This window comes from Vipera berus, assembly GCF_964194415.1.
Source record: "Vipera berus genome assembly, chromosome: 3".
In the NCBI taxonomy this organism is placed as follows: Eukaryota; Metazoa; Chordata; class Lepidosauria; order Squamata; family Viperidae; genus Vipera; species Vipera berus.
The window spans coordinates 131,155,132-131,731,847 of NC_138204.1; the positions used below are offsets into that span (position 1 = coordinate 131,155,132).

The window sequence follows — 576,716 nt, forward strand, 5'->3', positions numbered from 1 at the left end:
GCAGCAGAGTGAATAGTTCAGAGCAGTTAAAACCAGCTACTGTTTTAAAAACACACAGCCAGCAGGACAACACCTCCAAGGCTCAGGATAATTTTCTTGAAAAGGAACCTGTTTCTTTTGCAATGCAGTTCCTTTTTAAAAACTTGATGTTGGGCTGCCCTCAAGTGGAAAATATAAAATACGCTGTACTAAATTTCATTTTTAAGAACATTGTTTTTCAAGTGAGATTGCAAATACAAGTGTTGAATATTTAAAACCAGTAGTTCAGTTCCTCCAATAAAAGATCAAGATACTTGCACTGGCATTAATTTTAAAAGCTACTTGCTCTTTGAACCAAAAGCTCACTAATGCAACACATAAGACCTGTAACTACTAACGCTGCAGATGTCTTTGGAATTGTTTACATGGTCCCTTTCTTAGAGTGACCATGTTTGAAGCTCCATTTGCAACCATTATATGAGTCTGTGGTGACTAAAAGGTGGCACTGAGCATATATGGGGTTTGTTAGCATTTGGTAATGTTCTAAGCCAGGGGTGTCAAACTGCCAGCCTGCGGGCTGGTTGCATCATATGGAGGCCGTGTCCACCCCAGCTATGGCAATGCAAAAAGAGCCTTGGTGGAGCAGTGGGCTAATGCCTCCTTAAGTAACACCAGCTGCCTGCAATTAGTGCAGGTTCAACTCCCACCAGGCTCAAGGTTGACTCAGCCTTCCATCCTTCCGAGGTAGGTAAAATGAGGACCCAGATTGTTGGGGGCAATTAAGCTGACTTTGTAATAATGCCACTTGGGGTGTGTGGGAAAGCCCTAATAAGCAGGCATATACACAGAATGAAGGCTACTGCTAAGCTTGTAAGCCGCTCTGAGTCTTCGGAGAAGGGCGGGATATAAATGCAATAAAAAAAAGCCACAATACGTCGTGACATGTCACATGACACAGTGAGTTTGACACCCGTGTTCTAAGCATTCGGTAATGTTCCTTGCTCCCAGAGTCAACTGAGCTCTGACTTCAATAGCCAACACCATCCTACTGAGGTTGGGCTGCTGCTTCTAATTACTTGGGTTGCTGCTGAGAGTTGAGTTCCACTGCTGACCAGTTCCATCCTCTCAAGAATAGACCTGACACTAGTAAGGGACTACAGCTACTGGCCATTTTTTTCTGAGGAGTAACAGTGATTGGAAGTGACATTTGTTTGGTAGCAGAAGCCTGCCATTTGTGCCAGAATGTTTGCTGTTGGAATGCAATCCTGCAGCCAGCTATGCAACTGGAATGACGTCTCTCCATTCCATAAGATGGTAGCTAGACAATTGTAGGATGGCACATTCTTTGGTGAGACTTTGCTTATATGGGGGAGTGGGGCAGTGATCTCTTTGAACTGCTTCAAGTTCTCATCTTGCCCACACACTACTGATAGCTATGATTAATGCCTCTTTTTGATTTTTTCCGATTCAGGACACATTAACATGTATTTTTATGGATTTTTGATTGTCTTCCAGCACCTCTCCACTGATGGGGAGTTTGATAAGGCAGATAAACTTATCTTTTGTATATCATAGTTGGGAGGTAGTTCTATATAGGCCCCAGCTGAGAAAAAATGAACAACCCCATTTGACACGAAAGTTTCAGGGAACAGCAACCTTAATCTGGACAGAGTAAGGCCATTTTATATCCAACATACTGTGGCAATAAATAACAGAAACGCCAATTGCCCACCTTTGTGGGCAATTATCCTATGTTCAGTGAGCAATTCATCCCATGTTCACCAATACAACAATGGACAATAACAATCAATGGAGCAATCTTCCTGATAATAGTAGCTTGGCACACCTGGAGGGGAAGAATACTCATGTGCAAATGGTGTTTGTGGATTTTAGTTCAGCATTCAACTCAATCATCCCTCAGCATCAGGTGAACAAACTGGGCTTATTAAGTTTTAATACTTCTTTATGTAATTGGATACTTGATTTCCTTTTTGATAGGCCCCAGGTTGTGCGAGTTGGAAAGAAAGTTTCCAATCCCATCTCCTTGGGTACAGGTTCTCCACAGGGCTGTGTCCTGAGTCCGCTACTGTTCACCTTGATGACCCATGCCTGCTGTCCCAAATCTGCTATGAATCATATTGTGAAGTATGCAGATGACACGACAGTGGTGGATCTTATCTGGGACGACAATGAAGATGCTTATAGGAAAGAGGTGAAGGCAATAAAAGTAACCTGGTTCTAAATGTTGATAAAATAAAGGAGATCATTGTAGATTTTAGAAAGAGCCAGCATAGTCATACTCCACTCAGTGTCAAGGATGCAGCTGTAGAGGTGGTCAACAGTAGTAAGTATCTGGGGGGTGCAGATAACTAACAATCTGAATTGGTCTCTCCACATGTCATCCTTAGTGAAGCGTGCAAACCAGCATCTGCATTCCCTGCATCGGATGAGGAGAGCACATCTTTCTCCTTCTGTCCTGGCCACTTTTTACAGAGGCACGATTGAAAGGATTTTAACAAACTGCATCACTGTCTGGTTTGGTGACAGCAGTGCCTCAGAAAGTCCATACAGAGAATGGTAAGGACAGCCGAGAAGATCATAGGAAGCTCGCTCCCTGGTATTCAGGATCCTGCTTATCAACACTATGTGCTTAGAGCGCAAAGCATTGTTACAGACTCCACACATCCACTTTACGGTCTGTTTCTGTTGCTCCCCTCTGGGAGGAGGTTTTGAAGTATTTCTAGCAGAACTACCTGATTCTGTATTAACTTTGTTCCCTATGCCATCCATCTGGTAAACTCAAAAGATTCATTTTTCTCGCCATGCACATGTATACATAACCCAAACTAGACTGTTGTTTCTTTGTATCATATAATATATGTGGGTATATGCATAATTCTGTATTTATTTTTTGTCATATTTATGTAGTGTATATTGGAGGTGGTGACCCTTTGAGAGCTGAATGCTGAATTTCATTTTAATACTGATGAGTGTACATTCAAAGTAACAATAAAGTTATTATTCTATTCTAAATAAACATGGGGATGATTTGGTTGTCATTGAACCTCTTTTTGGAAGTAAATAAACAAACATGCATATCTTTGTGAATTATGTGGGATTGTTTCAATAATTTAAGTCTCTGCCTAGGCATGTTCTTCTCATCTGCATTCATTGCCAGTTGTAGATGCTTGCAGGAAATGAGTTTGCAAGAATCCTGACAGGGATGAGTGGCTTGGTTCTCATGCAGCCAAATCACATGCTACCACCACATTTCTAAATGCTGACTGGGGTAGTTTCAGCTGTTTTGTCTCTCCAGTTCTCTTTCTTGATGGGTCTAAACAGCAAATCAGATGTTGTAGAACTTGATTAAGTGGAATTTATTTAATCCTGTCAGGCTTAGCTGAGTCCTTTAACATCTTCTTGTTGACACCGATAGGTAGGTTGTGGGAATGGTAACAGATTTACTACAAGGGCTGTTCTATCTCATCTGAAAACTGAGACTATACATATTTGGATAGTAGTATTTTCAGTCTAGATAGGTATGAATATTTGTGCAGCTGCAGTAAACAACAATAGCCTTTTTGTTTGTTTGTTTAAGGGTAAAGGAAATTCAAATTCAAATACTTTATTACGGTCATAGACCAGCAACAGACATCACTTTTTACAATATATTAAACATAGTACTGACATTAATAATAAATAATAACATCCCTGTTAAGAAAATACATGTTCTCAAAATGTTAGGGTCACTCCCTAGTTTACGTGAGTGGGAAGCCGATAAGTTTGTGAGTAAATATAATGTTCCAAAAATTGTTAGAGATATCTCCAAAAATTGGCACAAGTTGACAACTATAATTCTGTAACCAATTTTTTCCCTATGGACATTGCAGCAACAAAGAATTTTGCCACTGCATGCATGGTAGAAGGGTTTGAGTCCTGGAGGAGAAAGCCTACATAAAAATTGTCTGCCCTCCCTGGCAATCTCTCTAATAAGGGGAGAATTTATGCTGACCTATAACCTTGGTATAACTCACAGTACAATAAAACATGTGAGATATCTTCAACTTCTCCTTTACTACATATACATACCCATTTTGTGATTGCTGTTCTCTTATACCTGCCCTGGAGGAGTGCTGATGGGAGAATGTTAAATCTGGCTCTGAAGAAAGCTATTCTTTGTTTTGGAAAGGTCAGATCATTTAGATGTACTTGAATGCCAGGTCGGTCGTTAACAAGGCTCCTCTCGTCCGTGACTTGGTCGAGGGTGAGCAGGCGGACCTGGCTTGCATCACGGAAACTTGGCTGGGCCCAGAGGGCGGCATTCCTCTGGTTGATCTTTGCCCACCAGGTTTCCGGGTGCTGCACCGGCCTCGGGCTCAGGGTAGGGGTGGGGGAGTGGCTGTTGTTATGAGGGAGACCTTGTGTCCACGGGAGGCCACCGTTCCCCAGATAGTCGGGTGTGAGTCTCTCTTTTTGAGATGCGGCCCTGGTGCGCAGTTGGGCTTGCTGCTGGTGTACCTTTCGCCTAGTCACGCAGCAGCAGCAGCCCTGCCTGAGCTGCTCGATGTCCTCTCTGGGCTGGTGGTTGAGTTCCCGAAACTTATAGTTTTGGGGGACTTCAACCTACCATCGCTGGGAGGATCATCTGAGTTGGCTCGGGAGTTCATGGCTTCCATGACGGCCATGGACCTGACGCAAGTAATTTCGGGACCAACTCATGAGGGAGGCCACACCCTTGACCTAGTTTTCTTGTCTGGACGGTGGTTAGATGATCTTGGTGGGGGCTCTCCAATTATTATGCCCCTGTCATGGACCGATCATCATCTCCTGCGGCTGGTCTTCCGTTTTGCCACCCCCCGCCGTGGGTGTTTGGAACCAATTAAATGGTACCGCCCCAGACGCTTAATGGATCCCCAGAGGTTCCAGGCGGCGCTGGGGTCCCCACCTGCCTCCCTTGCTCACAGCTCGGCAGATGCCTTAGTGGAAGCCTGGGAAAGGACGGCCACTGAGGCTCTTGACCGAGTTGTACCCCTGCGGCCCCTGACCCGGTGCAGATCCCGTCGAGCTCCATGGTTCTCTGCGGAGCTCCGGGAGATGAAGCATCGGAGACGGGGCCTAGAGAGCGGTTGGAGGTCCAGCCAATCCGAATCCGACCGATTGCGACTAAGAGCCTACATTAGGTCTTATCTCGCTGCGATAAGGGAGGCGAGGTCTAACCACTTCGCCACCCTTATCGCGTCCGCAGATAATCGCCCGGCCGCCCTGTTTAGGGTGACTCGCTCCCTCCTAAATCAGGAGGTGAGGGAGGATCCCTTGCAGGGTCGTGCCGAGGAGTTTAACCAACATCTGTCGGACAAAATCGCTCGGATTCGGACCGGTCTGGACTCTGACTGGGCAGAGTCTGACGATCAGGACACGGGCGGTCTTGTCGATATCACCTGGGAGGAGTTTGATTCTGTGACTCCGGAGGAAGTGGACAGGATCATGGGGAGGCTGAGCACCACCACATGTTTATTGGACCCGTGCCCTTCCTGGCTGGTCTATGCAGCCCGGGAGAGGACACGCAGCTGGTTCCAGGCAGTTATATCGGCTTCTCTGAGTGAGGGTAGCTTCCCCGCCGTCTTGAAGGAGGCGGTGGTGAGACCTCTCCTCAAGAAGCCTGCCTTGGACCCAGCTGTATTGAACAACTTTCGTCCTGTCTCCAACCTTCGCTTTCTTGCGAAGGTTGTTGAGAGTGTGGTGGCGCATCAGCTCCCTCTGGTCCTGGATGAAGCGGATTATCTAGACCCGTACCAATCGGGTTTCAGGCCCGGGCACAGCACGGAGACGGCATTGGTCGCGCTGGTGAATGATCTCTGGAGGGCTCAGGACAGGGGATATTCCTCTGTTCTAGTCCTATTAGACCTCTCGGCGGCTTTCGATACCATCGACCATGGTATCTTGCTGCGGCGTCTCAGGGGACTGGGAGTGGGAGGCACAGTCTTACAGTGGTTCTCCTCCTATCTCCAGGGACGTTCGCAGTCGGTGTTGGCAGGAGGGCAGAGGTCGACCGCGAGGTCTCTCATTTGTGGAGTTCCTCAGGGGTCGGTCCTCTCGCCTCTCCTGTTCAACATCTACATGAAACCGCTGGGTGAGATCATTCGTGGCTTTGGAGTTGGGTATCATCAGTACGCTGATGATACTCAACTTTTCCTTTCGACCCCAAACCACCCCAGTGATGCCTTCAACGTGATGTCCCGTTGCCTGGAGGCGGTTCGGGTCTGGATGGGGAGGAACAGACTCCAACTCAACCCCGACAAGACTGAGTGGCTTTGCATACCTTCATCCTGGGTTTATTCGGACATCCCACCTCTGGCTATGGGGGGTGAACTATTACCCCCCGTAGATAGGGCTCGCAACTTGGGAGTCCTCCTAGATTCACGGCTCACCTTGGAAGACCATATAGGAGCTGTGACTAGGGGGGCCTTCGCCCAGGTTCGCCTGGTGCACCAGTTGCGGCCCTATCTTAGCCGGGATGATTTGTGCACGGTCACTCATGCGCTCGTGTCCTCTCGTCTGGACTACTGCAACGCTCTCTACATGGGGCTGCCCTTGAGGACCACCCGGAAGCTCCAACTGGTACAGAATGCAGCCGCGAGAGTTGTGTTGGGAGTCTCCCGATACTCCCACGTTACACCTCTGCTCCGTGAGCTGCATTGGTTGCCAGTTGTCTTCCGGGTGAGATTCAAGGTACTGGTAACGGTGTTCAAAGCCCTCCATGGCATGGGGCCGGAGTACCTTAGGGAACATCTGCTGCCGGCATCAAGCTCCCTGCGCCCTGTGCGTTCCCACAGAGAGGGCCTCCTCAGGGTGCCACCGATCAGAGAATGTCGATTGGTGGCCCCCAGGGGGAGATCCTTCTCTGTGGGCGCTCCGGAGCTGTGGAATCAGCTACCGGTAGAGCTCCGGATGGCGCCCGATCTTCGCTCCTTTCGTCGCGATCTCAAGACGTTTTTGTTTGTACAAGCCGGCCTAGCCTGATGGGGATCGGTGGGGTTGTTTTATTTTTGGTGTCTTAATTTTATCTTGGGGTTTTTAGAATTGTATTCCTATTGTTTTAACTTGGGCAATCATTTAATCTCTTTTTAATGTTTGTATTTGGTATTTTATTCTGCCCTGTGAACCGCCCTGAGTCCTCAGGGAGAAGGGCGGTATATAAATATTATTAAATTAAAATTAAATTAAATTAGATATCTTGCCGATTCCCACACACCCTGTTTGATTCTATCCCTAGTGTGGTGAGGCAACCTATTTAGTTCTTCTTGGAACTCCAGGTCCTTCATTCTATTGATTACTAATTGCTTTGCTTGGTCAATTTAAGATCCATTATGATGAGAATTTACCAGGAGAACCCCTGCATTCCAGACAATTTAAAGATATCAAGGCAAATCGGGCAGGTCTGTGTGTAAGACAGATGACTGTAGGTTTGTATCCTATTAATGATTTTACATAACCATCTATTGCTGTACCACACAGATTATGTTTTCCAATAAATATAAGATTAGGAATATAAGTGAGCATCAGAATTACTATTTCTACTCTTAAAGGTAAAGGTTCCCCCACACATGTGTGCTAGTCGTTTCCGACTCTAGGGGCCGGTGCTCATCTCCGTTTCAAAGCCGAAGAGCAGACATGTCAAACACAAGGCCTGGGGGCCAGATCCGGCCCGCGAAGTGGTTTCATGTGGCCCGCGAAGCCATCCTGGAAACAGTGAGGGAACGGCCCCCACTGCCTTGGCCCTGGCCCAGAGACCCTCCTTTTGCCACAGACCCTCAGATCTGTCCCACTCCTGCCCAAGCCCACATAGGCACCCTTGATGCGAATGATGTAGAGCTGGCCACGCCCACCCAGTAGACCACACCCACCCTGGCCATACCCACCCGGCCCCCTGAGGGCAACCGCAATGCTGATGTGGCCCTCAGTGAAATTGAGTTTGACACCCCTGCCGAAGAGCCAGCACTTGTCCGAGGACGTCTCCGTGGTCATGTGGCCAGCATGACTAGACGCCAAAGGCACACGGAACGCTGTTACCTTCCCACCGTAGTGGTCCCTATTTTTCTACTTGCATTTTTACGTGCTTTCAAACTGCTAGGTTGGCAGAAGATGGGACGAGTAATAGGCACTTACTCTGTTACGTGGCACTCAGGATTTGACCCGCCAAACTGCCGACCTTCTGATCGACAGGCTCAGCGTCTTAATCCACTGAGCCACCGCGTCCCAGTTCTACTCTTACGTAGCATAAAAATATACAACAACAAATATAATCAATTAAAAAGAAAAGCTTTTCAGAGCATTGGCATCAATAAATCTTTCTAGATATTCAACTGGTATACAGAGCTAAACAAGAATAGTCAATAACTAGGCTCATGTAGTGTGCTATAATATTCATGAAGCTCTAATAATGATCAGTTACTGCAGAATCTAGCAATCCACTCATTATATACACAGTTAACTTTTTATATCTCCTTTTCCTGTTTTTACATGGTAATGAATTTCTTGCTGCTCGTTTGTTGGTGTTGCACTGCCTAGTCTAGTCTCAGATTTTTTTTTCTCCTAGTTTTGACAGCTTCAGCACTTACAACTACCTTTCTATTTTCTCCTTCTCCTCCTCCATGGAGCTGTAAGTACCAGGCAAATTTTTCCTCCCTTCCAGAAATGCTTGCATCCCTCCCTCCATTATCATCTTTTCATTAGATGAAGTTTCCACAAGGAGGTATTGCCATTTCTCTGGGAGAAGTCAGAACAAATTCTTCTCTTCCAGAGTTTCTATCCCTTCTCCTTATAACAGGTCAAAAAAGTGAGATGACTGCTGTCTTCAGTAACAGCTCATTTTTGTCTAGAACCCACATGATTGCCTCCCCTCCCCAAAACTTGTCTACCCATCCCTGAGTTAGAATTGTTCACCAGTGCCAAAGCTGAAGCATCAGAACTATTGGGCATAAGGTATTGGAAAGGAAATGCTGAAGAACACAGGTATCGCAACCAACTGCTGCTTCTTGTGGTCCTTCTGTATGTGTCTGGGTAGCCCTCCTAAACAATCAAACATTCCAGTCTGCTCATCCTGCATTTGGAATCCTAACTGGCTAGGGGGCATTTGCACAGATTCATCTCATGTACCAACTGTGTCCTTTCCTGGACTTGGAGGTCTTGTCCATGATCACTCATGCCTTAGTCACCTCCTGGCTGGGCTACTGCAATGCACTTTACACGTGGCTGCCTTTGAAGACCACTCAGAAGTTTCAATTGATCCAGTACCCAGTGGTGTTCACAGTTCTGGGTGCCCATGACTTTGCCTGTGTCACAGCTTTATAGTGTGAGCTATACTGACTCTCATGTTGGCTGGAGAATTCTGGAACTTGAAGTCCACACATCTTAAATTTGCCAAGTTTGAAAAACACTGGACTAGATGCTCCTTGTGATCTACCCCCTCAGTTCTGTTTCTAGGATTCTAGAAGTCAAATTCAGATTCTCCTCTAACTGCTCCAGTGGCCTCTGTGACATCATTCTATTATTATTCATGTAATCAAGGATGCAACAGGAAACCTACCGGCTTCTCCAGTGAGCTCCTCCCATCATCATGGAACTAGTAGGAGCCACCCTGACTGCCACTGATCATGGAACGGGTAAGGCAGTTTTCCCTCATACCTACCTTTCTCTAACCAGGAAGGAATAAAAGGCTGAGGTAAATTGGATCTAATCCTGGAGATGTTCCTATGAAATCTGACTTAGCAGCACTCCATCTTTCCTTTCCTGGAGAATTGGAATAAGGTGCACCCAGATGAACTGGCAATGATAGTTCTGTCTTTGAGAGAAGGAGTCTCTCAAAACCAGATAGGCTGGTTTAGTAAATAAGATTAGCCCTCAGGCCAGCAATTCTTGACACCTAAGCCATTCTCTAGTGCAGGTGTCTTCAAACTTGGCCCTTTTATGACTTGTGGACTTCAACTCCCAGAATTCCTCAGCCAGGCACGCTGGCTGAGGAATTCTGGGAGTTGAAGTCCACAAGTCACAAAAGGGCCAAGTTTGAAGACACCTGCTCTAGTTTTTCATGTTGCTATCACAGCTGATGTCAGGATCTGCTATTTTAGGCAATTTTGGAGAAACTATTGGCTCTCCTTAAAGTGAGGTCACTTTGAGAAAAATCTTAATCTGATATACCTCCAATGTAGCCTCCTTTTGGGGTTTTGTGGGAAACTAAAGTGGACAGTATTTAATCATCAACTGCCGCCAAAAAAACTCACTAAAGAGGACCACCATTTTACCCATGAGTCCTCAATCTAATCCTATTCTTCCATAATCAAAAACATGCTTTAGATTTGTATCCCATCACTTATATAAAAGATATATTTGTTATAGGAAACATTTAAAAAGCAATGATTAAGGTTAGCTAATCAACTGTCCATACAAACAAATACTCAATACCACAAGAGATAATATATTTCATAACTGACCATTAGTAACTAAGCAAAAAAGATCCTCTAAATTTTATTCATGAATAAAAAAAGATTTGTTTTTTATTCCCTAAGCAAATATTTTCAAACCTAGATTTAACTAGAATGCGTGGAGATTTATTTTTTATTTTTTTATCTTATTGTTGATTTTATGTTATTTCATTGAGCTAATCTATATAATTTTTCACTTATTCAAAGCATTTCTCTAGCCATCCATCTAGACAGCTTACAACCTATTAAACAACATAAAACCAACAGGTCTTGAGTGCTCTCTGGAAGAAGGGTGGGGGGTCTCTCAGTTCTTAGTGGGGAGATGTTCTATAGGGCAGGTGCTGAAACAGAAAAGGCTTGCTTCAGAGTACCTACAAGATGACAATATTTAAGGAAAGGGACCTGGAGTGTGCCTACTCTATCTGCTGAAGTGGGAGAGTCAGATGTCCTCAGGGAGGGACAGTCCTGCACATAACCTTATTCTGTGACATGGAGGACTTTAAAGGTGTTAGCCAGCATCTTGAATTGCACCAGAAGAATATTAGGAGCCAGTGCAGCAAGCACAACAGATGTGTAACACAGTATATGCAATCCTAAGCATACCCAACACTGTGCACGCTGCAGCCTTCTGGACCAGTTGTGACTTTCAAGTGTTCTTCAAGGTCAGCACAATGTACAGTGCATTGTAGTAATCTAAAGGGGATATGACAAAGGCATGAGTAATCATGAACAATATCTCCTATCTAACTAAGAAAACATATAATTGGTGTGTGTTTGTGGATAGATAGATAGATAGATAGATAGATAGATAGATAGATAGATAGATAGATAGATAGATAGATAGATAGATATAGATAGAGAGAGAGATAGAGAGATAGAGATAGATACACACACACACACACACACACACACACACACTTGCCACCTGTTCCTTGAGCAGGAGCCAGGAATACAGTACAGGAGAACTCACTGAGTACAGGAGAAATCACTGGAGGCATTTAAGAAGAGAACGGACAGCCACGTCTGGGATGCTATAGGGTCTCCTGATTGAGAAGGTTTGGACTAGAAGACCTCTAAGGTCCCTTCCAACTCTGTTATTCTGTATTCTATGCACTATCTGGGGAAGTGCATCTCCATGCAGACTCAAAGATGCCATATCCCCCAAGTTTGGGGAGAGGATCAAAATCCTAAAGCCACTCTATTTTGCCAGAGTTGAATCAAAATCATTTCCTCCCCATTCCAGACCCTTGTAGACACCAGGTATTCGGTCAGCACTGTAAAAGTATCATTTGCCCATCCAGTGTTTAAGATGTATAACTGAGTATCTTCAACATACTGATATACTGAATAATATGCCAACAAATGACCTTAACCATTGGTTCCATGTGTTAAAAAAGAAGAGGAGAGAGACTGGAGCACTGAAGCACCCCATATTGTAGTGCCTAAGGCTTGACCTTTCTTCCTCTATCAATACCAGTTGAAACAGGCTGTGGAGGAAAGAGGAGAACTTCCATAAGACAGTGCTCCCCATTCCTAGACCCTGATGCTGGTTCAAAAGGATACCATGGTTGATGATAATTAAAGCTTCAGAGAGATTGGAGAAGGCCAGAATGGCTACACCAATTCCATTTAAAGCCCTCCAGATGTCATATACAGGTGCAATCAATGTTACCTCAGTATTGTACCCCAGCCTGAACCCAGATTGAAAAAGATCCAGATAATCTGTTTCATCCAGGGCCATTTGTTGCTGAACACCAATGTCCCTCTTCACAACATTATTTAAAAAGAAAGATCCTTTATCAGAATCAAACTTTCCTACATTCAGTAGAGGTCATCCTCAAGTTAGTACCCACATGAATTCAGATTTTACATGGTTTCTGAATGACCTTAGTTCAGTCACAGGTTTAACTTCAAAAGCCTCTATGAAGATAGAGAAAACCACGTTTCATGATAGATGTGCTGTCAACAAATTCATTACATAATGAAACTGCTAATTTAAATTTCTCAGCTTGCTTGTTCGGTTCAAAAAACAAATTAAGCTGATTCACTTTTGTATTGTAACTTTGCAACACAGTAGCCCTCTCTGGGATCTCTACAAATATGTTTTAGATTTTTCAGTTTGTTGTAACAACACAGAAAAGAGGAATGTGCCATTTCATACCAATTGCGATCCAGTGAACTATGACAAACTAAGGTCTGGTAACCATTTACTGATCTCACCACGATGTAAAAAAGATGTTGAAACTCTAGAAAGAGTACAGAGAAGAGCAACAAAGATGATTAGGGGACTGGAAACTAAAACATATAAAGAATGGTTGCTGGAATTGGGTATGTCTACTTTAATGAAGAGAAGGTCGAGGGGTGAATGATAGCAGTGTTCCAATATCTCAGGGGCTGCCACAAAGAAGAGGGAGTCAAGCTAATCTCCAAAGCACCTGAAGGCAAGACAAGAAGCAACAGATGGAAACTAACCAGAGACACAACCTAGAACTAAGGAGAAATTTGACAGTTTGAACAATTAGTGGAACAACCTGCCTCCAGAAGTTGTGAATGCTCCAACACTGGAAGTTTTTAAGAAGAGACTGGCCAGCCAATTGTCTGAAATGGTATAGGGTTTCCTGCCTGAGCCAGGGGGTTGGACTAGAAGACCTCAAAGGTCCCTTCCAACTCTTCTTCTTCTACTACTACTGCTACTACTACTACTACTACTACTACTACTACTATTTTACTTGCCCCATTCTAAGACAACCTGCACTGTTTAGTTGATTTCATACAAGAAGCAAAATACTAGTCCCATGGAGAATTAGTTCACTAAAACAAATCTGGCCCAAAGATGCTCCACAACTTTTGTCAAGGATATGTTTTCACAAAAACACCTACATCTTCCTGCCAATCTGTTGCTGAGCCAAGATTGAAACCAGTCCAAGATGTCCTGCCTAGACCGCAGCGTTTTATTTATTTATTCAATTTATATGGCTGCCCATCTCAGCAAATAATCTGGGCAGCAATCTTAAAATAAATTAGAAACAAAACTCTATCATAAATAGAAAAATTAAAATACCTAAGAGGCAAGGAAGATGCCAAATCTGTGGCTGTTACCACAACCAAGAAACAGAACTCTTCACAGCCTTGGGGGTTCCAGGCCCAGGCATAAAGCCATGACTTTAGGGTCTTGTGAAAGGCAGCCAGGCTCAGGGCCATCCTAATCTCTGGAGGAGGAATGTTCCAGAGGGCAGTCCCATGGCAGAAAAGGCATGCCTCCTGGTTCATGGGACCTAGTTTGTGCTGAACTGGATTGTATGGGTAGAAACAACTGAGGAAAATATTTTTACCTCAGCTAACCGTTTTTCCCTGCAAAACATTATAGGCCATATGGAGGATGCAAAAAAGGAAAGAGGGAAGGACAGGGAGAAATGGGGCAACATGGAGCACTTTACAAAGAGAGTGAGAGAAATTGATGAGGCTTAAACGTGGAGGGAATTGCTATGTGCGGGCAGAAGTTACACTACCCTCTCTTCTAAGATACAGATACCTTTTAGTGACCGCAACTGAGACTAGCAAGTTGGTCATTAAGCAAAGTGAAGCTGTGATTATGCTCACAATCTTGCTTCAGCTTTCCTTTGCTTTAAAGAACATATAACAATTACAAGGTCATAAAGTTACATTTAATATAACTTTATATAACATACGGTAAGTTATATTTTCATCCCATCATACCTGTGAATAATAGCTAAATGGGTTAGTCATTGAATAAGGATTACCTGTACTACAGGTAGACTTACAACAGTTCATTGAATGTCTGTCCAAAGTTACAACGGCACTGAAAAAAGTGACTTAGGACCATTTTCCACACTTCTGATCGTTGCAGCATCCTCGTGGTCACATGATTTACATTCAGATGCTTGGCAACTGGTTCATATTTATGACAGCTGCAGTGTCCCAGGGTCATGTGATCCCCTTTTGTGACCATCTGACAAGCAGTCAATGGGAAAGCCAGATTCACTTAACAACTGTGTTGCTAACTTAACAGCTGAAGTGGTTCAGTAAACAACTGTAGCAAGGAAGGTCATAAAGTGGGGCAAAACTCACTTAACAAATTTCTCACTTAGCAAACATAACATCTGGGCTCAATTGTGGCCGTAACTCAGGGATATATCAAAAGAGAGAAAAGGAACTCTTTTGTCTCAAAGGTGGGAGGAAATAATATCAACAGGGCATAGCTGAGTCCTTAGGGTACCATTATTCTTCCCTCCCATGATTTCATCCTTTTTTCCACTGCATCCCCATCAATTAGTTCCTATCACTGCAAAGATCTGCAGAAGAAATCTTTCTGAGCTGATTAAACTCCTCACAGGATTTACGGTATTTAATATTTCTGAACTTCATGAAGCATATGCACAAATGCTTCAAGGTTTTCACTGAACCATTTCATTCTCCCTGACTTGAGTTGGAGTGAAATTGCCAGTAGTATGGAAGCAATAGAAGCCACAGATCCTTCTAGCATTGCTCTTTATGAAAACCGAAACAAGCTGATACCATCTTAACCATACTCCATTTAATTATGATTTATTGAATGAACTGCAATAGCATAGTTCACAAAACATGCTCAGCAGGGTTTACAAACAAGCTGAAAACCAAACCAACCATATTTTTGCAATATGCAAACCAAGACAATATTTGTTTGCATTTTTTAATATTTTTTAAAATTCTGCAAGGCAGACCGCTATAGCACATTTAATAACCATAAACAAGTAATATGTTAATAGCTTAGTAACCGCCACATTTCTTATATCTTTAATAACTGAAGCAATACAGCGGCTCCCAACCTTTTCTATACCCCGCACCCCTAGAATGCTTCTGATATATTCTTGTACCCCTTATAAAAGTTTGAGATAGTGGCAATGAATTATGCATATACACTATAATTTTGAAAACCCAAGTTTTTGCACCCTCTGGAATATCATCTCACATCCCCACGGGGTCTGAGCACCCCCAGTTGGGAACCCCTGAACTAATAGATACTAAAAAAAGAATTCAAATATCCAGCAAAATCACACTTTTATTAGCATTGGAATCTATCATATTTAGCACTGAATAGAAAATATCTGAGATGCCATTACAGAGAAAAGCATATCGCTGGTACCCTTTTTGATGGAAAGAGAAGCAGTCTTCCAGTGAAGAGTTTAACAATTAACTGTGTATTCTTTTATGCAACATGAATCCAAGTGTAAGGCTTTAAAAGCTGGATTAGAAGAAACAGGAACTAAAATATCTAGAAGAAATATTAATAATCTCAAATATGCCCACAATAAAAAAGTGGCTGTAACTGATACAACAACAATAACAGCAAAAGCAGAAGCAACAACAACAACAACAACAATAATAATAATAGTATTCCTGAAGATTACTAAACAATAGCCTCTGCCTATTCTGTATCCTTGGACTGGACAAGGTATGACAAAAATGTCAAATCCACTCTAAACATCTGGCTGGCAACCAACAATAGTATTAATTTATCAAACTAATATGCTGCCCAACTCTCAGAAAGTTAAGGAATCTCAGATTGAAGGAAGATGATGAAAATGTAAAAGCTGATCTTGTGCTCAATTAAAAAAAAACTAAGATTATATCAACTGATAGTGCTGGCCCAAAGCTAATAGATGAAGGGGTAGCAGTAGCAAAAGACTTCCTGCCTCAAAATTCCACAGGATAGTAACCATGAGATAAAGAGATGTCTGCTTCTTTGGTAGAAAGACAAAACATTAAGATATCGTATTGCCAACAAAGGTGACTATTGCCAAAACTGTGGTCTTTCCAGTCATAACAAATAGCTCAGACTATAAGAATGGCTGAAAACCTAAAAATCAATGTCTTTGAACTCTAGCGCTACAGAAAATTATTATTATTATTACCTTGAATGGCAAAAAAGAACATACCATTCAAGTCCAGATAAGTATAAACTAATCAGTTGCACTGCACTGTTTGGGATACATTTCAATTATGAGCAAGCTAGGTTTCTATGGCATTCATTGCTGCAAGTTAAAATAAAAGGCTTGAGAAAAGTTAAATGATCCAATCAAACACTAAAATAAAGCAGTAAGAAAAGCAGGCTCATACAGAATTCAGCCTAGAATCTCTAGCTTTATTTGTTTGTTTAAAATATTTCTATGGGTGTGTACACTGCACTGTCTTTCCCTGACTTCCTGGAACTCAGGCTACATTGCGGCATCTCCCCAAGTTATGAGCAGCCTGCATTGGGCACCCCAGCGGTTCTGCCACATCCCAAAGCACCCTTGTGCTCCTTACCTGGGATTCCTTTCACTTCTCACTTAACAACCCATGTGTCATACAGTTACAACAACCAGGTCTGACTGGATTGCTCTTGCTAAGCAATGTGATCATGGGATGTCACCATTTTACAATTGTATCACTTAGTGATGGCAATTCCAGCCCCAACTGCCATCTTAACGTGAGGAACAGCTATAAGCACCTGTTCACCTTCCACAAATCTTTCACCGGTGGATACCTTATTGTGATGGTATTGCTTCATGCTTTGATTAGTTCATTTTGCTAGACTTTCTAGTCTAAATTCATAATAGCTTAGGGGATCACATTTTAGGATGGAATAGTTTATCATCCTTTGAAAATGCTCCCAATGAAATCTTGCTGTTTTGTTACACTATTTCTATTTCAAAAGTTTATACAGTGAATCCTGTACTGGTCCAGCTCATTCTGCTTTCTCCTCATGTATAATAAACGGCATTTGAAGCTTATGATTAAATACTGTACTGTGGCTACTTAAGGAAGAATGTTGATGTTTTGCAGTCTAGTCATTATGAGAAAAGACAATATTATTAGTTCACCTGGGGTTAAAAATCCCAAACGTTGGAGAGTTTAAAATTCATTTTAATTTGCAAACAAGTATTTAATTTCCACTCTTTATTACTGGTAGCAAGATCTATTCTCATCTCAGACATTCATGTTTCAAGCAAGCTTGAAATTAATCTGTCATTAGAAAGCGCCGTACAATAGCAAGGCTTTATCATTTATATAGCCGTATTTTTCTTAGAGCATAACTAAGCAGATATAAATTTCTATTTCTGACTTCCTTGCCTGTTTTTAAAAAAAACTCAAAATTTATGTATACCAAATACCCATTATCATCAAATAATTCCAGCAGGAACTAAACTTTTGCCATCTGAAATGACAAGAAACAGCAGCACACAAATTATTATTAATTTATTAATTAACTAAATGGAAAGCAGATCAGAATTCGAGTGCCTTTGCAAGTTTTCCTGAAATGGGATTCTTTCAACCATTCTCCTCAAACTGATCTAGTGTATTTCACTTGCTTCTACAACTATTATCCCTTATTAAAGTTTTGAAAAGACTGAAATTGTTCAGACTTGGACACCGGTCGGTATAGTAAGCAAACCGCCTGTAAGACGAAAATAAACTAAATGCTCGTCCTCCTCGCACTATTTAGAAGGGAGAACTTTGTAAAGCAATTATCGATCCTAATTTCCATAAAGAGTGACAAGCTGCACCCGTTTGCATTACTGCTCTTCCTAGGGCAATCCGGCGCGGAGTAGATCAGATCTTCCCCAAGTTTCTCTTTCCCGCCCCCCCCCCCCAAAAAAAAAACTGGACAAAAGAAGAGCAGAGAACTCTCTTGGCCGCCAAAGAGAGAAACCGAAGGACCAAAGTAAGCATTCTCTGCCTCTTTACCTGCATTTCCTTGATGTTCTCCATCGGGGCGATGGGCTGGGCCGGTCTGGGATGGGATGGATAGGAAGTGGATTTGCTCAGGCGAGTAATCAACGCCTGCGACGGCCTCTCTTTTTGCTCCATGTCCCGCAACGGTCGGGTAGGGAAAGCAAAGCGGCTGCTCCTGCCGCCCACTGCTCTTCGGTGCAAAGCACCCTGCACGCTCCGGCGGGTCTGTTGGCTGCTGCTGCTGCTGCGGCTCTCACCGTTGCCATGGTGAACCTAAATCCTTAGACGCTTCAGTAAGGTTGCTGCTGCTGCTGCTGCTGCTGCTGCTGCTGCTGCTGCTGCTGCTCACCCCGTTTTGCCTCGCTCCTCTCCCCTTACTTTTCCTCGGATAGGGGCAAAAGAGGCCATAGAAAGTCAAAATAAAATCGAGTATCTTCTTTGTGGAGACTTCAAGATCGCACAATCTGCCCTGCTGGTACCACCACCAATGCCGAAGTGGACTATTTCTACCCAGTTCCATAGTGGTGGAAAGTGAAGAAAAACAGCTTACCAAATAATACAAGGCCGTTACTAAAGTTATGGGCCAAACTGCCTCATTCACATAATCTCTGCAAATTGGATGGTTCGTTCCACCCTTCAAGATTTCCTGTAATGAAAATAATTATTTTTTTCTGCAATGTATCATCAGCCCATTTAATCATGAAAAATTAAAGAGAAGTCTTGCATCCCAAAATTAGTCTTGACTCATCCGTAATCGTACGCCTGTTTGGCTCGAATGAGAAGTCTTTGTAGACCAAGTGTGATGGGACACACAAGGAATTAGTATACCTGAATGAGAACTTGGGCCTCTGCTTCCCAAAATCCCTTTTTTGTTAATTATTAAATCTTGACTTTGAAGAAGCAGGATAAAAAGAGGATTAGCGCTTTTGAGCTTCCTGTTGGAGAAGACTCCTGGAGACACAACGGCCAGCCAAGAAGAGAAACCTATGGACCATGGTACAAATCAACCCAAAGCCTTACTTAAGACACAAATGACCAGGCTCAAATTATCCTATTTTGGACATATTGCATAAAGACCAAGCTCTCAGGAGAAGACTCCAATGGTGATAAAAGTGGAAGGAAAGAGAAATAGAGAAGAAGCAGGTGAATAGACTTAGTTATAGCAGCAATAAGTACACTATTGAAAGTCCTGGAAGACCACATGACAGACAGATCATCATGGAGAAAATCTAAAAAATCATTAAGAGATGACACTGACTTGTCAGTACATAGTACATGATCAATTAATAAATCATGTAGTTTGTCGGCTTTATATATTCAGAAATGGGTGTACACATTGCTCCCTCCATCCCACTTCCTCCACAACAACCAACTGAAGCAAATGAAAAGGTTTTCTCAGTCTCCAGCAGTTACAAATATATAGAATATTATCACTAGAAAAAAATTGCTTTGGTTGTACTGATCTTTATAATAGAAATATCCTTAACTTTCATTATTTTATCAGGCATTGTCATTCTCTTTAGGATTAATTTCCTTTTTATTTCTTTAGCAAGCTATCCTACTTCATCTATTCCTCAGGTCAAGAAAACAGAACTATCTACCCGCTTCTCCCATTTGCTACCAACTATGAGTTCACTAAGCATACGATTGGAATTTCTTTTATTATTCTTTGTGTTTAACATTAACCCAGATTGGTTACCTTCCAATTTTTGCTATCATAATTGTTATGTATTGGGCTCAATTGTAACACCATGTGGTAAGCTGGAGCAGCTAACGGCTCTCCAGCAACCCAGACTCCAGGTCTCCAATGCTGCTATTGGCTGCCCCTAGGCGGCAATGGGTTGCTTTAAACCTATTGGCTGCCACCTAGGGGCCAAGCTATAAATTGCTGCAAGCTGCAGCCCAATTCTCAGTTCAGATCCTGCAAGCAATAAACCATGAGCTTTGTTGAACTCACTTGCCTCGTCTCCTTTCCTGCACGAAGAACTCACTACACAACAATAATATCCTCTTTCAACTGACAAAGTGGTGTTACGTGCAAGTCTAAAAACAAAAGCTTTTATACACAAACATACTGAGTAACTTTGGGCCTTGAGCCCCTGTATGAAAAGTGGAATATAAATTTAACAAATAAAAGCATATTGGTTTGATGAATATAGTTCAGTTTGAACCAGTGCATATGGGCAGAAATATATGTCTAGCCACCGACTGAAATTAAGAATATCTTTGTGTTATTTTAGACAGATTTTAGATCTGAGACCTAAGTTTAAATCACTATTAAATCATAAATCTTACTGACTTTAGGTGAAGCTACTACCTTTCACTATCTCCCTGGGTCTTACAAGGAACTTTGGTTAATCAGATTTGGGTCTAGATATAAAGCCCTTCGTTCTGGCTGGTGGTGGTGAATCAGCACTTATCACTTGAAGTGAAAGTTCCACAGAGAATCTTGATGGACTTTTATTTTCATCTTCAAAGAGCAAGGAGTGCCTACACCTTGACTGAGTGTGAGAAAGGGAAATAATCCTGCCAACTGCCTCCACATTCTCAAATAAGAGTATTTTCTGATTTACAGTTTACCGTTGGTCTGCTAGACTAGAGCATGAGCACCTTTCCTTTAGATTTAAAAATACTATAAAAATGTTCTTCACAAACAAGCCACTAGAGGGGGTGAGAACTCTCATTAGGAACAGTCTCAGTCTGATCTCTTGTCTATAGTTCCAGACCCAAAGAAAATAGCTTACCAGTTTTGTTATATATTATATTAAAATGCAATGTTTTTCAGATCTTTTTTCAAAGGGTGGAAAGAGTAGAAGAATCATACATGCCATTCCCACTGTCAATCATATCTAGAGCTTATTCTCTGCAGATTACAAGTGAGACATATTACAAGTACTTTGTCAATTAACGATTGTAACATGTTGGAAACTCGTTATGTTTCTTGAGTCATTTTGATATACACACGTCTAGCAATCTCTCGCTTGCTCATGCTGTTAAAGTTACATATACTCAAAATGAACTTTGAGATCCAAAACAGCTACACAGTAATGTCTTAGGCGTGTCCTTTGAAATCTACAACAGAGTTTTCTAGAAGAATGAAATATTCTGATATTACTTTGTCTTTCATTTCAGTGCAAATATCAAACTAGGGTTTAATATTTTTGTCCTATGTAGAATCCAGAGGGCATTGCTGACAAATTATGTCATATATTATCTTAAATGAAAAGCTTACAGCAATGCTTCTATTCTGATCTTTTAGCAGCCTTTGATACCATTGTTCATGGATTATTCTGGATTAGCTCAGGGGATAGGACAGCAAGACAAAATGTTGTAGTAGTAGTTTGTTTGCTTCTTTCAGGGCCAGTTCCATTGGTGTCGATGGGTGGGGTGAATAGGAAAACAGTCCAGCCATCAACTTCTAGAGGCACTTCTGAGTTTGTGTGTATATTTGTTGGGGCCTGTGATGATGCTGTTAGTGCAGATCCAATAAGATCAATGGACAAATCTAGGTAAGTGAGATTGTTTCCAGGGAGGATCTTTTAAAAGATAGACTACCAAAACAGAACAACAGTTGTCACCTATACCTCACAATTCTGACAGTGGTGGGATTCAAATATGTGAACAACCGGTTCTTTGTGTGGATGCTGCTTCCGGAAGTCCATTCTGGGCCTGGGCAACAAAAAATTAGCTACAGGTTCTGCCGAATTGGTGCAAAGTGGCTCAATCCCACCACTGAATTCTGACCACCGAAACATAATTCATAAACTACAGGTCATATTGGACAATGACACTGCACTTTCCAGGGACTGGGTGGCAGCCCCATATTAGCAGACAACCCAGACAACTGAAGTAGATTCTCACAAGCAACAATAGACAATAGAACAATGTTGAGAACCAGACTCTGCAATAATACGACATGTCTACTTTGCTCCATGATATAGAAACTATATCATCATAGTAGTCCCATCACCCTGAGCTAATCTAGAATGAAGCAAGATCAGTGGTATCAAAAGCTGCTAAAACATCAAGGGGATGCAGAATGGATGCATCCTCTCCATCCTGGTCCTGCCATAAATCAGTCACAACCATGATGAGTTCTATACTGTAGCTAAGCTTAAAACCGGACAGAAAATGGTTCACATAATCCATTTCCTTCAGGGCCCTCTGAAGGCCCTCTGGCTGGCCTCCTTCTCCACATCTTTCTCCAAAAATGAAAAGATCGATCTGGGTCAGAAATTATCCAACATCATCAGATCCAAGGAGTTGCTTCTTTTAAATATAAATATGACCCCTCTTTGGTGAGCTCCTAGGATTTAACAAAAAATTAAGACTACAATGCAGAAGAGTAAGGTTCACCAAATCATTTTCCATTTGGAGTTTTCCAGAGTTTCTGGCCACAACAATGAAATGTTACTTTTTTTAAAAAAAAGTTTTTCTGCTGTCATCCTAGGCACTAGCCTTCCTGTATTTGACCAGTTACCATTTTTTATTACTTACAACATAGTATTCTTGACATCATTTCAGGATTTAGGAAGAAAAAATATAGATGTTCTCCGACCCCAGTGGTCATAAACATTTAGCTGAGCTAAACTGCCAACTTTCCTGGCTAAACTCTTCTAACAGTCCTTGTGGCAGCCACCTGCATGATATACTGCAAAAATCTTCAATGGCTGACAGCCAAAATATTATAGTTTATGCAGCTATCTGTCACAAATTAATGCACATCATTAACAATAAAAGGAGTACCCTAAGAGTTGCAATGGACAAATAGTGGGTGTTTTACACATTGACACAGTGGGACATAATGAGCTCCTATACATCATCAGTGAATCATGACTAATGCTTCCATTGCTGTTTTCCTGATGTCTTTTGATAAGGCATTTTGTTAAAGACAATCCCATAAAGCAGGAATTGACTTGAAGATGATGGAGCTAAGGATGCTTATCTGAAACAGAGCTCATAAACTGATGCTGTTAATGTGCTTTATAGCATTTCCTCATTCTGCATGACATTAATGCTGGGAGTGGCTGCCAAGAGGAAACACCATTCCACAGATGTTTTTAAATTAAAAATACATCCATTAAATTTTCGAGGTAGGCTAAGCTCATCCAATAGGAAATTGACTTTTTTCCTTATATAGGATGGCCCTGAACTGGTGGTTTTGTTTTTTGTTTTTTACTCCTAGACCAGGGGTGTCAAACTCAATTTCATTGAGGGTCGCATCAGCATTGTGGTTGCCCTCAGGGGGCCGGGTGGGTATGGCCAGGGTGGGCGTGGCCTAGTGGGTGGGCATGGCTAGGGTGCGTATGGCCTACTGGGTGGGCGTGGCCAGCTCTACATCATTCACATCAAGGGTGCCTATGGGGGCCTGGGCAGGAGTGGGACAGATCTGAGGGTCTCTGGCAGAAGGAGGGTCTCTGGGCCAGGGCCAAGGCAGTGGGGGCCGTTCCCTCACTGTTTCCAGGATGGCTTCGCGGGCCACATGAAACCACTTCGCGGGCCGGATCCGGCCCCCAGGCCTTGTGTTTGACATGTCTGTCCTAGACCATTGGACGTTAAAACAGTTCCATCCAGGGACAGTTTTCTGAGAATGTTTATTGATTACATCTTCATGTGTCTGCATCTATGCCTGGTGATTGAAAGAAAGCTGTTATTGTTCCTCTATCCAAAAGGAAAAGTAGGAAGATTGAAAGCAAAAGCTATAGACTGGTTTGTCTGTTATGTCAAGGAACGGTTTCACATATTTCGATCAGAAGAGTACAAGAGGTAACAGTGGGCAAAATCTGGTAAATGTAGTGTGGTTTGATGTTTGTCAGGATTTAAGAAGGTCAGATTTTTTTCTTCAGCAAGGCATTGAGAAGTGTATGAATATAAGAAAAAAGTAGTGTAAGTTGGTTGGACCAGAGAAAGCATATGATATGGAACATTTTACACAAATATGTTGAAGGTGGATTCCTGGACATGGAAGAGTAATATTTAATGGAAATACTACCTACATTACAATAAAGAGAATTCTTAACAAATATTTCAACACTGAATAGGGAGAAGGTCAAAGAATTCAGTGATTCTCAATGTTCCAAATGCCTGCCCAAGGGACCACATTTACTTTTTTTTCTTCAATGTTGACTATGAGCAGGGTAGGATCAGAGAGATAAATGAGGCTTAGGAGACCATGAACAAACCCCCCTGGTTTATTGTATTCATGGATAAAGCACAAGGAATGCTTGTGAGGAGAAAAGAAACATGAATACACATGTATTGTTGTAAGGAGTTAATGTTGAATGTTTTGTTGCAAATATTGGATAAATTATATGAGACAATGAGAAGTCTGGATGTGAACATTAATTTATCAAAGACAGTCATTCATGTTTGACATAGAAATAGATGGAACAATGGCAAGTTATATATAATGGTGAAAAACTAGAGCCAGTGGATGAATCTGTGTATTTTCATAGAATGTTTGCTTAAGATAGGAAAATGGAGAAATTTTAATTCATGCACATACTGGAAAAAATATCAGTAGATGATATATAAGAGTATTGGCAGGAATAAATATTTGTCAAAAGAAACTGGAATGGCTACGTATGAGGAGTTATTTGTGCTTGCTTTGTGATACGGAAGTCAAGAGAAACACAAAAAAATGATATTCAGTGGTAATGAAGTACTGAAGAAATATTTGTGGTAAAACAAGAAGAGATAATCTTATCCATATATGTAGTGCTTTTTTTGTAAAAGAAAAAGGTGCCGGAACTCACACATGTCATACAACCCACCAGTGGCGTAGCGTGGGGGGTGCAGGGGGGGCCGGCCGCACCGGGCGCAACATCTGGGGGGGCGCGCTCGACGGCCCCGGGATCCGGCAGGGCGGAGGCACCGGAGCCCCAGCCGGGAAGGGCCTGACGCCCCACGGCGCGCCACACACACACACACACACACACACAAACACACAACCACACAGCGTGACTCCTCCTTCGGGCCGCTCCGCCTTCGCTCCGGCGCTGGACGAAAGCCTTCTCTCCCTCCTCCCCCCCCCGCAAAGGAGAAGGCGGCTCCTGAGCGTGCACAGAGCGCGGCCCTCCTGCAAGCCCGGGGCTCCGCTGCGGAGGCTCTCCCAAGGCGCTCCCGGGGTTGCCAAAGGCGGGGGGGGGGGGGCGTGGCGGCCGGCGGGGCTTGAAAGAGGGTGGATTTCCCGCGGGGGGAGGATCGCTGCAGCGTCTCTCCGGGGGTCCCTGCTCTGGAACGAAAGTTGCGTCGGCAGGTTGCCGATCCAACCGTGCATGCAGACTTTGGGGGCGAGAGGACGTGGTCGGGTGCGTGTGCGTGTGTGTGTGTGTTTGTGGGCGCGCCCGTGCTGTCTCTGTTCTGCAAAAGGCGCTTTTTAAAAAAAATAAAATAAAAAAAAATAAATCCTGTCCTGCTGGAATGCAGAAAAGCAGCCCTCGCCCCCCCCCCCATTAAAAGCTTGAACTCTTCTTCTGCCTTCAATCTCAGTTTCTGGAGCGCGAACCGGATTAAAAGACAAGGATGCGTTCGATTGGCTCAAGAGTGTGTGAATTTGACCGGACCCGGTGCGGGGAAAACGAGCGCTCAGATGCCGCCTTCCCCAAATTGGCCATAAACTGGGATTCGTTTCATGTCATTCAACCGGGGCTTCGTGAACGTCACAGAAACACACATTAACTGTGTCAAAACATTTCTCTCTCCAAACTCCCAAGCTACAGACTTTCCCTTTTATTTAAAGGGGGTTTGTTTGTTTGTTTTTAAAAAAAACCTGTTTTATTTAATAAACAGCGGTTTATTTAAAGACCACATTCACACAGCACCCTAATGGCAAACCAAACGTATCATTGGGGTGACATGACAGCAAAGAATGGTGTGTGTGTGTGTGTGTGTGAACTTATACATCCAAAGCACCAGAAGGCAGGACAAGAAACAATAGATGGAAACTAATCAAGGAGAGAAACATCCTGGAATTAAGGAGAAACTTCCTGACAGTGAGGACAATTAATTAACCAGTGGAACAGCTTGCCACCAGAAATCGTGGCTGCTCCATCACTGGAAGTTTTTAAGAGGAGACTACTCAAATTGTATAGGGTCTCCTGCTTGAGCAGGGGGTTGGACTAGAAGACCTCCAAGGTCCCTTCCAACTCTCTTATTGTTATGGATGTGGATAAAGGTACAAAGAGAAGGAATGATAGTACCTCACTCGGAAACTCAGTTAAAGTTCCCAACTTTCTCCCTTCTGTCTGCTCCTAAGTCTTCGGCACCCAGCCTGGTCCGCTGACTTTGAATGACTGAAACTTTTGCTGGCAGGATGCTAAACCAACAGGTAAAGCTCAATTCCCTTAGGTCAGACTGACTGGCAGTCAGGTAACAACTGCAGCCGCCGCACCTGCGGCTGCTTGCTGCTGCTGCTCCTCCTCCTCCTCCTGCTGTATTGACTCTCTGCGGCCACTCGGTTCCCCCTGCAGGAGGCGATCGGGACCGCCCCCCCCCCCCCGACACACGTCGCCAGCAGCGAGAGTTTCCAGCCAGGCCGGCGAATCTTTGGGGTGAGGTGCCAAAGAGAAGGAGGCGGCTTGGCTTGGATAAGCAGCGTCTGGGCAGAAAATAGGTCGGGCGCCGCAGCAAGTATGAATTCCTGGGGTTCAGCCTAAGCAGGCAAAGCTGCAGGGTGGGTTGGTTGGCTTTTCCGGCTTTGGAATAACCTTGGGAAGCTGAGGCATTGTAAGTTGGAAGTCATTGTTTGTCGCCTAACATGTTGGGTCAACCCCACGCCACATGCTAAGCCATAAACCGTGGTTGGTATCCAGGGTTTAGGACAAGATGGAGAAAACTAGCCAATTGTGGGATCATAAATCTTGATGAAGCCCATCATCGCTCCATGTGATGTATGCACTCAATCTACAAACGTAGTCCAAGCCTATTCACATCTGTTGTAAGGTCATTCTCTCGTGGGGTTTATCCTGACGTCCACTAAGAGTGGAACAAACATGCCCCATTAACCATTTTCAACGCCATGTCCTCTCTTTGTCTCATCCTAAATCACAGCTGAGGCACCTTAAAGTTGCCTTGTTTCAGTTTTAAACTAGCATTTTCCCTCTTCTCCAGAGACCCTTTTTTGCCTTGAACCTAACTCAGGGGTAGGCAACCTTGGCTCTTTTATGACTCATGGACTTCAACTCCCAGAATTCCTGAGCTAGTGGAAGAGACTCGAGTGCTAAAATCCACAGGTTAGGGGGCGCAAATTACTTGCCTTGCCCCGGGTGCTGACTACCCACGCTACGCCACTGCAACCCACCTTGCCTACCCTACAAGGTTCCATCCAAAAAAAGTGCTGGAACTCCGTTCTGGGCGTTCTATAAGAGATTGCAAGGAAGCAAAGCATAAATGTTGTTTTAACCTTGATCCTGGTTTTCCATGATAGCTTTTAGCAAAACCAAACATTAGGATATGCATTCATGCATCTCCAACTTAATGCCTCAATTCACTCTAAAAAAGTGAAGGATTACTGATCTTTTTAGTAATGTTGCTTGTTTGAATTAGGAAAGCAGAGAATAGTTTTAATTTAAGCATTATATAGCTTGATAACTGAATCATGGTGATTTCATGAATTTTCCAATGAAATTTTCCCTTCCCTCCATAAATCGTTTTGTGCCATGTTGTTAAATTATAAGGCCTTACAAAAAGATATATTTTTCTTTCTTTGTATGTAAGCTCTTCTAAGCACCTTTTTCACTGTGGAAGAAGGCTATCTCAGCTTAAAAAAAATAAATCCCATACAACAGACTGACTGGGGATTATAAGACATTGTTGGTGACCATTAAGTTAGGGTAAAGCTACCTTGAAGTGCTCATGACAATTTGTTTCCCTTTCTGCTCTAGTCATTCTGAATAGAAAGTAGCCACATTTCTTATCATAGCACTTTGTGCATGTTCTGTTAGCATGATGAATTCAGTAGCATGGATTAAGTAGACTAGAATTTAGTAGTCTTCTAGTATCTCTTATGCTAAGTGACAGACCAAGTTGATAGTTGGATGATTGAGCTTCCCTAAGCTCCATATTACTTCAGTGACAGCATTCAATGGCAAACCCCTTGGGAAGGATTTTTCTGTAGCCTTGAACCTTTGAAAAAGTGACTCATATTCATTATAAAAGTGTAGGTAGCAAAATCAAAATCTGAGTGCTCCAATTTTCCCTAATCAAAGATTATATTCATGAAGCCTAACTTTCTGACTGGTTTGCTGTTGCATTCCAGTGTAAGAATATATAACTAAACAGGCAAATTAAAAAAAATGAATTGGAGCTTTCATTTCCCTTCTTCTGTGGCTGCCCCAGGTGAATTCAAGTGGAAAAATGAATAAACCTCTATGTAATGAGTGCTGATCTGGTGAGGAATACTTTTAACAGTCTGGTGCCAGTGGTTGTTCAGACTTGTTTTCTATTTCTTGTTAGCCCCTAGCTTAAAGTGGAATCGCGTTGCTAAGGTTCTCAAAACATGGTTTGGAAAGAATGTTCACTGTGTTTCATGTCCAGCTTTACAGTCAGATCCGAGATGCTCATTGCTCCTTTGAGAGTACTGAGTGCTAAAGGCAATGGCGGGCTCTACAAGATGAAATAAATGGCACACGTGCAGCATACAAAAGTGAAAATGAAGGAATAATGATCAAAGGTGGTGGAACTGATTGTATGATTTCTAATTTCATGCAAGATGTGCTCCTCTCTGTTAATGATTCCTTGCAAGTAGAAAAAGCAGAGAGATGGCTAGACAAGATTCTTTCCCTAAGCAATATATTGTGAATATATTAAACTATATAATAATCATCTACTGTATTGGGGTTCCTAATATTGGGCCATGGGCATCTATCATGCTCCTAGATACATATATTTTAATTTTAAAAAATACCATCAGTACCTGGCAATTGTAAAGCAAAAAGCAAGACAATGGAACACGTCTTCATTTCCAAAATTGCTCCTGAACCCAAAAATGTGTGTATTAGTGTTAGTCTGTATCTAAGCATGCAATACAAATATATTTGGCATGTGTAGAAGCATCACCAAGCTGTCCCAAATGCCATAAAATTCACTTGATATTAAATTCAGTATAAGGAATGAGCCAATGCAGGACTGGACAGGCAATTGAGAGTAATATCCGGTAATATCCACACATATCAGAAATTGACCTTAGTCAATATTTCAGATTGTTCTAGGAGGCCCTTTCCTAGTCCTACCAATATAAAGATTTTGCACAACACATTGGGCTGTTTTTCTTTGTACAAAATGATATGTTCTGTTCTGTTAATGAATGTATCTTCCTATGCATAGAAAGACAATCTTAATGAATAGGCCACCATTAGGTCAAGATAGAAGCAAATCAGGTGAAAGGCAAAGATGTAATTTACTTGAAATTGGATACTTTTTATTAACTGTTGGCAAGATAACACCAATGGATTTGATTTACTATAGCAACATTATTGCTTATCCAAAACAATACTATCAAGAGTATATGTATTTGGATGTATATGTGTTTATCTATATTTAATCAACTAAGTAAACAAACAAAAAGATGCTATGCTAATTATTACACAGTTCTTTTACCTCATATATATCCAAGTCCATGTTTCATTTAAACCAGGCATCCACATGGGCAGCTGTTTGGGCTAATCTGGCCAAAATCCTGCATTTATCATCAATATGTGATGCGCATACAAGCTCAAGAATATCTCTGGATCAGTCCATCTGTGAGAAAGGCAGGATTTCTAGATATACTGTAAGTTGATCAGCTCAATTCTCTGGGGACAAACTGGCATTTTCTGCATTGAAGAAACTTGTACTATACATGTTGGCTATGAAATACTTTTTCATATGGTATTTACACAGTCAACATTGCCTAATTGTGTCTCACAGAATGATAGTACCTTGTGCCTCAAAATGAAGATTCCACTTCTATAAAAAAAAGAAAAAAAGATGAAAAGTCAAACGTGGCTCTGTAAATCTATTTCTTTGGAATGAATGCTGATATTAACTCAAGAAGAGTGTGACATATCCATTTTTGAAATAGCAATTTTATCTGCTAATCAAAATATCACCTAATTTTTTTTTCTGTGGCATAGATTTTAGAATATTTGGTGATGTTAGACAATCAATATTTTCCCCCAAGGCCATTTTAGAAATTTGTTTGACATTTGATTAATATGTGACATATATTGATAGTTTCTCCCATTTTGGTTTTTGTTTGTGCAGTTTTTCATCTATTTCCTTTTTTGTACTTGTAATTTTTTATTCCTCTCTGCGAAAGTGGTTAAGAAATGAATAATAAAAATAAATAAAAGAGAATGTTGACATTCTAATCATTCAAAATCACTTATTCAGGTTGATCATGTTATTTTGAATGAATCAAATGAAGCCAAATCAAAATCAGAGTAGTATTTCTTTATTTTGACTGGGAAGTATTTTTGCAATACTCCACAGTATTTCCCTAAATCACTGTTGAAATGAAGAATAGATTTTATAACTACCCTCAATTTCAACTCAATAGCAAATATTTCCATTGGTATTACAGAACAATACATTTCTGAAAACTATCTTTAAGTCCTTCTTAACAGATAAGGTAGTGTCTAAGAATCTGATGAGGCAGGTCTATTAAAATAGAGATGATAGGCCATAGACTATGTTTCCCTGCAGGAAAAAATTCTTCCGGAGACACAAGACTACTGGTAAGCAAAGCATTGCCTGGGAACTGAGATTTCTTGCAACTCAGTCGCTAATATCTCAAAGCTACAGCTAGATGGGGCTCCAAATGCAGACATATAACAGTCTTTGGATTACAAGAGAAAAAGTTAATTTTTGTTTTGCTCCCTTTCATAGCTAATTATGAAAAAGAAGAGAGCAACCTTAATGCAGGTTGTCCTCAACTTACAACAGTTCATTTAGTGATCATTCATTACAATGGCACTGAGAAAAGTGACTTATGACCGTTTCTTTCACACAAATGTTGCAGCATCTCCACAGTCACATGATCAAAATCAGATGCCTGGCAACTGACTCATGTTTATAATGGTTGCAATGTCCTGGGATCATGTGATCAGCTTTTGTGATCTTTTGACAAGCAAAGTCAATATGGAAGCCAGATTCATTTTAACTACTGTATTACTAATTTAACAACTGTAGTGATTCACTTAACAATGGTGGCAAAATTCATGGTGCCACGGCTCCCTTTTGAACTGATTAAGGTTTGCAAGCCTGTGAAATCCATGTCTCACAGTAACTTAACCTCAGTTCACATATAGGCCACAGAGAGGGCCTCCTCAGGGTGCCGTCGGTCAGGGAATGTCGACTGGCGGCCCCCAAGGGGAGAGCATTCTCTTTGGGCGCGCCTGCCCTCTGGAACCAGCTTCCTGTTGAGCTCCAGATGGCTCCCGACCTTCGCTTTTTTTGCCGCGACCTGAAGACTTGGCTATTTGAACTTGCCGGCCTGGACTGAGGGACTGGGGTTTTAGATTTTAAATTTTAAATTTTAGAACGTGTTTTATTGTTTAGGGCTACTTGGTTTAATTTATTTTAATTTTTGTATATTATGTGTTGTATATAGTGTTTTAATTGCCCTGTATACCGCCCCGAGTCCTTCGGGAGAGGGGCGGTATATAAATTCTAATAATAATAATAATAATAATAATAATAATAATAATAATAATAATAATAATAATAATAATAATAATAATAATAATAATAATAATAATAATGCTAAGCCATGTTTAATAATGATTAGTTGGGTTGGGTTGAACCATAATTTAGTGGAACAATATGCAATATGTGATTTTGTAAGAGTGTGAAGTTGTGTCATTTGTGAGCTGGTGGGGATTTAAACTTTTTTAGTCTGCTAAGGAACTCGGGGACTTTATGAGTACTTTTTCTTTCTAGCCTTCCAACATGTATGATCTTAGAATGCATGCTATTCTATTGCAAAGAATTGGTTACAGAACAGCAGGATGCCCAGATTACCCCCATAAATTAGCATCTGCTAATTAAAACAGCTGATTCTTGTTATAAAATTTCTTAGGAAAATTAAACTGAATAAACAATTGCAGAAATACTTGATATCACAATTTGATGGTTTTTATGACTTAAGTTATAAAAACCATCAAATTGTGATATCAAGTATTTCTGCAATTGTTTATTCAGTTTAATTTTCCTAAGAAATTTTATGACTTAAGTTGAAAGGGACGCGGTGGCTCAGTGGGTTAGGACGCTGAGCTTGTCGATCGGAAGGTCGGCAGTTTGGCGGGTCGAATCCCGAGTGCCGCGTAGCAGAGTGAGCGCCTGTTACTCGTCCCAGCTTCTGCCCACCTAGCAGTTCGAAAGCATGTAAAAATGCAAGTAGAAAAATAGGGACCACTACGGTGGGAAGGTAACAGCGTTCCGTGCGCCTTTGGCGTCTAGTCATGCCGGCCACATGACCACGGAGATGTCCTCGGACAAGCGCTGGCTCTTCGGCTATGAAACGGAGATGAGCACCGGCCCCTAGAGTCGGAAACGACTAGCACACATGTGCGGGGGAACCTTTACCTTTACCTTTATGACTTAAGTTTCATAGTCAAAGTTCTTGCAATAACCTGATGTTTGCTTAGACGTGGTATTGTCGTGCATCATTCTTGCTCAGCAAGACCCAAGGCGATATAACTTTTTGCTATTTCTTTCAAAAAACAAATAGCTCATATAAGCTACCTTTTCTATTCAGAATGGTAATGGTGGCAGTTGGGTCCTCCTCCAACTACAGTGAGGGAATGATCAGGCATCCTGTTTGGCATCATGAAACTATAGCGTTGTATTATAAAACTGTAGTAATGATAATAATGAAATAACAGAATTGGAAGGAGCCTTGGAGCTCTTTGAAGACCACAAGGCTGAGAATAACTATTGCCACAGAACAAGCCCTTGCGGTTCTGATATGGCCACTTAGAACTCTTGAGATAGAGATACAATATTTGTTTGATCACTCATTTTTTTGCGGTGGCAATGTAACTTTTTTCATTCATTGATTTTGTCTGTTGAAATCAACAGCCTAGTAATAATAAGGGGATGGGGGGAGGGAAATATTTGAAATAACTGGAATAAATCCTGAAATTTGATTGATTTGTAGGCTTGAATGAAAAACATTGACTAAACTGATTATTGGTCATTTATATTTCAGAGACAGGCTTCTCCATGTGTGGGGTCTGGGAAAGTGCCTCCATTGCCTCGCCCCTTTTAAAAAGGAATTGAATTTATTTATAATATTTTAATTTGGAGTTCTACTACTTTTGGACTTGGAATAAGAAGCCAAGTGACCTCATCAGAATCAAGCTGAACTCCTTATGATTACATGGACACAATCTGGTAGAGGGTTTTTGTTTTATGTTTTTGGAAAACAAAGCAAAATAAAATGATGTCGTTGTTAGTCTACCATTATCTTCTTCTAAAAAAGTATTCACTACAGAGTAAGGGGTATATTTTGGGGCCCAACTCTTTAATTTCTACATTAATGTCATGGCAAAATGTTTAAATAAACCAAAGCATCACAAACACACGCAAAATAGGAGATCGAAGCATTGCCCTGCTACTCTACACAGATGATGCAGTAATCCTCTCCAGGACATCTGTAGATCTTAAAACAGCCTTGCAAGCCCTTGCCCAGTATTGGAATAATGACAAACTGCACATAAACTACCAGAAAACTAAGGTTATGGCCTTTGCTAAAAACCCAAAACTCCCTTCATAGTATCTCAATGGACATAATATAGAGCAAGTGGCTAAGTAGGTTATACAGGCTACCAGCTCAAGAAAAGCACATTGGGACTATACATCTGCCTTTGGCCAAAGATCATCTGTGAGTTTTCTCTCAGGTAATTACTCTTCTTGGGCCACTCTACTAAGTTAGGAAGGCAGTTTATTAAGGCACAGCATTTAAGGAAGGATAGTAAATCACCAATCACAAATGAAATTGTTTGTCAGACTCCTTTGTGAATTTTGTGAGAACATTGGAGCAGAATATAACAAAAGCCCAAGGAACTTCTGAAATGTATAATGCTATGAGCCACAATGCTACTCTGCATTATTGAATTGCAAGGAAATCACTTGAATCTCTGTGTCTGTGAAGTTGTCAGATAAATATCTGGAATATGGAAGATCCATGTATCTAATTGTGAGCCACTGTTCTCTGCCAAACAGAGAGATTCTTCTGTCTAAAGAAGAATCTTTTTTAAAAAAAATAGAGTGAAAAGCAATCTAAAGAAAAAATAACAGTTCATTTGTCTAAGCTAGTAAAGTTCTTCACTGTCATGCCAAAATATGAAGCAATGGCCAAGGGCCCTTTTGTGTTGAAGGCTTCTTGATTTTCCTCCAGAGTAAGCAAGCTATAATCTGATATATTGAATGAAACTTCCAAATCTTTCATCCATCTGCTGAAAATCCATTTAATTGGATGTAATTGGAATTGTTTATATTGCTTGTTTTGTTTTGCACCTTTTCCATCTATGCTACCTTAATTTTGAAACAGGTGGTTAAACAATAACACCTAAAATGGAGCAGATGCAACTTATGGTGGAATTAATATAAGTCCATCTTCTTTGAAAATTGTCTTAACAATTCAGCCATATAGAATTATATTTACTTAAATGTTTTATGTATACAGTATGTATTCCATCTTGTGAGGGAAGTAATATTTTTTTCTTAAGAATTATTATTTGTTATTTGTGTAATATTCTTCTTTTCAAAGGAGCCCTATGGTTCTCATACTGGTTCAGAAGAGTTATTCTATTTATTTGATATGTTTTCCAATGTATAGGGCTATCAGTATATGATAGTTCTTCACATTCTATCATATGTGTGACATTTCTCAGTATTTTTTCCTGGGAACATCAGATGAGGGATCCATAAATTTGTCTCTTGGACATTCTGTCTACAAATACATCTTCTGACATCCTTAAGTCTACATAAGCAAGTAAAAACACATTTCCTCAGAATCTGCTTATTCAGACTAGCTATGAGTCTTTTGGTGTAATCTGTTAATTACTTTCCCTTTTACATGAGCTTTGGGTAACTGTAATGTTTGGGATTATTGAAACTTGCTTATCATTCTTTGCCTTTGTTTTTATGTAGAACTAGTGTGAGGGATCCTTAAGTAGAAAGAAATTATTTGATCAGATGGATAGATTAGGATGTGTCCAAGCATTTACCCTGGATGATAGCAGCCTGTAAAAACTGTATTGTTGTTGTTTTAACAGGAGGGGAATGTTGATAAAGAACAGAATTTTTCAAGCAATGCAGTTCTTTCCCTTGCTCTTTAGCAATTCTAGACTTATCTTCCAATTAATTCTAACGCATCTAACAAATCTTAAAATTTTGAATTCCCAGCTCAGCCTTCTGCACTATATACTTATTCTGCCATCCATTGTAAGCTATTCATCATAGAGGGCAAATTAGTATTTGGTATTTCAAAACCTTCATTTTTATTACTTGATGATGTAGCATTTCTAACATTTTCCAACTGTAGAGAAGGCCAAAAAAATCTGTCTATGAAATTTTTTGGCAGGTTTCTTTCCTTCATACTGAAAGCAGTGCTATAATATATTAAAAGAAGCTAAATTAGACTGGTAATCATTTGTGTAGAATTATATTTTTAAAAATCAGTAAGTAGAAATATTGTTACTGTACCATTAAAAATAAAATCATTACAAGATTGTCTTCTGTGATTTAATGTACCCATCCGGAAGGTAGGTACCGTATATATGAAAGGATATTTTATTATGCTTGATAGGCATGTAAAAAGCCAAAAAAACAATACAAATACATACATTAATTTATAAGATTTTAAATGTAAAGTACAACTGAAACCAGAAATTTTTCTTTTAGGACTAATGGGCAAGCAATTAGAAAAAAACCATGGAATTTATGATTTGTGGTTTTAATGATTAGACAGAAACTTGATAATAGAGAAAAGTAAGCTTTTCCGGAAATGTAGTTTCATAATTTGTTTAGCTGTACCGGTAGTCCTCGATTTACAACAGTTCATTTAATGATTGTTCAAAGTCACAATGGCACTGAAAAAAGTGACTAAATGACCATTTTTCACATTTATGACTGTTGCAGCATCCCCATGGTCACGTAACCAAAATTCAGATGCTTGGCATCTGAATGATGGTTGTAGTGTCTGTGTGTGTGTATGTGTGAGGTGATCACCTTTTGTGACCTTCTGATAAGCAGAGTCAAAAGGGAAGCCAGATTCACTTAACAACTGTGTTACTAACTTAACAATTGTGGTGATTCACTTAACAACTGTGGTAAGAAAGGTCATAAAGGGGCAAAAATTACTTAACAAATGTCTCGCTTAGCAACGGAAATTTTGGGCTCAGTTGGGATTGTAAGTCTAAGACTACCTGTATTTATATTTGCAACAAGGAAAATAAGAAGTTTCAATTTCTTTTTATTCTTTTTTTCTACACTTATCTTCTTTATTGCCTTCAATCTTTTATTAGTTTCTTAGTTTTTTATGTTCTTTGTAAAACTTTTAATAAAAATATTTTTTTAAAAATCAGCTGCACATGCCGCTTGTAATCCCAAATGTGGTTTGTGATTTAGCATATTGTGTGAACCCAGATATCATGTTTACGGCTTACAGTGGAACGTGATCTCAGCCAAATCGCAGAGTCAGTTGTGAACCCATCCTGTGCAGTTAAATGCTTTGACTATATTTGTGACTTAGGTCATTCAAGAACTACTAAAATATCCAGAGATCTGCTATCAGAGTAGACAAATAAGAAATAATGATTCCCATAAAAGAAATTTGTCCCTGGTTGCTAAAGGAGACTCGTCAATATAACTGAAGTATTGAATTTCATCTTCAATCTGAATTCTTATTTATATTGAGAGTAGCTATATTGAAATTATTTTTTAAAAAATTTAAGTTTCTGTAGGGCTGTGTAGCATTCTGAATTTTGTTCTGAAGAGATGCTTCAAAGAATATGGGAGCCTTGCTGTAATTCTTTAAAGAATCCATGCTGTTTGAACGGGTGTTGTCCTTGTACCCAACCATATTCCTAAGCATCTTTGTTAGAAGCAAATCTGAAAAATTGCAAAAAATCTCACTATATTTATACAAATATTGTCCTTGCAAGATGTGGCAGTGTTTTTTTAACAAGAGTGAAAAATGGATTCATAAGGACTAGATTTATCAAGTATTAAGCATGCAGCTAAATGAGAAGCCAAATACTGAGAAATTATGCCTCTGAATATCTGCTATGTTTGGAGAAAATAGAAACAGTTGTCCAAGTGCCAGTTCTGTAACACAGTTCATAACTTATATTAAGCCATAATGTGATTTCTCTATTTGGTTTCTAGACTGGCCTAGGATAAAACTCCCTAGAGTCCTATTAAATATTAGTGGCTTGAGTGTTCTTGTCCCTCCTCTGTGACAATGTCCTTCAAATGATGCCAGCATTCTGCAAACATTCTTACATTCATTCCAGTTATTCTCAGGAGAAGCCTTTATGTGTATATCATTAAATTCCCTGGTTTCCATACGAGCTATATTACTGTATGATACCTAAACTTTCTTATGATGCTGGGGAGGCTTTATAATTGTTCTCTTTAAATGACATCTAATTAAAAGATGTGCTTCTTTATATATTTTTTAAACAGTGTGCCTACCTGTTTTTATTTTATTTTTTTATTTTAATTCCATTTATATCCCGCCCTTCTCCAAAGACTCAGGGCGGCTTACAAGCTTAGCAGTAGCCTTCATTCTATGTATATGCCTGCTTATTAGGGCTTTCGCCCCCCCCAAGCGGCATTATTACAAAGTCAGCTTAATTGCCCCCAACAATCTGGGTCCTCATTTTACCTACCTTGGAAGGATGGAAGGCTGAGTCAACCTTGAGCCTGGTGGGATGCGAACCTGCAATAATTGCAGGCAGCTGGTGTTACTTAAGGAGGCATTAGCCCACTGCTCCACCAAGGCTGTACAACTGAAAAACCACAATTGTTCAAATAAGCACTTTTTATTATCTTATTGGTTGAATTTTCTTGTTTTCCCAATACCTTAATTTTGAAAAAAATGACAATTTACACATCAGTCTACTACTGCTGATTTACTTAGATAGCCATCTCATTTATTTTTATGCTTACATCTAACAGATAAATCAAGGGTACAAAAAACGAGGCATAAAGGGTTAGGGTTAATTTTGGGATCTTCTTACTTTTTTGCCCATCATTGGTGATAAAATCATAGGTCCAAATGTTTTTGGCAACTGCAGATAAGTTTGCACAGGCTTCTTTTACTAATTTTATTAATGACTCAGTTTTACATAAATATTGAAGATACAACATGGAGAATGCATTCAAAGATATCATTGTCATTATGGAACTCACAAGAATTGCTTTTTGCAGCCCCTAAGGCTCTCTGTGTGGGTGGAGTCAAAATATTTCTTTTTTTAATGGACATGTTTTAAAGGACAAAATATACAAGTACCGTAAGCTTTATAGAAGTTCAAGGGTCCAATTTCATCCCCTAAATACTTCTTCCATATTAGGATCCTGATCCTATCCATGTTTGGAATGTATGCATGCTATATAAACCTCATATGTGCATAAATAATGTTATAGCTGCTTAAAATGTGAATAGGCATTTTCTGCTTGGGCATGCTGGCATCATCCATAGGCAAATATGGTACCAAATCTTTTTTTTAAAAACACCTACAGCTCTCTTTGTCAGTATTTGCCAAAAATTGGTGACTGTTTTCTCCCATTTGAGGCAGGAAACCACAGAATTACAATTTATTGTCTATGCTAAGACAAACCTGATACTTTAAGAAAAACCCGTGTCTTCCTCATTCCAAATTCCAAAACAAAATCGAAATTCTTGAATCTGAAATTATTCCACAAACTATTTTTGGTTGGATTCAGTTTCACTAGCAAAATAAGCATTGTCCATGAAAGAAGAAATGTTGGTAGACATCTTCTCAGATGTCACACTGAAACAACTGTTTAAAAATCACCAAAGGATATTTGTTGATGAAGAATTTTAGGAGAAATTTCTGAGTACAATGGGGTTAGAAATTGAGTGGATCTCCAATCCAACGAAACCCATTTTGTGATACTGTCACATTCCCTTCCTTTTGGAGTTGCTTGTCTGAGATTAGTTTCACTTAGCAAGTGTCGATTCGCAGTTGGTAACCCACAGCCTGTCCATTATTGCCTCTTTCCTGAACATTAGTATTTGAATTGATACTTACATTATTGTATGTACATTTCAGTCCAGTATGGAACAGCAATATAGAACAGTTAACTGGGGATCAGATTTTCTGTATCACTGTGGTAAAGAGTGCAACTTCCAGCATATCACAATATCTGCGGGTAAGCCTTAATTTGAATAATAACTGTTCTTTATAGCCTAAAGAAAAATAGCCTTTCAAAAAAATTGAGCCCGTAAATCAAACACTGGAGAATACAACATGGAGAACAGATCAAAAGATGATAAAATATAATTATAGTGTTTGCACAGTTGAACAAACTATTGAGAGATTGCAGGAAGGATCCAAAAAGACAAGATGAAATCCCTGAAGTTCTATAGCTGAGTTTTCACACTAGTATCAGGAAGAAGATTAGAATACAGGATGCTGGTGAGTTCAACTCTGTTCTTATTTAAAGACTTAGCATGGAGCCATTGAAAGTCTGTTCTCACTCCCCCTTCCCTTACAGTTACACCCGGATTTTAATGTTGCATGAGATCATCTTCAAACAAAAATGTAAAAATGCTGCCATATGGACTGTCTCTAGACATACAACGTGATGAATTAGCAGAAGGAAGCAGAATACATATTTTATAGCTGAAAGAAAGGAAGAGGAGAGAGAGCTTAATAAGGAAAATTGAAATCGAACTGTAAAAAAAAAAGAGTGGAAAAAGATGTGTCTTTCTGACAAATAAGGGCAACAATCTTGAAAGGCTAAATTTAGAAGCAAATCCTCTTCAAACTCAATTGAACTTGCTGGTTATAACATTGTCGCGTAAAACGCCCAGTCTTTGACAGGGACAGATTATAAAAAGTACCGGAGCCCCATTACAAGCTTGCTTAGGTTGGGTCTCTTCCGAAATCTTGTTCGTAAAAGGCTGAGCTTGGGAGCGGAAAACGCTTTCTGATTAAACACCCGGGCGCCTATCTCCACCCATATAAACTTCACCGGGTAGATATTGATCATTGTTGCCTCGTGAAGCCTTTCCCATTGTCAGAATAAAGATGGCTCATGCCAGCTAGTTCGCGTGGGAGATCAGAGATCCCTTTTACATACATTCCCACCTTCCTTTCCTGATGCAAAAAAACGAACGCGGCTTTTTGGACTATCGTATTGATCGATCGGGTAAGGGAGACCAAGATCGGGGCATTTCTTGAAGAAGAGAGCAGAGGCAGTACTTTACAAATCTCAGTCGCAGACACCACGCCTTATGACGGCCTCCCCCAGGAAGAGGGCGCTCTTTCATCCTCACGCCTCAACAAGGCGCAAAAAACTTACTAAGGCATCTATGTATTAAAGGGGATTCCCAGCTTGGACTTCGGCGGCCGCTTAATAATGCGCTCGCAGCCAATAGAAAACCGTTCCTTTCTTTAGCGGCGCTCTCCAATCACCGCTCTCGGTTGCTTCTTCCTGTGCAACCTGCCGAACGCTGACGGAGTCGTCCGGACTTTTCCGACTGGCTGCCCTTCCCTTCATCCCGATGCTGCTCGCTCTCCCTTTTTTTTTTCCACCCCCTCGTCCCTTGACTTCCCTGGGCGGGGATAGGATTCTCTTCCTTCCTTCTCTGTTCCCACCCACCTTTGCAATTGCAATCAAGATGGAGGAGCGGGGCGGCTTCAGTTCTCGTCCAGCGCACTGTTGCTAACGCAGCTGCTCCTGCCTGGCTCCCCAAAGACTGCAATAGCCTTCCGCCAACTTGCACGCCCGCCGCCGCCACCTGCCACCTCTTTCCCTCCCACCGGCTTTCTGCTGCTGCATTGATTGCAGCCCCTTCCTCCCATCAACATCCATGCGCCCTCCCTTCCCCCTCCTGCGATTGTCTCTCTCTCTTTTTTTCCCTTTGCTCCCGCATGCATCCATTGCTTATGCATGCGTCGCACACCCTGCCTCTCTGGAGGGGCTGCCGGGGGCTCTCCTAGAACGGTAATCGCCCAGCGCAGACCTTCCGTCGGGTCCTCTTCCTATTATTGTAACCATTTGCTCTGCTGCCTGTGCAATCGAGCCAGCCATCCATTCAGCCACCTCTTTCTTCCCCCACCCCCGCCACTTTTGCACCATCACCACCACCACCGTCTCTCTGGATGGATTTCAGAGAGATCCGGTGGGGGGAAAAATAAGATTTCGTTTTTTCCCGTCATCCTACTGTCAGGATCTTGGAAAGGAGGCTGATCATCGTGGCGGTAGTAGAGGGATCAGATCCGGAGGAGCCACCGACCTCAGTCAGAAGCCATGAGCGGTTCCACAACCGCCTCCTCCAACAGCGGCAACGCGGCTGGGGAAGGGGCGGAAGACGCGGCCAAGGATTCCGCGGACATCGCGGCTTTCTTCCGTTCGGGTAAGTTTGCAAACCCAAAGCAAAATATGCTCTTCCAGGGTGGGGTAGGGTGGGGGTGATGATGATGACGTTCAAAAGAGTTCGGGAAAGAAAGGGGAGATTCTCCTAATGTTCTTCTCTTCCCGTCCCTTCTCCCACCGGGTCCGAAATTGATGCTGTCTACATCCATGTTCACAAGCAAAGGGAGTGATTCATGTCTGGAAGTTAAAATCCTGCCTAAGGAGGTGCTTCCCTTTCTAATATTTATGGAAACGAAGAGATGCTGTCTTGGCCCTCAGTAAAGGTCATCTTTAGTGCTGGTATCTTGTTGCAAAACAAATCCCCCCTTTTTATAAAGTCGTCTTGTTAAAGGAGCTGTGAAAGTGAAGAGAATTTTTTTTTACAAAGGCTTGGTCTGTAGGTTATAAAGATAGAAGGTGCGTCAGGCTTACTTGTATATTTTTAAGGATGATCTACAGTTGATTGCTAAGTGTTCCTTCCTCTCGCTGTTTAAACAAAAAATGTGATTAAAAACAAAAACAAAAAACCCAGAAATGTATATTTGAAAAAGCTGTGGGGAATCAGGAGTGGCCGTGTTTGAACAGAGAGTGGGTTCAGTCCTATTGAATGCAAATTCATAATATCAAGGTGGACTTAGAGGAGCACTTTTCAAACGTTAAAATCCCCCTCTGACACTTGACTCTGATGGATGAATCATGAAGATCTAATAAACACAGTGGAATCTGATAAGCCAGAAGTCTCTTTATCCCTGCTGTGCCCTTAATGTCATAACCATGGCCTTGTTCAGAAGCCACAGTTCCTGATTGTTGTAGTTGGTGGGAATACAACTCTTTTTGTTTTTATTTTCCAGAAAAAGAAAGTATTATTTTGTTTTGCAGCTTTTTCAGGGTCTTTGGTAGTTATTTTTTATTAAAATGGTAACATAGTACAGATATTCTTTCCAGCCAGTTTAGTTGCATTTTGCTGTCAATTCTCATATTATTGAGTGCCATATTGATTACATGAAAAGAAGAAGCTCTGATTGGTTTCACTTTTGGAGAGTACTTATTAGGAATCTGGTAGAATGTGGACAACAAAACACTTCCTATTTATTGTAAGGTAAGATTTTTTTAGAGGGCCTGATTGCAAAGCAATGAATGTATCTTTGAGACTTAAGCTATAAGAAAAATACTTCCACACGGGACAAATGCTACAAGCCTTTCCTTACATGGTCACTCCAGCTGTTGTGGTAACCTTCCTGTATCCAGTTACAGTGGTGGTAAACTTTTTTTTTCTTTTTCTAAAGCTTGTTAATGGCTTACTAGCTGGAAATGGAAACAAAAGTAATACAAGCAAACAATAATTTCCTCAGACTTTACCCAGGAAGGGTACAAGCAAAAAGGGAATCTCTATTGTTAAAACTGTCAGATTCCACTTTTTTTGTGGTGCCTTGGTGTTTCGAGCCTAAGGGAAATAGTCTAAAAGAGAAGGAGAAAGCAAGCATTCGTAGAGATTGCTATGTGCTATGCATGATTGACATAGAAATGCTGTGTTATCTTTGAAAGCATGTATGTGTGTGCTGTTCCTGGGATACAAGTAGGAAGTGCAGATTTCTCTTTTGTTGCCTTGAGTGAAACTGACAGTATTTGGAACCAAAGAAGGGATCACTGATGTTAGAGAAATTCAAGCAAAGCAGTGGGTCTGGCTTTATATTGTGGAGGTAAGGCCTCTCTATAGTGGGGTGAGAGATGTGGCTCTCATCATTACAATCTGCACTGCCAAAGTAGGCATGTCAGAAAAGTATTTCCTTCCCAACTCTGGCTGGAAGATCTTTCTGCTAATTTTTTTTATTAACCTGTAATAGAGAAAAAGTGCATTTCCCCCTTTTTGTGGTCTCTTTGTCTTCTTGATTAACACTACCTATAGGTTGCTTATTATTTTTTTTAATGGAAAGGGGGACCAAGCAGCAAGCTTGCAAATGTATGAATTGGAATGCCATTTAAAAGACTAAGCCCGCTGAGACCTAGGGAGTGTCATTTCTTCAAAAATGAAGTGCAGGAAGGTTGAGTGAAGGTTTCAGGTTAGCCTCCCTTTGTGATAGGCATGTAGGAGGAACATCAGATATAACTTGTTTACCCATCATTGTATTGGCTTGCTTGTCTTGGACACACACAAAAATGGGGGTGTCCATGGGCAAACGAAGACTATCAAGATATTACTGGTATGCTAGAGGTTTGTATTCACACCTGATCAGAAATGGCTGAGCTCAGGCTACTTTATTGTACCTATAGTACTTTATTGGATGAATAATGTAGATTATGTAGATTGTTTTAATGTAGATACATTAATGAATAATGTAGATTCCCAGGGTAGATATATGAATCCTGTTCTTCAGAAAGCCACAGTCCTGTTTATTATTACTGTCACTGGGCAGTGCTCAGGCCAGAGGCTTCTTACTCTTTCCAGCTTTGCGAAATCACTCATCACACAGCACAGTTTACAATACGATTTGCATTCTGGATCATTTGAATATCACACAGCTTCATATTCTCACAAGGTCACATTTGAAGTGGAATTGTGTAATTTGGTCTCTCTTGCATTTCAAAGATGTTTTGAGGTTATATGTGAATAGTTAAAAGGTTATCTTATTCTTGTATTTGGGCTACCTTTTGTACTGGGGGTAGCTTCGATATTGAGTGGATTTTATCTCAAAAGTCTAAATTGTAACTCCAGTTTTAATCATCGGAAGTTTAGGAAATGGGTGGTTTCTCTTCCTGGTCAAAATAAAGATGTCTTCCTCTTTGAATTCCATTGTAAAACGTATTCCCTCTGGATTGTTCTGTTTCAGAAATTGTTTGATTCGACATATTGCTACCCATTGGACTACTGGGAATCTTTCAATAAAAGCACAAACGTTTGTGTTAGCACTGATGGAAAATGTGAAAAACTATAAAAATCATAGTGATGGGCAAATATGCACTTCCTGTAAAAAGGGATTTAAAGCAAGCTGTAGAGTGAGTCATGACATGGCATATTCTAGGAGGTGATGGGATTTTTTTTTACTTGTCATAGGCTAATATCTAATTAATATTTTTAATATATTGCAGTATCCAGAGGCTTGAAAGTAGCTTTTTGTATTTGTTGATCATTGGTTTTTATGCTACGGAAAGCATCCTAAAATAAGAATTTGAAAAGAGAAAACCTGGAATGGAGGCATAAGGAGGGCAGGCAGTTGATATTCAGTATGAATATATAATAAGGGAGAGAGAAGAAATACAATAACTGGAAACTGACAGAAAAGGGAGATTTAGAAAAGATGGGGGGGGGGAGAGGGGAGAGATTAAGCCAAAGACCGGCTTTCCAGGCATGTAAGTAGGAGTATGTAGTTAGGGAGCAACAGTGACTGGTCTTTTAGGATTGCAAAGGAGGGAGTGGGCTTTGAATTTAAATTGATGCTGCAGCTGTTAAAAGAGTGTTATTAGTCATTGGGAAGGATGGACTTTTTATGGCATGGAATGTATTGAATGGGCTGCCAGTTGTTTCCACTGGGCTACTTAGTCTGAATCAGTCTCAAATTCTGCTTGTTAAGAGATCTGAGGTGTTGAGTCGCCTGATCACCTATTAGAAGGAAAGGAAGAAAATATTTAGGAAGACAAGTAGGTGCTGCTTTGTAGTGACAATGTGTTGCACCATTCTGAAAAGATCTAAGAAACCAAGTGAGATTATGCTTACAGTTGGATAGGTCCAGCCAAACTGAACATCAGTCTGGGCTGACAAAGTAGTGTAGTATAGAAATAGCACTTCTTGCTGTTTGTAAAATGCCTGCCTTCTATCCCCATGTAGTCTGAAGGTTGTGCTGTGAGAAAGTACGAGTAGAAACTTCAGTACTAAAAACTAAGCTAAACGATAAATCATTGGTTAGATTTCTTGATCTTTTCTTAAGAAAAAAGATGCAACTCTGGAACCTTCAAACCGAATTGTGGTGTAGCAATTTTAGCTGAGTAGAAGAAAAAAAAATGCAAGCCACTTCCACCTTTTTCCATAAAGCTTTCCTTTCTATGTAAGGTTGATGAGAATTCACTTCTCTCTGCCCCCCTAGATGACTGTGTATATTTTTTTTTGTCTGAGTCCAGGGCTACTCACAATTATTTTATATTGTTTGGACACATGATTTCATCCCATCTCATTTAGCTAGACTAGCAGACCACAGTGCTTTTAAGGACATTTCTTTTAAAAAAAATCCTGCAGCACATTTTATTTCCTAAGAAATAGTAGATAGATATCTCAGCATGCTGTGAACTGGTGGGAATGTTCCTATATATTTAAGGTAACAGATAAAACAACATTTGTCACCAGATCCAATATGCACCTTTTGAAAGCATAGTGTATCAAGCCTGTGGCCATAATACTTTAGTAGATATAGAATTCCTGCCAATATTGTTTTAAATTAATATTGGTGGCACTGTATAGCTTCCATATTAAAAAGCACCACAAAGGCATTATTCATTGTGTTAACACATCTCTGGTTGTACTACATACGAGGTCTTACAAAAAAATTCTTGCCATGTTCTTCACCCCTCATTCTTTCCTGTTCCTGGCAATTATATAATCTGACCCACTAGATCTGATGTGCTGCTTAGCACTTCGTGGTCTACATTTTTAAAATATCTTCTAAAAATAGATGAAGGAGTGACTTTGAACAAACTAGATCAAGAAAAGTTTCAGAAGTTGTGTAATGTTCAAAGATATTTTTGTCTATCTTTTGAACCACTTAAAATGGAATTAGTTTCTTTTTGTTCAATATTTTTACAAATCCCATAAGATCCAGTTTGGTTTGGTGGTTATGGCCCCAAACTAAAAATTAGAATGCTATTTGTTCTAGTCCTGCCTTGCTGGGCAACCTTGGACCGTTCACTCTTAGTCCACAATGTCAGGCTTAGACAACAAGCCAGTCAATTAATTCCTGCCACAACCAATGGTTAAACACTTGTTTGATCCCAAAAAAGTGGACCCTGCACTTGCAGGAAATCACTAGGTTAAAAAAAAAATTTTTTACAGTATCCCAAATAATGAAATCCAAACTTTTAATTTTAACCACTTTCTGGTAATAAACTGCAGTACATACATATTTAAATCATATCAATTGCTGCTAAAGAACATCTTTCATTGCTGAGATTTGTATTCTTGAGTTTACCCCTTTATTAGTGCTGTCATTGTTTCCTGTGGTGTCTGTTTCCTTTATATCGAGAGGGAGAAAGGGAAAAATAATAAAATTTTCTGTAGTGGACAATAAATTTAATAAATAATGCTGCTTATAAGCCAATATAAATATGTTGTGTATGTCTCTGAAGAATTATGAGCTTCCATAGATTATAATTTAAAAATAATTTCCCTAAACGGAACCAATATTTTAATATCCTAGAGAAAGATAATTTTTCATTACATATATCACAACTTATGCTTTCTCTATGAGATCAGGTTGCTTGACATCTTACCATTTTTCAAAAGTATATCTGTATACTATTAAAACTCTGGTGCCTGTAATTTTTAACCGGGCAAAATGGTGCCTTGTAGGTGCAATACCTCGTATTGCACCAAGGTACCTCAAATGGGCTAACTTACAAAATACATCCACAATCCAAGACCCATGACTCTCATAAAATTGAAATTTGATAAATTTTATAAAACATTTTATGATATATGACAATATGTCATAAAACATTTCTGTGGTCAACTCTTGATGTTTGATTGTGCTGTACAATTCAACATGGGCTAATTTCAAGACAGGTACCATCTCTGAATATCTCTGAATTTTTAACAACTTTTCAAGTACGTTAGAAACTCTGCCATTATTGAAGGGATTGAGAAATCTAGTAGGAAATATCACTGAAATGATGATCCAAGGTATCATGGGTTATCTAGTTATTGCTAAAACTCATGTTTAGTTTAATATCTTTCTTATCCTTTTTAATACAAAATGATGCTTTTATGATGCTTTTCCTTTTGCAATATTCTTCAGAACCTTTTGGTTACTAATGTTTATTTTGTTTATCACTGGAAATGTGGCAGAGTGTTTTCTTATTTGGCATGTAGCTTGAGTCATGGTTTAAAGCTTGGTTAATGCTTGGGGTGGGAGACCACCACAGGTGAAGGAAAGCAGTGGCTAGTATCCCCTTCCATATTCTTGTCAAGAAAATTAAATTGTTATGTACATATAGTCACAAGCAGACTTTAATTCTCTTTAACTCACCTTCATAATTGCAGCAAGGTTTCTTTAGCTTATCTTGGAGCTTTTGAGACTTGCCTTGATACTTTGACTGGCTGTATTCTGCCATTTTTCATTTAACTCCAATATGTTTAGTGTTAACCATTTAAGAAAAATTGGAACATCCCCCTTAATTGATTTTTTAAAATAACCTTGATAATAATGAGAGACACTTTGATGTAGTGGTTAAGACACTGGGCTAGAAACCAGTGCACTATGAATTTTAGTCCTGCCTAAGATGGGAAGCTACCTGGGTGACCTGGGACCAGTGACTTTCCCTCAGAACTAGGAAGAAGGCAGCGGCAAAATATTTCTGAAATCTTGCCAAGAAAACTGTGGGGATTAGTCCAGGCATCTCAACTCAAAAGCTCATATATGTTATACTCTGTTTTATTTCAGTTGATATAAATCTTTCACTGATTTATTTGTTGCATTTTAAATCTGCCTTTTTTGCCTACAAGCTTAAAGTGGTGTCTATGAACATCACTCTATTTTGATCCTCAAAACATCCTGAAATACATTGAGCTGAGAGAGAAAGGCTAACTTAAAAACAAGCAGTAAGTCTGTAGTTGAGGAATTTGATAATCTCTAAGACTGCATTGTAACTAATATGTTGGATTAAATTTGATAACATTTATAGGGAAATCACAGTCATGATTTGCATCACGGCCCATTGTTCAGAAGACAATGTTAATAAGCTTTATTACAAAACACTGGGGTTATTTCTTCCCATGTACTTTCTAACTTATAGCTGAAGTATTACACAAGCACAAGTGTACTTATCCAGACATATACATTGTATTGTTGATTCTGCCAACCCTCAGTTTGCAGAATCATTCAGTGGCATTCAAGTTTAAGAATTATTAATTGTGTCTGAGCTTCAGAATCAGTTAAGATAAACTATCTGATAAAGGCCATGCTTTCATTTGCAGGCTCTCCCAGTATCTAGGCCAAGGTTGCCTACCCCTGATCTAGGCTCTGGCATTTTAGAACAAATTATACAATTAATTTAAAGGTAGTCTAGTGCAGGGGTTCCCAACAGCCAGGCTGCAGACCAACACTGGTCTACGGACCACCAGGAAGTGGGCCACGCAAGCAAGCAGAGCCCCATCTGCACATGTGCACGATCCAGGCAGCACACAGAACCACGCCGCACCCGGTCTGTGGAAAAAAACCTTCCTCCACGGAACTGATCCCTGGCGCCCCAAAGGTTGAGGGCCACTCCTCTAGTGGTTTATGGGCAGCAGCTTTTTGTTTGTTTTGGTGAAATTTCAAATGGGATACATTGAGAGGCTTCAAGTGAAACCCACATTCAACCAAATATTAGGCAAATTAGGTTCCTGGATAGAGCAAATGATAGGATAAGGTGTGGATAGATGAGAATCGCTCTTCTATGGCATGAGAAGTATGAATTAAGATCAACTTTATCTGTTTGAACTCAGAGGAAAGGCTGTCCTTTCCTTGAGGTAGGACTTCTTTACTGCAATTTATATCAAAGGATGTTACCTGACTGGCTTGGTTAGCTTGTCTTGTCTATCATAAGCATGCTTAAATTGTATTTATAATATATTTTATAGATTAACTTAAATGGCTGGTTTTGAAATAGAACAAATAGGATATAATAGCCAAAAATGGCTTTGTTAGTGTGGCAATATCTATGAGAAAGGCAGGGCTAGATGAATCAAAAGTTGGAATTAAGATTTCCGGGAGAAATATCAACAACCTAAGATATGCAGATGATACCACTCTAATGGCAGAAAGTGAAGAAGAACTAAAGAGCCTCTTGTTGCGGGTGAAAAAGGAGAGTGCAAAAGTTGGGTTGAAACTTAACATTAAGAAAACCAAGATCATGGCATCCGGCCCTCTGAATTCCTGGCAAATAGATGGAGAAGAAATGGAGGTAGTGACAGATTTTATTTTCCTGGGCTCCAAGATCACTGCAGATGGGGACTGTAGCCAAGAAATTAAAAGACGCTTGCTCCTGGGGAGGAAAGCCATGGCAAATCTAGACAGCACACTAAAAAGCAGAGACATCACCCTGTCAACAAAAGTGCGTATAGTCAAGGCTGTGGTCTTCCCAGTTGCAATGTATGGCAGTGAAAGTTGGACCATAAGAAAGGCTGAGCGCCAAAGAATTGAGGCTTTTGAACTCTGGTGCTGGAGAAGACTCCTGCAAGTCCCTTGGACTGCAAGGCGATCAAACCGGTCAGTCCTAGAGGAAATCAACCCTGACTGTTCTTTAGAAGGCCAGATCCTGAAGTTGAAACTTAAATACTTTGGCCACCTAATGAGAAGGAAGGACTCACTGGAGAAGAGCCTAATGCTGGGAAAGATTGAGGGCAATAGAAGAAGGGGACGACAGAGAATGAGGTGGCTGGATGGAATCACTGAAGCTGTAGGCGTGAGCTTAAATGGACTCCAGAAGATGGTAGAGGACAGGAAGGCCTGGAGGAACGTTGTCCATGGGGTTGCGATGGGTCGGACACAACTTCGCAGCTAACAACAACAACAATCTATGAGCCAAAGTATCTAGAAAGAATGTAGATATCAAAGTAACTGAGTTAAATAAAAAAATAGATGTTTGGTTCATATGACTGTTTATCAATAAGGTATCAGTGATTGCTTTTAGATCATCTAAATTGTTTTCAACTGTAGTTGCCTGACAGAAGCTGAGTCTTTAGTTTTTCAGCTTAATTTGGATCATTTTGTAACAGAGGAGTCATAATAAGAACTAAATTCTATGGAAGTGGAGCTGAGCAGAATATAGCTTTGGGGCAATGAAATATGAGGATATGAGTAAAGAAGTTAGATGAGGGAGACTTGGCCTTAACTCTATGTCAGCCAATTCTCAATGTACCTGACAGATTGTTACTGTAAGGAAAAATGGGAGGTGGGAGTAGTGTTTATAGTGCCTTGAGTGCCTGAAGGGATGTATATCTAGCAAATCAGCAAAGAAACAATGGCCTTCTGGCTTTTCATGGAGCAACAATAGGGTTGACACCAGGCTGATGGAGATGTCAAACCAGCTCTTCCAGAAGCCCTCTGAGTCTACATGACTTAGTTCTACCTCCTGCCTTCCTGGAAGACAGAGAGTGAGGGAGATCAGTCTCACAAAGTATCGATGGAACCATACTTCTATTTTAAAAAAAAAGGAAAAAGGAGAATGTTAAAAATTATTTTTAAATTTAAGTTGTCATATAGTGCCAAAGGGCATAAAAATATGGAGCTGTTAAAAACCATCCCCATTCCTCTTGAGAATAGATTAGTTTTGGAACTGATACAATCTGTGTGATTTTGTTATTTGGAAAATACCTCTTCCTGAAAATTTCAACTTTAACCAGGGTTTGGATGAGAATCTTAGCTCTCTCTCTTTCTTCCCTCCATCAGCATAAACCTTCTTTATCTTTTGTCACAGAGTTCTCATTCTGTGTGTTTTTTTCACAAAAGAAAAAAAATCTACTTGGAAAGACAGGAGGTTAGGAATATCTCTTTTTGTTATCTGCAAACTAATATATCTCTCCTCAGAAAGGTGTTGATTCAAATTCGTACAGATTCATCTGATGTGCCAGTTACACCCATTCCTGGATAGGGAAGCTCTGCTTACAGTCACTCACACTTTGGACACTTTCTAATTGGACTGTTGCAATGCCTTATACATGGGAATGTCCTTGAAAATTACCACTTGGAATTACAACTAGTGCACAATACAGCAGCTCATGTGGTAATGGTCATCTCTTGATTTCCCCAAGCTGCACTGGCTTGCAGTTTCTTTCCAGCTACATTTCAAGATGCTGGTTATCACCTACATAGTAGAGAACCAGGTTGTGTGAGTGGCCACCACTTTCTTAGGTTAGGTCTGTCTTGCTAGATTGGATAGAATGGGCCAGTTCCTGATTTCTTTCTCCACATGTCCCCATAAAGATAGACACCACTAGGCTAGAAAGTGGGAGACCATGAGTTCAAGTCCTGTCTTAGCCATGAAAGCCAGCTGGGTGACTTTGGGCTAGTCACTCTCAGCCCAACCCACCTCACAGGGTTGTTGTTGTGGGGAAAATAGGAGGAGGAAGGTGTGTTGAATATGTTCACCACCTTGAGTTATTTTTAAAAATAAAGGTGGGATAATACATACATACATACATAATCAGTCTAGTGGGAATTAGACATGTGCTTTTCTTCAGTGGCTCCTCCATTATGGAACTCCCTTCCTCTAAAGCTCTGGCAGGCTCCTACACTCTTAATCTTCCAGAAAGCCATTAGAAGCTAGCTTTTCTTGCAGGTGCTTGGATAGTATAAGAGCCAAGGGGATTGTGTAGCTCAGGGGTCTTCAAACTTGTCCCTTTTATGACTTGTGGACTTCAACTCTCAGAATTCCTCAGACAGGCATGCTGGCTGAGCAATTCTGAGAGTTGAAGTCCACAAGTCATAAAAGGGACAAGTTTGAAGACTCCTGGTATAGCTGCTTGGATGTAATGCAGTTGTTGGATTGGGTGCCTGCATTTTGTTGTTCTACAGGTAGTCCTTGACTTACAACTACCATTGAGCCCAAAATTTATGTTCCTAAGTGAGACAGTTTTTAAGTGAATTTTGCCCTATTTTGACCTTTCTTGCTCAGTTGTTAAATGAATCACTGCAGTTGTTAAAGTTAGTAACATGGTTGTTAATTGAATCTGGCTTCCCCATTGACTTTGGTTGTCAGAAGGTCTCAAAAGGTGACCACATGATCTCGGGACACTGCAACCATCATAAATATGAATCAGTTGGCAGGCATCTGAATTTTGATCATGTGACCATGTGGATGCTGCGACCGAAGTAAGTGTGAAAAACAGTAGTAAGTCACATTTTTCAGTGCCATTTTAACTTCGAACAGTAACTTTATGAACTGTTGTAAGTTGGACCACCTGTATTGTTTTCATGATGATGTTTTTTTATTACTGATTTTTGCTGGTCAGATGTGTATCTCACAAGGTAGATGGCTAAAGTTCAATAATGGTCATCTCCAGAGATAGGAGGAATAGGAAAAATTCATACCAAAATCTTAGAAATGGGATCAGAATTGTATATTTTCTTTAGTTGTAGTGCTAGTTCTAACAATAGTTCTAGAAAGCTAAAATCAAACCCCTCAATATTTGGAGATAATGCTTAGCATCTGATAGAGTAAAATATTACTTTTTTTTAACAAATATTTGTTTTCTTTTGTTTAAACTTGTTCAAAGAGGGAATCTGCTTAGCCTACAGAATTTATTGCTTGATCCATTGGGCAGTTCTTAAGTTCTAGTTATGTCTTGAGTTAAGACATAACAAAGGAATTGTAAACTGGTCATTTTCTAATATATGTGTAACTTTCTACTATTTTGAAAGCTTGAGATGATTTCTCCCTTGTCACATAGGAAGAATGCCCAGTCTAGAATGCATGTCCACACATGCAGAGAGAAATAACTATTGCCCATATGGTTAATGCTTCTGAAACTGAGCTGTGCGTCCTTAAAACCTACACTAGGGAATTATTAGCACTTTGCTTTATGTTTCTGGGAAACATATCTATATGGAACTTTTCCAATAACATTAACATTAAAAGAATTTCAAGTAGCAGTGTCTTATACTAATGTTGCAATATATATTGAGTCTGAGCTAGAACTTAGTTTTCTTATTCTGAAATTAATCCTTGCTTGAACAAGCTTACTCAGCCAGTCCAAACAAAACAAAAATGCACCCATGTTTTTTTTAAATGTGCAAAGCTAATATAGCCCATGGAACAGCTTATCACTCATTGTGAATTTTCAGTTTTTCAGTTCATGACTAGGGCCGGTAAGGTCCTAAAAGTTGGAAAGATAACTAGTTTGGCAACACATGACAAGTTTAGCATAATGTCTCCTTCAGTGCAGTTGGACAGATAGTCCTGTAGTTACCTAGTTTAACATCCCAGTGCTTAAGGTCCAATAGATTCATTCTGACCAACGCTAATGCCTGATTTGCCTTGTCCGTATAGGTAACCCTTGGATAATGACAGTAATTGGGACCTTAATTTCCATTGCTAAGCAGCACAGTTGCAAAGCACAATGTCATGTGTCCATATTGCTTAGCAATGGGATTTCCAGTAGTTCTAGTTGCCATTGTTAACAGAATCATGTGCTGTTGTTAAATACAGTATCACATGGTCACCATTTGTAACCTTTTGCTGGCTTCCCCATTGACTTTGCTTGTTGGAAGCCAACAGTGAAGGTTACATATGGCGATCACATGACTGCAGGATGCGGTGACAATATAATCATGAACTGGTGGCTGAACATCTGGGTCACAATAACGTAACTGTGGGGGTAGTGTGATGGACAGAAGATAGAGGACGAATCATAAGTACCGTTTGCTCAGTGCCGTTGTAATGGTCACTGAATGAGTGATTTGTAAGCAGGGACCCCCTGAAGTTTAGAATGTAGCATGGTAGTTGAAGTTCCAAATTAGGGTGGTTATTAGAGAGAAAGCAAAAGCGGTAATGAACAAACAGTTCAAACACAATATTAATTCTTCCTATGTCCAAATCATGGTTTGCTAATAAACTTCTGACCATAGTTTTGAATACTGGCTTGATCATGATTTATCAATATTGCAGCCCCCAAAGCACTTTAAAATCATTCTGCTAAAATGCAGCAGTAATATTTCTGATTTGGGGGGAAAAAGGGTCAAAGAAAAGTTTATCCTGCCTATTCCATGATATCATTACATTCCTACAGATTTCCTCCCTGTGGCTAGGAGAGACAAAAATGTGTGTTGTAAAAGCATGTTTCCCCCTACCAAGCAAAAAAAAAATTGACTACCCCTGCCCTAAACCATAGTTAAGCTTCTTCAATGTTGTATTGGTACGTTGGCTAGACTGAGTTATAATCTGTGTTGACGTTCATGGGTCATCTGATATATGTCTAGCTATACTGCCAATCATGCTTTGAGAAATTGACTATTATGCTGTATTTCAAGGAAGTGCCTGGGAAAAATTACCATGATATAATAATGAAGTATACAGTGCAGTTCTTAATAAGTAAAAGCAATTTCAACTTACTATTATTTACCCCAGCATTCTCTCTAACGCTCTCCCTGTGCCTTACACATGTCAGATAAAATTCTGATTTTCTTTAAATTTCAGTTAAGAAAGAAGTGTGGCCTGTATGATCACAGATCATCTCCTTGGAGTCCCATCTAGCCATGTAATATTGTTTCATTTTCTTATGAAGCTCTGACTCTCCATGACACTGTTATCACCATTTTGCCTGCTTAAGATTCCAAGTGAACTAAGAATAGAAAATAGTATTTCAGCTGCAATTATATTTATATATTTATATTTATATATGAGAATCCTGCTTAACAGTACCAAAATAACTCTTAGCCATAGTTATGAAGACATTTGGCCTAATGCTGGAAGTGTACAATCCACTGGCTTCCAATTTTTAAATTGAAAGAGCATTGTGAAAAGAACAGAGAAGATTGTTACAGCAAACAAAATGTAACAAAAATGGAAGTAGAATGAAGTGCGTTCTTATGTTTGTTTATATGAAATATTAAGAATAACAGAGTTGGAAGTGATCTTGGAGGTTTTCTAGTCTGACCCTCTGCTCACATAGGAGGAGAACCTGTCCTATACCATGTCAGACAAATGGCTGTCCAATCTCTTCTTAAAAGCTATTCCACTGATTAATTATTCTTATTGTCAGGAAGTTTCTCCTTAATTCTAGGTTGCTTCTCTCCTTGATAAGTTTCCATCTGTTGCTTCTTGTCCTGCCTTCAGGCGCTTTAGAAAATAGGTTGACCCCTCTTCTTTGTAGCAGCCCCTGAGATACTGGAACACTACTATCATGTCACTAAAAAGGTAAAGGTAAAGGTTCCCTTGCACATGCGTGCTAGTCGTTTCTGACTCTAGGGGCCGGTGCTCATCTCCGTTTCAAAGCCGAAGAGCCAGCACTTGTCCAAGGACGTCTCCATGGTCATGTGGCTGGCATGACTAGACGCTAAAGGCACACGGAACGCTGTTACCTTCCCACCGTAGTGGTCCCTATTTTTCTACTTGCATTTTTACCTGCTTTTGAACTGCTAGGTTGGCAGAAGCTGGGACGAGTAACAGGCGCTCACTCTACTACACGGCCCTCGGGATTCGACCCGCCAAACTGCCGACCTTCTGATCGACAAGCTCAGCGTCCTAACCCACTGAGCCACCGCGTCCTTTATCATGTCACTACTTCTTTTCATTTAGACTAGACTAGACATACCCAGTTTCTTCAACCGTTCTTCATCTGTTTTAGCCTTCACTCCCCTAATCATCTTTATTGCTCTTCTCTGAACTCTTTCTAGATTCTTCTTTGTTGTAACCAAACTTAAAAGTTTTAGTGATCTTTATAAAGTAGGACACTGATTCAGTTTGGTACTAAATTCTGAAAAGCTGAATCACTTTGTTCAGGAAAAATATGCGTGACTAGGGAGTGATTCATATGCTGATGATTTCTACACTACTTCTATTATGTTACTGAGGGACTGGGGGAATAAAACAGGAGAAAACTGCTAGAAAATAAAAAAAATGCTACTTGAACTAATTTTCCAGTGTCTTTGATGAAGGTAAATAAGTGCCCCCAATCCTCACAACAGAATTGTAGTGCTGTACAGTAAAGAGGCTTCCTAGGACACATTTCAGTTCTAGTAAATGCAGTGATTCAAACCTAAAAGCAACAATTGTGTTCTGTGGAAATGAGGGAGGAGTATTTTCATTCTAAGGAATAGTTTTCGTTTTAAATATAAAAAGAGGAATTATGATTGTTGCTCGTTTTAGGCTCCATTATATGTGGATTTAGAATGTAATGTACGTAAAAATTTTCACAAACAAGTTGATGAGGGGAGTTTCTCCTGACCGATTCTAAATCGAACTCTTCTTGTCACCCTTTTCTCTGCAGAGCAGTTTTTTGTGTGAGTAGGAAATGGAGTCAGGAAGCATTGTGGAGGAAAAGGAATTGAGCCTTCAAAGCAGAACACATGTTTAGGAGTCTCAGACAAAAGAGTGAAACTGCATCTGTTTATGTAGATACACAAATGAAGCTTAGTGAATAGAAGAGTCACTGCTAGCTCTGCTTGCTGGACAATCTTTACTAAACAACTTCTCCTTGTCAATTCCTCATCTTACTTTCTGGAGGAAACGGGCCTTCCCTTATACAGGACAAGAAATTAATTCAGTGCATCCAGCTCAAGAAGATGTCACTTCATTTTGACAAGCTATTATTTTTCCATAAAAGTACAAAAATCACTGGCTTATTTTTTTTAAAGAAAAATTTCGGTGGCTGTACGAAATGATACGTTATGGCAGGGATGAGGAATTGTGAGTTGCATGAAAAACAATACAAAACCGTAACTATGGTCACAGGAAATTTGCCTCACCCAGTTTTGTAGTAAACCACAGCCCATTCCCTTACTTAAAAACTAATTAAGGTGAACTCATCTTACTTTATTTATATTTATTTTATTCAGTTTAGACGGAGGTCCGACTGCAAGCACCTCTGACTGGCTCGCACTTAAAACAAACAAACAAACAAAAAATGAAATATAAGGGTGGGGGGTTATAAAGTATAAAGAACTGGAAAGTTTCAAGTACTTTCAGAATATCATCAGGGTGGGACCCTTACAGAAGTTTGGAGGGTTTTTGTTCCAGAGGGTAGGCACCACAGTAGAGAAGTGCTTGTTAGGTAGGTCCCAATGGATATTTAATTAACTCCCTAGTGTAGCATATTGTATGGTTCACATACCGCATAAAAAAAAGCAAACCACATTATGGCTTGATGTGATAGGTGAGCTAGGTCACGATGTCCTGTACAGCAGCTCTCTTTTGCAGTGACGCAGGGTCTGCAGTAGAAGCCCAGGGCATGCAGCAATGTCAACCAGATGCCACCCCCTCTGGTCCACTCCTTCATTCCCATCATCACCACCGCCAAGGAGAGCCTTGTGCCATGGCTAGCCACCCCAGTTCCACATCCCAAAGCTCCAGTCATCACTGCCACCCTGCATTTTGCTAGCCCAGCACTCCACTTGCCTTGCTGACATGCTTTCCACTCCACAGCCCCCTGGCCTTGCTGCTCTGCTCTTCTGAATGTGCTGGCCCTGTCAGCCTTGCTACCCTGCCATCCCCAACTGACTTTCACCATGTTTCTCCTACTGCTGACAAAAGTGCTCCCAGCCTGGCCTGATGCAATGTAACTGCTGGCCTTCTTTCTGAGGCTTCCTGAAATGTCCGGAGACTGGTCCATGCTATTTGGAGAATAGTCTTGGGAAAGAAGGCCTGGTCTGGCCAGTAGCTGCCTCACATTGGGTCAGGCTGGGTGAGATGAAGAAGGCAAAGGTCACCGGGGGTGGCACGGCCAAAAAGTGCCAGGGCCAAAGACCATGGAGCAGCAAGGCCATCTGAGGCAGCAGAGTACGAGGCAGCCAAATAGGCAGAGATGGGTGGGGAGATAGGCAGATGAGGAAGTTGAAGAGGAGGCAGTCCTTGCCTAATGATTAGTGGTGTTCAATTAATAATGGCAATGGGGATTATTAGGATTGTTGTTGCTAAGCAATGTGCTGTTACTAAGCACCATGTAACATGGTGCTTTATGACCACATCACTTAGCGACAGAAATTTTGATGAGAATTACCATCACAACTCAAAGGCTACCCATATTTGAACTTAAGGTCTGGTACTGTTTCCAATTTGGCAAGGAGGAGAAGGTGGAGAGGGAATAGTGTTGGTGGTGAACATAAATGTTAGCATTCACTGACGCCCAGCAAACTTCAGTATAAATATAATTAAGTTAAATTGAAGTTGACGTGACCAGGAGGGTTTTATACTTGAGATACAGTAAATCCCTGGAAGTTTTTAGGCTCTTCAGCAGTTGATTGAACTTCATGAATGACAAATTTTGTTGTCATGCTAGCCCACTCAGGCCTTGAGTTAATAAAACATACCACTCACCCTTGCTGAATGAAAATAGTTACTAGATTTAAAAAAGAGGTGGGTTTCTGACTTCACCTTTTAATTCTTCTTTTCTTATGATGTGCTTCAGTACCCCAAAATAAAACAGGGTGTGAACCATTTAATCATTGAAAACCAGACTGTAATGCAGAAAGACTTGTAAAATTAACCTTTCTTATCCCCTCTCTTTTCAAACATGCCTGTATCAAGTGAACAGATTATGAGAGATGGATAGTGGCTTTATTTACAAAAAAAGAAAAAAAGCTTTAAAGAGATAACATTCTAAAGCTACCAGTCTGTTTATCCAAGCTAATCCTTATTAAAGTAACATCCATTAGTGAGTTATGTCCAGTAAAGACAACTGTATGAGAAAAATATCTCAGATGCTTACAGTGCAGTTTGGTAGACAATATAGCTTTTGTGTGTTAATGGCTTTTGGAAATTGCCTGCCAAATTATTGCATGGCTGGAGATGGGGAAATTGGGAGAATAAAACAGGAAGAATATAAGGACTTACATGCACACCTAATCTGTTTTTCCCAATTACTTTTCTCCTATGAACCAATGTAGGTACTTATTTCAGATTATTTATTTCTTTACATGCAACATTTTTCAAAAAAAATCTTCCCTTTTGCTAGTAAAGCTAGTATAACAGATTTTATAACTATTTTTGCTTTTTGTACCTTTTCATCCCACTTCAGTTCCTCACAGTTGAAATTTTGAAACCATACTCCTTTCATTCTGCAGGTTATTTGTTTTACTTTGCTTTTAAGGGCCACCTCAGGTCCAAAACTTAGATTTGTCTAAAAAAGGGGTGACCATGTAGGTTGTGTAAATTTAATTTCTTTTATTCTACCTTTATCATTTTTATAAATAATTCAAGGTGGGGAACATACATTCCTCTTATTTTCCCCGCAACAACTTTGTGAAATGAACCATTGCCTCTCCTGATATGCCCACTATTTGGTTCTTTTTTTCTAGAACTTGAGTAAATTTTAATGATAGCTTATAACAAGCCAATTTCAGATTGGTTAATAAAGCACATTTGTTTGAACAAACTGTAGTTAAGATTGACTGCAGTCAAAATTACACCAATATGCAGTTAACTGAAAAAAGATAAGGATAAATCATATTCCTCCCACTCATCAAAATATGGAGAATCTCTGTCTAAGACTGCATTCTTTCATACAAGAAAGAAAATGTCTGATTATACTAGCTGTGATGCACAATACATGCATCACAGGATAGTTTAAAGCTGATTAAATCATTGGCCCATAATCACTGGCTTGTTTCATGTTTAATATGCTGTCTCGTTGCCACTTCTGTCTATTGTGTTTATTTTAGATTTGCTTTTCTGATTAACAAGAATAGAAGTTATGTTTTTTTCTTCTGTTCATTTGTGTCCAACTCTCAGCAAATGCCTGGGCAAATCCGTGAGGTTTTCTTTGCAAATTTTTTCAGAAGTGGTTTGTTATTGCATCCTTCCTAGGGCTGAGAAAATGTGACTATCCCAAGGTATCCCACCCAGCTGGCATTGTGTCTTAAGTCAGGTCTATAATTCACAGTCTCCCAGTTTCTAATGATGCCTTAATTACTACACCAAACTAGCTTTCCAAGAGACGATACCCAGCCCTAAAAACAAGCCAACAGTTGCCAAAGAAAAGTTGTGTGGGATGAAAATAGGTAGCATGATCAAGTGTGTGCCTGACAACTAGGCTGTATTGTAGAGAAACATTATGAGATTCAAACCTATGCTCAGAGAAAAAAAACTATTTTTTGTGAGTTTTATATTATAATTTAAGCTTTTTTTAATGAAATGAGAACGTGTGGGGAAAAAATGACATTTTTTTACTAATTTAAATTGCATGTGGGGGGTTCTCTTTCCATTTCAATCTATAAAGGAACCAGGCAACAGATATAGGTAGTCCTCATTCAGTGACCCCAATGGGGACTGGCAACTCAGTGGTTAAGCAAAGTGATTGCTAAGTAAAACTGTGAGTGTGCTTATCATTTTACTTCAGCTTTCCTTTGCTTTACAGACCTGTAGAAATGCAAGGATTGGTTGCAAACATATTTTTTCATCACAATATAAAAACAGTTGCTAAATGAGACAGTAGGTAAATGAGGACTACTTGTATTATTTGAAGCGGTATATAAGTGCTATTGCTATTGCTATTATTGGGGCTCAATGGCTCAGGGGTTAAAGATGCTGAGATCTTCAGCTGTAAAACTGACAGCCCAGTTCGAGGCCTGAGTGCCATGAGATGGGGTGAGCTCCCATTACTTGCCCCAGCTCCTGCCAATCTAGCAGTTTGAAAGCATGCAAATGCGAGTAGATAAATAGGTACCACTTCTGTGGGAAGGTAATAGCATTCTGTGCACCTTGGCATATAGTCATGCTGGCCACATGACCATGGAAGTGTCTTCAGACAATGCTGATTTCCTCGGCTAAGAAACAGAGAAGAATACAATCCCCTTAAATCAGACATGACTGGATTAGGGAAATCTTTATCTTTACCTTTTGTATTATTTAAATTATGGAATACGTGAATGGGGTGCTGCAGAGCAATGTGAAACAAAAGGGCCCCTGCCCCAATACATTTTTAATCTACATGGGGAGAGGGTGCATAAAACTGAAGAAGAAAAGAGACATGACCAATGTGAACAAAGAACTGTGATTATTGTTTCTGAGGCTTTTCTTTGTGAGAAAATGTTTAAGAACAAAGCCATAGGCTTCATACTGCTGGAGGGGGGATTTTGAGTTGGAATTTCACCTAGAATGGGACTTCCGTAAATAAGGAACAGACAGATCATTTCCTTACTCAGTCCCAGATAATTGTTCTGTGGTGTCTGTTCAAGGATGGTTTTATCCGGTGAAGGTTTCTTAACTAAATGTGTCCTTACCCACCAAAAATAAGTTTGGAAAGGATGCAGATTTCAAGCTGTTGCATGTTTTGACTTAAAACAAGCGTATCACAAATGCTTGTATCATAGGTTTTGAAACAGCATTTGAAGAAGTCCACAATTCTGTGCATGAAAACATGGCTGGCACCCTCTTAGCTAAACTTGTAATAAAACAGTTTCGTACTATGGGGCAAGGACAAGGCGTTTTGATCCCCATCCATTTGGGTGCATTTCATCTTGGCTACAGAAGAGGAAAGACTTTGCAGTGACGCTGTCTCGTCTTCATGGAATTTCTGGACATTTCTGGTTACCCTTTAATGCATATTTAAGAGTAGTCAGAATTCATTTCACTGACTCTTACAACAGTAGTTGAACCAAACAGAGCAGCCTGATTTTTAGCCTGAGCCTTATAAGGTGATGTTCCGTAAACATTAATGTGAATGGTTGCTTGCCTTAAATAAAGGTAAAGGTAAAGGTTCCCCCGCACATGCGTGCTAGTCGTTTCCGACTCTAGGGGCCGGTGCTCATCTCCGTTTCAAAGCCGAAGAGCCAGCACTTGTCCGAGGACGTCTCCGTGGTCATGTGGCCGGCATGACTAGATGCCAAAGGCACACGGAACGCTGTTACCTTCCCACCGTAGTGGTCCCTATTTTTCTACTTGCATTTTTTTACGTGCTTTAGAACTGCTAGGTTGGCAGAAGCTGGGACGAGTAACAGGCGCTCACTCTGTTACGCGGCACTCGGGATTCGACCCGCCAAACTGCTGGCCTTCCGATCGACAAGTTCAGCGTCCTAACCCACTGAGCCACCGCGTCCCTTCTTGCTTGCCTTAGATTACCCTTAAAAATCTAACTGTTCTACTTTATTTGATGATGCTAACTTGTTTCATCATAGTTGCCAACTGTGCTATAATCTTTCAATTACCTTCAGGCATTAGAAGCATTAGATATCCAGACCTGCCCAAACAAACCTGAGTTGCTAAAAATAGAACTATCCTAGTGCCAACTTTCACTTTGGATCGTAGGCTGTTCAAAAGAGGGTATGTGTATTATGTGGAAAGAGAGAAGCTTTAACTACAGATTAACAACCCTTAACATCATTCTTGCTACAGTCCTCTTATTTATTAGAAATATGTTTCATGCATTTAGACATGGCAATCCCTTTGGGAATTTGAGGAGAGTTTGAGATTTTGCAACAGTCAGTGGCAAATAATGACAACAAAGAAACAGAACAAAGAGAACAGATAGCATTTTAATAAATCGGTATCTTCTTTCGATATCTCTTTCTTTACTATTTGAGCTTCTGTAGAAATGTTTGCAAAAGAGTATTTTGTAGAGATGTGCAGTGTGATTTGTCAGTTGTTTCTATTTACTCATCCATTTTCGTGCGCACAGATTCAGTGAAATCCATTGGGAATTATTTCTGAGGAAATGCACTGCTGTAGGAGTAAATACAATACTGTAAGACTAATTCATAATGTGATATATGACCAGTGATTGTATGTTAGCATAGCTTTGACAAAGCTGTATACCCAGAAATCAGTTAATAATCCATGTTTACTGCTTTAGAGAATTTTAAGTTGAATCTACACTATTGTTTTCATGCTAACGATTCTTTCTTTTTTTTAGTTGATGTTTATACTGGTTTAGGTACAATATATATGTTTATTAGATAATCATATGCTGCCATGGTAGCATTGATAAGATAACACACAAAGATATCTGACTTAACCACAATGATTGTTATATATGCTGTTAGTGAGCAGTTCATTTTGTAAAGGAAATACCTTGTTTCACAGTTTTAATTAATGAATTATTTAATGGATTCAATTGAAATTGTTTTGCCCTAGCATTGCCTTTTTTATTGGTTAGATTATATGTACAAATATCAAATATGCAAACACAAATTAAAGTTTATTGGGTGGCTGAGCAGGTATGTCCACAATTAGTTTCAACTGGAACTGGCAGTTTTTTATTGACAAGATATTGTCCAGGATTTGTGTCATAGTTTTTTTTCTTCTTCTGTGTATTTTTTATTTTTTTTTATTTTAATTCCATTTATATCCCGCCCTTCTCCGAAGACTCAGGGCGGCTTACAAGCTTAGCAGTAGCCTTCATTCTATGTATATGCCTGCTTATTAGGGCTTTCACACACCCCCTAAGCGGCATTATTACAAAGTCAGCTTAATTGCCCCCAACAATCTGGGTCCTCATTTTACCTACCTCGGGAGGATGGAAGGCTGAGTCAACCTTGAGCCTGGTGGGATGCGAACCTGCACTAATTGCAGGCAGCTGGTGTTACTTAAGGAGGCATTAGCCCACTGCTCCACCAAGGCTCTTATTGTTCTTTTTTGGAGGAAATCACACACTTCCCAATCATAGTGTATTTTGGAACATCTTATGTGTTGTTTTGCCCTTCAGCTAATTAAAATGAGGTCATGTACACTTTGTAAAATAAAAAGTTCTGTGAACAGGTTTGGATGTGATGGGTCTGTACTATAAAACCATTGCTGTTTAATTTAAGCCTTGAGTATTCAACTGATGAATTTTAATTACTTTTCATTTTTCCGTGTGTAAAGTTGCTTAGTTATTCCCTTATCATGAATTGGATGTTCTAAGAGAATGTGTCTCTTTTGACCTGTTTATTTATCAACTTAAGTCTAGGTTCAGTTTATTAATGTTTCTCTCTGCTGTATATTTATTATAATGTTATAAACATTTTCTGTATTTTGTATAAATGCAATAATCGTATACTGGTAACATGAGTACAGGACCTTTATACTGAGCTTTTTTTTCTCGGTTGTTCAGTGAGTAAACTTTGAAGGATGCATTCTTATATTAAAGTGAACACAGCTTACTTAGGAATTTGGAGTTATTGATTGAAACTGCCCTTTGTCTTTATTAATATTGGTAGAATGATAAACTGTTGTGATAAAAAAACCCAATAATAACTAAAGTAGCAAAAGTAAAACATGTACAAAAACATACTACAGTATAAATGCTTGGACATTTTTTTTAATCTGATACCAAGAGGACTTTATTGTTAATACCAGATGAGCTAGATTTACGCCCTAAGGCAATTATCAAAATGTTGAACAGTTGTATATTGGAAAACCACCTTGCCAAGTATAATTCTGCGTGTCTGATTTGAATTTCTGGAGAAGGCCTGTTGAACATAGGAACTGAACATAGGAACTGTCTGCTAGGCATCAATCATTTTCTGTAAAAGGCCCCATATTTTACAGTAGAATATCGGTTGTCAAACATTTTGATCTGAGGACCCCTTTGCGTTGTTAAAAACAACTGAGGAGCCCAGCAAGATTGGTTTATGTGTTTAGGGAGGAGTAGCACCTCTGATGGAAAGTTCTGCCATGCCCTTTTTTAGGGCTGATTGTTCACCTTTGACCTGGTGCTCAGCTTTCACCTGTGGCTCCCAGTAGTTGTAACATATGCAGCAGCCACACTCTGGCAAACTGTCTCAACAGATGGGCCAAACCAGGTGAGGATAGCCAGTGGGTCTTTGGCTCTCGGTGAGATAGGGTATTTGTCTCTCCCAGTTTGTGAAGACTGGCCCTGGCAGGTTGAATGGAGGTCAAGTCCAATAGTCAAGAAGGCAGGCCCAGCAGGCGTTGTGGAGCACTATGTGCACAACAAGACTCTTAACTGTCCTAGTCATCCACTGCAGCAAGAGACGTCTCTAACTGTAATGGTTCACTGTACCATTGGATTAATATCTGCTGAGAGAGTGAGACTGCCCCTTTGCGATGCTGTTCCATTTAACACTCCATTATACACAGTTTTATGTTGTGCAATTCATCTTTATCTACAACTCCTCAGCAAATCCTTTCAGTCCAAATCTACCGTACTTCATTGAATCCTGCTGCAATGGGGGCAGTGGGGAAACAACAAGATAGACGTGACCACTGGCAAGGGTCACAAATCTGCACATGGGCCATCCCTGGGACAGCAGAGATGTCCATCATAATCCAGGGTGACTGAGCAGTCCTTCTAGGAGCAATACCCAGCCTCAAATGAGGGAGGGTGTTAGAAAAAGTACCCTAAATATTGCCTGCCCTACAACATGGCTAGTTAACTGCAGCTAGCAGATCATCTCCTTGGTAGTCAAGAATCAAGAAAAAAGAATCGAAACTCATATTTGGAGTCTGGAACTTTTGTTTCTTGCTCGATAGAGAGATGGTGTTAAGGCCTGAAAAACGAATTGCATTCATAGCAATCAAATTTCACCATTGTAGCAATGACACTGTGATCAAGCTGGTAGATGGGCGTTCTTTACAGAAAATAGCAAGTAGATATACATTTTTTGGGAGAGGGAAACTACAGACTGACAACAGGAATCACAGAGTGGGTTTTGTAATTGAAAAGTGCTCTGCTGAAGAACATCTCTATTCTACCACTGGAATAAATGAACACATCATGAAGTTCAGCTTTTCTTCCAGCAAGTATATCACCATTGTCAGTGTCTACACATCAGCTCTCACAAGTCCAGATGAAGACAAAGAAGCTTTCTATGAGGACTTGACTAGATTATTCAAACAACCGCTGCCAGTGACAACTTGTCATTCTGAGTGACTTCCATACAGAAATGAATAAGTTTTACTGCACAGGATTTAGTTAAATCCAGTTTATTTTAAAATCAGACTATTACTGATTTTATTTTAAAATCAGACTATTAGCTTACTTTTACTCTCTTACATCAGCATTAAAATAAGTCCCTGATGAAAATAATCTTTCCACCATGGCTTTTCATTTGGGTACCACATACCTATAACAGGTTTATTCTAGACTACAGTAGTGGCCAAAATTGTGGAAACCTTTTGGGGAAAGTATTTTTGAGGTTTGATGGCTAATAACACCACTTTTTGGGGGGGAGTAGTACCATAAAATTATATATCAATGGAAAGTTAATTTAATCAAGAATGTAATGCAACAAAGTTTGTTCAATTATCTCTACTGTATTCTATGAAAAGTTATAGCAAAATAACCAGAAAAAGGAAGAACAACTTGCTTAGTTTGATATCAGGTAGCTTTCCTTCATCTGAATGTAGCCAATGAGCATGAGTTGTTTAGAGAGCCAATCAGGTGTCATCTTGTTTTGGCAATGAGCCAATTAGATCACAGTTGGATTGTCATGTACTGAAGCTGAGAGGAGGACATTTGTCAGTGTGTTATGTGATTGCTATCAAGTTGGTTGGGTTTTTTGTGTTCTTTCATTTAGTGAGCTTCTAAAACGTAATAAAATTAAAGTAATTAAAGTAAAATTAAAGCAAAGAGTTGACTGGTTGCCCAGAAAGCAATGTAAAATAGTATTATTAAGTGAACAAGGCTACAGTTATAAAGAAATTAGAAGAAAAATTGGTGGAAACTTAACCAAAGGTGGCATGTCTACTGTACAGTTTTCCCAAAAGGTTTCCAGAATTTTGGCCACTACTGTATAACATGACCATGATTTCTAGCTTGCTGCAATATATGAACCAACAATATGTACTTCATTTTATAATTTTCTTGGTTTTATATGCACCGAGAGGGTGCACCATCTTTAGAACTCAAGCCACCTTGAATGTGAAATGCCCTGTTTGAATTTGAAAAAGAGTTGCTTCAGATCGGACTGTTTAAATAATTTTGAAACTTTTGATCCTAAAATATTCATGATGATTGAAACAGCCCATTTTGCATTCAATAGTACATTTTCAAAATGTTTGGCACGCTGCTATATAATACTTCGTACCAAATATCTATATTTCTGATATCTATTTAATTTTTTCCAAAATGAACTGCTTTCAGTTTCAACTGATTCTTGCCATTTATATCATGTTTTATTAGTGCAACGGTAAATTCAAGAGCAAGAGGAGTCCTTCCTAAAGTTTTGCTTTTTATTTAAAAGAGATTTTAAACAAAAACTTTATTTTTATGGTTCTAGTTCATTATCTACTTCTCAGCCATTTGCCTTAGTTCTTGGTTCAAATCCCTATCTTTCTGATAATTGGCTTTAAACTGTAAGCTATTATTATTTTTCTCATGGTGGCTGTTAATGCAGGGCTCTAGATCCTGATTGGTGTTCATAGGCACTATTGTTTTTGTTTAAATCATAGCAAAAAGAAACAAATTGTTGGCTACTAATTGAAATCAGTTTGTTAAGCCAGGTTGTCAGTTAGTTTCCAAAGAGAAATCCAAGACTCTTTGCCAAAAGATTGTTCTTTGTTTTGTTTTTGAATATTGCAATTTACTTTATGTGAAGTAAAACTATTGTGGTAGAGCACATGGGCCTTCTAAAGCAACAGAAAAGCTTGAGAAATTGGATGCTATGGAACCAACCCTATTTGTGATCTTTGATTTGTTTCTCTTCTAAGCCTATGTACGTTGTGGGGTGGTGACAGATGATGACGTTGCTTTTTGATGAAGAGAATATTGAGAAATGGTCAAAACAGTGGGTCATAAAGGAAGTGCTGAATCAAGAAATCCCTCCAAAATAGAAGCCTGTTTTTAAAAACACAAATCCTTTCCCTCCCCATGTTTTGCTGTCTTGATGCCTGAATAGTTCATTTTTGTTTTATGAATTAAGTGTGACTAGTACAGTGAATCATGTTAATTCTTTGTATCTGGCCAGTGTTGAAATATTAATTGTAAAGAGCTAGCAAAAGCCTTTTGTGTCTCAGAAGGAAAGTAGCCTCCCATGCTCAAAAGTCCCCTATTTCATTCATTGCCTGAATGAAAGATTTCCCCCCCCCTTTTTTTTTTTTGCAAAATCCCCGGAATCAATAATTGCTTAGCTACCGTGAGGCTGCTCAGCCTCATAGAGACTTTGTCTGCTTGGTATTCAATAAAATAATCAAGGCAAGGCATGTTTGCTATTTTCAACAAGAAGGAGGCACACAACTTGATAAATAAGGAAAGCTTAAAATATTAAAATTCCAATGAAGCATCATTTTTAGACACGATCTGGTATTATAACAATTGCCATGACTCACAAGTTTTGCACTTTAACAATAGTAGCCACTTCCAATTAGAATGCTATTCTTGAAACATTATGAAAGATTACAGAGCATATTCAGCCTGTAAATGTTTTATGTTTTTTGAGTCAGAAAACACTAAATTATCCAGTAAGGTACCTGTGAGTGGAGTTCATACACATGTGCGCACCTAAAACCTAAAAAAGAAAAGAAAATGGTGAGAATTGTCTGAAATCAGCAGATCTTGCCAGAGGCCAGCACATTTTCACTTTTGAACTCATCACCCAAGAAATATAACATCCCATAACATCTGATAATGTGGTTAGCTTTTGATCTTTTTGAAAGGTTTTAATTCCAAATTGAATTATATAACTTGTTTAGGTAACATTTGAAGGAGTTGCAGGTACTTTTATGCCTGCAAACGCTGTATCGCCAACTCTGGATTTACAGAGTGATGATTAGCATAACATGAATAAGAAAGTCTGCACACACCATTTTGATTGGCATATGTATCGGAAACCTGCCGTAGGTTCAGAATTTATTTTTCAGTTGCCCATTTCTTGTTTATTAAAATTATGTGTTCCAGGTAAATATTCAATTTTTTTATATACTGAAGCATGTGGACCAAAGGACTGAAAACCTGTAGAGTGGGTTGAGTACTCATGTAGATCTTTACAACCAAGATTTATCCGGTATTTACTATCAATGTTTCACAGTAACCAATGTTGCATTTTTCTTCAATTCTGAAATGTCTCAGGATTCATACAGGGAAACGCTGACACTGATCTGTATCTAAATGGCAGAATATTGTAGAAGATAATATCCATTGTTTTGACTAACACTGTTGTTTCTGAAGAGATATAGTCTCAAGCAGGCTAAAACTGTTCAATCCTACTGCTAAAACTTGAAGGAAGGATTCAAACTCTTCTAAATTATCACCTCATTATAGTGATCAAAGTGACTGATAATGAAAAGCTAGTAATTTGTTCTCCAGTTGAAAGGGTTACACTTTCACTTGTCACAGCTGTGTTGATAGTAGAGAAGTGACTTCTAGTAGTAAGAAAGTAGCCATTTTCTATTGCTTAGTATTTGTAATTGGTTTTTTAAATTTCTGATAGCATCTGTGATCCAGTTGCTCAACTGATTGTAAATGAAATAAGAATAATTATTTCCTATTTCTCAATTGCCAACATGGCATCTTGCTATAGAAATAGCTGTTTGGACAGACATAGTCCTTTCCCCCCCCCCCCCTAATTAAGCTCTTAAAAATTTGAAGAGACAAATGAAACGGCAGATTAATTCTATAGCTGATTGCTCTTTCCAGCACCTTGGTGCTTAGAAATGAGATTTCCTTTTTCAATTAAAATTTTACATTGGCATTGGCATTAACTCTGGAATCATCTAACTAGGAAAATATTGAGTCAGAATTTGAAATCAGTATTTGAAAATGGAAGTAGAATCTTGATTTATTCACATCAAGGATAGGAATCTTCTCTCTTATGAAAAACGGGCATGCTGTCCGTTGCTTCTTATATTTTATTCTACCATTCTGCAAAACAGTGTTACATTTCCAAAGCCATTTTGTAGCAGATTAAATTTTCTTTGCAGCATTGTAATATGTTCTTGTAATATGACAAGTAAATCTTTTGATGAAGAGTGATAGTCACAATGCCAAATTTCAAATCACTGCTTAGTAACAACGATTAGTAATTTTCTTGCTCTTTTCCTTTTCTTCCTTTTACTCCATCCTTTTAGATAAAAAGTAAACTGCCATTTAGTTATTCTGACATGTCCGTATACACACACACACACACACACACACATACACAAAGACATATGTTCAAAAAGATGATATGTTGCAGTAACTGAAGTTTTAGTTTTATTGTATTCTCTAGGAGTACACCTCTTAGCTCACGGTAAAGCATTCTGGATGATTGATGTAGAGTCATTGTTAAGCTATCTGAGTGGATGGAAAGGTAGGATATTTATCTCCTGAATCCTTGGGAGAAATGGTTCATAAAATGTGAAATAATATAAACATAGAAAAGGGTCTGGCATGAATGGTTTCCTCTGGAAAGATTTCTGTCTTATACACAAGTCTCTGGTTGTTGTGAATCTTCAACCTACAGCAAGAGAATTTCTCTACATTATAACAATAGTCTTCATCAAGTCTTTCTAGATCAATTTTTCAACTACCCAAGTTAGCTGTTTCCAAAGTGAATTGCCAACATATCCTGTATATTTTTTGTCTTACCTTCTAAAATAATTTTTGGGGAAAAAAATCTGTTTAAATGTCCAATGTGGAACAAATTTGTAGGGACCTAAATTCCAGCCAGTTAAGATATTAAGACTTAAAATTAGTGTAGCTTAGAAAAACAAGATATAAATTAGGTGTGAACTAATTAAGAACCCAACAATTTAACAGATTTTAATTTTTATTTTAAAACCCTTTCTCTTCTGATTTGGTTTTATTAATGATCTCTTTCTCAATATCTCTCACTCTTACCTGTATGAATCTTATCTCTGTTGTTGACCACTGTAATATGGAGTCACAAAGGACTGTGAAGTTTAAATTGTTACAAGGCCAGACATTTAAATTTCAAGGGACACTGTATGGAGCAGTATTCAGCTTTTAACAGGTTGGGTTTTTTAAACCAAGATGAAGTAGTTGTTACTGGACAAACATCAAAGTATATGACAGTCAGGATTTACATTTAGATTCTGAACATATATGCTGCTTTCAGATAAAGCATATATTGGATATTTATAAGGAATATTTTTTTAACGGAGAGAAAGTCAGGATATGAAAGTTATAGTTACCAATCATAAAAAAATTACATAAAATACTATGGCACTAGGCATCTATCTTTAATAGAAAAATAAAAGAATTTGGAAATGAAATTGGATTTCAGTGTGCCAACATATTGCAAGAACTATATTTTGTTTAAATACAATTTAAATTATAATTAAAGTTGACTATATTATTCTAGCGTAATATTTGTTTAAATCCTGGTCACCTCCAGACTGGATTACTATATGTGCTTTATGTGGGACTGCCCTTGAAGAACATCTGGAAGTTTTAACTGGTGAGGAGTATAGCTGCAAGATAGTTATGTGGACCCCCTAAGACAATGGATGTTAGACATTTGTTTCACAACCTGCACTGCCTGCCAATTTCTGGGTGCAATTCAAGATACTGTTTTTGACCTTTAAAGCACTGCATGGCTTGGGACCACTAGGTTATTTGAGGGACCGCCTCTTCCCAATTTCTTCTGTCTGTCCCATCAGATCAGGCAGAAGGGATAAGCTGCAGGTCTCCTCTACCAAGGAGTTCCATCTGGGGGGACCCAGACAGTATGCTTTTCTGCTGTGGCCTCCATCGTTGGGCATATTATTCCCTCTGAGTGAGTGAGCACCATTTTCCAAAATATTCTTAAAACCTGGTATTTCCATCTACCTTGGAGAATCCCATAGTGAACTTCCAAAATGGTTATATGATGTCAAATGACTGTTGTTTTCCTGCTTTCCTGTTTTTAAAATACTATTTATGTTTGTTTTATGGTTTTAATTGTTAATATGTTTGTATGCCACCCAGAGTCATGTTTCATAACATGGGTGGCGGATAAATAGTATGGATGGATGGATGGATGGATGGATGGACAGATAACTAGTATGTCTACTGAGGCTGAATAACATTTGCCTAATTTCCTTGCAATAGATATGTAGAATATTTTTTTCAAAGGTAGGAAGAAGAGGTTTATTTATACAAAGCATTGATTATGTGGGAGCTGTGATTTCATTTCTGTGATAAAAGTAGCTTGCTTAGGACATAGTAGCCTAAGAACAAATGAATAATTTATTATGAAGGAAATTGGCTTTATTTTTAATGAAGTAGATTAAAAAATGGAGATGCAAGTATCAGTCTGGCTAAAACTGTTAATAAATTGTTGTAATTGCAAACTATTTTCATAGTATTAATATTGCATTATTTATAAGAACACAACTTTTATAAAAGTGGCTAATTGTTATTAACATCTGCTTCAACCTGGTATTTGTTCTTTTTTTATCCTTGTGTTTTTTGAAAGTTTTAAAAGATTTTAAATAATTATAATTGTAAAAAGGCAGTTTTACTTGGAACAACTTAAATTCTGTGACTGTACCTTTAATACATCAAGCAACCATATCTGCCAATTCAAGGTCCTGGGAAAATCTTGATAGATATATAAAAATGCCAAATCCAGTCTAAACATCTGGCTGACTGGGTGATAACAACAACAACAACAACAACAATAATAATTGCTTTTAGCTTTATTATATGCTGTCCAGAATCACTTGTTTGTGAGTTGCACAGCCATATAAATTCAACAAACAAATAAAAATAAAATATGGAGAAGTTTTGTACAATGATAGGTTCAGTGTGGTTTTGTGGTAGGCTTTAGCATTTTTGTCTAGGGGTGTGAGAAAGAATACAGTTTGGGAACCTACCATCTGTCAAGATTATTGAAAATGCAAAGATATGTATGTATGTGTGTATATGATTCCCAAATGACTGCATGGCTTCCAGCCCAAAAAATCCCAACATATAAAGAATATAGCCAATTGAAAGATCAAAATTCCAAAACAAATTAAACCAAAAGCAAAACAAAACTAAAAAGAAGGCTCTAGAATCACCCTGTCTCCAAAACCTAGGAGAACAAGTATGTCTTCAGTGTTTTCTGAATGATATAAAGCAGGAGTGTCAAACTGCCGGCCCACGGGACAGATGCGTCACCAGGAAACCACACCCATGCCATTGCCGGCAATGGGGAAAAAGCTCCGATACGTTGCATGACATCATGTGACATCATGAGTTTGACATGTCTGATATAAAGGATAGAAGAGTGGATATGCTTCCTGGATTTCACAGGACAACATTCTTTAATTGACAGAACCTGAAACCATCATCCTGCTGGACTGTATCAGTTTAGAATTAGAATTCTTTTTTGGTAATTGGACACACAAGGACTTTGTCTCCAGTGCATAAGCTGTCAGTGTACTTACAAGCAACAAGTGATAAATCACAATCATAATCATCATAAAATACATTCATCATAAATCATAAGATACAACGCTCAATCAACATGTGCAGTGCCAAACCAGACAGTTATAGAGGTACAAATGACAGACTCAGTAATTCCTTTGTAGAATTGTAGCAGCAGCTCTTTGGGCAGGGATTTAATGGTGATAACAGCACTTGAATAGCATACCAAAGCCAACTGGTATCCAGTGCAATTGGTGAAGCAGTGGGTCACATGCATATAACACAGCCCCCTAACCACTCCTTGCATCAGTGAGTTGTGGACTAATTGTAGCTTCTGGGTGGTCTTCAAGGGCAGCCCCATCTACAGCACATTACAGTAGTCTGATAATGCAGAGGGTCCCCAACCCCAGCAACCAGTCCGCACAAACAAGCAAAGCCCCATCTGTGGGACGCAGGCAGCACACAAAACCACACACTCTCCAGTCCACGGAAAAACCTTTCTCCATGGAACTGGTCCCTGGTGCCCAAAAGGTTGGGGACCTCTGTGATAATGATATGACTAGCATGTGACCAACTGTGTTAACAGTGTCCCCATCAAGATAATGGTGCAACTGACACAGGATATATCTGGGCAAAAACTCTCTTGGCCACTTCTTCCATCTGCTCTCTTAATAGGAGTAAGAGTCCAAGAGGACGCCTAGATTGCAAACACATCTTGAATGCAAAAATGCAACCCCACTAAGAGTCAGTGATAGAATACCTCCAAATCCCACATAAACATGACTGTTTGTCTTGCTGATTTAAAACTGCATAGTCCAAACAGGAGATGACAGATGAAAGTTAAAATTACTTTTGGTACCTAGAAAAGCAGTGATCAAACAGATCATAGGAACACCCTTTTAATTGAAAGAGAACAAAATTATGAGTAAGTCAATTACTGGTAGCTATCAAAATTCAGCAGATTAATATGAAGCTATCTGTTGTGCTGTACAGGAGGCATAAAGATTTAAGAATAGCCATTCTGGAAAAAACCCACAATTGTTTCCTCCCTCTCCTATATTAGGCATAGAATGAGTAAAATGCTCCTTTGAGTAATGAAGCATATATTTGAGGTGAATTTATGTGCAATAATACTGCTATAACAGTTATATAGAAAGAGCAGAGAGAGAGAGAGAGAGATGTTTATAACAGAAATTACCATCTAGAATGTGTTATGCCCCTACTAATATATCCAAGATCCTACAAGTGTGGGATTAAACATAAGTACATCTGAGAAAGGCAATCTCTCTCAGTTTGGTGGAAATATTCTAAGGGATTGAGTGAATGAATAACCTATTTCTTAATCATTCTCATTAAGCCCAGCCAAGTCTTTTTTGGAATAGACGAGTCAGTGTTCCATTTTTCAAGGTGTGCCTTACTAATAATGTGGAAATATTTTGTTTAAAAACTGTATAGGTAGTTATGTAATGAACCAAACAGTTCTGTCCAAATTGTATCAAATTGCTCAAAAGTTCACTTCTTCGCCACTCTATTGTATGAAGATTAAAGTATATTTTGACAAATATGTATAATAGCAATCCAGTGCTACAAACCAGTTGTAAATTTGGTGTGTGCATGCATGTATGTGTGTATGTAATCTTTTTTTGCCTTCTATGCATAAAAGAGTACATAATTATTAATGGCAGTAATAAGGGCATGTACATCCCATTTTTCAACTGTATGATTCAGAACAGTTTAATTAAAAAACAAACAAACCCAGATCTAATAGTCTAAATAATTTGATTACCCCAGAGATCAAGCTTATCCTACATATAGAACGATGAATACAGTGAAACATTCAGTAACATTTTTTCATCCCATAGCAAAGGTCTGCTACATTATAAATGCCTTAACTAGGTAATGTTGAATATGTAGAGGATCAATAGTAAGTTATGTAAAATACATAAATTAAGCACAATCAAGATGTAGGAGACATTGTGTTCTGCTCAGATCTGTAAGTTGAATTTTAGACAGAGGCATTTGGAGGTTGCACTTTGGTCCTTTGCTATTATGTTATGACACCAAAAGTACCATTTTACCCCTGTCCTATATTAACATCTGTATAAGCTGCTGGGAATGCTCATTAAAGTTTTTGAAGGGAGGTGTCATTAGTGTGTCATCTTATGGTGAAATGCTGCTCTAGTTCCTTGGTACACATGAGTCACTTTTGTCCTGCACAACCAGACCAGTGTCTGAACTCACTGATCAGTTTACATGAGGCAAATTGGCTGAAGTTGAATTGAACCTCTGTAGGTAATGTCAGGCTTGCGCTATAGGTTGGCGGTAAATCACAGCTCTCCAGATACTTAACCCTTTATTCAACATTTAGTTTGACTTGGTAGAAGACACAGCTGGGCTAGTTCAGAATCTGTATTGCAGACCAGAATGAATCAACATAACAGTTGTTTGCTTGAATAATGTAATGGTTCATACTGCAGGTGCAATTTACAGTGGGATGTTAATTTATATGCGAGAGAATCAGGATGCAGCAGTCAGAAAACAGCAGATAGAAGAAAGAGGAAAACATACCTGTGAAATTCTTAGCTGTATATCAGGCAGAATAGGTTGTTAGATCCTTCTAATATCTGTAAATACTGGAGAGGCAAAACACGTGTAACAAATATTTATATTAGAACTGTGTAAGATATGGTTATAGACCTATTCTACTCTTATGGCTTAGTTATAGTTAGGAAAAGATAACAGAATCCTTTGATAATGATTATTGGTGAATGAGATTATGATTATCACGGTCAGTTGGTATTGAAATTGTAAACCAATAATTGTGATGCTTTGTTTTTGAAAATTATGTGTTATCAATACTGCATTGAGATGTAGAAACAAAATTATGAGAAATTCTACTTTGCTCACTTTATTTAATTTTATATTAAATGAAAAAAATATATACTGCTGTGTCTATTTTATTTAACTTTCCAGTCTCTTGGCAGACTATTTCTGTCTTTTTGGTGCCTTAATATTCATTAGTTGATGCCAGTACGTGAAAAGCAGTACAGACCTTAGTTCTGTTCTCGGCTTTTGCATTAGAAGAATTTGAGAGGAGGTCAATTGGCTGTGCTCCCAGTACTCTTAATACGTCACATTTTCTACAAAGGCGTGGATAGCCTTATTGTGAGATCTGTGTTATAATTTGTAAGCATCTTAAGTGAGGTCACAGTAGCCCAACCACCGTTTCGAGCCTCATGACCCAACTACAGATTGGATTCTTAAAATGCCTACTGTATCCTGTCTGCAACTATGTTGCTTTTTTAATTTTCCTCCCAGGAAGATTGCTAATCTCCTTGAGGGCCTTATAATAATCGTCCAAGGAAACACACTGTTCAGGGGGGATACCCTTCAGGAACCATAGCTATGGTTTTTGTTTGTTTGCTTTTGTGACTTTGAGTCAGTCTTAACTCCTGGCAACTGCCTAGACAAGTCCCAACAGTTTTCTTTGCAAGTTTCAGAAGTGGTTTGCCATTACCGTCTTCCTAGGGCTGTGAGAGAGTGACTTGTCACTCATTTGGCTTACTGCTAAGACAGAACTAGCTCATAGTCTCTCAGTTCCTAGCCTGATGACTTAAACCACTGCAACAAACTGGATCACCTAGATATTTTCATTTAATTCTGGACTGTGCAGATGAAACGCGCATGAGCCCTTAACTGTGGTTAAAAGGAGTTGGGTAATGTTGTTGAGAAAGAACTAAACACTATTTCATTGAGAAACAGCTGTGCTGGAATTCATTTGGAAATTTAAAACCATTTCTCATGGATTAAACACCATATGTGTTAAACCAGTTTATCAGTGCAGGAATGCCTGTGTCATGACCAAACTACTCTTTCATTTATAGTCCCTGAAGGTAATTCTGTCTTTGAGCTCTCTTTTTACCATTCCTCTCTACCAATCCTCTCTACCATTCGTCTTTTTACCATTCCTGTCTACTGATCAACAACAGCTGTATGTATATATTTAATTTTCCATTCTCAAGATGATATTCCATGCATTTGATGACATGTATGCCACAATAGCTTGTAGATGCAGTAGTAAATGCATAAGCCCGCTATTTGGGGCTCTTGCATCCCCCTCTACAACAATTGGCAGAAGCTGCTAGTTTTCAGCAGTTTTAAAATCTGAAGAAATAAAACTATCGCTCCTCCCAATAATATTATTATGCCCAAATGCATCATGTGTCTACTTTTCCCTCTCAAATTCCAGAAACTGGAATATCATAAGATTTTGTTCTTTTGAAGTGGAAGCTAAAATCTAAGCTCATACATCAAAATCAAAAGAGGCAACTGTTGGAGCACCACATTGTTATTAAAGAATAGCAAGGATGGGGTAGAGAGGCTGGTTGGGCTTTATGGTTCAATGTCTTGGCACATCGTGGTTATTTGTCCAGAACATCCAGTCTGAAATAGCTGTTCATAAACCTATCTGCTGTGTAGCCCAAATAACTGTATATTTGAGTTTTGAAAAGTCATTGTAATAAAACCATTGGACTGTTGCTGCACAGGAGAGCTTTTGCTAAAAAGTAGATTAATAAACACTCTACTTAATATTAACTCTGACTTTAAATGTTTTCTTTGAAATATGTTAATAAGAGTCTCTGTACCGTACTGTTTAAATTGCTTTCCTACTGCATAATTTGCAACCTATCTCTACCCTCTCCTGCCATCCTCAGGAAAAGCTTTTGTACTGGTCAAGGTCATCTGTCAGTGCTTAGGTGGAGAAAGCCATATGCCATAGATGAGTCATTTCACCACTGACTCAGATCCTGTTCTTAGCATTTTCATAATGAAAGATTGTGGGGCCAGAACTAACTTTCTTGTTGTACTGGCTTGTAAAGGATTAAAAAAAAGTTCCTTTTTGTTTAAGCCTAAAATAGACAAATGTTGACCAAGGGCAATGTACTGATTATTTAGGGAATGCTGAATGTAAATCCTTTTCAGCCACCCTGCTATATAAATATGACAATTCAGTTAAAACAATCTATCAGCAGAAAACTGTACCAGAATGGCATTTGGTGTCTCTGTTCCCAATTTCATTTTGTTACCTCTTTTTCAAGTCACTTCTTGCATCCAAAGTCATAGGTGACAAAGAGAACTAATGTAAACCTGGACAGTGTAAGAATAAGAGAAAGACCTGGATTTAAGCTACTAAAGATGACTTAAGGCTTCCTCTTTCACAGAATGAGAGCAAAAGACAGTGTTATGGAGATGTGGCAGGGGAAAAAATAATGCCATGTGCACTTTGGGAAAATCCCTAAGAGACATCACTTAAATAAAAGTGGTGAGGCATGTTTTAGTTAAGATGTTCTTGATGTTCCATCACGCATACCTCATTGCCCTGCTCAAAGATAGTTAATATTTCCAGTTGCATATATCTGAATCGATATCAGAGAGATGATTGTGGGTGAACTTAGGGTTTACTAGCATGTATCACAAAGTATAATTAGTGGTAATCATGGATAAGAAGTTTGCCCATAGTGTACTGTCTTAGGCCACGGGACAAACTGCTGCTGGAAGTGGGTTACAAATCTGTCTCCTCTGCTGGCAGAATTCTGACCACTTTTCACAATTGTGGGTGGCATTACTTAGGTGTTTTGTCCTGGAAAAAAAAAGGTGTAAGTCCACGGTGGCTTAATTAGAGCTGCAGGTACTGCACACATGGTGTCAGAAAATTAATTCTTCTCCAAGAACATTTCTTTCATTTTATAGGCAACTTGTGTGTAGCCTCCATGGGAGAGGAGATTAAAAAAAACAGCATACAATAGCACCCAAGACAATATTTGACATTTAATATCCCATTGCTGATTTCCTTTCTTTCCCCTGCTAAATCAAAATAACTAATGACAATTGAGAAATACACCCGAAAATAAAATAAAATTAATCCAAACATAAAAGCAATACTATTGAAGTAATAATATGAAAGTATTGGCAATCTTGCATATCCATTGTCTACAAGGCAGGAAGACCACAGATAGAGGCCCTCCAGAAGTTATTTTAATAATCTTTGGAATGATTCTTGGGTAGGTGCCAACTGGACCAGTGGAGGGGAACAAAGCTGTTTCATAGAATGGGGGGCTACCAGGTACCTCTAGATTACCATCCCTCTCATCTTACCTATGTAAGATGTCAGGTGTCATCAGATCTTGGATCTTGACACGTGGGAGACAATATGCTTCCTCTGATAACATGTCTGGTCTGCAGACTGCTGACTCTTACTCTCAGCAGCAAGTCACCCATCACCATCTCATGCAATTTCCTCTTTCGAGGGAGTCACTGGATTGCTTGTCTCTGTTACCTTCTGACCTGTTATTGAGGTGCTAGGTGAAATCTCTTCTCCATGTCTGAGGCTTCCTCCAGGAGGACTGCCTAAAAGTGATTTTGCTTTGTAACTGACAGGGAACATCTCTTGATTCATTTGGTCCTCTGAGTTACAGGTCGCCATGTGTCTTTCCCGAAGGCTCTTGATTTCTCTATGGTCTTCCTTCCTGTGTTGTTGTTACTGTTGTTTTGAAAATCTTTCTGCCTTGCTCAGAAATTTCTTATCTTCCCTGATAAGTCTCAGTATGTGGCCAAGCTGGCCTCCAGCCTCTCCACTTTCCCCTCCAGCAAACAATAGGTTTGCACTTGCTGCAGATGCAATTGGAATCCTCCTCAGATAGGAACACAAATATAGCACAAATCTTGCGGGTCACCATGGTACTTGCCTCCTTCTCCATGCCTATTTGTCTCTTGGAGATTGTTCAGATTTGAACAGGTGCCACATTGGCTTTTAACAGGTTTTAGTTCAAGTGCTGGCTTTAATCTATAAAACCGCACATGACTTGGCTCCCAAGTATCTTCAGGTTTGCTTCCTCCAGCTGGAACCATCTTGTCCTGGACACTTGTTCAGGGTGGAGAAATCATCAAGACTTGAGAAGGAGCAAAGCAGGAGGGGAAAAGAGTTTGGAGTGCAGGCAATGTTTTCAACCATGATTCCAAGTAACGGTCATAGCCTGAAGAAGGACCAGAGGATTCTGGAAGTAATCTCCTGGATCAAGGGATGGCGTCATTGAGAAAATTTTGGATTACTGGGTCACAGTTTTCCACACCTACAGGAAGGGGCTTCTGGCAAGAAAGGGGCTGCATCTCAAAAGACTGGAAAGAAGACAACTTGCTACGGTCATCTGGAAGATTTTAAATTAAATCTGAAGTGGAAAGGAGATCATTATCTAGAACCACACCCAAAATATAAAACCAAAGGCAATAGCAAGGAAGGAAGGGATAAGAAGTAAGGAGTACTTAAGAATATACCAGTAACTGCAATTGGGAAACTTAAGGGCATTACTCAGGGGCTTAGATGCCTATACACCAATGCACAGAGCATGGGCAACAAACAGGAAGGACTTGTAATCCTAGTAGAAGAGGGCAAACATTATATTGTAGATGTAACTGAATACTTGGTGGGACAGATCTCATGACAGAAATATAGTACTAGAATTTTCCCCAAAGAAATAGATAATCTTTACAGGCATTGCATTCACTGACCCATGAATTGAACAGTCAAGATCGTAAAAAGAAAAGCACTAAGTATAGGAAGCCATAATAATGATAATGGGTGAGTTTTACATAATGGAATATGCTGCTTGTGTTGCTACCTATACAACGACATTGTCATAAATCAGCATTTGAGATCCATTTGAGATCAGTGTAAAAAAGAATACTTTTCGTATTGCCAGTAATACTTAAGAGAAAGATCTGGAGTCTTGCTGTATTATAGATCACCCTGTACATGGGACTGCTCCGAAAAAGTATTCAGAAGTTGCAGAAGGCAATGGCATCAACAGTTAATGGTGCCAATTATTTGGTGCATGTGACATTGCTACTCTATGAGATGGGCGGCATATAAATTTAATAAATAAATAAAATGCATTGGTTTCAATGTAATTCTGGGTCCAATGCAAATGTCTGGTTGTCTCCTTTAAAGCCATTCATGGCTTGGGACTGTGTTACTTATGGGACCATCTGTCCCCAGTTTTTCTACCCATTCTACCCAATCTGGTAGGGAATTGCTTCAGGCAACATCAGATAAGGAGGTCCAGAAGAAAAGCCCTTTGTGATATCATTCCTTCAGAGATCAGACTAGTCCCGACTCAGTAAGCATTTCACAAGACCTTCAAAATTTGGTTTTATGCCCAAGCGTGGGGCCCTAGGCCTGTGACCAAGTCCATCTCCTGGCTAGATTGATGGTTGTTTTTCAGTGCTTGACTGCTATGTGTTTTTATACTATATACTATATTCCTTTTATTGTAAACTGCCTAGAGCAACATATGTGAAATGAATGACTATATAAATCAAATACATACATACATACATACATACATACATACCATACATACATACATACATACATACATACATACATGAGCATGAACAAGAAATATGCCACAGCTGCTAAAAGAACCAATAAAGGTGTAGTTCCTGGTCATCACAGTACAAAAACAATGCTGAGAAACTAGAAAGGGTACATCCAACTGTCCATTGGAATCTACCATAATTCATAAGATATCTGTGATGAACCATTTTAATTGGTTCACTACCGCCATTGTGGATATATTGACTGGGTAAACAAATGTCAGCTGGACTAGAAAGTAATCTGACTTCAGCAAAGATCTTGAATTAAGATAATTCAACTTCAAAACATGTATCAACTACTCTGACTCAAAGATAAGGTCAGCAATATGCCAGCTGGTGTCTATTAGTCCTAAGATTACCTAGGGCAAGCGTATGATTGCTCTGGAGATCATACACATCTTATCCTTCCCAAATCCTTTCCCCATGCAGGGAATTTTAAGTCCCCCAGCACCAAGAATCAGGACAACTCCGAGAGCAATTTGACAGCAAGAATCAAGCATTAAGAAACATTTACCCGGGCAGGATACTCAGCAAGTCCATCTGGCCTGTGTAACTTCCAACACAAACACTTGAACTTCCATCACACCAAATAGAGAGTCCTGGTCATAGCCATCTCAAGATGATCACCATATTCAGTGTTGACGCCATGACCATTGTAGGAACCAAAAGTTTCAGGGCAAATTTTTTAAAAAGCCATATTTGCATCCTTGCTCAGCTAAGTTTGGGAAATAAATGCCTGTATGGCTAGTCATGACATGTAAACACATCAACTGATTAAATGTGCTCTGCACATGTACTCACATTTAAGTTACGGCCAAGAGGTTTTGACTGCTTCCTTTCAGTTGGAAATGAATTTTTTTAAAAAATACATGAACAATTAGTTTATAATTGCTGCTGAAAACAAGCACCAGGAAAATGCCATTTGGTTTGGCAGAGAGAAACGAGATGTAGTAGGAGAATAAACAGATGTTAACCACAAAGTTTCAGCCCTGCTAAAAGTTATTTGACTGAGTTAGGGGAGGAGGAAACAGCCCAGTTCTGAAATTTATGGTACTTAGAACTTGATCATTCAAGTAAATGCACAAGTCTACCACATTTTGGTTGACTGAAATGACAAGTAGCGTACATTAAGGTAATGTGTTAGATTGTGAGAATCGAGAAATATAAGTTTGATTAAGCTTTGTGATACTCGAATAACTTCCTTTATTTTCACTTTCTTATTCCATGAATAAAATTGGCTAATACAGTACATGCAGTCAGTTAATACTTCCTTCTCTTCTTCATCAGCTTCCTAGTTCCCTTAAATGAGGTGCTTATAGAAATCTGTATGAGGCAACTGAATAGAACGAACTTGGCTCTGCCTGCTTTCTCTAATCAAGATCTATGTGATTAATCTCCAAATTAACCTGAAGATGTTGGCAACTGCTTCCTCAACCGTTAATTTCAGGGTTGTTCAAGTTCACTGGAAGGCTTTTACAGCAGTGCTTCCTACAGTTACTATAAATCAGATTTAAAATAATTATTTAGTATAATAATGAAGCTCTGCAAAAGTACAGACACATGTTTTTTCATGAATGAAACACTGAATAATAAGATTGGAATGCTACATATGGGTAAACACAAATTGCAACACTGTTCTGGAGTAAAAAACCACTACTAATCTATTTCGTGCCTTGGAATATTAAAGATTACTGAAAGTTAGTCTAGAGGAAAGTATTAACATCAAGTTAAGTGTTGGACATCATTTTGGGGGGGGGGGAAAGCGTATCTAAATAAATAAACTTTGCATAATTGCATTTTAGCACTTAAAGTTGCTCTGTTTTTCCATCCTTATTTTTTCTTGTTCGTAATCCAATGGGCAGATCTATGCTCAACATGTTGGCAGGTTTTTAGTTTAGAAGTCTATTTAAAGGCATTTACAGTTCTCAGATGGAAGCCATGCCGAGTTGTTAGCAGTGTTTTGATACTAAGTTGGGGCTCTGTTCCTCCAAGCTTTGGCCCTGCCCTGCTAAGCTGTGAATTTATAGAGGATTAAAAGGAGTCATTGTCAAAGCCTACATGGTAGTATTCTTAAAAAAAAAAGTTCAGCAAACTGATGAAGTCCTGGATGAACACATACAGACAGAAGCGTATTTTTTGGGGGGTGGGGAGGTGGGAATTGGGTATGAAAGCAAAGCTGTCCAACACACAGCAATGTGGAAAAATACTGTATGGCAAGGTTTGCATTGTGAAGAGAAAAGCAAGCAGAAAAAATGGGAAAGTAATTCAAATTAAACAGGAATCAGCTTTGACTAGGTCAGTGATGGCGAACCTTTTAGAGACCAGATGCCCCCAAAACAACCCGCTCTGCTCCACCCACTCACCCCTGCCCACACCCCGCCCGCCCTCAGGGCCATCCACGACCTGCCTCAGATTGGCCAGGCGGCCCTGCAAAGCCATGGTGGCCGTGCCCTCTGCCTGCGCCCCGCAGTATCATCTGCTGCCCAGTTGCCATGTGCTTGGCTGCGCTGCTCTGCACAGGCCGCACCCGGGGGTGACTCTCCTCTGGGGGGGGCTGCTGGTGAGGAAGGGGCTGTGGGGGGAGGCAGGGCTGGGGCGACGGCATGCGCGCCCATAGAGAGGGCTCTGTGTGCCACCTCTGGCACTTGTGCCATAGGTTTGCCACTACTGGACTAGGTTAATGGTTGAAGCTAACCTGGCTGTGTTTGCCTAGAACTAAAGACTTTTTGAATTATTTTGACTACAAATCTTTAAACTGGCTTGTGCTTTATTATTTTAACAGGATTTTTTAGCAGTGAGTTTCAACATTGATAAGCAAATATTTGTATGAGACATAAGTATGATTTGGATATGAAAGACTAGGCTTATTAAATATTCTTAATATTTGAATAAAACAGTTGGCATTGTTTATATGGTGTTCAAACTTACAAATGTATCAATTTTCCATCCAGGATTCAACATATCTTAACCTAGGATTCATTGTGCTGAACATTTATCATATGTCAGATGTGATGTGCCATATGTACCTAAGAGTCCCATTAAGTGTGAATGGTGGCCCACATTGATCAAAAGAACAAATACTTATGTAAAGGGATTTGTGTGTGTAAGTGTGTGTGTGTGTGTGTGTGTGTGCGCGCGCGCATGAGGGTATATATGTATGAATATAAAATTTTGCAAAGAACTAAAAATAACTGCACAGGTCATCCAGAACATAGGTCCCCAACCTTTTGGGCACCAGTGACCGGTTATGTGGAGAAAGCTTTTTTCTGTGGACCGGGGAATGTGTGGTTTTGTGTGCTGCCTACATCCAACGGATGGGACTTGGCTTGTTTGTGTGGACCGGATGCTGGCATGCCACAGCCCAGTAATGTCCACGGACCGGGGGTTGGGGACCCCTGATCCAGAATATTCTCCAGAGACAAGTCATGTAGAAATGGTTGATCTGTCTTACATGCCTTGGATATAGAATCCATCTTTCACAACATACAGAAGGTAGTGAGTATGATTGTTCTGTAGATCTTCAGTTTTGTTGCTGGATTAATTCCTTGATGTTCCCACACAGTGGAGTGTAATCTACTGAAAGCAGAACTTCCTTTTGCTACCTGCAGTTAACCTCATTCATAGTCACTACTCAGGAGAGGGGGCTGCTAGGGTAATTGAATTGGTCCACTGCCTGTAGTTTCTGCCCTTTGACTGTGAGTTGGGTTCTGGGTACGGTGAATGAGGAGCAGTCTGATAGTGAGTCCAAAGTTGTCACATGCCATAGAGAATTTGTATACTCTGAGCCAGCATCCAAAGTAAACTATACTCCAAATGCTGGCTTGGAGCCAGAGATGCAAGTCAGTATAGACTTGCATCTCTGGCTCTGAGCCAGCATTCGGAGTATAGTTATTAGCAAAGAGGAAGTCTCCCAGCACGGTTTCCTTCACTTTAGCAATAGTTTGAAATTTCCTTAGATTGAAGAGCTTCCCTTCCACTCTGTACTTGAAGCTGATTTTCACTGACCTGAAAGGCATCATTCAGCATGGCACTAAACATGCTGAGCACTGTAGGTGCAAGCCCAAAGTCATGTTTAGCACCATTGGTGATTAGGAATGTTCTAGAGGATTCTTTGCTGACCAGCACTCTGCCCATCATGCCATTATGGAACTGGTGCACCATCTGAATGAGTTGGGTGGGGCAGCCCAAATTTGACTTGATGCTCCACAAGCCTTGTTGGCTGACATTATCAGAAGCTCTTATGAGGTCAACAACTTGGTACACCACAAAAATTATGTCAGTACTGGTAGTCTCACAACTTCTGAGGGAACCACACTTTGACTCTGGCAACAAGTCCAGCTCTTGATGAGTCACTAGACAATTTAGCAGAACTCTTGCAAGTGTTTTTCTTACGGTGGAGAGCACCAAAATTCCTCAGTGGTTGTTGCATACTTGTTGATTGCCCTTCCCTTTGTAGAAGTGTACAATGACTGCATCTAAGTTCTTGAGGAATGGATCTTTGCTTATAAAAAGACTGGAACAACTTGGTGAATTTCTCTATAAATAGGGGAGCACTGACTGCATATCTCTGCAGGTATGACATCTGCCCCATGGGTCTTTGCCATTGTATTGCTGACTGACACCTTCCATAATTTCATCTACTTCAGTGGGTCATGCATAGCGCTGCTGATACTGACCTAGGGAATCCTGTCTATTGCCTCACCATTAATAGATGATGCATGGTTGATGATAGCCACAAAATATTCAGCCCATCTCTGCAGGACTTGAGCTTTCTCTATAATAATAGTTGTACCATCTATACTCAGAAGGGGGTAACTTCGAAGAGACTGAGATCTGCAGAAACTGTTAAGGGCTTCTTAGAATCATTTCAAGTTGTTTCTATCAGCATAACTCTGTATTTCATCTGCCTTGGTGCTCAGCCAGGCATCTTGCATTTTATTCAGTTCATTCTAGACTATCCTACAAGCCAGTGGTAAAGGCCTTTTTCTTCACAGCTGATGATAAGTTGGTTATGATGGACATGATGAAGGTGTTGCTTTTCCACAAGTAAAGCCTGTATCTCATCATTTTTTTCATCAAACCAGTCTTGGCTGCTTTCGAGTAGAAGGCCCCAGCATCTTCAGTGCAGATGAATGGACAACATCCCCGAAGCATTCCCAGACATCCTCAATACTGCCCACAAGATATAGGTCAGAGCAAGCTTAATTTTTAAGCCTTCAGCAAGTGCTAAAGGCATGCTGGGCTTCTTTAGCCTGGCCACACTAATTCTTTTCATGGCCTTGCTTCCTTCTGGTCACTTCTTGAGTCTGATCTGGAGCTTCATTTTGGAGACAGTGAGCCTGTGATCTTTCCAACAGTCAGCACCACATTTGGACTTAGACACTCTGACATTCTGCCTGTGTTTTCTCCTGACAATGGCAGTCAATAAGATGTGAGTACGTAGAGTGGGGGTTCATTCAGGAGATCTTGTTACTAGTAGGGAGGATAAAATTGTGTTGGTAATGAGATTGTGTGTTGCACAGGTCTTCAGCAAAACTAGGCCATTATTGTTACACCTACACACTCCATGTCTCCCAATGACACTCGGCCAAGCTGCAGAATCACAACCTACTCTTGCATTAAAATTGCTGAGCAAGATCAGCTTGTTGGTACAACTTACTTCTGATAGTACCTGTATTTTGTCTCGTTGAGGGTGGATATTATGAGAGCTGTAGACAAGCATGGCTTGACTTGTATTCTGTATGGAAGTTGCAGTGTCATGAACTGGTCATTCACGCATTTGACCTAACAAATTTCCAAATGAGGTGACTCTTGATGGAAAAAATCTAACTCCAGCTTCCTTGATGGAAAATCCAACTCCACTCATGCCTTTCATGGTCATTTTAGGAAAAAGTGTAACCACCTCCAATTTCAGTCAGCAGACCTTTGTTGACAAGACAAGTCTCACTCAGGACTTCAGTACCAGTGTTGTGTCTTACAAACTCTCTGGCAACTCTCTGGTCTGTAGGATTGCCCCAAAGTGTGCACACATCCCAAGTGCCAATGGTGAGGGGTATCACCTTGTATTTTTTCCTGTGTTTATTCAAGCACTGATGGGATCAGTGGTAAACCAGCCCAGCATGGAATGAAGCAGACAATATTTAGTGCACCTTTTCTAGCCCCTTTCTCATACTACAGAGATAAGCAGTGCTTTTCTAAAGAATGCTGCTCAATCACCCAGGCAGATGCTTGGTTTACTGTTGCTTCAGTCAATGAAAAGAACAACCATCAGAACTGAGTCACCTGAGTCACCTGTTCACTACTATAGTTCCCAGTGTAGCTACACCTGCTACTTCATCACTCATTGCTATAGAGCTTTATTATTCTTTTTCCCCCCAAGAGTGATAATAATGGTGTGGAGTCTAGGACACACTTTGAAATTTAATTGAGGGAGACTATCATTGGCCTCACTCTCTCTTCCTGATTCCATCTCAGAACAGTGGCAAGACAGAGTCGAGACGACTGACAGTGAAACTAGGTATAGTGGGTAACCAAGGACATTGTCTGTGTCTTATTATGCTTTTCCAGTTCCATGACACTTGCAAAGACTGCCATAATGGTTCTTGGGCTTTGCAATGGTCTCATCCACTCAATCTGCCAGAGTTTCTCTTCACATGCTGGCACAGTCATCGTCTGTCTCACCATGGTTTAAGGCCAATTAGCTACCCTCTCCTGGTTTAGCCAGTTTGTCAAAGCCTTTGACTGAAGTGTGGCCATTGCCTCATGCAAAAAGCTACAGGAAGCCACAGGTGGGTACTGAGTGCCAGGTGGGGATCAAAAGTGGGCAAAGTGCCCAAAAATGATGCAACATGTTCTCCTGTCAAAGCTGCTACCCTTCCGTGACACCCCATGCAGTTCTGTGGAATATAATCAAGCTTATTGACAACTGTCTTTAAAAAAATGATGTTGTATAGTAGTTATGCCAATGATCTGATAACTTTCTATGAATAGTAGTGCCAGATTTGGGGTAAGGCAACACAAGCATGTTACTTGATTTAATAGCTGCTTCCATTTTTCCATTAGACCAGGGGTGTCAAACTCAATTTCATTGAGGGCCGCATCAGCATTGCGGTTGCCCTCAGGGGGCCGGGTGGGTATGGCCAGGGTGGGCGTGGCCTACTGGGTGGGTGTGGCTAGAGTGCGTATGACCTACTGGGTGGGCGTGGCCAGCTCTACATCGTTTGCATCAAGGGTGCCTATGGGGCCCTGGGCAGGAGTGGGACAGATCTGAGGGTCTCTGGCAGGAGGAGGGTCTCTGGGCCAGGGCCAAGGCAGTGGGGGCCGTTCCCTCACTGTTTCCAGGATGGCTTCGTGGGCCACATGAAACCACTTCGCGGGCTGGATCTGGCCCCCGGGCCTTGTGTTTGACATGTCTGCATTAGACAATTTTTAAACAAGCCTCTTATAGATGAAAACATGTCAATAAAAATGTGTTCACCATCAGAAGCTGACGTTAGTGTGATTTTTTAAAAAAATTTCAATCAATTAGTCCTGACCTTAACGCCGATTAAAAAGAAAAAAAAACAAAGCAAAGGTTGCTATATGCAATATTTCTGGTATGAATTTGTATAGGTAAAGGTAAAGGTTCCCCCGCACACGCGTGCTAGTCGTTTCCGACTTTAGGGGCCGGTGCTCATCTCCGTTTCAAAGCCGAAGAGCCAGCGTTTGTCCGAGGACGTCTCCGTGGTCATGTGGCCAGCATGACTAGACGCCAAAGGCACACAGAACGCTGTTACCTTCCCACCGCAGTGGTCCCTATTTTTCTACTTGCATTTTTACGTGCTTTCGAACTGCTAGGTGGGCAGAAGCTGGGACGAGTAACAGGCGCTCACTCTGTTACGCGGCACTCGGGATTCGACCCGCCAAACTGCCAACCTTCTGATCGACAAGCTCAGCGTCCTAACCCACTGAGCCACCGCGTCCCTTTTTGAATTTGTATACAGTTGTAAAAACAAAGATAAAAACTAATAGAAACTAATATAGGATAAGACTAAGAATACTACAGAATAAAAAAGAAAATCAGAGAGGTGAAAGTGCAGAGAGAAAGAAAAAGTAAAATAGAAATAGAAAAAAGTTACAATTCCAATCTTCTTTACAGAAGTTATAAATGCAATTATAAATTTACCTTTTTCTCTAAACGTACATCGTTACTCTCTTTCTATAATTTACCCTATTTAATCACCTTTTTTAATGCTTATGCAAAAATTCCCTAACGAGTTTTCTTTCAACACTAAATGTGCCTAATCAAACAAATCAATTTAGCCATCTCAACAAGTTCTATCATCTTCACCAGCCTTTCCTCTGTTGTAACTATTGCCAGATCATCCCATCTTTATGCATACAATAATTTCATTATGGTCATCAAATAAAAGGCAAAGTCCCATGACTTTTTCCAATGTTTTGTCCGTCAGTCCCAAGAGGAGGAATTCTGGTCTCAATTATATGTTAATCTTTAAAATCTTCTGAATCAATGTATCTATTTGAATCCAATGTTTTCTAGCTTTTTTGCATGTCTACAAAACATGATAAAATGACTCCTCTTGTCCACATCTCCAACATAAATTTGAAATGCCTTTACACTTTCCAGATACCGGTAATTTATTTGGTGTCATACACCAATCATAATCTTTTTAGAAAAGATTATAACCCAGTGTAAATTAGAATTATTTCAACACCATATTTTTCCATTGTTCAATTTATACATGATAATCAAAAGTTGTAGCCCACTTTATCATGCATTCTTTCACTAGACTAGTTCTTCCGTTTCAAGTTTCAGTAAAAGTTTATACGTTTTAGCAATAACATGTTCATTCTTTTTATACAATTCTATTACAAAATCAGTCATGCCATAAACTCTGTTGTCTACTTTAAATCTTTAACTGTAAGTAAGAAAAACACTGACCAGCTTTGTCCCATTGCCATCAGTTGTTTTGATTTTATTTTGTATTCCTCTTGACCAGGGGTGTCAAACTCAATTTCATTGAGGGCCGCATCAGCATTGCGGTTACCCTCAGGGGGCCAGGTGGGTGTGGCCAGGGCGGGCATGGCCTACTGGCTGGGCGTGGCTAGAGTGCGTATTGCCTACTGGATGGGCATGGCCAGCTCTACATCGTTTGCATGAAGGGTGTCTATGGGGGCCTGGTCAGGAGTGGGACAGATCTGAGGGTCTCTGGCAGAAGGAGGGTCTCTGGGCCAGAGCCAAGGCAGTGGGGGCCGTTTCCTCACTGTTTCCAGGATGGCTTCGTGGGCCACATGAAACCACTTCACGGGCCGGATCCGGCCCCCGGGCCTTGTGTTTGACATGTCTGCTCTTGACAATATTCTCTTGTTAGGTTAGCCATTTGTGTTTCCCTATTATTTCTTATCTTTTAAATGCTTCTTGTGATGAGACCCATAAAGTTGCTCTTAGACACAACCTGGATTTGCATCTATTCCACATTCTCAGTATAGAATATGGATTTCCCCCCCCCCTCACCCACCCCCAATGTCTTTGGCTTTCACAATGAGTGAGCTGGAGTTCCAGTGTGGAACAGGTCTCCATTTGACTTCTGTATACCAAGTCCTCATACTTTCCAAGGAATGATTAAGGGCTTAAAGTGAATAGTGGGGAGAGATGCACAGGCTGCCCTTATTGTTACATCTTTTGTTTCTCTCCTCGGTGTTCCATTCAGTAGCAAATTCAAATTAAAGGTAAGGTAAAGGTAAAGGTTCCCCCCGCACATGCGTGCTAGTCGTTTCCAACTCTAGGGGCCGGTGCTCATCTCCGTTTCAAAGCCGAAGAGCCAGCACTTGTCCGAGGGTGTCTCCGTGGTCATGTGGCTGGCATGACTAGATGCCAAAGGCGCACGGAACGCTGTTACCTTCCCACCATAGTGTTCCCTATTTTTCTACTTGCATTTTTACGTGCTTTCGAACTGCTAGGTTGGCAGAAGCTGGGATGAGTAACAGGCGCTCACTCTGTTACGTGGCACTCGGGATTTGACCCGCCAAACTGCCGACCATCTGGTCGACAAGCTCAGCGTTCTAACCCACTGAGCCACCACGTCCCTTAAAAATTCAAATTATATTCACCTTATTATAAATTTTCCTCAGATACTATGACTCACCACAGTAAGTTGGGAGCAGAAGTTCAGGAAAGGTATAAACAGAAAACGAGGTAGGTTCAGCATGCAAAGCCATGTTACCCTGCTCACTTTCAGTTCCCCTGCCTTTCTAGAAAGTGTACAAAGACTTGGCTCATATGCAGATGCCCTTCTAAGTGGGAGGAAAAGGCTAGTGTCAAGTTCTTTGGCAGTCTCCCAAAACCAAAAGTGATTATTTTCCAAGTGTAATTCTCAGAGTTGTCTTTAGCAAGTCAATGAGGTAATCTGTCCAGTCTCTTCTGTCCAGTCTGTTCCAATATCTCAGGGGCTGCCACAAAGATTCTCCAAAGCACCTGAAGGCAGGACAACGGATGGAAACTAGTCAAGGAGAGAAGCAACCTACAACTCAGGAGAAACTTCCTGACAGCTAGAACAATTAACCAGTGGAACAACCTGCCTCCAGAAGCAGTGAATGCTCCAACACTGGAAGTTTTAAAGAAGAGACTGGACAGCCATTTGCCTGAAATGGTATAGGGTTTCCTGCCTGAGCAGGGGGTTGGACTAGATGACCTCCAAGGTCCCTTCCAACTTTGTTGTTGTTGTTGTTGTTGTTGTTGTTGTTGTTGTTGTTATTATTATTATTATTATTATTGATCATCGCACAGTCAGCCAGATGTTCAGACTGGATTTGGCATTTTTGTCTACTATTGAGTCCTTACCAAGGAACTGGGATAGGCAGATGTGGATGTTTGATGGTATTACAGATATTGTCACAGGATAGAAGCAGTTCCTAGTAAGGCCGCCTTTTGCAATTGACTGATGGCGAATTTGTTAATGCCAATGCTGTTCTATTATTATTATTATTATGATTATGATTATTCACATTGCAGCAATTGAACTATATTTTATGTAGAACGATTCCAGTGAGTGTTAGGAGGGATACTTTCTGATTTTCTAACAGCCTTCTTGTGATATTCCTAGGAGCCAGATCTCCACTGATAACTGAGTAGCTGGATGTTTACAGAATGGCCTTCTGAAACTTTATTAGTCTGGGAACCAATTATTGCATCAGGATTTGGTACAGCCTCCCACCAGATCTTAAGAGAATTTAAGCCTCTCTTGTTTAGTACATTCGATATATTACACAGTTCTAGGTGGCAAGACTGGGTGTTTGCATACCTTTCCAGATGGCAACAGTGGATGTTTGCATCAGAGTTAATATATGTGGTTGGAGTAACCTCAGGATTTTCTCTTATGAGGTCTGTAAGTATTGCTTGAAAAGTAACATCAGATGGAGATCTGCGGCTGCTGTAAAATACTTAAGTGCCACCTGCTTTCATGTCACATTCCTGGTTTTTACAGTGAAAGACTTGCTAGTCACTAGTACTCCTTGGCATGATTGTTTACAAACAAAACTTGATTGTGGTGTGAAAAGAGATGGGAGTCATATGCTTGCCTTCCCCTTGAATGCTATTCCAGGGACATGAGCAATGAGGACAACTGGTGCTCCCAGGCTTGCATCATTAATGCTATATCTCCCAGAATGAATAGCTTACAAGGCCTTCAAATATTAAAGATAAATGTGTGATGATTACTTGTTTGTTCTTATGCTTTCTCAAAGTTTTTTTAAAAAAGTTTTTTGGGAAGAAACTAGATAATTTGAAAAGATGTACTATCATACTAATCTACAAACAATCGGTCACTTTAGGAACATAAACTGCATTTTTGAGTAATTTGACTGCTCATAAAGCCATCTTGTTGTGTGTATTAAACTTAAATGGGTGTGTGTGTGTATGTGTGTGTGTGTGTTTTAAAAAATGTATTATTGGATACGTAATTTCCCCATCTGGTAAAGATTCAATTACAGTTTACAGGGGTAACAAAAATATATCAATATAGCTAAAATATCATTTGATAGAATAAATCCACTGTTTATGAACTGTTAGCTTGCGATAAAGAAGGTTATGGTGATTTCTTTCAGCTCCTTTACGCAACCCCAGTTATGACTATCAAAGCAGGCTCAGACAGCAAGGGGCTAGAAAAGGAGGGGTTCCTTCCAAATAACAGCTGCCCTGTCCTGCTGAACAAGCCTCGTAGTTAATCTGCAAAAATAGATTGCTCTGCCAAACTCAGCAAAAGTGAACAAAGGAACAAAAAAAAACCCTCAGTAGTTGTGAGGAGTTGTTAAGTAGTTGTTAAAGTGGTGGATTAGGACTAGGGAGACCCAGGTTCTAATCTACCTCGGCCATGGAGGCTTATTAGATGAGTCACTGTCTGTTAGCTTAACCCAGGGGTAGGCAACCTTGGCTATGCTGGCTCAGGAATTCTGGGAGTTGAAGTCCACTAGTCATAAAAGAGCCAAGGTTGCCTACCCCTGCGTTAATCTATCCCATGGAAGAAATAGGAGAGAGTGCCATTTAAAACCACCTTGAGTTGTTGAATGAAAAGCAAATTATAAATATTTTATTAGATTTATATACCGCCCTTTCCCGAAGGAAAAACATAGTAAAAACATAGTAAATAAATATCCCTAGGAAACATTTTATTCTTTCAAATACTGCTTAACCTCATTATTGTACAGAACTTGTTTAGATATCACATAAGACGGTCCATTCACATAGCTTTTTAAAGATCAATGGGAGGAATATGGGGATATCGAAGGAATAAAGAAAGGGCTTCAATATTTTAAGGGCTTTTCTTAAAGGAATTTTATTCCATTTTTTAAAAAGTTTTCCTGTTGTTGTTTTTTTAAGAGAGAATACAGAAGTGGGATTAGGGGTAAACTCAAATTCCTGATAGAATGCAGGTCATGATTTCGCCCTGTGTATCATATGCAACAAATCAGTACAATAAATACACTCTCTAAAGCAGCACAAATAGAAAAAGCTACTACGGAAAAAGCAGATTTTCTGTCACTTGGAAATTAAGCCCTGAGACTTAACAGCTTCTTCATGGTAATGATCTGATGTTGATGAAACTAGTGAATGCTTTAAACTACTATGCTGATTTGTAAAAATAACTAGGTATGCTCCTTTATGTATGAATATATGATATGGGGCTGCTGGCTAGCATCCAAACTGATAATGGGGATTAAAAGACATTGTAGGTGGACCATCAAAACATATTGAGGGATGGAGTTATAACTGGTGTGTGTATGTGGTCTAATATAGGGGTTCCCACTGCGCTGCGGCTTGCCAATGTTGAAAGAAAAATCATCATCAGGGTTTAGTTCAGACATGTCAAACACAAGGCCTGGGGGCCGGATCAGGCCCACAAAGTGGTTTCATGTGGCCCGTGAAGCCATCCTGGAAACAGTGAGGGAACGGCCCCCACTGCCTTGGCCCAGAGACCCTCCTTCTGCCAGAGACCCTCAGATCTGTCCCACTCCTGTCCAGGCCCCCATAGGCACCCTTGATGCGAATGATGTAGAGCTGGACACGCCCACCCAGTAGGCCATATGCACTCTAGCCACGCCCTCGCTGGCCATACCCACCCGGCCCCGAGGGCAACTGCAATGCTGATGCGGCCCTCAATGAAATTGAGTTTGACACCCCTGGTCTAGTTGAAGCTGGGAATAAATAAAATGGAGGCTGCTTAGGGAAGAAGCTTCAGTTTATTGAGTTGTAAGAAACTTCAGTGACAGCATGATTCTAGGGTAGCTGACCAAATGGAGCTGGGAATGGTGGGTTTTTATACCTTCTTTAGGCTTTGTGTTTGGAGTTGTTCCTTATTTGAGGTTGTTCCTGTTCCTGTGTCATATGACCTGAGCTTTTGGTATTCTAATGGTGGTGGGTTAATCCTATTATGTCCTAAAGGTCATGTTCTGTCCTTGGGAGTCTTTGTTTTTCTAATCCCATCAGCTCAAACCTTTTCTGGGCCTTTGGCTGAAGGCATTTTGCTTATGAATATGTGGCCCAGTTTTTCTGAATAGGATTATCAAATCTGCATTTCTATAAAGCTGGCCTGCTTAGTTCCTGCCTGGGGAAACTTGGGCAGAAAAGCCTGTACATATTTTTTTCCCTCCATTATTCCTTTGGGGAAACATAATATTCTGCCTTTCTTAATATCCCCCAAAATATTTCCTTCTCTAGAAGGGTGGGTGGGTGCTGACTTTCTACATCATAAACTGGGCCACTTGAAGCCCCATCCATGGGATCCAGGCAGCATCTGAAACCACACCCCCTCCGGTCTGGGGAAAAACCTCTCTCCACGGAACTGGACCCCGATTCCCAAAAGGTTTGGAGGCCATTGGTCTAATATGATGGTCTTTTGCCCATCAGTGAGTCACACAGTGTAGTCTTGTTGATTTTAAAAGAAGATATTCTTTTGTAGAATAAAGTTTTTAGACAAGTCTTGATCATGTAAGTTCATCTACTTATAGGTGGTCTTGATGATTATTGTCTAATGCTGGCCTGCATATTTTGCCAGAGTAAATAGGGCCAGCCTATAAAAATCTCCAAGAGGACACTCCAACTAGAATGCGCATGCTGTTGTTGCTATCATCTAGTTTCGAAAAACTCCCACAGGAATTGGAAAAAATGAACACTGGGAGCAAATTAAGTGCAACTTGTTTTTTTCTCCCCCCCCCCCTTGAAGAAGTAAAAGTAGAAAACAAAGAAGTGAAAAAAGTACATTTTTGTTATAGCATGATACAGAGTGCTGTATGGTTTGATTTGTTCTTCTAACTTTACTTTCCAACTGGAGAGGAATAGGGACAGGTTTCAATTTCAGAATAAGTGAGCCATCTGGGTACTCAAACCACTTCTTTTAGCAAGGAAAGCCAAGCAAGAATAACCAAATAATAAGTACCAGTCATCTACTTATTTGTGATACGTCTTTATGAGTACTCATTTATTGTGAAGTCTGAATACAACCATTGACTTTATGAACACAGAAAAGCACCCTTGATCAAGTTATGGAGAGGTTATTTTACCACCTGCAACTGTGATGAATAGTTCCTCTCCTGAACCTTAGTTATTTTTTTCCCTAGAGATCAGAGCTTCCTTGTGCAAAGAGTTCTTTGCAAAGTTCTGCTTCCAGGCAAAATCACCCAATTAAACCAAATCCATGAGTTCACATTGGGTTTCACTCAGCGTACATTTAAAACCCAAATGTAGTTTGATTGGCTTTGGCTTAACCTGTTGGGTAAATCTAGCTATTGTTCAAGAAAATATCTTTAAGTACCCTTGGATCAGTTGAATGTGTGAACTAGGTCTCTGAAAGATTTATTTGCTTCCATGCTAGTCCCCGATTGGGGTGGTATGCCCCCATTTGAAAGCATTTTGAAATTTTCTGTATACAGGTAGTTCTTGACTCACGACCATAATTGAGCCCAAAATGTATGTTGCTAAGCGAAACGTTTGTTAAGTGAATTTTGCCCCATTTTACAACTTTTCTTGCCACGGTTGTTAAGCGAATCATTGCAGCTGTTAAGTTAGCAACCCAGTTGTTAAGTGAAACTTCTGGGTTCCCCATTGACTTTGCTTGTCAGAAGGCCACAAAAAGTGTTCGCATGACACTGGGACAATGCAACTGTCATAAATATGAACCAGTGGCCAAGCATCCAAATTTTGATCACATGCCCTTGGGGAGGCTGCCACAGTCGTAAGTGTGAAAAACAGTCCTGTCACTTTTTCCCAGTGCTTTTGTAACTTTGAAGGGTCACTAACTGTTGTAAATCGAAGACTACCTGTTTTTCTATTGGGCTCTCCAACATGGTTATCTATCATTTTGAAAGATTGGGGTGATTAGATAAGACTTTGTTGCCTTAAAGGGAGGCTTTTGAAAGTATGTTCCCGCCCTATAGCAGTGTTCTGAAACTGATGATCCTTGGCCAAGTGATTAGAAGTACCAGGGTGATGTTGAGCCCCCGAGGAATTCAACACATCAGCAGTTAATGAGCAGGAAAGTGTCTGCAAGTTCCTGTGCAGCAGATGAACGGCTAAAGGAGAAATAAGGATACTCCTGCCAAATAAGAGCAACAAGCAAGCTCCAGGATTCAGGAATTGTTTTCCTCTTTCTTTTCCAAGTCATACCACTGTATACCACAAGGATAACTAATCTAGATCAGGGCTTTTCAACCTTTTCACCCATTGTACCACTTTTAGGATATGGCAACATCCAAGTACCACCAGTCGCCTAGCAAGGTGTCAAAAACTTGATGACCAAAAAAAAAAATAAGGAAAAAAGTCATGAAGTACAGTTAGTCCTCGACTTACAACAGTTCGCTTAGTAACTATTCGAAATTACAATGGCACTGAAAAAAATGCCCCCCAAGCTACAGCCGAGCAAGATACCTGCCTGCCCGCCCGGCGGCGCTCTTCCTCCTGTCTGAGGTTTCATTGTTGTGAGCATTTCTGTTGAGGATTGGCAGTGGGGGTGGGGGTGTGTTTGGTTTTTATTCCCCCCATCTGCTGGGGTGGTTGCAGCAGGTTTTGGTCACTTCACATCACCTTGGGACACTGTGACCGTCATAAATATGAATCAGTTGCCAAGCATCTGAATGTAAATCACAAGACCCTGGAGATGCTGCAACATTCGAGCTGATCGGTGCTTCTTCTGAGCTCAGCAGAAGCGCCAGGATCACCGCCAGGCTCCAGCTGGAGCCTGGCGCTGAACCTGGCCCTTCCGCTGAGCTCTGACAGCCCCAAAGAAGCGCTGATCCTGGCGCTTCCGCTGAACCCTGACAGTCCTGCAGCTCCAGCCATCTCTCGCTCAGGCTTGTGCGGTGCTGCCACCGGTTCAGCTCATTCCCCTCCCCCGCTACCACTTTTCTAGGATGGTCATGTACCACCTGCCAGGTGCCAATGTACCACAGGTGGTACCCGTACCACTGGTTGAAAAGCCCTGATCTAGATGACCTGGCAGATAATGTGGGAGATTTATAATAAGTGAAAAGAAATTCAGAATCTCTTAGAATATTAGAATGAGGTCCTTCAGCAAGTAAAAATCAAGTTACTTAATTTTTGTCATCTGGGCTTTTCTTGCTGATGAGCCTAGATTGTGCAAGTATTTAAAAAAGGGAGCATATGCAATTATTTGAAAAAGTATGTCTCATGTGGAAAAAAGTAAGATTTACCTTTACAGTTATCACTGCCTCTAATATTTAAAATTAGAATCAAATGCACCAAATCAGGTGCAAACATTGTTAGAGAGGATGTGGGAGGAACTTGTCTTGTTTAAATCTCAGACACTTAGTTTGATTTGCCATTTGTTGTTGAAGTGGGTGGTATCACCAGGCCTAGATTGAAAGAGCTCTCCTACATGCCTAAGAGTCTGGGAAGGGATTTTGAAAGATTGCTAAACAAAGGGACATCTATCATTCCACTGTCTGGAAGATCATTGACAAATAGAAAGGATTTCAAACAACCCTCAACTTGCCCAGGCCACAGGTTTTCTCAGCAAGAGAAAACCTCCTTAAGTAACACCAGCTGCCTGCAATTAGTGCAGGTTCAAGTCCCACCAGGCTCAAGGTTGACTCAGCCTTCCATCCTTCCGAGGTAGGTAAAATGAGGACCCAGATTGTTGGGGGCAATAAGCTGACTTTGTAATAATGCCGCTTGGGGGGGGCGAAAGTCCTAATAAGCAGGCATATACATAGAATGAAGGCTATTGCTAAGCACATTGGTTTGTGCTTAAAATTGTAAGCCGCCCTGAGTCTTCGGAGAAGGGCGGGATATAAATGGGATTAAAAAAAAAAAAAGTTCAGCCCGGAGTGCAGAACATAGGATGCTGAAAGAAATATCTAACAGTTCCATAATGTCATCACATGAGCTACACGGAGCTCTTCTCAATTGATGTCAGTATGCATGAGTTTTCCATGTAGAAAGAAACCGCACAAATTAGTTCTACGTGGGAGGAATATCAGAAGAAAACGTTTGCTGTTCAGGAACAGCATCATGGCAGGGCTGAAGTTTACTCACAAATACCTAGGCAAGGTCCAGGACTTTTGGAACAATGTGCTCTGAATACAGGAGACAAAGATGGAATTATTTGGAAGACATGTTTGACAGCATTTCATCAGAAGAACCCGATACCATTTGTAAAACGTGGTGTTGTTGGAAATGTTGTTGTCTGAAGTTGCTTTGCCCCGTCCAAGCCTGGGCAACATACCATCATAAAATCTATTATGAATTCTTCATTGTAGCAGGGGGTGTTTGAAGATAATATCAGACCATCCCTTCCACGGATTGAAGCTTACCCCAAAGTAGACTTGCCACATGAAAACAAACCTCAACATTTTGGTCAATCCACCAAGGAATGGCTGAGGAAAAGATAGAAGGTTCTGAAATGGTCAAGTCAAAGCCCAGATATAAATCCCACCGAGCTTTGAAAAGGTCTGTGCATGCAAGTAACCCTCAAATGTTGCACAGCTAAAAAAAAATCCTCCCAGATGATGCCAGAGAGTGGGAGACTGTTTCTACTTTATCCATAGAAGGAAATGGTATATGTCTTCGTTTTTTAATTGAATGAATGATTGCAAAGTCAATTTTTTACAGTTGTTTCTGTTCATTTGCATCACCTTTATCTTTTTAAATGGTTTGAAGGATGCTAAAACATTGATAGTTTGCATACATTAAAAAAAGAAAACTTTATATACAGGTATGTATTTACTTTTTCACCTGACTGTACTTTCATAGTTGTCTCCTAATGGCAGCCAAGATTTTCCATAAGATTCAGATGAATACAGTTTGTGGATACCTAAACATAGGGAAAGTTACAAAGTTCGAGTTAAAGAGTGGTTCAGAAATGTTGAGCAATTCTTAAAATTCATCCAGTCGTGAGAGACTAGGACTGGAGAAATGCAATGCGTTCACTTGAGGACATTTAAAAATGCAGGCAGAAAAAAAAAATTCCTTCAGTGGCTTTTTGCAGAGCAGAAGTGAATGCTGGAAAACTAATACAGACTATCCGGTCCTATTAAGAGCCCTAGGATTACAGGTAAAGCTTTAGATTTTTGTATTGACAGGTGCATGTGTTCCCAGAACAGTGTGCTGGCTATTGCAAACGGAATTCATTTACAGTGCGAGTGCTTGAAAATGTGCGTTTGCTTTTTTGTCGTTTATGTCACCGGTGTTCATTAGTGGACAAAATGTCACTTTAGTAGACAAAAACATAATATGAGTGAAGCAGCTGGATGAATGGGCTCGCGAGGGAAGGTGTCGCCAAAATTCTTGCAGCATATCTGGGAACTGCAATCCTTAATACAGGGCAGTTGCTTCTCTCTTAAGCAAGGAAGATTTTATGAAGAACAGAAGAAAATAAAAAGCAAACTACTTGTATCCCCTACCAGCCCAACATTCTCCCCCATCTGTTCGTTTGAGGGGGGTGGTGGTGGTGGTGAATTAGAGTTTCAACCTTGCGGGGTTTAACGTGGGGATACCATCTGTTAACCATCTTGTGGTACAGTAAAAGCAAGCTTCATCAGATGCTTTGTTTGGAATGGGGTAGGGGAAAAATATATATATGTGCTGGGTTATTTTGACATCTGCAGACCATAATGGAAGGGAGATGATGTAGGAAGAAAGCTTTGACAAGACGATCTTTTTTTAATTTTGCGTCATGTTCAGACTCCGAAGGTGGGAGGCAGGTGGCAACTGCAGGAGCAGAAGGAAAGCAGTTCCATCTGGCTGGGTCCTCGATTTAAGCGTATTCACTGTCTCAGCTCTGCAAAAGGATGATGTCATCCATTCTGCTGCATGGGCTGCTGACTTATAGATAGAGATTCCTGTTGCTGCATTTCGTACTGATGCGCTGGGTTACACTGGTTCATTATCCAGGAGGGATTTCAAGGCTACTGTAATGTTCTCTTTTTTTTGGTCCCTCCTGGCTTTTATATTGTCTTTTGCATCGCCCCTGGGTGCTCAATTGTCTTGGTAGTGTACCTGCTTACAAGGGAGAAAGGGTCTGCGCTGTCTTTACATACAACGTGCAACTGTCAATGTGGAATCTTTGGGACATCGGCTTGGGGATTGGAGGCTGCTTTTATCCATTGCGCTAAAGCAAGGGGGGGGGAGGGAATATGGGTTGCTAATAGCAACCACTTGCCTACGTTAAAGAAGGGTGTAGAGTTCCCCCACACTACCCACCCCCTTTGTGTGCAGCTCATTTCTTATGGTTTTCAGAAAGGTTTCCCATCTGGGTTTAGTGCCGGTTGATAATAGGAAATCCCTGATTTTTACCTGAGACAAATAGGAAAAATAATTTGTGGTCTTTTCAAACAAATGCCATATGTGGGGGAGTTTCAACTGCTACAGGGAGTTAGGCTGAGGATGAGAAGAAAAGAGGGAGGCAAAACCAAAAGCACCTTTTAGTAGGTATGGTATGAGAAGAAAACCACAAAGCTGATAATTAACAGAGGTGGGCACCTAGAGTAAAATGTGCAGTGGTAAATGATTGATAGGATTTAATGTATGAAAACAAGGTGGTTTAGGAATACTGGTGTTTTTCTTACACAGTTCTGGTAAATGTCAATGAAATAGGTAGCTTTCCTTGTATTATGGGGGACCTTGGAACTAGCTTTTGGTACCATGACATGGCACATTCCCTTGGTTAAATTTCCCTCTTCCCAACTTGGTTTTAGGTTTTAGCTGTGTTCAGAAACAGATTGATAACCCCAAAAGTGCCTTTTGTAAAACAATATCAAGAAAAAGAAGAATAACAAAATGCATGGGTAAATATTCTGAAGACCCTCTGCTTTAGAAAACAGAGCTGTTAGTCTTCATAATTTGAGGGGCTGCCACAAAGAAGAGGGGGGGGTCAAACTATTCTCCAAAGCACCCAGAGGGCAAGACAAGAAACAATGGTTGGAAACTGATCAAAGAGAGAAACAACCTGGAATTAAGGAGAAACTTCCTAACAGTGAAGACAATTAACCAATGGAACAGCTTGCCTTCAGAAATCGTGGGCGCTCCATCACTGGAGATTTTTAAGAGGAGAACTGGACAGTCACTTGTCTGAGATGGTATAGGTTCTCCTGCTTGAGCAGGGGCTAGACTAGAAGACCTCCAAGGTCCCTTCCAACTTCTATCCTATCCTATCCTATCCTATCCTATCCTATCCTATCCTATCCTATTCTCATTAAGTCCTCATAATTCAGCTAATAGGTTTGAAATAGTCAGTGCCAAACCACTTCAAAGCTGAATCCAGAATTCCAAGGGTGTAAAAGTACATTTGGAAATGTGTGACCATATTGGAAAGTTCAGATATATTAAGGTTTCAAATGTGAAAATATGAACGTAAGTTACAGCTATGGTACTAAATGTGGCACATCCATAGATCTCTGGTGTGTGATTTTTAAGTCATTCTGAGTGTAAAGTTGATCATTCAGCTCCCAAGTCAGAAAGTGGACTTAATTTTGGATGCTTCTGTTACAATATCGTATCCACTATATACACAGGCTCTTTCCTACATGCAAAAAGAGGATTTAGGTATCCTCAACTTTTTAATGAATTTAGTGCATCAAAATGATTTTGAGTACATTGTAATTATTCATGCAGTAATATTTAAATGAAATGCAATTTATAATGTGTGCATTATTTAGAAATTTGACTGCTTGGTATATAGGAGCCCTGGTGGTGCAGTATCACAGGCTAATTCTGCTCCCAGCCAGGAGTTTGATCTTGACAGGGCTCAAAGCTGATTCATTCTTCCATCCTTCAGAGGTTAGTAAAATGAGGACCCAGATTGTTGGGGGCAATAGGCTGACTCTGTAAACCATTCAGAGAGTGCAGTAAACTACTATGGAATGGTATATATAAGTCTAAGTCAGGATTCTTCAAACTTGGCCCTTTTATGACTTGTGGACTTCAACTCCCAGAATTCCTCAACCAGGCACACTGGCTGAGGAATTCTGGGAGTTGAAGTCCACAAGTCATAAAAGGACCAAATTTGAAGACCCTTGGTCTAAGTGCTATTCCTATTGCTGTTTTATGTATTCTAATTATAGAATCTTCCTAGTCAGATTCTGCAGAAAGAAAAATCATTTATCCTTATTTTCAGATAAATTAGGATCATTTCTAAGTGTTATGAGTTATTCATGCCTATGACTGTTTTAATTTGTAGTTGTTGAAGAATTTGAATGTATGGCAAGGTGAAATAACTCTCAGGTTTGATTGAGTGCACTGAGATAACAGCAACATTATTCATTCAGGTGATACTGTTTAGTCCTGGTTTTTTCCCTTTTATTTATATGACAGATTCTCAGCAGTTACAGTTATTAAGATGCCAAGTAGTCCATAAATCTGTATTTGGAATTGTCTTGAGGGAATATCTTTATGTTGTGCTGATTATAATATTTGCCTAATAGAATGAATGTGTGAAACTACAGTCTTGTGATGTAATTCATTATATAGGCCTTGCCACTCACAGTCAAGCATCTTGCCAGAAGATTTCATACTTATCTGGCCATTATCAAACCTTAGCTTAGGCCAAGAAATTAGGAATACTATAATGAGTATGGGCTTGTAAAGACCATATCCATACTTGTAAAATGATCAGTTTTAATAAACATCATTTTAATGTATAAAAATGTGAATAATCACAAGAGTTGTTTTTTATTATTATTATTATTATTATTACTATTATTATTATTACTATTATTATTATTATTATTATTATTATTATTATTATTATTATTCCATATCCCAACTTCTTTCTTCCTTCCTTCCTTCCTTCCTTCCTTCCTTCCTTCCTTCCTTCCTTCCTTCCTTCCTTCCTACAAGAAAAGACACACTGCGCATGAAGAATTTGGCATTTAAATAATGTACATTCAGTCCTAATTAAAATGAAATTTGTGGCATGTGTAATTTTAACATAAACTTGGTAAACTATCTTTTTCTTTCCTATAGGTTTTTAGACCTTAAATGTAGTGGGTCAACAGGGCAAGACTTAGAGAGAAAGGAAAGATGATTTCAGTAGCACTATTAAGCTTAGAGAGATTGGTTTATCTCCCTAAGGATCCATCAGAAATTCTTTCAGCTCACTATGAAATATTATGCACCAAGAACATGGAGAGAATCTCTACAGAGTTATCAACAATATTACCTTCAAAGGAATTCTTCAGATTCACATCTGTAACCTGTTGAGTCTAATATCTATGTTTATATTGGCATCCTTCCTGATGTAGATAAATTTCAGTTGTTTCCAACTAAAATATTTTCCTTATAACTTCTGTGTCAACTGAGAATAACATTTGACCAGATCATCTTGCTTTGACTGTCAGATTTTGTTTAATCCTAAAGTATATATTTTTTGTCCTTATTGATTAGATCAAATCTTGTGCCCCCTTGCAGTCAGTAGACTTTTGTTTCATCATAGGCTATAATTTATACTTACTTATGTAGGGTGGGTAACTTATTTAACACATATACATAACACCATGTTGGGTAAAGCTAAGCTGCAGGAACTCCTAGGAAAGAGGAATGTCCATTCACAAAATGGCAGGAATGGTCAAGCAGAAAACACTCATTTCATGAAAGCCAAACAGAGGAGGCTCAGGAGCTGGTCACATATCTAAGTATGAACTCTAGGACAATGTTGAAACCCAAATGCTAAGTTATGTATCTAATTTCACAAACATGGTATCCACTTCAGAGAAGACAGGTTGATGCTACATCCACGGCATAGGTAAATGCATACTGCATCAAAAATGTAAGTGCTCTCAATATAGGCAGAATATCTCTCTATAACAGAGATCCCCAACATTTTGGGCACCAGGGACCACTTCCATGGAAAGAAGTTTTTCCACGGACCAGAGGGGGTGTAGATTTGCATGCTGCTTGCATCCCACAGTTGGGGCTTCACTGGTTTCCGAAGACCGATTTCTGGCATGCTGCGGACCAGTACCGACCATGGACCAGGGGTTGGGGACCCCTGCTCAATAACTTGCAGATGCCTTCTTTTTCTTTCCTTTAACTCTTCAGATTGTTTCCTGCCAATCTTGTGGCTTAGGTTTTCTGGAGGCATCTACCATTTTCTGTAACTGTCCTAATAAATATGTGAGGACTATAGTCAGTGGTGGGATTCAAATATGTGAACAACGGGTTCTCTGTGTGGATGCCCCTTCTGGAAGTCCATTCTTGGCCTGGGCAACAAAAAATTAGCTACCAGTTCTGCCGAAGTGGTGCAAACTGGCTGAATCCCACCACTGACCATAATTCTTGAAAATTGGTGTTGCTGATCTGGTTAGGTTTTGATTTCTGAAAGCTTTTTAGAAATCAGGTTTGGCTGGCAGAGACTCCTTGGATCTTATATATGGAATTTCAAGAGTAAGTGAACAATCAGGAGAAAAAATGCTGACAGGAACTAGTTAAATTTTACTTCTTGCTAGTAACTAAAATGGGTTTAACTGAACAGGAATTCTAGGTATAGGGCTTATGCTCTTCATATTTAATGAATTATTGTCAAACTGTTCAAACTACTCAATGAATTCATATAAAACCAAGGCATTGTTTTTTCCAAACAGTACAGGAAATTGAAGATTTGGCAAGATCCCCAAGTATTGTTCTTGTCAGTTTTCCCCTAGCTTGCTTTCATGGAGTCAGTTAATACCATTGCTTAGTTTGCTCTTAGAAGTCTATTAATGGAATATAAAGTATCACAATGTTTGTGGTTAGTTTTTTTAAGAATACATAGGATTAATGTCAACTTCATGTTTCTTAAGGAGCTTATGGTTTTAGAGAATTGGGCATATTCATTGTTATCTCCAGTTGTCCTCAGATAATTATGGGCCACTACAGATCAGCTGAATGTTTTTGCTAAAACTTGAGGTTGAACTAGTTTAACTGTAATATAGGTGCTCTTCATTTTGTTTCCGGTGTTGAAAGCCTTAAGTACTACTATTATTTACTGTATTTTCATATAGCCAGGTTTGCAGTAATTAAGATTTGTTCCCAAATTTAGAGAAATATATTCTCATCCGCTCAGATGTGTTGAAAAGTATAATCCCCGGTATGACTAATCTATTGTTCAGTGGATCTTTCGTATCCTTTGCAGATCCTTGTGGTACTTTTCTTTAATATAAAAAGAGAGGTCCTGGAAGAATAAGAGGCTTGTAGTCCTTGCTGCACTTGTCTTTCTATCTTAACACCAGTATCAAAAAGGCCAAACCCAAATTATATCTTGAAATTAGGTTTAAAGATTTCTTCTGGGGTCAGTATCCCAGATGGATCTTTGCAAAGGAATGTAATTTCAAAATGCTAAAATGTAGCGTATGGAGGTTGGCATGCACTTTTGCCACAAGTGATCCACACATTGAAATTTGGATTATAGATATGTACACACAACTCAAAGCGGCTCAAAACAATAAACCAATAAATCAGTACAACTGTAGCATCATGAAAAACTTAACAGGGAGGGAAACAGCAGCTCCCAAGAAGCTGTAGCCCAAAAACTAATTGTTTAACTCCTCATGAAGTTCTAAAATACTTTTACCAGGAAGAAATTCCACAGCTGAAGAGCTATCCTCAAGCAAGTTATTTGAGCATATATTACTGTATATAAGAAGACAGAACTTCTTACTTGTTGGTTATGCTCCCAGAGTTTGTAGCATGCCAAACTCAATGTTATGATTTGAAGGGGAAGGGCTGTGTAGAATTTTGGGGCCATCAAGGACCCTTCTCTATATCCTGTATTCTTGTTTAATTGTTTGTTTGTTTATTTAATGTGCTGCCCACATCCAAAGCAACTCTGGGCAGCTTGCAATATAATATAAACATAAATATAAGAACATGGACATTTAGTAAGTATCAGATAAAAATTACAAACAAGAGCACGAATGGTACGAAGGTGAGATCTTCTTTATTTTAATACTTCAAGCTTACTACAGGTAGTCCTCGACTTACAACAGTTTGTTTAGTGACTGTTCAAAGCTACAACGGCACTGAAAAAAGGGACTTATGACCGTTGCAGCATACACATGGTCATGTGATCAAAATTCAGATGCCTTTCACCTGACTCATATTTATGACAGTTGCAGGGTCCCGGGGTCACGTGTTCACATTTTGCAACCTTCCGACAAGCAAAATCAATGGGGAAGCAAGACTCACTTGACAACCATGTTACTAACAATCACCCCAGTGATTCACTTAACAAATATGACAAGAAAGGTCATAAAATGGGGCAAAACTCACTTAACAAATGTCTCACTTAGCAACAGAAATTTGGGACTTGATTGCGGCCGTAAATTCAAGATTCTACCTATCCAAGGCCTGTGCATTTCTGTTCTCTAGTCTATGATAATACTGCTGCCTCCTGAGTTTGCAGAGTAGCTTGTAACTTTGTGCTGTTGTTGTGCAGCATATTTCAGATTTATAAAAAGAGTTTAAGTATTTCCTACACAGATGTAGACAAACTGGAGGAAGTGTGCCAGACCAAGGAAGCAAAAGGGTTAGCTAACAGATTGCACGTAGCTATATGCTCTGAATAAGAGGTTTGCTTCTTCTTGAACTACATTAGGATTCATATTTGCAATGAAATTGATGTGCAGTGATTCCTTTTCTTCTTTTCCTCCTAAGCATTTCCTATATCATTCCAGTTTGTTTAGCTATTTAATTTAATTTAATTTTCTGACAAGAGAAAAGAGGTAAGTCAAAATAAGGCAGAATTAGGTTGGAATTTAGAAAGTGTTGTAACTAATTGATTTTTAAAACGAACTGCTACAAATTAAGCAATTTTTAAAACGAACTGCTACAAATTAAGCAATTGTACAATGTCAGCAATAGGAAAGGGGTGAGAAAATGCAGATGCCCTAATAACTAATACAACAATGTTTTATTTTTATATTCCTTCTAGTTAGCAGATTAGCTTTTTTTTCTGCTGATCATTAATACAATTTGATATTTAGATTTGTGTATTGTTAAGCCAAAAGTATATCAAATTTATTGATTGGTGGGATTGGCACAGTATATCAGTACATGTTGGGGGAATAATGCATATGTAATCATTTTAGGAGCTTGTAGGTATCATGTTCAAATGTTATGTTATACTCAGTATAATTTGCTTCACAAATAGCACTGCCTAATATAACATGCTCTGAATTTCAATGTGTGTTTTTGTGCTACATCACTGTGAAGTGATACTCATTGCAAGTTCAGAATATATTCAGCAGTAATGGAAGAATTAATCATATACTTTTAACTGGCATACTCAAAATAAGGGGAAAAATATGTGCTTGAAACCTTAGAAATAGTTAAGACACTCTTAATATCTTTTTAAAATCCAGGGAACCTGCAATGTTGATGATTTATGCCTTTGGAGCTCATGTGAAAGCAATTGGGCTATGAATTACATATTTCTGGCATAGGATATTATGTAGATCCACTACATGGAGTTGTCTGTGCTGTGACTGCTTGTTTAAATAACTCCTTGGATCATTTTCCAGAAATTTTGCAGAGTGTACAATGTAGAATTCTGACATTTTAATGGCATTTGTACCTTTTGTGTTTGTAATGATTTGATATCAAATGACATAATATTTTAGGAATAAAAATTCAAAATGTTGCTGAATCTCTTAAGTTTCAAGAAAATCCTTGCATGTTTTGTATTATTTGTGTGTGTGTGTGTGTGCGTGCACCAAAATATAGAAAATAAACTATATCATTTTGTTAAACAGAGAGACACAAACTGATCTTTAAAATTACATGCATAAGATTTTCCCTCAGGTTCATCACAAAGCGCTAATCTTGATTAGACCACAGTATATACCTGTTTTTCAGTTTAACAAAAGGTTTGTTATTCCTTACCTTGAAGTTAAAAAAAGTAATTTTATTGTGCACTTTTTCCAAAATATGCACAAAATGTACAATACCTATGTAGTCCTGTCTAGAAATAATTCTAATCACAAAATAGAAATAGAAAGACATCTGTTATTGTGCTGAAATCATTGGTAGCTGCAGCAGATAGACAGTGATGCTAAGATTATTAAACATATGGAAAACATCTAATTAAGAGGTTTTAAAGGTGCAAAGGTTACGATCAAGCTTTATGGATTCTATTACAACATATTGTAAAAAAATAAATGCGAGGAAAAAAATAAAAAACCAAACCACCAACTCTAATCAAAACAAATCATTTCACTTCCATTTTTATTGCTTACATTTTGAGAAAGTCCTATTTTGGTTTACAATTCTGATCGTTAGGTCTTTATATCTTGCTACATTTGTGGTTTCTTAGAAAGAGGAAATGAAATGATGCAAGCTAAAAGAACAGTGGAAATTATTCAGATTTGACTCCGGTACTTGCTTCTCTGAGGACACCCATTATTCTGTGAAAAATATTGTTGAGCAGGTCAATTTAGATTTGCGAAAAGTATCAAAGATGCTTTGTTCAATCACATAACATAAATTCACAGAATGCAGTGACCCCCAAAATACTTCTTCTCTTTCTTTTAAAATAACTGTCCAAGCAGGATTTCAATAAGCCACCTCTCTTCCTGAGTTTCCCAATCCAGTTTCTATTTATTTATTTATTTTCTGGGCTGCCTTGTCTTTTGCAAATCCTCTGAATACTGCAGGCACTGCAGTGGAAGGAATAACAGTAGCAGGAGCTGCAGACTGCTCTGATTTTGAAAAGATGACATCATCTCTATTAATGTGTGGTGCTGAGAATGCCAGCTTGAAGTGTGTGTAAGTAGAGATTGATGCAGATATACAGTATATAGCTCTGTGGATATATGCGGTGATTTTTGAAATCTTCCCAGTTCAAATCTAAAATATAAATGTTCTAATTTGGTTATCTCTCAAAAGGGAACACTGTGAATAAAGTAAATATATGAATATTCTTAAGATGAAATAGGCACCTTCTTTATTTCTGAACAGTTAATCCACAATAAAATGCAAAAGATTATTTTTTTAAAAAAATAATAATTATTAATTGCTGAACTGGATTGAAATTCTGGGGTTAAATCTAGAGCAGTGAGCTTGAATGCCATGTTAAAAGGTTGATTTCTATTGAAATCCATTTGATTATCATGACAAGTATAATAGAAAATATCTCTTATTTCACAAAGGACTCCCATTTTGTTTTGGTTCATGTGTGTACCTCATTAACTTTGCTGTTTAAAAGGGAAATTCTCAGATTTTCTTAAGCAATTCCCCAATTGCTGAATATTTTAATTGAAGAACAGAAATAAGTCAGGTTCTTTTTCATGTATAACCACATCGAAAAGTTCCTCGATTGGCTCAAATAAATTAGCTGAAAAAGGAAGTTAAATTTAGAATAGTGTGGGGATTCAGGTAATATTATGGCTAATGTTTTAATCAGGAGATAAAAAATACAGGTTTTTTTAATCACATTAGTTTATTCACTTAAAATATTTGCTACCCATTAATCTACCATCAGAATGCTTGCTTATTCCTTTGTTTACATTAAACCTGTACTGATTTTACCCATGATTATGCTAAATCATAAGGTTCTCTGTTATAAATTCAGTTTGATGATCTGGAACTTGCTCTGTAAGTTCTCTCTGGGCTTTATGAATGGATGCAGTAATAAGTGTACATTATTTTGATAATGATTTCAATTCCAGTGGCAGAAAGACCTAATTAAATACAGGACATTACTACTTAGTTCTGAACTGCCAAATATGATACTGAGAGCAAGTTTGGTGTAATGGTAAGACTCTAGACTAGAAACCAGGAAACCATGAGTTCTAGTCATAGATGAAGCTAACTTTGCACCAGTCACTCTTTCTCAGCCCTAGGCAGAAGGCAATTGTCAACCCAAAAATGTTGCCAACTAAACTGTGTAGAATTGTCCAGGCAGTTGCCCAGAATCAAAACGGACTCATACGCACACATACATACACATACCCCCCAAAAAGACTTTAAATGGAAGCTGTAGTAAAGGTAAAGACTCCCCCATATTGAGCTTGATTCTTAATTCTAAAAAAGTAAGTATTTTACTTTGCCCCATTAAGAAGCTGATTTGCCTAGATCAGGGGTCGGCAACCTAAAAAAGAAAAAGAGCCACTGGGAACCGGTTCCATCACAAATTAAAAAAAGAGGGAGCCGCGTGCGTGTGTCCATGCACGCGCATGCGCAAAAAGGTTTTTTTGCGCATGCGCGGACGCACACGGCTGCCATTTTTTTAAAAATGAGATGGAACCGGTTCCCGGTTGCCCGATGGCGACGGCCCGTCTGCAAAGCTGCCGCTTTCGGCAGCTTTGCAGACGGGCCGTGGCAGCTTCCTCAAAGAGCGGCGCCCCTGCCCATTCCGAGAGGTGCGCGCGCACCTCTCCGAACGACCGGAGGTGCGCGCGTACCTCCGCGCGAATGGGCAGCGGTGCCGCTCTTTCAGGAAGCCCGCCGCGGCCCGTCTGTCAAGCTGCCGAAAGCGGCAGCTTAGCAGACGGGCCGCGGCAGCTTCCTCAAAGAGCGGCGCCCCTGCCCATTCCGAGAGGTGCGTGCGCACCTCTCCGAACGACCGGAGGTGCGCGCGCACCTCCCCAAACCTTTGGGGAGGTGCGCGCGTACCTCCCCAAACCTTTGGGGAGGTGCGCGCGTACCTCCGTGCGAAGGGGCAGCGGCGCCGCTCTTTGAGGAAGCTGCCGAAAGCGGCAGCTTCCTCAAAGAGCGGCACCGCTGCCCGTTCGCGCGGAGGTACGCGCGCACCTCCGGTCGTTCGGAGAGGTGCGCGCGCACCTCTCGGAATGGGCAGGGGCGCCGCTCTTTGAGGAAGCTGCCGCGGCCCGTCTGCTAAGCTGCCGCTTTCGGCAGCTTCACAGACGGGCCATGGCAGCTTCCTGAAAGAGCGGCACCGCTGCCCATTCGCGCGGAGGTGCGCACGCACCTCCGGTCGTTCGGAGAGGTGCGCGCGCACCTCTCGGAATGGGCAGGGGCGCCGCTCTTTGAGGAAGCTGCCGCGGCCCGTCTGCTAAGCTGCCGCTTTTGGCAGCTTGACAGACGGGCCGCGGCGGGCTTCCTGAAAGAGCGGCACCGCTGCCCATTCGCGCGGAGGTGCGCGCGCACCTCCGGTCATTCGGAGAGGTGCGCGCGCACCTCTCGGAATGGGCAGGGGCGCCGCTCTTTGAGGAAGCTGCCGCGGGCCCGTCTGCTAAGCTGCCGCTTTCGGCAGCTTGACAGACGGGCCGCGGCGGGCTTCCTGAAAGAGCGGCACCGCTGCCCATTCGCGCGGAGGTGCGCGCGCACCTCCGGTCGTTCGGAGAGGTGCGCGCGCACCTCTCGGAATGGGCAGGGGCGCCGCTCTTTGAGGAAGCTGCCACGGCCCGTCTGCTAAGCTGCCGCTTTCGGCAGCTTGACAGACGGGCCGCGGCGGGCTTCCTGAAAGAGCGGCACCGCTGCCCATTCGCGCGGAGGTGCGCGCGCACCTCCGGTCATTCGGAGAGGTGCGCGCGCACCTCTCGGAATGGGCAGGGGCGCCGCTCTTTGAGGAAGCTGCCGCGGGCCCGTCTGCTAAGCTGCCGCTTTCGGCAGCTTGACAGACGGGCCGCGGCGGGCTTCCTGAAAGAGCGGCACCGCTGCCCATTCGCGCGGAGGTGCGCGCGCACCTCCGGTCGTTCGGAGAGGTGCGCGCGCACCTCTCGGAATGGGCAGGGGCGCCGCTCTTTGAGGAAGCTGCCACGGCCCGTCTGCTAAGCTGCCGCTTTCGGCAGCTTGACAGACGGGCCGCGGCGGGCTTCCTGAAAGAGCGGCACCGCTGCCCATTCGCGCGGAGGTACGCGCGCACCTCCGGTCGTTCGGAGAGGTGCGCGCGCACCTCTCGGAATGGGCAGGGGCGCCGCTCTTTGAGGAAGCTGCCGCGGCCCGTCTGCTAAGCTGCCGAAAGCGGCAGCTTCACAGACGGGCCGCGGCAGCTTCCTCAAAGAGCGGCACCGCTGCCCGTTTGGGGAGGTGCGCGCGCACCTCCGCCCATTCGGGGAGGTGCGCGTGCACCTCTCCAAACGGGCGGTGCCACTCTCCATTTGGAGAGGTGCGCGCGCACCACTGCCCGTTGGAAGAGGTGCGCGCGCACCGGGCGGCTGGGAGCCGCAAGAGACGGCTCAAAGAGCCGCATGCGGCTCCGGAGCCGCAGGTTGCCGACCTGTGGCCTAGATCAATGCTTCCCAAACCTTGGTAAATTACCCCCAATTGGGTAAAAGTAGTTTTTCTTTGAGTAACGACACCAACCCATTACCCATCACAATTGGGACATTTAAATCGATTTAAATATTGTCACATGTATTAAAATATATTCAAAAATCTCCCAAAGTTTTCCTATGAAGGCCAAAATCAATGAAATTACTAGTGGTAATTTGGTGAAATGCCATCAAATTCCAAGATGTTGTTTTTATAATATAATAATATAATTCTCAAGTTACAACCATTCATTAAGCAACCATTAGAATTTATTAATGGTGCTGAAGGAAGGGACTTATCGTCAGTCCTTGAAGTTCAATAAAACTTTCGGATAAGTGATTTGGGGTAATAAAGGAAAAGGTTTGGGATGTACTGACCTAGATCTCCGCCTTGGTGGTTTTTCAACTTTCAAATCTACAGTTCCTATTCTAGGTTTACCTTGCTTAGCTATCATGATGATACTTATATGATATCATAGAAACCCATTAATGTCAATCAGAAGAAAAGTTGATGCCAATTTAATTACAAATTCTGTAGTATACAGGGCTTTTTTTGTCATAGAATGCTCAGAACGGAGTTCCGGCACCTTTTTTGGATGGAACCTTGTAGGGTAGGCAAGGTGGGTTGTATGACATGTGTGAGTTCCGGCACCTTTTTCTTTTACAAAAAAAGCACTGGTAGTATAAATAAGAGTTTGTAAAGTACTATAAATCAGAGAAGGGATATTACTAGAACTAATAATTTTCAAATCAAATGTATAGCAAATGTGTTACATTTTTCCCCAAATAATGGCAGATGCCAGAGCAATTGATCTATTTGAAACTGGAGTAGTGAAAGTAGCATGTAGGGGAACATTCTGGGCTTGGAGCTGCAGCTATTCTTGGATTTTTATCCCAGGATCAAAGAATGTTTTGTTTTACTGTTCTAGAGTTCAGACATTCTTCAAAAGGCTTAATTTTAGAAAGACTTCTGTGGGAAGGACCTTGGAAATGGGGAGTGGGGAGGATGCCTAGGAAATGATCAGATAACAGAGGCCATTGTCCACAGCTGCATAATGGGCAGAGAAAGAAACTCAGGAACACACACACTCCAGCTTCTCAGTCTGTTAAAGACACCGCAGGCAGTTAGTACGATCAGATTTGCAAGGTTCTATTAATGCAACCTTGCAATAAAGTACAATTAGCTCATCTGATTGTATTTCCTGTCTGGTCTACCTAGGAAGACTGACAATTAGCCAGTAAAATAGAAGGTAGCGATTATAGCCCTTCTCTCTTTGGCTGAAGCTGATTTGAAGAAAGGACAGTCACTGGGGATGAAGGAGACTAGACTTACCATGTATTCAGAGATGGAGAAAGGTTTTGAAAGGTTGCTACCAGCCTGCTAGGTAGGTTTACTGCTGTTTTTTTTCAAAATCTGTGCCAGGGCAAATTAGAACCCAGTCCTTGTAAAATTTTGTTGTTAACTTCTTTTTCAGAGAGGTAAATGCCTGCATTGGAAGATGATGGTTTCCTTTTGAGCTTTGTAGGAAGAATGCCAAATACAAAACAATACTTTTTATACGTATTAGGAAGAAGTCTTTGCTACTGTTAAGCTGTTCATGGGCTATATTGAAGAGAACAACTAGCTGTGATTTGGGGCTTGATAAGGTGTTTGTGCAGGCAGGATGGGTTGCAGATATGTGCTTAATTATTGCATCTGATTGGATATGGGAATGCTTAAAACATCTTAAGTATTTTTCAATCATCCCAGTTGTCTTTTTTCCCCCCGGGATATTGAGTGGTAGATAGGATTCAGCACTGATCAATCATTTACATTTGTGACCCCAAGACAAAAAAAAAGGGGGGGAGTACAGAATATTTGGAACATTTCAAGTTTGCTTCTTTGGAACATGGAATATTTGAATAGTTTTGAGTTTTGTTCTGTTGAAAATGAAACCCTAAAAGGTTTTCTTTTTTTAATAATATTTTATTAGTTTTCTAATTTTACATTTAGGTATTTAAAAAGCGACATGGTGGCTGGGTTAATCAATAGTTCAATAACATACAAAAATCTTTAATACAAATCTCAAGTTACAACATCAATTATTTCCTCTCTTTTCCCCTTAATATCTACTATCTCGTAATACAGTTATTATATCAACTAGATAAAAACATCATTATTACATTTATCAATAAATTTTTAGTTTATACATATCTTAATTACTTTTACATTCAATCTTTATAGACAATCAATATCCTGTTATTGGTTTTTTCCCAATTTTTAGTTTCCCATCAATATTCAAATTTAACATTTGATATTTATAATTTCCAAGCTTTAGGTAACCAAAGTTTCCCTTATCTGAATTCATAACAAAATCTAATATTCAAAATACACATCTTATCTATTTGAGTATAGTCTTGTTTCTAAAAGTTATCTATTTCCCACCATATTAAATCATCTAATTAATAATACAGTATCCCCTTCAATAAATCAAAACCATTATATATATTGTCTGGGTTAATAGATCAAACACATTCATATTTTTTTTCTTTTGGGTCTAATTTTTAAATATTAAACATAGAATCCTTATTTTCAACTAATTTCCAAATATTTTAAATTTAATGACCAAAAATTCCCTTATCTTAACTTCTCCCTTTAACCCTCTAATTAGTAATATGAAATCCTCTCTAATAAATCAAAACCCCAATTTTCTTCAGCCTTTTTCTGGCTTTCTTCCTTTGCCAACTAGCCTTCCATGTCAGTGCTTTTAAATCATCAAATAGATTTCCCTCTATTATTATATATATTATTTGAAATAAGAGAGACCATTTAGTTGCCATTTTTTGGAAGGGCTAGCCCATTTGTGTTCATTAGATTGTCTCCCTATTATTCCAATTCCCTTTGATTGTCCTGATATGTTTATCTTCCATTCAATCTGTTCTTCTTTTTCCTCAAATTTATTCTGGATTATATAGAAAGTCTTTTCCATTTTCAATGTTGTCACTTCCTTTTCTGGATTTTCCATTAACTGTATTTGTTGGTCAATTGAGTCCTCTGTCTTAGTATTTGATTGTTCCACTTCTTCTGTTATTGTCTCCATTGTTAGTTCTTTGGCTGTAGTTAAAATATGGGTTTGTATGTCTAAGCTGGCATCTTGTTCTTTTATGTTGCATCTTATTTTGTCACAAGCTAAAAGAATGGTTTCATGTATTGTTTTCACCATGGCAAGGATCTTTTCCTCGTCTTCATCCATATACTCTTAATAGTGTATTAAGTTGAGGACTTTAAAATCAGACATTAAAAATAATTTTATAACTAGGTATGGGACCTCTATTTCACGTATTATAAGTGGTCTTTATAGTAGAAGTCATTTGTCAAGTAAGATTTTATAGTCCAAGGTATTTCATCATCTCATGTAATAACCAATATTCCTCAGTTAAAGAAATAGGGAAGCAATTCCCCACATATAGCTCTGAAAGTCAGTAAAGGTTTACATTCATAGTTCAAGCAGGCCAGTTATGCCACCTAGAAATTCTCTTTACAGTTGTTTCTCACAGGTGGTATCTATCAAGGTCGAAAGAGTTTTTATCTGAAGTCTGGGCTTCAAGCCAAGTCTCTTTTAGGCAATAACAAGTTGTAATACCAAACTGCGCCGCAAGATGACACCGATGCCGTTTAAAGTTTTTTAAGTCAAAATTTTTTACAGTCCTTTTTCCAGTTTTATTTCTGTTTTTGTAGATAAAAACAAAAGTCTCCAGTAAAAATAAGAAAACTTTTGGTCCCCAAGTTTCAGAAACATATAAATCCAATTAGATTAAAATTGTTCTTTTAGTGCTTTAACTCCCCTGGGTAGTCAGTTGCCACTGTTCTTAGAGGGTAGGGTAGAAATTCCCTTCCCTCTCTCCTCACAGGGGGAAAAGATACTTTGGGCAGCTTTTACAGGAAAATAAAATACTTAAGATCTTAAAGAGAAGATCAGATCTCACCCAGTTTCATCCACGTTGCTTTAGAAATGCTTGATGGTAAGTTTGACTTCGGCTGTGTGCAGCTTGGTGATGAGCCATATTGCTATGGCCGGTCTTTCCTCCGCCGATTTGGAGGGCTGCCCTGGATCAAGCGGAAGGGCTGCCGCCCTCCCGTGATCAAGCGGGAGTCCCCTCCTTGCTTGTTGCCCCTATAGGGCAACTTTTGACCCTTTCCAGGGTTCCCCAGCAGAACAAAATCGAACGTGGAAGACGGAGCTAGCCTTCCAGTGGCCTCTGTGGCCACAATGGCAAACTGGAAGTCCTAAAAAGGTTTTCATTAGAAAGTTTCCAAGCAATGTGGAACAAAACATTTTAATTTAAATGTTTTGCTAATGTTCCTAACAAAATGATTATGAATGAGGTATATGAACATAAATTCTAGGCCATGTTCATGTACTATACAGTAATATTATCAAATGAATTGGTTAGTCTGTAACTATATTACTTCCCAGTCTCAAGATCAAATCCCTTTCTTTCTGAGATATCCAGAATATCCATCATTTGACTCATTATTACATTTGGGTAATTTAGTTATTTCTAAAGCTTGGATTGGTGGTTTTCAGGATCTGTTCCATTGGAGGATATACATGATGATAACAACCAGTTTTGTGAGATGTGCTTAAAATTTCCTATTCTAACATCCCATGAATACTTTTCATTACTCTGCTTTTGGCACACTTCCTTCAGTTATAGAATACTGTTTTCATTATTACTAAAATTCCAAGCTTTAATCAGTTTATGACCTATCAACTAAAGCTTTAATTGATTCAAACACAGGGAGCCCATTTAATAATTAAGAACCTGTTTTTCTCAGTGGAACTGTGTGTTAAGGGCATCATGTTTCCTTTCTAAAAACGTTAAAAGATCTCTTTGATTACTGGAGCTTTTAAAAAACACTTAAAAATTCTTCCGGTGAGGGGTTTCATGAAAGTATCCATTGCAAAGAAAGCTTCTGGAACTCAAATGAATATAATAAACTGCTGAAATGAACAGATGCTTGCAAACCATAATATTAAAGGGTAATTCTTGAAGTCATAAGTCTGGATCATAATTTAAATGGAGGTGAAGGGAGGGAGGAGTCCTTAACTACAGTATGTGTTCATAATGTTGTTTTCATTTATTCACTTTAACCATGATGCTGCAAAATGAATTGCAAAGGGGGGTGGTGGAATGCAGCTAGCTTTCTTTTTCAGGCTCTGGATACAGAACCAGGAGGAAGAGTGAAATATTTCTGCTAGCCAGGCTTGTTTATTTCCTGCAGGCATGTACTGTAGAAGGCTCAGTCTTATCTCACCCCACGTGAGATAGTTTCAGCTTTGATTCAGGCTGCTGCTAGTTTTTCTTATTTCTCTCTTTCCCCCCACCCAAACACGATGGGATTGGGGAAAATCTCAGCAGTTAAAGATGCTGAGCTTGTCAGCTAGAAAGCTGACTGCCCAGGTTCGACTCCTGAGCACTGCACGATGGGTGAGCTCCCATTCCTTGCTCCAGCTCCTGCCAACCTGTCAGTTCGAAAGCACGCAAATTGCAAGTAGATAAATAGGTAGCACTTCAATTAGATGGTAACAGCCAGGGCTTTTTTTTTCTCATAGAACGCTCAGAACAGAGTTCCGGCACCTTTTTTGGATGGAACCTTGTAGGGTAGGCAAGGTGGGTTGTATGACATGTGTGAGTTCCGGCACCTTTTTCTTTTACAAAAAAAGCACTGGTAACAGCATTCTGTGTGCCTCAGTATATAGTCATGCTGACCACATGACCACACTTCCGTGGTCCTAGAGTTGGACACAACTGGACAGGGGAAACCTTTACCTTTACTTTAATAAGAAAAATGTTGGCTTTCCAGTTGCCACAAAATGCTTCAAGTACTTGACAAGTACTGACAAGAATATAATGACGTACCTCTCTGTACATTTCATTTCACTTATTTAGCAAATGGTGTTATGCAGATTTGTCCATTTATTGTCTTCTGTCACTGATTGCAGTAGGACTGAATCTCAGCTAACTTTGTCTAACCCAGGGCTTTTCAACCAGTGGTACGGGTACCACCTGTGTGGTACTTTGGCACCTGGCAGGTGGTACACGACCATCCTAGGAAAGTGGTAGCGGGGGAGGGGAATGAGCCGAACCGGTGGTAGCACTGCACAAGCCTTAGCGAGAGATGGCTGGAGCTGCAGGGCAGTCAGGGCTCAGTGGAAGCACCAGGATCAGTGCTTGTTCGGGGCTGTCAGGGCTCAGTGGAAGTGCCAGGATCAGAGCCAGGCTCCAGCTGGAGCTCGGCGCTGATCCTGGTGCTTCTGCTGAGCCTAGAAGAAGCGCTGATCAGTTGGAATCTACAGTCACAGTGTCCCAGGGTCATGTGAAGTGACCAAAACCTACTGCAACCACCCAGCAGACGGGAGGAATAAAAACCAAACACCCCCCCACCCCACCCCCACTGCCAATCCTCAACAGAAATGCTCACAATGAAAACCTCAGACAGGAAGAAGAGCTCTGCCAGGTGAGCAGGCGGGTGTCTTGCTCGGCTGTGGCTTGAGGGGCACTTTTTTCAGTGCCACTGTAACTTCAGTCAGTAAGCGAACTGTTATAAGTCGAGGATTAGCTGTACTTCACTTTTTTTGTGTGGTCATCAGGTTTTTGACACCTTGCTAGCGACTGGTGTACTCAGATGTTGCCATATCCTAAAAGTGGTACAATGGGTTAAAAGGTTGAAAAGCCCTGGTCTAACCTACCTCAATCAGTTTAAGAATAGTGCTTTGAAATCCATGGTTTGAAACTAATTTCCATGGACCCTGGTCTCTGCCTCATATGCTACAACAAATCAATAGCTCCTTGTAATTAAATATTTTTCTTCATTGCATTTTTTTCCAATTCAGGTAATGAACATAGATTTAAATTTTATGTGCAATAACAGACTGAATTTGTCATGATCGTAAATGCCACAGCAGAAACTATTTTGAGCTATGGCTCTCCTTTCTGAGCTGGCTGAATTGATACTTTAGTACTGATAATTTCTTGCCCGCCTTTGTATGTGGTCATTACTTAATCTACTCAAAAAATTTTTTAAAAAATTAATGATGGACATAAAGAGGCATAATTGGGGTTTATGTCCTGAAGAGGATTGGAACCCCAAAATAAATACCCTGCAGAGGTTCCCAAAATTCTCGATGCCTTAGGCAAAATGTGTCTTGTTTCAAATGGCTGCCGCTGATTTTTAGAATATGTGTACAGGTAATCTTCACTCACCGGCCACAATTAGGATTGGCAACATATCACTAAGCAATGTGGTCATAAACAAAACATCACATAACTGCATCCACTTATGATGCCAGTTCTAGCTGCAGTTGTTAAGGGAATCATCCACGGTTCTTAATCACAATGTCATGTGACCACAACTTGTCAGATTCCACCTTGCTTTGCCTGTCAGAAGCTGGGCTGTAAAAGTGGCAAATGGCAATCATGTGACTCTGGGGGGTTGTGACTATCATAAATGCACACAAGTTGCCAACCACCCAAATCTCAATCACGTGAAAAAGGGGGGATGCTGCGAGGGCCCCGACTTCAAAGACGGTCATAAGTCTCCTTTTTCAGTATGGTCATAACTTCAAACTTTTGCTAAACAGTCAGCTGGTAAAGTGAGGACTACTTGTGTGTCTTTAATGTGCATCTTTAAAATGATTTCATGTTGCGATATTGTAAAGTATACTCAGTGTATCCAGGTCTTCAAATTTCATAAAAACTTTTCTTTGACAATTTAAATTATCAGCATACCTTTTGTTTTATTCTTAGATGTGCAGAACAAAAATGCATCCTACCCCCAACAATATAAAGGATAAGACTCTAAAATAATGATACTGTTCCTGTGCAACTGGACTTAATATCCATTTTTTTTTTGTCTTCAGGATTTCGTAAAAATGATGAAATGAAAGCTATGGAAGTCCTTCCAATCCTCAAGGAGAAAGTTGCATACCTTTCAGGTAACGTAATATAAGGTGTTTATGATCCTGACTTGTATTACTTAGCTTTTTGGTGAGAGTGCAGTACATAGTTATGACAACTAAGCAACAATGAATATATCTTCAATTATTTATTGTATTTCTTCTGATACATGTTCATACTTTCAGCATTTTGTCAATTAGTTTTCTCCAACAAAATCTTTAGGCAGAACTACTCAGAAAAAAAAATAGAAATAGAAATGATCTAGTACAAATCAGTCTTCTCAATGTCAGCAACTTTAAGATGTGTGAACTCCTAGAATTCCCTAGCCTGCATCATTCATACAACAGGAGATGGACACTAACTCACACCCAAATGCATCAGTTATGTAACCAGTTCATAACATGAGAGAAGGAAGTTTGAAGATTTTTTAAGTAAGGCATGTTATTTCTTTACTTTCACAAATAGTTTTCTTTTTGTGGAGGGGGTTTTTATATTTTGTTGGACAGCTTCCAAATACTCAACAATTAGCTATCATTCTTCCATGAATGATATTGGTGTGATATTAGTTGTTTCTGTTTACCAAGACTATTGCTGTGAGCTAAATACTGTAGAGATATTTTGAATGCCAACGCATAGGACTTTTATGTAAAAATAACACAAGATTTTTCTTTTTTCTTTTTGCACACACCATTGCTCTATTCACATCATTCTTTTTTTTACTTCCGAACATACTATCTAGAAATAAGATATCCCTGTTTCATTATCCCTTTGCTCTATTAAAATGGATGCTAAAATGGATGCTATAGTTCAATACATCTGGAGGGCAACAGTTTGTTGGCATTTATTCCATAACATAATGACCATATTTTGAACACTTGCTTCCCTGGTATTATGTTTTTAATCCCTGTCTAGATTCTAAATCATTGGTAAAATGAGAATGGAGAGCAACTTGATAGAAAACACAAACCCTTGAGTTTAATATTGTCATGTACTGCAGAAGGTATTGATATTATCCTGGTCTCTTTCTTTGAAATCTCTGAGCAATTGGTTACTTAAGAACATGGGTTCTGCCTTGTAACTCTTTGCTTAACAGTATGACATTGCAGAATGAAAAATGTAAAGTTTGTTCATTGATCTATAGTTTCTGGTTGCCCGTGTTGGAAGGGTTTTTGTCTGCATTAGTTCACACAACATGTACACAACGTAGAGTTACGTTGCTTCTGTGAACCTAGTCAAAGGGAGCTAATCTGTTACATTCTCCCTCCTTTCCTGGCCTCTGAAAGTAGGAATGTGAAAGAGTGACCACAAAGTGGATCTGATGCAAATTGTAAGCGCTGTTTGCTCTATTTTCAACATATACACTTACAGACAAACACTGAGCAGCCTTGCTGATCTACATGGGAGGATCACAAAATGGGGATAGCACAGATAATGAAACAGACTTAGGCATTCTGCATGCAGAGAAGCTCTGACTCTGATCAGGCCATTATTATGCAGGGTTGTTTTTTAAACCGAAGTATCAAAAATGCAAATCAAATCACAGAAATATGGGATACTGGCCATCCTTGAGGGAGATGTGTGAATTGTGGTTCACTGTAGAAGCAGTAAATAAGTGCCTTCTTCATCCTTAACATCAACCTAGCATAGCGTATCACATAAAGAAGTTCTTTGACTGTATTTGCACATTGTATTTACTCAGGCTTATGAATAAGCATGGAACACATCTTATGACAGCTGCTGATTTCTCCTCCCAGGGTATAGGGCTTACTGCAGTTTTCCCCAGCTTTCTTCACTCTCCAGATGTTTGGGTGACAGCTCAGCAAAAGGGAATTGGAGGAGTTAATCCATACATCTGGAGGCACACAGATTGTAGAAAGTTGGTGTAATATATCTCTGAGAGTAAGACATACACAATGCATGGTCTCAGCCAACCAGACAATATAGTTATGGCGTGTACTAGATTTATTTATGGTTATGTTCTCTGGCTGATTGAGTCTGGAAGTAATATATGTCCTGCATCATACACTAAGTTGTATATTACCCAAATATGGCTGTTTGCTAGTCATACTGGTTGGAAGTGCGGGTGGGAGAGACAAGGAAGAATTGGCACTAGCGAGCAAATGCACTCATACTTAACCATAAGTCTAAATAAACATGACATAAAAACTGGCCCTCATCCACCCAAATCTGCAATATGGGAACCTTCCCTAACAGAGGTGTTTGTACAGGCTACTGAAATAATCTAGATGCATTGCTTTAAACTCTCAAGAGCTGTATAAATGCTCAGGATTAGTACTTGGAGTCTCTGTACCTGTCACACTTACTCCAAGCTGAATGTATGTCTTGAGATCTGGCTCAGAGATTTGGGAAAATAGCAGAAACTGGGTATAATTTCACTGTGATGTTCTTCTCTTTTTCCCCTTTCTGTTACCCCTTTATCTTCTGGTTCTTCTATTGCCAGTCTGCTTCCTCTTGCCCCTCCTCCATATTTCCTTTCTTGGAATTTTGGCTGGTTTTTTTTTGACCAGTGTTGATAAAGGGCCTCTCTATGGCTTCTTCTCTTGTGCATTTACTTATGTATTCCAACAATGATGTCCGGGGTGTTGGTACAGCTCTTCCTCTTGAAGTTCACATTTAAACTAGTCCTTTTTAAATGTTTGTTGTCCGCACACAAATGCGTGCGCGCACACACACACACACACACACACACACACACACACACAGTATGTGGGAAAGAGCTTGAGAGAAGAGATGCTGCCTAGGAACAGTCAGATAAGAGACAGGGCAACCCGCAACTGCAGAGTGCAGAGATCCCCAAATTTTTAGGCACCAGGGACCGGTTCCATGGAGAAAGGTTTTTCCATGGACCGGAAATTATGTAGTTTTGTGTACTGCCTGCATCTCATGGATGGGGCTTTGCTTGTTTGTATAGACCAGTTGCTGGCATGCTGTGGCCCGGTACCAGTCCACGGACCGGGGGTTGGGGACCCCTGGCATAGTGTATAGGGCAAGAGGCTTAAAAGGAACTGGACCGCGAGAAAATTGTACTTTCAGGCTTGCAAGATTCTGTTAATGTAGCTTTCAAAGAAAGTAGAGTTAGATTACCTTATTGTGTTTCCTGTCTGGTCTACCTGGTAAGGCTGACAAGTACAGAATCTACTGTATCTGTTAACAGTATGGACATCAGGTGATTTAGTACATTATGGAACATTAATAAAGATTCCAGTTGGGTTTCAGATCAAATTACTTCATATAAGAAACAAACTGCTGCCATTTTGACTGGAATGAAAGCTTCCACTTGCATTACTTGCAATCAGAGCATTACTCACTGTAAACATTGCCATCACACAAACACTTCTAAATCCAGGTAAAAATCCTGAAGTGGTTCGAAAATCATCCTAACTGCAGTGATTGTCAGAATAGCAAAGCCAGATTCTCTCAATCTATGAGAGAGCACAGATCTCAGTTCTCTCAGTAAGTAAGCCCGTCCTTGTCCACATTCCAATATTTTGTTCTTGGTGGGAAAATGAAAACACTGATATTTTTATTTTTATTTATTTTTTATTTTAATCCCATTTATATCCTGCCCTTCTCCGAAGACTCAGGGCGGCTTACAATTTAAGCACAAACCAATGTGCTTAGCAATAGCCTTCATTCTATGTATATGCCTGCTTATTAGGGCTTTCGCCCCCCCCCCAAGCGGCATTATTACAAAGTCAGCTTATTGCCCCCAACAATCTGGGTCCTCATTTTACCTACCTCGGAAGGATGGAAGGCTGAGTCAACCTTGAGCCTGGTGGGATGCGAACCTGCACTAATTGCAGGCAGCTGGTGTTACTTAAGTTTAAGTTTATTATATTTGTATACTGCCCTTCTCCCGAAGGACTCAGGGCGGTGAACAGGGCATATATAAAAATACAAATTACAAAAATTAAAAGAGAATTAAACACGACCCCAAACTAAAAACAATAGAAAAATGTAAAAAAATCCCCAATAAAAAACCCCAACGCATCCCCCATCAGGCCAGGCCGGCCTGTTCAAACAGGTAGGTCTTCAAGTCGCGTCGGAAGGAGCGAAGGTCAGGTGCCATCCGGAGCTCAACCGGCAGCTGATTCCATAAAGCCGGGGCGCCCACAGAGAAAGGAGGCATTAGCCCACTGCTCCATCAAGGAGCATATAGTTCAGAAAAGATCTGTAATAGCACAAATGGGCAAATGATGCTAAAGTTAACTTCATAGCTGAGGGAAGAGAAGATAGCCACCTTTCTTCTACATTTGTATTTTATCTCCCCCTTATGTATAAGTTTCTGCTTTGTGGAATCAGTGTATCACTTCTACATTTGATAACAAAATCTCATTTCCTTGATCAATTTACATCTAGACTTTCTCATAGCCTAAGATTAAGGATAAAATCCAACAGAGCAATATGCCAGCATTAGACTAAATGTTAGCAGGCCTAATTGGCTGTTTTGCTACCAAATGTGAGAGGCCTGGGAATGGAAATGAACGGAGCATATTATGGCTACGCTTATCAGTGCATTATTTTCTAAACTAGTCTAAAAGCACAGCCTTGGTTTGGAAATGACATCCTTTAATCAAATAGCTTTAGTGCTCGGTGACTGACTATAAACTGCTAACTAACATCGGATGTTCTTGCTTTGACACTGCAGCTATAATGAAATAGTGCTTGCCCCAAGATTTTATCCTTTGGTATGTATTCCACTTGCGTTCTGCTATAAGAACTGGCTAGAATGTTTTCCCTACTTCTGTATATTCCCTGGCATAATAAATAATGCACTACCTGTGACCCAATAAAACATGTAAATTAGATTAAATTAAATATTTTACAGGATTCAAAAGAGAGATGGACTGGTGGTTCTGGACTATAAATAGTATTATCTGTTTAATATGGATTTCAAAGTGGCTTGCATCTCCTGGCTCCCTACCTCTAACAAAGGGACAGGAATTCTAGATGCACTGCTTAAATATCTTTAGACTGAAACAAACGGCAATAAAACATTCACAAGGGATCATGCAAAATAAGTAATGTACTGAATACTTGGGACAAATACAGAACAAAAATAAGCCCAGATTTTCTTCTCTTTTCTTTTGCTGTTTATTTCTATGAAGAAGGAAAACACTCAAAAATTAGCTCATTGGAGATTTAATAATTTGTTCAAGCTTGCAAGATTTAATTATTAACAAGATAAAATCCTCTGAGTCTTACTTCAGAATGATTTGCAGAAACAAAAGGGAATATTGTAAGAGGGAATATTGTGGTACACATGGTCCTCAGTTAACAACCGTTTGTTCAACAACCATTCGAAGTTCAACAACCATGTGGGATTCACCTAATGACCACAGCTGGAACTGTAGTTGTAAGCATGCACAGTCATTTGACGCCATACTTTTGTCAAGCACAGGAAATCAGGAGTCCAGACAGTTCGAATGAATATATAGGTTTATTTTGCGCTAAAGCTCTTTTCATGAATCTGAACTACTAACAGTCAAAGCAAATTGGCAGTAGATAAGAGTCAGTGGAATTCAAGGTGGGCCGGACTTATCTCTTATGGGCACGAAGAGACTCAAGATTGATGACATATTGATTCTTCCCTCAAGCTCAGCCTAGTCATCTCCTACAGCAGGGGTCCCCAGGCCACGGCATGTCAGCACAAACAAGGATGCAGGCAGCACACCACGCCCCCTCCGGTCCACGGAAAAACCTCTCCCCACATAACCGGTCCCTGGTGCCCAGAAAGTTGGGGACCTCTGTCCTACAACTTTACAATCCCCAGTTATTGTTGTTAACTGATTGAATTTGAAAATTTTACAACTGAAATTTAGAATTTACCTATAAATTGCTGGGGAACTAATTTAGTTCTCAATATTCATTCTTAGAGTTCAGTAGTGACTTTTAATCTGTTAAAGCAATATATTAAATTATAGTTAACAATGTTATACTGGAAAATTATAATTTCTATAAGATTTATAAACCCTTGCTAATTCATTTGTATGTTACTTTTTATTTCTTTTTTTGTCTTATGTAATTTATATATCTTCTTTAATGTTCCTCAAAAACTACCCCAAACCCCCAAAATAAAAAAAAAGTTGGTTTATTGTTCTATGGTTTGAATTCATCAGTAGAGTACATATAAGGTTACTATGGTATATTATATGTAGTAGCAGAATTTAACCCAGGTTTGTAGTAGTAGCAATAGAAAAAAATGCATCTAATAATAAACGGCATGACAAATGCAAGAATGTTGCCTTAATTTTTGCATGTGATGAGAGCCTCCAAGAAGAAGCATATGGGATGGGAGGAGTTGATAGCAAAACATGATCTGGGAAGGAATAGTAAAAATATAAAACCTATAAATTTAGTATAAAGTTATTACTTGTGACATTTCTGAGTACACTGGCTCAGATCACATTCCACCCTCCAGCATCTTTGGGCATTGTTATCCAAAATAATCCTAATATTAGTTCTCCCTTTTGCTGAGAGATCCAGGGTAAGAGGAGTTCAAAAGGACTTTGAAGCCTCTTTGCTCCAATGGAAAGCAGAACAAAGAGTAGCGTCCATTTACTTTCTTACTTGGAGAAGGGAAGTAATGGCAATAGCTACCATCTTGTATTGTTTGGTACTCTGTGTGAACCCCTAACCAAAACAAGGCAGATAGCATCTGGAGCTAAGCAAGCTGTACAAGAAGTCACAACCAGTCCTGACTCCGTTCATTCCTCAGATTGGTACAAAGGCACACATTATCTTTATAGTTCAGAAGCTTAGAAGATTTGTGGTCTGGATGGGATTTTGGTAGAAAACCACCAGGGAATTGTAAATAACTTGGAGGGAGAGGACTATCTTTTCTGTGTTGGCATTCAAAATTGGGATCCGCCGCCGAAAATAATTTTAATACACTGTTCTCAGCCTTAAGATGTAGGAGAACATCTTAAGATAAGATACATCTTAGATGCGATAGTAATTTAGGCAGCATTAGAACATGCCCAATATTTTACAGAACTGACTAAATAAAACACGGTTAAGTTCTTTTTCCTCTTTGCAAAAGGGTTCCCAACCTAAAACGGACAATAAAGAACACAACAGACAGAGAGGAACTGTAGAGCAGGGTTTTCCTTATGAAAATAGCTACATATTGAGTAAATCACCCTGTTCTTTCTAACACCACCTTCAGTGATTGTTGCAAAGGTAGAATTTCCTTGAAGCCATTTGCAGCCCTTTGGACGAGGTGAAAGGTACAAATGGAATTAAGAGACATATAAAATGCTTCCAGTATATTCAGCATAATTTCTGCAGCTGTAAAAGAAGAACTTTCTTACCCATATCTCCCCCTAGTGTTGTGCATTTTAACTGAGAACATAACATACACAGTGGTGCCTTTCTGTTGAAATGCAGTCTTGCCCAAATTCTTGGCTCAGATGCATAGCGAGCAATTGCAATTCTCTCTGGGACAGAGTGACTTTATCCTCAGTGTTTGCCACGGTCTGCAGGCACTCAGTATGTTTTTTTTTTCAGGTGGAAGAGATAAGCGTGGGGGCCCCATTCTAACATTTCCAGCTCGAAGCAATCATGACAGAATACGACAAGAGGACCTTAGGAGGCTCATTTCATACCTTGCCTGTATCCCTAGGTAAGGGCACCTTTTTTTGTATTTTGTGTGTGTCTCTGCAGCAAAACAGAATCGGGGAAACATGCCTGGAAAGTCTGCTTTATTCTTTCATTCTGTCAGTTTTGTATTCTGTGGAATGCAATTTCTGTAATTACATAATTGCAAGGAAAGCTTGTGCTGGAAGGAATGAAAGTATCTGGGAGAAAGTGGTTTTGAGAAAATTAGAGCTAGTTTTAAGGGGCATTGCTCTGATTTTACTCAAGCATTTCGCTCAAGCATTTGGCAAGCAGCAATAGCGAAAAGCATCCATGCCCTAACTCCACATCTTACTGGTGAAGGCTTAAAGCTCACCTTGTGATCTTCTAGGTATTGGTTGAAGAGAAAAACCCCAGAAATTGTATTAAGCATAATACTACATGGTTGCTTTTCTGAAATTGTTCTCTTTTGAGATGACTGCTTCTTCTTATGATTTGCAAAGTTTTTCAAAAGTTTCAGTGCAGCTCAGATTTTAGGTATTGCCAGTACCTGACTAGAAGAGCCGAGCCTGCTTTGCAAAATATTGAAGGAGAAAATGAAAAAGTCAGATGGGATGTGTGGCAGAAAGGGAAGCCAGAGGAACGGAGGTGGGGAGAGGCTTTTACACATAGCTGAAACATGGTTAAGTTTGCCTGCCAATCTTAAACATGCTGGATTTAAGTTTTTTCTTTAAAAAAAAATCTGACTGGAGACTTATCTTTCCACAGGTAAAACTCCTAATAGTAGATAGATAAAAATGTAAGCACAATCGGCAGATGAATGACCAAGTTTGTACTTGTAATACAGCTTGCCTTTTTTTAATTGCTGTTTTATTTCCTTTCTAGCGAAGAGGTGTGCAAGCGAGGTTTCACAGTAATTGTAGATATGCGCGGATCAAAATGGGACTCTATTAAGCCACTTTTGAAGATCCTACAGGAATCTTTTCCATGTTGCATTCACGTTGCACTGATAATCAAGCCAGATAACTTTTGGCAGAAACAGCGGACTAACTTTGGCAGCTCCAAGTTTGAATTTGAGGTAATGTATTGCAGCGGTGGGGGATTGATTTTGTTGCAGCGGTGGGTGCACCAAGCAAAGGGAAAACTGCCTTCTGAGTCTCCTTTCCCGACGTTTATGTAATTAATATTTTGCACTTGTTTAAAAAGAAAATCTGCATTGCTGGGCCGTGGGAGGAGGGAACTACAGAACAAGTTAGCTATATTTAGAGCCAAGGAAAAAGGATGCAGCATTGCTTCATCCTCTAAGCAGTCATTAAATACATACATAGCTCCGTCTGCGATAAAAGAATAAACTAGAAAATACATAAACGCCAGCCATGACCCAGCTTGGCTGGAAGTATTGCCTCGGCTTACTAATGAGGAACCATGCTGTCAGGGATATCTGTCTGCTATTCAAACATGGAAGAATGTTTATTAATAAAGAGTCTCAATATATATGGTTGCAAGTGGTGATTTTCCCGGCTCCTCCTCTGCTGTGGTCAGTAGCATTTGGGATTAGCTTGGTGTTAGGAATAAAATCTTCTGATGCAAAATTATGTGTCAAGGACTTGGTCAGGGGACAGTAATCTTGTCCCACTGAATATTGCCAAATGCCTTGGGAGATGGAACAGTGCAGAACATTCCAGGCATTGCTGATGTCGATAGATGGGTCTTTTTCACGGGCCTGGTGAAATGAGCTGTAATACACATGTACACATGTTGTACTTTGACAATAAAGGTTTATTATTAATAGGGATAACCAGGTTCTGCAGAACAAATATTTCACAGGAAGCAGACTAACAAGTAGCAGCTAGGAACGTGTAGTCTCTGAATATTTTCCCAGTATCAGAATATATTTTATATTGAATATATGAACATATATGAATATGTTTTCCCAGTATTAGAATGTATAAGAAGCAAGAGCAGTGCCTCCACGCTACCTCCATTGAATATTCTTACTTTGCAGGGACTTTGGTTGCATCAGCATCTCCCCCTCATTTACATTATGTCAGCAAAGCAGAATGGATCATACCCACTCTTGTCAGATCTAGTGGGATAGGCATCAACCACAAGGGATAGGCAGTCCCACAAATAATCTGCTCCCCTGCCATGCAGGGCTTCAAAAATGAAAGCTAGTATCTTGAATTGCACCTAGAAGCCTACAGGGAGCCAGTGGTGCAACTTGGCCTTATGTGCACGAATCATGGGGGTGCCCACTACTTCACACGCTGCTGCATTGTGGTTAGTCTGAAAATTCCAAATACTTTTCAAAAGTAGCCCCTTTGAAATCATCCAATTGGGAGGAGACTAAAGATACAAGTGATTGTAAGCAGTGGCTCCCCATCTAGGGACAGGTGCAACTGATGGGCAAGATTTATTTGTGCAAAGATTTTCCTGGCCAGAATTGCTACCTACTGTTCAAGCAGAAGCTATCAGTTTGCACACCAACTCTCCCCGGGGAACTTTAACCCCATTCAGAGTTACGAATGGAAACTCATTAGACCTGCTAGTAAGAGTATAAAACCCCCATCCACTCAGTCTTGTCAGGGTTGAGCTGAAGCCAGATCTTCCTCATCCATACCTGAATAGTCCCTAGGCATCATTTGGAGATGTACAACTATCATTAGCATACAAGCTAATAGATAACCTCACCCAGGGTTTTAAAATGTGTATTCCAGGGGGAATAGCGCCCTGTAAAAACACAGACCGAGGGATGGATCCCATCCCCATCCCCACCCCCGACTGGAACCATCTATAGATGGAGAACCACCGGCAGACTCTGCCTCCCATTCCCAACCCACTTCCGTCAGCCAAAAAGTTTCCACAAATGATGGTAGCGAAAGCTGCTTAAGAGACCAAGGAGGGCCAGGATGGGTATTCTCCATCCATCCTGACCTGTCTTGGTACTATTTTATTTACTTATTTGCTTTTTATGTGCTGCAGCTGTTCGCTCCTAGGAATTGTGTTTCTTAAATTGATCCACTTTTTGTATGTCGCTTAAGGAAGTGTTGCTGTTGGATGATTGATTGAATGAAGCAAATAGAACAACGTTCAGGATTGCTTGATCAATGCAGCAGCAGCAGCAGCAGCAATGAATGGAATTGAATAATTGCCCTTTGGAGAAGACATACTAGCAGGAGAAGCTCATCACTTTTTTTGATGTGTGGGAGGATTTGCTGCTGTGAAATGGGAAGAGTGTTAGGCTTCTACATATTTTTTCAAAGAGCAGAGGCTGTAAGAAGAGAACTGGGATATTTGTACTGAACTTTCTTCTAATTTTATAGGAAGGGCTGCCTTCTCCTTTACTACTTGCTTGAGGATGGAGTGTGGTGGTGACTGTTGTTTGGGCCTAGAGCTTTGAAGCAGAAGCAGAAGTACCTATATTTTGATAAGCTGCTGGTTTGCATCATCACCATTTTGTGCACTCTGAAAACCCAGGGAGGGAGGGAGGGAGGGAGGGAGAGAGAGAGAGAGAGAGAGAGAGAGAGAGAGAGAGAGAGAGAGAGAGAGAGAAGATTTATCTCCTTGTCTTTGTGGGGGCCTTATATAATGGCCAGACAATGCTGAGCCAGATTACATCCTGTGCTCTGTTGTGAATGCACACAGATGCTTCTCCCTGTGCACATTTGTTCATTAGATAAAGGTTCCAGAGAGAAGGGCCAATTGGCATATTCATATTGGAAGAAGAGCTTCTTGGCATGGCCTTATTCCCTGCTTCTGTGATAACTCCAATTTGGATTAATTTATTTCTTGGGCTTTTGCAACAAGAATAGTGAAATTTGTAAATCTGAATTTAGAATTCTGAATAGACACTTAAGACTATTTTATTTTGTACCTTCCTATATTGGCTGTCTTTGCATGGAATTATAAATCCAAATGTTGGCTTTAGATTTTGACTTTTAGGAGAACATTGAAATGAGATTTCCTAGTTCATATTATAGCTGATTGCGTGATACAAGCTATGGGGGAGCAATCACGAAATATAAAATAGAATGAATGAACCTTTATTGTTAAAGTACAACCACGTATACATTGAGATTGGCTGAGCCTCCCTTCGTGCTCCCCCCCATAACTCACAGTGACAAAACAAATACACCATCTTGTTACACCATGTGAGCTAATTGCACACAACACACCAGCCTCGCAAGTCAATCATACATAAAGTTATTTCCCGTTCAAGAGTATAAACCAGTATAGATGTTTGTTCTGGTGTAGTGTTAAAATTCACCAGAAGAGCAGATGACTAGCGAACCATCTTGGATTTTAAGATCAATAGAAGAGATAGCTTTGTCTCATCCGTGAAATTAGTAAGATTATGAGTGGGGATTCAGTCCACTGCGGTCTCAGTTCTCCCTCTCGAGAGAGAACTGTCAGGGTTCATCTATAGTTTTTCAGGAAGCAAAATTAAATATTTATAATTGTAACCTTGACTACTGGGAATTGTAGTTGACTCCAGATATGAGTTTAGTACTTGGCATTAATTTGTGTTAGTTGCAGAAGGGGGATGTTTGTATCATCATCATCATTAGACTTTATGCCACTATGCAAATACGTACAAATATACATAAGTAGTCACTGATTACTGACCATTCAGTGGCCATTCACACTTACAGTGGCACTGAAAAAGGAGGCTTATGACCAGTCATTGAACTTCCGGCTCTCACAGCACCTCCACAGTCATGTGATTCCAGTCTAGATACTTGCCAACTGGCTTGCCTTTATAGTGGTTGCAGAATCCCCCAGTCAGATGATCAGAATTTACAACCTTCCCTGCTGGCTTCCCACCAGCCCAGTCAATGGGGAAAGCCAAGGAAAGGTTGCAAATCATCCAGTAAGTCGCTCACACCCACTGGGCAGCAGTCACCCCAACTCTGCCACACTCATGCCATGCCTTGCAAGCTGCATGCGCACACCCACCCACCTGTTAGATAGCAGCCATTCCCAGCCTCACCGTGCTTGCCTGCCAGCCTTCTTGCGAACTGTGTGGGACTGGCTTAATAACCCAAGATCCTCATTTAACAATGGGAATGAGGAAGGCTGGGATTGCCACCACCAAGCATTGCAGTTGTATGAATTCATGCTTTATGTCCACATCACTTAATGTCGAAAATACCGATTCCAGTTCCTATCATGAACCAATGATTACCTGTAATCAACCGAGTTTGTTTTTGTATGCTCTCAGTTGAGAGCTACCTATGAATGCAAGATGGGATCAAATGAGTTAGCTCTTTATATTCATATTATACTTTGGTCCTCAGACTCTGAAACTGATCCTTATCTTTTGCCCAAGAGACCGCTTGATTAAAAAAAAAGTCTATAGCCAGGCAATATCTCATTAAATCTTGGTTCGGCCATAGCACTGGGAAACCTGGCTGCTTTAGAATTATTGTGCTTTGGCATGATCTTGCCTAGTCTAAATTAATACCCCATTAGCAATTTATGAAACGTGTTGAAAGAAACCCATGTAGAGGAAGAAAAGATAGAGTGATAAGTAGAACAATTAAAACTGGTGTTACTTCATGTTCTTCTTATTATGTTTCATATATGTTATTTGTAATAGCACCTAGTATGCACATTTGTGTGCTTAAATATACCAGGCCGCATAGCTAACAATTAATCTTTGCTTTTTTAGACAAACATGGTGTCTCTGGAAGGCCTTACCAAAGTTGTCGACCCTTCTCAGTTAACTCACGAATTTGATGGATGTTTGGAATATAACCACGAAGAATGGATAGAAATCAGAGTTGCCTTTGAGGATTATATTAGCAATGCCACTCATATGCTCTCTAGGTTGGAGGAGCTGCAGGATATATTGGCCAAAAAGGATTTGCCTCAGGACTTGGAGGCAGCCAGGAGTATGATAGAGGAGCATTCACAATTGAAGAAAAAAGTCATTAAAGCTCCTATTGAGGACCTGGACTTGGAAGGGCAAAAGCTACTGCAGAGGATACAGAGCAGCGAGACTTTCCCCAAAAAGAACTCCGGGTCTGGAAACGTGGATCTTCAGAATCTCTTGCCGAAAGTATCTACTATGTTGGACCGGCTGCACTCAACACGGCAGCATCTGCATCAGATGTGGCACGTACGGAAATTGAAATTAGACCAATGCTTTCAGCTCAGGCTTTTTGAGCAGGATGCAGAGAAGGTAAATGTAAACTTTTATGAGCTATTTTAAGGTGATTGGGACGTGTGTGTGTGTGTGTATGTGTGTGTGTATATATATATGTGTATATATATATGTGTGTGTGTGTGTGTGTGTGTGTATGTATGTGTGTGTTTGTGTGTGTAAATTTTTTGAATTGCTAACAAAGAATTAAAGGGAGACTGATATGCATTTCAAACTTATTTGTTCTCATCAGTCAGCCATACCCTTCAGAGATTCGAACCTGGGCCGACTGCGTCTTAAGCAGTTGTTTTAAGTCGGCCCAGGTTCGAATCTCAGAAGGGTATGGCTGACTGATGAGAACAAATAAGTTTGAAATGCATATCAGTCTCCCTTTAATTCTTTGTTAGCAATTCAAAAAAATTACACAAATATGAGCTGTCACTATTGTGACCACTGCCTGTGGATGGCCCTGGGTTGGGCTGAAACAGGAAATAGGATTTGTCCCATGTTTGGGGCCTAGCAAGGTAATCTGAATATTTAGCAGACATTTAACAGCCTGCATTTTTCCCTTTTAAACCTAGACTTTATGATTCACCTGTTCTCCTGGCCATTCAGGCATAGGAGGTATGTGATGATTAATGCCACAGAAAGAAGAGGTGGCTTTCCTAGCAAATTATGATGTTGCCAGAGCCCCCATTAGTTGTTAAGCTTGTTCTTTAGCAGCCTCTCCAAGCTGATGCCCACCAGATAAATGGGATTCTTTTAGTACAACTGGACGACACCAATTTAAGGAAGGCAGTAGTAAATTATACGCACATAGACATAGAGAGACATACATACATGCACTCATACGTAAAGAAAGAAAAAGAGGTAGGTGGAACTCTGGTCTCTAATTTTCAGATTCCTTAATTTTTTATAATCTGGCAGGATTTTTTTAATTAAATGTTTATTTTTATCCCTCCTTTTTTATTCTGATAGGTGCTTGATTGGTGGTAATGGGATACCAATCTTTTGCACAATTCAGAATAAATCACGGTGTAGGAACTCGCTATATTTAAAAAGTAAGACTAGGAAAAAGCATAAGATACTGCAGTAAAATATTTATTTTTATTGTTATTATAAATCACTTTAACCTAGCTAATTTGATGATTTAGGCAAATTAATCATAACACTGGGATTTGAGTGAGATATCTTATTACCCTTACACATATGTACATGCTGTTCTCAGCCAAGATTGGCTTCAAGTCTGATTTGCAATTAAGAACCAACAGAGAAGAAACAGCACAATAAAATCATAACCAATTCACTACTATTTCTGTAGCTTGTTCTTTTTTTGGGACCCTGCCATTTTTTTTTCTGGGCTGAAAACCAACATCTCTAAAGTTCTTTCACAGAGGGCTTTTTCAGGAGACCCAACAAGTTTTTAACCTTATATTTTCATCTAAACAGCTAAAATATTGCAAAAGTCTCAAGACAGTTATATACTCTATTGCAGTGATGGCGAACCTTTTAGAGACCAAGTGCCCAAACTGCAACCCAAAACCCACTTATGTATCGTCGGGTGCCGGGTGGGCATGGCCCATTGGGTAGGTGTGGCCCATTGGGTGGGTGTGCCATACGTTCGCCACCACGGCTCTATCTCCTGTTGAAATAGCTTTTTAAAGCATCTACAAGTAGAAGTCAAATAAAAGGCATAGGCTGCACTGTCTTTCAGGCTATTCTAATTTCAGCCCTAAAATAGGGTCTTTCTCTATTAACTAGTAATAGGGATTTGGAGGAAAGAGTATGAAAAACATTGGATGTTTTTGAATCTGAAGTATCCAGTTTTTAAATGCAAAGTGCTTTGCCTGGAGTTGGAAACAGTCACTCCAAGTATTTTGAGACATCTATTAGTGTGAACTACTCTGTTTTGAGCTAGGAACACTTCCAGAATGCTGGAAACTAGCAGTTTCACATCTTTAAAAAATGCTTCATACCTGAAGCATAAATAGGAAATAGGACGTTCTGAATTTGAAAACAGTTTGACTTGGAATGTTGTGTATGTCCCTGTCTTAATATTCCATTGTTTGGATTTCATTTTTATAGATATTCAGAAAATATATGATATTCTCTGTTTAAAGGTTTGCAAGCTTTCTTAGTCAATTGAATAGCTGAGAAGATCTGAATAGATTCTACCTAATTTATATCCTAACATGGGGACAGATTTCCTGCTTGGAAAATACATTGATCCAGCATCCCATACATGCAGGAAATGTTCCCCCAAATTTAAGATTCAGCAGGGGCTGGAAAGAAGCATCTGGAAATATATGATTGATTCATCCTTTTTGCCAGTGACAACAGGAGACGATAAACATGAGTTGGAACAAATTCTAACCTTACGCTTTTCTTCTGTAGCTGGGTACCTGGGAGAATTAAATGAGTGAAAAGAATGTTGTTAGAATGTAACATACGTTTGGGTTTTGCGCTATTTTATTCTAAGCAAAAACATGTGTGCCATTGTATTTATATTTCAGGTTTCCTATGTCTGATTATCATTATTATAATGAACTAGACTGGTCCATGAACATTTATTCCATAAGAAATTCTGTATTTGGGCATTTGGAGATGCCATAGCTCAAACTGAACTGTGTTTGATTACAACAGAGTTTTAACTTACTTGTACTTTTGAAACGATATCTGTATCTGCTGAGATTTCCTGCTTAATCTTTGCTATTAAAGTAAAGGCACCTGGGCAGCTGGCTTTAGATTTACATTCAAACTCTTAGAGCTGTTTGGGGCATCTTGGTTGTCTTTATTACTTTGCTTATATTTAGGGAGATAAGACAGACAAATTGGATGGTGAACTCCAACTCAAGCACATAGCATTGGAGAGTATTTGTGTTTGTTTATTGTACCAGCAAAGAATTATGGCTAAACCATCAAAGCTTTAAAAGATTATAAAGAAGAGAACCACCACCCCTGCGATATTGTCATTTGGATATTTTTATAGGACTCTTTTAAAGTGCACCTATACCACAGGTCTGCAACCCGCGGCTCCGGAGCCGCATGCGGCTCTTTCAGCCGTCTCCTGCGGCTCCCAGTCCTCTGCCATGTGCAGTCCCCAAAAAAAAAGTGGGACTAAAAAAGTTCAACCACTCAATTCAAATATGAAGGGTAGGTGCATATCTCGCCTTGGCTCCACTCTTCAGTCAAACCCTGTTCTGCGCATGCGCCCATGTACGCGCATGTGCACACATTTTTTGCGTCTCCCAGTTTTTCCTTTTGTGAGGGAACCGGTTCCGAGTGGCTCTTTCACTGTTTCAGGTTGCTGACCCCTGACCTATACCAAATAAACTAAATAGTGGGTATTAATTAGCTACCTTTTTAAAAATGAGTTGTAGTTAGATGTTTTAATTCTCATCCCACAAATTCCAAATAGCCATGCCAAAACTTCACATTGATTGACACTCTCACTTTTCAAATCTCAAGTATAGCTTGCAGTAAATTAAAACATATAGGCAATAAAGCTATCTAGTTGAGCACATATCAACATCAAATTTAGGATAGGAGTATCTTGTTCAAAATTATGAGTCGATATCCGAAATATTTTAGTTCAAATTAGAATTTTCAATCTATCTTGGACAAACCTGACTGTGAAATATCCTGTAGTATATTAATAGAAATGTAGCCTGAGAATTTTCAAGGGTTTCTTTTAATTTAATCTCGGGTTTCCATTTCTTACACTTTGTTATTGATTTTAAAAAGGCATATATTTTATAACTGCCTGAATTTAATTGTTGACATTTCTTCTCAACCAACGTACACTATAGAATTAGAAATTCTGAACATCTCAGTTAAAATGTGTCTTCAGGGTCAACAATTTAGTTATTTGCTCCTGGAATCACTTGGAGAGATGAGGAGATGGAGAGATTTTTTCAGTCCTATCTTTTGGCCCAGCACTCTCCTTCCCTGAACAGATGGTATGATCTCAGAGCTTTTCCAAGTGATAGCCCTGGGGGAGCACAATGTAAGGGCTGAAGCTAGTCAATCTAGTGCAGCCCAGGATTTTATGGATATCATTACAACAAATGGAACTATCCGAGAATGTGATTGACCTGACATACAGAGGAAACCATCAGTTGGACAGGAAACTGCTGATCTGGGCTGTGGGGTTGATACTCCACTGTCATGGACGGACTGCTCCGTTGAGATTATCAGTGTCTTTTCCCCATTGCAATGTGGCTTTCATGGTTTTCCAGTTATGTTAGGCACTTGAGTTGAAACCCTGTGACTTGGCCCATTGCCGTATGTTAATAGGGCAGGTGGGAGGATTATGGGTTTTTACACTGTGATATTTTAATGATGTAAGCTGTGTACGAGTTGGCTGGTCATATAATTTTTTTTTAATTAAAAAAATCATAAATTACTCCCACCCCCACTTCCGCTTTCAGCCACCATCTCCTTCAGCTTGCCAGAATTACCTGGTTATCTTGGAGTGACAACCATAAAGTAAGTAGAACAGTGGCTAAGAAGCAAATGAAGGAAACATATGACAAATTTAAATGAGTAGTATGAGAATTCATTACTGAGCTTACTCTATGGCATGGAAGGAGTTGTATTCATTGTATTTTTTAAGTGTTTTTGATGTTTGTTCTGATTTGTGAAGCATTTTAAATACTTTGACCTTGAAAGTGAATTGATTATATCCTCCATGGCCTAATATGGTAAAGGGTGGCATATATCTGGTAAATGTGGCCACATCAGATATTTCATAATTAATGAAGATGTTTTGGAAGAGGTATCCACAGCACTATGTAGTCCACTATTGTTGAGGCCAGAAGATGAAGATTATGCTCATGGAGAAATTCAACCAGTTATGTGTACAGATAGTCCTTATTAGTGACTGCTGTGAACAGCAACCATCTGCAGTTACAATGATGATGAAAAAGTAACTTTGCCACCATTCCTCACATTCACGACCTTCACAGATCTGGAAGGGGAAGGAAAGCTGAAGTAAAATCATAAGCACAATCACTGTTTCACTTGGTGAGCACTTCAAATTAATGGCTGTGTTTCCAGTCCCACTTGTCACTAAATGAAAACCAACTGTACTTGTTTGTCTTGATTTGTTACACCTAGTAAGAAGGGGGTAGCCAGTTGAATTGAAGAAGTCATTAATACATTTTATTATTGGCTCTGATAATGATCAGATCCTTTGAAAGAAGCAAGAACCAGGCCAGTAATGAAGAAATCTAACGTGGACACAGAGTAGAGAATAAGGAAAAAATGAGCAACCCTACCCCTATTTTCAGATATGATACTCAAGTGTGTGGATGATGATCGACTCCAAGCACTCCTGCACGAAGTTGATTTTCTCAGATTCATTTCAAATTTGGTCATCCTGTGGGTATATTTCTCTCTGACAGAACAGGGATTTGTGTATTATCTTCAAAATCTCAACAGCTTTCAATAGCATTGATGTAGTATCTTCCGGAACTGCCTGAGATAGAAGCACTGTTGTTGTTTTTTTCCAGTTCCGCTCCTAGTTGACTAAACATTCTCAGAAGGTGGTGCTGTGGTCTTATACCCCACCCCCCGCCGCCGTTCCATGGCAGCAGGATCACAATTGTCCTCAGCTTTATGCCCATACAATTTAATATCTGTGTGAAAGCCATTGGGGGAGATAATTTGAAGTCGTGTGGTTAGTTTAACAATGCACAGTTGATGTGCAGCTTTACCTCACTTTTCCATCTAAACTGGTGTAGCAGTAAATATCCCAAATCAGTGGCTCCGCATAGAAATGTTGAAGCCCAGTGAATGAAGTTCTATCCAGACAATGAAGTGCGCTTGGCAAATGGCACCTTTGCTCAAATGGACCACATTTGGCCTGTTCTGAAAAGGATTGCACTATTCTTAAAATAATGAACTGAGGATATTCCTGGATCCAGTACTGTCACTAGTGTCATAGATGGTTTTGATGGCCAGTAGTCTGCTTAGGGTGAAGTACTAGTTTGGATCCTTTCCAAACAGGAATATCATCAGTTATCTGCTCTGGCAACAGGCTTGGGGTTGATTTTGAAGACAGTTCAGAAACTTTGAACTGTCCAAAATAGAGCTGAAGTTGGAGGTGATCAATATGATCATGTTGGTTGATAATGCTCTTCAATTTGTTAATGCTTGTTGGTATATCCTGCCAAGTTCTTATGAAGTTCTTATAAATGAAGTTGACTATTTTCATTGAATAGTTGCTTTTTCAGTTTATTCATCTTTTGAAATCTTACCTAATCCATTGGAGGGAGCCCACATCAGCCAAACACATTTTGGAGAGTATACTGTATATAAACATATTTTCAACCAAATAAGTAGAATATAAGGCCCAGGTTGATTATTTCATCTTGTTTCATTGGTACATCAGTAAGCATTTTTTCAGTGGGTGTTTCAACAAATTTTCCATTTGACAGATATTGTGTCTTTTGGGGCAGCGCTCCTTTATACTTACTTCATCTTTTCAAAATGAGTCATGGCATGTATCACTTTTATCAATTTCTTTTTGCCTAGCTAGCCTTTTATCTTTAGGTTAATATTTGAGGTATATTGAGAAACTAAAAGAGCCAACTTTTAGTTTCAAGGCAATTGTTACTAGCTACCTGAATGGTTATTTACATGACTGTCTTGACCAGCTCTGTATCATTAGGAAGCTTTGCTAAAATTGTAAGTCATTTATATGATAATGGGCAAATGTTTTAAGCCTCTGTGCACTTCTATGCTGAACATTAATTTTTGCTTTTTTTAGATGTTTGACTGGATCACACACAATAAAGGGCTGTTTTTGAACAGCTACACAGAAATTGGAGCCAGTCACCCTCATGCTATGGAACTTCAGACACAGCACAACCATTTTGCTATGAACTGTATGGTAAGAATTTTGCAAGAGCACTTCGCGGGGGGTTTGATACACCTTGTTCTTTTTAATATCAGAATGCACAGCTTTGCTTTCTGATCCTCACTGAAAGCAGGGTAATGGAAAGTCAGGGGAGAATCCAGTGTAAATAAATAGCAGAGAAGAGAGATTGAGAAGAACATAGCTTGCTCGATTAGGTAACTTACAAACGGAAAGGAGGACTTAACGGAAAAATCATTTGTGTGTGTGTGTGTGTGTGTGTGTGTGTTAGATACACTTACACACATCTAAATATATAAAACTTCTAGACTACTGTTCAAAAACTTGAAGTAACATTTAAAAATACTATACAGTGTGTGTGGATGTGTGTCTGTCTGTCACAAACACACACACAGTCAGATGCTGTACAGTTTGGAAGGGAATAGGTAACTCGTAGAATTCCCAAAGGAAGAGTAAAATACATTTCAAGCCTAATGGCCGAAGGGACCTAGCATTTAATTGACAGTTCTTAAAAGGGGTTTTGAAATGGAAATGCATTAATAAAACAAATGCTAGGATTTATTCAACTTTTAAGTTGTGGCTTGTTTCTCCTGGGCATTACTTTCACTTGGATCTACAATTTGGATGTGACCTGTTTTGACAGCAGTTTTGAACTTCTGCAGTTTGGATGTGACCTGTTTTGACGGCAGTTTTGAACTTCTTAGGGCTACTTATCGAGAGGTCTGTTTGGGTTTTCCTTACTTAAAACAGAACTGAATTTATGTACCGTATTTTCCGGCGTATAAGACGACCCGGCGTATAAGACGACCCCCTACTTTTAAGACGTTTTTCAAGGTTTTTTGTCTTATACGCCGGAAAATACTTACATGCCCTGCCCTCCCTGTCCGTCGCACAGGAGGCGAAGGCCCGACTGGCCCCGCCGGCCCTCCCGCTTCTCCCGCACTTCTGCCGGCCCCCGAGGTGCAGTGTTTCCCGGGCGGCAGGCAGCGCCGGAGGGCAGCTGCCACCCCGCCACAGCTGGCGCCCCTCCTGCTTCCCCCTCCCCAGGCCTTGAACTTCTCCCATTCGGCGCAGGGCGGGGCAGCTCTGCCCGCAGCCTCTTTTTCATGTGCCGCTTCCCTCTCACTGTCGGCCGAGGCGTGCTCGGCCCGGGCTCCCAGTCCCTCTTCCCGCCCTGCCCCTCATGGAGCTGGACTGGGCGTGCAGCCTCTCGGTGTGGCTGCTTTTCCTGGGCAGCCTGGCGGTGCGGCTCCTGCGCTCGGACCTGTTGCTGAGCCGGCGGCTGCTGCTGCGCATGGGGCTGCTGGCCGTCCTGCAGTTGCTGGGCCGTCCTGCCGCTGCCCCTCAGCGCCGCGCTCACGGCGGCTGCCTGCTGGCTCGTCTCGGCCAGCACCGCCCGGCGGAAGCGCAGCATCAGACGGGAGCAGGACTTCCCTGCCGGCTCCCGTCCGACGCTCTTCCCTCTTGAGGCAGCTGCTGCCGCAAGAGGGAAGAGCGTCGGACGGGAGGCAGCAGGGAAGTCTTGCGTGCGCGCGCGTGTGCAGGACTTCCCTGCCGGCTCCCGTCCGACGCTCTTCCCTCTTGAGGCAGCATCCCCGAGGACTCCTTAGGAGCCGGGGAGCGATGCTGCCTCAAGAGGGAAGAGCGTCGGGCGGGAGCCGGCAGGGCAGTCCTGCACACGCGCGCACTCCCCAGCTGCTAAGGAGCAGCCGGGGAGTGCGCGCGTGCGCAGGACTGCCCTGCCGGCTCCCGCCAGACGCCACCCACTGATTTTCTGGCGTATAAGACTGGGCGTATAAGACGACCCCCCAACTTTTGAGGTGATTTTCATGGGTTAAAAAGTCGTCTTATACGCCGGAAAATACGGTAGCTTGAGCTTGAATTTTGGATTCCTTGGTGCTTCCTCCTCTTTGTTTTTTGCTTGCAGATAATTTATTATCTGACTAGGTAACATCATCAGAATTTCTTTTTGAAGAAGAAAATGTGAAAGTTATAGTCTTCAGTAGAATTTTGTATTTTCCTGAAAGCTTTATTGATATGACGTCGTGTTCGACTTTAGATTGATCATTACTAATCAGACAGTTTGCAATATGCCACTTATGAAAGGGAGGCTTCAAAAGGAATTAAATCTTTTCTAGAGAAAAAAGAGAAACTTATCTAAATTAAGATTTTTTTTTAAATACTCATATGATCCTAACAGATGTATCAGTCACATCTGTCCCAACGGACAACACAATCTATAGTGTCTCTTTTCTGGAACTTGTTTTTCTCTTCTTGTTAATTTAGATAAAGCTCTGCCTTTATTTATGGAGAGCAGGTTCATTTTACTGAAGCAGGCTCCCCTCAGCTGAATAAATAAAACAAGAAGGAGAATCCCTTTCAAAGCTGTAGATCTTTCAGGAGAACCATTGCCTACTTTGAAGAAAGCAAAACTTTACACTTATTTTTTTTAAAAAATGGTTTTCCCATTATCACGCTTCTATATATAATTCTCTTAGCATTGGAAAGATGCCTATTTAATCAGATTATAGAATGACGAGCTTGATTTTGTGCTTCGGTGAAAGTGAAATCTGTCATCCAATTCGAAAGCAAATGAGGTCAGGTCAAGAATATAGTTGAACTGGAAGACCAGTGTCTGAAATTCATTTCTTCTCTTGAAGTCTCTCTCCCATTGAGACCTGAAGTTCTGGGTTTTTTTTCTAAAATTACCCTGTAATCAGCAGTTTTTATGCCTCTTATACAACCTTGAAAGAATATTTTAAACAAAAGATGCTCTATTAACATTAGGTGTTCAGATCAGTCCAAATGCAGTATGTATGTATGTATGTATGTATGTATGTATTTATTTATTTTATATACCGCCCTTCTCCCGTAGGACTCAGGGCGGTTCACAAGTTTTTTTAAAAAGAACAATACAACAATTACAAAACTTAAAATCAATTAAAAAGATTATATAGACCTTGCAATAAAACCCAGTTAAAAAACAGTTAAAATCCAATTAATATGCTCAGACCAGGCCAGAGAGCTCAAAGAGCCAGGTCTTCAGGTCCCGGTGGAATGAACGAAGGTCAGGGGCAGTCCTAAGCTCTACGGGCAGCTGGTTCCAAAGGGCAGGCGCACCCACAGAGAAGGCCTTCCCCCTGGGTATTGTTCGCCGGCAATCTTTTACCGGTGGTACCCTGAGAAGACCCTCCCTGTGGGAGCGCACAGGACGAAGGGAGCTTGATGCCGGCAGCAGGTGTTCCCTCAGATATCCCGGACCCAAGCCATTTAGGGCTTTATAGGTCATCACCAGCACCTTGAATCTCACCCGGTGGGCAACCGGGACCTTAGTATGCTTCCTTCTAGCTCAGTTTTTCTACTGCTCCTTAAAACAGGTGGCAGTGAGTTGGAAATGGCATTGGCACAAACATTTGACACTTCTCTTTACTTTTCCAGAATTCAGTAGAGACTCCTAAAACTTGGGGAGAGTCAGTTAATTATGTTTTCTTATGATTGAACTATCAGTGCCATATATACCATGTTAGGTGTCTAATCGTTTAAAATAAAAGATATGAAGCTAGTAGTATCACATCAGATAACTGCTTTTGGCAGTTATAGCTTCCTGGGTTTCAGTTAGAACTTAGACCAATGTAGCTCAGGGTTTCCCAATCTTTTAGCCTAATGATTAATGTTATAGTCTGAAAATATGTGCAAGCTCTCTTTGCCTTTTTGGGAAGGGAGAGCTTGCTCATTCAGAAAACAAATTCTCACAAATTACAAAGCACCACTTTATCAGAATGCTATTGGTCACCACATCTCGTCCTCCAGCAAAACGTTCTTTCTCGGAAAGTACTGTGGTATATTGTATTGTGTTACATTGGGTAAAAACATAGTGCATTTTAGTATGTTGTTATAAGCCAGTGTAAGTTGAGATGATTTGACAAGTCGAAGATGAAAACAAAATACCATTGACTTACACACAAAATATAGTAACAATGCATAGTGTGACAGAGGAAAAGCTGACTCATATTGAAGGATAATTTACGGTATTTTTCTTATGACTTTCCCTCTACTTGGCACTGAATAGTTTCTTGTCCATTCTATTCCAATCAGGGCCATCACTTAATGTTTGTCATGCATGTAAAAAAGCATGACTTCATCTTTTTCCTATTGGGGAGTATTTTTGATATGGTTGGTCCATAGCGTTATGCATTGGGTAGCAGAGCTCCCACCAACAAGGGTATCTTGGTTTTTTGTTTTTGTTTTCAAGAAAATCTGATTTATATTAAGCTCTGGGTTCCTTTGTATTCCTATTCTCCCTGCCTTGGTTTATTTTGCCTATAGTAAAAAATATACAACAGGGATAAGGTACTGAGAGCCCTGTAGATATAGTTGAGTCGGAGCTTCCAATAATCAGTATAAGCAATGGTGAAGAGAAGCCTAGTTTTAGAATAGTGTTAACAAAAACTCAATATTTTGTGTTTTCAATTCAGCATACTGGAAGTATACTTTTTTCCTAAATAATAAGACTGGTGAATTTCTCTTGATGTAGACCTTAAGCAAAGTGCCTACTGTTAGGACATTAGCAGAAAGCTTTTATCTTGGCTGATGCTGGTTTTTGAGTCAGATCATCAAGTTTTAGTCCCCTCAGTAATCTTGTCTGCCTCCTTTTTTTTTATAGAATGTGTACGTGAATATAAATCGCATAATGTCGGTAGCCAATCGTTTGGTGGAGTCTGGTCACTATGCTTCACAACAAATCAAGCAGATTGCCAACCAGTTGGAACAGGAATGGAAGGCATTTGCTGCAGCCTTGGATGAACGCAGCACCTTGCTGGATATGTCGGCTATTTTCCACCAGAAGGCTGAGCAGGTCAGTCATTCCACAAGGCCAAAGGATGTCTGTTGGTTTTCTGAGGTGTGATTGAGTTTTATAATTATGACGTTACGTGATGTGTGGTGATGTATCACGACTTTTTCCCCATTGCTGGCAATGGGGTGGGCGCAGTTTTAGCATGACACAGCTGGCCCGCGGGTCGGCAATTTGACACCCCTGCTGTAGAGCATCTGAATTCTTTTATTAAATTGCTGATTGCAGTTGTTGAAAGTGGCACTTTCCTGCCATTTTGAGACATAGGCCAGCCATAGAAGCCATGTGCAAACTACGTTTCTAATCCCTTAAACAGATTTTCAGAAACACAAATGAATGTTCCCTTAAATATTGAGAGGAAAAGCATGGTTCTTACCTACATGGTATCAACAGTTCATCTGCTGTGACCCTCAGCTCTCCTATAAATGTTAGACATGCCCCCCGCCCCCGGCTGCCAAAATATTCCCCATTGTGGTTAGAATCAAGGGACCAGCTTGTATATTTTGCTTGCAGAGGCATTGAAAGTAGAGAAGACTCCTTATGGCTGATGAATCACTTAAAGTTACATGCAGCTATATCTGGGATCCCCACCCTCTTAGATCTTGCTTTAGGCAGCAAGAAAGAGCCATCATTGTGGTTGTTTTTGCTGCACTGCAAAACTGCACTTTATTTTTGCCGGAAGAAACAAGGAAACTCGCGTCTTGATTTTCTTCCTCCTATAAAAATTACACAAGGAAAAGGAATCGGGGTCTACTGAATCTTTTTTGTCTTTAAAGGAAAGGCCCGAAAAAGGAAGCTTGAGGTAAAATTGTCTGTACCTGCTTTAAGGATTATTGGTCTGTAAACTATGAATATTCATAGGTTCATGCTCAAGGCGTATATTGTAAAGGACCTCAGAAATGAGCTGAGGATGAATAAAAGGCAGAAACAAAAAGTGCTTTCTGCAGATTCATTTTCATTAAGTAATAAAGGATTTCTAGGAAAGTGGAGGTGTTAGAATTTAAAACCAAAGTTAAATATTTAATCCAAGGCAAATGTTTCACTCTGGTTCTTAGCTGTTAGTTTTGTTATGTAAGAGTTGCAAGTTATGTGTTGCTTCCAATGACTTAAAAACCTAATCTAGAGGGAAGCTGGCATAGAAGCTAAGCTCAAGCCCCTGAGTGGCCTGTTTCCATAACTAGATGTGACTTTCTTAATGCTATATAGTGTTCACTTATAAATTTAACTTCGTGATCTATAGTATTGTTTCTATTACAGTTAGCAGTGCTGTTTGAACTACTTTTATTGAGAGAAATGGAAGACAAAGGTTCAGCTCTACTCTCTTTGATCATTGGAATACTATTTCAGTTTCTTGCTCCACTTGTCCAGAAATACAGAAAATATAGTATCATATGATTCCTGATGCCTGCTCTCTTTAGCCACAATTTCTGTGGCCAGTAATGATGGGAACTGTAGTCCAAGAGTATGCACTTCCCAGATTCGCTCTGTGAGGGAGATGGGCAGTTTCTAAATGTAATATAGAACTAAATATAAATCAACATTAAAGAGGCCTAACTTTCTCACCTAGTATGTGCCTTCTAGATTGGAGAGCACATTGGGACTTGTATCACTTAGGACAGTGATACCCAAACCTGGGTACATTACCCAAAACTGGATAAAAGTGTCTTTTCACAAATCCATTACCCATCATAACAGGGACATTTAAATTGACTTAAAGATTGATATGTGCACTAAAATATATTCAAAATTCTCCCAAAGTATTCCCACAAAGATGAAACTGCTAATAATAATTTGTTGAGATGACATAAACATCATTCAACAATATTGTTTTTATACTGAAGGTCCTTGAGTTACTGTTCTGTCCCAGCCTACGTGAGTCCTTGTTATGCTCATAAGGAGAAACCCCTCTTCCAACAAATAGGCAGGAACTGCAAGAAAAACCAACCCCTTTTATTATTTACAGACCTCAGTCAATGTCCCAGGCAAACAAACTAACAGAAAGTTAGTCCTCAACACAAACGGTTGCCTTTGGCAACCAGCACCTCCCACACCTTCCCTTTTATTATTCAGCCAAGGCATGGCTTCCTAATGCCTTCTCCTTTGTCTTTGGAGCTGCCCCATTGGATTCCTCTGTCCTACTCTCTTTTCTTGCATCCTGGATATTTCCCAGCTGTGCTTCATCATTGTCCAACTCAGACTCCCAGCACAGCTGTGTCTCAGCTTGAGCACGAGTAGAGGGGCCAGGCTTCTTGTCAGACTGTAAGTCTTGGAGCTCCTCAGAGCCTTCCTCTGACGCTTAATGTCGCTCCAGGCCCCTCCTCCTCATGTGATTCCTCAGACTCAGCTGCCAGATCCACTGGCTGGCAAGGAATCACAACAGTTAGGACCATTCATTCAGCAATTGTTCATAGTTATCACAGTGCTGAAGGAAGGGACTGTACTGAAAGTTTGATAAGATTTTCTGATAAGTGGTTTTGGGTAATAAAGAATAAAGTTTGGAATCTTAGGGACTTCCTTTGCTTGCTGATGACACAAGACACACCCATATTATTTCCCTCTAGGCTGCTGCTGTTCCTCATTACTAAGCAGAGAAACATTGCCCTCATAACTTGATTGAATCTCAGTCGTACTTTGAACACCCAAACCAGGGGCCCTGCTTCCTGCTAATCATATAGTAGACACACACATACATACACACAAAAATCAACTCCCTACTGGAGTTGGGGTTTTCTAATGGTTGAGAATTCAGCTCTGCTGTTCTTTATAACAATCTCCTTTGACATTATTGTCTTTTCTTCCATTAAGCAAACAGCTCTATGATAGGTTTTCCAATGAAAATTATACTTTTCAAAGGCTTGTGTCAACCACCACCACCCCTAGATTTTCTCATATTGGAATGAAATAACTGCCACCTACTTAAATTACATTTCATTATCAAGGGCCTTAAAATGAATGTGATGCAGCTGGGGAACATTTCTTTCAAACTAGTGAATGATCTGTTTTTGATCTGGGCATTTTAAACAGGTCACACTGTCTCTTGCCTTGAGGACTGTTGTAATGCAGCCACAAAAACTGTAGATTGCTGATTTGAAAAAATAAGAATAGTAAAGCTGAGTTGTGATGCAAAAAGTCATGAATTCAGGTAGCATGTTCTAGGTTTGCTACAGGGAGTTGATAAGTTTGCCCTATTACAGTATGGAGAGATTATTGAAATTCGAAGAATTCCACAGATGCTAAATTGTGTATAGAAAATTTAATTTCTAGTACCCCCCCTTCAAATTGACAAGAACCCTATCTGAAATGATAACATAATGGGCTACATGACTTCATCTGTATGTACAACTTCATCTGTACATTCGTATCATTTGTGACTGATTTACTAATCATATTTGCTTCCTGCTGGCTTTGTCACTGAGGTGAGTTTTTTTTATAAACATTCTGCCAGATTAAGATAAGGAGGCACTTTCTACTCTCCCCAAGAGTCAACACCAACTTAAAAGATATTATCATTTTGAGCATCTTTGTATCCCTGAGGCACATATAAACCGTAAAGAAATTGTTGAGGAAAACATGCCTCCTCTTCACCTGCCTTAAAACCGGAAGGTGGGTTCATACCTCAAAATGCCATTGAATTGTGTGGGATGTGTATCCATATAAAAGAAAAGAAGCATTTTTTTTTTCTTTGGCTATTTTCTGTTCCAGGAGAAATAAAACTAGAATGTAGAGGAGTCTGTTTGGATTAAATGAATTAACCTCATTAATTGTTTGATTGGATATTTAATTGTGTACTTTTTCTACACAAAACAAGAAAACAATCCATGAATTGCAAGTTATTGTATTAATGCAATGTGTCTCTTGAGTGTGTACAGTATTGATGGTGGGGATGATAGAAGCAAATGATTTGATCTGATTTTCTGGTGCCAGAGATTGCAGCTGAACTCCTTTGGATTCATTTGGAATTCTTTTGCATGTGAATTGAGGTTTGGCTTCAGATTGTTTTAATGTTTCCATATGTGTTTGTTTCCTCTTCCAAGCCTCTCCACAGCTAACAAAGAATTCTCATATTACTGAAGTGTTTGTTTTCTTTTTAACAACCAGCTCTGTTTTGCAGAGGATAGTGAAATGAATTGGTAATTCTTTTTTGAAACGCAATCATTTTTATATTTGGGAGGAGCCAGAGTGGAAATAAACTTGAAATTATGTTAGCAGCTGAAAAACTTTGTCTGCTTTTTAATGAAGGGAAAAAAACTTACCTTTGAAAAGAAGAGCTCATTTTGTTAAAAAAAAGTGCTTGACTTGAACTTAACTTGATGTTGTTTCTTAGTGGGAATGCTTGTAGTGAAGAAGATTTTTTTCCCCTCCTAGTACATGAGTAACGTGGATTCGTGGTGTAAGGCCTGTGGTGAAGTAGAGCTTCCCTCAGAACTGCAAGATTTGGAGGATGCTATTCACCATCACCAAGGAATATATGAGCATATTACCCTGGCATACTCTGAGGTAGGTGATATTCTATTTCCAGCTTGTGAATACAATGTTTGCCGTGTTAAAAATATACAGAGGGCTTGTGCATAATAATATAACAGTGATCGTACATTTAGCAAAAAACAATGAAAATAAATTCTGTGGCATTTGAAAGAATAATAACTTTTATTATTTTACTGCAGTACAAGATTCTGTGAACCCTGAGTTCACTTCATCATTTATGTGCTTATGAGGAAGAAAGCACAACTTGAGATGGGTCAGTCTGAAAGACACTGGCTGGCCAAACGTCACCCAGCGAGCTTCATACCCGAGAGAAGGACTGGAACTCAGTCTCTCAGTTTCTAGGCCAGCACCTGAGTCACTACATCAAACTGGCTCTCAGTCTCATGTGCCAAGCAACTGAGATTAAGAATTAAGAAATTTGATGAAGAATTAAGAAATTCGATGAAGAAGATTTTGGTCTGCAAATTGTGTTTCTTATGGGCAGATGTTTGTCCTTAAGATGCTAGGAAGCAATTGTATTTGCTTCAATAAATTAACTTGGCATCACTGTGGAATTTTTTAAAAAGCTATCTAGAGATGCTTTTAATGCCCGTTTTAAGTTTGCAGTAACAAAATATTTATCATATTTAATTGGCATGGAGTTTGATTGCAGCTCCGTTAAGTAAACCCTTGAAGTAAAACAATACTAAATATGTGTGAAGTGATGCAATTCCTTATTCTTTTATTGGCCAGGTATGATTAGACACAGAAGGAATTTGTCTCTGGTCCATAAGCTGTCAGCGTACATACCAGCAACAAGTGATAAATCATGATCATAATCATAACATACAAACATCATAAATCATAAGGTACAACACTCAGGTATAAGATACTAAATAATCAACATAAATCATAATGGGATACTAAATAAAAGGAATCAACATAAATTATGAGACATAGACTACAAAGTTATAGTCGTAAGAAGCTAAGGAAATAGGTAATGGGAAAGATGAGAAGGATAATAGTAATACAGCTCTACTAAGTGGTTTGACAGTGGCTACAAAAGAAATGGTCAAACATGAACACAGTCTTCAGTTCACTTTCTGTGCTAAGCCATGATTTTAAAATGGTTTGTTGAATAAGCCAAAATGACTGCTTTCAGATATACGTCTCCTGCTTCTGCTTTTGAAAACAATCTTCTCCCCAAGATGTTCTTTAAAAGCATCGTCTATGGAAAAAGTTTCCTATGTATTAGGGTTTCTGCTTTGGAAACCCTACATTTATAGGCTACAATTGTGGCTCTATCAAATTTGCCCAAATAACTTTGGATCCATCACCAAAACTGGTCTCTCCAGCTTCATTTTGGGTGATAATCCAAAAGGATTAGAAATACTTCTTATGCTCTCACCTCAGCTTTTAAATAACAAGAAATCACATTTGTTCAATCTTTTTTTTTTACTATAACTAAAAACCATTCCGGCCTTGCACTAAATTATATGGCTACAGTTTCTTTTTTAAATTCAGTAGCTGAAATTATTTATATCATTTTAAGTGATGTCTGTTGGCTATTTTACAACTATTTATAGTACATTAGCAGTTCAGGCTTACTGCTGCTCCAATTATCACGAAGAAATAGAAATACAGTGCTGATGACTTTGTGATTAAATAAAATTATTTCAATCTTCTTCTTACTGTTGTCAGGCCTTATATTTCAGAATGCCTCTGTAATAAGATCAAGGACACTTCTCTATCACAGCTGTGGTGGAATCCTGCATTAATATAAACTTGACATCTCATATTATTCTCACTGCTATGAAGGCAGGCAGTTCTTCATCTCCTTTAAAGAGTGGGGGGAAGGGAAATGAGCATCTGAACCAGCAATGTATAGTTTGAGTTAGTAGACAATATCTAGCTAGCAATAAATCAACATTTCTGATCAGGACATGTTGATACACCTTATAAGTAATCTTATACACATCTTTCAACAAAAAGATTACTCAGGTGTACCTACATGTCCTGATCGGAAATGTTGATTTACTGCTACCAACACAGCTCATACTTAGAGATATGGAAATTTTAACTAGCTAGATATTGTCTACTAACTCAAACTATAACTGATAACTAGTCAAGGCTTATTCTTGTGATCTTATACAAAAGCAGCAGCCATTCTTATGATAGGAATCAAGTACCAGATTTTCAAAGCTCACTTTTTAGGATAACCAAAGCTCATGGCAATGTACAAATCAAACACTTTTTTTTAAAATAGAAGAGAGGAGGAAAATTATTCCTGTATTTGGATCCTTCCAGGATTACTTTAAAAAAAATGTATGGGAAAGAAACTCAGGCTCCAAATCTTCCCCTTCCTGGTTCTATTTAAATGTTTGTACATAGGATTGTTTAAAAAAATAATTCATGAAATTTCATAAGAGGTGTTTTTGGATTTGTTACTGTTTTATTTATTTTTTAATGCAAAATAGTCTGCTCTCAGCATTTTGGAAGCGTTTTGAATTTGGAAACAAAATGCTTCAAATTTGCAACACCTCTGTTTCAAGCTTGACATGCTTCCAGAAAGGCTCCAGAATGAAGTTTGCCTTTAAAGCAAGGCATTTTGGACAGTTCGCACTCAGAATCCTTTAAAATGAAACATTTATCTATTTATGCAGTTCAGGCTTTTTACATGGCATTTGAAATAGTTTAACCCAACTATTGACTATGTATTTTCTGCCATTTATAAAACCTATTTGACTGGCCCTCCCTACAAATAATGTTTATTATTTCTTCCAAAAAAAAGCTTCCTTAAATGACAACTTCCCTTTGAAACCTTCATTTTTCAGTCAAACTAACCGTGAAAAGGGAAGAAGGCGAGCTTGTACAATCTGAATACCGAGCAATTTATTTTCCTTTCTAGGAAGTGAGGAAAAATATCAAAAGTTCTGTTTCTACATATACAAAACAGGATTATAAAGATAAAAGGAACAACGTTGTTCTCTTCAATAAACCTCCATAAATTGTAGCCAGAAGAGGTGTTCAGTCAAACCTCAGATTGATTACAAAGTACTTGTGCCACCGGAGTCATATTTAAAATTTGACAGAAGACAGATGGCGAAAGTAACTTAATTTATAATAATGTTGCATGGTCCCTTTCAGGCACGCCCAAGCATCCTCCTGAGGAAGACTTGATGTTTAAGTAGGTTGTTTTCAGTTCACTCAGGCTAGAGGCTGGTGAGAGTTTTCAGTCAAGTTAGTGTCATACAGTCACCATCAAGTATGTCTCATTTTAAGCTTAATTCCCTGTGTAAGGTACCTAAGAGCCTTGGTGGAGCAGTGGGCTAATGCCTCCTTAAGTAACACCAGCTGCCTGCAATTAGTGCAGGTTCGCATCCCACCAGGCTCAAGGTTGACTCAGCCTTCCATCCTTCCGAGGTAGGTAAAATGAGGACCCAGATTGTTGGGGGCAATAAGCTGACTTTGTAATAATGCCGCTTGGGGGGGGGGGTGAAAGCCCTAATAAGCAGGCATATACATAGAATGAAGGCTACTGCTAAGCTTGTAAGCCGCCCTGAGTCTTCGGAGAAGGGCGGGATATAAATGGAATTAAAATAATAATAATAAAAAAAATATTAATCTACTTGCATTTGCATGCTTTCGAACTGCTAGATGGGCAGGAGCTGGGGCAAAGAACGGGAGCTCATCCCATTTCGCAGCACTCGGGTCTCGAACCCGGGCTTTCCAGCTGACAAGCTCAGCATCTTTAACTGCCCTAAGCGTCAAGACACGTCTGGACAGGAAAACCTTTACCTTTGCACTTTCTCTGTTAAAGCAGCCTCCACATGGCCAGAAACCTCTCCATGAGTGTGTCAACTTCTGTTGGAAGGTATACCTTATCTCTCTCTCTTTTCTGCACTATTAACTGCTTGTTTGCAGAAGCTCTTGAGACATACGGATTCTTTCTGCATTACACAGCTATCGGGATGCCAATATATAAATAAGAATAATCCAGTCCGAACCAATCAACCAGAGGCTTTGGTCTATCTCAGGGGTCTTCAAACCTGGCCCTTTTATGACTTGTGAACTTCAGCTCCCAGAATTCCTCAGCCAGCAAACCCTCAGTTTGAAGACCTGTGGTCTATCTGGAAACTTCTGGGAAACCTTACATTGTAATGTTTATTGATATCATGACATCTTTGGAACATGGATATTGTACCTATATCTAATCTGACGCATAGTTATTGACTAAATAACTTTATTATCAAATGATTGCAATTTTTCCCTGTGCATGCTGCATCTGAAACCTTTTGTTTCTCAGAGTTACACATAGAAATGTGTAAATGTAACTATAAACACATCATCTCCCTCTTTTCGAAGTCAGTATTATGATTTGCGAAGACAAATGTGTAAATTCATTTTGAAGATAAATAGTAAAATTAAAGCAAAATGGCTTGCATTTTAACAAGCTTGGAATTTTAACTGTGACTGCTATTATAGACCAAGACTTGGGTGTACAAGAATTCTTTACCTCTGAAGTCTAACCTCTCCAATAAAGTCTTACAACTTGAAAGATTTCTAGAAGTAGGATTTCTTGATCAGGGGAAGTAGTGGAAATAAAATCTTGAATCCCTTCTTACTTGTTTGATTTCATCCAAAATAAATTCCAACATGCTGTTCTTGTAAAGAAAGATACATTGAATTGGCAAAAGCAGTGTTGCAATTCCATATTATAGAACTCTGCGGCCAGTATGTAAACACCTTCATTCTTACTTTCTAGGTAAGTCAGGATGGGAAATCACTGCTTGACAAACTGCAACGACCTTTGACACCTGGAAGCTCAGATTCCCTAACTGCTTCAGCCAACTATTCCAAGGCAGTGCACCATGTCCTAGATGTTATTCATGAAGTGCTGCATCACCAGAGGCAACTGGAGAACATTTGGCAACATCGAAAAGTTCGCTTACATCAACGGCTTCAACTCTGTGTCTTTCAACAGGATGTACAACAGGTCAGTCCATATCTCCTGGTATTGGGGACTCGGTATGGAAATGCATGCAGAGGCTACCCACACCTTCTTGCGCTAAGGGGAAGTTTTCCCAGGGCAGTCCAGCTCCCATTTCCAGGGAATAGAGCCTGACATTCCCAAGCTCCAAACTATTCAGTGCTTCCAGCAGCAACCTGAAACTCAGGCTGAGGAGTTCTGGGAGGACTTATTTTGGGCAGCAAGGTAGTGAGCAGCAAGCTTAACCCCTCTACTCTGAGAATATAAGTGCTCTCCATATCTCATTTGCCAAATGTATTTCAAAATTGCTATTGCTAAGCACATTGATTTGTGCTGCTTAGATTTTAAGCTGCCCTGAGTCTTCAGAGAAGGGCGGGATATAAATGGGATTTTTTAAAAAATGGCTAAACCTGCATATTTTGAATTATTTTTGTTCCCCAAAGTCATCTCAAATAAAAAAGGCTTTCTGGAAATAGGTTTTGACTTGGTTTTCATAAATGATAAAATAATCACCTGAAATGACCAAATCGGACAGCGTTTATAAGAGAAAATACCCAATGTGGAAGTGGACTGTCTGTCTATCTGTCCATCCAACCAACCGACCAACTACATATTTTTTGTCAACTTAAGGCATTGTACATGCCTAATTTCCCTCTATCTTCCCGACACAACAGCACTTTGTGGTTGAGAAAGAATGACTGGCCCAAAGTTAGCCAGGTGACTTTTGTGCCTGAGGAAGGACTAGAACTCACATTTCTAACTCAGGAGAAGCCACTACCCCAAGCTGGCTAGTAAAAGGTTTGTAGTTCAAATGAATACCATGACTTAAGAAGTGATCTGGCCAAGAAGTGACTCTGGCCAGGATAAAAAGTGACTCTGGCCAGCCTACAGAGGAAAAAAAAAGTCAAACAATAGCCATGTCTAACAGAGCACAAGAGATTTGATCAACAACAGAGCCTCCTCAAGATCTCGCCAGTCCCCTGAGACCCCCCAGGCCTAATGATAAAGCCAAGATTTGATGAATTTCCAGAACATAAAGTGGGATGAATGTGATCTGACTTTGGGGAGGGGTAGAATCTACAAGGCGAGCACCAAGGCAGATACGGCCAATTTTCATGGACCTGCTAATTGTAGATCCCTGATTGATGGGACCTGCAACATGGCCTTTCTTGCCAGATCTGACGGGATGAGCAGATGTAGTCAGGGAGAGACAATCCTTCAAATAACCAGACGCTGTGCTGTGAAGGGCTTTAAAAGTCAAAAACAGCACCTTGAATTGGACTCAAAAGCATGTTGGCAACAAGTACAGCTCACGGAGCAGAGGTAACATGCTGTTCTAAAAGCACCCATAGCTGTGTATGTTGCTGCATTTTGCACCATCTGAAGTTTCCAGTTACTCTTCAAGGACAGCCTTGAAGTAGAGTGCATTGCAATAACTGAACCAGGAAATGAGTAGGGCACGAGTAACTGTGAGCAGAACCTTCAAGTTCAGGAACAGGAATAACTGGTGCACAACACAAAATGGTCCAAAGGCCCTTCTAGCTACAACCACCACCTCCTTCTTTGAGCAGGAGTTGCGAGTCCAAGAAAACCGCCAGACTGCTCACTGGGGCCATACAATTCAGAACCATGCAGCCCCCAAAACGGCATGGTCTTAGAACCAGCAGGCCCCAAAACCCAATGCCATTCTTGCCATAGGTCAGCTGAAGCCTGTTGTTCCTCATCCAGATGCTCACAGCCTCCAGACACCTGGGTGAGACATCCATAGCGTTGCTTAATTTGCCAGGGGCAGAGATGTCTCATTGGGTATCTTCAGCATAATGATGATATCTCACTCCATGGCAACGGATGATCTCACTAGGTTTATAATAGCAGTAGGATCAAAGGGTAACTTATTTTCTCTATTGTAATACAACTTTTGGACAGTCACTGGAGACACTCAGTTCAGCTTCTATCTCAAGCTGTGGGAATTCACTGGGTGACTTTGGGCCATTCATTTCTTTCATGCTAGTTTATCTCATATCTCTCCCTTTTGTTATGGGGGGAAAGGAAGGGAGATCCAATGTAAGATGCCTTGAGCTTATGAAGAAAAGGTAGGATACAACTATAACAAAATAAAAATATGGTTGGTGTATGCCTCCGAAAAATTCTATATATTGAGAAGGGAATTAGAATGAAAATTAAAGTAGACTAGTAACTCTACAGTAAATAATGGCCTTAGCACATGCTTTGAAACTCAAATTGTAGTTTGGAGTCTACCTTGCAATTATCCATAATAGTGCAATGTTTGAATTAGACTTTTTTTGTTTTAACGAGGTTTTGAGATGTTGCTTTAGATTCATGAACTCCATGATTGCTAGATGTAAGAATGATGAAAGAAAATGGGTTCATTTTGTTGATGTGTTGGCTAAGTACTTCCTTGGGATATGACTAAGGCAGAGGCATAAAGTTTCTTTATAGAGTTGATGACATAATGATAAAGGCATGGTTTTAGTTTTCTTTTGCTGCCTTTTGTGGTTATGCAGGATGTCAAACAGTGGTTCTGAGAATTTGGAGAGCTATTGCTAGCCCAAATAGTCAAGATTAAACCAAAGGATCAGAAGTCAGATTCAGCAGAGGCCATACACTTTTCTTGTAATATTTTTAATTTTGTAATATCTTTGAGGGGTACTTGGTCATGGCAGACTGATATATAATGTTTTTTTTTGTCAAAAGAGTGAATATACTATCTCAGGCTAATTAAAGCAGATGCTTGATGAATAAGGGTTCCCTCTGCAGGCTCCAGGGTAAAGTTGACTGGTACAGGACATGCCATTCCCCCAAACATTTCTGGTATAAACTGAATTAAGCTTCATATTCAAGGAAGAGCTCCTTAGTTCTACAAATGCTTGCTGGTATGATGTGTCTGTACAGAATTTGCAGAATAGGGAACATCTTGTTTCAGTTACTGTTTTAACTGCCATAGTGTAGGGATGTATACGTTGGCCTCAGTTCCCAGAATGTTTAGTTACTGAATAGATTCTGATTAGTAAAATTATTGGGACTTGAATGGAATGGAAAGCAAGTGAATGGAAAGAAATTTTTGCCAGATGCACTTTATGGTTAAGCACAAAGGGGCAGCTCCGTGGGTCAAGATAAAATTGCATTTCAGTTCAGTGACTTTCAAACATCATGTCCTCAGGGACTCTTCTGTATGGATTTGTCTACCAAGGAGTTTTGCAGATAGGACATGGAATCTGTGGTTTACGGAAGATACTGGTGATATATGCCTGCATGCCCAGTCTATTGGATACTGGCATGGAAAAGTAATCTCTTAAATTTAGAATTTAGAAGCAGCTCTGTGTATCAATGTTTGAGGTAGGGGAGTGTTTTCTCTCAGGATAATTTAATTTAATTTAAGTAGATGGAGTTTTGCTGATTTCAAAAGGATGTTTCTTCTATTAGCAGGCCAGACATCCCCATAGGAGACAATTTGATTGCTTAGTTTACAAACTCAGCAATAAATGGGGAACTCGTTTTTTATCATTGCAAGCTCTGGTGAGAGAAACTGCCACCAGTCTGAATGTCTAAACTACTGGACTTATAACAGTACTATCAATACAGGAGAAAAATGCTAGCCAGGCAGTGGGTGTTTTATGCGTATATAAATCCTAAGGTAGGATTCATATGGAGTAAGAATGTTAATAATTGCTGGATTTTCACTGATATTTGAATTTGTCTCTGGAATATCTATATTCCATGATTCACTAAAACATTTTAGGGAAGACTGTTAGGAAACTGATGAATTATGGCTTCAGTTGATTTAGCCTATTACGTTCTGCAACAGCAGAACCCATTAGAAGCAACATACAAATATACAGTTGGATTTCGTTCATGATGATGATCTGTCTTGCAGGTGCTGGATTGGATCGAAAACCATGGAGAAGCTTTCCTTAGTAAACATACAGGAGTTGGGAAATCCTTGCATCGAGCCAGAGCACTGCAGAAACGCCACGAAGACTTTGAAGAAGTGGCACAGGTAGGGAATTCACCCCGGGCAACTATTCTTGGCATTCATTTGAACATGGCTGGAAATCCTGCAAAGGTGCCCAGGTTTTCAAGCTGCAGTGTTTGACACCAGTTTGAAACGAGGAGATGGAACTGGTTGCAAACGTTGTAGCTTGAAAGCATGGGCACCCTTCATGCTCTGACTTTTAATCTTTTTCTTTCTTTCTTTGTCTTGTCTCCCCATTGCTCCTCTCCATCCAGTTTCCCCCCCCCCTTTAATAAAGGTACGCCTTTCCTTCACATCATTTCCATCTTGTTTCTCCTCCTCCCTCTTTACTGTGCCCGATGGAACATATCCACGAGGCAGTTTTCGTGTCTTTCAGTAAAAATGTTAAAAGATACTTAGATGAGGGAATCGAGCTCATTTATAAAGGGGCTAATTTATTTTACAGGTGATTAATTTTAATCGGCAGTTATAAATTCAGTAACCAATTGTTGTTTTTTTCAAATCCTGACACACAGGCATAAATTTGTTACTTGTGTATTGGGAAAAGGAGAATCTCTAAGACAGGCAGTCCTCGACTTACAATAGTTTGTTTAGTGACCATTCAAAGTTACAACGGCACTGAAAAAGTGACTTATGACTGTTTTTCACGCATACAACCATTGCAGCATCCCCATGATCACATGATCAAAATTCAGATGCATGGCAACTAACTCTTATTTAGGATGGTTGCAGTGTCCCAAGGTTATGTGATCACCTTTTGCAACCTTCTGACAAGCGAAGTCAATGAGGAAGCCAGATTAACAACTGTGTTACTAACTTAGTACCTGCAGTGATTCACTCAACAACTGTGGCAAGAAAGGCTGTGAAATGGGGCAAACTCACTTAGCAACAACCTTGCTTAGCAATGGAAATTTTGAGTTTTAATTGTGGTCGTTAAGTCGAGGACTACCTTTAGTGGGATATTAAGTTTAAAACCTGTCTGCCCATTGGATAAATCCAACAAATAGCCATATAAAATCTCTTCTAAAGTAATCTTTTAAAAAATGCGCTAAAGAAATCCGTTTAATTTGTTTATTCATTTCTTTCTGCCCAAAACACTTATACGATGCATTTGTTCATTTATTTTTTGAACTTGTACCTTGCCACAGTCAATGTACTCTCACCAACTTACAATATGTATAACATAAAAACTGTTAAAACATCTACCATAAAAAAGGACCAAAAAAAATAAAGGTAAATAAAAATAATAGAGATGGTGCCCTGCAGGCAATCAAGAAAATACTCTCCCAAATAATCCAATTTTCAATGACTTCCTGAAAACCAATAAGGAAGAATAATTTTAATGGGGGAAGGGGTTATTCCAGATCAGGAGCACCACCAAAGAAAAGCAGAGTCACCTACCCTTGGTCCCTGTAACTAGGGCCCTCTTGGAAAATGGACCAACAAGGCAAGTATTATTATCTGCCCTAAAACCACACTTTGCACTCACTTATACACAGGGCTTTTTTTGTCATAGAACGCCCAGAACGCAGTTCTGGCACCTTTTTTGGATGGAACCTTGTAGGGTAGGCAAGGCCGGTTGTATGACATGTGTGAATTCCGGCACCTTTTTATTTTACAAAAAAAGCACTGCCTATACAAATGTCTCTGTGTGTATCTCTTCATTGCCTGAACTGTGGGAAAGTTTGTAGCCACTTTGAAATAACTTGGCTTCTATTGCTGCCAGTTTCTGTTCTGAACATTCCCTATATACCACCTAGAAGTGTGTACATTATTAGAAATGAGCTATTAGGCAGCTCACTAACTCTAGAATATAGATTGCTCATGTAACCATTAGTCTTGAAATACTGAGCATTTTATTCTCTTTCTCCAGAGCCCATGATGGCCAAATATGTAAGGGATGGGCAAAACATTACAAAGTTGTAATGTTTCAGAACAGAATTTTGTTTTGCATACCTCCACAAATAAGTAGGAGCATGGTAGTTTGTAGAGGAGATCCTTCACATCTGTCTTCCCCCTGTACAGTGTGATTTCAGTTGTATTTGAAGATGTCAGAGAGGCTTGACAAAGTATAATGAGTACTGTACAATGTACTCAAAGTACCCTTGAGCTCTTATGATTTATTTAGCCTATAAGTGGTGGTGGTGATGGGGAATGATTTCTTGTTTACTAGTGTAATGAGGAAGCTTATTTATTTTACTGTGAAACATGCAGTACAGTCATAGTGTTCAAGCACGGGTTTCGGTAGCTTGATATTTTATTTGATAAAAATGTATTTGTTTGATTGCGGTTGCAAGGCACATATGCAAAGAGGGGGAAAAATACAAGGATGTCTGCCAGCAAATCTGTCTATTTATTATAATATTTGTATCATTCCAGAATCCTTTCTGAGACATTATGACATTTTGTAGCCAAAGGAATAAAGCAGTAGGATAGTGGCAAGACAGCTCCCAGTTCCTGTAAATTAAAGTTGCAAATGTTTATAGGAGATGACCCCAGATGTTTTTTTCAAAGTCGTGGGATAAAAAAGCAGTGATAACTTTGATTACTCTAAAAAAAAAGTACTGAAGCTATTTAAATAGTTTTTTAAAATATGTCACCTTTAAGAAGTATGGATGTCAACTCACATAATTCCCCAGCTCGCATTTTACCCTCCTCTTTTCTTTAAAAAGATTTTGTTCATGTCAATTAATAATACAGAGCCCGTCTGAAATTGGTTGGGTCACATGGGTCTATCATATTACCAGGTTGTGTTCCATTGATAACTGCTGAAGATTTAAATAGATCCCATTTGAAAACCCTGTAATCCAGTGATCCCTGGTGATATGAAATAGCTGTAGGTCGTTTTATTGTTGTTATTTTGTTGAATAATTTAATAAACACATTTATTACAGCATATCCCACCTTTCTTCCTTGACTCAAGGGCTGTGCATGACCTTCCTTTCAATTTTTGCACACAGAGCAAGTAACATAAGATAATCTTAAAAGCATTTGCCGAAATCAGTTGTGAATATGAAGGTAAATGATAGACTTTGCAAATGTTCTCCTGTAAGTGCAGTATCTTAAACCATGTGCTTATTGGTAGTCATGGGTCTTCAAATGATAGGGCGATGATATCACCAGAGAACCCAGGATTTATACTCTGCTTCTTCCATTTTTTTTAGAAGATGAAACCTACTAGAAACTTGACATATATGGTTTCTTCTATTGGCCACTAAATCTTGACTGGAAATCATGCTTCAGCAATGTGCTGCTAGATTTCAGTCGTGGAGCCTTGAAGGACATCAGAGGCTACAAAATGGGGTTTGGGAATTGTTTATGGGTCAGTATAAATGTTCGTAAAATCCCTCTGCAACTCTTATTCTCTTGCCATTTCTGCAGAACACATATACTAATGCAGACAAATTGCTAGAAGCAGCTGAGCAGCTGGCACAGACTGGAGAGTGTGACCCGGAAGAGATTTATCAAGCAGCCCATCAGCTGGAAGACCGGATACAAGATTTCGTTCGGCGGGTGGAGCAGCGCAAAATCTTACTGGACATGTCTGTATCTTTTCATACCCATGTTAAAGAGGTAAGCAAAACAGGAAATAGCGTCAGGATCTTTGTAAGCGCATGCTCAGAAGCTAAAATAGAAATCTACAGCAGCAAAAGCAGGATTGGTCTTTCAACAGATCCTTTGCAATGTGACCTTTTTGGGGGGGTTCCCATTCCTTCTAATGGACCTTGCCAGTTTTGCCTGATGTAGAGCAGCCTTTCAAACAGCATTGGTTATCTGCTGCGTTAGCTGCTCTTTTAATTTTTTCCAGTGCCTCAGAATGCTCTTAAGTTGGGCGCACTCTAGGGTGGATCCTGACCCCGCTTGAAACACTACAACACAGATAAAAATGTAGGTGATCAAGGTGTAAATATCAGCTTTAGGCCTTGGAAGCCAGGTAGCCTCTCAAACACAGAAGGTACTATGTAAAAAATGCATTGGATCGTAGTTTTCCTTGAAGGGACAAGCAATCATTTAATAGTTGCAATTAAAAGAATTAGTGATCCGAGAGAGAGAGAAACCAATCTAATTCAAGGTGGTTAATATAAATTTCACTAGTATCCAGGGTATAATATATATACGTGCTCTTTCAGTTTAAATTTTCCCCTCAAAACTATAATCCGTTCCCTTTTCTTAAAGTTATTCACTGACATGCTTAACCAGACTAGTCCAAGTGGTATCAGATGAGGGTCCGTTTTTGGCTGTTGGACATAATTTGATGTTTTGAGGGCATATAGTAGGCACTTTTAACACATGGGAGCTGGGTAAGCTTTCCCTTTCCTCAATGGCAACCATGGAAGACATATAAAAGGTACAAACCACACAGTTACCAGAATTGCTGCCTCCTGTCCCTGCTGCTGGATGCTATTTTTTATTTTTTTATCTCTGCTTAACTTTGTTATCTGCTGGGAATCATATGTTTCTAAATGCATTGGGTTGAAGCCGTTTTCTAAGAAAATGTTTGTGGCCGAGAGGCCACTCCTGAAAATAAAGGTGTTTTTGGAGATTCTTTCCTTCCTTTTCCACCTGCTGAATCCTCCTCTTTTTCAATTAAAAGAGTATTTGAAAGATGAGATTGGGACTTCAGCAAAATACAACATGGGTGCTCTGGCTCCTACACTGGAGGTTTCAGATCTAATGGCTGCAGAAAGTGTTACAAAAAGTCAGCCACGCAGTTTCTCTCAGGTTAAAATATAGTACAAAAGTCTCGTTCCCCAAAATGTTATCTTTAAAATAGAATAAAAAGCAAACAAACAAAAAGAAGGGGGATGGAATTACATTTTCTTTTAAGTATGAGAAAATTCCACTGATTACTAAAGTATGTATAATGAGAATTCATACAGGAATATGGCTAATAAATTACTTTTTTTTTGTTCTGGTGACCAGTGGAATATTTCTTGTTTTAGGAGAGAGTTTTATTATGCTGTACTTTTATTAAAGTATATAATGAAAAGAATAAAAACAAAATTTATCTCCCTCCTTCCAGCACTTTGAGCTGTTACCTCATTATAAAGCAACTTCCTGTCAATCATTATACTTACTTCATTTTTAATGTAACACATAAATGGTAAACTTGGCTCTCAGTAAGAAATTTATTTTCTTCTTATGTAGTATTACTGGATTTGTTTATACTAGAAAGTGAAGGGAAATCAAAGGATAGTTGTACATTCATGAGTAATTGGAAGCTATCTCCACAAAATGGTTTCCTCAGATGTCGGCTTAATAGGAATATTCAGCAAAGGCAGAAGGGAACAGAAGGCAAGACTATTACCTGTTGCCAAAGATGAGGAAAAAATAAATGGAAAGTATGTAACAAAATAGATACTTCCAGTTGTTAATTGTTCAGGGTTGCCCAAATTTGCTTTTTCCTCTACCTCTTCTCTATCCTTTGTCATAATCATGTTTTTGATTTTTTTTAAAAAAAATTGTAAATCTGAAATCAGGAGTTAGATTACTTTTTATTATCTCTGAGTCGCTATTGGAACTCTTTTGGCTAAAGTGCAGAGTACAAAATGCTTCAGATAAATAAACCTTACACTTTTCAGGTCTTAGGTTCTTGCTTAGTGTTACTTATGGGTAAAACATTTTGAAGGAAGATACAATCATATGAAAAAGAAAGTACACCCTATTTGAATTCTATGGTCTTACATATCAGGACATAGTAAAACAAAAACCATCTGATCCTTAGTAGTTCTTAAAGGCAGGGTAAATACAATCTCTGATTAACCACAATATATGACATATTACAACATGCCATTATTTTACAAAAAGAAAGCCAAAATGGACTGTAGGTTGGCACCTGTGTTGTTATATTTCACATGAAGAACCCGTTGATCCTCGTGATTTGTTTTAGTTTATTGTTTCAAAATAACACTTCCTCAGGCAACTAGGTGTGCTGGCCTTTAACCACCAGTTTCCATAGCACCAGAATGCCTCTCAACCTCCAACATATCCAGAAGTGTTTTTGTTTTTGAAAAGCCTTCGGTATGCTTTGAAGTATTTCCAGAAATACTAGTCAAGAGGTTAGCCTGGTGGTAGCAATAAAACTACCCGGAGAATATTGGAGTATTTTAAGTGGGAGTAAAAAAAAAAAAAAGCAAAATCGGTACAGTCTAACAAGCTTTGGAATTATAGGGTTGCAGGAGAACAGTAGAAGAGATGAGAAAGGCTTAGGGCTACTAGGTCTGGGCTGCAAAAAGCCAGATAAACAGTAGCTGCTAATGAATTACCAAAAAACAACAATAACATTTTGTTGCCCTGCTGTGCTCATTCAGGCTTTTGGAACCCCCATGTACCGGTAGTAGCCTTAAGAAAATGAACAAGATGATTCAATAAAGAACATGAAGCAGAGTGGAGACTGTCAATATTTTTGAGTGTTCAGTCTTGAGCTGGGGTAAAGGGATAAATCTCACAGAATAAGTCAAGCAGTTAGGAGACTGTTTATAGCAACAGTTACTTAGGTGGCAAGCTCAGTGCAGGAATTAATGGCAGAAACTGTAGGCTACACCCCAGAGGGTAATTTAGCTTCATTCACTGAGTAATTCAAAGCTGTTATGTTTTGCTCAAAAAGTGCTTTGACTAATGTCTGCATTTGTCTGCACACATAACTTTCCAACTGTCAGCTGTACAAATGTGCATTTAAATAACTCCCTTTTCCCCAGGTGGGAAAAAGTGGAATGTGAGATGGCCCAGGTGTTTGCCTAGCCATGCCAAAAGTAGGAACAAATCAGCCCTGTCAACTATTGGTGGAAGTATGGGTATTTGTTTGATGAAGATGAACCCATGAGGCATAGTGCCTAAGCGTTTTTGCCTGGTGTTTTACGAAACACTCCTCCACGGCTTGTAAAAAATAAATGTCAAAATATTTGTTGTTCCAAATTTAATTTTTAGAGAATCTGTCAGCTCCTTTCTCGGTCTTCATACATAAGCATTTCTATAGTGAACTCTGGAAATGTAGGCTAGAATGAAAAAAAACAAGACCGGCTATTTCTTAGTTGAAAAATGCAGTGTGAAATTTCGTGACCTTGAAAAAAGAGTCATTCTTACAGAAACTTAATACAACATTACTATTTGCTTGTATTGTTTATGGGTGTGCATGTGCCCACATGCCTTCAAATAATTGTACAGTGTTGCTGTTTCTCTCACTGATTTGATTGACAATATATTTAGGCTGCATTAGAATGTTTTTCATATGATGAGCTGATCTCAGAAACTGATCATAGCTTAAATGACATCAAGAAAACATTCAGCAACTTCACACAAATTAACCTCATTGCTCATAATCATGAAATTAAATCGGGCTTGCAATACTCAAAGGTGATATAAAGTTGAATAGCAGATGCTGTTATTTTTCTTCACAAATTATGTAAATATACACATACTGTAGGCTGCTATAGATATACATTTACTTCTATTCAGCTTCACTGCATCTGCATTGTCAAATGTTGTAACATTAAATTGTTATATAAAACTTTTCAGAGTTATATTCCTTAAATTGTTACTTTCTTGTTTTAGCCGTTGGCCATATATCAAGCTTATGTAAGTAAAAAATAATAATCGTTCAAATAATAAGCAAAAGTTGCCTAAAGAAACATACTACAAAGAGTAATTCAGCTGACATTCTGTTAGTGCTCCCAGCAAGCACCATAACCCTAATTTACTACTATGAATTGGAATAGTTATGCAGTTACCCTGCAGGTTCTAACTGGAAGACAGAAAATCTGTTTTTGGCTGGGTAAGATACTCATTCACGTTCTTTACCTTTCAGTAGCAGTTAAAGTTTGTTGTTTTAGTCAGTGACATAGATGATATGATATCTGGGTGCACATGTTGTTTTAAACCATGATTTAATAATTTCACACTTCCCTAGAGCATAAACTAAGAACGGACAATCCAACACCTGCAAAGCCAGCTTATCATCACCAGTAGACAAGGGTATTTAAAAAATGGGGGGAAAGGACCCCTAAAAGTCAGGAAAAAATACCCAATTGGCCAAATTGCTTGAAGGCTGATGTATTGAAGAGTTTTAGCTGAAATAAGACATTTGGAAAGATTTAACTAGATAGATGCTTGGTATAATCCAGGAAAGTGACTGATGGGTTAATAATATATTTGAGAGTATTTCCCCACATTGTTGCTTGGACAATCTAAACACTGTTTAATGATTTTGTACCAATAGCATGCCTGCTGTCTGGGAGCTATATTTAAAGCTACTTGGCTCAGTGTGATGCTGAATAAACGATGCAAGAGACTTCCGCATAGATAAGGGATGCTGTAAGATAAGATTTGTATTCCCTAAAGTTTCCTAATGATGCTACAATATTATAGTAATTAAAATAATTATTCTATCCAATAACAAACATTCATCAGGTAAATTGAACACAAGGCAAATGTGCAATAATTCAAAGTCTATAACAGGGGTGTCAAACTGCTGGCCCATGGGCCGGATGTGTCATGCCGAAACCGCACCCACCCCATTGCCGGCAATGGGGGAAAAAAGTTGTGATACGTCGCGACATGTCACATGACATTGCGAGGTTGACACCCCTGGTCTATAAGAAATAAAACACTATTTTAAAAAAGATTTTAAAATTATGTCAAAAGCCAGGAGCGTAAGCACTAAAATACATAGTCTGCTTTCTCTGGAATTTCTATAGAGGTAGTCCTCGACTTTTGGCTGGTTGCTTAGCGACTGTTCAAAGTTACAATGGATTTCCCCAGAGCTATTTCCAATCTAGTTTCAAAGTTCTGATGCCTCTCCTCCCCCCACCCCCCGAAGTCCTCATTTTGCATGATTGGCAACCAGCCTGCATGGTTACATGGCTATATGTGGCATTTTTGCTGGAAATCTGTGTTTATTTCCAGTTTAAGGTAAAAAGCAGCCGTTAGCTAAAATGGGTTCCTTTATCAACCACTGCATTTGCCTAAAAACCATGGCATTCCCTTAACACCACTGCCAAAAAAGGGTCATAAAATCAAGCAAAGTCACATGCTTAACAGCTTAATGACTGCCACAACTTACGACTGTAATTCCGGGTTCAACTACGAGATCGTAGTTAGACGACCACCGGGGATAAATCTGTGATAGACAGAGTGACCCAACTGAGAAAATCCTTCTAGTCACTAAACTATGGAAGTTCCCAGTTGGTAACCCTACAGCTTTATTTTAGACTAATGGAAGTGTCTTGAGCAATTTTGAAAGAATCCATGCATCCCATTGCTGTGTTTTAATTGCCAGAATAAGGTCGTATAAAGATAAAGGTTTCCCCTGTCCAGTCGTGTCTGGCTCTAGGGGGGCAGTGCTCATCTCCATTTTTTACCAGAGAGAGCCAGCGTTTCCGTGGTCATGTAGCCAGCATTACTATATGCCAAGGAGCACAGATTGTTACCTTTCCACCGAAGGGGCAAGTAACAGGAGTTCACCCCATCACATAGTGCTTGGGTGTCAAACCTGAGCTGTCATCTTTCCAGCTGACAAGCTCAGCATTTGAACTGCTGTGCCATCGTGCTCCTTTATATAATACCAGTTCTAAAGTGGTATTATATAATGTAAATTACTACCTAATCTTTGAACGATAGATGGTATAGTGACAGATTTTTCCTGGTATAGAAAATATTGTAGTTATTATATCAGGCTGAACTGATAAAACGTACTCCTGGCTACTAAGGCCATTTACATTTCAAGTGACAATTATACACCTAAGAACATGAGTAAAAGGCATATTTGACCCTTCAGGGTGAGTACAGTGCCCATTAGAACAGAATAAATACATTTTCACTTGGCAATCCAAACAAACGAGCAACTTCCACTTTGCCTAGATGGAGTTCCAGTTTAGTAGCTTTCAGTCAGCATATTACACTAATCACAGTGCAGATTAATGATTTAGGTAAATATAAAGCTGGTACTGTAGCTGAAAGGAAAATTATCGACTTTCACTGGACTGTATATCTCACATCCATATTACCTCTTGTTAAAGAATCTTGTATCGCAGTGCTGGAGAAAACCTCTGCCTAAGCTTGTAGAATTATTGGCAGTTAGCCTAAGGATCATAAGTCATGGACCAAAGGGTGTTTTGTTCTGTTTGTTTTATAGACTCAAGTAATCTTGGAAATAATTGATTCTTAAAACCTGGATTGATTGATTGATTGATCGATCGATTGATTTGTATGTCTTTGTGCTAGCTAGAGAGATAATACAGAGAATTGCTTTCTACTATTTTCTATAGAATGATAATTGCACTTGATGGTCTAACTCTCTGGGAGAGGACTCTTGGAGCTGCTGTTTTCTAGCAATCAAGCAGCAGGAGGGAGTTCTGTCCTGATCAAATAGGATTAAAAATTTAGATATTGATTCAGAGATATATGTCATAGTAATAACTCATTCAGCGCTAAGAGGGATTTGATTTTATTTTTGCTGTTTTTTTGCCATGTGTCGTGTAATGGCTTATAACATGTAGACAGGGCTCAGGGAACAGTATCGGTATTCTGTTCATGTAGTTCCTCTTGCTGTCTGAGATGGTCTCTGAGCTGATGTTGGCAGGTCTCTTCTCTCCTCTTCAATTGATAAACCAACTGAAGCCTATAATTAACTTAAGTCTGTGATACACACACAAGTAACCTTTTCAGTTTAACCGCTATAACATGTACAGTGTTACTCTTCTGTGTGTAGTCTTATCAGTTGTATTTGGTACAAACTTCGGGAGTCAGCTGCCTTAGTTCATTGTTTTTTAAAGATCTGTATAGTGAGGTCCAGTGTGGAAATCATCTGAGGAAGTTTATCTGAAAATTGCCAGAGTCTTCAAGATTAACTCTGTCTGCAACTTCCTCCCCCTGTTCTTTGAAATGTCTACTGCTGAGTTGTGGCCTTGTGATTTTTTTTTTATTGGCATTCATAAATATCTAAAAACAGACCTTTTGAAAAAACAAGTTTAAATTGTTTATTTTTTATTATTATTTTGAATCTCTAGTTTGAAACTGCTGATCATAAAGAGACTTCGGTTATCAGCAGTATAAGTTTAATATAATTAAATAGCAATGCATATTTATTTAATGTCTTAGAAAATTCAGAGAATCCTGTATCTACTATTTCTTTAGCTACAGTTTAAGAACAGCCCTGCAGGAACCACTTCAAAGGTACATGCAGCCTTATCATCTTGTTTCCTACCTTGGCCTACCTATAGGAAGCTTGCAAGTAGGTTTTGATATCAGCAACCTTTTCCTTCTAAAAGGTCCTCAGAAACTAGTGATACGTGCCTCCAAACATGAAGACATGGAGTAGAGTTAGGAAATAGTGTAGCAACAGCGCAAGAGAAGGCCAAGTTTGTTGTCCTTATGATGCACATGGGGGAAATGGGAGCTGAGATTTAACTAGAGCATTACACAAACTTTGGCAGAATCCTATGAATTCTGAGCAACTAATATTTGCATATCGTAACCAGTTTTCTTGCAAGTATGCTTTAAAAAAAGTACCGAAGGAGAGAAGAACCTAATCTAACAGTCAGTTTTCTTTCATAATTACGTTTTCCATCCTCAGCTCTGGACATGGCTGGAAGAGCTGCAGAAGGAACTGCTGGATGATGTCTATGCTGAATCTGTGGAGGCTGTGCAGGAGCTGATCAAAAGATTTGGCCAGCAGCAGCAGACCACTCTACAAGTTACTGTGAATGTTATCAAGGAAGGCGAGGATCTAATACAGCAGCTGAGGTAGGATGTGGCCCTCTGTGGAAATGTCAACTTTGCATCAAGTCCTCTTCCTTTCCTTCCAGGCCTGCTGCACTTTAAAGGGTTAAGAGTTTCTCTTGCCCTCTTTGCCCTCATTGTTGGGAGGGTCAAAGAAAATATCATAGCAGGGGTTTACTACACTCTGCAGAAAGGAAGTTCACATTGGTCTAGTCTGAATCATGTTCCTTGCAACCTGTAATTGCAGCCTAATTCTTGGTAAAGAAAAAAATGCAGCTTAGCTCATTGTTAATTATAAGGCAGTCTGTGAAGCCAATATTGCCAGCTCAAAGCAACGTGTTGGTGAAAGAACATGATTTTGGACATGTGTCACCAAAGATTGAAGAGATTGGCCTCTATTGCACATGCTTATATTTCAGATTCCGGTTTTTCTATGCCTGCTTCCTGTGTTTTATAGGGATTCAGCCATCTCAAGCAACAAGACCCCTCATAACAGCTCCATCAATCACATTGAGACAGTCCTTCAGCAGCTGGACGAGGCCCAATCCCAGATGGAGGAACTCTTCCAGGAGCGCAAAATAAAGCTGGAGCTCTTTTTGCAGTTGCGGATCTTTGAGAGAGATGCCATTGATGTGAGTCTGCAGTCCAGATTGCACCATACCTAATATTTCCTCCTTCTCCCTAAGCCGTTGGGCTGATTTGAAAAACGGGAGTTTCTCTTCAAGAAGAAAACTTCAATGCTATTAGTTTTTCCCATTTTTCTTCATTAACTCTCCCAAAGGCAGTAAGTCAAGGTGCTTTCAGGTAATGATGTAAATAGTTTCTCTCCCCCCCCAAAAAAAAAAAGGTTTGCCTGTTTCATTTGGCTAAGGTCAATAATGAAGATGCTATTGGAATAAATAGTTGTACCTGCTGTAGTAGAAAAGTTTTGTGTAATTTCTGTTTCTTTTTATATTTAATTTTCGATATCTCAGTAAATATTAATAGTCCTTGCTTTTACTACAAACATGTTAATAATGTTCTTCTAAAACAGACATGTCAAACACAAGGCCCGGGGGCCAGATCCGGCCCGCGAAGTGGTTTCATGCGGCCCGCGAAGCCATCCTGGAAACAGTGAGGGAATGGCCCCCTCTGCCTTAGCCCTGGCCCAGAGACCCTCCTTCTGCCAGAGACCCTCAGATCTGCCCCATTCCTGCCCAGGCCCCCATAGGCACCCTTGATGCAAACGATGTAGAGCTGGCCATGCCCACCCAGTAGGTCATACGCACTCTAGCCACGCCCACCCAGTAGGCCACGCCCACCCTGGCCATACCCACCCGGCCCCTTGAGGGCAACCGCAGTGCTGATGCGGCCCTCAATGAAATTGAGTTTGACACCCCTGTTCTAAAAGCTTTCCAAACCAGCTTGCAGATTTAAACAGGAGAGTTTATGTTAGAATAGGATATCCCGAATCTCACACATTATTCTTTTCCATATAATGCCTTTGAAAAATTCATCGCTTACATAATCAGGTCTGTCCTCCTTCCTCCAATAGCAGGTTGCCATGCAGCAGGCCTAGAACATGATTGTTTTTCAGTAGTGTTATGAAATGTTAAAAAGTAAGAATGGAGTAAAGAAAAAGAAAAGAAATATGTATAAAGAAGTAAATTTCCCCTTCGTCAGAACAAGTATAAACAACTTTTAATAGCATATCACCTTCTCCTAAAATACAGAAATAAAATCTCTTCTTCCCATGTCTCATCTCTTATCTGCAGTACCAACAAAATTTTGAGAGCACATTATTCAGTAGTCAACCTAGCTCCGTTCAGAGTTATCAAAGATAACAAGATGTCTATTTTATCCTCTCTACATTTTACAAAAATGTACATTTTAAATTTTACACTCTACTAAAAACCGCATTTTGGGTAGAGAGAATCACTGGTTTGAAAGGGGTAAATGAGCCCATCTGTGTTAGAATTGAACAGCCCTCCCTCAACAGAGAGGGAGGAATAAGATACCAGCTATCTCCAGTTTACAACTCAGCCCTTGCAGCAGTTCCAGGAAGGTTCCACAACAACCAATTACACCCTGAATAAGGTGACCCTGAGGCCACAGATAACCCCCCAGAGAGTGCTAATGACTAGATGACTGCAAAGAAGAGGGAGCCAGGCTGTTCTCCAGAGCACCTGAGAGCAGGACAAGAAACAAGGGATGGAAACTAGTCAAGGAGAGAAGCAACCTAGAACTAAGGAGAAATTTCCTGACAGTTAGAACAATTAACCAGTGAAACAACCTGCCTCCAGAAGTGATGAATGCTCCAACACTGGAAGTTTTTAAGAAGAGACTGGACAGCCATTTGTCTGAAATGGTATAGGGTTTCCTGCCTTAGCAGGGGGTTGGACTAGATGACCTCCAAGGTCCCTTCCAACTTATTATTATTATTATTACTATTATTATTATTAAGAAATACAATCCTTCCACCACCACCACCCCAATCCTATTAGAACCTATCCTTCCATCGCCCCACCATCCAGTTTCAACTGTCAGTATCTATCCTTTCATCCCCCACCATCAGAACTGATGAAGCTTCTTGGATAAGAAGTGAAACAGTTTCTTCTTCCCCTCCTCAAAGGAAAAAAAACAGTTCAGTTGCCTTTTCAATAACAAAGCACCTTTGAAACAATCCAAAAGTGATTAAGAAATTACTTCAGTTGAGCTTTATGTCCATGTAGTCTACTTTAGGACTGTGAGCTTACCTCCACTCCCAGCTGACTAGAAACACCTTGGTTCTGCAACCTACTCATGAGGAGCAGCTGTTCAGAGTACATGTGGGTGATCTCACAATCTTTCTTCTCTGGAGAGAATTAACTGGCCAGGATCTTCCCTCCAGCCACCAATGTCTGCTAGAATGCTGTCCCACTGCCACTTCAAGGATACTTATTTTGCCATGTCCTGATCAAAAGTATCTAGCCTAGAGTATGAAATTAATGATTAAACCCTTAATTGTGAGGTAATTTACATGCCTCCTTCCTGTTCTTTCAAGAATTGGGTGCAAATTTATGTTCTTTTAGTGGAGCTGGTAAAAAGATTTACCTTCATTTCTGCAAAAAGATTGCTTGAGAAAAAAAAATGTTTGCATAGATTTTTATATCCAGAAATGACTATGGCATAATTGTCATTCCACAGCTTGCAGAAGTAACGTTTTTCACCTCTAATATTAGCCATTATTCATTCACCCATCTAATGTTTATTTATATATTAAACATAACATACAGCATCTGGACCCCAACCTCATGCTAAGCATAGTTATTTTAACCATGATTTATTGAATAAGTCGCAAAATCATGGTTTTAAAGATTCAAACCTATGCTTGCATAACATGCTAAGCCAAAAACAAACTTTATAATGGTTAAAGTAACGCAAATTGTTTCATTCTAAGTGTTTATATAAATGTAACTATGATGGCTACTGTACTTCTGTCTTGTTAGGTTCTTAATGTTTGTCCTCTTTTTAAAGCCATAATATATTTATAAGAATTTTGTGCAAAGAAAACTTCAGTCTGAGATGCTTCAAATTGTCAGTTTCCTCTTAATTACCAGTTTTAAAGAAAAAATATTTTATTTTTTAGTAACAACAATCTGCTTGTGGTTTATTTTGAATCCATATCTTGAAATTTTTTAGTTCTTCTTGTCCCTAAGTATTATGCTATATATTAAAGATTTAGAAGCTTCTCAGTGAGCCATTAGCTCAATTCGCAATAATGGAGTCCTCATGAAACAAAATATACTTCTAAAATTCTACCAGAGAATCTTTGTTACTGAGCGTCTTGTGTAATAATGGTCTCCCAGACTACAGTTTCCATTATCTTCCAAAACATCTCCACAGCATGGGAATGCAAACTCTATGACAGAGAACAATGTCACATACTGGTTTCTTGTTATTTTTTTTTTCTTTTGCTTAGTCATCTTGATATATGAAGATCAAGCTTTTTCTTGGAGAGTCCAGGTATATTTTACCAAATGATCAGTCTTCTCTAAGACTCACTTCCTTTTGAATCCTCAAAACTTATTGTTGCTAATTGATGAGTGTTATCTTCTCCTCCTTAGATCATTTCAGACTTGGAATCTTGGAACGATGAACTCTCTCAACAAATGAATGATTTTGACACAGAGGATCTTACAATAGCTGAACAAAGACTTCAGCACCATGCAGACAAAGCACTAACCATGAATAACCTGACCTTCGATGTCATCCACCAAGGACAAGATCTTCTACAGTATGTCAATGAAGTTCAGGCCTCTGGTAAGATGGATTTGCCCCACTTCAACCAGGTTAATGGATTTATTGAGATTACCTAGGCTGACTTCGCGAGAATCAATGATTTTTAATATTGTACTCCTGAAAGAAATAGAATGTGTCAGGTATTTTGCTTTTGGAAGAGAAACGGTATTTTATTAAGGTTGGTATAAAATATATTTTACAATTAATAAATATTCCAGGTTTTTTTTTAAAAAAAATAAGCGGCCATAGTATCATTTTTCAGTTTCATCCATGTTGTCTTATATAAATAACAAAAAAGTTAACTCTACCTTGCCAAATCTGCTTGAGATTCAGTAAACTGCAATGAATAGTGCCATGTTGGGAAGATCTGTTAGATAATCCTGATGTCGAGGATTACAGCGCTCATACTCGTATTGCTGTATATTACATTGGGTTTGTGTTGACATATACCAGGCATAGGCAGCCTCAGCTCTTTTATGACTCATGGACTTCAACTCCCAGTCAGCATAGCTGTCTCAGGAATTCTGGAAGTCCATAAGTCATAAAAGAGCCGAGGTTGCCTACCCCTGACATATACAATACACAATAGCAACTCCTTAGGCTGCTTCTACATGTTTCATGTTGTGGAAAGATAAGTGGGAACAACTATCTAATGAAAGTGTGTCGAAAATATAATGTGCGTAAGGATAAGCAAATTCACAAATTTGTGTGTAAAATTATATGGAGCTAGTTAAGGTTTTTAAAACACTATAGTTTACTTTGTATGATGCTGTTTGTAAGGGAATGCCAATTACACAGAGACTGAAAACCGCAGAACAAAAAATTGTGGTATTGTTATACTGTAGTGTAAAGTATAACTCAGTCACAAACCAAGAGGGAGAAATTAGTTTTGATAAAATTAAATTAAATTAAGACTTCCATTGTATGTGTGTTCTGAGCAACTTTAATGTGTAAACTATTCTTAACCAAGTGGGGTTTTTTTTTTAAGTGGACTTGATTTCTGAAAAATCAACAAGTTAATCAATTTTGCAGTACAATTGATGAATTCGTTATTTTAAGTTAGAATAGGAATAGAACAGAATAGAATACTTTATTGGTGAAATGTGATTGGAGACACAAGAAATTTGTCTCTGGGGCCTAAGCTCTCAGAGTATTTTCAAACAACAAAGTATTATAATCATAAGATACCAATAGGAGGAGATAATAGAAAAGATGAGAAGGATAATAGCAATACAGCCATACTACATAGGTAAATATCCTTAGACATAAAACAGTACTGTAGTACATAGGGATTTGCAATGTTAAAAAAATGACACCTTAAACATATATTCAACTTCCTATCTCATCCCTTTCCAGTTTTGACAAGCACAACATGATTTTGCTGCTATTAAAAGGAACAGAATCATTTTTGGAGCTCTGATGAGTTTGTTCTTTAAAAAAATCCTTCTCTTTTTCACCTCATCCCAAATGGATACATAGATGTTTTGTGGCATATGGGCTAATGCCTGCTGTTGTCAAACATACCCAGTCCAGTGCTCTCCATTTGAATTGGAATGTAACTTACCCATAATGTCCATCCATCATGACAAAAGGCTGTGAATTATTGGAGTAGTAAATCAACAATAATTGGTTAAGGATAACATTCGTTGGTATGAAATAGATAATTGGTAGACTGGTTGAGATGTTTATATGCATGGAATTAAAAAGCTTTTACAATTGCAAAATTAAAGTCAGCTGTGTATCCTTTAATACTGTAGGTCAAGGGTCTTCAAACTTGGCCCTTTTATGGCTTATGCTTTAATTCCCAGAATTCCTCAGCCAGCGTGCCTGGCTGAGGAATTCTGGGAGTTGAAGTCCACAAGTCATAAAAGGGCCAAGTTTGAAGACCCCTGCTGTAGGTCATGTATATCAGTTTTGTGAAGTATACCACATGGGAAGGTATAACCACATGGGTGTGGTTATAGGTGTTGAACTGCTCTGCGACAGAGATGTGGACATGGCAACTCGGGTACAAGACTTGTTGGAATTCCTCCATGAGAAACAGCAGGAGCTGGACCTGGCAGCAGAACAACATCGGAAACATTTGGAACAATGTGTGCAGCTACGACATCTGCAGGCTGAAGTCAAGCAGGTATAAGACAACTGTGGTACTTCATCTCTCTATTCCAGAGGTCCTCAACCTTTTAGGCACCAGGGACCACTTCCGTGGAGAGAGGTTTTTTTGCGGACCGGAGGGTTTGTGATTTTGTGTGCTTTCTGCAGCTTGCGGATGGGGCTTTGCTTGTTTGTACATACCGGTTCCTGGCATGCTGCAGCCTGGTACTGGTCCACTTGCTCTATTTCATACTCATCCGTTGGTATAAAAAAACCTTGCAGTCAACCCAAATCATTTTTAAGCAATCATATTAATCTGTTAGCAGAATGGACAGACATGTGTAGCAGTTGATTTGAATTCCCACTGAAATTACCTAGAATGGTCAGCCAATTTCTCTTTGTTCCTATTTTTCAAATCCCAGTTTTTTGAAGAAACAAACCACATATATCTGTGAAGGATAAATGGTACAGATCCAAAACAAGAAATGCATTAGGCTTTCTGTAGTTTACTTTGTAATATAATCTTTAACATTTCATTATTGCTCCATTGTTGTATCTATTCAGTAATATGAATCTGCTGTGGTTCAACATCCATTTTTATTATAAAGCCATATTGTTAATTGAGTGGGTTGGCACGTAACACCAACACAACTGAACATTATCTATGGATAAGTGAAATGCCCCAAGGAAGACAAAAAGAGAAAAAAAATATCCATGGGATGTTTCAGTTAGAGTTGCAGTCACCAAGCATAGGGTAGAATAGCGATCCCCAACCTTTCCAGCTTTGTGGACCAGCAGCAGTGGCAGCAGGAGAGGAGAGGGGGTGGTTCTGCACAAGTGGCAGAAGAGCGTGTGCAGATCCATTTGCGCAAATGGCAAGCATGCACACATGCCAGTCGCATAAATGGAACTGCAGCCCAGTTCCAAACAGGCCTCGGCCCCATACCAGGCCTGAGGTAGAAGCTGGCCAAATCTCCCTGCACTTCTGTTTCTACAGAAAAGTCCTTGCAGAGGGATGGAAAGGCAGAGGAGATATGGAGTTCCATTTTTTGCTTGGCTTAAAAGCTGACCGTGAGGGATAGTTAGTCATTTGTTAGTCTTGTTCCAGGATTCTGACATGGGGCGGCATGACTTTAGGTACTTAGCTATAGATTGTGGTTAAGCTAATGAACCATCAATAACTTAGAATTATGGAAATAAAGTTTGTACCTTGCTAGAAATGTTAAAGATTATCATATTATAAAGTAAGAAAAGCATAATCATATCTGGGATGTGTGTGTGTGTGTGTGTGTATGTGTGTGTATGTGTGTGTATGTATGTGAGTGTGTTTGTGTGTATATATATATGTATATGTATGTATGTGTACATATGTGTACGTATGTGTTTATATATATAAATTGATTAGCAAGTAAAGACCCATAATGGTTTGTTTAAGAATAAGAACATTGATATCGGTCTTTATTTTCAATTATGAGAATTCTAGAATTTCATTTTTCATTATTTCATATTTGTAATAATTTTAGGGAGTAGAAATTTATTCTGCTGCAAGTAACCTTATTCCTTATTTTATTTTTAACCCAAAAAAGGAAGGCATATTAGTATTTTCATTCTAAGATAAAAAGGTCTTCATAGCTCAGCAGGTGTTTGATCAGACATAATAGAATAAATTGTGTTTCCTGTGTTACTTTTCTGTGGCATTCAGTGCATGGTTTATTCAATTATGATGTTTCTCTGCCAAGTAGGCTGCCCATGAACTCTGACACTTAACAGAACTAAAATAGAAATGATAAGAATGTGTTGAGACTCTGCTATTGCTATTTTAGTAAGTGTACAGTACAGAAATGCAAATGTTTAAACATTTATATTCTCATACTTTTCTCTAAGCTCAATATTGGATAAACAGGGTAAATCTGCTCAACCCTGTTGCAGTTACAACTTCTTTTGAATTCAGTATAGTAAACAGAAAAAGATGTTTTAGGGCATGAAGATGGACAAATTTCTTCACCACAGGGTCTGTCAACTTACTTGTTTATAATGTATTTCTTCTACATACATATTTACAATTGGTATTTTGTTCTGATAAAATGTATTTGATCTAATAATATGGAAAATATTATTTTCCTGGGTTTCTACCTAATATCTAATCCTGGGTTTATTTGATAAAAATCAAAAGTGTTAGTTGGGGCTGTTATTGGAAAATGATAAGTTCTCTAGCATTTCCACATAATTCCAGAAGTTCTCTTCTATCAGTTGAAATCTTGGCTAGCCTAGCCAAGTCTTTTCATTCCCTTGCTTGAATTTGTTTTATCCCTTCTGAGTGGTTGTTCATAACATCTAATGATTGTTATTTCTCCATAAAGAACTCTTCAGAATCCTGATTAAAAAGCTTCAAACATAACGGTAGGACACGTTTTGAGAGATAGATTGGAAGGGGCAGTGGTACCACTTAGTGAGCCCAGTGTCTTGAATTTTAGAAAGGTTGCCCAAAGAAATTAAAACTAAAATAATTCCTCATCAGTCCGTATCCAATGTGAAACGTATCTGCCATCTTTACAGTTTCTTTAAAAATATATATACTATGTTTTTTACTTGTTGATTGTTTTAAATGGATACTAAGTAAAAGATTTAATTGTACTGCTTAGATGTAGGAGAGAAGCTTCTATATTGTTGCTGTCCTGCATTTCGTTTTAGGTATTGGGCTGGATACGAAATGGAGAGTCCATGTTAAATGCTGGCCTAATTACAGCTAGTTCACTACAGGAGGCTGAGCAGCTGCAGCGTGAACATGAGCAGTTCCAGCATGCAATAGAGGTAAAGTGCTTTTTCCTATTAAATTTGATGTTGTAGTCTAGGAGACTGTGTAAAGGCAACTTCTGAAATATGGACTCGGAACTATATATTTGTTCATATTTAATGATATTGCTAGATGTACCACTTTAATATGCCAGATTCTATCTAAAAAGATTCTTGCCTCCCACATGAGCAGGTGGTCCAGAGGCAAAATTATCTTATGTGATTGATTTTTCATAAATCTACCACTGCTTGCATTTTCTGCATAAGGAATAATAGTCATCAATCATCTATATAGCTGCTAGGGCATATTCACATGTAAAGAAATTGTTTTGTTGCATTTGCTCATACTTGCTACAAAAGGTATGTTATCTTTTCTTGCCAAATATGAGAAATAGGATTTGAAATAATTAGATATAGGGGGCTTCTGCTTTGCCTCTCCAGCTGTGCCTGCTTGAAATGCAAAAGAGCTGCTGTCACTGAGTGCATAAAAATGTCAAGTTGGATGGGGCAACTGTGGAAGCAACACCTTAAAATTAATTGACCAGGTTATTAATAATCAACTGCACTAGGGCAATACTGAGGTTAAAATTATCTTCGCTTCTGTAATATTGGATATTTCTAACTTATAATTTCATTTATGATGTATTGCTCAAGTTTATGTTGCCATGGTAACATATTATGCATGGCTGAATCCTATATCATGGAAATAGGACTAATATGGAAGCAAAAGCACCAGTGCCTCTTCAGCAAGAAGCTGGTAGTGACGATATGCTTGAAAATTGATGTGAGTTGGATTATCCCATAAAAAAAACAGTGACCAAGTAATTCAACCATGTTTTGAATCAAGGTTGCATGTTCATGTTCCTTGATATAAGTAACAGAGGAATTCTAATCTCACCGGGAATAAGATCTGTTTTTGTTCTGTCTCTATAAGCTCCATAATTTCTTCATCTCGGTCTTGGGTTGAGGGACATATAGGAATGAAGAGCAGGAATGCATATTTATGTTATGAAAATTCCTCTCCATTTGATTATATGTGTGCAATGGTATGTGAAAAAGACCTTGAGAAATGCTGCCAGTCAGATAAAAGAGGGCATAGACTTCAGCTTCATAATGGGAAGAGAAAGAGGCACAGAAGGGACCTTCCTTGGCTTCTCAGGCTGTAAAAAGACAGATGGAAATGTGTACTTTCAAACTTGCAAAATTCTGTTAATGTAGCCTTATAATAAAGTACAATTAGCTCATCTGGTCTTGCACACACACACTGCCTTATAATCTAAATAAAGACAAGGGAGCACACATTGGTCATCCCATGTGATTGGGGGATATGTTGAAATGTACCCATCTAGTCAGTCTGTGAGTAGAGAACGCTATATCTCTGATTGTCTATCTCATTTTTTTTAATTTTAATCTTTGCCCATGATGAGGAAGGTGCAGCAGAAGAAAAGCAGACTTTTGTTAAAATCCGTTTATAGTAAGATTTGTGTGTCAGACTGATGTTTATTTATTTACTAGAGTTATATGCCACTTTTATTTGTACAACTGAAGGCAACGTACATAATATCCCCTCCTCCTGTTTTCCCCACCACAATAATCCTGTGAGGTGGGTTGGGCTGAGAGAGAGTGACTGGCACAAAGTCACCCAGCTGGCTTCCATGCCTACAGGAGGATTGGAATTCATGATCTTCTGGTTTCTAGTCCAGCACCTAGTTCCCCAACAAAAATAAGACATGGGAGAGTTGACATAAACCTCTTTTGGAAATGCTGATAATGCTGTATGTTCATGAACGTAATGGTGTACTTTGTTTGCATTTCATCAGAAAACTCACCAGAGTGCCCTCCAAGTACAGCAGAAAGCCGAGGCAATGTTGCAGGCTAATCATTATGACATGGACATGATCAGGGATTGTGCTGAGAAGGTGGCCTCCCATTGGCAGCAGCTGATGCTCAAGATGGAAGATCGGCTCAAGCTTGTGAATGCCTCCGTGGCTTTTTACAAAACATCAGAGCAGGTAGATTGTGTGGATGTTTGTTTAATCCAGTAATGTAACAGTTTAAATACCTTAAGCCACGGGTGTCAAACTCAATCGCGTCACATAACATATCGTGACGTATCACGATATTTTTTTCCTTTGTGGAGCCGGGGTCGGCGTGCCCTGCTCGTGACGCATCTGGCCTGCAGGCCGCCAGTTTGACACCCCCGCCTTAAACTGTTATAAACGTTTCTTACACATGTTCCCCAGCTGAAATGAATCCCACTTACAGAATCAGATCATTTGCTTTACTTCCGTACTTTGGCAACCAGAGGTACCATGATCTCAGCAAGCAGAACCTAACTGACCTTAGCCAAATCCAACAATGTAATGTCAGGTAATAATATGTATTAATTGAGGTTAATTCTTTTAAAAAATATTTTATGGAAGATTTGGGTATGACTAAAAGATAAACATGAAAACGTGCATAAAGAAAAGTTAAAAAAAAGATAAGAAAAACTGTAAGAGACAATACAGGCAAAGAAAGAAAAGAGAAAGATAATTTAAGAAGTGGCTTCCAATCTTCTCTATAGCAATTAAAAACAAACTAATTATCCCTCCTTCCTCTCTGGGATTACATTAACTTCTCTGTGCTTATTTATGCGTACCATGAATCAGAAAAGTTGCACGTATCAGATATGTAGGGCTGATCAAATGCTTGTGATTTTTAAAGAAGCTGGCAAACCAAGTTGTGATCGTTGGTTGATAATCATTTATCCCTCATCATTCCTGAACCTGTTGGCTGATAGGTATGTAGTGTGCTGGAAAGTTTGGAGCAAGAATACAAGCGAGAAGAAGACTGGTGTGGAGGCGCTGATAAACTTGGCCCCAACTCTGAAACAGACCATGTGACTCCAATGATTAGCAAACACCTTGAACAAAAGGAGGCCTTCTTGAAGGTAATGGTGACAGTTCCAGTGTACATTTTTCCCATATTTTATTAGGGGCAATTCTTGCACTTCCAGAGCCTAGTAAAAGATCCTTGGCCTTGTGTGCTTAATATCAAGTACTCTTCTGAAAAACAGCTTTTGGTCACAGAGATAGGCACAGCATACAACTGCAGCTGTTCTTCTAAGCAGTTTTCTAGTAGACTTTTATACATGTGTGCTGAGTTACTTAGACTGGTAATAACGTCTGGCTTTTAATTGAGGAAAGAGCAGGAAAAAATGAGGAATGCAAATTGGAAAGATTACAGAATGGGAAAGGAAGAAAGAGTCTTGTTTGAAAGTGGAAAAAGAATTTTCATTTGTCTTAGTCCTTTGTGACAATAATACACCTATTACTTGGCAGCTTAGAAAGAACACACATACAAACAAAGCATTGGTGTTAGGCCTGACAGAGTTAAAGTAGTTTCATTTAACCCAATGTAACTTTTCTTTCCTGTAACTTGGTGATAAATATTAATACTTAAGGCATAAATACGAATACGGCACTGTTTGAGAAATACTGCAGGAAAAGATGGTAACTGAAGAAAAAAAAATAGAAAGCAGTGGTTTCTCAGAACACCAGGTCAAAACTATTAGAGGTGGTGTAGTTAGTTAATTAGAATAGAAAACTGAAGAATGAAGAAAGCACTAGGATATTAAGATTTAAGGTGCTGGTACTTACCTTTAAAGCCCTACATGGCTTAGGCCCGGGATACTTGCAGGACCATCTGCTGCCGGGAACGACTTCCCATCGGCCAGTGCACTCACACAGAGAGGGCCTCCTCAGGGTGCTGTCGGCTAGACAATGTCGGCTGGCGACCCCCAGTGGGAGGGCCTTCTCTGTGGGAGCGCCAGCCCTATAGAACCAACTCCCCCTTGAGCTTTGGATGGCCCCGGATCTCCGGTCCTTTCGCCACGGCCTCAAAACACTCTTTTTCCATCAGGCTGGCCTGGACTGACAGGGATTTTAATTATGTTTTTAATTTTTAACTTAATTTTAATTTTAATTCTACTGGGGCTATTAATTTAATTTCTTTTTAACTTTTGTATTATTGTATTTTATTGTTGTTGGCCGCCCCGAGTCCTTCGGGAGATAGGGCGGCATATAAGTCCCAATAATAAATAAATAAATAAATAAATATTAAGTTGCTTGGCTACCCATTTAATATAAAACCTTGTTTATTTTAATGTTATGACCAGACAAGAGCATTTTTGAGATGCTTGGCAAAATAAACTATAGGTATGTGTAAAATGTATTTGTGGGTGGGATGGCTTGTTTCAGGTTCAAAACAGATTTCCTGTTTCATGTACTGTATATCCCTAGTTCCATACACTAATTAACACAATAATATGTAACTGATAACTTGGCAGAGTATATTATTTATTGTAACAATATTTGGAGGCTCATTTTATTAAATACTATTTTTATCAGAAATATTTATATTGGGACAGGGTCTCATGATGTCATATAATACTATAAAACCATTTTTCTTAGACTTTGTTCTATGGGAAATGTTATTTCGAAATTTATAGCTGTACAGTGTGAGCGCAGCTTATCTCAAGCACATAGCTAGAATTGATGTCTGCTTCCCTGGCATGACTTGGTAGTGTCCATCTTTCCTTGTCATGGCATACCTGCCTGGGGTTTTATCCTTCCTATCTACCCCTGCTGCAGTTTTACAGATAATTGCCTATCTTTACCATAAGTCTAAGGGACGCGGTGGCTCAGTGGGTTAGGATGCTGAGCTTGTCGATCAGAAGGTCGGCAATTTGGCGGGTCGAATCCCAAGTGCCGCGTAGCAGAGTGAGTGCCTGTTACTCATCCCAGCTTCTGCCCACCTAGCAGTTTGAAAGCACGTAAAAATGCAAGTAGAAAAATAGGGACCACTACGGTGGGAAGGTAACAGCGTTCCGTGCGCCTTTGGTGTCTAGTCATGCTGGCCACATGACCACAGAGACGTCCTCGGACAAACGATGGCTCTTCGGCTTTGAAACGGAGATGAGCACCGGCCCCTAAAGTCGGAAACGACTAGCATGTATGTGCAGAGGAACCTTTACCTTTACCTTTTACCATAAGTCTGCAGCTCCTGCTCTCAGCATAGCTACATACTGTGCATGAGCTTGCCTTTTGGAGCTGCCCACTAGCTTGCTATGGATAGTCCTCATAAGCATGAGGACGGCTATGCAAAACTGAAGAACTGTTACAAGTGAACATTCTTTTCCACCAACTGTCAAAGAACTCAGTCTCCTCCTCACTGCTGCTATGGCTTCTGGCATGAGCAGACAGCTAAAGCAGCACTCTTCAAATACAACAACTGATACGCTGTTGGGCGATTCAGATGGGTAAATACCTGTTACGAGATGGCTCCCTCTAGTGCACGCATGTCAAACTGCCAGCCCACAGGCCGGAAGCATCACACCAAAACCGCGCCTACCCCATTGCCGGCAATGGGGAAAACGTCACGATGCATTGCACGACATCACATGACGTCACGAGTTTGACATGCCTGCTCTAGTGTGATTCAGTCTGGTAAGTATCTATTATGACAGGGTTCTTCAAACTTGCTCCTTTTAGGACTTGTGGACTTGCACCTCCCAGAATTCCTCAGCCAGCATGCCTGGCTGATGAATTCTGGGAGTTGAAGTCCACAAGTCATAAAAGGGCCAAGTTTGAAGACCCCTGTACTATGAGAAGAAGTGATTTGAGCAGCTGAAAATGACAGTAGAAGGACTGCATCTCAGCTGTGGTTCAAGCTACAGAAAATGGGGGGTGGGGGCAGGAAGACAGCAGCTGCTGTCACATTGGTTTAGCTAATCTGCCAGAAAAATCTTTATTTTAACTACCTACAGTCCTTTAGTTCTTTTTAAAAAAAACATTTGAATGAGGTTTAAAAGAGATGATAGTATCTCACTAAACTTGACTGATCTAAAGAAAGATAAAAAGACCCAAACTGGTTAGTTTATGGATGGGTAAACCACTAGGGCAGGCATGTCAAACTGCTGGCCCATGGGCTGGATGCGTCACGCCGAAACCGCACCCACCCATTCCCAGCAATGGGGGGAAAGTCATGTGACATCGCAAGTTTGACATGCCTGCACTAGGGAATCTCTCCATTTTCATTTGTCCTGGGGAATTTTAAAAAAACCCCATCCATACGAAAGCAGTGATAAATCATGCTAAATATTTTTGTGAAGAAAATGTTGTGAATATGTCATCTATGAAGACAACAGGAATTGAGTTCAGTTCATTTGTGCCATAGTTTTGAATGGCTAAGGAAACACTGCACGAAATAATGACTGGCTATATGTAAAAGATTTCAAAATTGAATAACAAAATAATATTTTATTCTGACAAGAATTTATGAGCTAGAATCCAATTAAATACCATTTGTTGTAAGGTATCCAGAGTTGTTAAGAGTTGAGTGGCATACGCATTTAATATAGTTGTTTTTATTCCTTAGTAGAATGTAGGATAAGAACCCTTTGGCCTGACAGTTGAGCAGAGCTGGTAAAGTCAACTGTCACCATCATTCTCCCCTTTTAAAAATAAACTTTTTTCTAGAATTGGGTATTTGCATCCACAGAGTCTACATACCAATTCTGTGTGTAGATCTAACGTTAGATTTGAGTAAGAAGAATCTTTGCTCATCTTTGTTAATATATTGGAGATTAGTTAGCATGCTTGAATTGCCTATAAATAATCTCTGAGAAGAAACAAAACGTACTAAAATTATTCAGAAAGTGGTAACTATGAAGTTGGAATCTATTTCGGCAGTTGCTCTTCCGTGTATAAAAGGGACACAGTAAAGGACATCAAACATTTGAACTTGTTTTTCAGAAGAGTATTAAAAAGATTATTCAGAAATGACTCCTGCTGAACTCTTAACCTGATTGATTGCAACTTGCTTACTTCTGTGTGTTCCATATATGTCAGTCAATTCTTATTGGTGATTTTGGTTTGAAAAGATTAATTTTGATCTGGATGTATATGGCATGTTCGCCCTAATTTGACTGTGTTAAAATATGATTTAATGTTTCTGTGGTTTTGTGCTCCTCTGCTGATGTTTCCTAACCTTCAGATGTGTAGACCTCTATTCCCAGAATTTCTTAGCTAGTCTGGCCATTATAGAGAATTCTGGGAAGTAAAATCTACCCATCTGGAAGTTACCATGATTGGGAAACGCTGTTTCGTGCAGTGAATTCTGAATCTCCTGTATTAGTATCATAGCTATTCAGAAACTGACCCGATTAGAAAAGTAAGTCTCTCTCTCTCTGTGTGTGTGTGTGTCTCTCTCTCTGTCTCTCTCTCTCTCTCTCTCTCTCTCTCTCTCTGTCTGTCTCTGTATGTGTGTGTGTGTGTGTGTGTCTGCTCTCTCTGTCTCTTGTATGCTGGGGCCAATGCATTAATGCTCTCCTATCTAATTTTGCAGATTGTTGACATTAGCAAAAATATGTGTAATAGAGAGCCAGTTTGGTCTACTGGTTAAGGCATCAGGCTATAAAGAGGGAGACCATGTCCTGCCTTAGCCATGAAACCAGCTGGGTGACTTTTGGCTAGTCACTCGATCTCAGCCCAACCCATCTCACATTGTTGTTGCTGAGAAAATAAGGCGAGGAAAAGTGTGTTGGATATGTTTGCCGCCTTGAGTTATTTATAAAAACAATGAAGGCAGGATAGAAACGAAGACCTGCAGTGCTGCTGTTGCAAAGTTGTTTTGTTTCGACTGTCTATTGATAGCTTAAATAAATATTTTCTCAATGATTCAGAACAATGATGTCTGCATTATTTTGGTCCTTTTGGGGTGATGCATCTGTCTTGCCCTTTCTAGGCTTGCACATTGGCTCGGAGAAATGCAGATGTGTTCCTGAAGTACCTGCACAGAAATAGTGTAAACATGCCAGGGATGGTGACTCACATCAAGGCTCCTGAACAGCAGGTCAAAAGTGAGTTTGGATGTTTTGTCACAGGTTGATTTTAATATGGTTCAGCAGTTTTTTGGATAAGGCCTCAGTGATGAGATTTCCTCTTAATGAGGTAGACAAAAGTACCAAAATAGATTCTCTTGTTGTTGATGAATCTATTGCTCTTTCGTATCTCCAAAGCTATTCTGAAGGTAAGAGAAAGCTCATGCATGTAACTGACACTGTGGAAAGGCGGAAGGAAATACATCTTGCATAAACTAATATATTAGATTTGATTTATAATTAAAAGCAAATAATATAGGCAAGCGTTGCGTATGTTTATTGTTATATGGGCTTAAATTATATATTTGTGCATGATTTGTTCTTTCATATTTCTCACCTGGCAGATATCCTGAATGAACTTTTCCAGAGAGAAAATCGTGTCCTACACTATTGGACAATGAGAAAACGACGCCTTGACCAATGTCAGCAATATGTAGTCTTTGAAAGAAGTGCTAAACAGGTCAGGGTCTATCTTTATTGATATAGTTGAGTTGGGATGTTCACATCTTTTCATAATTCTTCCTCTAGCTGTCATTCAAGAATCAGCAACAAAACATCATGTCCCTATATGGTTCCAATATGTTTCCCACCTTCAAACACCTTTCTCCCAGGTTCCTTGTCAAGTCAAACTAAAGTTTACGGACTATCTTTTAGCATTCTGTGCAACACAAAAGAAAAAACAACAACAGAAAATCAGTGGACCCCCTTCCATATATTCATAGAGATATTAGAAATGCAGTCCACACACATACACGCACACACATCCATCCTTCCATTCTACATAAAAATGCAGGATTGTTTACCTCTATCTATCTATTGGAAAAAGAATAGATAACTTTTAACAATTTTAGGGGGAGCCAGTTTGGTGTATTGGTTAAGGCATCAGATTAGAAATTGGGAGATCCTGAGTTCTAGTTCCACCTTAGATTTGAAGCCACCTTGGGCTTAGAAGTAAACAAATTTATGGGAGTTTTTGTCTTGTCTTCCCCCCCCTTGCATCATTCAAATTATATTTTGTCACAGTCTGAAGTAACCTTGCACAATGATCTCAGTTGTGATTTTTTTTCTCCAGAAAGATTACTTCAGACTGTGACAAAAATATAATTCGAATGATGCAAGAAAAAAAAAAGACAAGACAAAAACTCACAGAAATGTAAATGAATAACCTCTTGTTGGGAAATGGTCATGTTGCTTCTCCTAGAAGAAGCTATTTAATTTTTCTTCTTCAATTGTCTTCTTAGGCTCTTGAGTGGATCCATGATAATGGAGAGTTTTATTTATCCACACACACTTCCACTGGCTCTAGTATCCAGCATACTCAAGAGCTCTTGAAAGAACATGAAGAATTCCAGATAACTGCAAAGGTAAATGAAATACTGTAGATATTTAGGTTTTCTGTTATATCACCATATCTTGAAAAATTTGGGCCCCATTTTGGAAAAAGTGGGTTAAATCCAACTCCCATGTCGTCTCTTTTTGTAAGCCTTCAGTGATGGGGTACCCCAACTTCTGAAGGCAAGCTATTGCACTGGTTTCTCAATCAAGATTTCTTGTTACAAAATGTGAAATATACTTATGATATCAGGATTTAAAAATGAAAATAAAGTATTATTTTTAATTTATTACCCGTAAAGTATGTTTTAAAGGGGTGGACAATAAATCTCTTAAGTTGGTGATGTAAGAAATTTGAAAGTTCTTTAATCTTCTAGATTTTGTCTTATTCTATGATATAGCTTTATTTTGGTTTCAAATTAATAAATATATTAACATAACTTGGGGAAGAAATATAAGATTTAAGGATCTCAGTGTGATGCTGAATTATATTCCTAAAAGATAGGATTTGTCAAAGAGCTTTGGCTTTATCAGGCTTGGGGTATACCAAAGAGGATAATCCTATATAACTGGAAAGAATGTAAGAGGATGAGTTTGTTATCTATTTTTGAAAAGTCTTTGTGCTCTAAGAATGAGAAGAAGACACATGTTGTATGATCTGGGTTTGATGACAAGCTCAATGGCTGAATTAATTCAATGTAGATCTTTATACTTATATAGATATTATCTTTTCCATTCTGATTGTTAGTTTGGGATTTGTTTTATTTTGCCTTTCAAGTTATGTTTAGTTCATTTAACCATTATAATTTATTTAAGGTTTTTTAAAATTGTATTTTCATTATTCAGTGCAGAATATTTTCTTTTGTATTGTACTTGTTAGGCATATGGTGTTAGCCTACAATGTTGGGTTGAAAATATATTAACCATAATGCTATGTCTTTAAGAAGTTAATTGGCCAATGGGTGTGTAAGTGTTCTCATGGCCATAAGAGGAAGCTAGGAACGTAGCTTCTCTCTCTCTCTCTGAATTCACTGATCTCTACTATTACTGTTTTTGCTCCGCTGTTGGTTTACTACTGTTGTAAACTTGAACTGTGTATTTGACCTCTGGACCGGTAAGAAGACTTTGTAGTTTGGATTACTCCTTGAACTGTTGCTATTGTTTATGACCTGGACTGTTTATTTTTGACTGTGCATTTTTGTTTTTACACCACCTCAAAGTAAAATACTTTTTGCTTTTAGAACTCAGTGTATTTCTGTGTGTGACTTTTACTGCTCTCAGTACCATTCCTTGTCTGTGCAACTCTTTGGTAGCACAAGGAGACCTCTGCACAAGTAAATTCCTTAACACTGGTTATGGGCCCAGGCCTGTACTGAGAGTAAGTACACACAGTATTCCTAGCTGAGTTTGTATTTGGTGTAAAATGGCACAAGAACTGTTGTCAGGCATCTCCTGGATAACCCGGTTGGATGGGACAAACTATGTTTCCTGGTCCACAAAATGCTGCTTGCTTTTGCGCAAGGAAGGACTATGGGCTTTAGTAAATAACCCACCAGATACTACTGCTTGGGATCCAGATGACGAAGAGGATGTAAAGAAGTTAGACGACTTTAAACGAAACAATGAGAAAGCTCTTTGCATTATTGGACTAACACTGAATGACCAGCAGCTTGTCCATATTCGTGGTGAGGAGTCTGCTGCTAGGTGTTGGGATGTTTTGCGAAGGCTTTATGTTCGTGACAGTGTGGGTGCACATATACACCTTACACGTAAGCTGTTTAGGGCTCGTCTGCAGAAGAATGGAGATATGCTGACCCATTTAAATTACATGAAGGCAGCTTTTCAAGAGCTTCATGAAAAGGAGCTGATTTTTTCAGAGTTGCATCAGGTCTACATTATTCTGTCATCTTTGGATGAGAGTTATGATGGGTATGTTTCTTCTTTGGAAGTCCTGACCAGAGAGGAACTGACTTTGACTAACATTACTGGGAGACTGCTGGAAGAGTCCAGAAGGAGGCGTGACAGAGACCAGCTGAGAGAGACACAGCCACAAGAGGAGCAGCCATTCTTCACTGCTTACAACGTCAAGAAATGTTATTCTTGTGGGGCTAAAGGGCATATAGCCAAATTCTGTAAGAAGGGTAGAAAACAGAATGTAAATAGCAGTGGGAAGGCTAAAAAGAGCATTGGTTTGGCTATTTCTGGTGAACCAACATCCAGAAACAATGAATTGTGGGTTGTTGATAGTGGGGCTTCACAATGCATTACTAAAGTGAAGGATAGGTTTATTAATATGAAAAACAGCAACCAATATGTTTCACTAGCAAACGGTTGGAGGATGAAGGCCTCTGGTGAAGGTAATTCCTATTGTCCATGCATTGATGAACAGTTACCTATGTTATATATACCTAAACTAAGATTCAACCTGTTATCTGTAAGGGAATTGGTTAAAGTTGGGTTTGTGGTAACATTCAGAGGGGAGCAATGCACTATTGAGAGGAATGGAACCTGTGTAACTGCTAATTTGAAAAATGGTTTATTCGTTCTCACAAGTAACCAGGTTAGTACAGTTAAAGCTAACTCGATATGTGAGAACAAGAAGCCACATGATGAGTGTATACATTTATTGCATAGGCGGTTAGGGCATGTAAACTTTAACTCACTACGTAAAACAGTTGAGTTAGTAGAGGGAATTACACTGAAGCCATGTAGTAAGTATTTGAATTGCAATGCCTGTAATCAGGAAAAGAGCAAGGCAACTCCTGCAAACAGGATAAACAGCTTCAAAACAACTGTACCTTTGGAAGTTGTGTTTGCTGATTTAATTGGACCCATGAAACCAAGTTTAGGAGGATCATGTTATATTTTAAGTATATTGGACCACTACTCTCGTTATGGTTTTTGTTATCTGCTTAAGTCAAAGGCAGATACTTTCCAACAATTTGCAAACTGGCTGAAGTTCGTGGAGAGAAAAACAAAGAGAAAGGTTCAGTGCATAATTACTGATAATGGTACTGAATTTACAAACAAGCGTTTTGTTGATATGCTAGAATCTGCTGGCATTGAGCATAAACGTTCAGCGCCTTATAGGCCTCAACATAATGCTTTTGTTGAGAGACGTGGGCAAACGTTACAAGCCATGATGAGAACCATGTTACAAGATTCAGGCTTAACAGATAGACTGTGGGGGGAGGCAGCAAAATGTGCAAACCATGTTCTGAATTTAGTTGTTAATACTTCTACTGGTAAAATACCATACACTATATGGCATGGTAGAAGACCAAACCTTGATTACCTGCACACGTTTGGCACCCCAGCTTGGGTCCACATTCCTGCACAACTCAGGAGTAAAGGTCAACATAGGGCTAGGCAATTATACTTCGTAGGTTATGAAGCTAACCATAGATCCTATCGTTTCTGGGAACGAGGCACAACTAATGTATATAACAGTGCGAGTGCAAAATTCCTTGAGCACGTTGGTTGGGATAGGTTAGAGCAAGAAACTGTTAATACTGATCCTCTAGTGTTTGAGGACTCCTCTGATAACGTAACTAGTAATGATAATGCATCTCCTGTAAATATAAAAGATGAAGAGGAGATAGGGGAGATAATAGATGAATCAGAGGAAGGAAAGGAGACAGAAATTCAAAGCCCTGTAATTCCTTGGCGTTCAATGCGTATCAGACATCCACCTGATCGCTATGAAGCTAGTATAGTATGTCAAGTTAGTGTAGAGCCATCTAACTATGATGAGATCAGGATGTATCCTGAAAAAGAACAAGCATCATGGAAAGCTGCAATGAACAGGGAGTTGAAGTCTTTGCAGGATCTTAAGGTTTATCAGAAAGCAAAACTGCCACCTGGTGAGCAAGCTATAGGTTGTAAATGGATATATAAGATAAAGAAAGGAGTAGATGGAACTATAACCCATAAGGCACGTTTGGTTGCACAAGGTTTTGCCCAAACTACTGAGGATTATGACGAAGTGTTTGCACCCAGTCTAAGGGCAACTACTTTAAGAGCAGCTTTAGTATGGGCAGCTAAAAACCAATATATGGTTAACCATGTAGATGTTGAAACTGCATATCTACATGCTCCATTGCAACATACTATTTATTTAAGAATACCACCAGGATTGACCAATGATAGAGACCATGATTGTTGGGAATTAAAGAAAAGCCTCTATGGATTGAAACAATCAGGCTATGAGTGGAACAAATGTATAGTTAATGAGTTAAGTGCATTAGGTTTTGTAGCCAGTAATGCTGATCCTTGTTTGTTTAGAAGGGAACACAACGGAGCATTATCTTTTATTTTATTATTCACAGATGATATTGCAATAATAACAAAAACTGAGTTAGAAGCACAAACTATCATTTCAAGATTGCAAACTAAATTCACAATTAGAAATCTTGGGAAAATTAGCCACTATTTGGGGTTAGATATTGTGAAAACGAATAGGGGTTTTAAGATTTCACAAGCCAGTAAAATATCTCAGTTATTAAAGAGATACAACATGGAAATGTGTAAACCAGCAAAAACTCCGATGGCTATGGATTTCATTCATTCCATTCATTGTGTATGAGGACAATCAAGCTGCGATAAAAATGGCTAATAATGCTGCAGTAAGAACAAGATCTAAACATACTGATCTTCGTTATTTAAATGTCAGACAATGTGTCAAAGATAAATTAATACAGTTAGAGTATTGTCCATCTGATGTAAATATTGCAGACCATTTTACGAAGGTACAAAGTGCTGTGAAACACAATGCTAATTGTGAAAGAATGTGCATAAGATTGTAAGAGTTATATATTATTCTACCCAAAGGGGAGAATGTTAGGCATATGGTGTTAGCCTACAATGTTGGGTTGAAAATATATTAACCATAATGCTATGTCTTTAAGAAGTTAATTGGCCAATGGGTGTGTAAGTGTTCTCATGGCCATAAGAGGAAGCTAGGAACGTAGCTTCTCTCTCTCTCTCTGAATTCACTGATCTCTACTATTACTGTTTTTGCTCCGCTGTTGGTTTACTACTGTTGTAAACTTGAACTGTGTATTTGACCTCTGGACCGGTAAGAAGACTTTGTAGTTTGGATTACTCCTTGAACTGTTGCTATTGTTTATGACCTGGACTGTTTATTTTTGACTGTGCATTTTTGTTTTTACACCACCTCAAAGTAAAATACTTTTTGCTTTTAGAACTCAGTGTATTTCTGTGTGTGACTTTTACTGCTCTCAGTACCATTCCTTGTCTGTGCAACTCTTTGGTAGCACAAGGAGACCTCTGCACAAGTAAATTCCTTAACAGTACTATTTTAGCAGTTTATAAAATTGATAGGTGTTGGCCTGCTTGGATCATAGTTTCTAATAAACAAGAAGTTAACCTAGCTGATTATAAGCTTTTGGCCTTGAAAATACCAGTATGTGTTTAATTCATGCATACCTAAAAGTCTAATGCCTAAAAAAAAATCATGTTCTTGTGGCTAAAATAAAATACACGTTTGGTTTTAAAAACGTGACATCCCAAAATATTTATTTCATTATTGAATAGCAGTACTGAAATAATGTCAGCGAAGTAGCAGTTACATAGCTGAGGAATTCTTTAATCCAAGTGGAAATCATCTGCCTTTTTCTGCTGCTTTGAGAAGCTGCTGGTAGAATCTGATATATCACAATTTGCTTTTCATTGGTTAGTATTAAATTACTCTATGCACCACTTAATGGTTTTGAGAAAGTATATGTTGATGAATAGGCTTGAATTATGGAAAGTTCTAGATAAATTTAGTTTTGAATGTGGGCTGTTCAGTGGCAAGAAGAGTGCTATATAAGAGTAAACCACAAGTGAGCATTAAAGAATGCTCAGCTAACACCAAGGAGGAAAAAGTCAAAATATGTGATGTCCACTTGGTTATTTAGTATAGGCTTGGTGTGACATTAGATGTTGGTTGGTTGGAATTGTGAACACATATGTATTTTCATATGTGAATGATGCCTATTAGAGCCTGGATGATTTGCAGCAAATTTTAGATACAAGGATAATGGATGTATTAGAGACCAGAGTTATTGTGATTGACAGAGAAAATAGATGGAGACATTTTAAGACTAACAAACGTTAGTAGAAAGGTGGTGGGTAGTATATATTTGTTTAAAAGGATTCATGAAACATGAACATATCAAGAAAAACATAAAAGTAAGTTGAATGTGGTGGGGGTGAGATACTTAAATGTATGTGGTAAAATAAGAAAAGAAAGGGTCCAGAATGTATGGGTGCTAATTGTATATTGATTAAATGTCCATATTGAATAAATGATTGGCATGAGATAAATACAGTACATTGAGATGATTTATGAAGGTGGGGAATGGGTCTAGACCAGGGGTGTCAAACTCAATTTCATTGAGGGCCGCATCAGCATTGCAGTTGCCCTCAGAGGGCCAGGTGGGCGTGGCCTACTGGGTGGGCGTGGCTAGAGTGCGTATGGCCTACTGGGTGGGCGTGGCCAGCTGTACATCGTTTGAGTGGGACAGATCTGAGGGTCTCTGGCAGGAGGAGGGTCTCTGGGCCAGGGCCAAGGCAGTGGGGGCCGTTCCCTCACTGTTTCCAGGATGGCTTCGCGGGCCGCATGAAACCACTTCGCGGGCCGGATCTGGCCCCCGGGCCTTGTGTTTGACATGTCTGGTCTAGACGAAAAGGAAGAGTGAGAAAGTTGGAATTAACTGGAACTGATGAGATCTTGAAAAAGAGAAAAAAGAGTTTAAAGAACAAAAGTCGGGATATGAAATTACGGCTCGTCGCATAGTCAATTAGATGTTGAGCTGGATTTGGCAATTTTGTCCACCTATTGAGTACTTACTGAGGATCTCAGATGGGCAGATGTGGATCTTTATGGTGTTACAGATAGTGTCCCAGGATGAAAGCTGTTCCAAGTAAAGCTGGCTTTTGCAATTGACTGTTAGTGAATTTGTCAATGCCATTGGTGTTCAAGTGGTGCTCCTGTGGTTTTGGGATTCCACCCAAGGGGCCTATTACTATTGGCACTACCTTTGCTTTCTTTTGCCACAGTCGTTCTATTTCTATTTGCAGGTCTTTGAATTATTGTTTATTATTGTTGTTTTTTTTATTGTTCTTTTGTTTATTGTTGTTATGTTTGTTGTTGTTATTTAAACCTGCATATCACTTGACTGATAAAGGCGCTTGGAGGCTCACAACAATTAAAGAAATTGTAATACAATCAGTAAAATTAAAGATAAAGGTAAAGGTAAAGGTTTCCCCGCACATGCGTGCTAGTCGTTTCTGACTCTAGGGGCCGGTGCTCATCTCCGTTTCAAAGCCGAAGATAAAAGATGACAAATGTGTTGAAAAAGGGGGTCTCACTTTCCTTCGCCAAAGGCCTGGGTGAAGAACCAAGTCTTCACAGCCTTCTTTGCTCTACTAAATAACAGCAGAGTGTGAACTACCCAGATCTCAGGAGAAACCATGTAGGCACTGCTAGAGGGAAGGGATGCTTCCAGGGTCCAGAACCCAGAGCCTCCCAGCATGGTGGAAGCAGGAATGATTGGTAAAGACCGAAAAGCATGGATCTGCACAGAGAATTTCGGTGTTGTAAAACTAGTGTTAGCTGTGCTTCCCTTTCTTTTTTTATCTCAAGCCTTCCGTTCCTTCTGTTGATTGCTTTTTACTGTTTTTCCCCCTGCATCTGCAGAATAGTCCCATGCTCTAAACAGAATGCTCAGGGCATTTTTTTTATAATAAAACAAAATAAATAAAAGACCCCTGCCACTCTATAAGCAGATCAATATTTTTTTTCAGTGTGGTATTCATCAGACTTCCTTTCTGCTGGCATTCCATTGGATCATCAATCTTATTTGGAGTGATACCTCCCAAAGGAATCTGTGATATCATCTTTTTTTACATCCAATACTGTAGGGGAGAATAGGATTCCTAATCTTACATTGGTCTTTGAACACCATACTGTATACTTACTATCAAACTCTCCGCTGCTGTAAAGACTGAACCTGTATAACACGTGGTATTGTAAATTGGGTTTTCAGCATAATGAGGCATATTTCTCCAAACTTGTGCTTAGGTAATCCCCAGACACAGTAGTAGTGCCAATGCGTGAGGCTATCCTAAATCAATTCAGTCTGCAAGTCCTTGCTTCGCAGAACCCTAAAAGCTAGAAATGTAAAAAAAAATATGTTGTAATGATCCTGATAATTCTGCTCCAGTACCAAAAAGCTGTTAGCATGGAAACAGAATATTATCTTCTATTTATAGCGTGAGAAGGCTGTTATTCATTAGAGGCATTGAATGTCCGCTCTTCTTACTGCCTTCCCATCTTTCATGTATCCTATAGCAAACCAAAGAGAGGGTGAAGTTGTTGATACAGCTAGCTGATGGCTTTTGTGAAAAGGGGCATGCCCACGCAGCAGAGATTAAAAAATGTGTCACAGCAGTGGACAAGAGATACAGAGACTTCTCTCTGCGTATGGAAAAATACAGGACCTCTTTAGAGAAAGCTCTAGGAATTTCTTCAGATTCCAATAAATCGGTGAGTGTTGCATTTATTATTTATTTGTTTGTTTGTTTGTTTATTTATTTTTGCTTGAAGAAATGTGGAATGGCTTAATCTGGCTTCTAGAGCTTCTTGTCTTGGTTAAACCCCTTTTGTGTTTGTTTCTCCTTGTCTTCACTAATTTTGATGTCATCTTCCCTTCCTTGATTCAGAGTAAAAGCTTGCAACTGGATATAATCCCAGCCAGTCTTCCTGGGTCAGAGGTGAAGCTGAGAGATGCTGCTCATGAACTTAATGAGGAAAAGAGGAAGTCTGCCCGCAGGAAAGAGTAAATCATTTGTTTCCTCCTAGCATGATGCATGTTTACCCATGCTTTGGACTTGTCTGTAATTTTTATCTTGCTTAGTTAGGTGCTTGTGCATTCATAGTCCCAGCCAACCTATCATTAATACGTCACTGAAACATTCTTTTTTACATTTATGTAAATTATGTACATTAAACAATCCAGGAAAAAAAATAACACATGCTAGTCTTGGTCCATGTCAAAGTATACAATATTTCTTTTTTTTTCCTCCCCCCACCCATCCAACCCCACTGCCTTTTCCATTTCTCCATTTCCACTTCTCAGCAACGGCCATATAAATTAAAAAAGAAAATGAGAATCTGGATTTTAAGTTGTGCTTTGCTATTTGATAAGTCTGAGGCAGGGCTTCTTAAAATAGGCTGATCTCTTGAATGTCCAAAAAAGAATCTAGAATATTTTTTTTCTAAGCTTCAGCAACAAATAAGAACAAGCAAATGTACCCTTCTTTTAATGACAATCTGTCACTTTATTCAGTATTTTTACTGCTTCCTTTAGCCATTGCTTAAAGCAAAGATTACATTAGAGGGCAGAATACTTCCAAGATGAGACGTAACATTTACTTATGCAAAAGCAACCTTAAATCATTTCATTACCATTTTTACTGACCTTGTAGTCCATATTTTTTTCTAGTTGTAGTTCTCATGCACTCTATGCTCTTGAGCTCATCAAACATATTTCACTATATGAAATCCTTGCCATGTATCTAATTCCCGTTTAGAATGATATATGATAAAATGAATAGTCTAAAGTTGTCTCTCTTGTGTTTGGAAAGGTTCATCATGGCTGAGCTTATCCAGACAGAGAAGGCTTATGTAAGAGATCTCCGGGAATGTATGGATGTAAGTTCTTGTTTCCAAGCTAAATGGGGGGGGGTGTTTCTCAAATAGATTTTTTTCATTGTCATATTGTATGATCTGTAACCATAGAGCTAAGTTGTGCAATGCTGTTAGAAGTAGGATGTTAGTCAATTAAATCAAGAATTGCCAGTTCTGGCTTGATCGGCTTCTTGTTTTGTTTTTAAACATTCCTATGTTGATTGAACAGAGACAATAGCATATCTGTTCACTTTCAGGCACAATGAACTGGTTGCTGCTTTTGTTAAGCTTTTACTGTTTTGTCAAAGGGATAATGTTCTCTATTATTGCTTCCACTGCTGCATTGCACATTCGAGAACTGGCTTATTCTCTCTCTGAACCGAAACTCCTCTCTTCTGTATTTCAGGGTCTGATTTTAAACTGTTATTTTTTCATTGACACATTGCAATTGTTAGGATGTCATGACTGTAAAACCAAAAAGTGATATTATACAAACCTAAAAAAATTGGACATTTTATAAAGATCAATATGATTTTGCAAATATTAGTTTGGGGATGGTTGTACCTACAGAATTGTTAAACCAACTTCATTCCCACCCACCCCCTTTTTTTGCTTCTATTTTTTTTTACTAGACATATCTCTGGGAAATAACAAGTGGTGTTGAAGAAATCCCACCAGGTATTGTCAACAAGGAGCACATCATTTTTGGAAACATGCAGGAGATCTATGAATTCCATAACAAGTGAGTGAACAGAGTCACCCGTGACTGTACTGTTAGGGGAAAAAACAATGATTTAATGTCTTCTGATATGTTAAATGAATATATCATTTTATTTTGCTACTGCAAAATAAAAATGTAAAAAAATGTAGGTTCAAGGAGTGGAGTTTGACAATTTTCAGATTACCATTGTTTTATTCTACTTTTCTATTTAAGTAGATCTTAAAATGGACTTGCTTTTTTCTGGTCTGGAAATTTCATGGAAATAGGTTGATCTATGTTGTTCAGCCACCCAGAAAATAAGTTGTTTTGGTTTTGCTGCACGATACATAAACTGATAAATAGAACACATCAGCTTTTATCCGTGAGATGACTGATAATGCTAGATAGGATTTGAGAATAGCGTTAAAGCCTTAATTCAGGCTTAGTAGATCACATAATCTGAATTCAGGATTTATTTGAAGTTTCACACCCACTACAGACACATAAAAATTATTCTGTGCTGTCTCCTACACTAAATCTCCTCCCCTTAGCAAGGACCCCTAATTTGATATATCTCTTTTCTCTGTTAATATTTGTGGAGTCTAAACTTTTCTGTGAATAAGTAACAGATGCAAAATCTATTACAGCCAACCTGCAAGCATAGGAGGTACATGATACTTCGTTTGCAAGAGCCTTATTTAATACATAATTGTATCTGCATAGAGTGCAAGATGGGGAAAAGCCATTTTCTTGCCCTTTGAAGCCCCCAACTGTTGGAATTCTAAGCTGCAAGCACAGTCATCTCCTTTGAATTTGTCTCACTAGTCCATGTGAACATTAGATAGTTCAAAATCTCCTTGTGTGAAAAATGGCTACTACACTACATATATTGCCCAATGGTTACTGTTAGAATTATGGCTACATCCGTTTACAAGATGTGATGGAATTTTATTTTTATATTGTAACAATTGTATGGAAAAGATGTCTAGGCATAAAACAAATCAGTGAGTGCCCAACCACATCTTAAGTCCTTAGAACTTGCTAAAAACAGAGGACTTTTGGGGAAGAAAGGGTAGACTGATTTTGTGGAGCTGCTGATTGTAGCAGAATAGAGAGCCAGCAAATAGGTTTTCATAATTCCTCTCCAGACAAAGTGAGGATTGAGATCACCCACAAGTGCTCCAGGCAGTTGTTCCTTACAAAGAGATCCCAAGACACTTGTCTACAATAGATTTAGAACTCTGGGAGATGAGGGCTAATAACCACCTTGCTCAAACTGTTTTTGAAAGGACTCTAGGTTTGCATACTTTCTTTTCTAATCACTTTTGGAAATTGCTTATTAACTGCTTTCTATCTATTGGGAATCTTTGGACCTACAGGTTTTACAGCACTGGATGTGATGGAATGTAGTAGGCTGGATTCCAAGGAGGGAGGGGATGCATTCCAGAGGAATAAGAAACAATTCAGTCCAGATATTTTGTGTGAAAGAGTGAAGATAGCCCCTCCCTAATGGTTCTCAGAGTACATGGTAGATACAGATAGTAGAGTACTTAGCCTTGCAAGATTCTGTATATAAGTGTGGAAAAAATAAGCTTGGAAAAATCACCATGTCTTATTCTTGGTTTGGAGCCTGACATGGGTGAGTTTTCTTCGATCCTTAAGGAAAGAAATTTTAAATACAAATTTAAGGAATTAAAATAATCTGGAATAAACAGCAAAAGTTTGATTTTAAAAAAGATACCAATGGACTAAGGGTCCAAATAAATTTGAAATAAAGTTTTGGAATTATTAATAAAGAATCCTTCCCATGGGAAAATGCTTTTGTTTTGAATTCTGTTTTTTTAAAAAATTGGATACTAGAGGGAACTAAAAGGAACTAAAGATTACATTCAAAGGAGAAGAGCAGCCAAATTCAGCTTACAAATATAGAATGAAGTAAAATATTTTGACATTACTCATATTGAAAATTACTTTTAAACAAGGGACCCAGAAATTAATTTTGAGAAGGTCTGCCTCTATAATTGACTGTTTAAAAGATATTATAGAAGAAGAAGAACTTTTACCTGACGTGACTGAGATTTGAAAGTGGATTTAAAAATGACAATGAAAAAGATATACTGGAGAAACAAAAGAAACTGTCTGATCTCTTAATAATTAAAAGAGAAATACAAATAACAAACCAAGAGAGTAAAATTTTCCTATGTGGGATTTACAAGAGGCTTGTTAAAGCTTTGAAGAATTTTGTGAGAAAAATAAATCAAGTTCTGGGACATTATTTGAAAGGTCTAGCGTCAAGATTGTTTGAAATAAAAGGAATGAATATAAAGTTAGTTTATTTGATCAAGATTAAAGTAGATATGTTGTTATCTGATAACCCTTAATGGATTTTTGTTGACACAGAGAGTAAAATGATGAGGCTTTATGGATTTGTTTGCAGACAAGAGATGGATGGGAACAAGAAATCATTTGTTGTATTTCAGGAGAAGTGATAAATTACTAAAATTGGTTATACATATTGTGATAAATGGGGAAGTCACTTTTTTATATATATTTCTCTACTATATTCTTATTTTTTTCTTTCTTTTCTATTTTTTTCTGCTTTACCCATTTTATTTTTTAGTTTATATTGTTGTAAATTGGAATCTTTAATTAAATTGTTATAATAATAAAAGAACTTGTTAATTGTTCATAAACTAATAGTGTGGATGGATTTTATAAAGCTTGGAAATGCAAGCGTTCTCTTCCTAGGTTTGTTTGTTTGGTCAATTTTAGATCATTCATGTTGCAATGAAGTCAGTAAATAAGTGCTGATTTTCCCATTAGTTATTTCAATGTGTATGTTTTGTTTAATGCATTAGGGGACTATGAGCTAGTTCTAACTCATCACAGCTAAAAGGCACCACATTTTGTAAGTCTGGCATGATTGCAATGTACCATAACCTGACATACCATAGCTGTAGCTATTGCTATATCATTGTTTTACTGGAACTATAAAGTGTAGGCTTGATTGATTGGATAATTCTGCACAAGTATTGTGTATAACAATATGTTATAGCCACTGTGGACGGTATAATTACAATATAGAAAGGGAAGAGGAACATGTTAATAGTTTTATTCAATCATTTCTTTAAACAGTATATTCCTGAAAGAGCTGGAGAAATATGAGCAGTTACCTGAAGATGTTGGTCATTGCTTTGTTACCTGGGTAAGATGTTAGTCATTGCTTTATTACCTTTCTGTTTATTTATTTATTTATTCAATTTATATACCGCCCTTCTCCCGTAGGACTCAGGGCAGTTCACAAGGTATTAAAAACAGATACAACAATTACAAAAATCTTAAAATCAATTAAAAGAATTATATAAAACTTGTAATAAAACCCCAGTTTAAAAACAGTTAAAATCCCAATTAATATGCTCAGACCAGGCCAGAGAGCTCAAAGAGCCAGGTCTTCAGGTCCCGGCGGAATGAACAAAGGTCAGGGGCAGTCCTAAGCTCTACAGGCAGCTGATTCCAAAGGGCAGGCACACCCACAGAGAAGGCCCTCCCCCTGGGTATTGTCCGCCGGCAATCTTTTACCGGCGGTACCCTGAGAAGACCCTCCCTGTGGGAGCGCACAGGACGAAGGGAGCTTGATGCCGGCAGCAGGTGTTCCCTCAGATATCCTGGACCCAAGCCATTTAGGGCTTTTTAGGTCATCACCAGCACCTTGAATCTCACCCGGAGAGCAGCCGGAAGCCAATGCAGTTCGCGGAGCAGAGGTGTTACATGGGAGTATCGGGAAACCCCCATCACAACCCGTGCAGCTGCATTCTGCACCAGCTGAAGCCTCTGGGTGGTTCCCAAGGGCAGCCCCATGTAGAGAGCGTTGCAGTAGTCCAATCGGGAGGTCATGAGCGCATGAGTGACTGTGCGCAGGGCATCTCGGTCCAGATAGGGCCGTAACTGGCGCACCAGGCGAACCTCGGCAAAGACCCCCTGGTCACGGCTCCTATATGATCTTCAAAACTGAGCCGTGAGTCCAGGAGGATGCCCAAGTTGCGAGCCCTATCGACGGGGGGTAACATCTCACCCCCCATCATTAAAGGTGGAATAGACTGGTTAGTCCGAGATGCCGGTATGCACAGCCACTCAGTCTTGGTAGGATTGAGACGAAGCCTGTTTCTCCCCATCCAGACCTGGACCGCCTCCAGGCAACGGGACATCACGGCGAGGGCATCACTGGGTTGGTTCGGGGTGGAAAGAAAAAGTTGGGTATCATCAGTGTACTGATGATACCCCACCCCGAAACCACGAATGATCTCGCCCAGCGGCTTCATATAGATGTTGAACAGGAGGGGAGAGAGAACCGACCCCTGACGGACTCCACAAACGAGAGGCCTCGGGGCAGACCTCTGCCCTCCCGTCAACACCAATTGCGAACGGCCCAGGAGATAGGAGGAGAACCACTGCAAAACAGTGCCTCCCACTCCCAACCCCCTGAGACGCCGCAATAGGATACCATGGTCGATGGTATCAAAAGCCGCTGAGAGATCTAAAAGGACTAGGACAGAGGAGCAACCCCTGTCCCGAGCCCGCCAGAGATCATTCAGCAGTGCAACCAATGCCATCTCCGTGCTGTACCCAGGCCTGAAACCCGGGTTTACTAAATAATCAATTGTATTTTGAGTTGTGATCATCCACACCTGAAAAATAACACTGTGGCCTAATAGAAGAGATTTGTAGTGTGAGATGGTAAATACAGGCAGACCACAACTGAGCCCAACATTTCTGTTGCTAAGTGAGACATTTGTTAAGTGAATTTTGGCCCAGTTTACGACCTTTCTTGCCACAGTTGTTTAAGTGAAACAGTGCAATTGTTAAATTAGTAATAAGGTTGTTAAGTGAATCTGGCTTCCCCATTGTCTTTGCTGGTCAGAAGCAGGGCTTTTTTTCTCATAGAATGCTCAGAACGGAGTTCCGGCACCTTTTTTGGATGGAACCTTGTAGGGTAGGCAAGGCGGGTTGTATGTCATGTGTGAGTTCCGACACCTTTTTCTTTTACAAAAATAGCACTGGTCAGAAGGTCACAAAAGATGATCACATGACCCCAGGACACTACAACCGTCATAAATACGAGTCAGTTGCCAAATATCTGAATTTTGATCACATGACCATGGGGATGCTGCAATGATCATAAGTGTGAAAAACCATTGTGAATCACTTTTTTTTCAGTGCCTTTATAACTTTGAACGGTCACTACTAAATGCACTATTGTAAGTCGAGGACTACCTGTGCATTAGGGCTCTTCAGCTCACAAAAGAGACCGCCAGTCTAACTGGTGAACATAGAAATGTACCTTTGAGTTCTGGGAGGTGACTTAGGCATCCTGTCAGTTTCATGTAATATTAAGCAGCTGTACCTCAAACTGTGGGATGTAATAACATAAATTTAAAGCACCCCGTGACTAATCTTTAAAATGTATTGTTGCAAAAGATGTTTAATGGGCGAGCTATTTCTTAGACATCATTTATGATTAAGGATATTAGGTATCTGAACACATGCATCTTGGGAGGCCTGGTTGAATCAGTTTACAACCTGACTAATATATAACATTTCTTGCCTTTTGTAATAGTTTTCCTTCTTGCATGCCAGTTTCTCTATCCAACAGATTTAAACTCAATTCTTAAATAGCCAAGTTTCCACCAGATGGAGCTTTTTTACAAATCATTTCAATCTTTTTTTCTTTGCAGGCAGATAAGTTCCAAATGTATGTGACTTACTGCAAAAACAAACCAGACTCAACTCAGCTAATTTTAGAGCATGCGGGAGCGTATTTTGATGTAAGTACAGGATTGTAGTGCTTCATTTACACCACCTGACCTCTGAAAGTATATTTATGTATATAGCACAGACATTTGCATATACATATATGCAAATTCACATGGTGAGAATTCAGCATTGGCTTTGAAAGGATATAGATGCAAGTTTGACATGAACCCTATTTCAAAGAACATCCCACAAATCTTTTCATCACAGTGAAGAAAGCTCAATCTTGGCAGGATTTAGTTTCATTCTAGTTCTTAACAATCACTATGTTAAAACTTGAACATTATACTATTAGTGACATCATGATGACATCAGAATGACCTGATTTTATTCCAAGCTATGTTCTACATTTGACTGTTCCTATTAAAAGATAGGTTTATATTGACATGCCCCAGGAAGAATTTAGTTCTGAAAACCTGCTTGCAGAACTTTTTTTTTTCAAAAAACAAAAGATAGAGTGAGAGATGTAAGGTAAGACTGTCAACTATCAGTTATTGACACTGAATGAAACCAATAATGTAATACATTGTGTTTTGTAAATCTTTAAATAGTAGTGGAGGGAGAGAAAGTTATAACTGCAATTTCTTTTATTGGATTTGGAGGGCCTCTTTTAAGAAAGAAATTATCTTTGAATCAATAAACAGTTGTTATGTTGGCATACAGCTTTCTTAGTCCAGAGCTAATCCACCCAGTTTTCTACCTATGCCTATTTAAAGACACACCCAGAACCCCTCTGAGTGAAGTATTTCTCTTGCAGAATCCTAAGATGCTATTTTGGAATTCAGAATTAAGTCTGAACAGCAATCAAAATATTTTTCATATATCGGAGTATATGAGTATATCAGAGTATTGTAAAAGAGTATCTTTGCTCATTCTCAGTACAGTAGTCTTGTTTCACGTTGCCAGAAGAAGTATTATTGACATTTATTTATCTATTTATTTAGAAAATTTATATAGCCACCCTCTCAGAAATATGACTGCAGGCAGCACAAAACAAAACAGTTAAAATCAAATATAAACAACTCTAAAAACTCAAAAATAGCTCTGGAGTGCTATTTTTGCACTTCAGAAATGTTGTTGTACTGAAGCCAAATGAAATGGGGATGTGATTTTTCCCCCAGAGCAGTTTATATCAAAATGCTAGATAATACAAAAATCCAAAAGAAAAGAAAAACAAGATAGTTAGAATCTAAAGCAGAATTCTTCACCCTGATAGAAATTGGAGCAGGTACGCCTGCCATAAATATACTACTCATTTAACAAAGTAGCTTGAATTGTCTTTGTAGTGATGTTGATGTTTCATGTTGTGTTAATATTTCACAACATGCCAGCGTAAACTACCCTTTTGATATTCTAACAAATGACATGCTCAAATTAACAAAATATGGAAGAGGTTTATAAATGTGCATAACCACCATTGGACTCAGCTGGGTTCTTGACAAATATTCAGCAAAAGTGAATAATTTGAATAATCCATGGTTTCAGATGTTGTTGAGCTAGAATTTCCTCGAGGCCTGGCTGGCATGTCTAGCGGTGAAATGGCTTTCACAGTTTTTATATATAGGTCAAGCATAAATATACATTATGCTAATTGATGAGGAACATGATGGCATTGGTTTAGGACTTCCTTTCAGTTTTTTTTATAATGAAAAATTTATTTGCAAATTTTCTGAGTTAATTTATACTTGGTTCTGAAATGTTTAACCTGTGTTGCAGGAAATACAACAGCGGCATGGTTTAGCCAATTCAATTTCATCTTACCTTATCAAGCCAGTTCAACGGATAACAAAATACCAACTTCTTCTAAAGGTGAGTGTCAGTATGGCCTTCATTTGTGAAGCTGGGTACCTTTTTTACACTGAAAATATGTTTTTAGAAAAAGACAGTTTTATTAGGCTACAGCTAAATAGAAGAACTCTTTATGAGTGACCCAACATACATGATGCTGGCTTAGTTTGGTATAAAAAGTACCCTAAAAGAACTATTTGGAGATCATTATGGGGTGGGGGGGAATGAAAGATAGCCTAAGAACCTCTGGTGAGATCTGGTGACATCTAATGCTGTATACCAGACATGTCAGACACAAGGCCCAGGGGCCAGATCTGGCCTGTGAAGTGGTTTCATGCGGCCCGCAAAGCCATCCTGGAAACAGTGAGGGAACGGCCCCAACTGCCTTGGCCCTGGCCCAGAGACCTTCCTTCTGCCAGAGACCCTCAGATCTGTCCCACTCCTGCCCAGGCCCCCATAGGCACCCTTGATGCAAACGATGTAGAGCTGGCCATGCCCACCCAGTAGGCCATACGCCCTCTAGCCACGCCCACCCAGTAGGCCACGCCCACCCTGGCCATACCCACCCGGCCCCCTGAGGGCAACCGCAATGCTGAAGCGGCCCTCAATGAAATTGAGTTTGACACCCCTGCTGTATACTGTTTGAACTGAGCCTGATTTCATGTGTGATTTCTAAACCAACCATCTGTAAGAACCTGGTAGATTACTTTTTTTAGGTGCTACTGCCGCTTGATCTTATCAGGTCTTTTTCCACTTGACTGGGGTTCACAGTTGAGGGGAGATTTAAGATTACAATAAATGATTAGCTAGAATAGGATAAAATGAGTCTCATGGTGGGGAAAGTTGCTGAAGATCCTAATCCTGTATACTACAGCAGCTGATGGTTCTAGAATTCAGAGATTGTCTGAAGACATTTGGTGGCTTAGCAGAATCATGTGGGAGCAGGTAATCATTGAAATAGCCGCCCGATTCTACATCATTTAGCATTCTAAAATTGAGAGTGAGGAGCTTCAAATAATGAAGCAGAGTATCTGATCCCTTTCGCTGAGCTTTTCAATCCAGGCATGGGACTGAAACTGTATTACTGTAGCTGCTGTTGTGAATGAGGCCTAAATCTGAGAAAGATCCTGCTTAGTTTGGATCTTTCAGTGGCATTTCATACATGGACTATGGTATTCTTATGGACTGCTTATGAGAGTTAGTAGTGGAGGACGCTGTTTTGAATTAGTTCCCCTCTTATCTGAGCAGATAGTCTCAGGGATGAGTCTTTGGCCCCTATTATAATAGGTGCTACAGGATCTGGGTTCTTTCTATCTTGTATATCATCTACATGAAATATTTGGGCAAGGTCATTTATCAGTTTGGAGTGAGTTGCCGACGCTATGTGGATGATAAAGGAGATGCAGAGGATATTCTTAATACAGTATTTGGTGGCAGTAAGGGCTTGGATGGGATGAAACCAATTTAAATTGAATTTTAACAAGATGGAACTGCCAGAATTTTTTTATATACTACAGTAGCCCCTATGCTGGCATTCAGTGGGATTGTATAGGCTTTCTCCCTGAGGCATGCCTTCTTTATGAGCAACTGGTGGCTTGGGCAGTCTTTGCCCTTCTCCAACTGATGCCAGTTACAACCTTTTTGGAAGGAAGAAACGCTGATGACCTTTACTGATGCCCTTGCTTTCTTGAGAGTCAACTACTACAAAACAGTGCACTGGGAACTGTCTTTGAAGATTACCCAGCTTGTGTGCAAAAGCTGTTTTAAACAGCTGTTTCAAACTACAGTATTCCATTTGGGCTTTTGGACTTTGAAAAACCTATCACATCCTGAGCAACAATTAGAATCTGAATCATAATATTCTCTCCCAGTCACGTCGACTTTCAGAAGCAACATATCTATAGATACGATCATGGTGTGAATGGCAAAGACTTTAAGGTCTTTATTTATTTGTGTTTTGGCCTAAGTCCTTGACTTCCTTTTCATAAGTTTTGGCTATGTGTAATTAAGCTGCATAGCCCCAACCCCAACTCCTATTATTTAAGACCAAGAAACTGGGGGGGAAAAACCACATTTAAATGAACATGTATCTACTAGGCACACACTCCTACATTTCATGAATTAACTCTTGTTAATAGTTTCTCTTATTTCCATTTTCCTCTATATTTAATTAAATTTAAAATGTTGCCTACTCTATCTTTCCTTTACACACGTATGCAGCCAGCAAAAAAGAAAAAAGACTTTGTGCACTGTAGTGTTTCTGCACACTACAATGTATTGTCAAGGGACCAAAAAGCCTATTAAAAGCCATTAAAGGAGGCTTAACAAATGGTAGAAGGTGCATATGAATAAGCAGTGGAGACACAAGCAACTCGTATGTTGACAGAGCTATGAACGAAATGTTCGTGATATTCAGACAACTTCCAAGTATTAAATCAAATTAATTCACCTCATTTGGACTACTTTTAAATGTTCCAGTAAAAGAACAAAGCAATCTCTTGACATTTGGAAATGGGTTGCTGTCGTTTTTACTGGAATACAGTAAAAAAACTTTCGGAACGCCATTGGCATTTGTTAAATGAAAAGAGTAAGTGTTGTTTTCCTGTACATTGACATCTTAAATCAGACATGTCAAACACAAGGCCTGGGGGCCGGATCCGGCCCGCGAAGTGGTTTCATCTGGCCCACGAAGCCATCCTGGAAACAGTGAGGGAACGGCCCCCACTGCCTTGGCCCTGGCCCAGAGACCGTCCTTCCGCCAAAGACCCTCAGATCTGTCCCACTCCTGCCCAGGCCCCCATAGGCACCTTTGATGCGAATGATGTAGAGCTGGCCACGCCCACCCCCAGTAGGCCATGTGCACTCTAGCCACGCCCACCCAGTAGGCCACGCCCACCCTGGCCATACCCACCCGGCCCCCTGAGGGCAACCGCAATGCTGATGCGGCCCTCAATGAAATTGAGTTTGACACCCCTGTCTTAAATAATGAAGCAAAGCAATGGGAATGGCTTACAGCAGGGATCTCCAAACTTGGCAACTTTAAGACTTACGGACTTCAAGTCCCAGAATTCTCCAGCCAGCCTCTAGCTTACAGTTATATAGCAAACTGGAATATGAGAGGTATGTAGAGTAAGAAGAACCGGTATCAGCGTCCTTCCAATCTGATGAAGTATGTAATAAAGTACAAGCTCAACAGTTCATACCAGCCTTAATCAAATACATTTCAGCCTACTACTAGCCACTGTGTTCTGGCACATTGTTTTTCAACCTTGGTAACTTTGCTTTGCTTTGTTCTTTCTTTTACATCATTTCGTACATAGCTCCAACAGTATACAGGTGCTTGAGTCTCCACTGCTGATTCATATGGACCCTCTACCATCTGTTAAGCCACCTTTAATTGCTTTAATAGGCTTGCAAAGCCAAGTTTTCAATGCCTTGTATTGTAGAAAGCCAGCAGGGTTGGGGCAAGTCTTCACTCAGAGGAGATGATCTTTTTTTAAAAAAAAGTATATTTAGTTCAAATCATATATTATTTCCCAAGTGTCTGAGAAATAATACACACTGAAATAAAGCATTAACCTCTAACATAATTTGTGTTTTTAAAGATGGGCCTTCTCAGAAAATAAGTAGGGACGCGGTGGCTTAGTGGGTTAGGACGCTGAGCTTGTCAACCAGATGGTTGGCAGTTTGGTGGGTCGAATCCTGAGTGCCGCGTAACACAGTTGAGTGCCTGTTTCTCATCCCAGCTTCTGCCAACCTAGCAGTTCGAAAGCACGTAAAAATGCAAGTAGAAAAATAGGGACCACTACAGTGGGAAGGTAACAGCATTCCATGCACCTTTGGTGTCTAGTCATGCCAGCCACATGACGACGGAGACGTCCTCGGACAAGCGCTGGCTCTTTGGTTTTGAAACGGAGATGAGCATCGGCCCCTAGAGTAGGAAACGACTAGCACGCATGTGCGGGGGAACCTTTACCTTTACCTCAGAAAATAAATGTGGCTTTCTCTATACATTCTGTATACTAATCTGCCCATGAAGAAGAAAAAAAAGATAAATGATATGGCGGAGAGCATCATTAAGCTAAAGAAGATTGGTGCAATATTGCCAGTTTTGTTACTGGCAAATGGGTGTTTACTTCCTTGGGTAGCATCCATTTTATGAGGGCACTTTGAAGATGCATTCAAGACTTCAGAGGATTCAGTTGTGATTTGGCTAATGACTTCAAGCATCCCATTTAATTTCTCTGAATGCAATTTCTCTATATGCAAGGTAGATCAGATAACTAAGTATTCCCTATGATATAAACCCCACCCTTCATGTTCCCTTGTGTGATGTCACAGCACAAGTCTGAAAGAGTAGAACTTGTGCCATGTGGTCATAATGCCCCCCCCTTGATCCTTTGGTATCATTATAGTTGGAAATAGACACATATATCCTAAACACCTCAAGTTAGAATATTGGTATCTTATTAAAAGACTGCAAATGGTAGCTTAGGTAACTAAGATTTAATAGAAATAAATTATTGAATAGTAATGTGACACCTTTACAGGAACTACTCACCTGCTGTGAAGAGGGTAAAGGTGAGATTAAAGATGGCTTAGAAGTTATGCTTAGTGTGCCAAAGCGAGCCAATGATGCTATGCATCTCAGTATGCTGGAAGGTAAGATTCATGATTATTTCTTTTCTATATATTCTCTTACTTCTAAGGAATTTTCAAAAGCTTATTTAAAGTAGACTGATATAAGACCATTTCTTAATTTCCTGACAAATCTGGGTTTTTTTCCTCCTGTAACCTTAGAATTATGATTGTTCTAAATAAAAAAAAGTTATTCCAGGGTACTTGCTTATAATCATGTTGTGTTTACAAGTATTTGAAAACAAATCTGTTGTGTCATTTAGTCATGGCTTCTGTTTTTTAACATTCTTTTTTGATCAATGGAGAAGAATGCAGCTAGTCAACCTCTTGTAATTGTTCCTGTGGTAAAGTTATTAACAGCAAATCTGCTCTAAAAATCACCCAGATTTGGACAATCTTCCTTTTAGAATGGGTGTCAAACTGGCGGCCCACAGGCCAGATGCATTATGCCAAAATTGCACCCACCCGATTGCTGGCAATGGAAAAAAAGTTGCGATATGTCGTGACACATCATGTGACGTTGCGAGTTTGACACCCCTGTTTTAGAACTACTACCAAATTGTGTCTAAGTAAAATATGAAATAATTTGAAGAGTCCTGTTCAGGCAGAGCAGGAAATATGTAGGTCTGCAAATTTATGCATTTGTCACCAGAAAAACAATAATAAAAGTGGTCTCGCCATTCTAATCTTGATTCAACTCTAAATATTTTTGTCATTTGATTGCCTGTTAAAAGATCATTAAATGTTTGCATTTTTTTCAAAAAAGCCTTTAATTCAGTATTTATTTGCCTCTTGAAAAGCTGTTTAGACAGTGAAATATATTATTTATGCTGTCACATAAATTAAGGGACAGCATATTACATTTAAGAAAATTAAAAATACTTTTAACAGAAGGGGTACAGGTAATCCTCAATTTACAACAGTTTTCCAATATATAAATATTCCTTAAATGTCAACATGTTAGTATCTAATAGCTAACTAATTAAAGACCCATGGTGGCGCAGTGATTACAATGTAGTATTGCAGGCTAACTCTGCTCACACTGCCAGGAGTTCGATTCCTCCTGCTCAAAGTTGACTCAGCTTTCCATCCTTCTGGGGTTGGTAAAATGAGGACCCAGATTGTTGGGGGAAACTATTTAGTTTCACGCCTTCAGCTTTTGTTTGCTTCCTAATCGCTCCCCCACCCTTTGGAATGCTCCACTTACTGTCTTAAACATATTGAAATCAATGTAATTTTACTGCAGGGCTGGGAGCAGTGGGCACAATACACAAAGAGCCTACTCTCTTGAAATGGCTTTCTCTCCAATCTCTCTGCTCTGCAAAGCGGGGGAAGAGTAAGGTAAAGGAGAGATGATCAACAGAAATCACTTTTTCCTATCCTCTCCCTGCAGAGCAAAGAAATTGGAGAAAAAGAGATTTCAAGAGAATACTTTAAGCTATTTGCATAGTGCACTTGTATTTCTCAGACCTGTTCTTGCCAGCATGATTACATTGCTTTTGATATATAGAAGAGCAAACAACTTACTTTCTTGCAATTTCTTTCTTTCCAATCCGTCCACACTGTGAGGGGGAAAAAAGAAAACCTGTCCCAAATGTAATGGTAATCACTTGACTGTGACTGATCCTGCAAAGGTCATAAATGGGCTGTAAAGTTATTTTTTTTCCAGCACCTTCATATTTTGAATGGTTGCTGAATGAATGGTCAGTAAGTGAGGATATATATGTATATATATATATATATCCTCACCTGCTGCCGGCGTCGACTCCCCTCCGCCCCGTGCGTTCCCACAGAGAGGGCCTCCTCAGGGTGCCTCCAGTCAGAGAATGTCGGCTGGTGGCCCCCAGGGGTAGGGCCTTCTCTGTGGGCGCTCCGGCTTTGGGGAACCAGCTGCCGGTTGAGCTCCGGATGGCACCGGATCTCCGCTCCTTCCGGCGCGGGTTAAAGACCCATTTATTTGAACAAGCTGGCCTGGCCTGATGGGGAATCACTTAGGGTTTTAATATTTATATATATATTTTATTGTTTTTATTGTGGGCAATAATTTAATTCTTTTTTAACTTTTGTACTTTTGTAGTTTTAAGATATGCCCTGTTCACCGCCCTGAGTCCTTCGGGAGAAGGGCAGTATAAAAATTTAATAAATAATAATAAATAATAATAATAATAATTTCCCCTTCATGAACAGCCAATCTCTAAAGGCATTATTGATAATGTAAACCTTATATACTTTTACTAAAGAACAACTTCCAAGACCTACATTTCTAAGGTCTTCCTGGAACAGTGATTAAAAAAAATCTATTATAAGAAAATGAACTAAGTTTTATCACACACCCATGTCTCTTTCTCTCTCTCCCTTTCTTCTTTCCTTGAATTCCTCCAACGTGCCTCCTAGGTTTTGATGAGAACATTGAATCTCAGGGAGAACTCATCCTTCAGGAATCCTTCCAAGTGTGGGATCCAAAAACTCTCATCCGGAAAGGGCGTGAAAGACATCTCTTTCTTTTTGAGATGTCACTTGTCTTTAGTAAAGAAGTGAAAGACTCTAGTGGAAGAAGTAAATACATCTACAAGAGCAAGTTGTTTGTAAGTTACTATTGCACTAAAAAAAAAAGCAAAACCAAACCTATTTGCTAACATCTTGCAGTATGCTCAAATATTGCAAAATGGAGTTAATTGCTCTCAGATTTTGCTTAAAAGATCTCCAGTTCGTAAAGTCATAAGCATATTATTGAACATACCATTTTTACATAACTGCAAAAGAAACTGGTAGCCCTTTTACATAAGGAATAGATTCTGAAATATTTTGAAAAATGTTCTCTTAAGCAGATATTGTAGCATTATTCTTTAATCATGAAGCAGATCTGCAGTAAAAAAGAATATTTCAAGGGTATATATTGCTAGTCATTCCAATTTGCATGAAAGCTTTTGATTAATACAGAAAAATCCTAAGTCAGGATTTGAAATACTGACGAAGTTATTCTTTTAAATCATGTAAGCCAGCCAGGAAATAATAATTGCTTATTACCACACAACTGCTTATTATGTACTTTGACTTTTCTTGAAGCATTTTTGGTGATTAAGAGGTAACTGATTTTTAAAACCCATTAAAAATGTGTTTTCATGTGACAAAATTTTTCCCACAACTAACAACTAATACGTCTTCCTTTAATTTTCAGACATCTGAGCTGGGTGTCACAGAGCATGTAGAAGGTGATCCCTGTAAATTTGCACTGTGGGTTGGAAGAACTCCTACTTCAGACAACAAAATTGTGCTAAAGGTAATTGATGTTCATATTCCTAAGCAGAGGGGCAGCCTCTGACTGTTTAAAGCATGGAGTTCAACCTTTTGACATGGCCATTATTGTTTTTGTCTTAATTTGGAGACTATTTTTAAGGCATAAACAAAGAAACTGCCACTGAAAATTGTCCATTTTAAAATTGAATTTTAATGTACAATGTCAGAATGCTGGAAGCTACTTATAGCCTGAATGCTGAGGGCTCCCATCCCTGGTATTAAGTGTCTTTTGGTTCATAGGTAATCCTTAACTTACAACTATTCATTTAGTGACCACTCAAAGTTCCAACTGCGCTGAAAAAAAATGCCCTCTGATCATTTTTCACACTTACAACTATTGCAGCATCTCCATTGTCACGTGATCAAAATTCGGACAACCATGTATTTACTGTATGACTGTTGCCGTGTCCCTGGATCATGTGATCATTTTTTGCAACCTTCTGACAAACAAAGTCAATGGGGGATTGGGTTACTAACTTAAGAACGGCAGTGATTCATTTTACAGTCTACAGTTACAGCAAGAAAAGTCATAAAATGGGTCAAAACTCATTTAACAACTGATTTGCTTAGCAACAGAAATTTTGGGCTCAATTGGGGTCATAGGTCAAGGACTATCTGTAATAGAACGTCATTTTTAAACAGACAGATGACTCATAATGCCCAGAGTTCAAAGCAACTCTTGAAGACCAAAGTTGCAAACAGCAAGGCATGACACTTCTTGTGAATAGTGTGTCATCCTAGCAACTCATACAAACTTTGTGGAAGTAAGTGTGCCAAGAAACTGGAAGTATCTGTGTGTAAATTTTAAACAGGATTTTCTGACACCTCTAATTAGTCTTATATTATACTATATGTTCCTGACTTGCTGTCATGATCCATGGATACTTGTATATAGATCAGGGATGTAAAATGCAGGAAGCAAAGTCTTATCTTAAAAACAATAGATTAATAGTGAAATAAGTATTCCTTTTTCAAAAGTAAGGAGCAAAGATATTTCTTCCAATGCTTTGTATCATTCTTGTTTAATACATTCTGTTACTTGATGAGCATGACTTTTCAAAAGTCCGTTCTTAACAATATACCAAAAACAAATCAGATTTGGTTTCAAATACTTGTAAACGCAATATTCTTTATCTTCAAGGCTTCCAGTATTGAGAACAAACAAGATTGGATCAAACATATCAGAGAAGTAATACAGGAAAGAACAATACATCTCAAAGGAGCCTTAAAAGAGCCTATTCACATTCCTAAAACTGCACCAACCACAAAACAAAAGGGAAGAAGGTTAGTGGAAGTCCAGTCTATTTCAGGAAATGATTCTTCTCTTTTATGCGATCCGTCTCAACAGAGTGGCTAAACTATTTTGGGGGAAAGTACATTCTGTGATTTTTTTTAAAAAAAAAAGCATTCTGGATGATGATGATGATGATGATGATGATGATGATGCTAAATTGCAATATATTGAAAATATTTAGGTGGATTGGAACCTTAAATACAGGTATGTATCAAATTTGATTGATAAATCACTCTGCTTAGAAAGTTTACTGTATAATGTACAAAGTTGCAAAAAAGTGAAATGCTTATGGGAATGGAACAAATGGAACAATCTGTAAGAATTATAGCATTTTGAACTTCTTAGGAAAAAAAAGTCTGGAAGGAAGAAGGACACATAATAAAAACGTCTGTGTTGTCCTGAGATTTAAGTGCATATCAAATAAAATATTAGCTATGAAATAGTGATGCATATAAACACAATGTGTAATACTACAGTGGAGTAAAGATAGCTGGAGATATTTTACACTCTCTCAAAATATTAGAATCCAGTAGCATATCCTGGTATGAGACTCAAAATAGATAAAAGATATAGAGATTAAACTAGGATTTGCAATAACATGGTACATTAATTTAGGGAGACTTCAGCAAGGAATTGGACAAATTAATACAACATAAGGTGACTGATCAGTTAGTACTGTATATATTTAATACTTGTTATAATTAGCTGTAATAGTATTGGCTAAGGAATTAATGAACAGACGGATACATTTCTGCACTATTCTGTTCTGAATTGAAATATCCAGCTATTTCAGTATGTAAGATGATGATTATTAAGAAATTGAGTTAAGAAATGTCTGTAAGAGACATCAAATATTTTATCCTTACAGAGATGGAGAAGATTTGGATAGTCAAGGAGAGGGTAGCAGCCAACCTGATACTATTTCAATTGCATCACGAACCTCCCAAAATACTTTGGATAGTGATAAGGTAAGTCAAAGATAATGAATTTCATTATTTCCTTTGTTGCTTAGCTGAACCTACAATGAAATCGTGCATACATTTTTCTTCCAGTAAGCAATGTATCACATAAACGAGTCTCCAGAACCCAGAAATTAGAAACTCGAAGGTTATTAAAGAATTGGATTTTTATCTCTATTTTTGTATCCTCTGATCTCCAATAAATTCAGAGTTGGTTGTGCATGTCTTCCAGATGGTCAATAGCACTAAGCTATTAATGCTCGTGTTCCTTTAGTTTCAGCTATGAAAATTAGATCCTTTCAGTTTGTGCAACACCATTCACATAGATAAAAGGCATATCTACAGTATATGGTTAAGAGAACACAGACATTTGTGCAATTACAGAGAAAGGAGGTGGTTGTTTCCCCCATCAGTTGAGGGGTCTGGGTTTGTGTGTATGTGAGCGTAGGTTTACGTGAGATAGGATAGGGGCAAGAAAAGGAGCAGAGCATGCCCCTGCTATGATAGAAAAGATTGCTTCTTTAGACAGTCTTCTCATTTGAAAAGCAAATTACTGAAGATGCATCTGACTTGCACCCTTGGCCTAATGTTTCCCTTCAAAAAAAAAAAAAACACACCTTCATGAAGGGAGACATTTCTTGCTCTACATAGCTTTTTCATCTTAGAGCAGAGGTCGCCAACCTTTTGGGCACCAGGGACCAGTTCTGTGGAGAAATTGTTTTTTTCACGGACCGGAGAGTGCATGGTTTTGTGTGCTGCCTACAGGGGTAATAGGTCGACAGACGATGCCATAGCTACTGCTTTACACTCTGTAGCAAGTCATCTCGAGAAGCCTGGAAGTTACGTCAGGATGCTTTTTGTTGACTACAGCTCAGCTTTCAACACCATTTTGCCGAGCATTCTCATCGAGAAGCTGACTGACTTGAAATTCTCCCCCGCCATCTGCGATTGGATTCAAGACTTTCTTGGGGATCGGTTACAAACAGTGAGGGTCGGCTCTGCTTTGTCCACCCCCCTGAAGCTTTGCACCGGCACGCCACAGGGCTGTGTGCTTAGCCCCTACCTGTACTCTTTATACACTTATGATTGTGTATCATCTGACCCATCCACTGCGATAATCAAGTTCGCAGATGATACAACTGTGGTGGGTCTTATTACAGGTGGGGATGAGACAGCATATAGGGCGGAGGTACAAAAACTATCCATATGGTGTAGTAACAACAACTTGCACCTAAACATCGGCAAGACGAAAGAGATGGTGTTAGACTTCTGGAGAAAAAAGGAGGAACCTGCCCCACTTGACATCGGAGAGAACTGTGTAGAGAGAGTTTCCTCCTTTAAATTTCTGGGAGTCTACCTCTGTGAAGATCTGACCTGGAAAGTTAACACAAGTCAGGTGGCTAGAAAGGCCCAACAGAGGCTTCACTTTCTTAGGGTCTTGTGGAAGAACAGGGTAGAACAACAGCTAATGACCCTCTTTTACCGGTCTACTATAGAGAGCATCCTCTCGTATGGTATTGTGGTTTGGTATGCTGGTCTGACAGCCGCGGATAGGAAAGTATTACAGAGGGTAGTGAGCACAGCACAAGACATTGTGGGCTGTTCCCTGACACCACTGGATGACATCGCCAGGGCTCGTTGCCTTGGAAGAGTGAGGAAGATTCTCAGGGATGACTCACACCCTGGACGGTATCTCTTTACTCTCCTACCATCCGGTAGGAGATATAGGAATATAGCCAGCCGTACCAACAGGCTGAAAAATAGCTTTTATCCATGGGCTGTTAGGCTTTTAAATGGGACATAATCTTATGCAGAATTGACTTTGGAGGCCGGTGTGTGGTGTAGTTGGTTCACATAGTGTGGTGGGATGGAGGGTTTGTTGTCACTGTGTGTTGGGGGGGAGAGAGCACAGGGGGAGGCTCAGCTAATCTCAATGTACACATGTTGTACTTTGACAATAAAGGTTTATTATTATTATGGGGCTTTGCTTGTTTGTGCGGACCGGTTGCTGGCATGCCGCAGCCCAGTACCGGTCCACGGACCAGGGGGTTGGTGACTGCTGTCTTAGAGGATGCTGTTTAAGGGTCCCTAACTGCACGTACAACCAGCAAAACTTTCAAATTCTTCTATCATAATGAACAATAAACCACATCGTGGCTTCCAGTATTTTGGCTTGGTACAAAGTACTGGGTTGATTAATTTGTGCTTTTAGTATTTCTATTAAAACTAAATGGCCAGAGACAGATTTATGCCCCTAATAAGACATGCTAAGATTTAAAACTTCCATATTCTATATTTCTATGCAGATAGTTACAGTTATAATTCTATTAAGAATTTTATGTAAATAAAAATGAAGGTCAAATTTAGGTAGGACAGTCCTTAACTGGGAGGCTCTTGGTGCTGTTTTGTGTTTTGTTAATTATCTAGCTAAGAGAAAAATGACTTAAATTTCTTATACTGAAAAAGTGTACGTCTTTGGCAATATAGATAACAAACCTCACTAAAATTAATTCTTATAAATTTGTGATAATTCTAAATTTCTTGCCATAGAACTAATTACCCTCAGCTCCAACCTCTCTGAATAATTTTAAAAACTTTCAAGAATAATTTTTGATACATAAAGTTTATATAATATTTAAGTGGATTGTTTCATCTTAAATAATGTAGATAGATCCTATGTCAGGGATGTCAAACTGCCGGCCCACAGGCCGGATCCATCATAGCAAAACCACGCCCACCCCATTGCCGGCAATGGCAAAAAAGTTTCGATATGTCACGACACATCACGTGACGTTGCGAGTTTGACACCCCTGCTCTATGCAATGCTATCTCCTGACAACAAAGCTGCCACTGGAAAACAGTCAAAGCTTTGCTCTGTAAATATTTAGACACGTTTCTAAAGACATAGGTATGGTAGAATTGAAGAACATGGAAAGAGGATGAGAGGATAAACCTTTTACCTATATTATTATCCTTGTGTATTTTGAATCAGGAACAGGCACATAAATAGGACTATACCATACACCATACTGCTTCATTAGTCTGAATTAAATAATTTTGTAGAAAGTAATGAGAGATGACTATTGGAAGACCTAAAAGATCAGGTTAGGGACATCATCATGGGCAAGCGTGTGTGCTTGCACAAGTGGAGTTGCGTGTGCTCACATGGTTACCTGTCATTCACACGGACTCATCCCCTTCCCCCCACCACCACCAGTCCATCAAGACAGAAAGGTTGGGGACCACTGATCTATATGTTCACCAAGAGTCAACACTGACTTGATGACTCATGATCAGTAACAGATAGTATTAGTAGTAATGCTAAATAGTCAATGATTTCAAAGAAATAGAATTTCAATATGTTAGCTAATTGAAGAAAAATAAAAGACCTTTGGGATATACAGTGATGATGATGAGTGAGAAGGGTTCTAGAAAATCAAACCTAGACCTAGGGCATTTGGACAACATTGTTGAGGTTGATTTTTTCTGAACAATATTCAGTAAAAGATTTGAGTTCCTTCAAATGAATATGCACGAACAATCATAGAATACCGTAATTTTGAGAGTGAGTCAGTGAATGAGATGATATGCAATTTGTCTGATTAACTTAATTTCTGCTTGGCTGATATAAGTTAAACGATAAAAGTAAATTACTGAAACCTATTTTGATACTTATCAGGTGGGGCAGAAAGAGTGGGTATGGGGATATAAAAACCCAGTCCTCTACAAAATGTAAGCTTGTAGATGATATTAAAAGCCAATTGTCAGCCCCTCTTCATCCAGTACCTTAATGTGGAAGAAGCTGTGATTATCTAACAGTGTAAGATCATGATTCTGGTTCATTAATCATACACTTAAATAAAAGTGTATGATTTCCAGTAATACTTTCTGTTCTCCTGTTATTGCTTAGATTTTGCTTATTTTGCTAAGAAATTAGATTTTTAAGTTTTCTTTTTTAGTCATACAAAACGTGAGCAAAGCTTCTTGGCTTGTTTAGATATTTTAAAAGGTCTGTAGCAGCTGGAAGCATTTCTATATATTGAGGAAATGCATTTAGCCTCTATATTAAGTTTCTCTTTTCTGCCTTAATACCCTTGGAACGAAACTATAGCGGGAAGATTCATGACTTCTGCACTTCGAATGAAAGTTTGGAGTAGTCCATAAGGCCACATTTGCCTTTGCTATTAATCTTTGGAACGTTTCCTTACAAATGTCTTTTTTATAGGCATCAGACACACAGGTCCTATCCAGGCATTATGAATGCAAGCACTAACAGCTTGATCAATATGCACAATGTTAATGCTCGCTGATGTTTACTAACCTCATTTTTCCCTGTAGACGTTCATCCCGAGTGCCGATGGCAGCATCAGGGAAGCCTTCCAAGATGCAACTGCACTTGTGTTGTCTTCCGTGTGATCCAGGAGTATAATAATGCTTCCTGGCTTATGGAAACCAACATGACTGCAGTTCTATTAAGAAAGGCTTCACTGCATACATTTGTAGTAAAAATGTGAATGATTGAAGAAAAAAAAGAAATCATTGAGTAAAGTTGATGGTAAAAGGAGGGGAACATTGAATGCTTCTTGTCTGATTAAGATTAAGATAATCTTTATTGTCATTTTTTACTGTGGGCACAACGGCACACATCAAAAATGAAATTCAGTTGCCCACTCTCAAAGTGAAACACATACATGACACACACCTAAAACATACTACATACAACATATGTGTAGACCTACACCCCTACATATACATAACAATAAAATATTAAATACTGTCCACCTTGAATATATAACGGAAGGAGGAAGCCTGAGAGTTCACAAGGTTAATGCTGTATGGAATGAAACTGTGGTTGAATCTGGATGTTCTGCTACGAATACCACAAAGCCTCCTTCCCGATGGTAACAAGGAAAACAGGTTGTGAAGAGGATGAGATAATCTTACGGACCCTGTTCAAACAATGTTTCTGTGCTATGTATTAGATGGGAGGGAGGGAACTGCCAATGATCTTTTCGGCCATCGTCACCACTCTCTGCACCGCCTTCCTGTCTGAAGCAGTGATGCTTCCAAACCAGACTGTGATGCTGTATGACGGGATGCTCTCAATCGTCCCCCTGTAGAAAGTGGTCAGGACAGGGGAAGGAAGATGAGCTTTTCTCATGCGATGCAGAAAGTGCAGGCGCTGCTGTGCCCTCTTCACCAGTTTCTCACTGTTGAGCGACCAAGCCAGCCTACTTGTTAGCTGCACACCCAAGAATTTGATGCTGGTAACCACCTCCACAGGTGAATCATTAATGCACAGAGAAGTGTGGCTGTGCCTGCCTTTTCTGAAATCAACAGTGATCTCTTTGGTTTTTCCGGTATTTAAAACTAGGCTATTTTCCTTACACCAGTTCACCAACCCCTCAACCTGAAAACTTCTCCTGAGAAAATGTCATATATTCGAGGAAAATGGCAACTGTGTACAGATGGATACCACTTAACTGTATTGCATCTTAGCCAGGATCCCATGGAATATCATGATGTTTGAATAATAGGGATGAAAATTGAATATGGGTTTCCCACATAAAGGCCAAGAACATATGCAGAATTTAGAGTACGTGTTTTCTTCTGATTGAAATTTATAGCTTTCTTGAGATTTGGAGGATTGGAAAATTCTTTAGGAACATTTCTCAGATGAGATCTTCCCAGTTTGGCAGTTTGAAATTGTTTTACTGAGAAATTCTACGATTAAATGTGTGCAAAACTAGAATTTTATTATTAAATTACAGTCCCTCCTCTCCCATTAGCCATTCGCTCCTTTCTTCCAATCTTCCTTCGTATGTTCCTTCCTTCCTTCCTTCTATTTATACCCCACTATCTATTACTAAAAAGCCACTCTTCTAATGTGGACATCATTGGTTTTTTTCTGCTATTTCCATTTGCATATACACTAACAAGGCCATAAATAAACCTTCTATTTGCAACATTCCTTCCTTAGAAGATGTACCCATTGTCTTGTTGTCTTGTGGTCAGACTTTAAATCAAAAAAGCCCCTTTCTCAGACCACTTCAGGAATACAGCTGTTTTCAATTTTTTTCTGACTCCAATCTAAGGGAAGTAATATAAAAATAAATCATTTTAAAAAGCCCCAAGGGCTTTTTTTGCCTGTCTACCCTTTCCACCCCCAAATAAATTACCTTTGACATAATTTTGAGTGGACCGACTGCTAATATAAGCAGAACTGAATGGGTGTGGATCAAAAAGAATACCCCTCATAGACTTAAGGGGAAGGCAACATGTTTCTGAAAATGCACACCTCTTAACTTGAATGGAAATTATCCTGAGAGATTATGTGGGAGTACGATGGTTAATTCCTGCCTGTGTCTTGACGGGTACAAGCTGATTTATTTGGCTTCATTATGAGAAACATGCATCGTCTTTTTCTCTTTACCCTCTCCCTCCCCACTTTCAAAACTAGGATCAGAAAACCAAGCTTACAGTCTGTGGTCATGGGAAAGTTTTGGGAAAATTCCAGCTAGACTAACTGAAGTTATAATACAATATGGTAGAAAAGAAGTAGAAAATTAATCTCTACATTTATTTTTATTTTTATTTATTTATAAGGATTGCCTGATGAACTAGAAAGATACATACCAAAAAGTAATATTCCTCAAAAAATGAACGGGTTGCATCCCTTTTTGTAATGCAAATCGCCAAGAGTAATACATTTCTAATCCAGACCACATCGCACATTATTCAAAGCTCAGAAGTGAAATCAAATGCTGGTTATTGCATTATGTAATTTCACAGGGAACCTATTTATTTTGGAATTTAGGAGAGATAAATTGCAAGCTTTATAACCAACGGTATAAATTCAAAAAGATGTCCTATTTTCGGAAATTTTCAACACACTTCAATAAAAAGAAAACCTTTTTTGTTACTGGATGATCAGGGGAATACTTAGGCAGTGGCATAATGTACCATGAATTTTCTAGGGAAATGACTGGATATTTTTGGATATAATGTAATGCAATATAATGTAAAAAACCTAATTAGAGTGATAATAAGAGTGATTTATGTTGACATTTCTTCGTGTATGTCTTGTAATAGTAAAACTTTATGTAAATTATTTAAGAATAAATTCAGCTTTCCAGTATTTTTCTTATTAAACTTATATCTGTTCTTGCCAAGAAGGCAGATATACATAAATGCTCATAAGAACTAAAAAAGAATAATTATGTAAGGACTATGATATATAATGCAAAGTGAGAATTGCGATAATGTCACTAGTTGTTCAGTTTGTTATGGAACCACTTCAGATGGTCAAAAAAATTGTCCAGATGGGTATGAATGAATTCTTCAACACAGAACACTGAGGTTTCTGTTTTGCTTGCTTTTTCTAGTTATCTGGTGGTTGTGAGCTGACAGTGGTCATCCATGACTTTACAGCATGTAACAGCAATGAACTCACAATCCGTCGTGGTCAGACAGTAGAAGTGCTAGAGAGACCTCATGATAAACCTGACTGGTGTCTAGTACGGACTACTGACCGATCCCCAGCTGCAGAAGGACTAGTTCCCTGTGGTTCTCTTTGCATTGCCCATTCTAGAAGTAGTATGGAGATGGAGGGCATCTTTAACCACAAAGGTAAGAGAATTAAGTCTTAATTAACCCTATTTAACAGTGCTGTGGTGGATATTGTAAAAAACGAGCAGAGTGCAACTTAGAACTCCGTAGTTTACATAAAATGAGACTTTGTGAAACTTTTTTTGTAGATTGCAAATTATGAGTTTTGGGTTGAGTTGTTGCTTCTTTCATTGAGGCCTTGATTATTTGTTTGTTTAGCAGATTTGTATTACTGCCCATCTTAAACTGGCAGCGCGGTGGCTCAGCAGTTAAGGTGCTGGGCTTATCAGCTGAAAAGCTGACAGCCCAGGTTCAAGACCTGAGCTCCATGGAACGGGGTGAGCTTCTGCCAACCTTTCACCTCAAAACCAAGTACAAATAGATAAATAGGTACCATTTTGGTGGGAAGGTAGAAGCACTCCATGACATCATGTTGGCTACATGACCATGGAAATGTCAGTGGCCTTGAAACATGACCTGCTATAGTTGGCAACAACCAATGGAGTGAAAATCTGCAGAGACTCCTTACCACCTTAAACACAACTCTGTGTAGCTCAATAAAGCCTGGTAATTGTTTGTGATTATAAAATCATAAACCGTAAAACCTTTTACATAGGGCCCCACTGAATTTTTCAGGGTGGAAAAATTAAAATATAGCTAATAATTTAACTCAGCTTATTAACTTGTTGACTGTATTGCATGCATTTTCAAAAAAGAGAAAAAGTTTTGCATAAATCTCGAAGGCAAAAAGCATGAGTGTAAATGATCAATTTATTGCCAAGGTGTTTTATTTATATGATCAGGAAGTCAACAGATTTACATTCTAACGATATTGACCTTCTGCGCTTTTCCCCTGTTAATTGCACAAAGAAAATTTAAAACATTCCTTGATTGTGCCATTTATAAGGTAGACCAATCTTATTATCGTCAAATGTCTGCAGAGAAATGGGAAGGCCCCGGCCTCTTGGTTTGCCCTATCACTGGAAAAGTCAAAAATTGACAAGAATGACATGCATTTCTGCTTTCCTGTAAAAGCTAGCAGGATATGCAAGACGGATTTCACCCCTGAATTCTTTATACATACCAGAGAGTCTGAGTAGACAATTTCAGTGGTCATCACAGATAACGCTAGTCTTTTAAGTCAAGTCAAGATTTATCGATTCCTGTACTTGAGAATGTTTGGCTCCCTAAGGAAATCATAAAAAAAATTGTATAGAATCATCACAAGTGATATTTATACATACATAGTTTGTGCTTCTAATGCTGCTCTGTTTCCACTCTATAGTTCTTTCCTCATCTTCCTCCTTGTCTTTGTAAAATAAAGCCGATAAAAAGGTCACTGCTTATCCTAGAAGGCAGATTTAAACTGAAAATATTTTTTTTCTCCAAGTCCTACCATCTAACTCTTAAGCTCTACCATATAACTAGAGATAGTTGATTTAATATATTCCTTTAGCTCCTCCATCTTTGGTGGCCAAGAATGTTCCTTTGTTCTAATCTTGATAAGTTTTAACGGTTCACATTTAAGTAGCTATTTGATTTTTAATTGACCGTCTTCTGAACACCTCGAAGCAATTCCCAAGACTTTCAAATTATTTACCACAAAATTTATTATACAGTGAAGCAAAAAAGAAAACTAGAAGTTGATTGTATCTTGTGGAGGGAAAGTTATTCTTCACTCAGGGATAAAATGGCCTTTGGATAGTTTTCAATCAAAGAGATTAACTTTCAGCCAAGCATATAAAAAGTATCATTATTTGAAAAGCTGGAAAGTAAGATGAAATAATGTCCTTGATGCTTTCCAAAAGTCTTTTTCTCCTAATCATTCAGTTTTTGCAAGCTAGCTAATTTTTATCTGTGGTACAGAGGAGACATGCTAATTTCAGCAAACAGCACCATCTTTGTGTTTGTAACTAAAGCTGTTAAATCCTACTCAATGCAGCTGGTAAGCTTGGAACTGTAATACATTATATAGAAAACCCTACTCTGTCCAGAATTTTTCTTAATGTCATATTGTGTTTATTTTCACATAGTATTGATTCTGATACAGGGACGCGGTGGCTCAGTGGGTTAGGACACTGAGCTTGTCGATCAGAAGGTCGGCAGTTTGGCGGGTCGAATCCTGAGTGCCACGTAACAGAGTGAGTGCCTGTTACTCGTCCCAGCTTCTGCCCACCTAGCAGTTCGAAAGCACATAAAAATGCAAGTAGAAAAGTAGGGACCACTACGGTGGGAAGGTAACAGCATTCCGTGCGCCTTTGGCATCTTGTCATGCCAGCCATATGACCACGGAGACGTCCTTGGACAAGTGCTGGCTCTTCGGCTTTGAAACGGAGATGAGCACCAGCCCCTAGAGTCGGAAACGACTAGCACGCATGTGCAGGGGAACCTTTACCTTTTTATTGATTCTGAAATGATTTGCTGAGGCTTCCTTCTTAATGAGAGTAGCGGGGGTGGGGTGGGAGTGGCTTACTGTAGTTAAGACAAGGGTGGAGAGAAGGATCAAACTGGCTGGCTATCATAATTCTTTGCTGCTGAGTTCATAACCAAGAACACCCTCTTTTGTTCCTTAGAGAAGAACAATATCATAAATAAAATTCCTGACAATCTGTGTAAACACAGTATTTAAGCATTTCAGCTAGATACTTGTCTTTTCACTTCTGGGATTGGGTGGCCTTTGAAGCTGAGAAATTTGGCATGATCATTCATGTTGCATCTTCCTTGAAATGACCGTTAATTATATAGTAGAAAAAAATAGGAACGTAATCTACCATATCTAAGCAAAATTGATCTTTTCCCTTTTCATTGAAATATGTAGGGCTAGAACCCTCACTAGGTTTCTGCAGTCATATACTGTATGTAGTTATGTTTTTACTGTTTCACATCATGCATTCATCAGAGAAATATTTTAATATTTAAAAAAATTAAAAACCTTAAGCATATGTTGGGAAGATTGGATAAGCTAAATAGACTAAAGTCATTCATTTATGCAACCTTGTTGGGTTACTGTCTTTGCTTCTTTGGGAATGCATTCTCTTCTGTGCTGAAGATATTCGTCATGGAATGGGCAACTCGCCGCAGCCAACTTATCGCAGCCAATTAGTCATGGGACAATTTGACACAGCCAATTTGCTGTGGAACAACTCTCTGTGAGATAATTTAGCAGTTCAATTTAATTATTTAAAAGAATTAAAAATTACTTTAATTTTTGTCATTCACATTTCATTTTGTCGCTCATTTTGCATCCTTTCTTTAATGATTCTATTCCACCATTTCTTCAATATTAGTATAACTCTTGTCTCAGGGCAAGTTGGCCGTGGCAAGCTGTCCCATGGCAAGTTGGCTGTGGCGAGTTGGCCGTGGTGAATTGTCATAGACCCATTCCTCATCAGGAAAGACATGCACATGTAGCACTAATAGCTGGGCTTGGCTTTTAGAGTTAACGCAATCACCTTTGGCTACAAGGGGACATCTCTCCCAGAATGAGTGAAATAGTGAAATAGAAGCAGAGAATAAATGTGAAGAGGCCATATGTTTTCATGGTGCTTGGACGTTACTTAAAACTATAATAATTTAAGATCCACTAAAATATATTGCAATGTTGGAAGTTGTCATCCAAGTTCAGGAAAAGGTCATAGCTGTCTTGTATCCAGGAATCTGTAAAGCTAAGGAATCTTTCTTTCAGTAGGTAGAAAACCTTTCCTAATTTGAAAAACAAAAAGATATACACTCTTGATCTGACAAAATTTGCTACCTTATGACATATTGTGAGACTAAGACATTAAATCACTAAGAGCAATAGCACTTAGACCTATATACCACTTGGTAGTGCCTTACAGCCCTTTCTAAGCAGTTTACAGAGTCAGCATATTGCCCCCAACAATCTGGATCCTCATTTTACCAACCTCAGAAGAATGGTGTCAAAAATGAAACTTTGGCATCTATGTGCCTCTTAGTTTCAACTTGCCATTAGAATTGGGAGGGGGAGGTGTTGCTTTAGAAGTGTTTAGATGTAGAAATAAAACCTTTATGATTCCTCTGAAGGCCGTGAGGGCCTGAACCATTTCCAAAGACACTGCATCAGGTGTGGAGGAAAGGCAGACGGTTCCCATAACAAAGTAAAATTGTTTACAGAAACTATGTGAGAGGGCGGGGGTTTGGCCGGAGAGATTATTATTTAATGCTATGAGTTTTGCTTCGACAGTACCATGTTGTGCATTCAATAAACAGTAAGATTTTTGGAAACGGAATGAACTTGGTGATTTATTTGGATCCTCAAGCTGGGTGTTGACAGATGGAAGTCGGAGTCAACCTATTCAGAATCGAACTCCTGGCAGTGGGCAGAATTAGCCTGCAATACTGCATTCTAACCACTGTGCCACCACAGCTCTTGCTATACAGCTAAGTCTTGGTTGCATCTACCAATAGTTACTGTATTAAAGAACTCAAATAGGACTCTTAGCAAAATATATAACTTGTCCTACAGATCTTTGCTAGTTTTTAAAAACGAATCCAAGAGAGTTCTAGGAAACTACAGGTCAGTAAGATTAACATCTCTTCCAAGCAAATCGGTAAGAACTATAAAATTTAACACATCAAAGGATGTGTTTTGTGAAGAAAAAACATTGTGGCTGCCTCAAAGGCAGACCTTATCAATCTTCTAAAATCCTTTGAGAATATTAACAGACACATGGGTGACATTATGCACTTGGATTTTCCAAAAATTTGACAGTTTTTCATTAAAGTACCCGAGTAATTTAGTCATCGGATTGAAGATGGGAGGTTCTGCCTTTTTATGGATTGCTAACTATGTTAAAAAAAAATCCAGAAAGCAAGGAATAGGAATAGGAATAGAGTAAGTAATTGCCTTAATAATGGACAAAGAAAGAAATATATATTCTCAAGGATCTCTGTTGAAAATAGTCTGAAATACCCTGATGGGGACAGAATCATAAAATTATCTCAATGTTATTTTTCCCCCACTTACCATCTTATCACATGGGCTCCAAGAAGCTTTTGGGGGAGGCATGTCTCCCTTTTGGTGTAAATATATTTAAAGACACTTCCTTTAGGTCCTGGAAGAATCTGTTAGACATTGTTGGTATTCTGTTTGTGTTATATGGACTGGATCTTCTATGTGAATCCAAGCAGAGTAGAAGACAGAAGGAATCTGCATTTGAGGACTCAACAGGACCAAAAAGCTAGATCTTTTGAATGGAATGGACTAGCTGATGAAAAGGCTGCTACATTGGGAAAGGATAAACTGGATGTCAGAGAAGAGAGCTTGACAAAAGTACTGGAATATTAAGAAGCTCAGGATAGAGTTATTTTCTTTTTTTATATATAATATTTTATTAATTTTCCAATTTTACATTTGAGTATTTAAAAAGCCAACCTAGCAGTTCGAAAGCACGTAAAAATGCAAGTAGAAAAATAGGGACCACTACGGTGGGAAGGTAACAGCGTTCCGTGCGCCTTTGGCATCTAGTCATGCCGGCCACATGACCACGGAGACGTCCTCGGACAAACGCTGGCTCTTCGGCTTTGAAACGGAGATGAGCACTGGCCCCTAGAATCGGAAATGACTAGCACGCATGTGCGGGGGAACCTTTACCTTTACCTATTTAAAAAGCAACGTGGTGACTGGGTTAATCAGTAATTCAATAACAAAATCTTTAGTGCAAATCTCAGGTTGTAACATCAGATATTTCTTCTCTTTTTCCCTGAACATTTACTATCTCGTATTCAAACTAGTACATTTCTAATTATATCAACTCAATAAAGACATCATTATTACATTTATTAATAAATTTTTGGCTTATACATATCTTAATTACATTTAATCTTTATAAATCCATATCCTGTTATTAATTTTTACATAATTTTTAACTTATCAATATTCCAATTTAACCTTTGATATCCATAATTTTCAGACCTTGGGTAACCAAGGTTTCCCTTATCTCATTTTACAACAAACTATAATGTCCAAAATACACATTTTATCTATTTAAATATAATCTTGTTCTATTTCCTAAAAGTTATCTATTTCCTACCATATGAAGTCATCTACTTAATAATATAGTATCCCCTTTAATTATGTATATATATATATATGTATATATATGTGTATGGAAGGGACACGGTGGCTCAGTGGGTTAGGACGCTGAGCTTGTCGATCAGAAGGTCGGCAGTTTGGCGGGTCGAATCCCGAGTGCCGCGTAACAGAGTGAGCGCCTGTTACTCGTCCCAGCTTCTGCCCACCTAGCAGTTCGAAAGCACGTAAAAATGCAAGTAGAAAAATAGGGACCACTATGGTGGGAAGGTAACAGCGTTCCGTGCGCCTTTGGCGTCTAGTCATGCCGGCCACATGACCACGGAGACGTCCTCGGACAAATGCTGGCTCTTCGGCTATGAAACGGAGATGAGCACCGGCCCCTAGAGTCGGAAACAACTAGCACGCATGTGCGGGGGAACCTTTACCTTTACCTTATATATATGTATATTGCCTGGGTTAATCAATGTCAAACATATTCATGATAATTAATTTTCTTTTCCCTTTTAGATCTAATTTTTCAATATTAGACAAATCAAATCCTTATTTTCAACTAGTTTCCAGCTATTTTAAATCTAATAACCAAAATTCCCCTTATCTCAACATCTCCCTTTAACCCTCTAATTGACAATATAAAATCCCCTCTAATGAATCAAAACCCCAATTTTTTCAACCTTATTCTAGCTTTCTTCCTTTGCCAACTAGGCTTCCATATCAGCGCTTTTAAATCATCAAATAAATCTCCCTTCATTCTTATATATGTCAGTTGAATTAAAGGAGACCATTTAATAGCCAGTTTTCTGGAAGGACTAGCCCATTTGTATTCATTTAGTTGTCACCTTGTTATTCCAGTCCCCCATGTTTGCTCTGATATATTTCTCTTCAATTCATTCTGTTCTTTCTCAAATTTCTTGTGATTTGTATAGAAAGTCATTTCCCTTTTCAGTGTTGTTACTTCCTTGTCTGGGTTTTTCATCAGCTGTACTTGTCGGTCAATTGAGTCTTCTGTCTTAATATTTAATTGTTCCACTTCTTCTGTTATTTTCTGTATTGCTGGTTCTTTGGTTGTAGTCAAAGTTTGGCTTTGTGCTCTAAGCTGACATCTTGATCTTTTATTTTAGGTCTCATTTTATCACAAGCTGAAAGAATAGTTTCGTGTATTGCGTTCAACATGGCAAGAATTTTTTCCTGGTCTTCATCCATCTCTCATGTGTTTGTAAATAATCTTTCTAGTAAAAGTTGTTTGTTAAGCAATAGTCAGTAAAAGTTTACATTCACAGTTCAAGAAGGCCAATTTTACTGCACAGCTGTTCTCTTACAGTTGAATCTCTCACACATGGTGCCAAGGTCAGGAAAGTCTTATTGTTCTGGGCTCTGAGCCAAGTCTCTTTTTAGGAAATAACAAATTGCCATACCAAGCTTCACCACAAGATGTCACTGATACTATTTAAGATTTTCTTTTTTCTTTTTTTTTCTTTTTCAAAAAAAAAGTCCCAAATTTTTCTAATCCTTTTTCCAGTTTTATTTCTTTTTTGTAGATAAAAACAAAAGTCTCCAGTAAAGATAGGAAAATTTTTGGTCCCCAAATCTCAGAAACATATGAATCCAATTAGATTGTTCTTTTAAAGCTTTGATTCCCCTAGGTCACGGGTCGGCAACCCGCGGCTCCCAGCCACCCGGTGCGCGCACACCTCTTCGAACAGGCAGTGGTGCACGCGCACCTCTCCAAATGGAGAGTGGCACCGCCCATTCCAAGAGGTGCGCACGCACCTTTCCGAAGGGCGGAGGTGCGCGCGCACCTCTCCAAGCCGCTGCCGTCCCGTCCGGAGTCCTGCCGCGTTCGTCAAACATTGACGAACACGGCAGCTGTGCAAACGGGATGGCGGCGGTTTGGAGAGTGCGCGTGCACCTCTCCCAAGGACGTCGGCGGCTTTCTGACGCCTCCAGCTGGAATTGCACCCATTAGAAGCAGTGCCAGGAGCGTCCGCCAGGGCAAACGAGGGGAAGGGCGGCTCCCCCAGCCTCGCAGATCCTCGGGAGCGGCAAGGACCGGGTTTCTGCTCGGAGGGAGGGGGGAGCGCAGCTCGCACGGTCCGGCTTCGTCCTCTGGCCCGGCCCAAACACCGCCTCTCTCGCCCCCTGCGCCGGGGCCAGGGGCCAGGCTGGGCACACGAGGCGTTGTTCCCCTCCCACAGGGCAGCCGCGGAGTAGACAAAGAAGGGAGGGACGTGCTCCCTCCTTCTGCCCCCCTCCGGAAAAGCAGGCGGGGGGGCGGGCTTCCTGGCCGGGCTTCTTTGGGATGCTGGCGCCTGAACAAAGGATGGGAACCACCCAAGGTGGGCTGCAGCAACTCGCTTCTCTGCCCCCCCTCCAGGCAAGCGGGGCTTCGTCCCCCGCCTCTCCGGACCTGCCCGCGGCGCTCCGACCCTCCCACTTTTAAAAGCCACTGTTCTTAGGACAAAAGCCCTCATCGCCCCCTCCCCCCTGCGCGCGCCGGCCTGGCCCCGTTTGACGAACGTGGCAGGTCTCTGGACGGGACGGCGCGCACCTCTCCAAAGGGGAGACCCGTCGCCGCGCAGATGCCTCCCATTTTGTGCATGCGCAAAATGTTTTTTGCGCATGCGCGTGAGTGAACGCACGCGCGCACACTTTTTGCGGCTCCCACTTTTTTGTTTGTGTGATGGAACTGGTTCTGAGTGGCTCTTTTCCTTTTTCCGGTTGCCGACCCCTGCCCTAGGTAGTCAGACGCTGCTATTCTTAGAGGGTGGGATAGAAATTCCCTTCCCTCTCTCCTCACAGGGGGAAGATATTTCAAAAAGCTTTTATAGGAAGAAGGTACTTAGGGTAAAGAGAAGAGAAGATCTCACCCACTTTCATCCGTGTTGCTTTCAAAGTGCTTGGTAGTAAATTTGACTTAGGCTGTCAGCAGCTTAGTGACGAGCCATATTACTATGGCCAGTCTTTTCCCCATCAGTTTGAAGAGCTGCCCCGGATCAAGTGGAAGGGCTGCCACCCTTCTGTGATCAAGTGGGGGTCCTCTCCTTGCTCATCGCCCTACAGGGCGACTTTCAACCCTTTCCAGGGTCCCCCAGCGGGATAAAACTGGACACTAGAGATGAGGCTCGCCTCCATGCATCCACCAGGGCTGCGATCTCAAACCAGAAGCCCAGGAAAGAGTTATTTTCTCTTCTTCTGTTCTCATCACTGGTCTAAAGTTAACCTGAAGTGTGAAAATATTGAAGCTGAATAGCAGAGTGAGCACATCAGAATCGTGTTAAGGAATGCCTGTATGAATCAGGGAAGAAGGAAACCAAATATTTAAGAAACTAAAAAAAAGAGGGCCCAAATATTTTTCCTGCGTGGACTTAAACTCTCAGAATTTTCCAGACAGCCATGCTGGCTGGGGAATTCTGGGACTTGAAGCCTACATATCTTAAAGTTGTCAAGATTGGGAGCCCCTGCTGTCGGTAGGCACTGAGTCAAAGTGCACATTGTTTCCTCAGTGGGTTTTCTTTCTGTATATCCAATTTTAATCAGTCATTATTTATACCAGAGGTTGAGGTATATTTCTTGCTATTCAGAACAAAAAAAAATCCAAACTGTTTCCATCTGGTTCTCTTAGGAAATTGAAAGTAACTGTAGAACTGGACATAGATATTTTTTGTCAGATGTTTGAAGTGTTGCTTGCTTGAAGAGTTGCATGTGAGAAAATATTGGGCACCTGAGCCTTCATAGGAGATAGACATTTACTGAAAGCAATTAAGGAGACCTTGTAGCTGTCTTATATCATTCATGCATGGCTGATTGCTCAACTATTCTTTTATCTAAAATATTTTCTGCTGCAGCTCTCTTTCTGTATACATCATGGGTGTCAAACTCGCCACGTCGCGTGACGTGTTGTGACGTATCGCGATTTTTGGGCATTGCCGGAGCTGGGGTGGGCACGGCACTTTGACACCTTTGGTATACATAGACATCTTGAATTGAATCATATACTATTAAGGTTGATTGGTCAGTGTTCTGTTTCAAGTTGTAAACTTAGAGCTAAATCATGTGTGTGGGGGGCACTCTCAATACAGGCGGTCCTTGACTTAACAACAGTTCATTTAGTGACTGTTCGAAGTTACAGTGGCACTGGAAAAAGTTACTTATAAAAGGTTTTTTTTACACTTGCAACCGTTGCAGCATCCCCAGGGTCATGTGATCAAAATTCAGTTGCTTGGCAACTGACTCATATTTATGATGGTTACAGAGCCCCAAGGTCATGTGATCATCTTTTGCGACCTGCTGCCAAGCAAAGTCAATGGGGAAGCCAGATTCAATTAGCAACTATGTCACTGACTTAACAACTGTAGTGATTCACTTCAACAACTGTGGCAAGAAAGCTCGTGAAATGGGTCGAAGTTCACTTAACAACTGTCTAGCTTAACAACAGAAATTTGGGGCTCAATTGTGGTTGTAAGTCAAGGACTATCTGTAGTAGATAAGTGCTCATCTTATGTTTATGCATACCCCTAACCCTCATACCTTAAAATCTGCCGGTGTGGGTTTAAGAATTTGGTTCATAGTGCTGGAGCAATCTGGCTGTGTCTGTTACAGTACATCAAAGAAATCGGTTCTTTATTGTTAAACAACGTCCTAGATCTTACTGACTCATATACCTTGGTGGATCGGCTCTTATATTTTTAATATTTCATTGTCCAACTGAAATACTGTATTCTTTTTTTTTAGAGATTTTATTAGTTCTTTTTCCTTACATACATATGTTAGTTTTTCAACCAGCGTGCAGTCTGGGTTCAAAAGCGCTAATACATAGTCAAGTCCTAATCTTTGGTTCTTTCCTCTAGCCATTTGTAGAATGACTCCCAGGTTTGGTAGTATTCTGTTTCTTCTTTATCTTTCAATCTCATCGTTAATCTGTCCATCTCTGCGCATTCCAATATTTTTTTAATTACTTCTTCCTCTGGTGGTATTCCTTCATTTTTCCAGTATTGGGCGAAGGTTATTCTTGCTGCTGTTGTAATGTGTAGAACCAAATATAAACTTTGTTTATTAATCTTTTCTGGTATTATACCGAATAGAATAAGTTCAGGATTAAATTCTACATGTTCTCCCAACATTTTTTCTAACCAAGCATGTATTTTTTTCCCCAATAAGCCTTTGCTTTACCACGTGTCCGCCAGATATGATAATACGTGCCTGAATTATGTTTACATTTCCAACATCTATCTGACATATTTTTAAACATTTTTGCTAATCTTGCTGGTGGCAAGCGCCATCTATAAAACATTTTATACAGATTTTCTTTATACGAAGTTGACATTGTCAATTTATAATGAAATACCGTATTCTCATCCTTCCAGAGAAATACCGGTAAGTGCTGCAGACGTGTGCTTTTTCTGTGTCTCTTTTATTCCAGACTTTTTCTCTGATGATTTCCTTTTCTAGGTTGTCCTGATCTTTGAATTTAAAAGACTGAAAAGTACTAACTTGTTACTTTGTTATAATTTTCAGCTCTAATCCATTTGTTATGTCCTGTTCGTGCTTTAACAGCAGTATTATTTCTTTGAAGATTGCTAAATAATCTGATTGCTTCCAAACCCACCCACCCCCACCCCAATGCTAAGAAATGTCTGAAAGTTAACTCTGCAATGTAACAAGGAATTAGCTTGAACTTCAGTTAGGCTAGTTACGGTATCACATCTGGCTGTTCCCAAGTGTGAGCCTGAAATCTGGAGTTGTGCTGGGTAGTGAGTCAGAGGATAGCATCCCCTGAAGGGAGTAGCTTTGTTGAAGACAAGGGAATTTACAAGAGCTGAAAGCTTAAATGCATTCTCTACCCCACCTCCTGGCCAAGGAGTACTTAGAGCGGAGAGGAACAGGAGAACACCAGCAGAGCCTTTGTGTAGAAATTTTCTCCAGAAAAGTACAGCAGTGGTGTAAGGATTTTACAGCCGCTACAATTTACCATGTCAGATAGAACTGACACTCTGCAATCTCATCATTCTCCATACTGCGGAAATGGACAGTCTGACAGCTGTAAATACTGGATCCTGGACTTAGGTATAAATGATACGACAAAATTTCTTGGAAGCCAGAATGCATGCTTTGTGTGTTTGTGATATTTTTTTTCCCATTGCAGGAGCAGATGCATGTAGATGCATAAGTCGGGGCTTAAAAGTAGAATCAAATGTATTTCCAGTCGATTCTGGGAAATTGATGAGGATCTTTAGCAAATAAATGTAGGACCGATTCTATCTGTAGCAAGTTTTAAAAGGAAAATGCACATCAAAATGGGAAGACTAGCACTGGTATAACATATATTGATCTGCCTGATTATATTTATGTGTCACCAAATCCAACCTAAAATTAAAAATGTAATTTATGAAAGTATCAGTGCTCAGTTCTAGAGAGTACACCACATCAAGTTGGACAAAAAAGGCTAATACTAGATTTTCTTCATTGTGCACTTTGTATTAGATAGATACAAAAGTTGTATATTTGGCTGTTACTAATTTCAGCTGTTTTAGTCTTCTATAAAGAAACCCTGGAATGTGTGGGTTGATGAATGGATATGCATTTTTAACTTTCCTGCATGAAAAATAATGAATTCAAATAGAACCATATTAAATAACATACCGGTTTTGTTTTCTGATCAGTCAACAATAATAAAACCTTTAAAGTGTCTTTTTTACAGAGTTTGTGAAATGCTTGGGTACATCTTAACCTTGTCAATGCACAAAAGCTGCAAAACCTTTTGATAAAGCCTTTGAATTTATATTTTCATTCTCATACAGTCTGATTAAAATGTATCTAGTTGTATTTGTATTTTCCTTCATGTATTAATGCAATAGAACAATCTCAATGTTCTAAAAATTTAAAGTACTCTAATGTTAGATGTACATTCCAGCCCTATGCATAATCTCTCAGAGGTTCAGCCCCTCTAAATGTCTGCAGCAGCTGGTTGAATTCAGAATAATTTCACTACAAACATGTCAGTATCTGTATAGCTGAGTTAGAGGTATTTACTTATTTGTGGGTATATTAGTATTGCAGACAAGTGTTACGCTGAAGACTAAAATCATAGGAAAACAGCAGGAAACTGTTTTTATTGCTATTCGTTCATGAAAGAGTTTTACTTCTGCCTTCTGAAAAGTGTGATAGTTTCTTGATGAATATTTGATTTCTTCCCAGGAGCATTAATTGCCAAAATATTTCTCGGATGCTTCAGCATGTAGTATTAGTAGCATAGATATTATAGGAGGCAAAATATCACATTGTTATAAATCATGTTCTTGCCATCTTAGTCTTAAGGTATGCTCCCGCTCATCATATGCAACAGGAAGTAAGTGCATCTGATTACTTGACATAAGTTTTTATGTTGTTGTTAGCTGCGAAGTCGTGTCCGACCCATCGTGATCCTATGGACAACGTTCCTCCAGGCCTTCCTGTCCTCTACCATCTTCTGGAGTCCATTTAAGCTCGCGCCTACTGCTTCAGTGACTCCATCCAGCCACCTCATTCTCTGTCGTCCCCTTCTTCTATTGCCCTCGATCTTTCCCAGCATTAGGCTCTTCTCCAGTGAGTCCTTCCTTCTCATTAGGTGGCCAAAGTATTTGAGTTTTAGCTTTAGGATCTGGCCTTCTAAAGAGCAGTCAGGGTTGATCTCCTCTAGGACTGACCGGTTTGATCGCCTTGCAGTCCAAGGGACTCGCAGGAGTCTTCTCCAGCACCACAGTTCAAAGGCCTCAATTCTTTGGCGCTCAGCCTTTCTTATGGTCCAACTTTCACTGCCATACATTGCAACTGGGAAGACCATAGCCTTGACTATACGCACTTTTGTTGACAGGGTGATGTCTCTGCTTTTTAGTGTGCTGTCTAGATTTGCCATGGCTTTCCTCCCCAGGAGCAAGCGTCTTTTAATTTCTTGGCTACAGTCCCCGTCTGCAGTGATCTTGGAGCCCAGGAAAATAAAATCTGTCACTTTTTTAAGTTTTAAGTTTTAAATTTTTATAGGTTGTTGGATTTATGAGGTGTCTAAAAGAGGAAAACGCCAATAGGTTCCTTTAATGCAGTAATATCTCTTTCCTTTTAATGTAGCCTGTATGCTAAGTATACTGAAAAAATATATAATTACTAATTATAAAATATTCACATTTACTGGAGTCTTGAATTCTTGATGATTGTTTGTCAAAATACACAGACTTACTGCAAATTTTAGGATGGAAAGAAATTCAAAGAGTTACTCTGAGGCATCTCTTATGCCTCAAGTTAAACATGACTGGCAAACAGATCTCATTCCAATGAGGTTACAAAGACTGTTGAGTCACCTTGCAATAAGTTTGTCATTCCCTGGGGCTTGTGCAAATCAATCTTATTCTGCCCTGAACTTGATACATTAGCTATTAAATGCTTACATGTTCACATCTATTAAATATTCACATGTAAAATACATGTGATTTTATAAAGTGACTATTTCTTTTTAAATATGGGGAGATTATAATTAGGAAGTTGTGATCTTTCTTGATCCATTGTTGCTCTCCATGAAAATAGGCAGTCCTGAAATACTATTTTCTCCCAAATATCTAGAATTACTAAATCACAATTTTAAGGTATTCATATGTTGAGACAAATACTTTTTGTCATCATGTAATATTGTAATTTTTTTACAATGTTGTAACTCATGATTTTTAAAAACAAGGGGAATGTTTATAGTGTCATATGCCACACTGATTTAAAATAGATTCCCAAATGCAAGGCAAGTTTAGGATTGTCTTGCCTCCCTTGCAGTCAACACAAAATCCTATCCTATCTGTGAAATGTGGATGTAGCTTGGGTAGTAGATGCTGCCATTTCTCAGTGTCCTTTCATTTTGCAGATCCAAATCAATCAAAGGAATGACCACTTGAATGCAAATGGAGAAAATCCTAGGGTTATTCCAATCAAGCCTGATTAAAACCTATTCGGGTTGCTATTCCATGGTGTTGAATACTGCTTAATTCACAGTCTCCATTGTTTCCATATAGAATAGGATGTTATTGATTTCCCTTCTACGAGGATATTTGATAGAGAAACCAGACCTTCAGATTTGGTATACATTTCTTCTAAAAGAGCAGATCATTCTGGGAGTTGTTTTTGATTGTTACTTATCTCTGGATTCTCAAGAAACATGAGCACACAGGAGCACTCACTTCATGAGGTGGCATGGGCAAATAGTACATGTGTGACTACATCACCATGCAGTCTTACATCAGACGTTAGGATGATATGAAATAGTCATATTTGTATGAAGACATCACAAGGGGTGTGATGCCATTTTGGTGTCATATTTTGCTGGGGACACTTGCAGCTGTTGGATTGTGCTATTGGATTTGGTGGTACCTCCCTTGGCTTAGTTACATCCTGAGTTGGCTATTACAAAGGGCAAGTGTCCAACATTTTAGTTGGGGCAAAATATTGCATCTAGGCTGCTAATGAAAGCATAATACTGAAGCATATTATGTCTGTACTGAAACATTTGCCCCGCATTCTAATTGTTTTGTAGACAGAATTTTAAATAATGGTATTGGCCTTTAAAATCTTAATTACCTTATGGCCTGCTATCTCAGTATGAATCCTTAGATATTAGTCAACAGAGCAGCCCTTAAACTATTGAAGAAAGTCTCCCGTTCTAATATCTATTTGTCAAATACATAGGAAAGGATCCTCTCCAGTATTGCTTCCAGCTTATTGAATTCCTTAAAAATGCAATTCATAGTTCACCTTTTTAACTTTCAGGAAAGAAATCATCTTTAGGGCTTATGGACTAATCTAAAACTTATTAAACCATTCTTATCAATGTTTTAATTGCTATTGTTTCATGCCTTGAGTGTCCTAGAGACGGTAAAATGGAAACCAGTGAGATATAGTGGATAAGATGCAGGAATAGGTTTAAATCCTTTCTCGGATAGTTGCTATGGGGAAATATTGGAGGAGGGAGTATTATATAGGTTACCCCAAATTCCTGAGGAAGGTGGGATATAAATTTAACAAATAATTACAATAAAGTATCTTATGCAAATATTAATGGCTGAAGAAAATGTATCAGAATGGCAGAATAACCAAAAATAGGTATAAATGCTACTCACTTAGAGTCTCGCTTGATAGCCAGAAAAATGTAGATTTATAAGGCATTGAAAAAAATTGATAGCATTGTGTAACTTCAGCAATTAAGTGTTAATACAATTAATACAGATTAATAATATATATTACAGTTTAGATTACTTTAAATTAACCATTTAATGATTGATTAATGTAATTAATTTAAGTATCCTTCTACAAATGGATCATATTTATGCAAGTATCACTGAAAGATGGGAAGTCAGTAAGAAGCGTAAAGGGTTTTTAAAAAAAAAAATATCCAAGAAACAAGACAGAGTAACTAAGAGTGCAAATTTGTCTTCCCCGTAATATTTCCTCCAACAGTTTCATGTATAATATTAGTTATCATTGATCATTAGACATGTTTGCTGTGAATGATGGGAATTGTAATTCAGACCATCAGGACTGCAGCATACTGGGGAAAGCAGATGGGAGGAGTTTTCAATTAAGCTTCATTTTTGCACATTCAAGCAAGATCAGGGAGTTTCATTCTCTCCAATGAAAGGAATACTATCTTTCTTCAATGAACAGCAAGTATGGAATATTTACAAATATGTAAGGATTCTATTGCATGACTATATTTCAGGCAGCTGGCGCCACAGATTTAGCATATCTACTTCCCACAGTCTAGATTTCCTGCTTTCATTCCCATTATTTTCTGGACCATGTACATCCTTCTCCATGGCACTGCCTACGCCTTGGGTTTGCATGTTGGACCATAGTGTGAGTCATACTTCCATATGTGGTATTTATTTGGCATAATTGATTCTAACTACATTTCAGGCGCATTTTGTGGATTAAATGGAACATGCCCCTTTTCTCCCAGTTTTGTTTTTTTTAACATTCTCTCCAGTATGATTATCGTATGTGTATATAGCATCGCGCCATCCATCTTTAAAGATAATATTGCTAAAGAGGGATTCCAGGGAAAGGCCATTCAGGAAAAGAGGAGGAAGACTGGAATGCAATAAAGTAACCAGTATAGCTGACAGAGTGGTGTAACTCTTGGATTTCAGCCAGCTCCTAAAGAAGCATATAGCCTTAGTTTTTCTGGCACAGATGGAAGTTGTTAAATGTATTTCTGTAGACCTCACCAGAGTCGGCCAGAACAATGACTGCAAAATCTCTCCTGGAATGGAGCACATCTGGGACTGTAGGAAGGCATGTCTGAGGGTTAATATACTGCAGGCCCATGTTTCCTCTTCTACCTTCTCTCAAGAGCTCTTTTGTGCACATTTTATAAACAGGAAGTTTAAGCTAAAATATCATGTAAGAAACCAGAGTGGGTTTTTTTTTAACTGTATATATAAAGTTTACTAATTTTTCAAGTACATGATTTCTATTTAATATTATTTGCATTGGTATTGTGCTCAATTTTACGTATTACCAAATGTAGCATGTTTTAGACAACAACAAGGCTTTATAAGTTAAAATGTCTTAATATTTATACAGGCTAACAATTCTGAGACTGAGGGAAATCCCGGTGCGGGGAGGGGAAAAAATGGATCTATTTCACAGTAAATGACAGGAGGGGTTTGTTTCCCAGATTCTTAATTATTTGCCCCTAATGTCACACTTGATGAGTGAAAGTGAACTGAAGAAGCATTGCAGATGACAAAACAAAAGAAGAAAACTGCCTCCCACAAATAGCCAAATAAAATTTATGCCTTGCTTCAGATTGTTGGGAGTTATGAAAAAAAAAGTAGAACCTGCTCCTAAAATAAATATTTTTAAAAATGGATAATTTCTTGACTCACTGTTGACCAAGCCCTAGAGCATGAGGGAGAGAAGTATTGCTGCTTTAAGCTAATGTAAGTTTCTGCCAATTTGCATTCTCCTTTTTCTAGTGATTTCTACTTCCCCCTTGCAGGGAGAGTTCATGCCTACCACTCTAATCTATCTGATGCACTGAATAGGGTCCATACATTGGCAAAAAGAGTTTTATTCTGCAATTTGAGGAAGAGAACATGGTACACATATTCAGCAAAGTGAAACTTTTTGAAAGCACATTGTAACTCCTTTCACATCCCAGCGGGTACCCAAGAAAGAAATCAGTTCTATCCAGTTTCCTCACCATTGTACAAAAAAATCTGTTGCTGTATTCCTGACTTAACACTGTAGTAGTAGATTACTCTGCAGCTACATCTGTTTACTATATAATCTAAGCAAGGTTGACCATCATATTGTCATCTGAGGGACATTTGTACAAAAGCGATTACAATGTAATCAGAAACAGTAGCTTTTTTATTAATTCATTATTTCTGGAAGGAATTTAATCTGATTTAGAACTAATTGAAAGGGAAGAGAGTTGTATAATGCCCCTGATTTTCCTTCTTACTGAAGATTGTTTTTGATTGAAGTATATCATTGAAGTATATTCCACTCCATACACTACAATAATGTATTAGTTAAAGCATGCAATTCTTGGCACATTAAAACTAAACAAGCCAAAGGAAATATTTAGCTGGAAGAAAACTGTCAAATATACAAATCCTAAGCTTTAGTTTCCATTTGGAACAAGAGTTACGTTGAATATTATTAACAGTATCATTTAAAACAATGCCTGATTCTGCGATAAGGAGACCTATTGTTCATAAGCAACATGACCAATACAATAGATAGTCCTTCATTTAACAAGCATTCCATATAGGAGGAATAGATTCAGATTTCCTCTTGGGTTCTGGATTTACATTACGGAATTTGTGCATATTTCCAGCAAGTATGGAAAACATAGTAGTCACTTGGCAGCATGTTAACTTGTATAGTTGAGTTTCCTCTGTCATTGGAAAGACCATATGCAATTCCTGTGATAAAATTAGTGAAAAGCCAGCACCTGCCTGTTCTGAGTACGGGAATAATAAAAAATGTCATTATGAGGCAACTACCTCCTTTCCTTTGTCATTTAAGTGGCTTCCAGTCAGTGAAATTAAGAAATTACATAATGACTCTTCACTTTGAGCTGTTGGATATATTCATGCACATTAACACTTCTTTAGTCCTAAAGTTATAGTTTTCTTAAATATTGCCCTAAAATAATATGTACCATAGTAGTTGATTGAACAGCACCTATTGAATTTATTCTTAATAGCAAACCTGAAGTAATTTTCTATGATAGGGGTCTTCAAACTTGGCCCTTTTATGACTTGTGGATTTCAACTCCCAGAATTCCCCAGCCAGCGTGCGGAATTCTGGGAGTTGAAATCCACAAGTCATAAAAGTGCCAAGTTTGAAGACCCCTGTTCTATGATGCATAATGCAGCCTCTGTTTCCTCCTTGTGGTTGTAGATTCCTGCCTCCTTCACAGGCTGCAGCATCACGCCAATCTTGGACCAACATGAAGGAGGATTCATTGAGTTTATAAATGCATGCAGGTGTTTTGATCTAATATATAAAAATGTGTGCCTTCAGGGCTACACAATCCAGTATGATTCTTAGTCATGTAGAATCTGGCTTGTAGATATGCTACATGTCAGAATTAGGCAAAGATCCAGTTAATATAATATATTACTATGGCTGAAAGCATCCCTGAAAAGCTAATAAGCAGTAAAATGAGATCTATCTCTTCTTTAGCTTCAGGTGCTGATATATACATACTTAATGATGTATAACTAAATATAAAGTATCAATTCAATCATTTGATGTCTTTATATTTTACTTATTTTATAGTTTTCAAACAAGCTTTTGCTTTTTGGAAAAAATGTGAATTGCTTGCTGTACTTCTGAACTTATATAACTTGTCAACCTGTACTTCGTTTTATATGTCCTTTGCCATAGTCCTTGACTGGTCCAATGAAAACAACTTATTTATTTATTTATTTATTTATAATGAGACTTGTATGCCGCCCTATCTCTCGAAGGACTCAGGGCGACTAACAACAATAAAATACAAAAAAATACAAATATTAAAAAAGAATTAAATTGTGTCAAAGTCCCACTAAAACCAACAAAAACATTTAAAATCATAATTAAAAACCCCATTATCATCAGTCCAGGTCGGCCTGTTGGAAAAGATATGTCTTAAGGTCACGGCGAAAGGACCGAAGGTCTGGGGCCATCTGGAGCTCCCGGGGGAGTTGATTCCACCAAGCAGGTGCCCCAACAGAGAAGTCCCTCCCCCTGGGGGTTGCCAGCCGACATCGTCTGGCCGACGGCACCCTGAGGAGGCCCTCTCTGTGTGAGCACACAGGGCGATGGGAAAACGTTCCTGCCAGGAGACGGTCCTAAGCCATGTAGGGCTTTATAGGTAAGAACCAGCACCTTGAATCTCACCCGGAGGGCAACCGGTAGCCAATGCAGCTCACGCAGGAGGGGTGTAATATGGGAGTATCGGGATGCTCCCATCACAACCCGCGCGGCCGCATTCTGCAGCAGCTGGAGCCTCCGGGTGGTCTTCAAGGGCAGCCCCATGTAGAGAGCATTGCAGTAATCTACCCGGGAGGTGATGAGCACATGAGTGACCGTACGTAAAGCATCTCGGTCCAGATAGAGTCGCAACTGGCGCACCAGGCGAACCTGTGCAAATGCCCCCCTGGCCATGACTCCAACATGATCTTCCCGAATGCTTGGCGATGTTTATTTTTCTATAGTGTTTGCAGTATATAACTTACAGATATATGCGTGATCGAGATTTCAAAAAAAAAGAATGGCTAGAATGGGCTGAGTTAATGGGTTTCTTCAATCTCTTAAATGCCATAAGAAAAAATGTGGTGGGCTGCATAGAATTGCCTTAAAAGTAATTTTATTCATTTGGTTTTTAATCCCTTACTTTGTTCATTGTAGTCAGCAGTGAATCATTGTTGAAAACTGAATCATTGAAACACGCAAACAATAAATTTGTTTAAAATAAATCATAAATCATATATTCTCACCAGCAGTGTGAGAAATTCAGGAAATTAGATAATTGATAACTTTAAAATTATACAAGACATTCAGAAAGCAAAGTGAAAATATCTCAAAATGGGATTTCATAAGGCTTGAGATCCATTTACACCTCGCCCCTGTGTATTCAGATTCCTCTAGAAGAACATTCTTGACCAGCAAATTTTGCTTAAACTTTATTCTAAATAAAGTACATAAAATCATTTGAGTAGCAAATACATTTTGATTAGTTGGAGGTAATCTAGTGTTGTGGTTAAGGCACCAGGCTAGAAATCTGAAGACCATAATTTCTAGCCCCACTTTAGGCACAAAGCCAGCTGGGTGACCTTGGACCAATAACACACACTCAGACCTGGCAAACAAACAATGGCAAACCACTTCTGAAATCAGGGACCTGTCCTGATAAGAGGTCATTACCATACTTTATTTACAGTTTAATTGGGGGATCTCCACATTGTTCCTAACTTGTATTCAATGATTACAGGAAAGGTAAGTAGCAGTATATACTATATGCTATGCTAGTTATTCAGTTTGTATACCCATCCATTTCATGTGTGAAACTGGATGGTTTGCAATAAAAACAAGAGCGAGAATGATAAACAGTAAAAACAACAAATGTTCTAAAACCACTATTAAAAACTAAATTAAACATAAAATATAACCACAGTTAGTAGGTGAATACAAGCAGTATATTCCATTCCATACTGGTAGTCCTCAACCTATAACTATTCATCCAGCAACTTTTCAAAGTTACATTGATGTTGAACAAGCAAGTATTGATTATGATGGTCAGAATTTCGGCCATCCCAGTGTTCCCATGGTTATGTGATTGTGATCTGGATGCTTGGCAACCAGTTTGCACTTACAATGTTTGCAATGCCCTGTGATCACATGATTGCCATTTGCAATCTTTCCTGTTGGCTTCTGTAGAAACTCAATGGGGAAGCCAGCAGGGAAGAAGAATCACAGGTTCTTAGGGTAAGTCTCTCTCACCTGCTCACTGTCCCCAAGCCCCTCTGTGCTGTCCACTTGCAAACCTGAATGGACTTTCTGTGACCCTCCTTCAAACCCTCCTCAGACAGTGCCATGCCTCTCATGCACATACTCTCACCCAGCTCGTCTTGCTTCTTGCATATTCTTCCCAGCACTTCCCCACACAACCTCTTTCTCCCACCTAGTAGCAGTCACTTACCTGTTTGTTGGCCTGGGACTTGCAAATTTAACTGATTTTGGTAATGGGAAACCAGCAGGAAATTGTTCTTGCCTAATGACCATGGGATTTGGTACAGTGATTCCATTACGCTTTACAACCACATTGCTTAGCAAACAAATTCCACTCCTAATTGCCATTGTAAGTCAAGGAATACCTGCATAACCATTGGAAAGATTCACTACTTCTACCAAACCCCTAAGCCATGTCTTCAGGCCCTTCCTAAAGGCCAGAAGGGCAGGGGGCAACCTAAATTCAGAAACTAATGCTATGCTATGCTAACTATAATTGTGCTATGCTATGCTATCCTGTACTGTACGATGCTATACTATACTACTATTCACTATATTTTATATTTTTGTTGGCTACTAATGACCCTCTGAAGGAGAGAAATGTTCCAGTGTAATAGATAAAGACATAAGTGAACACCTCTGAATTTCAAGTTAACAATGTCAGTTAATTTAATGTTATTTCAGCTTAGCCTAAAAACCCTCGGTTCCGAGTGAGTTAGAAAGTGGCCTGTTTCCCATATAAACAAGAAAGGAAATGACTTCAGACTGAGTTCTGTCCAATACTTTCTCCAACTCTCTTACACTGCTTAATTGTTGTATCCTTCAGATGCAACAGCTTCTTGCAACATTTAAACATCCACACAGGACAACTGAACAAAGACTTTATGTATATGAACAACAGTTGCCTATTGTTTATATAACATGATACAAACACATGCATGGACTTGCACACAAATGTACACAGTTCAGAATTTTCAGTGTTTTTCATATGAAATGTGTACTCTGTGTTCTGTGTTATACCTTTGAGGTTTACTGATACTGTTCTCTTCATGATAGAAAGTAGGACTTTAATAGTGTGATTATAGTGGCAAATTCAGAATAGCAGATTTAAACCTAACTCATCCTGATTTGCATATATGCATATATATATATATATATATATATATATATATATATATATATATATATATATATATATATATATATATATATATATATATATATATATATATATATATATATATATATATATATATATATATATATATATATATATATATATATATATAAAATTATGGGTACCTGTCACTTCACGCTACCTAAATCAAGAGCCTCAAGAGGTAATAGTAGTTACATGACTTTGGCTGGGCTCAGAAGCTAAATACCATTGGCCATGGTTAGTACTTGACAGGAGGTCTCGTCCAGGAATACCTGGCCGTTCGCTACAAGTAAAAAAATATTTTGGAAGAAGATATGTCTGTGTCTGTGTGTATCTACCAGCTTATCCTGAACAAAAGAAATAAAAATAATCAGTCCTGCACTTAAATTCATGTATCGTGATATTCATGCTACTTATGTACACCATGCTTAAATTTAATTTTCTTTCATGGCGCCCTCTAAATAAAGAAAAGTAGGTTCATCTGATAAATTGAAACTCTTTTCTTCTTTTCTCTGCTAGCAATGGGAGCCTGTGCCGCATGCATGTCAAAGTCAATCCCCATACTTTTAGTAATATATTCCTGATGTAAAAAAAAAGTTGGTAACAAGTTGGCTGTTTTATCAGATAGCATAACACCCTGCAATACTTTGTTGGGCTTAGATGTATTTAATCTCTGCATGTACTCACATAGAAGGAATATCACATTAAAATAATTTGCCAAATTCTTGTAAGAAACCCATTCCTTCTAAGTTGACAGTTTTGTCATGCTGTCCTTCTTTTTCTCCAAGGTCCCTGACCTTCTTTCCCTTGTTGAAGGATACTAAATGTTTCTATATAAAAAATTAAAATCAAAATGCTTCCTCCTAGTGATTTCTAATAACGTCTTCCACATTTTCATTAAATTACAAGATTGATTTTATCACTGATTTATTGGAAGGAATGCTTATAAGTGATATTTTGCAGTAACAAATGTTCAGTTGAGAAAAATCTGTTTTATTTGCTCTGCAGTTCCACAATTAAAGATAGACTCCCTAGTAATTTCTGGCCTTATCTTAAGTAACTTTGTTGGAATACAACCAAGAAATGTAAGCAGCTGCTTTCGAAGCATCAAGAACCAAGGCATGATTGGTTTTTTTTTTTTTAAAAAAAAGGCAACAATCCCAGATAAACAGGGTCATATTTCTCAAATTGAGAATGAACAGTAATCTTTAGTTTGGCTTTTGAAGTAGTTTTCATTATTTGTTTTTGTTGTAGCTTAATTATTCTGCTTTTCCTTCAGGTTGTTTTTTTTTTTAAATGTGTATGGACTTTCTGTGAACTTTGACCTCCATTTGTAGAGGCCCAGATGGAGCTGTATTTCAAACCTGAGGAGACAGCAGCAAATTATCCCTTGGAGGGTTTATGGGCCGTCTAAAGAAAAGTACATCCTTGAGTAATCTGAAAAAATGATAGGAAAGTCCCAAACATTCATCTGGTGTCTGTACCGTTTAATAGTGTTACGAATTTGAACAATATTCTTGGTTCTTAGTTAGTCAGATATGAGTTTAATGCAAAGACTTAACAAAATGGATAAATGTTTATTAACTTGTTATTGGAAGAATAATCAATGAACATCGTCCCAGGCCTAATTAAATGTTAATATAAATGCAGGAACAGTAACAAATCACTTTGCTCATATGTTTGCGTACAATAATTGGGCCGTATTTTCACAGCATAGCAACATCATTTTCTCCATCCAGTCCTTTTTAGTGTGAAACCTCTGCTTCGCTACTGTGCTCTCTAGTTTAGCAAAAGATTTTCCATTTCTATCATGAAATGTGCCATTTAGCATATACCGTATATACTTGAGTATAAGCCGACTCGAGTATAAGCCGAGACCCCCATTTTCACCCCCAAAAACTGGAAAAAGTTCGTGACTCGAGTATAAGCCGATCCGCCGTTCTGCAAGCCTCCGCCGCCAGCAGAGGCTCGATCCGCCATTTTGCAAGCCTGAATACACAGGAATACCCTGTGTGGCCGTGGCTCTCGGGAAAGCCCTGGCTGTCCGCTTCCTCGCTCCACGCTGCCATTCGGGGCCCGCGCGTTCCCCGGGCAAATCGCGGCGCCCAGCAAGCGAGGAAACACGCCCGCTCCAGTCGCCCCCCCTTCCCTCAGGAGACGCGAAGCAAGTGACCGCCCGGAGCTTACCGAGGACTTGCGCGCGGCCGAGGCTTCGGTGCTTCCAGGATCGCGCGCACCTCTCCCAAGCCGCCGCCGTCCGGAGACCTGCCGAAGTTTGGGGAGATTTGGGGAGGTGCGCGCGCACCTCCCCAAACCTCCCCAAACGTCAGCAGGTCTCCGGATCTCCGTGCCTTGCCTGCCTGCTTCTTTCCGCTGCGGAAAGAAGCAGGCAGGCAGGTCACGGAGATCCGGAGACCTGCTGACGTTTGGGGAGGTTTGGGCACCTCCCCAAACCTCCCCAAACGTCGGCAGGTCTCCGGATCTCCGTGCCTTGCCTGCCTGCTTCTTTCCGCTGCGGAAAGAAGCAGGCAGGCAGGTCACGGAGATCCGGAGACCTGCTGACGTTTGGGGAGGTTTGGGCACCTCCCCAAACCTCCCCAAACGTCGGCAGGTCTCCGGATCTCCGTGCCTTGCCTGCCTGCTTCTTTCCGCTGCGGAAAGAAGCAGGCAGGCAAGGCACGGAGATCCGGAGACCTGCTGATGATTGGGGAGGTTTGGGTACCTCCCCAAACCTCCCCAAACGTCGGCAGGTCTCCGGATCTCCGTGCCTTGCCTGCCTGCTTCTTTTGGGGAGGTTTGGGGAGGCAGGCTGCTTCGTTCCGCGGCGGAAAGAAGCAGGCAGGCCTCTGTCGCCGGCGGCTGGATCCGCGCCCTGCCGCCGGCAGAGGCTTGCGGAGCGCGGATCCAGTGGGGGGGGGAAGCCCTTTAGCAGGATTTGCCTGCATGCCGGCGGAGGCTGGATCCGTGCTCCACAAGCCTCTGCCGCCGGCTGGATCCACGCCCTGCCGCTGCGGAGCGCGGATCCAGCCTCCGGCGGCGGCGGAGGTCTAGGGGTAGTGGGGGGGAGGCTCGCGGACATAGATGGGCTCAAGTGGAAGCCAAGCAGCCCTCCCGAATCTGGGCTTCTGGACGGAGCAGCCGGTGGTGCGTTTCAAAAAGCCAGATAAGGCAGACAGGGAGATGAAGAGTTCAACCGAGTTTCCTCTTTTGTTCAGGCTCCCCGATCAGACAAAGAACTAGCCAGCGGCAGGTTTCTCCCCTTTTCCCTCCCATCTCTCTTCCCCCAACCCTTGGGTCCCACAGCAACTCACGAACTCCAGCCGCCCCTTCTCCTTCGAAAGGTCTAGATCCCGAGATAAGATATATACAGAAATATACATAAAGAGAGATGGACGCAGGCTGTTGGTTTCTCGCCTCATCCCACGCACGCACGAGGGGGAGAAACAACGCTCTGGGCGGCAGAGTCTAGGAGAAGGAAAAATCGGCCGCAGCCTCGGGGTAGGCTTCTCCGGGGGCGCCGCCGCGATTCTGCAGGGGCCAGGTAGGGAAAACTCGCCGGGGAAAACGGGTGCCGTTGCAGCGCCCGGCGAGTTTAAAAGCAGCGGGTGCAGATGCCTGAACAAAAGAGGAAACTCGGTTGAACTCTTCATCTCCCTGTCTGCCTTATCTGGTCTTTCAAGAGGAGGGTATTCCTTTCACTTCTTGAACTTTCCCAAAGACTTGCAAACTTTTCCAACCATTACTTCCAAGGATCTTTGATGGGGAGAGAAAGCACGGGTGAGCGATGGGGGGGGAAAGCACGGGTGAGCGACTCCGCTCCCTCCCCTCACCTCCGGGCCGGGCTTCTCGCCGGCGGGCTGGCTGGCTGGTGCTGGTCCCCGGGCGAGGAAGCGAGCAAGCGGGCGAGCGGCAGCGGCATTTTCGGGGCGGCACGGGTGAGCGATGGGGAGAGAAAGCACGGGTGAGCGATGGGGGGGGAAAGCACGGGTGAGCGATGGGGGGGGAAAGCACGGGTGAGCGATGGGGGGGAAAGCACGGGTGAGCGATGGGGGGGAAAGCACGGGTGAGCGATGGGGGGGGAAAGCACGGGTGAGCGATGGGGAGGGAAAGCACGGGTGAGTGATGGGGGGGGAAGCACGGGTGAGCGATGGGGGGGGAAAGCACGGGTGAGCGATGGGGAGAGAAAGCACGGGTGAGCGATGGGGGGGGAAAGCACGGGTGAGCGATGGGGGGGGGAAAGCACGGGTGAGCGATGGGGGGGAAAGCACGGGTGAGCGATGGGGAGGGAAAGCACGGGTGAGCGATGGGGAGCGAAAGCACGGGTGAGCGATGGGGAGCGAAAGCACGGGTGAGCGATGGGGAGAGAAAGCACGGGTGAGCGATGGGGAGAGAAAGCACGGGTGAGCGATGGGGGGGGAAGCACGGGTGAGCGATGGGGAGAGAAAGCACGGGTGAGCGATGGGGAGAGAAAGCACGGGTGAGCGATGGGGGGGGGAAAGCACGGGTGAGCGATGGGGAGAGAAAGCACGGGTGAGCGATGGGGGGGGAAAGCACGGGTGAGCGATGGGGGGGGAAAGCACGGGTGAGCGATGGGGAGAGAAAGCACGGGTGAGCGATGGGGGGGGAAAGCACGGGTGAGCGATGGGGGGGAAAGCACGGGTGAGCGATGGGGGGGGAAAGCACGGGTGAGCGATGGGGAGGGAAAGCACGGGTGAGCGATGGGGAGAGAAAGCACGGGTGAGCGATGGGGGGGGAAAGCACGGGTGAGCGATGGGGGGGGAAAGCACGGGTGAGCGATGGGGAGGGAAAGCACGGGTGAGCGATGGGGGGGAAAGCACGGGTGAGCGATGGGGGGGAAAGCACGGGTGAGCGATGGGGGGGGAAAGCACGGGTGAGCGATGGGGGGGGAAAGCACGGGTGAGCGATGGGGAGGGAAAGCACGGGTGAGCGATGGGGGGGGAAAGCACGGGTGAGCGATGGGGGGGGGAAAGCACGGGTGAGCGATGGGGAGAGAAAGCACGGGTGAGCGATGGGGGGGGAAAGCACGGGTGAGCGATGGGGGGGGAAAGCACGGGTGAGCGATGGGGGGGGAAAGCACGGGTGAGCGATGGGGAGGGAAAGCACGGGTGAGCGATGGGGAGCGAAAGCACGGGTGAGCGATGGGGGGGAAAGCACGGGTGAGCGATGGGGAGAGAAAGCACGGGTGAACGATGGGGGGGGAAAGCACGGGTGAGCGATGGGGAGAGAAAGCACGGGTGAGCGATGGGGAGAGAAAGCACGGGTGAGCGATGGGGGGGGAAAGCACGGGTGAGCGATGGGGAGAGAAAGCACGGGTGAGCGATGGGGAGAGAAAGCACGGGTGAGCGATGGGGGGGGAAAGCACGGGTGAGCGATGGGGAGAGAAAGCACGGGTGAGCGATGGGGGGGGAAAGCACGGGTGAGCGATGGGGGGGGAAAGCACGGGTGAGCGATGGGGAGAGAAAGCATGGGTGAGCGATGGGGGGGAAAGCACGGGTGAGCGATGGGGGGGGAAAGCACGGGTGAGCGATGGGGGGGGAAAGCACGGGTGAGCGATGGGGAGGGAAAGCACGGGTGAGCGATGGGGAGAGAAAGCACGGGTGAGCGATGGGGGGGGAAAGCACGGGTGAGCGATGGGGGGGGAAAGCACGGGTGAGCGATGGGGAGAGAAAGCACGGGTGAGCGATGGGGAGAGAAAGCACGGGTGAGCGATGGGGGGGGAAAGCACGGGTGAGCGATGGGGGGGGAAAGCACGGGTGAGCGATGGGGAGAGAAAGCACGGGTGAGCGATGGGGAGAGAAAGCACGGGTGAGCGATGGGGGGGGAAAGCACGGGTGAGCGATGGGGAGAGAAAGCACGGGTGAGCGATGGGGAGAGAAAGCACGGGTGAGCGATGGGGAGAGAAAGCACGGGTGAGCGATGGGGGGGGAAAGCACGGGTGAGCGATGGGGAGAGAAAGCACGGGTGAGCGATGGGGAGAGAAAGCACGGGTGAGCGATGGGGGGGAAATCACGGGTGAGCGATGGGGGGGGAAAGCACGGGTGAGCGATGGGGGGGTAAAGCACGGGTGAGCGATGGGGGGGGAAAGCGGCAGCGGCATTTTCGGGAGCAGCGGGTGAGCGATGGGGGGGGGAAAAGCGGCAGCGGCATTTTCGGGGGCAGCGGGTGAGCGATGGGGGGGGAAAAGCGGCAGCGGCATTTTCGGGGGCAGCGGGTGAGCGATGGGGGGGGAAAGCGGCAGCGGCGGTTGTTGGGGGCGCAGCAGGCGAGGCAGCTTCTCTCAGCAGCCTGTTCCGAACGAAGGGACAGTTCTTTTTTTTGTTGACTGGAGTATAAGCCGAAGTGGAGTTTTTCAGCCCAAAAAGTGGGCTGAAAAATTCGGCTTATACTCAAGTATATACGGTAATTCATCTTGGAAGAAAATGACGTTGCAACTATATAAAGATAAAGGATGGATGTATGAAAAGCTATTAAAGTGTGATTCCAGTGGTTTTTCCTTCCTCATGATTAATGCAAAAGAGATTCTTAAAAGTATGATTAATTGGAGAGAGAGAGAAGAGAGAGATGGTTTTCTAAAGTCCTACCAGTAGCATGAGTGGAGTAGCTGGTACTCAGAATTATCATTGAGGGGTATAGAATTTACACATCCTTGATTATTTGCATCATGTTGATCCGTGTGAGAAGCTAGATTTTAACCATACTCTTTCAAAAGACAGTCCTGTGAATGTGAAAGGAGTAAAACTGATAGTTAGTGGAAGAGCATGCAAATATATCATTCTCCAATGTATGGTCAAAAATAAAATTACATGTTCCATTTTGTCACTGCTGTACAAATGAGGTCCTTAGCTGTATATCAGATTGTTGCTGGTGCGTCACTGAAACAAGCAGTGCTATACCAATCACATGGAATTAATTTGTAAAAGTTCATGTCATTTCCATAATATTTTTTCAAGCCTTGAAGTACTGCAGTAACACTATAAAACAAACACATTCCTCGAAAATCAGTTAATTATTGCGCAATGATGGAGGAACATTGAAATTCCCACGGTGGAGGAATCGATTATAAAAATATCAGAAATGGCAAAACCGACCTCTTTGATAGGGGTAAAACAACAAGTTCTTTTATAAAAGACTGGAAACTGTAAAAGATGATGGAAACCGTTTCATCCGTTTTTTGCCGAAAATAGACAAGAGTGAAGTGCTGATTTATGGTTTTAACAATTGAAAAAGAACTAAATGACTGGAGAAAACTTTGTAATACCAAGAGGGAGGAGGGATAATGACCTTTTTCAAAACTATTGTAAAGAAAGGTCAGAATTTGCGTATTTTTTTCTTCTTTCTTTAGCTGTTTTCTTTCTTATTCTGCTTTGCTCGTTGCATTTTCTTTTTCTTTCTCTTTATTTCTTTTTCATATTTTTTCTTTAGATTTGCTTTTTACTCGTATAAAATTCCTAATAAAAATTTATTTTAAAAAAATCAGGTAATTGTGTTTTAAGGATGGCATGTAAGATCATTTCACCATGGGTTTACACGCATTCCTTCATGGGATATAGGGAACCTTAGTTATGGGCCCTCTGGTTGTTAGCCAAATACATCAACTAAGGAATCCTTAGAATGGCAAAAGTATCCAACCAAACTGTAATATCCATACAAACTAGTATTTATACAACGCTTACAATGGCCAGTAATAATATAGAGTTTCACAATGATTATAGTGAGAGCTCGTACATTTTTTTTAAAACCTGCTTTGGGAAAATAAATGTTTTGTAAAGCAGTTCTTCTTCACCCACCCACCCAGTTATTTCTTTCTTGTATTTTTATTGTTTTTCTCTTTTTTCAGATTCTCTTTCAGTTTCCAGCAATGATGCAAGTCCCCCTGCATCGGTAACATCGCTCCAGCCCCATATGATTGGTGCACAAAGCTCTCCTGGTCCTAAACGCCCAGGCAATACCCTGAGGAAGTGGCTCACTAGCCCAGTGCGGCGACTTAGCAGTGGAAAGGCAGACGGCCACGTAAAGAAGCTGGCTCACAAACATAAGAAGAGCCGTGAGGTCCGCAAAAGTGCTGATACCGGCTCCCAGAAGGATTCTGACGATAGTGCAGCTACACCCCAAGATGAAACTCTTGAAGAGGTAGATGTCCACTAGATGCTGTTTGTGTACCTTTTTCTGAAAACAAGTCTCTAGCATCATGGTTTTTCTTGTCTTCTTGTAAGTAATTACACGCACTGAATTGCTTTTTTTTATAAGAAAAGGAAAAAAAGGAACACTTAACAAGCCATCTGTTTCTGTATTTTCCATAGGGGTCTTCCAGAAACAGCCATATCTGGCTATTCTCATTTTCCAAATTATCTCTGTTTTTAGTGTTGCGGCCTTCTGTCAAAAATATATGACTAATGGCCCTGCAGTTTATTAAAATAAGTAGATTATTAAATGGTGCTGCAGAATTATTAAAATAGGCATTAATCATGCATGTAGAGTAACAGTTTATGAAGGAACTGGCAGCAGTTCTGCAGTTAAGTTTGACCAGGACTTCTTTTAGTCTAGCATCTAAGAAGACCACTATTTGGCCCAGGTGACAATGAGATATTTATGTATGCATGCATACGTTTATATGGCTGCCCAACTCAAACAGTGTGATTCTGGCTCCAGCACAAAAGATGCACAAAAAATACACAAACCATAAATAATTAACACAAAACTACATAGACAGAATCTGGCAAATCTAATTGTGCTGTATTTACTCCTTATACTGCAGTGAGTTAGGGAGACATCTGCCTGAGACCCATCCAAATGTAATCTCATTCTGAAAGTATCAGCCTATTTTACTAGGCAGTGGTTCCTGCGTACAGTATCTCTCTGTCAAGGTCATTTTCTTTACACTACATTAAGGGAAAATTTTATCATATCATACTATGCTTGAGTACAGCAACAAACTCAGCTAAAGTTTATTTGAAAATGATTTATAGTGAACATTACTAGTTCTTTTATAACATCAAGATGTCATCATACTTGATTTGTGAACTGATGATAATTTTAAAAGTTCTGACTTAGTACTAAGTAGGAACCAGGCTGATATGCTTCCTTGCTAAAGTAGAATTTGGGGGATTTTGTTTGGCCAAAAGAATAATGATGATGATGATGATGATGAAGAAGAAGAAGAAGAAGAAGAAGAAGAAGAAGAAGAAGAAGAAGAAGAAGAAGAAGAAGAAGAAGAAGAAGAAGAAGAAGAAGAAGAAGAAGAAGAAGAAGAAGAAGTAGTAGTTGGAAGGGACCTTGGAGGTCATCTAGTCCAACCTCCTGCTCAGGCAGGAAACCCTATACCATTTCAGGCAAATGGCTGTTCAGTCTCTTCTTAAACACTGGAAGGTCACAAATAAACTTTCACTCAAGGGTATTAAATATTAGAAAGGTCAGTAAGTGCTCTCAGAATTAAGAATTTTAAGATTTTGAACTCAGTACAATATGGAGAAGAATGTAGCCAGTTTGGCCGAATAAAAAAGAGCTAGATTTCAGGAATGCTGGCCATTTGTATAGGGCTATTTTAAATATAAAGCTATCAAGCACTTTATACATTATTGAGTGCCATCTAGGCAATAAGTATGAATGTGATTCCCTTGGCAGAGAGGCCGGAATGAGGGCTTGAGTAGTGGCACCCTCTCGAAATCGTCTTCGTCTGGCATGCAGAGCTGTGGAGAAGAAGAAGGCGAAGAAGGGGCTGATGCTGTGCCACTTCCCCCTCCAATGGCAATCCAACAACATAGTCTGCTTCAACCAGACTCACAAGATGATAAGGTAAATGAATGGGGGAATAGGGTGGGGAAATAGTTGGTTCCCAGTGGTCATGGCCTATTATCATGCCAACTGGATCGTGCTCAGATCCCAGTTTTCTATGGTGATAAAATTCTGGACAAGGGATTTTGCAGAAATTATGCAACTTAAGCCGATTTACATAAATATTTCCTTTCATTTAGCTCTTGTGCATGCTTTATTTTTGGTTTTCACACTAATATGCATTTTGCATCAGCTAAAGACTCCAGATACTCTTTAAGTGGACTTTGATCTCGTGGAATTACATGCAGTTCAAAAACATGCTTTCGTATTTCATATATACTTGTGAATAACAAATACCTCTTGCCCTAAGTGAGTTTTCATTGTAGTCAGAATTAATTTTACAATGTGAGCTCTTGGGTTGTCTGTTTTCTTGGCGACGGGCCATCATTCTCAGAAAGCCAGACATTTTCAACAGTTGAGTGTATGTTTCCTTCTTTGCTTTTTGGAACTCTTGTGGGTTTCTCTTATGGATGTTAATCATTGCTAAGGTAACCACATCCTTGATGGCAGAGGGGATTTCCTGCATATCCGCTGAAAAAGACTCCCATGATATACAGAATGATGACAGAATCTGCAGTACAGTGTTCTTAGACATTAATAAAAAGTCCCTTAGGCTTAAAATCCTTTCTGCTCTTAGTTAGCTTATTTAGAAAAATAAAATATTTTGGCTCAGATCCAGATTATGGTACAGTAGCTGCAAGTGTGTAGTGTAAGCCCTATTTGACAAAGAGTGCATCCATAGTCTTGCTTACTATCACTTCTTGTATTCTTTCAACCAAAATTCTGCTAAATATCCTTCTCCAGCACATTTGACAAAGTAAAATCCCTGTAGATTTGCATTCATTCTTGCTTTCCTTCTCTTTATATAGGGAAACAGGGATTTCAGTCTTCAGGCAGAGATGCTAACCAAGTCAGACAGCCATTTCATAAGCAAACAACATTCATATTTTAATATTACTGAATATGTCTAAATCTGGATCATTGTCATTTTTCAAGATTCTTATAGCTTTCACTACCTTCTTTCCATCATTCTTTTCCTTTCATACAACCATTTTAAACGTTTCCATTCTACTTTTTGACATACAGTGTTGTGTTCTATATTAACTGTGAGGATATGCTGATTAGTCTGTGCACACCCAAGCACAATCAAAGCCCAGTTTTACTCTAAGCAAGACTTTATTAAGTAAACCAAAATCTCTAATGTAGAGATTTCCTTGTAAATCAACGCATTATTGCAAATGTCACACCACGCAGGGTCCTAACACATACAAATTTGTCAATCTATGTTAATTTGTGTCTCAGAAGACTTGAGTCATTGGAAGACACTTATATTGTCTATAGTCAATATGTTTGGTACTGCTTTATAAATCGCTTTTTATAACAATTGCTAAAACACTTGATATGCAGTATTTTTTTTTCTTTGAACCCTTTTTCTTAAAATAAAAATCACCTTTATTTAGAGTCACATTGATTTTTTGTTCTGTCTGATTTGGCACAGTTTCTGTGTATTCTTGTAAATCTTCCATTTCCTATGTCCCTTGTAAATCAACGTATTAAGCTGTGTAATGCACACTAAAATTTATTTAGTATTTACATTATGGGACAGCCAATCTTCCAAAGATAAAAATGCACAAAAATCCATATTCCAAATTTCTTGATTAATTTTAACCTTTCTGTATAGTAGTGAAATAAAACATAAAATATTTGGCAGGTAGGACATTCATGTTGTGCTTCCATTATGAAGTGAGCCTTATATTACCTGTGGAGATTCCATTTACATAGGGATATATGCAGTCTGCAAATAGACTTGCTTATTTACTAATCCCTGAAATATCTTCCCAAAAGCTTCCTTTGGTCATACCATTTCTCATCATTTGCAGCCAGAAATTAGAATCCTGTAATTTTTGAGGTTACAGATCTTCCAGACTTACGTTTCATGTTTATGACATAAGGAATGTCATCTATGTGAGTTACTACTCTGACCCACAAATTCTTTTGATTTGGTTCTTTCACGTGCTGCTTCTTGAATAAGATGGTTTTCTCCCTATCTCAGTCTTAACTCCATTCTGTAGACATCTTCTCATTTATTACTATGTGAGTTACTACTCTGACCCACAAATTCTTTTGGTTTGGTTCTTTTATTTGCTGCTTCATGTTAATACGGAACTGGGGGAGGGGGACAAGGAAATTAATATAATTAACTTTAATAGTAATTCAGAAAGATTAAAAAAATTCCTCACAAGCCAATTGTACATTACCATTGCAAAATGGTAACTTAAGTATTGCAAGTAGGTGAAAGATACAGGGAGTATAATATTTATAAGTAGCAGGATTTGCTTAAAACTCTGTACTTCTTTGAAGTGAGATGAACTACTCATTTCAAAGATACAGAAAATATTTCTTGAATGAGATGGTTTTCTCCCTATCTCAATCTTAACTCCATTCTGTAGGCATCTTCTCGTTTATTGGTACGCCCTACCAGCTCAGAAACTCCCAGTGCAGCAGAGCTTGTCAGTGCCATAGAAGAGCTTGTAAAGAGCAAAATGGTGAGTGTTCTTTCCTTTGTTGTTGTTGTTTACCGGCATCTTGTGGAAAGCTCAAACTTGCTTATGTGGTATATTGTCTAGTAATATTAATTAAGAGACTAACGAGAATCTGGACTACTGCAATGCTCTTTACATGGGGCTTCCCTTGAAGACCACTCGGAGGCTCCAACTGGTACAGAATGCGGCCGCGAGAGTTGTCTTGGGAGTTTCCCGGTACTCCCACGTTACACCTTTGCTCCGCGAGCTGCATTGGTTACCAGTTGTCTTCCGGGTGAGATTCAAGGTTCTGGTAATGGTCTTTAAGTCCCTACATGGCATGGGTCCGGAGTACCTCGGGGACCACCTGCTGCCGGCGTCAACTTCCCTCCGCCCTGTGCGTTCCCACAGAGAGGGCCTCCTCAGGGTGCCCCGGTCAGAGAATGTTGGCTGGTGGCCCCCAGGGGGAGGGCCTTCTCTGTGGGTGCTCCGGCTTTATGGAACCAACTGCCGGTTGAGCTCCGGACGGCACCGGACCTTCGCTCTTTCCGACGCGGTCTGAAGACCCATTTATTTGAACAAGCTGGCCTGGCCTGATGGGGGAAGTTAGGGTTTTTAATTGGGTTTTATATTGTTACTGTTTTATCTGGGCAATTATTTAATTCGTTTTTAATTTTTGTATCCTCTATTTATATGTGCCCTGTTCACCGCCCTGAGTCCCTCGGGAGAAGGGCGGTATACAAATTTAATAAATACAAATACAAATACTTGATCTAAATAAAAATGTGCTATCCAGCAGTAGTTTTCAGTGATGGCCATCCAAATAGCGCTGAGAAAAATACATTTAGAGGGAAAGATTTGTAACTTGTTGACCCGGACGTAGGGGACAGTATCAATTGTGAATACGTGCAGATGGCCCCGCTGTCTCTGGCCACTTGCAGAACCATGAATGCAAGGTCATAAAAGGACAGCAAAGGAAACACCCAATATCCTAACCCACCCAGGAACATATGGGGTCTTAGGGAAACACTTAACCACCCAAAAGGGAACATATGGGGTCCTGGGGAAACACCCCAAAGGGAACATTTTAGCTACTTCGCTTTCTTATCTACAGTGTGCCAGCCTTAAAGGGCGAAGTCTTTATCTTATGTGTGTCAGCTTTTGCTGGGTGAATTGCTTATGTAATCAAAGAAGGTATAAAAATAAGGCTTTTCTGATATTTGGGGCTTTTCTCTCTTTTTAGAGAAGCCCATCTTTGTTCAGCTGAATAAAAACGTAAAGCTTAAAGGCAACGTCTGGTTTCCTGTATTCTTTATCAAGCAAAACCTCAGAACTTGCACAGCAAACCCTTTTGGAGTAATATTTTAATTTATCTAATGGTGAAAATGAAAGTGGCATGTTTATTTAAAAAAATGATAGGCTATGTATTATTGATAGTGAAATGTTGTGTGTCCTCCAGCTACTATCAAATTTGCAATGCGTGCCATGTAAAGGTAATAATAATTGTTTCTCAACTTGGTCTTAGGCTCTAGAAGATCGCCCAAGTTCATTGATGGTAGACCAGGGTGACAGTAGCAGCCCATCATTCAATCCTTCAGACAACTCACTTCTCTCTTCCTCATCACCCATTGATGAGATGGAAGAACGGAAGTCCAGTTCTTTAAAGAGGCGACAGTAAGACTAGACTATCAATTTCTATAAAGTCTGTCATTTGCTTAAGAAGAACACTTTTCCTTTGCTTTTTTATATAAAGTATTTAAGGTTGTTTTCACTGTTCTTTAAGACAAAATTAAACATGATTAGTTTTTTTTTTATTGAAAAGTTTTAACATACATTTTATCTTTAACAATCCCCCCTCCCCCTCCCCTCCCCCTCCCTCCCTACCCCTCTCCCCCTCCCCCCCCCCCCCGACTTCCCAGAGCTAAGTACAAGGTATAAAAACAAAAAAAAACCATCATAAACATCCATATGCTAACAACCATAAACTCTAAAATCTATCACTCTCTGGCTCATATAGGATAACTACAAACACTATTAATATTAAGTATATATAGAAAAAAAAGGAAAAAAGAAAAAGGAAAGGAAGACTTATTCAAATGCTACATGAAACTTTTTAGTCCTATATTTGTTCTGGATATACTCAATCCATTTTCTCCACTCCATAATATAACGTTCTTGCGAGTGATCTTTCAAATAAGCCGAAATCTTTGCCATCTCTGCCAGGTCAGAAACCTTTAAAGTCCATTCTTCTATAGTCGGCAGTTCCTCCTTCTTCCAATACTGACCTATTAAGAGTCTTGCTGCCGTAATTAAATTCAACATCAACTTAATGTCCACAACCGTAGCATCTGTAATTATTCCCAACAAAAAAAGTTGCGGACAAAACTTTATCCTTTGCTTGAAAATCTTCTGCATGTTCCACCAAATTTTTATCCAAAAGGCCTTAACCTTTTTGCAAGTCCACCATATGTGAAAATATGTTGCATCTTCATCGCCACACCTCCAGCATTTGGGCTGATAATTCGGATACATACTTGCAAGCTTTTTAGGATCTAGATGCCATCTATAAAACATTTTATAAAAATTCTCTCTTAAATTTTGAGCTTGTGTAAATTTTACGTTCCTCACCCAAATCTTTTCCCACGTGTCCATTGTAATAACTTCTTGGATGTTTTGGGCCCATTTTATCATACAATCCTTAACAAGTTCTGTTTCTGAGTCAATCTCTATCAATGCAAGATATATCCGTTTAATATGTGCTGGACCCTGATTTCTAATTTGCTTTATCAGATTTTCATCAGTCATTGTAAAACCAGTTTTCTGATCATCTTTCCACCTGGCCCGTAGCTGAATATATTGAAACCAAGTTTGAACAATCTTCTCATCTCGCAAGAAACTGTATGGTTTCAGACACCAGACATTTCTTTCCAAACTTAAAATCTCCTTATACGTAGTCACATCATGTTTAAAACCAACATTTATATTTTCTATTGCGTGTTTTGGAATTGCCCACAATGGTATCTTACAGTCTAACTTATGTCTATACTTCTTCCAAACTCTCAGCAATGCCTGTCTTAAAATATGCACTCTAAACACATTATCTACCTTCTTATCATACAACAAATATGCATGCCAGCCAAACAACAAGTCGTGGCCCTCAAGATTTAATAATCTCTCTTGTGTCAAATTAATCCAATCACTTATTCCTGCTAACGCAGCAGCTTCATAATATAATTTAAGATTGGGCATTTTAAGACCACCTCTTTCACGAGTATCCTGCATAATCTTAAGTTTAACTCGTGGCCTTTTCCCTGCCCAAACAAATTTATTGATACCTCGCTGCCATTCCTCCAGATTAGAATCTTTCTTAAGAACCGGTATCATTTGAAATAAGAATAAAAATTTAGGCAGGACATTCATTTTCACTGCTGCGATTCGCCCCAACAAAGACAATTGCAATTTTTCCCAACTCTCCATTTCTTTTTGAATTTTTCCCCATAATTTTTCATAGTTATTTTTATATAACTTTGTATTAGAGGGCGACAGAAGCACCCCCAAATATTTGACCCTTTTAACAATCTCAAATCCAGTTAACCCTTCTAGAAGGGCCTTTTGCGATACTGTCATATTTTTGGCCAGAATTTTAGTTTTTTGTACATTAACTTTAAATCCAGAAACCCTCCCATTTTGCATTATTATCTCCATCAGGTCCACAACAGAGTTCTCCGGCTGGGTCACTGTAACAACCAGATCGTCTGCGAACGCTATCAATCTATAATCCTGATCTCTAATTTGTATACCCTTAATTCTTTCCGAGTTCCGTATTTTTACCAATAATATCTCCAATGTTAACACAAATAACAAAGGCGATAACGGGCACCCTTGCCTTGTACCCTTCTCAATATTACATGCTTCTGTCAAGCTATTATTAACTATTATTCGGGCTGTTTGTTTTTGATATAATGCCCTGATTGGTTGCAAGAATTTATCCCCAAAATTCATTTTATCTAAAACTTTCATCAAAAATTGCCAATTCAATTGATCAAAAGCGACATGATTAGTTTTTTTGAAGACTTTGCCATATTTTGCACTTCCTTTATTATTCAGACTTTTTTTTAATGCTTTCAAAATGGTAGCAAAGAGATTGTTTTTTAAGATTTTTGTTCCATCTTATACCTTATGAATGAAGACTACATATATGAAAACAGGAATTTCACCATTAAAATTGCCCTTTCAAGTACAATAATTAACATTGCACATTAAAGAATGGAAATAGCATCACCAATTGAAGAACTAAAACAGAGCTCCCTTAGAAAGATTTGGGTCTTACAGCTAATATGCTCAAATTGTTATATTTAGTTAGCTTTTAGTATTCTTCAGCTTCGCTCAAATGATAACAGGATCAAGAGTGCACCTAATAGTATACCTACTTGTGAAATAAATTAATATATAAAATCCACTAGGCATAACAGTTTTTATACATTCGTAAAATGAATTTTAGGGGGGGAAGTGGTTACATTTAGGAATATCTTGCTGCTTCTCCAATTTTTTTTCCTTTTTTAACTAAAAGCTCTTGATCTTGTACTGACGTCTTCATGTCTTCATTGCAAAGATTACACCCAAATATCTTTTTTATGGGAAAACCAGTTTCTTTTCCGGCAAATCCAGAGGGGATACAATGCCCATAGACTAAGGACCAATGATATCAAATATGACATTGTAAACAAAATAGTTTACTAATAGTAAACTAAATAGTTAACAGTGGATGGCAAATGTTCTACACTCCCTGGGGTGTAGAATAATGGTAAAACTAATATTAAGACTGATTACTGGGATAATATGCAAGTATTTAGACTCCACCCTAAATCTAGCCCAAAGCATGAGAGAATAAACAGCAATGTCATCAGGATGGGAGCCATTCAGATCTATGAGGGGAGATCATTTTGTTAATTTCTTATTATAAAAACCAGACAATTCTCCCTTACAATCTTCAAAAACTATACCTTACCTTTCCGGTTATAAGTACTTCTTAATAATTTATCAATTAGTAGCTTAAATTATGAACTACCTAAATAGAGCCAGAGTATTCTGCTATTATTTGTATTTGATCATAAATAAATGGATAATTGGTATTATTAAATTCCTGTCTCTTGTCATTTTAATTTTTCATAAGGTATGTCCTACAGGAATTAGTGGAGACAGAACGAGATTATGTGAGAGATCTTGGCTATGTAGTAGAGGTACGTTCCATTCTTATCTAAGCAGATTGGTTCTCATTTTTATTAATCAAATCAGAGGCATGAATTTACCATTCCTCTCAATCCAATCCTCTTTAGAAGATATTATTAGCAATAGCTTAAGAAACCTATTTTAATTTATTTTTAATCAAATACACTGGTCCTCTTGATTAAAAATAAAATCAGTTAAAATTTGCAGTTGCTGAATTTTCTGATGATGTTGGAGTGCTAACCATAATCTTTCAAAAGAAATTATTACTGTCAGTGTAACTGTTTATAGACACCTAGACATGTAAATTTCAAAACTTGGCAATAATTAATTTCCGTTCCTACACAAGACTAGCATTGCATGCTGTTTATTGAATCTGTTGCAAAATAAGTTTTGAGTGTTTAGAACTGGCTTGACATAATATTTGTAGTTAAAGACTCTGTTGAATCCTTGTGTAGGAATATAAGCAATGGAATAACTGACAGCCTTACTGTTTTAGAATGGACAGCTGAAGCATATTTTAATCGTGTGTGTTAATAGATACAAGAACCCTTAAATGAAGTAACAAGTTTAAAAGTTGAAAGACAGCTAACATTTAGGAAATTAATTAAAACTGGGCTGATTACAGATATACACACACTCAAACACACATCTGCTGTAGAGTTTTCTACAATTTAATTTTTTTGTTAATATTTTTACCAATTTTATTATTTTATTGATATTCACTGTGTTAAATTTTTGATTTGGAGGATCAGTTTTGTTCAGTGCCTCAGTGTTATTAGGCTATAATGCTTGCAGAAAGATCCACTTCAGAATTGAAACTTATCCACATAATAATATATCTGGGCATGTTTACAGAAAAGCCGTTCAAAGAACCACAAGTTTCTGAACTCTGAAAAGCAGAGAGCTGTAATCATGAATTATTGATTCTGAGCAAATTCAGAATAAATATCTAATAAATTTCCTGTGTACCCATGTAGGAGAATTATAAAGGCATTTAAAATTATTAGCTGACCCAAGTTGTCTGGCTAACTAATATGCCAAGCAATTACATGTGCAGGTAGATTGACAGATAAAAACATATAGTGAAGAAATAGATTCAAACTTGGAAGTGAAATAAATTTGCCATTTATTGAAAATAATATTTGCATATAGCATAAGCTTTCCCAGGTAATCCAGTGTAGATGTGTGTATTTATGCTGCATTTATGATTTAGGTGGGTGTTTTATTTTGATCTCTTTTTTGCTGATGAATCAACTCAGTTGTGACATTATAAGCAAAGCACCAAAACTGATAACATTACATATGGAAGGCAAGGTTTATTAGAGCCATATATTTTGCCATTATGGAGAAGGATTGTAATTTCTTTTCAGCTATTTGGGCAAATCATTTTTCTGCTTAAAAGAATGGATGCATCATAAATATGTCCTATGGACAGACCACTGGTTGTTCACCAGAACATGTTGTGCATGTTAGAATTGCTTTTCTTCATACTGGCTGGGCAATTTACTAATTGTAGATTAAAATGTCACCAGCATGATAAAGGCTTGGATGAGGTGAATTTTCATATCTAACACAACAGTATTCCACAACAAATAACTTGTGTAAGATCACCATGCATCATTTTTCTATTAAGAAATGTGTGGAACATTTTAGTCAAGTTTAAACACACATCTGATGAATAGAGAATGGGATAGTGCATCAGACTAAATGTAAACATACCTGCAGATAAATAACAGGGCCCTTATTGATTTTTCTTGCTAATTTATTTTAGGGTTATATGGCACTCATGAAAGAAGATGGTGTTCCTGATGACATGAAAGGAAAAGACAAAATTGTGTTTGGCAACATTCATCAAATATATGACTGGCACAGAGAGTATGTACAGTTTTTATTTTTGAGTAGATTTCATACTGTTTTTAACCTTGCAAAACTTAATGAAGAGCTGGGTAAACTAACTCAATTGTTAGAAGATACCATGTTGAGAAAATATTTGGATGGGCTTGAAAGATGATAATGGTGAAGAAATTACTTCTTTATTGATGTTATTGTTTCATCAAAACTGAGTCCAAATATACCTGAAGATAGCCATTATTTGCCACAGTAATTACATTTTTAATTTGTACCGTTCCACAGAAGTAACAATCACATTTCCCCCCAAAATCCCAAAATTGGTATCATATAATTTGAAAGTGATTCAAATAAATGGCATCTACATTCTTTATTCTACAGTCCATAGAACTGACACTTTGGGGGGGGTGTTTTAACATATTCTGGTAAATAATAAAACAAATAATGCCATTGTCATTTAGGCATTCATTATCAAAATAAGCACAGTTGTTTCTTTTCAGTAAACTGCTATGCAGAGTAAGGACCCTGCACTTGGCGTGAATTTTCCTGAGCCTAAGAGCAGACTACTTTTTGCAGATCAAGATTCGTTTCAACATGGAGATGTAGATAATTGAAGCTGATTATTGGTGTAACCACCTAACTGTGTAGACTTCCAAGTCCCAGAATTCTCAGCATCCCTATGCTGGCTGGGAAATTTTGGGAGTTGAAATATATGTATGTATTAGGATGATACTTAAATAGCTACTCATTGATCCTTATAATCTATTTCTATTAGGCATCCCACACAGCTTATCAAGATCACTCTCTACTTAAGTGGATTGATCAAAATCCTTTGGATATACAATAATATTTCTTTTCATTATGGGGAGAAACTTCTATGGATCTCTGACAGATTTAGCTGAAAATTTAAATCCCTCCATTTTATAACTGAAGAAGTCTGCCATATATAACATCTCTATTTTGAGACCCAGATAGCAAACCGCATTTGGCCCCTGGGCTGAATATATGAAAGAGAGATATTGGAAAGTCTACAGATAAAAATAATTGTCTGATGAACTAATCACACTCAAAAGGCATTTCGCAAGGGATTTGGCTGGCTGAAGAAGCAGTATGTGAAAGAACATTATTACCATTATTATTAGATCTCAAAATGGCCATCTGTCTCTCCCTTCCCTTTTAATATGTCTGTGAATGAGTGATGATGACTTCTTAATAGATAGGTCTTGGACTAGATCCAGTTGTTAGCTTTCAGTACAGGCTCTTAAGACATTATTTATTGAAGATACCATAAGTTTTTCCCCTTAGCATGCTGATTAAAGATAATGGTTCAGTTTGTTTTTATTAAGGTTTAGAGGTAGGTAAGAGTGAGTGCCTCATGTGCCCAATTTTGTACTACTAGTTCAACTGCTACAGGGAAGGGAGGAAACATTTGCTACTTGATGTTTGTTTGATATAACCCAGTTTCTCATGGATCATTTTACATAGGAAAAATTGCTGCTTAATCAACTCCATGCAGGGTATCTCAGATGTATTCACCACATGTCTTCATTGTAGTGGTTGATATTTTTCAATGGAGCTAATATAATTAATTTATTTTGAAACTATTACATCTTGCCCTATTCAAATAACAAATAAAAACTTTTGTTTTTGTGGGTTTTCCCCCCTGCAGTTTCTTTTTAGGAGAATTAGAGAAGTGCCTTGAGGATCCAGAGAAATTAGGATCACTTTTTGTTAAACATGTAAGTCTGAGCACCAAGTTGCATTTTTATGTACAGAACCTTTTTTTAAACTAAGCAAAAACATTTTAAAATGCAGAGTTAAACAAAAACAAATTTGGCAGTACAAATATGTACATTTGTGAATGTGTGGATATATATGAGTTCCAAAACAGGAATACAAACATTTTAAATATCAAGATTCAGTGTTTTGAACAACACTTGAATGAAAGAAGGGAATATACTAAGTAAAACCTGGTTAACCTAAGAATGACAATTTATAAAATATTGTAAACTAAGGATATTAAGGATATTTTTATTAATATTTATAGGTTATCTTTTCAACCAATCACCCACATATTTCTCACTTTATTCATATTCAAAATAAAAATATTTCTACTACTTAATGGTATAATCTTCTTTTGCTTTGTTTTTTTTTCCTTGACTTTTAAGTGAAAGTGGCAGGGTATGAAAACCTAGAAAAAAAAGCTAGGCATTCACAATTTTCTTGGTTCATAAGTGAGCTTTTAGGAACTGTCATAGCTTTTCACGTTGAATCTTAGCAGAGAATAATAGGGACAATTGAAGAGAGGAGTGAAAAAAAATAGAATTGATAGGCATTTTTGAATTATAGTAATCCAAAACCTATGAATCAGATTATTTTTAAAAAAATGTTACTAGCTATTACTAGGAAGGTTTCAAGCTGCTGCCACCTGCCAAAAAGACTTGTTCTCATCTCTGGGGGCTGGCTGAAAGAGCTGCCTGTCAAGGATTTCAGCTCCGCGACTGCTTAGATTTCAGCATTCCAAGCAGGCACAGAGCTGAAATCTGGGGGTAGGCAGCTCTTTTGTCTGGGCCCCAGAGATGAGAGAAAGCTGAAATCTAAGCAGGATTCTTAGCCCGAGTGGAGAGTCAGCATGGTGAGGAGGAGTGCCTCGGGGATGGGGGAGGGCCGACGTAGGCGGTACACTGTGTCTCTCTGCTCAGGGGCTGAAAATCCTGCTTGAATTTTGGCAGAGAGGAGTTTCAGCTCGTAAGTGGAAAGAGACTCACATGTAGCCCTCCCATCCACCCCTGAGATACCTTGTACTCCTTGCCTAAGACTCTGTTCACTTAATAGCCTATGAGATCACTTAATGACTGCTTTGCTCAATGACTGAAATTTCCATCCACATTGTAATCATGAGTCAAGTACTAACTTTATTAGTATCTAACACAATTTCTTCTTTTCTGGATACATTTTTTAAAAATATGTGTTTATTTGCTGTCAGACCTTGTTCGCTTAAGTCCTAAGCTTAGATTTCAGCTTAAGCCCTAAGCGGTGCAATTTAAAGGAATCAATTTGCATTGTGTAGAAGTTAGCTTGTGTTTGTTACAGTCATTTGGTTAGTAGAAGATAGCATTCTTTAGCCGATAGGGATCTGCTAGATTTGTTCATGTTGAGAAAGAACTGAAGAGATGGAAAGGCAGCAAAATTCCAGCCTGGTCAGAGAACACCTGAAAGTTCCATGATTGCCGCTACTCTACTGGAAAGAAAAACTGGAATGCATTTGAAGCTTTTCCCCTTTCAGTTTTTAATGGCAAATTTTCTTTGATTTCTATGAAAGTAGAAACAGGGAACAACCAGAAAGAACAATAAAATTCCACGATTGGCTCTCTTCCATGTAAATCTCTCCAGCATTCTTTGACAAGTCATTAGGGAACTTTCAGCATTCTAGAGTGCAAGTTAATTTATCTAAATTGCATAGCATAGGCTCATCTGCACATCCTGCTTGCCCCAGCATGGAGATTTTTCTGCAGAACAGAAAAAAGCCTGATATCACCTGCATACATGCCTCTATTTTTTTTCTGGGAAAGCAACCTCTACTTTGTCTTTTCTTAACTCCACCTCAAAAGTATGCTATCTGACTTCTAACAGTGGTTATATTTCTGCACAGTCTGCTGCAGTTCATTTTGCTATAGGCAATTAAATCTCCATCTGGTTAGTGTTTGCTATAGCAGGCATATAGCCCTTCTCTTTGGCCATTAGTTGCTACTCCTCGTGGCCATTTTGCCTTGAGTTCCTGGATTGACTATTTCTTTCAGAAGTACCGTCCCACATAAAGCTCAACAAATGATAGCCTGTCAGAGAAATTCAGTGAATCTCTGGACTTTCTGTCCATGCATACTTTAATTAAATTTTTCATATATATATATATATATATATTTTTAAAAAAATCAATCTAGCAACGAATGGTGGACCTCCTTTCATCCTCTCTTGTGGATGAATGGTAAAATGCTGGGTTGATACTGACAAGAATTCTGCCAGTTTCTCTTTCTAGCTGAAGTAAAAGCAGAATGATAAACTGTCTGCAGACTTCTCTTAAGATTGGGAAAAGCTCTGTCCACAGCGGAAGGGGAATCATTGAAATGGTTGGCAAATGGAAAACACATGTTCTCATAGACCACCCTCAGAAAGGAATTCAATAAGAGTCTTGCTTTCCCTACACAGGTGGGAGGGATAAAGAAATGGGGAATCACCATTTGGGAACTGTGATAACTACTGTCCAGATACAACATCTGGCCACTATTAAAGTAGCCAAAGCCTTGAAATCCAGACAGCAATTTCTCAAGCTAGCTTAATTTCCAGCCAGATTCAACGAAAGAGGCTAACAGCTTACAAACTGATCAGCTCTTGAACTAGTTTTCTGGAAGTTCAGCATGCAAGCAAAACCGGTTTTTGTTAGTGGTTTTTTGGTCTGGTGACCTAGTTATTAAAACTCATCGCTCCTATTTTTTTTTCTTTGTGGTCAAAACTTTCTCATATTGTCAGCTCCATGTATCTCAGTGCCTAGAGATTTGTGTGAATAGTTGTTGCTCAGTTTATTATAAATACCTAACCTAATTGGCAGAAACTATTGTCAATAAGATAAAAGTGGTGACTGTAGGAGTTGAGGCTAGATAGACAGTCCTTTATTTATTTTTTCCCACTATAAAATGAAGGTAAGCATTAGACCTTTCTTTGACTCTACTTAACACTGAAAACATGCTATGAAATCTAAGCCAGGGGTGTCAAACTGCCAGCCTGCGGGCTGGTTTCATCATACTGAAGCTGCACCCACCCCATTGCCAGCAATGCAAAAAGAGTCGCAATACGTCGCAACACATCATGTGATGTGGCGAGTTTGACACCGTGATCTAAGCCAATATCGATATGAGCTGGTGACCAGCAAAACCTACCTGGAAAAAGTTCCTTGAGAGCAAGAGGTTTGGAAATCAGTGCTTTAACCATATGCATGTATATATCTTAATCAGTTCCACAATTTATTAAATGCAATGGCAGTTATATCCATACTTCATTATTGTCTGGTGAGATCACTGTTTTGATAAAAACATGCCATACATATCGAATATGATTTTCCTGCTTCTGTTTGAAAAAGATAGTGCTATGCTTGTAGAGATAATTGCTATTTAAGGCATACAGTAAACATTTTTTTTCAAGCTGTGATGAACCAGAACAGAACCAGAATTTGCAGATTATAGTAATCTCTATTTTGGTCCATGTCAGTTTGCTTTATGTTTTTCTGCACTACACATTTATTGTTCCTTCCTTTCATTCCAGGAGAGAAGATTGCACATGTATATAGTTTATTGCCAAAATAAACCAAAGTCTGAGCATATTGTCTCAGAATACATTGATACATTTTTTGAGGTAAGTGCCAAGAAGGGGGGTGGGGGGAGTGTACTGAATCTGTGTCTCTTGATAGAAGGGAAACAGCTACAATCTTCTCCAAATTTACTTATTCTTTTCCATTTTTGATATATTAACACCCCTGGGACTGGGGCTGAAATTGGTTTATTTTTACCAAATGAATGAATGCGTTTCCTGTCTATTAACTCTGATATTTAATATCTCTGTATAGCAAATTCCAGTTCAGAGATGGATTACATGTAGCCTGTGACTTCACTGTAAAGCTAAATCAGAATAACTGATTAAAGTGAATCAGTGATGTAGTCGTAGATTCCCCAATTGCTTATACATACCAGACTAAGGAGATTCAGATGAGGGGGGAAAACAAAAGGGACATTAATACTTATAGCTGTAGTACCTAATAAGGATGTTTTTATTCAGCCATGTCTTATGTATAAAGTTCTTTCTGCAAGGCTGATTCTGACAACTTGATAAAGGCAAGTAAGGCAGCTGCGCTCCCAAATGTGAATGATTGCATATACTTCTGGGAATGTGAGTGATTAACAATAAATTGGATATAATTCAGAGGCCTGTTGGGGAAAATCTTTCAACCTGCTTTTGTCAGACCTGACAGGATAGAACTGGTTCATATACCAAAGTGAAGTGAATTGATTGCTTTTTCACCCAAATATACCCCGCAGGCACCCTCAGGTTTAGCATCCCAAAACTATACAACACAGGAAACTGCACTGAATTTAACCAGGTTTCCACTTTTCATTTGTTCAGGCAAGGATAATAAGATCAGCTGCAAGGATGAAACAATAAGGTTTCTCTCCCTCACTCAATTTTTTTTTAAAAAAAATCCTTCTCCTTCATTGAATATATACAGAATGTTCTATTTATTGATAAACTTTCACATAAATAAAAAAACAAAACATCTCAATTCATTTTCTAATTAAAATTGAGAATTAAGCATAGGAGAAACTGTGGGGAAACGTAAAATGCAATGTACCTAACACATTTTCTTAACCTATAGAAAGTATTCTGAACTTTACTTATTATTACTAGGATCTGAAGCAACGTTTGGGTCATAGACTTCAGCTCACAGATTTGCTGATAAAGCCAGTGCAAAGAATTATGAAGTATCAGTTGTTACTAAAGGTAAGTAACGGAATGCTCCGATTTGCACTTAAATTACTATGTCGCATTTGGAAATACATATACCTCTATATGTATGCTCTCTTCTCCATCATTTTATCAGAAGTGCAAGCGTCCTTCCACCCCTGGCCGTTCACTTTTTTTCCTCATGTGACTTGTTTCTTTGGGGTGTAACAACTAGTCCCTTTGAACCACTCAGAGTGTTCTCCGTTAGCATTGTTGCTGGAAGATGGTCTTTTTTTTTTGAAAAACCCTCTCTTCAGTTGAAAGGCATGAGAAATTAGGGGTTCAGTCTTGAAAGTGGATCTGTGTGTAGTCAATCGAGACAAGGCGATAGGACGTGTTCCCTGCTTCGCGACCAAGATTAATTCCAAACTTCATTGAGCTCAAGAGATTATGGTCCCCAAGCTCGGCCCATACCCCTTCCATCTTAAGAGAACAAATCTGGCAAAAGCTAAGTGTTCACACAGCGGAGGTCACACACTTCAAACATGCTCAAGTGGGACAGTTGGCGGATAGGCTTCCTATTTTTTGAGAGATTAAAAGGCAAAGAAGATAAGTGGATCAGGAAATGCATCAAGCCAGCAGGAAAGAAGTTCCTGCTGGCATCAGTCAAACGGGTGGCTACGTCAGTAGTAGTGAACTGTTAACTCTCTCCCTAAGCCCAGAGAGTTCGGCTGAAAAGTGGGAAGATGTCAAATCATAACTTTATCAATGCTGAGTAAATAATAATAATGTTAATAAAATCAGAACATAGAAAGAAAATATTTGAGATATATACTGGAAGAATTCGGACCACTTTTAGCTAAACCAGTGATTTGAGATCAGAAGGCAAAGGTCTTAATTTGGTAAAAAGATAAATATTGAAGACCAAATCAATGTTTACTGGCAAAATGCATTTTTCTGTTTTAAAAAATGTATTTTCTAAGAAAATGGTGGTTCAACATAGCAGATGGAAGACTAACTATTGCATTGATGTATCTGCAATCAAAGAGTCAGGAAACAGACAGTATTTTACTTTGTTTTTACCATTTGAATGTTCTGTCTAACTGTTTTATTTTTGATGTCATTGCGGCTTCATAGAAAACCTATAAATGAATGGGGGATAAATATCTATTTTATTAGCTGCCATTTCTGAGGCAGAGGACTTTCCAGCTGTTTTAAACTGAAGATCTAATTCCATGGTTGTGGTTTGTTTGTTTTTTTCACAGGATTTCCTCAAATACTCTAAAAAAGCTAATCTTGATACAACAGAATTAGAGGTACTTGAAAAATGTTGCTTATTTTTAAAGTATATTTATGATTTCAGACCAATAAAAATATTGTTTAAAACAATTCTAACACCTTCTTGGTAAGTCTTAATAGTAATAACAATCTGGTATGCTTTTTCAGTATTATGACCAAGTCAGTGCTTTCCTCCCTATCCCTCTGTTCATGCAAAGATGATTATAGGTTATATCATTTCTATTCTGGAAGATAATAGTCAGATGACTTGGGATGACACTTCTAAAATGCATTTTAATGCACCCAAAGCAGTAGATGGCAACAATAGAATGCAGTTTGATTAGAAACTCTCTTTACAAGCGTTATACTCCTTAATGTCCCAGTGTGTTTTACTTTAGCATAAGACACCATTTTATCTTGGCACTCTTAAACCATTAGCCCTGGATGTGCAGCTACGCACAGGTGTTTGTGTGTGGTGGAGAGAGAGAGAGGGAGAGGAGAGAGAGAGAGAGAGAGAGAGAGAGAGAGAGAGAGAGAGAGAGAGAGAGAGAGAGAGAGAGATTAAAATGCATTCAGCTGAAACTCAGGAACCCTGTGAGAGGATAAACTCTCAGTTCCCCAAGTCAGCATTTACCTCATCCCATGAGATGGAATTGAGGATAACTGGTTTGCTCCTTTTGGCCTTCATATGATGAATTCAGTTACTTTCCCCATCATTACTTAGATCCATTCAGGTATACAATACAGCATGCATGTAACTGCTTGGTACTTATTGGTACTGGCTGACTCACTAGCAAAGGAGCAAAAATCCAAATCAACCCTTCTTTCCTTCCCAGACACTGTAGCTTCATCCAGGTTGTATCTTCCTATCAGTAGTTGAAACCTAAGACTGTTCAGCAAGCTGATCTACATCAGATAAAATGGCATTAGCTGTAGAGGGAGCAAAAGTTATAAATTGTTAACCCATCTATAAGGGGCTTCAAGAATTTTATTATGATGGAATACCATTTTCATGCTGGAATACCATTTTCATGCTGTACTTTCACTCCTCCCATTAACAGTGATTACAAGGTCCCTGGGCTCATAAAACTGACCATAACTCTGGCACTTAATTCTAAATAGTATATAATGGATATAGGAGAAAAGTATAGTATCCATGACATAAAATCCTAACATTAGATCTACAAAATCTTGTTTTAGTTACAGGAGTAATGGAAAGTTGTAACAAATCTGGAGGATGCCTGGTTGTGGGGAAAATAACTTTAACGAATCTGCTACATGTGATAGGGGGGGGGATGCAACTAGTACTCTAATTTCTCTCAATTTATTAAACAGAGAGCCGTAGAAGTAATGTGCATCGTTCCAAAACGGTGCAATGATATGATGAATGTTGGTCGTTTACAAGGATTTGATGTAAGTTCTTTTGGCTTTGTACTCTTTCTTTATGACAAATGTTTTTTACAATCAAATGGGACGCTTTCATGAATGTTCTTGGCTGTTTCAAATTTCAGATTTTCTTGTAAAATCGAATTAAAATTCCTTGTCCAGTTACATCCAGACTCAGGAATGTGACATTGACTGAAAATCAGAGCCTTAGGATAGAAATCGTCCTAGACAGCATGATCCTTTTTTCTAAAAGCTGGGCCCACAATGTATTATTTGTCCACTTTTCCTTCACTCCATTCTCTCAGGGACCTGTTCTCATTTGTTCTAGCATAGTAGTTTTAGGAATTGTTTGACCAGAGTATGTAAAAACAATGTTTTTAGGTTTAGACCACATGTGCGGTAGATAAAGCTAGTGCAGATTATCCTTACACATGTGAAATTCGGTGAATGAGATAAGATGGGAACTTACTTTCTGAACATACATGTTGCAGAGAGCTGAAGAGATTTATTGCCAAATCTAGAATTCTGTGAAAAATTGTGTGATACAGATAATCCCCAAGTTATGAGCGTTCACTTAACGCTCATTCAAAGTTACGTGATGAGCGCACCCTAGTGCTTACAAGCAAGTCCTGAAATTATGAATATTGTAGCATCACGGCAGTTGTTCGCCCTTATGAGCGACCACAGTGGCTCTGCAACATTCATCCTGGTTATTCCCTCCCTCCCCACCCCCACCCCGGGTCTCCCGAGGCACCAGGCCTTCAATACTCACCCTGTGAAGATCGAGATCATTCGCTTTCTTGGCTGCTCCAAGCCTTTGGTGTGTTGGCAGAGAATGGAGGCCTAAAGTCATGGAAAATCACACATGATCAATGGGGTGAGTCTCACACTACTGATCTCGTGTGAGCTCATGGTACTTAGGCTTCTGTTCTCTGCAACGGAGAAAGGAACCAAAGCTGGGGGACACTTTCATGTGCCTCTGGATGCTGGATCAGGGCTCTGGAGGCCTTTTCCAGGCCACTGCAACCCAGGTCTAAGGCCAGGGGATGCTTCCGCAGAAACCCGTGGCCCGATCCGGGCTCTGGAGACGTTTCCCTGGCTGCTGCCGCCCGTATCTAAGGCTGGGGGACGCTTATGTAGTCCTCCAACAGCTCGTTTCCGGGCGGCAGTGGCCTGGAAAAGGCCTCTGACACCCAGGTCCTGCCACAGGGGGCACAGAAGCATCCCCCAGCCTCAGATCCGGGTGGCAGCATCCCGGAAAACACCTCTGGTGCCCAGATCGGGCTGCAGGGGGGGGCTGCGGAACAGTTCCCCTGGTCTCGGAAAATTACTATTTTACATGAAACTAATAGTTTGGGTATTCAGCTAACCGCTGTCTTTTTCAGTGGATGAATAAAAATTTTAATTACATTTATTTTGATCCCTGTTTTAAGGGTAAAATCGTTGCACAGGGTAAGCTGTTGCTGCAAGATACATTCATTGTTACGGACCAAGATACAGGGCTCTTGCCACGTTGCAAAGAAAGACGTGTCTTCCTCTTTGAGCAGATTGTGATATTCAGTGAGCCTCTCGATAAAAAGAAAGGTTTCTCCACACCAGGATTCTTATTTAAAAACAGTATCAAGGTATTTATGTTTGTATGTTTGTGTTTGGACAATTGTACAGTTACACATAGAATTTTAATGACATTTTAATTCTATTTGATTCTCCTGTGACATTCATTTCTTGAGTTTGGAATAACCTCTAGCTCAAAAAAACGTAATCAGGGAGGTTAGCTGAAATAGCTCTTAGCTCTGAATACTTTCCATTCAGCCTTCTTTCCTGTTGATTTCCATCATTCTGACAATTACATCCAAAAAATATCTAGCCTTTAATTTATGACTGGCATATTTCTTAGGAACCAGAAGCCACATCCTTCAACTGTGTAATATGAGCTTCAGCTTAAAAGGCTTGTGGTTTGCACTAGTTACGATGCACAAATAGCCCAATAAAAAACAAAATCTAGTTGCCTTTTGAAAAAAGCACCTTTGGGACAACCACAATCTGGATCAGGGGTGTCAAACTCAATTTCATTGAGGGCCGCATCAGCATTGCGGTTGCCCTCAGGCGGCGGGTGGGTATGGCCTGGGTGGGTGTGGCCTAGTGGGTGGGTGTGGCTAGAGTGCGTATGGCCTACTGGGTGGGCGTGGCCAGCTCTACATCATTCGCATCAAGGGTGCATATGGGGGCCTGGGCAGGAGTGAGACAGATCTGAGGGTCTCTAGCAGAAGGAGGGTCTCTGGGCCAGGGCCAAGGCAGTGGGGGCCGTTCCCTCACTGTTATCATGATGGCTTCGCGGGCCGCATGAAACCACTTCGCGGGCCGGATCTGGCCCCCGGGCCTTGTGTTTGACATGTCTGATCTGGATGATTGAGAATCTCCATAGACATCCAATAAAAAAAAAGTTACAAGCCAGATTTACATATTTGAGCTGATTCTGATTGACTTCAGACTGAATAAAGGCTAGGGAAATACTACCGTGGGCTTGTCTTGTATAGATTTGTGCAGTTGGGAAATAAAATAGAATCAAAGACCAATTAGACAGAGTGAAGCGAAACATACAGAAGAAAGCAACAGGGAAATCCAGAATAGCTCCCACACCTCTTGGTTCACTGAAACTATATAGAAGAGCCAAAATGCGCCAAATTAGCTGTTCAGATTAAATCCCTAATAGTCCAGTATTTTTGGCCTTAGAATAAAATTTGAGTTTTGTATTCTCGATGGCCCTGCCACTGAATGGCTTCCTTTAGTTTTTGAGTTCTCAGTCCCCAATTATAAAACAGTATTAGATTCTCTTCTCAGTAATACAATCTGGAGTAACATTTTATCCAAAGTATCCAAGGAAATGAGTATTTTACAGATCCATCGTCTACTCTAGGGATCTACATTTGGTGGGCCCTAAGTTGCGGGACTTTTCTCTGAGGCATCTGCATTGTGAAATCTTCTTCCCCCAAGAGATGAGCTGAGTCTCATCACTCCTGAGCTTTTTAAGGCATCCCAAGACTAGGGGGCAGGTGAACTTGTGGGATGGCTACAATTCTTAATAACATCTCTCTGTCTGTTTTTCTCTTTTCCTCTTTTAGTCCCGACTTTATACTTTTAATGCTCCTTGAATAATTATTATAGAACTGTTTTAGGTAGCAATTGTTTTATTTTACTGTTTTATTGGACTGTTGTCTTGTCACCCAGGGGCACTTTCTGCGAGTTAGGAAGCTCTAATAAATTTGATTGATAAATAATAATATCCACCCTTTCCTGAGAAAGGCAGAGCAGCATTTATGTGGTAAAATCATCAGCTGACGAGGAGGGCTCCCCTCTAGGCGAAGTAAAGAGACCTTCCAGCTTAGCATCTGTTTAGGGGAGGAAATGTCTGAAGTCAAATTCTTAGGTCTACATTGCCCATTGCAATTAAGGTGATCAGCAATAAATTATCTATTGGCCGATTCACTGAGAGGTTCAGAATTTCTTATCGCTCTGTAGATTGCAACCTTTTTGACCTGTAACGAGAATTAGAATCTGAATTATCTAAATTAAAACCCAACCCTCTCTAAAACCGATGCTTTCTTTTACCACCGATTGGCTGGTTTGTTGCAATTGGAATGTAGCTTGAAGTGTGGTTATTTTTAATAGCTGGTATAATCTTGCCTTACTTTGTAACTTTGTTCTGAATACTTGCTCTGAAATGAACTAAGATGAGTATATGTTAGGTAACTTATGAAAAGAAGAAATTGGGGTTTACATTTACAAGTGAGTAGCACTTACCCCACAGCAGGGTTCTGCAGATTACCTATAAAGTTCCTTTCCTCAAAGTTTAATATATATGTAAAATGACTCCCAATCATCACTTGCAATTTATTTGGTGTCAAAATGCAAAACTCCTCTTTTCTGCCTGCTCCCTTTCTTTCGGCAGATGCAAATTAGAACAGTTTAAAGATTTGTTAAATTTAGTTAACAAACAACTAGGCAGCGAAGTTTTGGTTAAACTGGGAAGGGATTGGGCTGATACGTTTTTCAATTTTGTACCATGTAATTTTTTTTCCTATGACCTGTTTTATTATATTGTTGAAAATAAAAGAGAGGAAATCATCTATTTTTTCCCCAAAAATATAAAATTATTGCTGTGCTGTCAAAGTTGTTGTATTCCAGTATTTGACAGGTAAGTAATTTATACTTGCAAGTGACTTGACTGTGCAGGCAGACAGATATTATTTGTTAATTATGCTATTGCAACCGTGCATCTTTTTCTTCAATCAGGTATATAAAGGTCTGCAGTCACTAGTGATCAGTATAACTAGTGCTGTTAGCCTATATATTGAATCAAAAATAATAACACGAGGGTGAAAATCACTCTAAACTTCCTGCTTTCTGTCTAAATAAAGGTGAGTTGCCTTTGCTTGGAGGAAAATGTAGACAACGATCCGTGTAAATTTGCACTAACATCAAGAGCAGGTGATGTCATGGAGACCTTTGTTTTGCATTCCACCAGTCCAGGAGTACGTCAAATGTGGATCCATGAAATCAACCAAATCTTGGAAAACCAGCGTAATTTTCTAAATGGTAAACCTTCTAATGTGTTACTGACATTTTTTGTTTCCAAACATTGGATGATCCAACTAAGTGGTAATGAATTAATCGTAATTTAACCATTTTAGCGAGCAAGTTATCAGCCTATAGTTCCCTGGTGTTTTCCCATTTGCCAGATTTTTTTTGAATCAGATCTGTTTTGCCAGTTATTAACCAATCACTAATGTGTCCTTTATGCAATACATCAACTTCTTTAGTTATAATTGAATATAAGCTAGTCAGACATTTGAGCCCAAAGCCAAATTCTTATTTTCAGGAACTGTCCAGTTTTTAATCCTTTTCGCTGAGTTTTTAACCATTTCTGCTATAATTATTAGTTCTTCAATTTTATTTTTTAATCCATCCAGAATTTTTATTATAGGTTTATTGAATTTCTCATAGATCTGCCCAAACTTGAATTATTTTCTTTTTGTTTGATTTCCCATTTTCAGAATTTCTGTTATACTTTGTAGAATCACCTTCGATCTGATTGAAATAGCTAATTTTGCTTAAATTGGGTGCCTCATGGGGTTAATTTTGCCAGCTCCTGCTGTTATTTGTTGCTTTATGATTTCCAATGCTTTTTCAATTGTTCTGGGACTAAGCCAATGCTTTTTATTAGGCATGTCCTGATTCTTACATAATTTTTGCTCTTTCGTGTTCTTTCAGTTACTTGCATCTGATCTTAATTTCTTTATCTTGGCCTCAAGTCTGATTTTCCACTTTGGGAATGAATATGATTTTGTTTTGAGGTTCTCTGATTTTAGTACCCAGTTATCCTGTAACCCCCACTGCTGAACTGGTGGTAGGCTGATTGTCCCTTCGACAGATGTTATTTTCATCTTTGCAAGCACCTTATTAACTTCCTTCATTAGAGGTGCCAGGTCTTTTGGGGACACTGCTTGTCTGCTGTTGTTAAATGAGATTGCAGGTCATTAAGCAAGGGCCTCCTTGCAACTTTCTGCTGGCTTCCGGCAACCAATTTCAAGGCGGAAGTCAGCAGGAAGTTGCAAATCCCAGGGGACTCACAACAAGGCAGCAGGCAGGTAAATGGCGGCTGTCAGGCAGGGGAGGTTGTGTGAGTAGTCAGCATAGCATGAATGCAAAGATCAGTGGGTAGATGCTGCCAGATGGGATGAGGGCACACAGGGAAGTGTGGGTGACCAGCGTAAGTGCAACAGCATAGGGGGTTGGCTGTCCCAGGCAGGGGAGGGTGTGTGGGTGACCAGTGCAATGCCAGGACAAGCATGGCAGGCTGTGAGGTGGCTGCCGCCTGGTGGAGGAACTGTTCCCTGAGGAACTTGCAACCTTCCCTTCTGGCTTGCCCATTGACTTTGTTTTGAGAAGACAGCAGGAAGGTTACAAATGGTGATCACGCGACCCCAGGACACTGCAGCCAACACAAATGTATGTTGTTGCTTGATTATTATATCATTTCGTAGTAACAACTGTCAAGGCGTAGGTGAGGTAATAAGAGAGGAACACGATGTTTTATACAGGGCAGGCGTTAGTCTTTGGTTAATTATATGTTTTTCATGTCTATATTTTTATTCTTTTGACTTGCACGGTGGTGAGGCGTTGGTATGTATAAAAAGACGTTGATTGGAAGTCAAGACAAGAATGTTGTTCGTCATTTTTCCTTCTGCTCTCTTGCTTGCTAAGCGGGCTATTTCTCCATCAAAAGCAGGGTATAAAACGCTGTTTCACGGATGATGTAAGCCTTGCCAATCAAAACCACTGCTTAATGTCTCCCGGGCCAAATTTAGTTTGCAGTATGAAAGACTGCTTTACATCAGCTTTCATTTTTATGTGATCCTTTTTTTCTTTCTTATTGCAGCCTTGACATCACCTATTGAGTACCAGAGGAACCACAGTGGTCCTGGAGGCAGCAGCACTAGCAACAACAGTGGCCCTAGCACCTGCCCTGGAATCCCCAGCTCCAGCCGTAGCAGGCCTTCCCGGATCCCGCAGCCGGTCCGACACCACTCCCCAGTCCTGGTCTCCTCTGCCACTTCAGTCCAAGCAGAGGCAGACAAGATGTCAGGTACGTCCATTCACAATCCCTCCCTGCCTCCCCACACCACCACTCTAGAGGCTGGCTTTAGCCAGGCAGGCAGGCATCCATCCAGTGTACAGCAGAACGGTCCAGAAATAGAGAAGATCCCCAAGATGAAAGCAATGGAGAGCCCCCGGAAGACATCGGGAAGTCCTTGTGGCTCGGCAGATTCGGACCAAAGGGAATGCCGTGGGAGTTCAGAGGAGAACCGCTCGAGGAGCAACGTAGGATCGCTGACGCTGGGGAAACCGAGACCAGGAGCCATCTCTCCGATAAACTCTCCATCTGCAATGACTTTCCCGTCTCCTTTCGGAAAGGAAACGTTTACGCCCAGCAGCCCCCTGCAGAAGGGCTCCTTTTGGAGCTCCATCCCAGCATCCCCTGTCAGCCGCCCGGGCTCCTTCACTTTCCCCGGGGACAATGACTCCCTCCAGCGCCAGGTCCACCGCCATTCTTCACACAGCAAGGACACAGACCGCATGAGCACTTGTTCCTCGACCAGCGAGCAATCAGTACACTCCACCCAGAGTAATGGGGTAAGAGCCGGAGCGCTTCCTATCCTGCGAGCTCTTCTAAAAAAAAAATCTTCCCATCTCCCCTTCTTGTGCGTGACCATCATATCTCCATACTAACTTCTGGCTCTCCAGCGCTGTATCGCTGCTCTGCAATAATAAATCAGATAGGCTCCCGACTTTTCCTGTCAAATTTTGGTAGAAGCGTATCTCTCTGTGTGTGTATACAGAAGACAACGGGCTTGCAGTATGTATACAGGTACACAGAAAAAAAAAACTTTCTAACTCTTCATTCTGCTGAGGGGAAGAAAAAAAAAAGATCTGCTAGCCTGGTTTCTACTAACTTTGCTCTTCGCTTTCTTTCGTCTAACACGAAGGCAGAAATTTAAATATGCTGTGCACAGCCACCATGGTGGAGCTCAATTCGTGCAACTTCTATATTTCCATGGCAGACTTGTTCAGGGTTCCCTCCTCTGTTCAGATACAAGCACCACAGTTATTCTTTCAGTGTCGATGAAAAGTTGGAAGAACTTTTGAAGAACTCAGCATATTGCTGATCCAGACTCCAGCCCGTTCTGTTCCCAACAGCAGCCGGCGAGATGTATCTGGGAACCTCACAACAACAGGGTTTGAATTCAGCCCTGTTGTTTCTGTTATCTGGCATTCTGACGAACGCAGAGGTTTTCTTTAACTGCCACTCTGAGTTCTTTTTTTATTTCAGTGGAATTGCGACGTTCTGTTAACTTTAAATGTTCAGTTAACGTTTTGCTATCTTTAAAATGGGGCAAAAAAAATCTTCCTTTTTTTTTTAAAAAAAAAATCCTCACTTTGTCAAATGCACAAATGTAGCACTATCCATAACCAGTCTATATTTTTAGCTGCATCGCTTACCTATCTTAAGTGTTTAAAAAGCGACCGATATATATTAGAATAATTTCAGATTCAGTTTTTAGCTGCTCCACTCTTTGGTTTGCAAGGGAATGGCATGGTGGTCCGTCAACAAAATCTACCGCTTCGGTTTTGGACTTCTGTCATTCAAAAGGAGACCTGAGCATTAAGAAAAAAAAGAAAAAAAGCCACTGCTCATGGGAAATGTGATGGGGTACATATAAACTCTTGTCCTTTCCCTGGTTCAGTGTACTGTACAATTTACAGCTCCTTTTACAGCTTCTGCACACCATTAGTTATATATTACATGGCCTTCAGAAATGTTATTGCAAGCATGCACTACCCATTTTTTTTTAACAATATAGCACTGTCCTGATTCTTCTTCTTTCACTTCCTAGAGCGTAGCTTTAGGATCGAAACTTCTGCTTTGCATGTATCCTCTTGTTTCCAACTCCTATTGTTATTCTGTTGATTTAATTGGACTGCAGAATGCTTTTTTAATTGTTTTCTTAGGAAAACGTCAGCCTGGCAGCCAGTGTAAATAGGCTGCTAGGCTGTTGCAAGTAAAGATAATACGTATTATTAATGCGAAGTATCAGAGGGAAAGTATCAAAAAATTAACTGGGGAAATGTGATTTGAAGCAAATTTCCCATTTTATAAGAAAACCGGGGGTTTTGGATTCAAGGACGTGCAGATATGTAGAGCCGATTACAGAATTTATATCTTGATGTTTAAAAGTAACAACAGTTATTAAGAGATTGCCTAGAAACAAAATGCTATTTACAATAAAGTATGCCTTTAGTTCTTGGTAGAAGACTTTACATTTGTTACACAAGCAACACCTTGAGATTAAAAAAAAACTAGTCACTTTTCTTTATTAGTAGTTTCCCTTCTTTAAATTTTTTTTCACAGGACTTCTGTTCTGATAAAGAAGCAACATCCTTCTTTCAGGTCAGTGGATGGCAACATCCAATCTGCAAATCACTTTTTGCAGGACTTGTGGATCTAATTAAATTAGCAGAACATTTAATCTTGAACAGTCAAAATTGCCTGAGTACATAAGTTGAGCATGGAAAATCATTGGCAAGAACAATGCCAATTGCAGGAAATTATGCTGTAAGTTTCTAAGATCCAAGAATGTTGCAAGGTTTAAAAAGCTGTACGTGGACTGAATTAAATAGTTCTGATCTAAGGTCCTAGCTTCTTAAATGACTCGTTTCCTTAAAAAAATTCTAGCTTTTACAGTAGTTTTTAATGCTTGGATCTTGATATTTTTTTTAGTCATAGTTATAGCTGAAAGGTCTTTCAGCTGTTGTAGTTGAAAGAAAAAGAGTTCATTGTACGTATGTCCGTTTATTAAGAAGCATCTTAAATCCTATTTGAGATGCAGCTTAATAAATAACCAGTTCTTTGTTTTGAACACAATGAAAAGGTATGTAATCAGGATTGCAGAATCTGAATCGGTGTATAAGGAAGAAGTGAGTTGGCTTGATACTCATTTACGGTTTCTAAGGATATTTAGAGATTTTTAAAATTCTGAAATACCCTGCTCTTGATACTTTAAGTTTTCATTACCTCCGAAGGAAAAACTTTTGATTTTTTAATGAGTGAAGGTTTGCCCTTTGCAAAAGCAAGTGCTCAGGTCCCCCAGAATAGCCATTCAGATAATTTCTGTAGACATGAGGTCATTGTTGAATATAACATATAACCTTAATTAAATGACACTAGGTATATATGAGGCTGTCTCAAACTGAATGAGATCATGTGTTGGTTTAGCAAGTCAGCAAATCTAACTGACAGTGGCTCTTCGTGGTTTCAAATAAAAATATTTTCTGATTTTATCGGAAAATGTCCAGGGCTACACTTGAGAATTTTTGCATGCAGAAAGATGCACTTTCCTCTCTGCAACTATAAATGATCTTTTCAGATATGACTCTTCAAATACATCTACATAGAAGTACTATATAACCAAACAGTCATATATTGTTATCATATCTAACAATATATTATTATTGGAGACCCCTATTGCTTGAAGGCTGTGGATAAGAGTAATTTAATCTTCAGAAATGTATACAATATATAAGATTTGGACCAGAATGTCTAGAATGTCCTGCTGAACCACAAAAGACAGTTAAAGAAGCCATTTGAGGCTTTGGTGGCACAGTGGTTAATACTGGCTAACTCTGCATTCCCTCTGTCAGCAGTTCGATCCTGACTGGCTCAAAGTTGACTCAGCCTTCCGTGCTTCCGAGGTCGGTAAAATGAGGACCCAGATCGTTGAGGACAATACGCTAACTCTGTAAACTGATTAGAGAGGGCTGCAAAGCAATATGGAGCAGTATATAAGTCTCAGTGCTATTGTTGTTTAGACCCTGGCATTGGCTCCAGCCTTTCCAGTGTGTTGCTTTGCAGAAGATAGATTATAACTCCCTTTTCCCAGAGCATTATTCTAAAAATTTGGAGAAGTGCAGTTCATTGGGGAAAGTTATGTCACACTATTAAAAGGGAACTTAATCCACCCTTAGGAAACCCATGAACTCATCGACCTACTTTATCATTGTATTTAGCCGTTTAGAGTCTCATCTGATTCAGCAATTAGCCTGGAATCCGAGGCTCCTGTATCCTACTAGGAGGAAGTACAGTGAGTCACTTCTCCTTTAGTCATCTGTTTTCACTTTAACATGAAAACAAGAGTTTCTAAAAATGTCAAGAAATACAAGCTTTCCATACTGCAACTCCACAAGGAAGTTAATTATTATACTAACAGAAAAATAATACAATTGCCCTTAGTAATGGAAAATTAGAATATTGTCTTCATACTGATAAATCTTGTTGCAGAGGTATTTAGATAACAGCTCAATTTCATTATTTAACATCCCACTGTCATATAGCTGCTTAAAAGGCAACAGCCTTTTATTCTGTCATATTCTTTTCTATTTGTGTGCATTATCAACTTTTTCTTCCCTTTTTCTTCTCTCTTTCTCTCTCTACCTAATTGGTTCTTCTATAGAGTGAAAGTAGCAGCAGTAGCAATATCTCCACCATGCTGGTGACACACGATTATACGGCAGTGAAGGAGGATGAGATTAATGTCTACCAAGGAGAAGTCGTGCAAATTTTAGCCAGCAATCAACAGAACATGTTTTTGGTGTTCCGAGCCGCCACTGACCAGTGTCCTGCAGCCGAGGGCTGGATCCCCGGCTATGTCCTGGGACACACCAGTGCAGTCACTATTGATAACTCTGATGGAACAATGAAGTAGGTGTAATGCATGCTTCTTTGATGACTTGGTTAAATTTGCAATAGCAACGGAGTCCTGTAGTAGCTTAGTGATATAAACTTTCCTAGGCGGGATCCAGTTCTCCGATATACAAAATGGGCTCCCATTTATTTTTACAGTACAAATGAAAACTACAAAATAAGTATTTTACTAAAATATTTTACGTAGAAAGGCTGATTTAGTGAAGGATAATATTTAACGTTATTTCTCTAAAGTCATGGCAAAACATACATTGTTCTTAAGGTATTTGTTGTCCTATCCACTGTGAATCAGCCAGGGGTCAAAAGTTACAACACTTTGGAAAACTCCAATTGAAAGCCTCAGTGGCTGCTGAGATTAACTATCTTTCTTTCTTTCTTTCTTTCTTTCTTTCTTTCTTTCTTTCTTTCTTTCTTTCTTTCTTTCTTTCTTTCTTTCTCTCTCTTTCTCTCTCTCTCTCTCTTTCTTTCTTTCTTTCTTTCTTTCTTTCTTTCTATCCAGCCTTTATTATTTTTTACAAATAACTCAAGGCACTGAACGTATCCAACACACTCCCCTCCTCCTGTTTTCTCCACAGCGAAAACCCTGTGCATGAGTTGGACTGAGAGAGTGTGTGACTGACCCAAGGTCGCCCACTGGCTTTCATGGCTAAGGTGGGACTTGAACACCCAGCATCTTGCTTTCTAGCCTGGTGCCTTAACCATTGGACCAAACTAGCTCTCTCAGCATGTTTTATAATCTCTTAACTCGTTACTACAAAGTAACATCTCTTTTACCTCCAAATTGCTGGCTATGGTTAATATATCTCAAAAATCTATGCCCATCGTAGTATAGTCGGGGACACTGTATCCCTCAGCTACCTCACAAATGGTAAAAAAAAAACCAAAAACATAGCTGCAGTTTACTGACTTGCAAACTGCCCTTCTTTTACAATGATGTTAGAAATCATATATTCCATAAAGTGACAATTGGAAGAACCTCATAATCTCATGAAATCTTTCTGTTCTCACTGTCATTTGAAGTGGGCTTCTCTTATCTTCCCAGGTTTCTTTTCCTCCAGGTTCATTTAAAGCATTTCCTTTTTCCCCAGTCAAAGCCATCCACAGGAAGGTAGTGACAGTCTGTTATGTTCTGGTTTCAGGAAGTCGTCATCTTGGCACACAGCACTCCGCCTTAGGAAAAAATCTGAGAAAAAAGACAAAGACGGCAAAAGGGAAGGCAAATTAGAAAATGGTTACCGTAAATCTAGAGATGGACTCGCCAATAAGGTTTCCGTGAAGGTATTTCTTCCCGACGTTAACGTTTGTAAATACTTATCCTTGAAAAATGTTAAAAACTTTTAATTTATAAAACACGGGATAAATTTTGCCAATATTTCCTGGGGGGAAAAATAGCAAAAAGATACAAATCCAGACTAACATTCCTTTCTTGCACGATGAAAAAGTTGGCAATTCCATTCTCAACATACAGAAGGAAATCTCAGTTTCATTTGATTATCAAGAGCATTCATCTTGATAACAAAAATAAAAACAAAAATAAAAACAGGCAGAGTTTTAATAGTATAGCTAGGTTTGTAACTCATTTTATGAGAGATAGCTATATCCACTGGCATGAAAATCTTATAGGCTGGAGCAACTAAAATTATTCTGAGTACGGTACCATTGTGCTTTCTAAATTAATGTAGTATTAGCTCCAGAATTAGTTAAATCTTTTTGATGTTTTGGGTATAATTCAATTCCTATATGGGATGAAAGAAGCTGAGTCTCTTAAAGGTGTTTATTCTGACCGATTAGGTGTCTGAAATGAGATTGGTAATATTGTAATACTGATCTGGTAAGCCACAATTAATCTTTTAAGAATTAATTAATTAATTAAGAGTGTATAATTTCAAATGTCATCTCTTGACTTTGATTCCATGAAAATGCCTCCAGTTGTTTTTAATGTACAATTTAGTGAATTTGGGATGATTGGTGCCACATTCCTTCTCTGCTCTGGGATTCATTTTTATTTGTCTTCGTTTCTTCAAAATAATGTAATCCCAATCACCCAGGGACATCTCTAAAGTATTATCACTAACCTTTTTTTTTCTCTCCTAATTTTTTTATATGTATCTAAATTACTGTGACCATGTGAGATATGGGGAGATACTCATTTTGTTAATATTTACTGAAATAAGCAATAATTTGATTTAAAGAATTTATAGTGGTTTATAAACATGGTCCCTTAATATTGCATCATATCTGTGGAGTATCAATCTCTGCATTCAGTGGTACTTAATATATATTAATAAATAGGCTTTAACACATTGTAACTCTGCCCACAGCAGTTCTGGAGGGCCGGTATAAAAAAGTTCTATATGAGCTGAGCTGTGCCCCTGTGGACAAGCAGGCATTGAAACTACAACTCATATCGTGTTGTATTGCCCCCCTCTAAAGGGGCTCACAGACTCATAACCATTTGCCTGATTAAATATATTGGAAACTCTGATCATTTTTTGTAAATACTATTGTCAGATCAGTATAATTCAGTTTCTCTGAACATAGTTAGGATTTTTTACAATCTCTGTAAAATTAGGCAGACTTTGGTCATCCATTGATTTCACCATCAAATGTAATACATTACTATGCCCTGGGTCTTTTCAGTTCTGTTCATTTTTGCTTTATTTAAATTTTTATTTTTTTTGCTGGTCGAAGAGCCTAATGCTGGGAAAGATTGAGGGCAAGAGAAGAAGGGGACGACAGAGAATGAGGTGGCTGGATGGAGTCACTGAAGCAGTAGGTGTGAGCCTAAATGGACTCCAGAAGATGGTAGAGGACAGGAAGGCCTGGAGGAATTTTGTCCATGGGGTCATGATGGGTCGGACACGACTTCGCAACTAACAACAACAAAAGATTGAATTGAATATTAATATTAATAAATATAAATAAATATAAATAAATTAATATTAATAAATCTGTTACTATGATAGGTGGAGAATTTCCTAGGGCTAAAACTCCAGACTTCCTTTAGTTTGGTTTATTATCCATACCACCCATACTACCCAATCAAATATAATTTGTAAAAGGTTACATAGCAACTGCACATATATTTGAATTTGTAACGATACCTTGGAGAAATTTTCAGTTGGGTTCATGATCAAATAGGATGTGTTCAGCTGTCTTGATACTCATGACATATATAGCATAATTTGAATAGCTAACCAAACACAAGTTCGTTAGGTTGAGGTGTTGTCAGACAAAAGAAATCGGGATTCAGGGTTGGAATCCAAAATTAGTACAAGTTTATTCCATATTTCCTTTAAACATGCATCTGAATTACTAATGGTCAAGGAAAATTGACGGTACATAAGTCAACAGAAAGGCTCAGCCTGTCACTTCCTGCATAAGTTTTGTTTTTGATTCTTGGCTTGCTATAATTTTAAACTTTTGTTCTTAAAGACGGACATTCTGCGAAAATTTCTGTAATGCTAATTCTATTCTTCTCCTTTTCAGCTTCTCAACCCCAACTATATTTATGATGGTAAGTTGAGATTTATAAACTATTACAGGAAGAATTCATCACTAAAAGACATTGATATCTATTAAACCATCAGAGAAGTAGCAAAGTTTTTTTTAAAAAAGTTATATAACCTTTTTAAACCAGTTTTTATTTATTCTACTAAGGACGTGCAGATCACTCAAAATCTTCTCCATGTCATACACATGATTCATTTAGTATGCAGCTCTGCATGTTGCATTTTTTAAAAAAAATTATTTCAAATTAATTAACCAAAGAAAAAGAATACATGCAGAACTATTAACAAAAAAAGAGAAGACAACAACCAAATTAGTTCTTATGCAAAAAGTCTACATTTCTTTGGTATGCAATTACTTAAAGCAGAGTTCCCCAATGTTTCAGGCTTTGCGGACCGGTATGGGGGGGGGGGAGAGGATGGTTTGCAGAAGTGGCCGGCAAGGGTGTGTTCACACACACCGTTCTATTTGTGCAAGCAGCACGAATGTGTGCCTGCTACTCGCACAAATAGAACATGTGCACACACACTCACATGCTGCTCGTGCAAGTGAGGGTGTGCGTGCGTGTGCATGCCGGCCGTTTCCACAGCTCAGTTGCAAACCCCAAATGGCCCACTAGTGAGCCATGACCCACAGGTTGGTTCATTAAGTAATTACTTAATTAAGTAGTTAAGGCAGATAAAATTCTAATAAATACATGAATAATAAAAGAACCTTATCATTTGCCACTTTCCTAAATATGTAACTTTTTGTACACATCTTTCTCATATATGTCTTGTAACAAGTATACCATATACAGTAAGAGTGTATATTAGCAAACACATAGGTGATTTTTCCCATGATGATCTGTTCCTAACCTGGTCTTTCAGGTACTCTTATTACCACTGTAACTAACTCCATCCACCTTGGTACTGGACATCCTTTTCTTGTTGTTTCCACCTTTCCTGACATAACGGTTTTCTCCAGATTGCTATCCCTTCACATAAGCTATCGAAAGTAGGATAATTTGAGCCTGGTCAATTGTGTCTCAAGCAAGAACTCTGAATTCATTTGTTTTATGGTCCATTTCTTAGTTTTCTAGGTTATCCATGGTATTCTCAATAATTCCCTCTTACCCAAATTCGACAGTGCTAATTCTCTTCCTAGCCTGTTCTCCAAAGCCCAACTTTTGCTTCCATACAGTGTCATCAAGAATGCCACTGCTTGCATGATTCTGGTCTTTATAGGTGTGGACACATCACAGCACATTACCGTAATCTTTTCCAAGCATTCACAGCTGCTCTGGCAAGTGCTAGTCTGTAATATATTTCTTGACTGCTTGTTCCTTTACTGTTTATGGTTGATTCTAAAAGGCAGAAATTATCCACCACATTAATATCTTCATTGTCAATGTTATATTTTCTATCCATATGGTTTCCTTGGTAAAAAGATAGGTGTGGTTTATCATTGCCTACTCCCACACTGTATGAGCTGATGCCTTTTCCATTATTGCTAAAGTGACTGGCCTTCGCCATCTTCCAGTCTTGCAGATGCCCAGTATAGAGGTCTTCTTGCTTTAGCTGGAAATTAGGATGACGTTGGGCAATCCTACTGGAAAAATATATTCTCCAGGCATACATTTCTGTTATTCTAGACTCATCCCTCCATGAACACCACCACCAGGGGGAAGAGAAAGTGGAATGGATTGCTTCAAGTAGGAGTTTGAGGAAAATACTTTAAAACGCTCCCGTATTTTTATCTGCATCAGAAAAGTCTCTGTTCTATCTGCTACAGCAGCAATGTAGTCTCACTGCTTTATATGTTATTCTTGTATTGACGCATAAATTACCTTAAAGACTCTCAATCTAGCTTATTTAGTTTTGTTATGCTGCAGTTCTGTTTTATGGAGTCTTGCTTGTCAAGATTCAATACACATTTTGCTTCTTATGGTATCCTACTGTCCTATAATCACACTTATTTTCTTCCTTGAAAAAATATCAAAGGCAGGGTAATATTGAAGCACGTATCTTTTGGCCTCTTTGGATTTTATGCTCACACTTATATTTTTCCATTCAGAAGCTTCAGACGTCTACAATCCCCCTTTGCCCACACCTTGTTTAGAGAAAGGCATTTCCAAGCCTAGGGACAATCTGAAATCACTGTACAGTTTCCACCAGTATATTATTTCTTGATGAGAAAAGTGTGCAACCTCCTGCGAATTAAATATGTAAACTATGCTGTATTCTGGAGAAGAAAGCATACATGCTTTCAAAGTGATGTGTATATTCAGCGATCAATGAATAGAAAGGTGGGGGTATAAATGTCTTAAGTAAACACGTTGTTTAAAATCATATTTTGTTTCGGTTGTGATGCAGAGGTAGCATGTGTATCATCTCAAAATTGTATGAATATACAGGTGAAACTCGAAAAATTAGAATATCGTGCAAAAGTTCATTTATTTCAGTAATGCAACTTAAAAGGGGAAACTAATATATGAAATATACTCATTACATGCAAAGCAAGATAGTTCAAGCCATGATTTGTCATAATTGTGATGATTATGGCTTACAGCTCATGAAAACCCCAAATCCACAATCTCAGAAAATTAGAATATTACATGCAATCAATAAAACAAGGAGTGTACATAGAACAATATCGGACCTCTGAAAAGTATAAGCATGCATATGTACTCAGTACTTGGTTTGGGCCCGTTTTGCAGCAATTACTGCCTCAATGCGGTGTGGCATGGAAGCTATCAGCCTGTGGCACTGCTGAGGTGTTATGGAAGACCAGGATGCTTCAATAGCGGCCTTCAGCTCTTCTGCATTGTTTGGTCTCATGTCTCTCATCTTTCTCTTGGCAATGCCCCATAGATTCTCTATGGGGTTCAGGTCAGGCGAGTTTGCCGGCCAACCAAGCACAGTAATCCCACGGTCATTGAACCAGGTTTTGGTGCTTTTGGCACTGTGGGCAGGTGCGAAGTCCTGCTGGAAAATGAAGTCAGCATCCCCATAAAGCTCATCTGCGGAAGGAAGCATGAAGTGTTCCAAAATCTCCTGGTAGACGGCTGCGTTGACCCTGGACTTAATGAAGCACAGTGGACCAACACCAGCAGATGACATGGCTCCCCAAATCAACACAGACTGTGGAAACTTCACACTGGACTTCATGCATCTTGCAGTGTGTGCCTCTCCATTCTTCCTCCAGACTCTGGGTCCTTGGTTTCCAAATGAGATGCAAAGGTTGCTCTCATCAGAAAAGAGGACTTTGGACCACTGAACCACAGACCAGGTCTGTTTTTCTTTAGCCCAGGTAAGACGCTTCTGACGTTGTGGCTCAGGAGCGGCTTGACAAGAGGAATATGACATTTGAAGCCCATGTCCAGGATCCGTCTGTGTGTGGTGGCTCTTGATGCACTGACTCCAGCCTCAGTCCACTCCTTGTGAAAGTCCCCAACACTTTTGAATGGCCTTTTCCTGACAATCCTCTCCAGGCTGCGGTCATCCCTGCTGCTTGTGCACCTTTTTCTTCCACACTTTTCCCTTCCACATAACTTTCTATTAATGTGCTTTGATACAGCACTTTGGGAACATCCAACTTCTTTTGCAATTACCTTTTGAGGCTTTCCCTCCTTATGGAGGGTGTCAATGATGGTTTTCTGCACAACTGTCAGGTCAGCAGTCTTCCCCATGATTGTGATTCCTACTGAACCAGACTGAGAGACCATTTCAAGGCTCAGGAACCCTTTGCAGGTGTTATGGCTTAATTAGCTGATTAGAGTGGGACACTTTGAGCCTAGAATATTGCACCTTTTCACAATATTCTAATTTTCTGAGATTGTGGATTTGGGGTTTTCATGAGCTGTAAGCCATAATCATCACAATTATGACAAATCACGGCTTGAACTATCTTGCTTTGCATGTAATGAGTCTATCTCATATATTAGTTTCCCCTTTTAAGTTGCATTACTGAAATAAATGAACTTTTGCACGATATTCTAATTTTCCGAGTTTCACCTGTAATGTTATCAACAAGACAGTGGTCTCTCTTTGTCTTTAACGGCAACTATTTCCTTTTTTCACAGTTCCCCCAGAATTTGTAATACCATTAAGTGAGATGACGTGTGAGACAGGAGAGACTGTCATTCTTAAATGCAAGGTCTGTGGTCGTCCCAAAGCTTCAATCACTTGGAAAGGTCCTGATCATAACATATTGAGCAATGACAGCCATTACAGCATCTCTTGCAGGTACTGGGCTTCTCTTCAGTGCGACTTGTACCATATTGGAAGGAGATTGCAAGTGTGGGGAAGTGTAAGCAAATGTAACGGGTTTTACTTTGCCTGTCCTCATCCTAGTTCCTTCAGCATTGTGCCTCTACACACTTAGAGGCACCCACCTCCCATAACAGCACTTGTCTCATTTATTTCTTTCACTATTATTCACTTTTTAAAATAATTTTAATATCAGAAGAATGCTCAGTGCTTCAAAGTCAAGGGCTGCCTCCGCCATTTTTATTTCATAAACTGCTTGTAGGTCCAGTGTGTACCCTGACATTTGTCAATATCATGGGCTGTTCAAACCATTTTTTTCCATTACAAATAAAAGAACGTAAGTGACTTTCAGCCTCAGTAAACAGACTAGTACGTTTACAGGAAGGCTACAATTAATTCTATTGAGATTGGCTATAGCAGGGGTAGGCAACCTTGGCTCTTTTATGACTCATGGACTTCAACTCCCAGAATTCCTGAGCCAGCATGGCTGGCTCAGGAATTCTGGGAGTTGAAGTCCACGAGTCATAAAAGAGCCAAGGTTGCCTACCTCTGGGCTATAGTAACACAGTCTTGTCTGACCTTGCCGTACCTCCTCTTCCTTCTTTTAGTTCAGTTTATTAGCCTGTCCCTTCCTCAGTTATCCAGGGGACTGAAAGACTGCCAGCGACTCATCCAGGTTCCCAATCAAAAGGATAACATGTCATTTTTAGTTGTTTTCCCTCAGTCATGAGGTAGTTCAAAGGGAGGCTGGGCAACAGACTACACTGAAATAGTAATAGAGTATTAAGCAGATTGTTTATATTTTAGGGTCAGTGGCTTCCTTTTCTGTGAACTGGATTTTGCTTGGAAGAGAAAAGTATAAATTTAAAGACTGTCTTAAAAGAGGCTTGAGTCTCATGTTTATCACATTTGTGACCTTTGAGGAAACTGATTGATTTCAGTCAGCTTGTATAGGTAGTCCACTGGAGCTGAAACTTCTCTCGCCAAGCAGTGTGGTTGTTGAATAGCCTGAGCCTTTTAGCCACCATAAGTAAATCACATGGTTGTTAAGCAAATCCGGCATCCCCCATTGACTTTGCTTATTGGAAGCTCCTCCAAGTAAGTTGCAAATTGTGGTCACATGACCCTGGGATGCTGCAACCCTCATAAGTACATGCCAGTTGCCAAGCATCTGAATTTTCATCATGTGACCCTGGGGAGACTGCAGTGGTTGTAATTGCAAGGTCTGGTCATAATCCATTTTAAGTCCTTTTGCAACTTAAGTCTTTAAACAAATGGTCATAACTCAAGGACTACTTGTATGGTGATGCAATCATATCGGCCTCTAAGCAGTTTATGGCTTCCAAATGGTAGTATTATTTAAAAACAAAAACACAACAAGGCAACAAGATAGCCTCAGAGCATTGTGAAAGAACCATATCCCATATTCACAGAGAGACCCCAAAGAGAGACCAGAATAGTCCCTCAGACCCCAAAGGCCCATCGAAACAGCCCAGGCTTAAAAGGTACTGGAAAACTTGGACTCCTTTATTATCATCCGTCTGACTGTGGATGAAGAGAAATTAGTTATGGATGTAACTCGCGTTAATAGCCGGCAAATCCCAGAACCTGTGTGGATATAATAACCCATTTCTAGGTTTAGAGATGAGGAGACACAAGGCAAAATGGTCTCCAAGTTATTTGTCTTTGAGCCAAAGATATTGTCTTTCTGGGAGAAGAATATTCTAAGACTCATGTTTTTACATTTTACACAAATTATGGTTTATCCTCACTATTTCTTCCTTTTCAGAAATGGATTCCTGCTGCCATGATGGCGGACATTATGAGATAGCCCTCCCACTGCCCCTGCCCCTCATCATTTGAAATGATCTTTTGACCAAATTCCAAATGACCCAATAGTTCAGAACAGTTGGAGCTGCATATGTGTATTGAGCATTGTTGTTACATTAGTGTCTTGCCATTTTGGCTTTTATTTTGATGGAGCATTTGTTGAAGAGTTGAATTAAGCAGGAACCCATGCTGACCTATGTTCAGAAGCACATCCTCTGAACATTATTAAAAGTATATTAAGGATTCAAGCAGTACCAGGCCCCATTCAAACAAACCAATAAAGCCCTCAAACTTCCCCATAATTTAGTTATCTTAGGTGTGGTGTATATAATCTTTGAGATTAAAAAATAGATTTATTAAGAAGTAATTAGGATGGGTAAGATGCAGACAGAACCTAGATTCTCTCTAAGTTAACTTTGAAAATGAGTGTGTGTGTGTGTGTGTGTGTGTGTGTGTGTGTATACGTAGGCATGTACATTTGTTTTTTAAATATAAGAACTAGAGGTCAGGTGAGAGACAGACACAGAAGCAATGTCTGAAAACCCTTTCCATCATTTTTGTCTCACCATTTGCCATAAGAGTCGAAAGGGGCTCTGGGGCAAAAAGAGGATTCAGTCACCAGCAGTATTAGCTCGCATGAAGAGTGGCTTGTATATTGTATACGATGAAAACTAAATAAAAAGGAATTGTTACATAGTTTAAAAAGTAAAAAGAACATATTATACTGATGACATCCAGGGGTTTTCAAGCATGAAATTAAATCTGTTTCTCTGCTCTCTTACCAGTCGAAAGAGACTAGAATTAAAGCAGGGGAAATTTTACACTTGAAGTATTAACAGTATTACTAGACAGAGGTAGGTAATGTCTCACCTGCTTACAGTTTATGATATTTTGCAGTGATTTAGGAGAAGCACATCTGAAAATCATTGGGGTGACCACAGAAGATGATGGTGTCTACACGTGTATAGCTGCAAATGATATGGGTTCAATTTCCACTAAGGCTAATCTGCGAGTTTTAGGTAGGTTTCATATGTACGATATATAATATGAGATAAAAATGACACGTTTTGTATATAACACTTAATGAAAGGGTGTTTTCTCCATTTTTAAGGTCCTGGAAGCGATGGGATCATGGTAATCTGGAAGGATAACTTTGATTCTTTGTATAGTGAAGTGGCTGAGCTTGGCAGGTAAGATCTACTAGTGTTTCCTACTATGAACCTTGAGCGTGTATATGAAAAGACAGGAGTGTATGTTTATGTATGTGCAGATGAACTTGCTTCACCCTAATTCACATCGGTATGCAGGAATTAGATTCTTTGACAGCCTGCTTACACTGTAAAACTGAACATTATGAGACAGATCTGCTAATTCTAAACTAGTTAATGCACATTGACTAAGATCCAATCCTTATATTTGTAGTGAAGTCTGGGCAGCAGTTTTCTCTACTAATCTGGCACAAAAATATTGTAATTCTGTCATTATGAGTCTCATTATTAGATTAAGAAAATTTGCCGAGAACATTCAGATAGCACACATTCACATAATTTCATTCTGGTTTTTAATTGCCCTCACGTCTGAAGATAGACCATGCTTCAGTGAAAAGCCTGTGGGAGTCTACCAAATTTACATACTTGATTTTTAAATGACAGCCAAGACCAAGGGGCTACTTTAGTATAATTAGCATTAATTCAGAATGTTATTGAAAAAAAATCATTAGTTTGTTTAAACTGGCATTTTAAAATATTTCGGGGGCTTTTAAAGACATGCCTTTCTTAATAGTGCATGGCCAGGTTTATATATGTATGTATGTAGTGACATATGAAAACTAAGCTAGGTTTCAGGTATACCTTGTTGACTTTGTTCTTCTCACTTTTTTTCCTTAGGGGCAGGTTTTCTGTCATTAAGAGATGTGATCAGAAAGGAACCAAGCGAGAAGTAGCCGCTAAATTCGTAAATAAGAAATTGATGAAACGAGATCAGGTCACCCGTGAACTTGGAATTATGCAGAATCTCCAACACCCTCAGCTTGTTGGCCTTCTTGATACCTTTGAGACTTCCACCAGTTATATCTTGGTGTTAGAAATGTGTGTAATCTCTTAGTTACTTTATTCAGCTATTTTGCTCTTTTCTAATATCTTTGGTTAGTTTTAAAATTTACATTGAAAATAGTTTCATGACAGTCTGTGTGTAGCACAACAAGTCCAAAACATAAACTGGACAGTGCCACATAAGCTCCCCATTTAGAAAGTCACAGTGAAATTTCTCTAAAGTTTAGTAATGATCCTGTAACATCATTTCTAAAATATAAATGACTCTTGCCCTTTTGAGTATTGAAACACTTTTCTTTTCAAGATCAAATCAAAGTAACTTGAACAAAGCCTGTGTTTGCTCTAGCCTGCACAATAATCAGAGGACAATTAATGCCCAAATTCCCTTCAGAATTCAAGGAACGAGGGAGGTCAATATTTTTACAATAATTGTAAAACATTCTCTTTGTATTGTCATCGTGAGATTAGATAGATAGACAGACAGATTTCATTCAATAATATGGTCAGGGGATTAACATAAAGGTGGCAATGAGAGGTAAGATAAAATGACCACACTGATAAGATGACAAATTTTCTGGTGGTCATAAGTTGGGACTACCTATTGTAAACTAGATGTAGGCCCATATTTTTTTTAAAAAAAACTCATTTCTAGTTTAATATTTCTAACTCCTTTTCTGTACTTTGGATAACACTGTGAGAGGTAATATTGTGATATATATGTATACAACAAAAATTGCTTTTTGTTTTTTGGAATCTTCACTGTTTAATAATGATTCCTTGTGATCACTTTGGTATTGGAGATGGAATTCAAAAGTCAGAACATGAACTAATACAGATTCCAATTTGTCCTATTATGCCATATTTGGGAACTGAAATCAAGAGGATTGTTAATTGTGCTAAACATGTGGATGTTCTTAGCTGTATCCATAGGTTTGGAAACTATCAAGGGGTCCAGAATTGTGGATTTGTGTGTAGTATAAGGGCTGGCTGCAAATTTATTATAATTTGTTATGTGGTACTGGAGGGAAATTTTTTACTGAACTGGCAACAATGGATTGTTCTTTTGTGTTGCTTGTCACATTTGGATTAGTACCGCTTTATAAAGCCCTAGTAAGACCAGGGCTTTTCAACCTTTTCACCCATTGTACCACTTTTAGGATATGCCAATATCTGAGTACCACCAGTCGCCTAGCAAGGTGTCAAAAACTTAATGACCAAAAAAAAAAGGAAAAAAGTGATGAAGTACAGGTAGTCCTTGACTTACAACAGTTCACTTAGTGACTGTTCGAAGTTACAATGGCACTGAAAAAGTGCCCCCCAAGCCACAGCCGACCAAGACACCTGCCTGCCTGCCCGGTGGTGAGGTGGGGGGTGTTTGGTTTTTATTCCCCCCATCTGCTGGGTGGTTGCAGCAGGTTTTGGTCACTTCACATGACCCTGGGACACTGTGACCGTCATAAATATGAATCAGTTGCCAAGCATTGAATGTAAATCACAAGACCCTGGAGATGCTGCAACATTCCAGCTGATCGGTGCTTCTTCTGGGCTCAGAAGTGCCAGGATCAGTGCTGAGCTCCAGCTGGAGCCTGGCGCTGATCCTGGCGCTTCTACTGAGCCCTGACAGCCCCGAAGAAGCGCTGATCCTGGCGCTTCCGCTGAGCCCTGACAACCCTGCAGCTCCAGCCGCCTCTCACTCAGGCTTGTGCGGTGCTGCCACTGGTTCAGCTCATTCTCCTCCCCTGCTACCCCTTTTCTAGGATGGTCGCGTACCACCTGCCAGGTGCCAATGTACCACAGGTGGTACCCGTACCACTGGTTAAAAAGCCCTGGGTAAGACCATTCCTGGAATACTGCAACCAGTTTTGGTCACCATACTACAAAAAAGATGTTGAGACCTTGGAGAAAGCTCAGAGAAGAGCAACTAAAATGATCAAAGGCCTGGAGACTAAAACATATGAAGAATAGCTGCAGGACTTGGGTTTGGCTAGTCTAAAGAAAAGAAGAAATAGGGGTGATATGATAGCAGTGTTCTAGTATTTGACGGGCTACCACAAAGAAGAGGGTGTCAAACTATTCTCCAAAGCACAGAGGGCAGGACAGGAAACAATGGTTGGAAACTGACCAAAGAGAGAAACAACCTGGAATTAAGGAGAAACTTCCTAACAGTGAGGACAATAAACCAGTGGAACAGCTTGCCTTCAGAAATCGTGGGCGCTCCATCACTAGACATTTTTAAGAAGAGACTAGACAGTCACTTGTCTGAAATGGTATAGGTTCTTCTGCTCGAGCAGGGGGCTGGACTAGAAGACCTCCAAGGTCCCTTCCAGTCTAGTTCTAGTCAAGAGAGTGCTGACAAAGAGAAAAGGAAGGCAATCTTTGAGCAATCCTAACAATTTTTTCAGAATTTTTTTCTTTATAACATAACAAAGCCTTTATTCCCCAGCATCATCAATTTTGTGGTTATATTGCGTAATTAATTTTATATAATTTATGTAATATAGAAAAATTATATAAAGATAATTTTATATAATAAAGTAAAAGTGAAAAAAGACTGACATATCCTACATGAGGTAGAAACACATTCTCAAATGATGACAAGTAATACATGAAAGGGGTTACTAAACTTCATTCTGAATTAGCAAAATTAATTTCTTAGTAGTTGGACTAGAAGGTTCACTTTAGAAATGGTACTTTTTAGAAACTGATGCATGTTAGTCTTTACTTGTGAAATGCAGGCTATTGTCTTTATTTTGAACATGATGCTTATGCTTTCACAGGGCCAACCAGGGTCGCCTTCTTGATTACATTATACAATGGGGAAATCTCACTGAAGGAAAGATCAAGCTGTATCTGTGGGAGATTCTGGAAGCTGTACATTATCTCCACAATTGCAGAATAGTACACTTGGACCTAAAGGTGAAGTGGGCAGCAGGTTTTTTTTCTCTTCCAAAGCCAAAGCGAACCATTGACATCAAAACATTTTTTGGAGCACTTAAAATGTTTTTACTTGAGGGTATCTCATTATATGTTTAGAAACTAGCATTCAGCAAGCATATTATTGCCATCCAACACAATTAAATTTTACAAGTTGTAGACCATGTTCCTGATGAATTCTTGTATAAAATTTAATGTTGCTTTTACTTTATTAAATGTATGTTATGATCAGCAAATTGAAATGCCTTTCTTCTAGTAAGCCTATACGTGTATATTTTTCCTTTTGACAGCTGACCTCTTTAAAAATACTCACAATTGGTTAGTGTTTTTTTTGTTTGTTTGTTTCAAAAAACAGAAGATGCAAAAAAAATTATAAAGTAACTGTTAGAACTTGAGCTGGTATAACATAGCTGAGAATTTGTCTTCTCTTTCAGCCCGAAAACATTCTGGTGGATAAGAGTTTGGCCAAAGCAACAATCAGATTGGCTGACTTTGGAGATGCAGTTCAGCTCAACACTACTTATTATATCCACCAGTTATTTGGGAACCCAGAATTTGCAGCTCCTGAAATTATCCTTGGAAATCCCGTCTCCCTGACCTCAGATGTGTGGAGCATTGGAGTGCTCACATATGTCCTCCTTAGTGGCGTGTCTCCTTTCTTGGATGAAAGTGTAGAGGAAACCTGCCTGAACATTTGTCGCTTAGACTTTAGCTTCCCAGATGACTACTTCAAAGGAGTAAGCCAGAAGGCCAAAGATTTTGTATGTTTCTTATTGCAGGATGACCCAGCCAAGCGTCCTTCTGCTGCACTGGCCCTCCAGGAGCAATGGCTGCAGCCAGGCAGTGCCAAAAGTGCTGACAGCATTGACATAGCCAGACTGACTTCATTCATTGAGCGGCGAAAACACCAGAACGATGTTCGACCCATTCGTAGCATTAAAAACTTTTTACAGAGCAGGCTCTTGCCAAAAGTTTAACCTATCTTTGATGTTCTCTCTCATTCTCTTTCACCTGTCAGTTAAACTGAGGATGAAGCTCTCCTGCCAATCAGCTGTTGACTTGAATTTGGGGTGAAGAAGATAAAAAAAAATCAGCTGCTAGCATGGTTCATCGTGTGAAAATGTATTCCAAGTAAATCTGCACACAATTGTACTTGGGACTAGCAGTGTAAAACTACGTTGGGGTGGAGGACTACAACACTGTACTCTGCAAAAGGCAATGAAGAACATTATACTTATAACAGTATTTTATTCAGGTTTCTGCAAAAAAAAACACTTTTTTTAGAAAAAAGTCAAATGAGAATTAAAATTTTGCGAATGACCTTAACTAGGATTTTCAAGATTTTAGACAAAGGAACTATGCCTATGATCAAAGCACTGGTGTTAAAAAAGACAAAATATGGTCACTGACACTTAAAAATGATTTAACAAAATGGCTGTCCATTTGGATGGTGCCCATTTTGGACCATCCAGTTTTTGTTTTCATTTTTGACTTGGACATAGAGCTTTCCAGTTGCCTCGCCTGTGTATACCTTGCATAGCAGTGCACTGAGATCAGGCTCTGCTTTTAAGTGCATCCAACCTCAAGATTTTTGCATACAGATAGAATGAACCATTTTGCTCTGATAAAATGTAGGCCTTACTTGTAAATAGACTATTACCTGCCTTCAATCTGTGTCTCTATTTTTTGCCCTCTTTTCCTTCCTCCTAAATGGTGGTATACCACTGTGCGGGTCTTTAGTTCAGATCAGCTTTGGCTGGACCTATCAGAAAAGAACTCCTGAGTTTGGTAACAAATAGGCCAACCTCTACCACCAAGCAGGAAACAGCAGGAAGATAATACTGTAAATGCACTCACTTTGGGATTTTTTTTTAATTTTATTTCATATCATGTGCAATGTTGTGGCTTTAACATTTTATGCAACTATTTATGAGACCTTCAGTTGTAACTGTAATAAATATATAGGAAAAAAAAGCACATTCATAGTATGGTGAGCTTTATGACTTTGTGCTTGGAAATTCCAGGGTCGGTCGGGGTGGGTGAAGGTTTATCAATATGTTGTAAACTAGTTGAACTTGATGCTTATCTTAGAACTTTGTTAAAAGGTCAACCTGGTTTTAAAAGATTGTAAAATTATTTTCATCTCCTGAAAAACAAACTGGATTTTAAAACTGGGGAATGTTTTATTGAAGTTTGGTTTGGTTTGGTTGGTTTGTTGTTCAAAATGCCAAAGTATTATTTTCCCCTCAAAATTAATTTCTATTTTATAGAATGTTCAGATTTGTCTACTGCTTTTTCTACAATACTAAGCAAAGTTTGTGTTCTTCAAAGAAAATGCTATCAAGCAACCGTGGACCAGAACCTGACATCAGATGGCGAGATCTTTACTGAATAATGAAAAAAAAAAGATTAATAGGTGGAATATTGAGATATTAATGGTTTCCTGTGCATTAGACAAGGACATCCAGTCAACATATATTTCTTGTGTGTAATGAGCCTTGGGGAAAAAAATAAGCCGGCATCCCATACAAAATAGTTATACGACCCATCTTAAACTATCACCTGGTTATAATTTTAGTGTTTGTGGCTCCCATTGTAAACTATTTATTTTTCTTTTGTTTTTCTTTTACTTTTGTAAAACTGTACAGAAACTTTTAAAATAAGAATTGAAATCAAAACTGGATGGATGTACATTCATACCAACCATAACTTTTTTGCTTCAGAATTATTTTATTTCCTACCTTAGTTGAAGTTTCACTTTATTTTGCATGTATATTTTTTGTACAGTGATGTTGCGTGTTTACACAGTATGATGTGATGTATATATTTTATTTTGCCATTAGTTATTTTTTAAAAAAATTAAACATATTTAACAAATGTGCCTGATTTTTTTATATATATCAAAGAGTTGTAAAAAAATCTGAAATATTTTTAGTTGACAAATTACAATCAGTGTAAATATCTTTGGTATAATACAAATATTAACTAACACAGCTTTCCTAATTTCATCCACAATATATGCCCATTAAGAGGAAGCATTAGATTAATATTCATTAATCTGCTACTTGGCATCCGCTGTTATATTACAACAGTTACTGCAAAATATTGTAACTTATCAAAAGATTAGGGGAAGTTATTAAATTGTAGAAATCTCTTGTAATTGTGTCATTCTAATCTATTGCACACAGGAGATTTCTTTGTATGTGTACTCACCTGTTTGTATATATCTGGGTGAGTATATTTTATCTAACATATTACCGTATTTTTCGGACCATAAGACGCACCGGACCATAAGACGCACCCAGTTTTTAGAGCAGGAAAACAAGAAAAAAAATTCTTTCTCCTTCTCTCTCTCTCCCTCTCTTTATCTCTCTCTCTCTTTCTCTCCCTCCCTCTCCCATTGTCCCTTCCTTCCTTCCTTCCTTCCCTCCCTCTTTGTCCTTCCCTCTCTGCATTAGAGCAGTACCCACGGAGGCGGTCCTGCAGCCCGGCTTTCTCTTGCAGAAAGCAAGCTGAAACGGAGTGAGGGAGATTGCCAGAAATGCGAATCGGCCGATCTCGCGCTCCTGCAAACTCCCTCACTTGGTTTCAGCTTCCCTTGCTACAAGAGAAAGGAGGCTGAAACGAGGCAGATTGCAGCAGCGCGAGATCAGCCGATTCGCATTCCTGGCAATCTCCCTCACTCCGTTTCAGCCTGCTTTCTCTTGTAGCAAGGGAAGCTGAAACCGAGCGAGGGAGAGTGCAGGAGCGTGAGATCGGCGTTTCTCAGCACGTGCTGATTCGTGCTCCTGACAATCTCCCTTGCTTTCCACTTGCGGAGGTTGGGGCTGGCCATACGGATCACCTTCGCACCATAAGACGCACCCACTTTTGGGGGAAAAAAGTGCGTCTTATGGTCCGAAAAATACGGTACATTACTTCCCATTAAATGAAATCTTAAATGAGTTTACAAATATTTTGCATTGTAAAAGAAAAATTTCAGTAAAACATTGTTTAAAACATAAACAATTTAGGAGCATTTTCTTTTTTATTACCTTATAATTTAGGCCCTAGAGCAGGGCTTTTCAACCAGTGGTACAGGTACCACCTGTGGTACATTGGCACCTGGCAGGTGATACGCGACCATCCTAGAAAAGTGGTAGCTGGGGAGGGGAAGGAGCTGAACCGGTGGCAGCACCGCACAAGCCTGAGTGAGAGACGGCTGGAGCTGCAGGGCTGTCAGGGCTCAGCGGAAGCGCCAGGATCAGCACCAGGCTCCAGCTGGAGCATAATGCTGATCCTGGCGCTTCTGAACCCAGAAGAAGCGCCTATCAGTTGGAATGTTGCAGCATCTCCAGGGTCTTGTGATTTATGTTCAGATGCTTGGCAGCTGATTCATATTTATGACGGTCACAGTGTCCCAGGGTCATGTGAAGTGAGCAAAACCTGCTGCAACCACTCAACAGAGGGGGGGGGAATAAAAACCAAACACCCACCCCACCCCACTCCCACGGCCAATCCTCGACAGAAATGCTCACAACAATGAAAACCTCAGACAGGAGGAAGAGTGCCGCCGGGCGGGCAAGGTGTCTTGCTGTGGCTTGGGGGGGCACTTTTTTCAGTGCCATTGTAACGTCAGACAGTCACTAAGTGACGAGGATTACCTGTACTTCATCACTTCCCCCCCCCTTTTTTTTGGGTCATCAAGTTTTGACACCTTGCTAGGCAACTGGTGGTACTCAGATGTTGCCATATCCTAAAAGTGGTACAATGGGTGAAAAGGTTGAAAAGCCCTGTTCTAGAGAAGGCTCACAGCTATTCATCTTCCAGTGTTTCCAGAAGTATAAATAGAACACATAAATCAATATAGATATATGTAAGTATATAGAACTGCATTTCTCTACATTGTGTGCAGCTTTGCTTTTAGGGATCACTTTTCATATGAGGACACTATTAAAAAAAACTTTTTGACGGTTTCTTTTTTACTGCACGTAAGTAAAATGTAAAGTTCTTACACAATAGCTGCGAGCACATATTTTTTATTGTGTTTATAACAAAGCTTCTAGTGCTAATAGGATGATGACGATGATGATGCAGCACGATTTAGCTTAGGAAGGAAAGCTAAGCATGAAAAGGTCAAGTCTTATTCAAAGCAATCATTTTGACTGAGATTGATTTCTCCTTCAGTTATTAATGCAAGTACGTTAGTGGATCAAGTAAGATACCTGTGTGGATACCTAGATGACAGGGAGGGTAGGCAATGAAAAGGCACGGAAGTAAAGGAAGGAGTTAGAATGAGCAAGGCATCTGAGAATCCAGACTAGAAACTTAATGGAAAGATAAGATTTGAACAGTGAAGAAGCTATAGGCTTGGAACTGCTGAGAAAGAATATGTGCTTTCTCTAGAGCAGCAGCCTCAAACCTTTTGGGCATCGGGGCAGTTTCATGGAGGCATTTTTTTCCATGGACCGGGGCAGCGTGTTATTGCACAATGCCTGGATCCTGTGCGTGCACATTTGGGGCTTCACTTGCTTGTGTGGACCTGTTCCTAGTGGTCCACAGACTATTGCTGGTCAGTGACCTGGGGATTGGGGACAGTGGTGGGATTCAGCCAGTTCGCACCAGTTCGGCAAAACCTGTAGTTAATTTTATGTTGCCCAGGCCCAGAATGGACGTCCAGAAGCGGCATCCACACACAGAACCAGTGGCTTACATATTTGAATCCCACCACTGGTTGGGGACCCTTGCTATACAGTACAGCACAAATTCTGGAGGAACCATGTTTCCTACAACTGCATTGCTCTGCTCTGTAGACATTTAGATGAAGATTCACACAAGCATATCTCAGGTAGTGACAGTGTATAGCTGATATTGTCTGGTTCTGAAGCCAACTCAGGTTGGGTGAAAGCAATCAGCATATCATTCTACAAGCAACAAGAACACTTATCACATTAAATTTCAAGAAGAGAATAAGCTTTAAAACTCAAAACACCAAGATAGTCTGATTCCAGGCTGTAGTTTCACTATGTTTGTTCCTCAAGAGCTTAGTTTAGACATCCAAGTTCTAGGAACAAGAAGTGGCAAAAAAAGTGTTTCTACCAATGGTTCATCCTTTCAAGGAGAGCTTTGAGCTATCTTTCTCTTGGAAGTCTAGAAAACAGAGAAAATGTTTCTAGTAAAAGAGAATTGTTTCTATTAAACAATATGAAGCACCACAGTTCCAAGTCACTGAACTCAATATTCATGATAAATTTCCTTGACAACCCACAATTAAATATTTTATGGTTTCAACACTTTAAGACTGCATTGAAGTCATTAAGGACCTGACAGATTACATCCCAGAGTTCTGAAGGAGCTGGAAGATTTTATCTCAGAACCATTGCACCACATCTTTCAAAAATCCTGGAGCACTGGGGAAGTACCTGAGGACTGGAAAAGGGCTGATGTGATTCCCATTTTCAAGAAAGGGGAAAAAATGGACCCAGGAAACTAGACCAATCAGTTTAACATCAATACCTGGGAAGATCCTAGAAAAGATAATAAAAAAAAACAGATCTGCGAACAACTAGAAGCAAACAAAGTTATAACTAATAGCCAGCACGGGTTTCTTAAAAACAAATCATGCCAAAACAATCTTATTTCATTCTTTGACAAAGTGACCAACCTAATAGACCAGCAAAACGCTGTGGACATAGTAAACCTAGACTTCAGTAAGGCATATGATAAAGTAGATCACAACCTACTCCTTGGTAAGCTTGAAAAAGATAGAATAGACAACATCACCACAAGATGGATCTGTAGCTGGCTGGCAAACATACTCAATGAGTAGTCCTCAATGGCACTTCATCCACATGGAAAGAAGCAGTGGGGTACCACAAGGTTCCGCCTTAGGCCCAATACTCTTCAATATTTTCATCAATGACTTAGATGAGGGAATTGAAGGGGAACTCATCAAATTTTCAGATGACACCAAACTGGCAGGAGTAGTTAACACCCCAGAAGACAAACTCAGGATCCAAAAAGATCTTGACAAACCTGAACAATGGGCCCTATCCAACAAAATGAGTTTCAATGTGGAGAAAAGCAAAGTTTTACATTTAGGTAGGAAAAATCAAAGGTACAAGCACAGATTGGGCAAGACCTGGCTTAAAAACAGTAACTGTGAGAGGGATCTTGGAGTCTTAGTGGACGATCACTTAACCATGAACCAGCAGTGTGCAGCAGCAGCCAAAAAAGCTAATAAAATCCTGGGCTGTATAAACAGGCATAGGATCAAGATCACGTGAATACCGCTTTATAAAACCCTAGTAAGACCACATCTGGAATACTGCAGCCAATTTTGGTCACCATATCACAAAAAAGATGTTGAGAGTTTGGAAAAAATTCAGAGAAGAGCAACTAAGATGATCAAAGGCCTGGAGACTAAAACATATGAAAAACGGCTGTAGGACTTGGGTTTGGCTAGCCTAAAGAAAAGAAGAAATAGAGGAGACACGATAGCAGTATTCCAGTATTTGAGGGGCTCCCACAAAGAAGAGGGGGTCACATTATTCACCAAAGCACAGAGGGCAGGACAAGAAACAATGGTTGGAAACTGATCAAAGACAGAAGCAACCTGGAATTAAGGAGAAACTTCCTGACAGTGAAAACAATTAACCAGTGGAACAGCTTGCCTTCAGAAATTGTGGGCACTCCATCACTACAGATTTTTAAAAAGAGGCTAGAGACAGTCACTTGTCTGAGATGGTACAGGTTCTCCTGCTTGAGCAGGGGGCTGGACTAGAAGACCCCCAAGGTCCCTTTAAGCTCTATTCTATTATAAGTTATTGAAAAATCCTTATTTGTGGGTTGAGAATCCTCTTACATAGCTGTTGAAAAGCTGCTATGCTAGTCACCCAAGCATTTATTATTAGTTTCCATTGAAATAAAATATAAAAATACACAGTCACATTTCTAGGTATAAGAGGTAACATAATTGCCATAATAGGTAATTTCAAGCAATAAGAACACCTATGTAAGCAAAAATTATAGTTAATACTTTGTTTATTGTGATCGCAAAGGGTAGGACCTCAGCCCTTAGGGGAGGTACTTCTGCATCTGCAAATGTTTTTGGTAATTTTCATCCTCTTCCAATCACAGTTTCCAATATGTCCACCCAAACAGATATATTGATTGTATAAACATATACACCCCTCTAAATGGTTTTTTTCCACTCAATTTCAGAGTGAAAAAAGTGAATTTGATAGATTCTGCATTGGGTCGTATTCCATGAATTAATTCTATGGGTATCCTGAATCACAAGCAATTTGGCTGCTAAGGAATGTAACCAAGGCCAGCATGACCCCCATTCTTAACCAAGTCTTTTGAAAAGCTCATATTGTAAAGTACGGGAGTAGAATAACACCTATTAATTTATTAAATTCATTTAAAATTTATCTATTTTTTTCAAATATAAATTTAACTGCAATATAAAACAACATAAAACTTAAACTAAAAAAAAATCCTATGCCACAAAGCAAATTCGCTCTACTAAAAGATAGTATGATATTGTGTCTTCAGTGTACATTAGTAAGTACCTGTGAGAACTAAATGGCACTAAAACCTACTTTTTCTCTGACCAAGAAATTCACTTATAATTATGTGATAACTGTTTCCAAGATTTGTTTAGTTTAGTTTATTAATATTTAGTTTATTAATATGTGACAGTGATACAGTCTTTCCCTCTATTCCTGTACATTTACCCTTTAAATACATCATAAGGCTTTTTTTAAAAAAGTTTTTCTTACAAGTTCTGCTACCGTATAAAGAACAATTTAATGTGAAAAGAAAGTGCAACTTCTTTATATACTCTGATAAAAAGGCATAAAGCTTTTTATAAGAACAGCATAAGCCAAGTAAATTGTTTTAGATTGACGACGGATTAAATTAGGCTTTCTCTATGCTAAAAAAAAAAGTTTCCTTCATTATATTGTTGGGCTGGGTTTTGGTTTTGGGTGTGTGTCTCTGTGTGTGTTTGGTGCAGTGTACAAGCTATGAAGCTTTTTTTGAGATTATCGGAAATGATAACAGGAAGTTTTGCCTCCCTGCTATTAGTTCTATAAAGATTAGCCATTTATGAAAATATGTTTTGCTACAACCAGCAACTAAAGAAGGGGAAGCAGGAACTCTATCTGAAAAGGTTTTTGTCTCATTACCACTCTAAAATAAATAATATTGATCAACCAGACAAGCAAGGAAATGAAATGCCAAGGAGCTGATGAACTTCAGTGTTCATTCGAAAGGGGAAAGCGAGTTTCTAAAGCTGAAATGAAATGTACATAGGAGAGAAAAGAGTCTTCTTCAGTACTTTTAAAGCCCTGAAAGACTTTAAAATTGAACAACAGGTAGACCGTGTTTAGTGACCACAACTAGGATTATCAACTCAGGCGTTAAGCAAAACAGTCACTAAGTGAAATCTCAACAACTGTGCTTACAATCTTTCCTCAGCTTTCCTTTGCTTTACAAACCTGCAAAGTTCTTCAGTGTGAGAACTGATCATAAAGTTACTTTTTTATCACTGCTGTAACTGTGAACAGTCACTGTACGAGGCAGACACTAAGCGAGGACTATCTGTATATGTAAGCTTTATATAAATCTTTCCAAAGGGATATCTTACAATCTTATACTCCGCATAAAAAAAAAGAAATTTTGATTATACGTTATGGTGGGTATTTTTTTCCTTCAATGCCAAAGTCAACTGTCATGTGACAGTATTCTAGAGAAATTAGAGGAAGAACAAATTTGCTGGGCATTAGCCTCCAGTGTGAGAAGAATTGCTGACCTTGCATAATCTAGCTCAGAAACTTTATAAAAAGCTGATTTCCAGTGTTGTATTGGCAAATAATTGGAGGGAATAATTGTATCATCCTTTGATAGTTTCCGGTGAGGTGTTTAGAATGTATGAATTAAATGAAAAATAAGCTATTGGGAAAACATTCTTCTTGCACTACTGAAAATCAGCTCAAAGATTCAATCAAATCAAGGAGTAAAGTTTCTAAGTAATTGCCTAAACACTTCAGGTAAGCTTTATGTTTAATCTTTCAACAAAAACTCTAAAAAATCTGATGTATGTGTTGAACACAGTCACTTCTCAGAGAACTTTGTGCTTTCCACTTTCTGAAACAAGTTATCTTTTTAGTGGCACTCATAATTTAGACGTTCCTCTCAAAGAAAGCTCATCAAATTTTATTTGTTGAGATATTTTACCTAATAATATATATTTAAATGTTTGGCCGGTATTTTGAGTTCTTTCGAATAAGTGGCATTGTTGCTATATGCTGCACATATTGTTTTTAGCTATTTTGTTTTTAGGTAAGGCTTTTTTGTGAGGAAAACTGGCTTTTTAATTCCCCATGTGACTGAAACTGTGTTAAATGAATTTTAGAATATATTGTACCAGTCCCAAAAACTCATTTTGATTTTGCAGACAGAATTCATGTAAGGCAAAAGACAGGCTTTTTGCTCAAATATAAAATTGCATTGAAAATGTATTCTTGATCTGAAGTCTGCAACTAATTTGCACATTTTAACTATGTATTTGCATGTAATAGTTACAATGGTGTCTATCAGACTACTATTGGAGACCAGGCTTCAGTCCAAATTGTTTGCTCAAGGAGTATTGGTTTCTATCTTCTGCATATATGCTCAATGTTAAAATTTAACTAGCTTCTGGACTACATTGGCTTGATAGAAATTAATTATTTATCTGAAGTAGGCTTGAATCATTTGAGTAAAAAAAAATCACTTTTACAAGTTTTGCAGCAATAGTATTGTTTGCAACTATACATTTTTAAGAATAGCATTCCCCATCTGAAGGCAAGGCTGCCTGGGAATGACAGGTAGTCCTCAACTTACAGCTGGTCACTTAGCAACTGTTCAGAGTTATAATGGGCTCTAAAAAGGGACAAATGACTCAGATTCAAAGTTCGAACATCCAGCCCTCCTGCAGTCAAGTAACTGCATTTTGGGCACCCGGCAACTGACCCACATTTACAGCCATTCGTAGCATTCTGCAGTCACATGATCACGATTTATGATGTTCTTTCTGGAAATCAGCATTTATTTCCATTTTCTGGAAAACAAAAACGCCCATAGCAAACAATGGATTTGCTTAGCAACCACAAATTCACTTAACAACTATGGTGATTTATTTAACTACTGCCGCAAAAGGGTTATAAAATCATGCATGGTCATTTGATGACCTGTTTTATGACTGTCATGACTTATGACTGAAATTTCAGGGTTCAATTATGGTCATAAGTCAAGGACTTCCTGTATAGCAGTTCTAATACATTAGAACTAAGGACACTGTATAAGGCTGTCTAAATTTTACTAACCTGGGCAATAATTATAGCAAAATAATCAGAAGTCTACTACTGATTCTGGCAATGACAAATTAAAGGCAAGGCATCTATGGAAATATAACAATGGCCAGATTCAAAATTCAGCCATGATGACAGATGTAATGGATACTCATATCATGGAAAAGATCAATAGCTTGTAACTTTGGGTGCTGGGGAGAAATATCTTGCTTGATCCAATAAACATCTGTGCAGTTTAGCACTCAGTTTTAGCTGTGTCACTCATAACAGTTCTCAAAAATGCACAAGTATCTTAAATAAGATTAAATATCCTTTGTCTGGTGTCATTTTTCTTCATAGGTTAATAGCCATTGACAGATGCATTTCCAATAAATTCATCACACTAACCTGCTAGGGAAGCTCCAAATTTTTATGTGGGTAGAAGAGCACAGGTAGTCCTCATCTTACAACCACAACTGAGCCCAAATTTTCTATTGCTAAGCGAGGCATTTCTTAAGTGAGTTTTGTCCCATTTTATGACTTTTCTTGCCACAGTTGTTAAGTGAATCACTACAGTTCTTAAATTATTAACACGGTTGTTAAGTGAATCTGGCTTCCCCCTTGACTTTGCTTGTCAGAAGGTCATAAAAGGAGATCACATGACCCTCGGGGACATTGCAGCCGTCATAAATATAAATCAGTTGCCAAGCATCTGAGTTTTGATCACATGAACCATGGAGATGCTGCAACGGTTGTAAGTGTAAAAAACGGTCATAAGCCATTGTTTTTCAGTGCTGTTGTAACTTCAAATGGTTATTACACGAATGGTTGTAAGTCAAGGACTACCTGTAGTTGCATTTATGCGTATTGTCTACCTATCTACAGGACTACCTGTAGAGTGACTGACATTCCTAACCCTCATTTCTGAGTTTAGCCTACTTCGGAACGATTAGTACTAGCGATTCATTATGTGTGCTTGCATGTCACGTGTACGTTAGATATAATGCAAAGCACAGCAGTAGATAACGCAAAGCAACTCGGAGCAATGTTTTTAAAAGATGCGAGTTAATAGACATCTCAGTTCTTGCCCTCCACTTTTTGAAGTCCTTCTGAAGAAACCTTGCTAAGAAAACCGCAGGGACTTGTCCAGGCAGTCCCCAAGAATCAATGTGTCTTGAAGGCATGCACACACAACAATAAGTATTCAATGACAAAGCATACTTCGAGTGGGAGGGCATTCTTCATCATTTTCTGCATTGTTTATAGCAAGTTATTGGCTAAAAGTACTTGGTGGGGAGGGAAGGACTCTTCCTGGTGGTATTGCAAACCCTGATCAGATGTCTTCAGATCACCACTAGGCACTCACTGAGATGCTTATTTGCCAAGCTTTATTGAGCTAAAGTAAGCTTCTCTGAGGGGGTTAGTTCTGCCTGTCCTCTCTGCTCTCTCGTATGCTTACTGTACAACTGAGAAAGCTGAGCAAGTACTGCAAGACAGTTTATTTTGTACTTGTTTTCTCCACTGTTTCTTTGTGCAGATGGTCCTTGACGTACGACCACAACTGAGCCCAGAATTGATGTTGCTAAATGAGAAATTTGTTAACTGAACTTTGTCCCATTTTACGATTTTTCTTGCCACATCTTTCAAGCGAATCAAAGCCTTGTTAAATTAGTAACACGGTTGTCAAGCGAATCAGGCTTCCCCATAGAGTTTGCTTGTCAGAAGGTCACCAAAGATGGTCACACAACCCCCCCCCGGGGACACCGCCACCATCATAAATGTGAACCAGTTGTCCAGCATCCGAATGTAAATCATGTGACCGTGGGGATGCTGCAGCAGTCATACGTGTGAAAAACGGTCATAAGTCACTTTTTTTTCAGTGCCGGTGTAACTTCCAACAGTCACTGATCAAACTGTTGTAAGTCAAGGACTACCTGTATTTGGAAATGCATTTTAAAAACTGCATGCAGTAAACAATAGGGTGTCTTCTAACTTCATAAAAATTATAAAGGAATTCGCCCACAGCAGTTTCCATCCTTTCGGATGGGGCTCTGGAGAACATCACTTCTGAGGGGTCCTTGGTGCCCTCTGAGTTGGCTTGTTTTCCTGCAGACGTTTCGTTACTAGGTAACTAGGTAACACAATCAGTGCTAGTAAGGAGTGCTGTTTGCTGTTGGTTTACCTTGCCTGTCTGGGGTGGGGGCGGTCTTAGGGATTCTTTGGTTGGGCTGTTTATTAATGGCTCTGTGGCAGTTTCTTGATCGGGGTGTTAACTAGACTGTTGGTCTGAAGGTAAGCAAGTAAGCAATACTCCAATCAAGAAACTGTCACAGAGCCATTACTAAACAGCCCAACCAAAGAATCCCTAAGACCTCCGTTCCCCCCCCCCCACGACACCCCAGACAGGCAAGACACCAGAATATAAACCAGACATGTCAAACACAAGGCCCGGGGGCCAGATCCGGCCTGTGAAGTGATTTCATGTGACCCGCGAAGCCATCTTGGAAACAGTGAGGGAACGGCCACCACTGCCTTGGCCCTGGCCCAGAGACCCTCCTTCTGCCAGAGACCCTCAGATTTGTCCCACTCCTGCCCAGGCCCCCTTGATGCCAATGATGTAGAGCTGGCCATGCCCACCCAGTAGGCCACAGGACTCTAGCCACGCCTACCCAATAGGCCACACCTACCCTGACCACGCCCACACGGCCCCCTGAGGGCAACCGCAATGCTGATGCGGCCCTCAATGAAATTGAGTTTGACACCCCTATATTATAAACCGACAGCAAGCAGCACTCCTTACTACCGGTAGCACTGATGGTGTTCCCTAGTTTGGGTAAAGAAACGTCTGCAAGAAAACAAATAAGCTCAGAGAGCACCAAGGAACCCCCCCCCCTCATTTCAACCCTCAGCTACAAATATTCTCCTTCCCTTCTGTTTAAAAACAACAAAACAAAAAAAAAACCACACACACACACACACACACACACACACACACACAAAACAAGCCGCTTCGCTTTCAGAGCGGCCCGCCCGCTCTCCCGAGGACATGCGAGAGAGGCGTGGCCGCTGGCGCGGTCCGTCAGCCAGAGGGGCCGAGGCACCGCCTTCGCCGCCTTCGCCTTCCCCAGCCTCGCCAGCGCGCCTCAGCCGCCGCCCTTGGAAACAGGCTCAGCCGCGGAGTGGTAAGCACCGGCCCTTCGTCGTCAGGCTTCTCCCCGGCCCTCCGCAGGCCAAACCAGAGGGGGGGAAAAAGCGCGGTCGAGACGCTAGGTCAGGGGTCTTCAAACTTGGCCCTTTTATGACTTGTGGACTTCAACTCCCAGAATTCCTCAGCCAGCAAAGCTGGCTGAGGAATTCTGGGAGTTGAAGTCCACAAGTCATAAAAGGGCCAAGTTTGAAGACCCCCTGCGCTAGGTGAAGCCACTCCAGCGCAGCGCTCTTCGCTTGGCGCCCTTTGGGACGGCTCGCCGGTAGGAAGGCGGGCGGCGGCGGCGGCGGCGGGGTGGTGGGTGGTGGGAACGGCGTAGCGGAGTCGGGGCTCTGCCCCCTCGTCCCCTTTTCCTTCGTGCTCCGCGCCCCGAGTTCACGTGAGCAGTGCGGCTGCCGTTCAATGACCTGCACCGCTCGGGTCACTTGTGGAGGAGGGTCGGCTCTTCCGACCTAAGGTCTTGTCTTTCGCTATCGCCCGAGACGCAGGTTGCAACCTTCGGCGGCGTGCACGTGTGTATGGGGCTTGTGCGGGAGGGGGGGGGCGGTTTGCTTCCCCTACGCCGGTTCTTCTGGCTTTCTTTGCTGACTTCTCAAATCGCCCTGTTCCGGAGCCCGGAAAAATGAGCTGTCAAAAGAGTTCTCAGACCGGGGTTGAGAGCTCAGGCTGAGAGAGAGGAGGAGGAGGAGGAGAGGAAGTCGACTGCTTTGGCTTTGCAAGGCAAGCTGAAAGGCTGTGGTCGGGGCTTCGTGATTGAATGCCGTGATAAGGTCCATATATGTGCAACGACACAATCGATCAACTCTTCCCCAAACCCAAGGAGGAGAAAAACAACCAACGCTCCTAATGTCTATGATAACGCCTCCCCTTCGCACCCCTCGGCTCCACCGGTGGGCGGTTGCCTGCCCCATCTGAACCTACCAACTAACGCAGGGGTCTTCAAACTTGGCCCTTTTATGACTTGTGGACTTCAACTCCCAGAATTCCTCAGCCAGCAAAGCTGGCTGAGGAATTCTGGGAGTTGAAGTCCACAAGTCATAAAAGGGCCAAGTTTGAAGACCCCTGAACTAACGTGTCCTTCTGCAGGGTACAAATTTGGCGACCTGCAGCAGGAAGGTTATCACTCTGGTTTAGAGCAGACTCCCATAAGGGAAAGCCCCCAAGGTTCCCAACAGGAATAGCCAACAGCCATGGGAACAGACTGGGCAAGGGAAGGCTATTCATGCAGTGTAGGAGTTTTACTTCTGCTGGTAAGATAAATCGTCTTTCATGAGCATCAGCTATGATTGTTGTTGTTGTTGTTAGTTGCGAAGTCGTGTCCGACCCATCGCGACCCTATGGACAATGTTCCTCCAGGCCTTCCTGTCCTCTACCATCTTCTGGAGTCCATCATAGCTCAGCTATGATAGTTTTTTTTTAAAAAAAAATGTTTTTTCCCCAGTCATTTCAGACTCCTAAGGAATCTGGTGTGTGTGTATGTGTGTGTGTGTGTGAGAGAGAGAGAGAGAGAGAGAACAGGTAGCAAGATAGCATCAATAATAATAATAATAATAATAATAATAATAATAATAATAATAATAATAATAATAATAATAATAATAATAATAATAATTTTATTTGTATACCGCCCTTCTCCCGAAGGACTCAGGGCGGTGAACAGGGCAATACATGTTAAAAGACAAGAATACAAAACATTAAAAGAGATTAAACAAGATGCCCCAAAACTATAACAATAAGTTAAAATACATAAAAAGCAATAAAACCCAAACCCATCACCCATCAGGCCAGGCCGGCTTGTTCAAACAGGTAGGTCTTTAGATCGCGCCAGTAGTCTTGGGCTTGTTAAGATAACCTTCATTGTCATTTTTTTTCTGTGAGCACTCTCGCACATTTTAACAACAACAACAACAACAATAATAATAGTAAAGTTGGAAGGGACCTTGGAGGACATCTAGTCCAACCCCCTGCTCAGGCAGGAAACCCTGTACCATTTCAGACAAATGGCTGTCCAGTCTCTTCTTAAAAATTTCCAGTGTTGCAGCATTCACAGCTTCTGGAGGCAGGTTGTTCCACTGATTAATTGTTCTAACTGTCAGGAGTTCTAGGTTGCTTCTCTCTCTGGTTAAGTTTCCGTCTGTTGTTTCTTGTCCTGCCTTCAGGTGCTTTGGAGAATAGTTTGACTGCTTCTTCTTTGTGGCAACCACTAAAATATTGGAACACTCCTATCATGTCTTCGTCCTTCTCTTCATTAAACTAGACATATCCAATTCCAGCAACCGTTCCTTATATGTTTTAGCCTCCAGACCCCTAATCATCTTTGTTGCTCTTCTCTGTACTCTTTCTAGAGTCTCAATATCTTTTTTACATTGTGGTGACCAAAATTGGATGCAGTATTCCAAGTGGGCCTTACCAAGGCATTGTAAAGTGGTATTAACACTTCACGTGATCTTGATTCTATCCCTCTGTTAATGGCTTTTTTGGCAGCTGCAGCACACTGCTGGCTCATATTTAAGTGATTGTCAACTCGGACTCCAAGATCCCTCTCACAGTTACTACTATTGAGCAAAATACCACCTATACTATACCTATGCATTTGTTTTTTCTTGCCTAAATGTAGAACCTTGCTTTTTTCACATTAAATTTCATTTTGTTAGATAGTGCCCAATGTTCAGGTCTGTCAAGATTCTTCTATATCTTAAGCCTATCTTCTGGAGTGTTGGCTATTCCTGCCAGCTTGGTGTCATCTGCAAATTTGATGAGTTGCCCATCTATCCCCTGATCCAAATCATTGATGAAGATGTTGATGAGCACTGGGCCCAGAACAGAACCCCTTTTTTTAAAAAAAAATGAAATTCTGTTCCTTCCATTCCACTACAGAGGGAAACTCACAGTTCAAAAATTGATCAGTGTGAAATCGTTTGAAATCGTGTTTTTTTCCATTAATATACAAGAGGGAGAGCTTTTCCTTAGCTTAGGAGAGTGGAAGATGTGTTGAGTTCTGGCAAAAGAATGTAAAGTCTGACCTCTCACTTTTATAACAAGATATTAGAGATGGATTTCTTCGGAACAGGATAGATTTAGAACATGAGGCTATTTTATAACACAAAATTGCAAGGTGCCATACTCCTTTTCCAATCACCAGTGAACTGCACATTTTTTCTGGATACTTTTTGACATTCATCCTTGATTACTCCTTTCCTTTCTCCCTTCTCAACAGTCCTTTGGTCATATTTAGTCCACTGGCCATTGTGCCTATTCATTGGACACATTGGACATATTCAGTCTCCAGGGTCAGCTGCCTCCCTTCCTCTTTAGGCTTGGTTGTTTGAAATATTTGCTTTTCTGCAAACCTTAAAATCCCTACAACCCTGTTGGCTGATGCCATTTACATGAGAATCCATGTTTGAGAATTCTGAATTAATGTGCAAAGAAGCCTTGTCTAGGCAAGAACAGATTCCTAAGAACCCATGCGGCTATTTGGGTAATTTAGTTGCAAGTGCTGAGGATTAAAATGGAACCATTTATATGCAACCATGATTATATGGCCACTACGCTGTAGTTCTTCCATATGAAAATTCAAAAGATTTCTTCAAAGTTTTGCCTTAATTCTGTTCCTTTTCCTAATGTTTTGTAAGGAAGAAGCTGTACAGCATTTTTCAGATATTATCTCTTGGCATTTGTACTCATGTGTTGTTGAGGAAAGGAAGTGTTTTCCATCTAGAAAATATTAAGGTTAAAATTGTGAAGCAAAAGAGCAGCTTTGAGGCCTGTGGATGTTGAGTTGCAAATTTGAAATAGCTGTGCAGTTTTTAACAAAACCACGCTTGGTATGGGTGTGGCATGCAAACACAAAGAAATGAAATCAGCTGTTGTTGGTTCTGCCCATGTTGCTGAAATTCTGCATCCAAAGTCCAGGCTCATGTACAATTCTTTTTGAGTTCCCTTTATCATTGAGAGGTATATCTCAAGCTAAGTGGGTGGAGGAAATTGCAATAAAGCAGATAATCATTGGCTGAAAATTCTTCCCCAGAGTGTGTGTTGATCAAAAGTATGATATCAAATTGGAGTGACATATTCAAAAGTGTCCATCACATTCAATCATGGACTCCATATCTTAAACATGTTTATTAATTGCTTGTATGGAGAGGTAAAGGGAATCATTATCGTATTTGCAGTTGAGCATGACACATGAAATAGATAATATCCTATAATAATTTATATATGGTTTGATAAGAGTAATGTATAAAGTAACAGAAAATGAAAATGAAAAAATGCCCTTTGTGGAACAAAATCAAATGCACAGAAATAGACTGGGAGATATCTCATGCGATAGGAGTGTAGAAAAAATAAATGCAATTTTGGCTGCATGAACAGAAATGTAGTTTCCAAATTCTAAGAAATAGTAGTTCATCTTTATTTTTGTTGGTCAGGCCATACCTTGAGTATTGTATACAGAATCAGACAAAGCAGCAACAGAAAAAAGATGATCGGGGTTTAAAACTGAATCCTAGGAATAGAAATGAACAGAGCTGGGAATGTTTAGTGCTAGCAAGAGAAGACTGAGCAGAATATGATAGGATCTGATAGAAGTTCAAAACCTATTCTCTACACCTCCAAAATGCAGCACATAGTGTTAGGTTAAACACATTCTGGGAGAGAGAAGTTCCCTGAGGACGGACTCCAGCGCGAATCCGAAAGTTCAGAAGATTAATTCTCTGGTCCTGGTGACCAACCCAGATTGGATCCATGAATCAAAACCATAGGGTTGAAAGGGACCTTGGAGTCCTTCTATTCCAATCCCCTGCCTAAGGCAGGAGTCCTAGTACCCTTGGACAAATGGCTGAAAACCTCCAGCAAGGGAGCACCCTTAACTCCAGGAAGCAAGCTGCTCCATTGTTTAATAGTTTTACTGTGTGGAAATTCCTCCTTGTTTCCATGTTGCATGAGCTTCCACCCATTTCTTCTTGGCTTATACTCAAGTGTAAGCCTCTGTATCATGTCTTGGATCTTTGCACCTGAGAGACAACTTGATAGCTTGTCTAGTCCGCAGATGGCTGATTCTCTACCTCTGAGGAGTGAGTGACCAATCATCACCATCACATTCCTTTTCCTCTTTGCGGCACCCAGCAGACTCCTCTTCTCTGTGACACTGAGCTACTTTTCTTTCTGTCACTGGAACAGAAGACTCTTCTTCAGATGTCTGCATGTCTTCTTCCAGAGGGAGGGTAGGAAATTGATTGTTAAGCTCCAGTGGCAGGGATGGTTTTTTCAGTTCTTCTGTTCTCCCAGTGACATGCTGCCATCACTCCTCCTCTAGGGCTCCATATTTCTGGGTAGTTGTTTCTTCCTTGCTGTGTTCAGTTTGTAGGCAGACTTTTTTTGTCTTTTCCTTTTCCTTTTCCCAATTTAGATTCTTAGCTGTAAGATTTGCCTGCCGTTAAATGTGTAGGCCACTAGGTTGATCCAGTGAAATGAAGTCCCTTTCTTTGTTGCTCATGGTGAGCTCTTCTCCAGTCTCTATCCAAACACCCTATGAAAAACCCCACACAGAGATCAGTGTTTACGCTTTGATTCTCACCACCCACTGGAGCACAAAATGGGAGTTATCAGAACCCTATACAGCTGAGCTGGAGGCCTACCTACCAGCAAAGAGGGGAAAGAGAAAGAACAAAACCACATCAAGGAAGCCCTCAGAACTTGTGGCTATCCCAAGTGGGCCTTCATCAAATCCAAAAGAGACCCAGCAGGAGCTACTCCATGACAGACAAAGAAGAAAACAATAAATGAAGCAACATAGTCATTCCGTACATTGCAGGAATATCGGAAGAACTCAGGAGGATCTTCAGCCAACACAACTTACGTGCACACTTCAAACCCAAGAATACACTAAGGCAGAAACCTGTCCACCCCAAGGATAAAACAGCCAGACGCAAACTGAGCAATGTGGTATATGCAGTACCGTGTGCAGATCTGTACGTTGGGGAAACAAAACAATCATTTCATAAACGCATGGCACAACATAGGAGAACAAACTTATCAGGACAAGATTCAGCAGTCCATCTGTATTTAAAAGACAGAGGTCATTCTTTTGAAGGTAGCAAAATGCACATTTTGGACAGAGAGGACCACTGGTTTGAAAGAGGGGTCAAAGAGGCATCTATGTCAAAATTGAACAGCCCTCTCTCAACGGGGAGGGGAGGAATACAACATCATCTATCACCAGTCTACAACACAGTCCTTTCAACATTTCCAAGACGGTTCCACACCCATTTGCACTGCTCAGGTGACCCTGACGGCATAGGTGGCCTTAATGACTCTCTAAATGAATGCAAATGACCAGCTGTCTGCAAGGGGTATAAATCGTTCCATTCCCCTACCATCCAGTCAAAGCTGAAGAAGCTTCTTGGATGAGAAGTGAAATGTCTTCAGAGAAAAACAAGAAAGTCCAGTTGTCTCATGCCTCATCTTTGCAACACCCATGACCTGGATGACTGAGAATCTCCATAGGCATTCCAACAGGGACTAAACACTCATCTGTCAGGAAAAATGCATTTAGCAGTGGACTTGGTGGCTACTCAACTATATGGTTCTGTGTTCAGACCTGGATGTCTTTTTTGCTTTCTAAACCAACACAAAATTAGAAAGAAATTATTTAAAAGGGATCAGGACTCTTTCAGTTTGTTAAGTTAATTTTCCAAAAATAGAATAGAATGAGGCCAAAATGGGTCTGCCAAATGCAGTGGAAAAAAATACTAATAATTAAAGAGGATCCAACAATAATTTTACTGAAGCTAGCACATTGCAGTGAGTCACTGATATACTGCTAAAAAGAATAAAGAACACTAGAGAGTGCCTTAACAAGCTCTTATATAAGATTACAATGACTGAAGGTAAGCATATACAGTATATACACACTGGACCATTAACAAATAATTGTCTTAAGGTTGTAAGGAATAAGCTAGGGATTTAGGAAGGAATCTATTCCTCTATGCCAGGAAAGAGAACATTCTGTAATGCAGGATACTGAGAACTGTGATAACCAGTCAATTTGGTTGTTATTCTAACAGTTTGAGCATGCATTCCTCTTTGAAGGGGAGAGTTATAAATCCATCTGGAACTAGTGTCCTTGAGAATTTTGCAGTTTATGGAGACATGCAATTTGTGAATTCTTGTCCTGCATTCAAGTGTAAACCTTTCATTTGCTATTCATTAACATAATTTCAGCTCCAGGGGATATATATCATGGGAGAGTAGTTGTGGCATGCAAAGAGGGGACATAGTTTAGCAATTAAGACTAGATAAATTGACTTTTATATTAAAGAGATAAGGAACAGCAAAGATATTCAGTAATTATCGATGACCTGTCTATGAGCTCACAGAAGGAATGCAGACTGCATGGAAGAATCCAGCAAAATGTTCATGTTCAAAAATTAGCCAGATTTATGGAGAGGTTGCAATATTCATTAGACCATACGGTGGGGTAGCGGCTTGGAATGTTGCCAACAGCACTCTTGCAATCCTCTCCCTGAATAGATTCTCCTATTAGGGCAGGGCTTTTTAACCAGTGGTGCGGGTACCACCTGTGGTACATTGACACCTGGCAGGTGGTACGCAACCATCCTAGAAAAGTGGTAGCGGGGGAGGGGAATGAGCTGAACCAGCACCACACAAGCCTGAGCGAGAGATGGCTGGAGCTGCAGGGCTTCAGGGCTCGGCGGAAGTGCCAGGATCAGCGCCAGGCTTCAGAAGAAGCGCCAATCAGCTGGAATGTTGCAGCATCTCCAGGGTCTTGTGATTTACATTCAGATGCTTGGCATGTGAAGTGACCAAAACCTGCTGCAACCACCCAGCAGAGGGGGGGAGAATAAAAACCAAACACCCCCCCACCCCCGCTGCCAATCCTCAACAGAAATGCTCACAACAATGAAAACCTCGGACAGGAGGAAGAGCGCTGCCAGACGGGCAGGCAGGTGTCTTGCTCGGCTGTGGCTTGGGGTGCACTTTTTTCAGTGCCAATGTAACTTTGAACAGTCACTAAGCGAACTGTTGTAAGTCGAGGACTACCTGTACTTCACTTTTTCCTTTTTTTTTTTTTGGTCATCAAGTTTTTGACACCTTGCTAGGCGACTGGTGGTACTCGGATGTTGCCATATCCTGAAAGTGGTACAATAGGTGAAAAGGTTGAAAAGCCCTGTATTAGGGGGATTTGAAAGAATTCCAAAAGTTATGATCTGGCTTTTTTCTACATAAAAGTGAGGCCCCTTTTAGAATCATCTGTCTTGCTTTGCAATAGCAATTTGAGAGAGAGTGTGTTGTTTTTAACCTTGACCTCTGCTGCATATGTCATGACATTTCTTATTATCACATCCCTTCTTCTTAGCTGAATGTCTTAGGCAAATCAAACATGTAATAATTTCAAACATGTTTTTTTTTAAATCTTGCATTACTTATCACAATATATATTGTTCTTGGGGGAAAAATAATTGTTGGAAGGGCTGTCAAAACATTTTGCTTTTTTTCTGGTTGTTCATAGCTGTAACTGTGGCTGACCCTTGGTTCCACCTGCCCATCACTAAATGTAGACTTCCTGGGTTTCCACCCCATCATCGGCAAACATAAAACTTGGTACCTGTGATAATCCACTTTATGTAATCAAAGAGAATAAACAAACAATACCAAAAAAAAGTAATGAACTTTATTGATATTAGGTAGTGCATAAGTGGTAAAAGGAGTAAACTAAGCAATTGCCCACACTTTAAATGCTCCATATGATGGAAAAGTAGAATAAAAACAGATGATTTAAATCAGAGGTCCCCAACCTTTTGGGCAGCAGGGACCGATTCTGTGGAGGAAGGTTTTTCCACGGACTGGAGAGGGCATGCTTTTGTGTGCTGCCTGCATCCCACGGATGGGGCTTTGCTTGTTTGTGCGGACCGGTTGCTGGCATGCCGCGGACCGGTACCAGTCCACAGACCGGGGGTTGGGGACCCTTGATCTAAATGCTCCATCATATTTGAGGAAGGTTCAGCTGAAGCTAAATCCTTTATCTGGATGGCCGGAATCAGGATTGTTTTTGCTATAGATTGATTGCAGTTTTCTTTCCTGGCTTGCCAAGTGTTTGGCCAAGTTATTTATTAAATTTATCTCCCAGCTTTTGTTCAGAAGTTTAAGGTGGTATACATAGCCTTTCCTTTCTTTATCTATGCCTTTGTTTCTTTCACTTTTCCCTTCCATACAACTTCTGATACTAGAGGGAAATTAAATACTGTCCACAGGGATTTAGGTGATTGCTTACTTAGAAGCTCTCCTACTCAGTATTCACTGTTTTATCATGCTCATTTTCCCTTTTTCCTTAATTTTCTGAATTGTCACATTTTTTAAAAAAAACCTTAAAGTTTACATGCTTAATGCTTTAAAAAAAAATCTGAAGTTTACCTGACTGCCTTATTTTACTCATGCATGGATATGTCATCCAGGCTACCATGATATACAGTATATACCTGATGCTGTATTCTTTCTAGGAAGATATTCTGGGAGTGGGTTACCACAACACGGCTGACACAGTCTAAAGAGAAGCACAAATGAGTGGGGATCCAGTGCCAGATTGCCACGGGAACTGAGGACTACCCCAATTGCATAAGGAATGCCATCTTTCAACAGACTTCACCCAACTTCACAATGGCTAACAGGTTATCATTTCTTGGATTTTGGGTGCTTTTACACTGAAAAAATAAACACAAAACAAATGTTTAGTGGCCAGATCAAAGTTGGAGCCATGGAAGGGGAAGACTTAGCTTTCCTTCCCTCCTCTCATTTCCCATTTGAGAATAGCCCTATTTTAAAATGTTTCTAGTTCTTCTTTCTCTGTACTACTAATTAAAAAGGAAATCTAGCTTCAGGTTGCATCTTCTTTCTGGGTTAGTATGACATAGGAGTCCCAAATTAGATTGGGTATCAACTTTGAGGGCCACTCAGGATGGACTTTGTAATATTGTACTTGCTAACTAACAGTTATTTTGTATTTTAATTTGACTCATTTTTATCTCTTTTTAAAAGATAACATTCCTAAATTTCAAGATAAAAAACTGTCTTGGTTCGCCAGTTCAGGATAGGATGGGATCTCTGGAGTTTGTCTTCTGATAAGAGAAAGCTTGTTAGTGCTAATTGGTATTTGGTTTGTCTCTCTGTGATCTTCAAACAGCCTTATGACTTTTTTCCTAATCAACATCTTAAATTTTACGCCCCTGCTTTCCTCAAACCTCATTTCAAATGGTATATGTGTGGTCACATTTAATATGTTCAACTCCATGTAACTGATTTTCTATGCAAAGGAAGGGTTATTTTTGTTCTGTCCAATCAACTTTTCTCTTGTGGTTTCCTTTGATGTGCTAACTATAAAAAGGATTGAAATCTCGGTCTCAGAATTCTCTCTTTACATGAGAGGAATCCTTTTTAATCAGAACATTCTGAATAAATCATAATAAAATGATCTTCCTGCCTTGATGCCTTTATGGAGTCTGGGCATACTGGGGTCACAGCCTAAGCCATTTTGGGCTAACAACCTGACCAGAGTACTACTTTTGCATGTGACACTGGACTTCTCACTGCAAATACAACCAGTAGTTGGGTTTGTATAGCCATGGCAATAATATACAGTTGGCATGAACACAGCCATACTTTGTCAAAGTTTCAGCTTCAGATGTTGTGTTTTTAAACGATCTCTGCAGTGCTTTAGAGTGGATCTTGGAACACTTTAAAACAGTTGGAATCCAGGAGAAAGACACAGCAGCTTTAATGCTTCTTTTATGCTCATCTGTATACAGAAGCATATTTTGGGGATTCAGTCCAAAGCGTTTCACAGCCCCTGCCTGCTACAGCATGTTGTGCAATCATGGCCCCAAATGGGCATATTTTTTATTGTTTAAAGCAGACAAACCTTGTATCTTTTTTTTAAAAAAAGTTTCATTTCCTAATATATAAATTTCATGAAACTTAATCCTTTCTCTGTTCTAGGCTAAAATGAAGTACAGTCTTGAAGCAGAACTGACTGCCACTCCTATTCCCTGTTACAAGCAGCATAGGAAGAATTTGGGTTAACTATGACAGTTTTTGCTACTGCTCTTTGGTTTTGTAGGCAACTGTGTGCATACCTAGCTTATCTCCTGAAAAGGTCAGTTTTAGAATACTGTTTATAGTTTCCTGTCAAATGTTTTTGGAGCCTTACAGTGTGAATATATTTAATAGATGCTCAGAAGTATAACAGAATGTTTCATTGTGGAGTACTTCCTGTTTGGGTTTCTAGCAGTTCCATATCATTGCCTCCTGGTTTTTTTTAAAAATTCTTTCAAGCATTTTGTTCTGAAGATGCCAAGCATGCTTACTGATTACTGACAAAATCTGGGGAGGAGGAAAAGTATCTGTCATAGCATTTTTCCTTAAAAGTTCACTTGTACAAAATTTGGAGTTCAGTTAAGTCCACTTAGAATTTCCTCTGGCTGTACAGTAGAAGACTTGGTGCTCGTAATGTTTCCTGGAAAAGAGGGGAATATATACCGCTCCTGGATATGGAAAGTGTCTGTACCTATCACAGTGAATGAATATTGATATCTCATTTAATTCAAAAGCCATATGGTGATTTGCTTCTCTGTGGTTTAGCAATAGCACTTAGATTTATATACCACCCCATAGTTCTTTACAGTCCTCTCTAAGCGGTTTACAGAGTCAGCATATTGCCCCCAAACATCTGGGTCCTCATTTTACCAATCCTGAAGCAATGGAAGGCTGAGTCAACCTTGAGGTGGTCAGGATCGAAGGAATCGAACTCCTGGCAGTGAGCAGAGTTAGCCTGCAATACTGCTTTCTAACCACTAGGCCACCACAGATTTTAGTACATCATATGCTCCTAGCCAGTTTGGTTTGTAAGCCCTGGTTTATGGTTTAGTCCAGGGGTAGGCAACCTTGGCTCTTTTATGACTCGTGGACTTCAACTCCCAGAATTCCTGAGCCAGCTGGCTCAGGAATTCTGGGAGTTGAAGTCCACGAGTCATAAAAGAGCCAAGGTTGCCTACCCCTGGTTTAGTCTGTTGTATGAAACTGGGAAAAAATTGATTTATTCAGTTAATTGATTAAGCAGACTATACCATGCCATACTTTGTGACCCAGCCTTTTGTTGCACAAATAAATACTTTTCTATCATCCCCAAGCCTCTAGCTAGCTTTCCCAATGTTATAAAATTGTGTGAAAACTTGGTTGCTTCACATGCTCTGACTGCTGATCTTTTGCTTGGATTTCAGGTGCAGCAGATACCTACAGAGAATATTCACAAGTAAAATTTGTGTTATTGTTATGTCTGCATGTGTGTGTGTGTGCTAAAAAAACCTTTAGTAATATAAACAGATTCATTTTATTAAGTCATACTTGACATTTTGTTTAGATAACCGAAGTGTTTGGGGCGAAACTGATTTACTCGCTTTCTGTGCAAAAGAATGGAAAGGAGAAACAGAGCAGGCAAAACAAATGAGAGAGGTGAGCTGCCAAGTACAAAATGGCGTTCTTTTCGATGACCAGACAATCAAAATGTCTTCTCTATTGGGGCAACAATGATATCTCAATATATAAGAAGAGAAATATCAAACTGAGAATTGCATAACCCAAACTTGTCTTCTCTAATGAAATTATATGTTAACCTCGAAACTATTTTCAAAATGGGGGGAAAAATGTAGGCATGTTTACATGCTGTTTTAACATTGTAGATTAAAAATATGAAAAATATAGAACAGGAGAGTCCCAAGTTCAGTACCCCATTCATGCTTGGTGACTGGCATAAGTACTGTTGGGAACCTACCAACCAGGCAAGGAGGAAGGATTGAGCAGGGAGTTAGCTATGAGTCGTTGTACAGCTGCAAAAGACCTAGGACTGACACACACATGCACACACACAAACACACACCTGAGTTCCATGGAACTTGTTCCCAAGAGGTGACAAGCAGTCTGGGGAGATTCTTGTATTGTAGGTAGAATAAAGTGGTCAACCTGAACATTTCACACGTGGATCCTGTTGCTTGCACGTGACATGTAGCATCTCTCAGCTCAATGTAAAAGTTTAGACTTGGGAAGTTGTACCATATGAAATAAAGAGAGCCAATTTGGTCTAGTGGTTAAGGCACCAGGCTAGAAAGCAGGAGACAGTTCAAATCCCACCTTAGCCATGAAAGTTAGCTGGGTGACTTTGGGCCAGTCACACACACTCACCCAACCCACCTCACAAGGTTGTTGGGGGGAAAGGTGTGTGGGAAATGCTCGTTACCTCAAGTTATTTGTAAAGAAATAATAAAGTTTGGATATAAATAAATAAATGACAGGTTTAAAGAAATTTATCATGATAATATTTGGAATAAAGAGCAGTTTTCCAAGTTCCCTATTTTTTTTAAACAAAAGACGATGTTTTTTTTCCTTATTTGTTTCCCATTATTTTGTTAGATATATAGCTAGATAGTAGATATAAACTTTCCTGCAAAGTAATTTGGGCTTAATGACCTAAAATGAGATTCCTTGGGGGAATAATAAGTAGAGGTAGCTTCATGAACAATTAAGTAAACTTGCTCTATTTTTAGTGATGTTCTGAGGGTCTCCCTGAATTAAAATTGAGATTATCCTCTTTGTTTCCAAAGAGGGCTCATTTTAACTGCAATTCTGTTGCCATTCTGCAGTTTTGTTTTCTACTTTGTTTAATTCATTCTGACTTATTGCATATTAACCTTGTGAGAATTAATGGGGAATTGTTTTGTGAGCTGGTATCATGGTGTGAAAATTGTGTAATTTTTAAAATGTTATTAACTGCAGTTTGAAAGGTAAGCATTATGCTACATTGATAAACACTTGTTTTCCTGCTGTTAAAGGACCGCTTGCTATACTATAAATCTTTTTATACCTGGGATCATTAGCAGATGCTAACATTAACAACAAGAGTATATTAACAGGGGTAGGCTTGGATGCAGCCTAATCAGGAGTAACAGTTAAAGTTTGGATTCCTTTACCTAGGACAAACTTAATAATATTGTTTAAAATTGTATTGGTTCAGAGCTGTTTTTCCTCATTTTTGAAAATGTAATGCTGCCTTTCTGAATTGGCTTGTGGCTCAGTTTTTGAAGCCTTTTTTATGTAACTGGTATCTAGTATATGGATGGGGTATTTTGCTATTCTGGATTTTAGTTTGAATGTTGCCTCAAAAAGTCTATTATGTTTGTAGAAAAAATAATACATCTATCGGGAAGGGGGCTATGCAGGCCACTAAAAGGTTCCTGGGGACCATATGTGGCCAAGTGACCTACATTTTACAAGTAAATATGTTCTCTAATTACTTAATTATGTAATTGCTATTAATCAATTAAACTATTGCTCTGACTAGTCAATTGTCTCACCCACCCCCTTTTTATTTTTTCAAAGTCTTACAAAACATTATTTTGGAGGTACCACGTGAAATATATCAGACAAGTCAGTGGAGATAAGTACTGTTTACTAAGAGCTGTGCTATTCCAGATATTCAGCCAAGGTCTCCCTCTTCCATCATGGACTAAGGCCACAGATATACTAAAGGTAAATCACAAAATAAATGATGATCTAAAGAAAAAAAGACTTTTTTAATGTTTTGATTTTTAAAGGTACAATTGTAAAAGTGGGATCACTTTCATATACTTTTGAACTTTGAGTTCAGGTATAGTAGAACTTAATAATGTATCTTGCCTCCCAGTTTTTCAGAAATCTGGAAGTATCTTTTATTTGGAAGCAAATATTCTTTTTCGAAACATTAGGATGAGAAGGCATAGATGAATTATACTTGTTATCCCTATACTTGTATTGTAGCTTTTATCTACAGGTAGTCTTCAATTTATGAATATTCAAGTTACAACAGACTCAAAAAACAGATATGACCTGTCCTTGAAGTTATGACTGATGCACCACCACCAGTCTCAAGGTCCAATTTCAGATGCTTAGTAACTGGCACACATTTATTAGGAATTGCAGTGTCCCATGGTCCCATGAATGTGTTTTGCAGTGTTTGCTGTTTTCCAGCAAAAAACACCCATTGGATAAGCTAGATTCAGACTTATAACCATGTATTAATAACCACATGATTAGCTTAATGATTGTGGTGACTCTATAAAAATGGTCATAAAATTGAGTCCAGTCGTATGTGAACTTACAACTACAACCAGTTATGACCAAAAGTTTGGGCTCAATTGTGGTCATAAGTTGAGGACTATCTGTAAATAATTTAGGGCATCCTAATTTCCTGTTGAATTTTTCCACTGAGGAATCAGTCGTGCTCTTCTTTTTCAGCTCCCTGAAAAACTTCTTTATTCACAAGGATGTAATTGGATCCAACAGTACAGCTTTGGATCACAACAATATACAGGTTCAAATACACTAGGAGAATTACGTAAATGTATTGAAGCATTAAAAGGACAGGTAAGTGGGCAGATATTAAGGGATAAACGAAAATCTAAAGCTTACGGGTGCCATAACTATTATTAAGAGTAATTACCATTAGCATAAGTAGCTAAAACTCAGGTTGACTCAGTATATGGTCGGGGAAGCATATAAATATTGAAGGAAAAATTGTAAATGCTATTTTTTTTAAAAAAAAAAACAGTTTGATAATATGCCTTAGAATGCATTTTAAAATTATTGTGCTTTACAAGATACTCAATTTCTTGCATATTTCTGTAACCATGAGTTAACATTTCTTTTAGTATCTCAGAAAAGCACTGTGATTTTGACAATCTGCAAATATATTTACCTTATGTGAGGTTAAAAACTGTTGGTTTTTACCCCCTCAAAACTGCTTAAAGGTGTAATTTTGTCATACTATGAAAAAAAGTTACACCCTTTTTTAATCCTAATTATTTCAATAAAATAAACGAGGAACTTGCCTAAACATCTTGGTATCTTTTATGATGTCGAACGTATGTGGGGACTACAGTATCTGCCTAATCCTTTCGCCGTGACCTCAAAACTTTCCTTTTTCATCAGGCTGACCTGGATTGATGACGGGTTTTTAAAATGTTTTAATTTTTAATTGTTTAGTTAATTTATTTCGGGGCTGTTTATTTAATCTCTTTTAACTTTTGTATTGTTGTTTTTTATGGTTGTTAGCCGCCCTGAGTCCTTCGGGAGATAGGGCGGCATATAAGTCCCATAAATAAATAAATAAATAAATAAATAAATAAATAAATAAATAAATAAATAAATACATACATACATACATACATACATACATACATACATACATACATACATACTAATATGTACCCTCCCTTGAAGAACATTCCTTTGAGTTAAACATATTATTTAATGAATTGACTGCATTATACATAGCATCTTTCATACCTGTGAGCCACTCCAGGAACTGGTGGACTATTCCTGTTTAAAATACCAGCTGTTCATTCATTTCCTCTTTCTGGATGTCATACTCCGTTCTTTTTCTCTCCATTTTTGTCTTCACCCTTTCCCAAAATGATCAGTCAAATTCCTCAGTCCTCACTCAGCTGTTCTAGGGGTTTTTCCTCTTCTTCTTCATTCAAGTTATTTCTTACAAGTGCCTCCACCTATTAATGCCTACCTCTTGTATGCAGATCCATTTTGCTGTGAGTAGATACGATACCCAAAATGTTTTCGCCAAAATAAAGCAACTGTTTCACATAGATCCGAAAGCTAATTTTCTCTCATCCTATTCTCTTTTGCAGTGGATGGAAATCAGTGGTATTAAGGATCAAGCTCAACGACAGAATTTTTGCAATGCACTTTTTACCGGTGGAAGCATGGAGCATAAGTGCTATGAGGCCATAAAATTCATCATGCTCTATCAAGTAATAGAAGCTTATGAATACTTGGCCAGTAACCAGGAATGCATTCCAAACTTTTTTAGTGACCTTTTTAGACGGGATACTTCTTTGGACCCTTTAAGTTACATGATGAATCATCTGAATTCAATAGGGGACAGAAGAGGTCTTGATCAGGTAAACGCCAAACAAAATTTAATAAATGTTGGCATTAAAAAAGAACTTAGAAGGCTTAAATTGATTTACTTCTATGCTGTCCAGAGCAAGAAAAGTAGTAGCAGGCTAAGATTTTGTGCCATATTTTTAAATCACAGGGCTTAATAAGTGATCCATTTTCTGTTTCTGCTTATTTTGCAAGTTTTTTTTTTACTTGTATTTTTCATATAGAAGAAAAAAGTTATGGAGGGGACTGAAGCTACATCTTGTGATCATACACCAGTTTTGTTTTTTTGATACCAGAGAAAGAGTTTTTTGCAATAGTGGCAAAAAGGCTTTTTTATTCTCAGTGACATTTTAGGTTTCATAAAAGCATAAAAATTTGTAGGATCCAACCTGGGTCGGTCACCAGGACCAGAGATTTTGTCTTTTGAGCTTTCGGAATTGTGCTGGAGCCCATCTTCAAGAAACTTGAAGAATCAATTTTGCAGCTACTAAGATTGTTGGATGAGCAGGCACAAAAACAGCCAGGAAGTGACTGAAGCCTGGGAAACAGTCCCCTCGTCAGTCAACAGGAGTGCTAATTTATCACCACCCTATCAAGGGCTGGACAGCCAATGACTTAATAGCCAATCATCAACACACCCCAATCAACATCTAAAAAGCCACATAAGACAGGCACTATATAAATACCACACAGAGAACAGCATGCACTCTGGTAGAGAGAAATTCCCTGAAGATGGGCTCGAGCATGAGTCCAAAAGCTCAGAAGATGAAACCTTTGGTCCTAGTGGCTAACCTAGATTGTTTCCTACAACGTTATCCTGGGACACATATATTTGTCTCCATTCATAAAAAGTGTTATATGGGGAATATGCTGCTTTTAGCTTTTGCCACATTTAGTTCTCTGTGTTTTTGTGGAAGTGGAGATCACCTTGCCCGTTAATTTTAAAAATAAAATACCTGATATGTCACAAATATATTAACTTGATTGGTCATACCTTTTTTCCAGGTCTCTCTCTTTGTATATTTTGTCACATTTTTCATTGCTTTTAAAGGTCTTAATTAGTGCAAATTCTTATTGATCTAATTTGAAGAATATATTGCTTGAAATGGGAGGGGCTTGGTATGGTTCAGAGGGAAATGGATTACTTCTTTCCTGAATCGACATGTTTTATGGGCTCATGTGCCTCAGAAGCTGAGATATACGCACTAGTTTATGAGAAAAAAAGTAGCCAAATCAACCATCTTAATTATGAATTTACATGAATTGTACATTATAACTTGTTTTTTCTATAGATTGTGAGTTTCATTTTTTCTCCTCCACAGATTGATCTGTTTCTCCTTGGGCATTCTCTTGAAATAAAAATAATAGTTTATAGGTTGTGTAAGATTAATACCAAAGATTTCCTAGAAACTTACACAGATGAATATCAGAGGGATTGGCATGAGGTCCTCCTCCTAACTGAAGATGACCATCACTATCACATTCCTGTTGCTAAGATATGACTTTTTCAGGCTGACAAATATTTCCACATCAAATCCTTCTGAAGAAATTTGTTCAGATGAATGGCATACTGTATTTAAGAAATATCTCTGCTAAATAAAAATATGTATGAAACAGTTGTTGGCCAGGCTATCTTTAAGTTGAATCTACTCCCAATTTTTTTCTTTGTGAGGAATAAAATGATGAAATCATGTATGTCAAAATGAAGTTCCCACTACCTGGATATTATAATGCTAATTAACACAAGATTGTATGTTTGTGTTAAGATCCATTTCTATTAAGGAAAAAAGTGCCTCAAATTTTAACAATAATTTCTTCATCTCCAGTAAGTAAACTCATTTTAAGACAAAAATGACTGAAGAATCTTTAATTTAAAAAAAGGTTCCACAACTTCTCCATCTTGCACTTTACTAAAGAATTCAGCAAATTATAATGTAAAATATGTATATGTATAATATAAATTATAACACTCAAATGTCTGTGGAGATTAGAGAGAGAAAGAGAGATGTCTGTTTATAAATCACACTAAGCTAAAAGTTGGTTTGTTTCTTTTTAGCTTAGTTTGAATAACTTACAAACTACAGTGCACAAAGTAACATATTACATTAAATCTGAAAATAAAACGATAACATTATCTGATTTGTGCTTACTGCTACACATCACAGGGGTATACAGTATTTTCTGAACTTAGTCATTAGAATTTAAGCCTTTGCACAAAAGTTGTTCTCTCTATCAGTTCCTTCAGAAACCTTAAAAACTTACTTCAAACTACTTATTTTACTAAACAAAATACCCTGCTCATTTATCATATGATGTAAAACAAAAAAAAATATCATATTCTTATTGAACAGTGCATCTAATTATTTTCTCAGTCAAGCAGCTAGTCGTTTGTATTATAAGAAACCTTTACAGCCTCTGGACTTTAATCATCCAAATCACCTTTGCAAAATTGCCATGTTGCATTTTTAACAAATTATTTCTACATAGTATGTATATCAGTAAGTATAATTGAGAGCTATGTAAAGCTAATAATATATTTGTATAATTCTGTAGCTTGCATTATATTGCATGTCTTGTATTTGTTAATGATTAATGAAAGTGTTGTACTAAGGCCATAATTTTAGTTACTGAAAGGTTTTCTTCGTATAGAACGCACAAACTCGTTAAGCACAATTTGGCCCTGTATGTTGTATGAATCTAGCCCATGTGGTTAGTTTGTAATAGTTCAGTGAATCATGCCAATCCCACCCCATTGCTGGCAATGGGAAAAAAGTCACGATACGTCACAACACATCACGTGACGTTGTGAGTTTGACACCCCTGCTGTATTGGATGGACCACAGTCCAATGAACCAAATACGTTTGTGCAAGCATAGTCAGACTCATTTTTTTCTGGAGTATTATCCAGATACCCTCAAATTAGTGTTTACTGCCCAAAGCTTTAGGCAATCTGATTTCTGTGCCTAAAGCCATTTTCTTCAACAGCCTTTTCCACCTTGTAGGCATTGAAAAACATTTGAATACAATTCCTGTAATCTCTCACCAAAGATCAGTTCTGGATGAAAGTGATGCAACTATAGTCCAGCATGCCCAAAAATAAGGTCATTCTGTACTTTTGTGGAATTACAGCACACATATAGCCATCTTGCAACATACTGGAGCACATTTTATGATCTAAATTTTGGTTTTATATTATTTAATCATTCTGATTTTATAGTAGACTTTAATGATTTGCTGCTTCTCTTGCATCTTTGAAATATTTGTAAAACACTCAACCTCGGTATAATTTAATGTTTAAAATGAAAGATTGGGCACCATGTCCTTTTGAGAACAGAACATGTTCACAGAGTAATATATATGATTAATAAAAACATGGAAGCTTACTTCTGGACTAACTTTGCAAATGATGCATTATGTAACTATGATTTATAATAAAAACAAGCTAATATTCAGCCCAGAGAAAACAAATGAAGATGTGAACACCAAGAGTCAATTAAAGGAACATGCAATTACTCATTTTAAAAATATTTTCAGTATTGTCAACAAACTGGGAACTACAATGTTTTTTTAAAAAAGATGAACAGGGATGTGAAAGAAGGAAGTTGCTGTTCAAACACAACAGTCAGCATGTCATGCTGACATCATTTTTTGTTTTTAGCATGGACATTGAATCGAATTAATTCCCACTTTCTGTTTGAACTGTTAATCATGAATTGCTAATCAATTCAAACTTTTTCACTTGTTCAATTTTTCCTAAAACACAAGGGCAAAAATTCAGCTTGAGTAATTATTGTTTACATCAGGCATATGGATAAATAAATGTACGTACTAGTACAATAGGACTCAGATTTACCTGATTTCTATCCTGGTGCCTTAACCATTAGACCAAATTGGCTCTCAACAACTAGACAGTGAGTGATGTGTAAGTCCTGCAGCTGTGGAAGGTGATGTATTCCATTGTGAGTGGTTGTTCTGGTATGTTGCAAAAGAAAATTCAATGTATGAAGATGAGACAGAAAATCATCTATGTAGCTAAGCTACTGGTAGCATAGAGCTGGATAATAACTAGATCACAGTTAAAAGTTTTAGTCTTCTCTTTGCTGCTATCTGGTGGCTATATATTTGTAGTATATAGGAGATCAGATCAGATACATTTCTAAATCAGATACATTTCTAAATCCACACGAATAACTAGTTCCCTGTCGGGACAGAATAGCCACACATTAACATAGATTTGCTTAATATTAGATACAGAGAATGGGTATGAAGTAAATCTTTCCCAAAGTTAGAATCAGTTTTGTGAATTTGTAGTTGCCAATAAAGCATGAAATAGGCAACTGTTCATACTTAATAGGTGCAGCATTCTTTTAAGCTTTCAACCCAAAATTTGAATTTGTCTTGATATATCAAAGGTGATCATCTCAAATCAGCACCAGGACTTTGGCTCTATCTGTCAACATTATTTTAGGTAGTTTTATTGTACTACTTCCAGCTCTGATTCTATTTCATCCCACTCTTACCCTGTTCTTCCAGAGACTAAAGCAATTTACAGGAATGTAATAGAAACCTTCTTATATAAAACTTTTGACTCATTCAACCCAAACAGATATTTTTAATTGATTCCTTTTTTTAAAAAAACAACCTCTCCTATTGTATCCCAAAGCTTACCTTCTTGGACATCCTCATATTGTACAGTATTTCTGCTATTAAAATGGCTATTGTCTACTCTGTTTCTTCAGGATGTTGGTCAGGTTATCTGCCAAGGTACATGTTTACTACATACATTTGGATAAAAGAATTTGGAGCTCCACAAGAGAAGCTGTGTCAACAGCCTGATACAGCTACCACTTATGCTTTCATACTACTGAGCTAGGGAGTCTCTAAAGCATCCTTCAAAGCCCTCCGTTGCTATGGAAACCAACTCCTTGTATTATGACATAGGGATGTCTTGAGAGGCTGGGCCAGGAGCTGCTCTCCTCCATTAACCTATTAATGAAAGTGGTGAGATGATTAAGGGACGTAAATTACAAGGGGACCAAGATGGCAGCAGCAATTGCACAATCATAGCTTTTGTGTATCTTTGACACAGTCTTGACTTTTTTGACACACATATCCCCACAGACATCCCTGCCCTGCCCTGTCTGGTCATCTTCCCTTTTGATTCCTTTAGACCTTTCTCCGTATGCTGTCCCCAGAGCCTTACTTCACAGGTCCCTTGCCTCAAACCATCCTTGTTCATTGTACATGCCAAAATATTAAAGGAAAACTGGAAGAAAAGATTCCCCCCCACACACTTTTTATTAAAAAGAAAGGCTGAATATTTTGGACAAGTACTTTCTGTTTGTTTGGAAAAAACACTTCAAGTAGTTTAACGTAAGAGGACAACAGTCACAAATGACACTTTAAGTGACACCAGTCATTTGCTTATATGTATGTAGTAAGCTTTTCTGCTTTGCTTAAAGATCTCTTGTTTTTACTGTATGGGGAGGTAACAGCAAGGTCCACATTTACTGGAAATAATAGGTAAATAATGTGAGCATATGGCTGACAATTATCTAGTTCTTACTTTAACAGCTATAATCATTACCTATGGCAAGTGACAAACACCGAGCAGGTTTTGGTGATTTTGGAAAACAAAGCATGACCATAGCTGGTTAGTGTTTGGATGGGAGAACCTTTGCAAATCTCAAGGTTGAAGACTAGAATTTGCATTTGGAAAACCACCACAGAAGAAGACAATGGCAAATTGATTTAATAGCAATGGCTGCTGTAAGTCTGCCTCATTTGAACGGATGCTTCCTGGATGAAAACTGGAATCCAAGATATATAAGCCAGGTGGGTGATTTGGTGCCAGTCACTTTTTCTCAGCCCTAGGAAAAAACTCCCCCCCCAAAAAAAAAAATCCAAACCCAACCTGCAGGGACTTGTCCAGACAGTTCCTAAGAATTGGATACAATTGAATTATTTACTTATTTATTTAATGCCATCCATCTTGAAAGGGTACGCACAGAACACAGAACAAATGGGACCTTTATCCCTCAAGTTATTGGAAACATCGATCCCAGGATCTTCGTTTACGCTGAAACACACCCTCACCCTCACTGATTTCTTTGTCGCAAAATTTGTTAAGGGAGAGGTTTAAGATGCAACTGCTAAGACTGACTGTGCAGCTAACTGCCATTTGCTCTTTTTAAATGTAGGCACCGGCAGTGAACAACTGCAAAGAAAATTCTGGGCCTCTTTTGCTAGCATTTATTGTTTCATTCTACAGTAAACTAAACGGAGGAGGGGGGAAAAACCCTAATATCCATTCATCTTTTTTTTAAAATCTAGTACTGTAATCTAAAAAATTACCAAATAGCCCAAATACTAAAATGCTAAAATACTACCCAGTATCAGGCAACGGTCAAAGATTCTTTATACAGTGTCAGATAACAATATAGCAAAAGATGTAAAGTTTCATAAAATTAATATATAATCAAATGAAAGATAGAACCCTGATTTATTTTTTTCTTTCTACACTTTTCCCTTCCCTTTAAACCAAGACCATTACTGGCACCGTTCTACTTCATCGCCTGTTTAGTAATAGCCTATGTGGCCAGTTTATGGTTATTCAATTATCTAAATGCAGGAAATTTAGTTAATTTAACAAATCATGCGTTAAATATTTCATAGAAGTGCAACAAATAGGGTCAAGGATCACGATTCCTGTGGACACTCATCTTTTGCTGATGCCCACCGTGGTTTCTTCTCTGCCTGATTTAGTTCTATTTTTAAAAATTCTTTTCTAGCCAAAAGAGTATTTAAAAAAATGTCAAAAAGGTCAGATCAGAAACTAGCAAAAGAAAGATTGAATTTGGATGGATCCAGTCAAGAGCAGCAATTTTTGGATTATTTTTCAAGTGGGGAAAAATGTATGAAAAAGTAACTTGGCTGTAAACTGAAATGATACTGTTAGGCATCATTAATATTTGCCAAAGGACAGTTGCATACAAAAGTAAACCTGGATGATAGGGAAATATTTTAGAGTGAGGATACTAGTATGAGCAGTTTAACTTGAATAAATATTTAGTGCCTGGCAGTTTACCCCATGATCGATCTTATTCTTGTGTTTAACTTTTTGCACCAAACTAAATGTACTTCCTGCATATAAGGATTCTAAGCATGTTATTAACCAATTTGCAAGTAAACCATGCCTGTCTACAAGCACTCCTACTACAGTATGTGGTCAAATTTGAAAATGCAATCCTCTTATTTTGTTCCGTTTCTCTTCTTCTGATAGGAAACATTTTTCAAGCCAAAATCTTGGTGTCAAAGATGGGAAATGAAGACTTGGTTTAATTCATATATGCATAGGATTGCAATGGGAATGCAATCTTTTGTCAGAATATATCTATCCACATCAAGGAATGCATTTGTACTGATTCTTCAGAATAAACAATCCCTTCCAAAATCTGATGAGACAAGACAAGCATATAAGAGTTATTGACTAAATTATTAAGAGTGCCCAACTCCATAGTGGAATTTTAGTTCAGAATTTTGTGAGCCCGAGCCATGGGATGAAGATATTAGATGAAATGTCTTCCCTTAAATGTACTGTCTTTCCCAGAGTTTTTTTTTTTTTTATTGAAAAGTTTTAAAATACAATTTTCCTTTAAAAAACCCCCCTTCCCCCTCCCTCCTCCCCCCCTACCTCCCCTCCTCCCCCCTCCCTCCTCCCCCCCCTACCTCCCCCCCTCCCCCCCCCCTACTTCCCAGAGCTGAATACAAGGTATATATATATATAAAAAAGCAAACCTAAGCAACCATATACTAACAACTATAAATTCTAAAATCCATCACTCTCTAGCTTATATAGGATAAAACAAACCTTAACAATATTAAATATATATATAAAAAAAAAACTAGAATAAGAAAAGGACACTCTCTAGCTTATATAGAATGGAACAAACCTTAATAGTATTAAACATATATTAAAGACAAAAAAAAAGGAAAAAGAAAAAAAAACCCTTCTCAACCCTATACTTATCCTAAATAAACTCCATCCATTTTATCCATTCCATGATATAACATTCTTACAAATAATTTTCCAAATTAACCAAGGATCCCAAATCAAAAAACTTTAAAGTCAACTCTTCTGTAATCGACCGTTCCTCTTCCAGTACCACATCTATAATTATTCCAAACACAACAAAAAAGAAAAAAGAAAAAAAAAAGATTGCAAACAAAACTTGAACTTTAATCCAAAAAAGCTCAGCCTTTCCACAAAACCACCAAATATAAAAATATATTGCGTCTACACCCAAATCTTTTCCCCCCTCCCCTACTTGACTACTTGACTATATCGTAAAAGTTCCAAAGACTTCTGCGATTCCTGCTACTTTCTCTTCTTAGATCGTTTTGCAGCAGCACGCGTCACCCTCTGTTTTATAGATTCATCCGACGAGGTTATATCTTGATCTCCTCCAACACCGTTGTCTTCTATCTGACCATCTTCGGCCTCTTGATGCACTCCTTCTCCAGATCCCTTTCCAGCTTCCAAAAGTGTTAATGGCGTTGCATTTAAAACATTATTGTAGAAATCACGCGCTTGCATCACAGTAACCAAACGGTACTTTTTACCTTCGTGCGTCACCATCAACCCCACTGGGATCTCCCATCTGAACCTTATATCTCGCTGCTTGAGCTCTTGCACAAGAAATGTAAAATCCTTCCTTCTCCTTAGAATCTTTGGAGGAATTTCTTTTAAGACCAAAACTTCTTGATTAGCAATCATAACTTTAGTATCATAAGCAGCTTGTATAACTTCATCTCTAGTTTCCCTTTTTGCAAAATATACCACCACATCTCTAGGCAACTTCCTCTGTCTGGCAATCCATGAATTCACACGAAACACTTTGTCCATGCCTCCTTTTATTTCAGATGCTGGCTGTTTCAACACTATTTCAAAAGCCTCAGAAACCAGCTGCTTTAGATCTTCCTTAGTATTCTCCTTTAAGCCTCTAATTCTAATGGCAAACTGCATCTGGAAATATTGAGCAAGACACAGTTCCTTTTCCATTTTATTTTCATTCTCCAATACTTTTGCTTCTAATATAGCATTCTTTTGAGTCAAGTCTTCTAGCTTTTCCTCCAATTCTTCCACACACCGAGCCACTTTACACACTGAAGTCAAGATGTCTACCCTCATTGCTTTGAGCTTCTGTTCCATCCTCTCCTCCATTCTCTCCTCCAATTTCTCCAATTTCTCCTCCATCTGTGCAAATCTAATATTAATTGATTCCAAAATTACCTGGGTATGTTTTTCAAGAGCATCTTGTAAATCCTTTGATGTCAATACATCAGGAGGATGCAGCGCCTGCAATAATGATTGTTGCACGGGAGAAGTTCCAGCACTCCGAAGAGTTTTAGGGGGTGGTTTAGCCGCCATCTTTTACCAAATATGACGCACTTTCACTTCAGATTTGTAATCCAAAAAAGTCCATCAAGCTGGAGAGTAAAACATAGTAATCCTCTTTACCATTTCCTCTTGTATCGCTCTGCCTGCTCCTTTAAATCATAGTCATTCCTTCAGGCAGGGGTGGTCGCAGACGGCTGGCTCTGCTCCAAGAAGTCAGGAGCAGAGGCGACGGCCAGCTGGGAGCAGCCCAGGCTACGGGGGAGTTCAATCCTTCAGCCGCCCAAGCCATAAGCTCAGGCGGCCCTGGAGAACTCTACCCCTACCTGGGAGCTCGCCCCCTCCTCTTCTCCCGAGGAGGGGGCTTCGGATTCGCCCGAACAGCTGATCGGCGCTGTTTCGGGCGAAAAAACAACAGCTGAGCCGCGGGCAGCCCGGGAAGGCTCCCTTCGTCGCCGCGGAGCCACCGGAAGTCCTCTTTCCCAGAGTTTTAAGCTGTAACAAAAACAGATTAATAAGGACAGCTGGCAATAAAGGAAAATATTTTGGCATACCTATCACCCTGACCTTTTTGGATTATAAATACCTACTGAGCTTGGACTTTTAACTTCAAGAGCTAGTGGGAGAGAAAGAAAAATTTGACCTTGGACTATGCCTGGCGGGAGAGACTTTTGAGCTGTTTTCAGAGAGGTTGAACATTTTGAACACTTCGGATATTGTGGATTACAACCTTGCCTGACTGACAACTTTTTGAATATTTGAGACAAAGGATTACTATAAAATACTGCTTTCAGAACTGAACCTATACTTTGGAATCTATTGGATTATAAAGGATACATATAAAGATCAGAAAACTAGAGGAAACTTTGATTTACTCTTACTGAATCAGGTGATGCTAGAGGATCTCCAGGAATGATGCCTCAAGAAAAAACAAACACCTTTCAGAAAGAAATATATTCTGTGCTACAACTAATTCACTAAACAACTGTTGAATGCAAAGAGGACATAAAAAGAAAACATTATGAGACTAAAAACAATTTAGTCAATATAAACAAGCAAATCTCCAAATTAAATCTACAACTAGAAAGTTCCCAGATAACAACTACAAATAATAATGACTACAATAATCCAGAAATCAGAAGACAAAACAGAGGAAAGGATTTAGAGATGGAAGTGATAAAAGAAGGGAAATATAATTGACTATATACAAACAAAATAGCAAGACTTAGCTATAACAGTGCTATAACAGTGAAAATGCAAAAGACCTTTTTTTCCCCTTAGGCCTGCAAAATATATCTGATGGCAAGGAAAAAGATTTTTAAAAAGGGAATACAGAGCTGTTAAGGGAAATGTCACAATTTGGGAGACAGGGAATGAAAAGAGAAATTGAAGGAGAAAGGAACTGGGAATTGTTTAAGGAATATAAATCCCCCCAAAAAATACCCTACCTAAATTGTCTTCCTCATGCCAAGCAATTTTTACAAAAAGAAAAAGAAAATTCTTGGGCAATCTAATTGCCCTGGCTTGGAAAGCAACTTGGCAAAGAAAGAAAGTGAGAGTCAGATCTAAAAAACAGAAGATTTGACCTTTTAGAGGGGGCATTATATGTTTAAATACTTGTTTGAATAAGATTAAAAAACGGATGACCCTTAGATGTAATTAGACTTTTATAAGAGGAGGATTGATCTGAATAAAATTTTCAGCTATATAAATGTAATTAATATTGAGAAAATCATAACTGATTAAGATGTTTCAAATACCGATGGGAAATCAAACCTTAACAAGAGCACAAAAAACAGGATATAGATTAATGAATTAATATTATTGATTTGCGAATTGATATTATTGTTATTTGTATGAAATTAGTAAAATATGATGAAGATGCTTATATCTAACTTTGTATACATTAACAGTACCAAAATTGTAATGGTGTAATGAGGGAAAAATGGAAAAAATGTGGAGAAGGAGGATCAGGGGAAAAATACTGTATTGGGTAATATTGAACAGATTTGTATTGAAGAAGTTAATGTTAAATACTTGAACCCAGACAACACTAAGCACTAAAGACTGTAATTTTAGAAAATTAATAAAACTTTTTTTGAAAGGAATATTATAAAAAATAAGGAAAATAAAATTCTGCAAGACTTGTAATTTTATCAATGCTTCACCATATGGAGTGGGAGCAGTGCTAAGCCATCTGGAGGGAAATGGTACACAGGTTCCCATAGCTTACTACTCTAGAACCTTGTCAGCGGCAGAAAGGAACTATGCACAGATAGACAAGGAAGCCCTGGCAATAGTGGCTGGGGTCAAAAAATTCCAAGACTATCTTTATGGTAGGGAGTTCACAGTGTTTATGGACCATAAGCCTCTATTAGGCTTATTCACCACGGACAAACAAACCCCACAAATACTCTCCCCTAGGATGCTCAGATGGTCCATATTCCTGTCGGCTTACAATTTTAAACTGATTCATAAGCCAGGGAAAGAAATGGGCCATGCAGATGGGTTAAGTAGGCTACCCCTAGCAAACATAGAACCAGATCTGGTGCCAGCTGAACAGATACTGGCAATCCAAGAGCTACCGGAATGCTCTCTCCATGCAAAGGACATTGCAGCAGAGACAGCCTCAGACAAAATCCTGAGCAGAGTTCAGTCTTGGGTATTCACAGGGTGGCAGGATAAAAGTCCAGGCCCAGAATTCCAAGCATATTTTGTAAGGAGGTATGAATTGTCCACACATAAAGGATGCCTGTTGTGGGGTAGTAGGGTTATTATACCATCAACACTAAGAGATAGAGCTCTGCAGTCTCTACATGAAGGGCACCCTGGCATAGTTCGCATGAAGGCTTTAGCAAGGAGCTACCTTTGGTGGCCAGGGTTAGATAAGACAGTGGAACAGCAGGTACAGGGATGCTACACTTGCCAAAGGTCCAGACCTGAGATGCCCCAAGTGCCTGTCCACAAATGGGAGGCAACACATACACCCTGGTCCAGGGTCCATATAGACTACACTGGTCCACTTCAAGGACAGCTTTTCCTAATAGTGGTAGACAGCCACTCAAAATGGCTGGAGGTAGTGCCAGTCCCAAATATGACCATGGCCAGAACAATCCAAGTGCTCAGGAGACTTTTTGCCACACATGGTCTGCCTGACATTGTGGTATCAGATAATGGCGCTCAATTTACTGCTGCTGAATTTCAGGCCTTCATGAGAGCAAACTTGATTAGACATGCCACATCCGTGCCCTTCCATCCGTTGACTAATGGACAAGCAGAAAGGATGGTGAGAACAACCAAAGATGCACTCAGGCGCATTATTGTCGGTGATTGGCACCACAGGTTGGCGGAATTCCTATTATCACAACACAACACACCATGCACAGCCACGGGGAAGAGTCCTGCAGAGCTCTGTTGGGGCAGACGCCTCATCACCAAACTGGACAGGCTTCACCCTAACAGAGTGGCTTCTGAGGCTGCCCAACCCCAAACCCCAAGAGAACTACACCCGGGTGACTTGGTTTGGGCCAGGAACTACGATACGGGACACTTGTGGATTTCGGGGGGGGGTGGTTGACAAAACTGGGCCCTTATCTTACATAGTAGGGGTGGAGGGGGGTCGTCAGGTCAGACGGCACATAGACCAAATAAGGAAAAGAGTTCCAGAACGGTCACCAAGTGACTAGGGGGTGAATTACCCTTCATTGAGTTTTCAGGCTGGCACACAAGCTAGCTCACATCCCCCCTACCAGCACCACCAACAAACAACCGCGTCCGAGCCCGAAGAGGACCAGGTTGACACAGAGCTGCATCGGGAGAACCCCGATCAACCAGGACAGCGACCCTCCCAGGACCGTGGGGCTATGGGGTGGGTCTACCAGGAACAGTCAGCCAGAGCTTACCTGTTGACTCTCCAGTTCAGGAGAACTTGGACTCCCATGATACGCCGAGTAAGGTGCCAGCCCTCAAGGAGGAAGAAACCCTAAGACGTTTATCTTGGTCCCATAGGCCACCCGCGTACCTCAATGACTATGTGCGCAAATAAGGGAAGCCGGATGGCTAGGTCCATTGGGAAGATTGGTTGTCATGAATGTAATAGTGTCGATGTGTATTGTTTCATCCTTAAGGGGGAAGGGGTGTTATGTATTAGGCTTTTAGGAACAACTAAAGCACTTGCATAAGAGTCACCACCAGGAGGCGTTGAACTGTAACTGTTTTGGTGGGAAGCAGTTTCAGCGGGAAACAGAGGTTCAATCCGATTGGTTGGTTGTATACCAGGCCAGGTACTGGCCAGGTATATAAGGAGTGCAGGTAGCCCTATTCCCTAGTACAGTCACTTCCACCAAATAAAGAGCTGTTATGTTGTACTCTTCGGCCTGGCGTCCTTCCTGCTCTCCAGAACCCACTATACAACAGGTACAATATATGAATCACTGCAGTTGTTAAGTTAGTAACTGCAGTTGTTAGGTTGTAAACTGAATCTAGTTTCCCCATGTACTTTGCTTGTCAGAAGGTTGGAAAAAGTGATTATATGACCCTGGGACACTGCAACCATCATAAATATGAGGCAGTGGCCAAGCATCTGAATTTTGATCATGAGGATGCTGCAACAATTGTATGAAAAATGGTTGAAAGTCATTTTTTTGGGTGCTGTTGTAACTTTGAATGGTCACTAAGCAAAAGTTGAGGACTATCTGTAGTGTAATCTGATAACGTAGATATTCCAAACCCATGTGTGTGAGATTGTAGTTTAAAGCAGACAATTATAGTTTGCCCATAATAATCAAAGCTGCTCTGGTACACATCTGCTTGCAGTTCAGGATAAACAAGTTGTGTTTTATTTTGGAGACAGTAAAACAAGTAGTTTCAAAGATTTAGAGTGGGGAAAGACTATGACTATGCAGAGTTATGTTGTTATGCAGATTCTGATTGGGCGAGTGATAAGAAATCGCGTAAAAGTACTTCAGGTTACTTATATGAGCTAGAGGGCGATAGAATTAATAGTTTATTGTTTTTAGCATATGGATGTTTATGATTGTTCTTTGTTTTTATACCTTGTACTTAGCTCTGGGAAGTCGGGGGGGAGGGGGAATGGGGGGGAGGGATAGGGAGGGTTAGGTAGGGGTGGGGGGAGGGGGGGATTGTTAAAGATAAAATGTACTGTAAAACTTTTCAATAAAAAAAAAGTACTTCAGGTTATATGATGTTTTTAAAAGGATGTCCTGTTTACTGGCATGTGCGTAAACAGAATTTTGTTTCTTGTTCATCTACTGAAGCTGAATATGCTTGTGTTTCAGATGCATGTAATTCTCTAACGTGGTTTGATGCTTTAGTCACAGATATCTGGACACATCCGATTCGACCGATCACTGTGATGGAAGACAACGAATCTGTGGTTTATATATCTGAGAATCGATTTACAGGTTCAAGGTCTAGACATATCGACTTCTGTTATCAAAATATAAGACAAGTGGTCAAACAAGGTTTTGTACAATTGCAGTATGTGCCTACACATGATCAGATTGCTGATATGCTGAACAAGCCACTTCCTACAGCCCAGCACGAGTATCTGTGTAAGAAGATGTGCCTTATCTGAGTTCTGCTTTACTGACAAAAGAAGGGGATGTCACTGCGTTTTTTCTGTTTTGTCAGCTCAACACGTCTCACTCTGTTTTTCTGCCAGCTGCATAGTAATCTTATCAATGTAACCAAGGTGATTGTCACATGTCCAGCCATGTTATGGTTTCAATCTGTTTTGTGCTATTAAGTGCGCATGTCTACAAAAGTTTTCTCACTTTACTTTTTTTCTCTTCCTTTTGTATTCTGTCTGATGAGAGGATGTAGTCAGTTAAGTTCTTTCTTTGCTTTCCAATTAAAGTTTTATATACAGTAGAATATGCCTTGGGTTTCTTTATTTTTACCTGATGTTTACCATGCGTCAAATGAACCACGGTTCATCGCCCTCTGATAGGGAATTATTGATTTATTTTCCCTGACACCCAACTTGACACGTTCATGAAATTTCAGATAGTTCATTGACACCCCCCCAAACATTTATTATATGGAAATAATTTAATACTATTTAACTGATAGTACTACAAACAACAACACGTGTAGCAATAATAGCTTCTTCTATTATCTATTACCAGCAGAAAGGGGTTTGTCAAAGGGAAAGAATATTTGCAAGGTAAGCCCTTTCTGAATGTGATCATTAGAGACTGAACACACGTGTTAGCAGAAGCATTAAATTGTAATATTCAAATGATTTCTTTGGGGTAAATACAATTTATTTAATGTCAAATGGAGAAGAAAGATGTGGTATCGAAACCTACGGAACAGTGGCATAAACCATACCAATGAATGGAGCACTAAATGTATTATTCATGTAATTAATGAATAATCTGAGCAAGGCTATTCAGAAAAACCAGGCAGTGACTACACAAACTGGCTAGATTGATTGCAAAATAAGCAACATCTGCTCCAGAGAAGGAAGTGCTCTCTAGAGGCCCCTAACTGAGAATGAGCAGAACTCACAAAGCAAATCATGATAAAAGTGAGCATATCCCATCTTAAGAGTGGAATTGGCTTAGGCTTGCTCACTTCACTCCAAATTCAAGCCTTTCACATATATAACCTGTATAATGTTAGCAGAAACAAGCAGTCTGATGCTTGTTGCAGAACATGTCAGCTTTTATTTGTTATTTAATTTGTTTCATTTCTCTTTTTCTTGTGAAGGAAATGTTCAAACCCATTTAAAAGATTTATTGTATGATGGCACCATTAGGAACTGACTTCTTTGATGGGATTTTAGCCCATTCTTCAAAAGGATGGGTGGGATTTTACAGTTGAAAACCACACTCATTATGACCTAGAAGATATTTAATATAGACACACGAGCTTCTGCTTTAAGAGCACTACCTAAAACTCCTGAGAAGCCAGCTCATTAGATTTCTTAAAACTTCATGAAAACCTGAACAGGTTGGACTTCTTTAAATAACAGGACAGAGGTGCTGTAAAGCATTCTGAAATGCTCACAGTCCTCTTGTAGCACTGATTTATTCTCTCTACCTAAGAATGAATAAGATTTTAATACCTTCTGGCATGAAGACCTTTAGCAAATTGTATCTTATATCATTAGCCATACAAGGCACCAAATGATTAGCTAATGTTGGCTGATGTACTGCCCAAAATTTTGTTAACTGACCTCTGGACCCTGAAGGGGTTCCGATGACTTTAGAAGCCACTACAGGAGGAGAAAGATCTTAATTAAGTCTTAGAATAGAATAGATCTGGAAGGGAGTTGTTATTAATGCAAATTGTGGCATTGATCAGCAATGTAGGCCATACGGTGGTTGGCTTTGCCCTGAACTATGTCACGCACAAGCTCTGCCATGTCTACTCTACCCAATGAAGGCAAAGCAAAATATTAATTACAAGTGTGATGCTATCTTTAAATGGAAATAAAATAAAACAAATAAAGTCATTAAGTTTTTGTAGAAGCGGAGATATGAGCCCAAATGTGCAGTCTCTATTGTAACCAAAGATTTGGAGAAGAAGCCTGTTACTGCTGTAAGTTAGGACAGCCACATACTCTTACTAACATTGCAAAGGATAAATTCATAAGAGCTTAACTGCAGGTAAATAGTCAGTAATCAATACAGAGAATGCATTAAATTTTGAATGACTGAAAATGACCAAACATGGCTTTAAAGCAACATGGATTATCTTGCTGTTTGGGGAGGTCACTAGGGGGAGCCAGAGAGCCAAGGAACCACTGAGTTACTGAGGAAAGATGGAAAATTGCTGGGAAGGCAGATGGTCTCTCATGTCCTGATACAAAATGCTTACAGAGCTTTCTATAACTCCTAGCTGGACTATAAAAAGCCTTCTCAGCTACAGGTCTCAGTTACAAGTGTAAGACAATCTAATGTAAAAGTTGGTAAACGAAAGTTTAAGATTTCCAACCTCTGTAGATTAACAGACACTGACATTTATAAGTTCTGAACAAAACATTCCAATGGGTGCAACTTACAAGGCATGGTGGAGCAAGGAAAGCACTCCTCTTTGGAGCATTAAAATAGCCTTTTCTTTTGGTAAGCTCAGAGGCTTTATCTCTTCCTGCAAAGGTTGGAACAGCCCCTTTGTTGGTGGAGCCCGTGGAAATGCTGTATGTGCAAGCATGCAAACCAAGTAAAAAACTCTTTTCACTGAAGGAGACGGCTATTTTAATGCTCTCAAATACTTTGCTAAAGCCACTGAGGAATTTTGCAAAGCATCTTTTTAGAATATTTGTGTGTGTATGCAAAAGTCAACGTTAAAATAAATGAATAAACATAACTTTCTGTCAGTGAGTAGGGATAATGTGATGATACAGAAAGTTTTATTGAGCATAGCACCTGACTGGGCTCACAAAATTTATTAATACATAAACCACTGTTTACTCATACTGTTCAGTTTCATAAAGTCATAAACAAGCAAACTATAGTTTGGTAAATCCTAGTGTGTGAACAAAGCAAATGACTTGTCAGCCAGGAAGACTTTTCTATGGATCCTAGTTTTCACTCCATGAAATTTGATTTATAGATAATAATAGATTCTAAACTGACCTCCTGGTCATTAGCTGATTTTGTCTGCTAAATCTGATTGGCTTAGTTGCTTCTAAAATTGCTAGAGATGGAAAAGCAGCTATTCCCCAAGAGTGAAGGTCCCTAGGCAAGCTTCTCTCTCTTCTCTCTTTTATCTATAGAAGATAATATATGTAGCTCACAGCTGAACTGTGGCATCCTTAGTGTTCTCTGAGCTTGGCTGTTTACTTGGTTTCATTACTGGACTAGGTAACATCATTCCTGAAGCTTGGCATTCAGACTAAACTAGCTAACAGTAGACCCATGGAGATAAACCACATTTCCACACCATTCAAAAAAGACAATAAAAAAAGCTAAGAAGGAAGAAGAAAAAAAAGACCAGAACATATTCTCGCTAACAAGCAACATCTAGATAAGCAAGGATTAACACCGTACAGCCAAGCAGAAAACAATACCCTAATCAAGGAGCCTAACAAGGAGAAAACCAGATCCACACCAACATTGGCAGGGCAAGTTATTTTATATAAAGAGGAAGCAAACCCCATACCCACCAGCACTCATGTTATTACCTAGTCCTAGGCGAATAAGGAAATATCTGCAAATAAAAAACCAAGCTCAGAGAACATCAACAACTCCACATTCTCTGATCTATTTTATAGGGTTTTGTAAAATTGTTACGGGTAATGATTTTGATATTATCAGAAAGTTGACCAACAGAAATGTCAGTCCTGCAGGGATATCTTCTGGGAGTGGTCAAAAATGATTGCAAGCACAGGTGCTCCTTTTTCATGTATTGATGGGTGCAACAGAGATGGAGCTTCATGCAAACCAACTTGACTTTTTTATGGTCCCCAAGGACAACCCTAACAGCCCTGATCCATCCAAACTAAGTTAGATGCAGTTTTGGTAAGGCTACCAGATCTGAGCTGCATAGAGATATTAGCAAAAAGATCCAGTATAGAAAGCTGCTTCCTACCATCTGGTGGTCATAGAGAGTTGTTGCGAGATTGTTCTAAAAAACGGACATCATTAATAAAAAAAAACAATCTAGTTATGGCCACTGTCTTTTCCAGAAGATCTCTGGATGGGTCAACTACGGGCGGAGTAGGCAGATATAAAGTTACTTAAGCATTAAGCCTAGGCCATACAGAACTTTAATTCAAACTTGGAATCGTACCCAGATGCCTCCTAGTCATCAGAGCAATGCTCACAAAGTGGATGTAATATGACCATACAGTAGCAACAAGCACCAGGAAAAAAGATGACTTGTATTTTGAATTAACTACAATTTCTGGATGGTTTTTCAAGGAACCGCTATGTTCAGCATGTTGCAGAAGTCAAACTCCTTCTGATTCTTTTTTTTAAAATTTGTTCTTCCAGTTTTGATACTGTAGAAGTTTGAGCCACTTTCTAGGTAGTTGATACCTATTATATTTATGTCTCTGTTATACTCCTGTACTATCCTGCTGGAGAAGTAGCTTACAATAAAGTAGCTTACAATAAAGAATTAACACCCTTATATTTTCCAAACCTGGTGCAACTATTTTTTTTTCAGATTTCTAGGCCTGTTGAGCAGAAAATTGTGACTTTTTACTTGTTAATACAGGTGGTCCTTGATTTACAGTCACTAATGAGCCCCAAATTTCCATTTCTAAGCAAGATAGTTGTTAAGTGAGTTTTGCTCCATTTTCTGACTTTTTTGCCATGGTTGTTAAGTGAATCACTGTTAAGGGAACCATGTGATCGTTAAGCGAATTTGGCTTCTCCCCATTGAGGTGGCTCATCAGTAGCCAGCTAGGAAGGTCATAAATGGTGATCACAGTGCAACTGTCATAAATACATGCCAGGTGCCGATGACTGGATTCTGATGCTGCAACAGTCATAAGTGTGAAAACTGGCCATAAATCAGTGGAGCTTCTCAGTCAACCAGGTCACGGTTGTTCCAAAGGTGCTTTTTCAAAAGGCAACTGGACTTTCTTGTTTTTCTTTGAAGACATTTCACTTCTCATCCAAGAAGCTTCTTCAGCTTTGACTGGATGGTGGGGAAGGGAAAGATTTATACTCCTTGCAGACAGCTTTAAGATAATAATAATAATAATAATAATAATAATAATAATAATAATAATAATAATAATAATAATAATAATAATAATAATAATAATAATAATAATAATAATAATAATAATAATAATAATTTGATTTCTATACCGCCCTTCTCCTGAAGGACTCAGGGCGGTGTACAGGGCAATACAATAAAAAATACAATGTACAAAAGTTAAGAAAGAATTAAATAATGTAGCCCAAATTACAATAAAAATTAATAAAATTAATATTAAAATACCCCACACCCATCAGACCAGGCCGGCTTGTTCAAATAAGTAAGTTTTTAGGTCACGGCGGAAGGAGCGAAGGTCAGGAGCCATCCGGAGCTCAACCGGTAAACGGTTCCAATGGTCTGGCGCGCCCACAGAGAACGCCCTCCCCCTGGGGGCCGCCAGTCGACACTCTTTGACCGACGGCACCCTGAGGAGGCCCTCTCTGTGGGAGCGCACTGGACGAAGGGAAGTTGATGCCGGCAGCAGGTGCTCCCGTAGGTAGTCCGGACCCATGCCATTTAGGGCTTTATAGGTCATTACCAGCACCTTGAATCTCACCCGGAGGGCAACCGGAAGCCAATGCAGCTCGTGGAGTAGAGGTGTTACATGGGAGTATCGGGAAGCCCCCACAACCACTCGCGCGGCCGCATTCTGCACCAGCTGAAGCCTCCGAGTAGTCCTCAAGGGCAGCCCCATGTAGAGAGCATTGCAGTAGTCTAAATGAGAGGTCATGAGCACATGAGTGACCGTACGCAAGGCATCCCGGTCCAGATAGGGCCGCAACTGGCGCACCAGGCGAACCTGGGCGAAGGCCCCCCTAGATGGTCCTAAGTCACTTTTTTCAGTTCTGCTGTAACTTCAAACAGTCACTAAATGAATGTGTCAACCTTCAGCTTAGGTATCCAAATAAAAGTCCAGGATTATTTTCATTTCTGAAAAGCTTACTGTTTATTGAAGACATGGCCTGAGGCAAAACTAACTTTAAAGTCCCAAGACATCAGACCATAGCATATAACAATGACTTTCCCAGCCAACCACCACCACCACCCCCGCCAGATGTCCACATAGCTCATATAAACAAGTTCTCTTTGTTATGGGACCCGTCTGCTATCTTCTTCACACCTGCTAGAATGTCCTTGAAAGGTTTCCATACTCCCGACTCTCAGCAAGCTTCCGTAGAACTGGTTTCATTTCTGCAACACCTCCCCCACTAACCTCTAATGGCAAGATGAAAACAGAAAGGCAGGTAGCTGCAAAATTTTCACTCCTGACAGAATGATTTTAAGTTGACGATTACCTGTATTTATCTCCTGGACCTTGTTTTGCAAACCAATGATGTTGGATATCACTTTGAAGACTCTTTGCTTGAGAGGCCAGTTTCTTAATTGGGAATTGGTCCTAGCAGGCAATACTAATGCCAGGTGGATCCAAAGGCTGAATCACTTTTCCAACATTTTAATGGCTCAAATCCCACACAATCAGAATGCTCCCATTTGACCCTTGCTGCTCTGAGCGTGAGTATTAATACAGGGAGATGGAGATTGACTCAACTGTAAACTTTTAAAGTAATCAGGAATACAATCCAATGGTTTACAGAGGGGAAAAGGAAGAACTTTCCAGCTGGGCTGACTTTGTTTACTTGCTTTATCCACTTTCTTAATTATTTTGAAGATGTTTCTAAAAACAATATAATACCTCTATGCATCAAAAATGTTAAAAGATTGGCACCTTCCATTATCAGCTTCTGGCAAACTGGACATCCTTTCCCAAGGGAATGCAAGACATTTGGCCTGCATTTAGAACAGATCAACTAGTTGTAGAATCAGCTAATAAACAAAGCTTCCTGTATAGAGAATTGAACTCAGCTCAATATTTTGTTTTGTATGCATCAAAATTCTGTGGGTTTTGGTTCTCTGAAAAATAGCGTAGTGTCTATCATGCAGAAACAAGTGCTAGAAAAACCACACTTAAATAGCATTTATATTCAGCACTGTCTCAAGTTATTTATCCAGAAGACTTGTAGCAATCCAGGATTATTATTTTTTTTAAAAAAGACATTAAAATCCCTCTTGGGTAAGCTCAAATTGTATGGTAGAAGGTTAAGTAAAATAAGATAATTAATGTCTGCAATTATTCAGTAAAGGACAAGTGATGCCACAATAGTGCAAGGGAGAAAGTATATAAATCCTCCTATGTTAACTCTAAGAATGAATGTTGTCATACATGACTACCCATGCATGTTAAGATATGTGTCATGTGGTTCTTTCTATGAATTTTTAAAGAAAAAGTTGGCACATTATAATGAAAGAAAAGGGTTTATGTTACTCATTACATTGTATTAGGACAGCACTAGTCTGTGGTATATTAATTTTGTCCTGTATGAATTTTGGCCAATGTTTATATCTTATTAGAAGTGCTAATTCAGTCTCCTTGAGACTATGTTATAATAGGATGCTGAGACTTGCATGCTTCTAAAATTATTTGGAGAACTCCTTTGGAACATGGGAGAATTCTTTAAAGTAGCTATATCTTTTTTTCAGGCAGTTTTAAAGAAGTTGGTTTAAATATGTGGTTGCTTTAATAAATTGACTCCTGAAGTAGCTGCACCTGTTTTCCAAGCTGGAATGAAGTTTGATAAAAGGTCCAGATGCTTTAAAGAACTTTTTGTGATCAAATAACTTCTGAAGTGTACAGGTCCATAACAGCTGGTAACTAAATGTGTATATGAAACTAAATATGAGAAATTAAATGGAGCCTATACACCAAGCAAGACAAAACAATTTAGGCAGCAAACATTCTCCTAGAATATCCTATGTTAAGTGCAAACCACAACAGGAAGCAGTCTGAGTTTAATGTCGCAAGCTGATATTTTTATCCTAAACTGTGGCTGCTGTATTCCACTAATCTGACCAGAACCAAATGTTAAATTATAAAGAATTGTAAATGATTTGTGGCAGCAGAGTGGTGGGACAGAAAGATAGCAGGGCAAGAAGGCCATGAAATTGCAACCATCTGTTTTCCGCCTCCCCATTTTTCACTTATGTCTGCTTTAGGTAGAACTTTTTTTATATACAAAAGGATCATAACATCTAGGCAGCCACGTTAATACTATTTTAAATATATGAAGACATGTTGAAGTTGTTTACAGGTTTGTGTCTGCTTTGGAAAATACCCAAATAATGAAGGATGCTTCCTTGTTTTTTGTTTTTTTTTACTTTGTCCCAGGTAAATCTGTCACTAGCTTATTTATTCCCATACCATGACCAGACAATGGGCTATTGAAACATTCTTTCTTTCTTTCTTTCTTTCTTTCTTTCTTTCTTTCTTTCTTTCTTTCTTTCTTTCTTTCTTTCTTTCTTTCTTTCTTTCTTTCTTTCTTTCTTTTATTTTTGTCATATTTATGTGGTGTATATCAGAGGTGGTGACTCTTTGAGAGCTGAATGCAAGGAAATTTCATTTTAATGTATGCCGATTAGTGTAAATTTAAAATGACAATAAAGTTATTATTCTATTCTATTCCATCTGGAAAAATCAGCCCTCTCTGCAAGGAAGGAGAATTATTCTGACTACTAAATCAGCCTTTGGCCTCAGTAACAGATAAAACACTTTCTATCAGTGTAGGGTAATGTGCCAGCTGAAACCCTTCTTCAGTAGCCTTGCTATGGCAATCCATGCCTTGCTAACTTCTTCAAGAGATTACTGCATGCATTGGTTACAGTGCTGCTCTTGAAGAGAGTCAGGAAAGTTCACTTAGTACAAAATTCTGCATCAAGATTAGGTGCTTTGAACATGTAATAATTTTATGCAGTTTTTACTGGCTCCCAACTGGTTTGTGATTGAATTTGAATTTTGAATTTTATTGAATTTATATACCGCCCTTTCCCGTAGGACTCAGGGCGGTTTACAGGGTACTTAAAACAACAATACAAAAATTAAAAACAATTAAAGATTAAATTAAATCCCTGAAGAAATAAAACCCCCAATTAAAACTCTCAGCCTGGGCCGGAGAGCTCAAAGAGCCAGGTCTTCAGGTCCCAGCGAAATGAACGAAGGTCGGGGGCAGTCCTAAGCTCCACGGGCAGCTGGTTCCAGAGGGCAGGCGCACCCACAGAGAAGGCCCTCCCCCTGGGTGTTATCCGCCGGCAATCTTTTACCAGTGGAACCCTGAGAAGGCCCTCCCTGTGGGAGCGCACAGGACGAAGGGAACTTGATGCCGGCAGCAGGTGTTCCCTCAGATATCCCGGACCCAAGCCATTTAGGGCTTTATAGGTCATCACCAGCACCTTGAATCTCACCCGGAGGGCAACCGGAAGCCAATGCAGCTTGTGGAGTAGAGGTGTTACATGGGAGTATCGGGGAACTCCCATCACAACTCGCGCGGCCGCATTCTGCACCAGCTGAAGCCTCCGAGTGGTCCTCAAGGGCAGCCCCATGTAGAGAGCATTGCAGTAGTCTAAACGGGAGGTCACGAGCACGAGTGACTGTACGTAGGGCATCTCGGTCCAGGTAGGGTCGCAATGGCGCACCAGGCAAACCTGGGCAAAAGCCCCCCTGGTCAAGTGGCTACTGGCTCTCCCACCCCCTTGTAGTTCATAACCCAGCCAATTCTTGTTTATTTAATACAAACATGAAGTCGACTCTCCTTCAAGTTAAGCTTGACTTATGGTGACTTCATGGAAATGTTTATATACCGTATTTTCCGGCGTATAAGACGACTGGGCATATAAGACGACCCCCTACATTTCCTGTTAAATTATAGGGTTTGGGCTATACTCGCCGTATAAGACTACCCCTCTTCCAACGCACACTAAATAAAAATTAAAAAACATCAGATTTGATTTTAATATGGTAATTTTAATTCAAATGCTTATGACATGCAGGTGCTTAGTAGGAAAACTGTCACTTATAAACATAAGGCTGTTTGTCATCAAACATGTAAACATAAAACAGTGCAAGTGGATTAAACAATATAATAATAATAATAATAATAATAATAATAATAATAATAATAATAATAATAATAATAATAATAATAATAATAATAATAATAAGTTGGAGGGGACCTTGGAGGTCATCTAGTCCAACCCCCTGCTAAGGCAGGAAACCCTATAAACCCTGTAAAAAATCACAGACTGCAGCTTCTTCTCCAATTGGTCCCGCTTTCCCTGTGCAGACTAAATGGGAGATCTGCTCCAGGTTTTCCAGCCAGCCCTGTCTCTAAATTTTCAGCACCCGGCGTATAAGACGACCCCTGACTTTTGAGAAGATTTTCATGGGTTAAAAAGTAGTCTTATACGCCAGAAAATACAGTAATTTTCTTGACAAGAAATGACCAATTGGTTTGACTTTTCTAGGATGTTTTGTTATTTCCCAGTCTAGCTCTAGTCCTAAGCCTGCCTGTGAGTCTCCCTGTCACACATCAGCCAAGCTCATCCTCACTTAGCTTCTAAGCCTAGGCAATTTCTTCATTCACTGAGGCAAATATTTAATAAACAATAATTAAGAAACGATGATGCTGCCTCTGAAGACCACTTAGAAGTTTCAGGGAATTCAGAATGCCACGGCCTGGAATATGCTTGTAGCTCAGAGGTCTCCAACCTTTTGGGCATCACGGACTGGTTCGATGGAGAGAGGTTTTTCCGCGGACCGGAGGGTGCATGGTTTTGTGTGCTGCCTGCATCTCATGGATAGGGCTTGCATGTCTGTGCGGACTGGTTGCTGGCATGCTGCGTCCTGATACCAGTCCATGGACTGGGGATTGGGGATTCCTGTTGTAGCTCATTGCCAGAAATAACTTTACACCAGTATTTGAGACCCTGCGTTTCCTTCCTATTTGCTTCTAGGTGGCAATTCAAAGTGGGTTTATCCACTAAAGCCATATATGGCTTGGTCCCAAGGGCCACCTTCTCCAACTGGTATTTACCATTCCAAATAATACATTCTGGCTGCATCTGTACTGTGGAATAGCTTCCTGGTTTCTATCAAGACCACCCTCACATTTTTGGCTTTCCAAAAACCGTTGAACATGGAGGGCTTATAGTAAGCAAGATACTTCTGATGTATGTTGTATGTTTAGTTAGTTTTTTACTGAGATTGTTTTAGCACATTCCTGTTTTTTATTGCAAACTGCCAAGATTCTGTTGGTTGCAGTGGGACAGATATAACTGAACTTTAAAAAAAAAGTAAGCTGTGTGATATGGAAACTCAACCTGCAGTCTGTTTAATACAGAATACTACTGTAAAATGTGTTTGGTTTTTTCTTGACAGTAAATTATATGAATCCTGCCATTTGTTGTTTATATAATAAAACATGTTTAAGTAAAACATAACACAGAGCAATGTATGACCTTTGTGTTTCTCAATACACACATTTCAGTGGGTGATCTTTCCCCAGAAGCCAAATGAAATCACCACCACTTCAGATGTTTGGGTCATAACATCTTGATCTATTCTTGTTTTCTAAGATCTGTGTTTATCATTTTGGTTTATTTTATAACGTGCTGTTTTTTTAGTGTTTTTTCTTTAGAGAATGACTGTTATGTAAAATGTATTTCCAAAGATATTACAAAACTATGTAAGGCATGTCATAGGGGCATGGTACAGGCAGCCGGCTTGGCATGGCTGCTTGAAAAGCTTTCAGTGTTGTCCCATTGAAATTTGGAATTGTGTTGTTTTCACACTCCACATTCATTCTCTCTCTCTCTTTCTCTCTCTCTCTCCCTCCCTCCCTCCCTCCCTCCCTCCCTCTCTCTCTCTCTCTCTCTCTCTCTCTCTCTCTCTCTCTCTGTGTGTGTGTGTGTGTGTAGATAGATAGGTAGATAGATAGACAGACAGACAGATATGGCATCGGCATTTCATTTTAATGTGTGCCATTGTGCACACAGTAAAGTGATAAGGTTACCTTCTCTTTTCCTGTGGAAATCTCACTCCCCAACTGTTCCATTTTTATTTCTGAGTTCTTGCTGCATAGAGTCATTGTTCCTTTTTTTCATTTGTCCATTAATTAGCAACATATTTGTTTACAGATTGGAATGATTTTTTTAATGCAACCCAGCGGTTCTGATCCTCATAAAACCAGTAATTGACCATTGGCATTTTTACAATAACAAGGCATAAAGATTAAGTGTCACATAAACAGTAATGCTCACACCAGATCATCTTAGCCATTTTAAAAGGAGGTTTTGATGCAGCTTCAATGTTTCTAAATCAGTTTGGAAAATCAGATGTGTGCTCGCTGTGCTTATATTTCTATACATGTGCATGACATGAAAAAAGAATATAGAAATTTCAAATACACAGGATAATATATGAAGATTTAGATTGGAGTATTTAGGTATGAGTGGTTAAATGAGGTAGGATTAAGAATTAATAGATTAATAATTTTTTCTTTACCGTTTCCATCAGTCACATGCCATAAACCTATGTTGGGAGGTACTATAAGGCAGTGGTGGCGAACCTACGGCACGGGTGCCAGAGGTGGCACTCAGAGCCCTCCCTGTGGGCACCCACACCATGTCTCAGAGGTGGCAACTGTCCCTCTTCAACCAGCTGCCCCCCACAGGTGTCTCTCCCCACAAGCGACATTGAGGTGACCACACCCATCTTGGCCACACCCACCCAATCTTCCATGACCACCACAGCCACACCCACCCAGTAGGCCATGCCCACCTGGCACCCAGCAATAAATAAGTGGGTTTTGGGTTGCAGTTTGGGCACTCGGTCTCTAAAAGGTTCACCATCACTGCTATAAGGAATAATAAACTAATGTTTAAACTGTCCTAATGGAAAGCTGTGGGTTCCACATTGATTTCCACACTTTTTTTTACATTTTAATCATTATTTTCTCCTACATTTAAATGTATCTTTCAAAAAAGACAAGAGTTTAAGCCAACTGACTGAATGAGGTTCTTTATTTTAAGAACTATGGGAACTAAAAAAAAGTAATCTAGGGAGGAAAATACTTGCTTTGCAGAGATTGCTATAGAGCAGTGATCCTTTGCCTTTTTTTGTCTTGGATCTCTTTGAGAATGTGATGAATGTTATGGATCTTCTCTCCAGAAAAATGCACACAAACACATTGCTTTGGAAATATACAGTATTTCCTTCACATAGACACCATATAAAAATAATGTATATACAGATAAGCCATTATCATTTTTGCATGTTAAAATTAATGGTTAGTTCATGAAAAAAACCTAAATAAAAACAGAAATATTAATACTATACTAAGAAAGCATCCTTGAAGACACTTCAGAGAACTGAAGAAGCTTCTGGGATGAGAAGTGAAACATCTTCAAGGAAAAACAAAGTTCAGTTGCCTTTTGAAAAAGTGACCTGGATGGCTGAGAATCTACATAGACATTAATTCTACTCAAAAATGAATTTCAGTGAGATGGCACTACTGTATTGCCTTGAATGAGAAGTTGGAATTGTGGAATGACAACATGCATATTATCTTTGGCACCAATTGTTTTATTTTGATCGTAATAAGTTTTGAAAATCCTGACGCACAAAGATATAAACTAGCAAATGAAATCAGAGCTTCCACAGTTTGCTTGCTATACAAAGATAGGCTTATGTCCCAGAAGAATAGAAATTTTTCAAGGCTCTTCAAACTGCATCCTTTACCATCAAGTCAATATAATCTTTAGCAAGTTTATATCACTGATGCTATTTATATCAGCAAATAAAGGATTACCTATCTATATTTTAATTTTGTCTGGGCAAATGAATTGCACAGTGTCTCCATGCAAAGCAACTCCTCTAAAACTGAAAATTTTTCAAAATTGACTTCAATCTTCTCTTCCAGAATGGCATCTTGGCCGAGAGATTATAGTATTTCATGAGCATCCAAAAGGAAGACTGCACAGATTTCAAGTAAAAGAATTACCTTATTCATATGGCAAAAAAATCCTGTCAAGTAAATCAAAAAGTTATGAGGCTGGGCTTCCTGGTCTCTCAAAAAAGTGAAACCTCTGCCTAAACTTCAACCAGGGGCTTTCAAAATTTGTCCTCTGAAAAGCTAGCACATTTCTGGTTAGTACAGAAGAAAGTCCTGCTCCTATTTCTGGCACTTTTTTAAAAAAAATATGGTGATTCAAGGCCCTAGCTCTGCTGACAACTTTCATAGTAGTAGACAAGACTTCTTTCATGATTGTTGGCAGAATCTTTGACACCAACGCATGCTGATGTTGAATGTAATTAGTCACGGTGCCATGTAGAGCTGCTTTCTTCACCGACGCAGCAAAACCAGACATGTGGCCAAGAACCACAGGTGCACCATCTGTGCACAGAGTACCAAGTCAAAGTTTTGCTTGGCAAAGAGTTTATTCATCCTTTCAAAGATATCAACAGCCTTCATGGTTTCCAAAAGGGATTCACAATATAGAAATTCCATGGTGGCATCAACATGCAGATAATGGATGAAAACTGGGAGCTGGCTGCACTGAGAGAGATCGATACTTTCATCTAGTTGCATATTGGAGGGAAATTCAGTAACTGCCAATTCTTTCATGACCTCCTTCAAAATATTAGAAGAAAAGTCAGCAATTCTGGAATGGATCATGTATTTTGAGAGACGAACTGCTTCAAATATACTTTCTCTGTTCCACGCCACAAAACAGCTTGATAATTTCTAATACACATGGCCTCACTTTCCAACTGTGTATTGCTTCTTTCACTTGGCAATGCAACTCTTTGGATGTTTTATGACAAGGTTTTTGCATTCAGGAAATTTCAAGTATCGATAAAATTCCAGCCTTTTTGAATCAACCTCTCACCCTTCCCAAAAGCTCAAAAGCATGAATCAATCCTAATAACATCATTTGTTGCATTTTTTTAACTAAAATTTTTCAGAGTTATAGACAAGGAATAAAAAGAAGAGAAATATATGTGCATGGTTCACAGGATACCTGAAGCTTAACTGTGGACTCCTGCTTTCAAAATGGACATGATTAATATTTATATGTACATATACTGTATGTATGATGTAGGTATATGTATATAGCATGTATATATGTGAATATGTATATGTGTGTTATGTATGTATATGGGCAGATATATACTTTCTTTTGAGAGTAGGCAACAGAATTTCATTTTTAATGTGGGCCAGTGTGCTCACAGTAAAAAATGACAAAAAAGTTATATTTATCATCTTTATCTTTATCTCGTATCTTATCATCTTATCTTACCAGTTTATCTTATAGCTTATCTTATAGCTTATCATTTTTTCTGCTACCTATCTGGGCTGAAGGAATTGGACAAGCACAAGATGACAGCATTTACACTCGTGTTTCTCAGCCTTGACAATTTTAAGATGTGGCCCAGCATTCTTGAAATCCCCATCCAGCAGCTGTGTGTTGACATCCACATCTTAAATTTGCCATGGCTGAGAAATCATGGATTTAGATCTAGAAGATTGCCATTTAGTGATCAAATAGTCAGAAGTCTTTGAACAAATCCAGTGAAAATTGCAACTGTTTCAAGGGCAGAAATATGCACATTTCTCAGTAAAAGTAAGCTCATATAGCTTTTATTAAGTAACTAGGAGAGTGGTACACAGTCAGTTTTTATGGTGAAATACTACTTGTGGGCCCCTTCATGGATTATGCCTTGTCGTGGCAAAGGGGCTTGCATAATTCAATGAACCTATGAGCTATGCCGTGCAGGGCCACCCAAGACGGACAGGTCATAGCAGGGAGTTCTGACAAAACGTGATCCACTGGAGGAGGAAATAGCAACCCACTCCAGTATCTTTGCCACGAAAACCCCATGGACAGTACAAAAAGGACCTCCTGGAGGTCCAACCATTAAGCAAAGCAAGGTAATTTCTTCAGACAGAAACTATATCAGGTAGATACAATATAGAGCAGCGATTAGGTGTTACACAGCAGAGTTGTGTGTTAGACTACATCTCTACATTCCCACTAAGCTAGCCAATTCTGTTCTGCATGTGTGTACTGTATCAAATTAAGGGTGTGCTTTTTTATTTTAGCCAACAATATATTTTCAATTGTACCTTCTTTCCAAATCTTGTGGTTTTGCTTGCCAAACAAAATTTAGCATAATAAATAACTTGGGAGCCAATGTGTTATCTTTTGTCAGCAGAGTCATTAGAAACACATCAGATTTGTACCTTTGAATCGGAACTAGCATATCACGGCAAGCACTTATTTCAACGTAATATTATTTACTGAAACAAAAGAATATATGAAATGAGCAGATAAAGCTGGAGGACTGGTTATTCACAGAAGAGTGCCATCTGCTGAAACTCCATGATATTTTATTTGCTCAATACTTAAGTCTCCTTTTAAAAAATAATCTGTATGGTTTTAAAGGAGACACATTCTTGCAGAAGAGATAATCCTTTGTTTTATTATGTTTAGTGTTGCTGTTCCACAATAATAGAGAGCACTTTGAAGGAGAATATTTGTAACTCAGGGTTAAAATGAGGGGTCCTGGATGCTCTCTGAGCTTAGTCAATAGCTAGATAGCACTTTAGAAACAAAGTCATGAAGAGGGTTAGTTTAGGTTGTTATATACACCAAGTCAGTCCTGCACTGTTAATAATAGATTTTCTCCCAATGCTAGCTAGTCATGCAGAGCTCTGACTTTGATCTTGTTTCTTTAATCTTCCATTATAGGTCTGCTTTAAGTTGATCTCATATCAGAGTCATGGTTGGAAAATCACCTACTTTTGCCTTGCAGAGTGCAGATAATTTGTTCAATAAAAATAAACGGTTGACTATATGAGCTGGTTCATGCTGCTTTACCACTTGTTCAAAAATGACATTTATCCTTGTTTGTTTGTTTGCTTGTTTGATTGATTTCTATAGCCACCCATCTAGGGAAACAACTCTGGACATCTTTACTATGTTACTTTAAAAACTGCAATGATTCATGTGGACCCCCTCCCCCCACACACTTTATTGTATATATCATGGTGGCATGTATTACTTCTCTGAGACTTAAGAGCATCCCAGCATTCTTTAAGACATAATGACTTACACCCAAGATCCACTTAATACTACCACTTCCTGTTTACAAGAGTCTTCCTGCAAATCCAGAATTGTACAGTACTTCTATTTTAGGCCTTCAACTGCCTAGCAGGATCTAGAATAAAGGGTTGTGAGGTAGATACATGACCCAGAATCATAAATTAGACCACAGAATTCTCTAATAAGGAAAACTATGCTTTCCCTTCCTCTCCCTTTTCTGACTCTGTCTTCTGCCCATTTTGTTACGACTGGCCTTCTCCAAGCAGATGCCTTCTAGGTGTGTTGCTTTTCATCTTCCACTGCCACTAAACAATATGGCCAAAGACTTATCTGGTTGGGAATTATGGGAATTGGAGACCAACGCATCTGGAAAATAGAGCCTTTGGTCCTCTCTGAGACTATTTGCTGGCAGACATTTCATTACCCGTTTAGATAACATCATCAATTCATTTCTGAAAGGTTTACAGAAGCTCATATCTGTTTAGTTCTGCACATTCATAGGTTTCATAGATCGCTTATATTTTCTCATGGTATTTATAACAAGTGGAAACTTCAATATGGATAGTGTTTGCTAGACTTTTTAGAAAGCCTTTTAACAATCAATAGGGATTCTTTGAGAATGTATCTTGCTTTTTGGAAGCAGAATACACAGGATTGGCTCTTTAAATACCAAACTAGTTAAATAAGCCACCCAAATAATTGCCTAAGATAATATACAGCAATCATGGCTAAACTAGGCAAAAATTCACACGACACACTGTTTGATCCTTGTCCTCCTCTATTTCACTGACATGTCCGCCTGTCCTTAGTGACTTATCCTAAATTCAGCAACTTCGAAGTGTTTATCTATACTGTATGTAATATATATGAGATACTGTATGTATATCTAGTAGGATCTGAACTAGTGACTTTTGTTTTGTCTTCTAGCATCAGCCATCTGTTGATGAAGTGAGATAGAGCCCGTGCTTTTTTAGTTATTTTGGCACAATGATGATTGGATAATTCTAAAAAACATTATAAGTAACTGGTGAGGATCCCGTCTCCAGGTGCATTCATGTTTCTGTATATAACTATGCGTATGTGTGTAAATGTACATATTTAAAGTATTGGGATCTGACATTTTCCTCAAGAATCATAATTTTAATAGGAATTTTTTAGGCTTCATATATTAGCATATGTCTCTGGAAAAAAACTATTCATTTGTGGCTATGAGATGAAATTGGATGCAAGCCATTTCCTTACTCTGTTTGTCCTAAAGGTCAATAATAAATGACACATTTTCCAAGAAGGAAGTTGCACACTTATTTGGTAGCAATGGTGGAAGATAAATTGGCAAAATGTAGGAGCTATTTGGTGATGAGTCAGCACTCATGACAGACACAGGGAACCCACAATCAAGGCATACATATATACAGTATGAGTGTGTGTGCAGGGAGACAAAGAGAATGTGTGTGTGTGTGTGTGTGTGTGTGTGTGTGTGTGTGAGAGAGAGAGAGAGAGAGAGAGAGAGAGAGAGAGAGAGAGAGAGAGGGGAGAGATGTACGTTTGTGTGGGCATGTATATTACCTAGTTATTATTTCTTCTTGAAATAATTGATCATTATCATGTTACTGAATGTCCTGTAGCTTTTATTTATACCAAGAACCAGATAATATTGAAACGACAAAGGGACAAGCAAACTTTTTAAAAACTGACTTAGGCTATTGGAATACTAGTACTTTTCCTTTATCACTCATAGTATGTAGCTTAGAACAAATAACACTAAACACATTATTTGCATACACAAACAGTATCTGATAATAAAATCAATGCCTATGCTTTTCCTCGTCTTATTTTATCTTTTTCTTTGTAAGAGACAGTTATTGGACATCAACTACAGAAATTAATCCTTTTGAATTCGGTATGTCACTCAAAAAAGTTTCCATGTTTATGTATTCAAAAAGTTGTTATGGATTGCATTGGGACTTATAACTATGGCTCAGCATTCAAATCTCTTCTAAATATGACTTAGAGCTACCTCAGCATGAAGACATCCTACTATTTTTAGAATTCTAGTTCTTCAACCTCAGTTCATCATGAAGGCAGCTTAAAATCAGCAGTTCTCATTTTAAAGCAGTGTTTTCCATCTTCACATAACAGTAATTTTGGCCTATATATGCCTCTTTAATAAACTTGGTGAGGTCATGGCCAGGAGCTGGCATCTGCTGAGCTGCTATTGGTTTGTTAAGGTCGCTGCAGACATGCTCCCTCCCTTCACATCACTGGTCATTGACCTTCATGGCCATTTTGGCTTGGGCTGTAGAATTCTCCTTCTAGTGAAATAATCAACTGGATTATTTTGGCTGCAGAATTGCTGATTTGGAAATTAGCCCAAATAACAGATTACAAATTGCAGAGTGTCTCTGCATCAGCAACCTGTCATTCAAGCAACTTGAAAGATGGCTAGTGCCTCAGTCTAAGGTTATTTCGGCATACTCACCATGCTCCCTGGCACATTTTAAGGAGAGGGAATTGTGGAGGGTTCTTTCCCCTGCCCCTTGCTGGATAAATCTTCCAATCACTGCCCTTGCAGTAAAGCTACAAGGATAGGATCCCTTCCAATCCTTGTTACTGGGGTAGATTAGAGCTCAGTCATCAGGGCAATGCAAATTACATCCGCCTTTTTTTTTTTTTTGCTGAATCAAGGACTAAACAGAAAGCACATGAATGTGGCTGTGAGGAGAACCTTAATGTCAAATCCACCTAGTCATGTGAGCCAGTGCTAATCGGAAGCCATGCTGCTTTAAGAGACTGCCCCTGGAGTCTGGTCTGATCTTTGCAGCCAAGCAGACCTACTGTCTGTCCCTGTCTGATCACTCTTACCATGGCCGAGAGTCCCAGATCGGGGACTGGCAGCCAGATTCCCAGTCTCATTGTGTGCAAAGCCATCAATTACCTTGCTGCAGGCTCTGTAATTTATATCCACTCCATTGTGCTCTTAACAGCAAAACCTCTGTAAAGAAGTTGAGTGGCTGATCCTCCAACTCACTGGCGGAGGAATAACAACTGCAAATGTTGTTCAGCCTTATGTTACAGTTCTTAACAGGTCACCTCATAAAACACGATCCCATAGCAAGTGGCAAAAAGAAATCAACTAAAATGGCAGACCAGAGTGTTCCACACAGAGTGTACCCACTATCCTCAGAATCTGAATACCAAGAGGCATACAGGTAATCCTTGACTTACAACAATTCATTTAGTGACTGTTCAAAGTTACAATGGCATTGAAAAAAGTGACTTATGACCGCTTTTCACACTTATGACCTTTGTTGCATCCCCACGATCATGTGATCAAAATTCAGATGCTTGGCAACTGACTCATACTTATGACCGTTGCTGTGTCCAAAGGTCATGTGATCACCTTTTGCAAACTTTTCGACAAGCAAAGTCAATGGGGAAGCCAGATTCACTTAACCACCGTGTTACTAACTTGTCAACTGTGGGTGATTCACTTAACAACTCTGGCAAGAAAGTAAAATGGGGCAAAACTCACTTAACAAATGTCTCACTTAACAGCAGAAATTTTGGGCTCAGTTGTGGCCGTAAGTTGAGGATTAGTTGTATTGTCATTTCATACTGAAATTATTGTGTTTAGGGAGCAGAAGCATAGATTTATTGGCCAAAATGTTTACAATAAATTAAAATATACAATACTTTAGGAAAAAAGATCTTCACCAGAGCACAAGAGACAAGTTTTTACAATGTATTTCTTCATAGTTTCATATGTACATGTTAAACTAGGAACAGGCTAGTTGGCTGGAATTAGGTGGACATTGTCTGATCTTCATCACTGACTTCTTCACCAGTAGAAAAAAAAAGCAATGCAAAATGGGGATTTAATCACCATCAAAGCCAAAAAAGGACAGAAAAGTGGGGAAAGAGGTCAGGGAACCAGACTGGAAGGGGTGACCTTTCAGGAAACTGGCAGAACCTGTTGGAAGGTATTTGCCAACATGGCCCGGATCATTTCAGGCTGACTCCCCTGTGTGCCCCATTATGTACTCTATTAAACACAATAACACATAAGCCACCACTTCCAGAGTGAAGCACCAGAAGCTGTCCTCGGGATGCTCAACTGCAGGGAGATCTTAAGATAAAACAGAGCCATGAGGATACTTACTGTGAGAGACTGATGGGTGGATTATGATTACTCTGGAGCAAGGAGGCTGTGTGGAAATGACCTGTGTCTGGATTAGGTCCTATATACCTGAAGGCAGCACATTTTGCTCAGGGCAGGAAACAAGTAATTCCATTTTGCCACTTACATTGTCTGACATTAGCAAGCTTAATTTAGCAGATGGCTTTTTAAAATAAGACAGCGTGCATTCATATTCCAGGAGTATTCTTACTCACTGGTGCAGAAGCTATGTATGCTTCTTATGCATGCGCTGCGATGCACAATTCAGACTGCATTCATCTTAAAAGTTTGTCATCACTTCTTTGGGAGAAGAACTGATTAATTGTAATGAAAAAGGGCAACTGTTACTTTATTGAAGCATAATATTTCAATTAATACTTCATTTCCTGAAACAGAAATTGAATTCTCATCCAAATTGCGTTTTCCTTGCCAATATGTCTTTGCATCTGGAGAGAGGATCTTCCTGAGATCAGATGTCTGGTTCTATTTTGCTGTTTTCCTGATATTATTAACATTAGCATTTTTGCAGTTTTATCTGTTTCTGCTTTTTTTTAAAAGAGGTCCATAATCATTTTCTACTATCTGCTACACTCCAAACCTGTCACAAAAAAGAAAAGGAAAAAACCCTTGAATCTGAATTCTTGATGCTTAATCTTTCATATTATTTAAGTACTACACCACACGAGTGCACAGTTCTTCAGAAAATCATAATACTGCTTAAGTTGGATTTAATAACCCTTCCTCGGTATAATTCGGCTTTATCTCTGTTGTGTACTGGATTCTCTGCAGCAAGCAGGAGACGAGGCGAGAGAGTTCAGGCAGGAACATGCTTTATTGAATGCAGGAACTGAACTGTTAACCGAGGCTTCTACGCACTATTTATACTCTGGCCACTAGGTGGCGGCCAATAGGTTTAAAGGAACCTATTGCCGTCCTAGAGCCAACCAATGGTGGTCCTGGAGATGGCCTGTCTGAGGAGCCAGCGACCGTTACCCAACTCCCTGCTTAAGCAATCTCACAGCATTCAAAACCCACATGGTACCGTTCAAGTAAAACTAAGCCCAATACATTGCAATCTCATTCCCATATTATTTGCAGGCATGGATTGGCAATTTTCAATCTGTATAGGGAACACATACATATTTTTTCTTAAAAAAAAGAAAAATGGATAATTTATTTTAAAGAGTACCAATTTTTTTTTTAAAAAATCTCAATATTCTTAGCATGACATATTCTAAGATTACCCAGAAGAATGGCAATAGTATTCTCACTGAAAATCATGTGAGATATACATGTCTTCATCTGAAATTTTATATTATGGGACAACACAAATGACTCATGTAATTTAGGGCATTTTAACATTTTATATTTTGGGATACTGCGCATCTCATTTAGGAGTATTATGCCATCATTCTGCTAAACAACTAATTCCTACAACACTTTCAGGCTACCTAGTAAGGCTGAATTACTATTCTTCTTCTCATCTTTCCTGTTATCGTTCTCTTTATCTTCTTATGACTATAACTTTGTTGCTTGTATCTTACGATTTGTATTCATTGTTTTATTTAGTATCGCAGTACCGGTATGATTTGTGTTGTTTGCTTAGTGAGTATCTTATGATACTAAGTGTTGTATCTTATGATTAACGTTGAATGCATTTTTGTGCTGATTATGAGCATAATTTATCAGTTGCTTGTATGTATACTGAGAGACAACTTCCATGTGTGTCCAATCACACTTGGCCAATAAAGAATTCTATTCTATTCTATTTTGATAACATTTCCTTTCCCTGCATTGTAGTACAGACTTTCCAAGGAAACTGAACTGAGTGGATCTTTAGTAAAGTCTTTTCTTTTAAATTGCATAAACACTATCACTCTCCTTGAACGATCAAGGAACAATTTGTTATAAGATGGAATCACACATCAGTGCTTATGGAACAACTATACACGCAACCGATTGGGGTTATAAAGCATGGTAAGTCATAAATCACAAACCAAGATGCATTACTGTTTGATGTGTAATAAGAACATTGCTAATAATATCATAGTAGGATGTGTCCATGTCTAAACATCAATTGAGTTCTGATTCTTTACAATTTAATAGAAGAGAATATATGGTAATTCAGAGTTGAACTGAGGAGCGTTGGTGCTCTCTGAGCTTGGTTATTTGCTTGTAGACATTTCATTACCCAATCAGGTAACATCATTAATGTAGTGGTTATGGAGTGATGATGTTATCTAGTTGGCCTCCACAGTCTTTGAACTTAGTTAGGGATTGATAGGCCTTATTTGGCTTAGTCCACAGTTCTGGCTGCCAGCAAAATCAAGCACATATTTTCTGCTGTCAAAATTCTCCTTATAGAAACAGGCCACAAAACCTCCCTGGTGTGTGGGATAGAAAGAGACCAGGTGGTCAGCCTGACTTGCCTTTACATTTTCTTACAATTTTAAGGGTACACTATGAGCCTCTCCCCATCTCATTTTTTGCAGTCCTTTTACGAATATAGAGATTGATACTCCTCTGAACCAGATAGGCACAATGATTCCACAAATCTTTATCTAAGGGAACAGCTCTGGAGTTAAGCAATTCAGTATTTCAAATGAAAAATGAATCATTTAAAAAGTGAATTGCTTTGCAAAAATGTTTTGCAATCAAAATGCTATCACAAATCCTTCCTAAATATTGCAAAAGTGTCAAATGTAATTTTGCAAACTGAGCCAGATGTTTGAATTCTCCTTTTGCAAGAAACTCAAGAGCTGATTGTTTCAAAGTTCTGGAGCTCATTGTTGTGTAGAAATAATAGTGTAAAAAGAAATGTCCTGCATATAATAGAGCAGCTTTCTGAATGGCAATACAAGTTATTGTGAGTCCTTTTGACCCTCCATTGCAATTATTTTCTATTAATTTGTCATAGAGAAGATTAACAGAATAACGTTATTCATTGTGATTACTTGCTGTCTCTGTGTGTCTGTGTGTCTCTCTGTGTGTGTATACAAATGGATACAATTGTATGGAAAAATAGTTGTTTGCTGTCCTGGCCCCTGACGTCTGCAGTTCTCATGAAAAGAATCTACACACATATAATTACCGTATGCAAGTCTTTGTGTATGACTTTTTGTAAGCTTTTTATGCTAGACTCCAACTTATATGGAGGAAAAGTACAAACACATACATACACCCACACACTTTTGTTAAATCTTTAAATGGATTACAGTAGACCAGAACACTAAATGAGATCTCGTCCTTTTCTCTTCCGTATTTCTAGTACATAAGACCATAAGCTTTCTAAGATGAGACACATAATATACAACAATGACAATACTTGTTGTGGGAAGGGAATAAAATACTGCAATGCTTCTTTTCTTTCAGATATAATTAAGACTATCTTAATCATACTAACCCTGTTAAATATTTTCCTGCCCTTCAGCTTTGGACGTAAATAAGGTGTTTTTCATGTGTATCAAAAATTACTATTATTAAGATAGACATCTTGGAGTAAGAGAATCTTTGGAGAATGCTTTCTCAGATGAATCATAATACCCTAAAAATAGAAAGGAAATGCTTAAACCATTGTGTCCAACACATCTGATTCCCTATTAAGTTGCCAACCAAAGTGTTACCCATCTATCTACTCACAGTTGCGCGCTTTCACATTGCTGGGTTGGCAGGAACTGGAGCATGTGACGGAAGTTCATCCCATCCTGCAGCAGCAATTAGGTTTCGAATGTGAGCTTGCCAATTGTCAGCCCAGGCTCCTACTTTTCAGTTGCTGCACTCCTCTATAACTATCCAATAATAAAGACCAGGCTCCTTAATTTATTAGGAAGATTCATTAGACTAATAGTTTCACTAATATGTTTCAGGTCTGGTATGTATGTCTTCAATAGTGCAGTAGCCTTCTCCTGCACATAAGGATGCAAGCTAAAAAAAGACCATGCTATTATGTGAATGAACACAAAATGTATTGCTATAATGGTTTCTGCTGGATGCTAACAATCAGGTTCAGAACTGCGGCACGCTGGGAAGGAAGTGCCTTTTTCCTCTCCACTTAATGAAAATTGCCTTCTGCAATAAAGCCCCGAGTAAGAAGCTTCCATGGGGATAATATAAATTCTTGGGCTAATTTTCCCGAAATCTGTGCTCCTAATCCCTATCACCCTTCCTCAATTACAGCTATTTTGAAGAAAAGCAGGCACATTAAATTTAATTCATGCCACATCAGGTTTGGCCAAGTGGCAACTATAACAATAAAGTGGTATATGCAGACCTTACACAGGAAGAAAATTGGAAGATTTTGAAGGGTTTCCTTTCCTACACAATTACAGTAATTTTTAGATCAAGCTTTTACTATATATTTTATGTATGAATAATGTCTTTCCTAGTTCAGGTATTTTAAGACAAGTACATTAAGAGCCAACTATTGTACATCAAATACGTCTTGCTAACTGTTGATAGACAAGATAATAGAAGTGTCAGTTCATGCAGACAAGAACACTAGAGAAGGATATCGAAAGTCTATACAAAATACTGTTTTGTATTTCTTTGTGGAAGACAGCCATTTTTGTTCTCAAGTATTTCATCTCTAACACTTTCATGGTTCCTCCCATCTCTCCCCCAATTTAGCTGTGGAGATGATTATATTTTAGTCAGGAGACTGCCTTGTCATGATCAGCAGAAAGTACCTCACATTTTAAAGCGTCGGTTAGAAAAAAAGAAAAGTGATTATATGGTAATTTCCACTCAGCAGATAGAAATGACTTGTCACTTGACCTAGTGCCTCTGACTGAGTAGGAAATGGGAAATATAACTGCAACTTTCATGTAGATGTTACAGAACTGTCCCTACATTCAAACTATTGTAATCGGGGCACAGAAGACCCACTTCATATGGTTTTGGCTATACATCAAACTTTTAGAGTGATGTTCTCATTAGTTGTCATATTTTGAATTGACAGTGGCAGAAATACCATAGCCAGTGATTTCTCTAGGAACTCTTTTTTGAAGGACTGTCCAGTCCAACTCAGGTTTAGGGATAAAAGTTGTAGGAAAGGGAAGGAGGTCCTTTGGTGCTCTTCTGTCCTACCTTAAGGATTGGTAGACAGCAACTGAAGTAGCTGTAAGGGATCACATATAACAGGGCTTTTTAAAAGTTTGTGTATGTGTGTGTATATATCACATTATGGGGACATGTCTGGATACATATTCATAAAATGTGAGCCTTCTTTTTTTATTATTGGCAGTGATAATTTCATCTTTTTTCAAAAATAAGAAACCTGATTATAGAAAATCCTCTATAGTTGGTTGAAAAGTTAAACTTTTTCCTACATAAAAGGGCAGAATATCTTGACTTCCATTTTTACAAATACCATGTCCTTACTATACTGGGAAGCACTAGCTGTGTTCATGTATTGCACTAAATCTTAGTTTGTTTAAACATGGTTTATTGAATATGATTTATCATAAACCATGGCTTGCAAGGTACAAATCAGTTTATTGCTTAATGCAATGTATAAACTCAGTCAGTGTATTCTCAGATCTCAGCCAGCCAAAGCTTGAGTAACACTGAGGAAATCAGTCACTCAAGTCTGCACCTATTAAACTGAATTAAGAATCAACAATCTTTGATGTATTATATTGATGAGATTTAACAAAAAATAATTAATGCATGATTCATATTTGATTCAGCATCTTGAGAATAAAAAAATAGATTTCCAGAAAAAGAAGAGAACTGATTTTATTATTGTTGTTGTTGTTGTTGTTGTTGTTCTGGTTCTTCTGCAACATAAACTGATTATAATATACGTTTTTTTAGATTGGAAGCTAGCTCGTCAGATGCACAGAGACAAAAGACCTTAGACAATATTTACCTTATTGATCTTACCAAGTCTCTCAATAGGTGCCATAGATCAAGGCTGGGCAATGTATGTTCTACTAGATACTATTAGACTACAACTTTCAGGTCCTTTGCCAACAGTCAACAGATACGAAAACTATACAGAAATCTGGAAAGATGAAATGCTGAAAGCACAGTTCTAGGAAACAGATGCAAAAAGAACAGGTTATACTAAGGAATAAAAGTTGAAAAAGAGACTAGGGAAGATAAAGGAAACAAATCTTCTCAGGACAAGGTAGATAATAATTAAAATAATCAAATTCTTCCCAAATCAGAATTAGACGAAATAATCCACAAAGATAAAGGAAGATTGGGAGCCCTGCCACGTGAAACCAAATAAGCCAGCAACTGCAGCAAACTATCAGTGTCTCCCACTCAGAATACTGTGTCCTCCCTCCCCACCTGAGCAGAAGAAATGAAGAAGACATTTTCCTATGACAATAGACAAAAGGGATGAAACACTAGTTATCAAGAGGGGAAGAGATAACGTGTCCTTTAAAGGATAAAGTCTGTGATTATCTAGGTTATTGACTGAATCATTCCAACTTTTTCTTAGGTTTCTGTTTATTTAAACCCATGACTAATATCTGTCCAGAGGTGGGGCATGTTGACATAATAAAGTGTAGTTCCACTCTGAATCTCTGCCTTTATCATCGTTAGTTGTCCAACTGAAGTATTATTCTTCACTATCTGTTCATTTGTACCCAAAGTGGTGGCAATTATGTATGATTCACGTAAAGCTATATCACATGACTTAATAAAGTGTAGTTCCACTCTGAATCTGTGCCTTTGTTTATCGTCTTTAGTCGTCCAACTGATGCATTATTCTTCACTATCTGTCCATTTGTACCCAAAGTGGTGGCAATTATGTGTGACTCACGTAAAGCTATATCACATGCAACAGTTTAGAAACACACATATCTAGACTCTGATATGATGGCATTTTCTCCATGATTCTTCTCTCAATAATGTGGCATGTGGGATTTTCTTCTAACAGATACGCATTGGATCATGATTACTTTTATCCTGCATATTTAACCAAATTTTCTATGAAGTGATGAGACTTGATCCTAGTTCCTTTTCCTGAATTGAAGAGCACTGAAGCATTTCCTTCCCCACTACTTTTTTATGTATTATTTCAAGTCCCCTGTGCATTTGGCAGTTATTTTTCATACATTTGAAAACTCCGTGATTGACTCTTATTACAGATTTTAATGCCCAGCCCTTTTCTAGCATCAAGCTTTGAGAAATGTTGCTTTAATCCATGTTTAGCATGATATTCTTGGCAGCTTAATGCCTTTCAGCTTCAGCAACTGTAAAGAATTTTAGTGTTTGAGAATAAATTTATTTTCTACAGATTGTACAGCGAACTGCTGTTCCTTTACTCCCCTTCTTTTGGTGAAATTGCTTCCTTGCTTGAGTAACTAAATTGAAAACACTGGCCAACTCATGAGTGTAAGATGACTCTTATTTTCATAATATCATAAGGAAGTCGCCCACTTCAAATGGCTTTCTTAAAATACCACCTATTTTAAAGCCTCCATGGGGAATAACTCATTTATGAGTGCATCTTGATGGATCCAAAATGTGGAGAGAGAGCAGATAGATGACCCTGTATATTTATTTGTTAGAAACTCCATTTATAGGAAGCTCCATAATATAAGTAATCAGACTATAGTTCTGAAAATTTGGAGCTTTTGAATATAAATTGTGGGAGCTGTGTGAATTCAAAAAACCCATCCTGTTTCTTTCTGATAAGTAGTAAAATGGTTTTTTTTTCTTTTAAAAAATCATCATGGGAGAATGCACATCAAGATGAGTGAAAACCAAACATTGAAATTGTGGAGTGTTAATTAGCATTTTCAGCTTTGCCTGACAATTCATAGCGGAATTGATTTTGACAATATTTATATTTTGGGGAGGTTGGTTCTGTATGATTTTCATGCTGCAATTTCTCCCCTACAATTTTCAGCTGCACATTTTTTCTTTCCTCGTATTTTTTTCAGACAATGCTGGCTCATGAGGGAGTTTGGTATGAAAATACTAACAGAGCAGCATGAGTCCAAACTATTGGAGGTAAGATGGTAAAATCATGTCATTATCTTTCAGTGCCAGAAGGCAGCAATTAGTGGCAGGCAATGCTGTAACCTGTCACCCTCAGAGTTTAAAAAACACTGACTTAGAGAGCTCACTGAGTGACATGTGATCAATTTGCTTGTACATAGCCATGTCCGCTCCCAATTTATAGGTAAGAGACTGCCATATTTGTTATTGCTATTATTTGTGACCCGGTCATTGAATACTTTCAGATAGTCAAGATAATCAAACCTTTAGAGACTGCTTGTTGCTTTTAAGCGTTTTTGCTTCAAGGCAACCAGTAAAATTATGTAGAAAAATGTCCTGCTGTATTAAGTTGTCTTCCACATCTTTCCTATTATTTAGACACTACATACTGTTCGGTTTGCAAGATTATCTAAAATTATTACATACCTATAAAATTGTGAACTCTAGATGAGTTTTCTAAGTGTTTATGATTACTATATTTTCCACATTTGGAAAAATGAAACTGGATAAAGAACTTAAAAAGAACAAGTCTTAACACAAGTCTAAATCTCACCTAGCAAATTACATGAATGAATACAGCCGTTATTAATCTGAGCTAAATATTTACCTGAATTTGTAGGGAATTTAATAATTCTATTAAACCAGACCAGACTAAGAAAACAATGTCATAAAGGCCTAAAATTATTTATTTATTAAACTCCTATGCCACTCATTCTGCTAAGGCAACTCTAAGGTGCTTACTGTCAGTCAATAAAAATAGCATATAAAACATTAAAACAGTAAATAAAGACCATAAATTTAAGATTCAATTAAAATTCAATTGACTAAGATGAAGAGGAAGGCACTGGGAGAAGGTGTGGTCTACTCTATTAACCACCTTCTGGATGCCGCTCCCTTATTGGGGCTCCAAGTCACTTGGCAGAGCCAAGTTTTCAAGCCCCCTTGGAAGACCAAAAGGTTGAATGCAGATCTTCCTCAGGGGGCATGATCTTCGAGGGCAGGAACTCTGGCAGAAAAGGCTACATCCTGCCCATTCCTTGACCAAAATGGCCCACAGAATGCCTCTTCTGCCAGCATGGGTGGGGCAGGCTAATCCTGTCAGGGTAGATGGTTTCTCAGAGAGCCTGGACCCACACCATGAAGGCTTTTAAAGGTGATAACCAACACCTTGAATTGAACCTGGAAGCAAACTGGCAACCAGGGCAGCGTGTGGCATAGCAGTGTAATAAGGGGTGTCTTATTATTGACCAACCTGGCATTCACTGGCTGGTCCCTATTGCTGGCCAGCCAAAAAGAGGGCAACCTCATCCAACCCTTCCACTCAATTCTTACCCTGAGTGGGGAGTACAAGCATCCCAACTTAGCACATTAGGGCTATCACCCTAGGAGCAGACTCTCAAGAACTTCAGGGCCCTTGTCTTTCCCCAGTGTAGCCACTGCTGTATCATCCACTGCACCCTGAGCAACCACACTGCGCCAAGGTCTTTTAGTCCTCTTATGAGGGCCACTGGGTTTTGACCACAGCTTTAAGTCGCTCACTTCAGCTTTGGTTTTAGGTCTTCCGATATCCTTCCTGGGGGCCACCAAGTTATACTGGAACTATAGTAACAGAATCTTGCAAGTATTCTCTCATTTATTTTTATGTGAATTAGAGATGGGCCACCTGAGACACTTTCTCAAGGAGGTTTCTGTGAATAGACTCAAGCTGTACTCCTCTGATTGTTATCTTGATAAGGGATCTTCCCACTGTCCTTCCAGGCCATTCTTTACATTGGCAAAAATCCATTAAGAATGACTAGAAATAACATTTATACTTTAACCATGATCAATAAACCAACTTCATATTCCTTCCCTTTTCTTTCAATAATCTTAAATATTTAATCCCTTTAGTTCTCAGAACTTCATTTCTTTTTCTCTTTGTCTCTTCTCAAGAGTCCTTCAAAAGTTTAACACATCTTTTGTAAATCCAAAAATGTTATCCAAGTCAGTCTTTAGATTTGTTATTTGTATAACTCTTTAAATTATTAATTTTAAAATAGTTATTTAATAAATAATTATGGTTTGTCGCAGTCAGCCAGATATTTGACTGGATTTGGCATTTTTATTCACCTATCTAGTCCTACTCAAGGTCGTGGGATAGGCAGGTATGGATGTTTGATGGTGTTAAACGGTATCGTTGCAGGATGTAAATTGTTCCAAGTAAAGATGTGTTTTGCAATTGACCAATGGTTATTTTGTCAATGCCAATAGTGTTCAAATGGTGCTACAGTTGTTTTTGGGGTTATCAGCAAGGTGCCTATTACTATTAGTACTAACTTTGCTTTCTTTTGCCACAGTTGTCCTATTTCTGTTTGCAAGGTTTTGTATTTTGTTATCTTCTCTAGTTCTTTCTCTTCTGTTCCTCTGTGTCCAGGTACTGCCATGTCACTATTATTATTATCATAAATTATTTTGACATCAACCAGTTTCATTTGTATATTCAATGCAAGATCTTTTTCTCTATCATTTTTAACCTGCCATTTTTCAATCCACATCTGAGACAGTCTTGGTCTGTTTTATACAATAAAGTATGTTCCTCTTCTAGAGTTTCTTTTCAATCCAGTTTAGATAGCAGACAATTTTAAAAGTAATTTCTGAGTGCATTGTTCCCAAATATCCTACAGTTCATTCCAAGTAATAATACTGTGCTCCATTCTCAGTGCTTTTTTTGTAAAAGAAAAGGGTGCCGGAACTCACACGTCATACAACCTGCCTTGCCTACCCTACAAGGTTCCATCCAAAAAAGGTGCTGGAACTCCGTTCTGAGCGTTCTATGAGAAAAAAAGCCCTGTCCATTCTACATTAATGAGTTCTTTTCCTTTAATTGTAATATTTAGTTGTTTTTGTTTCCCTCTAGTATCTAACCTTCCCATTTTATGCTCCCCCCCCCGGTCATCAACAGCATTTTCTCATGGGGAGATTTCTTACACTTAATTTTAATTGCTTTACTAAAATTGTAAACATTTTCCCAGAGGCAAGATAGTTAATTTCAATTTTTTATTTCAAGTCCATCTGCTCCGTTTAGTATGTTTATAACGTTCCCAAATCAATAATCTAATCACTATTTACACTATTGCTATTTACTCCAAAAGAATTTTTCTTAAACTTGCATAAAACTTCTTTTGCTAAGGAGTGACTCACCCAGTGTACTGAAACTTGCCATTCTGAAGGTTTCTAACATCCAAAATGCAGTTAGTAAGCAATTTCCAGAAGTGAATAAGGAAGTATGCAAACCTAGTGTCAAACCACGGCTTGGGCAAAGATGGCAATCACTCAGTTCCCAGCGCTCTACACCTGCCAGCAGTGCTTTTTTTCTAATAAAAATAAGGTGCCGGAACTCTCATGTTAGCAGGCGCAGGAGGTGGGAGGGCGGTGCTGCTGTAGTCACAGGTGCGAAGGGTGTTGGCGGCGGGCTCCACTCCCTGGGGCCGGAGTTGGCGCAGCTGGTGCTGTGGGAGCAGCAGAGCCCACTCTATATGGCGGGGCTGCACAATGGAGGTAGCAGAGGCGGTGCGGGCCAGGCGATGTTTTAATCTTATGATTTTAAAAATATATTTTTTCTGTTGTAAGTTTCCCCAAACCTCGCTGTGTGGATTGCATACAAATATTATATAATTGGTAAATAAAGGTAGAACGTATGTTAAATATACATCAAATGATAATATGCTTCCCTACAAAGTCAATTCTTGCTCAATGACAGACCAAGGAGTTAACTCGGAAAGGCAAGAGGAAAATCTAGAAGAGGTCTGTGCAGCTCTTCAACATCTTCATCAACGATTTGGATGAGGGGATAGATGGGGAACTCATCAAATTTGCAGACAACACCAAGCTGGCAGGAATAGCCAATACTCCAGAAGATAGGCTTAAGATACAGGAGGATCTGGACAGACTCGAACACTGGGCACTATCTAACAAAATGAAATTCAATTGTGAAAAAAGTAAGGTTCTACATTTAGGTAGGAAAAATCAAATGCACAGGTATAGTATAGGTGGTACCTTGCTCAATAGCAGTAACTGTGAGAGAGATCTCGGAGTCCTAGTGGACAATCACTTAAATATGAGCCAGCAGTGTGCTGCAGCTGCCAAAAAAGCCAACACAGTGCTAGGCTGCATTAACAGAGGGATAGAATCAAGATCACGTGAAGTACTAATACCCAGTGCTGTTTTTGTAAAAGAAAAAGGTGCCGGAACTCACACATGTCATACAACCTGCCTTGCCTACTCTACAAGGTTCCATCCAAAAAAGGTGCCGGAACTCCGTTCTGAGCATTCTATGAGAAAAAAAGCCCTGGGCAGGACTATTACTGAATTATGGGATTTACTTTATATTTGTTCTTAACTATCTTTTCCTTATATAACAAGAGGTTTATTATAATGTGTTATGGTGGCAGCTTCAAGTATGTGTCATAAAGAAATTATGGTCTATAAAGAAATCACCATAAGCTCCTAACATAATGCATTCATTTAAATTTTAGCGTACTTCCTTTGGACAAACTCAACTCCTGTCTCCCCAGACAGGAGATTCCAGTTCTAAGACGCCTCCACAGACATTAAAAGGAAAATGCTGGTTACATGTTAATAATAAGCTGTTATGTTCCTTGCTGCTTCTTCTAGTTACCAAGACAAAACTTCCTTGAAAGTTTCTGATCTGGTGAACTTGTTTCAGTTGGATCCTATCAAACAAAATTAGAACAGTTTGTTATTCTGTCAACAGTTGTTTTTCTCTTTTAAAGGCTTACCAAACAGAAATCTCCTTGGGGAAAGATTCCTCTTCCTACATGGTTAATTTGTTTTATCCTCTGTTTGATGATGGGGGAAGATGATGTTCTCAGAGAGAGTTTTCTAAAAGTAAATGTTTACTTATCTAATATAAGTGGGGAGGGAAAAGAGCCTCCTAAATAGCTGGCTTCGTGAAATAAACATGAAGGGGGTGGTATGTGAGATGTACTAGCTGAACTTCATTATGGATGGACTGTTATAGTAACTAATTGAACCTGAGAACCTCTGACTTCTGCACATATTCCCAAAAGAGAATTGAGAACACACATACTTTTATATTACGATCAAAATTAAACCTTCTCTGTTACATGCCCCCTTATTGTTGGGCAGGTAGAGATTTAATATTTTCCTTTGACAATTCTTGCAAATATTCTCCTTTGAGCTTTTTTTATTGGTTTGCTTATTAGACACATTTTATGGTATGTTTCATTCTTAGATTTCAGGGTGAGGCAAAAAAAAAAGCATGGTTAATATTTTCCATGAATAAAGCCATGCCCTACTTTTAAGCCTCTCTGGAGGCAATGTTCCATCACTGCAATGCACTATACTTTGGGCCATAAATTAAGCACAATAACCTACATTCGAAAAAAAGAGCAAAGTATCTCTTACATCTATTGTACTTGGAAATGAGACTAACAATTCTCTCAAATAAGCTGAGTGGAAATGGAAGTGATGTTGTTGCAATCCTATATGCCTTCATTGTAAGACTTGCTAAATTCATTTATATTTTCTTCCAGGTAAGTAAATAAATAGAAGTAATCTTATCAGGCGGAAGGCAGTATCAGTGATTCATGAATACTATAATGGACAAACCTGCTGGTGTGTGAAGGTAGGACCATTGAAACACATGCATTCCCTCCATGTTCATACAACCTTCTTATATGCACACCCCATTGGGTGTTCTAACTTGCCTTCTTGCATGCATACCCCTGCAGGCTCCCCCACTGCTGTGCCCTATTGTAGTTGGCCCTCTTCTTTCCTGCTACATATTGAGGCTGAACAGCATAATTCTACTGGAATACTGAGATGTTGAGGAAAGACCGAGAAATCTGCAGTGTGTGTGTGTGTGTGTGTGTTTACTAGAATGTGCAAATTCCCATCCTGTTCCCATCTTTTTCATTCCATTCGTGATTGCTACTGATATTTTTGTGAAACCCACAAACGGAAGACAAAATTCTTCCATTCCTTGCTTTCTACACCTACCTACTTGACAGCCTCCTTAGTACTTTTTTTTAATGAAAAGTCAGATTGAAGGAAATCCTTTAAGAAATATGCATATATAAAATAAATCCTTCAAACAACGGCAAAATATAGCACCTTCCTAGCTATTCCAAGAGAGTGTCTTCTAACAGAAAGTAGGAATACATTTTTATCATCTTGCCAATGCAAGAAGTTAACTAGGAGGACCAGTTTTAGAATAGTGTAGTTTGATACAGGGGCCAACACAGCAAAATGTACAAAATTGACTCAATTGATACCCCCGCACAAGAGAAAAAAAGTGATGATCTTGTTGTTATACTTGCCCTCTAGAACTAGATGGCATCTTGGTAATCAACCAACAAGAACAGTTTTCTGTGCAAAATAGGAAGAATATTAATGAAAAAGCCAGCTAGAGTAAACAATATTTAAACTTTAATCTTTCTGGAAATCAGAGTCCAGCACACACTTTTTATTTCTAATGAAACTTTCTTATAATCTTATTGGGATAAGAATTGACTCAAAGAGCGACATTACTGGTAGTCCTTGACTTATGACCTCAATTGAGCCCAAATTTTTTTTGTTGTTAAGTGAGACAGTTGTTAAGTGAATTTTGTCCCATCTTACAGCCTTTCTTGTCACAGTTGTTGAGGGAATCACTACAGTTGTTAGGTTAGTGACACGATTGTTAAGTGAATCTGGTGTCCCCTTTGACTTTGCTTATCAGGTCGCAAAAGGGAATCACATGGCCCTGGGACACTGCAACCGTCATTAATATGAATCAGTTGTCAAGCATCTGAATTTTGATCACATGACCATGGGGAAAGGTGCAACGTTTGTAAGTGTGAAAAAAGGTCATAAGACCCTTTTTCCAGTGTCGTCGTAGCTTTGAATGGTCACTAAATGAAGTTTTGTAAGTCAAAGACTACCTGTAATTTAAGCCTTCCAAAATGTGGTCAAAGAGGAATCAAAGTTGTCAATGTTCAAGAACTGGATAAAAGTGGGGGGGGGGGAGTTCATGTAGTCTTATATACATGTATAACAAAACTCTCTCCCTTACTGAAAATTAAAATCTGAATACAGTTAAAAGAGCTTCTCAGAACTAACTATGACTCTACTAAAGAGAGATTTGCTGTTTGTATTTCAAATAGCCAAGGATGAAAGAATGTGTGTGTGGGGGAGTGCCTTTTCTTCTCCAATATTACACAGAATAACATGTTATAGTTCTAAACAGTGGGCATCCTTACAAAAACAACCCAGGACAAATGTGCAACGTTTCCAGATCTATAAAGTTGTTCAAGTTAAAACCAAACTTTTACCGTATCTTTTGACTACCAGCAATTTTTCTCCCATTCTAGATCAAAGTGTTGACAATCTTTAAGTTTGTTACCGAGGTTTAGAAGATGGGGGAGGGGGGGAACCATAAGGATTTCTGATCCATGACCAAGCCAGAATAACTTAAAATAAGACTTATTTGGTTACTGTAAAACACAAATTGAACACTTCTTCAGTAGTCATCATCAGGATGTGGCTGCATTTCTGGCAATGTCAGCGCAACTTGGCGCTGAGTCCGAGACAGAAATTTAAACAACTTGTATTTAGTTGATTATTTTGTTTCCTTTCTATATTTTATTCCTCCTGCAGTACTGGTGCCCTTGCTCACCTTGGGCTTCTTCAGTAGGGCTTCCTGAAGCACATGGTTTTAAAGGATTATTTCTTTAAATGCACAAAATAAATGCAGCCGGTATCACGCATAAATAATAGATCATATGCATATTCTCCGGTAGCTTTTAGAGCAAATGTGTTGAAATGTCCAATCTGAAGTAAATAAACAGTATCTCAGATGAAAGTTTAAATCAATTATAGAATTAAATTACAATATTGCTTTCTTAGATGCATCTCACTTGACCAACTGAGAAGGAGGAGGGGGAATTCTCCTTTTATCATCAACCCTAAATAGCCTAGAACAGGGCTTTTCAACTTTTTCACCCATTGTACCACTTTTAGGATATGGCAACATCCGAGTACCACCAGTCACCTAGCAAGGTGTCAAAAACTTGATGACCAAAAAAAAAGGAAAGGAAAAAAGTGATGAAGTACAGGTAGTCCTCGTCTTACAACTGTTGGCTTAGTGACTGCTTGAAGTTACAATGGCACTGAAAAAAGTGCCCCCAAGCCACAGCTGAGCAAGACACCTGCCTGCCCGCCGAGGTTTTCATCGTTGTGAGCATTTCTGTTGAGCATTGGCAGTGGGGGTGGGGTGGGGGGTGTTTGGTTTTTATTTTCCCCCTCTGCTGGGTGGTTGCAACAGGTTTTGGTCACTTCACATGACCCTGGGGCACTGTGACTGTCATAAATATGAATCAGTTGCCAAGCATCTGAATGTAAATCACAAGACCCTGGAGATGCTGCAACATTCCAGCTGATTGGTGCTTCTTCTGAGCTCAGCAGAAGCGCCAGGATCAGCACCGAGCTCCAGCTGGAGCCTGGCGCTTCCGCTGAGCCTTGACAGCTCTGCAGCTCCAGCCATCTCTCGCTCAGGTTTGTGCGGTACTACCACCGGTTCAGCTCATTCCCCTCCCCCACTACTTTTCTAGGATGGTCATGTACCACCTGCTAAGTGCCAATGTACCACAGGTGATACCTGTACCACTGGTTGAAAAGCCCTGGCCTAGAAACCCTGTAATGGCTACTAATTGCCCTTTTTCAGTACTGCCCTAGAATATCAAAACTGAGACTTCTGCTCAACAACTTGTAGATATAAGATTAACAAGGTAGAAAAGAAATATTGTTGGATCGTCATAAGCTACCCTAAAACTTGACATCTAAATGCAAGTTCCAGATAATCAAACTCTTAAAATTTCCAATTTCCAATATATCAGTTTTTCTCCCCAAATTTGGCTACCAATACATAAAAACCAACTTTGTGCTTCATGTTGTTTGTATTTTATTTTGTAGGGTTTTTAAAAAATTTACATACACCCCTTAATAAAAATCTTTTAGAGATGGGGAGTTTTGATGGTAATGGCAAGTTAGATTTCACCTTTTCCCTCAGATCTGCTTCCACCAGCACATCAAAAGCAGCATTGGCAGTCTGCTCCATCTCTTCTGAACAGATTGTCTCTTCAGGGTAATTCATATCATAGCTTCTTGAGGATTTAGGCCTCATTTCTTTCAACATAATTAATTACCAGCATGGACAGTTTGATCCATAGACTTACAATGCTAAGCCTCATTCTATAAATATGTTACTTATTCTGGAAGATTATCAGCTAAGTCTAACTTTTCAATAGGTATCAAGCTTCTTTCAACGTTGTTGAAAGAAGCAACAAATGTTTGGGAGAAAAGTCCATCTAAGCAGCTATGGGATTTGTACAAGAGCTTGTACTTTATAGACCAAAAAAGGACCTCGGTCTTATATTAAATTTCTGAAATCTAACATTAAATCCTCAAGGCTTTCAATACAGCCTGCTAAATTCTGGATGGTTGTGTTTTCCAGGGTACTTACCACCTCTTTTCCAGTGCACAAATTAGTTTGCTTGAATTGATTCAAGGACACACTTTCATGTTTTATTTACATTCTGCCTTTATTATTTTTAGAAATAATTCAAAGTGGCAAACATTCCTTCCTCCTCCTATTTCCCCACAGCAACAACACTGTGAAGTGGGTTGTACTGAGAGTGACTGGCCCAAATCACCTAGCCGGTTTGCATTCCTAAGATGGAACTAGAACTCATCATCTCCCAGTTTCTAGCCAGGTGCCTTCATCACTATATATATATATATACTATATATATACTATATATATATATACTATATATATATATATATATATATATATATATATATATATATATATATATATATATATATATATATATATATATATATATATATATATATATATACACACACACACACACATATATATATATAGACATACATATATATATGTATGTATGTATGTTTGTATGTATCAAATCAATTCACATCATGCTAGAATTCGGAAGCTTTTTGGTCACACGGCAGGAACTTCTGCCAGGAACGACTGTCCATCGCCCTGTGCGCTCACACAGGAAGGGCCTCCTCAGGGTGCCGTCAACCAGACAATGTCAACTGGCAACCCCCAGGGGGAGGGCCTTCTCTGTGGGGGCACTTGCCCTTTGGAATCAACTCCCCTTGGAGCTCCGGATGGCCCCGGATCTCCGTTCCTTTCATCGCAACCTTAAAACATGGCTTTTTCAACAGGCCGACCTGGACTGATGGAAGGGTGGTTTTCTTAATTTTGTTTTATTGTGTTTTTAATCAGACTATTTATGGGATAATTTGATTTAATACCTTCTAATGTTTGTATTTTGTGTTTTTATTGTTGTTAGCCACCCTGAGTCCTTTGGGAGATAGGGCGGCATACAAATCCCATAAATAAATAAATAAATTTCAATCACCTCTTGCTGGATTTAATATGAAGATGGTGCAGTTGAGATACCTCAGTGGGCCTCTCACAGACACCTCCTTCATTCTCCAACCTTACTGTGGCATTCCTTGGCTTGGTGAATGGATTACAAGAAACTCCTTTGGGGTTGCCCATTTATTTTCTTCACCTTCCTCCCCGGTGAAGGATAGTGTGCTACGCTAGATTATCAAACACCCTACCTTAAAGCTCTTAGCATTCTCCAGAGTTCTCTTAAATATGAAATCATTCTGAGGAACTGCGTGATACAGAGTATTTTCTTGATGAACAGAACATGATCCCACAAAGCATCTGCACCTTATACTGTAAATATGGAGCTGCTTTTCCTCTCCCCAGATCACATTTGTCATGGGGGATTTGGCAAGCATAAAGAAAATCTTGCAAATCATTTCAGAATTCAGGAGTCCTTTCGTGAATGCCTACTTTATGGTATAACAGCATTACACCCTTCTCTGATATTGCTGATTCAGCTTCAGATATTCACATATTGACGTCCTTTGTGCTGGTTAATGACCACAATAAACTCTTTCACCCTTCTCTAACTGGGAATACTATCCATCAATTTGTTTGCAGCCAAAGACAATATCAGCGTCTGAAATACTGTGGCAAAGGTGGTAATGTACATAACAGTAATCTCTCAAAGGAGGATGTGTTTTTCCAGTACTGAAATGTATTATGTGACTGTGCAATTTCCGCCCCCCCCCCCATAATCAGGGTTCTTCAGATATTACACTGGACTCTGTTCCCTTGCATTCTGTTGGCTCTCTGGTAACCAGGCAATTATAGATCTTAGCCTTATTGTACCAGGTTAAAAGGCTCATATGGCTTAGTACAGACTCCTAATGTACTAGGATCCACGTCCCTTGGGACTGAGCTTGAATTTATTAACTACATCTTAACAGTTTTACAATCTAGTTTCTTCTTGGCAATACATTTTGCAGAAAGAGAACACCTTTGCAGCCTCGCTTCTTAACAATAATTTTTCACCGTATTTTCATCCTCCGACACTTGGAAGACTACACCTTTTAAAATAATGAGAGAAAACAGAAAAAAAAACCAAACACAAAGATAAATACACATATATTGTTACAGAAAAGAGAAAAAAACCAGTGCTTTTTTTTAAAAAAAGATATATTAGCAGTAGTTACAATTCTGCATATAGTTATATAATACAATTATTCAAGTATGTGTATATTTTGAATACATTTATATAACTATTATTTTTAACCTACTGTACTTTGTATAAATGAGTTCCATGTCCATGTCTATAGGAAGTCTACTCATACAGTAGGTGGAAGGGCAATTAGGTCCATTTATTTTTTTTTATTTAGTGAAAGAGGCCATATATTTATCTTTCCAATGCTGCAAGATCAATCTTTTGATCATAGCAAAGGAACAGAGAAGTGACTTACATTGACTGGTTGTCAAATTCCATGTATTAGTTATGTACTTCATGAGAATACTATCATCTGAAAATTTTAGCTCTGATGACACTTACATTTATATAATCCAGTACTTTCTTCCAAAACTTAGTAAGCTTAAGAAGCTGTAAAGCATGTTTTAAAGAAGCACTGCTGTTTCTTCAACAAAATGCTGTTTTTGACAGCCCTTTTCAATACAAACATAACGGAATCCAATAAATTCTAAATATTATTTTTTGATGTATATGTCATATTTGAGGTCGGTTGACACTCTTGCTATAGAAATTAAAACACTTTCTGATTGTCTCTAGGAATCTCAAATATATCTCAGAAGACTACATAAAATATATGCTTCATCTGCCCTGAGTCCTTTGGGAGAAGGGCGGTATATAAGTTCAATAAATAAATAAATAAATAAATCTCCATGCCAGTAGTAGCTTTGATTTCTTCTATCATTCTGATGGTCATTATGCCCTAAATATTTGGCTACTAGCTCTAAGGTTACTTGTCAGCAAAGTCAATTTCTTATTACCATTGTCTTTGCTTAGAGAGCAAGACAGATTTATGCTTTTTGAGTGAATCAGTTTCTATCTGTGTGCAATTCCAGGGACAAAGGGGTTCTTTGTCAAGACACTCTTTTAAAGGCCACATCCAATTTCTACCTTAATCTGTATACTTTTCCACCAAGTATCATCTGAACTCAAATGATTCCTCCATGCAAGGGACGCTAGGCAGGACTTCAACTTCTATGTTGTTTTGGTAGCATATTTTGATTAGTTACTCATTTCTTCCTGTTACTCAGGCTGGAACAGGAATCTTCTAGGATCTTCACAGTGTTTTTCCCAGTGGATGGATATTATAACTGTGCTAATAAAGCTTCCCCTGTAGAGTTCTAAGGCTAATTCTTGCAAAGCAGCTACTTGTCTCTTTCTTCAACTTTCATCAGACTTTATTAAGTGAATGCTAGGACACTATATGTTGTTCCATTCAGACATGCTGTGTTTTTTCTTCTGTCCTTGCTTAGGATCAAGGCCCATTTCTCCATGTAAGCATGCAAAGTTGCTAATCATCCATATGTACAATACACACCACAGACTATAAATTAGCGCTTACTGGTAACATAATTCTTCAAATGTTATTTTCACACAACCCCCAATTTTCCTTTCTGTACCTGTTGCACTTGGATTTCATGGTTGCTGCAGCAGTTGCAGTGAAATGGAAAAAGTGAGAAATGTCTTGCCTAGTTTTGCACAAGCAGTTCTTACTAAAACTCTATTTTAGTAGGTTCCCAGAATTACATCTGTTCATATAATCCATACATAAGAATACCCAGTTGCCACTTGAAAATTCCCAGGTCTGCAACTTGTTTTTCTGTTAATCCCTGGTATTATAACAAGGAGCAATAGAAATTTAACAGATGTGATTTGCATTTTAATGCTATTATTCAGCTCCAGAATGTCTCTTTAACCATAATTAAAACATACATATAAAATAGACTGACTACATCAAATTTAACAGGAAAGTCGCTTCCTAAGCCAGGCTGGAACTAATGGCCCTTTAGTTCGAGATTTTCCAGAACTGATTGCTATGGTCCGAGACTGTTCCACTTTAGTCACATCAAAATAATCTGTTGATTTTTTTAAAAACATATATATTGTGAACAGATGTTGGGTCGATTCAACTATTCGACAAATAGATTTTCCTATCTCGGATATTTGTTTATCTAATGTGGGATTTTTGTTAAATATGGATGGGAAACTTAATCATTATTTGTAGACCTATTAAGTAAGGGAAGGAGAACATATTATTTTTGATGTATCTTTCAGCATTTACCTTGGGTGGATATACATATACATATACATATACATATACATATACATATACATATACATATACATATACATACATATACATATACATATACATATACATATACATACACATACACATACACACACACACACACACACACACACACACATATATATATATATATTGTTAGAATCACAAATTTTTTTGTACACAATTTGTTTTTCTCTGTTGTTAGTGTTGGATGTTTGTTAATCTGTTTTTTTCTATGTTGTTTTTCTCTTTTGTATTTTAGCTCTGGCAATAAAATGAAAAATAAAAAATAAAAAATAGCTTGGATTTGTTCATTTTCTAAGTCCTACTTTTCCCCAAACCTTTAAATAGGTGTTTCTCATAGATGCATACAGATGTAAAAGGAAATGGGATCAAGAAAGGATTTTGTCACAACTAACATAAAGTGGTACAAAGATCCTCCTGTGCTACCTTTTCATCTTTTCTTTAAGAAAGATTATAGCCATCACGTTTTCTTCAAATCCCATCTTGTTAGCTGCTGAGATATTTGGAGGAACCGTTATATATTACAATAACCAAAAATCTTTCTCTTTTAACAATATGTGGGAAACCAAACTGAAACAAAATATTCAGTGTGGCCAGAACAACATGGAGTTGAAAGCCACTGCTTGTTGCATACCTTGTTCAAGAACTGGTATTTATCCAAAATAGAAACAAATTACATATCTTCAATAAATGTTGAATCATAGTCTTGTTCAAGATAGTAGGTATAACTCTTAAAAATCTTCATTTGTAATATCTGAAGTGAAAACTAATTGTCCAGTCCTGGCTAATTTTGGTAACTAGGAAGAGTAATATTCTAATAATAAGCCTTTCAAATATATTGTTATTTTCAACAAAAACTGAACGATATCTGTAGCAATTAAGGTGTTATATGTAATTGTGAGAATTATGTATACAACTGAAAATAGTGTTATTTGCAAAATGCAAAGCAGGTTGGTCTTAATGGGTTTCCATTCCACTGGTTCATTGCTCAACCTAGATTAAGATAATAATTTACCAAACAAAGCCATAGTATTAGCTGGTGTTATATAGATATAACGGTTATGAAGAAGTAATTTCTTTACTTTCACTGCAACAAAAAATGAACTCTAACTTGACTTTCATAATCTTGAGTTGCTTCATGAAGATGATCTTGGGTGTTTTCTCCAAGAACACTTTCTCCAAGAACAAACATGTTAGAAATTTTAGCAAGTCTTCTGAGATTACTACCATAATCCTGAAAATGCCTATAATCCCATTGTCCAGTTCAGTCTTTTTCAAAATCCATAACGGAAAAGATTTTTCATTGTGAATAACCATTTCAGAATTGACAGAAACACATCTGAAAGGCAGTTCATCCACTCTCTATTACTGTATTCAATTGCTCACAATGTTTTATTTCCTTTTAAATTGGAGATGCAATTACTATACATAAGAGACAACAGTGACACTTAAAGAGGTCCTCATCTATTAATTTTACTTGGGAATATATCACCAAAACCTCAAGCACTATATCCATCTAGAAATTATGTTTCAACAGACAGGGAATCTTCTGGAGATGTATAAAATATTATTTGCTTACATTTTAGAATGACACTGCCAAAACTGATTCAAAGATTATTCTTATATTACCAGCAAGATACAAAGGACCACTAGGACATGTCTGCTTCCACGTAATACTTGAAGGAAATGGATTATAGGGGTGGAGATGGTGATGTGGTCACATCCCAAGGCTAGTGTTACTATGTATAGTATGAATTATTCTTTAATGGTGTAACTTAAGAAAGCAAAGACGTCACGACTTTTAACCTCAAGAATAAACGTTTAGACTTTTTAAAGCATCTAGCACTATGGTTTTACATTAACATATAACCTCATGGCCATAAGGATAATTTTCATTGCCTCCGAGCAAAGGTAAGTTTACTAATGAAACTGTATGGCAGATAAAATAAAAATAAGTCATATTTTCCAAGTTAGAGGTTGGTAGAAAGAAAAGAACAACACATGTCTAACTGTGCATCTATTTTTTCCTCCCTCTTTTAGCCTATTACATTAACTATATGAAATATACCAATTAGGCAGAAACCACCTTAAAACAGAAATTGAAAGGTTTTTGAGCTTTGCCTCTGGATAATTTCATAGTGATGCATACCCTTGTCATTTGACAATGATCGGAAGAGAGTTATAGCATTTGTGGGTCTTTCACTTTACCCACATGCCCACACATTTCCTCTCTGTTGTTGTGCTTTGGGATTTGATTCTTTCTGGCCTAGTTTGCAAGAATAAAGGATGCTTCAGAAATGTAGTATTATGGACAAGAAGGGCCAGACATGTAAGAATTCTTATATGGCTTGGCACTCATCTACTGTGCCACTGATTGATAACTTATCTGGTATAATCCACCCAACCATTTGCAGTGGTTACGATTGCTCATTCTAAGTATATTTACATGCTGGCCATGTGTGGATTCTGTCTGGTTCATGGTGAAGCAATCTTTGTTTTATGGGATCAAAACAGAAATGAACCGAATGTGCTTCTTCTCTGTGTTTTTAAAGAAACTCTGAATTAGAAAGGCAGGGCATATCCAGGAAAAAAAATAACTTTTTTTCTCTCTGCATCTACTCCTCTATAAAACAACAGGAAGCAATCTGAACAAATAATGTGGTATGAAAGTGCTAAGTAATAAAAAGATTATGATTATTGCAATTGAGCATGCCAGTTTTATGTTCCCTAGAGAGCTACCAGCAGTGAATCAAACTGTACATTAATAATTGATGCTCAGACTCTCAAGAACTGGAAAACAGCAAGGATTTATTTTCCCTTTGATGTACATATAATTATGCCACAGAGAAACTGCACAGAAAGAAAACATATTTGTGCTGGTGGTGGGGAATGAATGTTGACGGGGGATACCAATGTAAAAGTTTTGAAAGTTACAAAAGCCCCCTAAAGCAGAGATCCCCAACCTTCTGGGCACCAGGGACCAGTTCTATGGAGAGAGGTTTTTCCATGGAATGGAGGGTGCATGGTTTTGTATGCTGCCTGCATTCCACAGATGGGACTTTGCTTGTTTGTGTGAACAGGGTGCTGGCATGCCATGGCCCGGTACCAGTCCACGGACTGGGTGTTGGGAACCCCTGGCCTAAAGTAAGGTATGGGGACAGGCAGGCCTCTATTTCTTTCATACTGAAACAATTATTTGCATTAAGGATGTTATAGCGCATTAAAATGGTTTCTTTCTGTCATTTAATTGAAAAACATTACATTTGATTAGTTGTGGAAGACCTACAACTAATCAAATGTGATTAGTGAGAGAGAGAGAGAGAGAGAGAGAGAGAGAGAGTTGCAATTTAAGATATTGTTCAAACCAAGTCTGGATGATTAGTTTATGATTCAAAGTGTGTGAATCCAGAAAATTGATCATTGCAGTCATCAAAAATATTGATAGTATAATAAGAACCAAGCAGATTACCTTGATTTTTTTCCCTTCCCATCAATCGTGTTTGTTCTCAGAGACTGCCTGGACAAGTCTCTGCAGTATTTTTGGTATTTTTTTGTTAAGATTTTTTTAAAAAATCCTGTCTTTATTAGTTTTATAAATAACTCAAAGTAGTGAACATATCTACTCCTTCCTTGTCCCATTTTTTTCACAGGAACAACCCTGTGAGGTACAGTAAGTTCGGCTGAGTGAGAATGACTGGCCCAAGGTAACCCAGCTGGTTTTCATGCCTAGGGTGAAACTAGAACTGACAATTTCCTGGTTTCTAGGTTTGCACCTTAACCACCACATCAAACTGACTCTCATAGCTTCATTTATGACTACTTTAAAGTCAGATTGAGACTTGAAAATTGACTTCTTTCCTTTATACACTAAGTCATTTCGAAGAACAAGAAAATAAACCAACAAACAGAAACAGCAGCATAGCTTCTTGCCTTTCATACTGATTCATCATTCATGTGGCTTTCTGTTCGTTTTTTTTTTTTATATGATACAATTCTTGTTTCTTGGTCTTGGAGGCAAAAGGCAGTGAATGGTACTATAAGAGGACTAGGTCTTCCCTTTCTGAAGCTGAGCTGAGCTCACCAGGCTTTAGATGAGCAATAAAAGGTGAATCCCACGTTAGCCTATCAAACTGAGGAATATTATCTAGCTAGGTCAGTGTGATTCGTGCAAGCCAGTTGTTAATTTGTTTCTAAATGCAAATGTTTCTAAAAGCAAAGGATGGCAGCCTGACATCTATCATAGCCCCTAACCAGAAACTGCTTGTATCCAGGCTCAGCTCCCCTCAAAGGACAGGGCCCCTCTCCTTGGCAAGACCTGCCTGGATTTAGCTTTTTCCATGCTGAGGTAAAAGATTACCAGACTAGCACCTCCAAAGATGCATGGTGATGTCAGTCCAGAAGCACCTGGAATTAAGCCCAAGGTGAGATGCTGCCTCCACTAACTGGAGAGCTAAGGGGAAAGGGAAGTGAAGGTAACTCCCACTAGTTGGGAGCCATTTCTGAGTATGAGTCCTGATGGTCTTGCCCAGGGGTCTTCAAACTTGGCCCTTTTATGACTTGTGGACTTCAACTCCCAGAATTCCTCAGCCAGCTCGCCTGGCTGAGGAATTCTGGGAGTTGAAGTCCACAAGTCATAAAGGGGCCAAGTCTGAAGACCCCCTGGTCTTACCTCCTGCTGATCAACTTGCCCTGCTTTCACTGATCCGGAACTGATTGTTACCCAATTCAGCTATCTCAGTTATTTAAGAATCCTAGAGGTATAAACAAAGAGAAATATTTTACCTGAAATGTACCTATTTGCCTTTTCCTCTCCATCACTGAATCTTACCTTTTTGTTAATGGTGAGCAAAGCTTGTATTGGATGGGCTTCATGAAACCCTAACTTTTGGATACAGACAGCCCCATGGAAAAGAGACCCGAATACATGTGCATGCATGTGTACGAGGCTTCCCTGCAGAAAGGGGTATGAGTTAAAAGCTCTTTGACGGGGATATCTGAGTGTTTTAGTCTACATTTAAAATACTGATAGTTAATATAGTCCTATGTATGTAGGTCATGAATTCCATCCAAGTTTATATGACCTTGGATACTACCATGGCAGTTAACAAAAACCACACTGGGTGTAAATCTAGTCCAAGTTCTGCCCTCTTCTTATTATTTGTTTTTCCTTATGAAATGAGAAGACACATACATCCACAAGAGGAAGGAAAGCCAACTGAGGGTAAATTAAAAATATAGGTTGAAGAGCTGAACTCTTTCAACCTGACTGAAACAGTGTACTGCATGACCTGAAGCAGCATGCAACTTTAGGGGACTAACTGAATGTAATTATCACCAAAAAGAAATAAACAGATAGCTTTTCCATTAAGAAAAACAAAACGAATAGCTGAAATGAACTGTAATTATTTGTCTGAGATATGTTTGTTTACCTTATGACCTGCCATGTTGATGCTCGGCTGTAAAAGAGAAGGAACTTCAAACTGAGTTTAAGTAATCAAGCTCACCTATTTCCTCCATACCACCATTTTTACTCAATATATAGTTAAATGTCTATGGAGATTCTCAGACATCCAGGTCATAGTTATCCCAAAGATGCTTTTTCACAAGGCAACTGGACTTTCTTATTTTTCTTTGAGACATTTCACTTCTGATCCAAGAAGTTTCTTCAGCTCGGATTGGATGGTGAGGAATGGAAAGATTTATACTCCTGCAGACAGCTGTTCATTTGCGTTCTTTTAGTAAGTTGTTAAAGCTACCTGGAGGCTTATGTGTCTTCAGGGTCACTTGAGTACTGTAAATGGGTGTGGAGCCTTCTTGGAACTGTTGAAAGGACTGTGTTGTAGACTGGAGATAGATAATATTGGATTCTCTCTGTTGACATAGTTGACCTCTCTGACCTCTCTTTCAAACCAGTGGTCCTCTCTGTCCAAAATGTGGACTTTGCTGTCTTCGAACAACTGTCTGCAAGGAGTATAAATCTTTCCGTTCCCTGCCATACAGAGCTGAACAAGCTTCTTGGATAAGAAGCAAAACGTCTTCAAAGAAAAACAAGAAAGACCAGTTGCCTCATGAAAAAGCATCTTTGGGATAAATATAGAGTTGTTTAGTTGTTTCTTGATAAGACTTATAATATGCAATTGCAGTATTTTCTTCATGGAAATTTATGTGGGTTCAGGCATTGCCATCCTCCATTCGTAAACCAATTGTGCTTTTCACTTTTTTTCCTCATTTATTCAAATTAATAATAATACTTTTTAAAACTCCAACAAAGGGGGAGGAAATATTCTACATATTCTGATTAGTAGCTGCTAAAAGTCCTTCAGTTATAAGTACCTTTAGAATCCAAGTTTGTGTTACTTGAAAGGCATAGCAAGGGTTTGTATTTTATTCAAATATAGATTGAAAGGATTGGTCCAGATTGTGATCCTAAATCAGTATGTAGAAGGGGCTGAAACCCTGCAGTGTGATAAAGCGAGGATCTCAATCCAATTTAGAGCCGTAGCTGATGCATAAGGTTAAAGCTCCTCTCTCTTCACTCTACTCTTCACATCAAGATTCTGATCCAAACTGGGTCCTTCAGGTTTGCTTCTGAATCACTAGTGGAAAGAAGATAGTAGCTATATCTTTGAAGACCTAAAGCAGACATGTCAAACACAAGGCCCGGGGGCCGGATCCGGGCCACAAAGTGGTTTCATGTGGCCCGCGAAGCCATCCTGGAAACAGTGAGGGAACGGCCCCCTCTGCCTTGGCCCTGAGACCCTCCTTCTGCCAGAGACCCTCAGACCTGTCCCACTCCTGCCCAGGCCCCCATAGGCACCCTTGATGCGAACGATGTCGAGCTGGCCACACCCACCCAGTAGGCCATATGCACGCTAGCCACGCCTACCCAGTAGGCCACGCCCACCCTGGCCATACCCACCCGGCCCCCTGAGGGCAACCGCAGTGCTGATGCGGCCCTCAATGAAATTGAGTTTGACACCCCTGACCTAAAGACTCCGGTCAGCTGAACACAAAGGTCAATTCTAGCCTCTATCAAACTCCTGCCTAACTTCTCTCATACGGCTGCTTTTGTCCATCCAACATAATTTTGATGTCTCCAGCTTCTCCATGCCTGATTTTTTTACCTCTGTCCTCATTAATATTTGCTTCGGTGATTTAACTTTTTGCCTGTATCTGAGAATATGGACTCACTTCTGGCTCTTGACTCTTGGTATCCTTGGAATCTTTTTTAGATTCTGACCTTGCCTATTTTGAACCACCACAAACCCATCAGGGCTTAATAAACCATTGCTTCTACTGTTTGTTCTGTACCAGCCTGCTACCGGCCCTGCAGAAAAGGCAGGGACAACCCCTTTACAAATGGCAAGAGGCTGGAATTAAGCCTGCCAAATTTATTAACATAAAACAGCAAAACAAGACACCAACCATGAAACAGAAGCTATGAAACAGGAACTAATCAAGCGGTTGCATTCAGCAAACCAGCCCTCCCACACATTCCCCTTTTATACAGTTCAGGGCGTGGCTTCTCTCTGCCTCCTACCGAGGTGCCCCATTGCCTTCCTCTGTTTACTCCTGATTGACTGCCTCCTGCGTCGGGCGTCCTTGAACAGGGCCAGCTGTGGGTCATCTTCATCCACGCTGTCAGGCTCACACAGCTGGGTCTCCGTCGTGACCAGGTGGGAGGGGCCTGGCTGAGGGCTCCGCGGAGCCTCAAGGCCATCATCAGCAAGCTCTTCAACACCCCCCCTCCTCCTCCTCTGAGTCATCCGACCCAACTGCCGAACCCACAGGCTGACCCTGAATCACAACACTGTTTGCCTAGTTCGCCCAACAAACCATGCCAAATAATTGTAGTGAACTATATTGTCTTTTTCCATAGGCAGGAATGGGCAGCTTTATGGAAGCAGATAGGATATTCGGGGTTTTGCCATTTCCCCTACAACAACTTATTATGTCCTTAAGGACTACTGAAACAGAAGGAGTTCTAACAATATATGGGAAATGAAGAACAGGGGTTCCTTGATAGTGGCTTCATGGCAATATTACTATATAGTTTAGATAGTGAATGCTACTGGAAAGAATAGGTTTCCTACATATTTTCTGTGATTACATGTGCTTTAAGTAGGGCAGTTACAAATCTAATGGTTACATTCACCCAACATGCTAAATTGGCTTGTTTTAACTTTAGTTTTCTGTGGCTGAAAATGCCCTGTGATTTCAGCCCATTGGGTCAATTTACGCTTTTTTTTTATTGAGCCAATTCAGAAAATGAGTTAATTCAATAATCAGTTTGTTGTGAGCATTGTTTTAAAATTTTCATTGTATTAAATAATGTTTCATTTTAAACCTACAGATCCTTAATGAGAAGGAAAAGAGCAGAGATTTCCACAGTGTTGCTTGAGATTACATTTGTTTCAATCAAATCATAAAAAGACCTTTGAACAGCTGGAGACGTTGTTTATCCACACAAAAGGGGAGAGATCTACTCATGCATTTACAAGTTCAGCTTACTACAGATGTCACTAAAAGGACATAGGCTCCTGTAGATCCTTATGTGTCTGGAGAACAGCTTCTTTCTGGCATAAACAGTACCCATTATCAGGCTATGTATTATCTGGGGGGCCCTTCCTCACTTAGAAACCAAATTAGCATCTCTCCCACAATAACTCAATAACACAATAATGCCGCTGGGGAGGTGTATCAAAGCCCTAATAAGCAGGCATATACATAGAATGAAGGCTACTGCTAAGCTTGTAAGCCGCCCTGAGTCTTCGGAGAAGGGCGGGATATAAATGGAATTAAAATAAAAATAAATATAAATAACTCACACTCAAAATGTGAAAAAACAAACACAAGAGAGCAGAAAGACTGAGAGCTCAGTTCGATTCTTGCACTTCCCACAAACAAAATTAGAATTACAATTCAGTATCATTTTGCACGACTCCATTGATCAAATGGAGTCGTGCAAAATGATACTGAATTGTAATTCTAATTTTGTTTGTGGGAAGTGCAAGAATCGAACTGAGCTCTCAGTCTTTCTGCTCTCTTGTGTTATTAAAATAACATAAACCCCATAGATGTGAAGGATGCCTTCCACTGCATGAAGGTATCAGGTATTCCTGAATGTGCTACGTCCCCTTTTCTTTTCACCCACACTCCAAATGATGGGGACCTGGTTTCCAAATGAGTTTCTTCTAAAATGTAATGGTAATCTTAACTGAGATTGAAACATAACAATGGAATTTCCTGGATTATAATTTCACTTAAACTGATGTTATAAAAATACTACTAGAAAGGACAGTTGCCAAACTGTGACTCTTCTGGAAAATGTAGCTATTCAAATTGTTAACAGGAACTATACTGAACCACATCTGTCTACTCACTTCCTGAAAGGACATTGTATGCCAGTCATCTACAGTCTAGACAGCCACAACATCTTACTCTCCAGGCATAAGTGAAATAAAAACAACCAGAGAGGATGGTGGCTACCAAAGGCTTTTGTATTCTGAGCCATTTTCACCAATAGTGCCTAAGTGGCAAAAAATACTGTATATTTTCCTCCATCTGATATAAAATCTGTATTGTTCACAATGCACAATTCTATTCAGAACTGACATTTTCCTATTTGCTATTATATATGTGATATTCAAAACAGACTTCAGAGCCATTTTCTAATTAGCTACTTTTCTTGAGTCATCCAACCATTCTTACACAAATATAATTACAATAATAAAAAAATATATGAGGGGTCCTTGATGCATTCTGAGCTTGCTTGTGTTCTTGCAGCTGTTTCATTACCCAAACTAAGTAATATTATCAGTGCACTGATAATGTTATCTAGTTTGGATAGTGAAATGTCTGCAAGAAAACAGCCAAGCTCAAGAGAGCTACAAATATTCTTTGTTGAAAGATTTTATATTACCTGGGTGACAAGATGATTCTATAATTTCCTAGGGTAGAAATGGCTTTACACACAAACTACAACATTGACATCACATTTTTGTAAGGCATATTGTGTGAATCTGGCCATATATCCCAAAAATCTCAGTACTATTTTAAATTTTAAGATGTTACTCATACCTGAAGAAATATTTTTCTTTCTTCTCTAGATTTAGATCCAGCTTTAGCCTGAAGCCAACTTAATTTTCTTGAAAGAAAAAAAGATACTCCTGGATGATGATGATGATGATGATTTATTCTGCTGACCATTGCTCTACAGCTGGATTTTTATTCAGCTCCAATGACCTTGCCAATAAAATTATGCTTTATCTTTCGTGATATAAAACTTATAAGAAGTCACTGGGAAAGTCTTAAGCCAATTGTTACATTGATGATCCTTAGATGTATTTCTTCTCTTCTGAAAGCTCAGGGGTGGATGCCTGGAGAATTACCACAGGTCTTTGGAATGTATAAACTCAGTAAGAGAATAAAATGAAGCTGTATTGAACAAGATGGAGTTTTCAGTGATATTGGGCGAAGGTGCTTTCAGATCTAATGTAGTTGCCCTTCATCTTAAAAATCGATTTACAGCTCAGTACTCAGGAAGGTCCTTTTAGATCTAGAATCATTTATTCTAGACCGCACATTTTATAAATGATGGTGGTGGTGATGGGATTTATATCAACTTTGGCTGATAAATCTGTTGTCCTATTCTTAGAGAAAAGAAACCTGGCATTTGTAAATTCACATAATAAAAATCTAAGACTGGATGGTTCAATTGTGGTTTCAATGGCATGGCCTTTAAAGATGATCCAGAAACTGCATGCAACCTACAATGGAAAGCACAAATGGTAAGTAGCAACACTGATAATTTGTTGGTTTCTGACTCCAATTCAAGATCATTACACAGATTTCTTCTAAACTACTTACTTCTGTGCAGTGGCTCCCATCTTTTAAGGCCTTGTGGAGACACATTCCACATCCTTCCATAGATCTATTTAATATAATCAGTTACTATGCTTCTTTTCTCTCTTTTGGGCAGGACTGGCCTTTCCCTGGAAACATATTAGGAAATGGGTGACGCGGTGGCTCAGTGGGTTAGGACGCTGAGCTTGTCGATCAGAAGGTCGGCAGTTTGGCGGGTCGAATCCTGAGTGCCGCATAACAGAGTGAGCGCCTGTTACTCGTCCCAGCTTCTGCCAACCTAGCAGTTTGAAAGCACGTAAAAATGCAAGTAGAAAAATAGGGACCACTACGGTGGGAAGGTAACAGCGTTCCGTGCGCCTTTGGCGTCTAGTCATGCTGGCCACATGACCACGGAGACGTCCTCGGACAAGCGCTGGCTCTTTGGCTTTGAAACGGAGATGAGCACTGGCCCCTAGAGTTGGAAATGACTAGCACGCATGTGCGGGGGAACCTTTAACTTTTTATTCATTAGTGCATTTTTGTTCAGGCCTTTTATAGAAATTTATTTTTAGAGTTGTCATGCTGCTAATTTTTAACAGTGTGTTAGGTGAGGTTTACTGCATAGGCATTCTAACTTGTCTAGAGGCAAAAATGAGAGTAGACAGTTTTACTGCTTTAAATGAACAAATGCACGCTTTTGATACATATTGTGATGACCATCTTTAACAGCCCTCAACAGCTGTCAAATTCAGCTGTGTTTATGTATGTATGTATGTATGTGTGTGTGTATGTAGAATGTGCAAGTAGACAGTCTACCTCCTACACTGATGTCTAAGGGGAAAAAGTACCCAGCCTTTAACCACTAACAAACACCAGCCAATCTGGCACCTATTTTGTTTGTACAATTAATGCTAAATTATACATACTGGCCAACCTCGTGTATCTTAAATATATGTTTGACTTATCCACATATATATGGAGGTGTAGCCTTCTAGAGATGGGGAACGTGTTACCTTTCAAAAGCTGAACTTTAACTTGCAGTATGCTGATTGCATTTGCTAAAAACTGTAATTCCGTAGCATCTGGACAGTTAAATATTGCCCACTCTTGCTTAAATAAATTGAGGGAGACTAAAACCATATTTTTCTTACCCTTTACAGTATCTCACTGAACTTCTATTTTTTTTTCTATAATTCACATGTAATTTTAAGTTTGGATTCTTCAGAATCCTGTTCTTATTTTAAAAATTAAAAATACATTAGTTTCCTCATTCTCCCTGCCTTATGTGAATTGGGATTTATATTAAGCAACCTGGTTTCACTAATTCAAAGTCTAATCCTTTTTCATGGGCTAAGTCGGTATTTTTTTTTTTAAAAAAAACAAGTTTAAGATGTATGTTCTTCATTTCCCAGAATTCCCTAGGTAGCATGCTACCCCCCAAAATGCTAATCTTTTATATTTTTCATTCAGTTAACCATGAAGGGCATCAAAGACAAAATAACAAAGAAGGAGTTCTTGTTGTTTGTCCCTCCTTTCCTGCTTTTTCTTGATTAGAAGCTTAGACTTGCCTCTTCAGACTGATTCCTAAAGAAAGAATAAAACATTTACTTCCTTTTCACTTTCCCCCACCAGGAGGAGAGCAAGCTCAGAGATTCAGGCTTTCTCTTGGACAGCGTAACTTCCTGAATAAACCTGTTTTTTAGGATCTTCAACGTTTTTTCCTTTATATTTGAGGTACTATTCACACATACATGCTCTGCTAAACAGGGACCACAGTGAATGAAGTACGGTAGATTTCAACTAGGGTTACCTTAGCACTTCTCTAAAAACGACATGTGGCTTTTAGCTGCATAGATAGAAAACTAAAGGAAGCCAGGGTGAAATGTCTAAAAAAAATACTGTAAAAACTGATATTAAAATACCATGGAGAAAATAATGTGTCCATTTCTCCCTAATGTCCATTAAATATGAAAGTACCTCATAGTGGTGATTCACATCATTTGCATCATTATATATCAGTTGCATAATGACATCATTGCATGAATAAAGTAAATCACCATGGATGCCATTAAAATTGAAACAAGTTAATTGAAACAAAACAGTCTTGCCCAAACTACTTTGGATGCAATGCAGTTGTCTTGTTACTTTTGGCGGTTGTTCACATGGAAATTAGGTCCATTATATCCAAGGTTCATTAGTGGGAATCCATTTAAACAAGATTTCATTGTTGTAACTATTGAATTATTTACATATTTATAATTGAACCTAGAATTTTTTTAGCTAATTATTGTAGGTTGACCCCCTTCCTCAAAGTACCGATTGCAATATTACATTATGTAATATTGTATTTGCTTCCCATGTGTTACATCATAATAGGGATCAGGATTATCTTCCTATTATGTTTGGATGAATTATCAGACATGGTCGAAATTGGAGTTGATGACTGATTTCCTGCCAATATTCCCAACCAACTTCAATAGCCAGAGCTTTTCAAGATTGGAAAATCTGACTGGGGGAAGGAGGAATATCCGGAACTGGGCAGAAACTAGGGCAGTAGAAATATATAAAAAAGAGTCTCAAGCATCTGTCTCTACTTCCACACTGCTGATGTGGCACTTGCATGCTTTGGGCTTCTTGGAGCACTTTGCTCCAAATAATTTTTTTGAATTGAGTTATTCAAGAATCTACAAACAGGATGGATGGATGGATTTATCATTTTATTGGATTTGTAATCTGACCCAGTCAGTGACATATAATGAGAAACCAAACGTAGTTATAGTGACCCAAAGGAACATCACAAAGAATAGTCATAAGAAAAGAATAAATCACAAATAAAACCCCAGATATGCACTCACGGTCAGTTAGTGGTGGGACCAACTATACGGTGAAATAAAATATTTCTCGCCTGCTGATGGAACTGCAGCCAAGTGGAAGCTAGCCAGACTTCTGGAAGGACAGTACTGCCTAAGGTGGGAGTTTTTACTGTACAGAGAAGGCTTGTCATCTCAGCCAAGTCTTGCAAAACTCACGAGGAGAGGGAGCTTTCAGTAGGCAGCTCTTGAATGTGATTTTCTATCACATTTTCTATCTTTGCCAGTTATCTTACCACTCCATCTCATTCAGCTGCAACTTTAGCACTGTCCCCAAAGACGGCTCCATTTGGAACCTGTTGGTAAAATTCTTAACATCCACAGAAATATCGCAAAGAACAAAATAATTAGTAAAGCTTCTAATCAAACTATGCAGCAAATCTGGAGAACGACACAGTGGCCAACAGATTGGGGGGTGGGGGGGGAAGCCTGTTTACATACTAATATGAAAGAAAGGAGACTTAGCAGAGTTTTCAAACTATAGTACAACATCCTTAATTTCACATGCTAGGAAAATAATGCTTAGATCATTTGATGCAAATTAAAACTATATGGAAGGGGAAATGCCAGATGTTCAAGCTGGCTGTGGAAAAAGCTGAGGAAAAAGAGATGTCATTGCTGATGCACCTTAGGTAATTGAGAAAGCCAAAGAACACTGAAAAAAGGCAGTATATACCGTACTTCACTGATTATCAAAAGATCTTCATGTCAAGCTGTGAAATGTTCTTAGGAAAATGGGAAGCCCACAACATCTCATTGTCCTCATGTGAAACTTAAACACAGTTCAGGAAGTCACTGTATGGAGTGAACATGGCAAACAGACTGGCTCCTTGTTGGCAAAGGAGTGTATAATTTCTATTTATTTAACTTACCTGGTGAATACATATTGAGGAAGCTGGATTGAAAAAAGTTGAGCATGGTTTTAAAATTGGATACAGAAACATCAATATCCTGCACTAAGATGATGACATTACTCTGAGAGCTGAAAATGCAAATGATCTGGAAACTGTAGTAATGAAAATGAAGAATGACAGTGAAAAAATGAGACTAAGATTAAATATAAAGAACAAACTAATAACCATAAGTATAGCAGACAGCTGTAAAAATTGACAATGAAGACATTAAAGCGGTTAGTAGTTTTTTCCTTTTAAGATTAGCCACGAGCAGTAAAGGAACCAGCAGTCTATCCATTTGGTAGAATAGAAATCAGGCTTTCGAAAAGATGTTTGGATATCGTGACATGTGAATAGCTGCAAAGATAAGAATAATGCAGGCTCTAGTTTGTCTCTGTGAACTATGGAAGTGAAAGTTGGACTCTGAAGAAGCAACACTCTAGGGAAGCAAAAGTTGGACTCTGAAGAAAGGACAGAAAGAGTATCAACGCTTTTGAACTCTGGTGTTGGAGAAGATTATTGAAAATACATGGTAGCCAAGAAAAAAAAGGGGGGAGGCGCAATGGCTCAGTGGTTAAAGATGATGAACTTGTCAGTTGGAAAGCTGACAGCCTGGGTTTGACACCCGAGCACCACGCAAAGGGGTGAACTCCCATTACTTGCCCCAGCTCCTGCCCACCTAGCAGTTTGAAAGCATGCAAATGCAAGTAGATAAACAGATATCACTTCGGTGGGAAGGTAACAGCATTCTGTGTGCCCCAGTGGATAATCATGGTGGCCATATGACCACGGACATGTCTTTGGACAATGCTGGCTTCCTTGGCTAAGAAACGGATATGAGTACCACCTCCCAGAGTTGGAAATGACTGGACAGGCGAAACCTTTACCTTTAGTTTTAAAGACATGTATCTTAAAATAATAATAATAATAATCCAAAGTTTTTGCTTGAGGTACAAATGACCAAGCTCAAGTTACCATAGTTTGGACACATTTTATATGATGCATTCATAATAACAATATAAAGAAGGTGAAAGAAAATAGTATAGAGCAGTGACTTTTGGCTACCATACCTGTAACATTTATACAGGCACATGAAGTAGGTAAAGGGCAAATAAACGTTGCTATATGCTGATGAATCAAAGAACAAAGAGTGCAAAATGAGGTCATTTTAAGTACTTTCCATACCAGATTACATTTGTCATTTTTCTTAAGGAAATATATGTTAAAGTACATTCTATAAAATTGCCCTGCTGATAAGTTAAAGTCCAATGCTGACTCTTTACCTCAGCTGCTTTGGGGGAAATCCCTTGTTTTTTGCAGAATTTTTGCATAATCATTGGAGTACTTTCATACCTCTAGATACCTATCACTTTGTTTAAAATGCTACTTTTCTCCATCAGATTGGTATATCTAGCATAAATCTCAAGAGTTAATTAGGTACGCTTATATTAATTAGATACAGTGCAGTGAGTCAAAATCACTGACCTGATCTCTCCAGACAGCAGTTTCTTGCCATAAAATAGGGGCTTTCCCCCTCACGTTAGATTATCAAACATTACAGTGGGAAGCTTTCAGAAGATAAAATAAAACAATTTGCTGTGCATGAGGAATGTCCCAAATTCTTTCATAAATTTCACAAGCCTGGCAGGTTTTAGAAGATGGTTTGACTTAGGTAATTAAACACCGGATTCCGCCCATATTAATTTGAGCCTTAGTGTGTCCCTGTCAATTCATATTGACTCTAACAATGTAAATCCCTTTGTTTACAGGGCTGAGTTTCTGTGGTCTTCCATAATCTGCACAATTACCTTGAAACACAGCCTTGGCTTAGAAAGATAATGCCACGCGCACTAATTCTGGCACCAGAAGAAGCAGTTCTTTTTGTCTAATGATTATGAAATAAAGAAGCAATGTTTCCTGCAAAACAGAAAGAGTTGACACAATTACAGTTAGTCCTTGACTTATAACAATCCATTTAGGGACCGTTCAAAGTTACAACGGCACTGAAAAAAGTGATTTACCACCATTTTTCACACTTACGGCCTTTGGAGCATCTCCATGATCATGTAATCAAAATTCAGATGCTTGGCAATTGGCTCAAATTTGTGACTGTTGCTGTGTCCCCAGGTCATGTGATCCCCTTTTGAGACCTCCTGACAATCAAATTCCATGGGGAAGCCAGATATTCACTTAACCATGTTACTAACTTATCAGCTGCAGTGATTCACTTAACAACTTTGGCAAGAAAGATCATAAAATGGGGCAAAACTCACTTAACAAATGTCTCACTTAATAACAGAAATTTTGGGCTCAATTGTGGATGTTAGATGAGGTCTATCTTTATTTTGCTTCCTTCATGTACACTGTATTGTTTTTTGTATATATTCTGCATCCAGTTTTCTTTAAAGAATTCTTTATGGGTATCTATGGGTGTACAAAACATGCAATAAATTTTGCAATTCTCCCTGAAGCTTCCTTTTACACTGTTAAAATGTTCTGCCCAAGCATGAGGTGAAGTTAACTTACAGCTATTAGTTATAATTTAAAAACATTATTTAATAAACATTTTTATTATTCATAACATACTTCTCCACGCTCCCTTGAAATTTCTCAAGAAAAATCTTAAAAATGCAAACGTTACTTAGGCAAAGAGAAACACTTGTAACTGAGACAGATGCTTCCAAAATAGCAGCCGCATTCTGAAAACATGGTGGCCTTCTAAATTTGGAATTTAGAAACAGAATTGATATTAAATTGTCTAAACCCCCCCCCAGCCCATGTTCTCTCTTTCTCCAAGCCATGTCATACAATTTGTTTTGTTTGGGTGCAGAACATTCTGTAAATCCAGAATGGGATCCTTTAGCAGACACTTTGCTGAGTGAGATGGGCAGCATATAAATTCAATGAATGAACAAATTTATTTATTTATTTATTGGGACTTATATGCCGCCCTATTTCCCAAAGGACTCAGGGCGGCTAACAACAATAAAAACAACAATACAAAAGTTAAAAGAAATTAAATAAACAGCCCCAATAAATAAGTTAAACTAAACAATTAAAAATTAAAAAACATTTTAAAAAACCCTGTCGTCAGTCCAGGTCAGCCTGATGAAAAAGGAAAGTTTTAAGGCCGCGGCGAAAGGACTGGAGATCCGGGGCCATCTGGATCTCAAGGGGGAGTTGGTTCCACAGGGCTGGCACTCCCACAGAGAAGGCCCTCCCTCCCCCTGGGGGTCGCCAGCCGACATTGTCTGGCCGACGGCACCCTGAGGAGGCCCTCTCTGTGTGAGCACACTGGCCGATGGGAAGCCGTTCCTGGCAGCAGACGGTCCTGCAAATATCCCGGGCCTAGGCCATGTAGGGCTTTAAAGGTAAGTACCAGCACCTTAAATCTCACCCGGAAGACAACCGGTAACCAATGCAGCTCACACAGGAGGGGTGTAATATGGGAGTATCGGGATGCTCCCATCACTACCCGTGCGGCCGCATTCTGCACCAGCTGGAGCCTCTGGGTGGTCTTCAAGGGCAGCCCCATGTAGAGAGCATTGCAGTAATCTATCCGGGAGGTAACGAGTGCATGAGTGACCGTACGTAGGGCATCTTGGTCCAGATAGGGGCGCAACTGGCGCACCAGGTGAACCTGGGCAAATGCCCCCCTGGCCACGACTCCAATATGATCTTCAAAACTGAGTCGTGAGTCCAGGAGGACGCCTAAATTGCGTGCCCTATCAACGGGAGGTAACACCTCTCCTCCCATAACCAAAGATGGAACCTCTTGGACAAGTCGAGATGCCGGTACGTAAAGCCACTCAGTCTTGGCCGGGTTGAGCTGGAGCCTATTCTTCCCCATCCAAATCCGTACCGCTTCCAGGCAACGGGACATCACATCGAGGGCATCGCTGGGTTGGTTCGGGGTGGAGATGAAAAGCTGGGTATCATCAGCATATTGATGATACCTCACCTCGAAACCATGGATGATCTCACCCAGCGGCTTCATATAGATGTTGAACAGGAGGGGCAAGAGTACCGACCCCTGAGGCACCCCACAACTAAGGGGCCTAGGGGTTGACCTCTGCCCTCCTGCCAACACCCTCTGCGAACGGCCCGAGAGGTAGGAGGAGAACCACCGTAAAACGGTGCCTCCCACTCCCAACCCCTGAAGACGTTGCAGCAAGATACCATGGTCGATGGTATCAAAAGCCGCTGAGAGGTCTAATAGGACCAGGACAGAGGAATAACCCCGGTCTCGGGCCCGCCAGAGATCATCCACCAGCGCGACCAATGCCGTCTCCGTGCTGTACCTGGGCCTGAAACCTGATTGGTATGGATCCAGATACTCAGTTTCCTCCAGGACCAAAGGGAGCTGCCGTGCCACCACGGTCTCAACAACCTTCGCAAGGAAGCGAAGGTTGGAGACAGGATGAAAGTTATTTAAAATATTATTTAAAATTATTTAAAATATTATTTAAAATGAATGATGTGTGAACCCAGTGCAATGTGTGTCCCCAGTCACATTTGATGGGAATAATCTAAAACTAGCCCTGCTGAATTACATTAATGACCTAGTAGTTAATCCTTCATCTTGTTTTCCAGAGTCACCACATAGACATGAGGTTGCACTGATTGCTAGTTCAGTGGCTCCAGCACTTCAAATGCACAGATGCATATCTCAAAAAAAAATCCAAACCAAACCAAACCAACAACAAAAAAACACGCAACAATACTGATGTAGAGAACGACGTCATGCCAACCACCTTCACGTCCTCGATGCTGGAGTTGTATGAGGAAATTAATGAGGAAAGCAAGATGCAATAGGCAGTGGTGATGGTGGTTTAAAACATTTTGGCAGCTGCCCTACTGCTGCTACCTGCCTGCCTACCAAGCAAGAAGGGCAGATGGAGGAATTGGATTCTTAAGAAAAAAGGACCCCACTCCCCAATTCATTCTCTTATGAATCAGCACACCATGAAGAAAGTAATATATGCAAGACTGTTTTTAAGTTAGGACTGTGCAGCAGAGGGAGGGATAATGGTAGCAGCAGGGTTTCACAAGCATTATGTCCTCAAATCTAGCGGCGTCATTAGCTAAATAACACAAGAGCACCACTCCTCTTTTAGCATTATAGCAATGATGGTGAACCTTGATGAATGATGGAATACTGGTATACCACCCAAAATGTCATGGCGTGTCAGCTTTGACACATGTATCATAGGTCCGCCATCACTACATTATAGTTAGCTGAACTTTTCGAATCTGGGAGTATATTTAGCTAGAGACAGGTAAATACAGGTAATCCTTGACTCACAACCATTTGTTCAGCAAGTATTCAAAATTACCATACAATCAAAAAAAAGCTATTTATGGGCAGTCCTCGCCCTTACAACTATCGCAGCATCCCTACGGTCACATGATCAAGTCAGGTCACATGATCAAAAGTGGGCAACTGGCATATATCTACAACACTTGCATCACCCCAGGATCATGTGATCACTTTTGCAACCTTAGCCAGCTTCTCACAAGCAATGGGGAAAGCAGGATTTGCTTAATGCCTGTTTGATTCACTGAACAACTGCAGCGATTGACTTAATAACTGTGGCAAAAAGGTCATAAAATTGGTGCTTAACAACCGCCTTGCTTAACAATGAAAATTCTGATCCCAACTCCGGTCATACGTCAAGGACCATCTGTACGTTGTTCCATTCTTCTATTGTTTTTGAAGTGTTTTTTGAAGCTAAAGGCTCAGCCAGTTACTTCACTGATAATACTGGCTAAGGAATTAAGGGATTATTAGTTCACCAAACCTGCAGATAGTCTTCTATTACAGGAGAAAGTTAGTGGAATTTTCATTCTGATGTGTGTCTCTTCCCCAATACAGAACTGCAAAAAAATAACTTTTTCAGCATAAAAATGGTTGTGCCAAGAGTCATCTTCTAAACAAGAAGATTTTTATGGAAACATAAGTATTTTCTTTGTACTTCATTATAAATGCTTATGTACATATTCACACAGGTGGAAAAACAAAGGAATAGAAAGTTGTTGAAAACTGGAATGTGCTGTCTGAAAATCAAAATAACTCGGGACTCCTAAGTATTGATTCCACTATTAAAAGAAGACCACATAATTTAAAATGTTACAAAATCAAAGAAATGTAGGTAAGTTTCAAAGAATCCCTATCTTTTCCTCATAAAAAAGTATCACAGTATTTAAGGTAAAAATAGATCTCTTGCTGCTTTCACATCATTTCAATGGAAATATGGGAAGCTAACCAAACCCACCTTCACAATACAATCGCCCTTGACGTACGACCACCATTGAGCCCAAAATTTCTGTTGCTAAGTGAGACATTTGTTAAGTGAATTTTGCCCCATTTTACAACCTTCCTTGCCACAGCTGTTAAGTGAATCACTGCAGTTGTTAAATTAGCGACACAGTTGTTAAGTGAATCTGGCTTCTGCATTGACTTTGCTTTTCAGGTCACAAAAGGTGATCGCGTGACTCTGAGACACCACAACCGTCATAAATATGAATCAGTTGCCAAGCATTGAAATTTTGGTTATGTGACCATGAGGATGCGGAAACGGTCGTGTGAAAAACAGTCATGTCACTTTTTCCAGGGCCGCTGTAACTTTGAACGGTCATTAAACAAACTGTTGTATGTCAAGGACTACCTGTATTAGATTTATTTATTACAACTATTTATATACTAGTTATTCCAGAGACTCAATGTGATTAATGATTTCATAAAAGCAACAACCATAAATGTTAAAATCACGTATCAGCCACCTTTCACAGATTCAGCTCCAAAATTAAGCCATCTAAAGATCCATGAAAAACAAAGCAGCCACCCAGCCTTATTTTTAATTTCCAAATGCCTGCTTGAATAAAATTATCTTTCTGGCCTTAGAGAAGGCCAATATATTGTAGTAGGCCCCACCTCACCTCAAGGTAAGGTTTTCTGGCTTCAAGTTTCCAACCCTTTTACCTCTCATAGGTTTGGGATCCCAAACATCCCCTCTCTTAATGTCTGCACCGGGTGGCTGGAATCATTTTGGAAGAAACAGTTCTGAAAACATCCAGAAGGTGAGCCACAAATGAATTGGAACTTTGAATTGGATTTAGAAATACTGCTGCCTGCCTATGTTGGTGAAACAATTCATTCACATCCGTGAGCAGCTAGGCTACTATGGTTCAACCAATGGTAGTTTCTGTTGACTTCACAGGCTGCCCCCCCTTGCTGAAGATGGGCAAAAGCGCCAGCTGCTGCTTGAAAAGGATCTGAGAGTCCAGGAAACAACAACAACAACCCAGGCCATGGACTTGTTCCTTCAAGTGAGGCAGAAGCTGAGCCAATTGAAGAGAAGCTGCTTCCATGAAAACTAAACTCCAACAAGCCAGGAATTATTCCGAAAATGGATACGGAACGGCTATCTTTATGCCTATTTAGACCTTCCCATTAACACACAAATATTCCTTGCTAAAATCATTGTATAATGAAGTCAAAGGAAAAAGCAAAAAAATACCCTCGAGAAATGGTGAGTAATCCTTCTAGGATGAGGAAAATTCCATAAGCAGAAAGGATAAGAGATTATTCTTATTAACAATTATAATCAGCTGTTCCCACCCTCCCTGACAAAGCCACCTTACATGTTAATCATGCAAAACAACGTCCAATAGCAGATAGCCTTCATTTTACCCATTCGTAATGTGCGGCTTCTTTACCTCTGTCCTCAATTCCTAGACAGAGTTCATGGATAACAAGATGAGGGAAGAACCAGAGTGAGTCACTGGTTTTCTTGAGTGTAATTCACTGAATAAGCTACAATTAACCGGATTCCCACTTGACAACAAATATGGTTTACAAATCAGAATATGTAACTTTCCCCCCCAGTCTTTTTCATTCTTTCGTAGTATTCCACTAGAAATTTTTCCTGTGATATTCACTGGGCTGCCAATGTAGATTTTACTCCTGAAAATTCTTGAATGAATAGATGTTTATGTGTGTCTTAAAAGAATACCACATCTGAGATCTCCATAGATTAAGGCACACCAGTTGGGTGCAAAACAGTGTTTTCCAGTATTCCAAATGAATTAAATGCATTGTCTCCAGTCATAAGAAAATAAGTTATTAATTAAATAGCTCATAAAAACTAATAACCTTTATAGTGAAATCCTTTGTAAAGTCTGTGTTGAGCGTGTTTTACTTCCCTACAAGCAAACATAAAACTGCAGTTTTAAATTACTTATATCTAATTTGGTCCGCTGATTTAATTGGAATTTATTTTCTATGGCTCACTGGATATTACGTTCATACTATCTTATTTCAAAATTAGAAGTCAAAACTAAAAGGAAAAAAAGCTCTCTTTTTGTTAAAAAATGAACATTCTTCTGGGGTTTAAAGTGATTTTTAAAAAGTAACCCAGCATATCCATTCCTTAGATAAGACTTTTAACTTTGAATATAGAAGGATTATAATAAAACAACCTTATCAATATTATTACAAACAAAGTCTGGAACATTGGCTAATGACAGCACGCCAATGCAAATATCAGTTATATTTTGGTTTTGCAACTGTCCTTGTCTTTGAGCTCTGCACAGATAAATTCATCACGTTATCACCGTTTCACTGTGGAAATAAAAGATCCCATTCACTCTGCATGCTAAACTCATGGGCAGCCGGGATTACTGTATCTTAGTAAAGAAACCAATCTGAAAAAAAAACATGAAAAAGACTTTTTTCTTTGCTTACCAGGGCTGTCCAGAGCATATTTGTTTCAAGAGTTCTCTAAATCACGCTTGCTGAATTAGTAAGAATTTATATGTGAGCATTTACAGCAAACTGGCAGGCAAGTGTTATTCATAAAACAAGTCATGCCCACTTTTTCTTACAAATGTTGCCATTCCAGTTAGATGTTTGTGCTTACATGCACTCATGCTCCTACATACAACTGGACTTAATCCAATTTGAAAACCTTCCTAGGGGAAGAAAAATAAATTGAAAAAAGCTGGTCAAGGGGAAAATGAGGCAACTACCTTAGGTACCTTACTTTGGATAGTGCAAGAAGTCCCAAACTAATTTGTTATTATAATATTTCCATAGTCCAGAACAAGTATCTGGAATTTTCAGTCTCAAGAGCCAAAACAACTTGACTGGCCTTGAATAATCTAGATTTTGGCTGTATGTGCATATATAGATTGCTCTGCCACTTTTGTTGCTTGAGCCAGCCCAGCCAAAGTAATAGGGGCCCTACTTTCTCCCAGCTAAGGGTTTTCAAAAGAACCCTAGGGTTAAGAACAATGTGTTTTTCTTATAAAATTTTGCTTAAAAACTACAAGGAAGGAGTGTATTGATTATATTTTTGCAAACATGTCAGGAGGTTAGAATAGTTAATCTGTTGCAGGTTTAGATAGTGACAAACATCTGGATGTTCCTGAAAACAAAGTTAATAAATGTTTAAAAATGCAATTCTAGCAATTCTGTACCACTTCATTTATACTTAGCAGTCTCTGTATTGGTCTCTAAGTACAGAAAGCTTCTGCCATGTTTCTTTGGCAATGATCCAGAAATGGCTGATTAGGGGGTGTGCAATCCTTTGGAATAGGGGCTTTGGGAAATATGGGACTTCAGATGCAGCATCTGCCAACAACCCATTAAAGCACCCATGTCTTTACCTTGGATTACACATGTAGAAAGCCTGCTCGGTCTTTGGATTTACAACTCACCACGGCCAACTTGCCATGGCCAACTTGTCACGGGACAACTCACCATGGCTAACTCACCAAAGAGTTACACTAACATTGAACAAATAGTCAAATAGAATAATTAAAGAATAGCAAAGGAGGGGGAAAATAAAATGTGAATGACTAAAGTTAAAATATTTTTAATTATTTTAAATAATTGAATTGTCGAATTGTCCACAGTGAGTTTTCCGGTAGCAACGTGGCCATGGCAAGTTGGCTGCGGTGAGTTGACCATAGTGAGGTTGGCCGCAGTGAGTTGGCTCAGGCGAGTTATCTCCCATTCTAGCCTTCAGTTCTTGTATTTCCTGATATTCTCTCATGCAAGTCAAGTACTAATTTGGTACACAGGGCATAAGTTTTTACAATCTGTCAACTGCCTGATTTATCAAATAAGCCTACACATAAACTTTTTATCCTGGAGATTATATGTATCGATTTATACCCCTCAATTGCAGTCTATTATACACTTATCTGGGAATAGGTCCCATTGAATTCAATGCAACTTAGTTCCGAGTAGGTATGTACAGTATTGCACTATCAGCTGTGGTTACCCAAGGTATTGGCATTATATAGTTTTGTATTGTCTAGATCTGGTTCTTAGAACTTCCTTACTATATTCTTGCTTGGAACGGTGTTCTATGTTCATATGCAGTCCTGCCATTTTCTCAAAAGTGTTACGATGAAAATCCAGGTTGGGGAGAAGGATGTTTCAGGTAAAATGATACTAACATATGCTCTTTGTTTGCAAAGTCTGGTTCATAAAAAAGAAAAATATTCACTTCATTAGGAAGGAGCTTCTCATCTGCCCACATCTTTTTCCAGTATCTGGCAATAGGAATCAGTTTACTGTAAAACATCATTCCCACTTCACATTATTCTTCAAACTCAAACCATGATTTGTGTCAATTGCCAAAGCATTTCAAATCCCCTGAAGTTGCACATTGTCTTAGTGAAGAACTAAGGGCTTTTACAGATTTTTTTTTCCCCCTGTAAGGCGACCTTTATAACACGCGACCTAACAGCATCCTTTGAAGGATCTCTTCCGCAGCAACCTTTCCAATGTGAGATTTGGCGCCAGCTTATATACCGCTTTTGCGCGTTTTAAACCAGCATTCTGCTTCCTTCCCATCATTCCCAGCCCCGTGACTCCACTGGTTGGGGGGGACAAGGGGTGTGTACAGCAATTCGACCAGCTGCAAAATTGGGAAAGGCCGATGCCCATAACGGCTCTGAGGAGCAATTTCCTTCCGAAGGTGAAGCTGCGGTCTACCTGGGGGTCCTTCCAAGCAGGGGTCTTCAAACTTGGCCCTTTTATGACTTGTGGACTTCAACTCCTAGAATTCCTCAGCCAGGCATGCTGGCTGAGGAATTCTGGGAGTTGAAGTCCACAAGTCATAAAAGGGCCAAGTTTGAAGACCCCTGCTCCAAAGCAAGGAGAGGAATCGCCTTCTGGCTTTCCCCCCCCCCACCTCCCCGAACGCCGCGTGCTGGATTAGATCCAGCGCAGCGCGTGCCCTTCACGCCCTTGAGTGTTTTCGGCCTAAGCGCGTCGCTGCGGCGGGCAGGCGGGAGGGAGGGCAGCCTGCAAGCCTGACCGGTGCTGCGCCCAGGCCGCGGCGTTAGGAAGAGCAGCAGCGACCAAGCCCTTCTTTCTCTTTCCCTTTGCTCCGCGGCTCCTCTGCATTTCTCGCGTGTGTGTGTGGGGGGGGGGAAGATGGGAGGAAGGGAAGGGAAAAAAAGCAAACTCATGAGGCGAGCCTGGGTAAAGCAGGCCACGTGCTCAACGCGCCTAGGGAAAGCTGCTGGCAAAGGGAGGCGATTTTTTTTAAAAAATAAAAAAAAAAGAAGAGCGGGGCGGCGCGGCCTTTTCCTTAAGCCGGCTTTCTCCCTCAGCTAGCCGGCCGCTCTCCCGCTTCTTTCTGTCCTCACCAGCCCCGGAAAGAAGAGGCGGCGGCGGGGGTTGGGGGAAGGCGGGGGAGAGAGAGCCGCGCAGATCCTGTGTGAGCTCCACGCCGGGGATGTGTGGTTGTTTCCCGCTGCAACACCCACCCACCCTCTCTCTCTCTCTCTCTCTCCCTCTCTCTCTCTGGCTCCCATCACTTTCCGGCGGCCGGGCTCGCCCATCTCGGGCTGAGGCGGGGCGCTCGGAGTTCAAGCGGGTGGGGTGGGGATGGTTGGGTGGCGGTGTTGTTGTTTTTCCCCCTCCTTTTTCCCCCCCCTTCCCCTTGAAGGTTTTGATAATGGAAAAAGCGCCCGGCGATATTTCTGGCGGCGGAGGTAATGGTGCCGCCGGCGTCCCTCCTCCTCCTCCTCCTTTTTTTTTTTTCCACCAGCGGCAGATTATTGTGTGGGAGGAGGGCAGGAGCTGCGGCGGCGACAGGGATGGACTTGGTGTTTGGGATTTCTCGCTAAAGGGAGCAACGCAACCGCTCCGTCGCACCAGACCAGAAAGGAGGCAGACGCGAGTGGAGCCGCTGCTGGTCGCTGCCGCCTTTTGCACGCCTCGCCGAGGGGGGGAAAGAAGCCGGCAAGCCTCGTTTTTTTAAAAGCAGCATCGCTTTTCTTCCGGCCCTTCGCCTTCGTCTCCTTTGCTTCCCACCTGGTCGCTTCCCGCCTCCGGCAGATGTGTTTGGGGTCGCTGCACAGGCTGGGACTATGGTGAAATTTCCGGCGCTCACCAACTATTGGCCTCTCATTCGTTTCTTGGTCCCTTTGGGCATCACCAATATCGCCATCGACTTCGGGGAACAGGTAAAAAAAAAACCAAAAAACACAAAAGCTGTGCTCAGCCCAGCCAATTTCTCCTGCCTTTTTTTTTTAATAATAAATAAATAAATAAATAAATAAATAAATAAATAAATAAAAAAAAAATTGGGAACTTGTATTGTTCGTGAGATTTAACATCTTTTAGCCGGGGAAACTACCGCGGAGCGATGGAAAGAGTTGCAAGGTTGCCCAAAAGTGGTGCTTCGTGCCAGTCTTATTTTTAGGCTCCCTCATGCCGAGTGATGACAAAACGCAACAACGAGCTCCCTTTTTTATTTTTATTTTTCCTTCCCCCCCCCCCCCCGGCCCGGGAGAATCAGATTCGCAGCCGGGTGGCAACCAAAAAAAAAAAAAACACAAAAAACGCCGGCTCGATTAGTTTGAGTGTCAGTCAGTCAGTCAGTCAGGCGGAGGACGGACCGGAGGGGTTGGACCTCATAAGATTTGACTTATTGCAAAAACGCCGCGGAATGTTAAAAAAAAAAGAAAAAAAGCTGCGGAAGAGAAAATAATAAGACCCATAGCAGACCGCGCAATGGGGTGGTGGTGGTCGTGGTGGAATTTATTACGGCTAGGTCAGGGGTAGGCAACCTCGGCTCTTTTATGACTCATGGACTTCAACTCCCAGAATTCCTGAGCCAGCTATGCTGGCTCAGGAATTCTGGGAGTTGAAGTCCATGAGTCATAAAAGAGCCGAGGTTGCCTACCCCTGGGCTAGGTAAACCTGATCGCGTACGGTTCGTTATATTGTTGTTTTAGAGGAGGCTCCCAGGGTTCAGCTACTGTTGTGTTATTTCGAAGCAATCTTTATGTAATGCCAGATGAACCCGAAAAGCTGCCTGCAAGCGTGCAGGGGAAATGAAGTTGCCTGCAGTTCGATTTAAATGATTTACACCTGTGTTCGTTTATTGGAACGCCTGAGCTTGATTTGACCCATCTGGCTGGGGGCAGGGAATATTAGGCCCAGGCCCTCCGTTAATTATGGGAATTGCTCAAGGTTTTCTTATTTTTTTCCCCCCTTTCAAACTCATTCACAGCTCACCTTTTGTTTCCTTGGCACTTATTCCCCCCCCTCCCCAATAAATAGAGAGAGATTCACAGCCTCGGTTATTAATTTCTTCACACGTATCTCTTCCTCAGTTCTTTGAGAGAATTAGTTACCGTTAAAGATCCTGGAATTTCTTACATGTTCACATATGGATCATATTTGTCTCCCCCAGAATAGAAAGCTGAGTAGTGCTGCAAATTACTGATAACGTGATAGGAAAGGGAAGGGCTCCAATTCCTGCTGCTTCAATTAATCTGTCCTTGAGTGACTGAAGATGCCATTAAATGACCTTTGGAAGGGCATTTGGAGATGGAGATAAAAACTGTTCAGAGATCTTAGGAGCAAGGCCTGCCTTGCTAGAGCTGGTGGAAAGTGTGTTGTTGCTTTAAGATTGGCCACACCTGTTAGTTTCTACTGGCAAACTAAGACATAGAATTAATTGATCAGCTTGCTTGGGGACTAGCTTGTACTGGCATGCTGCAGTCAAGATTTGTGACTTTGGAGGTGCTTGTCTGCTTCTGAACTCCTGCATTGGGTGCCAACCTTTAACTATTGTCAGTGTGATAAAGGAGAGCAAATTGTGTTCTCTCAATATTTGCATCCAACCAGGGTGTCTCCTTTCAAAGATGAACTGTGCTTAACACAGCTGTGATTTAAATGTATATTTTACTATCTGTACACTGATAAAATATAAATGCAATAAATGGATTCCACATTGTCAGCTCAATTAATCAGAATGTTGGATTACTTACAGCAAGGGCAGAGAACGTGGATCACAACAACAGATCTTAGTGTTGCTCATCACTTGCTGTACTGGCTGAAGTTCTGTTAGTAGTAGTTCAGCAATATTTAGAGAGCCAAATGTTTTCTGGTACAGTGCTGTTAGTTTATACTCTTAATTACCTGAGTTTACTTGCTGTTTTGTTCATGAAATTACTCTTGTTTCTGTAGATCATTATATCTTGGTTTAAGATACATGTCAAGTTCATGATAGTAAAAAATATTTAAATTTTGATAGTGTGCTGGAGAATTACATTGTTATTACCTTTGTGTATTGTTGGTAAATTGGAAAGGGCAACTAAAATATGCAAAATTCTGAATACTTATTGGCAAATACTAACTAGGATAGCCCTTTATTGGCAGCCCTACTTAGGTATAGCTCCAAAGTGGATCTTCTTGAAGTACTAATTTGGAAGATGAATGGCTACTAATGCTTCCTATTATTCTTTCCTCTATATCCTCTATCCCAGGGGTAGGCAACCTCTGCTCTTTTATGACTCATGGACTTCAACTCTCAGAATTCCTGAGTCAGCTGAAATCTTAATTGAACCGGAAGAGGGTTGGAATGATCTCAATAAACATCTTTATATGTAGTTTCTTCTACTTAGGAGTTTCAATAAATGCATACAAATAAGCAAACTTCCTTTTTTATTTTATATTATCTTTCCTTTTTCCTGTAACTTAATAATTAAAATTACTTATTGGCTGATTTTAATGGAAGTATATGATTCCCAAATCTATTTTGAAGTTCCCAGCTAATAAAATTTTAATATCAATTTAAACTGTCAGTGTTTTTCTGTCTAACCTGATCAAAGGTCTAGTTCTTAACATGTCCCTGTGAAATTATTTGCTGGGGAATATATTTTTTTAAAAAGGTAGTCCTTGATTAATAAAGATTCATTTAGTGACATTTGAAGTTATGCTGCTGAATAAGGAGACTTATGATTCTCAAAGTTGCAACCATTGCAGCATCCCCATGATTATGTGATTGTGATTTGGGCACTTGGCAATCAACTCACAATTATGACAGTTGCAGTGTCCCATGGTCATGTGATCACCATTTGCAACCAGCCTTTGACAACGTTAATATGGTGAAATCAACAGGAGATTGCAAATGGCAGTCATGTGATATTGCGCCTAATTACCAAGTTACTGTCTTAACTAAGGACTCCTCTAAACATGACTGCAGTAGGAGAATAAGATTACTGTATTTTATCTTGGCATGTATTTAAATCTTGAGATATGAAACTGGTAATTTCTGCTTTCACCAGGAGGAATACGTGCAAAAATGAGGACTATGTATCTTGCCTTCCTTCTTTTTTTCAGGTCTTCTTCACGCCAGGTACTGAATTAAATTCCACCTTATTTGTTTTATCTTGTTCATTATATAAAGCATGTATTTGCATTTACAATTATTACTTTTCTGCTTGATAATTTCATCAGTACACAGTAGCAATTAAATAAGAATATGTAACCTACAGCCATTTACCTGGATTAAATCCCACTGAACTTTGTATAATGAACACTTTTGTGTGGAGAGAAACCAGAAAATAATTGGGGGAGGGGAATAATCTATTTTTTTTTCTGGTGGACCCCTCTTTCCATGGATCCTGATAGAGAAGAATTTCGTGGGACAGTTCCTGAGCTCAAGTGAATTCTTAACACACTTAGGTGCTTTCCAGGAACATGAAGAGAGATGCAAAATATCTGTTGACTTAGAAAGATGGGAAGAAGCAGCCTAAAACTGAAACCCTGAATTGTAGATCTATATATAAGCTGTGATTGCTAGCCACTGCAGTAGACGTATTCTGTTGTACAGTATATGACTTCCCCCCCCAAGACTGCAATAAAGTAATTAGCCTTGCTGAGTCATGTAAGTTTTCCACCTATAACAAAGTCCCGAGTAATAATTTCAGAGTCTGGAGCCCTTAGACATAGCCAAGTAAGGTACAAAACCTGCCAGATTCCTATTTAAGGATTTTTACAATAGGCTGCTTCCAAGCAATTGAACTCACTGACATGCTTTACTTTGTCCAGATGATGACTTCTTAACCTTGTTATCAAAGACCTCTGCCTGCTATCCAGGATTTGGAGGGGAAAAAATAGAAAGCATTGCAGTTTGGATTTTCCTGCCCAGAGTCTAAAAATACAGAAGTTAAGAAAATTTGTGGGGCCCCCCCAAAGCTGTGCAACTCTGCAGTCTTGTATGTGGAGGACGTTTTGATGACAAATTCCTTTATTACAATAATAAATTCAAATCTCTTAAATATAAAAATAATGCCAAGTCAAACAAGGGAAGAATATAGAAGGCAGAACTCAGTTCCAGATAAAAAAATATGTGAACTAGTCACTTATTACCTGTTGAATTTTGGGGTTTGGTTTTTTGGGTTTCAGCAGGATTTATTGCAGAGACAATGTTGGGGGAGAGACTAGACCAGTTTGGTGAAAAGCAGTCAAGGCATTTGGAAACGTGTCGATGATACAGCCATTTGGAAATGGCAATCCAGAGGCATCCACAATAACTCACCAAAAGGATGAAATCGGGGTTGTATATCACAGTGTAAACTCCAACCCTTTCATACTTGTGTACAGTATTGTGATGCAAGTAGAGCAGGGTTTGCATCAGAACACACCTTTAATCACTTGCCTCTTCCCTGCCCCTGGATATCCATGTGGGAGCCACTGTGAATAGGATGTGATATTCACAATAGACTCAATTAGCTGCCAGATCATGCTAGATATAGTCACGCATAGTGCTGAGTATATTAAGTTATACAAACATGTATATACAATTCCCAGAGTTTTTTACTTAGTGTATTGTTTAAACTCTGTCATTGTAGCTTGCAAACTTTATACATCACAGCATTTAAATAATTTGCAAAGTTAGAATAATTTTATAAGATAGAATATGTGAATCCACTTATTCAACAAACTGCGACCTTGTGAATTCACAGAAATATGATTTATTCAGTTAAGCCATGGCCTAGCTCGAAGTGGGAATCCAGTCACTAACTGATAATGAATCAGGTGATGTCTTTTGTGCTACAGGTTGTCCTCAAATTATGACCACAGTTGGGACTGGAATTTCCCATCACTAAGCAATGAAGTCGTAAAGTGTGATGTCCAGTGACTGCACTGCTTAGTGAGGACAATCATGGCAGTCTCAGTTGCCATTGTAACTCCAGATATGTGGGTCGTTAAGTGGAAAGTGGAGGGAATCCCAGGTAAGGGGCATGGGGGTGTCACAGGGAGATGGGGGAGGCTGGCACTGGTTGTGTGCGAGTTGGGGATTATACAGAACAGCATGAGCTCAGGGAGGCCCAAGAAAGAATGTGTGTGTGTGTGTGTGTGTGCGCGCACTTGTGTGTGAGCTCAGTGAGGCTGGAGAAAGAATACAATTTTATCTGATTGTTGTGCACTTCCCAACAATGGTAAGATGGGCAGGTATATTTTCAGACAATTTTCAGACATTTCAGACGAGGTATAGGGTCTCTTGCCTGGACAGGGAGTTGGACCGGAAGACCTCCAAAGTCCCTTCCAACTCTGATGTTCTGTGTTCTATACTTTTGGTTAATAAATTTTTTAAAAAGCACTGCCACTCTGGGACTTCTGGGCTTATCATATCTCTGGACCTGCAAGCCCCTGAGCTGCATCCCAGGAAGAGGCTTAGATCCAGCCTGGCGCAAAGAGGCTTCTTGGTGCATTCTGCCAGAAGCCCCTGAGCTGCAGTGCAAAGCCTAGCATGACACCCAGTCCCAGACTGACCTGGTAGCGTAGCACAAAAGGGATTTCTTACTACCTCAGGAAGCCACAGCTGGCCCAGCCCAGCCCAGCCCTGGAGTAGGGTCATCTGCCCCAACTCACAGCCTGAGGCCCCTGATGATTTGTACTGCACTACTGCAGCTGACCTTTGCCGTCTTCTTGCTCCCCCAGCTGATGAAGCATGTCCAGTCTGGCCCTTCAACATGAAATCATGTTCCCGGATCTTGCAAGGAAATTGCTTTGTGCGACCCAGGGAGGAAAGTCTCACGTAGCCAGCAGCTGCCTTGCGAAGGGCCAGATTGGGGAACAAGAAGACAGTGAAGGTCAGGTAGGGCAGCAAGGATCAGGGAATGCAGAAGGCCCAAAGGCAAGATATAGGCGGGTAGGGCAGTTGAAAGTGCAGGCAGACTGCCAAGTGCCCAAATTTTGATCACATGACCACAAGAATTTCTATAGTGGCTATAACTTCAGGGACTAATCATCATTCTCTTCATTCAGCACTGACCATAAGTTGAGGACTATCTGTAGCTTGCTTATCATTAGAAGAGCAAAAAAGGTTTGCTGTTCTGTTTCAAATACAAAGGAAAGATCCTGCACGACTGAAATGGCCAAATAGATGGGATTTAGATGGTTTGCAGTCTTAATAGTTATCATTTGCCACTGTTATTTTTTTTACTTGTAGCATTTTTTTCAAAGATTTAGCCTTATTTGGTCTAGATACCTTCCAGATGCGTAGACCAAAGATTCTCAGCAGTAGTCATCCTGGCTGAAGAAATTTGGAAGATAGTGCATACATTTGAAGCATGCCTAATCAGGCTTTTATTGAATTTCTATATGGGGTGGGCCAATGTACCGGTATATGTAATTTTTAAAAACATACTCATGTATTGTGCAACTTCTCATTAGCTCTGTTGTGGGGGGAGAGGGGATGGTTCCGTCTGCATGCCCACTGCACGCACATGTAGAGCTATGTGTGCATGCAAGCTTGCCTGCCGCTTCCGCGGCCCAGTTCTGAACAGGTCACGGTCTGATAGTGGGCCACAGCCTGGGTGTTAGGGACCCCTGACCTAGGGGAAATTGTTGGTGTAGAATGTAATTAGGGAGATGGAAGTCTTGTAACAACAAAATAAATTTAGATTATTAGTTGTTGTTTTAAGGATTGTTTCCTTGTAAATCCGAAAATATTTTATTTTGTCATTTGGAATAATATGGAACAAAATTGGTCTTTTCTCATTGCAGGAGTTCCAAGATTTTGCCTTCCCTAGAATAGAGAAATGAAACCTTCCTGTGTTAATGTGCAACTAGGTCGCTGGATTACATTTAATTTGCCATGCTTGTACTTGCTGAATAGTAATGCTACACTTTGTTGTAGTAGAGCCTTCTGATAATAAAGGGTTGCAATTGATACATATGGCATTAGGTCTTGGATAGAAAAAGAGATTGTTTTCTTACATTGATTGATCCAAACTACTGTGGACATTAGGAAATGAGCCATTTTTCTAGTTCGGCTACATTCATTCTTTTTTAGCAGAAACACTGCGGTCTCTTTGTAGACATTTTGTTTAATCATAAGTCTTTACCACAACCTTTCTTTCTTTCAGCTTTGAAAGCTCTTTCTTCTAGCGGCTGTCATAACTTCCTAGGATATCTGCTTCTTTTACCTAACCTGGGTCCATTTGTGACATAAGTAAATAAAAACTTAACTTTAATTATGCAAATGAATGCTGGAGCATTGGGTGTTTATGTGCATTATTTCAGACTTGCTTAAGGATTATGCAAATACTTTAAGCCAGGGGTCTTCGAACTTGGCCCTTTTATGACTTGTGGACTTTAACTCCCAGAATTCCTCAACCAGGCACATTGGCTGAGGAATTCTTGGAGTTGAAGTCCACAAGTCATAAAAGGCCAATTTTGAAGACCCCTGCTTTAAGCCATCAAGGATAAATAGAACCACCATGTTTGTGGTAGGTTTCTTCTAAATGCCATAGATTGGACAAATGCCAGAACAGAGCTATTGCTCTTTTTATATGTATCCCAGAACTATTTAAATGATGTGGCTGAATCCTCTACCTGAATTATTTATTTATTTATTATTTAAACTTGTATACCGCCCTATTCCCGTAGGACTCAGGGCGGTTTACAGGGAAAAATTAAAAATACATAACATACAAAGTTAAAAACGATTAAAACTAAGATTAAATTAAGTCCCTGAATTTAAACTAAAACCCCATTAATAAACAATTAAAACCCCTCAGTCTGGGCCAGACAGCTCAAAAAACCAGGTTTTCAAGTCCCTGCGAAATGAGCGAAGGTCGGGGGCAGTCCTAAGCTCTGTGGGAAGTTGGTTCCAAAGGGCCAGCGCGCCCACAGAGAACGCCCTTCCCCTGGGAATAACCCGCCGGCATTCCTTGACCGGCAGTACCCTAAGAAGGCCCTCCGTGTGGGACCGCACAGGACGATGGGAAGTTGATGCCGGCAGCAGGTGTTCCCTTAGATAATCCGGACCCAAGCCATTTAGAGCTTTATAGGTCATTACCAGCACCTTGAATCTCACCCGGAGGGCAACCGGAAGCCAATGCAGCTCACGGAGAAGAGATGTTACACGGGAGTATCGGGAGACTCCCATAACAACTCACGCAGCTGCATTCTGCACTAGTTGAAGCCTCCGAGTGGTCCTCAAGGGCAGCCCCATGTAGAGAGTGTTGCAGTAGTCTAGCCGGGAGGTCACGAGCGCATGGGTGACTGTGCGTAGGGCATCTCGGTCCAGATAGGGCCGCAACTGGCGCACCAGACGAAGCTGGGCAAAAGCCCCCCCTGGTCACGGCTCCTATATGGTCTTCAAAATTGAGCCGTGAATCCAAGAGGACGCCCAAGTTGCGAGCCCTATCGATGGGGGGTAACACCTCACCCCCGATCATTAGTGGTGGAACAACCTGGTTTATCCGAGATGCCGGTATGCACAGCCACTCAGTCTTGGCAGGATTGAGATGAAGCCTGTTTCTCCCCATCCAAACCCGGACCGCTTCCAGGCAACGGGACATCACGTCGAGTGCATCACTGGGTTGGTTTGGGGTGGAGAGAAAAAGTTGGGTATCATCAGCGTACTGATGATACCCCACCCCGAAACCACAAATGAGCTTGCCCAGCGGTTTCATGTAGATGTTGAACAGGAGGGGAGAGAGAACCAACCCCTGGGGGACTCCACAAATGAGAGACCTCGGGGCGGACCTCTGCCCTCCCGTCAACACCGACTGCGAGCGGCCCAGGAGGTAGGAGAACCACCGTAAAACAGTGCCTCCCACTCCTAACCCCCTGAGACGCCACAGTAGGATACCATGGTCGATGGTATCGAAAGCCGCTGAGAGATCTAAAAGGACTAGGACAGAGGAACATCCCCTGTCCCGAGCCCGCCAGAGATCATTCACCAGTGTGACCAGTGCCGTCTCCGTGCTGTACCCGGGCCTGAAACCCGATTGATACAGGTCAATATAATCCGTTTCCTCCAGGAACAGAGGGAACTGATGCGCCACCACACTCTCAACAACCTTCGCCAAAAAGCGAAGGTTGGAGACCGGATGATAGTTATTTAAAACAGCCGGGTCCAGGGCAGGCTTCTTGAGGAGGGGCCTCACCACCGCCTCCTTCAAAGCGGTGGGAAAGATACCCTCCTTCAAGGAATCAGATATTACTGCCTGGAACCAGCCTCGTGTCTCCTCCCGAGCCGCATAGACCAGCCAGGAGGGGCACGGATCCAGTAAACAGGTGGTGGAACTCAGTCTCCTCATGATCCTGTCCACGTCATCGGGGGAAACAGGGTCGAACTCAGTCCAGGTAACATGCTCAAGACCGCTTGATTCCTCCATTCCAGACTCTGCCCAGTCAGAGTCCAAACCGGTCCGGATCTGAGCGATTTTGTCCACCAGATGATGACTAAACTCCTCAGCCCGTCCCTGTAAGGGTTCCTCCCTCGTCTCCCGATTAAGGAGAGCGAGTCACCCCTAAACAGGGCGGCTGGGCGATTATCTGCGGACGCGATGAGGGCAGCGAAGTAATTAGACTTCACCGTCCTCATCGCAGCGAGGTAAGATCTTGTAAAGGCTCTTAGTCGCGATCGGTCAGATTCAGACCGGAATTAGTAGGCGTTTTTATATCTGGGCCTTTTGACATACAGGAAACTCTATTATTATTAGTTTGCCCATGTTAGTATCAGTGGGCATTGGTATTTGTTTGGAAGATTCAAGTTCTTTGGTCTTGTAATAGATGAGCATTTGCACCAACAATAGTAGAGGTCTAACTTAGAAGAGTGTTAGATACATCATTGATTTCTTTATAAATTATATTGTATGTCAAAGTCAAGGCCCTTTTATATCAGGGTTTTTAGGGAAGGTCTGAAGGTTAGAAGGACTCATTTTTAGCAAAATGTTTAACAGATGCAATACTAAAACTTTTAATTCGCTTTTGATTGATTGTTTATCATTCTAATCTGTTCAGTTCAGTTAGCATTTATGAAAATTTCCATCACATGTTTTCTATTCACAAAATTTGATCAAGTTAGAGATTTTTCTACTCATCTATTGAAAATTTGTTTTGGAAGTTGACAAATTAGTTGGCTGAAAGCAGGAAGAAACATTTAAAACAGTGACAGCAACAGCAAACACCATTTACCTGAGGCTTCGACAAATGGGAAGACTTTCCAATTACAGTATGTAAGAACATAGTCAGATAACTCAGTGTTACAAATATACCAAAGAGCTTGAGATTTCTTAAATGTTGTGTTACCCAACATTTTAATTCAATGATGTGTTTGTTCAATGCCATGGGAACAGAGGGGGGAAGAACTTGCAAGGGAAAATTAAGTAGTACCTGCACATTTTTTTGCAAATTTATTTTCCCTCCAGTAGGGCCTACCTGTAATTTTGGAGCTTGGTTAAAGTTGAGAACACTTTAGGTTTACTGAGTTGTTAGCACATTTCCCCATTATTTCTTCTTAGAGGTGCCATAATCTCATTAGTATATTCATTTGGGATTTTTCTTGAAAAATATTCTGTTATGCCTTTAAGATGTCTACATGAGAAATATTCCAAAGATGGTATAAATAAAATAAATGTTCCTGCAACAGTTGCTTATACATATTCTTACTGTAGATACAAGACAACGATGTTGATTTGGCTACTTAACAATGCTTTGCTGTATTATACTACTTAATGGTTTACTTTTTAATCAAATAATTAGATTTCTACAAAAATATTTCAGCAAGATATTAACACCTTGATCTCTGTATAGCCATGTGGGTTCACAGAGTAGGTTACAAGACTAATAATTATTTTGCAGTTGAACTGCATCAGAAATTGTACCAGAATACTGATGATATTTGCTGATATAGTCATACTCCAGGAAATTGAAAGGGAAAGGAAGTATTCTATATTCTCAGGAATCCCTCCCTCTCTAGTGTACCCTCCTTGAGCATATCAATGGTAGAGGTTTTTACCATGCTAAGGTACAGCTGATAGGAGCAAATTGGCCTCTCTCCTGGTGCCATTGCTGCTTTCCACTTGCTACTGAAGAAAAGGAATTTCTATTAAATGGGGGTTGCAGTTTGCAGAAAGATAATGTGTCATGAAGGGACGCGGTGGCTCAGTGGGTTAGGACGCTGAGCTTGTCGATCGGAAGGTCGGCAGTTTGGCGGGTCGAATCCCGAGTGCCGCGTAACAGAGTGAGCGCCTGTTACTCGTCCCAGCTTCTGCCCACCTAGCAGTTCGAAAGCACGTCAAAATGCAAGTAGAAAAATAGGGACCACTACGGTGGGAAGGTAACAGCGTTCCGTGCGCCTTTGGCGTCTAGTCATGCCGGCCACATGACCACGGAGACGTCCTCGGACAAGCGCTGGCTCTTCGGCTTTGAAACGGAGATGAGCACCAGCCCCTAGAGTCGGAAACGACTAGCACACATGTGCGGGGGAACCTTTACCTTTACCTTTACCTTAATGTGTCATGCCTATGTATCATAGCTGTCACTGCTCTAATGGTGAACACCTACAAAGATTTCTTTGTCTCAATCATTTCTTCTCCTGATGCAGCACATTTACCTCTTTGGAATCTGCAGCTTTCCTACAACAGTTAAAGACTCTCAGTTTAAAACGTGGATGGCAAGAGGTGAAGTCCAGTATGATGATCATTAACCCATTAATAGACCTTCTAAATCAGTGTCTGAAGTCTCTGTTGAATATAATAATAATAACAACAACAATAATAATAATGATAATTTTTTAAAAAGAGATACCTGGTTGATACCAAGGATGCTGGCAGCAACCCGTGTCAACCATTAGTGCCAGTCAATTTGAGTGTTCAGTTGACCGAGTTTCATGTTTTATGAATAAAAGTTTTAGAATAATAATATCATTATCATCATTATCTTAATAATAATAATATAATGATAATGATGATAATATATTATTGTTATCATTATCATAATAATAATATAATGATAATATATTATTGTCATAATATAATGATAATGATACTAATGATATATTATTAATATAATAATATATTAATAATATAATGATAATGATAATATATTATTATATGTAATATAATGATAATGATATTATCATAATGTAAGGTAAAGGTAAAGGTTCCCCCGCACATGCGTGCTAGTCGTTTCCAACTCTAGGGGCCTGTGTTCATCTCCGTTTCAAAGCCGAAGAGCTAGCGCTTGTCTGAGGATGTCTCCGTGGTCATGTGGCCAGCATGACTAGACGCCAAAGGTGCACGGAACACTGTTACCTTCCCACCGTAGTGGTCCCTATTTTTCTACTTGCATTTTTACGTGCTTTCGAACTGCTAGGTTGGCAGAAGCTGGGATGAGTAACAGGCGCTCACTCTGTTATGCAGCACTCGGGATTTGACCCGCCAAACTGCCGATCTTCTGATCGACAAGCTCAGCATCCTAACCCACTGAGCCACCATGTCCCTATTGTCATAATATAATGATATATTATTATGTATTATTAATATAATGATAATGACAATATATCATCATCATCATCACCATCATCAAGAAAGTTGGAAGAGTCATCTAGTCCAACCCCTCTGCTCAAGCAGGAAACCCTATGCTATTTCAGACAAATGACTGTCCAGTCTCCTCTTAAAAACTTCCAGTGTAATTTAAACAACACAGCCATGTGTATAGCTCCAGGCAGGCAGTTGCATGAAATAATGTGTTTTATAAATAATGATTCCTTTTTGTTTTAGCCATATTTCATTTGCTTTGCGCTGTCTTGATTTTCAAAAGGCTTGTGTCATAGGTTAGAACTCTATATTTCTCTCTCATGGTTTTTACTTGTCAGCATTATTTCCTGAGGGGATTGCTACTTTTAGTCTGATAGCAGTGAAAACTGCCAACAGCATAGCACTCTGCAAACAAACATATTCGCTCTGTTTTAGTTAAGATCATGGAGCATTTTTTAGATATTTTTTGTTTGCATATTCCAGATGTTTGTTATACATCATTCCTTTTAAGCCACTGCCTTGGCCCTTCCTGTTACTGCTCTGAAGAGAAAGACTGCAGATTAGACAAGAGATGTTTAATGTTTATCCACCATCACTTTTGCTGCTGCTTCCCACAGCTCCCTCTAGAGCAATGTTTCCTGCACCATTTCTTGAAGGAAAAGTTGCTGGGAGTCAGGGTCATTTTACCCATCGTTTCTTCACAGCTGATCATCCTTTGCTAGTTTGTAGATGGTCAGATGGAACCAGCTTGAAATATACCAAAAGCATGTTGTTTCAGGCATGAGGGTCTAACGTGACACAAAGCCAAACAGGCTGCCTTAGGCAGCAGATTCTAAGTAGCGTGGAAAGGCAACAAATCATGTATTATTTAATTTGTTCATATTGGATTTTTATTACCAGGCCTGGGGAGTGGTTTTTTGAGACTGATGTCTTGGTTTGGGGGGCATTATCTTCCTTGACTGGGAGAAGGGCTGGCATTGCTATTTTGCCTCCATCAGTACAAAATCTTGGTCAACCCTAAAGAACATACCCCTGTGCCTCTTTCTGATATCTAGATTTCCTCCTCTGTCTCACTAGTGGATTGCGTTCTCCATAATTGTCAGCATTGCATTGATTAGGCACAGCTTTTGCTTTTGTAATTAGGCTGGCTGTTATCTTCCCCTGCATCTGAAGTTCTCCAAATGTGGAGCTTCCTATTAAGATGGCTATTATTATTATTATTATTATTATTATTATTATTATTATTATTATTATTATTATTATTATTATTATTATTATCATCATCATCATCATCATCATCATCATCATCATCATCATCATTTTGTCATCTTTAATCTAAGCAGTTTTTGCTACAGCTTTGGAACTGTAGCCTTTCTTTCAGCTACTGAACCAAGGGGCCTGGAGGCCAACTCTGTACGCTGCTCCAAGCTTCCTGAATCTATGCCATCTGGGGGGAAAAAAACACCATTTAGCAAGGGTAAAAGTAGAATGTGAGCAAATGCTGAGTTAAAATGAAGGTTCAAACACTTCCAGTTGCTTAAATTAGGTAGAGAAATCTCACCTGAAAAGGTAGGGCTGGTGCAGCTTTAATGCTGAAAAGAAAACCAATGGTAGATATACCAGAATTAATTGGGGAAGATAGGGAGTGGGACAACAAGGTATAAGTTAAATTTTAATATAATTTAGGGGCTTTGTAGAATTATCTGAACAACTAAATTTATTATGTGTAATTCTCATGAATGCCCTATTATATCAGTCCTGCACAGTTAGGAACTTATCCATCTTAACCCCAGCCATCACATACGCAGCAGAGACTAGATAAGCACTGTGGTTTTATTGCTTATAAGTATTTCCAGGAACAGAATGGTTGTCAGATATTTCACAAATACAGACTGGTGGATGGCATTTGAAGTTTAGAAGGTGCAAGACGTACTAGCTTGCTTTTATTAAGGGAAAGGTTAGGTGTGATGATTCTGGCTGTCTTCCTTCTCTGTTTTACATAAACCTCCTAGATCTGCATTCCAGAATTAGAAACCGCAGTGTAGAAATTGTAGAAATATCAAATCCATTTTTAAAGCAGCTTTTTCCATCTTGGCACATTCCAAATATACTGGAGTACAATTCTGAAATAATTCTCTTCCCAGGGAGACCAGACTCAACAAATCTATTAGAATACCATGTTGATTAATTCTCTTCCATTCAGCTTCATATTTATAATGACTGACTTGGGGATTCTTGTTGCTTGTGATATTTTGTAGATAATAACTGTAAACCTACACAAAAAAATCTCTTTAGATCTTGATAGACAGCAGTCAGTCTTTAGATTTTACTCTTTGGGGGAAGGCTAGTACCCTTAAAATGTTTCCTAGAACATATTTTATATGAAATTCCATACAATAGAAGAGAATATATTTCTAGCTCAGGGTTGTACCTTGGGGTCCTTGGTATTATCTGAGCTTGGTTGTTTTCTTCTAGATGTTTCATTACCAAACTCAGTAACATTACTAAGCTAACACTGCAGATATTACCTACTTGTGTAATGAAATTTCTGGAAGAAAATAGTGAAGCTTAGAGAGCACCGAGGACTTCACAATTTCTATATATTTATCTGCAAATCTTTTTAAATATTTAGTAAAGTGTTACAGAAATTCAATGAAGATGTTCAGTTATAATGATATATTTTAAAATGATGTGACAGCCTATTGAAAAGAGGGTATTGATCTTATATCATTTTGCACATCTATATTAAAGTATTATTCCCTTTAGTGGAAATTTTTCCATCCTGGGTTCATCTGGAATATTCATATGTTAGACCTCTAGTTAGTTGGTATCAAAATATAATAATAATAATAATTAAATAGTTGTTCCTATTATGTACATTGATTTGAAGAGTATATTATATCTTGGCATTCAATTTTTGATCCTTTCCCCAAACTAAATTAATATTAGGATTTAATATCAGGTTCAATAAAAGCCTGTTGCATGGAAAATCTGGATGAGAGCAGGAACTTAAGATCAATTACCGTATTTTCCGGCGTATAAGACGACCCGGCGTATAAGACGACCCCCGACTTTAAGAAGATTTTCAAGGTTTTTCGTCTTATACGCCGGAAAATACTTACATGCCCTGCCCTCCCTGTTCGTCGCAGAGGAGGCGAAGGCCCGACTGGCCCCGCCGGCCCTCCCGCTGCTCCCGCGCTTTTGCCGGCCCCCGAGGCGCAGCGTTTCCCGGGCGGCAGGCACAGCCGGCGCCCCTCCTGCTTCCCCCCCAGGCCTTGAACTTCTCCCATTGGGCGCAGGGCGGGGCAGCTCCGCCCGCAGCCTCTTTTTTAGAACTCGTGCCGCTTCCCTCTCACTGTCGGCCGAGGTGCGCTCGGCCCGGGCTCCCGGTCCCTCTTCCCGGCCGGCTTCCCGCCCTGCCCCTCATGGAGCTGGACTGGGCGTGCAGCCTCTCGGTGTGGCTGCTTTTCCTGGGCAGCCTGGCAGTGCGGCTCCTGTGCTCGGACCTGTTGCTGAGCCGGCGGCTGCTGCTGCATGTGGGACTGCTGGCCGTCCTGCAGGTGCTGGGCCAGGCCGTCCTGCCGCTGCCCCTCAGCGCCGCGCTCACGGCGGCTGCCTGCTGGCTCGTCTCGGCCAGCACCGCCCAGCGGAAGCGCATCCCCGCGGGGGAGAGAGCGGTGCTGGTGACAGGTGAGTCCGGCGGGCGCGAGGCCCTCCCCTCGGGCCAAGAGCCGACGGGCAGCTCCGCCTTCGCGTGGGGAGAGCCGCCCGACGCTCCCGCCCAGCCGTGTCCCGGAGCCGCGCCGGAGATAGCTCGGTTGCGCGGGGCGGCCCGGCTTTGCAAGAACGGGGACGCTCGACTGATTTGTTTTTTCCCCGGTGTATAAGACGACCCGGCGTATAAGACGACCCCCCAACTTTTGAGAAGATTTTCATGGGTTAAAAAGTCATCTTATACGCCGGAAAATACGGTAGTAGATGAAACGTTGGATTTTTATCATTTTCCCCTTTGAAATGCAAATATTTGCTTTCTGCAGCTCAACAGCAGTGTTTACAATAATAACATTTATTCATCTCCTTACGTTTTGTATTTATTGGACTTCATTACACTTGCAATATATAGAAAAGGCTTGAATGCATTATCATGTTAAAGTTGTCGTCTTTGATGACTTTCAAAAGGTTAACAGGGTTGGTGCCCTTCAAGTGCCTGAGGGGATGCTGTTCCATCGGGTAGGCACTACCACTGAAGAGGGCATGACTCCAGAGGGTTCTGGGTATGCTGCAGAACCCGTCAATTAAAAAGTGTTGGCTGGTCGGGACTAAAAGACGGTCCATTTCTGAAGTTCCACAGTACCTCTGTGGAATATCCTCCCTTTAGAGCAGGGGTGTCAAACTCAGTTTCATTGAGGGCCGCATCAGCATTGCGGTTACCCTCAGGGGGCCGGGTGGGCGTGGCTAGAGTGCGTATGGCCTACTGGGTGGGCGTGGCCAGCTCTGCATCGTTCACATCAAGGGTGCCTATGGGGGCCTGGGCAGGAGTGGGACAGATCTGAGGGTCTCTGGCAGAAGGAGGGTCTCTGGGCCAGGGCCAAGGCAGTGGGGGCCGTTCCCTCCCTGTTTCCAGGATGGCTTCGCGGGCCACATGAAACCACTTTGCGGGCCGGATCCGGCCCCCGGGCCTTGTGTTTGACATGTCTGGTCTAGAGATTAGAATGGCCCCAACCCCGTTAGCCTTTCGTCAGGCTCTCAAAACTCCTGATCCTGGGTTTCTGAATATATTGAGGGTCCCGTTTCTTGGCTTTATTGTTACCGGCTAAGTATCTCAGCTGCTATGTATATTTATTTTGGATTATTAAATTTAATTTTTTTTAATTGTTTTAAAATGTTTGTTGCTTTAATTGTAGTATATACTGTATATTTTTGAATTGTATGCAGTCATGGCACGATTGATTTGAGATGGGCAGCTATAGAAACTGAATGATTGAATGAATGAATGAATAAGATGACATTGTTTAATAGGAAGGACCCAGAGCATGCCCTCTCTATTAGGTCTGGTTGCACAAGTAGCTTGGCCCTGTGCCATGAAGGGTTTTATAGGTGACGACCAGACCTTGATTTGCACCCGGAAGCCTACTGGCAGTCAGTGCAGCTTGCGGAGCAGTGATGTTTTATGGGTGTATTGAGAAATGCCAAATATAAAATGACTCTGCAGAGTTAAATATGTGTTGCATTTGTGAATAAGTCATTTCATGTATTATCTCAACTTTGAGACAAGATTTATTATATTCAGATGATCATATTCTTTTAAATATATACCTATTGTACGGAATTTGCACCTGGGCAAATAATTCTCTGTGCCCTACTTATAGCTAAAAGACTTATTCTTCAGTAGTAGAAAGGTAATTATATGGCTCCGGTTTACAGAGTTGACATTATTGCCAATTATGAATTGGCATTCGTAGATTCATTACAATGAGATATGACCACCACTCATTGAAATGCTCCTGTAGAACTTATATATTGTTTCTGTAAATATATGTCCTATATTTTAAGTGATCTTTCTTGATAATTTTGTGCATTGTTTATTTTTCTTTCTCTTTTTGGTGCTCAATGAAAGTAATTTAATGGTGATGTTGATAATAATTTATTATGCTTTTAAATTATTCCAGAAGTGCAGGTTATATTTTAGTGGTTCTACATATTTATTATTGCACAAATATAAAACAAAATAACAATCACATATCACCTCCAAAGATTTGCATCTGCCATTTGCTTTTAAGCTGGTTGAAATATGCAATCAGTGGAATTTTTTCTTGCATAATACTACTCCGTGTTGCTACTCATCAGGCCTCTTTACTCAAGTTCTGGTAAATGTATCTTTAAATGAGAAAATTATAACTACATAGATATTCTTTATAACCTTTGAGTTTGAAAGCTTTCCTCTTATTTTTGGTCTTTTCTTTCTGTCCACTAAAGCATAACGACTTTTCTACGTCTGCTGTCCTGTTTTCTTTAAAGAGTTTGAGAGATACTGTGAATGGTCCACTGGTTAGGCTCAATTCCAGCATTGTAACCTGGTTTTAAAAATGATAATCAATTCAAGGTTGTACAGGCCCAAAAGATTATCAGATTTTCCCCAAACCAGAAGGATCTAGTTTTGAAGATTTTCTAAAATGAGATCACTACGTGTCTCATGCATTTAGTTGGGGCAGTTATAACTCATTGAAAGGATCAGCATATACAAGATTCCCAGAATGTAACTGCTATATTGCAGTGTGCTTTTCCCGGGAGTTAAAGGTGGATTTTTTTTTTAAAAAAAGAGGCAATAATCAAGAAAAAAGAGGGGGAGAAAAATAACAAGTGCACAGCCTCTCCTTTTTTTCATTATTTTGTTCATTACTTTTTTAAATTGCTGAAACCCAAATTTTCTGTTTCAATATACATATACGTCTTTAAAAAATAAAGTGTAAAATAACAATAATGATGCAATAAACTCACCAGCTCAGCATGTGATTAAACAAACCAGCAGCAAAGTGCAAAATTCTTTTAATAAACGAAATAGACTCCAAAGCAACTCCTAGGCTGCTCAGTAGATAAAAATAAATTTCCCCAGCTTCCAAAGTGAAAGCAGGCTGAAAGGTGCTCTGTCCCATATCATCTGCAGAAAAGTCCAACTCATTTAGAAGCACGATTTCTAGGAAGCTATTCATTGGAGCACATGCTCTGTCAGACAACCTACTTCCAGAACTTCAGGCAAAAATTTGAATGTCAGCAAGAATAGGCAATGAGTGCAGTTACTAAGGTTTAGCATTGTATGTATGGTTGTACTTGGCCTAGTCCAGTTAACAGCCCAGCTGGCTTATTTTGGACTAATAATATTTTGGGATTGTTTTCAGAGACATTCTGTATAATACAGTGCTGTGAGCCAAATTAGTAGAGTGTAAATGGCTGTCACAAGGCTGTCTTTGTTCATACAAGTTCATCGAGTTCATCGCTCAATGTTCACAGCTATATCAATGTGAGTTGATAAAACGGTTCTGAACAACCAAAGCCATCTATAGTGATAATCACGAATCTCAAAAAGGAACCTTGAACTTAATCTATTTCACAACTGCCTTACCTGTATTAGCTGAAAACAGGCCTTGAAGAGGCCTCAAGATAATTAAAAAAATACAGTTGCTGAAATGCTTTAGTGAAAATCTTTGACAGCTCCAAGAGCCAAAACTTGTTTAAGTATGGGCTTGCCTTGGAAGTCGATATATTATAACTGAAGGAATAGTTGGAAACCCTGGTAAAGATTGAGAAATCTAAGTGGGATTAGCTATTGCCTTTAAATTAAAGCAGACGCAGCTGTTTTCATTTCCAGCCATTTTTGTGCTGGGTAGTATTAACAAACACAGTAATAATAGAAATAATATACCCTATGTCCTCCTTCGGTTTGATTTTGATAAGGCCAGCTAACCTAAATGGCTGGAACCGGAAGCAATTACCAGTATAGCAATAGCACTTACATACCAATAGCACTTATATACAGCTTCATATTGCTTTACAGCCCTCTCTATGTAGTTTATAGACTCAGCATATTGCCCCCAACAATCTCGGTACTCATTTTAACAACCTCAGAAGAGTGGAAGGCAGAATCAACCTTGAACTGGTCAGGATTGAACTATTGGCAGTTGGCAGAGTCAGCCTGCAATGCTGCATTCTAACCACTGTGCCACCAGGGCTCTTTTTTAATTTAAGGAAATGATGAGCACGGGTGAGTGGACCTAAATATCAGCCGTGCCAATATATTTACCCACCAATGTTTTAAGATGCCACTGTAGATATGCATTATGTTTTGTATTGCAACCATGTTCTGATATTAGGGAAAGTTGTTAAATGATATATGGAAAGAAAACAAAGCCTGGGTTTGGGAATTCATTCCAACGTCATAAAAAGCAGATCCTCTCAGTCATAAAACTGTCTGAACTGGGTAGACTGGTTTTAGGATTATGGATTTGAGAAATCCTGGGGTAATTTTCTGTTATGTTTCTATCTGGTAACATCTTAGGATTGACTGGTGACATGGGTTTGCTTTTAGATATTGTTGAAAATCGGTAGTTTGTGGTAAAAATTGTAAAATATAAGCAGTAATTATTTGTTTTATAAAATTTGTTTTTGTATTTGAAGGGTCTGGCTATCAGTGTTATTTCTCAGTGCTGACAATGACTGTTACCTTGTGCCAACATTTCTGTTTTGCTGTAGAAATACGGTATATGTTTATTTTCATTCTTTTTACTGTGCTTTTCAAAAAGTCTTTATGTTTTATAATATTTTTATATATTGGAAATCTTCATGAAGGCCCATATATACATTTTTTTTAAATAATGCATGAATGGCAGCGTCAAAGACATCTCTTACTGCCTTCTTGAGCTGTCCTGTTGGAGAACATCATGCAAGAAGGCTAGAAAGCTATTTCCCTCCCCGCCCACCCCACCCCCCTGTCCCCAGTCCTTTATGAGTTGTGTTCTCATATTTCAGGCATATGGATCAAGCTGGACAGCTCCACCAAGCTTATAGATAGATAGATAGATAGATAGATAGATAGATAGATAGATAGATAGATAGATAGATAGATAGATATAGATATAGATATAGATATAGATATAGATATAGATATAGATATAGATATAGATATAGATATAGATATACACACACACACACAAACACACACACACACACACACCCTAAAACACGGAGTGATTGACTAACATTAGTACTTCGCAAAACCAACTACATTCATTGTTAGCAGGCAATATGTTTCTGCCGCTCTCACTTAGCTACATTTGTATATTTAATGTGCTTTCAATTTTTAAAGAAAGACAGCAAAAGTAATAATTTTGTAGTTGCTTACATTAGCTGTTTCCTCATAAACATTTTTTGAAGGGATGATCTCAGGTAATGCAGTTCATATACACTGGGGCTAATTATCATAAGCTATTGACATGATTGCACTCTGTTTAGAAAAGAGTTTGCTTTATTTACAGCCTCTTTCACCTAAAGCTCTTATACAGACATTAAATTGACTCAGCCTTCCATCCTTCCGAGGTAGGTAAAATGAGGACCCAGATTGTTGGGGGCAATAAGCTGACTTTGTAATAATGCCGCTTGGGGGGGCGAAAGCCCTAATAAGCAGGCATATACTTAGAATGAAGGCTATTGCTAAGCACATTGGTGTGCTTAAAATTGTAAGCCGCCCTGAGTCTTCGGAGAAGGACGGGATATAAATGGGATTAAAAAAAAAATATTTCACAAGTTCCTGTGTGACCTATACAAGCTCCTACATTATGAACTGATGCTTTAAATAGAGATTAATCAAATTAATGTAATTGCTTGTTAGCTTTGGTGAGGACACAGTACTGTGGATTTTTTTTTTATTTACAATATAATACAGTATAATTATACTTGGAAAAAGACAAGTACTTTCCTTTTTATTTAAAATTGTATGTTGGCTCTAGTTTAAGAAGCCAAAGTAGAATTATGACAAAAATTAATTTAGTCCAACCCTCCCAAATGTAATTACGATTTCCACATCCTCACCAATATAAATTATGGCTTGTTCACTGCAGATGCTGGTTATTGATTTAGAAAGATAGATAAAAGTTAAGACTCAAACCCAGATTTATGCTGTCTTGCAGAGGTGTGAAAACCATAGCTGAGGAAAATGAAGGCCTACATATTTATATAGGCTTTGGTGAATTGGATTTTTTAATACCATAAGATAAGGTTTGTTTTATATTAATTACAGAATGCTCTGTGGGCTGAAAATAAAGTTTTACTGTACTTTGTTTAGTGCAAATTAAAAAGTTAGAGAAGAAAAGAAAGAAATAACATAGCAAAGAAAAAGAAATGTATAAAGAAATGACAACCCCCTTTGTCACAACTGCTAATAATTTTAACAACTCGTCACCTCCTCTTAAAGTACAGTAACTGTGGGCAGGATTCTTATAATTAATTTCAAAATCTTATTTCAAACATTATAAATTTAGAAAATCAATATTCGAACTTCCCATTTTCTGTTTGTTTATGAAGATATTTTTTTTAATGTCTTAAACTTATGTTTAAAACTCTTGTAACTAAGGATTTGAAAGAATCTTACTCGGTGCATATTGTAAAACCTGCCAGTCAAAAGGTTCTTAATAGTTGATAAGTGCTTAAAAAGCAATTTCCAAAAGTGATTAAGAAATGAGACTCAGAATTTTATGGCCATAAGGTTACATTGCAACTGTGAACTTAATGGAAATCTTTCAACTCCCAGCTGCTTAATCCACAAGCCAGCAATAGAAACCTCAGCTCCTGTAATTTACTCCCGAGGAATAGCTGTCCAGAATATAAATGGGCAATCATACAATTTCTCCTTTTTCTGGAGAGATTTGGCCAGCCAGAAATCATTGTCTGAAATCTCGACACAATGCCATATTTGCTCCTTTAGAGATCACTAATTTACCATGAATCCTCATCAGAAGTCCTCAAAATGAGTGAAATATTATGATGGATTTGTTAAATTAACAGAGATTAGTGTGGCATAAACTAACATATGTAATAGTTGATTGATCTTAAAATTTTTCATTCATTGCACCAATTGGTGGACCAACACTTTTTGAGAGTTGTTCCAAGTTGAAAAGAAGTAAGCCTGATTCTAGATAATGCCTAGCACATCTTTGTGCTACCCAGCTAATTTCATTGAAATCTTCCTCTGAATAGTTGTCTTTTTTAAATTGTTCCATGTATTTAACAAGAACAGAACATAGAATCATATAAGGTACTCCAATTACTTTTGTCAGAAGCCTCCCCTTACTTGCCTTGGGGAGATAAGAAGGAAAGACACTATGTTCATGGCTGAACTGAAAAATCTTATTCTAAAAGGATGGGGAATGAAGGAGGAGAAAAAAAATACTGTCAACTTGAAAGAATACCTTAAATCAGGGGTCTTCAAACTTGGCCCCTTTATGACTTGTGGATTTCAACTTCCAGAATTTCTCAGCCAGCATGCCTGGCTGAGGAATTCTAGGAGTTGAAGTCCACAAGTCATAAAAGGGCCAAGTTTGAAGACCCCTGCCTTAAATCAAGCAGCTCAAACACTGCTTAAAAAATCCAGTAGACTAGTCATCACATTTTCAGAACAAAAGCTTTCTTATATGGAATACAGAATGCTCATAGGATACGCCTGATCATGCAGAACCAAAAGAGGAACAAGAGCTAGGTCAATCTGTTGCCTGTCAGACAGACACAGACAGATATGTGGCATAATGCTACCTTCACACCTACAGCAGCTGCATGGATAAACATGTAATTAAATATTTTCTACATATGAGGAGCATTATGAGGCTTAGTAATAAAAGGTTAGTTAACACAAGAGCTGAAGTATAGAGGAGCTCTTGTAGTAATCATGTGTAGCCTGCTGGGTTGTCTTCTTGTGACAGGTTCTTTTCTTGTGTATTTAACTGTTAGCATCCCAGGGTTCTGTTGTGTAAGATATGCAAACACTTAAATCTTTTACATAAATAAATTTGTATTAATGTCCATATTCAAACAGGCCAACAGAGAAGTCATCAGTTGATTATTAATTTTGACAGTATATACAGGAAATACGGATACTTTAAAAAATATTACCATATTATACTTGCAGATTCAGCTTTCCGCAGATAAGCTGAATTTGATTTTTTGGGGTGCATTGTGGAACCTAAAATTCTCGATTTGTCTGTAACTATATATGGTACCTAATCTTGTCCAGACTTGGAAGCTAAATAGGCCTAGTTAGTACTTGGATGGGAGGCTAAATGAAAGTATCAGGACCATAGTCTAGGATGGAAGTCTAAGGTAATTTGGGAAAAGGCAGTGACATGAAAACTGTCTAAATATACAGTATTTGTGAACCTACCAGAATCAAGATTGAGTGTGTGGCTTGCTATTTTGTCTATAAAACTGTAATCAATTAAATTCAGTTCAATGTAACTGTAAACAAGTATTCTACTATTTCTAGTATGTTTAACCTCAGCTGGAGCATAATAAATTCCTTATCCTGCTTCCACTTGAAAAGTTTTCTGGCACAGGAAAGTTGAATATTTTAAAAGGTGTGTCACATAGAACGATCTAAAAACAGTGCTTATTTTGTGACCATTGATGAGAACCCACCAATATCTTCTGAAAATCCCCAAAGAACTAGACAAGCCCCATTATGCAAAATATTTTGAGCAATCTGAAGACTGTTTTTATGCCCATGTTCTTATACTCTAGCAACACTGGAAAAATAACATTTGTGGCTTGTTTTGGCCTTTTATGTGCCAGCCTTAGTAGATAAAGAAGGCTATTAGTTGGATTGTTTTGATTTATGTGATCTCAGCAAATAACCTGGAATGGCTAACAGCCAAAAAATAAAGACAATAGCAAAGAAAAAAAAGTGCAAATAAATAATTATATTGGATCTAAGTCCCTACGAGCAATTTTTTTCCAAATTAAAACAGGCAGATGAACCACAGACTATATATATTTGCAGCAGTTTTCTAGGAATCTTTCTCAAAGTGATCCTGTCTATACTTATGCCTGTAATCTCAGGCAGCCAGAGATGATCCTTGGATGTTAGAAATTATATTCCAAATCATTTGGAGGGCAGCTACTTGAAGATGGCTACACTGCAATGATGTTTCTGCCCAAAGATAGTATTTTGTATTGGGTTAACTTAAAGGTCACAAAAAAAAGCTTCAGGTTTTTATGTCCTCTAGATATATTCATCAGGCAAAATATTGCAGAGTTAGTGCAAGAGATTCACTTGAGGTTGAAGATGAATCATAGGCAAATAGGCTACAGATATTCAGGTTAGGTTCTAACAGATGTTTTAGGGAATTCAGGTTGCCCTGGATCTCCCAACAGTAAAGCAGTATCTCAGTCACATGCAGTGATTCACATTTAATGCAGCTTCTCTTATGATAGCTAATCTTCCTACAGTGCCAGGAATATCAACTGAGTCAGATCCCATTCTTTAGAAGAGAGAAAAAAAGAGCCACGTTAACTGAGCCTTTAACTGTTCCTGGAAAAAACCAACACCCCCAAAGTCAAACACCCAGAATCTCTCCAAGCATAGAGCAATACTTTTGCAGGCATGTAGCGGCCAATCAGCTTTGTACTATCTGACAAAATAGATGTTGGAATTCTTGGAAGGATTCTTTTATATCGTTATAGTTTTCTCAGCATTCAAGACTAATGTTTATCCATACCACTCCATTATCTGATTATCTATATTGGTATAGAGAAATATGCCAATAAATATATCTGCAAGGCAATTCAAGTCCAAAATCAGATTTAATTGTCCATATCAGTGTGATTAGTCCCTTAGGTAAGCCGTAGAGTAAGGAGAGAGAAAAAAAGAGGAAGTGGGACAATGAAAAGAAAGTAAAAAGACTCACAGAAGCTTGATTTGTTAATAACTTTTCAGTTGTCAGTGGTTATTGTAGAACACTGATATTTATCAAAAGCAGAAATGTAAGGCATTATTTATTTATTGCATTTCTATCCTACCTTTTCTCTTAGTGCTTAAAGCCACCTAAACAGTCTTCCCGTAATCTAGTCTTAGAATAACAACCCTGTGAAGTAGATTGGCTGAAACTTTAACCTGCAACTTCATCTTCATTCCTCTTCATCTTAATAATACAGTTACAGGACATTGATTCAAGTCCTTCAGATCCAAAGAATCTGTAGAGTGCATGTGGGCTCACATGTCCATGGCATGTATCTGCAGCTCCTTAAAGCAATCTCCCTCCCCCCCCAGGGCTCACTTGGAGAAGGTAGCTGTGTAATTCTGGGAAAAGGGCAGCTGCTTTAAAGGAGTTGGAGACAGTGTCACTGCAGTGCTCCTATGCTTCAGAGCACATAGCACCTTTTGCCTTTGAATCTGAAATGCCGAAAAGATCAAATGAGTCTGTCTAACAGTTCCAGGGTTGACTGAGCTGCTATTCAAACTGGACATGCACCCCATCAAAGGTAGATGAGCAAATCTGATACTGATTGTATTACCGATAAAGTGAAATTGCTCATATAACCTTAGCAGCTTATTGTTCATTTTGGGTTATTAAATATGGAAGAACATGGGAAGCTTTGTGAATGCAGTTCACCTAGAGCAGGGGTCCCCAAGCCCCCGTCTGTGGACTGGCACTGTCAGCAAGCGGGCCACACAAACAAGCAAAGCTCCATCCTCGGGATGCAGGCAGTATTCAAAACCACACCCCCTCTGGTCCGCAGAAAAACCTTTCTCCATGGGCACCGGTCCCTGGTGCCCAAAAGGTTGGGGACCTCTGACCTAGAGGAAATGAAGGACTGTCATAAAAGAAATAGCAAAAGAAGACAGCTTGCTTTAAGCACACAAATAATGTCACAATTTAAACTCAGAAGTTTAGGAGTGGGGTTTATTAATAAAAGATGATAAAGGAATTCAAGACCAATAATTCTCCCTTTCCTATTTTCTGATGGAAACGCTACTAGGTTTCTGCTAAGGAGTATGGTGGGACTTAGGAAGAGAGGCTTTGTTACCACGGCATCTACCTCTGGAACATATTTGCCCTGACCCTGAAAATATGACTTTGCCATCAAACCTGGGGATTCCATGGAGATATGGATCCTGCATGATAGCTGTATTGCTGATTAGCAGTTTGTTATATATTTTAGGTTGAATTGTCTTCACTTGTTTTTTAGTGGTTTTATGCTATTGTTTTTGGATACGTTGTGTTTTTCGGATATTTTTAACTCTGTGCACTGCCCGGAATCACTCATGTTATATCACATCATATATCACAGCACACATGTTATCAGGTGAACAACGAAATAAACTCATGAAAACTAGTAATATATGCCTAAAATAACCTTAGTAAAGTGCTAAAAAGAAGCCTTCCTCTAGAAACAATTAGAAATATTTACTGTGCAAATGCCAATGCCATAACTCCATATACTTTATATCCGGGGTGTCAAACTGCCAGCCCACGGGCCGGTTGCATCATGTGGAGGTCGCACCCATCCCAGCTCTGGCAATGCGAAAAAAGTCACGATACGTTGTGACATGTCATGTGGCTTGGAGTTTGACACCCGTGCTTTATAACATCTTGGTGTTCCCCATGGCTCTTACCTCTTCAAATTCCCATTCCTCGGTCATCAAATGATTCCTCCCCCGAAATAAGGCACTAGTTGCCATTTCTAGTAGTTTAAACAGAAGAGAGATTTTAACTAGTACTACTAGAAGGAGCTGGCAGTAATATTTCACTAGGATCTTTATTAGCATATATTGAGAAGAGATTTGGAAGAAGAGTCATCGTAGCCACTGTATCAACATATTCTTCTGAGACATTCTTTGCATAGGGAGCCATAAGAGAAAATTACTATTATCTTGAAAGTAAGAGACTTTTCTGGGACTAATTGTAGAGTTGGTAGAGTGAATATTGTTAGCAAAGGAAAGGACTGCCAGGAATAGCAATTTGAAAAAAATGAATACAAAGGAAATATGAAGCTACAAGAGATAGCCTTGGATATCATGTAGTTTCCTGAGGATGAGGGAACTTTGTTAGATAGACCTTATTAGATGCACACATACACTCATTTCTGGAGCAGATTCAAGGAGTTCAAAACTGTTTTCCAAAGTGATAAATTTTAACTAAGGTGCACTGAAGGAAGCTAATTTCCCCACGTGGTGTGAATTAAATATAATTTAGCTGACACGTTAAAATGTACCAAGAATAGCAATTTGAAAAATCTCAAAATACAAAGGAAATATGAAACTACAAGAGATAGGCTTGGATATCCTGAGGATGAGGGAACTTTGTTCTAAACCATAGGTCTGCAACCCGTGGCTCCGGAGCCGCATGTGGCCCTTTCAGCCGTCTCCTGCGGCTCCCAGTCCTCTGCCATGTGCAGTCCCAAAAAAAAGTGGGACTAAAAAAGTTCAACCAATCAATTCAAATATGCAGGGTAGGTGCATATCTCGCCTTGGCTCCACTCTTCAGTCAAACCCTATTCTGCGCATGTGCGCATGTGCACACATTTTTGCGGCTCCCAGTTTTTCCTTTTGTGAGGGAACCGGTTCCGAGTGGCTCTTTCACTGTTTCAGGTTGCTGACCCCTGTTCTAGACAGATCTTGTTAGATGCACATGCTCTCATTTCTGGAAAAGATTCAAGGAATTCAAAACTGTTTTCCAAAATGATGAATCTTAACTAAGGTTTACTGAAGGAAGCTAATTGCACCACATGGTGTGAATTAAATATACGGTAATTTAGCTGTCACGCTAAAATGTAGTACATCTAAAATCAAAGAAGGGATGTCTGTTTTTCTGATTGTAGCTGTGCTAGAAGAAAGGGGAATAATGCCAGAGTCCACATATCCTCAAACTCCACAGGATACAATCACACTGAATCTACTGTATGATTCCTATTTAGACAAATTTGGCGTTTGTTCTAAGGAGATGGCTAGTAAATCCTTTCAAACACTGATGCCACTCATAGAGACGGTCTATTGTATTTCAGTCTGGAGTTGACTGTCTTTATTCTTTAATATTATAGTTTTGGCTTAGTCTAAAGCAGATATATTGCACCACAAGTAAGCATAATAGCAAGAGACTCAGTATGATAAAATGCTTGTGACAAGCTGTGGGAAGAAGAAATAAAAAGTTGAGGAATAGAAAAAAAGGTGTTAATGTCTATGGAGATAATATCTCTAAATTTCACTGATCTTTGTGCATGGCATAGAAGTGATCACAGTGGTAATAGTTTTAATATAGAATTTAAAGGGGAATTTTTCTATAGCATCTGTACAAGTATTTCTGTCTCACCACTAGGCATAAAAGTTTAGGATTATTACAACAAGATAAGATAAAAGAAAAACCTCTCATTTGGATCTTACACATTATAGTACCCAATATTTTTTGTTATCCACACGTTTTGTAATATGATGCAAAAGCAATACACCTCATATCTTGATGGAATTAGACTGTCTTAGCCATATACTTTTGGCTATTTATATGGATGATAAATGCATCCATTATCTTCACAGTTATGGTTTAAGATTTTATCTGACTGCATTCATATTACATTTATTATTTTGAATATTATAGCTTGGATTGGTGGTCCCATCCAGCGCCGTATATATTCTTCTGCAAAAATTAAATGAACACTGAATTCATCTTACATAACAACAAATGAGGCTGGAGGGAAGGGAATTGAGTTCTATTAGCTTTTAGTCATAGAGTTCCATTTAAATGCTCTTTTATGCAAAACCTGATTACCAGTTGTCCAGGCTCATTAAGGGCATTTTATGGGTGAGTCTGAAGGATGCCTTCCATTTGTAATCCTCCTATGTTCTTATGTAAGGTATATCAAAGCAAAAATAAATAAACCCAGGTGGTATATTTAAGCTAGTTTTGTACCAGGTTGTTGCCATAGTTGAGGGCCCTGAGCAAATGTTTTGTGGAGGCTCTGGTACTGCCGCAGCCTCTTCCACTCAAGAGCAACCTTCATGTGATAATGGTTTTCTCCTTTTATTTTCTAATCCCATCATTCTTTTTTCCATTGCTTTCTGGATATGAAGGGGTTAGGTTACATTGGCACCTGGCAGGTGGTACGCAACCATACTAGAAAATTGGTAGTGGGGGAGGGGAATGAGCTGAACCGGTGGCAGCACCGCACAAGCCTGAGTGAGAGATGGCTGGAGCTGTAGGGCTGTCAGGGCTCAGCGGCAGCGCCAGGATCAGCGCCAGGCTCCAGCTGGAGCTCAGCGCTGATCCTGGTGCTTCTGCTGAGCCCAGAAGAAGCGCCAATCAGCTGGAATGTTGCAGCATCTCCAGGGTCTTGTGATTTACATTCAGATGCTTGGCAACTGATTCATATTTATGATGGTCACAGTGTCCCAGGGTCATGTGAAGTGACCAAAACCTGCTGCAACCACCCAGTAGAGGGGGAAAAATAAAAACCAAACACCCCCCCACCCCACCCCCACTGCCAATCCTCAACAGAAATGCTCACAACAGTGAAAACCTCGGACAGGAGGAAGAGCATCGCCGGGTGGGCAGGCAGGTGTCTTGCTCGGCTGTGGCTTGGGGGGCACTTTTTTCATTGTAACTTCGAACAGTCACTAAGCAAACTGTCGTAAGTCGAGGAATACCTGTGCTTCATCACTTTTTTCCTTTTTTTTTGGGTCATCAAGTTTTTGACACCTTGCTAGGCGGTGGTACTCGGATGTTGCCATATCCTAAAAGTGGTACAATGGGTGAAAAGGTTGAAAAGCCCTGCTCTAAAGCACCTGAACGCAAGACAGGAAGCAATAGATGGAAACTCATCAAGGAGAGAACCAACCTAGAAGCAAGGAGAAGTTTCCTGACAGTTACAACAATTGATCAGTGGAATAGCTTGCCTTCAGAAGTGGGTGCTCCATCATTGGAGGTTTTTAAGAAGAGACTGGACCACCATTTATCTGAAATGGTATAGGGTCTCCTGCTTCAGCAGGGGATTAGACTAAAAGACCTCCAAGATTCCTTCCTACTCTGTTATTCTCTTTATATGCAGGTAGTAGCTGCAGTCGTCATGGTACCTTTGCTTCCGTTCTTCCTTTCTGCAGAATTCCAGTACTTTAAGAAATAAAAAGTTGCAGCCTTCGTTGGTCTGGAAAAATCCAGATCGCTCCTATCTCCCACTGTTACAGAGAATGTATTACTATAATAAAGAATAAGAGAACATGCGTACCTGAAATACTTGCATCTTTTAAAATTCTCTTTTATTGCAGCCAAGACCTGGTAACTCTGAACAATGAGTTTGGTTGGCCCCTCCATAACCTTACTGCTTTTTCCATCTTGACACCAGCTCCTTTGGAACAAAATTAACCTGCCTCCTACAGCATTGAAAAAGCACTTACGAAAAACCTTGGTTAATAGGTTTCTTTGTCAGATTCTTTGTAGAGAGATTCAATAGGAAAAACCTCACATTGGTTTCTGTGTAATATTGATTGCCACATTTTTTTTTTACAAAAGCCTGGTTTCTGTGGCATAAAATGAGTATGTGAAACTGATGAAATTGCCCACATAATTCATGCCCTTTGGGAATTCAGAGTGCCTACAATCCAGGTATGTCAGAAATGAAATCCCAGTAATTTGACTCGAGAGATTACAGACCTTTTTTTTTTAATTTAGCGTTTTGGCACTGATATTAGAACATAGCCTATCATTATAGGCTGAGGAATTAAGCAGGATGATAATACAGGAATTCCTTTCAGCTTCTTAAGCGTTGATTGTAGGGTTGTTTTGAATAGACCTCACAGTGTTGCTCCCCAAAAGTCAATTACTAAATGTAACATTCCGTAATTGTAACATTCTACAGGTGAGTAGAAACAAAATTGGCTCAAGGCTGCATCAGTGATGGATTGGCATGATTTCTACTTCTGATTAATCAAAGGTGACAATGTGAGTGCAGCAGGAAAGTTAATTTGGGTTAAAACTGGATCTGAAAATAAGGTTAAGGCTGATTTTTGCAGGGAATTCTGTGGTACTGAGCTGCCCTGTAAATATAACAGAGAAAATAACTGAACTGGAGTAGAATTTTGATATGCTCACTTTGTCTGAATATGTATATGACAAAAATATACCCTCACTCCCTTATGCCATAGATATACAATATGAATTTTGCTCAGAGAAACTAACCCTAGGTAAATTGGCATTCCTGAGCCTCTGCACTGCTTAGAAGTGAAGGTATAAGATTATGAAGAATACCTTAAAATATGCATAAATACTGAAAAAGTACTGGATCTCTTAAATATTTTGATGGAGATTTTTTGATCAACTTGCTTTTTTTATTTTATTTTTTATTTTTTTATTTTTATTCCATTTATATCCTGCCCTTCTCCGAAGACTCAGGGCGGCTTTACAAACTTAGCAGTAGCCTTCATTCTATGTATATGCCTGCTTATTAGGGCTTTCACACACACCCCAAGCGGCATTATTACAAAGTCAGCTTATTTCCCCCAGCAATCTGGGTCCTCATTTTACCTACCTCGGAAGGATGGAAGGCTGAGTCAACCTTGAGCCTGGTGGGACTCGAACCTGCACTAATTGCAGGCAGCTGGTGTTACTTAAGGAGGCATTAGCCCACTGCGCCACCAAGGCTCAATATGTACCATATGCGGCAATGCAACATAGAATAGGGAACTGAGACATTAAGGGATCTTCACTTCTTTACCGTATGTGGATAGCAGCAGTTAATAAATATTGATCCAGATTTAAATCCAGACTACAGATAGTCCTCATTTAGCAACTGCTTCGTACAGCGACTGTTTGCAGTTGCAAGGTGATGAAAAAATAAACTTTTGTGACCAATCCTCTCATTTATGACCTTCACAGGTCTGTCAAACAAAAGATAGCTAATGATCGTAAGCACAGTTGCAGTTTCACTTAGTGCCTGCTTCGCTTAACTACTGACTTGCTGATCCGAATTATGGTCACTTAACAAGGACTGTCTATATAGGGTGAGCTGACTCTATTGTTATTTTCTTCAATACCTTCAAAATAATGAGACCAAAGAGTTGTGGATAGAAATCTACCCTAGCCTCCTAACAATACAGGAAGCCCTAAGCTTGCAAAGAATCAAGCAGTTAGAGAGATAGAAGTTGCCCCTGAAACTCTGGCATAGATTAGAAAACCCTTGTATAAAATTGAATTTTACAATTGTGTTTTTTAAAAAAAAAACCTGTTCTAGAGATAGGTAAAGGTCTTAATGCCAGAATAATGCAGTTTCTGCAACTGACCTGTGCTGTGTGATATAATTAAATGCATAGCGGACAAAAGGCCTTGAACCCAAAGCAATACTGTCCTTTATTTGGAATAAATAGCTGGAAGTTTAACTACACAGTACAGAGGTTGCTGATCTTCTTTGGCCTTAAAACGAGCTAATTAATTGTTATTACATACTTCCATATGTTGCTAATAAATCTATACCAGCTTTGAAAATATATTTCTTACATGACTTTTTTTACTTACTGATGGATATCTTATCACACAGACCAGAAAAACATGACCAGAATGTATTTTTCTTGTTTAAATGCAGGATTGGAATTATATTGATTTGCAATTCTGTCTACTCTTTGAACAGAAGTATCACAGGTTTTGTTACATATAATAATATTTTTGTCTCATTCATTTTCATTCAACAGTGGATCAGTTCTAAGTCCATGTTTTCTAATTTGAATTAGCTTATCACACCATCCTTTACTCCACATATTAGCATACTTAGAGATTCTTGCAATTTACAAAACAGTCTTTTCTTTCCCTCATTCTTCAAAACCTAATGGATGGCACATATAAGTCTCCTTTCTTTCTGGTCACCATGCAGAAAGGTTGTCTTATTATCTACATACTTTACGTGCAATTTTCTAAACGTAGTAGAATTCTGATGTTCACATGTAACAGCACAGGGGCAAAAGCTTCATAATTCTTGCCATATTTTTTGTGTGGGGCCCTTTGCTACTAAACAAGCTTTATGCATTGCACATTTCAATGGACATCACCTTTGGTTTTGAAAACTGCATTACAGCCTGTGACTGCCCCTTGGTAGTTCTGTTTGAATCTATATTTTATTTTTTGTGAAAAGATGCTATTTCTTTCCAAGCAGCTTCCTTCCACTTCTGTGCCTCAGCTGTGGTAGTCATTGGACCTCTTTCTGTCAATTGGTATTAGACTTATCCTTTGTTTGTCCTTTGTAGCTCATTCTCTCAGGAGGGACTCATTTATTAAATTTCTGAGATCGTAATTTTAATTCTGGGCCTGATTGTGTTTGAGCACCTTCTGAATCCCATCCTATTTCAGATTCCTCATGCTCATTTTCAATGGTCTTTTCTCACTGTGCATCATCATCATCATCATCATCCTTTTGTGATCCTCCTAGTTGGAAGTAGGTGCCAATAGTAAAACTAGGCTGGTTTGCACTACAATATAAATAAAACTCATCTAGGTCATGTTTCATTAAAAGTTGGTAAGTTTTTTATTCCTATCTAATTGTTGTTGTTGTTAGCTGCGAAGTCGTGTCCGACCCATCGTGACCCTATGGACAACGTTCCTCCAGGCCTTCCTGTCCTCTACCATCTTCTGGAGTCCATTTAAGCTCACGCCTACTCCTTCCATCCAGCCACCTCATTCTCTGTCGTCCCCTTCTTCTGTTGCCCTCAATCTTTCCCAGCATTAGGCTCTTCTCCAGTGAGTCCTTCCTTCTCATTAGGTGGCCAAAGTATTTGAGTTTTAGCTTCAGGATCTGGCCTTCTAAAGAGCAGTCATGGTTGATCTCCTCTAGGACTGACCGGTTTGATCACCTTGCAGTCCAAGGGACTCGCAGGAGTCTTCTCCAGCACCAGAGTTCAAAGGCCTCAATTCTTTGGTGCTCAGCCTTTTTTATGGTCCAACTTTCACTGCCATACATTGCAATCCTATCTGATAGCCTACCATTATTCCTAATTGGGTTTGCAATTTAATTTATTCCTTTTTCCTTTAGGCTTTGCATCCAGTTATGTTTAGGTGCAATAGATGGGTTTACTGCTGTTGCATACAGAATGTTATTTTCACCTTTTGTTGGTAAATGGTTTTGTGGATTAAGCATTATTAAGTGCTTCTCCCTGGAAATAGTCAGGTAACCATGAATTAGCCAGAATACACCTTATCATGTTATTAGGTTTTGATTCTTGTTTTCTGCAATCCTATTTTGCCCAGGGCTATGACATTTTTTTCATGTTAATATGTTTTTGTTGATGAAATATTTTTCAGATGTCCAGTTCCGATATTCTCCCGTTATCAGACCATACTCTCTTTATTTTACTCTTGAATTGTTTTTTATGTAAAAAAAGTTTGTATTTTTCAGATACTTCCTTCTCACTTTCACTCAGAGATAGGTGCAAATTCAGGTAGTCCTCGTTTAGCAATTACCTCATTTAATTAACAGTTAAGATGGCGATGAAAAGATTATCAGTTACTTTTGTAAAGCAAAAAGTAAAATTGTAAGCATAGTTGTGGTTTTACTTAGTGACTGCTTCGCTTAATGATGTTGCCAGTCCAAATTATGGTTAAATAAGGACTACCTGTATGCTTTGAGTGACTGTGAACATTACAAAGCAATTTTCCCCACTTCCTTTCCTAGTAAAATCATTCTCTTTTAATCTCTCTCTTTTTATTAAAGACAATCTGCATTTTTCTCTTTTACCTAATTTTGAGAATTCCTTTCAGTTACATCTTTCAAACTATGCTGGTATGCCTATTCACTGGAGAAATTTCTTCATGAAGTTTGATTAACTCTTATTATATATTTATAATGTTCTTCTCCAAACTTGACAATTCATTGATGAAATCATAAAAAACGTTCAGACTGTTCTAATGTCTTCTGAATAGAGATACACCAGCACATGTTCTATTAAACTTTCATTCTCTGATAATATCTGATTTACAATATCTGAAGCATTATTGCTCATTCCTGAAGGTGTATATGTCTTCCTTAGCTTGTTCCATGGAACAGAGATCGCCAACCTTTTGGGCACCAGGGACCGGTTCCATGGAGAGAGGTTTTTCCGCGGACCGGAGGGGACATGTTTTTGTGTGCTTCCTGCATCTCACAGATGGGGCTTAGCTTGTCTGTGCAGACCGGTTGCTGGCATGCCGCAGCCCGGTACTGGTCCACGAACTAGGGCCGTGGTGGCGAACCTATGGCACGCGTGCCGTAGGTGGCAAGCAGAGCCCTCTCTCTAGGCATGCATGCCATCGCCTCAGTCCTAGGCCTTCAGCCAGGTTTTATAAAACATTTTCGCTTTATGCCTCCGCCACTGTGTGCAAAAGAAACAACAAGGTTCAATCAATCAATTTCAACTTCTTGCGGGGGAAAAAAAGATCTCGCAAAGTTGGAATTCATTGATTGAACTTTTTAGACCCACCCAGTCTGCCGTTACCACTGCAGCCCCGCCCACCCAATGGGCCACACCCACCCGGCACCTGACGATACATAAGTGGGTTTTGGGTTGCAGTTTGGGCAGTCTCTAAAAGGTTCACCATCACTGAACTAGGGGTTGGGGACCCCTGCCTTGGAACACGGTTTTGAACCAACTTTCAATTTGAGTTCATCCTCAGACTTCAGTGGTCTGTCCTTTTTCGTTCATGTCGGTCTAACTTCAGCTTCGTTTGGACATAGCATTTCCAAAATGTGTGAGAGGTCCAGTTTTTCAAATACTGCTTGCGTCTTCATGCTTCAAATGCTATATATTCTGTCCCACTTTCAAGCAAGTTATTTTGGAACTCAGTATAACTGTCAGTCTCAAAAATGTTATTCTAGCTTTGGAGGCATGAAAAAGTAACCCAGCTGACGCTGCTGGTTCAGCTATATTGCTTGATCAAGCATCTGGAAATAAATTGGGATGCTTTGAACTACTGTGATGATTCTGTATTTAGTTCTAGCTCTGCTGTGCCCATAACCCTTTTGCTGGAAAATATACGGTACTGATTTCTAGCTTAGTTTGAACCTAGCACACTCCCAGTCAGTCTCCATATTCGGATCAGACCAAACATCCATGACGTTCAGTTTAGCTAGCAAAAGAGATAGCTTGTTTGTTTTGTTGTTTGCCTTAAACACTGCTTTAATGTTTAATAAATAATTAATTGGCAAAATGGAGACAAGCTGGGCAATAGCAACAAGGGAGGGAAGCAGGCCTTGGGGGTAGAGGTTAGCATGTCTCTACAAGATTTCCTGTTTGTTCTGGGGTTGTTTTTTCCCCCCTTCTGCATGGATACAATGTATCCCTTCATTTTATTATCTTGCATTTTTAAATATAGACTACCCGGAGTCATTTAGAGTTGAGTGATCTCTAAATTCAGGTAAATAAAATAAAAAGGAGGCAATCATTTGCATTATCTGTGTGTGTAGCTATATTGATCAAAGGGACACAAAACGTTTCAGTAATCTGGAAGCAATAGTGTGGATAGCAGCATGGAGAGTCCCAAAGCTGTGGCCTTTGACTATCCCAGCTTTAATTCTTTTATTATATAATGGCTGCAGGACAAATTTGGAAAATAGGACGTCCGATATCCCTCCTCTCTCTGTGTTGCAAAGGAAACGATTTGCTATATTGGGATGATATGTCCTACAAATAGGCTAGTGACTGCTTGTTCCTGGTTGTGCTTCATTTCACACACACACACACACACACACACACACACACTTTTCTTCTTGTAGAGCTCAATTTCATATACGTACAGTGCCACCCCCACCTATCCCGTAAGGTTGCTTAGAGATCAGCGTGGAAGCTTTATGACAGGGTGGTAACATAAATATTTATTACTTCCCTCGGAAGCCATTGTCACAATATCACGTTAAATCTCTGAATATGTTTCAGTAGGTAAAGGATCAGTGATATTGAGGTTGATGACCTCAGTATTTCATAATATCAGTAGAACTGTTACCTAATGAGTTGCGTTATTCGTGCAGTGTTCTAATTTTAATTTTCTGTGTACGTCATGGTATTGCTAAACCTTTTCATAACTTTCTTTAATATTTCTTGCTGAAGTTCGCTGTGCTTGATTAAAGATCCCTTCAGGCATCTCCCCCCTTAAGAAGGCAGCTATGAAGGGAAAGAGCTTTTAATACAGTAAATGCATGCAGGTTGCCTTTTCAGGGTTTTGCTTGGTTGGTGATGGACTTTGTTATGTTCTTTTGCTTTCCAAAAGAATTCTAGGAATTCCGTCTGTAATTGGCTTCTGTCCTGCACAAAATATCTATAAGATTACATATCTTTTTTGTTGGGTTCAGAGTAGTCTCTGCAGTCTCAGAAGTTATGTGCTGGAATCCTGCTTTCTTTGTGCATCTGTCTTTCTGCTAATCTTTTAAGTTGCTGCTGTTGAGTAGTGGATTGTTGAGCTTCTGCACGAATAGGGAGGGATATGCTAAGCTTTGAACACATCTCCTCCTCTGTGATTTATGATTAAATATCAAAAGACTTTATTTCACATGAGCGCTCAAGAAATTAAACAAAGAACAATTAATAAGAGGACAGTATGCAATGAAATAAAACAGGGTAGCATTGTGTAAGGAACAGTGGAAATGGAAAGTCAAATGGGTCACTGAATGCCTAGTCATTAGAAAAGTGACCCAACAAAAAAAGGTGACAGGCTTTGAACGACCACATCAGCAATGGACAATCCTGAATAGGATTTGCATCTCATACGGAGTCTATCCGGACATAGGGGCATAGTATCCTTCCCTCAGTGTGATAGCTGGGTCCCATGTCAAATTGTACATCACATCATGATTGACTGTAAGCTGAAGTTTTTATCTATATTAATCTTTGAGCTAATTTTTGAACTGCTCCTCACTTATGGTAACTTGTATCTGCTTTATCTACACATGCAAACTAACATCCATTTTTCCAGACATCATTTTGCTACCTCTTAGAAGGATAGAATAAGCTATGTAAATGCATAGTCCTATCTTGATTTGTGGTTTAATTCTAGAGTTGACATTTATATTGAAAACTATATATATCTCATGAAGTTTTCAGCATGAAGTCATGTGTGTAAATTGATTTGTGGGTCTCAGATGTGTACTGAATATACATTTTCTCTCTCCTAAAAATCACAACAAAAACCTGTGAGAATATGCCATGAGTGATCCCAAGTATATTGTAATGTGGTGCACATATGAATTCAGTTATTTGCTGCTTTCCAAAGAGAAAAACCTTCAAATATACAGTACTTTTTCAGTAGTGAAGACTGTTTGAGAGGAAATCTCTTTTACAGGATCCTGATGTCATCTGGACACTCTTCTCCAAAGAATATATGAATTCAAATAAACAAACAAATAATGGAAAACAAGGTTGGTCTAGTGCAGGAGTGTCAAACTCAATTTCATTGAGGGCCACATCAGCATTGCAGTTGCCCTCGGGGTGGGTGGCTGTGGCCAGGGTGGGCGTGGCCTACTGGGTGGGCGTGGCTAGAGTGCGTATGACCTACTGGGTGGGCATGGCCAGCTCTACATCGTTCGCATCAAGGGTGCCTATGGGGGCCTGGGCAGGAGTGGGACAGATCTGAGGGTCTCTGGCAGAAGGAGGGTCTCTGGGCCAGGGCCAAGGCAGTGGGGGCCGTTTCCTCACTGTTTCCAGGATGGCTTCGCGGGCCACATGAAACCACTTCGCGGGCCGGATCCGGCCCCCGGGCCTTGTGTTTGACATGTCTGGTCTAGTGGTTAAGGCACCATGCTAAAAACCTGGAGACTGTATGTTTGGGACTTTGAGTTATTTATAAAAATAATAAAAGGCATGATATAAATGAATGAAAAATAAAGATAATAAAAATAGGCTCCACTGGTGATGCCATTTAGTACATTATACAGTACTTTTGATTAAGTTATAATCTAAGGCTGTACTTCTTTATAGCAAACAGAGACTGCTATTGCACAAAGGTTCATAAATGTTGAGGGAGAAAGCTAGACAAGATCTTGGGTATGTGAGGGTTTTACTGAGTATTCACAGGATTGCTTTTGACTTCATTAATTGTGCAAGAATGAAGCTATCTTCTGGGTCACTTCAAACATGGGTAGTTTAGTATATACGACAGAGGTTTCCAACCTTTCCAGGCTCACAGCCCGGAGGAAAGGAGAGCAGCTTCCAAATTGGTGCGCGAGAAACGCAAATAGCAGTGCGCACACCGGCATGGCACCAGCAGCCCCGTTCACACATGTGCAAATGGGCTGCATGCACCAGCACGGTGCTACCATTCATGCATGGGCAAACGGGCTGCGCACACTTGGCCGGTGCTAGTGCCCCGTTCACACATGCGCAAATGGGGCCATGGGTACTAGCACGAGTGGGAGGGAGTGCACGTACACACACACGTGCACCGGCCAGCCATGTCCACATTCCCCATAGGTTGGGGATCCCTGATATAGGAAACACAAGTGAACATACACAAGAATGTGTATTTTTATGAAAATCAGAACTAAATCTCTTCTATGCTTTTTCAGCAAGTCTATTGTGTGGGAGAAGTGATTATATTTAGTGATAAGTGAAAGTTATTTTTGCCCTTGTATAGGCTTAGGTCCAGCTATTCTTGCTTAATTTTAATTCTGCTCTGCAGCTTCATTATACTGCACACTTCTTCTTTACAGTGTACAGGATGGGGAGGGCCCTGGGTTATCTTTTATTTGGAGGAATTTTGTAAAAATCATCCACTTCATGCTGTAAATATTAGTAGGTGAAATAAGATAAAATATTACATCTTTTCTGACCATGCAGTACTTTTCCCTTCTCATATTTTTGCTATTCAGAATCATTGCATATAATACTCTGAACCAAAATATGTTCTTGGATTCTTTCCCTGGCCAGATTTTAGGTTCAAACAACCTGCCAAGCAGGGTAAGCAACCTTTTGATTCCTGGTTAATATATGTTTAAAAAATTCTTATATGGGTGGAGCTAGACTTTTTTTACTCTTCGTTGCCAGAGTTCTGTTGAGGAAAGAGGTTTAAACTACGTTAGAGCTATGCTAAGAGTTTCATCATTGTGTGTCGTCTTCCTTAACCAAATCATGAGGCTTCACAATATTGACATGTGTCCTAAACACATTGTAGACAGAACCTGCACTTCAATATGTTGTCATGCTTCCAGAATGAGCTCTTGGATGAGATAAGAGCACACACACGGCTAATTTATTACCAGCCACATTTTGGCTTAAGTGTGTTGTGCAAACTATCTATAGATGATAGTTTTGCACAAGCCTCATGATTCCAGTTTTCACATTCCTTACATAAAGCAGTCTCAGCATGCCTAGATGTAAATTTTGATCAATGATTTCATGGTTTGTTTGTTTTCCCCCAGAAGCTTGGAAATTTCAAAGAGAGATGTCGAAAGAGAGAAAAAGGAATTCTTTTTAAAGATCTGTCTTTAGGATTAAAAGCCTTAAAAGACCTATCTTTAGGCTTAGGATTAGTTCCTCCAGCTATCTTTGTAAATAGATCCTTGAATCTTCAAGATATCTTAATTACTTCTTGTGTTCTTAAATCAGTTTTTAAGAAAAGATACTTGCAACATGCAATTCCATTAAAGCTTAGTGAACTAGCTGAGGGCCATTTTCACTTGGAAAGATCATGCGAAACTCTCTCCTGTTGTGCTTCCTAACAGAGAGTTGGGTTTGCTTACACTAATTAATAAAAATGCAAGTTCACATTGTGCTTTAAATTTCATTGAAAATCTTTGGTTGAAGTTGGAGTGTATATAGTTAAACCCCATCGCTTCCATTTCTTCATTCACTTGCTATCTTGCAAACTGGAATTTTCCATGTCTTTGTTACGCTGACTGGGCTACTTATAGAGGGGGGGGAGGAATAAATCAGAAAAGCTAACTCCTGTATGTTTAAAAATTTTTTTCCTCAATTAGAAACAGAAGTGGTTCTTTTGTAAATTGTTGTTGTTGTTAGTTGTGAAGTCGTGTCCAACTCATCGTGACCCTATGGACAACATTCCTCCAGGCCTTCCTGTCCTCTACCATCTTCTGGAGTCCATTTAAGCTCACGCCTACTGCTTCAGTGACTCCATCCAGCCACCTCATTCTCTGTCATCCCCTTCTTCTATTGCCCTCAATCTTCCCCAGCATTAGGCTCTTCTCCAGTGAGTCCTTCCTTCTCATTAGGTGGCCAAAGTATTTGAGTTTTAGCTTCAAGATCTGGCCTTCTAAAGAGCAGTCAGGGTTGATCTCCTCTAGGACTGACCGGTTTGATTGCCTTGCAGTCCAAGGGACTCACAGGAGTCTTCTCCAGCACCAGAGTTCAAAGGCCTCAATTGTTTGGTGCTCAGCCTTTTTTATGGTCTAACTTTCACTGCCATACATTGCAACTGGGAAGACCATAGCCTTGACTATATGCACTTTTGTTGACAGGGTGATGTCTCTGCTTTTTAGTGTGCTGTCTAGATTTGCCATGGCCCAAGGAGCAAGCGTCTTTTAATTTCTTGGCTACAGTCCCCATCTGCAGTGATCTTGGAGCCCAGGAAAATAAAATCTGTCACTACCTCCATTTCTTCCCCATCTATTTGCCAGGAATTGAGGGGGGCGGATGCCATGATCTTGGTTTTCTTAATGTTTAGTTTCAACCCAAGTTTTGCACTCTCCTTCTTCACTCGCAACAAGAGGCTCTTTAGTTCCTCTTCACTTTCTGCCATTAGAGTGGTATCATCTGCATATCTTAGGTTGTTGATATTTCTTCCGGCAATCTTAATTCCAACTTTTGATTCATCTAGCCCTGCCTTTCTCATGATGTGTTCTGCATATAAGTTAAATAGGCAAGGTGACAGTATACAGCCTTGCCGGACTCCTTTCCCAATTTTGAACCAATCAGTGGTTCCGTGTCCAGTTCTCACTGTTGCTTCTTGGCCCGCATACAGGTTTCTCAAGAGACAAATAAGATGGTCTGGTACACCCATCTCTTTAAGAACTTGCCACAGTTTGTTATGATCCACACAATCAAAGGCTTTAGCATAGTCAGTGAAGCAGATGTTTTTCTGGAACTCTCTAGCTTTCTCCATGATCCAGCGTATGTTGGCAATTTGATCTCTAGTTCCTCTGCCTCTTCGAAATCCTGCCTGTACTTCTGGTAGTTCTCGATCCACGTACTGCTGGACTCTAGCTTGTAGGATTTTAAGCATAACTTTACTAGCATGTGAAATGAGTGCAATGGTGCGATAGTTTGAACATTCTTTGGCACTGCCTTTCTTTGGAATTGGAATGTAAACTGATCTTTTCCAATCCTGTGGCCACTGTTGAGTTTTCCAAATTTGCTGGCAAATTGAGTGTAGCACTTTTACTGCATCGTCTTTTAAGATTTTGAATAGCTCAGCTGGAATACTGTCACCTCCACTAGCTTTGTTGTTGCTCAGCTTTTCAAATGCCCATTTCACTTCACATTCTAGGATGTCTGGCTCGAGGTCAGTGACCACCTCATTGTGATTATCAGGGACGTTAAGCTCATTCTTGTATAGTTCGTCTGTGTATTTTTGCCACCTCTTCTTAATCTCTTCTGCCTCTGTTAGGTCCCTGCCATTTTGGTCCTTTATCATGCCCATTTTTGCATGAAACGTTCCCTTCATCTCTCCAATTTTCTTGAAAAGATCTCTGGTCCTCGCTATTCTATTGTTTTCTTCTATTTCTTTGCACTGTTCATTTAAGAAGGCATTCTTATCTCTTCTAGCTATTCTTTGGAATTCTGCATTTAATTGGGCATATCTTTCTTTTTCTCCCTTGCCTTTCGTTTCCCTCCTTTTCTCAGCTATTTGCAAAGCTTCCTCAGACAGCCATTTTGTTTTCTTGCATTTCTTTTTCTTTGGGATGGTTTTGGTTGCTATCTGTTGTACAATGTTGCGAACCTCTGTCCATAGTTCTTCAGGCACTCTGTCTATTAGATCTAATTCCTTAAATCTATTTGTCACCTCTACTGTATATTCAACAGGGATATGATTTAATTCATACCTGACTGGCCTAGCGCTTTCCCCTACTTTCTTCAGTTTAAGCCTAAACTTTGCAACAAGAAGCTCATGGTCTGAGCCACAGTCAGCTCCTGGTCTTGTTTTTATTGACTGTATAGAGCTTCTCCATCTTTGGCTGCAGAGCATATAGTCAATCTGATTTCTGTGTTGACCATCTGGTGATGTCCATGTGTAGAGCCGTCTCTTGGGTTGTTGGAAAAGAGTGTTTGCTATGACCATCGTATTCTCTTGACAAAATTCAATCAAAATTCAATTTTGTAAATTAACAATCCTCAAAATAGTTCTGTTTTTATCAGCAAAAGAGCAAAGAGCTTAAAGATCTAAATTTAGTATCCTGAAAACTAACTAAAGTAGATTAGGATTCTTCTTGGAATATTTAATAATTTTTAGTCTATTCTCCCTAAGAACATTTCTTAAAAATATTGAAAAGTAGCTTCTTTAAGAAAAAAATTCCCCCAAGCGTTCCTGAATTTTTATCTTATCAATGACTAATATTTTCTAGGGCTATGCAGTAGTTCAGAAGGGGCACAGTGATTTGGACCACACAAATATCACATCTGTTGAGACCTCTTAAATCAGTTGTGTTGTTGCCATGTGATCACATGAAAAGACATACCGGTAGTTACTTACATAGGTTGCCAACAACAAATCCCCCAGACACATCAAGCTTCCTTTCTCTCCTCAAATCCATATCACTTCACAGCCTTAATATATTCATCTCCTTCAGATTTCTTGTTGCTATAGTGATACTGAACAGGAAGCAGCAGCAGATGGCAAATTTACCCTGTCGTGTAATGCAGCATTGCTGTAGACTTGAAGCATAATGCAGATGTTACATACTAAAGTACTAAGGGAAATACATATTTCCTAATCTGATAAACCATTTAAAATAATTTTAAATGGCTTGAAGTATTTTCAGTTCATAGGCTCTCAATACAGCACATGGAATCCTGTGGATCATAACATTTATTTAGTGTATCTTTTGTCCAAAGATTGATAGTTGAATTTTTTTTCCTCTTTTTACATTTAAGAAAAACAGTATTGCTGGAGAAGAGCAGGATAGATTATTATAGAAATTCAGGTCAGAAAGTAAATATCAAAAGACTAGAACAAGAGAACATTCCTAATACTGTATATATCTTATAGATACTGATGTATGCTTATTCCCATAATTGCAATCAACAGTTCATTGACTAATAATAATGATAATTTATTGTTTGTCTTCATTATTAGTTTCTATGTGATCATTAACATTTCTGTTTTTATACATACTTTAACTGATGAAAATAAAACATTTCATGAAGTAATAAAACATAGTGAAATTCCCATTATAGTGCATGTCAGCTTGATACTTAACGTATAATTTGTTTTTTGTCACATTGTCCAATGTCTCATTTAATATACATATTACCTTCAGTGGTGTTTACAAATTAATAGTAAAATATTAAGGATGTCTTTTTTTCTCTTTTTCCTCTTAAAATATGTGGGCATTCCACATCTTTTCTTTTTTCTTATTTATTTATATCCCCCCTTTATTATTTTTAATAAAGATGGCAAACATATCCAACATACCTCCCTCCTTCTATTTTCCCCACAATAATCCAGTGAGGTTGGTTGGGCTGAAAAAGAGAGCAGTTGGCCCAAGCTCACTCAGCTGGCCTTCATAGCTAAGGAAGAATTAGAACTCAGGATCCTCTGCTTTCCAGCCTTGTGTCTCAGAGCTTTCTAGTAGCTCAAGGAATAGGGTGCCTGGTTTTGGTCTGGATTCCCTGGCACAAATCTCCTGATCCCTTAAAGAAGATTGATTTCTAATACATGTATTCTAGAACAGGGCTTTTCAACCTTTTCACCCATTGTACCACTTTTAGGATATGGCAACATCCGAGTACTACCCGTCGCCTAGCAAGCTGTCAAAAACTTGATGACTCCCACCCCCCAAAAAAGGAAAAAAGTGATGAAGTACAGGTACTCCTCAACTTACAACAGTTCACTCAGTGACTGTTCGAAGTTACAATGGCACTGAAAAAAGTGCCTCCCAAACCACAGCCGAGCAAGACACCTGCCTGCCTGCCCGGCGGCGCTCTTCCTCCTGTCTGAGGTTTTCATTGTTGTGAGCATTTCTGTTGAGGATTGGCAGTGGGGATGGGATAGGGGATGTTTGGTTTTTATTCCCCCCCCCCCCGTCTGCTAGGTGGTTGCAGCAGGTTTTGGTCACTTCACATGACCCTGGGACACTGTGACTGTCATAAATATGAATCAGTTGCCAAGCTTCTGAATGTAAATCACAAGACCCTAGAGATGCTGCAATATTCCAGCTGATCGGCGCTTCTTCTGGGCTCAGAAGCGCCAGGATCAGCACCAAGCTCCACCTGGAGCCTGGCGCTGATCCTGGCGCTTCTACTAAGCCCTGACAGCCCCGAAGAAGCGATCAGCTGGAAAGCGGCACTGATCCTGGCACTTCCGCTGAGCCCTGACAGTCCTGCAGCTCCAGCCATCTCTTGCTCAGGCTTGTGCGGTGCTGCCACCGGTTCAGCTCATTCCGCTCCCCCGCTACCACTTTTCTAGCATGGTCGCGTACCACCTGCCAGGTGCCAATGTACCACAGGTGGTACCCACACCACTGGTTGAAAAGCCCTGTTCTAGAACTTGGGTAGTAGCAAAGATTGAAGCCAGGCCAGAAAAGGTCAGATTTAAAAGAAAACAATATCAGGTTTTTTCATAGAATATGTGAAAAGCAGATATAGAAGAATCAGACAAATGTATCTATTTGCTGTACCATAAATATAATATGTAATAGAATAGGGTAGACTCAGCTCAATTAACTATTTTTTTTAAGACGTGTGCATGGATTGCACAATTTTATTGTGTGTACTGAGTGAAGTGTGCTGTTAATATTCTCAGCCTGGCATAGGTGTAGATAAAATACCTTTACGGAGAAGTTGGAGGAAACATTTCAGAGGAAAGCCTGATCTTTGGTGGGCTTTTTATCCACAGATGCCATTTCTTGCCACCATAGGTGAATCTCCTTCTAATTTTTGTTTTTAGAAATATATACACTTTTAAGTAACTTCAAAATTTGAGTAGAAACATTTGTTTGCTTTCTCATTTAATAAAAACATTTGGGTTATTTTGGAAGCAGGCTATTGATTCTGTGTCTCCTTCTCACAGCCTTCTTTTACTGATCTATTAGATCTGCATATAGAAATGATATGTCTGATTCAGCCTTTTTGATAGCCTAGGTCAGGGGTAGGCAACCTCGGCTCTTTTATGACTCATGGACTTCAACTCCCAGAATTCCTCAGTCAGCTATTCTGGGAGTTGAAGTCCATGAGTCATAAAAGAGCCGAGGTTGCCTACCCCTGGCCTAGGTGATAAATTATTTTTACAGGCAACTGTAATGAGAATTGTCTTTATAAGTAGTGTAAAATATATTAATATTGTGTATTCTCCAGTAAAGGTTATTTAAACCTTTCCTTGCTGGGTATAAAATGTTATATCTATCTGTATGCTATTAAAACTCCTGTTGTCATTACCGTTTATTTATTTAGCATATGGCATACCATACATGAACTACCAATTTATATTACCATTTCACCTAGATTAGTAAAACATAATAAAACATAAATGTTAGAAAGATCGGTGTTCAGACACCAATAGGACGTCTAACCATTAAAGCACAGCATTGTTTATATTAAAAAAAATCAGATAACTTGTCATGGCCCCGTCGGAGCCCAGGTCTGAGGAGGAGGAGCAGTTGGAGCCGGGGCTGACGAGGGGGGTGGCCTGGTCCCTATGGCCCATGAGGAACGACCTGGGGATGAGGACGAGCCAGTCCTGGGTCCCTCGGATCTCGGAAGAGTAGGCAGGGAGGAAGAGAGGGTACAGGCTGACCAAGGAAGGGGGAGGGAAGAGATGGAAAGAGGAGGAAGCGGAGCAGAGAAGTGGCAGAGACCGGAGATGAGCAAACGCCTCCCCCGCCCAATCCCCATGCACGGGAGAATGGAGAGGAGGCAGAGTCAGTGCAGGGCGAACCGACTATGTGGGAGGAGGGTGCCCCGTCCCTCCTCATGAGGTTCACCTGGAGAGTAGCATTTAAGGAGATGCTGCGAGGAGGGGCTTTTGGAGGAACAAGTGTTTTGCTTTTGAATTACACTCCCCCGGCTTTGATTCAGACCTTTTGCTTTGCTTTGAGGACTGCTTTTGCCTTTGCTTCCAGGACAGTTCTTCTCTTGCCCTAGCCTTGAAGACTTTGCCTTTGGAACTGCTTTTGCCTTGGACCCCATCTTGTTTTATGGCCTGCCGTTTGTCTTGCCCCAGCCCTAAAGACTTTGCTTTCGAAACTGCCCTTAACGCCTGGACTTTTGCTTTGGGTGCTCTGAGGACTGCCCTTGTCTTATGCCTGGACTTTTGCCTTGTGGACTTGCCGGGTAATCTATGGGCTGCTGTTTGGGGGACTGAGAGTGGAGCCTTACTGGTCAGTGGAGGGCCATTTGTTTAACCATTCCCAAGAGAAATAAAGAAAACTCTGGAGGCCTGCCTAACCGTGACCATTTGGGTCATATCATAACTAGACCAATAGATGCCCTCCACTCAGAGCCAGTCACAATGTGATCTACAGTGTGATGTGGATCCCCGCAGTCACACTGAGGGGAGGATACTATGCCCCATTGATATAGTCATAGTTTGTCCCAGCAGACGTCATGTGAGGGGCAAATCCTATTCAGCATTGTCTGTTGCTGATGTGGTAGTTCAAAGCCCGGCACCATTTTTGTGGGGTCATTTATATGTCGCCCCATCTCTGGGCATTCAGCGACCCATTTGGCTTTCTATTGGGAATCATTGTGAAAGTTGTTGGGCAGATATTGAGCAAGTGCCAGTGGGGGCTTCCTGGATTTGAGTCTTTTGGCTGAGAAATGAGGAAGGTTAGCATGCACCAGAAGGAGTGAGTTGTTCATCATTTTTCTGTATTCTCTTACTACTGCATTTTGCCTTTGTAAAGCTGGCGGTGGTATATGTGTTTACCATTAATTGGGTGAAATGGTGCATCACAAGGCAACAATTCTTGAACCAAGGTCTCTCAAATGGGCTAAGCTACAAAATGTGTCCAAAATCCAAGACTCATGACTCTCAGAAGAATGAAAAAGTTTGGAAAAGTCGTGGGTGCTTCAATCTGCTGCTGCGATTGGGCTGCTGCTATGGTCACATAACAGTCACTTTGAACATTTCGTGACAGTTTTCCTGCCACTCTCTCAAGCCCTTGCTTCTTCCCCCACCCCCACCCCCATCAGCAAGGGATTGACTCATCATGGGGCTCTTAAAGATGCAATAACTCTAAAGGTGCATGAAGAAAGGCCTGGATTATTTATTGCTTTACATTCTTCTTCTCTGGCACACAAACATGCACATGAATCTATTCCTTTCAGGAACTCAAGGCACATACATAGGACTCCATTCTCCTATATTTTTTCACAACAATCCTATGAGGTAAGATTGGACTGAAAGTCACTAAGTGAGCTGCTGTGACTGTAAATAGAAACTGGATCTCTCTGGTGTCAGATACATTAGCCACTATACCTTAGTCCTTGCCCACCCTGTTTCATTCATCAACTACTTCTTAAATTGAACGTAGACCAGCCTCTCCTTTGGCTGCCAGAGATCAGGTAGACTGGTCTTGCCCTAGCCCTCAGGAGATCTCATGATTCTATTTTTATATGGCCTCTGCAGGAAGCTTCCTACATCTCAATGCAGGTATTCTAAACTGTTCTGAGATTAGAATGGCAATGTATAAGATTGTGGCAATTAATGAATTAATTTTGGCACAATTATGGAAAGAAAGGGAGGATATCATAGTCATGAGATGACATCAAATATTGTTGGGATGCGGCAAGGAGAGAAGAGACAAAGACACAGAGGATTAAAGGGCTTAATGTCTTCACAAGGAAAGGTACAGAATGAGGAGACAAAAAAAAGTGAAAGAGGAAAGGGAAGGTCAACTCAAGAATTTGTGACAAACACTAATTACTGTGAGAGTTCTTCTGAACAATAAGTACCTACCTCAACAGAGAGAGATGGGAGACAAAATGCACAGCTTGCACAACATAATATTTTTTGCTGATGTTGATGCCATGGCCAAAGTCTTCCTTCACTGTCATGCATCCCTGTTCGAGAAACCACCAATTTCTACTGTATGAACAGAAAAATCAGGATAGACAGATTGCAACCGCTACCTAATGAATGCCTTGAGTTTTAGAACAATGATGACACTATTGCAAAACAGGTCTGGTGTCAAATAAGTCCTTCCAATGAGAAACGGTTGGAATCCTGCTGTGATTATTCAAGGGCAAATCCATCATTACATCAGGCATTTAATGCCAGACCCCGACCGGCAAGTGAAATTTCTTCAGATTTACTTCATAGATCCTCAAGACAGCATGGAATTCAAAATAGTATGCTTCACAATGATGAAATTCAATGTTAGATTAATGAACTATAGGGAGGGAAGGAAGGAAGGAGACAAGATACAAAGCAGTCACATATGGATTGTAAGTTTCATAATTCACTTTTATAACTTGCTTTTTCCCCCAAAATGAAATATCTCCTCAATCTTTTACAGAGATATAAAGACTACCTGTCCAGGGTCCAGTGGTTTTGTGGCTCTTTTGAGTCTGGGTGAATCTAATTGTGTATATAATTAAAAAAGCCATCAAGTAAAAAAAAAGAAACCTCCTACAACTGCAGCACTTTCACTATAGTTATAACACCTCTGCCCGCCAAACACATCTGTACAAGAACCGAAACTACTTTTACTTCATAGTTTCATGCTAATTAAAGTCAGTGGAAGACTCTTGCAAGGAGGCACTCTTTCCATCTGCATTGAGCTGGCATAAACAACAGAAAAATACAAGTGCCTGCCTACGTTTAGAGGAACTGAAGTGTTCTGCCCTGTAAAAAAAAAATTAAAATTAGAAAACACATTAATGAACCACAAAAGCCTCAGAACAAATTCTTAACTCCACCTTCATACTGGTGGCAAAACATCCTGGCCACACAAACCAAGAGTGTGTCCTTTGTGGAAAAGCTGCCTTCAGTGATGATTACTCACAAATCCAGACAAAATGATGGATCTTGTTTTTTTGGTTTGATGTTCCACTCCTTCAGTCTTTAAAAGAGTGGCTTATTTTACTGTGGCTTGTTAGAGTCAGGCAGCTAAACACAAGTATTGGAAAACTGAGGTTTTCTATACTGCCAGCATTAAACAAATTAAATTAATTTTTGTCATGTTCCTTCAAGCAAAATTTAAGAAGAAACATACATTCCCTTTCATTTTAGCAACAGGCGTTTTAAAGATTAACTGCCAAAATACAATCATAGTTGCCATCTCCAAAATTATTTTGTAAACCTTTATATCATTCAAAGAAAGATGCCCTTTCTCATCTATTTGCATTCAAGAATATACGATGCCAAAATTTATTAGAATCTCTGAAAATTTTGTTTAGAATCCTATTTAAACAGATGTTCAAGCATCTCCCATGATAATGAAGGAAGAGAATACTGATTTTTTTAAAATTAAGTTTTATTTTTGGGCCATTTATTTGAGAGCATTCATATTTTAGAGAAAAGTGTGAATTGTAAGTTTTGTATTTGAACATTTACTCCATTTTAATTAATTGCCTAACCATGGAACTAATCGGATCTTGCAAAAACAACTAGACTTGTTTTTTCTTTTTCATAAGTGATTTTTGAATTATTTTTTTTTAATTTTTGCAGACACAACTTTGAATTTATAGCAAAGTTTTATAATATTAATCTGTATGCTGTTTGTGTATTTTGTCTATGCTAATTGTGATTCTGATTCTGAGTTTCATAATCCTTGCATTATCCAATATCCATTTCATTTCATGGCAACTTAATTTCATAAGAACAACTAAAAAAATATGAACGCATGCAGTAAAATTAAAGTAAAATAGGACAATAATGTTCAGTGCAAATAGTTTAACGTTTCAAAAACATGGGAAAAATACAAAATTTCAACACGGAAGAAATCACAGACTGGATGCCATGAGAGTTCTTACAGGTAAGGTACTATTTTGGTCCCAATTGATTATTAATAGAAATATCAGAAATAATACTGTAAAATTATCCTGTCCTTATCCTGTCAACCACCTCCAATGGTGAGTGCCCCCTCTGGGCTCCAAGCTAGCTGGCAAAACACATTTGGGACTGCCAAAAGGGTGGGAGCAGGCCTCACCTCCAGCGATAGAATGTTCCACAAGGCAGGGACCCCATTAAAAAGGCTCTTCTCCTTGATCCCACTGGCCGGAATTCTTTAGCCGACAGGGTCCAGAGTAGGTCCCTTCCACAACAGGCGGGCTAGTTCCATTGGAGTGAGACAGCTCCGCAGGTACCGTGGACCCATGCCATGAAGGGATTTAAAGTTAATAATGAGTACCTTGAATTGGAGTCAGAGGCAAACTGGTAACCATTGTTGCTTGTGCAACAGCAGTGTTATATATGCCATATATATATATATATATATATATATATATATATATATATATATATATATATATATATATATATATATATATATATATACACAGTAAAAGAGAAAATGAAAGATATAATGTAAGGATACAATATCGGTAAGGGGTAGACTGGTGCTCAGTATAGTCTTGGCAAAGGATTAATCATAAAAAGCAGTTTATGCTGCACTATTTTTAACAAAAAAGAAATGGGTTTTGATGGTCTTTTAAAATTTCTGGGTTGAACGCCAACAACATCCCTGCTTCATTAGTTATAACTAAAATCTGTTTTTAGATTTGAGTGTGAAAGTTTCCAAATCTGAATTCCTGAGCATACCTGCAAATGCTTCCTATGGCAGACAGTCCTGCCTTACACAAGAATGACTGAAGTCACAGCACAGTTTTTATTTGGGATGCAAGGTTCAGCTCATTTCTGATTTTGGGGGATTTACATGTGGACATGTCAACTGAATAGGGGTGGTGAGAAATATGCAAGCTTGCTAGGCAACTATCCTGGCAATTCCTGTAGTTGTGAAAGAAGAAATAATAGAAAAAGTGTAATAGTGGACAAGAAACTGTGGCCTTTGCAGTTTAGCATCCATAGTTTTAGGTGAACTGGCTTTGTGAAAAGGAAAGAATCTAAAAAAAAAGAGCTCATGATCAAGGGATAATGATATTCTGTAGAATTGTGGCTTTAATGAGACTGGTGTAACTATATCCAAAACTTAACAAAGGGCAGTTTCTGAACATCTGCTTTCAAACTACATTTAACAATAAAGAGTAGTTGCAGGACATTTTCCTAGACCTGCTTTGTCTTAAGCCATCGTTAAACAGCCTTAAGTGGCATTTTAGTATTTTTATACCACCCAAGATTAAATAAAGGGGAAAAGGAAGCAGAGGGCACTGATGGAAAAAGTAAATATTGTAATATTTCAGTAGTAAGACAGTCTATAATAATACCATATTAAACACTGCACAAGCTATACTTTAGTGCATTTCAAAATATTTTATAAATATTCAACATGTGTCCAGTTATTGCTATTTTTACTGAGAATACATATTCTAATAACCACAGGACTCAAGTATAGGGTAACAGCTTTGCATATTTTAATCAGGGAGCCTTGGTGCTTAAACCCTCGTATGTTTTTCTGCCTCTTTATAGTGGACTACCAAGCCACCTCCCCCTCAGATTTGTCATGCAAAATTCACTATTGCTGTTATGTAGAAGTATGCTGGGGCATTTCTCTGCTACATCAAATTGTTTAAGCAACAACACACACACACACACACACACACACACACACACATACATATACATATAAAAAGGTAAAGGTTCCCCCACACATGTGTGCTAGTCATTTCCGACTCTAGGGGCCGGTGCTCATCTCCGTTTCAAAGCCGAAGAGCCAGCGCTTGTCTGAGGACGTCTGTGGTCATGTGGCCGGCATGACTAGACGCCAAAGGTGCATGGAACGCTGTTACCTTCCCACCGTAGTGGTCCCTATTTTTCTACTTGCATTTTTACGTGCTTTTGAACTGCTAGGTTGGCAGAAGCTGGGACGAGTAACAGGCACTCACTCTGTTATGCAGCACTCGGGATTCGACCCGCCAAACTGCCGACCTTCTGATCCTAACCCACTGAGCCACCGTGTCCACATACATACATACATACATACATACATACATACATATATACATATATATGTAATTTTAATCCATTTTTTCACCATCTTGAAAAATCAAGACAATTTCACACATTCCCTTCCTTCTCAATGTTGGCCCTTGCCTTGCCTCTCATTAAAGGATTATAGTAGTAAAATGTGAGAGTGAGTATAATAGAGTTTTTTTGAGAATGTATCGGGAAAACTGGATAAGATATTGCAATAAATATCTGAAATGGCTTTGTGAAAGCAATCATCTTCTTTCAGAACTTTATCTGCCAACCTGGAATAGTCATGCTGACCTGTCTGACAGGGTGACTTGAGAAATCTAGCAGTATGGAATTTCTACATGGCACTTAGATGTTGAAAGCATGAGTGCTGATAGATGTTATGTATTCTTGTCCAGTAGCAATAAAAAGGATTTATTGTACATAGCTATTCTTTTAATTTTATTTATTTGGCAGCTTCTGGAAATGTTTGATTCTTGTAGAAGGTTGCATTTTTCATAGTGAATTTCAGATAAGAGGAATACTGGTAGCTTGTTTTGTAGGCTGCTTTTCTGAAATTGCTTAGCGGTCAAGATTTAATTTCCTACATTTCCTACATTTGAAGATACTCTCTGAAATCTCCTTAGACAATGTTTGGGAGGCCTGAAGCTATTCTAGGTATATCAAAGCAACAAATTCATTCAACCGGTCACATTGACAACTATTCTGCTAGCAATTGTTCCCTTTAAGGAGCTTCAATTATTCGATTATGCCTAATGCCTAAATAAATCATTTGTGAGCAGGAATAATGGTACTTGCTTACCAGTATATTATTTTTTAGAAGCTTAGGGATATATGATCCTTCATGCTCTGATCATTCACCATTGCTCTGATGAGTCAATGATGTAAGAGGCACCACTCGGTGATAGCACATTATGAGAGAGATTGTGCAGCTGGGAATATAGCTGTTCCTCTTTCTGTACTCATTGTACCCCATTTTATCTGATTTGGCCCCTTTTTATGTCTTCAGAGAGGGCAAATTAAAACTACATTGTTTTTATGTGTGACTTAAAACTTGGAATCCATCACCCATGTATAAGTATTGCCCAGAATAGTCTTGGTTCAGTATTCAGAACGGCATCATTAGCATATTGAAGGTAAGAAGGCTGAGGATCAGTTATTAAAAATTGAGGAAGTTGGAGGAGCTTCAGAAAGTAAGTAGGTTTACAAAATGAGAACAGGTATATGCGTGTCTTACTTATGAGTGCTAGTTATTTGTATACAGGTGTCATCCTGCTCCTAACCATCTAATTAATATCTTCCATGTGTTTCATACAGATGGTGGAAACATGTCCCTGAGGGGCATCATAGATGATTGGGGGATTGGAGGCTAAAACATAGGGAACGGTTGCTGGAATTGGGTATGTGTAGTTTAATGAAGAGAAGGGTGAGGGGTGACATGATAGCAGTGTTCCAATATCTCAGGGGCTGCCACAAAGAAGAGGGAGTCAAGCTATTCTCCAAAGCACCTGAAAGCAGGACCAGAAGCAACGGATGGAAACTAGTCAAGGAGAGAAGCAACCTAGAACTAAGGAGAAACTTCCTGACAGTTAGAACGATTAACCAGTGGAACAACCTGCCTCCAGAAGTGGTGAATGCTCCAACACTGGAAGTTTTTAAGAAAAGACTGGACAGCCATTTGTCTGAAATGGTATAGGGTTTTCTGCCTGAGCAGGGGGTTGGACTAGATGATCTCCAAGGTCCCTTCCAACTTATTATTATTATTATAACAGTATGTACAGTTTCAAACAAGAATCATTTAGCATCATAGAAAAGAATTTGGGGGGAAGCATGCCAAGTCCAGGCAGTCTCCAGAAACCAGCATTGATTTGAAGCACACATACACACCTCCAAAACAGATGTGAGAGAAAAGAGACCCAGTTTGGTGTAGTGGTTAAGGTGCTGACCTAGAAACTATGAATTCTACTCCCACTTTAGACATGAAAGTCAGCTGGGTGACTTTAGGCCAGTCACACACTCTCAGCCCAACCCACCTCTCAGAGTTGTTGTAAAGAAAATAGGAATAGGTACATTCACCACCTTGATTCACTTATAAAGTAATAAAGGCAGGATAACAAATTCAAATAAATAAATGCTATACACTATAAGTGCTTTCCAAATGCGCTCTTTCCGGATGATTTAGGATGATTTCATGGTAGGTTCAATTAACAGGGATTTCCTTCCCCTGTCCACCAATCAAACAAATTCAGTGTGACTCTATAATGAACAAATTGACACTGAACCCCAATTGAAATTTGTCCAGATAGTCTATTTCCTTCAGAAACAATGCACTGTTATCTTGCACACACAAAAAGAAGAAACTTAGAAGCAGGTGTGGACCAGCATCTTTCAGCAAGAGTGAATGACATCTTATTTTAGGTGGGCTGGAAATAGTTTTTCTAATCCCTAATTTATTAGCTCAGATTAATGATCTATCCATGATAAAAGAGTAGTTTTTCCTCCAGACAAGTGGTGAATAAGAGACTGGGCATGCACTTTATTATATCTTTAGGATTATTAGTTATTAATTGAGACAGAAGCATCCTATCCTATAAGGATGAAATTCATGTAAAGCAGCCTTTTGCACATTAGCTTATAAAGCAGAAAAACAGATGTATTATGAAGCTTTGAAATAAAGTGATTCTAATACAGTACCTATCTACATGCATGCTTGCTGCTGGTATTGGTAATATACTTCATGTTGAAATAGGAAATAAGGTTTATTTATGTTTATTTAGAATATTAAACATTTCATTTATAATAAGATTGTTAGCTTAAACAACATTCAGAAATGTAATTATATGATTGAAAGTTTCAACAGAGTAGTCGTAACTTACCTAGAGAGGGGAGGAGAGAAAATGAGAGCACTGTATAGTAATTGGATAGTAAACATAATGTCTGCTATATTAAAGGGAACAGGAGGGTATATAATTAAACTTTTCCTTTCATAATGGGCTTCATCCAAAAAGCTACCACACTGCCAGCTGCTTGCTTTGTAGGAGTTAAGAGCTCCCAAACCAACAGACAGAGAGGAGGAAGGCATAACCATAGTGTGGGGAAAACTAGGCAGATAAACATCTATAAAAAGAAGACTCGGAAACGGTTGCTTTAACAAAAAGAATGATTAAGCTTGGAAAGCTGCCACATGGAGCACTCCTTGCCCCTGCTATTTTATGGGAACAGTTAGTGGTGAAAAGAGGTAAACAGCGTGTGTGTGTGTGGGGGGGGCTTTGGGCAGTCAGTGTGGGCAGGGCAAAAACAAAACTGCTCCAGCAGCGATAAGTGACCTCTTGGAGCAGAAAGACAAGTATCGTAACGAACATCATTCTTTCTACAAATTGTTATGAAAGAAAGAGAGGAAAGTGTAGAAGAGTATATAGTAGAGGATTTTCTGCAGATTATTTTGGTGGTTTCTTGTTTCTCTAGAAACCTGAAATGTTAGTTTCCCAGTCCCAGAATCTCCTTTCCTTAAAATCTTTAATCCACTCTGATGTCCAGTTTTTAATTTTAATGCAATTACTTATCGTTTTTATGCCTTGCAAAAACCAAAACAGGATCGATTTCCAATAGGAAACCATTCTTTATAAATAATTCCATAGTCTTGATTTCCAAAATCTTCAGTTTCAACATCCTAAATTTTATCTGGACTCTTACTCTATAAGTAACATTCCAGGGTGCAAATCTTATTTAGTTTTTTGCTATTTATTTCAGATTCTTTCAATTCTTAAGATTATGATTTGTTTCATTTAGGATTGAAGGCGCACTCACTTGGTGTTTTCAGACTTCTGTTCTGAAGTTAGAAGTAGTTAATGAGCAATGTCCAAAAGAGATCAAGCAAGCGAGGTTAATGAACTTTTAAAGCAGACATGTCAAACTCATGATGTCGTGCAACATATTGGAGCTTTTTTGCCATTGCTGGCAATGGGGTGGGCATGGCTTCCCAATGACGTGTCCGGCCCACGGGCCGGCAGTTTGACACCCCTGCTTTAAAGGGTGCAGACTGCAGTTATGAGCAAGGTAGCAATTCCCCTCAGCTCCCAATGTTCAAACCTGCAGGAGACCATTCTAACCTAGTGACCTCTGAGTTGAATTCTTTTCATGATCTTTAATTACCTCACATCCTGAATCTGCCTAAGTCCAACTTGATCATCTTTTCTCTCTTCTCTCCATCCAATCACACCTCCTCAGCTGCTGTCTGCCAGTTTTTCAACTTCCATTTCTGAGAGAGACTGTATGTACTGTGTGTATATGGAAGAAATGCCTTGTTTACTTCCACCTCTTTCCCAGACTCAGATTATCAACTACCAGTATGGCTATAACTTGTATAACCAAGGGATCAAATCACAAGTTGGCAATGGGCACTGCTGTGTAGTTAGCCTCCTAGCTCTGTTAATGCTCTGATGCTGACCCCTTGCCCATATTAAGCAAAGATTCAGCCCGGTCATTTTCTATAGGTGGACTGGGAGGATATACTATCTTTATCTTAGTCAGCAAAAGATTGTCAGGGATTTGTTTCTTGCCTCAAGGATTGCCCCACCCTGGCCACCATTTGTTTATTTGATTAGATACTTCATTGCTTCAGTAATTTAACTCTGTGCAACTTACAAGCAAGTAGATGCATCATCATAATACAGTGAATAAAATGTTATCAATATATCCAGTAATAAAACATATGCTGCACTGGTAAACAACAAGTACATGAAGACATTTAACTCTTATCTCATAAAGAATATTCAAGGAATAAAGTCTTTTAAAAATAAAAATATTTATGGATTATACATGGAGTTTTTGGAGCTCTGGTGGCTCACTGGCTAAATGCAATACTGCAGGCCAACTCTGCCCATAGTCTGGAGTTTGATCCTGACAGGCTTGAGGTTAACTCAGCCTTCCATCTTTCTGAGGACAGTAAAATGAAGACTGAGATTGTTAGGGGCAATATACTGACTCTGTAAATCGCTTAGAGAGTGTCACAAAGCAGTATGAAGCGATATATAAGTCTAAGTGCTATTGCTATTTATAATGTTTGTACTAGTGGCATTGTACATCCATTTATATGACTGATGCCCACCCACGGAACAAGGAGAAATGTGTGTTCCCAGAAACCACAACAAATAAAATACACCAAATATAAATCCCATGCCCAGTTAAATCATTGTGGGATTTTTAAAGGCAACCAAAAGAAATCTTTCAAACTACTTGGAAGCCACTAGCAGTAGTATCTTCTCATATTCATTGTCTCACATAGTAGTACCCAGAAGTCATTTCATTAATAAATTCCCAATTTGTTCCTATACAATACATACTTAAATTGCATTGTTCTTGACATAAACTTTTATATCAGATTTTTAATCCATATGATTGCATGCTATGAGAATAAAATATAGTCCTGGTTGATAGAGCAGAAATAACAATAAGCACTCACCAGACATCAACACTAACTTGAAGGCATTAGAAAAGTCTGAATATGTCCATGCTATATTATATACAATCCCATTTTAAGTAGGATTATATTTTATTTTACATTCTATTTATTGTTCAGAATGTGTCCCCGTTGTAATTCCATTTCTCCCACAATGACATTTGTTACCCTACAGATAAACTAAATTGAAATTTATTAATGTTTGTATTTGTGCTTGTTCAAAAAATTAAATGATTTGAAGGGAGAAAAACAACTTATTGTAAGACATTATTTTAAGATGCTGCTTTAACAACATGGTAATTAAAAAGTGCCATCTGCCTTGCTTCCATAAGCCATTATTTTTGGATTTTTTTACTTTGGTGCATCAACTTCCTTCAGACAGACAATTAAGGAGGATTGAAATAGTGTTTGCTTGGTGGTGGTCTATAAACATATTGAATAGTCACTATAAAGTCATTACTAATAGTATGCAGCCACTGGTAGGGCAAATTTTAACCAATAAAAAAGGGCTTGCACATTGTGGAGTAAATAAAATGGCCACATATGAAATTAAAACAGTAATCCAACTTGTTTAGCACTGTAAGTTATTGACGTGCAGTAGCTGTTTAAGGCTTAGGTAGAGATTCCTTTTGTAACTCAGGTCCTCTTAACAATAATTGCCATGGACTGAACTGACATTTTTTCTGGATATAAACCATGTACTTTAGCACTGAACTGTGGGCATTAGTTCTGTGTGTCAGACAGTTGCACATAAGCAGCATACCACATTTTAGGGCCTTGTCATACAAAAGCACCTCGACAAATCCTGAGCTGTATTCAGGGTTAGTTTTAAAAATGAAGTCAGCCAGTTATACATGCTCACTGTTTGGTAGTTATCATGTGGTGGCTTGGCTTACTGTGGAAGCAGATGGATCAGAGGACAGCAAATGGTATAGTACAGGGGTAGGCAAGCTCGGCTCTTTTGTGACTCATGGACTTCAACTCCCAGAATTCCTGAGTCAGCATAGCTGACTCAGGAATTCTGGGAGTTGAAGTCCATGAGTCACAAAAGAGCCGAGCTTGCCTACCCCTGGTATAGTACTTTACATGGAGTGATTCTTTCATGGAATTTTTTTTTTAAAAATTGAAAATGGGACTTGGCCATGTTGCATTTAAAGAGCGTTTAGGACTGTGAATTCACTGGCCATTTCTATGGCAGGTAGGACATCATATCTAAATCTAGATATAGATATAGATATTTATATCCCGCCTTTATTTTATATATATATATATAAATAACTCAAAGCAGTAAACATGTCCAATCTTCCTAGTTTCCCCACAACAACCCTGTGAGGCAAGTTGAACTGAGAGAAAGTGACTGGCCCAAGGTCACCCAGTCGGCTTTCATGCCTAAGGAGCTAGAATTCACAGTCTCCTTGTTTCTGAGCCAGCATGTTAACCACTAGAGTCTCTAGCCCAGGGGTCAGCAACCTGAAACAGTGAAAGAGCCACTTGGAACCGGTTCCCTCACAAAAGGAAAAACTGGGAGCCGCAAAAAATGTGTGCGCATGTGCGTACATGCACACATGCACAGAACAGGGTTTGACTGAAGAGTGGAGCCAAGGCAAGATATGCACCTACTCTGCATATTTGAATTGATTGGTTGAACTTTTTTAGTCCCACTTTTTTTTTTTGGACTGCACATGGCAGAGGACTGGGAGCCACAGGAGATGGCTGAAAGAGCCACATGCGGCTCCGGAGCCGCGGTTTGCAGACCTGTGCTCTAGACCAAACTGGCTCTATGTTGCTATGGTGGAATTAGACATTGCTACTCTTAACAGTAGTTGTAGTTGTTAGTTGAATCAAGCAGATTATGATCCATCTGACAAGAGGCTTAATTCTCACAACAGAACATTGATCCAGAATGGCCTGAATGACTTTCACAGGTGCCTAGTGGGGGACTTGAGTTTCCAGCATTCTGAACCATATTCAGAATGCTCCCTGTTGGCTATTTTCTGTATCCATTTCTTGTTATTATTCTGTGCTATATTTATCTTGTAGGAAAGTGTATAAAGGAGAGGAACCTTGAATTAGTGTCTAATATGAGGAGAGATTGTAATGGCTAATTGGGCAATTACTCATCTGGTATATTCCAGATAAAATTTTTCAATTTTAATTGTCACATAAATGTAGTGTGACTGTACATAATTCAAAACAACTCCTCGCATACAAGTTTATGATTGAAATAGAGGTAGCTGTGAGTCTCATGCCTCTTCTCTCTTTCCCTAGTTTTGTTTAATCAGGCTTCTTTTCATACCAATTAAAATTACTGGTGTGCCACAGAACAAAAGGCAGAAAAAACAGCCAATAGCCAATCTAAAAATAAAAGGAAATCCTCTAAGTTGCAAGCAGGCAAACTGAGTATGTTTTCCCCTTTTATCCCTTATTTTCATTCCAGCCGTTAAAGATTCTTGGTCGTAAGTAGGGATTCCTGAATCACCTATGAAATAAATCCCACCACATCTTCTAGTAATAAATATCAAATGTGAAATTTATTTAACAAATGAATATGAGAAGGATTAGTTTTATGCCAGACTGGCATTTTCGTAACGCAATAAGTTTCAATCAACCGTTGTGAGTCTTTTTTTGATCAGAAAGAAGACTGCACTATCTAATTTGGGGAGCAGAGGGGTTGAGGGAGAGGTAAGAAAGTTGTACAGCCACTCCTCGACTTACAGTGGCAGTGAAAAAAAATGACTTATGACTGTTTTTCATACTTAGGACCATTGCAGCATTCCTATGGCCATATGATCAAAATTCACATGCTTGGCAACTGATTCATATTTATGACCGTTACTGTATCCCAGGGTTATGTGATCCCTTTTTGCGGCCTTCTGACAAGCAAAATCAATGGGGAAGCCAGATTCACTGTATTACTAACTTAACAACTGCAGTGATTCATTTATTTATTTTATTTATTATGGGACTTATATGCCGCCCTATCTCCCAGAGGACTCAGGGCGGCTAACAACAATAAAAAACCAGCAGTACAAAAGTTAAGAGAAAATTAAATAACAGCCCCAAATATTAATTACACAGTTAAAATTAAAACTTTTAAAAACCCATCATCAATCCAGGTCAGCCTGATGGAAAAAGAACGTCTTGAGGTCGCGGCGAAAGGACCGGAGGTCCGGGGCCAACCGAAGCTCAAGGGGGAGTTGATTCCAAAGGGCTGGCGCTCCCACAGAGAAGGTCCTCCCCCTGGGGGTCGCCAGCCGACATTGTCTGGCCGACGGCACCCTGACGAGGCCCTCTCTGTGTGAGCGCACTGGGCGATGGGAAGTCGTCCCCGGCAGCAGACGGTCCTGCAGATATCCCGGGCCTAAGCAAATGTGGCAAGAAAGATCATAAAATGGGGCAAAACTCACTTAGCAAATGTCTCACTTAGCAACAGAAATTTTGGGCTCAATTGTGGTTGTAAATCGAGGACTATATATATTACCTTTTCCAAGTAAAATGAAACCTTTCTACCATTCCAGATAAAATGAACCTACTTGCTTGTAATTTTGTTCTATTTTAAAAGAGCATTGATAAAGTCAACTCTTAGCAACCCTATAGGAGTATAGGACAGTCTTCTTCAATATGATTTGTCTACCCTGGCTGTTCAGATCTTATTACTGCTTTAATTGAATCCATCCACCTTGCTGTTCACCTTTTTTCCCTTCCAGCATAATAGACCAGGCTAGCATGAGGATCAGAGGCTAAACGGCCTTCTTGTTTTTGCTGCCCTATTTAAGAAGATAGATGGTTTATTGACTTTGCTATGCATGGCTGGGAGCCTGCCTGCCTTTTGGAGATTACAAGTGGGGCTAGTCTGAAGTAGACTCAACTGCCACTCAATAACATGTCAGATGCTGTTTTCATTTTGAAAGGCAACTATAGAAGGTCCAAACCCACCAATTAGAGAGGAAGTTTTAAAGCAATATTATTAAGCAAACCCTACACATTGAGCAGCATTGACTATAATAAATGCTTTGTAGAATGAATTATAATGGCTAAAGTATATTAAAAGAAAGATTACATAAATACTTATGACCCATATTGCTATGTAAATGAAAGGTTTGTGGCCACAACATGAAGCTTAGCTTAAATCCCTTCAATTTCTAAAGTTTTCTGTCCTGTTGGGGGGTGGGTGGGTTGAGAATAGCATAGAAAATGTATTTATTTTCCTTATTACTGGAGCTAGAGTAAGAGGAGAAACCTGTACTGTGGTAGTATTCTGAGGCATTACTCTGCCAAAAAAACAGAATGTCTGTTCAGAAAAAAAATCATTTTTATAGATGGCTAATTATGTAATCTTATATACATAAAATTATTTTATATGTATAAATTAACTGTATAAATTAGCTCTATTCTCTTAATTTTTAAAAAGATAATATTTGAGTTATAATCAAAATTGCATTATAAAAAATCAAAAATATTATCCGAGGTTACACATGGTTTGAGCCATTGCTTTTAACTATAGTTTATTGAATAAACTATGATAGTTTCACATTACATGTAGTCATAAATCATATCTATAAACAGCAATAGCTGGGATCACATAACAAAGCAAGCCAAAAGCACACAAAAATCACATCATGAACCTAACCATAGACTTATTGGCCAAGGTCATTGAACTCTTAATGTCTCTGTGGAGGAGGGTGGGAAGAATATAGTTTCTAGTTTAATTTTAATTATAAAATGCCTTTGTGCAGTGTTTAAATGAGCCTTTTCATCAGTAATGCTGATGTACAGTTATTGATTAAAAGGCCCTAGAAATAATATACCATCCTTTTATTACATCCTTTTTCTAGCAAGCAATTATTGAATTTTCCTTGTCTTGATGTATTCAACAGTGAGTAAAAAAAAGACACAAAAAATGAATCACTGCTTGTCATCAGAGACTTCGATGCACAGGTCACTCAAGGTGTTTAGGTTAAACTATAAAAGCTTCATACTGATGTAAAATGTACATTTGTATTCTTTCCTTTGGCATGCCACATTATTAAATTATGAAAGAGACTGTCAGTTGCTTTTTGAGAACTATAAAGGTGATACTTGCTGCTTCTTATACAGATCTTAAAGCTCTGTTCTGCTTTCAGGACATCAGCCAATGAAGCTTGATGATGGTAGGTTAAGTTGAGAGAAGGAAGATAACCTTATGATAATACACTTCAGCTCAAGCTCAACTCCTAGTAACTTTAATAAGCAACAATATACTTTATTGGCAGCAATATGGAAATAGTTTATTATTGCCTTCTTCCAGAACATTTTTAGACATCTCAGTTGACTTGACAGATCTGGGATTTCCAAGCAGTCTCCTGTCAAAGCACTAAGTAGGACTGATCTTGCCTAGCTTTCTTGAAATCAACCATAACCAGTTAGTTGTTGCCATCTGGATGGCAAATATATAAATTAATATTGACTTTAGTTCATTGTGAAGAGATATTATTAGTTGCTTGAGGTGAACGCTTATTGCAACTGTCTTTAAAGAGATGAATATTCCTACAGTAGTACCCTTTACTGTTTTTAGTGCAAACTGGCAAAAACGTAGGCAGCCCAAGGGGCCATAAAAGATAGCATACTATGTTTATAGTTGTTAAAATGCCTTTGGGTTATAACATGTGCTTTTCGATGGGGGAGTTAATGATGCTTATTACATGGCAGATTAAAATAGAAGTACTATAATTGGGAAAAAATTAAGATAACCTCTGAGAAGAATAGACACAGAAATTTCTTATGCGGTGCCCAGTTTGCTCATCTTATCAAAGTAGGCTTGCCAGCTCCAACTGAAAATATTCAGAAAATTCTCCTTTGCTTTAATAAATCTGTACACGTTATGCATTCTGTGAATGTGTTAGATGTATTTGTGTGGGTATGCACCTATACCAGCCTTACTAAATTGTTTCCACTTCAATATTACACTGACACATTCACCTCCTTTCTTGCAGGAGAATTGTAAAAGAATAAGAAAGGGAGAAAAGCAGGGTGAAGATACGTAAGAATTGGGATAACAATAATGGGAAGGAAAAGAAAGAGAGAACAGAATCAGATGGAAATAAGTCAAGGACAGGAGCCAATTAGGCAGGGAAGGAAAAATAGTAACCTTCTATTCATGTATTACAGGAACAATTAAGTTCACCATAGAGCCATTCCCAATGCTAGGCTAATTTAAATCGGGAAGTATGAAGCTTTGATAAATGTTCAAAATAGAGTATCTTCTTAAAAATGCTTCAGAGACCTATCAGTTCTTTTCTATAATCAAATTGACCATGTTGTTTTGTGATTTTTTGCTCACATTCTTCCTCCTTTCTACAAAGGATAAAGGTTAAAAAGACCCTTCCTCAATGAGTGCTGTGGGGGAAAGAGTGGTGTAGTCCTCACAACGCCCACAGCCTGGATTAGATGGAGGTCACACTAGTACAAAACTAAATGGGATTCATTTCCATCGCAGTCACAGTTATCATTAAATGCAAAGATGAAGTGGCGGCAGTTGTCATTCCAGTCACGTTACACCCTCCAGCAATACAGAATATTTAAAGAGAGGTTTAATTTCCTGTTTGGTATATGGAATTAGATTGCTAGAAGAGATTAAGCTGGTATGTTGCAAACACTGGTTTCCTATTTCAAGATAACCGTTACATCAAAATATGATGTCTGAAGGACCGTTCTGTTCTGTGTAGGATTTTGAAATGAGATTTGGCTGTTTTCTTAGCTACGGTGCAATAATTCTCCCCCCTCCCCCATGGATATATAGGACATACAGAGAGAGCAGTTTTGTATAGTAGTTAAGGAATGAGGCTAAAACTGGGAGAGCATGAGTTCTAGTTCTGCCTTAGTCACAAAGCCAGCTGGGTGGTGACTTTGAATTAGTCACTTTTTCTCAGTCCTAGGAAGGAGGCAATGGCAAAGCACTTCTGAAAAAATGCCAAGAAAACTACAGGGACTTGTCCAGGCAGTCCCTGAGAATCAGACACGATTGAACAAGAGGGGTGGGAGAAAAGGACATGGAGACATGCAGGCTGTACCCAATAGCAGAAAACATCTGTTCACAAGATGGGGAACACACTTGATGTTTGGATCTGTTTCCATTCCCTAGAGTTACTTCCCTAGAGTTACTTTAGGCCAGAGGTCCCCAACCTTTTGGGCATCAGGGACCAATTATGTGGAAAGAAGTTTTTCCATGGACCGGAGAGGGTGTGGTTTCGTGTGCTGCCTGCATCCCGCAGATGAGGCTTTGCTTGTTTGTGCAGACCAGTTGCTGGCATGCCACGGACCGGGACCGGTCCACGGACCGGGGGTTGGAGACCCCTGCTTTAGGCTCCGGCCTTTTGAGACTGGAGATCTGAGGCCTGAGTTCTGTCAAAATCTGATATTTTCCTTTGCACAAATGGAGTTTTGCTGATAATACAAAGCCATAATCAGAAATAATTGATAATGCTGATTATTTGTACCAAAGAAAACCAGAAGTTCTTTTCTTATTTTTCCCCTCTTTTTTCCTTACTGCATTTTTATTCTTTTCTGAACCTTTTTCTTTTACTAATTTTCTATTTCTGTTTTATCTTTTAAATTTGTATTTTTTTAAAGTGGCTTCAGAAAGAGGGACATCGATTTCAGAATTTACAGCATCAGTAAATTGTTCACATTACTAATTTTTGCTTTTTAATATTGCATTGACTGCAGTGAACATTTGTATGAAGGAAATAACCACATTTTTGTGAAGTAATCTTAATAGGTTTGGGGTTTTTTTCACAGTCTTTTTTGACACTGGCAATTTAGAGCACAAATATTAAAATAAAAAATAAAACTTTCATTCGTAATATAGTAGCTATTTTTTAAAATCTAGTAAAAATTGGGGCTTCTTTTCCCTTCCTATATAATGTATTGGCTGCTTTTCATATTATAAGCATAGGAGTGGACATTTGCTCTTACTTCTCTACATGGGGCTGCCCTTGAGGACCACTCAGAGGCTCCAACTGGTACAGAATGCAGCCGCGAGAGTTGTGTTGGGAGTCTCCCGATACTCCCATGTTACACCTCTGCTCCGTGAGCTGCATTGGCTCCCAGTTGTCTTCCGGGTGAGATTCAAGGTACTGGTAATGGTGTTCAAGGCCCTACATGGCATGGGTCCGGAGTACCTCAGGGATCACCTGCTGCCGGCATCAACTTCCCTCCGCCCTGTGCGTTCCCACAGAGAGGGCCTCCTCAGGGTGCCACCGGTCAGAGAATGTCGTCTGGTGGCCCCCAGGGGGAGGTCCTTCTCTGTGGGCGCCCCGGATTTATGGAATCGGTTGCCGGTCGAGCTCCGGATGGTGCCCGACCTTCACTCCTTCCGACGCGATCTGAAGACTCACTTATTCGAACAGGCCGGCCTGGCCTGATGGGGGATGGGTTGGGATTTTACTGTCGTTTTTAATATATCTATTTATTGTTTTAGCTTGGGCATTGTGTTTAATTCTTTTTTAACTTTTGTATCTTTGTATTTTTATATGTTTGCCCTGTTCACCGCCCTGAGTCCTTCGGGAGAAGGGCGGTATATAAATAAAATTATTATTATTATTATTATTATTATTATTATTATTACCACACAACATTGACATAATCACATGTGGTAAGGATGGGAACTAATGTTCTTGTGTAAATATGTGTGTATGGATGTGTGCTGTTTCCTTCCTTCCTTCCTTCCTTCCTTCCTTCCTTCCTTCCTTCCTTCTTTTGGTTTTCTATAAACTTAAATATTGTTTTTTCCTTTGTATTTTCTATTACATTCAAAACTGATACAATATATATTTGACAGTTGGCAGATTCACCATTAAGGAAGGGCTATAGTATAATTTACTATTCTGTTTCTTGGAATTCTGGTTAATAATCTTGATGACATGCATCAAGTAACAAGGTTGTAAGGTACATGTTGTATCTACTTGAGACTTCATTCAATATGTTGATCTTTCATAACAACCACAGCCTAGTCTGTGGGTGTAATGTCCTCAGTAAAAAAAAGTTCTTGAGAGTTCAGTAATGGTCTGGAGCTTTAATGACCTTGAGACATCTACTAGAAAAAATATACAGAATGATCATGTTGGATAAAAATGGCTTAGAAACACAGGACATGATGTCATACTGGACTAGCCAAGGCTGTCAGAGTTCTCAAATATAGTGTTTTAAAAAAACAGTGTATTATAAAAGTTCTGATGGCGTACGTTGTCCTTTCATAAGAAAGGTCACTCTGTTATAATGGTTTTATTTTTACTGTGACATGGATGCTCATGATCCTGGAGATGAGGACAGTTAAAATAGCCATAGTTCAAGAAGTAAGAGTTTTCTCTACATTTCCAAAGATAGCAACGACAATGTGTGAGGTGGTAATAAGGAATGAAATGAAACTATGACCTCTTGTTTCTTCACAATAGTGTAGACTTCACACACCGAGGCTCTCTGATTGTTGTTGCAATTGCATCTTCCTAGCCAATATAGCCAAAGATCCCACATTTAGAAAGTGTGGAGCAAAGGACAAAAGTGATTTGTGAATAAACATTGGTCAAAGCTCAATTTGATTACGACTCTGTAAGGATGCGTATGATTGTTATTCAGCTTGAATACCATCATCTGGATTTCTCATTCCTGAACATTAGTGTTCCATCTACTTCTGAGAAACTCCCAAAGTGCATCTTGAGAGCAATTGTCTCTTTTGATGTTGCTTCTAGCAACTAATTATTTTTTAAAAAAAAATCCCATTTATATCCCGCCCTTCTCCGAAGACTCAGGGCGGCTTACAATCTAAAGCACAATGTGTTTAGCAATAGCCTTCATTCTATGTATATGCCTGCTTATTAGGGCTTTCGCCCCCCCCCCCCCAAGCGGCATTATTACAAAGTCAGCTTATTGCCCCCAACAATCTGGTCCTCATTTTACCTACCTCGGAAGGATGGAAGGCTGAGTCAACCTTGAGCCTGGTGGGATGCGAACCTGCACTAATTGCAGGCAGCTGGTGTTACTTAAGGAGGCATCAGCCCACTGCTCCACCAAGGCTCTTATTTGTAGAATGTTCAGACACCCAATTCTATCAAGGCTATACTCCATAGAGTGTTCAACAGTAATAGTATACAAACAAATACAGCAAATAATACCTATACCTGTAAAGGGATCACCATTTTTTAAGAGTCTCTACTTGTTCAACCAGGTCAAGCAGAATGATCATTTTGTAGATCCTGTCAACTAAAAAAAATGAGCATTTTCCACAGTGGCTTCTGCTCTATGAAACAGGTTCACAAGAAATGGGAGGCTGAATGTGTCAAGGACCTCATTTCCTGGCTGTATTGCTAACTGGCCAAGTATATTTAATTTGGATGTTTTTAGAGTTCTTATTGGTTTAACTATTTTTATTATTTTAAAATGTTTTTTAAAAAATATTTTTAACTAGTATGGTTTTTTGAATTGTAAGCGCCTAGCGTCATTGACTGAGATGGGCAGCCATGGAAACTGATTGATTAATTAATTAAAGTTGTTTTAAATATTGAGTTTCCTTTTAACCATGGTGAGTAACAGCTGGTGAATTCTAAGCGAAGGTATAGCAACCCTGAGTTTACTGACTTACAGAATGTTGAATAATCTGATGTGTATACTGGGATAACACCTTGAAGACAAAAAATCAGGGAGGCATCACACCTATGCCCCTGAGACTCTTCTATACTTTTTCTTTTGGTTTTAAACCAAAACTAGTTTACAGATAACCATTCCATGTTCACTGCGATGTGCTTTCTTGAAGGTTCTTGAATGTGTTGGCTTTTCCAGAAAAAAATGTTCGTTTGTATTCTGTCACGAATCAGAGAATACTACTGGGGACATCAAATACCACTGTAGCAAGTCTGTCTTAGGGTAACATGAAACATAAACTTGAATTGTTTCGTTTGTTTCGTTTCATTTGGTTCAGTTCCTGCACCTGCAATTAAGAGATAGAGTTGCGTAGCAGACTGTGGGAAGTAGCTCTTCCTGCAACCTGAGAAAGCCACAACTGACCAGGCTACAGTGCTGTACAAATAGACCAATATTTTACACTAAATGGACAAATATTCTTACATATTTGTATTTATGTAGATTTGTACATGTTCCAAAGCAGGGAGTTTGACAAATTATAGCTACAATGCACAGCAGTCGGAAAAAAATATCGTACTACAGTTCCTCGACTTTTGACATTTTGTAAAGTTTTCCATCGTGAGGGATTAAGATTCTTCCACTTGAGATTTCCCAGCAGATGCGTAAGATATCTATCTCAGCAGCAGCCTTTCTCAAATAAAGAGTCAGTGGTGCTTCCCCATTAATCTACTTGAGTTGAAAAGGCTTACTCATTGGATCATATGCTATTTTTGGCAATGAGGACCAAGATGTTTGCCACCTTAATTCTTCCTGGCAGAAAACTCTCCCTGACTGGCTGGTTGCCTGTCTGGTACACTTCCCAGACAATAACCTATGTCATCAAATGATTTTGCAATACCTAACCTGGGATCCACCATTTATTTTAAAACTATTTTATTTTTAAAATAAATGCTTATATAATAAATATATTTAATAAAATTTACATACATTTGATATAATTTGTGGTAAATATCATTTGAAAGACCTGTTACTTAAAGGTAATCCTCGACTTACAACAGTTGATTTAGTGACCGTTCAAAGTTACAACGGTGACTGATGACCTCTTTTCACACTTATGGCCATTTTGATCCCATGATCAAAATTAAGATGCTTGGCAACTGACTCGTATTTATGACGGTTGCAGTGTTGCGGGGTCATGTGATCACCTTTTAGTGATCAGGTTAATGGGGAAGCCAGATTCACTTAACAACTGTGTTACTAATTTAATAACTGCAGTGATTCATTTAACAACTGTGGCATGAAAGATCATAAAATGGGGCAAAACTCACTTAACAAATGTCTCACTTAGCAACAGAAACTTTGGGCTCAATTGTGGCTGTAAGTCAAGGACTACCTGTAAAAGTTATAAAATACATTTAAGAAATGACTTTTTGTTAGGGAAGGAACAACCACCTCTTTTGTTAAAGACTGGAAGCCCTCTATGGATTTTTTTGCTGAAAATAGATAAAAATGAACTGGTGATTTTTGGATTTAACAATTAAAATGAGCTGTACCTGGGAAGAAGGTACATGTGATTTTCAAGGCACAAAACAGTATCAAATATGTCTACAACTTCTGTAAAGAAGATGGGAAGTTGTTTTTTAAGTTTCTTTTTTGTGTGTGTGTTTCCACTCCATTATTTGAATATTTTTTCTTTTATCTTCCTTCCTTCCTTCCTTAATTTCTTTCTACATTTATTTTTTAACTATAAAACATTTCACACCGAGACCTATACAAATAGTTTTTCTATGGGAAATACCACCATTACCTCTTTAATTGTTTTTCTGGTTTTTTTTGGCAGCAGTTTTTCCTTTCTAGACCACTGTTAGGCCCACCTAATATTCTCTCGGCTTCTTACCTTACTATTCTCATTATCAGCAGATATGAACATTTCGTATTGAGAGCTGCTCTTAGCTCAGCAAAAGAAAGCATTGTGACTTATGAACAATTTTCCTGTCTCTCTGAGGTTTCACAAAATTAAGTTTTTGATTCCCATCTTTCCATCATGTCTCACTAGCAGTAGCAAACCAAGTATTGCCTTTTGTAGCCTAACACCTATTAACTTCTCAGGTGGCCTTCCTTTGAGGGCTGTTATTATTGATTTCCTGATCCTACACTTTAAGATAGACTGCCTCAAGATGTCATTTTTAAATTAAGGCTTACCCCCACACATTTGGGAAGGGTTACAACAACCTACTTTGACTTGTTTACAGATAATGGTTAGATAATGATTTTAACTGTTCGCTTTTAACAGCCAAGGAGCAAGACGAAATTCTATATTGCTGATGGGTATATATTATGGACTGAAAGTCATAAAACTTTACTGTAGGTGCCAATCGATTACAATTTTAAATTGGCCTTAGAACTGATAAAGACAACAGCTATATCTAATTAGTTTGGAAGGAAATAGAAAACAAAGCATATGCAGGTATAGCTCACTTTTCCTCAAAAAGTACAATTGGTAGTAATTATATTAAGCTGTATAAATCACTGTAAATTAGTAAAAGTCGGTTTCCTCATTGCAAGAATACTTTACCCATGTGTAGTAAAGAGTAAGAATTACTAAGATTTCCTCAGGTGTTGTTTTGATTTTCATGAAGCTTTATTATTTTTGTTGTATACCCTGTGATTGAAGTTATATTACTGATGTGATCTAAATTATCTTGCAGTATCTGTATTTGAGTAAAATCTCTATTAATCATAAGAGTTCTTTTCTTGTTTTCATGAAGTCTTTGTTCCTTGTAAGACTCCAAAATTTGTTTGAGTCTTAAAGGGGAGTAATCTTTTCCCAAAGAGAGATCTGTGTTGGGCACATAAATAAATGTTTAGATAGGGGTTTGAACAGCTACATTATATGGAGTGACATGAATCGTCCAAGTTTAATCTGGATGAGGTCAAGGAACTAACCCAGCTTTCCAGTGTTTGGGGAAAAAACTGATTTTCTAGGGACTATACTAGTGAACATTTGACATATTTCATTTATTAGCTCTTTCTCCTTGGCTTTAAAAAAGGAAATGCTGAACCGGTCAGTCAAAACATTTGGTTTGTCTGGAGGAGTTAATTAAACTCAGCAACCAACATTCGGGTTAGATTTATTTTAGTAGCCACCCACTGGAAAACCAACTTTTGCATGGCATCATTACAATGTCAGACCTTCCATAATTTCTCCAGTGAACTGTTCCTTCTTAGTGGAACAACTGAGCTGAGACATTATCTCATGATGAATGATTAGCGAAGACCTTCGAGAAATACACAGCCACACAAGGTCAAGGTGCCATATAGCTGTACAGTATGATTCCTGGCCATTCATTTATAATTGTTATAAGTCAAACTCAAAAATTTCTATTTATTTATGCTTCATGAATCAGGTACTAAAAATATGCCCTGCTCAGTTTCTGATGTTTATATATATATGAATGTTCACTTCGTTGACATGCTTTATATTCTAGTATTTAATAATTGCTGTCTATGAACACAGAGATTCCATTGTAGCTGTTGTGATTAATTTACCTTCTGAAACCTATACTCGCCAGGAATTTATATAGCTGTTTAAGCTGATGACCTATCTCCAAATTTTGTAGCAATGAATTTCAGAAGTTTAATTCTGTGCTGAATTGAAAAAGTGCTTATTCTGTATGTCTTACAACTTCTGAAGTGAATCGAATTATCCAAGTATGTGTTGCTTAATGTACCTTAAGTTGGGGAGGAGAATTACTGTATGTACCTCATAATTTACTCCACCTTTCCCCGTTAAGCAGTTTTCATCCCTAAATGCCTCGGAACATCATCAAGTAATAATCTTCCCTTCCCTTGGAAATACATTCTTGCTAAAGGTTTGCTCTTTCAGACTAATGTTTTGAAGCTCAGGGCAGCCAGAGGTGAAAGAAACACTTTCTACACGAAGGCTTCTGTGGTCATTATAGAGTCATAGCCAAATTAACACTTATTATTTACTTCCATTGCATCATGAGTTCCCCACCTCTCTACCATGTTACAGTATGACTCTTCTCCTGCAGCTGCTGGCAAAATACTATGTGAAGATTCAGTCATTTTCTCTGTGTGCTTTGATGCTCTAAATCCTGTTCTTAAATCATTCTTTGATCTGGGCAATCAGAGACCAAGAGTATTATGTCAGATGAATAGTGTCAGTTGCCAGCTTGCTAGTAATAAAATCACTTTCTTTCTATGCACTTTGACACTGAATCATATTTAGGGAAGGATGGAAAAGACTGTACTGCTCAAGTGTAGGTATGGTACATATAGATGTACAAAGGAACTTCAAGAGTATTTTAGTACATGGAACAGGGAAATGGTCTTTAAATCTGTTTATCCTAAAACTCAGACAAACAGAAATTCAGCAGACAAATAGACAATAAAAGGGAGAGAAATGCTCCTCGGTGAACCCAGTGTTTTTGTTTTAAAGCAGGCAAGACAGAAGAAAAAAATAATAATTTTTATGTGGGTGGGAACAAACAGTGCACTTGTGAATAAAAGGATACATTTTGCTTCCTCTGCGTCTTAGCAGACCTGAATGGTTTATATTTTGTTTGTTAAGATCATGTAGTGCATGAAATGGAATAAAGCAATATTAATAATGTATTTTCATTATTGAAACTCGGGAACTGGCATGCAAAATAAGTTTGCTTAATATATATGCTTAATATACAAAGCTTAGTCGATGTACATTCATTTTTCATGAACAGTTTAGAGCAGGAAAAAATTAACTTATTTCTATGAATAGGTCAGTTTTGCTCATTTTATATGTTGATATATTTCCTTTTGGGGGAAAGGGAAATCAAATTAGCTGAACAATGTTTGACCAAGAAATTGATCTGTTCATAATCATAATTGCAATATAGAAATATATCAATAACAATTTTTGAAATTAAAATGTCACATAATGTCAGTCTCTGTAAGTAGATCAGACCAGAAAATTAACTCCAGAAGGAAATTAGAACTACACTTTCTTCATAGGCTGTAGTAACATTTTCTGCAAGGCTGACTGTACTGTATCTCCTCACCTTAAATTCCACTGATTCGGGGAGGTGTTTACCTGAAGTGCTTTTCCAAATGTTACCTTGTTTTGCAAGGTTAAAGAATGCATCAACCTGCTTTGCCTATGTAACAGTTCCTTGCATATTTGCAACAAGGTCACATCTCTCATTGTCTGCAAAAAAAAACCTGTCTTAATTTCAGAAGTTAAAACAGTGCAAACCAAGCCTAGAACCACATATAGAACCGTGGTGGTGAACCTATGGCACGTGTGCCACTCGTGGCATGCAGAGTCCTCTCTGTGGGCATGTGCGCCATCGCCCTAGGGCCTAGTTCTAGGCCTTCAGCTGGGTTTTACGAAACCTTTTCGCTTTAGGCCTCCACCGCCATGTGCAAAAAAAAAAAGGTTCAATCAATCAATTTCAATTTTTCGTGGAAAAAAAAAGATCTCGCAAAGTTGGAATTGATTGATTGAGCTTTTTAGTCCCACCCAGTCTGCCATTACCACCACAGCCATGCCCACCCAATGGGCCATGCCCATACAATTGGCCACAGCCACCCAATGGGCCACGCCCACGCAGCACACGATGATACAGAAGTGGGTTTTGGGTTGCAGTTTGGGCACTCGGTCTCTAAAAGGTTTGACATCACTGGGGTATAACATACAAGGATATGTCTACTAGTTTCATAGTTCATAGACCTTATGTTCATATGTACCCGTTGTTATTCCCTCTTAAATACGTGGTTTATAGTTTTGATTAATGGTTTTGTCAGGCCTTGGGTGCTATCATGTTGCAGTGTATTCAACCTGCCTGCCAAAGTAAAGCTTCTAAGATCTCATGTGAGAACTCTTGAAATTTCATGAGGTTCCCTGTGAGATTTTGCCATATTCATGTGACTGAATTTTATGGTGTAAAAGAAAATAGGGTTACAAATGGAAGATAATGATTTTGAGGCTCATTTTTAAATTTCATGAATAAAATTAGAATTGCACAAAAATATTATGTGGGAACAGTCCCTTTTCTGAGCTATGCAAAATAATGCATATGTCTTTTTACTTTATTTGATTAAAAATTAGTAAACTTATTGCACATGTTAATTTATTCTCTTCCTTTCTATTTTCTTGTTCCTGTTTAGGCCTTGAATAGAGGAATTGCAGCTGTTAAGGAAGATGCTGTGGAAATGCTAGCCAGCTATGGCTTGGCATACTCCCTCATGAAGTTTTTCACTGGACCAATGAGTGATTTCAAAAATGTGGGTCTGGTTTTTGTCAACAGTAAAAGAGATAGAACCAAAGCAGTTTTGTGCATGGTTGTAGCTGGTGCAGTGGCTGCAGTGTTTCATACCTTGATAGGTAAGTTTGCTTCATAGTTGTTATTGAAGTAGCATCTCTTCTCAAATGATTGGCTGACAAATAACTTCTTTTGTTCAATTTTTTTTAGTTATTTGTCCATTATAATTTTTCCAGAGCTAGAACTTCCCTCCCTGACTCTAGATTTTGATCAAAGCCAGGTCTCTTAGCAGAAGGCATCCTCATGTTGTCACCAATAACAAAATATAGGGATCTTGGGAGTCCTAGTGGACAATCACTTAAATATGAGCCAACAGTGTGCTGCGGCTGCCAAAAAAGTTAATACAGTGTTAGGCTGCATTAACAGAGGGATAGAATCAAGATCACGCGAAGTATTAATACCACTTTACAATGCTTTGGTAAGGCCACACTTGGAATACTGCATTCAGTTTTGGTCACCACGATGTAAAAAAGATGTTGAGACTCTAGAAAGAGGACAGAGAAGAGCAACAAAGATGATTAGGGGACTGGAGGCTAAAACATATAAGGAACAGTTGCTGGAATTGGGTATGTGTAGTTTAATGAAGAGAAGAGTGAGGGTGACATGATAGCAGTGTTCCAATATCTCAGGGGCTGCCACCAAGAAGAGGGAGTCAAGCTATTCTCCAAAGTGCCTGAAGGCAGGACAAGAAGCAACGGATGGAAACTAATCAAGGAGAGAAGCAACCTAGAACTAAGTAGAAATTTCCTGACAGAACAATTAATTAGTGGAACAACCTGCCTCCAGAAGTTGTGAATGCTCCAAAACTGGAAGTTTTTAAGAAGAGACTGGACAACCATTTGTCTGAAATGGTATAGGGTTTCCTGCCTGAGCTGGGGGTTGGACTAGATGACCTTCAAGGTCCCTTCTAACTTTATTCTTATTATAAATATCTTATTTGGGTTCCACATTTGTTCTTAACCCTTATTTCTGACCGGTTATTCAAACAATATTGAAGTAGAAGTATTGAAAAGCTTAGTGATGTTTTGGCATAGAGTAAGCACTAACTAAAATTCTTACAGCAATGGGTTTTTCTGTCTCCACAGTCTATTGTAATCTTCATTTTGTAATAATAGTTAATGTACGGGTAGAGGGAAGTCAGAAGAGATACAGATGGAGTGCATAAAAACGGGCATTAAGCTATTGAAATGAAGGGGCTCCAGTATTCATTATTGATGCTGCTAAGTATCATAGAGGATATGATACTCAGCAGATACTCTCTCTTTTTGTTCACATTTTGCAATAGCATTTATTCATCTGAAACCATTTTAGACCCTTTTAAGGTAAGGCAAAACCTCAAGGTCACTTACAGGTTTAAGAAATTAAAAACAAAACTAACTAAAACATCAACAATTAAACATAAAAAGATAAAACCGAGCATCCGTGCTATATAAGTGATAACATTCTTAGCCATGTCATGCTTTTCCTCAAATTATATTAGTTTGATAAGATTAACTGATGAAGCATTGAGGTGGTGTGCCACTTTTGATGTGGTAGCTTTCCTCATGCTAGTATGAAATCATTGTTTTTCAAAACTGTAAATGCCAACAGTTGGTTAGAGAATGTAATCAGAAACGTGGGGATATTTGTCAGTATAAATGCAGTACTCAGTTCCTTGATAAGATCTTTGAAAGCAAATAATATTTTGAATATTGAAAGCAGAGAAAATTGGTCCCCTGGGTTCAGTGTAATTTTCTGACTTAACCCTGGATCTCTTTTTGTTTCATAAGAATGTTTCTTAGAAGAATAACAAAAAGCTTTTAAGAACACTAATAGCTTAGACTAGGGGTCCCAATCTCCAGTACCAATCTATGGCCTGTTAGGAACCGGACCACAGAGCTGCAGGTGAGTGGTGGCAAATGAGTAAAACTGAAACCATCCCCCCCACACACACACACCAGTCTGTGGGAAAAATTTCTTCTGCAAAATCAATCCCTGGAGCCAAAAAGGTTGGGGACCACGAGCTTAGAGGATAATAGCTTTTTGAAAAATTACAGTTATACAGCTTATCCATTAAATCAGCAATCCCCAACCTTTCTGTCTCCATGGACTGGCAGCGGTGGTGGCGGTGGGGGGATGGTTTCACGTGTATAATCTAGATCCTGCACAGGTGCAAATGAAGCTTCATGCACTTGCCCGCCCCTTGGGCGGCGCATTCTCAGCAGACGGGGGATCGGGGACCCATTCACTAAATCTTATGCATATATTTCGGTCCTGTTTCGATATCAAAAAATATTTGCCCTAGCTCCCAAGAGGACAATTAGGGAACTAAGATAGGACAATATTATCTTTCAGCAACTCTGGAAGATGAGATGGATGAGAAGAGACAGGGAGAAGAGAGAATGAGCTAAGTAAAAATAAGTGAAGAACAGACATCAGTTGACTAGCATCCTGAATTAGGAGTGAGGACTGAACAGTTATGGAAAGTTACAATGGTGACTCATTCTGAGACAGAATTGATGGCAAAACAAGATGGAGGGGTGGTAGAAAAGAAGATTCCAAGCAAGAAAAGTATCCAGTGTCTTTTCATGAGTAAATACACCAGTGCCATAAAAAACAGAATAGAAACGCAAGTTAAGATAGGCAAAAAAATGGTAAGTGAACACCTGTCCAGCCTAGACGAGTTCAAATCACCAGGACCAGATGGATTACACCCCAAGGTTCTCAAGGAACTGGCAGACGTGATCTCAGAACCACTGAACTATATTTTTCAAAGATCCTGGAGCACTGGGGAACTACCAGAGGACTGGAAGAGAGCTGATGTGGTTCCCATCTTCAAAAAAAAAGGAAAAAAATAGATCCAGGAAACTACAGACCTATCAGCCTGGCCTCAATACCTGGGAAGATTCTGGAAAAGATAATCAAACAACAAATCAGCGAACACCCTGATGCAAACAAAGTCATCACTAAAAGTCAACTTGGGTTTGTCAAAAACAGATCATGCCAGACAAATCTTATTACATTCTTGGACCAAGTGACAAAATTAGTGGACCAGAGGAATGCTGTGGATATAATTTACTTGGACTTCAGTAAGGCATTTGATAAAGTAGATCACAACCTACTACTTGATAAGATAGAACAAATGTGGGTTAGATAGCATCACCACCAGATGGATTCGTATCTGGCTGACAGGCCGTACTCAGCGTGTGGTCCTCAATGGAACTGCATCTACATGGAAGGAAGTATGTAGTGGGGTGCCCCAGGGCTCTTTTCTTGGCCCAGTGCTCTTCAATATCTTCATTAACGATTTGGATGAGGGGATAGATGGGGAACTCATCAAATTTGCAGACGACACCAAGCTGGCAGGAATAGCCAATACTCCAGAAGATAGGCTTAAAATACAGGAGGATCTGGACAGACTCGAACACTGGGCGCTATCTTAACAAAATGAAATTCAATGGTGAAAAAAGTAAAGTTCTACATTTAGGCAGGAAAAATCAAATGCACAGGTATAGTATAGGTGGTACCTTGCTCAATAGTAGTAACTGTGAGAGGGATCTCGGAGTCCTAGTAGACAATCACTTCAATATGAGCCAGCAGTGTGCTGCAGCTGCCAAAAAAGCCAACACAGTGCTAGGCTGCATTAACAGAGGGATAGAATCAAGATCAAGTGAAGTACTAATACCACTTTACAATGCTTTGGTAAGGCCACACCTGGAATACTGCATCTAGTTTTGGTCACCACGATGTAAAAAAGATGTCGAGACTAGAGAGGGTACCGAGAAGAGCAACAAAGATGATTGGGGGACTGGAGGCTAAAACATATAAGGAACGGTTGCTGGAATTGGGTATGTGTAGTTTAACGAAGAGAAGAGTGAGGGGTTCCAATATCTCAGGGGCTGCCACAGAGAAGAGGGAGTCAAGCTATTCTCCAAAGCACCTGAAAGCAGGACAAGAAGCAACGGATGGAAACTAGTCAAGGAGAGAAGCAACCTAGAACTAAGGAGAAACTTCCTGACAGTTAGAACAATTAACCAGTGGAACAACCTGCCTCCAGAAGTGGTGAATGCTCCAACACTGGAGGTTTTTAAGAAGAGACTGGACAGCCATTTGCCTGAAATGGTGTAGGGTTTCCTGCCTGAGCAGGGGGTTGGACTAAATGACCTCCAAGGTCCCTTCCAACTTCTTCTTCTTTTTCTTCTTCTTCTTCTTCTTCTTCTTCTTCTTCTTCTTCTTCTTCTTCTTCTTCTTCTTCTTCTTCTTCTTCTTCTTCTTCTTATTATTATTATTATTATTATTATTATTATTATTATTATTATTATTATTATTATTATTATTATTATTATCTTCTAGGAATCAAAATAGGTTTACTCTGATTTATCTGGTAGCAGCTAGTGTATTCTAAAGCAATTGGCTTAAATAAGCTCCTTGTGTATCATTAGTACAGTGTTTCTAAATAATCATTTGTGATATTTTATTTTCTTTTAATCAAGAGCCTTTATAGTATAATACGCAATTGTACTAAAGAAAAGAGCATAAACTACTTCATTCGACTCTCATTTTCCTTCAGTCAGTTGCAATTCCTGGAAGAAAAAACTGCTGCTGCCGCCTTATTTGTGTGTGGGGGGTGGGACTCTATTTTAATACACTTTGGCAACCTATTAAGCAATGAAATTTTGTTCATAAAAACTGTCAGCATTTCCAGTGGAAAAGAACTATTTTCATCCTAAAATACTGATGTGTTGAATTATCACTGCTATAGCTACTTATTATTGTTATTCAGTAGTATTCCTGTTGCTACTATTGTTATTGTTATTATTCTGCAGCATACAGTGATCTGGGATACTACATCATTAACAAGTTGCATCATGTTGATGATTCTGTGGGAAGTAAAACACGCAAGGCCTTCCTTTATCTTGCAGCTTTTCCTTTCATGGATGCCATGGTGAGTCTGCAAAAATGATTGCTATTCTTGCTCTTGGAGATCTTTTAAAAGAGTTAGCAGGGTTGTTGTTTGGTTTTTTTACTCAGTTGTGGTTTGTTTAGCTTCTGTAGCATGTTCCATGAAATTAAATTTGTTCTACTTGCCTTTTTTTTAGTACAATCTCAGCCTCTTCAAAGACTTGTATAAAGCCTTTTTTTAACAAAGAAAAGCGCCTCACTATCTCTTTTATTTCACATGTAATTATTACATAAACCCTTTTTTTTAATGGACTTTACTTGAGTGGGCTTCAGACACGGAGATCAAAATCTGTTCCCTGTAGGTGTCTGCATATGTAAAATTCTGTTTGAATTTAACAGACATTCTGCTTTAACAGGCACTGTTTACATTCACAGTCCAGTCAGTTGAAGGTTTACTGTAATTTTCAGAAGTTAACTCTCTCCAGTTACTCTGGTCTCATTCTTTGACTGTAATTCAACAGATGTCCACTCTCCCAGTCAGTTTAAGGAGTTAGCTTATGTCCCAAACAAGTAATTTATTAAATAATTATACATAACTTGATACTAATGCTTAAAATATGTCTTTATCCGTAGTTCATTTTGTAATTGACTTATTTGTATGCTTTTGGAAACTGCCACAATCTTTTCTAACCATCCATCCCCAGATGATGATGTGTAACCTTTGTAATTCCTGACTAGTGATTATGCTAGAGAGGATATAGACATTATAACCAAACATCTGGAGTTCAAGGCTATACAGTATTGTCCTGCCACAGTGCATTATGATTAGAAAGTACATTTTTCCATCCTAATACACAACAGAATGAGATTCATACCTTGATGAGCAGAGAAAGAAATGATGGCTTTTAGTGTTCCAGAACCCTTCCAGCAAATGTTGTGGTTGTGAAATTTATTTTACTGGTATTCCAGAGTTTAAAGTCATCCCAACTGATGATCTATTTTTCCTTCGTTTTTGTCAGGCTTGGACACATGCAGGCATTCTTTTGAAACACAAATACAGCTTTCTGGTTGGATGTGCCTCCATTTCAGATGTCATTGCTCAGGTAAGAATTTGTTCAATTTACAATTAGTTCTGCTTTGGGAAATGTCCAGTTAAACGAATACCATTTCCCTGCTGGAAAAAGTCTTTGTTAATTTATATGTTTGAACATGCTTGAATTCATGCTGAGGTTTCTGGGCTGCCAATACCTGGACGTTGGAATTAAGTTAATATTGAAAAAGAAAAAAACCTTCTCAACCTTAAGGGTGATCTGTGTCTTCCTCAATCTCCAGTTTCTCATAATCCTTCTTCCTGTTGGTGCTGTCATTTGGCACTGCTACATCTGTCAGGGACTAGATACACACTCACACACACCCTCACACACATTCATACATACATACTTACATATACATGATGTTATTGACTTTTGTGTTTATTATCAGCATCTATATTATAGTGTAATGTTATAATTATACTGTTGTTGCTTAGCTCTTTTTTGTTTGTGTCATAATAGCCACTAATGACTCATCTAACTGTTAGATGGTGCTGAAATGGATGCCATTAAATATACTTGCGACTGTATTTAAACTAATACTATAATTCAGTCTTTATTTTTTCCTCCTGTTCTCTCAGACTCAGACTAATCACAAATCATTTTTGGATCGGAAAGACAACCTAGAGACATTTTCTCTGGTAGTTTTCAATCGCACCACAGTTTTGTGGCAAAAACCTACAAATTACCACATCCTGAGTATGGATTACCTCAAATTTTCTGTTTTTAACAATTGATCTTTGGTGCACTTCATTTTTGTTTCTTGCTCAGCAATCCTATTTAACAGGTTTTCTGTCCTTAACGTGGTCTTACAGCTCAGTTAATGCTTCCATGCATACTAAACAATATATAAAACTAATTGGAAGGGAATGTAACAGACTGCAGTATATTTCTTTAAATATTCTATTAAATTGTAATCACTCTCGTTAAAAACATTAATTCAATAATTCATTAATTAGCCCACATGGATGTTATTTTTTTTTCTCTTTGGAGATATATAGAATGCATCAAGATTCACATGCATTAGCTGTGAATTGCAAAATTTTCTCAAGAGAATCATCCAAACACTTTATTGGTTATATTTATTTGAAGAGTTGCTCTTTGCAATTAAAATAATTATACTAAAAATAAAAAGAAAGCTATCAGATGGAAAGGCAAGGCACATTGATTATTCTAGTTCCATTCTTTAGCTTTTAAACACAGTTGCTAAAACTACTGGGGAAACAATTAACTCTAGTTTTCATCTCTTATTTGTATAATATGCTATATTTTTACTTCCCTGAAAAATACATGAGAATCCTATGAAATAGGGAGAAAATAATCAGAATTATCTTGACTCACACAGATAAGCAGAATACTACAAAATGAACTAACAATTTGGGTTTAAACTATCCCTTTGTGTAAAAATATGTGCTCTGTTATAATATATTGCATCTATTCTGGTTTCTCTACATATCATATAAAACCCAATATATCTTTTAAACATCAATATATTGTAGTCTTAATGAAATCATTAATTCATTTAATTAAGCAGATCATTCAGCCATTCATCAGCAACATTGGGATAGCCAGTCGTGCAGAAATGTTGCAAAGATTGTTGAGCTAAACTTTCAATCAGATTGCATTGTTATTTAAAACTTTCCTGTTCTTGACAGTTATCTCACATTCTATGTTTTCAAGTATCCTTAATAACTTTAATCCTTAATAAATTGGTAAGAGGAAGTAGATGAGATCTACATCAATGCAACTGTTTCCTTTCTTTCTCTCTTGTCCCGCCTCCAATTATTGTTTGTTCTTATTTCACCAGCACCATATTTTTCCCTCCATATTGTTCAGGATTTTTTTAAAAAAAATCAATTATTTAAAATGTAGATAATCCTCCACTTACGTCTACAGTTGGAGCCAGAACTTTCTTTGCTAAGAAAGGCAGTTGTTAAATTAGTTGTCCCCCAATTTAACAATCTTTTTTGCCATGGTTGTTAAACAAATCGGTGCAATTGTTTAGTGAATCACACAGTCATTAAACATATCCAGCTTCCTCCATTGACTTGGCTTGTCTGAAACCATGGGAAAGTCGCAAATGGCAAGCACACAATCCCGGGATGCTCCAACTGTCGTAAATACATGCCGGTTGCCAAGCATTTGAATTTTGATCATATGATTGTGGGGATGCCACAACAGTTATAAGTGCAAAGATCATTATTTTTGTCATTTTTCCCCAGTGCCATTACCTGTAATTTCAAATTCATTTCTCCCAGTGTGTGCATGCCTACAGCTTCTTGATGGAACTCTTAGCCATGTCTTCTTTAATAAAATGTTGAGTACAGTTGAGAAGGTGGGGAGATCTTCTCTGATTTTCAGATACATCTATATAATACAAAGGAGCAATTTCTCAAATTAATGGGGTATGCATGTAATAGGAATCAATCACTAAGTTCTACTCTTTGATATTTCTTGTAAAGGTGAAAAGCCAGTATGTACTACCTGTCTTTAGCAATTTCAGAGGATATGTTCCTGAACAATAATGAAGACATATCTTATGCTCAGAAAATGATGCCCTGACTTAGCCTTCTGACAGTCTTAGGTGTTCCTAATTAATCTTCCTCTCTTTTTTTTCTGGATAGGTAGTTTTTGTGGCTATTTTACTGCACAGTCACTTGGAATGCCGAGAGCCCCTTCTCATCCCAATCCTCTCTTTGTACATGGGGGCACTCGTCCGATGTACCACGTTATGCCTGGGTTACTACAGAAACATTCATGATACAATTCCTGATCATAGCGGGCCAGAGATGGGAGTAAGTTTGGATACATTAATATCTTAACTGTATAATTGCATCCAATACGTCCATTTTTATTATAAGGTTATAGTTCAAACTCCTATAATGCTACTTTAGATATTTTGTGTGTGTGTGTGTGTGTGTATGTAAGTAAATTTTTTTGGCTTGCTAACAAAGAATAAAGGGAGACCGATATGATCATTTCAAACTTATTTGCTCTCATCAGTCAGCCATACCCTTCTGAGATCCGAACCTTTTGTTTGTGTTTGTGTTTGTGTTTGTGTGTGTGTGTGTGTGTGTGTGTGTGCATCAGAGATTAAGGACTGTAATGTTGATTTTTTAACAAAAAGAGAGAGAGAGAGAGAGAGAGAGAGAGGAAAAAAACTTTCTAGTATTTCCTGTTAGCTACTAAACACCTGGATTGCAAGGAGGCTTTTAAAAAGATATTCCTTAAATTTAATTGGTATTTTGCTATTTCATAGGTTTGAAAAACGTAATGAGAAAAATATTCCAGTGTAAATATATATATATATATATAGTAATATTAAGAGATCAATTATATTTTGAAATTTTCTTATAAAGATGCCTCTGGGCTTTCACTGAGTTGAGTACAAAACTCCTACAGTTACATACCAATAGCTAGGCAATAAAATATACTGGCTTCAGTGTAACTTATTCTTTTTTAGTTTCAGCAGCATATGTCAAGCTTGGTGTAAATAATGCCACTTGATCATTTCATAGCATTGTTGCTTCTTCTCCTACATAACTCTAAAACCAAAGTATTTCTTGTGATCCTGTTTCCTGTTTCTCATTCTTATTTGTATCGATACTAAGAAACAGAGACAATCAGCATCAAGCCGAGGAAATAAGCATAGAACTAAAATGCAAAATCAATAGTGGGACAGTGAAAGTCATTAATCTTCCAGGATGCTTCTTTGGCAGAAAAATGTATGAGAAGAACTATTTTTAAAAATATCACATTGCATAATTCTGTAGCTAAAGTACAATTATTTTAAGCAAATTCTTAAATACTTCTCTTATGAATTGAACACCCAGGACAGTAATATTCCTGGATTTCATAGGCAATATTTTTAAGAATCTGTAGTTCTTTTTTATTTATATCTTAGGAGCTTTTTAATACTACTTCTCACCTCTTATCTTTGAAACATTCTGAGATTTGTAAAATAATTTCTTTAGCTCCTCTATTGGCTGTGCTCTGGTTTTGTGATTTAACAACACTGACTTTTCTCATTTTATCTGCAGGGAGATGCTACAATAAGAAAGATGCTAGGTTTCTGGTGGCCTTTGGCATTAATTTTGGCCACTCAGAGAATCAGTAGGCCTATTGTGAACCTCTTTGTATCCCGTGATCTTGGTGGCAGTTCGGCAGCCACAGAGGTATGAGTCCAATTTGCTTTGATTTTCTAATATTTGTTCAGAATAGCAGATCTATACTTATACAGAGAACTTAGATCTGTCCTCACAAAACAGCTGTGTTTTCTCCCAGTCCTTTAAAAACTCATTGTGTCAAGCTATTAAAGATTTATTGTTACTGGCTCTGAGCTGTATTGTATTTATTTCCTGCAATGCCTAACCACCATGGCTTGACTTGCTTTTCTTGTTCCTGACAGTGCTAGGATCCCTGAAAGACTTTCTAATCAAAATTGTCATTTTAACTAAATTTGCGCTTTCCAGATTTGCTGGGTGATTTTGACTTAGTAAATTCAACTAGCTACTAGTTCCTTTTGATTTAATGAAGAGGGATGCACAGCATTTATTTTATTTTATTTATTTATTTTATTTTATTTTTTTGTTCAAATTGAAGGGTTACACTCGGTCTTTGCAGGTGGGCTCTGTTCCCAAAAGTGTGTGACCAAAGAAATAGATGGAGATTTTTTTTAAAAAAAGACAACTACACTGGATTTATTGTATAAACCTGAAAGGAAGAGTATGTATACTGCTCAAAAAAATAAAGGGAACACTTAAACAACACAATGTACTGTATTTAATAGTAGGATGTCTTATCTTGTGTTCCCTTTATTTTTTTGAGCAGTATATTTTCCCCTAATAATTTTAGTGGAGTTTCTTGCCTTGACTTGTGAGCAATACAGGAGCTACCCTTTTTTCTGTCTATTCTTCCTTTTTCAGAGGAGATCTTAGATTAAGAATCTTCTTCCTTGTGCGTAAATACAGTAACTTACATTTATATTTAAATTTAAAATTATTGCTGAAACACATATTTATTACCTATAAAAGACTTTTCAAAAATACAGTAATTTTCCTCTTTTGTCATTAAAAATTCCAATTGGTTAACAACTTTTGAGAAGTTGTGGGGGTCATGTCCAAGGTTCATGTTCAAGGAGGGCACCCTGTAAGATTCCCAATTCCAACCTCGGAAGTTTTCAGCTAAATCGTGGTACAGGAAGTTCTTGGTTAATGACCACTCATTCAGCAACTCTTCAAAGTTACTGTGGTGCTGTACGACCAGTCCTTGAAGTTCCAGTCAACCCTATGGTTATATCATCGCGATTGCAATCTGGGTGCTTGGCAACAGGCTTGCACTTATGACAGTTGCAGCATCCCATGATCCTGCAGTCACAATCTGTGACCTTCCCTGCTGGCTTTCCCCAAGCAAAATCAGTGAGGAAGCTGGAAGGGAAGGTTGCAAGTTGGTCATATAAGTCTAACCCCACTCGTGCATCCTCCCCAGCCCCTTTGCACTCAGGTTGCATGTCATTAACCATAAACACCTTCCCCGGACGTTCACACATCCTTTTCCACCTGGCAGCAGCCATCCCAAGCCACACCATACTCATGTCGTGCCTCCCCCCCCCACTCCCGGCCATCCACACACCCTGAGCATCACTGACTTTTTGCTGCACCATCCTAGCCACCCACACCCTCTACCCAACTATTGGTGCACATATCCTCCACCCTGCAGCAGCCACCCCAATCCCTGCCACACTCGCGCTGCGCCACCCCAACTATCTGCACATCCCCTCCCTTTCCCACCCAACAGTAGCCACTTAACCTGCCTACTGGCCTGCTTTTGAGACACCTGCGACTTAGAAATTTCCTATTTGCTTCCCACTTTTGATTGTTGGAAACTGTGAGGAGGTGCTCATTTAAAAGCAGCAGTGGCGACTGCAAAGATTACCATGGCTAAAAGGGCAGTCATGTGACATCATGCTTTCTGATCATATCACTTAGTGACAGAAATCCCAGTCTCACATTGCTGTTATAATTCAAAGACTACCCGTAGAGAATAACTGCTTTTAATGGACCAGATTGCTCAGTGTTGAAACACATCTTCTGCAAATTAAGGAACACAGTTTAAGAGAAGACTAATAGTTGGAATCACATCTACTGTAGCAATTAATGACAGCTTGAGCATATTTAATCAGCTGGCTTCTGGTCTTTGTATGTAAAATGTACCCAATTAAGTAGAACACTTTCAAATGTACTTTTTCTCTAATGGTAACTAGCTTTCACATGGCAAATCTATATATCTATATCTATATCTATATATATCTATATCTATATCTATATCTATATCTATATCTATATCTATATCTATATCTATCTATCTATCTATCTATCTATCTATCTATCTATCTATATATATATATATATATATATATATATATATATATATTTGTTTTCGTAGATTCTCGCGGGTGTCTGTATGTGTAGGTCTAGAGTCTCGGGTTTCTTCCCGCGTTCCTTTCATCTTCAGAAAGTTGTGGCGACGTTTCGACGAAATCCCATCCGTCATCATCAGGCCGGAGTATTCCTCCTGCTGCTTTCAGGAGCAATGCGTGGTCTGTCTGTTCCTTTCCATCCAACTGCCGGTGGGGCTGTATTCCGACTGGGTGGAGGCGTGGCTGCTTTCTGATTGGGTGGGGGTGTCTTCCGACTGGGTGGAGGCGTGGTTGTCTTCTGATTGAGTGGAGGCGTGGCTGTCTTCTGATTGGGTGGATGTGTGGTTGTCTTCCGATTGGTTGGAGGAAGTCACCCACATCCTATGCACAAGCAAACCACCCAAAAGCAACCTAACAAAAGAAGAACAAGCAGCATTGCAAAACCTAAGAAAAGACAACAGCATAATCATACTACCAGCAGATAAAGGCAATGCTACAGTGGTAATGGACACATCAGACTATGAAGAGAAACTGTCCAACTTACTCAAAGAAACTACATACAAACCTATATATACAGATCCCACAACCTATCTAGAAAAGACCACCAAGAAAAAGATAAAATCAACTTCTATAAGCCAAGAAATCCAACAAACAATCATTCCTAGGGAGAAGTCATCCAGATGCCCAAAACTATATGGCCTCCCCAAAATACACAAAGATGGAATCCCACTAAGACCCATAGTAAGTTCTATAGGCTCACCACTACAAAACTTAGCTAAATACCTAGCAAAACAATTACAACCTCTAGCAGAATTGGCAGCTTCATATGTCCAAAACTCATACCACTTTATAGAATTAGTGAAAAATCTACAGATAGACCAAAAAGACTTGCTAGTCAGCTTCGATGTGGTATCACTATTCACCCAGGTGCCAGTCCAAGAAGCTCTATCAACAATAAGAAGCAAATACCAACCACCTAACCATATTATAGAACTAGCAGAACACTGCTTATCAAACACATACTTCATACACAGAGGCCAGAGATACAAACAAATAGAAGGCGCACCAATGGGATCCCCTCTATCACCAGTTATCGCCAACCTTTTCATGGAAGAATTTGAAACTAACGCTCTAGAAAAGACTACAAACAAACCAAAACTGTGGCTCAGATATGTGGATGACACCTTCGTGATCTGGCCCCACGGAAGAAAGGAGCTAGAAAACTTCCTAACACACCTGAATAGCCTACATCCCAAAATAAAATTCACCATGGAGATTGAAACAAACAACCAGTTACCTATCCTGGATGTACTTATATACAAAAAACAAAACGGAACCCTAGGACACACAGTCTACCGAAAGAAAACACACACCAACCGTTACCTCAATGCGCAATCACATCATCACCCAGCACAAATAAATTCAGTAGCCAAAACACTAATAACAAGAACCAGACGCCTTGCAGATGAAACACATATACAAACAGAACTACACACCCTGACAGACATATTGACAGCAAACAAGTTCCAAAAAAACAAAATCACCAATATAATTCAGCAGCAGACTCCGAAACAGAAAAACATCCAAGAAGAAGAACAGAACAACGGACGAGCCATCTTGCCCTACATAAAAGGAACAACCGACAAAATCAGTAAAGTACTACGCAAACATAACATCAAAACCGCATTTAACACTGACAGAAAGATATCAACCATCCTGAGAAATCCCAAAGACAAAATAGAACTGGAAAACCAGGGCATATACCAAATCCCATGCGCCTCCTGTCCAGCAACATACATCGGACAGACTAACAGAAGAATAGAGGTACGTGTAGAAGAACATAAGAACTCAGTACAGAAGAAAGATCGCACATCTTCACTAGTACAACACATAAACACTACGGGACACAACATCAATTTTGAAGGTACAAAAACAATCGCCAAAATAGAACATCTCAATAGCAGAATAATCAGAGAAGCCATTGAAATAGAAAAACACCCAGACAGTATGAACAAGCGAGACGACACCTCCCACCTACATGCCATTTGGAAACCAGCATTGATAGACAAACGAATTTCAGCAAACAAGGATTTAAAAAACCAACAAACAACCCCAAATGCCACCAGCCCCAGCAAGACTCATCCACACCCAGAACAAAAACTCTCCCACACAGAAGATAGAACAAGTCAAGCAAAAGTGCTATCACCCAAGCAGAAGAACGCACACACGAACCTGACTGACCCATACCAGAGATGCATGGCGGGTCCTCGAACTTGGAGCCAAGCCAAAGCTCTGGAGGCCACTACACAGCCCACTCCTCAAGACACCAAATCACAACACTCAGGATATTACGACACAACAAAAAACCCCACCCATTCAGAACACACCCCACCCAATCAGAAGACAGCCACGCCTCCAACCAATCGGAAGACAACCACACATCCACCCAATCAGAAGACAGCCACGCCTCCACTCAATCAGAAGACAACCACGCCTCCACCCAGTCGGAAGACACCCCCACCCAATCAGAAAGCAGCCACGCCTCCACCCAGTCGGAATACAGCCCCACCGGCAGTTGGAAGGGAACAGACAGACCACGCATTGCTCCTGAAAGCAGCAGGAGGAATACTCCGGCCTGATGATGACGGATGGGATTTCGTCGAAACGTCGCCACAACTTTCTGAAGATGAAAGGAACGCAGGAAGAAACCCGAGACTCTAGACCTACATATATCTACATATATATATATATATATATATATATATATATATATATATATATATATATATATATATATATATATATATATATATATATATATATATATATATATATATATATATATATATCTCACACACCAGGGAAGAATACAATATTTAAATTTCCAGTGAAGGGTTAAATCCAGTATGTGAATCTACAATCATACAGAGTAACAAGAAATTATACAAGGCTCTGAATCAACCTGGTTTCCTTAGCTGCCAAATTCTGAGACTGCTTCCTATGAGTGGAACTGCTTCAGTTACGTTACGATCCCATATAGAACAATGTGCATGTTGATTTCTTAACCAGATGAGGAATTGAATCAGACTCTTTTTATTACTATCCTCTACCAGTTCCTGGGGACAGTGCCATATGATCAGCTTCATGTAGGAAACAGTACATGTGCTTTAAATTTCATTACAGTACTCCGCAATTTTAGATTCTTTTATCAATTTATATTATAATCACATTACTTTGAATTCTGTTACATATTACTACAAAGGTGAAAGTGCTTATGGTTGCATGAAATATTGCTTGGATATTTGTATATCAAGGGCTACAAAAGTTGGTATAGGAGACAGGTACCTGCTCAGATGCTTAGAATTCTGCCCCACTACAAAGTCACTCACATCTATAGAATCGGTATAAATGCACAACCCTTATTCTAGCATGATAGTTAATATAATTCTGTTTCATGGAAATGAAGACCTTTGAGGTTTTATCTAATATACTTGTATCGAAAGTAATGTAAAGAAGTGAAATATGGAACTGAGTTATTCAGCATGTACTTAATTGAACAATTAACTTTTACTGAGCACAAGCTGTGTGATTAATACTTTAAACCATCCATTTGGACATGCTTTCCCTTGTGAAGGCAAAGAATGCCTTTAAACATTCTCTTGTTGAAATGTGTCTCATCTTGTCAGCTGATAACTGACTTCATTGGTGTCTATTGTTCATGTGTTTGTTCTGTTGCTTTCTGTTACTGAAAACATCATTGCTAAAAGAGAAAGCACTGGAAGCACTAACAGTTTGCAAAATCCTGGCACACAGGCAGAGTGTGCTGCAAATTTCAGCTTATGAATGTGGCTGGATCTACTTGACGTGTGCTTTATTTCTCTTATCTTGGGCCCAGTTCAATTTTGATGCTTTTGAACTACCGTAACCATGGCTAGACAATGAGACACAAGTTGCAAGCTCAGATAACTACTTCCGTTTCTTGCATGCAGAACGCTCTTCAAATATTTGAAAAATGAAGTGATCTATTGCTCCAGAATACACAGATCCCAGGAATTATGACTGAATATCAGAAAAAAGCTCCCGTAGTGGCAAAAAGCTAGCTGAATGTGCACTTGTTTAGCCAAGAGAGGTGGTAGACTTCTCTTCACTGGCTGTGTTCCAAGCAGAATTGACAGAGATTTTTTTAGTTTAGATTTCTGTACCAAGCAGAGAGTTTGACTTGAAGGCCCTAAGCGTTTCCTTGCAATTCTATGAAATTCATTTCCCCTTTTCAAATGTAGCACTGTAATTGCTTAAATAAGCATGCTGTGTATCACAATGTTTTTTACACTCATGAAAGTGCTTCCTAGCGAAGTGTGCCATTACAGTACTGTGCCAAGAATAGTTTAATTGGCAACGCTGCCTTAGAATTTATTTTTAAGCTGTAAGATTATATTGTTATTGTTTTCTTAAATGATTTTTCTTAGAGCAAAACTTGAAAAGATTAGTAAAGTTGAGATAAAATTTGCCCAGTGAATTCGAAATGGAAGAATAAGATTTTGAACTTCCACTCTGGAATGGACAAGACAGAATGTTTTTCAAAACAGTTTTAATGTGATTACGAAAAAAACTATTCAAATTTCTGACTGAATAAGATATGGGTTCTTGACCCTTAAGCCAAAAGGCCTGTCCACTTTCTTTAAAGAATCTTGAGATGATCCTAGCAATGAATGTCTATGCTCCTTTACTACTATATTTCTAGATTGCTATGTCTAAAATTTATAGATTGCTGTAGTTTAGATATGATCTACAATGCAGTCACACTTGCTTGTGTTTCTAGTCATGATTTACAAAACATAATTCCATAGGCAGTCTCAAGTACTTAGGTAAGATGTATAAATATTGTCCAGTCACTGAATATCTTTTCATTACTGAGTACAACATTCTCAATGTTTTATGCAGTTCAGCCCTTGCTTTCCAGCTCAGATGGATCTTTCATTGTACAGATGCAGATTAGTCTGTTTTTGTGGTATAAGTTCCAAGAAATTCCATGAAAATACAGGATTACAGATTTTTTTTTGTGGGGGGGGGAGTCTTGCATTGAATTGAAATAGCACCACAAAAAATGTCAAAAGCAGGCAGACGACATCTGGATCAAATGTGTGGAATGAGCTGGATGGGCCCAAATTTTAATCATGTTTGGAAGCCATGTTTCAAGAAAATATCAAGAGGAAGGCTTAGGGGGAAAATAATTAGATTTAATTAAAATTAAGTTTAGTAATGAGTTTCAGTTTTGTGTTCTCTCACATTCCAGGATGGTTGGGAGAAGCTCAGAGGCTTCCATTGCCATTTTCAGTTAATCATATGCTAGCGCATCACGAATAGAATAAACTGCTATGGAAACAAAAACACTCCATAAATCATAGTTTGGCTTATTTTTACCACAGTTCTGAACAGTGTTTCTTCATTAACAATTGTGCCACATTTCACTAGAGAATGGTCATCAAATCAAAAAGGTCTACTGGCTGTGGGAACATGCAGAATGAAGGTGACAAAGTATATATATTTTAAAGCAAGTTGCAGTTGAGTTAGAGTTGTTGCAACTTAGAATTTTTCTGCAACTGAAAGTCATAAATTGGGTTCACATATTATACCATGCTGTGGTCAGCTTTAACTGCTTTTTATTAAATAAGCCATAGTGTACTAAGCCATAAATCACAGTTTTACAAACCATAATTAGGGGGCTCACACATATTAAGTCAACATTAAAGTAATATTATACTTCATAGAATACGCGAATCCAGGTATTCATTTACTAGTCTTAGTTGCTTGCATCTATTGTGGTCATAAATCAGGTGCCTGCTTGACAGCCTTAAAATACTGCTGATCTAACGGTGATAGAAGTATCTGAATATTAGGTAAAAAGCAAATTGTCTCTGAAGAGTTGATCTGTAATCTTCTGTCTTTCCTTCGCACTGCAGGCAGTTGCAATTTTGACAGCTACGTATCCAGTGGGACACATGCCATATGGCTGGTTGACAGAGATCCGAGCTGTTTACCCTGCTTTTGACAAGGTGAGCTTGTTTTCTGTGAGCAAATCCTTAGTTTTCCTTTCAAATGCAGGTTTGGCAAGAGCGCTCTGTAAGAAATAGGCTTTGTGAGGAGTGAATTTGCAAAAAAACAAAACAAAAAGGAGAGCAAGCTTTTCCTGATACTGTTACATATACACTGATCTCGCTCCATCCTGCTCGACAGCTCCACCTCTTTTATTCCTTATGAAGTGATTGGAACAATGACCTCCATACCCAAAGGTTAATCCTTTGTTTGCTTAAGGAATTGTAAGGTAATTGTTTCTCTGTTGTGTTCCTCTGTGTCAACAGAGGATGGAGCACAAAGATGCAGTGGAACATAAAAAAAGCCTCAACAATCTGTGTTGGACAAGAAACTTTCCCTTACACTGCACCCTGTAAAACAGCTATTGAGGTTCTCTTTTTTTTCCTTGAGTCTCTGACTCACAACTAATAAACTAAGAAAATGATGCACAAAGATGGGTATACACATGCACAATAAAAGTACGTGTGTGTCCCTTAGCTTCCTTTTATCCGTAGCTCCCTTTAAGAATGACATCACCGCTTCAGCTGTTCTAGCTTCTCTTTCAGAAGCTCCATCTGTCTAGCTAGATAGAGAGAGAGGTTGCTTTTTAAATATTTGCATAGTGATATCTGGAATTTCTTTGTGCAGAACAGAACATCAAGTCACTTAGTATGTGTACAGATCATTAGAGTGAATAAAAACTAGATGTTCAGACCTTCATTTTCTGTAGGTTACTTTTATTGCTAATTAGAGGTAGGGTAAATCAGGGTTCAGTGATTTAGATCATTGGGAAGAGATGAGAGGATTTATCTATGAAAACAACTGTTATATGGGTCACGTTGGACTTAATAGATCTCTAGGAATCTGGAAGAATTTGCCTGGAAATCCAGTAGGTATATTATAAGAAGGCAGCCACACCTACTGTAATAAATAAGAGCTTATTGTGTGTTCAGCATCTGCAGTAGCATCTTGCTGCATCAAATTGCAGGACTGGTTTGGGTAAATTCCCATTAAAGAATAGGGAATTGGAGAGAAGAAGATGGACAAACAGAGAAGGTTAATCATCTCTAATCAATTTGTACAGCAGTGATTGGCATAGAAAAACATCCTCCCATTTCTTATATGTGTACGGTTTAGAAGTTGCATTCAGTGGCGGTAACCAATCTGTAGAGTAAGTCCCACTAAATCAGGATTATCACTTATGCTGCAAGATGTCCAAAGCTATTGTTCTGTGGCTATGGGGAAAGCTTTAATTTATTGAATGGAAGAGATCCAGCTCAAGATTCAGAGGCCGGTCTACATGGAGGATCCTAATTATGAAATACTGCAAATGCACTTCTGTAAGCCTGTGGGCTGCGGTTCACTTTGATTCTGATTAGAAAGAAATGATGTGGGTATATAGAAAGCAGCTTCACGGGTTTGTGGCTGCTATCTGCAATAAGCAAAATTACAGCCAACTTTTTTTTTGCTTCATCATCATGCAAGAGCAGCAGTATGGGTAATAGAACTACGATGTTACTTCCAGAAGCAAAGCCTATTGGACACTGTTGTGTCTTTCATTGGCAAATTCTTGCCAGCAAAGAATTTACTTTCTAAAGTTTCTCAGTTCAAATTTACTCAGCATTAAATTCATCCAAAGGAATGCATAAGTAGAGATTAGGTTGACAAAGTCTAATGATTTGCCCCGAACATAATATATATTTGCTCTAGTAAGGTTAATGGCACTGTTTCTTCTCCCTTTCACCTTAGAACAATCCCAGCAATAAAATGGTGAATTCCAGCAGTACTGTCACAGGAACACACATCAAAAAGTTCACTTTTGTCTGCATGGCCCTGTCTTTAACGGTAAGGAATCAACTGTCTGATTATTGTTTTTAAAATTAACCCTATTTTAACCACTCTCGGTCCACATTCTTTACCAGGATATACATGGTTATCTACCCACACCACCTCTATAAGCCATGCAATATTTTAATCCTAATCTTCCAGAACTACTACTAGGAGAATCAACAAGAGATTGGCTGATAGCCTTCCTGGAAAGTCTATAACCATTTATCCAGAACCATTGTCAGTGTCTCCATTGACTGTAAACACTAGGTTTTGGAGCATGTAGGGTCTGTCCTCTTAAGATTACCAAATAGGCCAGCAACAAATATTTGTTTGCTCTTTCACCTTCTCTTTGCACTCCCTACATTTGGCCACTACTGTTTTGGTTCTTCTTTTTAGACAGTTTGCAGAAAAGAATTCTGCCACTGAGATTATGAACTTGATCTATTTAGTATACTTGAGAAAGTAAAAAAACAACAGTAAATACATATAAGATATAACAAAATTGTTGAAAATACTATTTTTATACAGTTGAATTAGATTTCAGATACAATTTTCTTTTTAAATAGATGAAGCCTCTCATATGAAGAATAAAAATCAGTTTCAGAGCGTTTACCTTTCTTTATATTTCTAGCAAGGGATGCAGTGGCTCAGTGGGTTAGGACGCTGAGCTTGTCGATCAGAAGGTCAGCAGTTTGGCGGGTCGAATCCCGAGTGCCGCATAACAGAATGAGTGCCTGTTACTCGCCCCAGCTTCTGCCAACCTAGCAGTTTGAAAGCACGTAAAAATGCAAGTAGAAAAATAGGGACCACTACGGTGGGAAGGTAACAGCGTTCCGTGCGCCTTTGGCGTCTAGTCATGCCGGCCACATGACCACGGAGACATCCTCGGACAAGCGCTGGCTCTTCGGCTTTGAAACGGAGATGAGCACCGGTCCCTAGAGTCGGAAACGACTAGCACGCATGTGCGGGGGAACCTTTACCTTTATATTTCTTGCAAACTCAGTTACTGAATATGGTGAAAATGATGTTGTGAAATATTGTTTGTGCTATTTTTTTCAGACTGCTAGAATCTGTTTTGGTTGCCACATTGAGCATTCAGATTTCCAAGAACTGATTAGAAAATAAATCATTCATCTTTTTCCCTATATTAGAAAGACCAGTACAGCAAGATGTTTATTCAGAGTCAAATATATGAGTTTATTATTGTGTGTGTTCACTAGCACAGAAGTGAGGATTTTTTTCCCATCCTGACTTGGAGATGCTAGGAATTAACCTAGTTGGCAAAGCAGGTGCTTTCTTAGGATGTTGTTCCTTGGAATAGTATTTTTAAATTATAGGTGTAAATATTGGGAACTTGGTGTTAAAATCATTCTGAATTTTTCTTTTCTCCTTCAGATCACAAGGCAATCTTACTGAGAAAAGAACAAATAAATATCAAACAAAAGCAAACAGAATCTGAATAAAAGAGAGTAGTAACAAACTTGGAATATAATTTGCACATTGTTATGTCTCATTAATTTAGCTTTAAAGAATTCAGATGGACTTAAATATTTGTCTCTGAAATCTTCGAAGCAAGAATTGCAGCAGCACTTTTGAGTAAATAAAAAAGTGAAAAGGAACTTCATAGTTATGTGGTATTCCTGCTAATAAATACTTTTTTTAAACTCTACCATTATATTATAGCACAACAGAGCACTCAAATCTTTTATGAAAAAGTTAGCAGCTGAACTCCATCACTAATCTTCTCTTTCCTTTTCAGCAAGTATAGTTGGCTATATATGGGGGATTGGCTTCTAAAAATAGACATTCATTGTGAGTTAGTGCTTATTCTTAATCAAAAATCTCATTAATCTTCTTAATTAGACAGGTCCTTCATTTATCCTTGAGTCTCCCAGCTGTTCATTATCTGCCTGAAGTCTTTATGTTCATAAATTAAAATGCGTGTGTAAGAAAACCTTGAATAAGTCACATGCAAACGTGTTGACTTCTACTAAATATTCTTACTGATTAATGCTTCCTGTTTTTAATATTTATTTAAGACTGTTTTAATTGTTGGCTTTACTGCCCACCCCCCAGAGTCACACTCATGAGATGGGCAGCTATATAAATTTGATAAATAAATACCAAACAATATGTGGAATGACAGGTCCTTGGTGCTCTCTGAGGTTGGTTTTTTTCTTGCAGATGTTTTTAATTACCCAAACTAAGTAGCATAATTGGTGCTAGTAAGAGAATAGGGTTTGCTCTCAATTTATATTCTAGTGCAGGGGTTCTTCAAACTGGGCCCTTTTATGAGTGTGGACTTCAACTCCCAGAATTCCTCAGCCAGGCATGCTGGCTGAGGAATTCTGGGAGTTGAAGTCACAAGTCATAAAAGGGCCAAGTTTGAAGACCCCTGTTCTAGTGGTTTGTCCTGCCAATGTTGGTGGGAGAGGTCTTGGTGTTCTTTAGTTGAGCTGTTTATTATTAGCTTGTTTGGCAGTTCCTTGATTGATCTATGCTTACCTGGGCGTTGATTGCTTATGGGGAGATGTTTTGGTCATTTTGTTCCCTTTTAGAGCACCAAGGACCCCTCATTTCAACCCAGCTCGCTCGCTCTCTCTCTCTCTCTCTCTCTCTCTCTCTCTCTCTCTCTCTCTCTCTCTCTCTCTCTCTCTCTCTCTCTCTCTCTCTTACCTTCAATTTTAACAGCAAAGTACTTTATGTTATTAGACTGGGAGACTGGGTTTTACACTTATAAAAAAACATACTGTGCCGACATTCTAGTCAAACAGGTTCTTAATCCATTTTTGGATTAGTAATGAAACAGCTTGGATAGTTCTCAGCACCTTTCAGATGTATTTTTAAGAAAAAAGAAATGGTTTAGCACAGGCATGTCAAACTGCCGGCCCACGGGCCGGATGCGTCATGCTGAAACTGCGTTCACCCCATTGCCGGCAATGGGGAAAAAGTCCTGATACGTTTTGTGACATCATGTGACGTCACAAGTTTGACATGTCTGGTTTAGCACTCTCCTATTATAATGGTCTTTCCATTTTTTTTCATTGTTGGATACATTCTTCTCTTCAAGCAGTCCTCAACTTATAACTTGGTCACTTAGCAACCATTCAAAGTTACAACACAGCCCCCTCCAAGAATGTGCCCCAAGGTTTCCTGCTCATTTTAGGGTCTCATGTAGCGTCTCCTGCTTGAACAGGAGACAGTTGGAGTAGAAGACCTCTAAGGTCCCTTCCAACTTTGTTATTCTATTAGATGAAATTGACTCTTCCAATAAAAATGTTCTATTCTGACCCAATACCTAATGTTGAAAAGAAAAGGAGGAAAATTTTCTATTGTGATCATACTGTTTTCCTTCTTGTGGCTTGCTTCTTAATACTGCTTGCAGAGAGCAATTGCCAAAACTCATTGCAGAAAAGAAGGAGAAAGGCAGAGAGAGACTAATCCAGAGTCTTGTTCTAGGACTAAGTAGACCCTACCTTTTCTTCCCCCCCAGGACACATAATTTTGGAGGAAGGAGATCAGACTTTCTGCTTTAAAAATGTAAATGTCATTTGTAAGCCACTTTGGTAGCAGCTGTAGTATCTTGAAAAGTAGAATTTCGAAATAAATTCTAAACGTACAGATAGTCCTTGACTTACAACCACAATTGAGGCCAACATTTCTGTTGTTCAGTGAGTTTTTGTCCCATTTTACGATCTTCCTTGCCACAGTTGTTAACTGAATCACTGCGGTTGATAAGTTGGTAACCTGGTTGTTAAGTGAATCTCGCTTCCTCATTGACTTTGCTTGTCAGAAGGTTGCAAAAGATGAGCACGTGACCTTGGGACACAGCAACGGTCATAGGTATGAACCAGTTGCCAAGCCTCTGATTTTTGATGACAGGATCACGGGGATGCTTCAAAGGTCAGAAGTGTGAAAAACGGACATAAGACCCTTTTTTCAGTGCCGTTGTAACTTTGAACGGTCACTAACGGTCAAGGTTGACTCAGCCTTCCATCCTTCCATAGAATGAAGGCTACTGCTAAGCTTGTAAGCCGCCCTGAGTCTTCGGAGAAGGGCGGGATATAAATGGAATTAAAATAAAATAAAAATAAATAAATGAACTGTTGCAAGTCGAGGACTACCTGTATTTAAAACTACTAAATAAATCCAAAAGGACTGGGCATAGATAAAGAAAACAAAAGTTGCATTGAACTAAGGATGAACCATATGTTTTCATCAGTATTAAAGCCACTCGCACGTGAAAGAGCTTAAGCTACAGGGAGGAAAACGTGGTCCAATTGCCTGCATCATGTTGGCCCTCCTTGGCTGCAGTGGGGTGGGGGGTGGGGGGGTCTGAAAGATCAGGATATCCAGGCTAAAGTCATGGGAAGTGATACAGTTCCACCAGGGAGCTTCTTTCCCTCCTCACTGGAATAAAGATCAAAATTAATTAGGCCAGGGGTAGGCAACCTTGGCTCCTTTATGACTCGTGGACTTCAACTCCCAGAATTCCTGAGACAGCTAGCCGGCTCAGGAATTCTGGGAGTTGAAGTCCACGAGTCATAAAAGAGCCAAGGTTGCCTACCCCTGAATTAGGCAGTGACATATGTCATGGAGGGCCACAAGTAGCCAGGAGAGATATGTGTCCTTCAGTCAACCTCATCAGCTTCAGAGCTTCAGTATAATCAAGATCCTTTTCTATTTTTTGAAGAACGTTTCCTATCAGTTGTGTAAGCTGCAGCAGCAGCAGCAGCAGTCACTTCCCTTTAGAAACATACAATATCTTGGGGGTGGGGGTGGGGAATGGGGAATATGAATGTTGAGTTCAACTATCACCATAGAGCAGTGATGTTGAACCTTTTAGAGACCGAGTGCCCAAAGTGCAACCCAAAACCCACTTATTTATTGCCGGGTGGGCGTGGCTGTGGTGATCATGGCAGATTGGGTGGGTGTGGTCACCTCAATGTTGCTCGTGGGGAGGAACACATGTGGGGGGGTGGGCAGGGTTGGGGGAGATCCAGGGGGTCTCTGGCAGGTGGGGTGGTAGGCAGGAGGCTCCTCCTGTGGGGTGAGGTGAGGCAGGGCAGGGGTGCCATTGCCATGGGGCAAGGCAAGGGCTGGGGCGGCTGCTGCCTAATACCATCGGCCCCCGCACACAGAGGCCAGTGAGCGCATGGGGGCCTGCGGTGTCTGTCAGCAGCCACAGCCTGCTGACCCCTCGACTGGCGCACTCTGGGGCTGCGCAGCCCACCGCCAGCAGTTCAAAGAAGCCGCCTCTGAGCTGGATGGCCAGCTGACAGCTGGGTCGTGCCTGGGAAAAGGAGAGCATGCAAGGCCAGGAGGGATGGGATGGAGGTGGGGGCGGGAATCAGCCATGCCAGGATGCATCCGGCCACATGGGGCCTCGGCGAGTTAGCAGGCGGCTGGTTGAAGAGGAACAGTTGCCATCTCCGGGGCATGGTGTCCACAGAAAGGGCTCTGAGTGTTGCCTCTGGCACACGTGCCATAGGTTCGCCACCACTGCCATAGAGCATGTACTTTGTACTTGCTGAAGTCCTAAGTGTTTGCAGATAGTTGGAAGAGTCTCCTACTTGCAGATAATTGGAAAAGTTTGAAACTTTAAAGAACTGTTGAACAGAAGTTACTGAGATAGACAGGAGAATAGGCTGACTTGATGTGATCAGACAGAAGCCTCCGTTTTTCTTTTGTAGAGAGAAACAGATGGAAGAAACTGCATGAGGTAATGAGAGAGTAATCTGTTGGAGATTGGAATGATTTATGAGAGGGATGTGTACAAGTTGACACAACAGATTTACATACTGAACAGTTGCTCTGTACTTAGGCCTCTCTCATCAAGTTGAAGCACTGTTGTATACTTTGTGTTTTTTGTCCAAAATGCAGGTGCTTTTTTTTTTAAAAAAGTTACTTGTTCATTTCTTAGCACTTGTTTATCTTTTTATGCCAAAAGAATTAATACATGCTATACTGAAGTAGATGTGTGCACACTGCCACTTGCATTTCTTCATGTGAAAAGAGCTGTAGCCCATTAAATGAAATGATAAACTGAAATATTCCATGTTAACATATTTTCTGATAGGTTTGGGGTAAAAGTCTCTCCAAATATTTTCTCAAAACAGTGGCTCAGATCTAGAATCAGGCAGCTCCTTAAAACAGACCTCTGAATCTGTGATCTGCAATAAATCCTCAAAATCAAAGAACTCTGTAGATTATGGCTAACTTCAGTCCAATTAATTTCAGTAATTCACCCTGGGATCTTGATCCAATACTGAATAATTTTGTCTGAAGATATTCCTATTGCAATTTCCAATTTTTGTTATTTCTTAATCCTTTAAACCAGACATGTCAAACACAAGGCCCGGAGGCCGGATGTAGCCTGCAAAGTGGTGTCATGTGGCCCGCGAACCCATCCTGGAAACAGTGAGGGAACGGCCCCCACTGCCTTGGCCCTGGCCCAGGCTGGCCAGGAGCCAATGTACAATTTCGTGGTGGCCATCTATGCTGAAACGCATTCAGTCTTAGCTCCACAAGGCCATCTGGAAACAGCGAGGGTCCAGCCCCTGCTGCGTCGGCCCCGCCCACTGGGCACGCACTGGGGAGGTATCACCCTTTGTGAGGAATGAAGAAAGGCATCATTGCCTGGAAGTGGCCAGCACATGACCCTGCCTACTTCGAACAGGCTAGGGGCTGGGCAGCATTGCGCTTCTCTTCAGATTCATGCCACCCGGCTCAGCCTCTCAGCACTGTGAGGAGAGCACCCCGCTGCCTGCCCAAACCAGGCAGGCTGGGGGCTGGGCAGCATTGCGCAGGTAATGTCGACTCTCACGCTGCTCATGGCATCCTCTCCCCCAGAGCCCACCAAGCCGGATATGTGAAGTAGGCGAGGGCCATGTGCTGGCCACTTCCAGGCGATGGTGCATTTTTTCATTCCTCATGAAGGATGACACTTCCCCAGCTGCGTTTCTTGCCTGTTTTTCTCCCTCCCTCATCTCAAATATTTTCCCACTACTGGAAGGAAGGAAGGAAGGAAGGAAGGAAGGAAGGAAGGAAGGAAGGAAGGAAGGAAGGAAGGAAGGAAGGAAGGAAGGAAGGAGAGGGAGGGTCTGAAGGAAGTCCTGCCTTAGTCCTTCCCTGCTGCCCTTTCACCATCCCCTTGCCCCCTTCTCCTGGCCTATCCTGGGGGGTCTCCCATCCTATTGCTAAGGAAGCTTTGGATACAAAGCCAGGTCTCCTCACATGGAGAGGGAGTGGGCCTCCCTCTTGACTTTGCCCTTGTACCCATCATGAGCAACCTGGCTAAGGAGAGCAAGTACAGCTGCAGCAGCCTTGAGGAGGTAAGTGCAGCTGGGCGCCCCCTTGGGGAAGTGGGGCTGGGCTTAGTGCCGCGGGGCTGGGCATTTGAACTCTGCGCCGTCGTTCAGGCCCCCCCGCATGGCCTGAGAGGAACAGTGAGGCTCCTCCAGTGGACCATGCCTTGGCACTTGCCCCGGTCCCATCTCCTTCTGCCAGAGACCCTCAGATCTGTCCCACTCCTGCCCAGGCCCCCATAGGTACCCTTGACGCGAATGATGTAGAGCTGGCCATGCCCACCCAGTAGGCCACACGCACTCCAGCCACGCCCACCCAGTAGGCTGTGCCCACCCTGGCCACACCCACCCAGCCCCCTGAGGGCAACTGCAGTGCTGATGCGGCCCTCAATGAAATTGAGTTTGACACCCCTGCTTTAAACCCACGGATTGCTATCTAAGTTGAATTAGATGTGCAACAGTTAATTCATTTTCAGTCATTAGGAAACTAGATCCATTCTCATGGAAAGTTAAAAAGGAAAAATACTTAACTTCAAAAATTGAAAAGCAATTTCTTAATATTATTTTAGTTCTTAATTTATGCAACTATTTTTTAGTTACCAAGTTAAATTACAGTTTTAAAGTTTTAAGTTAAGCTTCAACAGTGAAGCAACGTATGCTGAAAACATGAGAAAAAAAGAATCCTTTCTAAAAAAAATTAATTCTATTTTAGTATGAGAATTTATAATTTTATGTTTTTAATGTTTTAAACTGTTATTAAATGTTGGCATTTGTATACTAGTTAGAGATTTAGGTGCTGATGGTTTGTCTAAAAAATTAAAACCAATAACTAAACTACTCCAAGAAATATTTAAACTGTGCAATACTTTAGAGATAGTATTATAAATGTATGTTTGGTTGTACTTATAGAAGTTTAAAAACATATTTCAGAAGAGCTGTGAATGTGATGTTCTTGGAAGACTTCATTTTCCAAAGACTAGAAGGGTTTTTCCCCTTCATGGATTACTGCCTTGTCGTGGCGAAGGGGCTTGCGTAATTCAATGAAGCTATGAGCTATGCCGTGCAGGGCCACCCAAGACGGACAGGTCATAGCAGAGAGTTCTGACAAAACGTGATCCACTGGAGAAGGAAATGGCAAACCACTCCAGTATCTTTGCCATGAAAACCCTATGGACAGTACCAAAAGGCAAAACGATATGACGCTGGAAGATGAGCCCCTCAGGTCGGAAGGCGTCCAATATGCTACTGGGGAAGAGCAGAGGGCTAGTACTAGTAGCGCCAGAAAGAATGAAGCGACTGGGCCAAAGCCGAAAGGACGGTCAGCTGTGGATGTGTCTGGTGGTGAAAGGAAAGTCCGATGCTGTAAAGATTTTTTCTCCATAGGAACCTGGAATGTAAGATCCATGAATCAAGGAAAGCTGGACGTGGTCAAACAAGAGATGACAAGACTGAACATCGACATCTTAGGTATCAGCGAAATAAAATGGACAGGAATGGGTGAATTTAATTCAGATGACCATCAGGTATACTACTGCGGGCAAGAATCCCTCAGAAGAAATGGAGTAGCCTTCATAGTCAATAAAAGAGTAGGAAAAGCAATACTGGGATACAATCCTCAAAATGACAGAATGATCTCAGTTCGAATCCAAGGCAAACCATTCAATATCACAGTAGTCCAAGTCTATGCCCCAACCACCAGTGCTGAAGAGGATGAAATTGACCAGTTCTATGAAGCTCTACAGCACCTTATAGAACTAACACCAAAAAATGATGTTCTTATCATCATGGGGGATTGGAATGCTAAAGTAGGAAGCCAAAAGATAACCGGAATAACAGGCAAGTTTGGCCTTGGAGTACAAAATGAAGCAGGGCACAGGCTGATAGAATTTTGTCAAGAGAATACGATGGTCATAGCAAACACTCTTTTCCAACAACCCAAGAGACGGCTCTACACATGGACATCACCAGACGGTCAACACAGAAATCAGATTGACTATATGCTCTGCAGCCAAAGATGGAGAAGCTCTATACAGTCGGTAAAAACAAGACCAGGAGCTGACTGTGGCTCAGACCATGAGCTTCTCCTTGCAAAGTTTAGGCTTAAACTGAAGAAAGTAGGGAAAAGCACTAGGCCAGTCAGGTATGAATTAAATCATATCCCTGTTGAATATACAGTAGAGGGGACAAATAGATTTAAGGAATTAGATCTGATAGACAGAGTGCCTGAAGAACTATGGACAGAGGTTCGCGACATTGTACAACAGGTAGCAACCAAAACCATCCCAAAGAAAAAGAAATGCAAGAAAGCAAAATGGCTGTCTGAGGAAGCTTTGCAAATAGCTGAGGAAAGGAGGGAAGCGAAAGGCAAGGGAGAAAAACATAGATATGCCCAATTGAATGCAGAATTCCAGAGAATAGCTAGAAGAGATAAGAATGCCTTCTTAAATGAACAGTGCAAAGAAATAGAAGAAAACAATAGAATAGGGAGGACCAGAGATCTTTTCAAGAAAATTGGAGAGATGAAGGGAACGTTTAATGCAAAAATGGGCATGATAAAGGACCAAAATGGCAGGGACCTAACAGAGGCAGAAGAGATTAAGAAGAGGTGGCAAAATTACACAGAAGAACTATACAAGAATGAGCTTAACGTCCCAGATAATCACAATGATGTGGTCACTGACCTCGAGCCAGACATCCTAGAATGTGAGGTGAAGTGGGCCTTAGAAAAGCTGAGCAACAACAAAGCTAGTGGAGGTGACAGTATTCCAGCTGAGCTATTCAAAATCTTAAAAGACAGTGCAGTAAAAGTGCTACACTCAATTTGCCAGCAAATTTGGAAAACTCAACAGTGGCCACAGGATTGGAAAAGATCAGTTTACATTCCAATTCCAAAGAAAGGCAGTGCCAAAGAATGTTCAAACTATCGCACCATTGCACTCATTTCTCATGTTAGTAAAGTCATGCTTAAAATCCTACAAGCTAGACTTCAGCAGTATGTGGATCGAGAACTACCAGAAGTACAGGCAGGATTTCGAAGAGGCAGAGGAACTAGAGATCAAATTGCCAACATACGCTGGATCATGGAGAAAGCTAGAGAGTTCCAGAAAAACATCTACTTCTGCTTCATTGACTATGCTAAAGCCTTTGATTGTGTGGATCATAACAAACTGTGGCAAGTTCTTAAAGAGATGGGAGTACCAGACCATCTTATTTGTCTCTTGAGAAACCTATATGCGGGTCAAGAAGCAACAGTGAGAACTGGACACGGAACCACTGATTGGTTCAAAATTGGGAAAGGAGTCCGGCAAGGCTGTATACTGTCGCCCTGCCTATTTAACTTATATGCAGAGCACATCATGAGAAAGGCAGGGCTAGATGAATCAAAAGTTGGAATTAAGATTGCCGGAAGAAATATCAACAACCTAACATACGCAGATGATACCACTCTAATGGCAGAAAGTGAAGAAGAACTAAAGAGCCTCTTGTTGCGGGTGAAGAAGGAGAGTGCAAAACTTGGGTTGAAACTTAACATTAAGAAAACCAAGATCATGGCAACTGGCCCTCTCAATTCCTGGCAAATAGATGGGGAAGAAATGGAGGTAGTGACAGATTTTGTTTTCCTGGGCTCCAAGATCACTGCAAATGGGGACTGTAGCCAAGAAATTAAAAGACGCTTGCTCCTGGGGAGGAAAGCCATGGCAAATCTAGACAGCACACTAAAAAGCAGAGACATCACCCTGTCAACAAAAGTGCGTATAGTCAAGGCTATGGTCTTCCCAGTTGCAATGTATGGCAGTGAAAGTTGGACCATAAGAAAGGCTGAGCGCCAAAGAATTGAGGCCTTTGAACTGTGGTGCTGGAGAAGACTCCTGCGAGTCCCTTGGACTGCAAGGCGATCAAACCGGTCAGTCCTAGAGGAGATCAACCCTGACTGCTCTTTAGAAGGCCAGATCCTGAAGCTAAAACTCAAATACTTTGGCCACCTAATGAGAAGGAAGGACTCACTGGAGAAGAGCCTCATTGTTGTGACTCAGGGCCAGCCTGTGGGTCCGACAGCCGGCTCTGATGTATCGGATGACTCTGAGGGGGAGGAGGGAAACGAACCGGCTGATGATGGTTTGGAGGAGGGAAACGAACCGGCTGATGATGGTTTGGAGGCTTTGCAGAGTCCTCAGCCGGGGACCTCTTCTCAGCTGCGTGAGCCCGAGAGTGCGGAGGAAGATGACCCACAGCTGGCCCTGTTCAAGGACGCCCGACGCAGGAGGCAGTCAAGCAGGAACAAACAAAGAAAGGCTGCAGGACTCCTCGGGAGGAGGCACAGGGAGACCACGCCCTGAGCTCTCTATAAAAGGAGTGTTTGGGGAGGGGCTGGTTGCTGAAAGCAACTTTTCCGCTTGAGAAGACAAGCTCTAGTGTTTTTGTTAGCTGCGTAATTAAATCTTGGCAGAAGCCTTTTAGCCTTGGACGCTTTCCAGTCTCTTCTTTTTGAATAGGGGTTGCGAGAAGAGGGCTGGTTCAGAACACTCATGCTGGGAAAGATGGAGGGCAAGAGAAGAAGGGGACGACGGAGAATGAGGTGGCTGGATGGAGTCATTGAAGCAGTAGGCGTGAGCTTAAATGGACTCCAGAATATGGTAGAGGACAGGAAGGCCTGGAGGAATGTTGTCCATAGGGTCGCGATGGGTCGGACACGACTTCGCAGCTAACAACAACAAAAGAAGGGTTTTTGTTTTTTTGATTAAATATGCAAACCTCTCAGTTGTGGTTGAAAATGAGTGACTGAAGGCATTAAAATAAAGGAAGCTTAGCAGCATATTGACTAAGAGAGAAATATAACAAGGAAATGTTAATCTGGCTTTAAAAGTATATTTTCACTCCATTTTTACAGAGAAATTTAGGTCAGCAGGCAAAATGGAATTGCTTTGGAAATCTTGAAAGGGAAGTTAAACCTGGAATTTTTCATGCAGGTAGAAATGTTGACAATATGGAGCAAGAATTATCATTTTAAATAAAATATTAATTTCATTTTAAATAAAATAGTAGGCTTGTAAGTCTAATGACTGGTAACCTCCAGTGATCCTAGCAGTCACTAAACATCCTGTAAGTTGGAAGTGTTTTGAAAGCTGAAGTTCTATATTATGAAAACCAAGGGGCACATTTAGCTAATTAAGAGATGATATCTAATCATGAAGTATTATTTTCTGGCTTTTCCAGCTCTGCTTTGTGATGTTTTGGACACCTAATGTGTCTGAGAAGATCTTGGTCGACATCATTGGCGTTGATTTTGCTTTTGCAGAGCTGTGCGTCATTCCTCTTCGCATCTTCTCCTTCTTTCCCGTACCAGGTATGTAGAAAACAGAAGAAATGAATGGCACAAAATGTTTACATTAACCCAGCGCTTTTTAGGCTTTGCATAACAATCCATCCAAAGGCAACACTTGTAGAAATACAGCTCACAGTTGGAACAGTCAACCTTTATATGACTTGTCCAGAGCTTCCATTTAAAGAATGTGTCAATCGATTCTGGATAAAGAAAAGCTCTTCACACACAGAAAAACCACACATCCAAACAAGGCTAATCTTGGGGCAATATTGAATTTGCTACGTGAATTTGCTATTTTAGAGAAAGTTATTATGGCAAAAATGCTATGGGCACAAATTCTTGCAGTTTTCTTGGCAACATTTGCAGAAGTGTCTTACATCATCTTTCTAGGCCTGAGTTGGTGATTGACCCAGTCACCCAGCTAGCTTCCATGCTTAAGGCAAGACTAAAACTCATGACCTCTTGCCTTGTAGTCCATATTTGACCATATTGAATATTAAATGCAAATATTGATAAAATAAAAATATGTTTAGTCAGAAGGGAACTAAAATAAAACAAAAATAAGCATACTAAGATTTTCAAACATATCGAGAGCCCACGTTTTAAAATCACAGTTTCAGCTAAAGTGAAATGAAGTGAAGTCTTTACCTGGAATATTAAAAAAAAAAAACCATAACAAGGCTATCTCTGAAGAGAATGTTTCACAAGTAGCTCACCAAGAAAGTCCTTTCCTTGTTTCCCAGTTGTTTGGTTGTACTTGGGAAGGATACTTACAGTAGAGAACCTCTAGAAGGAACTTCTGCTATTGGCTAATGGCTAAGTTTTTGAAGATTAAAACTAGCATTTTAATCTGGGAGTGAACAGAGAATGGGAATCATGGCAGAATAAAACATTACATAATGGAACTGCCCCACCCCAGTTATTGCTCTGGCATTCAAAAGAGCCTTGGTGGAGTTGTGGGCTAATGCCTCCTTAAGTAACACCAGCTGCCTGCAATTAGTGCAGGTTCGCATCCCACCAGGCTCAAGGTTGACTCAGCCTTCCATCCTTCCGAGGTAGGTAAAATGAGGACCCAGATTGTTGGGGGCAATTAAGCTGACTTTGTAATAATGCCGCTTGGGGTGTGTGTGAAAGCCCTAATAAGCAGGCATATACATAGAATGAAGGCTACTGCTAAGCTTGTAAGCCGCCATGAGTCTTCGGAGAAGGGCGGGATATAAATGGAATTAAAATTTAAAAAAAATAAATTCAACCATGTATACTTTCTTCTGTATTAACAACAATCAGGATAATTCCAACTACTTTAAATTAAAACAGGGGTCTTCAGATTTGGCCCTTTTATGACTTGGACTTCAACTCTCAGAATTCCTCAGCCAGGCATTCTGGCTGAGGAATTCTGGGAGTTGAGGTCCACAAGTCATAAAAGGGCCAAGTTTGAAGATCCCTGAAGTAAACTATGAGGCAATACAGATTAATTCAAGATAAAATGAAGATCCTGAGTCTGAGCAAGTCTGTATTCATGTCAGAGGCACCTACAAAGCTAATCAAAGGGTTTGTCTGGATTGAAAGGATTTGCCGGTGACAACACCGTTGCCCAAGGGATGCCCGATTGCCAAAAATAATGCAGTCTTCAGGCAGGTTTCTTTCACGTTCCCCCAGTCTGAGCAGGACTCCAAGTTTGGAGTCAGTTGTGTTAATGCTGCATCTTTTAGGTTGAAGAAGGTAGATCAGACCTTTACTAGAAATGTGCTATTTTGAGAGAGCAACAAACTATATCACAAGGAGCTTACAGTTTAATAGTGTGTTAGCCAAAGGATTTTTTTATTGGAAAATCCTATTTTTTAAGCAATAGAGTAAATCAGATTTTGCTACTCAGAGTGTGTCGTAACTCTAGCTATTTACTTCTGTGTTTGTAGCTTCTTTAATCATGAATAATGCTCATTTTCTTACGTAGTTCAGAACTTCATCTAGTACCTGAGAAAGAAAGGCAACCATTTTTTTTTCCTGGAGGGAACTAGAATTGTCTCTTAGACATATTGAGCATGTATCCGAGGTTTTGCTACCAGTAATTGTTCTTTCCATGTTCTTCTTTAGTCACAGTGAGAGCACATTTGACAGGATGGTTGATGACATTGAAAAAGACTTTTGTCCTAGCTCCTAGCTCAGTGCTGCGCATCATTGTTCTCATCACCAGTTTGATTGTGCTGCCTTATTTAGGGTAAGTTATGGTCTGTTAGCCTTTTGTATTTTTGTCAATGATGCCATGACTTCTGTAACACAAAGCTACAAGCTATCCATTGCATTAAAACACAATATTCTCCATCCACATCTAATTGTTACTTGGCTAGGTCACAGTTCAACTGCACACAGAATTGCATAAAGAGAGGCAAGAATGCTATCAGCTCAACAATTAAACCTATAGTGATAGCTTTTCATGTTAAATGCTTTGTGTATGTGTGTGTGTGTGTGTGTGTGTGTGTGATAACTTAAATCAGGGTTTGCTTCAACTGTTTGCTGGAGCACACAGCCCTTTTGTGAGCATGGGTTACCTTTCTGTTTTTCTCAATTTCTTTCATTAATGCAGAGACTGCTCTGCATTTCTCCTGAAGCAGAGCCAGTATTTTTAAAGGGGATGGAGCTTTGTAAAGCCATAAGGAAAATTCCAAAGAATTGCAAATAATTGGAAGTAGTTCAGTCTAGATGCATGCCAAACAGCCTTGGTTTGGAGATAGGATTTCCGCTGCGGAAAGAAGCAGGCAGGCAGGGCGCGGAGGAATGGAGACCTGCCGACGTTTGGGGAGGTTTGGGGAGGTGCGCGCGCACCTCCCCAAACCTCCCCAAAGTTCGGCAGGTCTCGGACGGCGGTGGCTTGGGAGAGGTGCGCGCGATCCCGGAAGCACCAAAGCCTCGGCCGCGCACAAGTCCTCGGTAAGTTTTTTTGTTGACTGGAGTATAAGCCGAAGTGGAATTTTTCAGCCCAAAAAGTGGGCTGAAAAATTCGGCTTATACTCAAGTATATACGGTATATGTTCAGTTTTCAAATCACAACTCATGTACAGAAATAATGATATCATGGAGGGGCAGGGATCTTCCTGCCCGGAGGAGAACATATACGTATTTCAGAATTGTAAGAGTTTACATAGTTCCCTTTTTTTCTGTCAGGAAAACTGTTATGGCAAGATGTTGGAAGATGACTCTAAAACCTAGATTTTGTGATTAGGTTGTGTGGCAGGCTAGATATCAGACACACATACAAGGTGACAACGACTGCTCTTTTACACTGCTCATCTACCTGGCAGTGGAGAGTAATGAGTAATCAGTACCACAGGAATATACAGACATTAGTCTATTTATGAATTTTCGAGTTTCAAACTTTCACCAATATGAACAATCTTGTCTGCAACTTCAAATTAGAAGGTCCCAGAAGTTGGAAGAAGGTTAATTTACAGCACATCACATACCTACTTTTGTTAGACTTGCAAATAAAATGGATTTTTCTTCGAATGTAACCTGTTCATACCTAGAGCACTGCCTGTAGTTCTGTTATTGCTTATGAGAATAGCACATGGCCTTTTTTGGGGTTACTTAGTCCTGCGTTGTATGACACATGCTTTGGCCATACAATTCTTGTTTCAGTGTTTCAAGTTCTTGATTTTTCTCTAATACCCTACTCTTCTCTATAACATCCCCATCCCTTAGACCAGGTGTAGGCAACCTTGGCTCTTTTATGACTCTGGACTTCAACTCCCAGAATTCCTGAGCCAGCCATGCTGAGGGGAAAGGGAGAGGTTTCCAAGCTGAGCCATGCTGGCTCAGGAATTCTGGGAGTTGAAGTCCAGAGTCATAAAAGAGCCAAGGTTGCCTACCCCTGCCTTAGACTATCTGTACTACCTGACATCAGTTTGGCCTCCTTCTCTCTGAGAGGCCCTTCCCACTTGTGGCCTCTCCCATCATGAAGATATGGTTCCCAAACTTCATTTTTCCTCACAACCAGGACAATCATTCTGCATCTTATTGAGCTAGTAGTAATCAAACTTTAACATTGCAGTCAATAACTGGACCAGGGAAATTTTTTTGGAAGTGATATCGAGGCAATTGTTTTTAGTCTGTAACATTATATAGAAAGAACATTGTTTAAAGTATCAGTGTAACCAAGCTTTCATCATTCTAGTAATATTGTTAAAATATAGTGATTAAGAATGAAAAAATTGAATGTATCTCTTTCTGATATTCTTAGGGTCCATGGAGCTACTCTAGGTGTAGGATCACTTCTAGCTGGCTTTGTAGGAGAATCAACTATGGTTGCAATAGCAGCTTGTTACGTCTATCAAAAACAGGTAAGACATTCTCTCAGAAAAAAACAGATCTCTTGCTTATCTGCTTGTACCTTCGGCCTACAGCAGGGGTCTTCAAACTTGGCCCTTTTATGACTTGTGGACTTTTAACTCCCAGAATTCCTCAGCCAGGCATGCTGGCTGAGGAATTCTGGGACTCAAGTCCACAAGTCATAAAAGGGCCAAGTTTGAAGACCCCTGGCCTACAGTAATGGTGATGATTTCTGAAGACCAGAAATGCTCACTTGAACTGAAGACTGTTTATTATAGGCATGTTACTAAATTTATTGCTGTGTGCCATAGAGCAGCGGCCCCCAAACTTTTGGGCACCTCCGCAGACTGGAGGGGTTTCGCATGCTGTCTGAATTCCGTGGTTGGGGCTTCGCTTGTTTGCACGGCCCATTTATTGTGGAATGAAATGCCCTTGTAGTTGAGGCTGACTTCTTCTTAAATGGTAATATTAAGAAGGAGATTAAAATCTCTTTAGAGTTTAATTATTTGTCATTTACTTTTAACACTTTATAATTTTATGTGTTACATGTGTGTTTATCTAAGCCATCCAGGCAGGCAGGGAAGCAAGCAAGCAAGCAAGCAACTTGCCTGCAGGCCATCTTCTACAAAACTGGTGTTTTTTCCCCCCCCCCAACCTAGAAAAAGAAGAGGAATGATAATGAGACTGCTACAGAAGGTGAAGACTCAGCAATGACTGACATGCCTCCAACAGATGAAGTGACGGACATCGTAGAAATGAGAGAAGACAATGAATAATAAATGAAAACTCTGCAGGGAAAACTGGAAGTTTACTTCTTCTCTCACACTTTACTTTTCATAATGAGGCCTTGCTTCTGAAGGTTTCAGATAATGAATTCATAGCATACCAAGTATGCTGGCATGGAGGAGGAACTTAAAGGAACAGTCTCTATTTTTCTTCTTCCCCTTCCCCTGATTCTTTTTTTCTCATTTCATGCAATCGCAAAAGACATGGCGGCTATTCAGTAGAGGAAGCCTATGTTCTTGGGACCTTATCCTTCCTTGGTCAACCAAAGTCTCTCTGTTGATTCATGGATTGTGTTGCCGTCCTGCATCATCTTCTTCCTTGCTCCATTTCTTTTTTTATTATTGTTAATGAAATATAAAAATACACATGGGATTTGTGGGGGGAGGGGAACATTAGCTTTATTTTGCTTGCTGAAACATGACCTTACTCTTTTGATCTGTATCATGGTAGATCCCTGAGATTGGCTTTCTTAATATTCAGTGTAATATATTGTGTACTGCTAAGACTACCAAACAAGATCCTGAGTCAAAAAAAGAATTAGAGATGAAATATCTTAAAAGAGACTTTTGATAAATACAGAATAAGACTAAATACAGGGTAACACTTCTGTTTAAGATTAATTGTTATCTATGATACAAAAGAGAGTTTTCCCTTTGGTAGTCAACTGTGAACCATCTGTATTACACTAATCTTGTAACTGTTTTCTAAAAACAATTGTGGACCTTTAAATCAGAAGCTTTATTACAATATTGGTGTCTTACCTAAAACTTTATATTTGATAGTGTTGTTCTCATATTTGATGCTATGCAGGATTATGTGGTTGAGATGAGGGACAAGCATTTGTTAACAGGGGTCTTTCTGAAAAGAAATGTGGCCACACACACACACACACACCCCAATAATTAAACCAAAGTAGTAATCTCTTGTGGGGTAGGGGAAAAATAAGGCTATCTGTACAAACTGCTCTATGTGCTAACTTGTACAACGAACATAATAATATATCTTTTTCCTTTAGAAAACTTTGGATAAGACTATATTACTTTAGGAGGAAGTTGCCAAAATGGAATGGTGTTAAATAAATCAAAGCCTACATTGGGAAAATGGTCCAAACAGAAATCTTGCAGTGCTGTGGAAAGAGGGTCTCTGTCAGTGGAATTAAGTCTTTCATTTGTCACTCATTAACCTGATGGGACTTACTTACGCTTTGGTGACTTGGATGTGCTATAGAGCTTCTCCTTGGCCAGGCCGTTGGCTCTCAGGGGTTGCCAGTTACGTAGTTAACAAGGGTTACTGTAGTCCAAGTGCAGCTTTAACCATGGACAACACCAGCTTCCAGCTATTGACGTGGAAAGTGAAATTGATGCCCATATTTGCTCAGGAACTTCCTGTTCTTGTCATGCAGCTGTGCACTATTAAGGGAGCTAAGTGGAGCCCTCAGTGCCCATGATTAATTTGGCAACTTCACATGACATCTTAACACAAGACAAAACATACTGAAACATTTCAAGGTTTCTTTAGACAAATTATATTTTTCTATAAGCTTTACAACAGTGAAATGATTTTATTTAATTTTGCACAAAGCTGTTTTCTAGATTTTGGAAGTGGATAGTTTTGATCAGAAGACATCTTTAAAGATAATATGTCAATCCTATATCAATATATGTGTGTATATACATACTGAATGTGTATAAATATATATATATACATACATATATATATATATTGTACATTATATGTAATTTATTTTAGGTTGCAATGTCTTTTTTTTCCAAAGCTCAGTAAAAAGAAAAAAAAATGCAAAACAGCTTGTTTGCGTGGTGAAATTCAACATTAAAGATGTATATTATTTTTGGTAAATTATCTAATTGTCAAGCCCAAGGAACCAAGAATGATGGGAATTACTCCAGATCAGTTTCTTTATTGCAGCTCACCTAAAGACAGGAATTTGCTAGATTAAAGCATCAGTCTGCAAAACTATTAGTTATACCCTGTGAAAGATTAGGGAGAGTCCTCTCTTACTCTATTCCTATAGGCCAGGGGTGTCAAACCGCCGGCCCCTGGGCCAGTTGCATCATGCAGAGGCTGCACCCACCCCAGCTCCAGCAATGCAAAAAAAGTTGTGATATGTCATGACACGTCATGTGATGCAGCGAGTTTTACACGCATGTTATATAGACCAAAGATTCCACACTTTGGTCTATATAGCTCTCTGCATGTGTGCATAGCCTAATTTGCGCAAGTGGCTGGCTGGTGCATGCAGATAGGAACACACAGCTCAACTAGCACAAGTTGAGCTGCATGCACCTACGCCTGCATGCCAGCCCACCACTCATGCAAGTCAAGCTGCACGTGAATATTTGCATGCAGGCTGATTTACCACTCACGCAAGTCAAGCTGCACATGTGTGCATTGGCTTGATGCTCAATGCAAAGGTTGGGGACCGCTCCTGTACTACCTTCCACCACACTATCTTTGCAAATCAGTGCTGAGTTCTGCACCCTGGGGAAATACTGTAACAGTAAGACAAAGTGGTAAATAAATTCAGTTTAAGATCAGCTTCTGAAACTTCAGAGCTAAATCTTTTCTCAAAAAATATTAGCCAAGCCACCAGTGCCAAGCCAAAAGCAAGAAAAATACATGGAGAGACTATTTGTTATAATCATGAATGCCAGAAGCCCAGGGAGTCCTGGGTGATAAACCAATCTCTATTGAATGTGCTCTCAACTGAAATGGTTCGGTGATTAATAACAGCCCCCAGCGAAATAAAAATTTTCAGATCTGTTCAACAATAGGTTCTTTGTTAGGAATGCGTGAGTTTATTTTGTTAATATATTCTGTCTTACATTATTGGTATCTGTCCCACCTGTGAATATATGTGGAGTATTTACGGACACCCAAAATGTTTTCATCTTTCTGCATTATGACTATTGGAACTTAAATGAGGGAAACATTCCTAAGACAGGTTCCCTGCAGACATGGATTTACTATTTAGCTAGATGTTTTGTTTTATTTAGTATATAAACTGTATCGGACCAAATCGACAGGCTCTAAGTCAGGGGTGTCAAACTCGCAACGTCACGTGATGTGACATATCGCAACTTTTTTTCCATTGCCGGCAATGGGGTGGGTGCGGTTTCAGCATGATGCATCCGGCCTGCGGGCCAGCAATTTGACACCCCTGCTTTAAGTGGTTCACAGTAATCTCCAAACTGCACTAACAAAAGCAATTATTAATAGAGTTAATAAAAATACAGTTAGTCTTCGACTTACGACTACATTTCAGGCCAAAATGTCTGTTGTTGAGTGAGACATTTGTTCAGTAGGGTTTGCCCCATTTTATGACCTTTCTTGTCAGTTGTTAAGTGAGTCACTGCAGTTGATAAGTTAGTAACACGGTTGTTAAATGAATCTGGCTTTCCCATTGATTTTGCTGGTCAAAAAGTTGCAAAAGGTGATCATATGATCCCAGGACACAGCAACGGTCATAAGTATGAACCAGTTGCCAAACATCTGGATTTTGATCACAGGATCGTGGGGATCTTCCAAGGGTCGTAAGTGTTAAAAATTGTCGTAAGTCACTTTTGAACAGTCACTAAATGAACTGTTATAAGTCAAGGACTACCTGTATTACATAGTTAAAAAAATGACCCCTCCATACCAGATCATAGAAAAGAAGGAAAAAAGGATCTTGACTGCCTTTCTAAAGGGGCCAAGATTATCTCTGCACACAGCACAGTTCTGTAAATGATGCAGGGAGCAGAGTAATCTTTCGAAAACGTGCCACTACTACACCAGAGCACAGTGTATTTGTTAGAAATTAGTCTTAAAGTACAGGTAGTCCTCAACCTATGACCACAATGGAGCCCAGAAATTCTGTTGTTAACGTGAGATAGTTGTTTAGAGAGTTTTGCCCCGTTTTATGACCTTGCCACAGTTGTTAAATGAATCACTGCAGTTTTTAAGTTAGTAACACGGTTGTTAAGTGAATCTGGCTTCCCCATTGACTTTGCTTGTCAGAAGATCGCAAAACGGGATCTTATGACCCCAGGACAGAACAACCGTCATAAATATGAGTCAGTTGCCAAGCATCTGAAATTTGATCACTTGACCATGGGGATCCCCCGACAGTCGTAGGCGTGAAAAACGGTCATGTCTCACTTTTTTCAGTGCTGCTGTAACTTCAAATGGTCACTAAATGAACTGTTGTAAGTCAAGGACTATCTGTAGCTTGGAGCAGCAGTTAGAAACCAGGACACTGAGTTCTAGTCCTGCCTCAGGCATGAAAGCCACCTGGGTGTGACCATGGACCAATCAGCCCAAATCAACCCAACTCATCTCAAAGTGTTGTTGCTGTGGAGAAATAGGAAGAGGGAGGGATATAAGGTATATTGCCCCCCTTCAGTTACTTACAAAAATAAAGATGGGATTAATAAATAAATGTGGAATGACCATGATTGCACAAACTTCTGAGCCATGGTTATTTCATGGCTTATTGGATTAACCCAACTTCCTGTGTTTGTGCTGTGCACAGAATTATACACTATTCATACTGATTGAGTGGTCTGAATTTGCACAAAGCCCTGATCCACAAATTAACTAACTATGGTCCAGCCTAGCAATATGTACAACCTGAGAATCTCCAAGGAATTATTCATGATATTAAGCAGAGACACACATTTGGCCACCATTTTGAATAATATGACTTTTCCTAGTTCTGGCTGAAGAACATTATGCAGCCGTGGTGGAATGCAGTATTGCAGGCTAATTCAGTTCATTGCCAGGAGTTTGATCCTCACCTGCTGGAGGCAGACTCAGCCTTCCATCCTTCTGAGGGCAGTAAAATGAGGACCCAGATTGTTGGGCGCAATATGCTGACTCTAAACCATTGAGAGAGAAATGTAAAGCAGTATATAAGTCTAAGTGCTACTGCTATTGCTATGGACTATTTTAAAGCTGTTTCTGAAGATGGGACTTAGTTTCTCCACATGCTTCAAGAACAGGCATTTACTTTTAGTTAGTTGAGGTTGCCCTCAGTCTCGTATCTGTCTCCCACCATGTTTCAGTGGCTAGGAAATGGAGATGCTGACATCAGCAGAACTCTTGGAGAAGCATTACTAAAAGAATAGGCATTCTAAAGTAGATCTCAAAGCCTTTTGACAAAGACTCTTTGTAATGCTGCAAAAGAATGTTTGCCTCCGAGTAGAATAAATGTCTTCAAACTTCCATTATTAAAGCTAGAAATGTTGAAAAACCTCTAAATAATAAACCAGCTTCTACGTGTAGCAAATGTACCTCCAGGTGCTTGTCAACCTGACATTTTGTTTTATTGGTTGAATAGTTATAATAAATATTTTAAGCGCTGCACTAAAGGGGTGGTGGGGTGGTAGTAAGGTTTCCTTTTTCACTTTCAAAATCTCTAGACAGAAGAGCTGTTTCAGGATGGTTAATAAAATGGTGCTTATGCTTCAGCTAAAATACAAACATTGTATTTTAATTTAACTGCAATTCTCCTGGGTTATATCTGCCAGACGTGATTCACGTGCTCACAATTCAGCTGTCATTGATCATTGCTGTAACTGCAGTTTTGAGATTTTTACTGCATTGTTTGAAGCCGCCCTCTGGGGTTTGCACAAACCAAACTCTAGGCTAAGATCAGCCTTGGGTGCAACATCCTTACTTTAAAAGCTCCTATTTCAGGATTGTAAAGTGTGATTTAAAAAACAGTTAAAAGAAAATGGAGGACGAATCTGGAGGCTTAGGTGCAGTCCTACAGGGTCAGCTCCTGAATTTCAAATGCTTAATTTTTAAAAAAAAATATCTTGGGAGATTTCAGAGTAGGTACTATGTAATCTGGAATCTAAATTTAAATTCAGGTATGAGGAAGACTGTAGTTTTTTTAGAGGAACTGTTCTGCTTGATTTCAAAGCTATTTCAGCTTTGCAACTGATCCATGCTTGAAGATCAATGGCAGTCTTGGACCATATGGATGAGGTGCAGCTCATAGGAAGTAACAAATGCTGCACTATTTTTTCCCCATTCAAGTTGCAGGATGTCATGAACTAATATGACCACCTGACCTTGTTTGAAAGAGCTCTTAAAACCTGGCTGCTTCCCAAGGTATAGATACTAACAGAACAGAATCACGGAGTCAGAAGGGACCTTAGAGGTCTTCTAGTCCAATCCCCTGCTCAAGCAGGAAACCTTTAGACCATTCTGGACAAATGCTTGTCCAATCTCTTCTTAAAAACCTCCAGTGATGGAGCACCCACAACTTCTGAAGGCAAGCCATTCCATCGATTGTTCTCATTGATAGGAAATTCCTCCTTAATTCCAGGTTTGTTTATTTATTTATTTATTTATTTGATTTATATACCGCCCTTCTCCTGAAGGACTCAGGGCGGTGTACAGGGCAATAAAATAAGAATACATTAGTTAAATAATTTTAAAACCCAAATCCATCAGGCCAGGCCGGCTTGTTCGAATAGATCAGTTTTTAGATCACGCCGGAAGGAGCGAAGGTCGGGGGCCATCCGGAGTTCAGCCGGTAAGCGGTTCCAAAGGATTGGTGCACCCACCGAGAATGCTCTCCCCCTGGGGGTCACCAGCCGACATTCTCTGACCGGTGGTACCCTGAGGAGGCCCTCTCTGTGGGAACGTACAGGACGGAGGGACGTTGACGCCGGCAGTAGGTGCTCCCGTAGGTAATCCGGACCCATGCCATGTAGGGCTTTGTATGTCATCACCAGCACCTTGACCTGCCTTCTAGGGCTTTGGAAAATAAGTTGACACCCCCCCCCCCGCACACACACACAGACACTTCTTTGTGGCAACTCCTCAAATACCGGAAGACTGCTATCATGTTCCCCATAGTCCTTCTTTTCTCTAGACTGGCCATTTACTTGCATGTCAGCAAACTAACAGAGAGCTGCCCAGGTTTCCAAGAAACTGAGACCAGGGCTATGCATACTAACTGGAGGGGAAAACCAGTTTAATTCCGGTGGGTTTCCCCCTTGAGGCAGAATTAAGAATCCAGGCTGAAAAACAGCAAGGCAAGTAAATGAGCTGGAAAGGATCAAGGTTTGGGTGCCCTCTCCTACAGGACAAGCCACGTGTGACACTTAGTTTGCACAGGGCTGGGCAACTATGTGTGGTCCTCAGCTTACGACCACAATTGAGTCCAAAATCTCCACTGGCAAGCGAGTTTTGCCCCATTTAACATGCTTGTTTTCCACAGTTGTTAAGTGAATCCCTGCACCCATTGTGTTAGTAACTCGGGCGCCAAGTGAATCTTGCTTCCCCATTGTCTTTGCTGGTCAGAAGGTCACAAAAGGGGAATCACGTGTCCCTAGCACGCTGCAACCGTCATAAAGATGAGCCAGTTGACAAGGGTCTGAATTCTGATCATGCTGCAACGGACATAAACACAAAACAGGTCATCACTTTTTTCATTGCCATTGTAACTTTCGGTCACTAAATAAATGATCGTAAATTGAGGACTACCTGTTTTTTTAAGGAAAATGCCTTCTAGGAGAGCCAGACACCCCCCTGAACTTCATTCTGGAAACCAAAGACACCCAGCTAAAGGGAACAGCGAGACGCTTTCCAGAGCCAAAGTCAGTTTAAATTCAGTTTAAACTCGCACACAATCAAGCTTCTCTTATCCCAATCTCTCTTTGCTCTCCTCTGGAGTCAGCTGGTCAAAGGTTTTGCCCTCATCAGACCCCAGGAAGGCATCATGGTCGTAATCAAAGTTGTGGGTGTCATTGTGGACTTTGTTGCTGAGGATCCTGGTGGACCCGGTCCTTCTTCTTGGTGGGCTTGCTCTGAGCGCAGAGCCCACAGGGCAAGGCACCCGACTTGCTGAACACCCAACAACATGGTGAGGCCAGTCCACGGCAACAAGGCCATTTGTATTTTATATGGCTCTTTTTAGAGATTGTGGAATTACTTCATTTGCCGCCCATCTTGCGCCCGATGACTCTGGGCCGCTTCCAATATAAAAATTATATTGCGTAATATGTAATGTAGATGTAAATACATATTATACTACATGCCACCCAGAAGAGCAATCAAATTGGGTGGCCTTATGCATATTGAGAAATCAAATGTGTCCGGAAAAGGTAACTATAGTGGTGAGCGCCAAAGAATGCATTAACATAGAAGAGTTGATTGAAAAAACAAACAAACCCTGGGATGTGAAGTCAGCAAAAGAGAAAATTAAGGGAAGATATACCAGTAGCCTTCCTGTATCTGATAAACAGACAATGGAGCAGATTTTTTTTCGGTTGGTCAGAAGTAAGATTAGAACCATTTGGTGACAGATTAGAGGAAAATGTGTTTCAGCTAAAATCAACCTTGGCTCTTTTATGACTTGTGGACTTCAACTCCCAGAATTCCTGAGCCAGCATGGCTCAGCTTGGAAACCTCTCTTTCCCCTCAGCATGGCTGGCTCAGGAATTCTGGGAATTGAAGTCCATGAGTCATAAAAGAGCCAAGGTTGCCTACCAGAGGGAAGATTTAATAGTGAGACTTCTATAGCAACAAAGCAGGCTGCCTACCTCCAGTCAAGAGTTACAAAAAGAGGCTGCAGGGCCACCTGGCAATTAAGCAGGACATTTATACTGCACATTCTGCAAAAAAGAGGTAGCCCTCCCAAGAATTCTTCTAATTCTGTGATCTTAAATTCTGAAATCACCTCACTCCCATTCCCCGTCAAAATTATAATTTATGAAGGCCAATGGTCAGTGGCCAATCATTGCACCTTAAGAGTTGTTCAAATGCAGTATGAATATCTGAAATCCCAGTGAAATCGGGGTGGGTGAGGAGCCTATGTGGCTTGTTAAAAAAAAAAAGCTAAGAGTTTATTGTAAAGAAAACAAGCAAGATCATCTTAAATTATACAGAGAAAAAATACATTGTAAGTCTTGATTCCGATACTGAATGGTTTGAATGCTTGTAAAAATACTTCTTACATTAAAAAATCATGTTTTGTCTAAATGAGAATTTACAAAGATCCCAAAGTCAGTCTCTTGCACTCTAGATCCATCTTGTTGAAATAGTTAAAAAATAATAGAGAACGGTTTCATCCTTCTAATGAACCAATTCCATTATTGCCAATTCTCCTCATCTGCTCAGGATTTATACAACGGATTTCAGTGCCAACCAACCCTTACAAAACAGGATTATGCACATTTGGATGGGGCAGTTAAACAAACATTTGAACAAGCAGCCATTGTTGTTATGTTGATAATCCATTCCATGTAATGGATCAGTCACACTTTATAGACTGAAATAGACAATCATAAAAGAAAATGAGCTTTATTTTAAACATGAGCTCTCCAATGGAAATTTTATTAAACTGTTCATATGTCTCTCTTTCCTGTAGTGACACCTACTGGCAAGTCACTCAAATAACAAGTTCATCTGTTCTATATTGGAAGAGTGCACAACCCCCTTTGGGGTACAATTCCCCCAAGAAAAGCCCTGTAAAAATTGACCCGATTGTACTATAACTGCAATGTGATCAACAGTGAGATATCATGTTAACAATTAAGCCCCTCTGCCTATAAAGCATTCACCAATTTGGGAGTAAATCTAACTAAATTCAGTGTTCCAAAGTGTTCTTAAATTAACTGTCACAATCCAAGTAATATTACAAAGTAAGAAGTTTGCTTTTACATCATTTATTCAGTTTATATAACTGGAAGGGAATCATATCGCTTATACACTGGTCTCTTCACACATTCGGGCAGGAATATTGTAATGTCGGTCATCTTCTGTTATAAGGGTCACCCTGGGCCAGGTTTCTTCAGGATCATTGGGATAAAGAGTGATGAATTCTTCTGTTTGGTACTTATACAATCGGTAAACCTGGATGGTGTGCTGCAAAGCATAGGCAAGGAGAAACATTTCAACCTAAGAGATGGGAGGGAGAACAAAATCTGATGTTACAAAGAGAGAAGCATTGAGGCAGTTTGATTTAATTGACTAAAGGTAATAGGTTTCCTCCCTATGCTTTCAGACTTCTGATCTACTTAGGAAGCTACAGTAGTGGCCAAAATTGTGGAAACCTTTTGGGAAAAGTGTACAGCAGAAATGCCGCCTTTGGTTAAGTTTCCACCAATTTTTCTTCTAATTTCTTTATAACTGTAGCCTTGTTCACTTGATCAGGGGTAGGCAACCTTGGCTCTTTTATGACTCGTGGACTTCAACTCCCAGAATTCCTGAGCCAGCTATGCTATGCTATGCTATGCTGGCTCAGGAATTGTGGGAGCTGAAGTCCACAAGTCATAAAAGAGCCAAGGTTGCCTATCCCTGACTTAATAATACTATTTTACATCGCTTTCTGGGCAATCAGTCAGCTTTCTGCACCATTACTTTAATTCTATTACGTTTTACAAGCTCACTAAATGAAAGGGGGGAAAAAACAACTTGGTAGCAATCACCAGTGCTTTTTTTGTATTAAAAAAAAAAAGGTGCCGGAACTCACACACGTCATACAACCCGCTTTGCCTACCTTACAGGGTTCCCTCCAAAAAAGATGCTGGAACTCCGTTCTGGGCGTTCTATGTCAAAAAAAGCCCTGGCGATCACATAACACAGACAAATATCCTCCTCTCAGCTTCAACACATGACATCAATAACTGAATCCTAGTGTGATCTGATTGGTTCGTTGCCAAGATGACACCTGATTGGCTCTCTAAACACTCATGGTCATTGGCTACAATCAGATGAAGGAAAGCTACCTGATATCAACCTAAGCAAGTTGTGCTTCCTTTTTCTGGTTATTTGGCTATAATCTTTCACAGAATACAGTACAGATAATTGAACAAACTTTGTTGCATTACGTTCTTGATTAAATTCTTTCCACTGATATATAATTTTATGGTACTATTCCCCCCCCCAAAAAAAAGTGGTGTTATTAGCCATCAAACCTCAAAATTACCTTTCCCAAAACGTTTCCACAATTTTGGCCACTACTTGTATACACACAGTGTCAAGCATTCAAGGCTCCAACTTGCCCTACTGCATGTGCATATATAGTTAAGTTTCTGAACGACTGCAAGAAGAAACCATCTCTGTATATATGTACCTGCAGTGTCAGTCCTTTTAAATTTAAGCAAACCTAAATAACTTGGCGACTTCCGGCTATTTTTTGATTTCAACTCCTATCAGTCCAAGCAGTATGCCAAAGGAAAAAAAAGATTGATAAGACATCTGGGTGGCCATCAAGCTACCTACCTTAAACTCTAAAGTCTCTATGAACTTCTGAAAGGCAACTCCTTCCAGTTAACAGTCTGATTGGAGACCCTCCTATGGCGTCTTCTCACCTGGATCTTTGTTCTTCTACAGCTGCAGCTCTGCTTCTTCTTTATAGCTGTTTAGGTTGTGCTCCACTGCTTTTGGCTAATCTCAAGCTTTGTCTGGTTTTCAACTCCGTGTGTTGGTTTAAATTTTTCCTTTCTCTGGCCAAAGCCCTCAATCACTTTTTAACAACTGGCAGGCTTCAAGCTCACTGGTCTATTTGTAACTGCCACCGAGTATAATTAGAACACTTTCTCACGGACTGATCTTTTAAAAATTCCACCTCGTTTTAAATCGTCGAGAATGCAACAACTCGGCTCCGAGGCTCATCCGTTACGTCTCACACAATAATAATAATAATAATAATAATAATAATAATAATAATAATAATAATAATAATAATAATAATCCTTTATTGTCAAAGTACAACATGTGTACATTGAGATTAGCTGAGCCTCCCCCCATGCTCTCTCCCCCCAACACACAGTGACAACAAACCCTCCATCCTACCACACCATGTGAACCAACTACACCACACACCGGCCCCCAAGTCAATTCTGCATAAGTTCACAGAGATTATATCCCATTTAAAAGCCTAACAGCCCACGGATAAGAGCTGTTTTTCAGCCTGTTGGTACGGCTGGCTATACTCCTATGTCTCCTACCGGATGGTAGGAGAGTAAAGAGATACCGTCCAGGGTGTGAGTCATCCCTGAGAATCTTCCTCACTCTTCCAACGCAACGAGCCCTGGCGATGTCATCCAGTGGTGTCAGGGGACAGCCCACAATGTTTTGTGCTGTGCTCACTACCCTCTGTAATACTTTCCTGTCCGTGGCTGTCAGACCAGCATACCAAACCACAATACCATACGAGAGGACACTCTCTATAGTAGACCGGTAAAAGAGGGTCATTAGCCATTGTTCTACCCTGTTCTTCCGCAAGACCCTAAGAAAGTGAAGCCTCTGTTGGGCCTTTCTAGCCACCTGGGTTGTGTTAACTTTCCAGGTCAGATCTTCACAGAGGTAGACTCCCAGAAATTTAAAGGAGGAAACTCCACACAGTCCTCCCTAATGTAAAGTGGGGCAGGCTCCTCCTTTTTTCTCCGGAAGTCTAACACCATCTCTTTCGTCTTGCCGATGTTTAGGTGCAAGTTGTTGTTACTACACCATATGGATAGTTTTTGTACCTCTGCCCTGTATGCTGTCTCATCCCCACCTGTAATAAGACCCATCACAGTTGTATCATCTGATTATCGCAGTGGATGGGTCAGATGATACACAATCATAAGTGTATAAAGAGTACAGGTAGGGGCTAAGCACACAGCCCTGTGGCGTGCCAGTGCAAAGCTTCAGGGGGGTGGACAAAGCAGACCCAACCCTCACTGTTTGTAACCGATCCCTAAGAAAGTCTTGAATCCAATCGCAGATGGCGGGGGCGAATTTCAAGTCAGTCAGCTTCTCGATGAGAATGCTCGGCAAAATGGTGTTGAAAGCCGAGCTGTAGTCAACAAAAAGCATCCTGACATAACTTCCAGGTCTCTTGAGATGACTTGCTACAGAGTGTAAAGCAGTAGCTATGGCATCGTCTGTCGACCTATTTCCCCTGTAGGCAAACTGATGTTTATCAAAGTCCAGTGGACTTTGTCCTAAGATGTTGGAGAACCAATCTTTCGAAGCATTTCATGACTACAGACGTTAATGCAATAGGTCTGTAGTCATTCAGGCACTCAACTGAAGTTTTCTTGGGGACTGGGACAATGGTAGCTGCTTTCAAGCACGATGGTACACATACCGTTTGCAAGGAGATGTTAAAAATCCTTGTCAGGACCCCTGCTAATTGATCGGCACAATTCCTGACCACTATCCCCAGCACCCCATCTGGGCCTGCGGCTTTGCTGGGATTCACAGCCTTCAATACAGCTTTCACTTGGTGTTCACACAGGGTGAGTGGCTGAGAGTCAGAAGGCTGGCCAGCAAAGGCTACGGGGTCTGGTCTTTTAACCTCGTAGCGGGCGAAGAAGATATTCACCTCCTCAGCCAACGAGGCATCGGTGTTTGCCATGCTCCTCGTGCTGCCCTTATAGTTGGTTAAGTGCTGCAGTCCCTGCCATACTTGCCTTGGATCGTTATTCGCTAAGTGGTTCTCCACCTTTTGTTTGTATTGTTGTTTTGCCATCCTAATGCCTCTTCTGAGATTTGCCCTGGCCTCTCTGTATGCGTCCCTGTCCCTTGCCTTAAAGGTAGAATCCCGGGCTCTCAGGAGTGTTCGTATCTCTGCAGTCATCCAGGGTTTACAGTTCCCGTAAACTCTAATACACTTATCTGTTGTTACACATCCATTGTGCATGTTCTAATATAAGAGAGTACGGCATCTGTATATGAATTTAGATCTTGTTCTTCAAATACACTCCAGTCAGTGGTTTCAAAGCAGTCCTGCAACTGACTGAGAGCACCCACTGGCCAGGTTCTGACCCTTTTTGTGACTGCCTGAGTCCTTTTCCTGAGAGGAACATACTTTGGGCACAACAGGAGTGAAAGATGGTCAGATGTACCCAGGTGGGGAAGAGGAAAACCTCTGTATGCCTGTTTCAGATTGGAATACACATGGTCCAAAGTGTTCTTCCCTCTGGTGGAAACTTGCACATACTGTACAAACTTAGGGAGAACTGTCTTCAGACAAGCTTGATTGAAGTCCCCAGCCACGACAAGAGCGCCCTCTGGGTGAGTTTGCTGCTGCCTGGTGATGACGTCATACAGCTTAGAAAGTGCCATGTTGACATTGGCATCAGGTGGAACATAAACAGCTATAATAATTACCACAGTAATTTCTCTAGGCAGATAGAAAGGCCTACATATAACAGTCATCAGTTCCACATCTGAGGAGCAATACGTGTATACCAATCTGCTGTTAACACACCATTCACAGTGTATATACACACACAGTCCTCCTCCTTTACCCTTCCCGGAGCGGAGCGGTGAAAAACTCAGCTTATCAACTCCACAGCTTCATTCGGTATCTCTGAATGTAGCCAGGTCTCCGTGACAACCATCACACAACATTCATGGAGAAGCCTGCTTTCTGCTAACTGCAGCTGTAATTCGTCAATTTTATGGATGAGGGATCTGGCATTGCTCAGAAAAAGACTCGGCAATGTTGGTCTAAAAGGCTGCCTTCGAAGTCGAGTCAGAGTTCCAGCCCTGCAGCCACGTTTTTGCTTTCGCTCCTTTCTCTTTCGCTTACATCGTCTCCTCCCCAGCCCGAAGACAATCCATGGAGATCCTGGAGGCCTCGCTATGCAGTTCGGTATGTTATGTGACTGCTGAAAATCACTAGTAATTTCAGATTGCCTTGCAAGCCCGATGTTTAATAGCTCTATACCTGTGTAGGCTATTTTACATCATTTAGAAGTAAACGCTGCAACATTTTGCAGTGTGCGGAACCCAAGCAACTTTGTGGTGCATAAAGCTATTCGTAGCAAACCATACAAGGCTTAAGACAATCTATTCCCACCCTTTTTTAAAAAAAAACAAAAACAAAACCCTAATGAGCAGTGTTCTGATTATCTTATTCAAATAGGCATGAACACGCCAGCTGCTTTTCAAACGCTGAATAGTGACCTTGAGGTATTTTTATACAAAACCAAGCATACTTGACTACAGAGAAAGAAAGGAAAGTTAAACACACTGAGCATGCCTGTCCTTTTCCCGTTTGTTTTTACTTCCAGATGAGTTAACTCCGCTTTATCATAAAGCTACATTGACATAATCTCGTAAACCTGAAAGGCCAATTCTGCTTTACAGCCTGAGAAATTGCAGGGGGTTGGGGTGGGAGTGGGGTCTCCTCTGAGCCTTGCACTCTCCATCTGCAGACTAGGCTGTCTTTTAGCCTTGAGATGGTTTTTCACCCATTCTCCCAAGGTCTTCCTCACATTCCTTTACTGCTATGGACTGTAGTGGATTAATCTTTTAACATTACAGTAGGTATTGAATATTTGATTCATAAATGCAAGAATGGTGCTTACCTGTTCAAGGCCTCCTGTGTGACCAAGTTGATTCAAGTGGTTTTCCATTAATTGGGAAGGATTGCTAGATGTGTCTCGAGCAAACAAAAGCCACGAGAAGACAGGGACCTCTTTGCCCTTTTCGCTGTCTTCATACAATTGGATGGCAGTGCTCAGCATAAGAAACTTGACCGCTTCGTAGAGCTTGTATTCGTCTTCTTCACTTCTGAACAGCTCATCACAGGCTGCTTGCCTCTCTACAAAGGTTTTTAGGTCACTCATATTTTTCCACTACAACAGGAAATAAACAGTGACTAGATAACTGGGATGAAAAGACGTCCCTGGTGAAACAAACTGAAACCCTCTAGCACAGGGGTCCCCAACCCCTGGTCAGTGGGCTAGTACCGGTCAGCGGCATGCCAGCAACCGGTTCGCACAGACAAGCAAAGCCCCATCTGCAAGATGCAGGCAGCACACAAAACCATGCAACCTCTGGTCCGTGGAAAAGCTTCTCTCCGTGGAACTGGTCCCTGGTGCCCAAAAGGTTGGAGACCTCTGGTCTAGCACAATTGATATTCAAACCTTGTTTTGAAGCTCATCAACTATCAATTGGTACCCTTGAATATTCTCTGACCATGCTGCAGATGACTTGATTTCCAACTCATTAAGCTATTTAAAATGTTCAGAGGAGAAAGGGGGGGGGGAAACAACCTTCTAATTGGAATTTATCATTCTCCAATTATTGTGAATTTTCATGATCAACTATAATTTCTTTATGATATATAGCTGTTAGTAAAAAAGGCAAGTGCCTAATATATTAATAAAAACTCCATATTGTTAATGACAGCTTAACCTGTATCATGGTGAAGTGCAGAAATGTCTTGCAAAAATTATTTAACATTTAAATTGTCTGCGTAACACACCATGAGATTGATTTCTAAGCAGTTTTTATGCAATCTATTTTTATTTTTATACAGCATTATTTACTTTTTTCAAAATGCTTTTTGAGATACTTTCAAAATAAAAATTCAGTTAGATGCACATAAATGTGCCACAAAACAATCCAGTTTTGCCATTAATTTATTTAATGGATCTACATCTCCACCTTTTCAAAGCATACCTGTGCAATAGCGTTAAAATTTAAAACAAGCAAGAAAATCTTATCCTAATAACAAAATACATGCACAAAATGTTTGTCAAAGCTGATCTACCCCTATAAATATCAAAATACGGAGTTTTAGATAAGCATTCTGCATTACATTTCACTTCAAAGGATATTCTGCTTTTCCAATATTTTCCATCGTTTGTCAGCAATCCCCCAACTACATTTAACCCAGGACAAAGTGGTTAGGTTCTGTACAAAACAATAACAAGTGTGGATTTGTAATCAAAGGTGCAATATTTAATGAACCTTTCATTATACACTGTCAGTGACCTTTGGTGAACATTCTTGAACAAAAGGAATTTAAAGTAGATTTCATTATGAAAAACTTGCCCCAGGATTCATCAGTCTGTTCAACCTGTGGCATGACTTCAGGTGTTTTTCAAGACACACATATTTCTGCTCAGCAATATATAGGTGGCTGCTGGACCTCACAAAACTATTTGATGAGTAGTCACAATAAATAAGGAATAATCACTAGCACTTTTTGCATTTCATTTCTCTCCGACAAACCTGGTGCTAATAATGTATTTTCTGTAGATTTATTATTCCAGAAAAAGAGCAAGTCTGCCAAGATGAAATGCAATAATGAACTTGTTTGTCTTTAAGGTGCTACAAAATTCTGTTTTTACTGCTAACTTAACTTACTTCTGGAAAAGGATTTAAACAACCATGTAGCAAATGAAGGACCATGCAATTATTATGTTCAAAGCATAATATAATTAACTACAATCCAGTTAATTAACTATGGAACTAGTTAATTCCAACTTGCTTTACTCTAGAACAGGGGTGTCAAACTGCCGGCCCACAGGCTGGATGTGTCATATGGAAGCCGCACCCACCCCATTGCTGGCAATGGCAAAACCGTCCCGATACGTTGTGTGACGTTACGTGACGTTGCGAGTTTGACATCACTGCTCTAGAAAGAGTGCAGAGAAGAGCAGCAAAGATGATTAGGGGACTGGAGGCTAAATCATATAAAGAACGGTTGCTGGAATTGGGTATGTGTAGTTTAATGAAGAGAAGGGTGAGGGGTGACATGATAGCAGTATTCCAATATCTCAGGGGCTGCCTCAAAGAAGAGGGAGTTAAGCTATTCTCCAAAGTGCCTGAAGAAGCAATGGATGGAAACTAATCAAGGAGAGAAGCAACTAGAACTAAAGAAAAATTTCCTGACAGTTAATCAGTGGAACGGCTTACTTCCAGAGGCTGTGGGTGCTCCAACACTGGAAGTTTTTAAGAAGAGATTGGACAGCCATTCGTCTGAAATGGCATAAGGTTTCCTGCCTGAGCAGGGGTTTGGACTAGATGACCTCCAAGGTCCCTTCTAACATTATTGTTGTTGTTGTTTTTATATGTTTAGAAATCAAGTTGCCTAGATAAGACTGCTAAGCTGCAACTATTTCATTTTCATACATTATTATTCATACCTTTCTTTTTAGTAACATCAAACAATCTTTAATTTCATCCATTAGGCTTTCCACTTTACTTGTCCATGTGTGCCTGAGTTGCCAATGAGTGATCCATTCATATCTGACCATCAGCTTTTCTGGTAACTAAAAGGTTCAGATATTAAGTTTTAACATGTGTTAGAAAGTTGAAAAAAATGATTATTTAAGTATTACATTTTTAATTAAGCTTCTTATCCCCAGAAACCTAAAGCTATTTAATAAGCCATTTAAAGGTTGTTTTTTTAAAAAATGCCTCAGTATTCCAATAAACATATACAGCTGATGAATAAAACTCCAAAGCAGAAATGATCTTAAGTCTGCCTATGAAATAAAAGTGGTTGAATATGAGGCCTACCAATATCAGGTCTTCTTTCTGAAGCCACTGAGGAAGGTGACCAGCTTGGCTGAGAGCTTGAAATAAGGTCGCCCGGAGAGCACAGTAATTATCTCCTCGCACTCTTCTTATTGAAATAAATTTATGTGAAACAGCTTCATAGCCCTGTATTAAAAATCATAATCTGATAAGAGACGGTCCTAACAGGACAATAGAGTTGTCAGGTTACCTAGAGTTCTAAACTAATCATCAACATTTGCCGGAAGTTAATAATCACAACTGCTAACTTCTTGGTGAGTACATGCACTGTATCATCCACAGTATTCCCAAATGTCATGTTCGGGCACCCTCCCAAAATAAAATAAATATTTAGAGCTGGCTGAAATCTTGTGAGATTTGGTAATCTACAAAATCTGACTGAATTGTAGATTATTTGCATCATCATCGTACAAATTCAACAACCTGAAAAAGACTGCTGCTAATGTAACAGCTCCATTTATACAATCATAAACAATAACCTAAATTCATAATTTAGACTACTGAGAATGAGGCTGGAGAGGCCTTAGAATCACATCTTCCCCTCCCACTCCAATTTTTCCTCTTTGCAGGGAATGACTTTATATGTCAGAAGATAATGACACTTTTCACTTAATCACACAAATTCAAAGAACCTGAGCTGCACTCTAAGCTCCTTTAAACAAGCCAAGATAAAGCAGCAATTGGATGTTCAAATTGGTAACAGCACAAACATTCTGGGAGGAGAAATCTGGTTATGACAAAAAACTTTGGGAAGGGATGGTGAGTGAGCCATGCTAAGGAAGAAGGTGAGGCTGTATCAGAGATGTTTGCCAGATGCAGCAAGACTCTTTTTCTATTCCTATATCTTTTTTTAATCCATCTTTATTGTTTTATAAATAATTCAAGGCAATGAAAATACCCAATACTCTTTCCTCCTATTTTCTCTGCAACAACCCCCATGAAGTGAGTTGGGCCCAAAGTCACCCAACTGGTTCTTATGCGTAAGTGGGACTAGAACTCACAGCCTCCCAGTTTCTAGTCTGGTGCCTTCACCACTAGACCAAACTGGCTCATATACCGTAGTTGTTTTACTTGCACAATTGCTCTACATCAGTGTTTTACTGAATTCTGGGAACTGAAGTTGCTAAATTTGATAAACATTGCACTACATTCTTCCTATCCACCTCAAGTAGAAGTGCGGTTGCTAAAAAATCCCCACCCACTTCCAAAATTGGAAACTCCAGAGTTACCTTTTTGCATATTAAAAGCAAGATTTGACTCTCAGTTATTATGTGAATCAAAACTGAGGATGTTCTTTATGATGCATAATAAGATGAGCCATTTTCTCTCTTTTTCAAATCTGCAAGATTCTTAAGACATTAAGATCATGCCTACATGGCTGGATTATTTGCAGGGCCACTCATCTGTAGTTGCGTCTGCCTATCCCACAAGATCTGAGAGAGTGGCTATGCTTCAAATTACCTCTTTAAAACTATGTCATCTATGACAGTGTAGCTGGAATAGCATCCCTGCCCTAAGATTTGGGCGGATGTGTGTGTGCCTGTTGGCTTCTGCAAGGCTTTAAAAACTCTTTTTTTCCACCCAAGCACTGGGACAAGATTTTGGATAAGTCCATCTGAAAAAAAATGTTTTTGTTTTTTCTACCTTCAAGTCAGTTTTTGACTCCTGGCGACTGCCTAGCAAGTCCCTGCAGTTTTTTGGTAAGATTTCAGAAATGGTTTTCCATTGCCTGCTTCCTAGGGCTGAGACAGACTGACTGGCCCAAGATCACCCAGCTGACTTTGTGCCTAAGGTATGAGGACTACAGCTCATAGACTCCGAATTTCTAGCTTGATACGTTAACCACTATATCAAACTGCCTCTTCTGAAAAATGTTTTGGCCTCAATTTATGTTGTTTTTATGTACTGCTTTCATGGTTTCTATATTCACGGTTTATCTGTTTGTGTGTGTTTTAATCCTCAAGGTGGCCAGAGTTGCAATTTTAAAATTGGGTGGTCACATAAAATAAACAATAAATGCCTTATCTGATCATCTGATCAATTTCTCCTTCAGTCCGAACAAAAGGAATCCAATTATGAGCGTAACTTTGCAAACATAAATTGCACTGAAACATCACAATGAGAAGAGCTGGGGTACACCTTGAGCGATTTGTATGCAATAATAGTTCCTGCACTGCATCTTTCTACAAAATAACCATATAAATTAGATTAAATCTCAGTTAAAGGCCATATCTTTTACAACTTCCAAAAAACCCTTTTATTTTCAATTCTGCAATTACCAAAAATACAAAGAACAATTTTTTATATTTTATTTTATTTTAATTCCATTTATATCCCGCCCTTCTCCGAAGACTCAGGGCGGCTTACAAGCTTAGCAGTAGCCTTCATTCTATGTATATGCCTGCTTATTAGGGTTTTCACACACACACACCCCAAGCGGCATTATTACAAAGTCAGCTTATTGCCCCCAACAATCTGGGTCCTCATTTTACCTACCTCGGAAGGATGGAAGGCTGAGTCAACCTTGAGCCCAGGATAAACAATTTATACTCTGTCTTTTGTGTAAATATTAATCACTGAGGTTTCACTATCTATATTTATTCCTATATTTTCAAGAAAAGAACAATTCGGATTTAGATCCTGAAAAGAGAAATTCCCTACACAGAGAAACAGGAGAACATACCTTCCGAATACATTCAGCGTGGGATGTGTTTCCTCGCCATTCTTCTTGGCAATAATGCATGATGTCTACTTCAGGTTCAATACTTAACTTATTTTCTAGAAAATCTAAATTTAATTAAGACAAGAAAATTACATTTAAGTTAAACATCAGAAAATCCCACTCTACATTCCTTTAAAAAGTATCTCCACATGCAGATGGAAATGGCCAGGATTTTCCCTCAGTTGCAGATTCCTTCTTGTCTGGAATGTTTGATCCTCCTTGGAATAAAATACATAAGACTTTTCATCTGTCAAATGTAATGTCTTCTAAGTGTTCCCATTTGTTTCCTAGCGTAAGGGTGGGTCTTTTGTGCAGATGCAATAAATATGAAAACAAATATGATACTACGTGCACCCAAACCACGTCATGATAAAAACCCAGGGTCTGGTAATTTCTCATTTAACATATTGCAATACTTTATATATGTGTATGTATACATAATTTTGCAGCAAGAGTACTAATTAGAACTGGGTGCTATGAATGACAGTTGTACAAAGCTTTGAAAAATGTGCTTTCCAGTACTGAAGATTTGCCTGAAAAACCTCTTTGAATTTATTATATAAATTTATATAAAATGTTGGAATTGTTGTTTTCTTCTAAACATATTTTTTTTACTTGTTTGACACATGACTTTTGAACATTCTTAAGTGCAATAACTTTGTTGTTAAGTCTGGTTCCTTTAAGAAGAAACTGGGCAGCCACTTGTCTGAAATAGTATAGGGTCTCCTGGTTGAGCAGGGGGTTGGACTAGAAGACCTCCAAGGTCCCTTCCAACTCTATTCTGTAACTAACTTTCTCTGACATTGACAAATTCTAATGTGATGATATCCTTTAGATTAAGAACCGCTTTATTGGGCCTGATTTTCAGCATACCTTGTATATTTGCATAGAAAAGTAATTACTATGGCTGCCGCTTTTATTATTTATTCCATTGTGGAATTCAATTTCTTTGGGGTTTATTATGTAATTTTAGTCTTTGCTCCAATTTTTAATCTTTTAAGCTGCCCTGGCCAAAAAAAATGATTTTGAAGGGCAGCATACTGTACCAATTTAAAAAAAGAAAAGTCAACAAGTGCTAGGTGTTGATTTATGCATCATCCAGCGTAGACGCCATAAAGAAATACTTTTGAAATGTACCTGAAGAATCTGTCCCAATCTCAAGTAACACTTGCTCTCTCTCTATTTCATCCGCATCACGGTACAGGTCCTCCTCACTGCAACAACATTGATATACACTTCACGCAACAGGAAAGACTGAATTCATAGAGATATCTTTCTCAGCAAAAGGAGCTAGGCAGCTTTTCTCAGGCAATAGTTGTCAATTAAGGTTGTCCGTGCTGCAAACCTGATTTGGAAGAAATGCTTCAGAACTCATGCAGCACCCCTCTTCTGCTCATTAAGGCAACTGAGTCATTTTTCAAGCTTTTGCCCAAACTTGAAAACAAAAGAGATGACTTGGGTGACAATTAAAGCAGGCTTAGGTATACTTTGGAGTTCTTCTAGCCCAGAGGTTCCCAACCTTTTGGGCATCAGGGACCGGTTACGTGGAGAAAGTTTTTTCCGCGGACTGGAGAGTGTGTGGTTTTGGTGCTCCCTGCATCCTGTGGATGGGCTTTGTTTGTTTGTGCAGCCCAGCTGCTGGCTTGTTGCGGCCCGGTACTGGGGACCTCTATTCTAGCCTATTGAAGAATTTTTCCACTTCCCTTTGTTTAAATCCATGTGTAACTGGTATTAGGACAGCACATACTTTGAAATCTATTCAGAAGTGCTTTGGAATGTGCCTAAATGCAGCACCTGTCTTATCAATTAAAGTAGCAACCTCATTTTTCAACTGCTCCTGAATTATTTGCAAAGTGCACATAACCATTATGTACATGTCCACTGAAAAGGGGAGCGAGGAACTTCTTAAACACAGCACTCCAAATTATATATCCTCAAATGTAAATAATTTGAAGACATACCTTTTACTCCTCTGGACTATAACAACTCTAACAGATTGTTGCCTCCCAGATTAGAATGCATTTTGCTGGTGATTGCAAAACCTTGAAGGGGAATTAAAATTGGATTTTATTAAGAAAGCAGCCAACATTCCACCAGATACATAAATAAATATAATCTAATAATGTTGCCCTAGTAACCTCTTGGCACAATAAAATGCCTTCCATCAAAGGAATGGGGAGGAGAATGATTTTGGACTTAACCTCAGTATAGCCTCAAAATTAGTACCAGAGTATTAGCACCACCCTGGAAAGAAAAAGCAAAGTAAGTCCTGGTGTTCCATTCTTAGGGTATTTGATTGTAGCCTATATTGGATGTTCAGTTAATTGAGAGAAACTGACTTCAAATGAGTCTTTTACTCCCAATCAATTAAAATAAGTGTACATGATATTCTGAATGCAGAATCCAAACTACCCTGTTTGTGCATCTGAAAAACTTTTAACGGAATACTGCGTAAAAGATTTTCCCATTTTTACTTTTACTGATAGTTCTTTTAAATATATCAGATGAAGCAAGAAAACATTTGTATTACTTTAATTCAAAGGAAGTTACAGGAAGATTAATTTTCCCACAAGTAGATTTATGGTATTTTGGATGTTACTCTTGCAACATTGTGTCATTTTAAATCTGTAATTCTTAAACTGCATGATCCTATTACTCCTTTTCCCTGTCTCAAATTATGTGATTAGCCCACCAAAAAAAAAACTGTGGTGTTCTACACAGGCATCTCCACAGTGTCAGTCCCAAACTGGATCCTTGACTCATAAAAAATAACAAATTGCATCCTTTAACTCCAGTTTAACCACCATTGTTTTAAATGAAACTTTCCCAAACTGTTAATTGCTAGAAGACAGAATAACTCCAATAATTTTTAGTTAGCATATCAACTTGATATGTAGCTTAAAAGTATCTTGGATCTAGGCAGGTAGGATATAAATGAACACTAAGAGTAATAATTCAAATATTGTTGTAATGACCCACCACAGTGGAGTGACATTGGTATTTTTCCTAACCTTCCTCTAACCTCTCTAACCCTTGTGCAGGAAAATCAATTTTATTTTTGCTGTGTCAAGGTCAGTGGTGGGATTCAGCTGGTTCGCACCACTTCAGCAGAACCGGTAGCTAATTTTTTGTTGCCCAGGCCCAGAATGGACTTCTGGAAGCGGCATCCACACAGAGAACCGGTTGTTCACATATTTGAATCCCACCACTGGTCAAGGTGCTGCACAAACTCTTGCACTGCATCTCAAGTTATATGGCGGTCCAATGTGCCTGTATCACCAAAAAAAACCCTTCCATAGTTCTCAAATAATATTTTCTAAATTCTGAGAAACGTATCTTTGAATCCAACTCTGCTTTACTTCCTCCTCCTCCTCCTCCTCCTCAAAAAAAAGTTAATTTAACTGTTTTCAAAGGGTAAAAAAACAGTGACAACAGCCAACTTGGTATCAAAGTGTTACCATGTGCGTCAGATAGTAAAATGAATATAGAAATTACTTACAGGAGTCTAATGAGCAAATTGCAAGGATGCTCAAGGGTAGGTGCATCATCACCATCAAAATGCATGCTAAGTCATCCCACTGGGCAGAAGAAGACAGCAATCTGTGATTTTTAAGGACTTGAAAAACAAAAGTAACTTTTAGCTTTCACAGGCTGGTACTCCACTTCTTTGTCTAAAAGTCTAAGTCCCTAAGAAGTGCCTGGACTCCTTTTATCAGCTGTTGACTTCAATCTTCACCAGTCTAGCATCCTCCCATCCACTTTGACCTTCACTGGAAATTTTGAAAGTTGCAGTCCAATACATCTGGACAGCTTTTGATTATTTTGATTAGCTAGTTGTGACGTACACAAATGGCAGGATGCTATGATGGTCATAAATGGGCTCTAGTTGCAAAATGCCTAAATGACAAATACATGCCTGCAGAGACACTGTGCCCTGCAGGTCATAAAACAAGGATTGATCATAAAGTTACATTTTCAGTGTATTGTAACTTCAAATGGTTGCTAAATAAGATGGCTGGTGGTGTGTACTTAGAAATGTATGTGTATTTATATCCTTACACACAAACACACACAAACACACACACGGCAGTTTGATGAAGGGAACTTTCAGCTATAATGCTAGATCAACAGTAAGCATAAGAACACTGTAAAGAATAACAAAATATAGTTTTCTTTTGGCAACAGTTAATTCTTGCTGATCTTTAGTAAACTGAATATTACAGAAAACAGACTGTACAATAAGTCAGACATATCACTATTACAGAAATTTTGGCCACAAATGTTTGTGGAGGCTTCACATTCTCTTCCATTTCTTTATCTCTATAATAATGGCTTTGAGAACTTTTGTACCATAGCTCAACATTTTGGATTAAGAAAAAAACCAGGGTGTTCTCATGCAAATCTTTACCAGGAGGTGACCACCTCATCCTATATAGCTTTACAAGTCATTAAAATACTAGTAATTACTGAAAGATCAAAAAGAATTAGAATGCCAAATATGCAGACTTGCTGAAAATGGGGTCCCTGCCATAAAGTCACACCAAATTCAATGAAAGAAAACAAAATTAGACAAATCTAAATCAATCTTAGAGTTAAAAGTAAGGAGTTTAAAGGAGTTAGGACTGTAAGTTAAGAAATAAATACCATTTAATAATGGCCTTAAGTTTTAAATATATTAATAGGGATGTGGATAGAAGTTATGCAAGAAAGTGGAGACAGCAGCTTGCTTCTTTTTTTGTAAAACAGCCTGTAGGGAGCCAACATTTTGATCCTACCATCATGTAAGCCCCTAAAATACTTCATGCATATGTTAAGCACCTGAAAAACCTCAGTTAACTAAGTCTCAAACTTTGAAATATACGTGCATAGCAAAACTGATGGCAGGAACTCACAAGTCTACAGAGAAGCCCATTGGGCAAGGGATGATTGATGCAGGCAGTTCTTTCCTCTTGAAATAATTCTCTTGGTGGACTACTGATGCTTTCAAGATATCGGCTTGAGGCCTCTGCAAGTGACACACACTATCTTCATTGGCAATTAATTTGTGGCTGATGCTCGTGCTCGACATTTTATCACAAGGAGGGCCTTTTTCTTTTTTGCCTTTAGAAAACGACAGACTAAAAAACCCTTTTCTCCGTTTTTCTTCGGTGATAACTGGAGGCCCTGATGCCTTCCTTGCCTTTGGCTGTGACATCCTAGGGCTACGAGAAAAACAGGCATATATGTATGTGCTGCATTACTTACACAGTTAAAATTTAAGGCAAAGGTTAGACCTGAGGACAGTTGCTTGGCCAGACCTGACCAACCAAATCCCCCCAGGTTGAAGATGGCCAGATGCTTATCAGTTTGTCACTGCCTTGTGGCTGATTCCATGCAGGGAGCTTAATGAACACCCATTGTATGGTCAGAAATGATTAATGGTAGAGATAAAGATATGGCTAGAAAATATTTCACTATAGGAAACTAAGATGTTATTCAAGATTAGGAAAATTAATCTTATTTTTATGAGTTTTACTTGAAAACCAGTGCATATTTTATCAGCCACTCATATTTCTTAATAAGCAAAGCAGCGTTCTCCAACTTATTGTCCTCTACAACTCCCAAATGCTCAGCCGGTAGAGTCAATGATATGCTGGTTAGAAATTCTACAAACTAGTCTAATACATCTGGACAGGAGTAGATGGAAGGAAGGCAGCTATAAAGCAATAAGAAAAAGAACAAGACAACAACAAAAAGCTAATCCTGCCATGTAAAAATATTACAAAAATTTGTTTTCCACATATATTTCTTTTTTTCCTTTGACTTTCACTTATTCAGAATAATAAAATAGACACTTTCTGCTGGGTTGGGGATCCTACAGCATTTTACTAATCCATGATGATTAAATCAGAAAAATGCAAAAATGTTTATGGGAGAGCAATTACTGCACAATATTTATTATTACTATTAAAGCTTTATCCTGCCTATCTATCTTACATTAATGCAAGGTACCTAATCCTTCAACCTCCTATTTTACCCATAACAACAACCCTGTAAGGCTGAGTTGGGCTGAGAGAGAGAGTGACTGGCTCGAAGTCACTCAGCGGGCTCAGCTGTCATTCTATAAATAAGGGGCCCTAAGAATTCAACAGCTAAAATTGTCTAAACCATTCAGATTTGAGATGAGAAGAGAATCTGATAAAAGAAACAGCAAAAATACAGGGTACAAAGTATCCCTTCCCATAAACTTTATCATTTTTCAAAAAATAAAATAAAAAGCAGTGACACTATTACGTAATGTACATTTCCTCCCAAACCAGAATATACTGATTTGTTAGAAATACAAGCAGGTGTGCTTTAAAGGTACTATTTCATTTAGCTGATGACAGAGCTTACCTTTCATGGACATATGGTACCTGGATGCTACTTAACTTAAATCGCTTAGTATCGTCCGTCACCATTGTACTGTGGGGACCAGCATAAGCTCGACTCTCTGGATGAGATTTTTGCTTGGTTAGTTTATTCTCATCGTCTACCGCAGCAGCTTTTCCATCACCAACTATCTTGCATAACAGCTCATCTTTATCTGTGCTCATCTCTAGTGGGTTGGCCGAATGATGAACAGGAGAAGATTGGCAAAAGACAGGATTTTAAGTACCTTTGCAAGAAAGAGAAACCAGCCAGTCACAGATATAGGCACAGTAATGAGTATAGGGAGATAACAGAGCTTCATAAAATAACTATCCTAAAAGCCTTTGGGAAATGTTGTTGTTGTTGTTGTTAGTTGCGAAGTCGTGTCCGACCCATCGCGACCCTATGGACAACGTTCCTCCAGGCTTTTCTGTCCTCTACCATCTTCTGGAGTCTATTTAAGCTCACGCCTACTGCATCAGTAACTCCATCCAGCCACCTCATTCTCTGTCGTCCCCTTCTTCTATTGCCCTCAATCTTTCCCAGCATTAGGCTCTTCTCCAGTGAGTCCTTCCTTCTCATTAGGTGGCCAAAGTATTTGAGTTTTAGCTTCAGGATCTGGCCTTTTAAAGAGCAGTCAGGGTTGATCTCCTCTAGGACTGACCGGTTTGATCGCCTTGCAGTCCAAGGGACTCGCAGGAGTCTTCTCCAGCGCCAGAGTTCAAAGGCCTCAATTCTTTGGCACTCAGCCTTTTTTATGGTCCAACTTTCACTGCCATACATTGCAACTGGGAAGACCATAGTGAGCCCCAAGTTAAGTTAGTTAACTTATTATAAGGATAGTAACTTAACTATAAGTGACGCGGTGGCTCAGTGAGTTAGGACGCTGAGCTTGTCGATCAGAAGATCGGGGGAACCTTTACCTTAACTATACTATAAGTATAGTTTGTACTGTAAGTACTATGAGTAAACTGCGTTATATTTCGACTGAAAACCCAGTTGTAAGAACTACTCGGAAAGGAACGGAATGGGACGTCAAAACTCAAGACCTGAATGTTAGCTTATCGTTGGCCAACGTTCCATTATTAGACTCAACAAGACGCGACTGGCAGGAAACTTGCAAAAGGATCAACCGAGGCTTCCGACAGCCCGCGATTATCCACACCGTCTTGAAGCGCCACATAAATAGAAAAACAACAGATTAAGTGGCGGAGCTGTAAATATTACCTTTTGCTGCAGTCAGTCTCGTATTCTCGAGCGACACCAAAAAGCAACGCCCGGGCGTTTTTGCGGAATCACTTTTCCTTCCGTCTTCTCTATACACTGCCGATGATAGACATACGCAATTCAGAGCTCATTTCCGAGTTCGCTTGGAATGATCAAAAAGAGCATTTACTACCGGTATACAATTAAAAATAAAAATAAAATAACAGCAGGAGTCCTAGCAAGATTAGGTAGCAGAAAGCGTCTGCCGTCTCCACCACGACATCGCCAGATATTAAACCAGACTGGAATCCTGGATCTTCTGAAACAACGCTTACATTTTTTTTTAAAGAGTAAAAAACTTTCCTACAAATGATCGTCCAACGCACGAAGTTCATGTTTTCCTGGAAAAGAAATTGCATTGAAAGCCACTATTGAGATCCCGCGTTTCAAATAGCGCTTACTCCAGGTTTAGTTGAGGTTTTAAAAACCAAGCATTTAAAATACTGGATTCGAGTCTTTCCTTTTAATGGCGCAAACTCCTATTCCCGCCTAAGGAAAATAAAGGTATTTTAAAGAAAGTGGGGGGGGGGGAGAGAGCGTTCCTTCTAAAGCAAAGAAAGTTCCTTTGCAACTTTCCTCTTTTCGTACCTCTATGATTTTCACACTCCAGAGCTGCCTCCTGTAACCCTCCTTCTCTGACGTCTGAGTTACAGCTGTGCCAGAGGTTCCTGAGCCCTGTTAGGGTCGGATTTTTCCCGATATAAAGGATTTTCCTGGATTTGGGGACCAGCTCGCTCCCTCTCTTTGGCCTTGGATCGCAGCAGCTTTCGGGAGGCTGAATCGGATATGGCAGGGGTAGGCAACCTTGGCTCTTTTATGACTCGTGGACTTCAACTCCCAGAATTCCTGAGCCAGCTATGCTGAGGGGAAAGGGAGAGGTTTCCAAGCTGAGCCATGCTGGCTCAGGAATTCTGGGAGTTGAAGTCCACGAGTCATAAAAGAGCCAAGGTTGCCTACCCCTGGGATATGGAAAGGCAGCTCCTGGGGGCGGAGCCAGCGTTTGACGTCGTGGGCGGGACAACGGGAGACTTAGGAAATGGCAATGTTGTCTCTAAGACAGTGCTGTTACTACGTCAGTATCACTACTGGGATACAGGTAGACTTACAAACAGTTTATTTAGTAACAGTTCAAAGTTTTTCACACGGCCATTGCAGCATCCCCATGATCACGTCGTCAAAATCCAGATGCTTGGCAACTTGTTCATTTTTATGAATGGTGTACTGTCCTGGGGTCATGTGATCAGCTTTTGCGACCTTCTGACAAGCAAAGTCAATGGGAAAGGCAAATTCCCTTGACAACTGTGTTACTAACTGAACAATTGCAATGATTCATTTAACAACAGGCAAAAGTCGTAAAATGGACAAAGCTCACATAGCAACATAAATTTTGGAGTCAATTGTGGTTGTAAGTCGAGGATTGCCTGTAGGTAGAAATGTGTTTTTTTTTAAGGAAGGCTAGGAAAAAAGTTTCCCTTCCCCGCTTTCTGCTGTGCTGTCTTGTGGGGGACAAGGGGTTGTACATGGGAGGGATGGGCAAAGAAGGCCAGGAGTGTAAACCAAGAGTATAAACTCCCAGCAAAGTCACACAATGTGTCAAGGCCGTCCCAGTTGCTTAGCTAAAGGGAGATGGCAATTAAAATAAACACATTGTTAAATGGACATCACCAGATGGTGTACAAAGAAAACAAATTGATTATGAAAGACATGTACAGGTGTTAGCTGTGAAACAGATCACAAATGGCTTATGTGCAAGTTCCAACTTATGCTAAAGAAGAAGAAAGCCAATCAGTTTCTACAATATCATCGTGAGTATATATGCCCGAGTGGGGCCACGAATGCCTGCAATGCTTGCGGCGACACATGTGCGAGTAGGGCTGCAAATGCCCGCAGCGATGCCCGTGCAAGTAGGGTTGCGAACGGCCACAACAATGCTTGTGCGAGTAGGGCCACAAATGCCTGTGATGACACAGTGATGTTTGCATGAGTGGAGCCGTGAATGCCCGTGATGCTCGCGGCAACACATGAGTGGGGCTGTGCATGTGCATACGCATGCACACACCGACCAACCAGTCACATGGCCCAGTGGCCAATAGACTGCGGCCCGGTATTGGGCCACGGCTTTAAAGAACCCCTGCTTTAACGGACTAGGAGAATCCAATTTCCAGTCTGGCAGAAAAGAAGAATGACTGATGCACTTTTTTGGGCACGCTCTAAAATACACCTTTGTTACACTTCTCTGGAAGCACAGGAAAGACGTATTGAAAGAACATGACTTATTTTATGATGTCTTATTAATGTGGAATCTAAGCTTTTGCAAATCTCTTTGTAAAGTCCATGGCCTTCCTCTATGGCAGGGGTGTCAAACTGCCAGCCCGTGGGCCGGATGCGTCACCGGGAAACCACACCCACCCCATTGCCCACAATGGGGAAAAAGCTCAGATACGTTGCACGACGTCATGTGATGTCACGAGTTTGACAAGTCTGCTCTATGGAGTGGAAGCAAAAGCACAAAATAACTCTTCAGGCCAACTGAGACTATATGGAAGTAGCTATATTAAAGAGCCTTGTTATGGCTCTAAGTGACAGCTTGGGAGAATGGTGCTCATTTTTATAACTGTATAGAATCAAACCATTAAATTGATATGGAAACCAGCAAAGAGTGAAGTTAAAGCCTCAACTGACCTTTTTCTGAATAGGAATTCAAACAGAAATACTCCCTAGATGATTGCATTTAACCTACGGGCTGGTTTTATAGCGAACATTTTTATAATAGCAATAGTTCTATTGACAAAAAATAGCTCTAGTGTCTGTTACAGTCTTTCTCCAGGGATCAAGTCAAATGCTGAATTGAGATTTTCAAAGAATACATGTAATGCTTCTGGGGAGGGGAGGGGGTGCTGAACTGTTTCTGTGCCAGATATAAAATGTCAATCAATCTGTAATGTATTGGGCTTTGTCTTGCTAAAGGAATATCACGTGGGTTAATTGCTGGAAAGTTGCTCAAGCAGGGAAGCTGGCTAACGGCTCCCAGCTCCTCAGACAACCCGTCTCCAGCACCGCCATTGGCTGCCTCTAGGGCGGCAATAGGTTGCTTTAAACCTATTGGCCACCACCTAGAGGCCAGGGTATAAATTGCTGCATTCGCAGCCCTGTTTCTCAGTTCAGTTCCTGCAAGCAATAACAATGATCTTTGCTGAACTCACTTGCTTCGTCTCATCATTGAAGCAACAAACCCAGTATCTAACACTGGCGACGAGGATGGGATCCTGCTCCTCCAACTGAGCTGAAGAGTCACTAGGGGAGAGGCCGAACACACCTGGCGGGAAAAGCAATTCCCCCCCCTACGGTCGGCCTAGCACAGCCACGCTAGCGACCACGCGCCCAGAGGACCAGTCCCTGGGCCATGGAAGAGCAGGACGTAAAGACAACGAGCCCCAGCCGTGAAGACCAGCAGATACGGCCAAGGTCGGAAAGCTGGAAGAATTTGACATAGCTCACCCAGAAAGATGGTCCTCGTATCTATCCAGGGTCGAGAACTATTTTCGCGCGAATCAAGTTGCTGAGAACGGCCTGAAGGCCGCTATGCTCCTGTGTGTGTGCGGCCCAGCCACGTTCGACATCGTGGAGAACTTGTTTGCGCTGATTCCATTGGAGTCTGTAACGTTCACGGACTTGAAGAAGAAGCTCGGAGACCACTTTCAACCCAAGCTGTCGGTAATCGCTTGGCGCCATGCATTTGAACAGAGAGTTCAGCAACCAGGTGAAACAGCATCTGAATTCATAGCAGCCTTGAGGCAGGCTGCACGCCTGTGCCAGTTCTCCGATGTCGAGGAGAGACTATAAGACTGACTTGTCTGCAGTCTCCAGAATCGAGAGTTACAGGAAAAACTCTTCGCCAAAGAGACTCTGTCATTTCCAGATGCGCTGAAAGAAATGGAGGACAAAGCCGCCGGCGGGGCCGTATGAGGCATGCAGCCCACCAAAACATCACAACAAGAGGAAGCCATCCACCACGAGGACGCCGAGCACACAGAAGACCCCGAAGACAACACAGAAGTCGACAAGCTACAAAGACACAACGACCAACAGCGTCACAGCAACAGACAACAAGGGGCGACTTACAAGGCAGATCCCTTCCTTAGGTGCCCAGGGTGTGGCGGCCACCACCAACGTTTGGACTGTAGGTTCCGGACAGCCACGTACTGGGCCTGTGGAAAGACTGGCCACATCGCATCCGTCTGCAGAGGTCGCCAGAGGGACCGGCCATCGAATCGCCAGTCGGACATTCCGACGAGGAGAGGTACCGGGGCCCCGGGACAGCATAGCATGGGGTTTTGCTCCAGCTGCAGAAGCATTTGCCATACAGGAGCTTGTTGCCCTATTAAGCTGAAGTTTAGACTTCAGGTGGAGTTGCAAGGGGTCCCCTGCAAGATGGAGCTGGACTCGGGCTCCGCAGTATCTATCATTTCACTTGAGACATTTAATTTCGTCTGCGATCGCAGTAGGATATGGGCCAAGCTGAGGCCTTCTGACATTATACTAACTGATTTCCAGAATGCCAGAGTCGCAGTCAAGGGTGAGGCCACACTAGCTGTTAAATTTAAGGGGTTTTCTGGGCACCTGGACATTTTTGTAGTAGGGGGTCAGTGAACGAGCCTGATCGGGCTCAATTGGTTTGATTCACTAGGCATCCAAATAACCGGAATTAACCAGATGCAAGTCACAAGTCTAGCGACAGTATGCGAAGAATTTGCAGATGTGTTTGATTCAGCTCTGGTGACTTACACAGGCCCGCCAATAACATTTAAACTAGATCCTACTGTAGTGCCGGTCAGGATTAAACTGCGTAGGGTGCCATTTGCTCTCAAGCACAAGATAGACACTGAGTTAGATAAACTTGTTGAACAGTGCGTACTGCAGCCAGTAGATGGGGGTGAATGGGAGACTCCAATCGTAACGCCACTAAAAGCCAACGGGGAGGTCAGAATCTGTGCCGATTACAAATGCACAATTAACCGTGCACTCAAACAGCATGCACACCCAGTGCCAGTAGTAAGCCACATCCTGGCATCTTTGCAAGGTGGTACAATTTTTGCAAAATTAGATTTGGCTCAGGCCTACCAACAGCTTCCTGTTGATGAGGCCACAGCTGCGGCACAGAAAATTGTAACCCACAAGGGGGTGTTTAAAGTAAAGTGCCTGCAATTCAGGGTCAGTGTAGCCCCGGGCATTTTTCAGGGCATTATGGAATGGACACTCAAGGGCATTCTGGGGGTTTGCCCCTATTTTGCTGACGTGCCCATCGCCGGGGAATCCACTGAAGTGCTAGCAAGGAGGCTCAGAGCCGTCCTTCAAAGGCTGTGCGAAGCAGGTCTCAAGCTTAAAAAGAATAAGTGCAGTATTGGAGTCCCTTCAACTGAGTTCTTGGGTTTCCGTATAGATGATGACGGCATCCACGCTGCCGAGTCTAAAGTAAAAACCATTCAGATGGCACCTAACCCCAAAACGAAGGGAGAGCTGCAGGCATTCCTAGGCCTCATAAATTTTTACCACACGTTCCTTCCTAACAAGGCCGCAGTGGCAGAGCCGTTACACTGGCTCTTGGACAAAAATGCTGCATGGAAGTGGGCTAGTGTTCACGAAAGAAGCTTTCAGGAATTGAAGGCTTTTCTGTCCGTCAGTTCCACGATCACTCACTTTAAGGAATCGATGCCAGTATGCCTTGTGTGTGACGCGCCCCCATATGGGGTGGGAGCTGTCTTGAGTCATTTAGAGAGCGATGGAACTCACGTTCCAATTGCTTTTTATTCGAGGACACTGTCTTCCACCGAGCGTAATTACGCTCAAATCGACAAAGAGGCACTGGCCATAGTAGCTGGAGTAAAAAAAATTTCATGACTAATTATACGGCAGGGACTTCATGGTCTTTACAGACCATAAACTGCTATTGGGTTTATTCACTACAGACAGACAGACACCCCACAGCCTAGGATGCTAAGATGGTCCATTTTTTATCGGCTTACAGCTTTAAGCTAATTCACAAACCCAGCAAGGATATGGGCCATGCAGATGGCCTGAGCAGGCTTCCACTGCCTCAAATCGAACCAGATCCAGCCCCAGCGGCCCACGTTTTGTCCATTCAGGACTTCCTGGAGTTTCCCCTCCACACGGGGGACATAGCTGCAGAAACGGCAGCAGATAAGACTCTAAGCAGAGTGCTCTCTTGGGTACACACGGGGTGGCTAGATAAAAGCCCAGGTCCTGAGTTTCAGAGCTATTTCATTAGTCTGAAATATCTCTTCCTGGTTTGGATTTTAAAATAGGACAGCTAACTTCTTCCTGAAGATTATTATAAAATTCATAACGTAATAAACATAATACAGTCCATTGTTTCAGAATTAGTAACAGTACATGGACAAAAGCTTAGAAAGATGGGTATTTTTTTGAAATGTACCATATAGCACATTTGATGACACACGTTTAATCTGGAAATTAAAGCAAGGGAGGAGAAATGTGATTTCAAACTTGCAGAATTCTGTTACTGTAATTTTATGATAACAATATGGTTAGTATTTGTGGTATTGATGTCTCATCTGCACTACCTCAAATAGTCATATTCTGACTGATAGCTTTCCCAGTTTCTTACAAGAGCAAACGTGTAAGAGTTGTGTCAGCTCATTCTCTTTTTGCTTCTCACTGAACAACTGAGAGGGATGAGCAGGTGATACGTATATGAACAGGAAGGACTGGGTCACAAGACAAAGTAAAAATTAATGGGATATAGAGGGAATACACTGATGAAGGTTGTTGTAATTGGTAGCTAAGGGTCGATTTGGATACTGATTAAGAATGACCCTATAGAGTGGGAACTTACTTTCCATGTTGATCCTTAGAAAGATCAATGTTCAGAACAGTAAGCAAACCTCATCACTCCTTTGTAGTGAGTCCAACTTGATTCTTTCGGTATGCAAAACTTTTATAACTGGCATTAGTGTGGGTGGGTGGGTGGTTGAGTTTATATGAATGACAGTGTATTTCTTCAGTTGTTCTTTTTTAATATACAAACAAAATAAGCAAACAAGATAAAATTTCTAAAAGCCTACAGTTCCAACTGGGTCTGCTGTTTCCCAATCAAGCAGGAGCTATAACAGTCTCTGGGCATTTGACTTGTAAGATGTTGTGCTTTCTACAACATAAAACATCTTTTTTTGCTTTCATCTTGAGCCTTTTCGGTTTTAGAGGGAAGGAAACCAGGACTCCCTTCTTGCCTAATTTCCATAATTTTTGGACATTTCCATAATTTTCATCCATATCAAAGCAGAGAACAGCACGCCAAAGCATCAGTTGATATACAGACATCATTCAGTCAATATTGTTATATATTGTAAACTAAGTGTAATAGAAGTGGTTGTCTGAGCTCTTCCTAGAATTGGGTCCGTATGCTATTAACTGGAATTTAGTGCAGTGGCATCTTGCCCTTGTAAGGTGTAGATAAAAGAAATTGCCCATATTTCTGGATAGGATTTCCCCTTACAAACTCTGTCAATTGCTAAATACTGGATTCTAGTGCTTGTTCCAACAGTTGTAACGTAAACCATTTCCTAACAGAATACCAATGAAACTTTTCTTTTCTAATATGTTTTCATTATTTGGCAATGGCTACTTTTGCTGCTTTAAGCAAAAACTTAATGAAGTTTTTTATTTAGGAATTTATTATACTGACCATCAAACACAGTTGTGGCCAAAATTGTAGAAACCTTTTGGGAAAAGTGTATTTTTGAGGTTTGATGGCTAATACCACCACTTTTTTTGGGGGGAATAGTACCATAAAATTATATATCAATGGAAAGATAATTTAATCAAGAATGTAATGCAACAAAGTTTGTTCAATTATCTGTACTGTATTCTGTGAAAGATTATAGCCAAATAACCAGAAAAAGGAAGCACAACTTGCTTAGGTTGATATCAGGTAGCTTTCCTTCATCTGATTGTAGCCAATGACCATGAGTGTTTAGAGAGCCAATCAGGTGTCATCTTGGCAACGAACCAATCAGATCACACTAGGATTCAGTTATTGATGTCATGTGTTGAAGCTGAGAGGAGGATATTTGTCTGTGTTATGTGATCGCTATGAAGTTGGTTGGGTTTTTCCTCCCTTTCATTTAGTGAGCTTGTAAAACATAATAAAATTAAAGTAATGGTGCAAAGAGTTGACTGGTTGCCCAGAAAGCGATGTAAAATAGTATTATTAAGCGAACAAGGCTACAGTTATAAAGAAATTAGAAGAAAAAGTGGTGGAAACCTAACCAAAGGCGGCATTTCTACTGTACACATTTCCCAAAAGGTTTCCACAATTTTGGCCACTACTGTAGCTTCCTAAGTAGATCAGAAGTCTGAAAGCATAGGGAGGAAACCTATTACCTTTATTCAATTAAATCAAACTGCCTGTCTCTTTATAACATCAGATTTTGTTCTCCCTCCCATCTCTTAGGTTGAAATGTTTCTCCTTGCCTATGCTTTGCAGCACACCATCCAGGTTTACCGATTGTATAAGTACCAAACAGAAGAATTCATCACTCTTTATCCCAATGATCCTGAAGAATCCTGGCCCATGGTAACCCTTATAACAGAAGATGACCGACATTACAATATTCCTGCCCGATGACTGCAAGAATATAAATTTTTCCAATCCCCACCAGTCAGATAGAACTGAAGAAGCGATTGGATGGGAAGCAAAAGTTTTTCGAACAAAAAACCCAAGAAAGTCCAGCTGCCTTTTGGAAAAGCATATTTGGGTTTTTAAGGTATTATAAATTTTGTTTCTGACAATTAGAAAAATAATTGTTGGAAACACCTATCAGTAGGTTGAAAAAAATACCTTAGTTTTGTTAGTGCTGTCACCTTTTCTGCTACTGTTGTGTATGTACATAGTTATTAACAAGGGAATTGCAGCCTGCAGTATTTGCTGGATCAGAGCGGGAGATTCTGCTGCAATCATTGGCTGCAATGAGCAAGAAGCGGGAAAATAAACGCTACTGATTGGTCACAGTTCAAACAGTTCCACTATAAGAGGTTGCAACATTTGACAGTTGCTAGTTGACTTATGTGTATTCAATAAACCATTTATTGCAAAACAGCTCTGAGTCTTCGTCTATCAGAACCAAACAAATTGGCGACGAAGGTGGGATAGACAGAAGACCAGAGAATCGTCGATTTGTTGCGCGAAGGCGGCAAATTTGAAAACGTGTCACAGTCAACCGAGCGGCCGCGGCGAAGAGAAATTCTCCGAATGGCGCAAATAGGGTCACTGAAGGAATTCGACCCAAACTTCCCCGAGGATTGGGAAGAGTACATCGGACAAGTAGAAGGGTTCCTGTTAGTGAACGGAATCACTGACGACAGGAAAAAGGCGGCAGCTTTGTTAACGATTTGCGGCACACCGGTCTACAGAATCGCTGTCGGACTGTGCCAACCGCAACCAGTCTCTAGTGTGCCTTACGCCGACCTTTTAGCCAAATTAAAGGTCCACTTCACGCCTAGAAGATCGGAGCTGTTCTGGCGCCGCATCTTCGAGAAAAGGAACCAGAGACCGGGTGAATCCATCCAAAAATTTGTCGCTGCCGTCAGGGAAGCCGCAGTACGCTGCAAGTACGATAACTTAGAGATAAGAATTCGGGACCGAGTCGTACTGGGCTTACGAGATGAACAGCTACAAAACCGAATAATTGCCAAACCCACCGGCGATCTGCAGGAGGTGATAGACGAACTCCTAACGTATGAGTCTACCGGGTATCGCGACCCCCCCCGCAGTAGCATGGCAGCGGCGTCAGAAATCAACCAGGAAGGCTATGTGGACTGTGGGGAGGTGGATCAGCAGTGGGAGGACGAGATCGCCGAAGTCTCCAGGCGATTCGGTAAAATGGCGCCAAGACTGACCAGAACCGAGGGGCCCGAGCCTAACCGCCGGCAACAAACCGCAACGCCGCAGAGACAAGCGACCGGGGCACAACGACCTTGGAAGGACACCACAACCCGACCAAGAGACAACGACAGCCAAAACCGGTGCGGCAGCTGTGGAGGCAACCATCCCCGCGCATCTTGCCGATTCCGGAACGCAAAGTGCAGGGCCTGCGGGAAGACCGGCCACATCCAGGCCATCTGCAGGAGCCGCGCTCGAGATAACCGCCTTAACGAAGTGGATGTGTGGCCCGAAGGTAAGGTGACCCCTTACTTAAGTGGCAAAGAGTTCCCTAGATTCCGGGCTAGAATTCCTAACCTAGGGGAGGTGGCAGGTGTCAGTCACAGGAGGACAGGGAAAAACAGCAATTTTCCAGATGGAAAATTAAAAATCATAGTCCATCTGCAAGGGGTTCCTTGCAGAATGGAGATAGATTCTGGAGCTTCTGTGTCAATAATCTCCAGTGAAACCCTGGAGAGAATTGAACAATTAAGTGGAAGAAAAATTCCACTGAGTTCAACAAATATCCAGTTAACAGATTTCCAGAAAAGCCCAATAAAAATAAAAGGGAAAATCAGTCCTAGAGTTCAATTTAAGAATTTTAAGGGGGTCTTAGATTTAATAGTTACTGAAGGGCATAGGACTAGTCTAATTGGCCTTAACTGGTTCCCTGCCCTGGGCATTTGGGTTGGGGGAATAAATTCAATAATAAAAAATAAGACCCTCGAATCAGTCTGCAACGAGTTTGCAGACGTATTCGATGGGTCTCTTGGTAAATACAAGGGCCCCCCAATTAAATTTAACCTAGACCCATCCGTGAAACCTATCAGGCTTAAGGCCCGAAGGGTGCCTTTCGCGCTGAAGGAAAAAATCGAGGCCGAGCTCGACCGGCTTGTAGGCCAAGGGGTGCTAGAACCCGTTGAGGGAGGCCTGTGGGAAACGCCGATTGTCACACCCCTCAAACCCAATGGGGATGTGAGAATCTGCGCTGACTACAAAGCCACCCTCAACATTGGAATGAAAAAACATGCTTACCCGGTCCCGACGGTGAAGCAGGTCCTCGCGACGATCCAGGACGGCGCCATGTTTGCCAAGTTAGACTTGGCGCATGCGTACTTACAATTGACTGTTTCTGAAGAAGCTGCAGAAGCACAGACGATCGTTACCCACAAGGGGGCGTTCCGGGTCCACAGACTGCAATTCGGTATTGCAGCAGCTCCAGGCATCTTTCAAGAAGTGATGGAGAGGACCTTAAAGGGCATACCTGGTGTATGCCCTTACTTTGATGATGTCCTGATAGCTGGAAAAGATGAAGGAATGTTAGTGGAACGACTGGAACAGGTATTGGGGAGGTTCAGAAGGGCTGGACTAAAACTTAAAAAAGAAAAGTGTAGCATTGGGGTTCAGTCCACTGAATTTCTAGGGTTTAAAATTGACAAGAATGGAATTCACCCTACCCCTGATAAAATCAAGGCAATTAAATTGGCACCAGAACCAAAAAACAAGGCAGAATTACAAGCCTTCCTTGGTTTAGTAAATTTTTACCACACATTTGTGCCTCACAAAGCTGCCATTGCAGAACCTCTCCATAGGCTCTTAGATAAAAAAACCCCATGGCAGTGGCTTAACAAACATAGGGTGAGTTTCCAAACATTAAAAGACATTCTTTCCAGCCAATCCACTGTAACCCATTT

The 576,716-nt window shown here is 39.7% G+C and overlaps 4 protein-coding genes across 8 annotated transcripts; 3 read left to right on the plus strand and 1 right to left on the minus strand.

The window, feature by feature from the left end:
* The first annotated feature begins 41,302 nt into the window (after positions 1–41,302).
* Positions 41,303–307,893, plus strand: TRIO (trio Rho guanine nucleotide exchange factor). 2 transcript variants are annotated; one of them, XM_081322967.1, is made up of 57 exons: positions 41,303–41,775; positions 122,409–122,483; positions 129,976–130,090; positions 130,930–131,122; positions 135,716–136,228; positions 142,962–143,084; positions 147,733–147,924; positions 152,287–152,418; positions 157,151–157,381; positions 161,271–161,393; positions 164,751–164,942; positions 172,939–173,108; positions 173,542–173,716; positions 177,170–177,365; positions 179,309–179,475; positions 182,130–182,249; positions 184,052–184,243; positions 185,014–185,163; positions 190,020–190,134; positions 190,500–190,615; positions 191,397–191,519; positions 199,847–200,041; positions 200,218–200,333; positions 201,142–201,208; positions 201,817–201,926; positions 205,020–205,089; positions 207,617–207,706; positions 209,409–209,501; positions 214,031–214,142; positions 216,513–216,703; positions 217,297–217,398; positions 218,557–218,699; positions 219,578–219,677; positions 227,054–227,297; positions 258,366–258,658; positions 260,150–260,320; positions 262,810–262,905; positions 264,407–264,555; positions 268,055–268,121; positions 269,882–269,985; positions 271,628–271,697; positions 275,275–275,364; positions 276,412–276,504; positions 277,713–277,763; positions 279,061–279,138; positions 280,545–280,736; positions 283,530–283,707; positions 285,551–286,305; positions 290,181–290,428; positions 291,571–291,709; positions 293,921–293,948; positions 298,005–298,167; positions 300,919–301,040; positions 301,133–301,211; positions 301,908–302,108; positions 304,850–304,988; positions 305,441–307,893. In XM_081322967.1, exons 1-57 carry the CDS (start codon positions 41,670–41,672, stop codon positions 305,981–305,983), a joined length of 9,201 nt encoding a protein of 3,066 aa, XP_081179093.1. In that variant the 5' UTR covers positions 41,303–41,669; the 3' UTR covers positions 305,984–307,893. The 2 variants fall into 2 exon arrangements, with proteins under 2 accessions (XP_081179093.1, XP_081179094.1); XM_081322968.1 differs by lacking the exons at positions 291,571–291,709; positions 293,921–293,948; positions 298,005–298,167; ... (3 more) ...; positions 304,850–304,988; positions 305,441–307,893 and having other exon boundaries at positions 285,551–285,757; positions 290,181–290,250.
* Positions 307,894–319,036: 11,143 nt separating this feature from the next.
* OTULINL (OTU deubiquitinase with linear linkage specificity like) lies at positions 319,037–338,139 on the plus strand. Of its 4 annotated transcripts, XM_081325928.1 has the most exons (10): positions 319,037–319,594; positions 319,739–319,794; positions 329,054–329,221; positions 330,546–330,702; positions 331,826–331,857; positions 331,966–332,057; positions 333,978–334,127; positions 334,872–335,000; positions 336,278–336,550; positions 337,859–338,139. In XM_081325928.1, exons 4-10 carry the CDS (start codon positions 330,632–330,634, stop codon positions 338,036–338,038), a joined length of 927 nt encoding a protein of 308 aa, XP_081182054.1. In that variant the 5' UTR covers positions 319,037–319,594; positions 319,739–319,794; positions 329,054–329,221; positions 330,546–330,631; the 3' UTR covers positions 338,039–338,139. The 4 variants fall into 4 exon arrangements, with proteins under 4 accessions (XP_081182054.1, XP_081182055.1, XP_081182056.1 ...); XM_081325929.1 differs by lacking the exon at positions 319,739–319,794 and having other exon boundaries at positions 319,037–319,506; XM_081325930.1 differs by lacking the exons at positions 319,037–319,594; positions 319,739–319,794 and adding an exon at positions 328,140–328,157.
* Positions 338,140–421,505: 83,366 nt separating this feature from the next.
* Positions 421,506–539,242, plus strand: ANKH (ANKH inorganic pyrophosphate transport regulator). Its single transcript, XM_081322969.1, has 12 exons — positions 421,506–421,616; positions 498,207–498,423; positions 503,167–503,285; positions 504,262–504,345; positions 506,958–507,128; positions 508,374–508,508; positions 516,712–516,804; positions 518,573–518,668; positions 531,175–531,304; positions 533,378–533,501; positions 535,521–535,620; positions 536,269–539,242. Exons 1-12 carry the CDS (start codon positions 421,521–421,523, stop codon positions 536,383–536,385), a joined length of 1,482 nt encoding a protein of 493 aa, XP_081179095.1. The 5' UTR covers positions 421,506–421,520; the 3' UTR covers positions 536,386–539,242.
* Positions 539,243–545,697: 6,455 nt separating this feature from the next.
* Positions 545,698–565,818, minus strand: OTULIN (OTU deubiquitinase with linear linkage specificity). Its single transcript, XM_081326154.1, has 10 exons — positions 565,653–565,818; positions 565,026–565,121; positions 563,784–564,045; positions 562,301–562,609; positions 558,546–558,622; positions 557,370–557,473; positions 554,669–554,812; positions 554,293–554,418; positions 551,722–551,991; positions 545,698–546,310 (listed from the first exon to the last, which is right to left on the minus strand). Exons 3-10 carry the CDS (start codon positions 563,981–563,983, stop codon positions 546,116–546,118), a joined length of 1,425 nt encoding a protein of 474 aa, XP_081182280.1. The 5' UTR covers positions 563,984–564,045; positions 565,026–565,121; positions 565,653–565,818; the 3' UTR covers positions 545,698–546,115.
* Between the last annotated feature and the right edge of the window lie 10,898 nt (positions 565,819–576,716).

What these genes read in the sequence shown, in the direction of transcription:
- ANKH (XM_081322969.1), top strand. Translation starts at nt 421,521, where the DNA reads ATGGTGAAATTTCCGGCGCTCACCAACTATTGGCCTCTCATTCGTTTC. An exon ending in TTTACCCTGCTTTTGACAAG is followed by an intron (nt 516,805 to 518,572) that starts GTGAGCTTGTTT and finishes CTTTCACCTTAG; the next exon opens with AACAATCCCAGCAATAAAAT. An exon ending in GTTACGTCTATCAAAAACAG is followed by an intron (nt 535,621 to 536,268) that starts GTAAGACATTCT and finishes CCCCCAACCTAG; the next exon opens with AAAAAGAAGAGGAATGATAA.
- OTULIN (XM_081326154.1), bottom strand. Translation starts at nt 563,983, where the DNA reads ATGAGCACAGATAAAGATGAGCTGTTATGCAAGATAGTTGGTGATGGA. An exon ending in GTACCATATGTCCATGAAAG is followed by an intron (nt 562,610 to 563,783) that starts GTAAGCTCTGTC and finishes TTTTTCTCGTAG; the next exon opens with CCCTAGGATGTCACAGCCAA. An exon ending in ACACAGGAGGCCTTGAACAG is followed by an intron (nt 546,311 to 551,721) that starts GTAAGCACCATT and finishes CCCATCTCTTAG; the next exon opens with GTTGAAATGTTTCTCCTTGC.
- OTULINL (XM_081325928.1), top strand. Translation starts at nt 330,632, where the DNA reads ATGACAGTTTTTGCTACTGCTCTTTGGTTTTGTAGGCAACTGTGTGCA. An exon ending in CCTACAGAGAATATTCACAA is followed by an intron (nt 331,858 to 331,965) that starts GTAAAATTTGTG and finishes CATTTTGTTTAG; the next exon opens with ATAACCGAAGTGTTTGGGGC. An exon ending in ACAGAAGAGGTCTTGATCAG is followed by an intron (nt 336,551 to 337,858) that starts GTAAACGCCAAA and finishes TCTCCTCCACAG; the next exon opens with ATTGATCTGTTTCTCCTTGG.
- TRIO (XM_081322967.1), top strand. Translation starts at nt 41,670, where the DNA reads ATGAGCGGTTCCACAACCGCCTCCTCCAACAGCGGCAACGCGGCTGGG. An exon ending in GCATCTCAGTATGCTGGAAG is followed by an intron (nt 214,143 to 216,512) that starts GTAAGATTCATG and finishes CGTGCCTCCTAG; the next exon opens with GTTTTGATGAGAACATTGAA. An exon ending in ACAAAACAAAAGGGAAGAAG is followed by an intron (nt 218,700 to 219,577) that starts GTTAGTGGAAGT and finishes TTATCCTTACAG; the next exon opens with AGATGGAGAAGATTTGGATA.